Below are 463,926 nucleotides of genomic sequence, written 5' to 3'. Positions count from 1 at the left end.
ATGTCTGTCGCCCCCTTCTCCTTGTGACCTCCATCTTTCCCAACATCAGGGTCTTCTCCAGGGAGTCTTCTCTTCTCATGAGGTGGCCAAAGTACTGGAGCCTCAGCTTCACAATCTGTCCTTCCAGTGAGCACTCAGGGCTGATTTCCTTCAAACCTCTCCATTCTGAAGGAAATCAGCCCTGAGTGCTCACTGGAAGGACAGATTGTGAAGCTGAGGCTCCAGTACTTTGGCCACCTCATGAGAAGAGAAGACTCCCTGGAGAAGACCCTGATGTTGGGAAAGATGGAGGGCACAAGGAGAAGGGGGCGACAGAGGACGAGATGGTTGGATAGTGTTTTCGAGGTTACCAGCATGAGTCTGACCAAGCTGCGGGGGGCAGTGGAGGACAGGAGTGCCTGGCGTTCTCTGGTCCATGGGGTCACGAAGAGTCGGACACGACTAAACGACTAAACAACAACAACAGTCAATGTGTCTTTTTCTTTGTCACAGCAGCTCAAGCTGTAATGTGAAACTGGCAGTGTCTACGAGCCTAATCGGATTAAGTCTGCTATCTCCGCCTACACACACTACATTTTAAGACTGAGTGGATGTAGACTTTGTAGCTTCAGCAACAAGGTAGCTCTCCCAAACCCTATTGCTCAGCCTCCATCCAAATGAAGACTTATGCAAAATTCAGAAGCTTGCTTGCTGTTTTGTGACGTTTTGAGTGGTCCTAACAAAAGTAATGTCTGACCATGGATCTTGGCTGTTTTCTTATGGATCAGTATGGCCTCCTTTACTTGTTGAAATAACTAGTTATTATTCTGTTACTGATTAGAAACTAATGCTGAGAGATAAGTGCAAGGCCTCTCTGTCAATTTCAGAATGTGTGGACCTATTATTAATTAAAAAGTAATTAGTTCAATATTCGGTTAGCAACCATCAACAGTGTAGGCACAAAGACAAGTAAACAATGAGGCCCGAAGGGAATTAAACACAAAGAAAACAGGCTGGGCCAAATTATGCTAAAGCTTAGGTAAAGGTAAAGGGACCCCTGACCATTAGGTCCAGTTGCGGATGACTCTGGGGTTGTGGTGCTCATCTCTCTTTACTGGCCGAGGGAGCCGGCATAGAGCTTCCAGGTCATTGTGCCAGCATGACTAAGCCGCTTCTGGCGAACCGGAGCAGCGCACAGAAATGCCGTTTACCTTCCCACCGGAGTGGTACCTATTTATGTACTTGCACTGGTGTGCTTTTGAACTGCTAGGTTGGCAGGAGCAGGGACCAAACAACACGGGGATTCAAACTGCCGACCTGATCGGCAAGCCCTAGGCTCTGTGGTTTAACCCACAGCGCCACCGCCTCAGCCACTATTTGCACCTGGCTCCAGCAGGTGGACTTGAGGGGTGGGCGGTTTCTATTGAAGTAGATCCTATAAGCATGAAATCAGCTCGTTTCTGCCAGTGAAAATCGTATACTGTATTGAGTTTGCTACAGTTCGCTTTGTGAGCGGAAGTCCAGGCTGTGTACCGCTCTACCCTTTTTCCTATCTCAAAGGCCTCGGCGACCGCACAGGTGACCGAGCTGGGAGCGAACGAGCACGCACAGGCGTCGTTCCGTCGCGATGGCGTCACGACGCCCGCAGCGTTTGAGGCAGGCCTCCGACAGCCGCCCCCTTTTTTTTTTTTTTTTGCCCTCCTCTATCATGGCGGCGATGGAGGCTTTCATTTAAGGGCTGACTGGAAAAGCGTTGCGCGCGCGCACACACACGCACGCATATACCTACATATGCACAAACACGCATATATACATATATAAACCTCCTTCCAAGCGCGTGCATGTATATATCCTAACGCGGCCCCGCGGCCCGGACATATTCCTCTTGGCTTTGACCCAGCGCTCTTCCCCGCCGTCCTCGTGAGACTCGGGTAAGCAAAACAAAAACGCACTCCGGAGGGGCGGGGCGGAGGGGGAAAGAGCCGAGCGCCTCAGTCTCCTCGCGCGCGAGGTCACCGTGTGGGCGGTTGGGCGACCTGCTTTGGGCGCGCGCTCCGGGCGGTTGGCGGCAGCCCCTTATGAGGTGGGTGGGTGGGGAGGCGGTCGCTTCTTCTACCCCTTCCCTACCGCCGCCTGGCTTCTCCTTTAAAACACACACAAAATATTCACTGTGGTGGTTTCTGCCCACCCCACCCTCGTCCTGTGTAGAGTCTGCTTCATAGGCTCCCCACCCCCCCTACTTTGAGGCTGGTGTTTCCCTCATGGCCTCTCGCCTCCTCACCCGCGTCCCTTATCCACGGTTCACGTGCGTGAAAGGCGGGACTTTTCCCGGCACTTGCGCCTTCGGGCGGTTTCTGTTTTGAAGGGCAAACTAATTCCCCCTCCTCCTCTCAAGGAAAGGGGGGACCGGCTGAGGTGGGGGGAGTGTTGCATGTTGTGTGTGTGGTGTGGGTTGCTTCTCCCCATGTTCTTTCCCCGTCGTTCTCGAGTTTTTAATAAGGTGGTCAGGGAATGCAGTGCCAGCCCTCTCCCCACCCTCCTCTTTTAAATAGTTATTAAATGTAGGTTGGCTATTGTCGGTCAGTAGGAGCGCCCCCCCCAATGCGTGGCGTAAAATCCTAGTTATCTCCCCTGTGTTTGAAGCGGTTGAAGGACAAGCCCCTCCTCCCGGGGACTGAGCAGGGTCAGCGTTGTTGACAATGGTGTGCCCTGTCAGCTGCCAGATCTCTTCTGCTCCCAGAGAGAGCTGCTGCTGATTGCTGCTGCTGCTGCTGCTGGAGGAGGAGGAGGAGTGTGTGAACGTGCTCGTGCTTGCGTGCACTTGTGCTGCTTTTTCTTCTCGTTAGCATCTCCCTGCTTTACAGCTGCATTTCCTCAACAGTTGGTAAGAATGGCGTTCTTCGCATGAGTGTGATGATGGGAGGGGGGAAGGCAGCACTGATGCTTGGTGCTCTTTCAAATTTATCCTTACAAGAGAAGGCTGTTCTTAAACCCTGGCCCTATGTAGTGTCTACTGCTATTGTTTGTGAGCTGGCAAACCTTCACATTCAGAAGTACAGTACAGTACCTGCTTAGAACTCCAGAGTTGTCTGCACTTGCTGAAACTTTCTGAAAAGTGATATAATCTTTCATTGGTATGTTTGCTTATATGTACTGTTGTGACACATTTCTTTTGGATGGATATTCTTGATCAACATCTTGCTTTGATTTTTTTAAAAAAAAACCACCACACATACCTAGCTAGGTGTGCTTCTAACATTGCTCATCACTGTAGTTATCTTGAGAGTATTGTTCTCAGAGGTTTGCTCAGTCTTTCTGCTTACTTTGCATTTGTTAGGAGACTTTGAAAATATGACTTTTACTCTTTAACATTTTAATTGCTCATATTAAGAAATGTACTTTCACGGCATATGGATACATTATTGAATTGATGTGGGTTAGATGTATGGAAAGGAGAGTTCAAAGTATGGAAAACATGAAACCTTCGTGGGAGATAATTCAGTTAAATCCATTGAAAGCATCTCTTGTTTATTGTGGCAGTATAAAGTTAAACTAAAACCACAGCTCAGATAAAGTACTAAGGCTTTTGTTCTACCACCCCACCCTGAAAGGATGTTCCTGATTCCCCATTCCTACACCACCCCACTGTTTCAGTCTTTTGAGAAAATGGTGTAACTATGATAGATACACTTCAGTTTTCAAAATTCCACAGAACCAGATGTTCATAGATAAATGAGTTAATTCTTGAATGTCAGTTACTGCAATGCTGCCAGTAAACAAGGATAGTATTTTACAGACTTCTGCCTATAATTTTCCCCTGGTATCTAATGTACAGATGTAAAACTTTAAAATGAAATAAAATTTGGAAGGTGAACTGCACGGGGGGGGGGGGGGGGGGTTAGATAAGCAATGCAGACAAGTTGTTTTTGAAATAGGTGTTTTCAATATATACATATCCTTGTGGAAAATTCCCAACAAGCTCAAAGCTCACCTAACCAAACTAATTTTGTAATCTAATGTCAAGTGTGCAAATCATGTTAAGCCACAAGGCTATAGCTATCATGTGGTTTAGTTGTGGATTAGAAGACTCAAATGGATGAGAACTGGCCTTCTTTGCACATCAGACTAAACCATAGTTTAACTGCTGTTATTGAATGTGGAAGAGCAGTATGATAGCACATGCTACTGAAGTAGCAAGAGCTTTGTTCCTTCCCTGCTCCTGCTGCTGCCACGCTGACAGAGGAAACAAGGCATGATCTGGCTTGTCATCTAAATCCAGGCTTATGGTTTGTTTCTTTGCACCAGAGAATTGTAGAGTTGGAAGGGACCATGAGGGTCATGTAGTCCAACTCTCTGCAGTGAAGGAATCTTTTGCCCAACGGGGGATCAAACCCACAACCCTGAGATTAAGAGTCTCGTGCTCTACCAATTTAGCTATCCCAGGCATCCCAGGTATCAAACACACTTTGAGAACACTGCTTTTTCATATTAGGAATGTAGGAAACTGCCTTATACTGAGTCAGACCATTGAGCCTTCAAGTTTGCTATTGTCTACATTAACTAGCAGAAGCTTTTCCAGATTTCAGACTGGGGTCACTCCCTGCCCCACCTGGAATTGAGGATTGAACCCGGGATTGTGAACCATGTCAGTGACAGGTACACAAAAGGGGGCAACTTGTTGCAAACTAAGTTTGTTATTGTGACTTTTTAAAATTATGGTGAATGATTTGGATGATTTATATTCTGCCTAATTGTAAAACAGAATAGACTTCAAAGCTGTGTCTTAGGACACTGAAGTCTTGCATAATGCTTCAGGGTCTCTGGTAAGCCTTCATATTCTAGACAATAAAAAAGCATTAAAAGTGTAAGTAGCAGTGCTTGACTCCAATTGAATCAAATTATACATCTACAAAATTATATGGTGAAATGTAAACAGTCTTAAGAGTATCACAGTTTTGAAGCAATTGCACATTACATATTTATTAAAAAAAAAAAATTACATTTGTGTTCCACCTTTCTTCCAAGGAGCCTAAGTGGCATACATGGTTCTCTTTTTTTAATCCATACAACAACCCTCTGCAGTAGGTCAGTCTGAGAGACAGACTGGCTGAAGATTATTCAATGAGCTGCATGGCAGATTTAATTCTTATGAAATAATAAAGTCTTGTGGCTCTTTAAAGACCAACAAACTTGTTTATGGTATAAACTTTTGGGAGCTACAGTCCACTTCATCAGATGCATGGAATGCTATCCCAAGTTAGCAAGTACCCCCATGTTTATTATACCTGCCAACTTGGAAAAACATTCCATGTATCCGATGGAGTGAACTGTAGCCTATGAAAGCTTATGCCTTCATAAATTTGCTAGTCTTTAAGATGCCACAAGACTCTTAGTTGCTTTTGCTATCACAAACTAACATGGTTCCTCCTTTGGGGTTGAAATATTTTTGTGGTAAGTGCAAACATAGCAAAGCCCTTTTTATAAGAGGATTATAATTGTTTATTCATTGTTAACCATTGCTTTTCTGTATAATTGATATGTAATCCATTTGTGGATTAGGATCACTCGAAGCATCTGGAGATACCCATCTGACTGACTCGATTTTTCCAAGCAGCTCAAAGTCAAGTGGATAATGAAAGATTTTAGTGTTTGATGTGGTGTGCAAGGAGATGCTGCGCATAAATTCACTTATATATTGTAAATTTTACTTAGTTAACTTCAATGTCTCGGAATGGATTCCATGGTTGAAATGGGGAGGTAGCAATCTTAATTGCTTTGTCTAAGGTCAGGGCTGAACATATAATGCAAATTCTTCTTAAAAGAATAGATACCTGTTGATCTTTTAGCAGAAATCCAAAAGCCACAGTTGAAAAATATCTTTATTTGGATTTAAAATGTCAGAGGTGTCACTACTTCATTACATTTTAGTTGATTCTATTTCAGATACTACCCTATTGTGGCTTTTGCAAATTCTTAGGTACCAGAAACACATTTTAGCTGCTTGCTTCTTCCAATTCAAGGGTATATGAACTTGTTTTGAACATTATAGTTTTCTCTTGCACTTTGCAGAACATACACTGACTGTGTTTTACTACATTTCCGTTTTCTTATCAGCCCTGGCCAGAGCAACATTTGAGAGGGCACATAGGTGGCAGACTACATTCTTATTTCCTCCTCCCACTGAAAGTAGCCTATTGGCAAGTCCCATCGCCACATCTACTGTAATTCTGTTCTTCCATCCCAGAAGTAGTATTACAGTGGTACCTCGGGTTAAGAACTTAATTCGTTCCGGAGGTCCGTTCTTAACCTGAAACTGTTCTTAACCTGAAGCACCACTTTAGCTAATGGGGCCTCCCGCTGCTGCCACACGATTTCAGTTCTCACCCTGAAACAAATTCTTAACCTGAGGTACTATTTCTGGGTTAGCGGAGTCTGTAACCTGAAGCATATGTAACCCAAGGTAGCACTGTATAGTGGTGCATACAGTAGGAATTGATAGCATTTTGCCACAAAAGGTGTTACATTTGTTTCATAACTACAATAATATTGTTTTTTTCAAATCTTGCCTTGCTATTTTTAACATGATTCATAGCTATTAAAAAAATTACGCAGCAAGGGCTTCAGGCATGGGAAATAGCCTGCAAAGGATTCCAGGTATACTAAATAATATGAAAAGAGGTGAGGCTTCCTGAGTTGTCTAAAAGTGGTAGTGTTCTACTTACAAAAATGAATTAATTCTAAATGTTAGAAACTGATGCTGCCCAATAAACAGCTTTACCTTTTACTTATAGAGAGGCTGAATGAATTATATCTGTTAGATTTTACACTACAAGATATGGCAGTGATGACTGCATCTGAACAATTGTTTTCAAGTAGTGTCTCTGAAGAGCATTTGACATGACAAAAGAGGGAAGTCACTTTTTAATTTGTCATTGAATTCTGAAACATCTCTTTAAAAAACGGTCTGGGAGCTACTATTTAAATTTCCCTCAGTGAGTCCAAAGTAGTGTCACTGAATTAAGGACATTGTGGGAATTCAACCAGAATTAATTCAGTTCTGCTATGATCAAATAAACCTGCAGAAATGTGCATAAACTTTCAAAAAAACTACTGATATGATTCTTTCTGAACCTTGGTAATTTTGAATACAGTACAGTTATGTAGCAGTATTCTGGATCTTCCTCTTCTTTCTCTCTTCTTTCACCTGCTATGTGTTTCCGTAGTTTGTGTTACTGTTGTTTGACATATCATAGGGATGTTTGAAAAGCAACTTGCCAATGGGCTACTTTCAGTGGGAGGAAGAGATACGAATTTAACCTGCCACCTTTGTAGCCTCTCAAATGATGCTCTGTCTGGCCGGTGCTGATAAGTTCTAGCACAATTGCATTTTGTATTTTGTTTGTCTTGCATGTGTGTACGTAATCTGGATATGATTCTAATTATGTTTTTTTCATTTTGATTCTTCATTTTTCAGATCTTAAACAAAGAAAATTACATAGCTCATAATCCTGTGGGGCATTGGAAGCCAACCAAATGGCATCTTCTACTACTGTGCCTGTAGGTTTTCACTATGAAACAAAATATGTTGTCCTCAGCTATTTGGGTCTCTTGTCACAAGAAAAGCCTCAGGAGCAGCTCTCTCTGCCAACTCAAGGTAATGCTTTCATTCTACTCTTGTATGCAGTTGTATACAAGTTGGTATTATGTATTTTTAATATTTAAAAATGTGAATGCACATGAGGGGTTTTGGTTTTTTTGGTCAAATGATAAAATAACACACCAAAAACACAACATGCTCTGGAGAATAATGAAATAACACAGTTTTTACATAAGTTTTAAACTTATTAAATGATATTGTTTTTATTTCAGTGTATTTAACTTTTCTGAATAATCTGATTAGTATGATACAATTCATGCGCATTCAGACTGGTCTTTGATTCTCAAAATAAGTGTAGTTAAGTTCACAGGTCACACCTAACTTATCAAGTAGGTTGCAGTAAAAGCAAGAATTGGCTTTTAACAATAGAAAATATATTATACAAGTAATTTATTTTCAAGTAATACTAAACTTCAGCATATTTTTAGCTACAACTTTGCTCTGGAAAATAATTTCCAGAGCTTTTTCCAGCTTTGTCCCAATTATTAGCTTTTTATATACAGTGGTACCTCTGGTTACGTACTTAATTTGTTCCAGAGGTCCTTTCTTAAGCTGAAACTGTTCTTAACCTGAAGCACCACTTTAGCTAATGGGGCCTCCCGCTGCTGCCGCGCCACCGGAGCATGATTTCTGTTCTCATCTTGAAGCAAAGTTCTTAACCCGAGGTACTATTTCTGGGTTAGTGGAGTCTGTAACCTGAAGCGTATGTAACCTGAAGCGTATGTAACCTGAAGCGTATGTAACCCGAGGTACCACTGTACACTACTATATAATTGATCTATTACTTCTGTGTGAAAACTCTTGATATTATAACTTTTACAATGGAATCTGATTCCTATATAAATGTTAGGATCATTTCAGTATTCCCCCCAAATAACTTGCATCTATTTGCTCTTTAATTGTCAGTTGGTTCACTTTTTATATCATTCTGTGCAATATTTTAATTAAGGTTTAGAACTTACGAGGTTTATGGTAACATATGCTTGCCTGCCAGTTTATAAACAAATGAGCCAGCAGAATAAAGTCATTGCCTACCCTCTCTCTTTTCTCTTTTTCTCTGAGTTGTGTCCCCAGGTTCTGTGTGTAGGAGATCTATGTGTATTTTTTGAGGCTGGAAGAACTTCTACCATTAACTGTCAACAAACAGAAGCAGCACAGAGAGCTTGTTGCTTACCTGCTGCCTCACAGTTATCGTTTATGTCTTGTTGGTATTTGCATTCTACCCTGTAATAAAATTTTCAGGGCATTTTAGATTCAGTGGGGGGAAACAGCTTGAACAGTAGGTTTGCCCTAGTCAGCGCCACAAAGAAATGGCTGCAATTGAAACATAAGTAGGTTTCTCTGAGGTAACTATAACATTGCCAATTCAATGTTCAAGTGTTGATTTTCTGCATCTTCAATTTGATAAAATATATCGCCAGCAGTAAAAAAGGGAAGGAAGAAAAAGGGAATGTTTCAAGATGGCGCCGAGGTAAGACGCTCTTATCGGAGCTCAAAGAGATCTTTTAACTAAATGTTGCCGGCTCTCCTCCCTTTTGGATTCTATTTCCTTTCATTATTTCGCTGTGCGTTTGAACATTTTATCTTATCTTATCCTCCTCGGTGCCGGGACTTAATGAAGTTAAAGAAGTTTTAACGAAGGCTCTCAGACATTCCCTCTCGAGCACTAAGGCACTCCCTCCCAGTTACTCGTTACTTACCTCGCAGCAGTCCAGCTAGGACCGAATGAGAATTGAACGAGATTGTGACCAGAGAACTTTAGCACTTTATCATTCTATTTAGAAGTCTGATCTCATTGATTTAAGAATCTAGTAATGAGAAGAGGCAAAAGACCCAGGTGCCTTGATATAGAAACTGACACAGAGCCCTCTGGTTTTAAACAGAGTAATCTAGATAATTACCTGCTACCTCAAAAACAGCACGTATCTCCTCCCAAAACCTTCCTCAACTCCTTACATGGAAAGACAATTGAAGAGATATCCCTAGGAGTAAATGAGGACAAGGCTACTACTCCCATAACCGAGGCACAAGCACTAATTGATAGAAAGGTGGAGCTGCTGGAGGAATGCTGCCTATTGACTGCTCAAACAGTTCAAAAAATCTTTGAACAATTACAAAACATCTCCAAGAAGCTGGATAACCCAGATGAAAGGAGGCAACTCACTCCTTTTTTGCCATCCTTAACAACCCCTGGAAATAAACAGAACAAATACAAATTTATACCTCTAAATCAGTCAAAAATCAGAGGAAGCCCCCCTCACTCAATCAACCTGATACTGAGGCCATGTGAGATTGTTCTCCACATTTTTCCATATAGAGGACCCCTACCTTACTGGGAGTCATCTTTCTGGGCCAGACACCATCTAAATCTGCTCCTTGGTTCTGAGGGCGGAAGCATTGACTTAAAAGCAGTCAAGAGGCTCACTAACGACGGATATTCCAAAAAAGTACTACTAAGATTTGGTAGTCATAGAATCCCAACTAAAATCTTAAGGGTAAAGGCTCATTTAGCCCAGAAAGGAATTTTTCCGCGCCGACATTTTGAAGATATATCACCCAGACCATTGTTTGCATCTAAAAGACAGAATAAGATGAACAAGGCCATTCCACCAGAAGCCGACATCTCCCCTACCCCCGTGGAAGAACCCAGTAGATGGGAGAAACCGCAGTCAGCTACCCGGAAAATTACGCAAGAAAAATCCAAGCTCCCAAACCATGCGACTGTAGCATCAAATAACAACCTCGCCCTTGACACAATAGACTGGACAGTCCCAGAAGAAGAAGATCTGCTGAGTAATTTTGCCAAGCTACCAGATAAAGAACAAATAAACATACTCAGTAAATTGACGAAACTACAGGCCAGATTGACCGAAATTCACCGACAAGGTCAACAAAATGCAGTAGATACAATACACAATCAAACTTTACACTTGCCAGCCTTTTCCCCAAAATGCATAGTCAAAAAGAGAGCTGCAAATGGAACTTTCAAATGTATAGATGCAGAGCTACAAATCCAGCCGCCTTTAGAATATGAAACGGCAAGGAAAAACTCCAGTAATGAGACTACAAACTCCTGGCTGAGATATCAAATACTAGCTCCAAACGAAATAGGTACCCCTTATTTAAGTACCACAAAGGACTCTAACTTTGCCGAACAAAAGATGACCTCCAACAGACCTGACACACCGAGCTCAACACCTAATGAGGCCAAAGAAATGGAAGTAGAGACTAAAAACAGTCCTACTGTCCATAATAGCCCACCAACCACAGAAATCTCTCAGGAACAAGGAACAGTTAAGGAAGAAAATCAAGAAAGGGAGGAAATTCTAATTTCCCGCACTTTAAAAAAGAATCTAAAAGATCCACCATTACGTCCCCCACCGAAAGCAGCGACAAATGGCTGTATCTGCACAAGAAAAAATTCCTCGCTGGACTTAATGACAGAACTAGAATGACTAAATGCTGTCAACCAGCCACCAACTCAAAAACGGATCCTACGCCTGTTGTCCTGGAATATCGCAGGGTGGGGAAACAAAGACGGAGACCCAGACCTAATGAACTTCTTTAAGGATTTTGAACTAATACTCCTACAAGAAACATGGTCAACTAGAGATATTAAAATTAACGGATTCATCTCCTATACGAAACCCGCATTGAAAACAAACACGAAGGGCCGGCCGAAAGCAGGGTTCTGTTGTATGATTAAAGACAACTTAGGGTTTGAAATCAAGCAACTAGAAATATGTTTACCACTTGCACAAGCTCTACTTTTAACCCAAAAAAAAGACTCTTTGCTACTTGTAAATGTCTATATCCCCCCAACCAAAAACAACATCAGTAGTGAAAATTGGTCACAACTAACCTTTTATATAGAAAATCTGTCCGATAAATACCCAAATGCCTCACTGATAATAGCAGGTGATTTTAATGCCAGAGTGGGAACCAACAATGAACAACTATGTAGCAAACTAAATTGGAATACTGATAATGATATCGCACATGCCCTGAAAATAGGACGATTCTCCAGAGACAGGGTTGTTAACAACGAAGGCTTACGCCTACTTGAATTATGTAACAACTTTAATTTGCAGATTGTGAACGGTTCAACAAATGGCGATAGAAGCGGGGAGTTTACATACTTCTCCCCCCGAGGATGCAGTGTCATCGACTATATTCTTGTCCCTTATAATATTATAAATTCGATCATGGACCTCAAAATTGGAACGCGCACTGAAAGCGATCATCAGCCATTATTGCTGTCTATTAGCTTAAAGGACGAAACCAAAATAACTAAGCACAATATCATAGAACCTTCTCAATACAAACAAATGACCCAATTAAAATGGTCCCAGGAAATGAGTGCAGAAGTGGGGCATAAACTTACAGCTAACCTGAGAAAACAAGTATTATTCAACTTAAAGACCACTAATTCCTACTGTGATATTCCTAAAATTTATAATGAAATCTTCCAAATGCTTGTAGAGCTTAGTACTCCACCTAAAGTTTGGGAACTTAAATATAGCGCTAGCCCTTGGTTTGATGATGAATGTTTCCAGCTAAAAAGAAAACTGCGCCAAACATTTAAAAATAATCGCACTAAACTAGAGCCCTCTTATCTTGATGAAAAAAGAAAATACCATTATATTCTGGCCGAAAAGAAACAGAAATACGCAACCCAAAAATGGCTACAATTATTCGACTCAATTCAGAGTAAAAACAACAAAGCGTTCTGGAGCCTAGTGTACGGAGGACTGAAAGCCGAAAATCAACTAACTCTGCCACCAATTGCAGAATCCAAATGGTCCCAACACTTTACATCTGTATTTAACAATCTACACGGTGAACTTAAAGGAAATGAAACCATTAAAAATAAAATTAATAAACTCCAGGAGTGGCCAAGGGTAGAGGAAGAGGAAATTAGAGAGATAGTTAAAAACTTCAAATCGGGGAAATCTCCTGGGCCAGACGGTCTACCAATAGAACTATTTAAGACCTATATAGATTGGTGGGCAGAACCCTTAGCTCAATTGTTTACTCTTATAGATAAATATGGGACCATACCTGAGATATGGTTAAGATCAATAATTATTCCAATCTTTAAAAATGGCGACCCAAAAGAACCAAGGAATTATAGACCGATAAGCCTACTATCAGTGATAGGGAAAATCTACGCTAAGCACCTCTTATCTAAACTTCTTACCTGGATGAAAAATCTAAATTTACCAGGGAAAGAACAAATAGGTTTCTCCAAAGGTTGCTCTACTCTAGACCACTGTCTTACACTTATGCATCTGGTTGAAAAATACAGATCCCAAAGGCAATCTAAGATATACGCTGCTTTTGTAGATTTTCGTGGTGCATTCGACTCAATTGACCGCCCAAAGTTGTGGAGGAAACTCACAGAATTAAAAATTGATCAGCGCTTATTGATTCTAATGCAAAATCTACATTCTTCCAATACCTGTCAAGTCAAACTTAACACCAAAGGTCACCTCTCCTCAGACATCCCAAACTCGAAAGGGGTAAAACAAGGGTGTATTCTTGCCCCCTTTCTATTTAATTTATTTTTATCAGACTTGCCAGATTACCTTCAAAAAATAGAATCACATGCCCCTAAACTCAATCAGAAACCAGTTCCTCTCTTATTATACGCAGACGATGCTGTCTTACTATCACTAACGAGCTTGGGTCTGAAACGTCTTATATCTTCACTGATCCTTTACTGCGAATGTAACAAACTCTCTATAAATTATGAGAAGACAAAAATTTTGGTCTTCTCGAATGGTTGGAAATTAGAGAAATGGAAAATAAGAGGGCAAGAAATCCAACAAGTGAAAATCCATAGATATCTGGGAATCTTATTCCAGAGCAACTTAGGGTGGGCAACCCATCGCACAAATGCCATAAAACAGGCAAAGTGCATCTCATCAGCAGTTGCCCGTTTTTATTATCAGAAAGGTAATCAATTTATTCCTGCGGCCAATCAGATATTTCAAGCAAAAGTGCAATCCCAGATATTCTATGGTATCCCGCTATGGGTCCAAGCATATAACAGTGATATAAAAAAGATTCACTCCAGCTTTTTGAGACGTATTCTTGGACTCCCTCTTATGATCAAATATGAAACAATGTGCGCAGAAATAGGCATACACACAATGGAATACTGGGCATGGTCCACCTCAATAAAGTATTGGTTACGCTGCCATTTTCGCTGCCCTCCATCAAGTCTGCTCGCTGATCTGCTCAAAGACCCTTATAAATCAAGATGGTATCAGCACCTTGAAAAAAAAATTGAATCTTTAGGCATCGAGCTGGAGCTCCTGTACAATTCTAATGAGCAATATATTCTCCATAATATCCTAACTAGACTAAAGGATGTCGAGAGACAAAATATTATGGCAGCTGTAAACAAAATTTGCTCCCCCAGATTCTACGATTTAAATATCTTAGATTGCAGAGCCAATTACGTCTCTAAATTAATAATCCCAGCCCAACGTAGGGCTTTTATGCTGGCCCGTTTGAATGTTTTTCCCTCAGCATTTGTCTGGGGAAGATATCAAAACATTCCCAGAAGCAAGAGATTCTGCAGATGTTCAATGAATGTCCCGGACACTGTAGAGCATATCCTCTTTCATTGCCCATTGTACAGTACGCTCCGTCAACGCGTGCTGTCCCCCCTTTCGGGTGGTCTGGAACCCCAGCAAGCTGAATGTGAGGGACTCTACCTATCCGACGCTGACCAAAGGGTAACGGCGGGGGTAGCCGAGTTTTTGGCAGCAGTCCTCCAAGGAGCAGGTTAACAAGGAAAACCACTGATTCTATATGTATATATTTATATTTGTATGTAGCCAACTCCTGCCTTTTTATATATATCTCAAGGCTTTTATATGTTATTTTCCTTTTATGGTTTTACCTGCATAATGCCTAATAAAGGTTTGATAAGTAGTAGTAGATAAAATATATTTTCACTCTCTAACCTTTTACAAATAGTCAAACCTCAGTTTTCAAACATCTCAGCTGCCGAACATTTCAGAAGCCAAACACCAAAAACCTGGAAGTGAATGCTTCCGTTTTCGAACGCACCTCGGAAGTCGAATGGCTGCCAAGGCTCGTTTCTCTATTTTTTCAATTGAATTCTCCGACAGCTCATTGAGCCTCAGTTGTCACATGTTTTGGAAGTCAAACACTCTTCTGGAACGGATTATGTTTGACAACCGAGGTTCCACTGTACTAATGTTTGTATACAGCACTGATTACATCCACCTTACAGCCAGTTTCCCCCCTCCCCCCATTGTTTCATTTGCCTCTCAAAACACTCATTCATTTTGGCATCCGCTTTGATTTTTTGACAAAGTCATAGGGGAGCAAGGCAATATTAATTTAAGAGTACTATCGAATTGTGAACCTGATTCTTCAGATGTAGTGTGTGATTTGGGCTGGTGTAGTCTGGCAAAAGCCAGTGTTCCTTAGATATCTGTCAGGGAACTGCCATCGGAAGGGCAGGTGGTGGAAGGGCTCACGGAGGCTAGGAGAGACTTGGCAGCAGAGGAGGGAACCAGCAGGGGGAGAGAAGGAGCTCCAAGGGAAAGTGAGTCGGAGGGATGGCTCAGAGAGACTTCCAGCGAAAACAGTGGGGAAGTTTCAGGACCTCCTATAGGGACACCCACCCCTCGCTGGAAACTGTCGCGCCGAGAATCCCGAAGACGCGTTTCCGTTAAGGAGCTTTTATGTTGGAAGAGATTCCGCAAACGCCCACTGTCGGATTCTGCCAGCGATTGAGGGAGTCATGTTTAAGGGGCTCCGCTATAGACAGAGCTTTGATAACCAGGCCAAACTCTGAGGGACTAAGCTTTACGCACAAGCAGCTCATCATCCCATCACAGCAATCCGACAGTCCCTGAAAGCCGCTTGTGCAAGGAGAGGCATCATGAGCAACCCAACCGGAGCCGGTGACGCAGGAGGAGCTGGAGCGGGTCCAAGCCTGGAAGAAAGGTACCGGGTGTTGGAAGTCCAGCTAGCGCTGCAAACGGCGAGGCTCGAGGAGAGGCGGGCTCAGGATGCAGAAAAGGGAAAGACCACCCCACTCGCCAGGAAGGTGCCAGGATTGGTACAAAAGTTTGGGGGTGATCCCAGAAACTATCAAGCCTTTAGCACAGAGATGCAATACGCCCTCAATCTCCAGTTTGATGACTTTCCCGATGAGGAATCGAGGGTAGCGTATGTCATTGGGCATCTCGAGGGGGGGGCGAAAGACTGGGTGAGGCCCCTGATGGCAGCGAATAATGACGCCCTAAAGGGCTCGAGAAAGTTTTTTTGCGCCATGGATCTGATGTTTTCCAGCGAGATTGAGCAGGGAGTGGTGCGCAGACAGTTAATGGCGTGCAAACAGGGGAACCGATCTCCGTCCGTGAGTACTGGACTGAGTTCACCATGTTGATCCATAAATTGGGGTGGGACCTGTCGGCGGACCCGATACAAATGCTGTTCGAAGAAGGGCTATCCTCGGCAGTGAAGGACGAACTTTCCTGGGCGCCCAGGGCGGAGTCTATGGACCAGCTGACCAAATCCGCGCTGGCCATAGGAGCACGCCAGGAGGCGAGAGCTTTGGAGAAGCGGGAAGGGAAAGGGGAACGTTGGAGTGATTTCCGCATTCCGGAGATTCCAGAGCAGCATTCCCCACCAGTAGAGCCGATGGAGATTGGAACAGCGCGCGCGGAGTTTCAAACCCCAATGAAGGGCGGAAGAAGGGAAAGAGCGCCAAGAAATGTTTCCTCTGCCAACAGCCAGGTCACTTTGCCAGAGTCTGCCCGCAAAGGAAGGGGTGGCAAGGGATGGTGGGAGCTGTTGGGGGTGAGGAGGAGGAGGTTAAGGAGCAGGTAAAAGCCAACGCCTGGCTGCAAGCATCGGGGCACAGCAGCCAGGCCAAAGAGCAGTGAATGTGCCCATGCCGGAACCCCCAAGACCAGCGCTTGTAGTAGAGGTGTTGCTAGAGCTGCCAAACGGACACCCACTAAAGATAAAGGCGCTATTGGACTCAGGCAGCTCCTGTAATTTTATGAGTAAGCAGTTTGCAGCCGAACACCAGATACAGACTATCCCTTTAAGTAACCCTTTGCAGGTGACCACGATTGATGGGAGGGAGCTGTTGGGGGGAGAAGTTAACCAACAGACTATCCCAACGATAATGAAGGTGGCAAGACACACGGAACTGATAGCGTTTAATGTGGCCACCCTGGGAGGAGCGCCTATTATTTTGGGAATGAGCTGGCTAGCGCTGCATGATCTGCTAGTAGGATGGCACCAGCGGGTAGTTTCCTTTGGGTCGGCACATTGCCTAGAACACTGCAAGGAGGGGAAGGCTCAGGGAGGAGCCAAGGCCACTGTAGCAGGGATGAAAGTAACAGATAAAGGGAAGGTGCCCCAACCATACGCCGACCTGGGTAACATCTTCAGCGAAAGAGAAGCAGACAAACTGCCCCCGCATAGACCCTTTGACTGTCAAATCAACCTACTCCCTGGAGCCCAGCTGCCAGGGGGCAAGCTGTACGCCATGTCCGATAGGGAGATGCAGGAGTTAAGGGAGTTCATTGACAAGAACCTCAAGCGGGGCTTCATCAGGGAGTCAAGAGCGGTAGGGGGTAGTCCAGTATTCTTTGTGGATAAAAAAACACACGGATAAACCCAGGTTGGTAGTGGGTTACAGGGCCCTGAATGCCGTGTCAGAACCCGTGGCTTTCCCCATGCCCAGAATTGATGACATTTTGACCCAAGTGAGGAAGGGAAAGATTTTTACCAAGCTGGACCTGAGGGGGGCGTATAACCTGATACGGATGAGGAAGGGAGATGAATGGAAAACCACCATGTTCACCCCTTTAGGAGCTTTTGAGTATCTCGTTATGCCCTTCGGTCTACAGGCAGGCTCCGCCTGCTTCCAATCATTCATGAACCACGTCCTGGGACCTTTGCTTTACAAGAATTGCGTGGCTTTCTTAGATGACGTGTTGGTATACTCAGAGAACGAGGAGCAGTATGTACGGGACGTCCGGGAAGTATTGAGCAGGCTGCAAGCAAACCAGCTGTGGGTGAAACTGGAGAAGTGTCAGTTTCATACCAAGGAGGTGGAATTCCTGGGGTACCACTTGTCAGACAAGGGATTGGCCATGGATCCCGGCAAGGTTCAGGCGGTACTGGAATGGAAGACCCCGAAAACGAAGAAGGACGTGCAAAGGTTCCTAGGGTTTGGAAACTTCTATCGGAAGTTCATCAAGAACTTTGCCCATTTGACGGCTCCCATCACTGATTGTCTCAGCAGCAAGAAGAAATTTGTTTGGACGGTAGAGGCGCAGCGAGCGTTCGAAGAGTTAAAGAAAGCATTCGCGTCTGAAGAACAGCTCCTGCATGTGGATCTACAAAAACCGATGAGAGTAGAAACTGATGCATCAGACCGAGCGGTAGGGGCGGTGCTTCTGCAGCCGGGGAAGAGTGAGTCGGAGTGGAGACCGTGTGCCTTCTTCTCGCGAAAGTTGAATAAATCTGAGAGGAACTACACCGTGTATGACCGAGAACTACTCGCCATTCATGAAGCGTTCCGAAGATGGCGACACTTACTAATTGGTGCACAACACAAAGTCCAAGTGTGCACTGACCACAAGAATCTAGAGTATTGGAGAACGGCACGAGTACTTAACCAACGACAAGTGAGATGGGCCCTGGAGTTCTCCAAATTCCACTTTGAAATTTGCTACGTGCCAGGCCCGGAAAACGTCAGGGCGGACGCTCTCTCTCGAAAACCAGAGTATTTGGAGGGGGAGGGAACGCCAGAAGAGAGACATATCATCCCAGAGGACCACTGGGTGTGTGGGGCGGCATCGGTGGGGCAAAGAGAACTGGTAGAGGGAACTGAGAATGATGAATACGCCCAGGATAAGCTCCGAGAACTCCGGGGGGAAGAAGAGAACCCAGGAGGTTTTGAGGAAAGGAAAGGAACATTGTATTACAAAGGGGCACTGTATATACCCGAAGGAGAATTGAGGGGGAGGGTACTCAAACAGTTGCACGACAGCCCCACCGCGGGGCAATTCGGGCAACACAAAACCATGTGGTTGGTTACCAGGGAGTTTTGGTGGCCCAAGGTGAGGGAAGATGTATGGGAGTATGTAAGAGGGTGTGACCGATGCCAGCGGGCAAAAGGGGAAAGGCGGGCACCGGCGGGGTTATTGGAACCACTACCCACACCAGAACGACCATGGGAGGCAGTATCCATAGATTTTATGACGGATCTGCCGAAATCCAAGGGGAAAACAGCCATCATGGTTGTAGTAGACCTGTTAACCAAGATGGGCCACTTTATAGCATGCTCACATGCGGTCACGGCAGAAGAGACAGCCAAGTTGTTTGTAGAACACATTTTTAGGTTGCATGGCGCCCCCTTGAGGGTGGTCTCAGACCGAGGGAAGCAATTTACATCCAGGTTCTGGAGGAAGCTCATGAGCTTACTGCACGTAGAGGTTAATTTTTCGACTGCCCGACACCCAGAAACCAATGGGCAGGCGGAAAGAGCAAACAGTATTCTCCAACAATACTTGAGGTGTTATGTCAATGACAGAGAAAATGATTGGGTAGAAAAGTTGGCTCTGGCAGAATTTGCCTACAATAATGCGGAGAATGTGTCCACAGGGATGAGTCCCTTTTTGGCCAACTATGGGTGTCATCCCAGGGCATTTCCAGGGGAAGGAGGGGAAAGATGGAGCGTCCCGGCAGCGGAACATTTTGTAGAAGAGATGGAAGCGATCCATCGTCAGCTCCAACTCAACCTAGAAAGGGCCAAAGAAGAATATAAGAAGCAGGCAGACAGGAACAGAAGGGAAGGTGAAACCATAAGGGTGGGGGACCAGGTGTGGTTATCGACCCAAGGGTTGCCGTTCAAAGGGGGGTGTAAGAAATTGAGACCCAAAAGATTGGGACCATTTGAGGTCATACAACAGGTCAATCCGGTGGCGTTCAAACTCAGGTTACCGAACCACATGAAATTACACCCAGTATTCCACAGGTCATTACTGTCACAGTACAGGGGGGGACGTGAAGGGGAGGTCACACAGGGACCAGTCATAGAAGAAAGGGAACGCAACAGCCACGTGGCGGAAATCATTGACTCCAGGTGGAAGGGTAATCAGGTGGAGTATTTGGTAGCTTGGGAAGGGGAACCAGAGTCAGAAAACACCTGGGTAACTGCAGAGGAAGTCAATGACGAGGTTTTAATAGAAACGTTTCATCAACGGTTCCCAAGGAAACCTCAGTCTTTAACGAGGTTCCGGAGGGAATATTTTGGCACCACCGACGAGGAAGAGGAGTTCGAAGGGTTCCCAGAATCGGAGCTGGAAGAAGGAGTAGACTCCGATGAGGAGGAGTACTCGGGGACAAGGGACGGCAACCGGTGGAGGGAAGTGTTCGAGACTTCGGAAGATGAGGGAGGTTCTTTCCGGGGTTTTGCATCCTCGCTGCCCATGGAGGAAGGGACGGGAGGGGGTGAAGGGGGCCCTGGAGGGGAGGTGGATGTCAGGGAACTGCCATCGGAAGGGCAGGTGGTGGAAGGGCTCACGGAGGCTAGGAGAGACTTGGCAGCAGAGGAGGGAACCAGCAGGGGGAGAGAAGGAGCTCCAAGGGAAAGTGAGTCGGAGGGATGGCTCAGAGAGACTTCCAGCGAAAACAGTGGGGAAGTTTCAGGACCTCCTATAGGGACACCCACCCCTCGCTGGAAACTGTCGCGCCGAGAATCCCGAAGACGCGTTTCCGTTAAGGAGCTTTTATGTTGGAAGAGATTCCGCAAACGCCCACTGTCGGATTCTGCCAGCGATTGAGGGAGTCATGTTTAAGGGGCTCCGCTATAGACAGAGCTTTGATAACCAGGCCAAACTCTGAGGGACTAAGCTTTACGCACAAGCAGCTCATCATCCCATCACAATATCCAATCATCAACATCTTGTCTCAATCTGGATTCAGTTTTGGGTTCCTGATTTTAGTGGCCTTTGTTTTGAACTCCCCAGTTCTATTAAGGGGTTTTGTATTACCACTGGAAATTCAGTATTATTCCAATTCAATATTATATCTAGTAAAGAAAATATTTTATTTAAATTAGTATGCACTACCATCCTATAAGAGGAAAATGATTCTCTTTTGTGCTTTATTCACAGTACTGTATACCGTTGAAATGGGGCACATTGTTTTACAGATTACCACTGAGATTCCTTCCCATAATGTACTTGTCAGAACCACTAATAACAAGAATACAGTAATTTGCAGTCCGTGGAGCTTAGGAGAACTGTTCTGAGAAACCATCAGTGTCTTCCCTTCCCTGCCCACAAAGTACAGCTGAATTTTGCTTCCTGTACAGTCTGGCAGTGTTGCTTTTGGACCAGCCAGAAATCATCACTTGAGAACAATATATTGTGCTTTGTTTCTCTGGAAGGGGCAGACATTTAAATTGTTTTATTCTGATTATTTACAAAGAGCTGTGGAAATAAAGAGAAGGATAAAACTACTTTTCTACTTATGAATAACTTAGTTAAATAGTGTCGGGAATTAGACAGGTTTCCTGTTGTTGTCTGTCAAGTCAATATCAAAATCAGTTAATATTTGCTGTATTGTCTCCTTTAGAGCCTCTGAATAGTGGCTGTTTTTTATTCATTAGCAATACTGAATGGTTGAATGTGAAAGCACTGAGGATACAACATTAGGTATCTAAATAGTACTTCTGTGTACTTTAAAGGATTGAAATTCATTGTCATTTTTTCAGCATGGTTTCTTATCAAGTATGACAGCTTGCCATGTGTGATCACCATCACTCAAGTTCTGTGGGAAACAGGTGCTCTTCTCAATGGATTCCTTCTCATTTGGGCAGGGCAAGCCTTAACTGAGAAGTCTAGATTTGAGTTTTCTTTATGTAACTGTAATTCAATCTTTCCTGATGGGAGGTATTATACAACTAGTTAAACTGTCCAAGTAAGTTTCTCTGCTTTCCAGACAAAATTCTTTCTTTAATGTGATTTTATAATTGTGGTACTTCTGATAGAAGCCTACTTACCTCCAGGTCAGAACTCCAGAGGCACTTCACTAACAACATCTAGGAATCATTTTTGTCTCATCCCATCCTATATCATCATTTGGACACAGGACATTTTGGTGGTTGTTCACGGGGGTGTTTATGCTTTTTCATACATTGTTTGTGCAAGTACAGCAGAAATTGCAAGTTGATGTGATCAGATAAGTGTGGTATAACTTAAAGGGGAATAGAATTGATTCTACTTACTGCTCTTGTCACTGCTGTCATTGTTTGAGTTGGAACGAAGTTCCTCTCCCTAGCAGCAACTAATTAAGTGCCCTGGAGAGCAGTCAGCAATTTTTATTTCTCCATTTTTCCATATCCATTTATTTCTCCAATTTTCCATCTCCATTTTTGTAGGAAGAGGGGAGTAACATTTCTAAAACTGGGGCAAAAAGAGTTAATAGAATAAAAAAATTCAAGTGGGTAAAATGAGATGTGGCTGTTAGAAAACTTCCATTTGCAGGGGGAAATGTATTTCTTCTTGAAGGACAAATATATTGGCATGATATACTTATAGGAGCGGGGAGAAGGGATGTGTTGTCCCGGAAGGTTGCCTCTTAAGCATCACATGATTTGTCAGTTTGGTTGACTCTTGGCATATAAATTGAGCAAGTGAATCTGTCCCTGTGGTAGCGTGTGTGCTATACTAATTCTCCTGTCACATTCCACAAAATCATTTCTGGAAATGGGAAGAGAAGCTCATTAGAGGCCATCTAAATTCCGTAATATCAATATTAAAATCTGTTAGAAGAATATGGTATTCAAATGAAGACACTTAAGTATCTGGGTTTCTCTAGTGAAGAGGGAGTGAGTGCATACAGTTTTATTTGTCTGATTAAACTATAAAATGAAAGAACATTTTTCATGTATTAACTTAAAATGGAGCTCTGAAATAATAAAACAAATGACCTGCAAACATTTTTGCTTGGTGTGGACATTAAAATAAGCCACAGTTTAAACCGTAGTTAAATGCAAACAAGGCCACTAAGTATAGGAAAACATCTCCAGAATTAGAAGACAACTTTCTTTCAATAGATTTTACTGTTTAGAACAAAGTAGATTCTTACATTTCAAGGAGACTGTGTTAACGTTTTGTAATGCTGGATCACTAATGTTTGGATGTTTCTGCCTTTCTGTTGAAACACTCTCAGCAATTTATACTGCTGGGGAGATTAGAACTTCATCAGTTTTGCATGTCATATATTTGTTGGGAAAAGTCATTTTCTTTATTAAATTTCTTCCATTTACTTTCATAAATACAAATTTATAGCACTAATATACATGTCTACTTAGAAGTCCGTCCCATTGAACACAACTCTGTCATCCCTTTTCATTTGCCATGCTGAGGGGGCCTTAGCTAAATGCGCATGGGATTGCAACCTTGTTTATTTTTCTTAGGGAATTTTTTCCTTACTAGAAATGATTTGTTGTGTGAGAAATTGACCTGGATGCTCTTGTGCCATAAACACTAATTCCTACTTATTTTTATAGTGAACTGAAGTTCTTTTGCTTTGATAGAACTGCAAGTGTTTGTAATTGATGAATATTTGTTGCTCTTCTTCCATTATATGCATATCCTAAGAATCTACCTTTTTAGCTGAACTTTTTTGCTTGTTTCAGTGACTGATCCATCTGCGGTCTCACAAGCTTTAGATAAGGAAGTCCTGGAGAAAGTTAAAGCAGAAATTGAGGAGGAATTGAAACGTCTTGATGAAGAAATTTTGGAAGGTCTGTGCAAGTTGGTGAACTTATTTTCTTGGTTGCTTATGTTGTTATGTCCCAATAATTATAATTTTCCTACAGCCATATTTTCAGAGGGAATATTAATTCATGTTTTTGAGAATTACCGTATTTTTTGCACCATAGGACGCACTTTTTCCCCTCCAAAAATGAAGGGGAAATGTGTGTGCGTCCTATGGTGCGAATGCAGGCTTTCGCTGAAGCCTGGAGAGTGAGAGGGGTCGGTGCGCACCGACCCCTCACGCTCTCCAGGCTTCGCACACCTCTCTGCAAGCAGCGGGAGCCCAGCGCTGGGCTCCCGATGTTTGCGGAGAGTTGCCAGCATGCCGAAGCCTGCGCGCGCTGAGCTCAGCGCGCCCAGGCTTCGCAGACCTCCCCACAAGCAGCGGGAGCGCTCCCGCTGCTTGCGGAGACTTCCCTGCATGCCGAAGCCTGCGCGCACTGAGCTCAGCGCGCCCAGGCTTTGCGAACCTCTCCGCAAGCAGCGGGAGCGCTCCCGCTGCTTGCGGAAACTTGCCTGCATGTTGAGCTCAGCGCGCCCAGGCTTCACGGACCTCTCCGCAAGCAGCGGGAGCGCTCCCACGGCTTGCAGAGAGCTGCCTGTTTGGGGGCTGGGGTCGGGGGAAGCTCGAGCTTCCCCCGCCCCAGCCCCGCGCCTGGGGGGGAAATAATTTCCCCCCCTTTATTTCCCCCCCAAAAAACTGGGTGCGCCCTATGGTCCGGTGCGCCCTATGGTGCGAAAAATACGGTATGTATTATAAGCCAATGTAATACACATTTCAAACTGTGAAAACAGCTGTATTTTCAAAGGGAAAATGCAGTCAAAGATTAGTGCAGGTTCTTCAGAAAGATGTATTATAACCCAATGTAATAGATACACAGTTCCAACTTCAAGTAAGATTGCTATTGAAGTTTTATTTTCTTTTTGCAATAGCTGCCTTAGATGAGACATAATTATGTTCGTGCAAAATTACAGAATAGTTATTTTTATTAGTTCTGTATGCTTAAGTGCAAATTTTACCTTAGAAATGTTTGTTTTATATTTTCTGTCCAACCAGGAAGGGTATTAGGGCATTCCTCTCTCTAACCTCAGCATTTGTAATTTTAATCATACACTAAAGGCAAGGATGGGGACCCTTGATCATCTTGATTGCCCTCCTCTGCACACATCTTGGGTTATATACCTTATTAATTGGCACTCTGGTACAATGTAAGATTGTACTAGTCACCAATTGCTGAAAAGCAGAAGGGAAAGAGTCCTTTTGTTTTTGAATTCTGCTTGTAGGTTTCACACAGACATTTAGTTGGCCACTCTGAGAACAGGATGCTGGACTAGATGGGCCATTGGCCTGGTGCAGCAAGCTCTCATGTTCTTAACCAGCTAAGTCATATTTGGAGCAGACCCAGTGAAATCAGTTGACTTAAGTTAGTCATGATTGATTAAGTTAGTCAATTGATTTCAGTGGATCTGCTCCAAGTATGACTTACTATTTCAATCTCACTAACAGTATGAAATCTCTCTTTCCCCCCACCAGCTTTTACCAGCACAGGCTTTGACTGCCACACATCTCCAGTATTCAGTCCTGCCAACCCAGAGACTTCAATAGAAGATTGCTTAGCTCATCTGGGAGAGAAAGTATTCCAAGAATTGAAAGAACCTCTTCAAAAGGCATTAGAGACCCTACTTAGCAAGTGAGTTCTCATTTGCTTTGCTCAGCAGGGAAGGTACTTGCTCTTAAAATTCTCACAAATACAGTGATATTGATTATGTGACTATATTTTGGCACAACTATTTCTAAACCTGATTCACTTTCCTTCCTTAATTATGCACTTGATATGAAGTGAGCTAACAATTTCCCATCATTTAAACTTATGAACATCAGTACACTACAATGAAAACAACTTCCTTCAAAGCCACTGCTTATTCTGATAGCTGTAAATGCCCGAATGTTTTCCTTATCAGACAGTAGTCAGGGTAGAGTCCTTCCTCCTAAGTGTTTAAAATCTGGATGCTGTACTACAATGCCATGGGGCTAATATTGATATCTCTATATTTTAGGTACCCCAGATGTTGCCAAACATATATTGGGTGCACTTCTGCTATTGGAACTACTTCCCCATTCTCATAGTGGGAACGCTTCTGGCCTTTAATAAGAGGGACAAGTAGGAAGTAATAGAGAAATTGCGTTGAGGTAGCACAGACACGTGTTTCATGTAAGTCAGTCTGCTTTTTTTTACATATAGCAGGTTAGACCCTCAATGTTGACATGAGATAGGGAGTAGGTCATTTCATTGAATTATTCCAAATGAATATGTAGAGCTGGTATATTATAAAACAAAAGTACTGACATTTGATTATGTTAGTAATACAAGTATCAGAGGGATAAGATAATTGATTCCACAATAGCATAATAAATTTGGCAGTTCCTGTTTATTGTAAAGCTGCATAGGATTTTGCCATATTGATTACAGCCAGCATTTTTTACCTCACTCTGCTGCATGTAGTGGCAATGTATAGAAGTTCAGGTCTGAAAAGCAACTTTTTTCATAGTTTGAAAATAAAACACAATAGAAAACTTTCTATATTCTACTATGCCTGATCTGAAAGTTGAACCACTCATGTTAATAATACAAACTATCACATCTTTATTTACGATAGTTCTCCTTGTGTAGACAGTCCATACCATTCAGAAAAGCAGTTGTAGAGCAAAAAAGGGAAACAGAGCTTTTTGCCAGTATTTATAAGCCCTTCTTACATAAGTCAATATTGAAAGGTACTGAGATACTGTATACAAGCAGTTCCTTGAATTATTATTTTTCTAAAACTGTCACAAACATTTGGTATAAATGTGACTTCATTACACATCTCTACCAGTACCAGGCTTTGTTCATTTTAAGTTAAGATACAGAAAATCACAGGAACACTTTAAGATTGCTTTGCCTAAATCAGGGGTTCTCAACTTTCTCCCCACGGGGCCCACTTGACATGGGTGAAAATTACTGAGCCTCACCAGTCAAAAAAGATGGTGCAGAGGCAGAGCCAGTCACAACATGGTGATAGATGGAGGCACAGTTTGGCATAATCAGCAGACAATTACTGGCATCACCTTCTACAGATACCTAATACATATTTGGAAATTACAAAATTATTTCCCACTGTATTTTTCTTGTGGCAAGGATTTCCACAGCTCAGCTTTCCTCAAGCTTAAGTACAGATGTTTGATCTTGAGGTATTGTGACAGACCCCCAAGTTAGGAAGAATTTGCTGATACAGAGGTTCTAAGTGGAGAAGGCTTTTTCCTTTATATTTTCCTCTCCCACCCTTGCATGTGTCTCTATAGTATTTTTATCCATCTTGTCATTTCTCCTTGTTAGATCTTATCCCCCTGCCCCCGCTCTGAAACCTGCCAGCTGTTTTCATCCCTCCTCCCTGGTTCTTTTTACTACCTTCACTTATTTATGCTAATAGTTTTTCTCTCTTAGCCCATTCTGTTGTATTCCCCATTGAATTATTCTTAATAATAACTATATCTTTTCTCATCTAAATTCTTTTAATAACACCTCTGACTCTTCCTCTTAGAGAAGGGAGACCTGCCATGAACTGTCTCCCAGCCATCTTTACTCAGCATGCAAGGAGTGGCTGGGGAAACCCAGGCAGATGGGTGGGGTATAAATAATAAATTATTATTAAATTATTATATTGCATAGCTTTTGCTATATTCATACCTACTTCCACAGATGACTTACTGGTTCCCAATAGCTTGGAGAAAGATGGAGACTTTGATTGAAGTTGTATGAAAGCGTTTGTTTTCAGCATTGGGATTTTTTTTTTTTTGCAACAGTCCCAATTTAATACTGAAATGAGCCAGAGTCTGGCACCTTGTTATGTCTGAACCTGGGCTTGTGGTTTGTTTCTCTCCAAACAAACTGGGGGTTGTAACCAAGGTTTGTTCTTGGTTTCTGCTGGTGAGTGAAAAACCTGTCTCTGGAGCTAGATTTGTGATGGCTGTTCTACACACGCAGCTCATCGCTGATGTTTTGATTATTTTAAGATCTTTGAGTTAAGAAATTGCAGCACAAGTGGAAGCTTCTGTATTTGGTAAATTTAATTATCTAGCAGATTGATCAAAATCTATACCAAATGATGTGGAAAAGTTATTTAATTGTCATACACGTGGTTGTTCTGTGAACAGGTAGATGCTTTCAAAAATCTGCAATATAGTCTTCTATTGAAACTGTAAGTCATTTATATTGTGGACATGGTGATATGAAGGTTTCCAGCCCTCATGTACTGAGTACAGTAGACAGATGTAGCAGAACAGCTGTCCTTAAGCTAGACTCAATAAATGCATTTAACCCTTGCTCAGGACATCCTCATGAAAGAAGTAGGAAAATGCGGATTAGGGGGAAAAACCTGCTAAGCATGGAGTGTTCTGTTTGTTGAAAAACAACATACAAGGGTCAATCAGAAGGAAATATATCCAGTAGCATCTCATGGGGCCAGTGCTGAAACAATTTTGTCCTATGTAGGACTAAAAATTTCATTTCTGTCCTCCACCTGCATGTTAGAGGTAAAGATATATATACATATACATATGGAAACTTTCCAATCACCTGGGATGAGCTGGTTAACCTGCCACTTTAGGCTGTGATGCACTGGGTGAAAATAGTGGCCAGTTCACTTCTTCCCCACTTCTGCTGCACTGCAGGGGCCTAAACCATGTTTTGGCTTAGTGTTGTACCCAAACCCTGGTTCATGGTTTGTTTTTCCCAAACAAATCACAAGCATTCGGTTTCAGCCTGTGGTTTGTATGGAGAGTGACAAATCTTGAGTCTGGGTTTTGAGGTAACACTATGCCAAACCATGGCTTAGCTCCCAGAAGCAGTGGAAGAACAAACTGACCACAATTTTTGCTCCATGTACCAGCATACTGCATGTTTTACTTTTAAAACATCCTTAAGCTTAACTGTGATTTAAAGGTAATATCACTCTTACATAGTTTAAGCAGCTTGATCCTGTGCTTATTTAGATGTGTTTAGTGGGGCTACTTCCAGGTAAGTGTACATAGAATTGTGACGTATACACACAGTAATGGGAGTTTCTCCTCTCTCTCAGATTTTGCATTCAGTCACATGTTCAGTAGGTGGGCAAGCAAGAATTGTTACTATATCTTAGTATCCAGTCAGCAGATCAGACCCAGATCTTGCCCACCTGTTAATCACCTGACATTTTATGACACAGAATAATTCAGACTTGAAAATAACAATTGGGAGTGCATTCTAAATGGACTCCCATTTCTCCCCTTCAGCTGCAAATATCTTGCTGAGCCATCCCCACAGAAATTGGGCCTTGGAAGCACCTGCTCAGACACCACTGGCTCTGGTTTTGGCTGTGCCTCAACAGGTTTCCTGATTGCAGCCATCCCATGGAAGTCACTGACCACAATAAAAGTAGTACTAAGGTGGCAACTCCTCAAGGAGTTCAGTTGTAGTATTCTAGTATTAAGTTTTTTGTCAGTTGTCTGCATGAGCTGATTCAACAAAAATTGCACAAATCATTTCACCAACTCTGTAATCTAATATTACTAGAATTGACATATCTCTCTGTGTTACTATTACCATTTCAAGACTGTGCAGAAACTGTTGAAAAGGAAGTTATGCCTTCTTGTTTTGCCTTTGCTTTGCTTTTTAAAATCTTGTGTTTTGGTTTTATTTGTACAGACCAGTAACTTACAAGGAATACAAGGAGAGGACACAGGAAGCATCAGCTCATGCCAGTGGATGGAGCAAGGTACTTGCCAAATCACCCTCACTTTGAATTGACTAGATATCCATTATAGACCTGTGCCAATTTAAGGAATCAGTACTCTGTTTTATCTGCATCATCTGTACCGTACTGCATGTTCCAGGTTTTATTAGCACTTAAGTATAGGAGTAAGTGTAGTTGGTACATTACTACTATGATATTTAATATTAAGTCAGTATATGGAGGTTCTCCTCTTTCTCTTTTTAAAAAAGCAAAATTCTAGCCCTTTTTGGTGGTAAAGGGCTAGAATTTGGTGGTATGATTGTGTGTCATCTATGTAGCAAAACACCATGAGAGGGGAAGCTGAGCAACATTTCAGGTAGTGATGATGGGTAATACCTCAGTTTTGTTTATAGGACTTGCTTCCATAATCAGTAGAACCAGAATAAATAAAATAAGCAAATATATGCACATACTGAATTTAGTTATTCAAATTTCTTTTCATAATAGCGGATCTGAGTTACTTTCTGGCAAAACTTGCTTTACTTTGAATAGAGAGTGGCCATGGTCTCTCTTGTAGGACAGATTTATAGGCAGAATTATTTTTGAAAGCTCAAATAATAGTAGTAGTGACTTGGAGCACTTTATCTGTTTACATCTGATAGGCTAGGCCACATTCCTTCCTAGAAAACAATGGCTTTTCATCTTCATGTCTTTTTGGGTCTCTGGGATCAGCTTAAGCCATGTTCTTGATGTTGGGCTTCCACTGAAAGAAGTTGACACTGCAACATGGTTGCTTGCAGACTTTAGGGTGATGCCAGTGTACCATGCACTTTATTGGCTGTCTCTTGACTCCAAGTCTGCTGCTGGTGTTCTTAGGAAAAGCAGCATTGGTCCAGCATAACTTTGGGAACATTTCCTCCTGTATAAGGTCCCTTGCTCTTCTTGATCAGCTTTATTCAATGTCCATTCTAGTGTTATGAGAAAAGAAGAAAAACATTTCTTTACTCACTTTCTCCATGCCATTCATAATTGTACAAACTTCTGTCTTACCACTCTGTAGTCACCTTTTTTCTAACTAAAAAGTCCTAAAATGCTGCAACCTTTCTTCATACGGGAGTTGCTTCGTCCCTTTGATCATTTTGGTTGCTCTTTTCTGAACCTTTTCTAATACTACAATATCCTTTTTGAGGTGACCAGAACTGTACACAGTATTCCAAATGTGATCACACCATACCTCTACCAGTCTTTTTAGAAAATGCAGTGTCTGCAATTTATAGACTTTTCTGTAACATCTTTTTGACTACATACTCTAACAATATGATTGCTGATGCAGATAAAGCTTGCAAAACAGGTTGCGTTGAAAACAATCTTTATTGGAATTACCACTTTTACCCAGTGGCTATTTTTCTTGAAAACCTGCCCTTTAACAGAGGATTTTGAAGGGAAATGAAAAGAATTAAGAACCCTTCCATCCTATACAGTTTCTAAACTGATAAACTAGAGGAGAATACAAAGGTCACCATGAGAAATCTTAAAAAGTTTTGAACTTACCTTCAGGGAGCTAAAAATGTCATTTGCTTTCTTGCAAACCAAATGTTGATTGGATTTTTTTATTGAGTGTCTTCTAGGTTGACAGGAAGTAAAACAGTTATAGTTGGAAGGTGGCAAATGTTCCTCTTTTTTCAAAACAACAAAAAACACTTCATTCTGATAAAATCTTTTCCTACCGAGTTACAACTTTTTGATACCAGAGCTGGAATCCAAAGAAATACTTTGGCTCACAGAAAGGGTGGTGTTAGTCCAGTGGAATTTTTCACTTTCAGCATCTGATAACCGTAACACATCAGAGTAGCTTACAAACTCTCCTGAGTTTCAAAATAAGGTCACTTGATATAGGGAGCTATTGTTTAAGGAAACAAATCGGGCCTGAAAGCACTTTCGGACTCATGGAACTACCGTATTTTTCGCCCTATAGGACGCACTTTTTCCCCTCCAAAAATGAAGGGGAAATGTGGGTGCGTCCTATGGGGCGAATACAGGCTTTCGCTGAAGCCTGGAGAGCGAGAGGCTCTCGCTCTCCAGGCTTCAGGAAGCTCTGCGCAACCCTCTGGAGCCCGGCGCCAAGCCGTGCCAGCCTCCGGAGGGTTGCGCAGAGCTGCCTGTGCTCCCGGGCCCCGCGCAGCTCTGCGCGACGCTCCGGAGCCCGGCGCCAAGCCGCGCCGGCCTCCGGAGGATTGCGCAGAGCTGCCTGCGCTCCTGCGGTCCGCACAACTCTGCGCATTGCTCCGGAGCCCGACGCCAAGCCGTGCCAGCCTCCGGAGGGGCGCGGAGAGCTGCCTGCCCTCCCGGGGTCCGCGCAGTTCTGCGCGACCCTCCGGAGCCCGGTGCCAAGCTGCGCCGGGTTCCGGAGGGTTGTGCACAGCTGCCTACATTAGGAAGCCTCAGCGCGCCCGGGCTTCGCACAGCTGTCTGCAATCCTGGGGAGACCGGCGTGGCTCCCTAGGCTTGCGGATAGCAGGCTCTTCTGGGGTCGGGGGAAGCTCGGGCTTCCCCCGTGCCAGCCCCGAGCCTGGGGGGGAGATATTTTTTTTTCTTTATTCCCCCCCCCCAAAAAAAAATTAGGTGTGTCCTATAGGGCGGTGCATCCTATGGGGCGAAAAATACGGTAGTTTATGGTTCTTTGGAACCTGGCCTAGGAAACTCAAACTGCTCTTATGGCTCTGAACTTCTTTTGTATAAATATAATTTGTCTAAATGACAAAGGGAAAGGGAAATAATTACTGTTGCTGAACAGGATGAAGGTGAGGAAGGCACTTTATCTGAATGATTTTTATTTTTTGTAAGTACTGTATAATTCTTTTATACAGCATCCACAACAGAAATTGAACGTGACATTTTGCATTAAGGAAAAGGAAATTTGGTGTATGGGTGAGAGACAAACCTTAGACTGCGCAGGAGGAGGCAGAGATGCAGATGGTTTTCATTCTTTCCTTTGTAAGGGATAGGGTTCTCCATTGGTATAGTAGTGGGGCTGATGGGTGTATCTCTATTAGTGCTCAAATTGCATTTTCAGTAGCATTTTTCTTCCCACCCCAGCACAGACTTTTACAACTTTATCCATGTCCCATATCCAGATGGATCTCCCTTTCCCAAGCATTTGGTGTTGTTGCTGTGGTTTCCTTCCTCTCCCTATAATCCTTCAGGTCACGGTTACAGTCCAACATGGTGTGTATTTCCATAGAAGTCAGCCCTGGGGTATTCTATGCTGGGTTACACCCATGTAAATGTATACAGGATGACAACTTTCCTGAAGACATGGATTCCAAATGCATTCAGAGAGAACAAAGCATGACTATTTCACTCTAAATGCATAGCACAGAAGGAGCCAGTTGTATCCAGTTTTCTGTTAACAGAAATAAGCCCATCTTTTTCCTTGTGAAGCACTCATAGACATTTCAATCTCATAGAAGCTGCCAGGTTCTTAAAGGGTTAGACATATAGTACATCAATTAGTTTTTAATGAATGTTTTCAAATAGATTTTTTTCAGCCCATCAGATATTTATTTCAGGTACTAATTGTTCCAATTCTATTTTATGATTGAATGGAAAAGATACTGTCACTTGGTGCTATGCTTGCTAAAAGCCCATAATGAAAGGGCTTAGTATCTTGGTGGCCCTATGGGAGAGAGCCATAGTTACCACTCGTGTTAGGGAGCTTATTTGGAGTAAAGTGGATCTCTCTGGGTTGAAGCTTCAAGACTCCAAGACAGCATTGACTTTCTCTCATCACAGATATTCACATAAAAATACCCTTTTAGGTGCTAGCTAATTTCTTTCAAGTCTATTGGAATATCTTGCAAGAGAAGATAAATCAGTATTGACTCTTCTTTGGGATAAAGTCAAAAATAGAGAGTGGTATCGCTTGGTAATTCCAGAAATTTGATCAGATAGTGGTGATTTAATTGAAAAGTCACTGTTAAAGAAGGTACAGAATGTTACCCTGTTGCCAGTAATGCATTCTTTGCATTTGAAAGTCCTTGAAGCTGATACTGAAATTGTTTTTCTTGGTGTTGTATGGAGTGTTTGAAGATTATAATGTTGCACAGCAGCAAAACTTTCCAGTCCACTTTACGTTGGGTCACTTGAAGAAGGGATACCTAGGTCCATTATTCTCCTCCCTTTCAAATTGCTGTTACCATCCTGACTGCCTGTTCATTTTAAACAGTAGAGACCCTGCAACAGTAGCAGCAACTCATTTACCTGCTCAAGAAGTAGTGAGAGGTAGGGAATGATGAGTTGAGAACTCATTGCCTGATTCTTGAGACTAGATTGACCCACTGACTAATCTGCTTTTTGGCCAGGGTTCTGTGTTCTATGTATTCTCTTTCTTAACTGAGTACTTGAAAAAGATTATTAATATTTATATTTATATGGGCTTAATGTTGCCTCCTTCAAAGCTGCCCTCCCACCATGCTTGTATCTCATGTCCATGCATGCAAAATTAAAGTACTTATGCAATAAATGTATTTAGCACTCTTTGGCGCAGTGGCACGATTTTCTTCCAAACTACTGCAATTCCTGATCATGTCTCTTCCTCGCCTACCCTTTCTTCACTCTTTACTCCCAAGGTTTTAGTGCCTCTGGTGATCCTTCAGCGATTCCTGATGGAACTGACAAGACAGGGCAAAGAACCACTTGGGGCACTGCTGAATTTTGGAGTGACCTACCTGGAAGACTATGTTGCAGACTATATCATCCAGCAGGGTGGATGGGTAAGGAAGTTAAATGTCCAACTGTATCTTCCTCCAGAGTTGATGAACAGATATGTGCATCTCTCTGTACAACAGTTGTATTTAAGATTTACTAACTGTTCAAAGGAAAGCAGTGTTGATTTTTTTGTCCATAGCAGAACATATAGATATTATTTAGGATAATGAACAAGAACAAAGGTAACAGCATTATTTTTAAATTGATCTTAATTAAAATGCATTGGTCTTCATATGAGTTTAGTTCTGTTTTTGTGGGGCAGCAGACTTGAGCTACCTCACAGTCATGAACAAATTCAGGTTATGCATTTAGATTGAGCTTGTTTTAATTTTATTGAATATCTCAGAGTGCTTTAAGTTGTATTTCTCTAGATTCCTGTGTGAAATGAGTTAGGAAAAAATGGGTTCTACTTAAAGTGCTATTTGAAAATTGTGTTTTGAAGGTACAACGAAACCCTCTAAGAATATCCAGGCCCCCTCCCTCCCATCTGTTTCTTACAACTTGATAGTTGAACTGGAGCACAGTGAGCATACAGATTATTCCTCTCTGGGAGATAGAACACTGCCAGATTTAAACAGAATTAATCTGGGATTAGTGAAATGACTCCCAAGTTGTTTTTATTCTGAAAGTAAAGCTGTTCAGTGGTTAGAAAATCTAAATAGCAAAAACATACTAATAACCTTTAAAATTATATATTTTTCATATTTTGATTTTGTAAAGTGTACTAGGAGGGTGCAAACAGTGGTTTTACCAGGGGCTTTCCCCTCGCCCTCATCTCCTTTGTGCCCTTATTTTCTCATAAGAATAAATATGTTTCTTGACTGTACAAATTGCATATTTGCCTGGTGCAAGAGCTGGTGTTTAGATTATGCCTTTATGACTTCCACTTCCTGCAGAATAAACAATGACTCCTACATCTGGTTATGCTTTGGGCCTTGATTTAATGAAATGTCTTAGATTTTTTGTTTTTGGCCAGTAGATAACTTCTTGCATTGTGCCCTCCTGTTTCTTTTGATGTTTTGGTACCCTCAGAAGACTGTGTTCCATACCTCAACGACTTCTGTAAAGCCTTTTATAAACATGCGTGTCACAATGCATAGTTGCTTCTGAAAACACACAGCAGCCTAGCTGTGTCTAAGAGGGAGGGAATGTTCACTGTGTGACTGTTTGTAGTTGACTTGGCAGTTCCATGAACCATGCACTTATCTATTCACCTCTAGCCAGGCATAAAATTGGACTGACAGAAGCTGCATAACCAACAGGGCAGAGCTATTTTTGAAATGGTGCAGGAAAGGTGAAGAAAGAATTGAAATGGTGATAATTTTTAAACTGAACAAAAGTTGCCATGATTAACTACTCTGTGGTTAAGAGTAAGATCTTGGGTATTTTGATCTTGATCTTCATGTCATTATGCACAAGGTTCAGTTTTGTGGCTGGTACCTAGTCTTATTTTGATTTGGTTTAACAAATTTGTGTTTTAAGAAACTGAGACTGCAGTATTTCAAGTTTTCCTGAAACATGGTACTACCATTAAGCAATGCTTTTTTGTCGTGTTTAAATACTTGAATAGGGAAACTTCAAATTAATTGCTCTGTTTGGAAGCTCAGAATGCACAGCAAATGTTCTTGCTGGTCTTCACTAATGGTAGTACAGCAGAATTGGAGAATTAGCTGTGGTACTGCCCCTGAGCTGCTTAATCCCAATGTGTAAGGTTCAGCTAGACCTCCTAAATTTCCAGTCATGGTGAACCTGTCCAAGGAAGAAGAAACAACAATGTGTATTGGGGGGTAGGAGATAGCTTAAAAGCTGTTTAAAGACTAAAATCACTTAAATATTCATCTACTCCAGCAGAGGCAAGGAATGGATTAGTTAAGAGTGTCTTAACTCTCTGTGTTCCATTAGTCATTAAAGAGTATGTCATGAGGGTCTCCCAATTCCTTGCACGAAAGTCACAAATAGTCTTTCTATAGATTTAGAGCTTTGTGAAAACATCAGGTCTTTCTACAGAGGAAGCAGTGGCAAAAACGGTACAACCTCAGGAGCTTTAATAAGTGGAAATAATCCAGACCGAATGAGCTATTTTGTAGACTAGGAAAATAATTAGACTGAAGTAAAAAATAGTCATGCAACATGGAACACACTTGGAGCAATAAGATACTACAAACTGAATATATAGAATCTTAATATTGGATTCATCACCCAGTGCCATCATTGTGTAATGGAACGTCAGTCAAGAGTAGATATCCTGATATTTGGAGGATTTTTGCAGAAATGGCAACCTTTAAGAAGAAGATTGGTTCTGGGAATAAGTCCCATAGAACTCAGCTGGGCTTGTTTCTAAATAGACCTGCATAGGATTATGCTGCAAGACTATAAAAGTTAAATGTAGCACATTTAAAAAGGTAATGTCCTCCTTTTCATTGTTCTGATGGTTTCCAGACATTTTTTCTATGTTGCTTTTCCTTTTCTAATGAGAAGTTGTGTTGCACACATTTTGAGTGTGAGCAGTGAGTAACGAGTAACGTTCTTCAGTGAAATCTGCATTAAGTCTGCTTTTGTAGTAATTTCAATATCAGGAAGAATCAAAATGCAGTTTCAGTTTCTAAGTTCTCATAAAGTTTTGCATATGTAAGCAATAGCTTCTGACCTAAAAGAAACAGAGTCATGCAATGTTGTTGGTTACTGAACTTGAAAAGGATTATAAGAACAATGCAGAATATATACTTTTGCTTTACTTCTCTTCTTGTAAGGCAGTAGATTGGTTTGCTTTGAATTCATTTTCAAGGTAGCAGTGTACTTCTTTAATCATAAGAGGCAGAGATCTAGCTCTGAGCATTTTTGTAGACATAGCTTGCTCTCTAGACATTGTTGATGGAAACCAGAAGAGTCACAGAAAGGTTCCATGTTTTCCACTGGGTCAAAACAAAAAACGTTCATTCTAATTTGGCAGCAGCTTAGCTCTACAGCTTGCCCTGGAGCTGTATTAGGGCACAAACAAATTGATGTGCAGTGCGCATACTCCCTCCCCTTTCTCTGTTCACTCTCCCTCTGTTTGCTGTGTCTGCTGCATCAGAAACTTCTCTTGGAAAAGTGCAGAGTAAGAACAGTCAGTTTGGGTAAGACTTTACTACTGAAGTAGTATAATTATGCTTTAAAAGTGTCAACCTTGTCCTAATTTCCAGTGTTTCATCCACATTGAAAAGGACTTGTGGGAGACTGAGAAGAATAGAGATGACTAACTATTTTTGCTTAAAAGTTGTTATTCTGCTTTGTCACCAGTTTACATGCTTGTGGCTTGCTCTGCTTTAATAATCTCTGCATGAAAGTATAATTAAGTGCCTTTGGAAGCTTGCTCATCCATTTGACTTGTAAAAAGCGAACTAGAAGCTGCAATGCACAATTAAAGTCTAAAGTATTGCTTTCCTTGCCATTGCGATTGTGATTGAGTTTATAGAATGATACGGAAAGCAGGCTACTTCCCCTAGTGCTTGACTCTGGGTTTTATTTTCAGTCTTGGCATTGTTGTTGTCTTTAGAAGTGTAAAGTAGTCGTTCAGTTTCTAAAACTGAAGTTGGTGGTAAGTAGCTGTGTTTTATACTCTGATGGTAGTGGTATAAGAACAAACTTCATTTCCGTTTTGAACTTGATAATTTCATTCTTATTAGAAAGACAACCAGGATCTTGCACCAAGGTTTGTTTGCTTAACAAAATTTATATTCTGCTTCAGTGTAGTAAAACCTCTAAGCATCTTGCTCTTCAGACTATTAATAGTGGCATACTTTCAGTGAAAAAACAAAATTGTCTGGTTCTTTATTCCAAGATTTGACTCTGGATGACAAGGGAGAAATCTTTAGGCAATGTATTAAAATAGCAGCATACTTTGTTGGAGAGTGCGTTTTGTAAGAGAGTAAAAGAATGTACCTTTATTCAGACTTCACTTGCTTACAGAAGTGAGATAATGGAATCCAGGATAACATAATGGATGGTGTAATTTAAAAATAATAATTGCTGGAAGGGATATATCAATAAATGCTAGCTGGAGATTTGTAGGCTTGTGAGACATTATTGACTTTTATAAAGGAGTCTACTGCAGATTTCAGTATCAGATAACAATTCCTGTTTTAGATGGCTTACCTCTTGACTTCGTTTCTCCTCTCTGCTTGAAAATGGAATATTGTGGACTGTAATATGTAGTACATAACACTGTATTTGACAAGGGGAGGTCCTATTTAATAGGTTAGTGTTGCTTGTACAGACTAACTGCTCCTGGAAGGAGAGTTCCTGTGTCATTTTGTATGTTTTTCTAAGTGAAATGAGCAAGTGTTTGTTTTTAGCAGCATGGGTAGCGTGACTGATTAATTTTAGATCTACCTGATGCTTAGCATTTTTACTCTTGACTGTTTTGAAATACTAAAACAAATCATTGGGATCCTGCATATGCAGTTTAAATTTGTTTATATTTGTAACCTGTTCCTATGTCCAAAGTCTCAGGACAGTGAATGAAAAGCATAAGAATCCTATTAGGACAAAATAAAGTTGGGCTTAGAGAAGACTCCATAACCTTCAGCACTCTTGCTTCACTGCATACTAGAGACAGCTTCACCCACCTTCCTTGGTGCCTGCTATCCCACACACTTACACTCTTCTGTGTCTCAACCCCTTCCATAGTGTCTATTTCTCCCTCTTATTGAGGTTGTTCCTACTCCTTCAACTGACACCTAGGGGAGCAGCCTCTTAACCTATTCTTCTCCCCACCACCCCCAAGCCTGGAAAGCCAACCTCTTCAGGAGCCTGCACTCTCAAATTTGAGATTGTCTAAGATGTCTTTTCCTTCACTGCTACTTAATATTCCATGGCTCTATCTTTTCCATTATTTCTTTTTTTAACTGCTAATTCCTGGCACATTTGAAAGCTGTTAAACTGCACTCTGAAGACCTTTGTGTGACCTTCAGATAAGAACAGCACTGTTGATGTATGAAGATTTAGTATAACACCTCAAGTGGCATAAAATAGCCTGTTCTGTGGATCATGTGGTACAGATAAAAGAATTCTGTAGCCTGTGGTGCAGTTTGTGCTGAAATGGAGGTAACAACAACTTTCCTTTATGAAGCTAAGAAATCTATTTGAGTAGTATTGCTGGCTAGATGTAACTGAGAATTCCACACTCATTGTTGGGGAAGGGCTGTAGCTCAGTGGTAGAGCACATGTTCTGCGTGTAAAAGCGAGTCAGTGTCAACAGTACTAAGAAAGATGGACCCAATGATCTGACTTGTTATAAGGCAACTTACAATGTTCTCATTTGTAGTATACACAGCTTAATGTTATTCATCTTGGGGCATAATCTTTCAGTTCAGATACTAGATTATTTAATGAAACTGCCTAGGTAATTGCATCAGAGTGTCTGTCTTCAAAAATTAGCCATTTATTTTTTTGCAGAAACTTAGTAATTGTAGAATGATCTTCTCTGGGCAAGTTTTGTGTCCTCAATTAAGTAAAATACGGGGCCAAAAAGGTTAAGTTGTATGAAACAATATAAGCGGAATGACACTGGGAGTAATATTAATTGAACTCAACTCTCTAGAACTAATATTTCAGAAGTTAGGCCTCTGGTGCCTAACACATTTTTTATTCTTTCTTAGTATTGATTTATTTTAAAACATACTCTACTTGTTTTTATTTTTTTTAAAAAAACCTACTAAAATATATTTGTTGGCAAAACTTCTTTGCTGCTACCTGTGCAGATGTCTTCTCAATATTCCTTTGGTTTTCTGATGCAGGGTCATTCTTGATTAGAATATCACAAACATCTGATGGGAGGGCCTGTCTGCATTCTAGTGCTCTGTGTTCTGATTTTTCTTTTACATGACTCTGGTGCTGAAGCAAGGGTGAATAGTGCAAGCTAGCCTGGAGCTATGAAGAGGGCAGAGGAGTGGGAATAATTCATAGCAGAATAACATGTACTCTTCACCATAAAGCTCCTGAGCTCATGAGACAGCTTGATCAGCACGGAAAGAGGGTGGATGGGGATTTACTGAGTAATTACTTTCTGTGTGGCGGCAGTCCAGCCCCTGATGCAGCTTTCTGCATGTGCCACATTCCATTAGCACAGATGGATAGTTGTGAAAGGCAGCCATCAACAGAAGCTCTGAGAGCTTTGCTTGAAGGATGCCTGAGTGGTTCTGGTTAGCAGTGCTTCAATATTCTTTGTATTATAACATTATCTCTCTATACAGATACCAGATTATTTTATTTTTTTAAAAAAGTTCAATTAATTCAAATAGGCTTTGAATTTTTATAAGTTATGAAGAAATTGTGATATGTGTATGGGTGACTCCTGAGGAATAGATTTCTAGAAATAAAAAAGTAACTCCTATGTAGTACAATTTCAGTTGAGACACTTTCCTAATAGAATCAACACTCACCATAGAGTATGTGAGAGATTGCTACAGAACTACAGTTGTACTTCGGAAGTCAAACGGAATCCGTCCTGGAAGTCCGTTCAACTTCCAAAACGTTTGGGAGCCAAGGCACAGCTTCCGATTGACTGCATGTGTATTGTGAAATAAGGTACATCAGATTCATGTGTTGTGCTTATAACAATCCTGTGAAATAGGTTAGGGTGAGTGATCCTGACTTTTGTGTGCATGCACACACATAGAATTTCATAATAGTAGAGAACTGAATCCAGGTCTCTTTCCCATATCCAAGTACAATACTTTTGTCTCAAACCAGACAGAAGACAATTACTGTTCAATACTTAGTTTTGACAATATGCAAACCTCTTTAAGTATTAAAGTTTTGTTGCCTCCCCGCCCCCCGCAATAATTGCATGCAACTGCACTCTGATGGAAACCTGTTGTATCCAATGGCTGTTCAACTATATGTAGCAATTATACGTTCTCTGGGTCGTTCTGAATTAAGGCTACCATTCTTCTGTAATGTGGTTGTATCATGTAAAATTAAGTGCTGCTAACTTCGTTGATTATGTGCGTTTTTCTTCTAGGGTACTGTTTTTAGTTTGGATTCTGAAGAAGAGGAGTACCACGGAATAATTGCCGAAGATAGCAATGACATCTACATCCTAACTAGTGACAACTCAGGCCAGGTGAGCCCTCCTGAGTCACCCACAGTGACAACATCTTGGCAGTCGGAGAGCTTGCCAGTTTCTTTGTCGGCTAGTCAGAGTTGGCATACTGAGAGCTTACCTGTCTCGTTGGGGCCTGAGTCTTGGCAGCAAGTGGCTATGGATCCTGAAGAAGTGAAGAGTTTGGACAGCAATGGAGGTGGGGAAGAAAGGAGTGAAAATAACTCTTCAAACTCTGATATTGTTCATGTTGAAAAGGAGGAGATACCAGAGGGGGTTGAGGAAACAGTGGTGTCAGAAGTGGTCCTGCAGGCTGACCCTGCAAAGTCTGCTTCCCCAGAACCTCCAACTGCATTGCTGGAGCCAGAAGCTGAAATTGTGTCTCTTAAAAAGCCAGGCCCCTCTGCACCTTCGCATAAGGAACACCAGAAAGAGGGGAAAGAGGTGCTGCTGCCAGAACCTGAAGCTCCAGCCTTGAGTAAACCTGTCCAGCAATTAACTCAGTCAGAAGAAAAAGCTACCCCCAAAGCTGAAAGAATACTGCCTCCAGAAGAAGAAATAAAGGCCAGAAAGGGAAGCTATTCTGAAGAAAAGGAAGAGAAGACTCCTGCTGGAGAAGAGAAACCCATCCTCTTACCAGAAGGCAAATCAATTCTACTATATGGTGGGGCAGCTGCAGTGGCCATCCTAGCTGTGGCAGTAGGTGTAGCACTAGCATTGAGGAAGAAGTAGTGAACGCCTCTCCTCAAGGAGGTAGCGCCTGAATCTACACTTAGTTGCATTGGCTGAGGGTTGTGGTGCCTGCTGTTAATGGGAAATTCATGTAGCAAAAAGGGTGATGGGGCAAGGGTACACTATAAAGCTAAGCCTGGGGACAATCATGTTTTTAGTGGACTGGTATCGGATCTTCCTGTTTAACATATAGGGGTGTCATTTTGAAAACCACTGCACATTTAATATGTATGTATAACTGAGAAATGGGGATGCTTATACACTGGAAACCGGCACAGAACATTCCAGAGGAAAAGGAAAGTTTGTTGTTATCCCTGGAGATTTCCCTTCCATAGCTGCTCTTGCAGCTTCTTGGTTCCCCTTTAACCTCTTGAATGAGAGGCTCAGTGTAGCATGAGGTTGGTAGCTCTTTTGTCTCAGCTTCCTCAGGTATTGCACAGCTCCTCTTGACCTCCCAGATCTCTTTTAAACCCCAGTGGGTTAGTGCTTATTCAATACAGTGGTACCCCGGGTTAAGAACTTCTTTCTTTCTGGAGGTCCATTCTTAACCTGAAACTGTTCTTAACCTGAGGTATCATTTTAGCTAATGGGGCCTCCTGCTGCCGCTCCGCGATTTGTTCTCATCCTGAAGCAAAGTTCTTAATCTGAGGTACTATTTCTGGGTTGTCGGAGTCTGTAACCTGAAGCGTCTGTAACCCGAGGTACCACTGTAACTTTTTGCTTTATACCTTTTCTACCCCCTCATATATATTTAATGAAATTCTTAAAGCTCTTTAATGTTGGGTGGGTAAAGCAATAGTCTCCCATGCAGGGATGAAATTATAAGAGTTTGGTGGGAAGACATGTTCTTTGATCCCTCATGTGTATCTGATCTCTGTTACTTTTCTGTTTTCCTTCTCCCTTTTAATGCATCCTGTTTTTTATATCAGTTATCAAAGAGCCCCTTTTATCATTCTGATGAATAAAAAGGAGAAATGTTCAGCAGTTGTAAGCTGAACTGGCACCACTTGCAAAGTCAAAATATAAGCATCTGCTTTTCCCTGTTGTGTTTGCACAAATTCAAGAGTGAAAGACACTTAGCCTTAAATTGACCTTGACCACTGATAAAAAGCCAAGCACAAGGTCTTCAAAGAAACGAATTCACATAGTTCAACCCGAAGCAGCATTGTGCTGTCCTTCCCAGTTGTTTGCCTGGTTTGGGGCTGTAGAGTGAATGGTGACCTGAAAGCCAGTAAGTCATGTAAACTTGCCAGATAATAGCTACCTGTGGAAAGTTTATTTTTAATGCAGCCAGGTATGATTTCTACCCAAGAGGAATGAAATGAGATATGTCTTATCAGTGTTTGGTGCTGTGTGTGTGATGGAAACAAAATTTAAATATTATTACTCTGTTGGTGTTTGCTAGCTCTATGGAGTGGAAACTCTCATGTCCTTCGAGCGATTGCTGCAGCTTGTTTGGGCTGCTGAAATGTGTATAACTCAAAAGTAAAAAAATAAATGACCTTTTCCAAACTTCTTAAAATATCCAAGTTCCACCATAGTAGACATATTCAAACCTTCCCCCTCGTTATTCTGCTAACCAAAGGATGCCGAATGAACCCCTCCCCCCCCTCCTGGTGTACTAATGGGATATGATTACCTGTCTGGCAATCAGGTACCTCTTTACTATAGAGCTATTTAGGAATGTGAAAGTGTTGAGTAGTGGTTTTCTCTAGTTCCTTGCCATAGCTGCCTTTTCCAGTTACCCTCTGCAGAACAGATGATCAGGAAATTCCTAAGATTCCCTTCAACCACATTTGTAGGCTGAACTTTTCCATTCATGTATTGTAAATAAAAGAATCATCATCTCAAATTAACACATGTATACTCATCATGTGGCAGTGGTGATTTTCTTCTTCTCCAGTGCTTGTGTTAACACGTTACATTTTGGAGGCAATGTCTTGGCAACATGTGGCCTATTCATTATGACCTGTGTTGAATTTTTTTGTTGCAAAAATTCTTAAGGCTCAATTGCTTCTTAACAAACAAAAAAACAACAATTTCAATTCATTTTAGGGGTGTGATAGTAAATAGAAGATGCTCTTTTCCCACAGGAAGCATCCTATAGCCATTCCTAGAATTCATAGACAGACTATGTAGCAAATTGCTGCAGATCTCAGTGTATGTGATGCAAGTAAAACTAAAAGGTACCTCTGACGGTTAGGTCCAGTCGTGGACGACTCTGGAGTTGCGGCGCTCGTCTCGCTCTATAGGCCGAGGGAGCCGGCATTTGTCCGCAGACAGCTTCTGGGTCATGTGGCCAGCATGACTAAGCCGCTTCTGGCAAACCTTAGCAGCGCACGGAAACACCATTTACCTTCCCGCCGGAGTGTTACCTATTTACTTGCACTTTGACTTTGACTTTACTTGCTAGGCAGGCAGGAACTAGGACCGAACAACGGGCACTCATCCCGTTGTGGAGATTCGAACCGCCAACCTTCTAATCGGCAAGCCTTAGGCTCTTAATTAGATGCAATTTAAAGGGAAAGTAAGGAGGTGAAAGACACTCTTAAGTGTCTTTGAGCTTTAGCCTAGTTTCATTTTTAATCCATTCACCTTTCAAAATCTCAAATTTATTATTACTTATTTCATGTTGTAATTTCTATTTACTGCTGAAACTTCACTGGGCAGGCCCTTATTCAGTGTAGTTTTGATTTACATTTAATGAGTGATGGTTGCCACTATGACAGTCTGCATTCCTCTTTACCATAGAACTGTCTTCCATCTTACTATAATGGTCACTTGATTGGGGCATCCAGGATCTCTGATGGCAAAAGTAATTGCAGGCAGCCGTAGTTTTAGCACAGTAGCCAAGTTGATGAGGGTTGATCCTTACACAGTTGATCCTTACACACGTTGTGGTAGAAAGCCTGGGTTTACTATCAGTTGGCTATTTGAGAGGAAGCCACTGCCAGTCTCGCCTCCCTGGTGAGTATGCATGTATAATACATAGTTTGTGCACACAAGGGGTTATCTTCCCACATTACATGCACACCTACAAATGTTGTATGTGAAGTGTCCTCTAACCATATGGGAATTTTTGCTTTTTGATTCAGCAGGATGGGAACTTTGCCATGGCGGTTGGGAGTTGCTGGTTAGGTAATTTCCAATGCTTTTTTCTAGTGCTGTCTTTGTTACCCGTTTTCCAGAATAAAGTGCCTCAGTGTATTCCAGTGGGCTTTAACAGTTTTCCTTTTTTATATTTGCCTGCTTTCTATTTTGTAGCCCTATTGTCCAATAGTGAGTATTCTTGAGCTATAGCTCCAAAAAGCCTTTGGGGAAAAACCTCCCATGCTGGAGGATGGTAAAATAAATCATAGCTGCTATGTCATTAGATATTAGCATTGCTGCAAGAGTTAATATAGCTCAATAGTACCATTTTGGGTTCTCAGTATTTAGAGATGCACTAGTATTAGACCACTTCAACTGATAATAGATGGGAATGGTCTATAGCTCTCAATAAACTTGATGGTTTGAAATGGATGTTGTTTCCTCTGCGTGAATATTTGCAAAACTCTTCTTTCTCCACTACATACCCTCTTAAATATGAGTTATGCATGCTTTGAAATAAGCCCCTCCCTTATCTGCTAGGGCTATTGCCAATACAAATTCTCATTTTTCTAGCAGGCACTACAAATAGGATAAACCGGTACTGTTTTTCTTTTTTCAATACTAAGGTCATGTGTTTGGCCCGGGGGTGGACAAGAGAGACAATGGGCAACTATAGATTGGTATTCTTCACCTGTTAATTTTGTTAGTTTCAAAATGCTAAAAAGAACGTTAGATGAAAGATTAAAGGTTGTAGAACTGTGAACTGCCACTTTCAACCATTGACCAGTAATAATCTGTTCTATTTTCTGTAGATTTCTGAAATAAGTGTGTGTGTGGGGGGGGGGGGATAGTCTTTCCCTGAAGATATTAGGGCTTCAAGATGAAATAGGACTTGGTAAAGGTGTCTCATACTATAATTTCTCTTATTCTGTGATATATAGTCATACGTTTATTTAGTTGGTTCAGATGAATGTCTGTTTTTAGCAGTGAGATGGATGCTTTGAAGCAGTGTTATTTCACAGCTTTTCTTGAAGCATCACTAGAGAAGGGCTAGTCTGTTTATAAATTAACAACTAACATTCTATACTCTGGCAACAGTACTTCTCAGGGTTAATGTTCATATAGCACAGGCAACAGGCTGGAGTCTATATGGTTTTTGGAGCTGCAAACAATAAACTATTTAGGAGAAATCATGAACATATGTGTTAGTGTGTTAGCAGTAACTAGCATATAGGTGGACTTTTAGAAATGTATTGCATGTGAAATTGTGTCACCTAGAGGTACCCATTTATATACCGTACTATTTATGAGCAGGGTGGTCTACAATTCTGCATTGGAACACCTAAAATTATTAGACTGTACCATACAAACCAAGCCACAAATGCACATTCAGACAACAGTGTGGCTGCCATCCTCTCTCAGCTCCCCCCCCCCAAAAAAAAATCCAGTGGGCAGGTGGCTGCCATTGAAAACCTCTTTCCTGTCCAGGCAAGCAACAAGGCAAGCAGCAGCAGCAGCTTAAGTCTAATTTGACCACCTCTCTTATGGGTGATAGGTGTGTTGCTCCCTGTGGCTTGTATTAGAGTTGGCTGAAATAAGCCCAGCTACTTATTTAAGAACAAAACAAAAGCAGGAAGTAGCTGGACTTTTATCTCAGTAAATCTAATATTGATTCCCTAACTCTCACCCACTCCTGCACTGATTTCTGGTGCTGTAGCAGTCTTGTTTGGCAGCAGCAGGGAAGCTTCAGGGAGACATGTTTGATATGCTGCATACTAAAACTGCAGTAGCTACTGGAAAAACTATGTTTCCCAGAAGCTAGTTGCAACAAGGGGGGAGGCTATTCCTGCAGCTGCTGCAGTACTTCTCTTAATTTGTGGTTAAAGGAAAGCAGGTTTGTGTGGGTCTGACTTGTAATACTTCATATATCAACCCCCAGAACTCTTTATTTCCACGGCTAGAAAGCTGGGTTTCATTACATTGTTATTCCTTAAGTGATGCCCTCTAACTACTGATTATGAGGACTTAAAGCAAATTTTGTCTAGGAACTGTCCTAGCAGTATAAACTGTTACAAACCAATGCAGACTTTCAGACATTGCTCATTAAGTAGAACCTATTTTACCTCTGATAATGCTTTAAGTTATGCTGGAAGAGATTGAAGCTTGGTTGCACTCTAAAAGATTATGGATTTTGATTGTGAGAGCAAAAGAGATGAGATAAACGAAAGGCTATATAACAAACCACAATTTATCCTCTCTATAGAGCTCCAAAACCGTAAAAGCAAATCATCAGCATATGGGTTAAAAGCCTATTTCAATCCTGTTCATACAAAAGCATAGAGGATTTAAGTTATGACTAGAGGTATTAGAAAAAAATTGTTTGCTTTAGTGAATTCCTAAAACAATTGGTTGATTTTCAATAATAAGCAAATTTGCATTCTGAAAGACTGATGTGACATGCAAATCAGTTAAGTGTTCAAGGAACTGTATTTTTCTAATTCCTTATGCAAGTACAGCATTTTCAAAATTACTGTCTGAAGCCTTTTGTGCCATTTGAATTAAAAAAACTTGCTATTTCCAGTGTTAAAAAGGAGTTACCAGCTCCCTCATCTACTGTTTATAAATTGAAGGGGTATGTTTATTTTTTCTCTGCTGATGGCGCTTTGTTGTAAGACCCATGCCCCTAGCCCTCAGTTGCACTTTAATAAAGTCAGTTTTGAAGAAAAGATGTGTGGTATTTCCTTCTGTTTAGTACAGGTGTGGGAAAGCTGGTGGGCCTGAGGCTTGAATATGGCCATGCACAGCTCCCCATCTGACACACACAGCTCTTTTCGGGCTCTAACCCCCCCGCCCCATGCATGCCCACTACTGCTTTTGCCAGTCTGGAAAGTGTCACATGATGCTTTTTGCTTGTCTGGAGGGGAGGGTGGTGGTATAAAACTTTTGATTTTTCTGTGGTACGGTAGCTGTGTTCGAGCCACAGGAGTTGCATCTGTTATTCCACCCACTTTTCCTCTAACACCAATATTAACACTCTGGCTGCTGGTAATGGCTTCCCTTTAAATTCTGAAACAAGAACTGCAGCTAGAAAGAAAAGGGATTAGGAATACAGGATCAATTTTTTAGATCTTAACCTTTCATCTCAGTATTTTATCAAAACCACATTCCCTAGCACTCAAGTTTTGACAATGAAAGGGTTAGCATAAAATCCCAGCTCTCAAAATATTCTTCCTGTGCTGCCATAAAGAGCTGAAGTGAAAGAAATAAAAAAGCAATTTTAGCTCCATAGGCTAACCTTTCCTTTCCTTTCCTTAATAAAAAGAGCCATGTTTTACTGTTGGGCTTCTTAGAACTCCTCATGTGGAATACACATTTCCAAAATTCCAAATTAGTCCATAGTTGAACTACATTTTACTTTTTTCCAAGTCAAGTATTTGGCTAAAATTGAGAACTACTAAGGCAGTACTCCCACATACACCCTGTGTACACTTTCTCAACCCTTAATGCTGAATCAAAATTTTATTCAGGATTATAGGGTGTGGTCCAATAGGGTGGGGGGGACGGACACACCTTTTCAAATTTAGCTGGTGGTGTAAGGAGAAGGCCAGCAATCCACACACATAAACACAAACACCCCCCCCCCCTGCTTGCAACTATGTCAAGAGATTTATAAAGTGATACCAACAGCTGACAAGTTTACAAAGAAATAGCCCAGGGCTACCTAATCTATTATGAGCTGGAAATTCCCAAGTGCAAATAAAACACTTGCATGACAGAGCAGAACCCACCAATCAAGCAACCTCAAGGGATTTTTATTGGACACCACAAGGCAGCTTCATTTAAAGCAAGAGTGGGTGACCTGTGGCCACGGCATTCCTATTCATTTGGGCTGGTTGAGTGGTCCAGAAACACATGCTACCAGGGCAACAGGTTAACCACCTCTGCTGTAAAATTTGTTGCCTAATGTAAAAAGAAAACAGGAAACAATTTTCATTTTTGAAATTTTACAAACAGCAACACAAATACATATATCAACTACTTGAATTAACAATGATCTGCTAAAAACTGGACAACTGGCTCTTTAGAGCCAGTTTCCAAGACAACTGGAAAAATGAAGCTGCTCCAAGGCTAGGTACCATGGGGCACTAGCAGCATACATAGCCAGCACTGTTCCCCCAAGCTAAGGTTTTTTTCACATTAGTGCAATTCCTTTCACTGATGCCCAAGAGTGATGTCCTTAGATGGGTTGGAGCACCTGCTGTTGCTCATTAAGGCTTTGTAGTTTTATAAGTGTTCCCAAACACTCCAATCCAGTTGGCAACTGGCAGAACAGAACATCTACCCTTTGCTCCAAGCTTGTCATTTGCAAGGAATGACAGACTGCTCCCACCATGACCCCAAGAAAAATAGCCACTTGCCTCCTGAGATGTAGAGCAGGACCAAGTATTTCAAGTAGAAAAAAAATGTCATTCATAATTCATACTTTAAAGCAAGGTAAGCAGCACAATGGAAATAATTACTATTGGTAAAAATTGCAAGCAAAGCTTAAAACAGTTCCTTCTAACTGTTTCCTGGTTTAAAAAAAAAAAAAGATTTCTTAGAGGTAGACATGTTGTGTTCCCTTCATTCACCTCTAGAAGAGAAAGAAAAGAGGGAGTTATGTTCAGTCCACTACAGTTATATTCAATGGTCCACATATTTAGGTATTTCCCAAACAAGTGAACGCCAAAAGGCTTTTTCTTTCATACACACCCTGCATGTATTATTATTATTATTATTATATTATTATTATTATTATTATTATTATTATTATTATTATTAATTTATTCTTTATACCCCGCCTATCTGGCTGGGTTTCCCCAGCCCATCCTTTAGGGTTCAACTGAAGGCAGGTTCACAAGTCAGACTACATATTGCCAACATGGCATATCTGGACACACATGTGCTTGCAGCAGCCTTCCCTGACTCCTCCCTGCTGCAACTGAAATCTTGCAGCTGATGAAACAAGCTTCAGGGGTCTCTCTGTTTGCTGCTAACAATGTTTTCTCTGGTTTGCAAGCCCCCAAAATTTGGTGATCTTGGAAAGGCTAACATACCAAACAGAGTCAAAAATTCTCAATTTCCTCATCCTAACAGAGGAAACGTATGGAACTTCAGGCCCTCGGGATTTCCCCTAGTCCATTTCCCCCATGGGCACCCTCAAGTCCTTCTGTCTGGCTGGAATGTGTCACTTGAACTGCAGTGACTGCCTCTTGCATGTGAGGATGCAAGATGGGGAGACTGTATAGAAGTCATGCCCCATTGCTTTGTCTCTGGCCACAAGCAGCACCACTTGCACATGGGCCCCAGTTGTGCATCCTATTCACACATGATGTAAAATCAGGGACCCAACAAACTCCTTTCCTACAACATTTCACACGGCCTGAATAACCACTCCTTTCCCCCCTAGCTTCCAAAGTAGGGCTGAATTATTCACTGGGCATGGAGATAATTAAATAGCAACATCTGGATTTTATTTTATATCACCTCAGGTTCCAAGTTGTTCACATAATCACGGAGGTTCTGGTTGATGTAGTTCACGGTTATGCTGAACACTTGTTGTAGAAGAGATGGCACAGTGTTTGCTACTTTTTTGGCTAAAACCATAGCTACCACTAGCATGGCTCTCTCTTGCTCCATTTCCAAAGGCATCCTTCGCACAACTTCCTTTACTACTTGAGACAGGTGATTGGTTATTGCCTAAAAAAAAGAGAGGGGGAAAATGTACCTCTTTGAAATGCTGCCCTTCTGTTCCTCTCTACTCCAATCCCTCACAAATAAAACCTATTTTCTCTTCCCCCTTGTCCCCACACACCACAAGGCATTTGGCAGATCTTTGTTTTGCTCCTTTGCTGTTTATATTACAATAGTTCCAAACATCAAAGATCAGTGTAACAATCATTAACATCCACCAATGATAGATTAATTTAAAAAAATATTTCTAAATTATACATGGGTTCATTTATGTATGGATTTCAAAATTCAGCAATCCAATAATATGTCAACAGCAAAGTAACTCCTCAAATAAGACAAAATACTTTTAGATTATAATTTGCAGGTGTCAACTGTTTATAGGCCTTCACCACTAAAGCATGAGTGACATTAAGTTGCATTCTACTTTTTTGTAATCATGCATTGGCTACCCACTTTAAAATAATGGCTGCCTTCTCCATTTATAGCCATATTTCTGGTGAGTAACCTAATGCAATTTATTGTGGGGGAGATCAAAATGGAAATACACCTTCTACATAAATGAAAGCAACAAACCCCGCCTCGGCCAAATGAACCACAACACGGGGCAATTTTGCTTTGCTTGCTCCACACCTCCAACATCTGTTGTTAGTAGGCTCTCCTTTGCTTAACGGACAAGTAATTCCTTTTAAAACAATTCTCACCAATAGATGAAAAAACAACGGCTGTACCTCTTCCATGTTTTAAATTTTCTTTAAAACATGCTCCCACCACAACAGAAGTACTATTAAAGATTACAGTCATAGAATCAAGATTCTCCTCCAATGAAAAATGATGTTCTGTTTGCAAGGTTGTGCCTGCTTCATCACACATATGGGGAGGCTGCTTTTATGAGAATACCCTCGACATAAATAATGGAAGTCTGGTGACATAGCTCAGTTGGCAGAGCATGAGACTCCTAATCTCAGGAATGTAGGTTCAAGCCCCATGTTGGATAAAAAGATTCCTGCTTTGCAGGGGGTTGGGCTAGATGACCCTCATGGTCCCTTCCAACTCTATAATTCTATGATTCTACCTTCTAGGGGGAGGGACTTTTATCACCCCAAGGGAAGCAGTGGGAGCAAGCCTTGGACTCGCCTGCTTCGTGGAACACTGTTGTGCCCCAATGCCAATTTTGCAGCTAAGTTGGCTGCAAGACTACAAGTCTAGCCTGTTGCTGGTGGACAAAAATTTCAGCTATGGAAACTATGGAAATGAAGCTGAATGCCTTGTTGTCCTCTGTCCAAGAAGAAGACATATCCCTGCGTTCCTGAAGTAGAAATTACCGCATTTTAGCTCACGAGATTGTAAGAGAATCTACAGCAAAACATGCTGAACTCACTCTCCCAACTCCAATTTTATGTTCCTCAGTCCCAACAGTAAAGCTGAAGTAATTATTATACATCCCATTCACCAAGTCACCTCTGCAAGAGAAGCATGGACTTTGCAAGGGTTTCCAGAAAAACCAAATAACCACAGCAGTTATTTGGATCCAGGATTTCACTTATCATGGTAGATGAAACTCTGAAGTAAGCCTTAGATTTCATTCCTCTCAATCACCTCTTTGGACATGTTCTCCGCTATATACTGCCGCACAAGATTCTGTATGAGCGATGGGTCAATCTCAGCAGCCAGCTGATCTCCGATTTCAGCCAGCTGAGCTCCAATAATCCGGAAAATTTCCTCTTCATCTGAATTTGGATATATGACTGAAAAAAGATTAATCAGAATGGAATTCTCTGCTCACTCTTCCTCTCTGAACTTCCAGGGCCTACTGAAGGCTTTTTTATTCCAGCAGGCATTTTAACTGATGTTTCGTTTTTTAGTGAAAACTGGTTGTTATTCTTTGTATTGCACCTTTGAAAAAAAGAAATCACTGAAAGACTACTGTACCTAAGTGGTATATAAATTGTTCAAATAAATAAGGGGCATATCCACACCACATAGGTAAAGCACTACCCAGCACTCATTTAAAGCAGGACTTCCCCTAAAGAATCCTGAGAACCGTAGTTTCCCACTCACAGGGCCCTTTACAAACTACAGTTCCCTAGATTCTTTGGGGGAAGTCATGTGTTTTAAAAATGCACTGGATGTGCCCAAGGTTGAAGTTAGGTTCCAAACAGACAGCTGAGGAGGACAGCACAGAGGATTTGCTACAAGTGTCCACCGTAGCATGGTGGTTACAGCACTGAATTTATGGCCAGGGTGCAAATCCCTGCCACAGAGCTTGCTAGGAAACCTTAGGGCAGCCACTGCCTCTCAGCCTAATCTACATCACAGGGCTACTGAGAGAATTATGTGTGCAAGGGGTACACTGCTCTGAGCTGCTTGCAGAAAAGAAAGGATAATAATGTATGTTTTTGCATGTGTGCTTTAAAATGGCCATAACTGTCAGCAGAGCTATTTTTAATAGTTTTATTTATTTAACTGTTCTAAAAATATTTATATTTATTGCATATTTGTAGTTCTGTCTGTTTAAATTCATGCTGCACTGAGGGAAAAGCCAGGGTATCAAACAAACAAACAAACAAACAAACAAACTTGTTTGCTCAAGATAAAATACCTACTGTCCTCAGGTTGCCCAAATCTGTTGCCATCTGTCTGAAGCTCGTCATCATCGTCCTGCTCTGAAACCAACTGTTTTTTCAAAGCACAAAGCTCTGAAGCAAAAGCACAGTCGGAAGACTTCTCCAGGAAGGAGTAGAGGAGAATCTTGGTTAGCTGTGCCTCCTGAAAGGGGCTATTATAATCGCCCTATAATGGGGGGGGGGGGGGGAGAGAAACAGAACAGGTATTATTTATGATAGACAAGTATGCAGCCAACTTCATTTAATGCTTATTTAAAAATATTTATAATAGCAGTTCTAGTGCATGAAATCCTTTATCATCTTGATCCAGGGGTTATGCATATCTATAATCTTACCCTGTGAAACCGGAGAATATCAGTTTATATTTAAATACAAAAAAGGGGAAGTTAGCAGCTCTTAAGATACTAAAAATACCAGGCACTGTCAAACTCTCCAGAGTGAGAGCCAAGTATGGTTTCTAGTGTCCCAGGGGCAGTTATTTTGTAACTCTGTTGTTGTGCATTTCTTTTTCAACTCTGCCCTTGTCTTCGAATCACCATCACACCATTGCTAATAAGGCGATCTTGGCATCTTTTAATTCACACTTGATGTCTGAAAAATGAGATTAAGGACCAGCCTGACTGAGCCTTGTGCCAGCATTAGTTTTCGTGGACTACAGTCCATTTCATCAGGCGATGTCTGCGGCAGCTTATGCTATAATAAACCAGCCAGTCTTTTACGGTGCCACAAGCCTCTTTGCTGTTTTTTGTCACGACAGACTAACACAGCTACTCTTCTGGAAATGGTCCCTCTTAGTTGTGCACGTACAATCAAAGCCAGCTATCGGGACTGAATTCTCAAGTGATTCTGAGCTACCTTACAAGGGCAGTGCTTTCCACAAGAAAACACTTATCTAAACATATGGGATCTGTGCTTGTGCACTGCAGCAATTTGTAAACTTTGAGAACTTGGAAGAGACGGGGACCTCCACTCCTAAGCAGGGATTCCCTATGTCTCTACATAGCTCAGGGGTGAGTGAGAGCCACAGCTTGCTCCTTTGTTCTGCTGAACACTTTTAGGGGGAAAGGGGGTAGGGGCTTCTAGAAAAGGTGACTCAAAAATAACTTTTCTTGGAGAAACAACTCAACATTTCTTCAGACGATACAATTATTTGAAAATAATTTTCGATCCAACCTGGTCCATCGTTGATGCTGAAGCCAGGTTACTCGTAATCTTCGGAAATCACAGGGCTTCTACCTGCAAAAGAAGAATTGCGTGTGATTTCTTTTCATCTCTTGGTTAATTCTCTCTCTGTAGCTCAAGCTGGCCAGTATATGCCCAGCAATTACCATCTGAAGAACACAGAGGCCTCCTTGACAGCTATTTCACACCAGAATTTTATATATTTCTGCAGACTGGGGGAAAGGTCAGAACTTCTCAAGATATTTTATTTGCATATACTGCTGGTGTTTTCGCTGATGACGAATGGGTTTTATTAAAATGGGTTTTATTAAAATGGGTTTTATTTGACCCTTCACTGTGTGACGGGATGGTCCCTGTTGCATTGAAACAGGCAACAGCTCCTGAAGAAACCAGCTCTGGACTGGAACAACTACTGACCAAATACTTCCTCTTTTGGGAGAAGGTAGTAAAGAGGTCTGTGATGGGGCAGGTGCAAGCCTTCTCTGAGGACCTTTGCAGACAGGGGGAGTGCGACCTTGCTCCAGCTTCTTGATCTCTCGTCAGCGACCTCCTGGACTGGCTCCAGGGAATGGAAATTGGGGGCTGCTCCCGTACTTCAGGACCGAGTCCAGAGAGTAGCATCGAAAGAGTGCCTTTTGGCTTCCTGGCAGCTACGCCACAGGGGACTCTCTTATCTCCAGTGCTATTTAATATCTACACGAAGCCATTGGGAGTGTTCATTATGAGTTTCAGGGCAAGGTGCCACCAGTGTGCTCATCACACTCAACCATATTTCTCCATAACATCTGAATCAGGAAAGGCTGTGCAGTCCCTGGGACACTGCCTGGATGCAGTGGTGAAAATGAGGAGGAAAATCATTCTCAAAAAAGGAAATGGCCCAGGACTCAGTTGTAAAAAGTTAAGGGCTTTCAGGTAGCAGAGCCCAAGGCTTGTGGGGCAGGCAAAGGAACCAATACCGGGATAGATGGACCAATGGTAAGGAAACTTTCACAAGTCAGAAGGAAATGCTGGGAATGATTTACTCTGCCCCACCCCTGCTAGCAGGAACCCCAAAGCTTTTCATCTCCAAACTACAACACCTTGGGCTGGCTTAATTAACATATCTGCATGCTCCCTTTCATGCATAATTTCCAGATGCTCAATGCAGCCAGACAACAAAGTCACTGATGTTACATGGGATGGAAATGTTTTCAATGATTTATTTCTTTAATGGAAAATAGCTTGAATTATTATTATCCATAAAATTATTTTTTCAGGTTGATTACTGCTATGGGATGTATGCCAACGTAACAAATAAACCAGGCATAGGCAAACTTTGCCCTCCAGATGTTTTGGGATTACAGTTCCCATCATTGGGATTACAATTCCCACAGGTCCTGTTAGCTAGGGATCATGGGAGTTGTAGTCCCAAAACATCTGGAGGGCCGAGTTTGCCTATGCCTGAAATAAACAGCTTTTTCACAAGCTAAAATTAGTGTTAGTAGGCATCAGTGCTTTCCTTTTCTCCCCACGTAAACTGTAACAATGAAAATCAATGCCTGCAGTCAAGCTGTCATAAGCTTAACTACTTCCATGTACTCAAATTAAAATTATTTCCAAGCAACACTCCAAGTTTGAATTTAATTTAAATATATATGCAGGGCATTCCTATGTATATTTACTACCCAGGTAGGTGGTAACTTCTACACTGGATTATTGCACTTTCTTTTTTCTTTTACCATCCCACAATGTCTGCCTGAACACTCCGCTGCAAATCTTGCTGCTCTTTGCCTAAGCAGTTTAAGCACAATTCAGCCTTGCTCAGACAAGGAGAATGAAAGCAGAGTATGAAGGAAGTGGGGACGCTGAACAATAAACTCCAAAGGGGAAACCTCAAAGGAATAGGAAATCACTAAGGCAGACCAAATTGTTTTAACTTGGCAATAAAAACCACAGGAAATAAGTATCGGTCTGCGGCTCAGGCTCCAATTATCCACTAACGACTGGAAATGTATTCTTCTTATTATAACCAGTTTATGGCCTGCCTGCCCACCACCCCAAGTCCCAGCGTGGGTTGCAACAACTAAAGCACCATGTTAAATACAGTTTAAAGCCACTTACAACCACAGAAGGTGGGTCCAAAAAGCATACATCTCAGGTGTCAAAAGCCAAGAAGAGAGGTGTGTCACTTATCACCTACTGCAAGCGACCAGTGGCTGCCCAGATGCACAACTATCAGCCATGGTGGCCGGGCTTGATGGGAGGTGGAGACCAACATCACCTGGAGGGCTACAGTCTCTCCACACCTGCCTTAACCAAAGCAAGCTGCAGTACTGTTGGCTAAGGTATGGCTGCCACGCAATCTGTGTGACTGTTTTATACATGCTTTTAATATACTGTAAATCCCTTTGGGATGCTCCATGGGAAGCAATTATAAATGAATTATTACTCCTACTCCTACTATGAGTTCCCAGTCCAAATCCCAGGCTGCATATATTAATCTGTGGCAATATTGTAGATTCTATGCTTCACAGAGCCTGCAGTGAACTTTAAATGAAGCCTTAAAGTTCAAAGCTTTGGGCAATCTGTTTGTTTTAATTTTTGCATGCGGGGGCAATCACAAAACGTATTATGTTGTACAAAAATTAGGAGCAATCCTATACTGAATGCAATGTGTGCAGAGAAAATGTTGGTCGAGTATGAGAAAAAGCTTAATTGGTTAAATGGAGATAACAGAACCTATGTAACCGAACTATAAAATGATTGCAATGTTTACTGGTGCCACCTAGGGATTGCCACCAAACTTCCAATACAAAACAGTGCAGACATTTGTCAGAACTGGGAAAGTGAAATAGCTTTAGTTGCAAAGGTTGCAAAATACACCAAAGTATTTAATTCCTAGATTGGCAAGGGGATACAAAAAAACCCCACTTTTTGTGGGGGGAGAGAAGGCACAATAAACACTCAGAAATCAAATTTATATAAGGCTCCAAGGAAAGATGCCAAAGAAATTGAATTTTCAAAATGCAAGGGAAGATAAATGCCTTTGCATTACTGATTCATTCATCCCATACTTTTGACTACACTTCTCCATCACTTTCCTAACCACAAAAAGTCACTTGCAGAAATCCTCAGGGTGGGTCTCACCCAAAACTTTCTGGTACGCGCTTGAATCGCCAAGTATGAAGGGTGTCAATTATATAAGGACAACAGTCATCATAATATCATCGTCACAGCCATGAAAAAACATATGTTCAAGTCAACAACCTAAAAAAATGACTCATGTTGCAAAGGTCATATTTATTAAGGAAGTAGCTGTCAACATCAAATTCTCAGCTCCCAAGTTCCAGGAAACACAAAACATTGTATTTCCGGAAGCAGGAGTGAATGACAGTAGTTCTCTAGGTGGACTTTTTGGGTCAAATTGAAAAGCAGAATACTAGCTGGCATCTATTAATATTGGATCTGCTCCCTTTTAAATTTTTACTTTGTGGGCAATTATTTACACTGATTGCTTGCTCACCTCAAACTCCAATAGTAAGAATGAGGTCTTTGGTGATAATACCCCTTAATTCCTTTAGTTGGGTATGATTCTTTTATTTTATTTTTAGCAGTTCTCATTGTTCAAGTTTCCAGCTGCTAAGTATCTGGGATGTAGGTTTGACAAGAGCCCTTTTTATTCCTATCGCTTGTGGGAATTATCTTGCACCTCTAGCAGAGTTTGAAATTTCCCATGTGCCAGGCTCATTTTTTACCTGGCTATCGGTCACTTGCGACCAAGTGAAGCTAGGAGCCAGCATGGCGTCTGACGTCTCCACCATCTGGAGGCAAATGTCTGATGATCCTTGGATCTTGCCTGTTTTCACACACCAACAACACATCCTGTAGAATTCTGTCAGTTATGTTTTATCTGCACAATCAGAATGATTGAAAAATATGCTTTTGAGTTAACTGCCCCCTAAATGGGTGACTGTAACCCTGGTTTAAGGACCCACCTGGGTCCTTATATCTGAGTTTCTAACAGTGACTCTAGACTGTGATTTAGGGGGCTTGCAGTGTTGTTTTCATTTATGATTACATTCACAGTGTCTACTCACAGGCTCACCAGCACGGAGTTAATTGCTCACAGGAAAGAGACCTACCCATGTGAACCATTGAGTGAATCCTGTCAAATGTGGGGAAGTGTTTGCGCAGTGGACAGACAGCCTGAACAGCTCACGCGCTGCCAACTTCCAAAACGGTTTTTTTTTTTTTTGCCTCAGGTAGTTTAATTGTCAGCTGCACACCTAAAGACAGGTGGTGGTGGAGAAACAGATAAGAGATATAGAAAGTAGATGCTGAAAAAAGTCTCACTGTTCCAAATGTAACAGAGACCAATCTTATCCAAACCCACAGGAGACTCCAGATATTCAGAGGGTAACAGGAGCACACATGTGTGCAAATAATTCACACAAGCACGAAGTTCCTATGGTAAGGTTACCAGATTTTTTCCAATGAATCCAGGGACACTTTTCAACTTCAATGTATTTTGTATGGGGACTGATTTGTAAATCTGGGGACTGTCCCCGGGAAACGGGGACGTCTGGTAACCTTATCCTATGGGTTATGGCCTCTATTCTCACACCCTGGCTCCAGAAGAAGCTTCTTGCAAGACACACCTGCCTCCAACCACAGTGGCAAAAGGGAAATATAATTGAGGCTTCTCAATTTGCTCAATGGGTCACTGGCCAAAAAGATTATTATTAATAAAAAGAATAATATTTCAAGGTTGAAGTTAGACCCAAATTCACTTTGGAAAAGGAGGCTATTTCCTCCAATCATGAGCAAACGTAAAGAGGTTCTGCTGTAGGGGTGAGCTCGATTTTCCTCACCTTTACTCTTGTAATGAAACATACAGTCTCCAAATCAAACACAACAGCTCCCTCTCTAGTGCATCAGACACGGTGTCCACATTGGTTTTTTTTATTTCAAGTGCCTTATGTGCATGTTTGTTTCATGCTTTAAAAAAGATTTTGGGGGGCGGGGGGTAGACGAAGAAAATGTGGCTTTGTGACTAATACAAAGGCCAGACTATCAAAGTGGTAAAAATCTGGCTTTTGCTGAAAACTGCTGGTTTCCTCCAACCAAAATGTGGCGAGGATACTTCCACAACAGACTGGCTGCAAAAATGATGTACTTCTGCATGCAAGCTACACTTCTGTGAAACCAACTATCAAATCCGAATGCATACAACAATATTATCATGCTCTGAAAAGTGAGCAAACTCAGCACTGTTCAAAGTAGTAACACAAAAGTAGAATACATGCAACCTGAATCAGGTCCAAAACACTTGTGTGTATTCTTCGGCACTTACCCCTTTAAAATATTAGCAAGGTGGGAGAAATCCTTTCGTAACGCTGCTTACCTGAATTTTAGAGAAACAAGCGCCATATCACACACTTCAGACCCCAAGCAACCACTTACGGCCTCTATGGTAGATGGGAAAGAAAGGCAGTTGCAGGACCACTCTTCCTATTTCCTTGACAAACCTATTCATCACTGAGGCTTCTGCAGCTGTTGTTATGAGAAGCAGGGACTGAATATGACACATGCATTGGTAGCAAGTGAAGCTGGGAAAATGCCTAGAACTCCCTTGCCTCCCAGTAATCTTGGCAGGCTCTGAGGTACTTTAGCTACAGAAATGCTCGTTCCCAACGTTGTCACATTTAGGTGTGACTGAGGACATGAACATTAAGATCAAGCTTGGGCCTAAACATTAAGATGAAGCTTGATTTGGAGAAAAAGCTCAGTGTCACCTCCCTCCAGCTGTGTCCCACTTTATCCTAAGGTAAAGTGAGTCAATTGTTGCCAGTCATCCTTATGGGTAAAGTATAGCACTGCATTCAGGAATGTGATTGTGATGTAATGTCTCACCCCATTCCACTCTTGATGATTCAAGGTGGCCTTGCACCACTATGAATATGGGGCAGGTGGGAACAGAAAGTGAGAGGATGTGTGAGATGAACTGTGCTTCCAATATTCAAGTTCTTCCTACACACACACATTGCCTGCCACAATAATTTTTTTTTTTTAAAGTTATAGAAACAAAACCTAATTTCTCGCTTCTTGTTGTTTGGTCACACTGCACTAGGAATCGAGAACCTGTGGCCCTCCAGATATTTTATTTATTTATTTCAGCATTTAGATACTGCTTAGTAAGTAAATCAAAACAGGGATTTCCTGAACTCCAACTCCCATTAGCCCCAGCAAACATGCCCAAAGATCAGGGATGATGTGAACTACAGTTCAACAATACCTAAAGGAAGAGAAATTGGAGAACTGTCAGGGCTTTGGCGGGGTGCCAGTTAACTTTTTCCGTAGGCTGGTGTATTTATATTGCAACTACAATTGAGAAAAGAAAGGAGAGAGAACAACTGGAGCGACATGGTGTAGCCTTATGAGGCTTTGCCCTCGGGTGGGAAAAATATTGCGCCTGGGAAAGGGAAGTGGGACTCAACAGACACTCAAGGAATAGTTTCGGAGAAAAAGGCTTTTATTTCTACCATCCATGAACTGGTAGAAGGAGCAAGTGTGGTAAGTCACAAAAAGCATGCACGAAATTCACAGTCATGTGCACAAGCATATATACCCCTTTCCAGTTCCCTCCTCCTTTCTCCTCCCTCAGGAGTCCTCTGAGCATGAACAGAAAGCTGTCTTGGGACTATTGGGACTCTTGGCACCCTTCCCAGGAAAAGGGTTTCAGAGTGTTCAGATATGTTTCAATCTCTTGTTCTGGCATGGTTCCTGGACAGAAAGTAAGTTGCAGTGTGGTTCTTTAGCAAGGCCAGAAGGCATCAGAAAGGCCTGAGAAACAATGGACTGTGTTCCCTACCTTTGTTGCAATCTTTTTAGTTACAGCAAGCGGAATGTTTCTGATGCTTAGCTAATGCCTTTTAGCTGCTGAGAAAAATGATTTTGAAAAGCTCTGAGAAGCTTTGAGCCTGCTTTGGTGGGGGGTGACTTCGGGCCTAGGTGAGGTCACCTGTCCTCATCTTCCTTCAATGGGACTTTCTGGACAAATGGATTAACATTTGGCAAAGAAAGAAGAAAAATTATGGACAAATAATTACTAAACGCAGTAGCAAAAGGATATAGATCTTCATTTGTGGAGTAATAAATTATTGAATGTGTTAATACAAATAGAAGTTATAAACGTTGCAGCTGCTGAATGGATTATAGAGTAATTACGATTGGAATACAACTGGATTAAGTAAGACTTTGGAAGCAGATTTTTTTAAAAAACAAACCTGTAATTCTAGCACGCAGGGGGTGGGGGCACCAAAATTATACAATTGGGTATTTGATTTGGTATTGTGATTTGATATAGATATAATGAGGTGTATTTTGGATTTGGAAACTAATACAAATTATTGTAAAAAAAATACAGTTCTACGATGTCTAGAGCTGGGGTTCCCATGGGCACCCAAAAGACACCCCTGGTAACACTTGCCACGGCCCCCTGCAACTCCCTATTTTATATATAAATACATATTAAAGGGGGAGGTTGTATGTATTTTGAGGCAGTGCAAATGTTTTTGCTTGTTTTGGTAGCTTATGCGAAACGGGTATTTTTTTCATGCTCATGTCTGTTTCTTAGATTTCCAAAAGTGCTTTTGGGCTAGAAAGATTGGGGACCCCAGATCTACAGGACCTGCAGTACATCCTCCTGTCTGCATCTGCCAAATGCATCCAGGGCACCACAGCCATACAGGCTTCTCCCTCTGGACCCAACCAAGGAAAGTAAACAAGTTGCGGCAGCTGCTGTTTCTGCATCTCCTGGCTGCTGACTTTCCTGCTCCATCCATGCTTGCAGGGAGAGGGGTACTGGCAGCAGGGAGCCTTGCCCCATGAAGGGAGCCCCCAAAGCCCAAGGTCCTGGCTGAACATGCCACTGTGGGCATCTCTCAAGCAGCCAAAGAGGCCTCTTGTTCCCCCAGCTCGGCCTGCCCAGTCAAGGACAAGGCGCCCCCAGGCCTGCCCTACCCCTGACTACCATTCGCAACCACGGTTATTTCCGGACACCCCCAGTGGGGAATTTTTGGGGCAACGTCTGCCTGGGACGTGCGCGTGTCCTGCAAATACCTCCAAATGGGAGAAAAAATAGGAAAACCGCGCAACAAAACACGAGGCGGGAAACCCAGAAAGAGCAACCGCACCCACCCAATGCTAAAAACAGAATAATAAACCGAATTAATCGGCTGTCTTTTCATGGCTCTTCGAGGAGTCTCCCTCAAAAGCGCGCACACAAAAGCCCTCAGGAAGGGAAGACCAGCCAAGGAGCGAAGGCTTTAAGAAAACGGCGCGGTCCCTTCGGTAATACTTTCCAAGCGTAGCTGCGGGCTAATAGTCTTGCCACGGCTATTGAAAACGAAGAGCAACATTTGGAGCAACTACAGTGGTAACTCACGTTACATACGCTTCAAGTTACATACGCTTCAGGTTACAGACTCCGCTAACCCAGAAATAGTGCTTCAGGTTAAGAACTTTGCTTCAAGATGAGAACAGAAATCGTGCTCCGGCGGCGCGGCGGCAGCAGTGGGAGGGCCCATTAGCTAAAGTGGTGCTTCAGGTTAAGAACAGTTTCAGGTTAAGAACGGACCTCCGGAACGAATTAAGTACTTAACCTGAGGTACCACTGTATATGCTACTGCCACAGAATTGGGTTGCGCACAGAGAGAGCGGGGGAAAGCCACGAGGAAGCGCCTCCAGAACATCAAGCAAGCGGGTCTCGCCTATGGCTGAACTAGCGAAGGAAGCGCGGGGAGGAGGGGGATTCCAGTCAGTGCCTTCTCAACATCCCCAAGCATTTTTGACTCTCTTTTTAGGCCGGAGATTTTTCGGCGAGGGGTGGGAGGTGAGGGAGGGGGCGCTGCCAACCGGCCGCCAGCAAAGCCCCCCACTGCGACCACACCCTCGCGCGCGCGCCGGGGAAAGAGGGGCTCTCCAAAGCGGGGCGCGGGAGAGGCGGGAAACCCCGCTTCTCCGAAGCCACTCACCATGCAAAGCGGCTCTGCCCAGCTCAGGTCCCGCAGCCCCGCCGCCTGCTTGCTCGCTCGCTCTCTTTCTTTTTTCGTCCGCTCCGCTCCGAGCAGCGGATTCGCCACCGCGAGACTGACTTCACTTCCTCCTCGCGCCGCTTTTCGTGGTGCGCTCCTCCCCTCCAAATCCCGCTTTTTAAAGCGACACGGGCCCTTTTCGCGAGCTGGCCTTGCCCACGAGTTGTACCTTGGTCTTCTAGGGAAGAAAGGCTGGGAGCGGGGCGGCGACGGGGATTACACATTTCTGATTCAGCCACGTCCAGCCAAGGCGCTGCTCTGCGCTTCTGAGAACAAGCCTTCCAAGAAGCGATTTGCCCGCCGCGTCCCGTCCAATGCGCTTGAAGGCAGCCTTCTGATCGCGGCAGCTTTGAACTTCTGGGCCAAGTTTTAAATGCCTGCTGAAAACTTTCCTGCTCCGCCAGGCCTCTGCATTCAATTAAGAATCCCTCTTTCCACAGTGCTTAACTGACGTCTGCTTTTAACTTCCTTACGGGTTTTATGCTTTATTGTTGTAAACTGCCTTGTTATATTTTTAAATGACATAGCTGTATAAATTTTTTTTAATATATGACCAAACATATGATTAATCAGATAATTCTGCATCAGTTTGCATAGTTGATTTCAATAATGGTGAGGTGGGCCAGAATACCCGTTTTTAGGTGTCACACTCGCAGTTATGGCCAATGTGGTGTAATGGTTAGAGCAGCCTTCCTGAACTTGACGCTATCCATAAGTTTTGGACTCTGCAGCCAACATGGCCAGTGGTCAAGGAGAATGGGAGCTATAGTCCAGCAACATCCAGTGGGCACCAAGACATAGGGAAGTCTGGGTTAGACTAGGCCTAAGGAGACCCAGGTTAAAAATCCCCACTAAGCCACGAAGCCAACTGGAAGACTTTGGGCCAGATGCCATCTTTCAGCCTAACCTATCTTACAGGGCTGTTGTGAGGATAAAATGGGGAGGAGACTCACATATACCATCTTCCGCTTCTTGGAGGGGGCACAGGAAGTAAATGGCTAATGACTGGGTGGGTGGGGTAAACTTCCCCCCTTTTTTGTCAGTGGATTGCATTTTATTGATTTATAAGTTTTATAAACTGCCTGAAGGACTTGGTTGATGGACAGAATAAAAATGGCATAAATAAATACTTTGAAAATAAACGAATGTTCACAAAAAGCAATATATCGGAAGAGGCATTCCCTCCAAGGTGTGACATAATAATAATAATAATAATGAAACTCTTCTAATGCAACAGCTGTCACCCACAGACATCAAAGTAGCAGCAAGTTACTTTAAAAATGCCCAAAGTTGGCCTGCCATGCCTTATACTTTAACGCTATATGCTCTGGAAACTTACTTTGAAAACAGTTCTAAAAACTGCAATGAAACTGCCTGAATCATTGCAGCAGGCAAGCAAGGTGGGAATGCTAATCTGCAAAATGATGAGGCAACCTGTGTTTTGGAGGCAGGAAGTGGTAGGGAAGGAAGGAGTGTACAGTGGTACCTCTGGTTAAGTACTTAATTCGTTCCAGAGGTCCGTTCTTAACCTGAAACTGTACTTAACCTGAAGCACCACTTTAGCTAATGGGGCCTCCCGCTGCCACTGCGCCGCCGGAGCCCAATTTCTGTTCTCATCCTGAAGCAAAGTTCTTAACCTGAAGCACTATTTCTGGGTTAGTGGAGTGTGTAACCTGAAGCGTATGTAACCCGAGGTACCACTGTATGTGAAATCTGCCAGTGCATCCTCAGAGCGGTGGACTCATAATTTGGGGAACCGGGTTCATGTCTCCGCTCCTCCACATGCAGCTGCTGGGTGACTTTGGGCTAGTCATACTTCTCTGAAGTCTCTCAGCCCCACTCACCTCACAGAGTGTTTGTTGTGGGGGAGGAAGGGAAAGGAGAGTGTTAGCCGCTTTGAGACTTCTTAAGGGGAGTGAAAGGCGGGATATCAAATAGAAACTCTTCTTCTTCTTCTTCTTCTTCAGCTAGCCTCCTGCTCTCAGGTGACAGTGGCAACACTGGCATCACCAATGTGGAGCTAGGATTTAAATGCCTCTCCAGTTGGTACTGTACATGGAAAACAGCAAAATACGTTGAGGCTGAGAAGCAGCAGCTTGCTTAAAGTGACCTATTGAGTTGATGGCAGATAAGAGATTTGACTTGCTGGCTTGTTCAGTTTGCAACCCTGTGCAGACTTATGAGTGAGTTAAGTTAGACCTGATCTCTGTTCATGTGATTGCTAAGGAAATGAAGCACCCTGCAGATGTTTTCTAGAGAACACATGCAGAGTGAGAGTCTGGTGCTTCCTTATAATGGGTGCATTGGCTGTGGGCTTAGCTGTTTTAGCCAATGCCGTTTCCCCTTCCTGAAGACGGGCAGGTGTGGGCTCAGTGGGGAAGAATTTGGGAATTCCCCTGCTGAACAGGTGAGCTGGGACACTTGGGGAATCCTCTGTTTCTGCCCCACTGAAAGAATGAAACGTCTTTAAAAAGTAATGCAATGAGGTGCTTTCCTCACTGACTCATACTATGTCTCGTGGTGCTGCAGGAGCATGCAATTGTTATGCTGTGTTCCCAAGACTGCCGCACATGAAGAAGCAAAAGTGCTATCGATGGCTGTGTGCCTCTGGAGAGGTGGGGAGAGAGAGTTGCCACCTCTTCTCTAAAGTCACAGTTGTCAAAGTGTGCAAGAAGTGCAAGATGGACCCCAAGGTAACAAAGGCAGGGACAGAAAACAAAAGCAGGAAAAGAGTTCTGCTTACTGATACATGTAATAGGTTTCTGCTTGTCTTTCTGCTTTTATCAAACGAAGACCCTTTTCTGAAGAACTAATAAAGTGACATATAAAAGTTTTTTGCAGCGCCTACCTGCCATCAAAATGACAGCCTATACTCCCCACCCCCACATTTAATCTGAATTTACTCTTCCCAGGGTGGGAATGGGGGAATCCAGTAAGTTAAAAAACAACCATCCTGCTGCTAGCATCTTATTTATGATATCTAAATGAACAATTTGCAGTATTAAGCCCCCATCTGAAAGCATCCTGATACTGAATATGTAATTATAAAAGGATCGGGGGGTGGGGGTGGGGATGAGTCCTTTTAGGCAGGTTCTAGATCTGGCATTCAAAGCAGTTGCCCTAATGGTTTCTTATCTCTGCCAAGGAGAAAAGGTAGGTCTTTCAAATATACCCCCTAGTTTAATAAATCATGATAAAAATATAAAAACTGCTCCTTCTTAGAAATGCTTCTTCGTACACTGGGACATAGCAAGACAAGGGACTGCCAGTTTTATCAGCATGTAGTTCAAAGGGTTCATTTGCTTGAAATAGAAAGGGGTGGGGCGAGAATGTGGCATAGACTCGAACTGCAGATTCATACATTTCAAAATCTTCCCAACACTGTCTTCTGAACTTCCTCTTTCCTAGCAATAGAAAGTGAAACTGACAGCTGTTTTTAGCATGTCTGAACTGAGAAGTTATGAACTATGTATGTATGCTTCACTCCAACTCCTATCTGATAACAGTACTCACAATTGTCCTGCCACGTAGGTTAGGCCAAGAGAGACTTGGCTGTGTCTCAAGGTCACCCAAAGCATCAGGGCTATCTAGGAATCTGAACTTGGGTCTCCTTCAAAACTTAGTGCCATGTCATATTGCCTGAACTGGCAGTATATAAATGCATGCATATATATATATATATGCATATGCCAATGTTTTAATTTTATTTATTAAATAGTTATTCTGTCCTTCCTCGCAGAGGAGACCAGGGAAGCAAAAACAAGCATTAAAGCCATAAAAACATCCTACAGCCCATTCCAGTACAGATGCAGACAGTGAAAGATCTCAACTTCACTATTCAAGCGGAGGGGATTCCAAGGGTGGGTTCCACAACTGAGGTGCAGGAAACTGAGTTCTGGAGAGTTCCGGCTGAAAAAAAGCCCTGGCTCTGTAGATTCACTTATCCGAATATCTGGCTTTCTTACTTTCTTGGTTGTTTCTGCTGTGCTGATCAGTGGTGGCCATTTTCAGGCAACAACTATGGAAGAGGGGAGTGATAGTGGACGAATCAGAGAGTGGGGGGGGGGGAATCAGACAAATCAGGGAGCAGGAGAAATCAGACAAATCAGTTTGGGTTTTTTTGTTTTTACTTTGTCTCTCTTTTGCTGATTGGCTGTAGTGATTTCAGGAAGATACCATGGACAGAGGGGTGGGGTTGGGAAGAGACATAGCAAACCCTGCATTACAAGTGTTCCCATAAGAAAAAATGGAAATTGTGGGTTCATTATCTGAACAACTTCCAGGGGACACATTGTGATGGTTAAGCAGGAGTTGCGTGTATATGCTGTTTACATGATTTATTATATTTGTTTTGATATGCTCTGAAGGCAGCTTTTAAGTAAAAAATTGGCCATAGCATGTCGGGCTGCTCTGAAAACAAAATCAAATTTTTCAGCATCTTGAGATACATCCTCTTTTGCTTTGGGGTATTATATATATAAATGACATGTCCACCATGTTATAGAACTTAAGCCACCAATGAAACACTGGAAACACATCATACGAGTTGTGGTGGATAATTAGGAAAGCAATAGAAAATAAAATTGCCAATATGGTATAGCATCTTTATAAAAAGTCTATGGTGCTCTCAAACTTGTAATACTGTACTGGGTTTGTGCTATAGTGGTGCTATTGACATTCTGCTCATGCAATAGGACTTCTAATTCCTCTCCTATCCCTGCCCCCCCCCTAAATGAAAACTTTTCCACATGGTCCGCCAACCCTCTAGAACAGATTTTTAAGGGGAGAGAAGAAGGGGAAGTTCTGTTTCACAAGTGTAAGACTTGCAGGAGCAAAATGGCAGCATTGTACACAACTGTGTGTACTGCTCTGGTTATTACATCTCAAAAAGGATAGTGTAGAACTGGAAACGGTGCAGAATAGGGCCACCAACAATTTGCTGTTGGCGTGAACCGTGAAGCAAAATCAAATTCCAATGAAGTAAGAAAAAATTAATGACTTTATTTTTTATTTTTTATTTTTTTTAGTTACGTTGGTGACCTGAGGTGCTAAACTCTCAACACCAACAAAGCAAGTGTGCATAAGAACGTACAGAATGAAATGCAACCAAAAATAGGAAGTAAAACAGGGGTTGGGATGTTTTAGACATGAAAACAGGTACGGTACACAATTTCCTGTTACACTGCACGCACGCCAACAATAAAACAGTCTGAATATCAGAGTCCCCACCTGTCCCAAGGGGAAGATACCACAGTTCCTTGGGACAGGGTTGTTTCACATACATACTTCTTTATATATATATATACGTATAAAATTAAATTACTGCAATGCCATCAAAACATGACATCCCTTCCTCCTATAGCTTTAGTGACAGTCTCATCTACCTTCCTTGCTTATGAAGCTCCACTGCTAGTGCTCTTGAAGGCAGCAATTCTTTGGAAGCCTTCTGTCCTCTTATCATGCATTGAGAGAGAAAAACCCTCCTCTACCTCTTCATATCAAACAGACTGTTTCGTGGTACATTTTTATTGCAAACAATCACAGCATTTTCTTTTTTAAACATGAGGTTGGAAAACTAATACACCACTTTCGTCTCAGGGCCCAAATGTAAACATTCTGTTAAATACATTTTCTTAAAACCTTGTGGGGAGGGAATCAACCTTTTTTTTTTTTTTGGCCATAAAAAAGAATTTGTGCTACTGGGTTATACAACTCTGGATATATTTGTTGATGCTCTAAAACGCCTTTGACCTGGATGTATTTTAAAAAAACAGATTAAAAACCCAGAGGATGCAGCAGGTGTGCTTGTTACTTCTGCATTAGCACCGTGTCGTAAAAGGAGGGCCAGACACTGCATTTAAAGAAACCTCTTGACTGACAGCAGGATCGAGCACAATCAACACAACATATTACAGGAAATGTTAAGAGTGGAAGAGGAAATATGATTAATGCTGCTGGTGCTGTCATGGGCTCTAAAACCCCTCTCCTCTCTCTGCAGTTCTAGTGACAAGGGAGTCTTAGCTGCCCAAAAGAAGTCTGGGCTAACTGGAGGCAGAGCTACACAGCTGCACTGGAGCTGGGAAGGACTTTCCCTTCCACTTTCTCAGACAGACTGTTCTACTCTCATTCCACATGCAGCTATAGGCAGCTTAGGAAGAAGCTTAGCGTGTCAACATTTTCCTACAGAGAAAAATTCAATGAACTGATAGAAGTGAGTTCAATTACGACCACTTTACAGAACAATCCATTTTCTCAGTTCCATTATAAATTGCACCAGGCACAGCAGAAATAATTAATGCAAATTCCGATTTGCCTCTTTCATGTGGCTAGACACCAAATTTTAACAACTGAATTCTAGCTCCATCCTAAACGAAGGGGAGCTTAACTTCCATTTTGCCATACACTCCCCTGTTGGTCTCTATGGATGTCAAAGATGCTGTCTGAGACAACTGAAGTTATAGGTTCTTTTTCTTCCTCAATTAGGGGTGGCTAACCTTTTACTCCCATTGGACTCCCATCAGCCCCATCCAGCATGCTCAGTAGTCAGGGATTATGAGAATTGTAGTCCAGTAATATTAGAAAAACCAGAGATTAGTTCGCTCCGTTTCGAAAGCTACAAATAAACACCAGTCCTAGTGAACAACACCCCCCCCCCAAGTCTCATGAACCATGAACACACAAGTCCTGCTTGTTCTGGGACTATATGTGGTATGAATTCTGCCAGTGTAGCATCACAATCTTTCAATATCTTAATATTCAACAAATGCCAGGCATGGTACCCCTTTGGCATAAAATCTTCTGACACTACATTTCAACACATGCTGTTGTTTCAACAGCTTTCTGTTCAGCGTCATCAGTACTGACATTTTATTGAACAAGGAAGTGGATGGGTGTTTTAAAACCTTTCTCCATTTTTTCTCTCTAGTCTTTCCTGTTTTGAAAACACAGCATTTCCTGTTTTGAAACCTAGAGATAAGATGGTGGCTGCTTTAAAGGACATGCCTATTTCTTGGGATGACTGCTTCCCTAAAAAAAGGTTAATTAAAAAAATAGTCTGCACTTTGTTTGGAGACTAGAACTACAGCTTTCTTTCTTTAAACTAAGTCCAACTGGAGCTAAAAAATGTGAATGGAAAATTCTGTATGTGGCAGGTCGGCACTTTTGAGAAAGTTATTGTGAAAGACATGGTGTGCTTATGGAACCTCTCAGCTGGTTATAGACAAGAGTCTATTCTGTGTTATTTCCTATTTGCTACTGCACTGTAAAACCTTTTTCTGAGCCAACTGAATGAAGGCCTAGGACAAAACCAGGGGGCTTGTGCTAATCCTTCCCTTGGGAGGCAGATTTTTACAGAGCCAGCATGTGTGGGTTTTTTTTAAAATACATGGGGTAAAGTGGCAATGCCACAATTATAATTACAAAAACCTTAAACAGCAGTAGTTAAAATAAGCACAGGTTTGCCATTCAGGAACAGAGGATATGGAGTGCAGGAGCAAAGTCTGCCATCACCACTCAGCTTTGTGAGCTCTCTTTGTGAGGATGCAGCTTAATTGAGAAGACACCCTACCTGGGATCCCTGCCTGCATATTTCCTAGGGTTGCCCCTCAACGTGGTGCAGGGAAAAGTCCAAAGTACATAAAAGCATCTCCTCTCCACATCAAAAGTAGTGTGTAACTGTAACAGCATTAATAGAACTCTAATAAATAGGTACAGGGAAAGGGAGAAGAGCAAATTAAAAATAAGAAGAACAAAAGAAAAAGGTTGGGGAATGCAGCAGGCACACAGATTCACCACTCAAACATTTGCTCACTTCTTAAAAAGGTATAAAACCCAAATCTTTCAAGTATTAAAAAATAAGTTAATAGACATTAAAGGGTCTAAAGTGACTAAAGGGCCCGGGTAGGTCTTTTGCTTCATTTCCAACGTGCAAAAAATAATAAAGATATATATCTATAGATATAGATATATACGCAAAAAACAAAAACCCATTGAGAGTCCATTCTTGGGGGATTCGAAGCAAAGGGTTTCATCCAAGAGCTCCCGCAAACTGCTTCATAAGTAACCCATTTTCAAAATCAGCACTTTCCAGTGTCAAAATTGTCACAAGGTTCACAACAGAGCAGTCTAATGTCAATGGAGACAGGAAAAACTGTGACTTTCAGTCCAGAGCACTGCATGGCAAAAAGGGGGTGGATTACACACTCTTCCCCTCTTAGAACAATGGCAACTTGTGGAGGCTGCAGCAAAGAGAGCTAGTCCACTGGAGCCTGTATCTTCTGTAGAAACCACACAGGGCAAGTATTTCATGTCAGCCAGCCTTCCAAGTCTCCAGTCCTCTCTGAATTCAGGGTTCCTCCATACGCAGACAATAATGGCAGCTTTAGGCTTCTTTGGTGAGGAGAACCTTAAACATACACACAGTGTGCTCTGGGGTACAGAGTGGTTTGCTCTCCTGTGGGCTGCTGCAGGGTGATGCTTCAGAAGAGAGTAGCCACTTCTTGCATTTGTATTTCAAAACAAAAACAAGAACACAACCAGCTAAGTAAATATGAAACGGACAAGCTACGGCCCACCTGAATTGGTTAAAGTTGTGGTGTATTTTTTTTTTAAATAAAATGTTTTCATCTCATTTTTTAGCCTCTCTCAGAGATCGCAAAAACTCAATGGCCTCTTTGCACAGGTCCTTGAGGAAGGCACACAACCTCAGCTGACCACCTCAGGCTTGGGGTTTGCAGGCCTCATACAGGCCTTAGCACTTTTCGATCCAACCCCCTCTCAGGAAGAAGCACTCAGGCGCTGCAAGAACCCTCAAGAGGTTTCTATGCCAAGGTATCTCCTCCACCCAGGCAGCTCCAGCCAACTTGGCACATGCCAACTGGACAACGCAGATCGGCAGACGAGTGCGCTGCTAAGCTCAGGACCAGTTTAAGTTGAATCCCTTGGACAGCATGACTGCCTCTAGGTCCTTGTCTTCTTCCTTCTCCCGGAGTCGCTGCTCTTCGAGGAGGGCCACAAGAGAATCTCTCTGTTCCACCACCTCTAGCATTTCATTCAGGATCCTTTTCTCTTCTGACAACTCTTCATCTGTCTTTAGGTGATCTAGGAAAGAAAGGGACAAGCAGTCTTGTCAAACTAGCCAAGGAAGTAGCTGGGGCTTTCTACTGGGAACCAGAGTACATCGATGAGACTTACCTTCCACTGCCATCCTCTCCCGAAGTTCTTGCTGTAGTCGGCTTTGCCTGTCCTCCAGCTCCAACTCCCGAGCGCTGCAAGGAGAGAAGAATGGGTAAAGGTCTGGTTTGGGTTGTTTCAGCAGCAGTCTAAGCTACTGTCTTAAAAATCTAACACGCTATGGTAGTAAAGTGTTCCCTTTCAGTACTGATTGTAAGGCAACCCTTCAGTTGTACTAAGAACCTTGTTCAGAACAACCTCCCTTGACTAACATACATGTCAGTTTTTCACCTAAACCCACGTTGTGGAATGGTCAGAAAGGCAGATGAGAAAATAACAGGAAAATGCCAAGTCACTCCATCTGGCCCCTACTGCCCACTGCACATCAGGGCTGAGCTGCAAGGGACAAGATCTTCCTTCTTACATTGACCTTATTTGGAATCCTGAACGAGAAGGAACTGCTAAGAGAACCAGGTCTCAGCAGCAGATCACTTCATCAATTTTATAAAATTTTATTTTACTTGGGGCGCCTATGGGTCTCCAGAGCAACAGGATTCCCATCTGTACATTGTCACCACAGCAAAGGTGAAGACAGAAACAGGTGTAATAACATATCTCTGTCTGGGGATAGTTGCCTCGTCTTTCCCCTTCTCTGCTTGGACCAAGCATGCAGAAATTTCTCTCCTTACTCACAATATCATGAGCTCCGACTCATAGCGCACTAAGGCATTCTTCTCTTGCACCAGCTTGAACCACTCCTGCATCAGCTTGGGGTCGTCCTTCTTCCCCATGCCTGCCAATAGAACAGTTTAGGTCAGCTTGGAGAAAGATTCCCTCCATTTCCATAAATCCAGCAGGCAGGCAGGCAGGAACAAAAATGGGAGTGGGGCAAAATGTGCAAAGAAAGCTGAGCTAGATGCTGCCAGAGCACTCTTGTCAGATCTGCTTGTTTAGTTTGTCTATGGCACACAGGAAGGAGGGTCACCTCCAGTAAAAGAAACAAAAAAAACCCCACTGGATCCATGTGCCCTGAATCTACCTTCCCCATCACATCTCCCACCAAACAAATAGCCATAATTACAGTCACTTTTCAGTATTTTTCTTCTGTTGTCCTTTTCAATTTGGACACTTTCAAACATAGGTCTGACACTTTCCAACACTTTACAACAAAGCCTACCTGTTTCAAGCCATGTTTTCTCACTCACACCTTACTCAACACCCATTTGTCCACTTTACATATAACTATAGAGCGATTAGTGAACAGTTCCTTGGTGGGCTGTTTCAGAGTTGATTCTGGCTCCTACCAGTATTGTAGTCTTACGTGCTGTGCTCTCCCCTTTTCAAGCCACCTGCATTAACTTAATGACTGAAAGCAACCAGTTCCTGACCACTGCTATCAATAATTTCCCTTCCTCTTGGCTTTATCAGTCACACCAGGCAGATCTGCCTCAATGTGTCTGCTAGAGATCCCTCACTTAAACAAAAAACACATAATGTGTGGCATAAATACAGGTTCAATCAGTTGAAGTTCACCAGCTCAAGACCACTAGTTCATGGTAGAAAAGCACAAGAAGAAAATCTGTTCACATAAAAAGGAAGAGGAAGCATGGTACCTTCCCAGGTATAGTCATACCTCGGGTTGTGAACGTGATCTGTGCGGGAGGCATGTTTGCAACCCACAATGCCGCATCTGCGCACGCATGTAAAGCAATTCAGCGCTTCTGTGCATGGGATCATTTTGCGCTTCTGTGCATGCACTGAAACCTGGAAGTAACCCGCTCCGGTACTTCCGGGTTTGGCGCGGTCCGCAACCCGAAAACCCGCAACCCGCAGCGCTCACAACCCGAGGTATGACTGTATTTCAATAAAAGCTTAATCAATGAAAACCAAGCTAGTAGACCCAGTAGCAAAGCCTGATATGAAATAAACAGCATAGCCATTTTATGTTATTTTAGAGAGCTACATCCACAACCCATATCTAGTAATGAAATATGCAGCTCTTTATGGGTAGCTGTTTGGATTCAGATCCTAAAAATCAGTTTGGAAGCAAGTGAAGCCCTGGTTATGTGCTCCAGATGATCAGGGTCTTGGCCTAACCACTGTAGGCCCAGAGGGATACCAGCTGTTTCCTGTACCTATCAGTTTTCACCATCCTATCAGAGGTGTCAATAGTTTAGGAAACTAGTATATGGAAAGAACACAGTCAAGTTGCAGACAGGGTTAACTCCTGTTTCTCATCCATACCATAGATGAGTTCTCATCTCATATAAAACTAATTGGAACATCTATTCTAAGGAAAATATGATGCAAAATTTGTGCCTACTTATGTGCAAATGGCAAAATATTTGTATTAGACACTATTCTAATTATTCAAAAATGCAGACTCATGGGGTTATGGAAGCCCAAGGGAGACACTCTAGAATGGGGATGGTCAGCTACCAAGTCAGATCCAGCTACTAAAGCATTATTATCTGCTCCTGGTAGTGCTTATCAGTACTGGATGGCACTGACTAATGCGTCATTTGTAACTGAGGATGTCTTTATGCAGCAAGACATTATTTCCCATCACGGTCAAGAAAACAAAGTGGTCCAGAGATTCTTGGTGGCCCTGTTCCTACCACTTATTCTCAGGTAACGAGAATTCTCCTCCTCTTCCAAAACCACCAACACAGCTCCAGAACACAAGAAGCAAACATACACAGTACGAAAATCTCACCCTAGCCAATCATGGCTGTGGATGGCTATACCTATCCATTGCTTGGTCCCAATTAAGCCTCTCTGAGCATCTCTGCACAAGGTGCCCTCATAGCCATGGTGGAAAGAGAGAAGAAGCTTACACATGCAGATGTCCAGTGCATTGGAGCCATGAGAAGCACTGGGGAATCTCCCCACCCTTTCCACTGTGAGGATAATCAGAAAAGAAACTTCTGCACAAAACAGCCAAATACATGTCAACACTGACCTATGGAAACTTTTGTTCATTTGTGGGATGTAGATATATTTTATTATTATTATTTTTAGACAGCCAATGAGCAGAGGGAGAGGCAGGGGTGGGGAGGAAAGATGAACACTTGATGAAAGCACACCATGAAAAGCAGAGAGAGTGGTTAGCCGAAGTTATACATGGCGGTCACATTCCACCCCTTTCCCCCCATGCCTTGGGAAATGGAAACACTTCAGTGGGAATCTGGTTCCACTTGGGATAAAGAAGATGCTTAGCAAGATACGGACTGCAGGAGACCAGTCTAGATTATGGCAGATCAGGAGGTTGCCTTTTCAAAGTCAAGGGTTGTTGGGGAAACCAGTCATTACAAAAGACAGTATGCTTTTAACCCTTTTTTTAAAGGAAGTAGACTCACACCCAACTCCCCTGCACGATCATCCAACATGCCAAACAGAACCCTTAAGGCATGAAACTGATGCCACTACAGTCATTTCTGATCAATTGCGCCAATAAACTTCAAGACTATCCTTATCCCCACAATGCACAGCTGAAAAAAGGATACTGTACCTTTACGATCCTGCCAGACACACTTCATAACAAGGTTGTTATAGAGGGTTTCTTTGAGATTGAAGGAAAGAAAAGTTTGGCGGTGAGCCACTTGATATTGTTGCTAGCTCACTAGTGTCTCTACACCAATCCAATGGTGGTTTGGGAACGGAATGGAGGGAATGCAAGAAATTACATTACCTTCATGGGCACAGCAAGGGCAGAAGGAGAGAGGTCTACGGCGTGGTGTCCCGGCATTGGGCTCAACTTCAATAGAACCAAAGATGGGAGAGGAAGAAAGGAAGGGAAGAGGAAGTTGGAAGTGGAGAGGAAGAGAGGAGGAGAAACAGGGTGAAAATAAACAGACAAGCAAAAGGACAAAAAAGCACAAGAGTGAGAAAGAAAGGAAACAACAAGAAGAAGTAGAAAAGAAAATAATAATACAAGAAATGGAGAAGCAGAAACAAGGGGAACAGTCTACAGATGGAACATCCTTTGTCAACACGAATAATGGAGAAGAGCAGACTGTGGCACTGGGAGGGGAAACAGTGTGGGCGACAAAAGTTACTGGGATAATGGGGAAATGCCAACATTTGACATTTCTTGTGCTTGGTGACTTTTCACCCTCCAGGTCACATGGTGCAGTTAAGAGATAAAAGCACTAAGAGGAGGGTGACAACATTAAGTTTCTAAAAGACCAGGAGAGCAAATAGGTTTTAAAAGGCCATCTTGAAAATTAGCTTGGCACATTCCATGTGGTTTTTTTGTGACATTGTCCAAGGAAGTAGTTTGACAGTGGCAAGTATTATGTGTTTAGTAAACAAAGACAGATCATTGCGCAAAACAGGAATGACTGCCTATGATGGGCAAACAAACCTAGACTAAACCAGGGATACAGAAACTGTTGTCCCCCTGACCCAAAGGTTTTTGGATTCTCATTCACCCCAGTCAACATGGCCAACAGTCAGGGTGATGAGAGCTGTAGTCCAGCAACTTCTGGAAGGCCAAATGTTCCCCTATCCTGGGTCTAACCAAAGCCTTGACCGGTATTTTACACATATTCATGCATAGTTTGTATTTCTGGCCCTGCCAATATCAAGGGTAGACAGAAAGTTGAGGACTATGCCCCACTGGTATGTATGTATGTATGTATGTATGTATGTTTGCTTGCTTGTTTGTTTGTTTGTTTGATTGGGGGGGAAGAAGTTTGAGTATGTGGCAATTAATTAGATATAACAAAGTAAATTAACATTTCCCAAATTTCTGATAAAAGAGGTAGTTTGTATTAAAAAATAATAAAATGGGAGGAATACTTCTCAAATTTACACACTCTGATGCAGAGAATAGCCTCTTCCTATGGGTTGGCACTTATGGGAACCATCAATTATCCAATGAATTCCTCGGTTTGGGAATTATTGTGGTAGATTATACATAAAGAGATGAATAATCTTATAGAATAGGGATGAGGAACTGGGTGCTGCTGTGTACAGAAGTCCCAGCAACCAGCTGATCACTGGGGCTTGAGTAGTGCAGTCCATGGTGCTTTGTTAACCCCCAGTGATCTATATATTACAGAAAGACCTGTGGCCCATTGACTAGTCTGTGAGTAGAATGGAAGTAAAAGAAAAATGCCACTGTGTAATAAGGAGTGACTGAATTTATAAAAAAGAGGACATTTATAACCCACTGGAATCAGATCTACATGCACATATAATGGAGAGGGAAAGCCTCAGTTCTCATTTACGAAGATAAGGTCTGGGAAGGGAACAGCTTTTAGAAGGGACCATCACAGAACTAGAGCAGTAACACACAGGACAGACCAAAGTTAAAAGGGAGGAGGCACATCAGTTTGCAAATAGTGTGTGAATGAGCAATGTGAATCTCTCAACAGGAAGAAACATGTATACTCAGTGTGAAAAGGGTTAAAAGTACATCGCATATACATGTTACATGGTGCCCATCTGTATGTGAAGACTCATCTTGTTTGAAGACATTCCATAGTATCCCCAGACAACTTTTTTCTCTCTCACCCCCCTTCCAACAAAACCAAACAACCAACAAATTGAATGCCTTAAAAGTATTTTTGTCACTTGGGAAAGAGATCCATGAAAATCCATGTAGTGTAACAATGCACACAGGTTTTTCTTTAAAGTGGCAATGCAATGGTGCTTTGTTTTTACTTCACAGGTCTCCTTCAAAGCCTAGTCTTAGATAGATATGTATTCCATTCTTAGTATGTGTAAAAAATACAAGAATACAAGTGGGTTGCTTGGATTAAATAGTTCTAAAATGCACAGACAAGCTGTACACCAAAGGAAATACTCTCTGAATATTCTTGCATTTGCCGAAGTTCTTCCTCAGTCATGATTAAGGTTAAGATGACCTTTATGTTTTGCTTTGAACTGGGTGGATTCCATGGTGTACTGGGCTGCAACTAGACCAGGCTTCTATGCAGATTCAGTGTGTATCAAGGCTATATATGGAGCTACTACCACTTCCATGGTTGCAGCAGCCTAGTTCTAGCTGCCACACTCAGTGATACAGATCCTGAATGAGTGGTGGGAACCTGTGGCCATCCAGATGATGTTGGGCTGCAATTCCCATCACTCCTGACCACTACTAGCTAGGGCTGATGGGATCTGTAATCCCACAAGATCTGGAAGGCCACAGGTTTCCCATTCCTGTCCCACATGCAGATGCCAGTTCACATAACAGTACCTCTATGCAAGCACAGAACAGCTCCCAATTTTGAAGGCCACTGCATGGGATCTCACCTGAAGATTTCCAGGTGAGATAAGAGTAAATTGAGCTTGGAGGCAAAACCACTGCTAGTGCAAACCATGGTTTGACATAATAGCTTAAGTGTCTCCATGGAGCCCCTCCGTCTATGGTGTAACTAAGTCAGTTGGAACCACAGGATACCCTTGCTCCCAGAGCTTGATACTGGAGTAAGCAGAGACGGGTTTCAAGAGATAAGGCAGACTGAAATATCAACTATGGAGGGTGAAGGTTCTTGGGCTTATTCCACCACATCGATAGGCAGGCCTCTTGCTACTATTGTCAATAAACCTATATCCAATAGTTACAATTTTTTCCCAAACAGTACCTGCAGAAGAAGCTGGACCATTAATAATAATAATAATAATAATAATAATAATAATAATAATAATAATTTATATCCCGCCCTCCCCAGCCGAAGCCGGGCTCAGGGCAGCTAACAACAATAAAATAGAATTTCTTATAGAATGTCTAATAGAATGTCTTATAGAATGTCTTATCCAACTCCATGGATAATCCACAGAGAATATTCATAGCATCGATTAGTAAAGATGTGTTGAATAGTCCATTATGTATACAGATAATTCAATAATATAAATGGATAAATCCTTTCTCCGCATCACTGAACTTAAAGCAAAAAAAGATCACAAAGGCTACTAGACAGCAAACATTTCTATTGCTCATCAGCAAATGCCTATACAGTGGTGCCTCGCAAGACGAAATTAATCCGTTCCGTGAGTCTCTTCGTCTTGCGGTTTTTTCGTCTTGCGAAGCACCCCTATTAGCGGCTTAGCGCTATTAGCGGCTTAGCGGCTATTAGCGGCTTAGAAAAGGGGGGGGGGAAGGGGAAAAACTCGCAAGACTCGCAAGACATTTTCGTCTTGCGAAGCAAGCCCATAGGGAAATTCGTCTTGCGAAGCGCCTCGAAAAACGGAAAACCCTTTCGTCTAGTGAGTTTTTCGTCTTGCGAGGCACCACTGTATTAGCAAGTTATGTGTAGCACACAGACCGCCTGAAAGTACACTCAGAACAAAATGTCTTAACAATTTATAAAAGCTCCCATCGCCAAGAGATGATGATTCACCACTGGTAACTGACTAGTGAGACACTATTTAAAAGCCTGCAGCAATTTATGAAATACATATCTTATTAAAAAACTAGACTGATCCTGATCAATTTTTTGCTACGCCAACTAGGATCAAGCGGCAACTCAACTCACTTTGGGTTTGGTCAAGAAATGCCTTCAAGTACCATGCAGCAAGGCATCAAACTTGAACATGATCACACCCTCCTTTTTGTTTTGCTTAGGGCATGAACTGAAATAGATCTTATGTAGCTCAGATACTTGCAGAGTTCCAACACAAAGAATGCATCCAGCAAAAGATCATTATTTAGTGTATGTTTCCTAAACTAGAAACAAAAATGCCCAAGCTAAATGAATCTTAGAATCCAGTTCTATGCAAGTTTGCTTGGAAGTACAGGTGCCTACGTTCTGATGCAATGCACAGTCATCTTGCATTAACTGAACTCAGTTGTATCTTAGAAGTTGAATGGAATCAGTTCCGGAAGTCTGTTCAACTTCCAAAACCAAAGTGCAGCTTCTGATTGGCTGCAGGAAGCTACTGCAGCCAATCAGAAGCTGCGGAAGCCCTGTCGGACATTTGGGTTCCAAAAGAACATTCGAAACAATCACTTCCAGGTTTGCGGCATTCAGAAGCCAAAACATCTGAGTTCCAGGGTGTTCGGGATCCAAGGTACAACTGTATTACCATTGCAAAAAAAGTTGACAGTAAGACGCATGAGACCCAAAGATGTTACTTTATTACTATAAATGTCTCCCTTTTGTTTAAGCACTACAGGTACAGCTTACAGTGGATTATTATAGGGTTCCATATGTCTGGATTTCCTGGACACCACGTTGTTTTGGCATTTTTGTAAAAAACAAACAAAAAACTCCTGGTTTTTGAAATATATTTAACCCTAGATTATTGCAGCACTAAAATAACTTTAAAACAGATAAACCCACTGTACAAATGCATGCACACATATGTGCACTGGATGCTAACACTGGATGCAAACCCAAATTCCATACATTTGGCTGCAGTTAGTCTTCTGCATATGATACCGTATGTGATATATAATTAATATGAAACACCCCTTCCCCCCTTTTCACTGGATATTGATAATCAGCCTATAAGTGTGATGTATTCAAATCAGCATGCATAATGGCATCATAGGATCACTTAGGTTTAGCATCAGGTGTTCCAAAACTCAAGAATTCACTGAAGAGTTGGAGAAGAGTGTCCTGCATTATGCATCACCAGGCAAAAAAGTCAAGTCAGGGAACTGAAGCAAGGGTGACTGCTGAACCACTGAGTAGTAGTAGTAGTAGTAGTAGTAGTAATAGTAATATTAATTATTATTATTATTATTATTATATTATTATTATTATTAGTACCCTGCCCATCTGGGTAAGGTGAATCCAGAGAGAAGTGGGGAAGTATAAATTTCTATTTGAGCCATGTTTGATCCTCTGCATTTTAGTCTGAACATCTCTCTTGTGAACATCTGTCAGACCTGCCCCTCCATCTCTGATCAACTCTGTTTTATAATCAATTATACTTCTCCTTTCTTCCAGTGCAGGATTACTCAGCCATAAGCCTGGCATTGGCATCAAATGCTGATAACCATGTTTTCCTCCTGCTACAGAGTCCTTGGAACTGACTCCTTACATGCCAAGAGACCAGTACTGCCTCTACACTCCTTGATACTGTTGGCTACACCACTGCCTTCTTTTGCCCTGGTTTGCTAGTGCTTAAAAATAATTATTCCAATATCACTTAGAGACATCCAAAAAGATTCTGGCTACTGGATACATTTTACTATTACACAATAAAATTGAAAATTAATTTGCTATACAAGCTAAGGATAAAATCAACATGCATTCAACCCAATATCATCAAGACCTCCTGATCGTTGACCCAAAGTGAAATATTTCCCCCCACCTCTATAATGACAGTTCTGAAGTCCCTGGTATACCAGAAGGCCTCTGCCACAGCTTACTACTAGAGTTTGCTCTGAAAGGACCTTGTGGTGTGTTCCTGAGCCACCACTGGCAGAGAAGCCCAGGCAAAGTCAAAGGGGGAGGCTGAATCAACCTCTCAGGCTTCAAAGACATTGGGGCCAGAAGATCCAGCCCAGGCAGCTAGTCAGTGAGGGAATGCACACTGTGTTGCTGTGTAATTATTGAGTCAAAGGCTTATTGTAACCAACAAAACTCAAGAGCAAAGGCTCTTACGGCAGACTTAAGCACCTGAAGCTGGTGATGGCATGGTTTGGGATTCTAGGCTATATCAGGCTTCATTTGGAGTCTGCTGCTTGTTGAAAACAATCCACCATCCAGCTCCTTACTTCTGAACCTGACTCCTTTGCCTCCCCCTGCTTCCTTTTTAGAGCTCATCAGTCGCTGAACCCTGGACCCCAAGCTTACCAATGCTGTCCTGGATTACTTTTGGACTAGACTGATCCCTTCTGACCTTGGTTTGATCCTGGCACAGCTTTCCGGACTCCCCTTGCTAAGGTCTGGTGCTTTATTGTGCAATCTGCCTCCATCTAACCCACTGACCCAGCTGGAGTATGAGTCTGACCAAAGGGTTTGGAGCTTAGCACCGATAGCCCTGAATGTAAACCACTGGAATTTTGCTTCCAATGATGGATATTGGAGTCCAAACCAAGAATAATGGGAGACACCTTCATGCCAGCACCCGAAATTGCTGCTGGCACTGAACACCTGACGTGATGAGAAGGAAATGCCTGAACTGAGCCCCTTCTCAGCACAACATCCTTCTCCTGTACTCACCAGGTGATCAAGCCATGACTGCTGAGAATTTCTTAGGCCGTGCATATGCCATACAAGAACATGCGCAGGCATTCACGGGTGCATCATATATCTCTGCCATATATAGCAACTGTTTCTGTAGGGGTCGTAAGAATACACCTGCACGCTGAATCTCTCTCGTATCAAAGCAAGAGCATTTAGTAGCCGGTTCGCAAATGAACATATGCCCAGGGAATAGCAAGAACGTGGCTGGAACATGTTTCCTCCTTTATCTTGAGCAGAACCCATTGTGAATGCAGAAGTCAATTCAGGCTGAGACCCATTGGTTACATTTACTGGCAAGATGAAGGAGAGGACTTTCTGGCAGCGCCTTTAGAAGTATATATAAATTTTAGCATTTATACGGTGCTTTGTGAAGTGCCTTGGCTATTCAAACCAATCATCCTATTATATCTATTACAACAGGCATAGAAACGTATTATATGCAACCATTTAAGGCAGCCATTATTAAGCCCATACTTCCCCAAGGTGGCTCAGTGAGAACAGCAGAGGTGAGGTTTGAACCAGGGATTCCCTAGCTCACAGTTCAGCCTCTTAGGCCCTACACTACAGTGACTCTTGAGCACTCTGGCAGCCCTGTGAGGAAGTACTGAACAAACACCAGTCACAGAGGAGTATAAAAAGAACTAACACTACAAAGCCACGTGTGTCTTTTTCTGCACACAACACTGCATTTTATTTAAAGGGATACTGCCAAGTAGTGAAGTTTTCTGCTGGAGATTAAAGAAAAAGAAAGAAATCAAGACAGATTAAAATAATAATGATCTTCCATTTGGAATTGTGAATTATTACTGCTATCTGGGCTGGAGTTGAAACTAGCAAAAATAAAAAAAATAAAAATGCCTTTAAAACCCCAAAAGTGTAGGGAAGAAGTAACCATGGCTAATATTGCGTACATTTATCCAAACAGGAAATGTAGGGAACAAAAGGATATAATCGTGAGAAGCAAATGAGATTTATTAATTTACTTAGGCTAGTTCTTTATGACAGAAAGTGAGGTTAGTTAACGTGAAAAACGACAGTGTCCCTTTAAATGACTCCGATGACTACTTTTTAAAGCCACTGTTAGCAAAAATGACAGGACTGCTGCCTTCAAGAGGGAATTAGGAAGGGAAGGGGGGGGGAGGAGAAGGAAGTGTGGGAGCTGCATCAGCTAGGAGCAGGACCTGTTAGGTGTAACTTTGCATTAACCCTTTTACAGCTCTGTCTGTGGGCACACAATGCCCCCTAGCGGCACACTTGGAAAGAAACCCCACATAGGCAAAGCACTGGTCTCCAGAGAGGAGCCAGCAACTCTTTCTAGCAGGGATGTGTCATTTTGCTTTGAGCAAGGGCTGGAGAGCCAACAGCATTTGCTCCACCTACTGATTGACTCCAGGTGAGTGGAGGCATGGAGAAAGGGCTTAAATCTTTCTGTTATCTCCCACAACATGTTAAAACAAGAAATAGTTTGGTGGCCAAGCACCTCAGGCACTCTCCAAACCGACCTCTGTATTTGGCTTCCATGTCAGCTGCTGAAGTATGGAAGGTGAAAACTGGCAGAGCATTTTGCTGCTCACAATGGGGAAGAAAGGGTCTATGTCTCCTTTGCATGGAGGAATGGTGCAAAATAATGAAAGGGGAACCCTTTGAGATTTGGGACTATGATAGGGCCAAGTTAGGAAATTCCTGGGGGCCTATAACTTCCTGGGCCACCACTTACCTATTTCTAAACTATGAGGGTTGAAACCACAAAACACTGTTGATCTCCTTAACCTGCAAACTGTCAGTCTGAAGAACACGGGTAGCTTGCTTGATTTTTATGGAAGTGACACAGCAATAGTTCAAAAACATTAGTGATATACAACAGTCACCTTAAGGAGACTTGGCAATACATCCTTCTGTCACCAACTCCCAAGGAGTAAGGACCAGAATTTAAGACACCTTGGAAAACAGCTGTAGTACCAAAGATGTGTTGAATCAGTCCTGCATGACTGGTAACCCACCATGTCAAATGTAGCCCACCAGGGTTTCAAGCAACATCTGATGTTTTGTTTTGCCTCAGACTGCAAAAACAGGAAGGCTATCAAGTACCTGCAATGTCATAATACATGACCAGTAAGCTTGATGGGACACAATTTGTGCTGGCCTGTGTTAAAGTTGTAATATTACTGCAGAGTGGGGGGTGTTCATAAAAAAGTCACTATACATGGGGGTGGGGGGAAGAAAGACAAAAAAGAGAAAAGAATAGGAACTGTATCATGTTGGGGTGATCTTTGAGGATGAACTTTACACAAGGAAAGAGAAAGAGCCTGTGAATACCATCTGAAGGTTTGTTCAAACTCTTCTTTAATTTCAGAAATGACAGGGCATGTGTAACATTTGTGTACTCTCCTGGCAACCCATCCATCTATAGTAACTCTAGCACTCAAATTGTAGTTTGGCAGTGCGGATTAAGTGTGATAATCTGTACAACTTTCCCTACAATAACAGGCAACAGTATTTAAAGAAGCATAGCAGTTAAAAAGAAAATATAAAGTGTAACAAAGTGTGTTGAGGGGGCAGCTGTCACTGCTTTGAGGATTGGGAACAATCCTTGAGGGAGAATAAAGTATATAAGTGCTAGATTATCTTTGGGAAGAAAATTCTAATCAATAGCTTGGATTTACTTATCAACAAAATGCATAGCACAACTAAGTTTAGGGGCTAAACTGGAGGTGGCTAACCTATGGCCCTCAATCAGTCCCAAACAGCATGGCTAACAGTCAGGGCTAATGAGAGCTGTAGTTCAACAACATCTCAAAGGTTAGCTACTCCAGGTTAAATTATGAAGTTTGAAAAGAGGCCATGATCCAGAGAGCTCCTTTAGCTAAAGTCTTGTACATGTACCCCAGAGGTCCCTCTATTTTTCATTACAGCACCACCACCTGAAACTACATTCAAGCTACAACTACTTTTCACAGCAGACACTGACCACTGGCAAGAGCAGCAATCCCATGTCTCTCTTTCTCCTCTTCCTGGATCCCCTGCAATGCTTAGAAATTAAAAACATGCAACATATAATATTGCACTTCCTTGTCCCCCTCCCTTTCATTGGCTGCCACAAAATGAATGTGAAGTCTTTCATTGCAATAATGTGGCACTACACATTTTTAAATGCCAGAAGAATAGTCAAATTAGAACACTGCGGCAAAAACACCTTAAATACTAACACATTTTTATGGCGTAACCTTCCATGGACTGAAATTCTTAAATGTCACCAATGGAGAGAGGAGGAGGAGATGACTCAGGGTTTTTTACCTCCATGTTTCAAAAATGGTTTCTCCAGTATTATTGTGTTGGAGGAAAAAGAAGGCACTCAGCTTACAAGAGAGTCCCCTGTGCATGCACAGAACTCAGCACGTGACACTTTGGATCAGGCCTCCAATGAATCCCAGAATAAAAAAAGGAAAAATTTCAAAATGTGTACAAAAGACAATTTGTTGCCCAACAAATTTTGAATATTAAACTTCTTTCTCAGGAAAGGTTATTTTAAGTTGGTGCAGAGGTTTATCCTGGTGGGGAAAAGAGTAAAAAAATCAACCCTTGAGAAGGGGTTTAATATTCAAAAAGTGATGAGAAATAAATTCTCTGCACTTCTGCACATCTCTTCCACTTTCATTCCTAGTTGTTTTCCTACAGGAAACCACAATGGAAACCATTCCCGCCCCCCCGCCCCCGTCACTGGGGTGTTTTGCAAAAAGCCTAGACTTCATGTGACATTGCCCAATTGTGCATCTGACTGTTAACTAGATGGCTGGTGGTTCGAGCCCAGGGTCCCTGCCAACTCTGCAGTTGTGAGATTCTACGATTCCAAAACACTGCTCATTAAGGACTTCTAGTTCTCCTCCGAGCTGGAAAAGGGGTTGTGCCCTAGCCAATCAATTAGGTTCAAGACTGGTTTCTTCTCATTGCTTGTGAGGAGCCAGGGATGGAAAGAAGTAGGTGGAGGGAGAGGGTGGCGGGAGCAGGTGTCAGCAGGGTTAGTGCCAGCAAAGAGGTTTCTGCCATACATACCACCCAGGTGCAAGTCGATGAGGTCACTGTAATAAGACTCTCCCCAATAGTCTACAACAAGGAATCGGTGAAGAGAGAGAGTTATTGGTTCAAGTACCCACCCCTGCTAGCCCTCCCCACTCCCTGCCCAGGATTCAAAGCACTCTGTAAGAGAAATTGCATACATAAGAGAAGCAAGACAGGGAAAGAGAGAGACAGAAACAGAAGAAACAAGAAATCATGCAACTCTATAATAAATATATACACATACATATATACGGTATATACTGTAAAGACAGGGGGAGGATAAAGTATTCCCTGGTAAATAGGCAGGGAGGACAGGCAGGCATGGATTTCCAGGCAGAGAAGGAGAGCAGGCTGGACTCTGTATGAGGATTTGTCACCTATACTGGTTTGTATCAAGATGAGGCACTGCACTGTTATTTTGGGGGACATTAAGGAAGGATCCACAAACATTCTCCAGTAGGGAGGGAATTTGGGGAAAGATACATCTCCATTCAAGAGAGTAGGGGAAGGCGTTGGGCTGGGTCTTCTCATTTCATCCTTCTTTTTATTCAGCTACATCGTTTTGTGTCGGCTAAGCAACCAGAAAAATACTAGGGTCTTCACTCTTGCAGCTTCTTTTTGGTAAGTTTTTTCACCTCCAGGGTAAATCAATAAACAAGCCCAATGGAATCTGGGATCTTGCATGTAAGATTGGTCTTGGGAAGGCTAAGGGCATAGCCAATTCTTTGGTAACTTTTCTCACACATCTACATTCCTGCGATCACTTTCCATAAATGGCAGATACTGTTTTATAGGATGTGTTGTCAGAAGTAGGAAACATGAAATGGCCACATGGGCCAGGGGTGTCTGGATTTGGGCAAGGAACTCAACACCACATAGCTAGGAAAAACTAAGCAGTTGGCATGCCCCTTCTGCAGAATGTAAGGGTTCTTCCCCTAAAATAACTATGTTCTACAAAGCGTCTCCATTCTGACCCAAACGAAAACCCCTCCAGTTTAAATAGGGCATCCAGTATGCCTAATAATCATGTCAATGTCTGCTGGGAGTATATAACATTTGGAAATCTTTATACATTCTGGTAAACTATGAAGAGCCTTATTAAAGCAGTAATGATGTATGCAACAGACTTTAGGGTCACTTAACTCAAGAGAACAAAAATATGTATGGAAGACTTAAATCCTCTGAACTGCTCATCATAAAGTGTTTCCTTGTGTTTCCAGGATGACACTTTTCAAATTAATTTATTTCTAATCAGAAATAAAATGTCAATTGTTACTTTAGTTTCAACCCCTAAGAAGGAAGCACCATGACAGACTCAAGAAAATTGGTGTCAGAGTTTGTCCAATGCTCAAAAATTTCACTTGGGTCAAGATAGGTTTGGACCTTCTGTTATGCAAGCTGAGCCAGTTGGCCTCAGGTGCCAGATATTTTGAGGAAAACCATTAAAGGCCACCAAACTATAATTAATTATTATTACTACCAAGTAGTAAAGGGCACCACAGTCGTACCTTGGATCCTCAATGCCCTGGAACTCAGACGTTTTGGCTCCCGAATGCCGCAAACTCAGAAGTGATTGTTCCAGTTTGCAAACGTTCTTTTGGAATCCAAACATCTGATGGGGCTTCCGCAGCTTCTGATTGGCTGCAGGAGCTTCCTGCAGCCAATTAGAAGCTGCGATTTGGTTTCCAAATGTTTTGGAAGTCAAACAGACTTCTGGAACAGATTCCATTCGACTTCCAAGGTACGACTGTACTTGCATTTTCTGCCTGGAATACCAAAGTGCATTGGGCTGTTTATGGAATGCACAAAGTATGTTCCTTTGACACATCACACAATAAGATGAACTTTAGTTTTCAATATATAAAGTAGCATAGAAAGTGTACAAAAGTGCTCCAGGCAGAAAATCACTTCCTATGTACAGTGTCTATGCCGTCTACATATGGCAAGGGCATGTATGCTGTGTGTTTATTACAACATGATAAGCACATACCATGTCTGTTTCACCACAAGTGCACATAGTAGGAGAGCTTTTGTGTATTTGTCCCATGTTAAAGGGTGCATGCAATGCTCCTAACAATAGAAGCAGTATCAATGTAGAATAAGTCTTGCGTGAAATGGACACAAAATTCTAATTAACTCATACACAAGGAAGCTGTTTTAACAATAAAGAATGGGTAGTTTGGGGAAGGTGTTCTCTTCCCATCTGCATTACCAAAGCAGAAGCTCCTTTTCCAGCAAACCTATTACTAGCCATTAAGAGAATAAGGCTTTGTAACTGTAGTCTGCAAGGCATATCAGTTTGGCCAATACTATATACACTGCATAAGGCAGTCAAGGTTGTTTGGACAGTATACAGAAATAAGTTACTGCTGATATTGAAGGTGTGTAAGGAAAAAGAGGTTTTAAGGCACATGAAAATCTAAAAAATTAATAATTCTCTCGTCTCATGAAATAAGAGCATGCCCCATTAACAGTCCATTTTTCATGGGATTACTGAATATGGACATCTTTCAGCTATAAATCCTGAATTCAAAAGGCAATTATTAATACTCATAGGCACACCTGTGAGGCCCCAAAATAAGCCAACCTTTTCATTTGTCTCTCCCTCTCCACTTCCCCATCACATTTTAGATATCTAAAGCCATCTCTAATAATTTTCTGCTTGCCAAAGCACCACCACTGCCCATGAAGTGTGGCAAGTAAAGCCCTCAGTTGTTTGCAAAGCTCCTCAAATTCTGATGACACCACCCATAAGGATGCTGGGGGACAATGAAATGAATGTCAGGTGACAAAAAAAAAAAAAAGAGTTTGAGATGGCTGTAGACTGTTGAATGTAGAGGTGCATAATTCTTTCTATTCTTTTAAAACTATATACCTGCATTCATTTTATGAAACAATTTAAACAACAATATTTAAATAGTTGTAAAAGTATTCCAGGGATTAAGTTCGACATGACGAGTACATGATTTGGCCCCAGCTGATGCTGTGAGCTACCACTAGCAAAAAGCTGCACTCTGCAGTCCTACCAAAACATATTCTCTATAGATTCTTTCCCTTTCAAGTTGGAGGCAATCAAATTCTCTCTGATGCAACAAGAATGACTCTGAAAGCCTGAAAAAAGCATTTTAAACCAGAGTCAACTGCAGGATAAAATAAGCAAGTTTGGGCAGCTAGTGGTGATGGCACTATCAAAATGTACTCATTAACTCAACATATGTAGCTTTAGGGAAGACTGCCTTTGAAAATAAGGAGAAGGTATGATGCTCAGTTTGTGATTGTGGTGCACTAGATGTTGCTGGTTTCAATCTTAAAGAGATTAAGTCCCACACAGTTCCCTCCCTGGGGCTCCCTTGCAGGTGCCAAGATCACTGTAGGCCACTCTCTGCAAAGTAATTTTCAACTATAAGGATACATGAGACTTCCCGAGGGCTAATCCACAATTATGGAATTCCTAATCTTTTAAGATTTGCCAAAACCTGGGTATCTAACACAGGTAGGGAAAGTCTCCTGTAACTGGGGTGGCATTTGGTGGTCAAGGACAGCACACAAGGGATTAAAATTTAATTCATCCTGTGTTGCCTTTGATATTGTTAAATCTGTCTCAAATAGGATGTTATTTACCAGGAGATTTCAGAATAGGGCAGGATATACATCATAATAAAAAGAAATACATTGTAATAATTAAGTGTAATGTTCAGGTAGTATCTGTTCTTAGTGCACTGATTGTCCGGTCACTGATAATCCTACCGCATTCCTATTGGAAATTTCAGTGTGTCAATCCAAGCTTCAAACAAAGCAGAAAAACAATTCTTCCAGGCTGTTTTGAGGAAAGTCAATTTGGTTACATTTCCCTCCCAAACTTAAGGTCAGTATAACAAAAGGTTACTCGTCTTTACATATTCTCAAAATTAAGTTAAATTCATTTTCACCAAGTAGGTTGCCTTTTACACCTCTGGTAAATGGATCATGTGAAATAACCTGGGCTTTTGTGTATTTGCCTCTACTTGTTTCTCAAGGAAGGAGTGGCAGAATATGTCAAGTGAGGAAATCATCTAACTATGTTCTCTCCCACGGGTGAACTAGACATTATGGCAGACACAGGGCTACAGGTAAAACAGTATTCTCATTACTACTTCTTCCTCCCTCGTAAGGTCTAGTGAAACTCACCATGCAATGTCTTGCAGTGAATTCTCTCACCTCGGCACCCAATGAAGAAGGATGGAGGCAGGGAAAGTCAAGAGTGACGACATCACGTTGCATAGCAATTTTCACTGGGCATTAAGAAGGGTGTGTGGGCAGAAGACTACATGCAGAGTTTTGGGTTTTCAGTAGCAGTCCTGTGTGTGCAGTAACATCTAGTTCTGCTCTTAATGTCTTTCATCTATGTTAATTCCAAGTACCATTCATTAGACCAGGCCATCAAGTGTAGAGGTTCATTCCATTAACAGTAGATGACGACGACAACAACTGTTTCACATGTTGTATTGAATTTCTGTTTCACACGCCTTGAAGCTGTGCATGATTTTGCAGAGAGCATGTGATACTTGCTGGGGCTGTTCTGTGATGGTCCCTTATGAGGGTGCTAATGCTGATTCAAGGCACAGTGAATTAAAAAACACAAATTTATATCAATTACTTTCTTCTCTTTTTCATCTTGCTGGGCAAAGTGGAAGCTTCCTTGCCACAACCAAGTTTTATTTCCTAAAGGAAAGCTAGGCAGATGGGTAACCTATATGCATTACCACCTTTTTGCAATAATTGGACAAAACTTTGTCCTGAAGAGGTGAAACGTATTTTCAGAGCAAATGAAACCCGGCTAAGGAAACTTGCCATTTAGGTAGCTTCACAGGCAGAGAAGCCCAAGATCTGATAGAGAAGGGAAATGGTGAATTTTAATTCATTTGTTTAAAAAGATAATTTAATAAAAGAACTTGCAGCTTAGGAAGGGACCAGTCTGTAAAGCTAGCACACAGGTTGTTATGAACCTTTGCATAAAAATGTAGTAAGAAAAGAAAAACACAAGATGGAAGACTGGAAGGTACCTGCTTCTCCCCTAAGAGCCTTCTCAACAGCGACTCCCCTCTCCTCCAGCTGCCTTTGCTTCTCTTCTACTTGCTCCAGCTGTCGCTGGATAATCTATGGGAAAAGAGGGAAAACAGACACATAGGTCCTCATTCTCCTGTGTTCAAATGGCAGGATACTAATTTCAAGAATCTCCAGTGCTTCCAAAGCAGACCAGCGCCACCTAAGAGCTGTTCCAGAGGCAAAAACCAGAGGGGCCTTAAGGTTTTGTAACTGACTATCAACTCCTGGGGGAAAAGAGAGCACTGATGTTTTCCAAACAGTGGCCCATCTGGGAATTTCCCCTCCAAGTACCTGGTTTGGCAACATGCTCTCCGTGTGTCCTTAAAAATGGTGGGTGAAGTATCCAGTGTGTGGACACTATGGGGAGCAGGGGCTCGTCTACACATTTGCTTTCCCCCAGGGAAATCTACTCTTTAGCACTGAATCGGAGCAAATGTCAATCAGGTTTCCCATGGATTGACTTTGCTCCGATTCAGTGCCAAAGAGTAGGTTTTCATGAGGCAAGCAGCGGGGCAAACAGAAAACTTCTCAGACTCATGCTTTCTAGGCATGGGACAAGCAAAGTGTGGGCAAGCCCTAGATACGTGGGAAGTACTCACACACCTTTCCCAAAAACACCTTCAAATAATTTTGGAATCTTTCTTCCACAACATCTCTTAACCATAACCCCCTACTATATTTGAGTAGTATGAATTTGTGTATATTCTTCCTCTTGCCCCAGGGTCCACCTTCCTCTCCTTTGTCTCCATTTGGTCAAAATCTAGACTGAAAGCTCCTCAGGGCCGGGATATGCCTTTTTGTTTGTGCTGCTGTGTGAAGTGTCTTCAGGATATTGATAAGTCACACATTCTCCAGTTACTGTTTCGGATCCGTACAAGGCAGAAGTGTACATAGGTATATTGCTTGCAGCTGCTCATACAGGTTTCTTACAAAAGCGGCACTCCAGGCAGCAACAGGAGAGTAATATGTACCGTTGTCAAACCTTACATGTAGGAAGTGCAGTTAATTATGGGAAAACGTCAGGACCATACCACCAGACAGGTCAATGTAATGTGACATTCCTCGAGACATGCAGTTGGTTATCTTCTTAAAGGCTCATGAATTTTTCTTCCTGGAAATTATGGATGGAAATTGTGGCTTTACCTGAGCCCTGTGTAACCTCTTCAGCTCCTCCTGCTTGGCTTGACGGCGAGCAGCTTTCTGCACCCGCCTGGTCAGTTTGGCGTTGAGCTCATCCTCCGTGTATGCTTTCTGCAGCAATAAAGAGAGGAATGCATTTCAGTCCCTTACAACAAAGCTGTCAGCCTCAATAAGTAGGAACAGAAGGTGCTACTTGCTGGGCTTTCTTCTCAGCGGGCAAACTGTCAATTTGAGTGCTAATAGTGCAGTGCGTGGGCCTTGGTGCAGAAGTAAGGTGTGAAGGAAAGGCATGAATCAGGTGCAAAGCAGTGATTTAACAGAGAGCTTCCAGTTACAGCTGCATCCTCTTCAATTCTCCTTGTGGCTTGCCCTAAAGATAGGAGGTGTGCCTGATTTCATCAGCTTTCTTACAAAGAAGGGAGCCTGTTGTTTTACTTTTTGACCTAGGCAAAGTAAAAAAAATAAACCCGTGACCAAATCATCTTACGAAATAGGCTGAGAGGTCATTGTAGATTAAAGCACATGGTATACTGCCTATTTCCTTGTGCTACCATGACTCCAGGTTGCAACTCCTACCATATTTGCAACTCCTATCAATCACTTAATCTGCAGGGCATGGAACCACTCAACCTGCATTTTCAATGCAACAATAGAGGAAACTCATGATCTAAAGGCCTATGTAATGCACTAAAGGCCTATGTAATCACTTCAACCAGCAAATGGGAATAATGGCAATATGAATTCTTTACTATATTAAAAAGTAAATTCTTAGCACATACAAAACTAGAACGCAATGAGGAAAGCTACGCAAATATCCTTCCAGCTAACATAAAAACATTCTAGGCAAGCATACAACTGTGAGAGCACCCTTACAACAGTCTTAAATGGTCAAGTAGCAGTTGTGTCACATGGGCCTGCTGATCATACAACTTAACTATAAATTTGTGGTGTGAACTACCTCTATGGGGTTATAAGCTGCCTATGTCTTCCAGTTTTATGGACACATACTCCAGTGTCTTTTAAACATCTTGTCAAAATCATTAATATACACAACTAGTTTCAAGATAAACATGCAACTTACAGAGTTGCTTTGGGGCTGAGAATTCACATCCATGTTGTAACAAGATGTGTGGATCATGTGTTTTCCTAACCTATTATCCTCCCTTGACAATTCAGAGCAGCCCCCGATTGACACAAATATCCCAGCATCCCCTATTACCTTCATGCCATTTTAAAAAATCAAGTCAACAAGATTTGGGTGGCTGAAATCCTGGTCAGATTAGAGATTGGAAGTCATTAGCGTTACCAGAGTTTATTAGTGCTAAAAAGATGCTAAATCACAGGAAGATCACTTTGGAGCCCCACTAAGCCCATCCTAACAGTTTTACTGGTAGCTTATGTAAGTATTTGGCTACAGAATGTGTAAAAGTGATGTGTTTGCCCTGAGAAAAGCAAATCCGTGAATTGCCTCTTTCAGTGTTTTCTTATTCAAGACTGCAACCTCAAATCAAGTGCTACTTCTCATATTACATTTTTATATGTTAAAATCCACACTTCAGCAGGAAAACCTGCATTTCCTAAGCTGAGAATGCTTGCACATTTATTTCCCATTTGGCTCAATGTATGCATCAAGAAGTTGAAGCATATACTACGCCAAAAGAAGAAAACACACCTGGATGACAACTCTCATATTACAATGTGCACGCCTTCAAAGATGTGTAGATTTCGACACACAAAATGGTAACATGAGAATATAACCTGTGAGCAGAGTTGGAAGGCATCGCTGCACAACAAACTTGATACTGGTTTCTCCCAAGAATCTCGAGAACTGTAGCTTGCTGAGAAGTCAGTTTGACATATCTAGGTCACACTCACATAGAACTCAAGAGTTCCTTAGGGAAATGGAACAGGTACAAAACCAATTACAGCCACTGATGTGAAAGTTTTTAATCTGTGATATTTTAGTGTATTTTTGGTTTTTATGGAAGCCGCCCAGAGTGGCTGGGGAGACCCAGCCAGATGGGCGGGGTACAAATAATAAATTTATTATTATTATTATTATTATTATTATTATTATTATTATTATTAATGTGCTTAAAATGGGAAGAGGGGCAACTGAGGTGATATTGTGATACCCCCTAAAACAATATGTTACTTGGGCTGCAATTTGGAACCAGCTTTCATCAATAATTCAGAATTAACCAAATGATTTGGAGAACGGTGGGAATGAACACAAGTATTTGCAAAAGTTGTTGTTGTTGTTATTATTATTAAAATGACGCTTGTTTTGTGCACTCTACCTATGTGTATACTTTTATTTTTTACACTGACTTATACGGAGTGTACAGAAACATATCAATAAATTATAATGGCCAAGGCTACTGTGTGGCATGGTGATTAGAGTAGAGGACTACAATTGGGGAGATCCAAGCTCAAATCTCCATTCAGCTCACTGGGTGACCTTCAGCTGATCTCTTCCTCTCAGCTTACCCTACCTATCAGGGTTGTTGTGAGGATAAAATGGGGAAATCTTGTAAGCCACCTTGATCTCCTTGGAGGATGAGCAGAATAAAAATGCAATAAATAATAAAGTAAAATAATTTCAATTTATACCAGATATAAGTAAATACCTAATATGTCCAGCAAAATACCCTTTAAAACCTTTTTAAAAAGCAACAAAACAAGATCAAGAGGTTTTCTCTCTCTGGTTGATCCTTGATGCACATACTGCATGCATTTCAAGTGAGCATGAAGGTTTAGGATTTGACATTTCCTTGATCAGGTTGCCCTTATTTTTTTTAACCATTTCATACATGCACAGTCAGTAATTACATTAGTACAAACAAAGGCAGGGAGATGGGACATAGACTATACAGTAGTTCTGGAAGGTTAATAATGGGAATGCATGCAACTGTGGCCAGTCAATGAGAATGGAGACACTACCTTTGATGCGTATGATCTCTTGAATGCCAAGGCGTGTGGGACGTAAATCGACTTTAAAAGGGGGAGGGGGAAGGAATGGCAAAGGCAAAAATAAATAAATAATAAAACCCACACACATAAAATGGAGCACAGCCAGTTAAACATTAATACGCTGAAAACAAAATGAACAGTAACAAACACAAAGGTTGCTCGAAGTGCAACATGGCACTATGTATGAGGGTGAATGCTTCAGAATCAGGAAACAAATACTTGACCAGGCCTGCACTGCCTGTGACCCAAACCCAAATGCAACCTACAAGCCATGTATTGTAGCCTGCCAGAGGTACAACCCTACCCCCTACCCAACCCCCGCTGCCAATTTTGGTAGTCACAGGCAACAGAAAGAGTTGGTTCATCAAACTCTTGGTGCACTAATATACATGGCTTGGGAGCACTGTTCAGCTTGGGAGATGACAGGGATCACAACTTGTGGAAGTCCAGGCCAGACCAATTTAGGTACAACATAGCAACAAAGCAGCTGTTTTTAATTAAGAGACGTTATTATTGTTGCTCAGCCTACTGATTCACTATCATAAGCTTAAATGCATGCAGAAGCTTAACTCCATTTGCTCCTGCATGAACAGTAAAAAGAGGATTACACAGAGCCCTCTCCTTGTTTCACTCTTCTGTTGCTTGCATCCTTGCCTGGGCCAAGGCAGAAGCAAATGGAAGTTTGCAGCGCAGGTGGATTGGAAGAAAAGGGCTCTGCAAAGCTTCTGTTACTGTTCAGAAGGAATAGTGGAAGGAGGGAGTTTAAAGACAACTATGGCAGTGACAGAGTTCACATGGGAGAAAGCAGCTGATCATACCCACCCCCCATATGTGTATCTGTGCTTCTCCCCCGAGGAATAGTCACATAACTATTTCTTGTCTAATGAAACTGTGTATGAATGCCTAGTTTGGCATTCAAGTCTGACTCCAATCTTCCACTTGAATTGAGATTTACCTTTACAGACATTATCGTTTTGCACAGGGCACCTAGGCATCCTTCCACCCTGGAAAGCACTCAGTTAAACAATTTTGCAAATGAAAATTTGCACGTGGTGCTGCTTTGGTTAGTTATGCAGGACAAAGAGCCAAACAGGCCATTGAAGCCCGGTCAATTACCCTGGAAAACCTTGCTCCTCCCTAAGGCATTACCCATCTCAGAAGTGTTATAGCAGGAACGGGGGAACTACAGCCCTCCAGAAATTGTTGGATTACAACTCCCATCAGTCCCAGGCAGCTCAGCCAAAGGACAGGGATGAATGGTGTCCAGCAGCAGCTAGTAAACCAGAGTTTCCCCGTTTCATAGGCTATAAGTGTCACTCTTTTTTTTTAAATGAAATGTGATTTTTCAGAACACTGAATTTTGTGCCCAGTTGTTGTTTTTTTTGCAATTGTATGGTACCTTTTATGGAATTGCTTAAAGCACACATGTCACTCTGCCTTTCAGTACTTTCACAGTGCGCTTAATCTTCATTAAATAAATGAATAAACATGAAGGAAAAACTGAAGTGCAACCAGAGTTTAGACTTTGGGTCCTCCAATATGACACCCACAGTGTCAAACATCCCCCTTAGCATAAGAGCATAAGAAAAGCCTAGTGGACCAGGCCAAGGGTTGATCTGTTTTGTAACTAGGAGGGGCCCTCCATGACCATAACAGGCATGACAGTTGGGGACCCCTGCTGTAGACAAAACCTCGGCCTTCAGCAGGCTACCAGAGAAGGTAATATATCCTTGAATGAACAGCCAGATACTAAGTATATCAAATATTTTACAACATCAGCACATACACACATACACTGACCAAAGCTCCAAGAAGCACATATCCCACAGCAAGCTATACCAGCATTTATTTAGAAGCTGCTTCTAGTGTTAGACAGCAGACAAAACTAAAGAGCTAATTGCAAACATTACAGTAAACCACATCAAACAGGCAACCTTTGGGAAGAGGATATGGTATTGCAACAAGAGCGCTAGCTGCTGGGTTTTGGTCTATAAGCAGTTCATGATCGGTCATGTAGCAGAGAGAAGAAAATACTGCCTCAGGAGGCACACACAAGACCATGCCCTTGTATTCCAGATTAGTAATCAAATTAAGACCATCCCACAACACCCTGCCATTTCTGTTCTCACAACTCACCAGCATGGAAAACATCACACTGGGGCAGTGAAGAGCAAAGGTGGCTCTATGAACTACAACTAAGCAATGGGGAACAGACTGCAATTGTGTATTTCTTCCTCACAGCTGCTCCCCTCTCTTCTTCACTGCAGTCAAGCCATGTATTGTCACTGACACAACAATCCTGCAGCCTGCTCCTGATCTCTCTACTGAGGTAAGAGAGCTGCTTTGTTTTATGCACCCCAGCTCAATATCAGAACTGGAGAGGATTAGTTAGTCCATGGAATGTTTAACCATCCTTTCATTCATGTAACTGGAGGAGTTAAGATTGGTAAAATGACCAATTACTTCTACTCTTTCAGTACATATTCCTTCTTGATGCAACTCTCAATGCATATTAATAACAGTTCTTTGCTGTTGATTAAGATACCTGGAATGTCTGCAATATTCAAAATACACAACAAAACAACCATTAAGCACTCCAATGGCTATTTAGAGGTGACGTAATTCTCACTCTTCATCACATGTTGGCCACCTGTGTGAGTCAGATGTGGTAAAAGTGCTAACCAATCCATGCTAAGCAGATATATGAACGTTGAGGCAGCTTCAGGGCTCTAAGCCAGGGATTGGGTAGCAAGGCCCTACAGATGTTGCTGGGCTGCAACTCCCACCCTCCCTGTCTATTGCCTATGTTGGCTGGGGAAGGTAGAAGTGGGAATCCCACAACATCTGGAAGGCCACAGGTTCCCACTTCTGCTCTATGCAGACATGAGTAAGTAACTGCTTCATGACTTATCAGAACCCACCACATTGTTACTACTACCCTCTCCCATGATGCTGTTTCCAGCACCCCCAGGTACCTCCTCATTCCTTTGCATCCCAGATGTAATGTGGAACCTGCCAGGAAAATCCTGAAGGCAAGCATTTGGGAAGTTGGGGGGCAGGGAAGGGTCCAATAAAAAACAACAACAGCTCAAATATAGGTATGTTAAACATGGGAAGAAACTCAGCGTCTGAGTATGAAAGACAGTCACATTTACAAGCTTACATCATCATCCTTGGACAGCTGCCTGAGCTGTAATTTATCATCCAAGATAAAAGTGGCCAGTTGGAGTGCTTACTCACAAGCAGATCTTTTAGCCGGAAGAACTACAGATTATTTGCTCGACATGCAAATAATCATACTTGCAAATAAGACCTCCATCTTGCCATTTGAAACAGCGCTTGTAGGGCGTTCTTCACTGTCATAAAACTGAACAGTGCAAGGAACTTAGCACCTCTTTGATGAGGTAGTGACTTTCCCATAAAGCTTGGAAACTGAGTCCTAAACCAGTGATATGGTTTGTCATGAGGTGTAAACCATACAAGCCATTCCCAGTACACATCAAAGGAACAACAACTGGAACAAACATACCAGCTTTGCAAGCTGCATCTCATTCTCAACAGGAGCAATGTGAGATGATAAATTGATGCTACAGATCACATAACTGAGGTTGAGACATAGCCAGTGGAATCATTTAGGAAAGAGATCCAGCATTTCAGGCCAAAAGTGAGGATTCCTCAGGAGGACCTATATTTCTGGATCAATGTGTTTGTTCTATACCCCAATGGACAACTCATATAAAGCAATTAAGTGGTCAGTGTGCTAAATGTGGATGTCACAGTTCCGACATTTGCTAAAAGTGTGTTTGTATAGATAGGCAGATCATCTGATCTGTGTAGATACCATATATAGTTATTAATAGATGTGAAAAGCAATGTTCTTCATAAACATTGAGTTTTTACAGTATAATTCCAGATATATCCAAAAGTGGGCTTTTGTCTGCAGGTTTCTTCCAGCCCAGATAAAGTAAATTAATAGAAAATATTAAACATTAATCACTTCAGCTTTCCTAAGGTTTTATTATTTATCTTGGCTATGAAAGAGCACAGCTAGCTCAACATTTCCCACCCAGTTTAATCTTACCTCTCGCTTGGATCTCTGTGAAGAGCGCTCTAAGACGTCATCGTTGGAGAGGTCAGAGTCCTCAGAGAAGCTTAAGTGTCGACGTAGTTGCAAATCTGCGATGGTAAAGAAACAAATCAGATGACACAGCCAGAGGAGCAGCTGGCATCATAATGAACTTAGATGATGAGTCTCTTGAAGTCTGAAAAAAAGAACATGCCACCCACTGTGCTACATTGACTAGAGCAGCTACCCCTTTCTCCCGGAGCAATGCCCTGGCCGTTTGTGATTCCCCCTCCCCATTTTTAATGATGTTCTTTGACATCTGTGTGCTCAATTTCTTTAATGTTGAAGGACACATTTCTCCTCCCTGGTCCCTACTAAATTTATTTCTAACCACATCACTGAGAGTCATGGTGGTGCAGTGGTTACAGTGTTGGGCAGGAACAGGGGAGACTCAGGTTCAAATCCTCACTTGGTCATGAAGTTCACTGGGTGACCTTGAGGTACTCACCTAGCCTATCTCACAGGGTTGTTGTTGTGAAGATAAAAAAGAGTGTGTGTTTATGCATCTATGAGTTCGGTGGAAGAAAGCAAATACACACCAGGTTTATCTGTCCCTGTTTTACCTACAGTAAGATTACATCCCTCCTCTTCTATGACATGGGAAAGAGATATCGTGCTGCTGGCATTAATTATAATAATCTGCGGAAGATCTAAGAGTGTGACCTTTTTGCACCTCCACTAGTAACTTTCTCAGATGCCTTGATTTATACTTCTTCAATACTTTTCTTCAAAAAGCAATATAGATGTTCCTTGAAGAACAGCTGGGACTTATTCTTTCCATGCCAAGCAAGTTATCTGGAAGGTATGCTACCAATTAGGCCAATACTATTGCAACTGGAATGGAAGTTTATGAGCTGGGCCTCAAGCTGCAAGTTGCTGAATATTTCTGATTTCGTCTGAGGCACCTTTATTACTTATTCTCCAGATAATCAACCTGCTATTTTAAAAGTTATAAACTGAGTCAGACAATATATGAGAAAGAAAACCATCAGATCACTCAGAACACTATCCTTCAAATGGATTTGTCCAAGTGGCTTAAAATAAGAGCAGGGCACAGAACCAGATGAACCTAATCCCAAACTCCCAAGCCTGGTTGACAATGAAGCAGACTGTTCATACTGACTTCACCAGGCTTGAGATGGGAACTGGGGGGAGAAAACGATGACTCATACATCAAGCCTAACACTGCTGCTGATACAAATATCCCTAGAGTCTGGGTGTTGCAGCAAAATGGAAACTCATGGATGTGTCCAGTCATGCCTCACAAAACTAGGCCACGCATGGGATCTTTTGTAGCCCATTTGGGGCACTTGGATAAAACAGCTGCTCCCAGTTAGGCAGGGAACAGTGATACCACTGGGTAGCTGTGTACTCCTCCCCCAAATGTGCATGTCTGTGAATATGCTGCTTAGGAGTAGGGGACTAATTCTCAATCATCATCAGAGCAACTGCCCCCCCCCCCCCCAAATCAGGCCTCCCACAAGAAAGCTGTTTCAACAATTTCATTTTTAAAAGAGAAAGAGGTTGCAAGAATTGAAGGAGTCCCTGAAAGCACCCACAGAAAATATACATCTCCCTTGCATACATCACTTTAAAGGGAGCTTGTGGTGTGTTGTTTGCCAAATACCATTCACGACTGCTTGGAACTGGGGTACATGAACATCCAGAGGAACACATATTCCTATTCCTCGAACTAAAACTAGAAATCCCATGCTTTTGTAAAATACTATTTTTTTTCATACTTTCCTTGTTCCTCTTCTGCCTTTTTATGCTTATCTCTCCCCTCCCCCCTTAATCACCTCCCAAATCACAGGTTAAAGGTAAAGGTAAAGGTACCCCTGCCCGTACGGGCCAGTCTTGACAGACTCTGGGGTTGTGCGCCCATCTCACTTAAGAGGCCAGGGGCCAGCGCTGTCCGGAGACACTTCCGGGTCACGTGGCCTGCGTGACATCGCTGCTCTGGCCAGAGCCAGAGCCAGAGCCGCACACGGAAACGCCGTTTACCTTCCCGCTGGTAAGCGGTCCCTATTTATCTACTTGCACCCGGAGGTGCTTTCGAACTGCTATGTTGGCAGGCGCTGGGACCGAGCAGCGGGAGCACACCCCGCCGCAGGGATTCGAACCGCCGACCTTTTGATCGGCAAGCCCTAGGCGCTGAGGCTTTCTTGGGCTCATTTTCTGTGCATGGAAGAAATCTGCAAAAGATTTTCAGGTACAGTGGAATCACTAAAGAATGCAGTCAGTGACACTATACCTGCTGCTCTAACTATTGGAGACGCCTTATGCTTCCCAGAATCCACTGTGGCCCCACTGGAAGGTGTACTAGGGCAGGATTTGTCATCTGTCTTTTTCTTCTTGTCTTTCTTATAGCCAGAGAACACAGACTTCCACAGTGATTTGGGCTTCGTGGCTTCCTCAGCCGCACTGCTGGATTTGTCAGAGAGCTTGCTGTCATTCTTGGACTTCTTCTCCTTTTTGTTCTTGCGGGGGGAGAAGAGAGAAGTCCTTTTCTTACTCTTCCCTCCAGAGCCTTCTGAGGATGTGACTGACCCATCACGCCCACTGGTGTCCGCAAAGGGTGAAAAGAACCTGTCACTACTAGCCTCGTGTTTCAGCGTGGGGCCTTCGCCAGCTTTCATACCCAAATGTTTCTGGGATTCAAAATACAGCTCTTTGGTCTTTGAAGGCATGGTAGATGCCTTGTGCAACTTGGCAGCACCAGCAGCATTGGCCATCTCCAGTTCTTTCATCTTGCATAGCTGCTTAGCCATGGCATCGCGTAAGGCCTGGCTCTTGATGGACTTCTCTCTGGCTCTCATTCTTTCCTCCGCTAGCTCCTTCGCTTCTGCAGAGACTTGAGGGAGGCCTCTCTTTTGCTGGCTCCCCCCTTCCATTGATGGTGGCCCACCATTCTCTTTAACAAAATGTAGGTGAAGAGACTTCTCTGGCCTCGGCCTACTGGGGGGCGTGTAATATTTTTCATGGATGCTCGAATCCTCAGTCCTCTCATCGTAAGTGTCCTCCACGTCATCGGCAAATGGTATCTCATCTACACTCTCCACAAATGATTTCCGTACCTCCACTCTGGAGGGCTGGGATGACTCCCTGGCTGGCCGGATCCTTTCATTGGCTGCTGGTGGTGGGTGAGGTGTTTGCATAGAAGCCGGCTTAGACTCAGCCTCATTCTGCCAAGTTGCCTGGTGCCTTTTTCTCCGCAGTGTTGCTGGCTCTTCATTTTGAGGTGGTGGAGGCGGAGGGCTGGATGGAGGAGTGAGCATGGTGGAATCAGAAGTGTTGAAACTCTGGCTGGCCAATGTTCTCATGTTTGATGAACTGCCCTGAAGACCCAGTCCAGAACTGCTGGACAACTCTCTCTTAACATCACTCAAATTTTTCAGCTCTCTCTCTGATGGGGATTTTGGAGTCAGCAAAGAAAACTGCTCACTGTCTAGCTTCGCTGTGACTGGCTTCTTTGAGGCTGACTGAGGTTTTACAATGTGGATCCCCTTCTCTTCTGAAATACGCTCAGGGGTGTATGTTTTCAGGGGGGCAGACTCAAGGGGGGAAATGGTAAAGCTTGGCTCTGGTCCCCTGCTTCTGTTCACAGGGGTGAGACCCAAACTCCTCCGGATTTCAGCACTTTTCATCCAGAACTCCTCCACAAGATTATTCCTTTTCAAAGCTTCTTCTGCTGTGGTAGGGCTCCCCAATTTTTCCATCTCTCCATCTTGATTTTTTAGGGCAAGCTTGGCCAAAGGAGTGGAGGTTAAGGCTGGGAGTGGTTGGAAACACACAGGTTCCCCTGGAGATTGAATGGATGCTTCACCAGAGGGTAAAGGCTGTGAACAAATAGGCAAGGGGGTGGCAGGTGGAGATGCAGGTGCTGCAGGAGTTGCTGGCTGCGATTTCACAGGTGATGTTGGTGTGATGGTCTCAGGCATTGCAACTGGCTGGGACCGTATTGGAGAGAGTGGTGCAGGTGGGCTTTTGACTTTTTGGTCATCACAGATCTTGACTTGCGCCTCCTCTCCTGGGAGGAACGGTTCAGGGAAAAACCGTACATCGGGGGATTCATCTTTGCAGGGCGCTGTTGCAAGAAGCTCCTTTGAATCCTACACAGACAGATATAAAACACAGAGCATCATCAATGGAACAAAACACCCATCAGCAGGTTCTAGACCAAGGAGTTCCAAACATTGTACATATACCAGCTGCTCCATGTTTGCCACAGACCCCTAGATTGTTACGAGCAATTCTGGGAAATCTTCTAGAGTGCACACTCTCCTCATATGAGGCACTGGCCAGAGGATGCAATATTGCTGGCTGCAGGGATCTGGATTGCCAGTGTGTCACCTACAGAGAAAGTACTGGGCAAGGATTGAAAAATGGGTGGCCAAGACTGCAAAGGTCCTAAGTGGGAAGAGAACCTAACCGTGGGGGGAGAGGAGGACAGAAGAACTGTCCCCATGTTGCAGGTTGGTTTCTCATACTTGGTTATTGCCCCCATGGTGATGGCTGATGCAGAAGTTTGTTTGTGGGGGTGGCAGTGACGTGGGTCCGGCTCAGGCAGCTGCTGCCTGCAAAATACTGGTGGTGGCAACAGCAACAATAGCTGAGTAAGAAGCGTCCATAGAATAAAGTGGTGTGGCATCGTTGGTGGTGGTGGTGGCAGCGGCAGCAGGGACACCTGGGTCTAAACTGAGCTAAGACACGTTGGGGGCATTGACATGGGAGAGGGAAGGTGGCAAACAGAACTGGCACATACACTAGTCGTCCACCAAGGGTGAAGTTCCGCTGACTACAGGGATCTGTTCCCAGCCAGAAGCATGCTGGTGAAGAAGAACCCAGCAAGACTGAACCCTTCTGCATCCTGCAGAGCAGTTGGGGGAGCAAGAAAGAAGAAACGATTTCTCCTTCCCTGTCCCAGTTGCATAGGATCTAAAAGAACCAAACTAAATATTAACCCAGCCTCCTGAATTGATTTGGGGCAGGACTGGGGAGCATACACAGCCCTTGTAACAAATCACATTTTCCAGTTATATATATCAGGGAGGATTTTGTTTCTAAGAATTCCCATGCAACATTGGGTACTTTCCACTGTCAGAATTTAATTAACAACCCTAGCTCTCAACAGATTCAGTAATATGATGCAGATCTAAGGGCAGAACAGACAGACAGCTGGTGAATAAGGACCATGAATAAGGACCACAGTACTTGCCAATATGAGTTACTTTTATATCTATTTAGATTGCTGTATACTTTTTGGACATTGTGTCACTAATGACTGTCATTCTTGTTCTGTATTTTTTTGAATTTAAGCATTTCTGCTGTGCTAAAAAACCCCACAAGGCACGTGGATTGTATTTCATAACACTAGTTCAAGTCACATGAAGTGCCAGCAAAGATGATTGTTGGGTGACTTCTGACACATCCTCAAGGAATGACTGACTCAGCTCTGAATAAGTTGGAAAATTGTCCTGCAACAGACTGAAGTAAAGAAGATTCTGGGAAATGAGTCTTTTACCTACAAATCTATGGGAAAGAATAAGGAGAAAGTCTCATTCCGCCACCGCCCACCCCCCTTGGTCACAGAATATAGCCAATTAAAAGTACTGCTTGATACTAGCAAGCTCTTTCTTAACGTCCAAAGTAAATCAGCTTTTCAAAAAGCTAAGAAAACTCCAGAGCATGAGGCACAAAAGTAAAACATGGCTTCACCTAAGGTGTCAGCTGCCTCACATATTGTACCCATGACGCGAGAGCCTTCTCTGTGATGGTGTCTCAGCTGGCCTCCTGTCCTGCACTGGCTCTTCTTTCATTAGCTTAAAATGATTTTATTTACTCTGGTCTTTACAGTGGGGGCGGGGCAGTCATTTGAATGATGTGTATTTTCTGTTGTTCTATAGACATTTAGCTGATGGGTGGGATATAAATATTTCAATAAATAAATACTTTCTTGTGAATCAAATGAAGAGTAGTGTTTTCTAAATGCACACACACTGTGTCCTTACAGAATAATATATGGAGGCACTGTGGGCTTTGCTTGCAAAAACAGCAAAAATGAGAGCACCAACAGGAATGAGATCACACCTTCTCCATAGGTAGGTTTGTGTTCCTAGGATTCTAAGTGTGTGGAATGGGCCTGTCTTGATTTTTGAAATATGCTTTAGACTGCTGAGCAACTTTATGAATAATAAATATTGTTATTAAAAGCCACTATTTGTATAAAAGCACAGTGTTCACAAATGATGCCTCTGTTTTGTACTCTGGATTTTTTCTTCCAAGTACCAAATATAACGTAGGCAGCACTCTCACAAATTCAGTGGCTTCAGCTACCTCAGTTAATTTCTTAAAACGCATTCCCATTAATTTTTCACCAATTTTTGTTCTAAGCATATTCATGGCAGAATGTTTGGAACTTGTTTTTATACAGAGATCCCAAACCAAATATTTGCCAGTCCTGTTTCAATGAGAGAAGCACTTCCACGTGCATTTACATTGCAAGCCAATCTATTATAAAAATTTAAATAAAAATTTAAAATAAGCTTACAAATATTTTGTGTATGGAATCAGGGGTTAGGATCAAGTTTCTCTTTTAACATTTTACTCAGCTGGGTACGTGAGCATTAGCTATGAAGAAAATCACAATCCCTTTTCTTACTTCTTTTTCTTCTTCCTTGTGGTTTTCAGCTGGAGTCGGCAGAGCAGCCCTCTCACACGGTGACTGGTCAGGCAGACAAAGCTTGCAAGGGTCTGAAGGAAAACCAACAAATAAGTCAATAATTATTTTAAACCAAATGAAGTGCATTGAGTTTACCGCCGCCTCCTTGCTTATTTCCAGATAGTCAACTTGGTACTTAACTTGAACACTACCATTCCACCCAGTTATACAAGACAGTCACAGTGCTATGATCGGTGCAGCCTGATGTGATGCATATTACTTGGCAGCAAGTACTTTTAAAATGAGTGGAGATTACTCACAAATAGGTATGCACAAGATTGTAGCTTTAGATGCTAAAATATTACACTGCTTGTAGAGGTGTGGCTCATTACAGGTCAAAAAGAAATATGTTTAGCAGTAAAGGGTAGTTGGACCAGACACAAGGTCAATCCTAGTCTATCCTGCTTCCCATAGTGGCCTCTGAGATGCCTCTGAGAAGTGCACAAGAAGCATTCAGAGACACTAATTGTAGCTTATAGTCATTGATAACCCTGTCTTCCATGCATTTGCCTAATTGCTTCAAAGCCACGTAAGCTAGTGGTCACCACCACATTTTGGGGTAGCAAATTCCATAAATTCTAGAAGGGCAGGATGAAAATTAAGCCAGAAGATGACAAGAGAAGCCTTTGTTTCCAGGGAAGGTAGTAACAAACCCCAAAGCCAAGACAGCAGAAGCAGCTTCCACAAGACTCATGCCACCCTAAGATGGTTGGCTGCAAGTTGTGGAGTCCTCCTTCTATAGAGCCAAAAGGAAGCCACTGATGGAAACTAGCACCACAGAGGTATCCCATACTGAGAAGACCCCCCAATGTGAACATGGCTCCAGCTAGTACCCCCTTATGAAGCCTGAATATCCAAGTAAGATCAGCTGCCATAAAAATGTCAGGTGTCAAGTATTATTCCTTGGCCTTTTATTCTTTTTCTTTTAGGGCTTTTGACAAATCAGGTTTCAAAAAGGCAGCCTAGACTTAAGCAAGACTATCATTTCCATAACCTGACACAACATTTTCCGTGTGTACACCTTCATGGCAGCCACCTGCAAGCATTCCCTGAGCAGCAAATGTTCTCTGGCAACTTGGCCACAGATTTACTTAATGATAATGAGAACGATGTATTGTGTTAGAATACAGTACCGCCTGCAGTGCAGACTGCTCAAAACTGCCTGGGGCTTCAGACTTGATAATTAAATTTTGGTACCTTCTGTCTCAACGGAAGGGGCAGCTATCTCTTCTTCTTCTGCTGCTTCTTCTTTTTCAGAGACTTTCAGCTCTAGTTCTTCTGCCTCTTCTTGATGCAAGCGGCACTCTGCTTCTGCATCAGATGGGATGTCATCTGCTCCCCATTGTTTTTTGCAAGGAAAGGAGAAGAACAAAAACTAACGGATCTGACATGCAAATCTAGGGTGTCTTCGTGGTAAGATTTCACCTTGCCAACCCAGAGTCAAGAGAGATGAGTGAAGGGAAATGGTGGCTGTGACAGTAAGATTTGAAGGCAATCAGATGGACGGAGGGTGGCTGGCTCACCTTCTGCATCTGATTCTCAAAATGGCCCCCCATTAAAACAATCTGCTGGTGAAGGACTTGGCACATTCTCTGAATAATTAACTTATCCTTTATTACTTTTGTATACCCATTTAGCATATGGCTAGCTCTAGGTCAATACTGATAGCAATAGGTTCTCTCCACTCATCTCAGAAGCTTTCTTGAGCACCGCTAATCCTCAAATGAATAAAACATCACAATTGTAATTACAACTGTCTCCACACACATTCACACACTGCTAAAACAGCACATGCACTGAGCTCAAATGTTTTGGGGTTTGCTAAGTCTTGCACAAAATACCACCACTGCACCCGTTTGAGACATGTCTTTGTACTACAGAAACTATGTCTGACGACACACTAGGGAGTTCGTGATCCCATACCATCATCCAACTCTGCACCTGTGTCCCCATCTTCAATAGCTTCTGCAGGCTCAGTGCCTGCCTCATCTTCATAGTCATTCTCCTCACACAGGGCTAGAATAAATATGATACATAAAGAAACGGGGGTAGGGGAGAAAACAGATGCATGTAAGTTCAAGTTCTAAGGTGTACTGTGGTCTCTTCAGAAGTCCACTTTTGTGTGTGAAGATCTAACTGCCAGAAACAGTAATATCATGTGATGCAGACTTTGCTGAACTATACCACTAATAATAATAATAATTTATTATTTGTACCCCATCCATCTGGCTGGGCTTCCCCAGCCACTCTGGGCAGTTTCCAACAAAGACAAAAATTACACTAGTTAAAAGTGAGGTGTGCTGTATGTTTGTATGCTGCCCCCATAAAACCAAACTTTGCATATTAAACCTAGCATATCTGAGAGAAAACTATATAGAACAATTTTAAAAAACTAAACTAAACAAAACATGGAAGCATTTGAACCTATTTGCATTTGAAATCGTAAAGCCAACCTTGAGTTGCACTATATTAACTACTGATCATGTAGCTCAGCTCACAGATGCTTTTAATAGGTTCACTTTACCCATCTCTGCCCTGAAATCGCCTGGGTGACCTCTTATCTGAAAGTCTATGATACCAGATTTGTTTTCTGTTGGGTGCATTTTGTCTTGCAAAGCAATAGTTTCAAAGCACAGTTATATTTGGCATATGTTTACCAGACTTTGGCTGGTCTGTTCAACTATCCAAAGCAAGCACTGGTTGGGTAAGCTGGAATATAGCATCTCAGAGACTAAAAGAATTGGTGCTAAGTGATGCAACGTTTTGGAAAATCCTCTTTTAAAAAAATGAAATTTTGTAATTGCCCAACCTATCGTGCAATTTCCCATGACTGCCCTGTTAACATTATCAAGATATATTTTATTTATTTATTTATTGAATTTATATACCGCCCTATGCCCGGAGGTCTAAGGGCAGTTCACAGAATAATCTCAGGCCGATTCACAGAATAAAAATAAAGACTTCAGAAGTCAGTGACATGTTTAATGGAGGTACAAATTGGGAACACGTTGGTGCAAACATATATTGGTGTGGTGGAGACACGTACCTATTCACAGTTATTGTACAAGTATGCATTTACACACACTACGCAGTTAAAGATGAAGTGCAAAGGGATAAAAGCTGTCACACCAAAATTTGTGAGCTATGCACTACTGTAGCCAGAAACGAATGGAGCCAACATTTTGTCCAAGTTGGTCAGCAGCCACAACTGGGTAAGGCGGTATGCAGCCGTCCTGTAAGCTCTGCTGTCAGAAGCAAAAGGTTTTAGAAATGCACTAACTACATTCATGCAAAACTCAGGTGCCAAATCTCAAGTAATCACTTTTCTATTATGCAAAATTAAGTTTTTAGCTTGTAAAAACCTGGTTCTTCTTTCCTAAAATGCCCTCAGTGACAGGGGTAATTCTGAATAATAAGTGCAGGGAGGGAGTAGGGCACTTTCCAGATGTTTTAGACTGCAGCTTCCTTCAGTCCCAGACAGCATGCTAAATGGCCACAACATCTGGAGAGTGCCATGTTGGCTACCCCTGATCCAGAAGATGGCCTGGCAAGAACAACTAACATATTCCACTTCTCTCTCAGATTTTAGGGTTACAACAAGCTTCGGTTTGTTAAAGCATTTTCTCCTCTTTGAAATGGTGCACTTTCAAATTCAGGGGGTGCCCAGGTCTCTCTCAGGAATAGAAAAACTTAGAAATTCACAACTAGGGGCCGCTGTAAACATGATGCTTCCAAGTCGCTGTGATATTTTCCAGCCAGGTGCCTGGGACTACACACTGCTCATGTCTGCCATATGCACATGGGCTATTGTAGCATAGTGGCTGTGAAGAAAATGTCTCTAATCCAAATGTCACCTCTGCTATGAATTCAGAGGAAGCTACAAGGCAAGCTATCATCTCTTAAAATGAGCTGACATCTACAATGCAGGAATAATCTTAACCTATTTTACAGGATTAATGAGAAAAAGATTAATGATAGAAAAAGTGTGAAGTAACTTGAACCCTTTGCTGTATAATGCTATATAGTTCTATATAAATGGCCTTAGTATTATTATTTGCATAAAACAACCTTCAAAACATAGAGGCATCTGCATAGCTTCTTTGAAGTGCCACATACAATAAATGTTACATTTAAATTGGTCCTAATTTCCTACTGCACAAATGAAAAATCCGTTTCCTCCTCAACAACAGCTGCAGTTCCTTCATAATACACATGGACCTCTTTTTTGTTTGGCCTGCCTTGGGAGAGGTTAACGTGGAAGCCTAGTTCATGCAAGAATTAACCATCTCAGTGAGACATGCAGCCTCCTCCCTTCTCCTTCCTCCCCAACCCGGCATGCAGTAGCACCAAAGGCATAGATAGCTCCATGGTTAAAAAAGGGCCAGCAGCTGGAACACTAAAATTCCGGGCAGGTGGTAGCACCAGCAGTGGCGGGCAGGGTTACTTGTGAGCTGTAAAACAGAACATCAGCAAAACTACCTCCTGGGACTGCTTCCAGCCACGCCTGCACTGCCTCGTGGCGTATGGAGGGAAGGTCCGATGCTGAATTAAAATAAAATAAAATAATAATAAATTTCAAAGCAACGAAACAAATACTTTGAAAGTGAAAACATCTGAAACGGAAACATCAAGGGAGGGAAACTTCAAGAAGAGCAGACAGACCAAGGAGACACCAAACACAGGGAAGACCAGACTCAAAAGTCGTCCCACCCCCTGCTCCGAAAGGCGGGGGGTGGGGGGAGAAAGATGAAGCATGAATCCTTGAAGCATGAGTAATTGCTGCAGCGGTTTTTGCTACCCACCTGTAAGGAGAGGTGGTGCAAATATGTTCGTTTCTGACAGCAGATGAATCCTTGTCCAAGCTCTGGATCAACCAACTCTCACTTAGACTACTGCTGGCCATTTCTTTTCATTCAAAGCACAACAGTCCTGCAAAATGTATCCCTTTCCCTATCTGTATTATGTCCCCGCCTCCCTTTGGATGGTTGAACTGATTCTTCAATTCCCACGCATTTAATGCATTAAAGTGTGTGAAGTGCTGTATCAGCTTTTCCCAAACTGGTGCCTTCAAATATTTTGGATTACAACTCCCACCAGCTCCATCACAGTGGCAAATGGCTAGTGTTTGTGGGACTTGTAGCTGAACACACCTAGAGGGTGCCAGGTGCAGTCAGGTAGTCAATGGCCTAAATCCAGCACAGAGTTTGGCTTACTTAAACTCAAGGATTTCATTGGGTTTATGTGTGCCTAACTGTTGGGTTTAGAACAGTGTCCTCACACCAAAGGCTCTTCAGTTCTCTGTGTCTTCTGCCAAGCTCATCTGTTACAGACTCATTTGAGTGCTGTTCCCTAATTCCTAATAGCCCTTCAAAGTCATCAGGTTCTGTCAGAGCTGCCTCCAGGTCCCAGCTCACAGAGGACCAACGCTAGGCTGTAGTTATGTACAAAAGTCTTTATTGCGATTCAGTTTCCATTTTAAAGCCGCAGCGTGCAGCTCTACGTCTCGACCTTAGACCGGCGAAGTCCCGTCTGAGTCTCCTCCCCTTCCACACCAGTTTAAGACCCTCGCCTTGCTCCACCTCTTCCTAAGTTCCTTTCTCCTCTGGGCCCTCCTGCCCGCTAGGGTCTCATCCTTCCTGGACTCCTCTGACGCTGACCCTGACGATTCTTGCCCCTCCTTCCGGCGGGCTTTAGGACCTGGTTCCCTATCCGGGCTACCTTCTGTGCCGCTCGCCTGTACCTTTGAACTTGGCGCGCGCGCCCAGCCTGCAACTTTCCTCTTGACCGTTAACTCGCTCTCCGATGGAGGCGTGGTCAACCCTGACTCATCTTCTCTCGCTGGTGGTGCATATGTGGGCTCTGACACCTGGGACTCCTCCCCCCCACTACGCTCTGGTGGGGAAGCTGGTCCTGATTTCCAACTGCTGCTCTGGGAGTCCCCGCTGGCCCCTTGCTTCTGGGGTGTCCCCCTTGGGTCGCCCCTTGCCCTGCCCATCGGCGCCCCCTTCTGTGAATCTTCCGATTCGCTGGTGAGGCTCATGGAATCTATCGGGCTGCTGTCATATTCTCCTACGCTGCCCTCGGATTGCTCCCCCTCGCTCTCCATCTCCTCTCCTCCCTGCGCTCCCGCTGAGTCCCTGACAGGTTCTTACTTCTCACACCTGACGAAGGCCTTTCCTGTAGGACTGTAGACAATACAAAGGAGTGACTTTGTATCTAATTTACCATCTTCCGTATGGTACTCCTTCAGCAAGCCCTAGTCTCTTTTCACCATTCTCTTGTATTTGTTATTTATGTGACAAGGAAGAGTACTTTTATACTAAATTAATCTGTGGACAGTAAAAACAGCTTACAGTTTATAAAAATCAAGATGGTGAATAGGATAAGAGGAAAGAAAACTCAGAAGATTCCAAGAAGGGCGCACAGATTCAGATTCTAGGTCACCAGTGAAAGTTTATGTAACACACTCATGTGGAATAAAGCAAAAACAAACATCTACTTCTGTTATAAAATTTTCTCGGTCCCGAGATTTACTGGCATTCCAAGTTCAATTTTTTATTTTATTTTACTTTTAGAAATAAGATCTCAGTGTTTGGGACTGGGCCTTCTCAGTTTTGGCCCTGTAACTTTAGAACCAGGAAAGAACAATTCCCTTGACCTAAAGAGATTTGCTATAAAAAAAGTTTGAGACTTCCTGAGACAGACAGATCGAATATGCAGTTGGATGATGAAAGGCGTGACTGAAGACTAACAGGACCTATGTGAGGCTTCCAAAAAACAGGAGAATTCTGGCTGGGAAAATTACGCAGCCAGAGGTTGAAGGTTAGGCATTTCCTGACATCTGAAATGTGTGTAGAGTGAAAAGATAACCTTTCTCTTGCAAAGAGTGTCCACATGACCTACTCTACTTAGAATTTATTTTCAATATTAATCAAACACAGAACATCCATTAAAAGTTAGTTCTATATTAGAGGGAAGATGAGACACTGCAAATCATTTGGAGAATATAACTAAAACTGAACCTAAATGGACTACAGATCCTGACAGCTTTGTAGCAGCAACATACAGTGGTACCTTGGGTTACAGACGCTTCAGGTTACAGACGCTTCAGGTTACAGACTCCGCTAACCCAGAAATAGTACCTCAGGTTAGGAACTCTGCTTCAGGATGAGAACAGAAATCGTGCTCCAGCGGCACAGCGGATGCGGGAGGCCCCATTAGGTAAAGTGGTGATTCAGGTTAAGAACAGTTTCAGGTTAAGAACGGACCTCCGGAACGAATTAAGTTCTTAACCAGAGGTACCATTGTACTGCTCTCTGAATACTAGGCACATGATGAATTCCCTACAGCTGAAGCTGTAGAGAGAAATCTGGAACCCACTGCAAGAGGAAAGTAACAAGCTGCACAGTTATTGTGCAAAGCAATTACTTTGTGGGAAGTACCTTAGCAACACAGACCTGGAATGACATAACAAACATCAGCTCCAGGCAATGGCAAAGGCAGGCATTTCCTGGGAGCTCTGAGCATAGGAAAGGGCCCACTATCCCAACAGCAACAGGTTTACTTTGCACAGGAAGTCAGAGGCAATGCAAGAGAATTTTCAAGTTTCCATGCCCTGCTTTTTTCTGGTTAACGAGGCCCACAGAGAATGCTTTGTATGGATTTCCCTGCAAATCCTGCATAGAATAAGGAGCATTGAGCAACACCTCTTTAGCTACAGGCAAGATACTTAAAAGCCTTCAGTTTCAGCTTTTAAAAGAATTATCCAAGGAAGAAGAATCCAGAACTGTCATAGGCAATATTTGTCTTATACTTAGGACATTTCGCCTAACGTTTAAGAAAGAGCAACCTTCTTAAAACTTAATTATTTAGCAGTAGATATAAATATATTTAAATAAATGCAAAAGTAAAACTTTCCTCTTCACAATGAATATACTCAACTCTTTCCGATTCTCCAGACATAATTTGGCTTCTAGGCCATTCATCATTCTTGTTACTCTACTCTGGATCCCAAATTCCAACTGAGGTCTCCACAGTACTAAGGTTTTTTAAAAATGGATTGGCCTTTCTATGCAACTTTCTACACCTCTCTGCTCCTGATGTTTAGGGACTTGCTTGCTTTCACATTTCTGTCTTGCATTAGCCGCCGCCACAAGCTCTCACTAGTATAGAACTGCTTCTATCTGCTTTAGGAAGCCCAGAACACTTAAAGGCCTGCTCAAAGGACTGCCTTCCACCATACCCCACATAGGCATACTAGCAGACATCAATCACTGTGATCCTGTTCTCATACTTCCATGGCATATTTTCAGGCTCGTTAAAAGCCACTTCCTAAGCCTAGGTGCCAAAACTTCCTTGAACAAGCTTCTCAGAGAGAGGACCATCTCTGGCTATGATATCCTTGCTAAGCACAGGGGAATGTAAGACACAGCAGGAAGTGCCATGAGCCTCTCTTCCACTCAGCCTCAGCAAGGGTGGAATCACCTTTGTTATCTTCTGTCCACTTTAAGATTAAGACACTTCTGCTCATACTGAAGCTGGTTGAAAGAGGAAAGCAAGACAATTCCTGCTCTCATATCCTCCTCTGTACCTGGAGCCTAGTACCTAGTAGAGTTACTCTTCTCCTTCCTACCCAATGTTAAGCAAAACTGTATTAGATACCAACTGTATTGTCACAAAAGGAGCTGCCAAACTTAATCAAGAGAACATTGTACTATCTTAATAAAATTGGCACTTCCTGCTTTTAGACAAAATTTGGGATCCACACAGCTCTAAATTGTGGACACAAAGAATAACAATTTGTTTTCAGAGTTAAATAAAATTCCACTAAGACTTCCTGCTAAATCATGCCAATTAGATCCTTATAAGTAGGAGAGCATCAGAACGTAAATGTAACCAGGGATGCAAGCCTGGAAGATTGCCTTTTGATGGCCTTTGTAAGCAACAACAAACGGAGACCAACCTGAAATGAGCATTGCTAAAAGTGGCATTAAGACATTCGAGAGTTGGCCTTTCTGGAGATACAATCAATAGGAAACAAATGTCCTTGTGATGTAAGGGGTCAATGCAGCAGACACGTTTACCTCTGGAGGTGGAGGACTTAGAAGTAGGGCCCAGTTTTTCCTCCTCCTCTTTCTGACGGATGTGTGTCCAATGCACATCTGCCAAGATCTCCAGTGGATCAATCGGATTTACTATCTGCTGCAGCCTCAGGTTTCCAGCTAGCAGACAAGAGGCCAAGGGTGGATCATGTTGATGGAGTGGCAAGGGATAAAAGGGAGGAAAAAGAGAGGGAAGGAAAAGGAGCACACACAATAGGAAAGAAATGCCGGGAAAGGGAGGGAAAAATGAAAGAAGTTACTTGCTGAGATCAGCTGGCAAAAGAAGACAGGTAAAATTCAGCATCATGCATGCATATGCTCCCCTCCAGACTCACTCGCCCTCTCCCACACATGCACAGACAGGATTGCAGTTTGGAAATTCCACTCCATGCCAAAAATGGTTCAATGATGCATATTATTAATCAAGAATTCACCATCTCTAAGTTTTCCTTTTAAGTATTATTATAGGGAAAAGTCACATTCTGTTAGTAACTGGATATCCATGTGCACAGAAAAAGTACACAAACCTGTACTTTTTAGCATTCTTTGCTTAATACTAAGAAAACCCAGGAAGATGACATTACAGAATGATTTATATATAAAAAGTGACTTCTGTGTTCCCCTTCTTTTCTAGACAAAAGCATCTCAAAAAGTAACATGACTGTCCTATTTTTAATTAATACCTTTCTAATTTGACACAAATTGAGTGATAAAACTGAACTGTGGAAGGAAAAATGCTATTCAGAAGTGAGTGATGAATCCTGGTGGCCGCATGGCACCTCGTGCTGTCAAGTCCCCTTGATGCAAGTCCTTGGGTAAGTAGAGTTAGTGTTTATACCACATCAGACAGCATTAGGAGTTAGAAGGGTGAGTTTCAACCAGCAAGAATTGAGAGTAGAATGGAAATTCATAGAAACCTAGCAAGGCTTCCAAAGAGCAGGCCTCACCCTATCATCCCAAACTGTACCTTCTTATTCTGAATGCATTTCACCATTCCCAATTTCACTTGGCCAGTTAAGAGACCTTAAAATGAACATTTCTCCGATGGGAATTTGTGTGTGTGTGTGTGTGTGATATACAGATGTTTATCTGAGGGCAGCTAATTGGCTTTGTTAACAGTCATTACTCCTGTGTCCTTTATCTGATTTGTACAATAATAACTGAAACTGCATATAAAGCACTGAAGCTTTTTGTTTCAGTGTATCATGTATTCTGCAAAAAAGGAACAAAAGGAATATGGTTCATGAGATAAAGTAGGCATCTCAGCACCCTTCCCATGCTTGACCTCTCTTCCCAGCAGAAATAGGAACAGAAGATGGGCAGAGGCATCCTCTCTTTGATCACAGAAGTCTTTAATCAGACACACAGATGTTGTATTTGATGCAAGAAAGCAAACAAACAGAATTTGAGCTGTAAATTTACAGGTTTTGTTCGCTCCTTATCTGGAATTTAACAGTAATTCTCAATTACAACTAATTTGGTGAAACAACTTTTAAAAAACATGTTGCTTCATGTGAAGCCTGCTCTTTGTAAAATGCCCCCCTCTTTAGGGGAGGTGACGACAATGTGAGGGTACCTTTAAATGTACCCGTGTCCTCTTCATTTGAGAGACGTTGAAGCCAGAGGCCTTGCTGAAGTTCTCTCTCCCAAGGGTAATACTCTCCCTCTACAGCAGGGGGAGTCACACATCAACAAATAGCATTGATACAGAAATTAGAGCAGAACAAAGAAAAAGACAAGGACAGAGAATCAGAAAGAACACAGCGATGTTTTAGGGAAATCCAGAAAAGTTCAGGACTGCTTCACCTATAAGAAACCTTACACAGATTTCACTTACGTGTACAGAATTAAATGCAATGTGTAGGAACACCACCCCATATGATGAGCACCTGTCCACTTTGTTGTGTGTGCCTGTTGCAAAAAACTCTTTCCTTCTTCATGACAGGTGTATATAAATTAATCACAGCTGTATATAGGGTTACAAGTAATTTCCTTGTCAAAAAGCAATATCTGTTCAGGGGGGAAAAATCATGCTTGAAAGTGCTCTTCTGTTCCAAGGCATTCATCAAGTAAATTTCTTTCTGATGTGCAAATTTAAGTGAGCTGGTGGTAAAGGAATTCTGAGAACTTCACATTTGTAAACCTGCTTGAAGCAGAAGGTGCCAGATTATCTGTCTCCAAGATGCAACTTTACAATATTCAGGTACAGAAATATTTTGTAGTGATAGCTCCAATAGCAAGTTCCTTGGTCTGTTTAATAGCACAATTGAAGCTGCCTTGATCTCTGTTGTCTTTAACTCATCAATCGCCTTTACTGAAAAGGCACTTTGTTCTTAAACAGGTCTGCAAGAGATGTGTGAGTTCTCTGACAAACGAGGCCCATTTTGAAAGCTGAACCCCTCATTTGGAAGAGCCCCACCCCCCAAAGATATATGTCTGATGAAACTGATCAGGTACCAGCCACCACGACAAAAAAGTGACTTGAGTAGCAAGGCTTTCTATCTCCACAAACAATCCTCAAAAGTAATTTAAAATGCCAACACCCTATAAATCCCTGAAGACTGAATATTATGCAGATTTATGGTTCCCCAACCTTTCAATAACTGAGACACCTGCCTGTTCTGATCTGTAACTGATACTCCCTTAAGCAGTTAATGCAGAACTGTTCCCATTAGATGCAAGAATGAATATCTACACACAACACTTTTTGTGACTCACTCTTGATTTCCCAACTACCTTAGGTGGTAATCCCTAGTTCAGACATGTGGTTTTCCACCCCCAATTAATCCATGTCTTAACCAGTCATAAAGGAGCTGAGGAGAAAAAAAAAATCCAATTTCTGATCCAAGTGCAGACCCCTATATAACTAAGAGGAGGGGTCCTTCTGGTCTGGAAGCAAAGCTTTGTTCAACCTTTCTGCTGTTCACAGGCCTTTGCTGCTGGCTCCTAGTTCTGAGCTGTGATAGACTCTAAACCTATGCAAACACATCCAAGCCAAATAAATACAGCCTCTGAACATTTCATCACCAACAGCCACAGCAACATGCCAAACTTTTCACTTAACCTATTTACTGAATCACAGTTCCAGCCCTGACTTGCCTCTTCACCCTGCTACTGAACTACTTCCTTGGCCTACAGGCAAATCAATCTTTCATTACTTCTGTAACTTCTGTAACCCTGGCAATGGACCTTTGATCAGCTACCATCATGTAGGATCATAAAAAGCTACCTATAGAGCATTTATCCATCTAGCTCAGTATAGCCTACATTGTCTGATGGTAGCTCTCCAGGGTTTCAGTCAGGTCTCACCAAGCCCTACCCAAAACTGCCGGGGATTGAGCCCAGAGTGTTTTTGCATGCAAAACGTGCATTGTACAATTAAGCTTTGGCTCTTCCCCAAGCCTTTTGTTATGGAGGAGTACCTGCCTGTTGAACCGGCTCCTCAAATTATAACTCTATTTTAAACCTGAATGCAACATGTGACAACTGGGATGCCTCAACGTTCTGTCTTGGGCCCAGTATTGTTCAATATCTTTATGAATGACTTGGATGTAGGTATGGAGGAGATACTCATCCAATTTGCAAAACTGGGAGGGGCAGCCAATGCTGCAGAAGACAGAATGGGGATTCCAGATGACCTCAACAGACTGCACAACTGGGCCATAACTAACAAAATGAATTTCAGTGGGGAGAAATGTAAAGTTCTATACCTGGGCAGGAAGATCCAGGTGCACAAATGTAAGATGGGCGACACCTGGATTGCAAATAGTAGTAGTAGTAGTAATAATAATAATAATAATAATAATAATAATAATAATAATAATAATTTATTATTTATACCCCGCCCATCTGGCTGGGCCTCCCCAGCCACTCTGGGCGGCTTCCATAAAAACCAAAAATACAGTAAAAATAGTACATGTGAAAATGATCTAGGGGTTTTAGTAGACCACAAGTTTCATAGATGTCAACATGCAGCAGCAAAAAAGGAAGAAAGCTACTTCTATTCTAGGCTGCATCAACAGAAGCACAAGGGAAGTCACTAGTCCCACTCTATTCTGCTTTGGTCAGACCACACCTGAAATACTGTGCCCAGTTCTAGGCACCACAATTTAAGAAGGATATTGACAAGTCGGAACGTGTGCAGAAAATGGTGACTAAGGTGATCAAGGGTCTGGAAACCAAGCCTTATAAGGAATGGTTGAGGAAATGTGGTATGTTTTAGCATGCTAAAGAGAGAATGAAAGGAGATGTGATAACCATCTTCAAATATCCAAAGGGCTGTCACATGGAGGATGGAGCAAGCTTGTTTTCTTCTCCTCAGGAGGAGAGGACCTGAACCAATGGATTTAAATTACAAGAAAGGAGATTTTGACTAAACACCAGGAAGATCTTTCTGACAGTTAAGAGCTATTCGACAGTGAAATAGATTCTCACAAGAGGTGGTGGACTGTTATTCCTTGGAGGTGTTTAAACAGAGGTTGGATGACAATCTGTCATGTACGATCTTGCTGAAATTCCTGCATTGCAGGGGGTTGGGCCGGATGACCCTTGGGGTTCCTTCCAATTCTATGTTGATTCCCAGACGTAAATTTGCAGACTGAAAAATGAAAGCCTGGAACAGTGTTACAGAGATGAAAACCAGAGAGAGAGAGAGAGCAAGATAGGTTAGAGAAAATACAATTTTAATAAATGCCAACTTGATGAAGACCACCACCTTGGGCCCATATACTTCTTCTAAAGATTTTTCATGGGACTTCCCAGTAGTCCGTAAACAGGAGTCTACAGCAGGTTTGCAGTCTTTGCACTGACTTCCAAGTTTTCCAAAAGAAATGGGAGATGCACTTTATATTTGATTATCTATTCTGTATGATGGCAATCTGTGATCAATATGCCAGCCTGGGCTCCTTCAATGGCAAGATATAAATTGAATAGCATTGAAAAAATAAAATTAATATACATATCCGAATCCATATCATGAGAAGCAATTGAAACTATCTACTAACCTTCACTAGAGACTTCTTCCTCTTCTTCCCCCTCCTCCTCCTCTTCTTCTTCCTCTTCCTCCTCTGCTTCATTGTCATGATTCTTCTCTGTGTCCAGCTCTTCCTCACTCTTGCCCTTCAGCATGGCATGTATCCGCACAGCCTCTTTCCAAGGCACACCACCCAGGTCAGAAGTGGGCTGCTGTGGCTGTTCTTCCTCCTCCTCCTCCTCTTCTTCTTCCATCTCAGATTCTGAACTACTGCAGGGGAAAATCAGGAAAGTTAGTAGATGATACTTCAACAGGGTTCCCCCCCCCCCCGTGCGTACAAGCAGATGATTGTTTTAAAATAATCACAGCCAACAAAACAAAACAAACTGCCTCAAACCAGGTCAGAATATTTGTCCATCTATTCCAGGAGTGGGGAACTTTCGGCCCATAGACCAATCTTGGCCTGCAAGCGAGTCCACGAGGCCACTTTTCCACAACCATTGCCACATGTTCCCCACCCCTGCTCTTGACTATGACAGATCAGGGTCATTCAAAACAGAACTGAATCAGAATTTAGCACTGAAACACAACCTACATGCCAAGTGTCAAGGGGTTATATTCCCCACTCCCAGTTTGAAGCCAGTTTGAGGTCTCTGCGGTCCCTTATTCCAAAAAGTCAAAAAGAGCCAGTTATGAGAGGAAGGTAACCACTCAGACACAACCAGCATCAATGGAATGACAGCCGCTTTCATTTCAGCACACGCCTTACTGAGGAATGATCCCATTAGAAGAAGAAAACAACATTTAATCTTTATAGGCCTGTTACATATTCCTCTTAGAAAAGCAAGCTCCTCCTCTCCTGGAGGCTAAATCAACAGGAATTCACCCTTCTTTTCTTTGTCATATGTTTTACCCTTTCCCCCTATCTATTTTTACTGGACAAAGTCCAGCAGGAAATTCTCCAGTACAAAAAATATTTGAAAAGATTAGGAGGTACATATCTCCAACTCATTTGACTTAGAACTGTAGCAGCAAAAGTATACACTAAATTTATCTCGTTTTTGTTTTGTTTGTTCCTGGGGAAAATGTTGTTACTTCTGTTACAATTAAGAATAACAGTGGGATTCTGTCTTTATTCACACAAACTGCGAAACCTTCCATTTGTTGCTTAGCCATCTATTTTCACAAAAGATGTGGGAACAGGTTTTTCATGACTTTTTGAAACAAGGCTGTTAAGTGAAATTATGGGCAAACTTCAGAAATGAATAATCCTTTTGGGAATTTTATCTAGACAAATAAATGTTCGTTGTGATTTTCTCAACTCCTAAGAATGTGTTTTTCCTAACATTTGTGTTAAGAATTATTTTTTAAAAACAGCTTTTTATTTTAGTACATTGCCTGACAGTTAGCTGCTAGGCTCTCAAGGAGGAATGTTGGCTTTGCTTTGTTGGAAGAAGAAAAAAAATCAGTTTTATGTTTACTGACACTTAAAAATAGTATGCAACTCCCTGTCAAAGTGCAGAACGCATGCTCAAATTACCAAAAAAGTGGAATTCAGGTTCTTTTTTCTAAAATATTTCTTTTAAAGCAGAAAGGATCCTAGTGCAAGCTGTGTTCAAGTGGAAGAAAAGTGAGGTGAAGCTGCTTAATTCCTTTCCACCTTGAGAGCATTTTGTCCAGAAAGATGATCTGTAAATGCCTTTAAAAATGATAAACTAAAGTTTCCCTTCAGCTAAAAATCACATTCCCCAAGTTCCTTTTCCACTCACGGTGGATGGAGGGGGAGAGAACAAGGCCCAGCCAGTCACATCTCTCAGGACTAGGCACCTTCAAGCACACGTTGGCCTGTAAAGTGGCTTATCTGATTTTTTTTTGGTCTTATCTGATTTGTCTTATCTGATTATTTTTCATGGATATGGCTGTTATTTCAATAGTAACTTTTTTTGTTCTGTTTCACTGCACTTTGTATTACTGTTTGTAATGATTTGTTGGGTCTCTGGACCGTAATAAAGATTGATTGTATTACTGCAAGTTTTACTTCAAGTTTTTCAAAAGGTTTGAAAGTCATCTGTTCTCTGACTGGTCTATTCCTGCTTAGCGCTTTTTGGCTTGGCTTGTGGTTGTTAGAACTGTGAAATGTATTTTAACTAGCTGGCTGAGAATGTTTTGGCTTCTGTCTTATGTAGTGCTAAGTGTCCCATAAGCACTAGAATTCCTGCTTGCGCAACGTAGGGCTGCCATATGTCCAGAATTTCCCAGACATATCTGGTATTCGGCTCTCTTAAACAGCATTTGGGCAGAAAATCGCTGAAACGTCCGTGAAAATCTGGACATATGGCAGCCCATGTTGGAAGTGCAGATTTTTCTGAATTTCATTAAAAGTTGCTCAGAAACTCTGGCAAAAAAACAAACTGAACAACTCTGGCAAAAAAGGAAAAGAAAAAGCTCAACAACTTTTGTGTCCAGATTTTCACTTTTTGAAATATGGCAACCCTAGTGCAATGGGACTTCCTCCCCTCTTTCCTCTGCACCCCATAAATTTGTTCTGGGGTTTCCCCCAACCCTCCAGAGTAGATTTGGAGAGGGAATACGGCATATGCAGGTAGAGGAGAGGGGAGAAAGTCCTGTTGCGCACGTGAGAATCCTTATTCAGTGTTGTACTGCATTTGATACAAACCTTATTGGTTTTAAAGGGGGAAACTCTAAGCCTTTTTGTATTATTGACCTTTTTTAAAAACTTCTACTCTTTCAAGCCACCTTGAACAGGCATTCTTTAGAAAGGCTGCCAAGACATATTTTAAATAAATTAAGGCTTTTTTAAAAAGAAAAATAACCTGCTGGGTACATCCTCTTCTGTTCCTTTGTCTAGCACGCTGCTCAGGTTGTGCTCTGCCAAGGTCTCTTCAGGGACTTCTTCCAACTCCTCTTCTCGTTGTACCGAGAGACGGTAATTCTCCAGTTCAATCCGCTCTGGTGTGCCACGCAGTCTCTTTGCAATGCTGGGTTCCTCTACGCCATTTACACTGGGAACTGGAGAACAAAAATTAACAGGGGGAAAAGGGCATTATGAGCATTGATCCAGACTGTGAAAGTATTGTATTTGTTTCCATCAATGTGCCAAATTTGATTCTGGTTGAGATTTGACCATGAAAACTGTTATTAAAAAGCAGGGTTTGAAAAAGAATTAATAAGAGGGAATTTCTGCTTTGTTTCTGGAAAATTTCTGGAAAATGTCTACAAGTAATGCAACGTAAGAGGTGTAGGCTTAATTACACATGTTGCCCAGTGAGGAGACTGTTGGGCAGAGCAACCACCTCCAAGGAGAAAACTGAAGAAGAACCCCTTTCTTTGCTATGCTACATTTCTTCCTACTAGAGTTCAATTGTTGTTGCTGTATTTTTTAAACCTTGGGGAGCATTCAAAAATAGTATACAAGTCTGCTCTCCCATCTCAGTCTGTTGCATACATATACATGTTTATGCTCATTGGTTTGGGTGAATAAATACGGAACTGCCATCACTTCTTCCCTCATTTCTCACTTATTAACATGGATTAGAATCCCCCTTTCAACTCTAAACAGGGCACTGAGTGAATCCGGTACCCTGACTATGAAAAAGATGACCGATTAAAGCTTATTCATATTTTTCTCCATTTTCTTAGGTATTTGAACCAGAGCTATGAAGGGTAAATAATAATAAAATCATAGCACCATAGAACTGTAGAGTTAGAAGGGACCACGAGGGTCATGTAGTCCAACCCCCTACTATGCAGGAATCTCAACTAGATCATACATGATAGTCATCAAACCTCTGCTTTAAAAAAACTCCAAGAAAGGAGAGTCCATCACCTCTCATAACAATGATAAAAACCAACACCACTGTAACTAGGCTCTGCCAAAATCGAGTTTTGTCATCTCCCGACGACAAACCTATAGAACCAGGAGGCCTAGTCTGGAAATGTGGTCTATCAATCTTAGCTTACATAGCAAATGCAAAATGAATTTTGGGTAATGAAAGAGCACTGGGTGATGCAAGAACCAAGATTTTAAAAGTCAGTGAATCTCGACTCCTGTCCCCAAATTTTCAGGGGCTTAATATTAATGTGACATTTCAAAACAGACTGCATAATGACCAAGTTCACATTTGCACTAGCATATAAATTTTAACAACTGCTTCTGTTTTGATCTGTTCCATGTTTCTAGCAACAGGACTATAACATTCAGAGCAGGAAGACAACAGGCATAGGACATGATACAAGATTTTGTTAAGTGTTAGGGCCCTGGCAAAACTGTACTGCACTGCAAAGACCCCACTGCAATTATATGCCTGTTTCCAGAGAACATAAAAAGGGGACTGTTGGCAGGATATATAGTTACTGGAGTATTTTTACCATTCCAGGAAGAAGCAATAATTAGTTCAAGTTTAAGACATTCATAACACAACGATGGTTAGCAAGAAATGAGGTTAGTTTTAGAAACAAACTAGATAAATAGTCCTGTTAATGTTCATATGATAAAGGTAAGTTTAACTGTTGATAACTGGAGTTAAATACTTATAGTTAGGATCACATTTCTATAATATGGTAACACGATTGTTTAAGATGGCTTAGTCTGTACGTTGATCTTTTTATATTATAATATATGGCTATTTTTGTGTGTGTTAAAAAATAATTTCATAATATATGAATTGATTTTTGATGTCAACACAGTAGACACTTATATCTTACTCAGGCTCTGTTACCACAACAAACATATACCAAATAACCCAGTTATGATTTACATAAATCTTTGAATACTGAATAGTGTAGTTGATTCCAAAAGACATTTATGGTTTAAAAGTGTGACACACTTAATGGGAAGGGCATATGCTGTGCTTGCTGAAGATTCCAGTTTTAATCTACATGTCCAGTTAAAAGGATCACTGTAACAGATTTCTGAAAGGCCCAATAACTTGGGAGAGATCCTGCCAGTTTGAGTGGGCAACACTGGCCTAGACAGACGAAACAATCTGATTAGTTGTAAGACAGATTTATATGTGTCTTATACCAGTGACTAAGTTTTGCACTCTGGGCAAGTTACAACAGCGATCATCCTATCAGGGTTGTTTCAAAGGCAAACTGAGAAGACAGTATTTGGTAGTTTTATATGAAAAAGTATTCAGTATACAACCTCACTATCCATCCAGCCATCCACCACCAAAGGAAGTTAAATAATTGTCACATTTACTATTAAAGTCAAGCAGATACAGTACCACTATTACACCAGTATTGCACACAGATGCATCACTTAAAAGTTCTATTATCCTGTTGCATTATTTTATGGGTAAATGTGCTAATATGGCGGTTAAAAAAATCTGGTTGTAAGATGTAAACATCCTTAAATAGACAAGTGTTTTATTCCTCAACAGTTTTATGTTTTGGAAGCATTTGGCGATGAGCAGTACACAGATCAACCAAAAGGAGCTGTTTTTCATAAGTGTGCAGCCCGCTTAGCTGTTTTGTGAAAGCTGACAGAAGATTTATTTATTTCAATCCTTGACCGAGCCAACTTCTTGGTAGAAGGAATGCCAGGGACAGAGATAACATCACTCCTCTGACGTGTCCTTTGGCTTTTCCCCTTGTATAGAATGTTCCTAAAATAATCTCCATTTTCTGTGACTTTTTAAAAAATTAAGCAAACTGACAGCTATTTGTCTGAACGCCACCCGAACCCATAAAGTCAACCATCATTCCCCATTGCAATTTTGACAAAACAAATCAGGGACCGACTGGATTGTTGCCTCCTTTGCAATGGTTCTGCAGTGAGGGTAGGAAGCTACTCAGCAACTACTGTTTCTGTGAGGTGCATGGATTAGGATGGCCAGAAACTCTGAACATACATAAGCATTTATACTTCACTTTATGCTGGCTGAAGCTGACGGGAGTTGTAGTCCAAAATAGCTGGAAAGTGCCAGGTTAGGGAAGTCGGTGTTAGAGGCCTCATGTACTTTGTCCAGGATCTTAAGGGCTGAGAAGCTAATTTTGTCAATACCAAGTAGACTTTACACTTGTTCGTAAACAGCAGTAGAATGTGCAACACAATAAACTGCTTTTGAAAATGGGGGGGGGGGTGTTCAAAAACAATTTGCAATATGGCCCCCCAAAAAATTAGCTGTTTAAAAAACCAATGAAAAACCATGGTGTAGGAAGAGGAATACTGGATAATTTGCTGTAGATCAGCAAGAGCTTATGATTCCCAGTTGTTCAATAACCACAGCAAAAAGTTTCCCACCCCACAAAGGCGGCAATTAGAATCCCTGACCTGTACTCAGAAGTATATTGTCAATTGCATATGCAAATTACCCCAGTGCCTGGGGTGGGTAAGTAGGTAATTGGCTCTGCCATTTTGTTTCTAGCTCTGCCCTTCAGTGATTATTTTGTGCCTGGCTCCAGTTGACAGAACTCAGCATTTCAGGGGTTTTTTAAAGTAGATCTCATAAGACTTCCCATGCTTGGTTGAAGTGTTTCTTTCTTTTAACCCTAGCCATTCTCTCTGTAATCCTTACAACAAATGCCAGTGTTATCTATATATTGTTGACATGGAGGTTGGGTAAGGGCTAGATCTGAAAAGGTAGTGGCTTGCATGGTGGAACCAGGGACATTCTTTTTCACAGCTCAATCTTTTAGCCATTATATTTGGAATCTGGGAATACATTATAGTCTGGGAATCAAAAGTAGAAACCAGCATTTGGTATCTGACGTGGAAGCCACTGAGACAAGCCTTAGTAGAGAGAAAACAAGCCCACAAAGAATCTAACCACAGAACTGCAAAGTGAACAGGTCAAACTGCATCTTTGCAGCTTCAGACCAGGCCACTGTGTTTGATAGAAGATCGGTCATAGGAAAGCAAGAAAAGCTATTAAGAGAATTCTTAAAGGAATTTTCTTAGATATTTTCCCCACATCAGACCTATCAGGGCTTTAAAAAAAGGATCATTTTGTACCATGCTGAGCAAAACTATGCACAAACACAATTAGTTTGCATATATTGCCTTCTTTTGAAATATTTGTTTTGTTTGTGCTGCTGGGCGCAGGAACGGAAGCCCTACAATACTGACTACAGGGCATCCTGCTCAGTCCCACCTCTGGAATCCAATACTTTACAAGCACTGCTCATTTTCCCATACACTTTGAAGCCCAAAAGGTTCTGCTGGAAGTAAATTGTCAGGATGTTCAGTTCTGTGCTAAACAATTCTGGTATTGACTACTTTCCACCCATTGGGATGGGGACAAATACTTTGGGTTAGAGGGAACTTCCATATTTTTCCTTGGTGATCCATTGCTTGGCTGTAATCATCAATTAACAATATGATTGTTCCCCCATTCCTTCCTCTCAAAACATCTCCATAACTGGCTAGCATTTTTCAGTTTCTACCATGGCTGACAAGGACTACAGCTCAGTGATAAAACACATGCTTCACATGCAGATGGTTCCAGGGTCAATCTCTGGCATCCTCAGTTAAAGGATCAGAAAGCAGGTGAGATGGGAAAGTTTTTTGCCTGTGACCATGAAGAGATGCTGTCAGGAGAAAGTGCTAAGCAAAAGGGACCAATGATCTGGCAAAGGCCTACATGTGTTCCTAAATCATAACCTGATAAACTCCGGTCAAGTTATGTTGCTTTCAAATCATTGGCTTCAACAAGTGTCCAATCTAATGCATTCAATCAGGGCAGCTGCCAAATAAAACTATCAATGGCTGCATTTACATCAGAAGCATTATAGAAGCTTCCAATCCCTTGATTAATTAGAATACATAAGGCATGCTTTTTTAAAAAAAAGGTCAATAGATGTCAGGGATACATTGTACTTTTTAAACACATAGCAGCTAAGTAAATATCAGTGTGCACAATTCTATTCTGTAAGGTTGCCAGAGGCATTCAGAAAATATTGAATTCCATAAAAATCAACAAAGCTTTGTTGAGAAAGGTCACCTTCATCATCTTGTGATTTCAAAAAACTAAGCCAAATCCCAACGAAGGTACAATACCAAGAGATAGCTCTTGGAACTCTGACCAGCCCACCATCTCTTCTCCAGTCATTCTCTCCTCCTCCCCGCACCCCCCCCCCCCCGCGCCCCGGACCACACCTGTAACTCATTTAATTTTCTTGGATGTTTTTACCTGGTTGGTATGTTAAACTCTCATAATGACTCATTTGCCTGGATGGAGAAGAGTGTTTGATGTGTGTAAAACTACACTACTGTGCCAAGTTGTTGTTGTTGTTATTTATACCCCGCCTATCTGGCTGGGTTTCCCCAGCCACTCTGGGCAGCTGCCAACAGATTAAAAACAGAATAAAATATCACACATTAAAAACTTCCCTAAACAGGGCTGCCTTCAGATGTCTTCTAAAAGTTAGGTAGTTGTTTATTTCCTTGACATCTGGTGGGAGGGCATTCCACAGGGTGGGCGCCACCACCAAAAAGGCCCTCTGCCTGGTTCCCTGTAACTTCACATCTCACGGTGAAGGAACCGCCAGAAGGCCCTCAGCATCCGGTCAGAATGATGGGGGTGGAGACGCTCCTTCAGGTATACTGGGCTGAGGCTGTTTAAGGCTTTAAAGATCAACACCAACACTTTGAATTGTGCTCGGAAACGTACTGGGAGCCAATGTAGGTCTTTCAGCTTTCGGCAGCCACTTCCAGTCACCAGTCTAGCTGCCTAGTCTAGTTAAAATTATTCTGTCCATTTTTGCTTCTGATTCCACCGGTCACCGGCATATAACTTGCAGAAGGTAGAGTAGAAGGATAAGTAACACTTGGGCTGAAAAATGTCCCCCAACCCCTAGTGTACACAAACACCACTTTTATTTTCAGGTACCCACAGAATCATGCAGGAGCAAGATTGTCAGAACATGTGAGATGCCATGTGCATTTCACATAAGTCTTATTTGGGTTTTCCTGAAGCCTATCTGTGTAGTGCAGGGAAGGAGAACTTGTGGCCTCCAGATCTCATTGTACCACAACTCGCATTAGCCCCAGTGGTAAGGGATAGTGGAAGGTGTAATCTAACATCATTTGGAGAGCCACAAGTTCTCCATTCTTGGTAAAGGGGCTACTGGCAGCGGCCCTATCCCACTGTGCCCCTGTATTGGGAATTCTGATGGCACAGGGTTCCTGATCACAATGAGGAACAAGCACATTTAGTTGAATACACTTACAATTCTCCTGAAATTCTTCTTCCCACTCAGTGTAAGTAGGTGTGTGTGGAGGGGAAGCACACACATCACCACATGGATAAATTTTAGGAACATCTGAAGAGGGTCTATGTGCAGCACTGCTTTGCTATATCATCATCCTGTCTTTGACTACCATAAAGTCCCCTATTTGCTAGGGCTAGGCTGATGTCAGGCTTGTATTATATATTTTGTATTTTTATTTGAACCCCAAGATCCACCAAGCCTCATGTGAAATATATACACTAAAATAAAATAATACTGTAATAAAAATGTTGAACCCAGGAATTTGTTTTGAACTGGACTGAGTCCAGAAGATGGTGTATAGGCAATACGTGCAAAATAACATCCAAATGACATATTAAGTTCTTATTCCAGACTACCATTTGTATAGAAGGTGATAAATAATTTATGTTAACTGGAAGGTTTTATAATGCGAGGGGAGACATGTACATAACAAAGCTGTACCATTCAGTTGCAAATGAGTCTTTGAGCTTCAAACCTTGTGCAATTTTATTTTGTTAGTCAGTTTTTCCAGTATCTCGTTATTATGAGTCTGTCTGCTATGCTAGTAAAAGAGAACTTATTAGAGGTTTGAGCTGTAAGTTAATATTTTCTCTCATGAAAAGACTGAGCTGCATAGACTCTGGACATTTAGAGATGTTTTCTCCAGTAATTGCTTTTATTTTGGCAAATATTTCCTAATAACATAAAATGATAGTGATGATGATAGAAATGGACTGAGTCATAAGTCGTTCCACCCAAAAGTATCCCCTCTCCTGCAACACAGTTCCTTCATTTCACCAGTATTATTTAGCAGGGGGTAGCATTTTTGTTGTTGAAGTAAGATCGGATTGAAATTACCCAGAGATCTACCAGTAGATAATTCTGCCCACCGCTGTGCTAGAAGACAGCAATTATATTATTCATCCTGACTCCTGTGTGGCTATACACCTCTCTGGCCCCTACAGACCAACCTTTGCAGAATGAGAGGCCACACTCAAGAGAAGAAAATGGATGCCCCTGGTTTACATTATCACTTACCCCAGATGGAGGTGTGTCAAAAGTCTCAACTTCTGGTGCCCTCGCCCTCTGAAGGGCATTCAGCAGTTGTAATACTAACGGCATAGCCCTATGTATGTCTACTCAGAAGTAAGTTCCACTGAGTCAAATCTGGCTTATTCCCAGTTAAATGTATATAGGATTGCAGAGTCAATTAGTTACTTTAAGCAGAGTTTGCAATCTAGTGTCTGTACCTTTAAATTGATGAGTTGAGTTTCTAGACACCAGATTTAAAAAAAAAATATCCAGGTACTTGGCAACCTTTACATTCTGCCCCATCTTATCCTATCTATTCCTTGTCTCCCCAAAAACAGTTTAGCACAAGGCCTGTTTACAAAGCATGGGAGAAGTACTAGAGAATGAATGTCACCAGTTGCCTAGCAACTACCCTATGCTGGTTCAGCTCTCTCCCTCTGGCCTAGTCCCAGGCTTGAGCCCTTTAGCCCAGTGGCGTAGCATGGGTTGTCAGCACCCGGGGCAAGGCAAGTAATTTGCGCCCCCTAACCCATGAATTTGCGCCCCCTAACCCGTGGATTTGCGCCCCCTAACCCTAACCCCCAGATGTTGCGCCCGGTGCGGCCAGCCCCCCCTGCACCCCCCACGCTACGCCACTGCTTTAGCCTCAGTAGACTATGAGAAGTGGAAGCCATTAGCACTGTTTTGCTGTTTATATGTTTGCATCCGTTTTTTATGATACTGCTTTATTGTTGCTCTGAGTTTTTTTAAAATATTAAAAGAGTTTAAAGTAAATATACTGCACCATAATACATATCTATATCCTTGAGACTGTGTGTGTGTGTTACTTCATTAACTACAGTACTTATATGACTGTTCACACACATACTTGTGACAAACTAGAAACACAGGGAAGTTGCTATATTCTAGATAAACACAGTCTTTATCTATGGCTGTTTCTTCATTGTTTTAATTCACTGTATTATTTCATTTTTCTGTATTAATTCACAGGATGTATTTTTGATACTGGTGCAGGTTATCAAAACAGCCTTGTCTATAGGAGGAATGTGGACTCCAAAACTAACTTAACTGGCTCCATAATTGCTTCTGGGCCCAATTCCAAGTGCTGATAAACCTTACATAAACCCAATTCCAAGTGCATTTGAAGCCTTACATGACCTGGGGTGGAAGATACCTTAAGAACTGCCTTTGCACATATGAAACCTACTTTCTCACTTAGTCTTCAGCTGAGTCCCAAGCTCTGTGTCCTGCTGCCTTTTCAGAGAGGCCATAGGCTCAGCCATAGCTCTGGCATACAGGAGGTTACAGGTTCAATCCCTGGCATTTATATGTAAGACTGGGAAACACCCCCATCTACAACCATACAGTAGCATGGTCTGACTCAATATGAGGCAGCTTCATATATGGTCTTCTCAGGTTAGATGGGTGTGTATGTGGGGGAGGGCCACTGAAGTCAGGCTTTGGAATTCTCTTTCCCAGGATGTTCATTTGGCCCCCTGACTCTTGGTCTCTTGCTGTTCTGTAAAAACTTTTATTTCAGGGGGTTTGCAGATGAGGTAGAGGTTACTTGCAGCTGATATGTGTTTTGCTCATGCTGCTGATTTTATTTCTCTTCTTTTTGTATGTTTCATGGTGGCTTTGGGTTGCATTTTTTTTTAGGTGAAGCTGATATTTCTGGCAAGATGTTTTGAAATGTAGAAGCAGGAGAAGTATGTTATAAACGTAAAACCATTGCCTCATGGTGGGGTGCATTTTGATTTGAATGTATAGACCATGGGTAGGCAAACTAAGGCCCAGGGGCCGGATCCGGCCCAATCACCTTCTAAATCCGGCCCGCAGACGGTCTGGGAATCAGTGTGTTTTTACATGAGTAGAATGTGTCTTTTTATTTAAAATGCATCTCTGGGTTATTTGTGGGGCATAGGAATTCAAAAGATATATTCCGGGCCCCCACAAGGTCTGAGGGACAGTGGACCGGCCCCCTGCTGAAAAAGTTTGCTGACCCCTGGTATAGAGTTCCTTGCACACTTTACTGCAGGAGAGCACATTAAAGAAGTGAGAAAGTAATGTTTGTATTTCAAATTTTATGATGGCAGCAAGGGATGGAGCTGCAAGGAAAAGGATTATGTGCCACAGTGTGAAGGGCCTTCCCTATAGTTTGTGATGTATCTATCTTAATACCTGCAGATCTTTCCCCTTTATGTGTTATGTGTTTAGAAGGTTATCCCAGAGCTTCTGTTTGGATCACTAGGCTTTTTATGACAGAAAAGGGAGAGGAAGGAGGAGACAGGGAAGGATTGTAGCAAAAGTTAATTTTTATTCATAGAAGTTTGTGCGTTTCAAATCTTGCCTTAGGCACTCTCATGAACAAGCTGTAAAAGCTGACAATACTAAATAAAAGGGGATTCCATATACTTCTAATAGCATTGATGGTTCATCATGCAAGTTTAATTTCTCAAATTAGCAACTAAAGCAGGCCTAATGCAAACTTATTTCCATACTGGCTCAAGTTGAATTGGGAAGCACCATAGCTCAGTGGTAGAGAACATGCTTTGAATTTAGAATTCCTGGCATCTCCACTTAAAAACACCAGATGACAGGTGATGGGCAAGACCTCCCATCAACCGCAGTATACAATACAGGGCTAGATGGACAAATAGTCTTGACCTGGTATAAGGCAGATTCTTCTGGTTTTGCAACTGGTCCACACTCAGAATCAGAATCCATGGCTTGGGTTGGGTTTGCAAACTGCGTTTTGAGGTGGGCTTAGCAAACTGTGGTTTGGCATGTTGTCTGAATTCACTAACTATAGTTGTGGCTCTATCTTTCGAAGCCCCTGTTCCATGGAGGTGGCTGTAAGCTTATAAAGCTGAGAGGAAAAGAAATGAAAGCTAGCAAGCTGGACTACTTGCCTATCTTATATAGGGCATGCTGGTTCTTCCTGCCTAAGTGTAGAACCTTACATTGAAATTCACTTTGTTAGTTTTGGACCAATTCCCAAGTCTGTTATGTGTGAAACAGACATAACAATGAAGGAGGAAACTGTGGCCCTCCATATGTTACTGGACTCCAGCTCCCATCATCCTTGACCACAGACCATGCTGAGTGGGGATCAGGGAGAGAGTCCAGCAACATTTGGAGGATCACATTTCCCCCATCTCTGGTATAGGCAATACTGAGCCAGATAATCTGGAAGAATATTCTGACAGTAAGAGTTGTTTGACAGTGTGGACTCCCCTTCCCTGGAAGTTTTTAAGCACAGGTTGGATGGCTATCTGTCATGGATGCTTTAGTTGAGATTCCTGCATTGCAAGGCATTGGACTAGATGACTCTTGGGATCACATCCAACTCTACAATCAGTTCTATGATCTGATTTATCATAAGGATGCTGTCTATGGTCCAGCTGGATACAGATAATTTTAAGCAACATGCTGAGAATCTTTAATATGATTGCGGATGCAAAGGAGATAATGTACCACATTCTACTATGTGCACAACAGAGGTACACACCGTCAATGTTTATCATGAAGCCCAGCAAGTCTAGTGCTAAGTGCATAGTATTTAATCAACACCGATTGTTAGCTGAATATTCGGATGAAGCGAAGGAAGAAAGTATCTGGCTTTATTGCTGGTTTCTGTAGCACTTGGCAAAGCAATGCTATTTATTCAAGGTGCAAACTATTTTACCATCCAGGACCAGAGGTGTTTTAGGAGTTCAGTGTTCTCAAGGCCTTCCACATGCCTTTTATTGCTATTACTTTAAATGAGAAGGAGCGCATGACAAAAAGAAAAGTTTTCCAGTGTTCATTTAATTAGTTTGCAAATTTGCAAAGAAAAACTAGGACTATGAAATTCTCCCACTGTCTCGAGAGTGAGCTGAACCAATAATATTTTAAAGAAACCCCTTCCAAAGCTGACCACTGCCAAAACCAGTTCATTCCTGAACTCTGGCAGCCTTGCCATGTTTGAGAAATAGAAAGTGTTGCCACCATGATAAAATTATTATCTGTTTTGTAGAATAAAGGTGGGACAACAGATTCAGTACAGAAGCAACATTAGAAATATACCACAAACCTACACATCATTCTCACTGATCAGGTATTAACAAAATACAGTGGATGCATATTTATTTCTGTGGCGTATTCTTAAAGTTGAATATCAACCCCTGGAAATTTTTTTGATATGGATTTAACAGTTTGGGTTCTCTTCCACTTGTCTCCATGTTCCAGCGCTTTAGTAGTACGAAGGGAGGGCTTGTGCACTGGAAGGATTGTGTATTTGTGTACAGGCGCTTGCACAAACATTGCTGTGTACTTTGTGCACAAATCCACACTTGGCTTGCATGAAAAACCCCAGTTTTAGAGGAACAGCTCATTAGGTATCAATAGTGGAAGACAAGTTTGGCTCCCTTAGTGCAGTGCTTTACTTCTCTCAATAGCAGTGAATGGCTCTTACATACTTATTTAGAATTAAGGGGGTTCACTCGGAACACTGAGGAAGAGGTTAAATCTGCTCCACACCTTTGATGGAGTTCAGGGTTAGCCAATACAGTGTCTTCCTGATATTGTTAAGACTCTAACCCCTAATAGCCCCAGCCAGCATGACCATTGGTCAAAAATACTGCGAGTCGTAGTGCAACAATATCTGGATTGTACCACGTTTGCTATCCTTGCTCCATTTATTTAGAATCAAGATTGTCCCTTTCTGTATAGTTACATACTAGGTTCTGTTTCTCAGTATGAGGGCTAGAGCATGAGCAGCTATCACTACCTTCTCCTGTAAGAAACTTGCTGAGCTTGTGAGGTAATAGGATGTTCATAAACATTCTGATTGTTTAGAAGAATGTTGTTAGCAACAATGAGAATATTAGCAGCAATGCACTTTAGCAGAAAAGAGAGAGATAGTTACCGTAGGAAAAAACCTCTCAATCTTGGGCCTTGATGACAGGCAAATACATGTGTTGTTGGCAGCAGGCAAGGGACCTAAAGACATGATATTGGGAAGCAGGGTGCAAGGAGTCGAAGAGAACAGGGACAGAGGCTGAATTTTATATATTGACTTGAAATCACTGGACAAATTTTTGGCTGCTGGTCAAAGTTCTCATTTTTCCTCTAAGAAGAACCAATGTATTACTTTAAGGCATCTTATTGCCTCGGGACTCCATGCATACTATAGAACCATAAACTGGAAATGCAAGCTCTGAATTATGTTAAGCAAATCCTTGTCCTGCCAAATCTTACTCTAAAGTATATTTTTCTTAGCACTAGCCAACACTTAATTTCAATCTAATGGACCAACTGCAGAAACTCCATCTCCAGGAAGTCTTCATCCCCCACCTCTTTAGGCTTGAATCAAAGGAGATAAACAATGGAGTAGAAAAGAAAAACTCAGAAACTTTTGAAACCTCAGAAAGATTGTTTGGAATTTATTCCCTTTTTAACTGAAGAGGTAACATTTGCACAAAAACGTATTGTTTTCACAGCAACAAGAGTTCCAAAGTTACAGAATTTGAACACAAATGCACACTCTGCACCACCACAGTAAGGGCAAGAAAACAAAAATAAAAAAGGGTACAACATCTCAAGTTTGAGATGTGAGGCTTTTCAGAGCACATTTCCCATTCTTCCCTGAGCCACAGCTTAAATCTCAAAGCAGGGGATGTTTTTCCCCTCGGATTTTGCATTTCAAAATAGGGGGCATTTAAGCACACCCCAGTTTAATTGCTGGGAGGGGGAAAAACAAAACCCGTTTCTTACGAGATTTAAGGTATTTTTCGCTGACACACAAGTAATATTGCATTCTGTTTAAGAAAATACTCAGAATAACTCACATCATCCCTCAAGAAATGCATATATATACAAATAACAATACAAGTCACTATGATCTACAAGGTTTGAGAAGGGATGAAAGGACAAGAGAAAGGAATTTCATCTCTCCGAGGAAAAAAGTGTTCTCAACAGGATTTTATGGTGGATCCCCAACAATTGTATAAATTTTACATTTCATTTCTTCCCTGTAGCTATTCAAAAGTGATGTTCACTTTGAGAGCACATAACACTGCATTTTCCTATGTGCATCGTTTTTCCTTGATGCACCATGTCCAGACTGCTCATGTGCCCTGTGGTTGGACACATTCTTCCCTCCACATCAATCCCACCATAAAAACCTAGTAAGAACACTGAAGGGGAATGCAACGGGGTCTAGGAACAGTCTCTCAAGAAAGCTTCCAAGCTAAGCTCTAGAAGGCTACTTTTCACAGGGTAGGGACACTATCTTCAGCCATTCAACATGCATGCTTAACAGTAAACTTCCAGCTACACGGGACCTTTGATTTCATACTAAAAGTGATTCCATACATTATGGTAGTTTAGTGCAGGCCACAAGAAATGCAACCATACACTGGTATTCTGTACAGGAGATGACTAAACCGTTTCTGGCACAGCGGAACACTGTGTCGGAAGCCAGAGTGCACAGAAACACTGTTTACAGACTACACAATAGAGCCAATCTATTATTGTGCAATTAATGCTGACTAGGGCCTCTTGTGGAACAGCCATCAAACTCCAGGTGGCTGCTTTAATATATAAAATAATCCTAACGTCTTTGAAGAGACAGACCTTGCTTGGGTCTCTCTGCACATAATGTGGCATAAATCCTGGAGTCCCACTGTTTTACCCAGCTTCAGGTCCACAGTAACATTTAGAAAAAGAACTGTAGCCTTATTCCTACTTGTTCAGAATCCACTGCACACAGTTTTGATTGGCGTGCACAGTTTTAAAAAATGGTTGCTATCTTGCTGCAGTGGACACAGTAAAAACCAAGCAACATTTCAAAAAAGGATCAGACTTCTCAAATGCTGCCTTTATTGTGCAAGGTTACCAAGACCATCTCTAGACTTCCTAAAAAGTATTCTGTCACAGGTGGAAAATTGTATCACATCAGTCCAAATGTTTGCTACCCTACGATTAATTCTGTAAAGAACATGTTTTGTTAAAACAGAAATTGGTGCTGTTTGAGTACTGGCAGAGTTCATGCCAAATTTGGGGCAAGTGAATTTTACATTACCTATCAAGTGCATTTTAAACCAGTTTGTAAAGCATATGCTGAATCAAAAAAATACCTATACACTAGTTATCATGTCAAAAAAAAAAAAGAATTATATTCATTCAGATCATGGTTTGTTGAGACTAAAGGTAGTATGCTAATATTTTAAAATTTGTGTCCAGGAGACATTATATAATCTTATTAAATTACATATATATGGACATTCTTCACTGATTTTATACTGCAGGTATGTTGCTGTAACACTACCATTAGCACAATTTAACACAGAGCTTAACCATGCTTACCCCTTATACTGAATAATGGCCCATAGAATGGCCCATAGTCTTAACTTCTCCCTATGCAATTCCATGGCAATTCCTGCTTCTCATTGGTATACATTGGATGAACCAATGCAGTTTCAGGATTCAACAATAAGTTTGTTACAACCAACAATATAATTTCTGTTGTTTTTTTAAGCACAATTATTCAGTGCTCTGTAGCGGAAAGGGACAAATTTACTGATACACCTTTTTATGTAGGAAAGAAGAGTCTGCCAAAATGGCATCAAAGGGAATAGAAGATGCAGCTCCTCTAATCACTGATAAAAGAAGTGCATAGAGCTCCTCTAATCACTGATCAAAGGTTACACTCTCTCTCCCTCTTCCCGTGTTTTAAAAACAAATACACAAGCAAATTCAGCTTGCATTCTGCAGATATGGGTGCATGCTACTAGAAACCCATCAAAATCTCCTTCAAGTATATGAAAGAGCAACTGAAGTCCTACAACCCAATTTTCTGTCCATGTGAAATGCTGCAAATTCCATAGTGGAGTGCTGGCCTCTACTGAAAACAGCAACTATGTGTTCCAAGATTTGACAGTCTGAAAAAAGATCATGTTTAAGTCCTAGTATTTCATGATTACTTGCCACATTCCAGCCACCTCACTATAGTGCAATTAGCTTACTTCACTGGAATATACTATTAAGGACAGATATACTCCATTGATAATACTTCCCCTCTTTCAAAGGAGGATATTAGTACAAATTCTCTCAATTTCCTATTTTTCTTTTCTTTTCTTTTTTTAATTAGAATGCTTTTGACTATGTGTGTTACATTCCAGTGACCTAGCTCATGGTGAATTACCTTAATTTCATTACCCCTAAATGTTATAGAGTGAAAACCAACCGCCTTTATAGAAAATTGTAAGGGCAAAATGCAGAGAGACTGTTCCAAGCCCACTGGACCCACAGGAGGATTAATACATTCAAAAATATTTTACAGACATTTACAACGAAGTGCAGAAAGAACAATACTTCTGTGTTAAAAAAAAAAGACATTTATAAAAAAATGACACTCACTGTAAAACATTCCAAAATACAAGAGACATACAACTATTACAGAATACAACCATTGAAAAGCAAGGGATTTTTTCACCCCCACTCCTTTTATCGGCACCAGCAGCAGTTGTGTCACAAAGGCAAATGCAGAGAGTGCTTGACACAAAATCCCAGGAAGACAGTACAAGAAAAAGGCGTAATACAGAGTTTGCCAGAAGCATGCCAGAGTTCAGCACAAGAAAGCGCCTGTCACAGCTTTCACCACCTCTGCACCAGCAGAAAGGGTTGCACGTTTGGGAGACAGTGTGCAAGAAGTGTAACCGGATAGCAGCAAACATCAAAAGCTAACTCACTTAAAGCACTCACATGTGCCACACACACTCCTGGGCAGACCAGGAGGTGGACATCAAGAGAAGATTTGGCCTATCCTAATGGCTAAATACTGAGCTTTGAGATCAGTTAACTTCCCCCTTTGTAACAGAATAGGGGGAGTCACAAAACACCTATAATGCAAGAGCCACGCATGCCAGAGAGCAAAATTATCTCACAATAAAAAGTGCTTATTGTTTCCTGACCATTATTCTAATGCCTCAGTACAGAAGAGCTCTCTTCTCTACTATTCAAGTTAGCCAACAAGTAGGGAAGGGAGGCGACATAAAATTTCATAGTAACCAAGCAAATACTGATTGCAGATTTGTTTGAAACATGCAAATAGAGTAAGCCCGGCTCCACTAGCATGCATTTACCTATTCCACGGGAACCAAGGGTCAGCTTGGAATGGGCAGCTGACCATGAACACAGGTCAATGGGAGGTGCAGATTTCTATTCGTTCCAAGACTGCACTTCTCCGCTTCCCCCACTACCATCCAATTACATTCTATTAAAATCACATTTTTCCCCCTTTTCAAATCACCATCATTTTCCACATTATGAAATGCCAATCTCTGCATGAATTCCAGTGTCCGAAAATTGCAGTTAATAGAATTATATCTCTACCTCAATGGCAATTCAGAGTTGGCATGAGGACAGACCAGCCTCGCAGAGGACTGCCAAAGTCTGAAACTTCTCTGATTAGGATACTTCAGCTGGAATCTAGGGACTGGAACGTTTTTATCAGCTCTGAACACATAAAATGCTGGTTTCTGATTATCTGAAATATTTTCCCCCAGCACTGTCTTTAACTATTATAATAGTTCATGGTGCTTATATAACACAAAGGCCAGAATTAATTATTCAATTCATTATTGCTGGATTCTACTTTGTAGAGATTACAATATCTATAGACACATAAATAGGTATATGTAAACAAAGACACATGAAAGAGTCCTGATCTTAAACTTTAAACATATAGAGATTCCTCTAGCAGCCTCCTATGAAAATACACATTAATTTCCCATACTCTTTGAGTGATTAGCAAACTTATACATTCAAGTTAATTTTGAACTCAGCAGAGAGCGAAAAATTGTCTGCTTTTTGTCCTGACCAGCAGGGAACTAGAACTAAAAGTTAGATGGCTTACAGGGAATGTAGGACAGGTTTCACTACAATATTAGGCCAAGAATAATTATTGCTAAACTGAAATTAACAAGGTAAAGAGCTGGTGAAATATGCTAGACCAAGTTGGCAACTCCAACTGCAATCAACTTCTGCAAGATTGTCAGTCTCATGACAACAGAGGCAGAAGCTCAACACAAGCAGTATTCAGAGTCTGAACTCTTAAAAGTTATCTGAACAACCACATCCAATCTCTGATCAAGCAATTTAATCAGTGCAAAATTCCAGAACTCTGTTTCCACAGCCAAGTGACTCCTATCCAATAGTTACAAGAAGCTGTGTTTTCACATTTGAAAGACTTGCTTAATACAAAATGTTTTTCAGAGCTTACTTAAATATTAAATCTCTTTCATTTTGCTTCTGGGTGGGAAATGCCACACAAATACAGAAACTGTACAATGCTATTGAGTGCACACAACTAAAAATAAATAAATGAAAAAACATATCTTGAATGATCCTTCAATTGGATTTTTTCATACTATTTAGAAACGTTTAGCCAATGGAAGGGTAACGGTTTAGTTCCTACGCACGACTATGGCTATATAATTTAATTCTACATAAAAAAATAAAATCTAAACCTGTTTGGCTTGGAAGATTCTGCAACTAGAATCCAGTCTGGCCTCTTATCAAGTGCTATTCAAATTTAATCACCAAAAGGTCAAAGTAAAAGTCCGTCCAAACAAGAGTTTGTGGCACAAATTGAGTCTATCGCTCTCTCTCACACAGAGACAGGAATCAAGTTTAAGATTAACCAGAATGCCCTCAACAGCATACAGCTTGGTTTGTTAGCCCCAGTCCAGAACAGCAAAGCATATATTTTGGGAGAAATTTCCACAACCTGCCAACACCAAGATCACCCAGAGTTAAAGGCTGTGAAAGACAACAAGGAATGTATAGCAGGCATGGTTCAAAACGTATCAACAAGGTTTTGATATTTTGCTATTCAGACACCATGTTGGTGAGAACTAGAAGATAGTTTTGCAGGTGAACACAGAAATCCAGTCAATGGACTTCTTCATACCATGCTAATGCTATATTTAATTCACTCAGCAATGTAGATTTTGCAGACTAAGGGTTGCATCCAGCTACGTTCTACTCAGAGTAGACCTGATGAAATTAATTAAGCTAAGTTAGTCGTGTCCATAAATTTCAATTGGTCTGTTCTGGGTATGACTAGCAATTTTTAATTTATTTGAACCTACCCAAGAAATCTTGAACTGGGTGTCTGTGTTTACCTGGACAGCATTCAGAACAGCAGCTTTGTCTTACAAACCATAATGTAACCCCACCACCACATAACCCCTAATTTCCTCCTGCACACATGTTACACAGTGTTACAAAAGTTGTTATTACTGTATTAATACCCTAGTGCTGATAAAAACTCCCCCATTATCTGCACAAGAACCTCTGACTGGACATAGATAAAGGGGACTCCAAAAGCCATCAGCTGGCACATGAAAAAGGAGTCCAAAGGATTTTGGGCTACGTGGTGCCCAACTGAGGAAACTGTGCTTTGCAGGAGCTGGCTTGCCACCCTAACTCTGTCAAAGAGGTGGAGCGAGTACTGCATCACCCTGCCAAACAAGGAAGCAGAGCTACCTGGAGTCCTCTCTGACGAAGTTGAGATGGAGTTTGCACGTCCTGCACCATCAGCCGCCATGTTGTCCTGCTGGGTCCCTTTGCTGTCCTGGGGGGGAAACAGGCAAGGAAGGATGCAGTTATTACATTTATGTAATTTAAAAGTGAGCAAATGCAAACAGACAAAAGGTGGTTTTATGGTTTTAGATCCAGGAGAAACAATAATCCTAGTTTATTCAGGAATATTCCAGATCTGGACACACATTCTCAGTTATATCTTTGTTATTTATCTAACTGCTTCTTCAAGTAAAGCCATATGGAGGGCATGCCTGGGGTTAGCTGATTTTAACAAAAAATAATAGTATCACATGTATCGTTTTTCCATAGTATTGCCTTGAAGAACTACTTGCCATAAAACCAACTGCCAAAAAATTAACTGCATAAGTAAAATTAATTCATGTTACTTTGTAAATGTAATCGTTGTCCAGTTGATCAGCTATTACATATATTCTCAAGGCAGAATTTACTTTAATGCATATCCATGTTTTAATTATTAAATTCCCACTCTTTGGGTATGAGTACTTTTCAATGGTCCCCTGATAAAAAGAACTTATTTTTATTATCCAACACCATAAATTGGATTTTGGATAGACAGAAGTAAATATGAATGGCGACGTGCCTATTTGCACACCACAGACACAGCTTTTCATCTTCTCTCTCCAGACACACTGCTGTCTTGGTTTTGGTAAGCCAACAAATTTATAAAAACAACAACTGATAAAATGTTTACAGCTAATAAAGGCAGGCAAGATCAATGCACATAGGATTCAGAAAGTTTCTGCAACACTGCTCTCCCCCTTCCAAACAACCCAAAGCCACTTCCCAACATAAAATGGCAAAGCAGTCTCATCTGGGAAATGCAAGGAAACAGCCTACCTTTCCTGACAGAGGGCCCACTGCCGGTCTCTTCCTCTGTGCATAACCTGAAAGTCTGTAACAGTAGTGAGGCTTGCAGTAGAATTTTCCTGCAAATAGAGCAAGGGGAAAATGGTAATGAGAAAGACAAAAGCTACAGTTTGGCAATGCTGTGCAATGCCACAGTTCCTCTGTATCTCCTCTGCCCTGTCACATACAAAATACATGGAGACAATTATGCCTCAAAGATTTAATTCACGTTAATTTCCTCCTTTCCTGAAAACAAATGGATTTTCCATAGGGTGCCTGACAGCCATTTACCCAGCACCCAACCAATAGCCAGAACATCCCAGGGGAACTTGCGTGGTATCACACACAAAGCAGCACTGTATGAGGAACAAAGGCTGCATCACATGGAAATCTGGCAAAGTGCTGTGGAAAAGGCAAGAATGAATGCAAAGAGGAAAGGGCTGGGCATTAACTCCAAACAGACCACTGCTTACCAAGAATTGACCAATCCAAACAGAAATCTATGTACCATGTTCACCCAGGTGATTTCTAACAACAAATATTCAAAAGTTATCATTTCACAGATGCAAATAGCCTGTGGTATGGTGCTGCAAGAACTTCCAGTGTGTTGTTGAACCTTCTAAACAGTATTCAAGGAGAGTCCTGTTTACATGATGCTGCAGTTGTCTAGCCATGAGTGCAAATACAAGAGTAATGGCTTCCCACTCTGAGTTTTCCATAATCTCTGGCAGCACACAAAATCCTGAGCATGGAGAGGAGTTCAACTCCCAGTTCAACCAGCTTCAGACTGCAGTATTTACAATGTGCATTTTAGTTTCTACAAATACCTCTTGCACAATAATAATTTTGGATGGTGTATCTGAAGTGGGCCAAACAGTGATGTAATAATTTCCTGACCATGCTAAAGATATATGGAATCCTGAAGGTTATTTCTAAGTCAAAGGGCTGAATCCAATAAAAGTCATGTTGTGATCTCAATGATTTCTGCTTGCACAATGGAACTCCCTCTCCTTCTGCTCCCTGAGTTCCCACCCCCCAAAAAACCTATCCCAGAAGCCTGTGGGAACCCCCAGAGAAGATTTGGGTATGGGGACACAAGTGGGGGGAAGGAGGAGGAGGAGGGGAAGTTATGTTATGCAAGTAGAAGTCACCTGCACAACAATTTTGCTGAATGCAACCCATCAGTTGAAGCTCTTGCCCATCCCCTCCTAAGGCAAAAGGTAAATTTCACTTACCATCCACCAGGTCGTAGGCATAAGAGGACAAGCGCAGGGTTGTAGCACAGTATTCGCATTTGAAGCAGCTGCGGTGGAAGAATTTGCCTTCAGCACTCAGCCTTTCCATCACGTAGACACGCTTGTGGCAGAAGTAGCAGACATCACTGCCTCCCACATTTGGAGGGAATTCTTTTTTCAAGGAACCCTAAAGCAGCAACAAGGAAAGGTCTAGACTGAGTCACAAGCTTACTGTTATTTCCACTGTCGTGCCATATGTATTCATTAGATTGTTTTGGAATCCTTCAATGGGAAACGGAGGGCGTTTCAGCAAAAACACTAAGCAGGCACCTATGGATAATTCCAAGGCCCCAACATGAGGAAGAAAAGGTCAGCCAAGGAACACACTCCGTAAGGTGTCGCATCCAACCACCTGAAAATAAAGCGTCTGGCGGAATATGGGAGAACTGAAGGATCTAAAAATTCTTTAATTCTCTCAGCTTTAGCTTTCCCACACATCCTGCCTCTAAAATGGGAATAATGATGACATACCTCACAAAGTTGATGAGAGACACCAAGTGTACACAACTAACGAATTGTGGAAATGGTCACACAATTATGATAGTAATCATCCTCCTCCCACATTACCACTGAAGCTAGGCTCCAAACAACCACTGTCAAATGATATCTCCACACATTTACTCCAAAGACACCAAAGCTTTCAGCAACAGATCTTTTGTGTACTATCCATTTTCTTTATAGCAAGAATTCAAGAACCCACAAGGGCAAGTGGAGGAACAGGCAAGGAAGTGCTTACATCAGCTACCTTTAACTAAACACTGAGGGAAAACTAAAGGTTCCATATTACTGAGGATCTAAGGAAGAGCTGTCTAACTTCTAATCACAAATACTCATCACCTTCTGAACATCATTCTCTTACCAGTTCCTTCTTGTCTAGAAGGGTTTTGGGTTGGTCTTTCCTTTGAAGCTGATTGGCTATTTGCTCAGCCAATGAGCTCACGCCACCTGTATACATCTTTATATACTTCTACCAGATGAAGGTAATGAGGGTGGGGGGAGGTAAGATGGATGGGGGAAATGAGGGAAAAGAGAAACAGTATAAATTCAGGATGAAATCTACGAAAGAAAAAAATGGCAAAAAGGTGCAGAAAGGGGTGAAACCATGCCAAGACAGTGGACAACACAAGCGTGTGTGGCACCAGCAAAACAAGTGATCTCAGCAACCACTGTTGTGGGCAGCACTAAATAAAATTATTAGCAGTTTGTAATCAGCCACTCTAAGACCCTGGTCAGAGACTTTCTTTTGCCAGAGAGTCGTTGGAGATGAAAGGTGTTTCTAACCCCATCTCCCACAAAGGTTTCCCATAAGAGCTGCCATGTTCTTTCCAAACACCATGCTTATCTCTAGATTGACAGCTGAACATAGTCCTGCCATAGGGTCAGATCTAGTCCATGAGTTGCTGGTTGTTGACCCCCTCCCCCAAACAAAAACCCCAACAATAGGTGACTAAGAATGCTATGGGTTCAAGGATGAGGTAGCATGGATTACCCATACTGGGATATCATGGCTATTTATGATATCCAAAATCAGACTGGGGAATTACATAGTCTGGGGAAAGGGTATCTGGAGGAGAAGTTAAAAGGGAAAGAGGGGTGTAATAAATTTGCATGCTCAGATATATGTTCTTTCTTGCAGGGCTGCAAAAATACTAGTGTCTATAGCCACTTTGTTTCTTCATCCCGGTCTCCCCGGTTGGATATTAAGTCCACTATCTCTTTTCATACCCCATCTCAGGTCGGAGGCCAATGTGCAGATACTGTAGTTTCAACACCAAGCAAGCCTTTTTCTCGCCCACATCCAGCTTATGAAGAATGCTGGAGAACCCGAAAGCTTGCTCATTATTTTGTTATATCTTGGTTGGCCTTAAAAAGGTATTTCCTTACTATGGAAGTTGCGAGGGGAGTGTCTTATGGACCAACATGGCTGCCTTTGCTTATTTTTATTTAAACAACATGATTGGTTTCAACTGTTATTTAAGCAGCAAACCGTATAGCACAAAAAGATAACTAGATAGGATTGTGTTTCAGAAATATATTGGGGGGGGGAGCACAAGACATTAAGTTTACAGAACCTTAGATACTGAGATTCTTCACACACAGTCCCACCTAGCAAGTCATATAACTGCACCCCACCCCCCCAATTCTCCCTTAGGTTTATGAGGAGAGGAAGATGGATGAGGGTTGCCTGGCCTCTCAGCAAGGAAGCAGAATATCAAATTCAGCTCAAGAACCTTTGACAGTTTGCCCTTTTCAAAAACAACAGATATTCCACTTATTATAAGCCAATGCACTTTGTATTGAAGAACAGAGAGTAAAATCAGCAAGTCCTTCTATTTACCTAAGTAGATACATTATTAACAACTAATGGGCCTTTCTGTTGGAAGAATAGACCTGAGGGATCAGAAGACTGGTCAGGCGGAGGGCCTGAAGTCAGCAGGACTCTCAACTGATATGGTATTTCAAATTGCAGCTACTTGCTGATAGATCTACACATTTTGAAAGATCCATAACCCCATGAATCTGTGTAAATTCTCATGACTTCTTTTAAAGGTAAAGGGACCCCTGACCATTAGGTCCAGTCATGACCAACTCTGGGGTTGCGGCACTCATCTCGCTTTATTGGCTGAGGGAGCCGGCGTACAGCTTCCGGGTCATGTGGCCAGCATGACTAAGCCGCTTCTGGTGAACCAGAGCAGCGCACGGAAACGCCGTTTACCTTCCCGCCGGAGCGCTACCTATTTATCTACTTGCACTTTGACGTGCTTTCGAACTGCTAGGTGGGCAGCAGCAGGGACTGAGCAAAGGGAGCTCACCCCGTCGCGGGGATTCGAACCGCCGACCTTCTGATCGGCAAGTCCTAGGCTCTGTGGTTTAACCCACAGCACCACCCGCGTCCATGACTGCTTTTAGACCCAGGCAAAAACATTTCTCTTCAACCAGGCCTTTTAAAGGTGGTGTGTGTGTTGTTGTTTTTATTATGATTGTGTTATGCATTTTGTGTTTTTATGTTGTAAACTGGCCTGTGATCTTCGTATGATGTGTGATATATAAATTTAATTAAAAAATGAACAAGTCATTAAAAAAGCAATCTGAGCCATTGACCACCACATCTTATAACACCAGTGAATTCCATAAGTTTATTACATATTGTGTGAAAAAAACGCTTTATTTCATCTGTTACTGACAATTTCATTAAGTGAGTTCTAGTTTTATGAGAGGGCAAACATTCCCACATTTTCCCTGCATCATGTATTATTGATGGCACAGGTGTTGGGGTATATTTCAGCAGGTAGTGCATTCCACATCTGTATAGGTATTCTACCAGCTTCTGAAGGCACACTTGTTTATACAGGCATTCCTTTCATCTCTTGACCCAAGTCTCCTGGTTTAATTGCTGTGGGGTTTTAATGCGATAGTTTTATTCCATATTTTAATCACATCTTTCTATTTTAACATTTTAATGGGATGGATTTATTGTGTATTTCAATTATGGTGCGTTCTTCATTATTCTGTATTTCAACAAGGTTGTGCAACTGGTTTTAATGTTTTGTAAACCACTTTGATGCCATGTAGACATTGAAAAGTATATAATCATCTTATAACCCTATATTGTGTCTCCTTTAGTATTTCTTTTCTAAATTAAAAGGCCCCAAACATACAAGCCTTGCCTGGAATCCCCTCCACACTTTTTGACTGGTATTTTGGTGCCTCTTCTGCACTACTTATCCATCTTTCCAATATTGGAATTTGTCTTTCCACAGCTGCTGCACCAAGTTTTGACTGAGTTCTCCACGTCAGCTCCAAGTTGTCATTCTTGGACAGTCTCAGGCAGTTTAGACTCAATCAGCATTGGAATGTTTTGTTCCAATATATATCACTTTACACTTATTAGCACATTTTTTTTGCCCCTTCACCTCATTTGGAGATGTTCTTTTGGAACTCTTCACAGTCTGCTCAGGTTTTCATCATGCTCTATAAATTGGTGCCATCTGCAAAGTTGGCTTTCACTGATCACTTCCAGATCATTTGTGGGCAAGTTACACAGTCTTATGGTCTCTAAGACAGCCTCTTCTATTTTTTCTTTTTGTGTGTGGACTGTGTGCAAAACAAATCTCTTCAGCTACAGACTTCCTCATAGACTGTCCCAATACAGATCTTTGGGGGATTCCCTGACCTATTTCCAACAACTGTGAGAATTTTCAGCCTATTTCTACCCTAGGTCTTGTTTATGTATGAGTAGAGGGGACAACATGGGAAACCAAATGAGAGGCAATGTGGTTGCTTTGTCAGAAACAGGTCTATTGTAGTCCACAAGTTTTCTTTTGAAGGGAAGGTCTTGGTTGGTGAGTCCTTCTCTTCCCCACTCTACAAGCAGACAGAGGGGACTATTTGCTCTAAAGGATGGTGCTTCTTGCCCATGCTAAAGATTATTACATTTGCCTAATATCAATTTGAATCTAATCCACCTTTCCCATAAAAACTCTACAGAATTCTCAGAGCAAGACTACATTGTTTAAAATGAAATATTAGTTCTACAACAGACAGGTGTCAACATTCCCCATGCCCATCTTGAAGAATTAGACAACATTTAGTGACACAATGACCAATACAGTATAGCTCTTCCTATAGAACAATCAGAAATCCCTTAAACCTTAAGCTAGATGAGGCAAGCAGCAAGCATTTCAGTATTCACTACGCTGTTCAAAAATCAAACCACAACTAATCTGTTATATTATAAGACACACAAAGCAATATAGTGGTTTGAATCACATCCTCAAAGTGAAGCAGCAAACAAGCATTTATTCATCATGTAGATGTTCAATGGCCACAGAAAATCCAGTGCTAGAAACAGCTGTTAAGAGACAGACAACACAGTGAATCCCACTCTTGGCAACAATGAAGCCTTATTGGTGGATCCTTAGTAGTCAGAAATGGTCGTCAAGTTCCAGCATCACCATGGTTTGGTGGTCAGTAGCAGTCTGCATTATTCCATTTCCCTTCCCCGCATAGCAAAATATATACTGGGAAGCCATGGTTAAACTAAAAAGGTAAAGGTAAAGGTACCCCTGCCCGTACGGGCCAGTCTTGACAGACTCTAGGGTTGTGCGTTCATCTCACTCTATAGGCCGGGAGCCAGCGCTGTCCGCAGACACTTCCGGATCACGTGGCCAGCGTGACAAGCTGCATCTGGCGAGCTAGCGCAGCACACGGAACGCCGTTTACCTTCCCGCTAGTAAGCGGTCCCTATTTATCTACTTGCACCTGGGGGTGCTTTCGAACTGCTAGGTTGGCAGGCGCTGGGACCAAGCGACAGGAGCGCACCCCGCCGCGGGGATTCGAACCACCAACCTTTCGATCGGCAAGTCCTAGGCGCTGAGGCTTTTACCCACAGCGCCACCCACGTCCTGCTGGTTAAACTAGCAGGTCATAATTACTGCTAACCCAATTTTGTTTTCATTTGAGTGACTCAAACCACAATTTGAACTTGGTTTTAATTGCCAACTTGAGAACAAATTATAGTTAGAAGTGATTATGGCAGCACCTGTTCAAAACATTATAATAAAACCAAGATATAGCTACAGAGGAAATGAAAGTGACGTGAAGAAGCCCAAGGAAGATGCAGGAGAAAGCAGAGGAAGAAGCATTTAAGCCCACAAAGGACTCCTGATGATCAAACTATGGCTTGGTGATTCGGACCCAACACATCTCCCAACTGGGTGAGTGCATTCCAGGGTATGCCTTCACTTATCTGAAGGCAGAATAAGCCAGTTCTGGATGAGACATACAATATTCTTTGTGAAATGTTTGCTGGCCATTGCTCTCTCTCCTACCAGACAATCAGTAACTCTGAGGTGTAAAGGATATGCACCATTTCCAAATTCACAAGCCTTGGAATAACCAGGATACAGAGGAATCCCAAGCCTTTCTGCAGGCACACAGGCTAAGCTCAGCCACGCCCAAGGGCAAAGAGAACTTATTAGCCTAGCTTTATCCAGTGCGGCATTCTCAAGTGGCAGGAGATGGAATAGGCCAAAGATGTGCAACAGGGTGCAGCCTCAAGCCCCACACCATGCTACCTGTCTGAGGGAGTCAGAGGAGGGAGAAGAAGGGCGACTGGAAGAGCGGAGGTTGCGGGAGAGCTCCCACTGCTCAACAACAGATCGACGAGATCGCTCAATCTCTGGCTACAAAATAAAGATGAGAAAGTCAGAAGACGGCATTTCAAAATAGGAGCTTTTGGGAAGGGGCGGGTGAGACAGGCAGCAGAGATCTTGTAGCTTGCAAGTGACGTAGGAAAACTGTGGGCATGCTTTTAAACTCCCCAGCCAAAGTTCAGAACATTGATATTTGGGGGGGGGGGGGAGGGAATGGTGGAACACCAAATCCATGTACTAATTTCAGCTGTGAATGACCTGTCAGGATTCAGGCTCGGTCAGAGGTATGTGCCTATCTCTCCAGGCACCGGCTGAATTCTTTCGACCTCCCTCCGGCGACTCCCGGTAGGAAAACACACGAGGTCCGTTCCGGCGATTTTCCTCAGGCTGTGAGAAAAACACACCAAACTGCTTCTCCTCCTCCCTGCTCTCCAGCATATCCCCAGGGAGGGGAATCAGACTCAGACAGAAATGTATCTACATGTTTTATTCCTGTCTTCAGCAGTCATTTAGAGAAAACATGTCTGCTCTCATCAACAAACAGAGAGAGACTCCAGACTCCACCTATGTACATCCTGTACAGGTCATATGACACACACACTGAGCTAACATCCGGTGCTCAGTACAGAATGGACTGCCCCTTTGTTTCCATGGCAACAGTCACACACATCCTGTCTGGCTTTGCAGCCACAAGCAGCTGACTGGGCAGCTGGAGCCTTTGCTTGCTGCAGCATTGCTGCTTTAGAATAACATGACCTTCCTGATGCTTGTCTTTCAAGTTTTAGAAATGAGTGGATTTATAAAGAACTGTGGGCTAGATGTATCCTGAATAAAATACAAGGAATTCTATTCTAATCATGAAGCAATACCAAAAATTCCTAGTAAGAAGGTTGAAAAGAAACAACTTTCTAAAATTTCTGCATGGTAAAAGAGACTGCAAGACTGTTAAGCAAGACACATGTCAAAATGCATATGCTTGCATTCAATAGTCTCTTTTTACCCCATCAGTATTTTGTTTGGCAAAATGAATAAAAGCAATTGATATTAGACCTTCCAGAGTTTAACGAGATGAAATACATTATAACAGCCCACGCAGAAAATAAATTCTGATCAGCAACTGATGATATATGATTGAATATTGGCACTGACATACATGTTTAAAAATTAGAGCACATATAGAAAGAATGTGCATATTGCTTAAAGAAATAAACAAGTTTTCAAAGCCCATTTGGTTTATATATAAAGGCTGTTCTGGGGTTAGTTAACTTCCTGGTTTCATTAGTTTTGGGTTACTCTTTAGCAAGCTAATTTTATAGAACCTTGCTTCCGAAAGCTAGTTATGTACTGCAGACCCTCTTCCTCTCCAGACTGGCTAAGCAATGCTCCACCAACACTTCTTGAATCTAGCGGAGTCTTTCTATACAGATTCTACCCTACTCTATGGAAGTGCAAACTCTCAAAAGCCCCTTTTAAGTTAGGAGCTTCCTCCCCACATATGCCACACATCTTTTATTAGTGCTAGACGCATCTATGCAAGATTAAGTGTTGATTCAGCAAGCAGGAACAGTAAGTTAACAGGAAAGATGGAATGATGAGTTTGGATCTTGTTGTTTTACCCTAGAGTGCTTGAAAGTGTTCTGCTACAATGTGATAGTGTACTCATCAGCCATTAAAACAGGACATCTGATGCCAGCCATGTTACAGCCCAAGCAACCTTTCATTTCCCATTCTACGGAACGGCAAGCAGACACAAAGCGCCAGACAGACAGGAAGGCAGTCACCTGATGCCTGGTTGCTGGCCTTTGCTCCAGTAGGGCAGCCAGCTGGCTTGCCCTCTGCTCAATGGTAAGCGTGCGCTCTGGCACACGGTCATCTGAAAAGAACTGGTGAGGTCTCTGCAGAATAATGAGTGAAGGAAAATGAACAAGAGAGCACGGGGGAAAATATTCATGGAAAAAGCATGGCAGTGGGAAAAGAAACAAAGCTGAAAATAAGGTCAGAGGCAGTTAATTAAATGCTTGTGCATTAAAAAAAAAAGTGGGACACAGGGGCAAGGAGGGGAACAAGAGCTCAAAATCCTCTGGATGAAGGTTGCACACACACACACACACACACACACACACAAACCCGCAGATGTGACATACATATAACACAAACCATTTACAGTAGCCGAATCCAAATTAGGTCTACTCTGGAAGTCACTGATTTAAATAGGTTTACTGCTCAGAAAGCATGCAGAGGGCTGTGACCTTTGGAAGCTGTGGTTTATGAATCCTACAGCAGCAGGAAAAGGAGCCAAGATTGTGTCGCCAAAGCAGCATGATAGTTCAGCTGCTGTGAAATACAGGTGTGTCACAGGGATCTGGAGAAGGGCACTTGCTATCTGTAGTGACGCACACTACTGAAAGGTAGGGAGTGAATAGAGGCAGGGAAGCCAGGCAGATGCAATATCGACACAGGGACAAAAACTCTGGGTTTTCCTTCCTCACTTCCCTCGCTCCAACTTTTTAACCTGGTTGTTTTGGAGACTGGATGCAATACCAAGCTAGTGGTGAAGAGAAGGGTCATGGAAGGGAAACAATGGCAAAGGCATAATTCTCTGAGGGGCTAGTGATGTTTTAATGCAAAATTCTCAGTATCCTCAAAACTGTATTGTGTAGGGTTCCTTTTCAAAATTATTTACTGTAATGAGCAGCTTTTAGAAATATATTGAGCAGGCAGACTGCAGCATTGATTCATGCCTTTATTATGTCAATTCATTCTCTTTCCTTGCATGTTCTACTTTGGTCTAAGCTTATTCCAGTTAATTTAGTTTTGTATGCTTTTGTGGGGGGATGCTTAAAAATGTTCCTTTCTCCCTACTGTCATGAAGATTTATTTGTGCATTCCATCAGGCTATGTGAGCTGTTTCTATCCCAGCTATTATTATTATTATTATTATTAATACTCTACCCATCGGGCTGGGTTTCCCCAGCCACTCTGGGCAGTTTCCAGCCCACAAAAAACCACGATAAAACACCAAACAACAACAACTTCCCAATACAGGGCTGCCTTCAGATGTCTTCTAAAAGTTGTGCAGTTCTTTATCTCCTTGACATCAGATGGGAGGGTGTTCCATAGGGAGTAACAATAGTTTTACTATTTACAAAAAGAACTAACAAAGAACTGGTTCCTGCATTGTCTTGTTTTCCTCTTTCTGCCCCATCCCTTTTTCATTTTGTGTCATTCCTTTTAAAGTGTGAGCCTGAGGGCTAGGACTGTCTAGCTTTTTACTGATCGGTAAGCTGCTCTGGGAGCTTTTTTGGCTGAAGAATGGGGTAATAATGATTCGGATAGATGGATAGATATTTTCCAACACATCAGCAGGCCCTTTCTACTCCACTATAGTATCTCCTATTATAGAGAAAAATGGGGAATGCCAAATTCAAAGTGCTAATATGTGCCTGACGGAAAAAAAACATACTGCATGATGCTCAAAGTGATCACAAGCCTGTCAAGCAAGTAATTCTGCAAAGGCCACACAGACACAAAACCACTATTTTTACGAAGCATTTTCAGTAGAGCTTGGCTATTAGTATTATGCTGGCATATGAATAGCTCTCCAGCCTTCTCTTACTTGCACAACATTCGCCCAAGAGTGCACACACCCTCTTCATGCTGCTTTAGCTCATGCTATTTTACCCGCTGCTGTCTGGGACTCTGCTCTCCAGCTGGTTCTCCATGAGGTTCCCTGTTTGCCTGCAGGCAAAATAATGACCTTGACAAATCCCACATACACACTCACAGAAAGATAGCATCATTCAGTTAGGAGTCACCCTACAAGAGAAACATTAAAACCACAGTCCTGGAAAAGCCATAGGAAGTTTGCAAAGATCATGTGGCTGCTGTGAAGAAAGAGGTTTTGTGCAGAGCTGTTAAAAACAATACTTTATACAAACTGTGTTAGTAAATGGTGACAACAGCAATAAATATCCACACAGGATACACGTGGTGGCAGAAGAAGGAACTGCTCCCAAGAAACTGTAAATTGTTCCTTGGAAAATCCTAGTTTTAAAAGTAATATGAGGAATAAACTTTAGAGAACTTTAGAGGCAAAGTGAGATATGTCCATTGAGCTTAAGTATTCACCAAGTCTGTTTTTAAATCAAAGGTTATTTTGAAGAGCCTGGGCTTCCCGCAACGTGAACAAGAAACAAGGCTCCCTGGCCTGCGGAATCCACAGTGGTATCCTATGATAAGACAGACCGTAATCTTCCCTGCCCCAAGAATGCAGACACCTGGAGGCAGCTTTGATTATCCACTATACACACAGGTATAGTTTTATAAAAATGTAGCTCCCAAAAACTCACAAACCTGCTCATACTTCATAAGACAAAATAGGTGTGTGTGTGTGTCCTGCAACTTTCCAGTTTTGTGAGTCAATGCAACTATATATGAAATATAAAACACCTTAAAAACAAAAAGTTTAGAAGACTGAGTGGTAAGTTTCCCATTTAGAAGCTAACTCTTCTTGCAGATCAAGCAAGAGAACCTGACCCAGTTTTTCCAACTGTAAGTAAATCATTTTCTACGTTGTGGACATCAGAATAAGTGTGCCTTTGTGACTAATATTATTTTGGCCCTGACATTGTGGAGGGAACTCCTGGGGTAAACTATGTACCATGATTCACCTAACAAAACAAACCCAGTTAGTGAATGTCCTGCACAAGGACTTCCCCTTGTGCAATGGGTTTCCCCTCCTCTCCACCCCCTGCTCCCCCTGAAATTGGCTAAGGAGTGGGGGTCAGGAGAACCCCAACAGTAGCACGCTGGGGAGGAGAAGAGAGAAGGAATTATTCTTTTCGGCAAGTTGCAATGCTTGCACAAACAGAACGTTCAACATGGCGCGATACCAATAAAATATGTAATTGATGTTGAGATGAATTGTACGACTGCACCGTATTGTGTCAGTGTATTTTGCACTGTTATCTAATTTTATTATAAAAACTCAAATAAAACCATTTATTATAAATTGACTCAAGGCCCCCACATTTTTTACACAATCATGTAACTGGGGTGCCTGATTTGAACAAAGCATTCAACGATAAACTACTTTGGAGGAATGTTTTAGCAACGTCAGTGAGGGAGGGTGACCAGGAAATGGGGCAGGCTTCCCAAGGTCCCAAAGCCAGGTAACACAGCTGGGCCCAGGCATTCTAGACGACTGCCATGCTGATTAGTGGTACTATGGTCAGTTGGTGGAGGTGAGTAAGAGCAGCACAACACACTAGGAAAGTAAGGGAAACCGCAGCAGGCTAGAATTGGTAAAACCTGGAGGATTTGGGGGGGCTATGTTTTGGAATTCCTTGTCATTCTCGTGAAGTGGGGAGCATCCTGGCCTCCCCCAACTTCTAAGTAATGTTGGTACAACAATGGGTTTACATTCTAGCAAATCGTAGGGTGTCTACACGACCCCTTTATTAAACAAAGTCATCCTGGTGCTGTGGGAGAGGTGCTGCAGCAGTTCCCACATCACAGGCCAAATGTAAGAATCTGCTTCAAGGCTAACATTCCCCAGTCTGGTTCCCTGAGGATGTCGTTGGACCCCCAACTTCCATCAACCCTACACAGCATGGCTAATGGTCTGGGGTAATGAGAGTTGTACTACAACAGGCCAGAGAAGGCAGGTTTAGGCACATTATCTAACTTATTTTCATTAGAGAGAAAGTAAGGTCCAGGATAAGCTCTGATCCTGAGATAGGATACCCCTTTCAGGGTATTTAATGGGGGCAGGGGAGAGAAAATATATCCTAAACCGCTGAATTGTCCTGAAATATCTTTTGTAAGCAGCCTTGGGAGTGAGTGGCTTTTCTCTGAAGGGTAGCATGTAAGTACTTCAGATAAACAAACAGATGGATAAAGGATGCACCTGTAATCTCAGCAATGAATGGGAAGCCCACAGAAGCATTAGATTATGCTTCTCTTCTCATTACAATGCAAAACCAAGCTGAAGGCCACCTAGACTGCTCATTTTAGATCCAGAAACCAGTATGTCACTCCTCTTACAGCACCCAATATAACAACTGGGCGCTATGAACAGCAACCTTTACTAAGATCTCAGGTTTTTGTTTGGTACACCAACCTACTACACAACGTAACCATAACAACAGAATGTAAGAAGTTATATGTGTAAAGGTAAAAGCTAAAGGGACCCCTGACCATTAGGTCCAGTCGTGACCGACTCTGGGGTTACCTTAAATCAAACAATGATAAAAGGAATTCTGGGTTTGCTTGTGTTACTGGTTTTGGGGAAGGGAAGATCAAGAGGTCTGCTGACACTATTCAGTTTTAGGAGAAAACTCAAAACAGAAAGGGTATGTGGCCTACTTGTGGAAGCAGGAAGAAAGGGAAAGGAGGACAGAGCATGCAGAATGAAATCACCTGCTGACTGGGGTACGATGGAGAGGAAGTGCAAATGGAGGAAGAAGAGAGCATGATCACTTTTTTGGGGCAGGTCCGAGAACGCTCCTTTTTCCTCATCTTTGTTTACAAACAAGGGAGAAAAGAAAAGAATAATAATAATAATAGAACAAGAAGAAACATGGTCAATGATGATGGTTATTAGTTGTGGCAAGGCCACAGACTAAAGTTTCCCCAAACAGTGGATGAAATATTAAAATTCTTTCTGGATTATACCACTTCAGGTTACCTGGGAGTGGAAGGGCTCTGAATGGTCCCTCAGCACACACAAAAACTAAGTACTACCAAGTAGCACAGCCTTTGCCTAACAGAAAGCTGGCATTGCAGCAAGGAATTTTTCATTCAACCATATGGTTGCCTATCTAAAGTTGTCCAGGAATAATTTAACCACCACCACTGTGTCTGTATGTGAGCAAGGCCTCAGAAATGCATCGTGCGGAGGATGTTGATCTTGCTTCTCTTTCTCAGTTGACAAGTAGGAACCAGCATTGTTGCGCATCAACGCAAGTGAGCTGTATTTCCTCATGAGGTGGACAATGTCATTTGAAGTCCCTGTGTCACTACACTAAAGCATAGCTGGCCATTATATGATGCCTCATTTATCTGAATGGCTCAACCAGCAGGTGACATGAGGGATATATAAATGAAATTCGGGTAACAGGGATTCAAATATAAGTAGTTCTGTTTGGAATCTCAAAGGCATCAAATTGGCCCATGTCTAAAAAGGGCATTTTTTATGCAGCTGCTGTTGAGCTACAGAATACCCTATTCCTTTCAAATGTAACACACACCAAAAGGTGCAGGGCATAAAATGAAGAAATTTTATCAAACTTTTATTTGCCGCACACTAAATGCTGGAAGCCGAATGTTAACATGACAAAAAATATGCAAATCTCCGTTCATTCTTGGTGCTCATATTTATGTGTACTGGGGGTTGGGGGTTGGTACCCCCTTCTAGTCCAGCCAAAAGCCAAAATGCAGTGATTTTTAAAATTGCACTTGACTGTGTATTTTGTTGTATAAAATGCCCTCTGGGGGGGGGGGGGGGACAGGCAGTGCTGTGTTTCAAAAAGCAGTATATAAACACCACCACCACTAATGTTCCTTATTTTGAAAATATTGGTCCACTTTGGATTTTTTTATTTTTTTGCTATGCAAATCCAAAAGCCCTTCTTAAAAGATGAATCTTAAGCACTTTTAACTCTGGTAAATCTAAAGCCTAAAGGGAAAGATTTGTGTACTGTTCCTGCAGGTCAAGCGCTGTCAACATCCATAAGGCACATTAGGAATGTTTCCCATCCCTGCTCAAATTGAGGGGAAAGGAGAAAGCTAATGGGGACCCTTAACAAAATCCAGGACGTCATGGACTGTCTCCCACCAATTTTAGCCAGATCATGTCCACCTCATATAGCCTTCTAAAAAAAATTAGCTAAGAGAATAATGTTCGTTGTTTTTTCGTTAAGGTGGCAGTCACACCTGCTGGCCTTCCTATAATTAGAACATTGTATTCCATCTTCAAGTAGGATGCATTTCTGAGTTCAGAAAAGGCCCGTAGTAAATGATGCTTACATTAGTAAGTATAAAATGGAGGAAGATTCCACTTGACAGAAACAGGTTGGCTGGCATAGTTCTATTCCATCTCAATGGCTGGCTCTGGTCACTTCAATTCAAATGGATCTTTGGGTGTTATCATTACCAAAAAGAGTGTGTTTACTGCATATCCATATATCCTTCCAAGAAAAACCCGAGACAGATATATTCCTTGACAACAACACCTTGATCTTACCACCCTCTGACCCCAGACTTCAAACAAGCAACTTCCAGTTTAACAGGCTTCCTTTGTTTTACACACACACACACACACACACACACACACCCCTCTCAAGTGATGTAAGTATGCAAATGAATGATGAGGTTAAGAGAATGAGATGAAGTTCATTGGAATTAACAAAAAGACACAATTATTCCTATGACACGTAATAGCATGGTTTTCCACCACCTCTAGCAGCACAGCAGATTCAGCTCTTTTTAATAAGACACCAATCAAGAAATCCTCAAAGAGTAACCATTAGAGGCAAGGATATTTTATAATCATGCACATAACTCCTGCAGGTAATTCAATCCCATTTCTTTAAGAGCTTAACAACTCGTAGCATGATCATGGATATCATGGATATTTTCTTGCAAAAAACGGTGGATGTGTTGACCTAAGTGTTGGTGGAGCAGTAAAAACAAACAAAAAAACCATTGACTCAGGAATTATTTTAAGAGTCCCTTCCTTAATGCACATATCCATGACTTTCCAGAGCCACTTTGCATTGTGCAGGTACTTCTCATTGTACTGTATACTTTCTCTGTAGTGCTAAAAGAAAAATTAGGCAACAGGAACTAGTACAGAGGCAGTGAACACACTTGACTGCATTTCTTAAATCAATGGGGGTAAACAGGACTCATGGATCAAGCTGGTTACCTGTATAAACAGTAGCAAACTGAGGGGCCAGTTCATCAGGTGCAAAAATCAGGGTCAGATGGAAAGCAAGAGAGAACAGGGTTTGCCGGCCACATCTATCCCTACGACCCGGGCCATGTTTTCATTCAAGTGTCTCCTAGAATTCTTAAATACCAGTTCTGCCATGTCTTCTCAAGAAAGAAAACATAGGATGCTACATCTGACATGCTGGAACGTTCTAGGCAAGAGAGACAGGTGCTTTCCATCTGAATTGTTGGATTTGATTCACCATATCTAAGTGTCTAAACTGAAGTTTGGAAAAACCCGTCTATCTGCCTTCAAAAAAGCCTGAAGAATCTTAACAGAATGTACCCAAATTATTCTGTTAACTGTACTTGGAAAATCAGGCAAGAGTGAAATGCCTCAAGAACATGCTCAGCCAAAGCAGGTTTGCCTATACCCTAAAATTTCTGGCAAGGCCAAAAGCACTCTCTCATCAAATACAATAGTAATAAACATGGGATTTATGTGGATAACAATATCCCAGTGAAACTATGAAAATTTGAATCTAGGCTATGGCTATGAATTTAGGCCAAAAAGACAAATCTGGAAAATACCAGTCTAGACAAACAGAAAGTAGAAAGTCACATGTGTATGGGTTATGTGGATGTAGGTTTGTGATCTTAGGTGTACCTACTTGGCAGTAAGAACAATTCTGTTCAATACAACCAATTAAACATGCATGGGACTGTTGCAAGAGTCTTAGATTTTAATGACATGCTAAATAGAAAGTCATCCTGCCCTTTTGAAAAATCTCTTTTCCAGCAAATAATTTCCGTGGTTCATGGTACTGAAGCCAGCTCATGTTTCCTAGTTACTGGACAGCTTGAGCTGAATTTCTGCTACATTCAAAAGTATCTAACTGGCTTGGATGAAGTGCCCTCACCTCCACTGCCTTCAAAAGGCATGCACAACTTTAGCCAGAAAAGGGTGGAGGCCTGTGTCTTCTGGCCCAACGGTGGCTACCCAAAGTAAAAGCATATTTGTGGACACTCCATGGAATGGAGTGCGATGAATAGCAGATGATGATGGATGAAAAGAAAATGGTCAGCAACATGAGCTTACTGGAGTTGCAGGCTGGTGACCTTAATTCATTTCTACCCCTGCTTCCATCTATGTGTTAAGCATATTTGAAGGGAGGAAATAATATCAGAAGCTGTATCACTGTCACTCATCCCTTTTTCAGATCTCTTGAATATAGACACAGTATTTACAAAAAGCGTACTGACGCACAAGCTATTCCTGCATTTATTTTCTGAAATGATTTCTATTTGCTCATGCTAATGCTAATGCATCATGTGATGAGAAAGCCCTGCCATCATTACATTACGAAGAATCTATATACAAAATATGTTTTAAATAATGCTAGTATAGCAACCTCAAGCCAAAGCAGAAGGTGATAAAATCTGTTTCCTAAATTATCTATTCCAATCAGGCAAACTTGGGTTGGATTGGTGTGGTTTTTTTTACTGACACTACCATTCAATTCCAATTTAAAAAGTAAAATAAAATCCCTCAGTTGAGAGTGATGGAGAGTATTAGAGCTTTTAAAAATTAAATATGAAAACAGCTGTCAATATCTTGTCTGTTACAAGTGGAATAGTTATTTCAAAGAAAGCAATGCCTCTGAAGATGAAGACCAAAGTCCATGGCAAGAATGACAAAAGCCTTACCAGTTTCAATGAAAATGGATAGTTCAGGGTTCTATCATAGGCAGTAAGAAATGTGATCAGTACACAATGACCTCAACCTGCTAATATGAGCCAGTGATAAATCACAAGCAGAGGAGGTACAGTATAATAACAAGGAACATCTCTCTTCTCTATCTCTTACTTCAGACAAATGGCTGATTCTCCCATTCTGTTTTCCAATGTTTAGGATCTCCCCTTTGAGTGATCTTCATGGATACCAGAACAATGTTGTCGAAACACATTAACTGATTACCCAACCCGCTCTTGAGCCCTCCAGAAATCAAATCTGGATTACACAAATTAACAGGTAAGCAAACATAGACTGAGTTTCCTAAGGCTCATTTACAAGAGTAAGCCCCTAGCTGGACAAGCGAGCACAACTTCTGCTCAAATATTCACCAATGGTCAGGAACAGGGAGAAAGTGAAAAGATGACATAGCCCTTTAATGTGAGCCACACCTACTGTCAAATTACATACAGGCTTTCCCTTTTAAAACAGTGCCAGTCCACAGGAATAACCTGGGAATTTGGTATGGAAAAGCAGCAGCCAATGGGGTGGTAGCTTAGATGGATTGAGCATCACAGTCATTCATTCGGTTTCGTTTTACCTGTTTCCACTGAGGCATGGGGACAAAGCGGCCCTGCTCTCGTTGTCGGTAGGCTGGCTGGGTGAGAGCACGGTCTTGATAAGGCTGGGCAGACTGTTGCATGCAGGTCACAGAATAAGCAGGATGGAGGCCACAGAGGGCATTAACACCAAACGCAAAACGAAACTCACAAAGAAACCCACAAGGGGATGAGGTAAATGTTGGGACAGGGTGGTCAGCAGACAGACATTTAGGAGAAGAAAAAAAAACGGAGTAAGGAAAAATTAGTTGGCAAATAAAATCGTATGAAAATGGAGAAAAGTAAAGAAAAAAGGAAGATGCGAACTTAAGATATAGAGGGCCGCATTTTATTTATTTCGGAATGGTTTATTTTAATAATGTTAGGTTGCAGCCGAAAGGGGTTTAAACTATTAGAGAACCAAACATTCCTGGATTTCTCTCAAGAATTGAGAGCGAAGCAGCTGCACATTCATTCTCAAACCGTGATGGAGAAGGCTCCAAAATCTTCCATCTTAACCGAGATTATTGGCTTCAGGAAGGATTCTCTACTGATAGGCTTTTATGGGTTTTTCTACCCACCTTCCTGAAGAACCGAAATGGACACAATTTAAGGAGGGGTAAAAGAACAGGCACTTTGCTAGAGGGCTAAAACATTCTTTTTGAAAGCCTCTTCGCTTTCTTTTACTTTCACACTCAGAAAATGCCATATTAAAGAGACAGAAAAAAGTTTTCCTATGGCCCATTTGGTGTTTTGGATCTTCTCCTGGGATATGCAGGACAGCATGCTTGCCTCAGCCGTATGAATTTGTTTTAGTCCTTGTGTACTCCCTTGCCCTGAAGACATTCCTATGACAGAACTGCAAGTGAAAACATGATTCCACTTGCAGTATATTATAAAACGGATTTTCTATGCTCGCAGATTTGTTTTATTATTTAACTTTCCCAGCTATGCTCAAGCAGGTTAAAATTACACAGGGTGCCAAGGTGATGAGTGCAGCACTCCAGCTAGGAGGATCTGCTTTCCTAAACAGGAAATCTGGTTATGTATGGAGTGATTCACAGAGCAAACGATGGGAGCCTTCTCTCGTATGTTCAACTGATGGCACCGCACCAAAGATTAGCTCATAGATGACTCACTTGACACACACAACTCATGTAGCTGCATCTCCCAGAATGGGGCATAAAACATGCATATGAACAAATGGGGGTGGCAGAAGCCAACAGTATCGTCATACAGAAATCTGCATGAATCGAAAGCCTGGTTAAACCTACAGAACTGAAGAACCGTTCTAATCCTTGGGGCAAAGATGGAGCAACATGCAAGCAGCTCTTTGCATTAGAAAAGCTGCCCTCTATCAAAATAGTACAAAACCCGTAAGTGCAAGAACAGTAGTTACTAGGGATGTAGTTTCCCCTCTATCCTTAAGATGTTTCACCTATATGACTTATTTGAGAAAAAGGAGGTACCCTGGTCAAAGCCAACAAGCCTCCAGATTCTCCCTGCCAGAAAAACCCAAAACATCCTACTAGCTAAGCCATTAGCTGAGGTGCAAATGACATTCAAGCTGAAAAGCCTCTTCCTACCTGTCTCCGGATGCCTGTGGACTGTGCGGGGGCATTCTCCTCAAATTTGGCCAGCAGCTGTGTTGCCATGGACTTCACTTTATTCTGATTCCCAATGGCGGCATCAATTCTCCTCTCTGTCAGGGCGCTCACCAGAGTGGGCCTCTCTTCTCGGTAGCTTCGGGAAGAGTCCTCCTGGCAAATTGAAATGGATTATACACTAATGGATTCCCTTTCCAGAGCCACTTTCCGCATATCTCCAATTTTGTGCATCACTCCTAATTTTCAAACCACATCTTCCTTCTTGCCAGTTTACCCTGCTCACTATATGCCCATCTACCTGCTAAATTGCTCCTGCTATGAGAATGTGCAATGAAATTAAGATAAACAGAAGGAAGGGGCCATAGCTCAGTGATACAACACAATCTTTGCATGAAGGAGGTCCTCTGGTTCAATCTCCATCTTCGAGCTGAAAGGATCAGAGAGCAGGTGATGGGAAAGACACTTGCCTGAGGTCCTGAGAGTTCCAAAATTTCAGGAAAGCTAACCTGAACTTGCCCATCTGAGCTAACTGACTCTCTCCCTGCATGCCATAGCATTAAGAGGAATTCAAGGAGAAAAATCCCATTGCTCAAGAGTACAAATGCTAATGTATTGTACATCTCTCTATCAGGATGCACTGCATATCTTCATATATTCCTGAAAGCTCACCTCCAAACATATCAAAGCAACATTGCTCAGGTTTAGCTGGAAACATCTTGCAATAAGCAAAACAGTGACCATAATCGGAGCCTTTGGAATTCAAAACAATTACACCTCTCTGAGAGTTTGAGTGGATAATTTGGGGCATGTTTCTGAGCTGAAGTAGGAGGCAGGGTCACATGACTGAATCCCCTCCCTTGCACACAGAAAATTGAACAGTTGCTTTTGGGAGGAACTTCCTGTGAAGATGAAGGCAAAACGGAAAACAAAACAAAACAGATTGCTCTCTTACTTACATCTTCTGACTGGCTTGTCTTCCTCCTCTTTCCTGCACCATCCAGGTCCTTCTCCTTTTTATCCTGGGCAGAGAGAAAGGGGAAAAAACATTAAGCCCATATTTTCTCAGCCTATAATAACGCCTATAATAAACCTACTTTGCATTTTAAGTGAAAGTCATACCTAACCTTCTCATCTAAAATAAGCAGGTGCCTGAATAGCTGATGGCATGTCCTAGGGCTACGCATTAGCTCTGGGTAACCTGAATTACAAGTGATTTGGGGAAGGTTCCCATGTTTCCAAGTTAGATGACACCATCAACAAAGCATCTCAAGGTGGATCAGCGTGTCCCTGAACTGGGCATAAACATAAGCACTCTTTCTACAAATTTATTCCCAAAGCAACTGTGACTACCTTTGGTGTCCGTTTCCGAGAGATGCTCTGCCCCAATTTGCTGAAGAAGGAGATTGGAGATTTAGCGGTAGCAATTAATGCAGCTTTTTCTTCTGCATTCAGTTCCAGGTTATCTGTGAGCAGAAACAAGTGTGATTAGTTGAGACATAGCAAAATCTGAGACTAAACACCCTAAAGAGAGTTCCATTTCTTCTCATATATGAGCATTAGCGTTCTATATCCTCCTTTTTCTCTCTGCCCTCTCACTTTCCCTTTGCCTAAACTTTATGCCGCAAAACACCCAAATCAATATGCTATTCAATCTCTTTTCCATTCTAGAAAAGGACTGACTATTTAAGATGTTTTTGCTTAAAGTTGTTCAGGACTCTTTTTAAGAGAGGCCTTTCCCTATCTGCTTTCTCTGTTCCATCAGAAATCTTCCCAATAGGAGTGGAAAGTATGTGTCGTCATCTCCACTTCAGGGATAGATTACAACATTGCTGCTGGATCCTTACCTGTGAAGCTGGAGCTTCAGGAAGCAGCAAACACCCCAAATGCCTTCCTAGGCGTTACAATTTTTAAATATTTGTGGAATTTGTAATACAATTAAAAACGCACAATGAATCAATAAATTAACAACTGTGTGTAGCTGTAGATTGCCCACCACCAATGAGTCAATGGCCCCTGAAAGAAAGAAAAAATCCCCAGCTTGGCATACAGCATCGAAGAACTATTTCTAGCACATATATCCTAGTTTTCTTACCACCAGAAGGAAGAGAGTCCTTGAACATTTCGTAGAACTGGGTGAGATACATGACCATGGACAGCTTGTCTGGTTCACCAACAGATGCCATATCTTTGCCAGTCATGATGGGAGAGATCCCAAACTCTTTCTCAGCAACGTCGAATGCCAGCTGGTTATTCTTCTCTACATTGTGTTCATCTAGAGAGTCAAAGTCTCTGGAGGGAAGAAAATGTGTTGCCTAAAGGTTAATTTCTCTATACCCGCTAATCATTAGGAAACAACAAAATCCTCCCACTAGCAGCCACCAGATCTTATCTCATTATCCCCTCACATTTCTATGGAGGACAAGTCTATCGTCAGCTACTGGCCATGAGGGCTATGCTTTGTCTCCATGGCTGGAAGCAGTTTCCTTCTGAATACTACAGGAGGGGAGTGATCTGGCGCTCGTTTCCTGCTTGCAGGGTTCCCCCTTGCATCTGGTTGGCCATTATGACAAGAGAATGCTGATTATATGGGTCATTGGCCTCATCCAGCAATTCTTACTCCTCTCCCGACCCCCACACCATTCGGACCATCTAGCGTCAGGATGCCCTCTTCAACTTAACATTCAGTTTCTTACATGAGGTCAGGGCGATATCGGTGGATAATGGCACACAGCGCTAGGCCGCTCTTCCAAGACATTGTAAGATCTGTTACGTTTACACCGGCATATCCATCCGTCTGCCTCTGACACCAGCCCAGGAGTTTGCTAGAGCGAGCCACCGACTCTAAATACAAACACACAGATATGCAACTGTTGTTCCAGGTGCTCAGCACTGTTGTCCAGAATAGATAGATAAAAAGCGTCCTGATGAAGTAAAAAGGAATAGATCCTTCTACCATACACATACACACAACTTCAAATAACATTTTCCATTATCATGCCTGTACACAAAAGTTAAATAATACAGCTTGTGTTTATCAAAGACTGCGAGTTGCCAAAGGGACTTTGAAGTCACTAAGGGATGCTGAACGTGGTTTTTAAGAAAATATCCAGGCAATACTCTTCTAAAATGTATGATCTGAGAACCTGACTTCTGATTGCCACTGACATAGACTGTGGTTCTGAAACTCACGAGAGGGGAGAGAAGAAAGTGCCACAAAAGGAATGGGGAAGAATGGGAGCTTACCATTCCGCGACAACTTTGGTGTCCTGGAGTTCACCAAATTCTCTATTTCCAGGTGAATGTCTTTCAAGTCTCCTGTATCATACAAATGACGTACCTGCACCAGTTCAAAAAGATTTGATTATTATCTCAAGCTTCAAAGAAGAATGCAAAAAAGTTAAGCATTCCTTGAATGACACAGGTGCGAGTGAACTATGTAAGTATCTGCAGAATAGTCACTCTCATGACAGCAGGGATAAGCACCCTGTGGCCTTCCAAATGCTGGATTCAAACTTCAGCCCCAGCTTCAACACCCTAATTTTAAAATATACCTAATGAAATGCAGAAATCAACATCCTTTAAGATAGAGAGATAGAGAACGAAAGAATTCAACATCCCTGATGGGATTCAAAGGCTGTATAACTTCTATTTCATGGAAACTTCTGTCTTGTAGCCATTACTTTCATGTTGTATATTGATTTTGTTTTATACTGGCTTTGTATTTTGTTCTTCTCCACAATCCAAAAAAGCAATAAATAAATAAATATAAATATGTAAAATAAATGAATACTAAGTTACAAAGTTAGGGTAACTTTGGACAATGGATTTCTGCCTGCTCCACTCGTCCTGTCTGTTGATTAATGATATACAGATGGATAGACAGATAAAATCTACTTGTTTCACTATCCTCAAAGACTTAAAGCCATCTCCTTTTCAACATAGCAATTAAAAAAAATGGGATGCAATTCTACACAGAGAGATTGGAGTCCCATGCCCTACCACCGCATATTTCAGATCAGACACCCGCTCCCACCTTTCACCCATTCCAAACCATGAGCAGCCTGCTCTTCCCAACAATTCCTCTTACATCTGACTCAAGGTACAGTACACAGACAAGAAGAGATAAAGACAGCCACATCAAGGAGACACGGGACTCAAAGTGCATTTAAGCATGCTGGAAGAGCCCAGGATTAAAGCAATTACCTGGGCTGGTCGCAGGAAGTTGACATTGATGTTTGGATACCGTGTGACAGGGTCAATGCAGTACTGGCTAAAGTTTTTGCTCACATTCTCAGGGGTGGTCTGAGGCAATAATCTATAGATGCTCTCCCTAGGAGAAAGAAGACAATGACATTAGTACCGGTGACGTAAAAGAGTGCCTTCAATGACATAAAACGTTGCCCAGTCCTTTTCCAGCAGTCATCACTGAACAAAATTATTTCACCCCACTTAGCAATTGTTTCTCTTTGCCATCTATGGCAAACAGTTATCATTTGTTGCTGCTTAGGACAATACCTAACTGTCCCATGCACATGCGAAAAGCTAAAAGTGTGGCGCTCTGTTCATTTTAACTGATTTGTAAATGTGATGTCCTTTCTGTAAATATTTCAAGGCACTCTGTCATTTAACTGATTATATTTAGGTTTCAAGCAATCCCTTATGACACGGTTGGCCTGAGCCCAGAAACTCAAGACTCACTTTTTCCATTCAATTAAAAGAACCAGAAATATTTACCTCGTTTTAAGTAGGATAGTACAAAAGCAGCCGGCGTTTCTGATTCACCTAAGCTGTGTTTGCCTGACCACAAGTATGTGGAAAGCCTTCAACAGATGCACCTGTTCGCTGGAGCCTTGCCATGCAGTAACAAACAAAACAAAGCAAACCCAACTACCTGATGAACTTCACCCTGCCATGCAATATTTGGGGCCTGTGCAATGCCTGAGCATTTTTGGAATGCTAGGAGGAGCCGACTGATGAGTAATGGCAACATTCAAAGGCAGTTGGAAAAATCCGTTAGGAGAGTGAGTTGAGGGAATTAAGAGTGAGGGTGAGCTTATGAGGTTAGCGAGAGAATAAAGGAATTAGTGATTAGCACGATAACATCTGTTTAATTTGTTACAATTTCTCTTGTCTCTCCCGTATATATGAAATAAACTTCTACCACAACCTTTGCCTGTGCCAGGGCATGACACCAGAGGTTAACAATGTTGTTATGCAACGGGATAAGGAATGAAATGTGACTCAGAAAAGAACAATTTTGAACTCAGAAGAACAATTTTCATCTTAATTACATTGCTGCTTGGCTTCAAAGCCTTTTAAGGTAGGTAGGCCCAGAAGTGCTCGTTTGTCAACTGATCTGTCCTTAGAATACTGGGAGAAGCTGGCAGAAGATGAGTCTGGACCTCAATCTTATATTTACTAATTACACTTGAATTAGTGTTCTCCTTCATAGTTCTTCCCACTATTGCCACGTGAAAGGTTGCATCTCATTAAGGACATCCTTCCTGCAAGTTGCTTGGATAAATTTTTACGATGTCCCTGTTCATGGCTCCTCATGTATTATTCACTCAGGAAATGAGGACTAGTGATTAGAGCACCAATATCAGACGTGGGATGAAATCCCTATATTCTCGAAGACTAAACACACTTAACCCCAGAGCAAGTGTCACAGTACTCACTGGGGCTTATTTCTGAGCAGACACGCACAGGACTGCAGTGAGAGTCCAAATGGACAGGTGTCTCTCTCTCTCTCCATCTAATCTCTCTTGTAAAACCATTGCAAGTGTACATAAAGTAATCCCACTTAAAAAACCCTGTGTTGCTTGCAGGAAGACAATGGTATGAAAACTGCTCCACATGACCATTAAATCTGATTCTGCACACAAAGAGAAACTTCCTAATGTGTCTAGGTGGAATTACACAATACAGCAGATAAACACACAAAGAAAAGCACAGCAAAAAAGAGTGGGGAAACTGAAATGCAATTGGACAAAAAAGGTGCAGAATTCAGGTTGGTTCGTGCTTGCATAAAAATCACATGATTTCTGCAGGTATATTAAGGAGCCACAGACACTTCCATATTATGGCCCAGTTTGCACGTCACATTAAATCTAGTTTAAAATGAACTGTGGTTTAATATGAACAAGCAGCATGCTAGTTCGCAATACTCAAAAGTTCCCTGAATGCTTCCCCTCTACTAACTCCTGCTGCTGCTGCACAGGTGAAACAAACCAGAGTCCAGCTTGCCATGTCATCCGAATGAGGGCTCAGAGTTTGCTTGTTGCAAACAAGCCATGAGTCATAAACCAAGAACTAAACTTTACTACTGCTTGTGGCCTGTTTTGGGGAAAACAAGCCTGTGTTTGGGATACACAACAAGCCACACTCTGGCATATTTCATTTGCAGTACAGTAGCTGCAGGGAATTACAGTTTAAGGTGACATGTGAACCAGGCCACTCTCTCATCTGGAGAGAATTCACGTTTGTTCTCTACCCCCCACCACAAAACACACAGAAATTTCTTTACCTCTCTGCCAGAACCTCCAAAGGACTTGTTCCCAGAGACCAGCTTCGTACCATCCAGGCAGAATCCATGGCGGCAAGGAAGCCCCTGGCAATTCCAGTTCCCATTGGCCAGAATGGCTAGAAGCAACCACCAAGAAGCAATGGGGGAGGGGGGGAGAAGAAGAGAATAAGTTCCCTAAGAAAACTGGGGAAGCTGACATATTGCAATACTGCCTTAAGACCCGGACTCCCTCCAAGCCTCTGTAGGAGCTACATCTAAAAATTCCAATGCACCCTTATCCCCTGAGCTGCCACAGTAGCTTTCCAATGCCAGATATGTCATTTAAGTCAATTACAGACTGCTAATTGTTGTTTGCTACCCAATTACAGGCTCTATAAACCATGCTTCTTTTCAAGTCATAGCAGAGCAATGGGGGGGGGGAGCACTTCCAGCAGTTACTCATCTGGTCTCTTTTGCATGTTGCGTTTTTCAAGTCACAAGGACACTCCTGAAAGTCACACCCATGTCTGGATGTGCATATATGTAAGACCTACAACAATACTCCACTACTTCCATGTGAAGCCAGAGGCAAGAGAGCTGCAGAAGAAGCAACACTAGCATGCATCAAAACGTTCTGAACTGTAAGAAGGCTCGCCTCCTTTTATCATGCAAGTTATTTTTAAAATTTATTCAGTATATGTTTGTTTAATTGATGTGGATTCTGGAGAAAAAGCAGTGTGTTGATAGAGAGCAATTAATAGTCCACCCCTATTCAAATGAACTAGATAGTGATGGAAGTTGCCTTTTGATAGTCCTCCACACATTTACAAAAAAAGTAATTATTCTTTATGCACAGTCTCCTGCTCCACAAGTATTCAACACTAGTCCTACACAGTAGACCCACCAAAGTTAATGGGCACGTCTAAGTTAGCATCATTAATTTCAATGGGTCTGCTCAGAGTTGGATTTAGTTGACTACCACCCACTGGATTTTCTCCAGTGGTGTCACACAGCTGATGGTGCTGCCTCCCTCTGTCAGTGGAAAGGAGGCGAGCAACTTTCTGTGATTTCCCCTCCTGCCTACAGCCTCTGCACCCCAAAGTTGCTTTGGAGGCCTCCCAAACTCTCTGAAGCAGATACAGAGCATCAGCTAAGCAACAGTGTTTGAAATAACCCATTGTTTTCAAATTCTGTTTTTCTCCACCTATTTATTTTTTCCTCCAAATTATTTTTTCTGCTCTGTTCAATGGTAATCCCCTCAACAAACACGGAAACAACTATATATTTGATTGTGAGGTCTTGAGGGCAAGGACTTCTCTTTCTGTTGCAAAGTGCTGTGCACATCAGTGATATTACATTAAGAATACAAAACGTTGTTGACTGCCCTGAACATCTGTGATGGGAAAGGAAATAAAAACAAAGCCATTTGAAACAAGAAACAACCCATGTAAAAGAAACAAACCTCTAATAGACTGTCCCCAACCAATGCCACTAGCAACTGGTGGCCATTTACTTCTCGAACCATGGCTGCGTTCTCTGAGGCATACATGCATGTGAAGTCAAACATGGCCACATCGGGCTGCCCATAGTGATTGATAGCGAAGTCCAGTGATGGCAGTTGCTGATTGGTTGAGAAGTCAGCTGCTTCCCTGGCGTAATTGAGCAAAGCTTCCTGATCCACATTCTCCCGCGAAAGAAGGAGCTCTGTATCTGCATAGTCCTGCAAGACGAAAAGAGAGAGAGAAAGGATCAGGGATTGTGCAGTGCTCTGAGGGCATATAAGGCAACCCTAGCACTGAAACCAACTAGGCCAGCTAGCTGCCTAGACAGCAATCCCCCTAGGAACCACTTCTGAGTTGTTCTAACTTCCTCAGCAGGAGAGCCAAGCATAACAATCAGACTTTGTTCAAGAATTGTGCAGGTGGACAAGTTTGGAGCGCAGTGTGCCAATATTCAAGGTGAACTTTGGTACATCAGTGAAATGGATGAACTTTTCCATTGCAGATGTCCTGGGCCTCTGCCATCAGCCAGGAGAATAAAGATCACAGGGAAGATGCTCCCCTGGCCTCCTGGGAAGAACATCATGGCAAGGAGGAGATTAACCTGGCCACTTCCGTTGACCAAGGAGCAGAAGGGAACTTGCTCTACCCGTCCCTGCCAAAAATAACACTTGTAAGAGCTTCATAACTCAACAAGTAATAGTGCCCAAGTTTGTATTCCCCTCCTTCCCCCACAATATTGTGTTATGTGCTTTAGACTGTAAGCCTGAGAACTGGGACCATCTTATTGTAAGCCACTCTGGGAAGCTGTCAGCTGAAAGTCAGTATAAAAAACACTTTAAATAAAATAACGGGAAGGAAAACTTATTTTCACCTCCATAGCATCTTATTCACACAACAATATGTACTAAGACAACTGCTCAATCTATACTCTGGTGGTTAAAAAACAACCCTTTGCTGCCACACATTATATCAAATAGCATAGATGTATTTTTCGTGGATAGATGTTTATGCACAAAACAGCAGCTCCCAGCAGCTCATTTACTGAGTCAGTTCAGTTACACAGTGGTAAAACAAATATGTCAGAACACAAGAGCAAACTCTGCCACAACTGATAATTAAAGATACCAATCATGCTTGTCTTTCAAAATTACTCAAGGTCATATTTATATAAGGTGAAATTAGCTCTTGAATTTTGGTGACTGCTTCTGGGGGCACTTGGACCACTGCATTATTTGTCAGTTTCCCATTTAATAATCTAATGGTCTCTTTGCTTTAAATTGACGCTATCAATAATCTGAGTCAAACCCTGTCCTAGAAAATTGATGTGACAGCCAACAGCAAGTCAGCAGAATAGTTAGCAAACTTTAAAGTGCTTGAATGATGGTGCTGCACTCCACACAGTGTACAAAGGTTTCAAAGAGACTTAACAAGCACACTCACATGCAATATCACTCCTTTTTCCAGTAAGCTCTGCTTTTTGGCAGTCATAACAAAGTAGTGGGTGTCGTCTTTGTAGTAGACAATGTTCTCCAGATCAATGCCTAAGTTGGAAGAAAAACAGACACAGAATCAAGCAGTGGAGGGGTAAATACAAGAGCATGTGGCAGAATGCAGAATGTATTGCAAGGGGCCCTCCCAGTGATCTCACCTTACATGTCCTTGTAAGATGGTCTAAGGAAGACACCTATAGGGAAAAACCAGTCCCAGACTACAAGATGCTTCCCATGCTACAACAAGGTGTCCCATAAGAAAAAGAAAAAGGCTTCTTCCTGGAGCTGGTGCCAAAATTGGGGTATAATTGGGGTATAAGAACAGCACAATGCCTGGAAAAGGGAAGGGGAGTGATGCCATTACACAGATCTAGTTGAGATGGAAACTCTAAAGGCCCAAGATGCAAACTTCTGTCAAGCAGACTGCAAGGCATATTATGCTTTTGATCCAAACAGACAGGGCATTTTTTCTAGAAAAATAGGTGCCAGTACTGACCATGAAGTTGTTACAGTAAGTGCCACACTTATTAACAACAACAACGACAACAACAGTGGTGCTAGTGCTGCGTACGCTTGAGTACCCCCTAAACCCCCACTGCAAACAGATGTAGCCCATAACTTGCAAGTTGTTAAGTGAAGAAGTAGTCCTGGATGAATGGCCTTTCCGAAAGCCTCGGCAACACGGAACCAAACAGTGAAAACCGTTCCACAAGACAACACGAAGCAGAGACCCACTTGAAATGTACATACAGTGCTGTGGGGGTAGTAGTCTCCATACTAAAAAATTAAAAAATAGTCCAGTCGCACCTTAGAGACCAACTAAGTTTGTTCTGGGTATAAGCTTTCGTGCGCATGCACACTTCTTCAGATACACTGAAACAGAAGTCACCAGACCCTTATATATAGTGGGAGGGTGGGGTGGGGGTTTTCTCAGAAGGGTAGTAGGAAATTGGTGATTGGCTCAATGGGTATGGTAAACCTGTTGACGACTGTTAACGACTGCAATTAGTCCTACAGGAAAAAGCACGGGACAGTAAGCAGATGACCAAAAATAGCTTTAGCATGTGTGATGAGACAAGAATCCACTATCTCTATTCAGACCAGGTCTTTCCATAGTTTTCAGTTTAGTAATAAGTTGTAATAAGTTGTAATTAAGCAAGTTTCCATACTGGGAGAGAACAACTCAAGTGTTCCATCAAGTGGGTAGCTGCGATGCTACACTTAGGAAACATGCAGGTAACATAGCTCCCAAGTGGCTGCACATCACCGCTGTAGTTACTTAACCATTATGGCCCCACATAGAGTGTATCAAAATCGAAACAAGATTGTCATGAGAATCAAGCATAATGAAAGCATACCATAGGATGTATACATCACGTTAATACCCAAACCAGATTCAGATAAACTCAATATTAAGAATTACATACCGATATCATTATTAAATAATGATTATAAAAATTTTGCAGAAGTAATGGCGAATCGGTTCAAAAAGTGCTTTGTCAATTTTATTCATAACGATCAAGCCGGATTTCTACCCAATAGGCAATTAAAAGATAATATAAGGCACATAATAAATATTATCAATATCTAGAATGTAAAAATGAAATTCCCGCGGTATTAATGTTTATTGATGCCGAAAAGGCTTTCGATAATGTATCCTGGCAATTTTTAATAAAATGTATGGAAACAGCAGGGATAGAGGGCACATTCCTGGAAGGAATAAAAGCAATCTATTCGCATCAAAGAGCCAAATTGATTATTAACAACAACTTAACGGACTCTTTTGAAATCTCGAAGGGTATGAGACAGGGGTGCCCTCTGTCACCTCTTTTGTTTATAATGGTGTTAGAAATAATTGCAAATAAGGACTTCCGGGTTGGCGCCATCGCCGAATGGCGGACTCCCTCCGAGCTCCGGAGGGAGCCTGCTTGGCAGGGGTTGGGTTCTACCGCGTCGGCGTCGCGGGGACCCTCAAAAACCATGGGCGCTGAAACCCATGGGCATGGTGACTCGGCGGGCACTGTTTGCGCCCCCCCGACCCGCGAAGGAGCCTTTTTAAAGGCTACGGAGCGGGTGCCAGGGGGGGTGTGGTGCTATGAGTCCTCCGCTTCCCTTGTCGAGCGAAGCCGCATGTCATTTGGCGGAGAGCGCTGACTTCTTCCATTGAAAATTCGGATTAAAAAGAATAACCCGTGAGTAATTGGAAACTGGACTTAAAAAGGGGAAAAAAATTAAATTCGGAGCGAGCGGGGGAGGTGCAAAGAGGAAGTCCGTCTCCCCCCTGTCGTAGAGGATTTAAAGCAAAGGATTTAACAACTAAGATCGAGTGCTACCTTGGTTTGATAAAGTTATTAATTTCACGATGGAAAATTATAAGACTGGGCTGGAGGAGAAAAGTAGAACGTGAGCTAAAATGCAACCCCCCCCCCGGGAACCGGGAGCGATCTGCGAGAGCGCCGGGAGAGGAGAAACAGAGGCTTTGACAGCTGTCAAAGGAGCTGTCAAAGCTGAAGAATAAAAAGAGAATTTTGTTATGAGGACTTTGCCGGTTACATTTGTTACAAATTAGATATAAATTGTTTAAAACAAGGAATAACAAGTTACTTTGACTGTTGGGTGCGATCTGGAAGGAAACTGAGTTACTATAATCCCTCTAGAGGGGCTGTGGGACACTACAAGTATTGTTGGCATGGAATTTGAATTGGACTTTTTATCTCCTGGGAAACTGCAGAAATGGAACACTATTTTGTCTACAGAGGTCTCTACACTAAAGGAGACAATAGATTTATCTATTGAAGAATGGAAGGGACTTGACGTAAAGTTTTGTTCCTGAATAACAAAGCCTCTGTAGGGGATTTAGAAGCTTTTGGAATTGGAACATTTTTGCAGGAGAGCAGGAAAAGAAACTAGAGGAAAGTGAGGAGAGAGAATAATAAGAACAACATGAACAACAAGAATTGGATAAAGTTGGAAGTGGGACATTTGGGACATCCAGATTTGAAAGGTTTAAAGAAACAAAATTGGAGTTTTACTCTTAAATACAGAGATCTGGATGGAAAAAATGGACCTTTTTGAGATAGAGTTTTTCCGAGATTGGACGCTCGAAACTAAAGATGATTAAAAAGACGGCAAAGACTATTAAAAAGACGGCAAAGTGGACTTGTGAAGGATTTCGGCCTAGATGTGGGATCTCCAGGATGACAACAGGCATTGATGGACATTGGGGAACGCAACCGGGAAAGGGGGGAGGGAAATTTGGAATCCAAAGGGTGTTAAATTATATTTTATTCTATTTTCTATTTTCTTTTATTTTAATCTGTTCTGCATATTAAAGAGGGGAACTCGTGGAAGGGAGCGGGGTCGATTTTAGGGGATGGAAAAACATTTTTAACATTGGGTTAATTATAATAAGTTTAAAATTTGGGGTAAAAACTTGTTGAATCCATTTGAAGGAATTGGAATACAAGAGGGGGTGGGGTGGGGAAGTCCTGGAAAGATGCCAATGGAAATAAGGTTATAAAATGGATGTTTTATTTCTTTTCTTTTTTCTGTTATATTTGAAAATGTTCAATAAATATTATTAAAAAAAAAGAAAGAAATAATTGCAAATAAGATAAGGAAAATTTCAGAGATACGTGGAATAAGAATTGGTGTAAAAGAATATAAACCGAAAGCATATGCTGATGATTTGATGTTGTCTTTAGAAGATCCACAAAAAAGTGTTGATAAAGTGTTAGAACTTTTAGAGGAATTTGGAAAGTTATCCGGCTTTAAATTAAATAAAACAAAAACAAAAATGATGACTAAGAACATGAAGGAAGAGTTAAGAAACCATCTTGAATCACAGACTGGGATTAAAGTGGTAAAAAAGGTAAAATATCTGGGAATATGGCTAACCATGAAAAACATAAACTTAATGGAAGATAATTATACAAACACCTGGAAAGAAATAAAAAAGGACTTGGATACTTGGAACAGGATAAAACTCTCATGGTCTGGAAGAATGGCGGCAATTAAGATGAATTTACTTCCGAAACTGCTGTTTCTATTCCAAAATATTCCGGTAATCAGGGGAACCTCAGTATTTAAAGATTGGCAAAAAATTCTCTCAAAATTTATTTGGCAGGGGAAAAGGCCGAGAATTAAATTTAAATTACTTACGGACCAAAGAGACAGGGGAGGATTTGCGGTTCCAAATCTGAGATTATATTATGAAGCCTCGTGTCTTTGTTGGATCAAAGAATGGATTGTTATAAAGAACACAGACTTGCTGGACCTGGAAGGTTTTAACATCAGATTCGGATGGCACACATATCTGTGGCATAGTAAGGAAAAGGTCCACAAACGATTTTCTAACCATATTATTAGAGGGCCATTGCTGGAGGTATGGGAGAGAAATAAAAAACTGCTTGAAAGAAGCACTCCCTGGTGGTTGTCACCAACTGACATATTGACAGTTAAAATAAATATAGAAGGTGAAAGATGGACTCATGAAGACCTTTTAGTAAGAACAGAAAAAGGATGGAAAATTAGACCATATGAAGAGATAAAGAATAAGCTAACAGGTTGGCTCCAATTCCACCAAATTAATGCCCTGTGGATTGAAGACAAAAAGACAGGGATGAATGAAAAAAAATCCAGATACCAGGTAGAAATATTGGAAGGTAAATCTAAAATTCTATCCAAAATGTATAACCAGTTGCTAGAATGGGATACTAAAGATGAAGAGATAAAAGAAGTAATGGTAAAATGGGCGATAGATTTTGGATATAATTTAGAATATGACAGTTGGATGAAACTTTGGAAAAAAGGTATGAAATTCACAGCCTGTACGGCACTTAGAGAGAATATGGAAAAAATGATGTACAGATGGTACATCACACCTGTAAAATTGGAAAAAATGTACAAGACTGGAGATAAAATATGTTGGAAATGTAAAACCAAGGAAGGCAATTTCTACCACATGTGGTGGACTTGTGAGGTAATCAAAAAGTTTTGGGAACTTATTTATAATGAATTAAAAAAAATACTTAAATACACTTTTGTGAAAAAACCTGAGGCCTTCCTTTTGGGGATAATTGGAGATGAAATTAAAAAAGAAGATCAGATATTATTCCAATATGCAACAGTAGCTGCCAGAATATTGCTAGCACAAAACTGGAAGACACCAAACACTCCAACTGTAAAAGATTGGCAAACTAAATTATTTGAATACGTAGAACTGGCAAAAATGACACAAAAAATTAGAAACCAAAAAGGTACAAAGTTTTTTAACCATTGGAATAAATTTATGACATATATTGAAGCAGATGTAAGAAATTTAAAAATCACAGTAGGTTCGATATAGCTCCTGCGACGTGCAGAAGTTAAAAAAGTGAAACTGCAGAAAGAAAATTTTTTGTAATATAGTCCAAAACAGAGTTGAAGGGAAGTCAATTATTGTTGTGTTGTTTAATTATTGTATGTCTTGTTTTCTCTTAGTTTTTTTTTGTTTTTTTTTTTTTTTGTCTTTGGTTGGTGTTGTACAGTTAATGGAAACTAATTAAAAGAAGTTAAAAAAAAGAAAAAAAGAAAGCATACCATAGGAATCCACTGTTGTTTCACCCTTTAACAGGCGGAGAACATAACCCACGACTCAGAAACCACGCTATCTGCTCTATAAACTGGGCAACTGAAACAATCCCACGTGTTCCTTGTGACACCACGAATGGCGAGCAGCCATCCTCCAAGTAGTACAAAGAAATCGTGAAAACTGAAGAGATCAAATATGCATATTGAAAATGCCCCTTTTTCGTCTTTGGACTACTTCTACAAACCTGTAGCTTCTCGTAGATCCTGGAAGAATTTCTGGTTGAATATGAAGGCCACACCACTGATCTCTTCAACTTTGGCTTCCGCTGTTGTATTGCGGTTGATGAAGTTTGCCGTAATGGCAATTGCCAGCTTGCCACGGAATTCTTTTCGTCGAAACCCTACAGAAGAGATAAGGGACAACAACAAAAAAGGCATGCGGTTCAAAGGTCTCACTGCAACAACAAAAGCGCCAATTAAATAGGCTCAGAGGTATCATGATAATGAAAGTCTTGACAATGGAAGCAACGTCTGCATGGAAGTAGTAGAAAAAACTGGACTTTTACTCAGCTGCCCAAAGATTGAGTTGCTTCATTCACCAGAGTCAGCACCTACAATAGTATATCTAATGTATTTCTTATAATTAGGGGCAGATACATTCATTTCACTAAGTGTGCAATAAAACTTTTATATAGGCCTTTCACAGTCCATTCTGGGTATAGAACCATAAAAATGTAGAGTTGGAAGGGAGGCCTGAGGGTCATCAGCCCCCTGAAATGCAGGAATCTGAACTAAAGCACCTACTAACTATGTAATGCATGTCCTCAAAGTTGCTTCCTATGTTACTTTCCCCCACTATAGTTGCAGACAATGTACCAAGTAGTAACTTAGTACAGTGGGAATACCGTGAACAAGCAAGGGGATCATCAGCCCACATGAGGAGGAGGACGTTTTCACCCCCCCCCATTTCCCCTCTATCTCTGACTGGGTGCAAATGTGAAATTAAACTCTCTTCTTGTGGCTTAATACAATGTATGATACACCTTGTTGCATGACTAGTGTGATTAAGCAGTAACTTGATCAAAGTAGCCAAGCTGTGCTTCTGCTGCAACAGACAAAAATCACAGAGGCATCTTACAGATTAACAAATTTACGGTGGCAGGAGCATTGGTTGGCAGGAGCTTCCTCAGGTCAAATTCCCCCCCCCCCCCAAAAAAAAAAAAAATCTTGTCCAGGGGAGTGAAAGTGTATTTTTCAGCAGTTTGACTGGTTAGGAGCTGCTGAGTAGGAAAATGCTCCACCAGAGCATAAACAAGGCAAGCCGGATGATCCAGGTCTAGCAACTTAGCACACATGAACACACAACACTTCCTTATACTGAATCAAACCAGTAGTCCATGTAGCCAGTGCCATCTACGCGGACTGAAAACAGCTCTCAAGAGATGTCAAGAGGAGAGATATTTTCCAGTCCTGGAATCTGGCATCTTCTGCATAGGGCCGGCCCTCTCATTAGGTAGGATGAGGCAGTCACCTAAGGCAGATGATTTTGGGGTGACATGAAAGGGCAGCAAATTGTTCATCACTTAATGTGTCATTATTGTAGTATATTTAGAACTGCTTGTGGGACTGCCTGCCTCAGGTGGCCAAGCAACTTTACTACTCTTGGGTATTATGCACCTGGTATTAGCGAGGGGCAGCATTAGCTGCTCTACCTCAGGCAGCAAAAGGTTTTGGACCAGCTCTGCTTCTGCATAAAAAGTGCACATTCCATCACTCAACCATGGTCCCCACATCCAACATAATTTATTTTAATAATGTGTTCTCCTGGAAGACTTGCAAGACAGGGGTTGGGGGTGCATAGCTGAGCAGAAACTAGAGGTGCTGACTCCACGCTGCTATAAACACCAGTAGCAGCTACCTTCCAATGTGTTCCTCCTTCCATCTCCTCCAATGATCACATCAAACTCGTATTCCGACACAGGATGCGTTTTCGGGTGAACTTGTGCACGCCAACCTATTCCTATAAATAAATTCTGCATGTTAATAACATTTTAGCACAACGATACCAGATAACATTTCACTGAGCCTAGCAAAACTGGTGTGGAAAGTTAATTGTGCCTTAACTTGCCTCCCCCGGGGGTTTTCCCATTACATGCATTACCGAAGCAGCCCGTGACACTATGACAATGCTGCTCATCCCAACTCTACTTACTCTCATTCTCCTGGTCCTCAGGAGGGTAGAGCAGCCCCTGGAATTCCACATTGACATGGATCTCAACACCCAGGATTAAGGAGACCTTCAAGAGTATCAGCTGGAGCTGACGAATACCTGCAAGACAGTGCGACAGACAATGAAAATGACAAGAAGTGCTTAACATGAAACCTGCTGATTGGCACTAACGCATTACCAAGGTCTGCCACTAGTGTTACCATCAATCCCCTCAAAAGAGCTTTGTAACCTAAAAATATAATCCAATAGTCAATGAAGTGACTAAAAGCAACCTTAGATGCTTCCTGGATGACTATCAGCAGCAGAACTTTAAAGATTAAAGCGTCTGGATTGCGATCAAATGAGACTGTACAAAAGAAAATGGATAGGAAATCAGAGGGGAAGAACTATTATTTTGCTATGGTGAACTTCCTTCCTGAATGTACTCGATCTAGTATGATCTGCTATTTTACCAGGGAGACTCATTAAAACATTTCTTCTCTCATGTGGCAATAGTACCTCTCCCCACAGGGAGCAATTGAAAAAAACCCCTCACCTTGTGGCAATTTATACAGCCATGCAAGTAACTACTCACCTATTTGCTAGAGACTTGTGATTATTATCTGTCAACAAAGACAGGTGGCTGCTCTTAATGAACTTACATGTGTTATCTGTGTACAGCTACGTACATTAATTGCTGCTATATCAATACATTAAAAAATTCGAGGACAGAAATCCTATGCAGATTCTCTTGGAAGTATGCCTGAATTAAGTCAGTGGAATTTCTGAGAATACAAGTGCATGAAAGGATCTAAAGGGCTATAGAAGGAGAACTCACTATCTGGCAGGAGACAAGTTGCTCCCATACCCACCAACTTCAGCTCTAGCCCCCTTCCTTCCTCCACCCCAAGCCTAAATATGAGAAAGCTAATAAATATTATTGTGGCAGGCAAGTAATTTTCTCTGTCAAAATTATCTGGATCAGAGCCATCTCAGACAGACACACACACCACCCTCCTCAGCCCCATCTAAGGATATATATAATTTGTGATAACCAAGAATGGTACCACTTACTGATATGGTCAATGGCTCCTGCGCAGAATTTGCCATAGAATTTTTTGGCGCCAAGGCCCCGCAAGTCATGTATGGTAAATGGCCACAGATGCAGAACATTGTTGCGGGAGAAGGCATCACGCTTTTCTATCACCACCACCTTTGCTCCTAGAAAGGATAGGTCAATGGCTGTTCGAAGGCCGCAGGGTCCAGCCCCAATGATGAGACACTGCAAGAGAGGCAACAGTTTTACACGTCGTCGTATAAAGACGATTTCAAAATTGAAACTTCCAAGTCGGGGGGGGGGCAGGCAGGTTTATATGGCCTTTGTTCACTGAAATGCAACAAAATCCAGGAAGACATTGAAAGATACTCAAGTGCACTTCCTACAGTTCTGGCTATAGGACGATCACCACCATTTCAGTGGAAATACACAGGAGTGACACAAAGCCAGCCTTCCTCATCAGGAATCACTTCAGATTTGTGTCAGGCAACGTCAAGTTTTCAGAATAACCGTAGTCTTTTCTTAATATGAAATGGTTCCGCAGAATCAAATCAGGTTACCTGCATGGCGGTATGCCTTAGAAAATACACACAAACCAGCTTACAGTTTTCCAAACCAGCTTTTGTCTACACAGGATTCAGCAAAAGCAGTGCATGGATTCCCTACGCATAATAGTTCCTCCACTTCAGCATTTGACTCCACTATCATAATATTTGGACAGGGGCATGACTCAGGGGTGGAGCATGAACTCTGCGTGCAGAAGGCCACAAATTCAATTCCTGCCACCTCCAATTAAAACTATCTCATGTTCTGAGTAAGACCTCTACCAAAGTTCTGCTCAAATCTCAGAACAAGTTCACTTCTAATTCCCCTCCATTCCCAAATCAGATTTACTAATACGCCATTAAATGTACACCCCACTTTTCCTCTAGGTGCTCAAGCTGGTGTGTACACAGTCCCTTCACTTTATCCACATAACAACCCTGCGAAGTAGGCGAAGCTCACTTGGTGAGCTTAACGGCTGAGTGGTGATTCGAAACTGGGTTTCCCAGTTGCAGACAAAGTCCAAAACATCTGGAGGGCTGAAGGTTGGGGATACCTGCACTAAGCTGCTGCTATAGTTCCTGACACCATCAAGAAGCCACAGTAACTTCCATGAGCAGCCACTCTGGAATCCATGCCCACATTCTGAGCTGTGTTTGGGAGGGGAAGATAGTCATGTTGCTGCCCCTGCAGAGATTCCATGCCAACTTCATTCCCTACTGTGCTAGTTTCTATTTACAGCAAATTTTCATAAAGGGTAGTATTAAGAAATGTGATCTGTGCATGCAATCTGAAATGGTACAACTGCCTCAAAGGTCTACCTCCTCTTTCAGCTGCATATGCAGACTAAGTGGGTTGCCCAGTGTAAGTCCCTCTGTCCTCACCTAGCTCACAGCGTTGCAAAAATGATACGAAACAAAACCAACCAACCAACAAAACCAGAACACCCACATGTTCATCCCCAAGACCTTTGGAGGAAGAGCAGAATACAAATGAATATTCACACAAGTTAACAACTGAGTGCTGGTGACTGTTGGAATCCTGTCACTGGCATAGCAAATGGGGAAATCACTCAGAAGCTGCAATGGGAATTCTTGCCTGCTCCAAGAATTATATTAGGAAGCGATATCACTAAGCCACCAAACAACCAGGACAGAAAAGATAAGGTCAAAGCCAGGGTAACAAAGATGAAGCACAGGCAGTGTTAACAAGAGATGGAGGCTGCAAAGCACACTGTGAACAGTGTTGATCTTTTGGAACATGCCGTTTCTGCAGATGAAACAGCCCAACTAAACACAGCTGCCAGCAGCTTCCCAGCCTTACATCATACTGCTAAATACAAGTTTTAAGTAGATTATTTATTGGTGGTATCTGTTTGTTTTGAAAAACCAAGGGTTAGCAGGCAATTAGCTGACAAAATCGGGACTTTTAGAACAAGGAGATCAGCAATTTTAAGAAACTAACTGGAAATTTAAATAGATTGTAACTGAAGTTTATACTTTTCATAAATAAAATCTGGTCATTTGAACTTGAAGAGTTTTTCATGAGGATCATAATCATTTTTTTATATCAAGCAGGTTCCTTCATTATACTCTCTGCAGCACCTGCTAAAGGCATTCTTATTTAGAAAAGCCTACCCAGGTCTTTTAAAAGTCTGCATGAGTTCTAATTTGCTTTAGTCTATTGTATTGCAGTTTTAATTTTCTGCAGGTTTTAAATGATGGTTGTAATTTTTTCGTGATAATGTTTTAGGAGGAGATCCCTAAGACTTCCACACAAAGCAACAAGTAATCTTGCTTAAACATGTAGGATAATTGTACCAGCTGCAGCACTCTGTGTAGCCCAGCTGCACATTGCATTGAGATTATTGTTCAGCTTAGCAGGGATAAACAGCAAGAGCCACATGGAAAATACTAGCCAACATCACAGGCTCATCTACATGTAACTGCATTCAGCTAAAGGCCATTTTCATCTATACTGTACAGGTAAACCTAATGCAACCCTGCTTGTCAATGCCCACCTTCGTGTTGGCGCATACTTTCCCCTTCTTGTAGTCCTTGTGGCAGCCTCTCTTATCCAACTTGGCCCAAAGGGCTTTGGCTTTCCAGTAATTAAGCTTGGACTTGAGCTTGTGGTAGAAAGTACGATAGTCTTTGGGCTTCAGCTCTAGAAAATCACAGAGCTCCTGGAAGGCTTTGAGAGTCCCTTTGCAGGTCGAGGCCTGGACAAATCGGTCAAAGAGGACATGGGCCTGGTTCATCTTCTCATTACTCCTTTCCTCCATGCTTCCAGCTGAGCCGTTGGCCCTCCTTGGCGCATTGGCAGCTGCCCCCTTCCAGTCTGCCTGCCTTCTTGTCAGCTATTTCACTCATCAACAGTCGCTTGTTTTAATCCACATACATCATTAACCTAGAAAAGCAAAAGACAGGTCAGTGAATCCACACAAACACAGGTTAATGGCATGTAAAAAGTGGTGCAGCTTATGCCAGTTCACATAGATCTGCTTAACTCTGTCCGACGCAGAGAGCTTCATGGAACTGAACAACCACTGAGGCCCCATTCCTGATGGCTAGAAATTCTGCCCAACATGCTGCCCCATCCTGGGTTTCACGAAGCATTGTCCACACAACTTTTCAAGCCTATCTTCAGAACCATAAAGGGTTAGCTATAATCCTCTGTACTCACAGTCAAACAGCATTCCCCCACCCTCTCAATTACTCTGAAAGGGTGGAAAGGTTTAACACTTTCTATGTAACAAGGGCGAAAAGCAAAAGGGGTCTTGGGGGTCAAGTGGCCAAGCTCCACTGTCCCTTGTTGCTATTTCTGTTGCCTTCCAACTCATGGAAGGAGACTGAATCAGGAAGCCTTTTGTATCCATGGAGGCTCCCCAGTATGAGGAAGTTTTTAATCCGTGAGGTTTTATTATGTTTTTATATGTGCTGGAAGCTACCCTGAGTGGCTGGGGAAATCCAGCCAGGTGGGCAGGGTATAAACATTATTATTATTATTATTGTTGTTGTTGTTATTAGTAGTAGTAGTAGTTATACAGCCCCAAAACAGAAACCTAATTTCCATACAATGGGAGGGTATAATTAACTTTGGCTTCCTGGCTTGTTTCTCCACTCATGTGATGAGAGAAACAAAGCAGGGGCAAATGAACCAAGTACAGAAGAAAGCTTGCTCATATTCTGTTTTAATAAGCCAAGATTTTATCATGCAAATTCAGCTTAGGAGTGAAAATTGAACAGTTTTCCTATAAGGATCTATAAGTGAGCTCATTGTTAATTTCCCTATCAAGGGAACATCTGGTTAAGAATCATCAGACTCTATAAAGCAAATGCTGGAGACAGAGCCCATGAGGTCGGCTTTGTCCTATGCAGGGCCCCAAATGGCTCTGATGTGGGCAAGTTTGCCATTGAGGTCTACCCTGCAAAATGGCTCTGAAATAAAACAATATGCAATAATAGTTACATGATAAAAAGGTAAAGGTAAAGGACCCCTGACAGTTAAGTCCAGTTGCAGACGACTCTGGGGTTGTGGCGCAAGTCATTAAAACAATCCCATTCCCACTCCGAACTCCAAGCCCACGAAAACATTCAAAACATGTAGTATTCTTTAAGCACATCCTCTCCCCCAGCAAATGGGGATCGTTTATGCTAAGAAAGCTGATAAACAATTAATTTTATTTGTTTCCAAGTGTTTAAGACCCAGTTAATTCCCAGTGTATCACAAGACACGATACATCCCTATGCCCTTTCAGTTTTCTATGGAACAGAGAAGACTAGTAGGCCTTAAAGCAGAGATTAAAAATAAATAAATCTCATAATTGTAATGTGAAACCAACAAGCACAATGCCCCAGGAACGCAGTAGTGCTCAGATTTAATAAGATGGGAATGTTGGCACACCACTGATTTAACACTCATTCAACACAAGCTACAGCACCTGGAGAAGGACAAAGAATACACATAAGAAGAGAACTACTGAAGAGAGAACTCTTCAGGTATGTTGCCAAAACTAATACGCCATGGCCTAGTGACCCAACTACAAAGGCGGCTATTCACAATGGGCAGGGGTATGAATATACCATGTACATCATGACCCAAGAGAATTACTTGTATTTATATTTTTAAAATGTAAGAACTGCACAGTTAAACTATGGAATTTCCTCCCACAACAGGCAGTGATGTCCACCAACTTGGAACAACTTAAGAAGAGGATTAGACAAATTCACAGAGATAAAGGTCAATGGCTACTAGCCATGGTTGGCTATGTTCTACCTCCACAGTCAAGAGGCAGGAATGCTTCTGAATACCAGGTGCTAAAAACGCCAAGAGAGGAAAGAGCTCTTGCATTCGGGTCCTCCTAGAGGGCTTCCCACAGGCATCTGGTTGGCCACTGCGGGAAGAGGATGCTGGGCTAGATGGACCACTGGCCTGACCTGGCAGGGTCTTCTTATGTTCCTAAGTCCTGAAGGCTGCAAAGATACAACTGAAAGTGAATGTAAGTCTCAGAAATCAGAAACTATGAGTAGAACTTGCAATAATCAGGGGAGAGAATGATTTAATGCCCTTCACAGATAGTAGGAGGATTGCTTATTCAAAGGAAATTATAGGCCACCCTTCACCATGTGGTCCCGAGGTAGGTTACATGCTGCTGAGTACAACAGCCATGTAATACATTTCATCCCTAAAGGCCTGTGCAAAAAAAGTAACCCAACTCTTCACCCAACTTTGAACAGTGACAATGCCAGCTGTACCTAGGCATTCTACCATCTGAAAGCCACCACAGAAAAGATCCTCTCCTGAACTTGGCAGCAGGGCCTCCCCTGTCAACACTCAGGCAAAACTATGTGCGAGGCAGAAGTCCTTGAGATATTTTGGGGCCCAAATCCTTTAGAGTTTTCAATGTCAATATATGCACCTTGAACTGGGCTTGGGAGCACACCGGCAACCAGTGTTGGTCTGTAAGATATGGTGTAATATGTGCCCAGCCAGCACCCTGACCACTGCATTCTGCTTCAATTGTCAAACCACATGGAACTGGTTGCCTACCCTTAGGTTTTGCAGAGAGGATTGTATCCGATATAAAGGGTCACAATCTTCTTACCAGGAGGAGTTTCATGCACAATTTGCCCAAATAAGAATGGAGGTTTCCTCCCCAAGTGTGATGGTTTGGACTAAAAAGACTTATTTAAATAAGTAAAACGCTGAAATCTGGATGTCACACTTATCATATTACAACACCATAAATGGGACCAGCATTCCATAGCAACTGTTTTCATCGGCCTCCACATCCATCTACCTCCATTAGCAGGCCATGTCTTTGCTACCATAGACTGAGATTCCTATCCACACCAGAGCAACACATCCAATCTCTAGATAAAAAGGAAGATAGGTAGAAAGTAAGCTTCTATCAGGACACAGAATCTGTAAGTGGCACAGCTCCTACAAGCTAATATGATTTTTAAAAATAAAATGTATTTTTGCTGGAATTGAGATATGGCTTTAACTCAAATTCAACTTCATATTCTTGTTTTCTCACCCCCTGGCAGTGAGTAAGCCAAGGCAAATCTTCACAAATTATGCCTCTTGCCATTCCAATGTGTCAGTTCTCTCTGGAGTGTTTTGCTTGTTGCACATTTGCCAACACTATGTCAAGTGACATTATTTAGGAGTTGAAGCAATAAGCAGGCATCTCCCCTTGGGGCTTACTTACACGATAAGGGCACATTCACACAGGATGACAGGCGCCATAAAATCTCTACCCAAGGCGTAGGGGGAACAGACAGGCTGACTCAGAGGGAAGCCCTATTTGTGTGAAATACCACCATTCCATGCTGCAATTTACACAGTGGTGGATCAAAACAGGGTCACCATCATCACAGAAACCTGTTGCCCTATGGACACTATCTGCATACAGCAGACATGATGACCTCCCAGTGTTTTGGACTACAATTCCCATCAGCCCCAGCCAGCACAGCTGGAGGGCACTACCTTGAGGAAGGCTGGCACAGAGAAACAATCAACACAAATAGCACTTCCATATACCTAGCCACAAGACCAGAGGTCGCCCTGTGCATGCTCCATGGTTACTGTATGGTGGCTGTTATCATGTATTAAGAGAATTAAGAGTAGTCTGAATGACCACAGTAAATCTAGTCTCAAAAACAGATGCAAATAAAGGTTGTGAAGGGCAATTAATTCGAGTGGTGGCATTCAACACTGGTCCTGCTCAAAGCAGACCTATTGAAATTAATGGGCATAATTAATTTCAGTGGGTCTACTCTGAGCAGGACTGGTGTTGAACACCTCCCACGTTTTTTAATGGGTGGCTTCTTTATTCATTATGGTCTGCAGTACCACTTTGGGCAGATGTTAATGCATTTTTGAGAAAAATGACCTGTCTCTTTTGTATATTATTCTGTATCACACCATATACAATGATGGTAAAAGTGACACAATGTGAGCAACATTAGCACCATCACAAGTGTGAGAGTCATTTTTCCCACTCATGCTGCTGATCTGGGCTAAAGGCAACATTACTCTTTCAGGAGAAATGACTGAAGAACGCAAGTAGTGAGTGACCAGTCAGTCTTCCCTGATCAACCACTCTAGAATAAAGACAGTGCCCTCTGAAGACATCATACCTGCACACAGAGCCTTGTGTCCACCCAGAGAGACTCTCTGTACATATCCCCAAATCACTTCAGTGTATCAAGTTACACTTGCACCCCCCTCAGTTGCTGACAAAATGCTTTTTATAGCAACAGAGAGCATAAAGCAAAGAACACACTACGGTTTAGTGCCAGCAGAGGTTCACGGAGCAAGGCTGAAGCTAAACTTAGCTCATCAAATGTCCTCCTCTTGTTTTTCCACTTTGCCAGACACAGGAATGCCGCAAGAGAATCTTATGTAGTGTCTGGGGAACTAGGGGAAGGGAGTTTAAAACAAAGAAAATCCAAGAGCCATGTCATCTCCAGGAATCGAGTGCACGGCCTTTCGACCCCACCGTTTACAATGAACTTGTGGGTCTGCAGATTTATCTGCTCACCCAAGGATAACAATGCAGGCATTTGTTGAAGTGGGATCTAGTCTACAAAAGCTCCTGCCATAAATAAATCTGCTAGCCTGTGAGGTGCCGCAAGAAACCCTTGCTTGTATTGTAGGGCTTTCAGTCTTTGATGCGATCGTTCACACGGGCTGCCTCAATCTTACGATGCCTCTTAACAGCAGGGGTGCAACATTAAAAAGCAGGTGGGTGCAATCCTCTTCCTGACACAGGGGAAAGGGGGCAGAGGCACAGCCGCATTAACAGCATTCAAAACTTCCTTCTGCCTGGAGCTTCAGTGATCTCCATCCACTAACTCCTGCGGGGAATATTTGGACCCCTAAAGCTCTTGAAATCTGGAGGCAGCAAGCCAGAGAAATACAAGGGAAGGCAGAGGTGCCTGCCAGGTTTCCAAGGTATTGGTTTCCCTGCATGTTTCTTTCAGCCAGCAGGACCTTGCATGATTTTGTCTTGAGGCAGTCAATGCTGACTCAGTCCAAGTGGACATTAGATGGTCATACACTCAGGCAAATACATAGATTTAAATACCTAGGATTACTTATTAATGAAAAGCTTTCATGGCAGAGGCATAGCTTAGGGGGCTCACTGGGCGCCACACCGCGGGGGGGGGGGGCGGCACTTACCATGGGGCCTGCAGTGTGGGGAAATGGCAGTGTGGGGCTTGCGTCTGCCCGCTGCCTCCCCCTCAGCCGCCCTACAGCCGAGGGGGAGGTGGTGGGCAGACTTCTTGGAGGCTTTGTGCAGCACACCCTGCCTCGGCTTGCCCCACCCCCAGGCGCAGGGCATGCACACCGAACAGCTAGCTACACCACTGTTTCATGGAATCCCCATCTGGATGCAATCAAGCTATTATCTGCCCGCTCTACTGGACAGCTATACAGGTTCTTCCACTGGAAGGGCAGATAATCAACCCAGCCATCAAGATCTACATGTAAAAGATCATTGCACAAATGCTTTATGGGGCCGAGATATGGGGAAGTGGTATCAAATCAGAACTAGGAGCCCAACAAAACAAACTCATGAGAAAGATATTGGGGCTTCCACTGGGGACTTCAGCAAAAACAAAATGGGAGGCAGCAGTTAAGAGTTCCCGGTCTCTGCAGCCATGGAAGGCACTGTGGTTCTCTAGCAGTTTGACTTGACCGCCAGAGGAGCACCCCGTTCTCTCTCGAGAAAGACAAATGCCAACAACTGTAACAAAACTGCAGAGTGCTGCTCCCCCCCAACTCCAACTCAAGAATAGAGGGTCTCTTCACCCATTATGTCCACAGATGCAGACCTAACAAGCTTACAAACCTAAGCATGTGAAGCATGAATACAAACATGTGAAGCACAAACACAGAGATCATGCAGACATTCTTCTTAGGGAGTTGAGGTTGGTTGTGGTTCCCCGTTTAGTGTAGACTTCATAGCAGGCTTAGATTGCTACTGCATAAGGTGTGAAAACCCCACTAAAAGGCAACAGGATCAACACTCAGGTCTTAGCAGTGTGGGCTGGACTGTTTCTATCCCAGGGCATAGCAGCAGCCTAACAGGCCCATAGTATTCAAGTGAGGTAATTTAACAGAAGCTGGCAGGGATCAAAAGGATGGCCCCCATCCATTTGCTCCATAGCAAGGCAAAAACATCCACACCGTCAACCTTCTACAGCTCTAACCCACATCATTCATCTTGCCTTGAGATAGCTGCTTAAATGTCATTTTACATCCAGTGGTGTGTGCTAGTAGGCGCCAAGCTACACAAATTTTCCAGTTGGTGTCTACTTGCACAGGGCAAGGCCCCAGGGTTACCAAGAAGAGAAGGGCTATATTTTTCCACATCCAATGCCATCTCTATGACAGCTTTGTGAATTACACAAAGCAAATACGGTAGATGCACCACCTATAATTACCGGGGTAGAAAAAGGAACACACAGTTTAAAACATACACACACATAGTCATGGGTGGCAAAATGTAGTAGCCTGGCAGAGAAAGCTTATTTGCATGCACACACTCAGTTCATGAAGTTTGCCAGCATTCAGAGTCAATATGTCTTAAGAATCTTAAGGGTGAGAAATCTCTCTAGAGCCCTGTTTTTGCAGAGATCCTGGCTCTCAACTTCAGGACAACAATTTAATCTAAGAATCATGACGAACTGATGATACCAGTGTTCTGTACCTGAACTTGGGGGGAAAGTGGGACACTTCCCAACAGGGAACACCCAAAGGAGAAAAGCAATGTCTGAGCATGCCCAACTGTTTACCTAAAAATGTGACCTACAGCAAAAAGTAAAAAATAAATCAGATAAAGTGGTTGTTAATGTCTTGGTAATTGTTCACTATGGACTTAAAGGTAAAGGTAAAGGTAGAATTCCTCAAAAGGACCCCCACCTCCTACTTTAAGAGGACACAGGAGCTGGCCTAAATTCAGTATCCTAAACTGAAAGGTTTGTATTATTCTATGCCTGTATCCCTCATCTTAATTTCACATTGGTAACAAGAAGGGGAAAGGGGGAAAGCAGAGAAATTGGAGAAAGATGGGAGAGAAGGGGTGCCCCACTTACTTTTGGCTCTCACTGCCCCATTTTTACTTCAGCCCCACAGACCACTGGCATGCAACCCTCCTGCAGATTATGGGAATATGGCCCTTGACAAGAGAGAAAGGTTCATCACTCCATTCTAAGCCAATATCCCATGTGGTTTTCAGCATGTGTGACTTGGCCAGCCAGCATCATTGAAAAAAAAAAGCAGGGAATCTGAGGAATGAAGTGAAAAATGAGTGTCTTTCCTCAGCAACTCATTACCTCCACAGATGCAACCAAGATGCTAATTTGGCAGCTTTTCCGAGCTCTTGGATGGCAAAGATATGTGAGGTTCCTGTAGTTTAAAAAGGTAAAGGTACCCCTGCCCATACGGGCCAGTCTTGACAGACTCTGGGGTTGTGCGCCCATCTCACTTAAGAGGCCAGGGGCCAGCGCTGTCCGGAGACACTTCCGGGTCACGTGGCCAGCGTGACATCGCTGCTCTGGCAAGCCAGAGCCGCACACGGAAACGCCGTTTACCTTCCCGCTGGTAAGCGGTCCCTATTTATCTACTTGCACCCGGAGGTGCTTTCGAACTGCTAGGTTGGCAGGCGCTGGGACCGAGCAGCGGGAGCGCACCCCGCCGCAGGGATTCGAACCGCCGACCTTTCGATCGGCAAGTCCTAGGCGCTGAGGCTTTAACCCACAGCGCCACCTGCGTCCCTGTAGTTTATGTCCAGTTAAAAACAGGCTGACAACACAGGTGTGGCCGGCTTATGCTTGTTCCATTTATGCAGAAGGAACATCAAAACCTGGGCTGTGTGTCAAGTTTTCCCTCCAGTTCTGGGGAGAGCAGGTGAACTTCACCAACCCTCCTGTGTATTTTGTGCTTTAGGGCTCACTTTCACCGGCCTGAGTGAGTCACGTATTAAGTAGTCATAACCACAGCGTGCTCAGAGAGTGCACTGATCCATCCAAAAAGAATGGAAAAAGCTGCCTGAGGGTTAGGACATCACTTGCTGCTGGACGTTGCCTTATAAGAACAGATGGGAATCAGTTAGGAAACCAAAAATAAATACAGAAAAAAAAGTCAGCACCCAACAGTATACCAAATGCCAGGTTTCGCCCTGAGTCTGAAACTCTTAACAGCGGAGTAGGCAAAGAACTAAGCTGTATACTAGGAACGTTTTAATTGAATCTCATCTGTCATCTGGGTGCCTTATGCCAAATATGGGAAATGTATAACCTCGTCCACCCCAGGCACCATGGCAAATGGTCAGACACTATGAAAGTTGCAGCCCAACAATGCCTGGGGCCACCATGTTGTCCACCACTTGATCTACATGCAGGGATTTTATTTTATTTTTTCAAATAGAGAAGTATTCAGATTCTACAAGAAGTATAAGTAGCCATGCTGGCCTATCAGAAAAATTCCAAAATGCAAGCCCTCGTCTGAAGTCTGCAATGGTACAGCCCAGATAGAGGTTTGCCATCTCAGCAAAAATAATATATATCACCATATGGCAAACACAATTCAAGAAACGATTTTCCATTTCGCTGCCTCTCGAGCAAACATACCCTCTGCTGCTAATGGAGGGGGGAGAGAAATGTCTCAAGCATAATGCCATTACAGAATTATGCAATTAGAATTGCAAACTTGGGGGAAGGGGAGCTTCTTCCCGAGTCCCATGGGGAAGAAGCTTATCCGGGGGTGTCTATAAGGAACTTATAGACTTGTATTTAAGCACGAGCCTGGTGACCACAGGAACCAAGAGCTGCAGGCAGATGGAACATCACACACACGAGTGAGCAGGCTGGTGATAGAGGGATGGAACACACAGTTCCTCCTCTGAGGCCAATATAGAAAACCAAGCAAGCTGCTAGTTCCTCCTCTGCCAGCCCTCAGCAGGCTAGTAATTATTTTGGAAGGCTAGTAAATGTGGGGGCTTATTTACCCGGCTGTTGTAGCCACCTGTTGTTGGCACTTGTCTGTCTTAAGAGACAATGAAAGAGTGTGCCTTTGAGAGTCAAGTCAAACCGCTGGAGAGTTGCAGCGCCTGCTGTGTCTGTAGAAATCGATACATGAGAGAAATGCTCTATTACAGGTGGGGCAGCAGAAATTAAAAAACCTGAAAAATCAACACCAGAGAACGCAAAAATGCTCAGAGGTATGTCAAGCAGACTAGTCCTATATGACTTGCCAAAAATCTGCTTCAGCACAGCTTTGGCTTAGACACCATAGATACACTAGACTGGAGTCAGAAGTCCATATGTATATCAATCACAATGGGTATTTTAAAATCATATCTCTCAACCACGACAGAGTAAAAGCTAAGTACTGTTCCAATTACTCCCTAGCATGACCCTGTCTCTCTCACATCCTCATCTTGGCAGAGACCACTAACTATAATATGGCGTGGTCCAGACAAGGCTGAAGTCATCCTCACCTGGATCAAAGGTGCTGTCTGAACACGACGGATGATATTGTTCTACGTATTTTGAACTTTGTACATTTCCCCGCTGTATTTTGGCACAAGGCAGAGCAGCAACAGATGTAAACACAGTGAAATGCATGCCATGTAAATGTGTTTTTTTCTGATATACAGTACTGCAGGCTAGTGCTCATTCAACAAATCCTCATCCTGGAAATAGACTGTTTCATTTCCTTTCAATCTCAGAGAGATCTGATTATTGGCAAATAAAAATAAAAATAAAAAATCCCAGACATAAGACATGGGAACCAAACCCAGGATCTTCTGAATGCAAAACATGAATGAGTCCTACCACTGAGTAATGGCCCTTCCCCAAGAACCACCCCTCTGAATTCCCAAAGCAGAAATAACTGTTGAATTCAGTTCCACTGCAAATCAGCATTACAGTCAAATGTTGCAAGCTCACATAACCAGCTTCCAAAAGCCACTTTTCTTATCTTTGCCCATAAACCTGGTTATCACACAGCTTACCCACTGCAAAAATGCAGAGCAACATAAGCCAAACAATGGAGCTTTTTAAAAGAAATAGCATGATGACACCCAAGCTAGACAGGAATCATGTTCTAATGGGGATGAAAATTAGGAAAAAGGGTCTGGTGTTCTTGTCTGAGAACTTTTCTACTACATCCACAAGAAGCCTAACTTTTCTGCTGTCACCTTGGACTGATTCTGACATTTTCTTATATTGCCTATGTATTACAACCTTTTGCTCTTGCAACAAGTTATTCTGTCGCTTCTTTATGCCCACTCCTCAAAGATACATTATTCTAGTGTAACTCCTGGATGCTACTTAAAAAAATTATATACCGTATATGTCAAGAGTTGAAAGGAAGGCACCAAATGCTTTAATGAATGTGATTCCATCCAGTAGAGGGCGGCAGCACATACATACCCAAATCTGCAAGTTGTTGATTTTTGCCAGCATAACAGCAACATCAGAGTATGAAGGATGAAGACAGCCCAGCTGCATCCAGCACACTGTGAACTAGACAACTGTGCTCATAACTAACAGGTCAGAAATTAGGGCACATCTTTTAATTTGGGCAGAAAGGTTCTAAGGACAGGACACGGCTGGTTCTTGCGTTGTCAAGGGATCCAGAACTGCATGATTGAAATGGGGTGGCTACATTCACTGAAGATGGCATACAGAGAACATTTCAGAGTGCTCAGAGCATATATTTAATCCTAACAACAAAAGCAACAACCCGGTCCAACTGGCCTGTTTTAATCCAATACTGCAACTGGTGGGGGCTGAGGTCAACAGATACCGATTTGCCTGAAGCCAGCTGATTAGTCTAATTACGGAGAGGCAAGATCTATGGAAAACAAGTACAGCACATCTGCCAAAATGTGCATCCCCAGCTGCACATGCAACAAGGATCACACCCTTGCATTCTGCACTGATCTGGAAAACTACCATTTCTTCATTCCTTATTTTTTAAAAAAGAACTTCTTATGGATTAGAATTCATACTGCAACCTACATTAAGTGATCTTGAAAAATGGATCCTGAAGGCACTGTGGTTTTTTTTGTTTGTTCATTTCCATACTCTGTGAAGAAATAACACCCTTTCACTCCAGTTTTGAATTCCTAAATACAAGCTACACCAGACCAGTTCTCTAAACTTCAACCGATTCCAGTTTCCATTACTCTTCGAAAACTAACATGCCATACCACATAATTTAAACCAGAAGATGAAGCAAAGCAATTAGAAACAAATTAGCTAGAGTTCCCACACTGTCCCATTAGAAGCTTCACACCCTAACCAACCACACCTTACCATATCTCCTTAGTGATGGGAGAAACCACCAGCTCCAGAAAACAAAGCCTGCTCCTGTTAGGTGGATGCTGTACCAACATTCCCCATTCAGAAGGAGATTATAAAACTTTTGTTAGCACAGCTAAGCTAAACAAATTGCTTTCCCATGAAGGATGGCAGGGACTGAGCAATTTCAGTTTCCTGGGCAAAGAGTCTCCAGCAAGCAGCTCTCTACAGGACCAATGACCTGGATTCTGTAGCACTAACAGCTGATTAGAACGGGAGCTTCTGCCTTCAGGGGTGAGCTTCCATCTTCCAAGCAAACAGCGTTTGTGCACTGTTCAAGCACTTAAAAATAGCAACTGGGCAGCACGCTCCCCTCTCTGGTTGGACACCTGACTCCCACTTGAGGCTGGAACTAGCATTTAGTAAAGCAATTTGCCTGAAGACACCAAGTATGTGGAAATGTCTCAAGCCAAAAAGGACACCAAGTTCAGTACGTGGATCAAGTAAAGTCCTCCTAAGAAATCCGTTTTATCAAAAGGCAGTGACATTGGTGGCGTGTGGATGCGACTGGCGGTGTCCTCCAAGGCAATGTAGCCTCTCAAGGAATGCCTCACCCACCACTTCCAGAGGCATCAGCAGTCATGTGCTCAAGGTTCTGCCACACTCCACAGCAGCCTTTCTCAACCCAAATGCTGGACTACATCTCCCATCACCCTAGCCAGTGGTCAGGTATGATGGGAGTTGTAGTCCAACGACATCTGGGGACTCAAGGCTGAAGAAGGTTGCTCCAGAGGCTGTGAAAGGAATTGGTGGAAGTGATCTGAGTGTTGTGGACTAAGAGTTTTAAAGCAACATCTGCTTCCTAGTAAGAATCCAATGTAAAATATGATAGAGCTTTGCAACTTCCCTCTGGTCGCTGCCCAGTTCAGTTTCCAGATGACCAAAGACCCTTGTCCCTCTTCAGGCCTGTGCAGAGGATGTGGGGCACAGCTGGGTAGACTTGCCTTGAGCTTCGGAGGGCTAAGATGCCGGGGGGAGGGCACCATGGGCCTGCCAGACTTACACAGTCACACCATGAATCTTCTCTTTAGTGGAGCTTCAAAATGCCCTTTTAAGATCCATGTGCTTTCAGAATAAAAAACCTAGCTCTATACCAAGGGAAATACCAGTTAATTTGGCTTTGAACTAGGGGTAGACAACTGTGGTCCTGCAGGTGTAGCTGAACTACAACTTCCATGGCCTCTGACATTAGACATGTTGGCTGGGGCTGATGGGAGTTGGGAGCCCAACAATACCTTGAGAGCTGATACCTGGAGGTCATCTGGTTCCTCAACCCTGCCTTAAAACGAACGTACTCTGTTCAAGTTGCAATATTTAGCACATTTACGTGAAATTGACAATGGAGAGAAACTGCATGAGTTGATGGAAGGAGATAAGAAGTCCGTTTAGAACAGAGCAAGGATAACTGAGGAACCCTAGGGAGACAAAGCAGAATTCTTGGGCAAACAACCCTTATCCCAAAGCCTCCTCTTTATACACATTCCCAGCACATTTTAAACATTTCTCGATAACCACGAGTTAGGAATTGCTTTCCCTTTTTAAAAAATAAATGGTGAGGGGGAAATGAAAGCAAACTGCTATACTGGATTCTGTTCTGAGCAAAGCAGGTTTCGCTTAAGGAAGGCTGCGCCAAACCATTTTCAGAGCCAAAGTAAATAAGCTTCCACAGCTGCATTATGCCAAAAGTACCAGTCGTTCTTGCAGACGAGCCGATGATCCATGAATTGACATGGACAAAACACAAACCCCTCCACCTCTCAAAACGCCTCACGGCAGCTAGAACAAAGTATGTAGCACAGAGAGGCAGCTTCCAGCTTACACCATGTACCCCCCTATCTTTAGTTCCTTCTTGAAAGTGAAAAAAGAAAAAGTGAATGCAATTCATTAACACCCACCGCTAGCCTGTCTCCATGTTGGGCCACAACTCAGCAACGCGTCAGTTGGAGCAGCAAAAGGCCGGCATGAACTGGCAGCATGCCACGCCAACATGCTTTGGTAGTTAGTGCAAATAGGAAAATCTGAGGGCTGGTCTTAAGTCCTCTGGATTAAATATTGGGACGTCAAACACATCCTAAAAGAGGCACATTACATCAGAGGTAAGCGAAGTTCAGCACTGGGAACCAGGACTAGCGCTCCAACATGACAGCGCCTGGAGAAGCTGAAGAATATCTGGTCCACATCGACAACATGGGCAAAGCCAGCGTAAGGGATTGAACGTAGCAGATATACACGTTTCCAGGGCCACAAATTCAAAAGATGTGATTAAGAGCAGTTTAAGAAGAAAAGTGGATGTAAAACCACAAGATTTTATTTGCTGGCAGTGCAATCATTTTGTAGGGGATTACTCTGTTGTCTAATCAGCACCTCATTTGGTTCAAGATGCCTGTGTTGCAGTGTGCCAGCTAGTTCTTTAAGCTTAGGGTGACATCTGTTAGAGACTAGTTCATGTCACATTTTTCAAGTGACTAACCTGCCTGCCCAAATGCCCATGGAAGACTAAGAAGTAAAAGCAACCAGCTACAGTGAACTCTAAAAAGATTTGAGTCGGCAGGTTTGTGAAAAAGAAATTCAAGACTATTAACAAGTTTATATGCTACACCTCTTGGGTATCAAGGAAAGGCAGGTATCAGTAAACAAACAAACTTAGATCACTGTCATTCCTTTAAAAAATGTAAACATGCTGTAAAGTTGAAATATGTACTACTAACCGTTTGTGTGTAAAAATACATGGAAGAAGGCAGAGAAGACAAAGGAGACTTTCGTTCTTTTCCGCTCTTTGGAACTCCCTTCTATACAGAGGTCTTTTGTGGCCGTCTACATTGCAAACAACCCTACTCAAGCCGAGGAAAACCCACAGCACGGTAAGAGAGTTACTGTTTTGCATACAAGAGATTCCAGGTTCAATCCTGGCAATTCCAACTAAAGGATCTCAAGTACATGGGAAAGAACTCTTCCTGAGACCATGACAAGCTGTTGCTAATTGGAGCAGAAAAAAATTAAGTCAGATAGGCCAGTAGTCTGTTTCGGTATAATGCGGGTTCAAATGCTCACAAATCAAGAAATTCTGCTTTTGAGCAGAGTTGCTTGGGCAGCGGCGGCAAAACACAAAGGCAACCTCCATGAGAGGTCCAGAGCATAGCAACACAAGTGGCAACTTCCTGCTTGTCAAGTGCTCTCCCCTCAAGGAAACTCACCTGGCACCTTTGTTACATATTTTGAGGTGCCAGGCAAAGACAGTATGCCCTTCTAAACTGGGGTGTGTATGTGTGTGTTGTTTGTTACTATGTTATGTATTTTTGTGTTTTTGTACTATAAGCATTTCTGTGATCCTTGGATGAAGAGAACTGTAGAAATGTAATAAAGTAAATAAAGTAAAATATATAAATAAATAAATAAATAAATAATACTAGCAGGAACCACTGAAGCAGTCCAGTGCCTAGAATGTATGTCCAGACAGCATGAGGCCTTCCCCATTTTATGGCAAGTTTCATGTTTTTCTACATGCCTCCCTTCCAAAGTGCAACACACACACACACACACACACACACACACGATACGGAACACAAGAAGCTCCTTTTTCTCTCAAGAAGTCATAGAATCAGTATTGTAGATTTGAAGGGGACCCAAAGGATCGTCTAGTCCAAGTCCCTATGATGCAGAAATCACAGAGCATCCTTAACAAACGACCATCCAACCTCTGTTTGAAAACCACCAGTGAAGAAGAGTCCACACCGCCTTCCGAGGTGGTCTGCTCCACTGTCAAAAAGCTCTTGCCATTGAAAATTTCTTCCTAACGTTTTCCTAATCTTCCCCATCATCTGCTACCTGATCTTTTTAACTCAAGGGTGGGAAACCTTGATGCCCTCGTTGGGAGTCCAACAACAGGGCCACAGGTTCCCAAGCCCTGTTTTACCTAGTTATGCCAGGAATGCAAAACACACCCTATCACCAAGCACAGGCTATCACTTAGAATGAGAAATTAAGCATGGAATGAGTCTGTGTAAGAGATGTGACTTCCTGCACTCAAGTAACCTTCCAGACCTATTAGATTGAAGGGGTTGTTACTAGCCTCAACAGCGAAAGAATCATCAGCCATAACAGGGAGTCCACCCATAATTTAGAAAGCAGTTCCTGGTAGAAGAACCAGAGCAAACAGTAATTCAGCAATCAAGCAAAAACAAAACAAAACACTTCAGTGCTTTAAATAGTTCAAAACCAGATTGTGCTGTAGTGTAATTCCCTACTTCTTAGTGTGAAGCATACCCAAGGGCAAAGGTTTGTTATGCTGTGGGCAGTATAACACAGAAGTGAAATGTTTCATCTGTACACCGAGTTCCCTGCATGCTGTACGGCTGATGACTGATTATGTAGGGGCCTGAAGAAAAAAGGAGGAGGGATTCAAGAAAATAGGCAATTCTTCTCTCCCAAATGTATACCAGGCTGCAAGTCATTCATGGAGCCACTACCTAGTGTCAGTTCTTTGGCAATGCACTCATGGCAAGACCCCTTTCGCCCCATTAAGTGTGGGGCATGCAAATGATGAATTCCATCATGTTATTTCTTACCACCTTGGCTGATCCGTGCAAAGTGGTGGAGCACAAAGGGCCAGTGACACCTTAGTTGCTCTTGGGGTCTTGGTTAATGTGCGATGGCGGGGGCCGGGGGGGGGGGGAATTGGCAAAAGGGAAGCACCAAGTTTCAGATCCAAAGTCAAAGAGGCAAGTCTTGTTTTATTTATTTGCAGAAGCACTCTAATTTATTTCTGTACGTAATAGATTGTGAGTGCTTTAAAAATAGGAACATTACAAGACCAATAAAGGCTGGGTATATTTTGTTTCATTGTTTCAAGCACTTGCTCCCATCATCTTTACAAGCGATCTTCACAAGTAATCAAATGGGGAGGAGGTTCCATTCCTTTTTTAAAAAGCTAAGTAAAAGCAATCTATGTAATGTGCCTTTTAATCATTATACAACAGAAACGGAATTGAAAATATAGATGTTACTGATCTTACAGCAACAAATATTAAAAGATCACCTGAAAGCAAGCTGGTGTCAAGCATATTGCTCTGCTTTCCTTTGGACCACATCAGCGAGGCCAAAAGGGGGGTCATTGTCTGGGCAGTCCAGGACCCCAACACACACTCCCCAGGCTTGTGCCCCACTTTAGTGCTGCTAATGCAGCAGTTTGACTTCACCCTTAGAGGTGCACTCCATTGCCTCTCGAGTCAGATGAATGCCACCAATAGCAGACTTGAAAACATTAGCCATAACCAGAAACTGACAACTCTTTAGCACTATTTGAAGTTCACCTCTGTTTTTCAGGCTGAGCAAGTGCCCTCTCGGGAATCAGGCCTGCTGTATTGATCACTTGCAATGAAATGAACAAACAGTAAAATCTCTGAGAATGAACCATGCACTGTCCATTTAAGCACAATTTAGCCTCTAGACTCTACCTTTCCCCCTTTCCTACCAGGGAGGTGTAAAGAACTCTATTAATAAGCTAGTTATGCTACACATACCTACAAGGAGACAAACTTTAGTAATTAAAAGTTTTCAACACACACCTCCACATTTCGAATGAGAAGAGAATTTCTAAAAACACACTAAAATTGACTTGTCAGGGAATGCCTGATGGGACTTAATAACAAAATACTGATCTGGGGAATTCTGGACAGTAAAGGAACACAAAAAGTAATTGTGCAGAAGTTTGTATTAACCTCTTTATTCAAGTTATGTGTATGCCAATGAAACTACTTCGCTGAGAAAGGGAGCTGCCTGTACAAAAATGAAAATCCAAGCAAGAACACACTTTAAAAAATCTAAGCAGCAGCAGCAGCAGAAGCAGACTAATGCAGCTTCCCTTCTGGAAAGTATAAACATCTATGGTGCTTTTTGGTTGATAAGAAGTAAGCAGCTGTAAACAACTCCCTTTCTCCACCTCCTTACAATGTTCTTCCATTGAACTGATCTGTTGCAAAGACTTTCTAAGGTTACTGCACTTACTGCAAAATTGTAAACCCCTTAACTGCTACACCAATAAATACCAGGCCATATAGCAACCTGCTGCGCAAAGAAAATTGATACAAATGGGAACAGGTGAGTAGATCAAGTTTCATTTGCCTCCGTCACCAACACTGACACTAGGTTACTGAAGTATCTCAATCAGTCCCTGATCAGCTTCCACATTTGCTTTAGCAGGTCTGGCATCAGCACCAGATACCCTCAAGGCCCCTGCACAGCCTACCACTAACACTGGTGACTGGGAGCAGCCGCCGAGACCACAAAACACCACTCCTGAAAGACCTACATTGGCTCCCAGTATGTTTTTGAGCACAATTCAAAGTGTTGGTGCTGACCTTTAAAGCCCTAAAAGGCCTTGGGCCCAGTATACTTGAAGGAGCATCTCCACCCCCATCATTCAGCCCAGACACTAAGGACCAGCGCCAAGGGCCCTTGATGTAAAAACGTGCCCTTCCTCCCCCTGCCACCCAAAATATTTTTCATTAATTTAAAAATCTACACTGTGGTCCAGCTCCGAGGGCCTTCTGGCGGATCCCTCACTGTGAGAAGCGAGGTTACAGGGAACCAGGCAGAGGGCCTTCTCGGTAGTGGCGCTCGCCCTATGGAATGTCCTCCCACCAGATGTCAAAGAGATAAACTACCTGACATTCAGAAGACATCTGAAGGCAGCCCTGTTTAGGGAAGTTTTTAATGTGTGACATTTTAATGTATTTTAATGTACCAGGCAGAGGGCCTTCTCAGTAGTGGCACCCGCCCTGTGGAACGCCCTCCCACCAGATGTCAAAGAGAAAAACAACTACCAAACTTTTAGAAGACATCTGAAGGTAGCCCTGTTTAGGGAAGCTTTTAATGTTTAATAAGTTATTGTATTTTAGTGTTTTGTTGGAAGCTGCCCAGAGTGGCTGGGGAAACCCAGCCAGATGGGCGGGGTACAAATAATAAATAAGCTGTTGTTGTTGTTGTCATTACCGACCTGCATGCCCTAAGTTCCCCTTTTTAAATAAAAATGAAAAAACCAGGTGCTCCAATGTAATGAGTACCCTTCTGGGCCTGGGGGAGGTGCCATGTTTAACCCCTGGAGTGATGCTATATCATGGGCATTTTGGGAATTAAGAAAGATGTTCCCCCTAAAAATTCATCTTGGCGTTATTTGGTACCACCATCACCCAGAAAGCCTGCCAGAGCATCTCCGCATGAAACATAGGTTGTGAATTTATATGCGGCTATATCTTAACTGCTAGGTTGGCAGGCGCTGGGACCGAGCAGCGGGAGCGCACCCCGCCGCAGGGATTCGAACCACCGACCTTTCGATCGGCAAGTCCTAGGCGCTGAGGCTTTAACCCACAGCGCCACCTGCGTCCCTGCAGTTCGAAAGCACCTCCGGGTGCAAGTAGATAAATAGGGACCGCTTACCAGCGGGAAGGTAAACGGCGTTTCCGTGTGCGGCTCTGGCTCGCCAGAGCAGCTTCGTCACGCTGGCCACGTGACCCGGAAGTGTCTCCGGATAGCGCTGGCCCCTGGCCTCTTAAGTGAGATGGGCGCACAACCCCAGAGTCTGTCAAGACTGGCCCGTACGGGCAGGGGTACCTTTACCTTTACCTATATCTTAACTGCTTCTTGTGCCATTTGATTCCTGTAGCCTGGCATATATATTTACTGTTTTTATTATTTTAATGTGTGCCACCATGGGAATTTTTTAAGAAGAGTAGTATAGCCTTTTTCTACACAAATAAACAAATCTTGGGGAGGAAGCATGGTGGGCAGCTGCTGGAACATGTGGAAATGCTTACACCAATCTGTAAAACAATTATAAATAGGTTCAGTTGGTTATAAAGGGAGGTTTATAAAGGGAGTATTTTAAAGTACATTTGTTACAAAGACTGAACTGAAATCCCCAGGGGAAATAACCAAGACCACAGGAACCCAACCTGAAGCACTTAGGAACAGAATTTTGTTTTGTAAACTACTTTGAGGCATTTTTTTGTTTTTTTAAAAAAAACAAACCCCAAACAACCAACAACTATCAAGCAGTATGAACGTTTTATGAAACAAACAAATAAGAAAGGAGGAAACATTCATACAAACACAGATAGTAGTAAATTACAAATTATACATGTTCAGAGAGCATTTCGTGTTTTGGGAGGAACAAAGCAAAAACTAGTTTTGCAACTTTATCAGCAACAACCAATGATTTCTTTCAGTGATCATCGATCAAGTCTGGATATGAATTAGTGCCTCAGAAATTAGGTTTGTTCTGCAAAAGCAGAGCCCGAACCACACAATGTAATCATGCAATGTAATCATGTAACAGTAGCAACAATTAAAAGCTAAAGTACAATCATCTTTATTTTTCAAAGAACATCCCATATTCTGCTTTCAAATGATCTGTGCATCCTGCATAGTAGCAAGCAGCTTTACAGTCAAAGGTCTACATAAAGTTTTAAAACAGGACAACAAATCAGTCAGGATAGTAGAGAAAAATAAGTTTTAAAAGTAATTTCTGAAGCATGCCAGGGGGTCGAGGGGGAGAATACATTGGCTTTCGCAAATAAAGGTAAACAGAACAAACACTCCCCTTGAAAGACCAAGCATCACCATACATAGATAGCATGCTATCAGTTCCATTACATGTTTACTAGTCTTGTGCAGAAAACTATAGTGGAATTATGATGCCAGTATGCATGCCAAAAAGTCTGCTGCAGTGATGTTGATGTCCACGTGGTTATGCTGGTGCCTAAATCAACTAAAGAAAAAATGGAAGAATTTGGGTTTAAAAAAAAAAAGAAGAGGAAGAGGACGAGGACAAGTTCCTAAGTAAAATAATGTCATGGTGGTTGTAAGCATTCTCAGATCAAACCTACAGAATCAGAAACAACTGCATAGGTCAGTAACTGAAGTGCTGCCTGACTCCAAAGTTGCTCAGTTAGTTGCCCCTCAAAATCTGGAGAAAGTGTTTGTACAGAACTTGTCACCAGGCCACTTTATAATCAAACATCACACCCTTCCCACAGTGGACCTTCCAACAAAATTAAGCAATAAATTGTGCCTTGATTGACTACTACAATAAGCAAGTGTTAGGGAACGTTTGTTTCTATGATGTCTCCATATTAACAGGTCTAGACTGGATAGGGTCACCACTGATAAGGTATTGGTTAAAAAAAAGGTCACTGATTAGAACCAAAGCACAATATATTGTTTAAAGATCTTTTCTACTGAAAGGACCGCCAAGCTTGGACATAAGGAATATCCATGTGGAGAGCTGATTTCATGTACCCATCCTACACATCAGCATGACGTGGCCACTATGTGGAATAAGTTTTCAGAAGTCTTCACATGGGAGCAGTAATGTCAAGTCCAAAAGGAGAGAGGAAAAACAGGCAAAGAAGAACACAGCAAAACGTTTTGTGAACATTGCCAACTTAAAAGCAGGTCTTCTTTCCTAAATGCAGAGACTTTCAATTGCAGTTGGCAATTTACATCTAATCTGCTCTGAGTTTCTACAGCCAGCTCCTGTTTTCTTTTCAGCTTCCGATGAGGGAGTTAGCAAGCTCTCTCCCTCGTCCAGACCAACCAAGCATAATTGAAGCCTGCTCTAAAAGATATGCAATGTCAGATTACTGAATAAAACAAAGGAAATATTTAGGTCATGCATCATTTCTTTTGCATGAGGAAATCTTGAAGCGACAAGAGGAAAACCCTGGCTTGTATCCAGAGTTTGTGCCAATTTTGGAAGCTTTTAACTTAAATAGGAAAAGGTAGGATGAGCTCACAAACAAGCGTGCGCGCGCGCACACACACACACCAAAAATTGAAGATTCATAGGCTAGATATAGACAAGATATACTATAAATGTATTTATAAATACCAGTCATGGGTAGTAAGACTAGGCCTCTCAGGCGGAAAATATTGTAAAATATATAAATTATAATACAACTTTATTACAAAAGTCCCACTAACTGCAGTTCTGAATTCCAACTGCTGTAAATAGCACAAATTAATGGAAAGCAGACCAGCTACCTGTTTCATGAAGATTTAAAGGCATGATGTGGGGGTTCTGTGAACACGAATCTCCAGTGTTAGTTCTTTTTCAATTATTAATAGTCTCGGGGAGTGGAGATTTGGTTTGGGACCTTTGACCTTTGTCATTTTCTCAGATTAAAATTGCCCCCCCCCCCGATCTTGGCCCTACAAGGCAAAACATACCAGCCCCCATGTGAAGTTCTATTTAGTGATAAGTACAAACAGTTCTTGAAAATGGAAGAAAGGAACCTGATGTTGATATTGAATATTCAGGGCACTTACTTCCCTACTAGTTTATATGGTTGTTCTGTCTTTTAAAAGCAATACACAGCATGCTCACATCTCTGAATTAGCTTAATTTAGCCAGATTTATATTTATATAAATTATATATTTACGTTTATGAGTTTACTACACAGAAACACCCACTTTGTTACACTTGCCAAATGCTGTAAATTAAAAAATAAATGAATCTAAAAGCAGACCTGGGTGGGACTGAAATCTAAACGGGAGTGTTGGATTCAGGTGCCCCCCAACTCAATCCCTGTTTTGCCAGTGTAACTGAGAATTCTGGGTGGGGAATTCTTCTCTCAGAACAGGGACCCACAGGGGAACAGAAGGAATCACACAAACCTTTTTCGACCCTTCCTCCTGGCCCTCGCTATTATTACAATTGAGTTACAACAATTAAAACAGCTTACCATCGCAGAAATAAAGCATGTCCAAAAAACATACATCTCAGGCATCGGAAGAGGTGTGTGTGTGTCTTCAGCAGTCCCGCAAAGATGTATAACGAAGATGCTGCCAGACACACCTCTGTGAGGAAGGAGTTCAAAAACTTAGGGGCTGATACAGATAATGTGTTGTCCTGCCGCCACCCCAAGCTTCTCAGAACAATGGAACAATCAACAAGGGTCAAAGAGAATTACTCAAACCAAGAATACAGCTCACAGTAAATTGGAGTTTCAGCAAGAGTTAAGAGTTTCATGTACTTAGTGGATTAATTCTTGCAGCCCTTTAAGAACTGACTATCCTAATTATGGGTGAATCTGTCCATTTTTATTCATCTCCATTTCCCTTTCTTCCAATGTTAAGTTTGCTTTTCCACATCAGTCTGTGATTTTCTTCTTAAGTCCTCATGGACATTTTTAGTGTCAATTTCTTCTAATATACATATTTGAACACTTTTTTTGCCTTATATACATTTTCACAAAACATTTTCCCTAATGCTACTTTCACCAATATATGTCATTTGAAAATGATTTTACTCTAGTTAAGTTCACCTCTGTACACATGGCTGAAGAATGGCATTGCAAAACTCAGACATGCGCAAATTTCATCAGCCCCAGCTGCAACAAAACATTTCTCTCCTGCATCCGTCTCTACAGTCACAGTAGTGTTCGCCTGCAAAAGTGCATTCCTCCATTGTCTCCCGAGACAGATAGATGCCAACAGTTGCATTTCAGTTCACATATTGATTTAGGCAGTGCAAATTAAGTGCGTCTCTAAATGAGATATCAACTAAATTGCTCCCTCCAATCCCTGTTCTTTGGTAAGATGGAAAGCAACTAATCAAAGCATGAAGATAAAGAAGTATAGAAATGAAATTAATAACAATCTCGATTCTAAATAATGGGCCTTTGAGTTGGAAAGAATTAGTCTTATCTCTGCCTAAGTTAAGAAGAGTCAAAGCTCACCACTCTCAACTCAAAAGAGGGAGCTGGAGAATGCAAACAAACAGTGCGCCCTGCCTCCTTAATGACCCTTGGACAATAGTCATAAAGGGCTGATCAGGGCATCAGTGACATCATTTTCCAGAGAGGGGGAATAAGCAGACAACAATACACAGCCCTGTTACGGGTGGGCTGGGGGATAGGGCTGTACTTCCTGCCAAGAATTCCCCCCTCCCACTTATAAGCCCCTACTACCAAAGATAAATATAGAAGGAGTCATTTCTGTCCAAGCCAACTGTGGTCCTGGGCAAAGCAATGGGGAGTGAGAACTGATGTGTTTGCTTACTATGTCGTTTCCAGTTTGGCCTCTAAATGCATCTGTTAGATTAGGGTGGGGAGGAGAATGCTGTTAAAGAGAACTAACTGAACTCTTATATACAGACAGCAGATTTCAGACCATGCGGTTTTACTGCAAAAGGCTGCTTTACCACCTACTGTGATGGAATGGAAAAAGGGGGGGGGGGTGTCAGCTTAGCTACCGAAACAGCCGTTGGGAAGTCAGTTTTAGCTGTATACTTCTGGCAAAGGGCATAAAAAGCCATGCTGCATCATTACGAGAACCCAAAGTTAAGGGTAGATATTCCAGTCACTACCTCTTCCTTGAAAAAATAGTCCTTTTGCTTCCAGCTCTCTCACTGTACCTTAAGCCGGGTACCTGCTTTGGGTACCCCCAGCACTAGAATTCAATAGATACTTATAGATGCACAGTTGTGGCACTGTCTGTTACTTGTATTTGTTATTTATTATCTTAATTTAGGAATCACCTTTCACGTGAGCCTCAAGGTGATTTACAAACATACACTAAAAACACTAAAAACTTTTTTTTAATAGTACAAAAATCTAATTATAGGTTTTAAAACAATACAAAAATAAACACCTAAGGCAGAGACCTTTCCACACAGCTGGAAAAGCTTGAAAAAACAAAAATGTCTTCAATTGTTTCCACAAAGTACAGAGGGTGGATGTCTGTCTTATCTTAACAGAGATACTGTTCTACAAATCTGCTCGTATATTTCCTTGCCCAGGGAGGCTTCTGGGTTAAGAACTTCCTATTAAGAAATACTTTGTTGGGCTGTGATAATGTTCCCAACAGGTTTTAGGATGCAAACTAGGGATGGGCAATCCTTCCTCTATTGAGTCCTGCATGCCCTCCTGAGTAATCTGTCATGAGCTGCATGCTAGTAGTGAGCAGAGTCAATGGTGAGCGGAGTCAGAGACAAAACCGATCTGGGTTGACTAATCTGGAATAAAGATCACCCCTGTTTCAATTTTCATCACAGCTGCCCCAGAGCAGAACTCTCAATCCTATGAAGTTCAACTCACAAGTAATCTCAACTGTGCTTGATAGGATTACTCTCACATAAGTATACAGAGGGTTTAAATTTTTATTTTTAGTGCAGGAGAGCAACCCAGTTACTGTTCTGGAAAGTAAGTGCAAGTAATTTCTGATTTTAGAGAGCAAGACATACATGCACATGACACACACAGAGAGTGTAGAAGTCTTATTGCAGGCATGTCCAAAGTCCATTTCAAGGTCTAATCTGGCCCCTGTGGCAGTTTATTTCCTGGGGTAAAATCCTAAAAAAAAGTCAACAACTTCAAGCCAAAAAACGTCAACAACTTTGGTCGGCCCTTCACTTCATCAAATCTGGCCCTCTTTGAAAAAAGTCTGGACACCCCTGTCTTATTGGTTTGTTCTCAGATCAAGCCATACAACCAGAAGAAGTTTTTTAAAATTTTTATTTTTATCAAATAAAATACTTTCCCCTCACAATTGTTTAGAACCTAGGTAGAAAGAGGAAAACAAACCTTTAAAAAACAAAGGAGGGGGGACAGAGAAGGAACTCTAACAGGATGAAAGTATGAGAGAGCTTCAGGAGGAACGGAAGGCCACAATAAAATGCCATTAGAGGCTGCATATGACCTCTGCCCTGACTCTTGTTGGTTATCTATTTCATCATTTCACTGTATTAACAGAAGCTGCATTTTAATAAACTGCAAGTCACTATGAGGGGTAAGCAAAATATACATTTCAGAGACATCAGCAGTTGGATGTCTAATTGTACACACCACAAACTACCTGCATCATTCCAAGTCGGATGCTAGTGAGTAGATAAAAACACTTAATAGTTGCACACTAAATAAATCTGCTGCATGGACATGAATTCTCGCAGTGTCTGCAACAGCCCAAAGCTATATTCCAGAAATGGGGCATTTTTCTACAGCATGGGCCTAGATTAAATGGAAGAAGGGCCTTCAGTTTTGTTCAAAACTAAATTTTGAATCCGTAAGACTTTGGCTTCAGATCTATACTTGTTAAGCTACAGGCTTTATTCAATACAAAGGAGGTTTAAATCATTATTGGACTCATGGGATTCGATCTTTAGATAAAATGCAGCAAGTTCTTTCGCCCAAAGAGCTATAATTCAATACCATTCATCTTACAGACAGATGGATCTCAGTATGATGTGTGCAAGTAGATTGTCAGATTTTATTTTATTTTTGCCTCAAGGACATTTCAGACATTTTGATCTGCAAAATTCAGAAGGGCAAGCAACTCAACCTTTGTCATCTCTTTGTTTAAAGTAACACAAACCAGGGGAAACAAATGTTCTGCATATTTAAATTAAAAACATGAGGATTCAGAGACTTATTTATTGTATTCTTCTTCATATAAACTAAAGTAGCATAGTGGCTAATGAAAGTAAGCTGTGAACCAGTACTGGTGATGGGTGAATGATACAATTGGAATTGGTGCAGTAAATATGAGCACTCCCAGCAAGCTTTTGAAACTCACTAATGACAGCCCAAGGTGTGTTCAAAAGGTAGAAGTAAACAAAAGGCTCTGGATAACTAAGTCCTAGAAGGCCTCCTGAATTAACAAGATGGCCTGTGGATGAGAGTCTGATTCTGTGCTTTCTTTGACTGGTTTTTCTTTGTTATTATTTGCAGTTTGGATACTGTTATGTCTCTAATAACATAAAAACGTAAGAGGAGCCTGTTGGATCAGGCCAATGGCCCATCTACTCCAGCATCCTGGTCAACATCTACACTGAGCTATTCACTAGGATGCCAAGGTCTCGTTCTTGGTCAGTCATGAACTACATTTTCTGCTTATATATCAGGAGCATCATATTATCTATCTATCTATCTATCTCTCTCAACTTGAAGGAAGGTGGGACACGATGCTGTAAAAGGAAGGAAAATAAGTGAACAAAATACTTAAGCCACAGAAGTTTCATTTCCGACTCTTACTCAGCCAAACATCCACGTAGCCTACCATTCCAGAGGATTTTTTTTTTAAGCAAACATCAGCCAACTGAACAATGCTCTTTTTTCCCTGCGCTAAGTGGTTGCAATGATGAATGAGAGAGATGAGTTACTTTCTTCGAGGAGTGTGTTCCTCACAGGAAAATGTAAACCACTTGCAATGTTCTGTCTCTCCTGAGGTAAAGTTAAGCCACAAGCTGACTAAAGATAGCCCAGTGATTGTATGTTTGCTGAAAAGCAGAGAATGAAACACTTTCCCGGCAGTCAAATGTCAAGTAAGTACAAGTGCTTGGAACACTTACTCAGACCATTCCATAACGCGGAAATTTACATGCAGAAACTATCTCTACATACATTCAAAGTTCAATTCTCAACACCCCTGGGTAGGAAGGGGGGAAAGTAGCTGCCCGTCAGTGTAGACTAAGCTGGATGGATCAATGGTCTTATTCAGTATAAGGCAGCTTCCTATATTCCTATGTATAGCTAGAATCTTTTGTAATGAGCAGTGGTTTTGTGGCAGGCACGTTAATAGAAACAGCAACCCATGAAAGCAGAAAGTTCGAAACCTACTGCGATAAACCTCTGAGCCTACTAGAGTTTTTCAAAACGCCTTGTTTCTGCAAGAGTAGAAGAATATCTCATGCACACCAGATCAGTAATGTGGAAGGCAAACCAAATCTCAAAGTACCAGCCTCCAGTTCCCACTTCCACCTCATTTCCACCCTCAAAGTTCATTACTTCAGAAATCATTAACCTGCATTCCTTTTGTGACTGGGGTGGAATGAATGGAGCCATCTCAACTAGATTCGCAATACATGGAGGAGGAGGAGGGGAAAGCAAAGGATGGTGAAGAGCGTAGCCCACAAAGGGAAGTGACAGAGCAAATATTGTTTACAGACGCTGAGCCAGGCTAATGCAACCTAATTTCATGTTATGCTCGAACAAATCCCAAACAATAAGGCAGGAATGGGGGCAGGATGGAGAATGGTATCACCTCATCCTCCATAGTTTTGCTGACTGGAAGAGGGCCAGGATTTCAGGCTAAGTATATGAGCACAGTAGCCAAAGCAACAGAGGCCTCTGAGCTTCTGCCTTGGCACAGCTGACTATTTCTGGGCGGCCAAATCACATTGAAAATTATTGGCAGTGGGGCAGGGTGGGGGGTTGGAAGCAGCTCACCAGTTGCTTTTAGAACTTTACTGCTGCACACTCCACTCATGCCCTGCACTGGGTATCTAATGGATTCTCTCAACGGGCCTCTGTAACTATTACATAGCAGAGAGAGACATTAGTTCAGTACAAGCTGCTGCAAACTCCTTCACCTTTCCTACACCAAAGGCCTCTCTCAATGCACAGGACCTCTAGCCCCTAGTTTGTCTTGCCCCAAGACCAGTCTTGAAAACAAAGGAAAGCAGAGGGAAACTACAGATGCAGGATCTCCTCCCAGATTAGGTTTTTAAGCTCTTGGGCCAATCCAACAAAGGTTTTAAGATTCCTGCCTGAAACTCATCACCCATCAGGTCTAGTCAGCATGGGATGATGCAAGTTGTGGTCTAGCAACATATGGAGGGCTGCAGATTAGCTGCCCCTGCACTAGAGACAGGCAACACTGGGTTAGACTGACCAGAAGGGTGAGCCAAAAGAAAGAAAAGGTAAAATTAAAGAGCAAAGCTTGTACTGAACTTTAGGAGGAAGAGTTGCGATTCAGTGCTAGAGCACATTGTGCATGTAGAAGGTTTCATATTCAAGGCCTGACATCGCAGTTAAGGTCGGGAGAAACCCCTGGCTGAAACCCCAGAGAGCTGGAACCAGTCAGCGTAGCCAATGCAGAGCTAGATGAGCCAGTGGTCTAACTCGGCATAAGATAGCTTCCTGTGACACCTGCACACAGTACTGCTATCCTATACATCAGGCATAGGCAAACAGCCCTCCAGATGTTTTTGGCCTACAACTCCCATGATCCCTAGCTAACAGGATGAGTGGTCAGGGATGATGGGAATTGTAGTCTCAAAAATATCTGGAGGGCTGAGTTTGCCTATGCCTGCTATACATGGAATCATATGAGTTGGAAGGGGGCTTTTTATAAGGCTGCATACACACCATGCATTTAAAGTACAAAGAATCCTCGAAACTGATTCCTTCCTCAAAAAGCTACAATTCCCAAAACCCTTAAACTACAGTTCCCATATTTGGGGGTGGTGCTTTAAACATATGGTTTGCAAGCAGGTCAAATCTCTTGTTCAGCTCCCTGATTGATACAGGAGCTCTAGATATAATCTTCACACAGGAAAATACAAGTGTACTTAATGTGCAAGCGGCATGTTTCTTGCCTCTGAGTGCATGCAGGCAGCCAATACAAGCAACTCCTATTTTCCTACACAGACTTGCTACCTTTGCGTAGGAAAATATTTCTCTTGCATGCATGCATGCTATATGGCAGAGTTTCAAACACTTTGGAATAGGACCCACCTGCAAAATAACTACATTTCAGGCCCTATATCTCCCTCTATAGCAGAATGTAAAAACATCACATCAGCGGTTAACAATACATTGTTATTTCCCCTCCCCCACAACCCAATTATTAATGTATATATCAGCAACAAGTGCTGGGACGAAATTTAAGTGTAAAGTGTGGTGATGGAACAAAGCTATTTCTTAAAAGGGACACAGAACAACAGCGGGTAATGTTGAGCGTGGTAAAAGAAAACAACAACATTCAAAATGAAAAACAAAAAGCCCATCATTGTGCAACCCACCCAGAAGACGTCAGGACCATGAAGACTGCTATATGGGTATGCTATGTACTTTGGCACTGACACTCCTGTACAAAAAGTAAATGGAAAGATTACTCATACTGAAAAAGGGCAGCAGAGAAGCAACTTTTTAATAGCATTCTAAGCTTATCGTACTGATTGCCTCAATGAAAGATCCCTTCAAGAACAAACAAAACACTCATTTTGCTTTCTGCAGAGCAGCTACGTTACAAACTTTGACAGGACAAAAACGGTAGGCTAACATACTTCTAAGTTTTTCAACTGAAATACTTTTAGGCTCTCGGTCTGGGGTGAGGGACTTGAAATCAATATGCTAAAACAGGCAAGGAGACAATCAATTGCTGTCAGCACCCTAATATTATGTTTGGTGAGGGAGGAAGGGACTGGAGCAAGGAAAAAAGGAATGAAAGATATTTTTATCTTGAGATCCATCTGCATGAAGGTATATTGGGAGGCACTCCTGTGATACATCTGATTCCCATAACCTACACACTCGTAGTTCAGCCTGCCTGGAAGAAGGCACAAAACCAATGTTTAAGGCATCATCAGGATCCCTTCCAACCAATGTTTGAAATTCCCACTGTTCTAGGCGCATTTTGCGACAGGGAATTTCATTAATGCGAGCAGTTTCTGAACTCTGGGCCCAGTACTGCGCCTAAGATTTCAGATTAAAACTACGGAGTGGAAGGAAAGGAGCTTTTTCTGCCTTCCCACTTCCAGCTACTCTCTGAAGACTGGAGAAGAGACCCTCTTAAGAATATTAGGGGGGTGGGCAGGAGAAGGACTAGACCATGTGAAAAATGAACATAATATTTTAGCTGTAGTTCATTAATTTTCAGCTTTGTATTCTTGTTATAAAAAAAGCGTGCCTAGACATTCTGTTGTTGTGCCCATAACCTAGGTTTAAGGCGCCATTTAGCTCCTAGCTTTCATATCTCAGTTTCTAACACTGTTTCCAACTCCACAATTCTATTCTACTATGACCCATGTAATTCTGTGATGAATTCAAAGATCCAGATTGAGCAAGTTTGGACAATCATATCTCAGGTTAAGTCAAACTACAAATGAGCGGCGGCACATCTAGGCCTTTCACTTGTCACCGTGCAGGAGGAGACAAATCAACCAGAAATAAGTGTTCCCATCTCCCAAACTGGGAAACTTTGTTTAACAGCTTCCAAACAAGCCAGGATATTAAGGTGGAAAAGGGGGGGGGTGAAAGGCTCGTTCATCTGTTGGGTTATTAAGCAGCCAAAGTGTCACTCAAAGTCAGAAAAGGTTGTGTGGCCAGGACAAGCCATGGTGGCCTCACCCTGTGTTTCTTTCCGTCGCTCACCCACAGCATTTAGGGTGCTTTTGCAACGCATGAAGAGGGAAGGAGGTGATGACGAGAAGAACTCAGACACCTCAGCCACTCAGGTCCAAATGCTGGTGATCACCTAGAGAAGGCATGCAGGTGACCAAATTGTTCAACCATACAAGGTGATAACCTAACAGTCTCCTGAATGATCTTTTACAGCAGACAGTGGCACCAGATTGGCTCTCTCCTGTCACTCAACTACCAGGGGGATTCTAGGCTGTGGAACTTGATTAAGTGATGCCATCATATTCTACAGGGGCCCCTTTGGGATGTAATCCCCAGAACCCTGTATACCTCTGCAGCATGGTTTTTCATACAATCCGCTTATTTTCTTTGTATCTTCCTCAACTTTAAAAGCAGCAGCCCACACCGCTGGTTGAGACCCAGGTTTAAATCACCACTCAAGCCATGACGTTGACTGGGAGCCAGTGTGGTGTAGTGGTTAAGAGCGGTAGACTCATAATCTGGTGAACTGGGTTCGCTTCCCCGCTCCTCCACATGCAGCTGCTGGGTGACCTTGGGCTAGTCACACTTCTCTGAAGTCTCTCAGCCCCACTCACCTCACACAGTGTTTGTTGTGGGGGAGGAAGGGAAAGGAGATTGTTAGCCACTTTGAGACTCCTTAGGGTAGTGATAAAGCGGGATATCAAATCCAAACTCCTCCTCCTCTTGCACCCACCTACCTTGCGGGATTGTTGCAAGGACAAAATGGGGAATGGGAAGGGAATGCTGTATGGTGCCTTGAATTTCTTGGAAGGTGGCATACAAATAAAACTCCCTCATTTCAACAGCAGTTTGTCAAGCAGTGCAGCACACACAGCAGCAAGTTCAGAGCCATGCTGTATGCAGAAACTAACCCATGCAGCTCTCTAGATCACAGCCTTATTATTAGCCTCTTTCAAGCCAACATTCCTTACATAGGCAGACGTGCCTGAGATCTGTTTCATATAAATGCACTTGCAGAAATCAGCCAGAAGCCACCAGATTTTCATCTAGGATGGACTGCCACGTTCTTCCTTCTCTCGCATCTACAGCAGCCTTCCCCCAACTGGTGCCCTACAGACAGCTGTGCTGGCTGGGGCTGATGGGAGTTGTAGTCCAAAATATCTGCAGGGCACCAGATTGGAGAAGCTGCCCAGTACCTGTTGGAAAGACGGTAAAATACACAGCAACCTCCACACCAACTTTTCTGAACAACAAGTTCGAACAAAGAATCAAATGGCCATTTCTCCAAACAGAATGCAGGACATCGAAAATATATTTTTCTGAGCGGACAGATGAGAAACAGGACTGAATTCCTGATCTTTCTTTTTAAGTCTTAGATATCAGCAGTCCATATAGAAAAAGCTCTCCCTCAGTGTTTCTCCAGTAGCTGAGGCACGCAGTTTGAAAGAGTCCCTGTTCTGAGCATGTCTCATCTGTGAACAGGTAGTTTCATTTCATCTGAAAGTTTATTTAGAAAATTTATAGGATTTATTTTGACTGAATGATCCCAAGGAAACTTACCACAGATTGTGTGTGTCTGTACACAAACACACACACACAAACTCAGATCATCTTCCAAGACAACAATGCCCATTTACACCACAAAGAACTCATAACCCACCTACTTTCAGCAGCCAGAAACACCATAACCAGACACTGGAGAGACCTGTCAGGAGTAAGCATGGACCAATGGTACCAAATAGTATGGGAAACAGCCCTACTAGAAAAATTAACCAATAAACTGAAACTGACACGGGGACAAACAGAAGAAGACGCCTTTCCCCCGTTATGGCTCCCCTTTATCACATACACAGCCCAACAAGACAATGACAATAATCCACCAACAGCATACAAATCAATATGGCTAACCTGATCCAAAACATGCACCCACCCCACATGAAAACAAAGATCACCACAGCCAATCACAAACAAACAACCACAGCCTAGGCCAACCCCAACCTCTCTCACCTCCAAAGGAACACAAGTGAACAGCACAAGCAATGCTGACACCAAACCCTACATACATTATGCATAATAGAAACATCGCCATCCGACCCCACCCCCACCCATCTTCCCTCACTCCACCCCTTTTTTCTCTCTCCCCCTAATGTCTCAACAAATGAAACGGATTTGTAAAAATGTTACATGGAAAAAATACGAGAGACATTACATTTAATTCTGTAAAACAAGAAAATCTTTAATAAATAATAAATAATAATAATAATAATAATAATAAAAACAAAGAAACTCAGATAACCCTGAAGACCTTAGTCTCCTGGCTGACAGATAGGACAAGTACTTGTGCTCGTCTTCAAGCTCTGCAGTCTCAGGGCAGTCCCTATTGCACCCCCGCAGTCCCTAGTCATACCCAATGCAGATGCAAAATAGAATTTTGCTTCCAGCAAAGACTACTAATTACAGAAGCAAGGCAAAAGTAGCCACATCATGCAGGGATACAGTGTGCAACCTCCTCTGCAACCAAGTGAATAAAAAGGCTCACAAGAGACTTTAATTTTGAATATATTTCTCTAGCCCAGTGTTTCCCAACCTTGTGCCTCCAGCTGTTTTTGAACTACAACTTCCATCATCCCTGACTAGCAAGACCAGTGGCAAGGAATGATGGGAATTGTAGTCCAAAAACAGCTGGAGGCACAAGGTTGGGAAACACTGCTCTAGCCACCCTAACAGCTCTCTCTCTCATGGCACACATTTTCAGAATGAATGTGAATGAAGGAAGGGCAACTGCTGCTAATATAAATATACCAAGGCTTCCATTTTTACTCTGCTATAGGAAACCTACTTTATTAAGCCATATCTTACCCATCTCAGGCAAAACAAGAAACACAACTGTATCTGGGATAATGCGACATAGCTTACTTAAGTAGGGCTGAATAATGGCTGTACAACTCTCTCTCTCTCTCTCCGGAGAATACTTTGCTCTCTCATTCCAGTCTGCGTCAGGGCTTGCAAAGTGCCGCATTATCTTTAACTGCTTTGAGTACCAATCCCCATATGCTTCCAGGACCAGATGTTTATGTAAAAATCCACCCATCTCACTTTTGCATTACTCACACTGGCAGCTTGGAAAGTTGGACACGGAAACACAGCGACATTTCCAACACAAACAGGTTCGGCCAAGTCCCAATCTTTTTCTTTTCATCATATGCCATCATGTGGGGAGTTTTCTCTGAGCTACAATACACTAAAGCCAGGTGGAAATATGTTTTTTATTATTTTAAATATGGAGAGATAGTGGTTCCCTACCTGGAGTGAAGAAATGCAGTCTTAAAACTAGTTGTTTCTTCTTAACGGTATCTTAAATCAACTTTACTTAGCACACAGGAGTGTAAGCCCTCTGGGTAGCCACTGCAATCTATAGTCCTCAACAAGTGACTGGTGAGGGCGGGGCAGAGGAGAGGGTCATGACATTGCTAAGCAGATTTAGGCCTGCATAAAGCTCCCCAAACTACTTTCCCTAAGATGTTGAGTACAGAAGTCAGTAGGACAGAGGCATATGCGACAGATTCATGGTTCCCAGAATATGCCCCACTATAACATGCAAGACAGTGTGGTTTAGAAGACACAGCACTAACCTGGAATGGGGGTGGGATTGGGTGATATCTGGTCTTCAACATTGTGATATATCAGCAGCTAAACATCACAATATACCAATATATCATGATGTCTGCAGTAATGGTGGAACTATGTAGAGACAGTGGCTGGTATGACAGTTTTTCCCACATTGTGATTTTTGCAGGTGCCTGCTCTTGTGATTCGCTGTTCCCTCCTGGAGGCAGGAACCTGCAGAGTTAACAGGGGCTGCAGGAATCAAGAGAAGCATTGGTTGGCTTCATGGTTTTTCCCACATTGTGATTTTTGCATAGCACGTGCACACGCACGCACGCACACACGCACACGATTCTCGATATAGTGCCAGGTCAAAAACTTAGGAAAATGATGCCATGATATGGACTTCAAACTAGTTTGGGGCGATATATTGCCCAGCCCTAACACACATCATGATTCACAATTTATTGCCAGGTCAAAAATTATGAAACCATTATGATATGGACTTCAAACTGGTTTTGAATGATATATCAGTATATCGCCCAGCCCTAAATGGGGGAAGGCCTAGGTTGAAACTCCTGTTCAGTCATGAAGTTCAGACTGTTACTATCTTTGGGTCTACCTGACTTCATGGGGTGGTTATGAAACAAAACTGAAAGTGACCAGAGCACATTGCTAGCAGCAGAAAACAATGTATTAATAGACAAAGAAGTCGCTCAGCTTCCTTGTTTAGAGAGCATCTTGCATTAAGTGTCTTGATTTCTGGATTCAAAATACTGGGGAAGATATGTGACACCCCCAGTTGGAAGAAATGGGAAATGAGATAAATTGTCGGCCTTAAAGAGACATACCCCTGGGAAGGGTGACTCCACATCACAGGAGTGAAAAAAATTAATTCCATTTGTATCAGCAGAAGCAGATTTAGTATGTTTAATGTGTGGTTTAATGTGCTACTTGCCTTGAACAAAGTACTTTGTCCCTAGTTAAAAGGAAAATTTAGCTGAGAATTATGAAACCCTCTGTATCATAAAAAATACTGCTGCAGAAATAATCAACATTTGGATCCCACATTCATTGCTCTTTTTACTGCACACTGAAAGGCACTTTTAAAGGAAAACATTTTATCTGCTCCATTTATTCAAGCACTAGCAGAGCAACTTAAAAGCCCCACAAACATAGCCTCGGCTCTTGGATGTCATGGTTTCTCCATATGGGGATTCTAAAACTGATAGAAAGGAAATACTTTGCTCACACCACACACAATTAGAGTATGGAGTGTGCTGCTACAGGATGTGTTTGAAGCCAAGAATTTATAATTTAAAGGTGGGTTGTTGTTTTTTAAAGAAAAGAAAAGAAATTTCCCTGTGGATAGCAGGAACATACAGGTCTGCAATGGATTAATGTAATCAGAAAATATGATATTTGCAGTTTGTACGTCAAGGATCACAACATTAGAACTATAGCAAGGACTGCAACTAATTTACACCTTTAAGCAAATTGTTAGAATAATGCAGAAAAGGACCCGTGTCTTCACTGCTGGGACTTGATGAAGATATAAAGTTTTGGCTTAAATATGCAGATTAGTAGCTGCAATTTCCCCCCACCCAGTGAATATGCTCCCTCCCTTGCAGCTACTACCTCCAAATTGACTGCTACAGGATTCCTTATGTCAAGGTGTTTCCTCAGGCAGGAAGGCTGCTCATTCTGTTTTGAAGCCAATGCATATGGATGCTCAAAGAAGTAAGCTATACGGACAAGGTTTGGAAGAAGAGAAGGATTGCTCAATGTCAAGTTTCAGATCCTAGGGGTGGAAAGGGCCTTGCAGGTTAAAATCTGGGAAAAGTTACAATTGCCTGGTCTGTTTACAAAACAGGAAAGCTTTTGTAAAGTGGAGAAAATAATTGACACACACACACAACCCTAGCTGTCAAAGGGCCACAAATAATTAAGATGGTACTTGGGCTAGCAGAACATATCTGTGGGCTGGTAACTTTCATAAACTTATCTGCAAGGGGGATGGGAGGTAAATGTTTTGAAAGCACAAATCTCTAGTCTAGATTCTGGGAGGAAGCAATTTAAGTATGCACTAACAGCAATATTTTCTTTATGTATAATTTCTTTTTTATAGTATAATTTACACTAATAAAGTACCATTAAATAACAAAAGTAAAATAAAACAGAAGTTCAAATCCTACAGTTCTTGGGTACAGTACATCAAAAGACATATTTTGTTACCCATAGTTCCAGTAAAGAACAACATACATATTTCTGTCTTTCTGGTATTGCAATATCGCATAGTAAGCCAAAGGTGACAGGACTTGTAAGAAGCATAATTTTTTTTGGGGGGGGGGGAGAAAGAATTATCACTGATAAACACTTGTTATGAGATCTGTATCTCTAAAGCTGCAGGTGATGGAGGATAAAGTATGCCAGCTCAATTTGTGTATGAATTAAAATAATGCCGGAATGGCAGGCAAAACCTCCAGTTTGCCCCCACCCCTTATAATTCTCATTTGTTCAATTTTCACTGCAACTGCTATTCTTCAAGCAGTTTGATACTATAAATCCACATCCAGTTCCTCTAAAGATTCCATTTGGGGGCTATAAATGTGCTGCTAACAGCAAGATTTCTGTTTTAGCAAACACGCTTCTTCTGCTCCCTACATCTCCCTCTCTGAGAAGCTTTATCCCTTTGTCTCCTGAATCACTGAAGAGGATGCAACTGTCAAGAACATTGGCAGCAACCCACAGGATATGGTCTCAGCAACAGAGAGGAAATACCGTACGCAGGGATGAACAGTCAGGGAAGTTGCAGAGAGACACAGCATCCCAACCCAGACTGCCAATTAAGCGCCTGAACAGAAAGAAAAAACACCCAAACTTTCCAATTCCTCTCTGAAATTATTTCCATACTATCTTGCAATGCTGCCTTATTACCGGAAGCAGATAGGTTTGGTGTTCTCTTCTGTCAACTAATAATCTCTCTGCAAAGCTGGCACCACAATTGTGCCACTACATGATCCTTGGCAGAGAAGGTGGTTTCAACTGTATGAACAACTGGATGCTGGTGCTCCAGTTGCAGATTTATTCATCGGATCTGCACTGTAGCCAGTTTGAGCAAAGTGCAAGACAGACTCCACAGAGTGAACTTTTACTGCAATGCACCTCAAATTGTATCTATAGAATTGCTACGAGGTCTACGGGAGAACAAAAACCCAGCACTGTCTGTTATTTAAACAGATCCAGCCATCTAAAGACAATGGGCTTGAAGCCAAGACTGTATTATCAGTAATCATGCCATGCAAGCATGGAATTTCACAACAGAATTTAGCATCTTACATTAAATTTAAATCATGTTACTAGCTCATAGGACTGAAGATTCACGCGGCCACCTTTGGGCATCATTCTGAACTGGAGACAGGAAGCCTGTGGCTCAATTCTGATCACTCCTGGGGCTGAGGAGAGCTGGAGGGCACAAGGTCCCAATCCCTGCATTAACCATAGTTTAGCATGATGTGAACGAGCTGGAGCAAGCCACACCAAAGCCTCAAGCTTGGCCACTTCTTCCTCCAGCACTGCTATGAGGAGAACTTTGGAAACTATCACTCCGCTTTAGTTTACCAGTTTGTTATTTTGTCCAAACCAACAAACTGTGCTTAATGTTAACCAATGCAAACTGGTCCACGTTCCTGATACCAGTAGAATCAAACAAATAGGCTGAAGAGCTGAATCCCCACTCATCGATCCCAGTGGCCATTTTATTATTCTCTCTCTTTTTCTTTTGTATTGCATTGCTTTACTTTAATGGCATTTAAATTATAAGCCACTTTGAGCCTGTTGGAGGCAAGGCAGAATATGACTACAGTCATACCTTGTGTTGCCTTAGGTTCATGTGTCTTTTCGGCTTGCGAATGCGGCATATGCAGAAGCGCTCTATTGCACTCCGCACTTGTGCAGAAGCGCTGCTCTAGTTGCGGACTTTTCAGGGTGTGAACGGCACCCCGGAACAGATCGTGTCCGCAACTAGAGATACCACTGTAAAACAAACAAACAAACCTTGCACTAATGAACAGATGAAACTGACTTTAGCAGGTACAGAGTGGATTTCCCTTACCAGAAAGAAACTATGTATGTCAGGAATTGGGCAAGGGGACTTCCAGATCAGAAGGCAATGTCTCCAGACAAAATGCCAACACCATCTCCTTTTTAAGAAATTGGGAGCTGGATGTGGCCCTTCAGAGTAAGGGGCAGTATTTGAAGGAAGAAGAAAACAAAAAGTGTTTGAAATCACATGCACTGTATTTGAACAACTGCTCTGGAGGATCCAAAGTGCTCGAGGCCAGCAATGCCACATCAGATCTGGCGATGGAAGACCACTTGCAAGGACAAGAGAGATAAAGGGAGGACACCCTCTTTGCAGAGCATCAGTGCCTAGTCAGGCAGCAGACATCTTTTGCCCAAAGAATGAGCTCCTTGTGTGCATTATCAGTCCTGCAACAACCACCAGCTCCAAACAGGGTAGCGGCATCCAGCAACAGAAGCAAACACTCCTCATAAAACACCCAACCCTGGAGTTATCTTCCTGACACAGAGACAAGCTTTGTGTCTCCTCCAAAAATGGCGACCGCCCAAAACACACACACACACACACACACACACACACAATAATGAGTGAGATGCAAAGCAGCAGATGTTTGGGGCGTATGCCAAGCTGCTGCTCTTTTTCAGCATTAGCAAGCCAGATAACCACCACACTTTGCCCAACAACAGTCTTCAAAGAACTAACATTAAAGGGGTAAGCTATGCTACCATTCAAAAGGTTCCAGTTGTTCAGATCTCCACAACTCGTGAACTAGCTAGCAAGCTAAACAGCAGCAAGCAAGATAGGATTCCGGAGTTATTTTAAAAGAGTACACAAAAAAGAATATCCAAACTGATAGGGCGCAGTTCAAATTAACACGGTGGTTGCGTTTTATTTGTTTATATTAAGCCCAGTTGCCTGTATGTTGAAACAGTCTGAATTATTTTTTAATTTGTTTTCTTACACAGGCATACAACCTCTGACACCCAAAATGTTCCAAAGATTGCAAAGCAAAAGAAAATTAAACAATACACTAGACAGTGTACTCGTCTGAATTTTATCCCCATTAAGGTAAAGGTAAAGGTACCCCTGCCCGTACGGGCCAGTCTTGACAGACTCTGGGGTTGTGCGCCCATCTCACTTAAGAGGCCAGGGGCCAGCGCTGTCCGGAGACACTTCCGAGTCACGTGGCCAGCGTGACATCGCTGCTCTGGCGAGCCAGAGCCGCACACGGAAACGCCGTTTACCTTCCCGCTGGTAAGCGGTCCCTATTTATCTACTTGCACCCGGAGGTGCTTTCGAACTGCTAGGTTGGCAGGCGCTGGGGCCGAGCAGCGGGAGCGCACCCCGCCGCAGGGATTCGAACCGCCGACCTTTCAATCGGCAAGCCCTAGGCGCTGAGGCTTTAACCCACAGCGCCACCTGCGTCCCTTATCCCCATTAGGCTGTGCTTAATAGGCATTAGCCTATTAATCAGCAAATTTGTATTTTAAGATCCTAGAATAGAATGAGGAGGGGGAAAAGATGGCAGCATGAGGCATGCACCCAGAGGACTACAGAGGCTAAAGCATGGGTGGCCAACCTGCAGGGCACCACAAGGCACCTTGATTTTGTGTCAACCTTAGGCAGGAACAGGAAGGCCCTATGGGTCTAGCTATGAAAGGATCAAACCAATACACCTGTCAGCTCCACCAATATGTAATATAGAAGCAAAGCCACCCCAAGGCACAAGAGGCTGAATAAATGAAGGGAAGTCTGCACAGCTGTGCTACAGTCCAACTATAGCATTCTGGCATGTCGTCCCAAAAGCTTTTCCCATCAATGGGCTAAAGTACTTGGAACAGATCAAGACAACTTAAATTCAAATTGTTGTTCACTTATGAACCTTTTAACCAGTCAATGTCTTCCAGCTTTACGTACATAAAAAGGAGTCAATGGGAAAGAAATCTGAATGGAAAAGAAGGTTTTTACAAAAGCAGGATAACAGCCCATGTGGAGGGAGATTGCTGGGGCACAGAAGGCCACTCTATACGTAGAGAGAGAGAAAAACCAGAGAAAAATGCACAGAAATCTATTCTTCAGCTATTTCAACTCTTCCTGCTAACCCCAGGGATGACCAGCACAAAAGGGAAAGTCATTCTTGACATTCCCACCAGTGCTTTTATCTCACAGGGCTTCGTTTGTGCCAGAGCCTAGCACCATAATTAGCTTTAAACACAAAATATGAGACCTGGAATATGTGCCTCTGAGCATGTGCAGAATGCCTTCCCTACTCACAAAGCAGTTTCAGCCTGATCTCACAAATACAGGCTGAAGAAACATGACAACCAGGACAAATGGCACCATCATTTCCAGGCTGGCTGAGCCACAGCACCTTTTCTGAATTAATTACAGCAGGGCTTCTCTGCAAAATTTCACTTAGCCCAAAGAACAGGTGCTAGGAATGAAAACACCTTTGGAGCCAGGTGCTTTGTCTGAAAAGTGGACTGGCCCTGCCACACTTAAAAATTTCAGCCTACAAACTCCTCAACCTACAAACCATTTCAAATCCTGAACATGCTTCTTTTTGCAGCTTCCAAATACTATCAGGAGTGACACAACTTTAATACTGTTTTTTTAACAGTGCTGTGACATACTGACAAACTAAATTCTGCCTCAGTGTCTTAATTGTGCTATGTGCCAAAAAATGGCAACCATTAACTGTATGTTTATGATGCGAACAAAGACGGCAATTTTGGTTTACACAAGTAAAAAAGAAAGCTACAACTGTGTGCCCCATTTCCAACAGCTACTACAAATATCCTTCGGCAAATCATTTAACATTTTCATAAACTAAAAGGAAATTGCAGCAGCTCTACAGAGGACAGAAAAAAGCAGCAGCACAATCAAAATCTCTTTCATCTCAGATGCCATAAAGAAACTTCAAAAGGACCCCTTTGATCCAAGCATCTACATTCCAAGCAATTCCATCTTTCGGTCTTTTTAACAGAACCTACAAAACCTATACAAGTTTACTTGTAAGCAAACCCCCACCTGCCTCTGTGTAAAGCACCAAAGTACTTTTTCCAGCAAGGAAAAGAAAAACCAACTTGTACAGAGAATAAACAGTACCCAGGATTACTGTATAGTAAACTTGGAGACACTTGAAGTTGGCTGGATACTTCCTAAAATCATGCTTGTGCAATATTTCCCAACAGAATCATTTTCTTTGATCTGGCTATCTCCTTTTAAAGCCAGCACACTAAATTAAGCCATTCCTTCCACACAGGAAAGATGCACGGCAGATTAGACCTTCTTAACATATTCCATCCTATGTAGAGAACGAAATCTCTTGCTTCAGCTTCTATTGCTTAAACTACATATGCAACTGATCCACCTACACGGAAGAAGAGAGCTGGGATTGTCTACAGTGATACCTCGGGTTAAGAACTTAATTCATTCTGGATGTCTGTTCTTAACCTGAAACTGTTCTTAACCTGAGGTACCACTTTAGCTAATGGGGCCTCCCGCTGCCACCGCACTGCCGCCGCGCGATTTCTGTTCTCATCCTGAAGCAAAGTTCTTAACCTGAGGTACTATTTCTGGGTTAGCGGAGTCTGTAACCTGAAGCGTCTGTAACCTGAGGTACCACTGTACTCGTGATTCAGCACAGAAACACTTTTACAATACAGTGGTGCCCCGCAAGTCGAACGCCTCGCAAGACGGAAAACCCGCTAGACGCAAGGGTTTTCCGTTTTGGAGGCGCTTCGCAAAACGAATTTCCCTATGGGCTTGCTTCGCAAGACGAAAATGTCTTGCAAGTTCCTGCGGTTCCCCCCCTTCCCCCCCCTTTTCCTAAGCCCTAAGCTGCTTATCAGCTGATCCGCTAAAAGCCGCTAAACCGCTAATAGCGCTAATCTGCTAAGCTGTCAATGGGCTTGCTTCGCAAGACGAAAAAACCGCTATACGAAGAGCCTCACGGAACGGATTAATTTCATCTTGCGAGGCACCACTGTATTTTGTTATGAGTAATTATACCAGCGTTCATTTGAAAAAAATCGTTTTCAGGCAAAGAGAAGCTAAAGCACTTTCTGGACACCTTTTTTACAGTGAAGTTTTGAAATGCTGTTCTGCTGCTTCTGGCCTACAGTTTAAGTAGGCAGGTTCCTTCTGACTGCCACTCTCCGCAAGTTGAAAAAGACTGGGATAGGATCAGTGCACAAAAACAGTTTGCATCTAAGTGGATCCCTGGCAATGGATCTTCAGGGAGTGACCCTGGGCCATTTTTCATTGCAAGCCACACGGTCTACCACTGAGCTATGGCTCTTTCCCACCACAGAGGTACTAAATAACAGAGTTGAAATGCCAGTAGCTGTGATTATACGCTAAGTATTGATCATGGCTTCCAAGCCTACAGTTGGTAACCATATATGGAACCCTTGAACACTGTGCTGTCATTCATACTTAAAAATATGTTTTCAAACCTCATGGTGATGGTGCAAAACCTGGAAATATTGGCAACTGATTCAGCTACAAGCTCAAGCACCAGATAGTAACTAGGTAGAGCTTTCCTGCAGTAAGAAGGAAGCTTTAAACTCTAAAGCTAAATAAAACATGCAAATTGCATATGTGCAGAGTTAAATAATGCAAGCAAATTACAATATTATGTAACACAATAACTCACTTGTAAGTTGTGAGGTACACTGTTATCTTGCTGGTTGTATTTACTGGGTGACAGCTGCAAGCCATAATAAGCTGACTACCTACCTAAATTTTAATTGTTTAAGTAGAGACTAATAATATTTAATAATCCCCCACATAATAGAAGCCATGACGATTCGACTCAGTTCATAGGGTAAGAACAGAGAGAAGCAAAAAGGCTATGAAAGGCAGTAGGTTAGCATGTGGAATTCCTATCAACAGCAGACGGCTGCTAGCAATGAAACAGAGATGGGTAAGGATAAAATGTCAAGAATTACCCTAATGGGTCAGAGTAAGGATGTGTAGCCCAACATAATGTTTTCTACAGTGGGGGTATGAAGGGTACTCTCTTGTCCCACAGCAACTACACTTCAACAGTATAATGTGTCTTGACAAGAATGTACCATATAATCTAACCCCATGTTTTGCTGAAGTACACAAAATTTAAGGGGGGGGGAGAGTACCCCACCACAAATAGTCATAGTCCAGTGGTGTCTGAGCATGCTCGGTGATTGCTAGAACAGAAGAAACACAAAACTCTGGAGGGATGGAAGGAAATGGGATATACTAAAAGCCGGCATGGCTGGCTAGTATCTTGATCCAGTATTTCACACTGCATTATTTTGTTGCATTCATTCCCATTTGTCCGTAACTGAAGGGCAATCAAATGTCTGAGCCCTCCACCCCCAGGTTGCAGTTACTGTATAGCTCTTGACAATCCCTCAGGCCAAGTCTTTGTTTACCGAGTTGAGAAGACAATTGTGTTCCTGTAAGATACCGCAGTCTAGCAGTATACGTTCAGAGTGTGGTTACTTTGGAGAGCTTAAAAGGAATTCCATCCACATCACAGCCAAATTTGCTAACCTATTTGCATCCAAGATATGACCAGATTAGATTCTAAGTTTAAATTTAAAACAGGCCAAATGAATGGGCTCTTTGATTATGTTTACTTGCTGGATGCTTGAAGGCTCCGAGCCTCAATCTGGTTCTAGCTGACAGCAACGAAGGCCAAAAAAAGTAAAGTTATTTCTAAGCTGGGAGTGAAGAACCTGGGTCCTCTTGGACATGGCTGGGCTAGAATCAACACTGACCATTATAAAACACCTGGAGGACCAGAGGCTCCCCACCCTTGCCCCAAACTATAGTTAAGATTAGCCACAATGTGTCTAGGTTCAGACAAAATAATTAACCATGGTGAATTAAAAATGAAAACAAGGCCTCCTGTTTAGCCATTATGCTCTCACCCACTGGAGCAAATTAAGAACTACATTTTCAAAAAAACAAAAAAAAACAAAAAAAAAACAAAACAGATGCACAAGCATCACAACCTCCTCCTCATTGCCATACTGGAGGAGAGGGAAGGTTGCACAAGTTCAAGACTTGTGCATATACAGTGGTACCTCGGGTTACAAACACCTCAGGTTATAAACACTTCAGGTTACAGACTCCCCTAACCCGGAAGTAGTACCTCGGGTTAATAACTTTACCTCAGGATGAGAACAGAAATCGCACGGTGGCAGCGGGAGGCTCCATTAGCTAAAGTGGTACCTCAGGTTAAGAACGGACCTCCGGAAAGAATTAAGTTCATAACCAGAGGTACCACTGTAACACTAAACCATAGTTTACTGTTACATCCAACTAGTGCTGCCTACTTCCTTCTGTCTCTAGCCCGAGTGCACCAACATATTTGGTGGTGGTAGAGTTGTTCAGCAGTTGGAATGTTTTATGAATAAGCCATAACACCTCAGCAACCAAGTTAAAGTCTTGAGATGTCTCATTTCTATGTCCTGTACTGAAGCTAGAGCTCTCACACTAACAGTGGCGAAGGAGGGGGATCAAAAGCTGCCAGCTAGTATTTATCCAAGTTTTTTCTTCTGCTGCTCAGTTTACTTGATGGTGGCAGGGGGGAGATTGGGCAAAACCACTATTCTTCTGCAAAGCTGTATAAAATCATAAAATGGCAGAGTTGGAAGGGATGCTAAAGGGTCATCTAGCCCAACCCCCTTCAATGCAGGATCACAGCTAAGGAAACCTTGAACGCTGGCCATCAAACCTCAGAAGAAGGATAATCCACCACCTTCTGATGAACGAGGTACTAGATTAAGCAGCCTGCAACTTTATTCTATGTCGACAGAAAGTACACTACACCAGAATATGTCCAATTCTAGCTTTGATTTCAGAAACAAACATACAGATACTAGGATAACAAACTACTCACCCTGAAGAGGCAAATGTTCTGCACACATCCAAAAGGAATAAATGATTTAAGTAATAATATATCCATACAGTTTGCTTTATTCTAGTTCTCAAGATTTGCAAGTGCTGGTTAATCCTTTTAACAAACTAGCTCAAGTGTTCCAATGTACTTAATGTGCTTCAGTTCTCCAGTTTCCAACATTTGTCTGATAGAACACTGAACGGATTCTTCACTAAATATTAACAGCTGGGTTACTTGCCTTATGGTGCTGGAGGGATGCATTCTATTGTGAAAAACTGGGATGACTGTGTTATTTTTAAGTTGCAGTGTTTAAAGTATGAATCAAGTCGCACCTTCAGTTCAGAAGAGAAGCTATCAGCCACTGCATCCTAGGACAGAATGCAAGAGTGAAGCAGGGAAGGCAATGATGTACACTTGAGCATAACAGCAGAGGTTTATATCCCGTTATCAGACTGCCAGAGGGAGATTAGCCTACTGTTTAAAACAGATAGGGATAAAAACAGAGTTCTGTTAACTTATGGCATTTCCATCACACCTTTAGCCAGATAACTTCAAGGTGATTTACAAGGTTACATACTAAAAATTAATAAAATCAACACGGCAAAACACTGGAAGCAGGACTTAAAAGCCCAAATAAAGAGAGCATGAAGGCAATTACAGTGGGACCTTGGGTTACATATGCTTCAGGTTACAGATTCTGCTAACCCAGAAATATTACCTCGGGTTAAGAACTTTGCTTCAGGATGAGAACAGAAATCGTGCAGCGGTGGTGCAGCGGCAGCAGGAGGCCCCATTAGCTAAAGTGGTGCTTCAGGTTAAGAACAGTTTCAGGTTAAGAACGGACCTCCAGAACAAATTAAGTACTTAACCTGAGGTACCACTGTAAAAGGACCTCCATACTACAAAAAGTGTGAAAGGACCAGGTGGTCTTTGCTGTGCACCTAAAAAACAAGAGCAAAAAAGGTAGCAGGTAAAGATGTTTTGAAGAAAGTTCTATGATTTGGAGGTTAGCACCAAAGTGGCACTCTCCCAAATCTGAGCCAACTCTTAATCTCCTAGCAGAGAGACATACAGGGAAGGAAGGCTTCTGAATGACTCAATAATGAACAAGGTAGTATTACACATACATCATCATATCTTTAGGTGCAAGGCAAAAACATTTCTCTATCTATAACCAAGCCTTTGGCTGATTTAACATTCTATGGCCTTTTAAATGTTTTTGTGGGAGCCCCTGGACATCCTGCTCAGTTCCCATCTAAACTGACATCTCATTAGGTACTGCCCACAAAATTTAACATTGCAAACTGATTTAGTTCATTTTTAAAAAATTACAAAAATCAAAGAGAAAAAGAAACTGACAAATCATTTTGACAAACTCCCTTAATAAAGTATAGCCTGCCAGGCTTTCACATAATATTTAATGCTAAACACTTGAACTACTAGTAAATGAATTTTATAATTAGTTTTAAAAAATAGAGAGAAAGAGTCATTTAACTTTTAGAAACCAATTACTCTGACTATAGTCAAAGCTGCTTTTCTAAGAGACTCCAGCTTCCTTTCAAAGTATTTAAATCCCTAAATATTTAACCTTTATTGCCTGGGAAGGCAATAAACAGTTTTTTAGAACCAATTACACACAACACAATGAAATTGTCATTTTGAAAAGCTACCTTTCAGCCACTTGTGTTACAATCCACCTTGACAGCAGCAGACTGTAAAAAGCCAAAGCCCCTGATCACAGTAAACAGAAGTGTGTTAATCATTTATCACTTGACTTCATCTCTACATGACTCCTATAAAGGTAGGTCATTTTAGTGCCTTTTTTTTTAAAAAAAAAAAGGGGGGGAAACAAAGGCAGAGAGCATGGAACTTGCATAATGCCCCTGCAAACTGGTTCTTCCATGTACCCACACCAGCACTTAGTATAAATCCTGAATTCTAAATTGCAGTTCAGCAGTGACAAATCAGGAACCCTGTACACTAGCAACAGACATACTAGACAATAGGACATGATTTAAAGAGTCCCCAAACACTTAATGCACATCACTGTTCTGTGATTTCAAACAAGACACCCTTGAGCTGGTTTATGAAATCAGGATGTCCACAGTTCAAATCTTGCTTTGACTCACAAGGTGTTCTTAGACAAAACTATTCCCTAAGATCCTCAAAATACAGTGGTACCTCGGGTTACATACGCTTCAGGTTACATACGCTTCAGGTTACAGACTCTGCTAACCCGGAAATAGTACCTCGGGTTAAGAACTTTACTTCAGGATGAGAACAGAAATCGTGCTCCGGCGGCGAGGTGGCAGCAGGAGGCCCCATTAGCTAAAGTGGTGCTTCAGGTTAAGAACAGTTTCAGGTTAAGAACGGACCTCCGGAACGAATTAAGTACTTAACCCGAGGTAGCACTATATGAGGATACTACTAACTTTCCAGAGTTGTTGCAAGGATTACCTACAGAGTGACACATAAAGTGCTTTTAACACTCAAGAGCAATATGCAAGTGATTGGCATAATTATGGCACTAAAAAAAAGTTTAGGGGCACTCTCATTTTCCTACTCATATTGAAATACTGCCCCTCAATGAGGTCAAACTTAGATTTACAAAATGTTTAGGGGTATGTTTACCCCTGCGTCCCCCCAGAAAAAAGCACTGCCTATACTGTAGTTCTACAGGCTACAAGTAGAAGATCCACAGAGCGGGGGTGGGGTGGGGTAGGTCTGCCATGCTGTACAGTGAGGAATACCAACTGCATGCAGCTCACATTTCGACCAGTTTGCGGGGTTTATCTAATCTAACTGCAGTCAATTTAATTTCATAAATGTAACTTAAATTGCAAAACACAACAAGGGTCAGATGAAGAACTGGAACTATTATTGGCAGGGAGTGAGGTATAAAGGAAGAGCAAACCACAGACCTTTTACTAGGCAAATATTGGCAACCACTTCCCCACAGATGGCTGTGGCTAAGGCTCATATTACTCCAGATTAGTTTAGATGAATATGTCTGGGTGTAAATCCAGCCAAGGTTATCTTGTGGACAGAGGCTTGGGTTCAAATCCCAACCTCAGCTATTAACTCAGCGGGTGGTTTTGAACAAGTAACTCCTCCATGTCTGCAAAATGAGAACAATGGTTGCCCCAAATTGCTCCTACGGCAATGCATAAGAGACTTGAAAAATGTCTTACAATATTTAAGCGAAAAACCACTGTTTATAATCATTTCCAGCATATGTTATTGTAATCTGAGTACCGGTTTTACACTGCAAATTTTGCTCCTGTAGCACATTACTCTTGGGCTCAATCAACATTGCAGGGTAGCAATCCCAACACTGCTTTTGTTATCGTGGTACTTCATATGCTTTCAGAATTCAGAAAGCAAAGGAAAGTCAAAAGGTAAGCAACAACAGCACTTTAAAAAAATAAAGAATCCATATTCTAAAAAACTGAGCTCCTAATGGAATTTCTTCAAGATATCATGCAACTATTTATTTCACAATAACTACTGAAATATATGTTTTAGAAAGCCAGAGGTCAGGTTTTGTTTTTAAAAAAGACACCATTCTCATCCAGTAACAAAGGCCTGCACAAAATAGGTTGCATTTTTTTTTAAAAAAAAGCACATACACAACATGGATACTAAACACAAATCCATAAAAGACTACACTCTCTTTATCTGGTCCTGGCAATGCTGTGTTATCAGGTGACTTAAGGATGGTCAGTTTGTGATAAACAAGGAAATGCCACAAAAGGAATTTTGTTTGCTTGTTTCTAGGAGCGTTTTTGCAAACAATGTAAAGAAACATTTACAGCCCGATGAAGGTAGACAGCTCTGTCCTGAAACAGCAAGAAAGAACAGACGAACCCACCAAACTCACTTTACTGCAGAAGAAAACTTGATCTGATGTATAGATGTCATGGACTGGCTAGATACAGAGGAGCGGTGTGAGGCAGCAGCTGGGGAACCCCCAAGGAAAGAAGGCTCAAACCCCGGGAATTAGTAGGGGGGGGGACAACACTGAGTGGAGGGACACGGGTGGCGTTGTGGGTTAAACCACAGAGCCTACGACTTGCCAATCAGAAGGTCAGCGGTTTGAATCCCCGTGATGGGGTGAGCTCCCGCTGCTCGGTCCCTGCTCCTGCCAACCTAGCTGCTCAAAAGCACGTCAAAGTGCAAGTAGACAAATAGGTACTGCTGTGGTGGGAAGGTAAACAGTGTTTCCGTGTGCTGCTCTGGTTCACCAGAAGCGGCTTAGTCATGCTGGTCACATGACCCGGAAGCTGTACGCCGGCTCCCTCGGCCAATAAAGCGAGATGAGCGCCACAACCCCAGAGTTGGTCATGACTGGACCTAATGGTCAGGTGTCCCTTTACCTTTAACACTGAGTGGTCATGACTCCCAGAACAAGGAGAAGCATGAAATAGGCAGAGCAAAGACGGGCAAGACAAAGGAGCCTCAAATTGCCTGGAAAGGAACAGAGGGAGACTTCGGGAGTTGTGCGAAGGCTGTATCCTCTAGGCCTGGCTTGTATGGTAGTGTCTTGTTTCTTATAAAAAAAAAATAACTTCACCAAAGCCATGTAAGTTACTGATAACCTGCTCCTGGCACCCGTTCCTGTCAATAGACACCAAAGCTCCTTTAATGCTGTCCATTAGTTGTCAACAAACTACAACTGATGATGCTCAGATATCCATTTTTGCCAACGAAAGAGCAACAACTGCCTTATTCCTCAGCCAAGCTAAGCCGCTTTGTTCATGTTCTACGTTCATTGTGTATGTTTACCTACAGCACCAAGCTTCAACTGGTGGGCTGGAACCTAGGTTGGGTCTCAAGAGTAGCACTACCATACAAGATAAATGACAAAGAAGTGGATCTCCAAATGCGTATTTGGACTAAAAGTGGATCCCAGGCCTGGAAAGCTAGAGTACCCCAGATGATCAGGCACACCTACAGTCCTATATTATGGTATCGGCACACAGACACGCTGCAAAACCAGCACACTCGACATTCAGAGCAGTCTGCACCTATTGAAGTGATAAGAAAGCCTTTGTGATGTGCTAAGGAGGGCAAGGGGACAAGTGAGGAGATAAAATGTGGCAGTCCTGTCACCATAAAAGGAAAACAGATGAAACTGAGAACAAGCCAAAGAATCAAGAGAGGCTAAGTGGGAATTGCATACCAGAAGTCCAGACTCTTTATTCTTGCCTTAACCCTATGAAGTCAGTATTGAGTTTTTGTTTTAAGCGAAGATACTAACATCGAAGACCACGGCACATATTGCATAACAGCAAATCTTGACTTTGCCACCAAGCGTACACATTCAACCATGTATGGAAGCAATCCTGGTTCTACAATGATAGTATTCAATTGATTTGCATGGTCAGCCCATCTCATCCATTTACCAAACATTGTGCATGGGGTATGATTAATTTCCCCCTAGAATCACATAGCAGGCATGTCAACTCACTCGGTCTTGTTTCTTTCTCAGGTGCAAGCAATGTGTTCTATACAACTGCATGTAATGAAGACCTGATGGCTATTTTAAGAAAAACCTGTTTCTGGTGGGGCATTCAAGAACAGACATGCTGTGGGGGAACTTAATTCATAATCCCTCCCCAAATGGCTCTCCCAACCCTACACAAAGGGTTTCAAATGTATATTTTAAGGACATATACATGCTTCCAAGCAAGGCTCCATTATCCCCACCCAGCCCTCTTCCCACCACAGCCAAACCTGAATTGGCTTCTCTGAAGCCAGGAACACAATTAGATAACATCCTCCATTAACCTGGCTGCTGGCAAGGAAGATGAATTCACACACGTTCTCTCCCTGCCACATAACCACTGTAAACCAAGTAGCACTGCAATTACTCAGAATGGCACAAACAAACCATTATTTTTATTTCAGAGACCACAAGCACAACAAACGTACATATATATATATATATATATATATATATATAGAAAAGAGCCTGTATATAAAACAAATATCATACAAGACAGATCACTCAGTGTTAGTTCAGCGACTGATAGAGATTTAAAAGGCCTAACATGCTTATTTGTATGCTCAAACAAGCAATATTCACTGTTTGCAATGAAATCATACTCAAGCTACCTGAAGCATGAGCCTGTAATACAAAATTCCAACTTGGAGTTTACATTGGCATTGAAGTAATCACTTAGTCTGGACTAGTCAGACACCGTAAGCTAAGTGTTGAACTGAGCAATTAAAAACTATCCAATTCATTTCAATTAGGAATTAAAGTACAATTAAAAAGGCATCTGTATCTAAAATTATATTTAGAACAACTCAGCTTATTCTTTCTTGAAGACATGCTTTACAGATAAATGAAGATTATTTAAATGTTTAAAAGACCTATTTGGTGGAACTTGTTTTCCCTGCTTCCCTGCTTTTACTTCTGCTCCACGAATATCAGATTTAAAAAGCCACACAGGTTGTTGAACCTCATAATTCATATATTTGGGGGGGGGGGGAGTCCAAAGGATTACAGAAAGGTTCTGCTCAATGATCGGCAACGGGGGCAGGGGAGAGGGCAGAGGAATATGAATTATGCTTCTAATTGGTTTGTAAAACTGTCATTCTGCATACAGTTCCTGCCCTCACATAGCACCACCTTAAAAACTTCCAAACCCAAAGTTCCACCCCCTGTCACCTCAGTCCTCAACACCCCCTACAAATGCTAAATGCTGCCAAACCATAAATTTTGTATCCAGGATGAAGTATCTCAAATGTAAACACATCTACTTTATTCATACTACAGGTGTGGAGAACTTTTGAAGTACAGAAACTTTGGTCCTCCTATGCACAACAAAAATTAGCATTTGTGATTTAAAAGACTGGTATCCTTCAGCCATATCAAATGATACTCAAGGAAGCTTAGAATTAAAGATTAATAATAAAATGAATACTGTAAAATAAACCACCTCAAATGAAAATAAAAAACAAGGTGTTTCTATTGTGAAACTCCAATTAAACAAACCAGTAAAAGTTTTTCAATAACACACAACAAATTCCTGCACACACTAGTAAGGAGAATGTTTATCCAAATTGTGAAGGTCATTCACAAACCAGCTCAATTTCAACAACAAAAATCCCTGTCTCCCACCTTATTACTTTATTTCCTTCCCCTCCCTTCAATGGGCAGGTGGGTGAGTTGAATTGCACTTTTTCCCTTCCAGAGATTTAAAGGCAAAATAATCAGAACTGACCTTCTGGATGCTACTGGTTCCTTGTTTCTGTTCGGAAAGCCACAGCCTGCATTCCACTGCAACAACTTTTCTACTATATTGTTGAGTGACTTCACTATAAATATCTTTTAACACATTTAAAATGTGTGGGTGATGAAATTCAATAGCCAAAAAAATGAGTAACCAAGATTGTTACTGTAAGGAGAGAGCTATGTAGAGCTGAAGCAGCAAAAGTCAGGAAGAGAAGCTCTTTTGAGAAGGCTGTTCTATCTACACATAGGGCATCAAGAGAATAAAAAGGGGGGATCCAATTTCCTCACAATTCCCTACCTAACACAATCCAAAGTCATCCCCTTTGGGGCTGAACCATCTCCCACAAGATGACACATTTTGCCAGAATAACCCTCCCACACAGAACAAAGGCCTTGAATGACACTGTCCATGCAGATTACAGCTGAGAACAGCATTTCAAAGCAAACAGAACTAGTCTCCTGGTCATACAGTAAGTACAGCAGACTAGCTATTTTGGTTAATCCAGGTTAAACCCACTTCAGGAAATATACTAGTGAATTCAATTAGAATTCACTTCATGCCATTCACCTGGAAGGAAATGCACATTTATTCTAAGGCAGAGAGTGATCCTATTGCTCATTCACATGGAGTCTCTAATAAATCTGTATAGATTAGCCATTGTGCTAAGCAAAGTCATAGGAGCCTCTCCCAGACAGTGCTGGGAAAATATTTTGAATTCCTAGATACCAACCTGCTTTAGGGATTTCAATTAGAACTGCCCACATTCTGCCACTGAAATCATAAGCAAACTGCTTTCTTTTTAATATCTATATAGCCTCAGGATACCAAATTTTGTACTTTGTACCTGTGACCTGCAATACACACAGATTGCCTACTGGCTGTACTGGGATACTAAAAGGTTTTACATCATGGGGACTTTCTGTTCTTCTGATATTATACCCATGATGACCAGATCATTAAACACTGCATGAATGCTATCTAAACAAGTTAGCAGTCAGTTCCAGACATTCAATCACTCACAAAGATCAGAAACCCTTTCCCACACATTCAACCTAATCTTACGCATGCTTACAGTCAGAACCAAGTCCCACTGGTTTCAGAGGGATTATTTCCCAAGCAAGTGTGTGTAAGTTTGCAGCCACAGGCATGCACTGAAGGCACTGGAGAAAACCCACTCTTTTATAGTGACTTCAGCTGTGAGCTTAACACAAGTGATTAGAAGGTAATAACGCAGCCTTGCATTTAGCAACTAGGCTTGTTGTTGCTGGCATCCGTCTGTCTCAACAAACAATGGAGTGCGCCTCCGAAGGTGAAGTCAAAGCTGAGTTAGCAGCACCAAAGTGACCTCCCTGGGGTGCAAGCTTGGGCAGTGTGTATGGAGGTCCTGGGCTGTCCAGATGACAAGACCCCTCTCTCAGCTTCACTGACGTGGTCCCAAAGGAAAGCAGAGCAATATGTTTGGCACCAGTTTGGCTGCAGGAGTTGCCAGAAGGAGGCATATAAGGCACTATGGAGACTTAGGGACTCCAGATTTTTGTAAGCTTTACTCCTTAGCCTTCTCCTGAATATATCTCACAACCAGCCTAGAAGCCATGACAAATCTAGACAGCATCGTAAAAAGCAGAGACATCACCTTACCAACAAAGGTCCGTATAGTTAAAGCTATGGTTTTCCCAGTAGTGATGTATGGAAGTGAGAGCTGGACCATAAAGAAGGCTGATCGCCGAAGAATTGATGCTTCTGAATTATGGTGCTGGAGGAGACTCTTGAGAGTCCCATGGACTGCAAGAAGATCAAACCTATCCATTCTTAAGGAAATCAGCCCTGAGTGCTCACTAGAAGGACAGATCCTGAAGCTGAGGCTCCAATACTTTGGCCACCTTATGAGAAGAGAAGACTCCCTGGAAAAGACCCTGATGTTGGGAAAGATTGAGGGCACAAGGAGAAGGGGACAACAGAGGACGAGATGGTTGGACAGTGTTCTCGAAGCTACCAGCATGAGTTTGACCAAACTGCGGGAGGCAGTGAAAGACAGGAGTGCCTGGCGTGCTCTGGTCCATGGGGTCACGAAGAGTTGGACACGACGAAACAACGAAACAACAACCTCAGGCAGTTCTCCTAGTTTACATGCTGTCTTTGGAAAAACTATCATTCGGCTCTATTCCTTCTCTGTCATCCTGTTTGATAGAAGACAAAAGGGTTGTTCCCAATGAAGGTGTCTATTCGTACAAGTGCAAAAGAGCCTTTCCCTCCCTCCTGCACTCCCCAAATCTGCCTCAGAAGCTTGGGGATTGAAAGGAAGTTCCATTACACAAGCAAAGTCCTTGTGCAGACAAGATGGCTTCACAGGATACAACCCAGGGTTTTAACTAGCCTGCCAAGACTTCCCTTTCTCATGGCTAGCAAGAAATACAGGCTGCTAATCTCTTAGGCTAGTAAAAACATTTCATGTTAGTAACTTTTGTGGACTTAAAATATACAAGCGTACAGAAAAAGCTAGCTCATTTGTGTTACGTGCATTTGAATATAGTGCTAACTCATCCTGTGTGCTGCATGAAAGTCACCCTCAGGCAAATTCTGCCGTTTTTATTTTAAATCTTTGCAGCTCCAAACCTCCGTGTTCTTGGACAGTCACCTCCTCACCTCTCACTTTCCCATTAGTAAGCAGAACTCTGCGGTATAGGCTACCTGTCACGCACCACTCATTTCAAGTAGTATCCCCCCCCCCCATGGAGCTAATGAAGAAACTGAAGTGTTGCTGTCCTCTTCAGTCCCAAGATTTGGCACCGAGAGCCAGATGGGATCTCTTACTGGATGAGAGAAGACTGGTGCATTCTCAGAAATAAGCACACTCCCTGCTCTAAACCTGCAGTTCTAAACCTGCAGTTCTGAACTGCTTCAGTTAAACTCCATGCCTTTTTAATCACAGAACCATAGAATTGTAGAGTTGGAAGGGACCATGAGGGTCATCTGGTCCAACCCCCTGCAATGCATGAATCTTTTGCCCAATGTGTGGCTTGAACCCACAACCCTGAGGTTAAGAGTCTCATGCTCTACTGACTGAACTATCTCAATTCTGAACCCTATAGATCTGGAACTCAATGGATCCGTCTTCAGAAATAGAAACCAGAGCATTCATATTCAGCAGATAAACAGGGTGAATTTGCACTTAAAAAACAACAACCGAGGATTCTATTGTGAGAAAAAATCCACCACAAAACATTCTAATTAACCCTACCAATGTACTTTATGGGCAACTTGTCTCAGGTTGCAATCCTACACTTACACAGGAGTAAGTCCCACTGAATCAAAGAGGGGCCTTAGTTCACTGGTACAGCATCTGCTTTGCATGGAGAAAGTCCCAAATTTCAATCCCCAGCATCTTCATATAGGGCTGGAAGAGATCTCTGTTAGAAATCAATTCAGTTCATTGTCGATCACCTTAAATAAAATTGGTACACAGTTCCCCGTTGCCATTAATTTTCACACGCCCAGGTACACAAGAGCAGGTTTTTAAGAACAACGCAATCGTCACGCTGTTGAGTTGGTGACAGTTCATTTGGGTTCTACACAGAGATTTTGACTCTGGCTCAGCTTAGGTTCCACATTTCTCTTCCTCACCCCGAGCAGCTTCCTAGTTGAGCCCACTAACCACTGCTCCACACCAACCCCCTCTCCCCTGGAGTCCCATCAAAATCAAAGCCAGAGGGTCTTCCATAGGTGACATTTCCACCTGGAAAGGCAATTTGCTTACGTCAATGTGGTTATTTTAACAGACTTTTCAACATTAGATGTCTCTCTGAACTGGTTTGCTGTGGGAAGAACAAAACAGTTTTTAAAGGTGGAATGGCAGAAAAGAAAAAGGGAAAATATAAATCTGATCATTTTTGTATATAGAAGTCTATATTGTGTAAGCGGGGTGGGTCTAACACGTGCACTTACAGATTGTCCTCAGCAGCAACTGGAAGGGAAAGAGAAAATATTTTTCATGTAAATCCTAAACTCATTAGTGACACAGACCTTGCTGCAAGCAGAATCCCCAGAGTCCTTCCTCACGCTTTCATGTTCAGACACTTTTGCATAAACAATTGTAGAAAAAGAAAGAAGATAGCAGTGAAGCACCCACTGACATATACTCCATCACTTGTTTTTGCAGCTCTGAATCTTAATGAGTATCTTCATTGCTTATTTCTGCTGTACTTCTAGAAGATCTCCCAAATCAACATAAGCCTGTATTTTGATAGGCTCACTACTGCCCACAAGGCTAAGAAGAGCCAATGTTCAACATAATTGCAGGTTTTGTGCTTTTCTTCTTCTGAGCTTATCTCTATACAGAGCAGCAGTCAAGAAACACTCTCCTTTCGTAAAGGAAGCGTGAAATCTGTGCAGATGTTCAGGGTGTCTACCTGGCACACCTCTGGTCAACAATCAAATTTTCTTCTACAGTTCCAGTGTCCTATATTAGCCAAGAAAATTGTAGGCAGATGGTGTGGCAGATGAGTGTAAAAAATAATTTCAAAGTGCAGCCTAAAGAATACTCACATACTGTACTAAACATTAATGTTTTCCAGATTATGCATACAGTAGAATATTTGAAAGCCACATAAAGCAAGGATAAAAGTCCTGCTGAATTCACTGAGTTATGCCAAGATGCACATCACCTAAAATTATAGACCCATATTAAGAAGGAAGTGAAAAGCTGGTATTTACAAGTAAGCTTGAATGCAAACCCTAATTCAAAAATAAATTCTGTATAACCTTTTTCCTGACAATATTCCCTCTCCATAAACAAGTCCAAAGCATAAAGCATTTGTCAGAACTGTCTAACAAATGTGATTAATCCATACAATTTAGCTTCTTCTTTTTTTGCAGTGTTTACAAACAATCGCCAAAACCTATTAGAATGACACCACTATAGCCATAAATTCTCCAAAACAATGAGTCAAGTGTGTTATGACAAACAAATCTTACATAATACGGTGGATATTTCTGCTCCTACAGTTGCTTATTATGAGAAGAGTGTACGGACACAGGGACCTGATCAAGAAAAGGTTTTGTAAGCACTTCCTGACCTCATGCAGTCAACCAAACTTGGCCCAAAATATCCAAATAAGGTGATTCTATTGTACCTACTTACATTGGTTACTATCTTAAGAGAAAGTAAATATATTTCAATGTCTATGCACCTTCAAAACCAACACAGAAATATTAGCACAAGGATTGAATCTGCACTCCTGAAGCAGTGTAATTTTGCACAAACTTACTTTGAAGTATGAAGAACCTTTAGATCCATCACTGAACCCAGCTGATTTATATACTGTTTGAAGGGGACTCTGCCAACTCCTATTCTGTTCCACATTTAGCTTTTGAAAACAAGTGTCCTGGTTATGTAAGACCCCACAGTGCCTACTATTTTAACCTTACATTTTGAACCCTAAGGGAGAGATTTGTTACGAGTGTGTGTGTTGACATTTTGCAACTCTTAGCAGCTATGCAAAAGTAGGTGAAAAGGGAAAAGGAGCCAACAGCGAGTCAAAGCATTGATTTTCATGTTTAAGACTAACAAAGCCAGCTAATATAAAGCTAAGTCTCCAGATGTTCACCATTTTAGTGTCGAGATTAGCTTGGAAGCTGAAAAAATTCATAGAGATTCAACAACCTTCTTTTCTTAAGAACTTTGGTTGGCTGGTGATTAACCTTAAGTTTGTGTCAAATACCGTCTTCTCACTTGCTTTTCTAATTGAGTAACGATTCAGAAGTCTTAACATGTTCAGGACTTGTTCACAAATTTCATTCCAGACAGTGGTTACATCTGCCATGTTACCTAAACCATAATCAGCAGCATTCTTGTGTTAGTGAAGTCAGTGGCTTCTTTCCAACGCATAGTTCTGTAATCACTACCGCAGATAAACAACATTGACCATGTCTATGGCAAAAATCTATGTAGAAGCCTCAAAGTTTTTGACGGAGCTGCCCAACTGTCACAGAAGAAGGGGTGGGCAGCTAGAGGAGTCATTTTTTCTACAGTAGGGATGGAGAACATATGTTGCTGGACTACAACTCCCATCATCCCTGGCCATGATGGCTGGGGCTTCTGGGAGCTGGAGTCCAACAACATCAGCAGGGCCACAAGTTCTCCATCCCTGTTCTAGAGAGAGGCACAATAGACAGAAGTGTCTAGAAAAGGAGAGGGAAAGCAGCAGCATTAGCTAAGAAAATTGGAGGAATGGGGAGAAAAACTAGGAAAGAGAACAGTCTAAATAGACATTTGAACACAGGTAGAGGCAAAAGTGAGAAGCTGTGAGAAAAGGCCTCCTCTGTGGCCAGATTATAGAACATCTTATATTTATTTTATGGAACACCTGACCTCATGAAATCCATCTACCCCGTTTTCACTTTTTCTTGTAATCTGGTCAAAAATGTATTCCAATGGGCATTGCTTTATACCAGGCATAAGCAAACTCGGCCCTTCAGATGTTTTTTGGGACTACAACTCCCATCATCCCTGGCCATTGGTCCTGTTAGCAAGGGATGTTGGGAGATGTAGTCCCAAAACATCTGGAGGGCTGAGTTTGCCTATGCCTGCCTTGTACCATTGCTTGGTGTTACCGTTATAAGCCACCCTGAGCGATGCAAATACTTTAGAAGGGTGGGAGGGATATACATTTTCTTAATAAATATAATAGTAAACAGATTGCTTACCGACTAGCAATAACTTGTCAAATAACTAGCTACAGGTCTTTATATATTATCAATAAACCTCGGGAAATAGGAGGCAGATTTTATTATTCTTGGGTTAGATAAACTCATTTTATAGTCCCAAGGGGCAGGAAAACGGGAGAAAATTGTTCCATATTCATGGTAAAATGCCATCAATTAATCGTATGAGCTAAGAGTTGCAACCTTCATCAGAAGAGTAAGAGAACTGATACACTGGAGGTGCATAATGTTTAAAATTAAAGCTACATGCCCAGAAGCTATGCTCAGGTACCTGTGCACAAGTTCACACTAAACACTTTGTCTAAGACCTAGGAGCCAGGACCTACCTGATTAAAATCCTGAAGAACAGATTGAGAGGATTAACGTAATTAACACAAAACGCATATGTGTGCCTAGGTAAAAGTACCTATTTACTAATGACATCTTCACCCTCCAGCTATTCTATGCCCAGATTTTACAATGGAAAGTCTGAAATTACTTTTATGACATCCATATAACCAGACACTTGCCTGCTTGCTGCAGCTTGCAACCACAACAATTAAGTGTATCTGTAATGTAGGTTTTAAAGAAGAGGAGTGTGCCAGCAAGGGAAGCATGAGTTCCAATTCTATGTGCACTTACTTGGAAGCAAGCATAATTGAACATGGTGGGATTTCCTTCTGGAGAAAACATGCAAAGGGTTAGGCTGTAAGTAAACGAGACCCCTTCCACCTGCATGTTAAGAGGCGGGTTTAACCCTCCATTCTTCAAATGCCCTTTAAATGTGCTCCTGCCCAGGAAGACAGACTGCAGAATCAATGTCCCTACAGGTGTTGTGCAGCAGAACAACTCCCCCTGCAATCTATTAATAGCAACCTCCCAAGTTTCTTGCTAGGCATATCTCAAATGGAAAGGAAATCCAGTAGGCTGCAACCTGCTAGACCTAACAGCTGTTCTTTTACAAAGGAAACTGTTCTGGCTACCTCAAGCTGTCTCTTTGGGCCTAGTTCTTATGATCAGCAGGTGGTTAAACCTATTGCGTGTTCAGAACCAGAAACCTCCTCCCTAAATGAATTCACTCTTGACTCAAATTTTTGTTTTGGTTTTTGACAGAATTTAGGCCACAACTGTATTGATTACAGAAAGTGACTGGTTGCATAGGCTCTGTTCAGCTAGCTCCCTGCCATGCAAGGTAGCGCTGACTCAGGGTTCCAGCATAGGTCAGCCAAGGGTGAACACCTGGATAAGTGGAAAGCCGGGAATGGGCTAACTCCGCCACCCAAATGTCCCCCTCGACTCAGGCACAGGCACAATCTCCTCTCAGGGGTTGACCAAACCATCGAGTCCCTGGATTCCTTTAATGGAACACCCTTCAAACTGTTTGGACTGCGTCCCATTGGCCAGATTGCACCCAGCTTTGAGGGACCTACCAATCGGGTGTTGTGGCTGACCAATCGTACCCACCCACAACACAGGGTGTTGGTTTTTCCAGGTCTCACCGCAATACGTGCCCTCTTTAAGGGAGGACCCGATTTACTGGCTTTTATCACTTCACACCACAAGTGACTGACCATCCCCTGCATATAGACAAGTAGCATGTGAGGAAGAAGGTACCCCTCTTCCCAGCCTGCTACTTTTATGTACATACAGAATGTTTTCGTATAGAAAAGCATTTAACAGCGTGAGCCCACACTTGCAGGAGGAAACAAAAGCAGCCACAATATCACCATGTTTTACTGTAGGTAGGTGCTGACCTGGATATGAGAATCCTGGATTCAAATATCCCTGCTCAGATGTAAAAGGTACCATTGGATGAAAAAACTCTCTTCCTAACCTCACTTTCAGGGATGTCAGGAAGCTAAAATGCCACTGGAGAAAGAGCAGGAAACAAAAGTAATTAAAATAAATTACTGCTTCCTTTCCACCACCATCCCTGCTTCACAGCCTTCATCGCAGCTGGCAGCTACAAGTCCAGGAAGGAGGAATGATGTCTTCAACATTATTATTATCACCATTAATTTAATTTAATTTATTACGTGCCTTTCACCCTAAGGTGTCAGGACAGATTGCAACAATTTAAAATACAAACACAACTACAATAGATGGCAAATGTTACTGACAGAAATGAGAAAGCATTGAGCCTTCCCAGGGTTGGGATCCCTATGCAGAAAGGTGTTCTATTTAACAGTAAACATGCCCTCTATGAGATCTGGTAGTATGACTTCCAAAAGACCATGAAAGATAGTTATGCCCATAAAATCAGTTGCTTCTATTTGACAAATCCTAAACACTCAACCCTGTTTTATATTCAGTGCATAAGAGTTGGGCCCAATGTAAAATGGGGGGGGGGGCAGATCCACCCCAGATGAACGATAACTCCAATTCCCAACTTTTGTTTCTAGCATTTGTGAAACCTGAGATAAGTGACAACATGTATAGCAGACATTCTTCTTCTCATTTTTTTAAAAAGAAATCCACCTGCTCCCACATTTCAGTGGTTTACTCCTCCATGCTGGAAAAATTCCCATGGACCTCCATAGACGCAAGCAAAGGTGAAAGTCCTGACCCGTGTAAATTTTCTGCATGCACACACTTACTGTACACACTGGCCCATGGATGTGTTAATGTTAGAATGCCACCTATTAATAGCCCACCAGCATGGTAATATTACATGTGTGAATGGGCCCATATATATGTAACAGGTGCACTTAACTAAATTTTTCATCTTGCCCTCAACGAAGCATAAATGGTTTGGTCTTGCAGTCAACAAACACACAACAACCCTGTGAGGTAGTTTACACTGAGATAGTGACTGTCTCAAGGTCACTCAGAATGGAGAGCATTTTCAGATGTCTTCACTGAGTAAAGACTGTATGGTGAGGAAAGCACAGGGTACACAAAGAACAATGGTTGCTATTTCACCAAGTTTTGCTCAGTGTAGATGCACTGAAATTAATGAAGAAGCCTAAATTCAATTCAATAATTTCAAGGAGTCTACCCTGAGTAAAACTTAGTTGAATACCACCCAGTGCTTCTACCAGGCTTCCTGAATTCCCTCAGGTTGCTCCTTTTCATTCATAAGAGTGCAGCAGGGGCCTAAAGTCGTTTCTGAGATTACAGAGCACCTGGTAAATCTAGCTATACATTATGGGGTTAGGGATAGGCACCTTTGTAAAACTGCATTTTCCCATACATAACCGAATCACATCTAGAAACAGTCAATCCCAACTAGAACACACTGATTGACAACCCTCATAGTATGGAGATCTCAGAATCTCAAATTCCGCAGAGAGAGATAGACCTAGCCCTCCCAATTTGAATTTTAACCATAAAACCCCTAGATGTAGCAGTTCCGAAACAAGACAGTGCTTGAAAATTCGTCTGGCACACTCCAGGATTTAAGTAGGTATTTGGCATAATTCACTGCTTTCAGTACTAATATCTCTTTGTAGTTTCCCACACAATAGAATTGGCAAGGATCTGTCCCTTCTGTCTCTCCCATAGTTAATGGATAGCTATCACATTAGACTGTGTAAAAAGGCAATCAATCATAACTGGTTGCATTGTTCTCTGCCCAGAATGAAGGGCATCGTAAGATACCTCCTGTAAACATCTAGACAAGATATGCAAGGCAAATAAGATTATCTTCCAAATATTAACTGTTTGAAATATAGCACGTGGACACATGCATGCCTAGTCCCACAAATTTCTCAGGAAAAAAAGTGTTTCTGTGCAATATAAAACTGTCTGGAGTAAATAGTGGAACACAGTACACTCAACAATCAGGGAAGGGGAGCATACACCAGATAAGGGAAGTTTTATTGTATACAAATTCAACAAATGTCATTCCTTATAAATCCTTACTTCATTCGAAACAATACAACCCCATCAAGCAGCCATGCAAAAATAAATTCACCTACAAGAAAGAAGTTACAAAAAGCTTGCCTGCTACCTCTTTCCAGTTCTAAAAATCTGCTTCCCTTCTTCTCTGACTTGCTGTGCTTCCAAGTAAAAGGCACACATAGAACTTTTCCTGGGGGGGGGGGGGGGAGAGAGAGATTACCGTAATCTTCTCCAAACACATCTTCCACTATGCTGTGGCTGATATGTGGTCTACAAGTGATTATTTTCTCCCATTCAAATACTATACACCTTGGCATTATCCACACAAGTAACCAACAAGGGTTTTATGCAGCCTTTGGGCCTTTAGAAATGTTTGCACATTTTGCACAGATAAAATAACAAAGGGTCGCTCTTGCTGAATAACATCCCCCTTGGTACCAGACAAAGCTCTTCACCAATAACACAGGGCCCTGTTTCAAAACTCTGCACCTCTGTCAAATCTCTCAAACAAAGAGCTCGCTTGAACAGGATTTCTTCAAGACCACTCTGCCCTTGAGACCACTAAATGGCCTAATCCTGTCCCTCCAAGCCTGGACGGCCAAATATTAGGGTTCAGTTTCAAGAAGAGTTCATTGCCCAGGAAACTTCTGCTGCACCTGACCCCAAGGTTCATCCACAAAGAAGGTATAGTAAGTAACAGAGATTGAAACTGCCTTTGAAGACAGGCAGAGTATCCCATAGCCAGCCTTTGCAAAACCCAGATTTAGAGCTTTTGCAGAGAAGAAGTGCAACAATCTGGCAAGCTTAAAGCTGGCTCATTTTAGAAATCCAACACTCCTTACTAAGTACATCAGAGCCCTTCCCATGCTGGTGAATGCCAGTATATGGAAAGCAGTCAGGCACAAAAGGCTGAGAATTTCTGCATATGCATCTTATCCCACACAATCCTCAAACACAGGACACGCTTGGAGACGTGCCTAGATCAGGGCTTCGACTTTGCCGTTGCGCTTTAGGCAGGGCAATCAGACACATGTTTTGCCGCGGTGTTAATGCAGATCTGTTACTCTTTATCTGCCAGCTACCAGTGATACGCAATACTATCACGACGCTACGGAAAGGATTGGCTTGTCTCCGATACTCTGTGTGTGAAGCAGAGGTTTCCGGTCCACTTTTATTGATCGCATACGCAGGCAATCCCAAAAGACTGCGGGTGGGGGTTTTTTGCACTAATTAATGCAGAGAGCGGAGGAATGTTTTCATAATAGAGAGTGCACGAACGTCCTAAAAACCCACTCCCCCCCCTTACCCGCAGCAACACACATCACAGCAGGGAAGCTCTCTGCTCTGAGCAGAACCGAGGAGGGCGCTCCTTCTGCTATTATCTAAGGTTGTGGGGAGAAGAGGATTCCTGGCTCCCATTTCTTTCTTTTGTAAAAAAAAAGGAACCCCAATAAACCGCCTCCGCGGACCCTCCCTTAAAAAAAAAGAGCGGCAACCACGCTCTTCTGCAGCCCGTAGGACCAGAAACCTTCATGCAGAAAACACCCTTCCCAAAGGCATCACCTTCCCCAACAATGGAGGAACAGGCCACCTCACTAAAGCCCTCGATTCCTGGGACTTCGGTGCAGAAAAAGCGGCAGGCAGCCCGGCAGAGACCCCTCCCCACTATTCCGCCAGCCCCGATCCTCAACCCTGGAGCTGGAATCCAGCCGCGGGAAAACGATCTGCCCCCCCCCCCTTCCCTCCGGCCGGTGCATTGCAGCCTCCCGTACTTGCTCATGACCGGTGCCCGCTTGCTGGGGGAGGAAGAAGTTCGCGCAGCGCGCCTTAAGCCACAGGACGAGCCCGCTGCACCGTTGCCCGGTTCCCTGGGGCTTCTGGTCTCCGGCCGGCTGCGCTCCGCGTTGCACGCGCTCCAGGCTCTCTCCTCGCCGGGCAGGCGAGGGAAGGAACAGCGACAGGCTCGCACACACCTTGGCAGCCGTTGCCCGCTGCTGCTGCTGCTGCTGGGCACGAGGGACGCGGACGGGGCCAGCTCGTCCTCCCCGCTTCTTAAAGAAGCACGCGCGCCGCTCCGCTCCGAGGTTTATGGAGCGGGAATTAGCCAACGGCGGCCAATGGGGACAGGGAGCGGCGTCTCGGGGTTGGTCGCGTCCGCTCGCACACCCCTCCGCCGGGAGAAGCGGTGGTGCGGTCCGAATTGTGATACAAAAAGCAAAGGCGGCGGTTGGCCGCCGCGCAGAGACGCGAAGCAAAGCGGCCAATGGGAAGCCGCTCAAGGGACTGCAGCAGGGCCAAGGCGCAATGCATTTAAAGCGGCAGAGGCTAACGGCGGAGGGCGGTTCAGGTGTCTGGAGGAGTCCCAAGGAAAGGAGGAGAGGAAAGAAAAGGGGGAGAGGGAGAAAGAAAGAGAGAGAGAGAAAGCAGCACACGCCCTGTTCACGTCACAGCCTCTTACGTGGGAAGAGAGCAACCTTGACCTCCAGCTATCCAATAATTTGCAATGCCATTTCAATACAGTACAGCAACACCAGCCAAAAAAGCACAAGAGGGAGTAGGAGAGGCGGCGGCTGTAGGAAGCGGGCTCGGGATTATTGCGCCGGCAACGGCTCTGCTTGCGAGAGCCGTTGGGCGCTTTGTATCAGGAACGGCTAAAAGTTAAAGGAAGGATTTTCGAATATACGCAGTGCCCTTGAACCACTGCGCTTCGGGGGGGGGGCGTTAGAAATTAGGGTCAAAACATATATATACACACAGATAGAGAAAGAGAGAATGTTATAGCACTTCGAAAGCTAAATGTTTCCAGTGTGCAATGCTATACCGGTCTTTTCAGAAGCAAAGCCCTGAGTTCCCTGGGTTTGAGTTCCATCAAGTTTTAGTGTGAATGGGATTGCAGCTTTATTCTAATATAAGCTTGCGTGCACTAGAAGCCGCTTAATCAGATACTGTACATGAAGCGTTATTCGCAAAAGCCTAGGTTACAATAACTCTGAGAGTCTTTCATGTGCCGTAAGACTCCTGTTGACTGCTGCTACAGACTAACACGGCTTTGAAAGAGTTCTCAATACAGTATACAAAACAGCTGAAGAGTCTCGCTCTCGCTTACACCGCCCCCCCCCCCCCCGTTTACGCTGGTGCATTAGTTCCTCTTGCGGCCCGATCCTGTGCACACATTCAAAAGCAAATCCCAAAGAAGTTTACTCCTCAAGAAGCATAGGACTGCTGCCTTACTGTGGCAACTTGCAAGCAGCTCGTTTCCACGGAGGTGTTACAGGAAAAACAAACCTAGAAGTCAGCTTTCTTTCTCCAAGGGACTATGGGAAATGTAGTTTTGCAGGGGTTGATCGTTATGTGTTAGATGCCTTCCCTCTACCCCCCCCCCAAAAAAAAAATATATCTGAAGAGTTCCATGCGAAAAGCCCAGATATGGTACACTAGTTAACAGGGTTGGCAAACCCGTGAGGTGACAGTCTCAGGCAGCTGCCAATATGTGTGCTTGACACAGCTAAAGCATTAAAATAGTAGTGTTATAAGAGGAACTGAACTGATTAGGACTACTGTACTAGAGATTTTTCCCAAGTACAATAACGTGCCTTGATAGTTGGGAACTCCTCTACATCCTGTGGTATGCAATGCCACATTTGGAAGGTTGGTTGGTTAGTTAGTTAGTTATACTTCCTTCCAAAATACCCAGGGCAGCAAACAACAAGTGACAAAACAATTAAAGCATTCTTAGAAACAATTGCAATACAGTACAGATGTAGACCAGGAAAGATCTCAACTTAAAAGGCTTGTTCCAGAAACAGAGATGGCATCTTGTCTAACATTCAAGGTGAAGCAATTCTCAAGAGTAGGTGCCACAAGGCCCGATTCCTAGATTGTGTAGAATGGACCTCTTTTTAAGTTTCAGGCATCCTAGTATTACAGGCTATATAGGGCTTTATACACCAGAACTTAGCCTGGTACCTAACTGGCATGCTCTCTAGCTAGTCAGGGTAGACAGAGAAACAGAAGAGAAAGGGGGGCTGCAATTAGCTGAAGTGGAGGTACATCTTTCAGAGCTACAGATGTGACTCCTTTGGAATCCAATGCTGTTAATATTTGTAACAAAAAATAAACCTGTACCTTAAAGTTAATTTTTTAAAATGCACCACTTAATGTTTCTTAACCCTTCAGAAAACTGAAAGTCTGCTGGACTAAAGGAACAGTAAATTGAACATTTCGGGGGGGGGGGATAAAGAGGAAAATCTAGAACACAGCATTGGAGGGCTTTTAGTGCCAATTAAAACTTTATCTCTTTAGCCAGTTTTTTAATTGTGTGGATTCTTAGCATGCTAGGAAACGGACTTTTGAATTAAGCAAGAGGAGTACTTGTGTCCACTGCTTTTAATGTGTTTACTGGACTTGTTGTATTGTTAGTTTGATTTTGTATTTGATGCATCCTGTACTAGGATCACTTGCTTGATGAGGGGTGGTTTAAAAATGAAATCAAGAAATAAAATTTAAAATCTTGCTTTCCCAGAGTGGGAATTAAAACAGGTGTCTTATTTCTCTCTCACACCTTCTATGGCAAGTCTATATATTCTAGAACAGCCACATGGAAGCCATGGCCCTGCATGTGGTCATATCTCCCCGAGTTGTTTACATTGCATGGGCAATCTAATGACACCAACAGAAGTTCCTATTGGGCATAGGGGTACAGATATTTTCCACACAGTCATGGCAAGCTATTCTGCATATTACAGTCTTTACACAAAGCAATCACCCAGAGGATGCCACCAGCAGCCTTTAAGCACAATTGTGATTTCTAGACCAGTGCTTCAATTCTTTCTCAGAGTGGTACTAAATTAGCTTAACTCCTACTATACTCCAGTTTAAGTCGTTTGTGACTAGACTGCTGCATAATTGTGTAATTAATCCCAGGATTAAGGGGGTTAGCCTTCAAGTTCTTGACCCCCTGCTGTGAAATGCCAGATTGTTTAAAAGACTAGCGCTGGAGAAAAAAGATGGAAATCACATATGGGGGGCGGGGGGAGAACAAATAAAAAATTAATAATGCTTTCAAAAGCAGATGCTCGCATTACTGAATGAGAGATGCAAGCTTTGTACTGCCACAGCTATGGAAGCAGGGCTTTGTTCCAACATGCCCTCCTCCCCAGCCTATCAGCAATCATAATAAAGTGCTAATAATGGTCAAAGCAATTCCCACTAGAGGAATAAGAAACCACAGCAAATGTCAGCCTGAAGCTGACAATTAAAGTCTAGAGGAACCTTACACTTCAGTCAAGCTCTTTGAAGAGGACTTTATTCTCTGGTTTTAATCCTACAGCAGGATTATTCACATCAACATTTTGTTTGAATTTCCATAGATACTGTGACGTTGCATTGTAGTACAAGGGAGGCCCTGACCAAAACTACAATAAAATATAGTGCATATTTCCACCCTGCATTCCCTTCTCACAGAACAAAATCTAATATCTTTAACCCAATCTATCAGTGAAGCCCATAGAATGTTGCATCTCAGTAAGAATGGTCTAAGGCTGTTTCTCAAATAGTGAGACTTGTGCAGCTTTCAGATGGACATCAGTGCCACAGCCTGCCCAGGGCCTCCTCACTAGAGATGCGAAAGCCTGGAGGGAAATGTCCCACCCCCGTTTTTCGAGGGCTTCACATATACACCTCACTTGCCTGTCCCAAGCCCTGCCATAGCTTTTTGGTTGGACCAGTGCCCTTACCAGCAACTCCTTGGTTGCTGAACAAAAGTGGGCAGGGGTTTGGAAGAATGGAGGAAGGTCTCAGGGGAAAGTGCCAGAGAAAGTATTGAAGGAAATATAATTAATTAATAACAAAGGAAAAGTCAGCAACTCACTTTGTTTCTTTGGAGCTCTGCTCTTACCTGTCAACACCTGACATCATGTCTGACATCGGGGCGAGTGTGGCTTGCCCCAAACAGCTTTGCAAGCCAAGTGACAATGCCTAGTGGGCTAAGTCTGGCCTGTGAGTCAGCGGTTCCCCACCTTTCTCTACAATAAGTGCCTGTACTTAGCATGAGTCACAGAGCTTTGGAACTCTTTGTCACAAGGAAAACCCTACAGCAAAGAATTTTGTAACTTCCAAAGGAAGGCCAGTTAATCAGTAGACTATGATCTTAATTAACTGCCAGATGATTGTGAAAAACTGCCATTGTTTTGTGACTCGCTTTGGCACCATACCACTATCCCCAGTTCACATTGGTTTACCTTGGGCCCACCACTATCCCAGCCTAACCTAACTCACAGGGTTCATCTAGTCCAACCCCTGCCATGCAGGAATCTCAACACGCAGTCTCCCTTCCAATTTGCTGCACCACTGTATGTCAGGGACGGTGCTGAGGAGGACTACACTGAGGAAGAATGGTGAGAGCCATTCCCTCCTCCTGATCCTGATCCTAAATCTTCCCAGGAGCAGGAGGACAGTATAGATTTGGAGCAGTGGTTTGCAGAGGGGCATAGTTCAGAAGGCAGAAGCTGGGAAATACCGGATGGGGAACAGCTAGCAGAAGAAACACTAGAAGAGTGTGAGTTAACAGATTCACAGTCTCTGAGTAGTATCCACCACCACCCCTTCCCCAAAGTCTTGAAGAGCTCATAAAGTGTCAGAACAGAAAGTGCAGAGGGTACAAACTCAGATTACAAAACATAGGAGTGACATGAATTAAAAGGAATGGAGGGGGGTGACCTTAATTGGGAGCACCCCCATTCTGGTTAGATGCTTTCTTTTGTCCTTCGCTGTGTTTATTAAAGAAACTAACTGGTAAGAATTCCCTTTCGTTTGATCTGCTCATTTATGGCCACAGGGGAGGAAGCCAATTCCCTGAAGCCTGACACTGTATGCCCTTTGAGCACTTTGTGGGAAAGACAGGATAAAAAGTATCAAGAAAATAATATAAAAATTGTAGAGAGGTCATTTTGAGAATGTGACGGAGGACTAGGTTTCCCACCAGCACTATTCTTCAGAGTACACTGCAACCCAACCCATGTTGCCAAACAGCTACTAGACCCTTCCTGTATACTGGGCCCACTGATGTTCCTTAAGAGGTAAGTATTTGGCCCAGAGGTATCTAGTTGCTGAGCAGTAAGGGCACTAGAGGAGAGCATTTGTATATGTATGTTATAAATATACAACATAAAGACTGAGATGTGCTGCCATAGTTCTTAATGTTATAATCCCTACACAACTTATGATTTATTATGGCATGAGCTGCTATGTCCTAACTAGGCTGTTCTTCTGGAATTTGTAAGAACACAAGGAGTGATTAATATAATCCACTGCCTGCTTTTTGCCTTCAAGGTGAACTTGCAATTCCAATGAAGGACAGGACAGGACAGCAACCCACTGCCCTCATTGCTGGCTTCGTATTACTACCACCAAGAAATCTTTTACACAGACTATGTAATTAAAACCAAAGCTGTTAGCAGTTGCATCCACACAACCTATGCCAAGTTCAACAGGACTGGCAACATGGTGTCCTCATTCAGCTCCCTTGACTTGTCTCACTGCAGCAAACAACAACATACAGCAAGAGATACACAGAATTGGAAGAACAGTAGCCAAGTTCATCAGTGATGCAAACTTACTATGGGGGGGGGGTAGGGAGCACTGCTGTCAAATTCTAAACACCCAGCATAATGCATCATTGTGTTAGCAATAACAAGGGATCCTTTGATGGCAAACACTTACACAGTTATTTGGGAAAGCCCTCTCTTGTCATCTACTATCATAAACTTCCTTTTGAAGCTGGTCACATTTGACACGGCAGCTCTTCTTAATTCTGTAGCGCAAGTGTCAACATTTGTAAAAAAAAATAATTTAAAAATTAAATTAAAACCTGAGTTAGCAGCATCGTCAGCTTCTGAAGCCCAAGAAAATATTGACATTAATTACTATATGGTACTTTACTGGAATAACAGGAAGGTTAATCCGTAGCACCAAAGGAGAAAACCAAAAACTGAAGTTGCACCTTTGATGATGCAATATTGTATGCCACATTTCTGGAGGGAGTGTGGAATTTCAGCAAAACAATAAATCCCAGTTATTTCCAGGTATCAACTTGAATATTAAGAATTTCCATGTTTGTAATTAAAAGGAAGCAAGGACAAGTATAACATCCCTGGACCCAGAAATAAAGGCAAACAGGAATTAGGAAAAACACAGTTTTAAGATTCCACAGAACCTCCACATAGGAGTTTTAAACCACCGCCTCTAGCAGCCATATGTGATCTTGTTAAGGCATGTCTCTGTACACTATAGGTTGCTGACAACTGTCCAATATAAGGGAATATCTGTTAATTAAAAAACTCTATAAGGGCACCTTTATATTTTTAAAACAGTAACAGAAAGAAGCTATCACCAAGGCATTATAATTCTTTCTGAGGAACAACCAGCTGCAGCTGACTAACTGTAGGCCATGGGTAGGCAAACTAAGGCCTGGGGGCCAAATCCGGCCAAATCACCTTCTAAATCTGGCCCGCGGACGGTCCGGGAATCAGCATGTTTTTACATGAGTAGAATGTGTCCTTTTATTTAAAATGCATCTCTGGGTTATTTGTGGGGCATAGGAATTTGTTCATTTTTTTTCCTTCAAAATATTGTCCAGCCCCCCACAAGGTCTGAGGGACAGTAGACCAGCCCCCTGCTGAAAAAGTTTGCTGACCCCTGCTGCCACCAAATGAAGGAGGCCTATGAAGGTTGCCCTTGGTTACGGACAAGGAGAAGGTTGTAGAGGTGAATTATTGGGGCCTTGTACTTAACACCTATTGAAATATCTCTATAGACTGGACCACACCAAAGTAAACAGAAAAGAACATTAAGAATAAAACCTACATTCTAAGCTGTTTCCCCACTGCTCAGCCTTCTCACTGCTACTACACTTCAAAAGATGAATTTTTTAAAAGCCAGAAAAGTGAGAGAAATATACAGCACACTATACCAAAACACTAAATTCCTATTATAATTTAACGTTTTATTTTCTTGTTTTCTTGTGTTAATTGCCAGCATCAACCTTTCTGTTCCCTACCCACCCATTATCTCAAGCCATCACATTGCCATAACAGATCACTAGTACCCTTTTTTCTCACTGTGGATGTCAGGCTTGTTGCACACTTACTTGTCTTGTGGACTGGAGGGTCACTTCTCTGAGCAAAGGCACCCACACAGCAATGTATAATCTTAAAAACCAATACGTTTCAAAGCAATACAACAAACTAAAACACTCAGGTTTGCAGGAAAACAAAAATGATTGGGAGGGAGATGGAGAAAATTCTTAGTTACCAAGTTCTTATATGTATTCTTTCTAGGAGGGAGAGGCAAAACAAACCTTTGTCACAGCCCCCCAGGTCCCAGGACATGAAGCCTGTAACCAAGCATAAGTATATGCTATTAAAATAACTGCATGCTTTTCATTGTTTACTCTTCCTTCCCCTTCCTTTGTTTCTTCTTTGTCAAATTTTGGATTTTAAGTTCAAGGCAGGGAGCTCTCTTGACTAATGGCTCTCTTTCTCTAAAATAATTACATAATTTTGAACCGAAGAATTTTGTACTCTCCACTCCCAAAATGTGTGTGTGTGTGTGTGTGTGTGTGTGTGTGTGCGCACAAATAATGGGATTTAGACTTTTTAGTTAGGTTTAGGTACAGGCACAGCAGACTGCACCAATCACTACCTGATGGATTTTACAACATTAGATGATCCTGGAAAGATATTTTAAACATTTTGTCTCCCTGGAATAAGACTTCTGTAACTGGCAGACGCATAGCTTTTTTCTGGGTTGGTTTTTTTTTTAAAGTGAATGAGGCCTTAAAATAGCTTTCTGTGATAAATCTCTTTGTTACAAATACAGTGACTCATCATACCCTAATTCATGTTCAATAACAGGAAAATACTGAATGATTAAATTGTAGGATGCATGCCCCAGACTACAATAAGGAATTCCCCCTGACTAAGATTACCTTTGTAGAGAAAAAGGAAGAGGAGAAGTTGATACAAAGCACGACAACTGTACACATCTGATACGTCAACAGAACTGGATTTTAATTTTATTTTCAGCATCAAATAGCTCCAATTTCTGCAGCAAGAATGCTTCAGTTCTAAATTCAGTTTAGCATTCAAGACCATTTTATTCACTAGGTCAACATTTTCTTAGCATTAATAGTTTTGAATTTCTTATGTGTGGAAAAATTAAATCTCAGTTCTGTGTTAGATTTCAACTCAATACAAAAGAGGTTCAATTCGACCCATCACCCTTTCCTTCAAATAGCCACTCTCCCTTTCCCCACCCACTCCAACCTATTACACATAACACTTCTCTCTTACAGCCCACCATGATGGAAAGAGAACTCCTTAGCATAACTGTTAAAGTCTTGTGTAGAATACTTCTTTTGTGCAACCCGGCAGTTTTGATCCAACTAGCAGAACAATACTTGGTGTGTTACAGCCAGGAAATATTATTCCCAATTTGACTGTCTAACGAATGCGGCAGGGGGGAATGATTGCAAACTTGCTCTCTTTCTGCATTAAAGATTTGCATGAATGCTGCCCATTTTGAAAGAGCACAAGGTTAACTTCTAGCAAGCAATAAAAAATATATGGTCAGATGAGTTGTGTTGCCACCAGAAAGACAGAAAGAGAACGTACTGTATACAGGAGCTGCACTAAAGGATATAAAGCATACAGAAGCCAGAGAAACAAACAACAGAAGAACACATCCTTTATCACAGACCATCGGTCCAAAAACAAAAGTAAAATTTAACTACCTAAAGCTCCAGGTCTTGGAGGGTTGAATACAAGACCCCCTCCACAGCCCCCTCTTTCCTCAGTGTGTGTGTCCACTGCCTCATTGCAGCAGGTCCTGTAGGGCCACAGCAAAACATACCAACCCTTGAATCAGCCTTGAGTTAAAGATACAAAACCTAGATAACTAAATTATACAATGCCGAGCCAAAATATGTTATCAGTAGCAAACAAGACAATCAATAACCACAGAATAATACCACCACCCCTTCAGAAATACAAGCAGGGAAAGCAAACATTGTTTTTTTGTTTACCTTTTTTTAAGCGAAGAGAAATCTACCTTTGAAACAAATCCTTTGGGGTGAAACAGATGCTGATTTGCAATAAATATTCTTCTCATATATTTTTCTTTTTACCACTTGGATTCAAATTCTTATTCTCATTACCTGTAGGAAACGAAAAAGTCTAAAACTACTAACATAAAAATTACAACCCCTGATACTTTAGTTATCAAAACTAGCACACTCAAACTTCCTAAGGGGAGGGGAACTCCTTCCTTTGCCCTTTTAATTGATCCATACAAGCTGCTACTCTCTAAGGGGGTGGGGACTCACCAAGGGGTTAGGAAGACTCCACCCCTTTTAAGGAGCCAATAAACAGAATCCCTGTAGAAGCTGGATAAGGTTGCTTTTTTGCAGAAAAGGGTTTCTGGTTCTGGAAATTAGAAGTCACAAACTGTAAGTACTTCCAAATTTCATGGAGGAGAATAAGCACACTCAATCATGTAACACACCTAATGTGCACCGACCACCAATACACATTGTTGAATATGGTTGTACATTATATTAATTGTAGCCTGCAATAACTTAGATGGCACTGGCTTCTTCTGAAGAAGGACATGTTAGTAAACTGAACACAACAGTTTCCTTCTGTTTAGAATGGAAGAATGTTTAACAGAATGCTCAGTCCCACAGTGTACTTGCTTGTACTTATTATAGAAGCTGTGTGACTCAAAACATATTCAGCAATAACAAATAAAGAGCCTTGTGCTTGTTGCATAAATATATGCTGTATCGTAAAAACCAATACATTCAGCATAAGCTTTTGTGAACTACAGTCCGCTTCATCAGATGCATGCAGTGTTATCTGCAGCTGGCAGATATAAAATTAGAAAAGTACAGTCATGTTTTTTTCTTTTTCTGCATTTCAATTAATGCTGCTGCAAGTGGTCACTTTAATTAACATAGCATTCTGATGAAGGGGATTCTAGTCCACAAGAGCTTATGCTACAATAACAGCGTAACCCTTGTCATGCCCATTCGGCAGTAGGCCCCATTGAGTTCAATTGTGCTTAAGTAAATGTGTATAGGATTGATACAGTGTTGGAACACAAGTTCTGATCACTGCTGAAGTTCTCTGGATGGCCTTGTGCCAGCCTAAGCTATCTAGCAGCCATGGTGTGATGAGACAATGGCATAGCCCCTTGTGCATTGTGCTAAGCTCCTTGGTTGGAACAGCAGGAAACAAGAGTCGATGAATAAAACAAACAGGGCTGGGGAATGATGCAGGAAGAGACTTGGATTCAATAAGAACTGGCTTGCAAGAATATCTGTTGCCTGGATTTGCTGAGCTGTCTAAAAAGAGACTGGGGAAAGATCAGTTTTGTATATATGTTTGTTTAAATACTGAGCGGGCAGGACTCCCCAAAAACAGAAAGCAGAGAATAATTCTGGAGCAATTTCCATGGGGATGGGCAAGATGAACAAATAATTCATGTCCATTTCTGATGTCTATTATTCTTCCACATTAGGCCCTCAGCCGTGCCAACACACACACAGACACGTCTTTATGCTGCTTGCACATTGAGGGGGCGGCTTTGGCTCTTGGTGCTTAGGGAATTTCATCTCGTGACTCCCATTAGCATTGACAGGAGTTATGTGCATACATTTCCCTTTTGTACATGGACTGGGTTGAGCTAGCCAACCCCCTTCTTCCCTTGCTGATCTGAGGTCTCATCTGTGCCAAACACTGAGGTTTTCAGCTGTAATGGGATCAAACATGGTCCATCCATGAGTTGAGAATCTCTGTTTCGTTATCTGATTTTTTAATAAAGTTTTATTTTGCTGCATATTTGGGATGCAGCCCTAAACACACATACCAGGCAGAAAAAACCATTTCGTACAATGCAGCTTATTTTCAAGCAAACTCGTTTAGGATTTCACTGCATATTCTGCAAACCACCCTGGAACCAAATTTGGTGAAGGGCATCTATTAACAATTTCTTTGAGGGAGGAAACCACGCAAAGAAAATGAAATATTTCAGTGTTTATATGTTTATGTATATATGGGTGCATATATAACTGTACTCATTCACTCACAGTCCACCCTTGGCTCTGTCTTCTCTTTGTATCTCCTTGCCTTCTACAATTAAGATTCTAAGTGGTACATGACCCCAGTCAAGCTTGCAAAAATTTATCATTTGCCCGATAACAGATGTTGGAAATGTAAAGAGACTGAAGGAACATTCTTTCACCTTTGGTGGACGTGCCCAAGGATCAAGGCTTTCTAGGAAATGATATATAATGAAATGAAAAAGGTATTTAAATATACCTTCCTGAAGAAACCAGAGGCCTTTCTCCTGGGCATGGTCGGCCAATTGGTGCCAAAGAAGGACAGAACTTTTTTATGTATGCCACAGCAGCAGCAAGAATACTCATTGCAAAATACTGGAAGACACAAGATTTACCCACTCTGGAAGAATGGCAGATGAAGGTGATGGACTATATGGGACTGGCAGAAATGACCAGCAGAATCTGAGACCAGGGAAAAGAGTCGGCGGAAGAAGACTGGAATAAATTTAAAGACTATCTACAGAAATATTGTAAAATTAAAGAATGTTAGAATGATGTTGGACAGAAATTAAGTGGTTTCCAGCTGTAATGCTTAAGAGATATGAAAAAAAAAGGTTTAGAAATAAGTAAAAAACTAATGGTGAGGATTTGCTGAACTAACAATTTGAATTGGAATACAAGAAAGGGAGGTATGAGAAGGTCTGGAAAATAAGTTAAAAGAAAATAAGTAATGGAAATTCTATGTGTTTTGGTTTTTTTCCTTTTTTTAATTGTTTTTGTATTTTTGTATTTCTGTTATCTTTTCTTTTTATTTTTTACATTGTATTATTTCTTGAAAACCTTAATAAATATTCTATAAAAAAAAATACAATTTTCATTGGAAAAAGGTCCTTTCTTTTTTGCTATGCTACTCTGGAGTTATATGGGTGTGGGAGAGGGGGGAGAATATCGTTTGGAGGATTGCCACCTGACCACAAAACAGCCACCTGGCTTGCTCTTGTGCCTTGATTTGTAGCAGGTAAATATTTTCAAGGCACAAAAATTAGAATGATCACCTGCCAGCAATTGTACCAGAAGCAAGGGACTACAGCTTGCTGGCAGAACACCTGTTTTGCATGTATTCAATCCCTGGCATCTCCAGTTTAAAGGGATCAGATAGCAGGTGACGGGAATAAATCTGCCTTACGCTGGAGAGCTGCTGCCAGATGCTGTCACGACATTTCACAACACTATTTGGGCTGGAATATTTCCCACGTTACTTTGAAGGCCCTGTGTTTTACTATTCGCACACCTTTCCCCTTAAAAAGTGCACAAATGTAATGTCAAAAAGCTCACCTGCATGTCAGACTGCTTCCAAAGAAGACATGCGAGGCGTAAAACATGTAAAACTCCTCCTGTCTTTCAGAATTCACATTATGATACACAATGAGCTTTGCTCCAAGTTTCATAGCCACTGCAGGCAGGAAATAGACATATCCTGCTTTGGATCGCAGTGTTTTCCCTTTACTTCCCAGTGGGTTGGGCAACATCCTTCATGCACAGCTGTTAGGGACAAGAAGGCCCTCCAGATGGTGGCAGGGCAACACCACCCTGCCTAATCAAGTGATAACAGCTGGGCCAGGCCATTGGTCCATCTAGCAAGTCCAGTATCGTATTTCTCACAGTGGACAGCCAGATGCTTCCAGGGAACCCAAAGGAATGTCATGAAGGCAACAAGCCCTTCTCAACAACTAGTATCCAGTGGCATCTTATCTCTGGATGTATTTAGCTCTTGCATCTAACAGCCACTGACAGACCTATCCTCCAGCAATGTGTCAAACTTCTTTTTAAAGCCATCTCATCAGCCAGGGGATGTCACCGCATCCTTGGTAGAGAATTCAGTACATTTAGTGAGGATGACCCAGGGGTGTTGAAAGGGAACAAAAGGTGGTGGCACAACTGCTTAAGCATAGAAGGGAGAGCACCCCAGGCCCAGCCATGGCACAGAGGGCGGCCTACCCTCCCTCTCTCCCATTTTGTACTGAACTCTGGTAGTACAATTCTTAGCAGGTGTGCCATCCCTTTAGAGCATGCTACAAGTCCATGCCTCTCTGTGTGCATGTGTGTGTGTATATGCACATGAGAAGAACTGAGCGTGCTCCTCCTAGGAACAGTTGGCATGCATCCACGCTGGCATCTCTGGGTCTGTAAGGCACAAGTCACTTGAGGCTCACTGTAACATTATCATGCTGGTATGAAGCAACTGCAACCCTTTGTGCTTCAGTCTCTTTGATCTCAAAGGACACCAAGGAAATAAAATGCATACAGTTGAGGCTGGATGTGTGGACACCAGTACACTTTGGACTCTGGTATACACACTGCTGCAAACCCCCTAGGCCTGGGGTCTGCTCTCATCAGGGCTCCAGAAGCGAACTTTCCCTGGAATGGAGAGCTGTGGTCTTTAGTCTCACAGCATACAGAAAACTAAGCCCAACGCTGCAATAGTTTGCATGTTTACTCTGTGTCCAATAGGACTTACTCCTAATAAGTTTGTTTTGCATCACGGCCTTAACCTAAACACATTTACTATACAATACAGTGGTACCTCAGGTTACATATGCTTCAGGTTACATACACCTCAGGCAGTGGCGTAGCGTGGGGGGTGCAGGGGGGGCCGGCCGCACCGGGTGCAACATCTGGGGGTTAGGGAAATCCACGGGTTAGGGGGCGCAAATCCACGGGTTAGGGGGCGCAAATCCATGGGTTAGGGGGCGCAAATTACTTGCCTTGCCCCGGGTGCTGACAACCCACGCTACGCCACTGGCCTCAGGTTACAGACTCCGCTAACCCAGAAATAGTGCTTCAGGTTAAGAACTTTGCTTTAGGATGAGAACAGAAATCGTGCTCCGGCGGCGCAGCGGCAGCTGGAGGCCCCATTAGCTAAAGTGGTGCTTCAGGTTAAGAACAGTTTCAGGTTAAGAACGGAACTCCGGTACGAATTACGTACTTAACCCAAGGCATCACTGTACAGTAAGCCCTGTTAACCACAATGGAACCTGTTTCTGAATAAGCATGCACAGGACTGCATTGCCCTATAACCACATTTGCGTATACATAATATTTCCCCTGTTATAGCGTCCTTTGTCTCTCTCTGTCCCCTGTTTACTTGAAATTTAGATTGCAAAGTTCTTGGGGCAGGGACCTGTCTCAGTTTAAATTAGTATTTAAGGCACCATGCATGCGTGTGTGTGTGTGTGTGTGTGTGTGTGTGTGTGTATACACACATAATACTAGTGAATGTCCCTGCAAGACCTCTTCCCTTTTTAATGTTTTCTCATCCACTGCTGAAATGTGGGTTGTATGCAAGCTCAAAAAAACATACATTTACTTATGAAACTCTGCAAACCGCAATGCACAGTAAGTGTCAAGTATCATTATCAAACAAACCCCAGCGTAGATCTCTAACTTCCATTTACAACACTGACTGTATGCCCTGACCCACCCCTTACAGTGTATTCACAGAATCCCTCCAACAAAAGGCATTATGCCCAATTATTTCCCCCCTAAGGTCACCAACACATGGAACAAGACAATTAAACATTTTCAGCTTCAAAATACATGTGATATGGTCAATACTCACAGAACAGTGATGAAATCTATTTCTTTTTGTCAGAGGTTAAAATCCTTGCCAGTAAGCAGAGCACTCAGAATTGTTAACAACCTCTGACTTGGTGAATCTCCAGAACCATAAATTCCCCTGTTGCCTGCTTTTGTCCTCAGGCTCCAGCACTGCAAAGGTTCCTTTTGTGAAAACCTACAGGTGCCATTTCCTTCCTTCACTTCTATTTGTGGGTGTGAAGCATGCTGAAAATCGAGGTGAAAGGGAAACGGTATTTTTGATGTGCATCTCCTTTGGTAAGCTTCTCCCAGAGCATCTCAACATAGCATCTTGTGGAGATGGTGCGATGATGCAGCAGGCTGCCATTACGTCACTGTTGTCATGACAACCAAGATGTAGTCCCCTGTGGTAGAATAACGCAGATGCAAAGGTAGGACAGAAATTATGTGCTGAGCATCCTTTTGGAAGGCACCAAAGACCTTTGCATTGACATACATCCTTTTTTTTTTTAATGAATCCCCAGAAATTACTTCTCCCCTCTCATACCAGGTGTCCTATTCTCGAGGCTCTGGAGCACCCACTATCATTTGATATGCAGAAAACCAGGCAGAACCCTGAGCGAATTCTCCATTTTCTTTGTGAGAATGTTGCAGGAATCTGAGAACATAAATCTAAATATTTCTGGGCGAGAGGAGATCCCCATCAGAGCAGAGGAACTACTGTATTATTAACACATTAATAATATAAGGCAGCAATCCTATGCACAGTTACTTGGCTATTAGCCACAGAAATAAGTGAGGCTTACTTCTCTGTTCTGTTCTGAGTACAGGAAATGGCCAATTGATGCATGTCCAAAAGACATGTGATTGTGCATGCATGCACGGTGCCAGAATCCAAAATGACTCCAAAATGTCACTCAGTGTGTCACAGAAAGGGAAGATTGGGGGCATCTCTCATTGATCCCCCTTCATGTTCCCAGCACACCTTGCTAAAGACACTGTTTTCCTGTCACCTCACACCATCAATCAACACCTTTCGTCTCATTAAGGGCTTGGCTTATCTCCAGCTAGCTATGTGAAGCTGCCTGAGATTGTGATCCTAAACCAGGGGTAGGCAACCTAAGGCCCACGGGCCACAAGCAGCCCCTGGGGGTCATTTAACCGGCCCACGAGCCACCCCCAAACTGAGCTGCGAGCTGTGCTAAACCGACACAGTGTGGCAACTCGCTTCTGTGGTGCCGGAAATTGCATCTGTGCATGCTCAGACGCTGGAAATTATGTCTGTGCAGACACAGACCCCAGAAATTGTGTCGACGCAGATGCCAGAAATCGCAGACGCGCATGATCGTGCGCCTGTGCAATCCAGCCCATGGATGGATCTCCACTGAAGTGAACTGGCCCAGGCGAGGTAAACCTTGCCGACACCTGTCCTAAACTGAAAGCAACACCACTTGGCTTAGTTTTTTAATTAACCAAACTTTGCTTACTTCATAAATGTATGAGTTTGCACAGATTCTGAATGTAGAGATTATGGCAAGCCAAACTCATAACATCATTTAAAAAAACCCACAGGTGTTTGGAAGTATCATGATCACATACATGTACACTAATTGGAGAGCCAAGGTTGCTTGTGGCTCTGTTTGTGGTACATGCAGTGGCAAGCATGGGGTTGTTGCTCTGCAATGGTCCCTAGAACCACTTTGGGCCTCCAGAAATGCTCAGGGTTCTCAGCAGGTGGCTGGTGCCTGTGGCTCCCTCCCACATGAACCACCACTCTGTGGATGTTTTCTTGGCAGCGACAGCTCCTTAGCAGTCCCAAGGACCTTGCGGAGGTGGCTAATGGGATCAAGAGGCCTCATCTGCCCCGTCACTCACAAAGGAGGACATAAAAGTGACAGCCGCTAATGGCCGGCAACATTCTCATCAACTGCCTCATCAGCACGATTTCCCAAGCAAAAGGTTGTGGTGGCTGAAGGAGCAGAAACATCACTGAAGCGGCTGGCTCTTTGCCAGCAGCAGAGAGAAAATGTGTTGCATATATAGATGTGTTTGCAGCCACAGAGCAGAAAAGCAGGGGTGCTTCCAAATATATATATTTTTTTCTTGCTTCCTCAAGTCTTCTGCTGCTTCCTCAGCTTCTGCCCACATTGAGAAAATGAAATGCTGGGGACTTAATCTGAATCAGGGTAAAGGCTCAGCACAGCTCAATTTGTAAAGCTCATAGCTCAGTGGAAGAGAGAGCCAGAGGTATAGTGGCCCATTACTATTTCTGCAGCAAGGACCCTGTCTTCAGTGTCCTAGAGTTGCCCAATCAGCAGGAAAGGGGAGCTTTTTAGCCACTGAGAAGTCTTCTCACTCTTTGTGCTGATTGGAACTAATCAGAGTCAACGGAGGTGAGGACTGGCTCCTAGGGTCACTCTGAAGAAGGTGCGTGGGAAGATCACCGAGCTGTTTCCCCCCCTGTATGCTCCGAAGCTACACATTTAGGTAAAGGGACCCCTGACCATTAGGTCCAGTCGTGACTGACTCTGGGGTTGCGGCGTTCATCTCGCTTTATTGGCCGAGGGAGCCGGCGTACAGCTTCTGGGGTCATGTGGCCAGCATGACTAAGCCGCTTCTGGCGAACCAGAGCAGCGCACGGAAATGCTGTTTACCTTCCCGCCGGAGCGGTACTGTGCTGGTCCCGGGGGAAAGGTACCGTGATCGTAGTCAGAGTTCACAAGATGAGAGGCGAGGTCCGAAACAGGGAGCCGGGCGGGGAACAGGAATGCTGGGAGGTCAGAAGCAGAAGGCTGGGCAGGGAACAGGAACGCTGGAAGGTCAGGAACAGGAGGCTGAGCAGGGAACAGGAACACTGGAAGGTCTGAAGCCAACAACGACGTTGCTCCCGCAACCTGGGACCGGGCTGACTGACCTTTATCTTCTTCTAAGGCCAGGGGCGGTCCCGGCCCCCAGGAGCCCCGCCTCCTCTGGCCTTAAGGCGAGCACTCCTCCTGGGAGCAACCAGTTCCCTTCGCCTCTCTGCCCTAAGCCTCTGTAGTTCAGGAGAGGCCGAAGGGTTACTGGGCCCCGGAGGAGGCTCACCTGTAGCCACTGAGTCCTCAAGCACCTCTGGGGCCAGAAGGGTTTCACCTGGTGCCTGCTCCTGAGGATCTGACACAGGTGCAGGCTCCTCAGAATCTAGGCCTTGCCCCAGTTCAGCCGGCCCTGGAGGCGGGGACTCCTGTGCAGGCTAGGATTCCTCTGGTTCAGCCTCTGAATCGGAATCCCAGGCCATCACACCATCCCCCCTCCCAGGCCCCCCCCTCAATCGAGGGTCCAGACCCGGCTTGCCGGGGTACGCCGCATGGAACTCTCGGAGGCAGGCAGGCGCGTGGACGTTGGCCGCTGGTTCCCAGGAACGGTCCTCCGGTCCATACCCCTTCCAGTCAATGAGATACTGCAGCTTTCCCCTGTGGTATCGGGAGTCCAGAATGCGTTCCACCTCGTACTCAGGCTCTCCCTGAACCAAAACTGGCTGCGGTCGGGGACGGTTCGGATGGAACTCGTCGGGTGGGGCCACCGGACTCAGAAGGGACCTGTGGAAGATCGGGTGAACCTTCAGGGTTGCGGGCAACCGGAGACGGAATGCCACAGGAGAGACTTGGTCCACGATAGGAAACGGGCCGGTGAAACGGGCGTCCAACTTCCGCGAAGGTTGAGAGGGGTGGAGGTGGCGAGTGGAGAGCCATACCAAGTCACCGACGCGAAGTTCCGGCCCCACCTGGCGGTGGCGGTCGGCCTGGGCCTTGTACGCCTCCTTGGCCTGGTGCAGTTGCTCCACCAAAAGCTGTTGCTGGGACTGGAGCTCTTGAAGCCACTCCGTCATCGCAGGGACCGCGGATGCCGGCAGCACATCTGGAAACAGCCGTGGATGATAACCGTAACTGGCCTGGAACGGGGTCTGCTGGGTGGACGCATTCACCGTGTTGTTGTAGGCGAACTCCGCCAATGCCAGGTGGTTGACCCAGTCATCCTGCTGGTAGCTGCAGTAACACCGGAGATACTGCTCCAGCACCGCGTTCGCCCGTTCCGTCTGGCCATCGGTCTGTGGGTGGTAGGCTGATGAGAGGCAGACCTCTGTCCCGAGGGTCTGGTGCAATGCTCGCCAGAACCGGGATGTGAACTGAACGCCCCGGTCGGACACCACACGCTCAGGTAGCCATGCAGGCGGAAGACATGCTGAAGGTACAGCTGAGCGGTTTCCTTGGCTGTGGGTACAGATGGGCAGGAGGCACAGTGGACCATCATAGTGAAATGGTCGGAGAAAACTAGAAGGCAGGTACAGCCATGAGACGGGGGTAAGTCCACTACAAAGTCCAGCGAAACTGTGTGCCAAGGACGTGGTGGAACTGGCAATAGCTGAAGTAGGCCAGGGGGTCGCCCGGTAGGGCCCTTGGCGCGCCGGCAGACCTCACAACCAGCAACGTAGCGAGCCACGTCAGCCTTCAGGCGGGGCCACCAAAACTCACGGCTTACCAGATGGGTGGTCCGATACCGTCCAAAGTGCCCCACTGCTGGGGCATCATGGGCCATCCGGAGAACCTCCAGCCGCAGTGGCCCTGGCGGGATGTACAGGTGACCGTGGTGCAGCAGAAGGCCCTGATGCAGGACCAGCCCCGGATACTGAGGGCTGGACCCTTCAGCCAGCTCCTGGAGTCGTTCCTGGGCCCAAGCGTCGACCTGCTGCTGTTCCCGCACCCGAGCCTGCAGTGGCTCCGCCTCCTGGGTGGCCAGGAATGCAGCTGGTGGTAGGATTGTGGTGGGTACTGCTTGCTGTACCGTGTCTGCGTTGTCTTCAGGTTTCCGGGACAGGGCATCCGCCTTCTGGTTTTGGGAGCTAGGGATGTAGTGGATCCGGAACTGGAACCGGGAAAAGAACAACGCCCACCGGATCTGCCTTTGGTTCAGCTTGCGGGTGGTTTGGAGGTACTCCAGGTTCCGGTGGTCGGTTCTCACCTCCACCGGATGTCGTGCCCCCTCAAGATGGTGGCGCCAGACCTCAAAGGCCACCTTGATGGCCAGTAGTTCCCGCTCCCACACGGTATAGTTACGCTCTGCTGGAAGGAGCTGGCGGGAATAGAAGGCACAGGGTAAGAGTGGCACTTCAGGTCCATACTGCTGAGACAAGACGGCACCGAGAGCCGTACTGGAGGCGTCGGTCTCCACCACAAAGGGTCGAGAGGGGTCAGGATGTTGCAAGATCGGCGCTCTCTGGAAACAGGCCTTCAACCCCTGAAACGCCTCCTCTGCCTCCTTGTCCCAGGAAAACGGCGTCATCGGGCGCAGTAGCCGGGTCAACGGGGTGGTGCGATGAGCATAATCTGCAATGAAGGTCCGGTAATAGTTGGCGAACCCCAGGAAACGCTGTAGGTCCTTGCGGTTCCGAGGTGCCGCCCATTCTCGAACCGCTGCCACCTTCCCAGGATCCATCTGCACCCCATCTGGAGAGAGCCGGTGACCAAGGAAGTCCACAGACCGCTGATGGAACTCGCACTTGCTGAGCTTTGCATACAAACGGTGCTCACGCAAGCGCTGCAGTACGGTTCGGACATGTCCCTCATGGCGAGCCGGGTCACGGGAGTAAACCAGGATGTCATCCAAGTACACCACCACGTACTTGTCTAGCAAGTCCTGGAACACGTGGTTGATGTACCGTTGGAACACAGCGGGCGCGTTGCACAAACCGAAAGGCATAACCAGGTATTCGAACTGCCCGTACCGGGTCCCGAATGCTGTCTTCCACTCATCCCCGGCTCGGATCCGAATCAAGTTGTAGGCCCCCCGGAGGTCTAGCTTGGTGAACACCTGTGCCCCTTGCACCCGCTCCAACAATTCCGAGATAAGGGGCAAGGGGTACTGGTCTGGGATGGTAATTTTGTTCAGGGCCCGGTAATCATGGCAAGGGCGGAGTTCCCCACATTTCTTCTTAACAAAGAGCACTGGCGCAGCGGTGGGCGAGGTAGAAGGCCTAATGAAACCACGCTCCAGGTTCTTGCGCAAGAAGTCCTGCAAAGCCTCGCGCTCCGGCTCTGTTAGAGAATATAAGCGACTCACTGGTAAGGGCGCTCCGGGCTGGAGGTCTATGCCGCAGTCAAAAGACCGATGCGGCGGCAGCTGGTCTGCCCCCCGTTCCTCGAACACGTCTTGGTAGTCCCGGTACTCGGCGGGGAGCGTGGATGCAGTCTCCTCAGTGGGTGCGGCTGCTAGCAGCTCAGACTGAGCATGGGGACATGGGTCTGGGAAGTGCACAGTCCGATTGACCCAGTCATTCTGCACATTGTGAGCCTCTAGCCAGTCCATCCCGAGCACCAGGGGGAACCGGGGCATGGAGGCAATGTCAAAAGTTCGCACCTCCCGGTGCTGCTGGAGACACAGGACCAAGGGCTGGGTCTCCCGAGTGACAGCACCCGAACGCAGGAGCCGTCCATCAATTGCCTCCACCTGTACCGGTTCCGGCTTGTTCTGAAGTGGCACCTGATGATGAGTGGCAAAGGCAGCGTCCATATAGGAGCGGGTTGCCCCCGAATCTACCAGAGCGTGGGTAAGAATCCAGGGCCCACCTGGAGGGTAGAGACGCACCGGAACCATGAGATGTCGCAATTCCACTGGTGAGGGCCCCTCTTGCATGGTGTGGGACCCCAGGTTGCTAGGCCCTTCGGCTACCGAGGTTGGCGGTGTTCCTGCGACTGGCATCTTCTCGGGACAGGATCGGGCGTAATGTCCACTCCCACCGCAGTAAAGACATAGGTTCCCCTCCTGACGCCGAGTCTTCTCCGAGGGGGAGAGGCGAGGTCGCACAGCCCCAAGTTGCGTTGGCTCGTCTGGCAACTCAGCTGTGGGCGTGGACCTGCTGGGAAGGACTGGAGCCAGGAGCCGGGGGTGCTGGTGGTCCCGGGCCTGGCGATGGTCCTCCAACCGATCGTCTATCTGCAGGCTCCGCTGAATAAGGGCGTCCAGCGTGGTGGGACGATCCATCATGGCCAGCTGGTCCAGTATCTCATCCGAAAGCCCCTCAAGATACTGGTCCCGAAGTGCAGAGTCATTCCAAGACAAGTCTTGCGCCAACAACCGAAATTCCATGGTGTAGGCGGCCGCAGTAGACTTGCCCTGTTTCAAACGCCTAACTGCCCGGTTGGCCTGACTCTCCTTCTGGGGGTTGCCGAAGGCGGCCTCTAAATGGTTGCAAAACCCCATATAGTCTGTCAGCAAGGGGGAGTCTTGCCTGAGCAGCGGCAACGCCCACTTGGCCGCCTGGTCCTTTAACAAACTGATCAAAAAGTGCACCTTGGTGCGGTCGTCAGGGAAGTTCCGGGCTCTCCCCTGAATATACAACTTGGTCTGGGCAAGGAACATGGGGAAGCTGGCCGGGTCCCCATCAAATTTCTCTGGCAAAGCCACTGGGTACTTGCCAGGAGCCGGGGCGTTGGCCCCAGGAGCCGGTAGGACGTCCAAATGCTGCTGAAGTGCCGTGACCACATCGCTGAGCTGCTGCACGGTGTGGGTCAAGGCCTGGTTCTCCTGGGCCAATGCCACCAGGGCAGCTGCTTGGTCGGCCATGGCTTCTGGCTCTTCCCGAACGCACCCCAATGAAGGGGGAGTGCGGGCGTGGCGGGAGCAAACTGTGCTGGTCCCGGGGGAAAGGTACCGTGATCGTAGTCAGAGTTCACAAGATGAGAGGCGAGGTCCGAAACAGGGAGCCGGGCGGGGAACAGGAACGCTGGGAGGTCAGAAGCAGAAGGCTGGGCAGGGAACAGGAACGCTGGAAGGTCAGGAACAGGAGGCCGAGCAGGGAACAGGAACACTGGAAGGTCTGAAGCCAACAACGACGTTGCTCCCGCAACCTGGGACCGGGCTGACTGACCTTTATCTTCTTCTAAGGCCAGGGGCGGTCCCGGCCCCCAGGAGCCCCGCCTCCTCTGGCCTTAAGGCGAGCACTCCTCCTGGGAGCAACCAGTTCCCTTCGCCTCTCTGCCCTAAGCCTCTGTAGTTCAGGAGAGGCCGAAGGGTTACTGGGCCCCGGAGGAGGCTCACCTGTAGCCACTGAGTCCTCAAGCACCTCTGGGGCCAGAAGGGTTTCACCTGGTGCCTGCTCCTGAGGATCTGACACAGGTGCAGGCTCCTCAGAATCTAGGCCTTGCCCCAGTTCAGCCGGCCCTGGAGGCGGGGACTCCTGTGCAGGCTGGGATTCCTCTGGTTCAGCCTCTGAATCAGAATCCCAGGCCATCACAGGTACCTATTTATCTACTTGCACTTTGACGTGCTTTCGAACTGCTAGGTTGGCAGGAGCAGGGACCAAGCAACAGGAGCTCACCCCGTCGTGGGGATTCAAACCGCCGACCTTCTGATCGGCAAGCCCTAGTGTCAGGGAACTGCCATCAGGAGGGCAGGTGGTGGAAGGGCTCACGGAGGTTAGGAGAGACTCGGCAGCAGAGGAGGGAACCAGCAGGGGGAGAGAAGGAGCTCCAAGGGAAAGTGAGTCGGAGGGATGGCTCAGAGAGACTTCCAGCGAAAACAGTGGGGAAGTTTCAGGACCTCCTATAGGGACACCCACCCCTCGCCGTAAACTGTCGCGCCGAGAATCCCGAAGACGCGTTTCCGTTAAGGAGCTTCTATGTTGGAAGCGCTTCCACAAACGCCCACTGTCGGATTCTGCCAGCGATTGAGGGAGTCATGTTTAAGGGGCTCCGCTATAGACAGAGCTTTGATAACCAAGCCAAACTCTGAGGGACTAAGCTTTACGCACAAGCAGCTCATCATCCCATCACAGCAATCCGACAGTCCCTGAAAGCCGCTTGTGCAAGGAAAGGCATCATGAGCAACCCAACCGGAGCCGGAGACGCAGGAGGAGCTGGAGTGGGTCCAAGCCTGGAAGAAAGGTACAGGGTGTTGGAAGTCCAGCTAGCGCTGCAAACGGCGAGGCTCAAGGAGAGGCGGGCTCAGGATGCAGAAAAGGGAAAGACCACCCCACTCGCCAGGAAGGTGCCAGGATTGGTACAAAAGTTTGGGGGTGATCCCAGAAACTATCAAGCCTTTAGGACAGAGATGCAATACGCCCTCAATCTGCAGTTTGATGACTTTCCCGATGAGGAATCGAGGGTAGCGTTTGTGATTGGGCATCTCGAAGGGGGGGGGGCGAAAGACTGGGTGAGGGCCCTGATGGCAGCGAATAATGACGCCCTAAAGGACTCGAGAAAGTTTTTTCGCACCAGGGATCTGATGTTTTCCAGCGAGATTGAGCAGGGGGTGGTGCGCAGACAGTTAATGGCGTGTAAACAGGGGCTTTTGAGTATCTCGTTATGCCCTTCGGTCTACAAGCAGGCTCAGCCTGTTTTCAATCATTCATGAACCACGTCCTGGGGCCTTTGCTTTACAAGAATTGCGTGGCCTTCTTAGATGACGTGTTGGTATACTCAGAGAACGAGGAGCAGCATGTACGGAACGTCCGGGAAGTACTGGGCAAGCAAACCAGCTGTGGGTGAAACTGGAGAAGTGTCAGTTTCATACCAAGGAGGTGGAATTCCTGGGGTACCGCTTGTCAGACAAGGGATTGGCCATGGATCCCGGCAAGGTTCAGGCGGTACTGGAATGGAAGACCCCGAAAACGAAGAAGGACGTGCAAAGGTTCCTAGGTTTTGGAAACTTCTATCGGAAGTTCATCAAGAACTTTGCCCACTTGACGGCTCCCATCACTGATTGTCTCAGCAGCAAGAAAAAATTTGTTTGGACGGTAGAGGCGCAGCGAGCGTTCGAAGAGTTAAAGAAAGCATTCGCGTCTGAAGAACAGCTCCTGCATGTGGATCTACAAAAACCGATGAGAGTAGAAACTGATGCATCAGACCGGGCGGTAGGGGCAGTGCTTCTGCAGCCGGGGAAGAGTGAGTCGGAGTGGAGACCGTGTGCCTTCTTCTCGCGAAAGTTGAATAAATCCGAGAGGAACTACACCGTGTATGACTGAGAACTACTCGCCATTCATGAAGCGTTCCGAAGATGGCGGCACTTACTAATTGGTGCACAACACAAAGTCCAAGTGTGCACTGACCACAAGAATCTAGAGTATTGGAGATCGGCACGAGTACTCAACCAACGACAAGTGAGATGGGCCCAGGAGTTCTCCAAATTCCACTTTGAAATTTGCTACGTGCCAGGCCCGGAAAACGTCAGGGCGGACGCTCTCTCTCGAAAACCAGAATATTTGGAGGGGGAGGGAGCGCCAGAAGAGAGACATATCATCCCAGAGGACCACTGGGTGTGTGGGGCGGCATCGGTGGGGCAAAGAGAACTGGTAGAGGGAACTCAGAATGATGAATACGCACAGGATAAGCTCAAAGGACTCCGGAGGGAGGGAGAAAACCCAGGAGGTTTTGAGGAAAGGAACGGGGCATTGTATTACAAAGGAGCACTGTATATACCCGAAGGAGAATTGAGGGGGAGGGTACTCAAACAGTTGCACGACAGCCCCACAGCGGGGCACTTCGGGCAACACAAAACCATGTGGTTGGTTACCAGGGAGTTTTGGTGGCCCAAGGTGCGGGAAGATGTAAGGGAGTATGTAAGAGGGTGTGACCGATGCCAGCGAGCAAAAGGGGAGAGGCGGGCACCGGCGGGGTTATTGGAATCCATAGATTTTATGACGGATCTCCCGAAATCCAATGGAAAAACAGCCATCACGGTTGTAGTAGACCTGTTAACCAAGATGTGCCACTTTATAGCATGCTCACATGCGGTCACGGCAGAAGAGACAGCCAAGTTGTTTGTAGAACACATTTTTAGGTTGCATGGCGCCCCCTTGAGGGTGGTTTCAGACCGAGGGAAACAATTTACATCCAGGTTCTGGAGGAAGCTCATGAGCTTACTGCACGTAGAGGTTAATTTTTCAACTGCCCGACACCCAGAAACCAACGGGCAGGCGGAAAGAGCAAACAGTATCCTCCAACAATACATGAGGTGTTATGTCAATGACAGAGAAAATGATTGGGTAGAAAAGTTGGCCCTGGCAGAATTTGCCTATAATAATGCGGAGAATGTGTCCACAGGGATGAGTCCCTTTTTGGCCAACTATGGGTGTCATCCCAGGGCATTTCCAGGGGAAGGAGGGGAAAGATGGAGTGTCCCGGCAGCAGAACATTTTGTAGAAGAGATGGAAGCGATCCATCGTCAGCTCCAACTCAACCTAGAAAGGGCCAAAGAAGAATACAAGAAGCAGGCAGACAGGAATAGAAGGGAAGGTGAAACCATAAGGGTGGGGGACCAGGTGTGGCTATCGACACAAAGGTTGCCGTTCAAAGGGGGTTGTAAGAAATTGAGACCCAAAAGATTGGGACCATTTGAGGTCATACAACAGGTCAATTCAGTGGCGTTCAAACTCAGGTTACCGAACCACATGAAACTACACCCAGTATTCCACAGGTCATTACTGTCACCGTACAGGGGGGGACGTGAAGGGGAGGTCACACAGGGACCAGTCATAGAAGAAAGGGAACGCAACAGCCACGTGGCGGAAATCATTGACTCCAGGTGGAAGGGTAACCAGGTGGAGTATTTGGTGGCTTGGGAAGGGGAACCAGAGTCAGAAAACACCTGGGTAACTGCAGAGGAAGTCAATGACGAGGTTTTAATAGAAACATTTCATCAACGGTTCCCAAGGAAACCTCAGTCTGTAACGAGGTTCTGGAGGGAACACTTTGGCACCACCGACGAGGAAGAAGAGTTCGAAGGGTTCCCAGAATCGGAGCTGGAAGAAGGAGTAGATTCCGAGGAGGATGAGTACTCGGGGAAAAGGGACGGCAACCGGTGGAGGGAAGTGTTCGAGTCTTCGGAAGATGAGGGAGGTTCTTTCCGGGGTTTTGCACCCTCACCGCCCGTGGAGGAAGGGGCGGGAGGGGGTGAAGGGGGCCCTGGAGGGGAGGTGGATGTCAGGGAACTGCCATCAGGAGGGCAGGTGGTGGAAGGGCTCACGGAGGTTAGGAGAGACTCGGCAGCAGAGGAGGGAACCAGCAGGGGGAGAGAAGGAGCTCCAAGGGAAAGTGAGTCGGAGGGATGGCTCAGAGAGACTTCCAGCGAAAACAGTGGGGAAGTTTCAGGACCTCCTATAGGGACACCCACCCCTCGCTGTAAACTGTCGTGCCGAGAATCCCAAAGACGCGTTTCCGTTAAGGAGCTTCTATGTTGGAAGCGCTTCCGCAAACGCCCACTGTCGGATTCTGCCAGCGATTGAGGGAGTCATGTTTAAGGGGCTCCGCTATAGACAGAGCTTTGATAACCAAGCCAAACTCTGAGGGACTAAGCTTTACGCACAAGCAGCTCATCATCCCATCACACCTAGGCTCTGTGGTTTAACCCACAGCGCCACATTTAGGAACACATAAAATACAAGGTGCTTCAATTTCAAGCACTCCCATTATTCTAGGCACATTTTGCAGCAGGGAATTTCATTAGCATGAGCAGTTTCTGAACTCTGGGCACAGTACTGCGCCTAAGATTTCAGATTAAAACTGCAAAGTGGAAGGAAAGGAGGACCTTTTTCTGCCCCCTCCTTCTAGCTACTCTCTGAAAACTGTACAGTAGTGATTTGGCTGGGTGGGTGACTGCCAATCCTCATGCAGCCAAAACTGCACCACCCATACAAAAGAGAGAAGTATCAGCAAACACAGGGGAATCCCATGCCTTATAGAAGTTGTTCAGGTTGGGAAAGGGAAGGCTGCCAGGGAAGGTTGCAGACACCTCAAGTATCTTTCTTAAACCTTTGCAAATCTTCACAAAAGTTTGACCCTTTTGGGGGTTGAGCATCAGGGTGCTTGCAAATCCCTACTTTCACAGTAGCTTCCACTCCTGAGCCAGTCTGCATAATTTATCAGGCTGCCCTTGCCTGGGGCCCACCTTAAATGAGTCAGTAAGCCTGGAAAGGCAAGATGATGCTCCCGAACTATTAATGTTGGAACTAGCCTGGCCATAACAACATCAAGATGTGTGACCGTTTGCTCCGCTGGGAGGATGGGTGAGTGCAGTAAACAGTTGGGCCAGAGATGCTTTGGATTTGTACAGAGAGACTGCACAGGCGAGCTCTGCTTTGGGTTAACACTGATTTGTACTGCTAAATAATAGGAGACAATCTCTTCTCTCCGATGTGTCTCTCTAGCGTCATACAGCTGTACAAATATTTTACCACGTGACTCTTGAAGCACAACATTGAGAGCCTCTGAGCTGTGCCAAGAGAGAAAATGCCCTGAAACAAAAGGCAGAAGCCTGGATCAGACCCAGCTGCCAAGAGCCTCCATCCCCAACAGAGTTTGGCCAGGGCTGAGTGCTCTGAGTAAGTTTTCCTTGCTCTTGCTGCAAGAACTGTCTGCAGTGAGGGAGGGAATGAGTTCTCACCCTCTCTAGCAAGGAGAGATGTGGCAGGCAAGGCAATAGGCTGGACAACCAGCTCTTTGTTATGCTGCTGTGTTATCCAGGAATGTTGGCACTATCTGTACCGCCATCTGCATGTATTGGTACTGCATAAAAGCTCTTTTTTTCCTGGAAGGCAATTTGAAGGGCCAGTTCTAAAGGGATGCTGAATCAGCACCAAGCTCAGGAGCCTCAAATTTCCCTGAAATATGGAAAAAGCACTGTTGCCAAGTTCATCTGGTCTGGCTAATTAGAATGATAAATGTAGTATCATCCAAGCTATCACACATGAAAATAGGCACTCTCTGGAACACTTTGAACATTTCTGTTATCGCATCAGAAACACTCAGGGATAAAGTAAATATTGCAAGTTGTCCTCCAGTGTAACATTCTCCTGGTGCATTATGAAAGCTGCAAAAGGCAACTTCTGGAAACGTCAGTTGTGGAATATCTGTTGGTGCTTGCTTATTAAACTCTTTCCCGGTTAGAAGTGTTCTGCTAAAAAAAGACGGCTTTACTGTCTTCTCTGTCATAGTGACCAATCAGATACCTGTGGGAAACCCATAAGCAGGGCATGGGTGCAATGAACCTCTCTAACTTGTGAGAGTTTAATTAAAACATAAATAAAAACCAGGAGAATGTCACACATGACATATATATATAGTTTGGCTGTCTGCCTGGAGATGCTTCTCTGCCTGCTTGTATATACTGTATTGGGCTTTGCAATAGCCCAATCTACACTGATTTAAGAACAAACAAGACAGATGTCTTTTTGGGTAAAGATTCACTAGAAAATTATAATGGCCTTATAATAAATGAGTAGTTCGTGGTGAATCTCACCAGCTGCAGTGTCTGAAATGACAAGCTGTGTACTGACACAGTATGGTAAGCTGCATTCCTGCACACATTTACCTGTGCAAATAAGGCTTGGTGGACACAGTGGGGCTTCTCAATGGTTTGCATGGTTAGAGCTCATGTGTGTGCATCATATTTACATATGCTGTAAACAAGAATAGTAATCCATGCCCTTGTCTAATATTTTACTTCCAGAGATTTGATTGCTGGGGATGGAGCCTGCAGACAGACAACTATAGCAATTCATCCTGAGTTGAAACAAAAAGCTTCCCAACTGGCAAAATAAGGGCTGTAATTTATCAGGGGTTTCTACCAGAAAATCGGGTCAGAGTACATTTAATACTACTCAGAAGTTTGCCAAGCGTCCTGCAAGTCTCATTATTATTTATCAAGCACCAGAACTACTTGATGTGCAAATGATAAATAAATAGGATGGGCTAAATTGACCTGCTCACAGCCATAAAGACTCAGAGAAAGAAATGGAATTTAACAGGGCAATCATAGACATTTGTACTCAGAAGGAAGCCCCATTTAGTTCAGTGGGAGTTACTCCCAGGTAAATGTGTATAGGATTGCAGCCTCAGATATTAATGCCCAGAATTTTATTTTTACTAAACAACTGGACGGGATCCTAGAAATACCTCAATGGATTAAGTTTTCAAGGCCTGCTCTTCCATTGGCATTGCAAAGTATCTTTTAAAACTGCTTGAAAGCTGCAAAATGAAAAGGTTTCTTGCCCAATACTAATTAAGAGTATTTCCCTCCTGTTGCCAGGCTCAGGTTCCAGTTTTACTGCAGGTATCTGTTTTCAGAATCTGCACTTTGGTGACCAACAACAGGTGGAGACCGTCTGTGCCTCAGCATAATGACAAAAAACAGGGGGAGCTGAACTCTCTCAGCATGAAGTAATCCTGACAGCTATTCTGGATGCAAAATAAAGCCGAAGCAGGGCATTTATTACCGATATTGGGTATCTTTCAAGGCCTGTAGAAACCAGTTTTATTTTTTCCCCTTTTCACATACTATAGGATTTTTTCCCTTTGCACTTCAGCTTTTGCATAGGTTTTTTTCCTTAGTGGCGTAGTTTCTATCTCTTTGCCAGATCTGAAAGGTCTTCCTTTTCTTGTGATCATCCGTTGAATCTCACTGTCATTCTCATCAAATCAGTCCTGGTGTTTCTTGGTTTGGTATCCAATAGTTTGTTCATAGGCTGCAATAATGGATGTTTTTAGCTTTGTCCAGTGTTCCTCGATGTTATCAGGGAACTCTGAAAGCAGATGGTCCTTAGGAGTCGTTTGGAAGCAATCCTGCTTAATAGGATCTCCAGCACTGCTTGAGCTCTGCGAGCGCAGCTTTCTCCTGATTGAAGCACAGAGTATTTGAGGACCAGGACATTCTCAGGGAAACCAAAATGCTTCTATCACCAACTTTACTGTACACTTGTGAAACATGGACCACTTATAAACACCATCTCCAACTCCTTGAAAGATTCACTCAAAGATGTCTCCAAAAATTTTTACACATCACTTGGGAAGACAGACAAACAAATGTGAGTCTACTGGAAGAAGCAAAGATCACCAGTGTCGAAGCAATGATTCTTCAACATCAACTTCATTGGACTGGTCATGTTCAGATGCCTGATTATCGTCTTCCAAAGCAACTACTCTATTCCCAACTTAAGAATAGAAAGCGAAATACCAGTGGATAAACAAAAGCAGTTTAAAGATGCTCTCAATGCAAATAATTAAAAAGTGGTATAAACAGGCACCCCCAACCTGCGGCCCTCCAGATGTTTTGGCATACAACTCCCATGATCCCTAGCTAATAGGACCAGTGGTCAGGGATGATGGGAATTGTAGTCCAAAACATCTGGAGGGCCGAAGGTTGGGGATGCCTGGGTATCAAGCACTGACAACTGGGAAACACTGGCCTTCGAGCGCTCCAATTGGAGAACAGCCTTTACCAAAGGTGTCATGGGCTTTGAAGAAGCACAAACGCAGGGCAAAAAGGAGAAACGAGCTATGAGGAAGGCACGTTTGGAAAACCCCCACCGTGATCAGCTCCCACCCGGAAATGTATACCCCCTCTGTGGAAGGATGTGTGGATGCAGATTTGGCCTCCACAGTCACTTACAGACTCACTGTTAAGACTGTGTTCGTGGAAGACAATCTTACTTGGTTACAAGTGATCGCCAAAGAAGAATGCTCACATACATTCTCTAGGACAGTGTTTCCCAACCTTTGGTCTCCAGCTGTTTTTGGACTACAACTCCCATCATCCCTAGCTAGCAAGACCAGTGGTCAGGGATGATGGGAATTGTAGTCCAAAAACAGCTGGAGACCAAAGGTTGGGAAACACTGCTCTAGGAGATGTGTAGGAAGTGGAAGTCCTTTTTCCTGAGAGGAAATCCTCAGGAACAGCTGGCAACAGAAAGAGCTATCTGCAGGGTTGGTGGGAAGGGGTACAGGGAAGTGTGTAAGTTCACATTTGTTACACAGATTCAAATCTGGCAAGCAAATGCTTCATTGCAGTTTCCTGAAGCTGTTTAAATAAGATTACTTACAATATTTGCTCCAGCCATGAAGCTCATTGGGTGACCTTGGGCCAGTCACTGCCTCTCAGCCTAACCTACCTCATAGGGTTGTTGCGAGGAGGAAATAGAGAGCAGAAGCATTGTACACCACCTTGAGCTCTTTGGAAGATAAAAGTGGTATATAGATGCCTAAAATAAAATAAAATAAAATCATCTCTAATAAGTTTAACAAAGAGCAAAGGAGACAGTATCTTCCTTGCTGAGCTCAAGTATTATACATATGGCACACCAAGGTTGCAATCCTAACCCCTAATTTACCTGGGAGTAAGCCCCGTTGAATTCAGTACTACTGAGTAGACATGGTTAGAATTTCACTAAATCTTAATATGGATTTGATGCCTGGGGCCAGAGAAAAGAAAGTTATTATTAAATGTGTAAATACACCTTCTGGACCAGGAGATGGAAGCTTGTATCTCATTAATAGCTTTCACAGGGGCCGTACAGATATACCTTGGGTTGCGAACGCTGCGGGTTGTGCGTTTTCGGGTTGCGGACCGTGCCAAACCCGGAAGTACCGGAACAGGTTACTTCCGGGTTTTGACACTCGCGCATGTGCAGAAGCACAAAATGACGTCACAAGCAAGCGCAGAAGCGCCAAATCGTGTCATGTGCATGCGGTTGCGAACAATGCAGGTTGCAAACATGCCTCCCGCACGGATCACGTTCGCAACCCGAGGTATGACTGTACTAAGAATGAAAAAAGAGACCGGGGTTGACCAGAGAGCTGTGATCCCTTAATGGAATTTTGCCTTACAGAAGAAACTCCATAAGAATATGCTGCTGAAAACGATATTCCTCTTGCCCCTTCTAGCCCTGTCAGAACATCCTTTAAGGGTTAAATATGCAAAAAACAAGAGGTGTGATCCAAGTTGTAGTAATCCTTTCTGGGAGAGTCTGAAAGGGCCCTGGCGGGAGTTTCTCCGGAGGCACAGAAGCAGTGAATGGCAGTTCCAGACAGGATAAAACCTCTTAAAGCTGCTTTCCTCCTTGTCTGGCCCACTGCCGCTAACCCAAGATTAGTTCTGAGTTGACGAGTCAAATGGAAAAGAAATGAGCCAGAGCTGTCATTTTTTCACTCTCCCGGGGGGGGGGGTTACCATGACACATGGGACACGATTCCTAATATTGTTATACTGTACCATAAAAAAGTGTCAATAGTCTAAAAGGTCACAAGAGAAGGTTTGTTCTAATTAGCCCTGCCCCCAAGTTCCCCAGTAATGCTATAGGCTTGTTTACATACACACCCACCCACACCCACACCCCACACATAGAGAGCAGGGTTTGAATCCCCACTCAGCCAAGAAGCTCAGTGGGTGACCTTGGGCTAGTCACCATCTCTTAGCCTAACCTACCTCACAGGGTTGTTGTGGGGGTGAAATGGGGATGAGGAGAACCATTGTACACCACCTTGAGATCCTTGGAAGATAAAGGCGGTATAAGAATAAATGTGATAAATAAGAATAATGAAATGTACAAGTGTTTGCGTGAAAGAGTGTACATTTATTGACTTGTGGTGTGCACAGGTACATAGACTGTACACTCGTTGAATATAACATGTGAAAAACTATGAGTGTTTAGCTCAGTTATTTGTGTACACAAGTACACTGTACACTCGTGGGCTGTCATGTGTGAACGTCACCATCACCTCCCTTTTAAGGCTCAAATCCTGTAAGGCACAATTTAGTTAACTCTATCATGGTGATGGACGCTGGCATTTAGCTCATTGGGCCACACAATACAAGCAGGCCTCATTTAAGGGTTGAACAATGATGGCTACAACAGTCTTCTCTCCTCATCCACTTAAAAGCACCACATACAGTCCATGTTCACACAAACAGTGTACTAGAACTGAAAAGGGGCTCCTTCCATGCCATGCAGGTTGGTCTGCTAGGGCAAATGGGGCACTGCCACACCAACTTTATTCTGCCCCCACCTGCCTCCTTAGTTACAACCACTTATTTACAACCACCAGCTGGAGGTACTGCCTGTTAGCTTCCTCCTCCTTCGTTTCAGCCTTGTCCTTGTGCAACTCAGCATGGAGAAGGAGGAGGACAAAGCCAGAATTAGTTGTCTTTGCCGAACGTTAGCTTAGGCTCCACCTAGTGTTGGTTTCCCTGACTTCCACTCCATCAGTCAAGACAGTACTGGACCCAGGGCTAAGCATGAAATCCATACAGGGACCATTGAAGTCATACAGACACAGAAGAATTCTGCTAGTGAATCCTTTCCTCCAACATGCCTCCAACATCACATGGGTCTTTTTTCATGGCACCCACATTTCAACAGCCTTTCAAGGATATGCCTTATGGGGTTTCCTGATAAAAGGAACTAGTGCGTGCAATGTTAAGTGTCACTTGACTGTCAAGAGTGAGGCAGACATTGAGCATGAGCCCCATACAGAAGCCAACACCTCCAGACTACTCGGAGTACTGTTTGAGAACTTCAGAACCATGGGCAACACTTCTCTGCCAAGTGACACGTTAACCTTCCTCCCCAATTCCATTTAAGCTGAAAAAGAACTGTAGGCATTTTGGCTGCATTTGGAACATAGGAAGCTGCCTTGTAGGCGAATCAAGGAAAAAGCACACCAAGAACTGAGGCCAATGTAAATTTCAATAGTGTGAGTGGTCCCTACTCGCAACTCAATAATCAATAGAAACAAAAACTAATCCATTCAAAAGTATGTATTATAATAAAGATTACAAACTCAAATAGAGATTACAAACTCTAACAGAGATTACAAACTCAAAGACATATGTATAAAACTGTAATTCGTTACAAAGATTTTCTCCTTTTCACTCAACAATAATGTTGATCCTTATGATTTATCAGCTTGCAGATGGAGACTCAGTTTCAATCATTATGACTGTTGTATAATTCATGATAATTTAGAATTTAAATGTATTTTCATGTAATATCTGATACTTCCAGCTGATGAAGGTGAATACATCGAAACAGGGCCCTGTCTTGGTTTCCAGTCCATAACTGACTTCTGCTCAGTGATTGAAACTGAGTCTCCATCTGCAAGCTCCATTACAGTTTTATACATATGTCTTTGAGTTTGTAATCTCTGTTAGAGTTTGTAATCTCTATTTGAGTTTGTAATCTTTATTATAATACATACTTTTGAATGGATTAGTTTTTGTTTCTATTGATTACTGAGTTGTGAGTAGGGACCACTCCCACTATTGAAACTTACATTGGCTTGAGTTCTTGGTGTGCTTTTTCCTTGTAGGCGAATCAGGCAGTTTGTTCCGCCTACCTCAGAGTTGCCCACTCTAATTGGCAGCTGCTCTCCAGGGTTGCAGGCAGGGGTCTCAACTTGCCCGACCAGGAGATGCCAGGGATGGAACCTAGGGGCTTCTGTATGCAAGGTAAACACTCTTACCACCTTCACCCTTCCTCTAAGCTTTGACCAGCGAGCTGCAGCTGTTGCCAGCTCTTACACTGGACTATTGCAATCACAGATATTGCTACTAAGCGCATCCCGAGAATCGCAGGCTTAATTTTTATTAAAAAGAGCCCAGAAACTTTTTAGCCCTTAAGACTGCAAATATAACCTTGAAACTGTTTGGATAATAGTTGATGAGATTTCAGGAGTCAGGGAGGGGCAGAGGATTGAGCAGGATTTCCAGGAGACAAGGAAGGGAGAGGTATTCAGTCAGGGCGGTATTTGGCACTTCCAGTACCCAGCAGAAGCAATCTGAATTATGCAAAATAAGCACTGTTACGCAAACATGCTTTACTTGCATTATTTAGCCAAGGCTCAGAATTTTGGCTTCTTTTCAAGAGGGTAGGATATTTTGCACATAATTCCATTCCTTTTAATGCAGAGTATACAGAGGTATGCAGGAACCCTCTGTCCTTGAAGCTCAGGTTTCACTTACAGTTGAAAGGTAGGAGAAGAAGGTCAGGGTCAGATTTCTTGTCCCTGCCCTTCCCACCCCCACTGAAAAGTAAGCAACTGTGTGCAGAGACAGTTAACTAATTAGAAATCTAATCCCAGTTGCAGCTGTATCCAATTTTGCTCTAACACCTTTTGAGGAAGAAGACCCGGCTGGTAAGGAGAAAGAAAGTGTGGTTTTACATGCCAAAGCATGCAGTCAAGTCTACTCAAAAGTAAGACCCGTTGAGTTCAAGGCATTTTATTTCCAGGTAAATGAATACAGGATTGCTGCCTTAAAAGAAAAAGCCACGTGGATTGTGTTTTACCTTCTAGTAAGTGAGCATGAAGGCTAGAAACTTGTTTTGGTGGGTTTTTAAAAATTAAAATTAAGGCTGATTTTCAAGATGTACTTTGTAGACCTCTATGCCTGCAAGAGCCTTTATGCAAAATGTGACTTATAAAAATGTGACTTTATGCAAAATGTGACTTATATAAATGTATAAACTACTTCCAAATATCTTTTGTGTCCACAGGTTGAACACTACAAATTTTCAATCTGCCTTTAAGGCTGAAATCCTAAATTACCTTTCTTGAATCCCAGCAGGACTTGCTTCTAGATAGCTATGTTTATTGGAACTGGGATATAGGGATGAAAAAATTACTAACACAAGCAATACACAGCAGATGCATTCAGTAAATTACAGAATTCCACCCAGATATTCCCCAGCTGAAAACTTGAGTGACATTGCTGTTGACCAATGGAACACGAATATAGAAACATTTCATCATCAGAACAATCTTTAATTAGCTGATCCTTCCTTGAGAGCAGGGCAATGTATCCTAGCAACCGTAGAGAACTGCCAGCTTTTGCAAAACAGACTTTCATTAACCACCTCATGGGTGGCAGACAGCAAGAGAAACGATAGTAAGTGAAGGCAATAGTGGCTCCTGGCTTCTTCTTGGTTTCTGAGTTCTTTTAAGCTCTTCTGACATTCCATCTGTACAATGTAAATAAAGATACTACAGTGCTAATTCATGCAGCCTGCCAATAAATCTGAGTGTAAAAGGAGGACCACGGATGAACTTCAATGAAAAGAGCAAGGAAGTGGAGAAGTGTATATACACGACAAAATTTAAATAGTGGTGGCCGGCAGAGATTAGAATCCGGGCAGGAACCGGAGTATTATAGGGCGAAAGGCTGGATGACATTTCCACCAGATCAAATGTACTAGAAACGCTAGAGGCTTAGGGAAAAAAGAATGTTGGGTGGCTTTAAAATAGGATTAGAAACATTCATAGAGGACAAGCCTATCAGTGGCTACTAACCCTGAAGGATATGCTCTACTGTCCACAGCCCAAGACAGGATGCTTCTGAATATCACTTTCTGGGAACAGCAGGAGGGCATAGAGCTCTTGTGCTCTGGTCCTGCTTGCGAGTTTCCCACAGGCATCTGCCTGGCCACTGTGAGAATAAAATGCTGGCCTAGAAGGGCCACTGGCCTGATCCAGCAGGGCTCCTCTTATTCTTAATCATACATGGATGAAACCGAAAGAATGCCAATGGGAACACAATTGGGTGTTGGCTAGATCTACTCCAACACATTCTTAATTTGCAAAACAAGAGGGCATGCACACCAAAAATCTCTTAATAGTGAAGGCATAACTAATCCGTGTCAAATGATCCTGAGTGTACATTCTTGCTTAAAGAAATGCCGTGCACTGGATTAGATTAGTGCAGCCCTCTTTGTAAGAATTCCAGCGCTAGGTGGTTTACCAAAATCTGGCTCATGGTCTATCAAGTCTATTGTCTACTCTGCCCACATCCTGATAAGACTTTGCCTTCACTATTCTTACTGTTTCATAGAGTTGGAAGGGTTTGTGCAAGGCATCTAACCCAACCCATGCTTGATGTAAAGTCTTTCCAGATGTCCTTTTTATTGTGTCGTCATATTTGTGCTTACGGTGATATCAGGCCAGTCGCGTGATATCCTGCTTTCAATACTCTTAGCAGCTTCAAGGTTTTGGGACAGTCATACTGCATTGTTCCCAATCAGTGCATGTTCCACAACTTTGACTGAAATCCTATACATACACACACAAACACACCACAAATGTTCTGGGTTATTTTTTATGTCCTGCTTTTGTTGTATGGGAATATTGGGGAAGCGTCACAGAACAACTAATAAAGTGGAATGATTTGTGGGTGGTCCTTTATACTAATGCATTAATGCACTAGTATTGTGCCAATGTTGCAGGATATACCCACAAAACGAAACAACAGCAACAACAAGAAAGAAAACAGTCAGGAGAGGCCCACACATAGAGTGGAAAAGTGTAATTCCAAAGGCTTCTCTGATTGGCTGCATTATTAGCACACAGTGATAAACCATGGTTTAGTGCTACATGGATAGACGGTAACAAGCTTGAGGGAAGCATCAGGCTAGCATGCTCTCCCTCCCCTCTCCTCATCCCACATGGCTAGGAAAAGGACATCTCCCAAGTTTAGTTGGGATACTTTAAAGTATCTCAGTTTAGCATTACAGTTGAACCAGGGATCCTTGGTTTTTTTAAAAAACAAACAAACATCACATCTGTTTTCTAATAAGCCTACCATAGTTGGATTATGAAATCAGCCAGGAAAGGAGAGGAGTAGCATATGAACACCTTGTTGGGCTCATTGAGCCTTGGCTGCATAATGCTAAAATTTAGCTGCTAAATTACGGTTTAGTGTTATGTGGTGAACCAGGCCACTATCAACAGCAAAGAAAGGAAGACAATCCAGACCCTATTAATTAATTGAACTAGACTGCTGGCCCATTACAAGCTGAAAGGCATAGTTGTACATTGTATGCCAAGCATGCGCTAATCACAACAATCCATTCTCATAGTTGCCGATGAATAACAATTAGGGTCTCCAATATACATCCTGGACTTCAGTTCAAAGAGCCAAAACATTCCAATCAAGCAAAGCGGAGTTTTGCATTCAATGAGCTAAACATGTCTGCAAACTACACAGTACAATTCCGTGATCCCTACCTGTCTTTCATGCTCCTCTCAGTTGATTTTAGGGTGTGCTACCCCTCTTGATGACATTGCTATGGCTGCCTCTTCTTTTCAACATGAGAAGCTGTGACTATTTCTTTCTCTTCAAACTTAGCTGCCTGGCGTTGCTCCTTCCAGCTCAGAGTCTTAGTGTTGCTAATCTCTAATTAGCAGCCCACTAACACAGAAGAGGCCAGGAGCTCGGAAGACTGCCCACCCCCAACCCTGTGGCCCTGTGACCAGTACTGTTCCGATCTGGATTAACGTTTGAGGTGATTTGTCCTGGAGGCCTTACTGCATGTGCCTATATTTCTAAATACCCTTGAGCTGCACTGGGTGATGGGGCATTAAAAACCAAACCAAATGAGTGACTAAAACCACATACAACAGTTGCACAGCAAAGGGTCCAGCTTTTCCTTCTACTCACTGGTTTCTTCGGTTACTGCACCTTGTGGCAACTCTGGTCCAGAGGTTTTTTTTTAGTAAAGATACTAAGCAAAATGCAAGATCACAAAACGTGAGCGAGGGAGTGAGGAATGCCTTCCATACACAGCAATATGAAATATTCTTTTCTGCTTTTTTTAAAAAAGCTAAGGTTAAATAAGTTGAGAGAAATGTAAAACTAGTAACTTGAAAAAATAACAAAAAGGAAGCACATATTTGATAACGCTGGAGGGCAACCAATGAAGTGGATGTAAAATGACAAGTTTTAAAGCTTTCCCCCCAGAGTACTGATAATTGGAACTTACTGCTATAGAACTGGAAATGATTAAGACTATAACTGGGTTAAACTAACTATCAGCAGAGATACTAACAGCTCTTAAGAAAATAATAATAATTAGGTTGGAACCGGCCAAAGGCCTGTCTTAGTCCAGCATTCTGTTCTCACAGTGGTCTATTGACTAAGACCTGTTCTTACTGAGGTGGTAGCCTCATGTCTGGGCTGTACCACTTCAGATTGCAGGTGGGAACACTTCCAATTATTAAGTTCTCTTACACGAATGTGCCCCCTGAAAACAGAAAAAGGTGTGAGGTAAAAGGGTTTTAGACTATCCATCTCGACATGCTTGTTTTCTATATAGAAGGGAGAACCACACAAATTTATGAGCTCCAAGCTGCAGATATAATAGCCCAAATACAGGGCTTGGGTTTTGTTTTTTAAAGTAAACATGAGTTTGCCACTTCAGTGAAAAAATAGGTAATGCAAGTATATATTATTTTCTTGAGGAATGGACTTACTGATGTGAACTGGGAGTGGCCGAAAGAAAATGTATTATTAGTGACCTTTGCTATACCAGTTGTTTAGGATCGGAATCTTGCTTATTCCTGTTTATTATGTAGTGTTCGTATTTCACAAGCCCTCTCCATGAGCAGAAAATATAGTATGTGGAGAGTTTGTTCTTATTATAAGTGAAAGCGGAAATTGTGTGTCCAAACAAATTTCCTTCTGCCTTCAGTTTCAGAAATATGTGTTGTGGGGAGGGGAAAGGAGGGGAGAATTCAGAGGCAGTAAAAAGCAATAACAAGTAAGCTATCCAAACCTAATAAGGAAATGTTGCTTTTTGGAATAAAAATATAATGCATAATTATATTTTGTGTGTCATACCCTGCCTGAAAAGTTGGAATTGTCTTATGCATTAAAGCTTTCTTTAGCCGAATGACACCACTCGTCTATCTGTCCCAGGGATGGAGAACTGGTGGCCCTTCAGATGTTTTTGGACACTGGCCATTCCAAGTGGAGCTAATGGGAGTTCAAAGTCCAGCAGCATTTGTCTCTCCATCTCTGATGTAGTCAAATCCTGTCTACTCCAGCCTTTCCCAAACTGGTGCCTTCCAAACCATGTTGGCCTCCAATTCCCATCAGCCCCAATTAGCTTGGCCAGTGCTCAAGGATGATAGTTGTTGTCCAAAACATGTGGAGAGTGCCAAGTTGGGGAAGACTTTTCTACAACAAATCTCTGGGCTCTCCAGCAGAGGTTTCCTCCCAGCACTTAGCACCGTAAGTCCTTTTAGCTGAAAGCAATTTGCGACCTGAACCTGGGGATTTCTGTATCCAAAGAATAGGCACTACCACTGAGCTGTTTATCCAACACCACAATCCAATAGCCAATTCAGCCTGCGGGTTTCTAGTTCTTGTGGAGAGCTTTGAATCCATGTGAGGTAGCCATCTAATTTCTCACTGCATTACCTGTTGTGGGTTGTTTCTCATGTATAGCTCAATTGGTAGAGTATGAGACAGGGTGAAAGATTCTTGAATTGCAGGGGGTTGGACTAGATGACCCTTGTGGACCCCTCCAGCTCTACAATTCTATGATTCATGTAACTTTCCTCTAAGCAGGTTTTGAAAGCGCATATGGGAAGTGGTCAGAAAATGACTAAATGATAAGTTTTTGTCAAAGCAGGGCGTAAATGCGTTTTCCAGTTCACATAAGAAAATAATTCATGGTACACCTACAGAATGTTCCTATTATTTTATTCTCCTTGAGATTATTCCCTAGTCTGTCTTTGTTTTGTTTTTTTGAATCAGGTTTATCGTACACTTGATTTAAAATGAGCTCCCATACACTTGTCCCATCCACATGAACGGCATTCACAAATTACATATTCCAGACTGAGGATACGGTTTTATACACACTTACCAGGGAATAAGCCCTGTTGAAGACAGTAGACTGTACTTCTGAGTAAGCATGCATAAGATTGCACTGCAAAGGGCATTCTTGATGGCAGTTGCATTCCTCCCCACAAAAAAACATAGGTTACCAAAATTGGGATACTAACATCTTCGCTAGTGCTTTGGTTCCCATGCAACTTGGTTTTTTAAATATTTTATTTCAAAGTAAAAGTTATTTTGCTGTTTTGTATGTGGTTGTGCATTAGTGATGGTTACCTATTTGAATTCAAATAAGCCTCTTAATATCCAATTGCTGTTTTGGGTGGCTATCTTGGAAGTTGAAGATGTTGGTCTTGCATAGTTCCACACTGCACCCTACAGGACACAAGAGCAGAGTACAAAAACACATTACTATTCATTTCTCTTATAGGAGCAGGCTGTTCTGTTTCATCCTGGACTTGATTACATGGACTTCTGTGGGAATGTTGTTGATATACTTAACTTTCTCCTGCTGAAATAGGGTTAAATTAGAGGGGTTTATACGGACTGTGTTGTATGTGAGGTTTGCTTGATTGTTTGTTTTAATATTGAAGAAAGCGGTTTTCTGAACGAGAGACAAAAGGCTTGTGGTCAAAATATTTAATGCCAACGTGTAAATACAAGAGCTATTCTCTGTACTGGGTGGCCCAACAACCAGCAGGACCAGACTGTGGGGCTCTGGGAACAGAACCACAGCCCCAACATGGTAGCTAGTACCCCCAGTGGCAGCCTAGGGGGGCTAGAGGAGGGAGGCATTCCTATACAATCTGCTGGGAGACCCCAGAAGCATAGGAAGCCCCCAGAAGGACTGAACCTGTGAATTAAGCAATAAGGACTGAGAACTGTGTTTGCTTTACTCAAGAGTAGAAACTCTGTGGAAAACCCAGCTACTACAACAAGAAGAGGTGTGGGGGTTTCTGCTCTTGGAACTGTGAACTGACCTACAAAGGGATTGTGCCTGCAAGTTCAACAATGATTTTGAAATGCTGTGATGTCTTTTGTTTATGTGCATGCTGTGGTGTTGGGATAGTAAGCGCTTTGTTTAAATTACTCTGTTCACGGAGAAAGGCTTGGAGGAATCCAGGAAGCTGGAGGCCACTTACAAAGGAACTGTTATTGTGTTTTTAAATGTCTTCTTGTGTTTTTGATGTAACTTTCTGCTATCTTTCAAGCACAGTGGAATGCTGGTAGTAACCATGTTGGACAGTCATGGAACACTGCCTTTTGCTAAGGAGGGGGTGGTATTATAGAAATGGGGGAGGGGAATCCCCCTAAACCCTATAAATTAATAAATGCTAGGATTTTGGGTTCTTTGTGATATGCAGGGAGACTTTAAGCTGCTAAGGGGATTCCTGGGTTGCCTTACTCAAACCAGCCTGGCTGGCCGAGGGAAGAGCAGAGCATTAAAACAGAGAACCATTGAGGACAACTCCTTGTCCCGGAGACTGGAGATTTGGAGGGTTGCCAGGGTAACTGCTCTGGGGGAGGGCAAGGGGCCTCTGGGAAGAAGAAAGAGGGAGAATGGCTGAGATCCATCTTGGCGATGAAGGAAAGACTGCCTGCAATGCTCTGGGCCATGCTGTAAGATCGGGACCCCCTCCCTGCAGATGGAAGGTATAATAAGTGAATAAACCCTGTTTCCCAAAGCACAACAGCCTCCGCGTGTCTTCTGTTCTTCGAAGGGCCGCAGAGCCTGTAGGTGTGCCTGTGATGCCATGCGCTCTGGCCCCTCCTTGGCAGGCGTTGGGCTTTTGCAACAATACATTAAAACCAGTTAGTGGGGTGGGGTGGGGAGGTAATGCCTTAAAGGGATCCGAGTTTGGTGTTCCCAAACCGAGCTGGGTTCTGGTGTTCCGTGGCATGTCTGTGAAGAACACTTGCAATAACCTGAATTCTACATTCAGGTAGGTAGCCGTGTTGGTCTGACGCAGTCGAAATAAATAAATAAAATTAAAAAATTGTCCAGTAGCACCTTTTTTTTTATTTATTTCGACTGAATTCTGCAAAAGTCAAATTGTAATACAATGTAAAAAAAGGAGGAATTAAAATGCAATTAAAATCCATTACACATCTAGCCCAGGGCATTACAATTGCTACAACAGGCAAGAGAAAAACAAATCACCAAGTGGTCCAACCAGACCCTCAAAAATTTCCAACTACGTACTGTATTAACGACGAGGGACATTATGAATTGAGGAGGCCAACGAACTAAGCTTAAATCCCCCTCCCTCCTGCTCCACGTTACTTCCTGCCACGGGCTGCCTTCCGGTTGTCGCAGTCCGGCCTCCCGTCAGTCAGCCTTTCCCGTCGACTTTTCCCTCTCATGCGAGAGGGACTACATTTCCCGTCATGCTCTCTTGCGGCGTGACTGCGGGCGCGCAGGTAAAGCGAGGAAGTCGTCTGACCGAACAGCAGTTTAGGGGCAGTCGCATTTTTTTGTTGCTCTTTATGCAGAATGTGCAGGGAGATGATCTTTGCTTCCTAGGAAGAGAGCGGGGTCTGCACTGCGTTTGCTTTTGATAGGATACAGGGCTTTATAGAAGGCGGACCCGCACCCTCAGAATTGCAACTGTGCAATTCTGCAGATCTGGACAGTCGGGATCTTCTGGATTCTGAAGAATGGTGCAACCGAAGACAATTTTCTTTTTTACTTAGCTTTTCCCCTCCTACACACCCCTGCCCCTCTTTTCTAGCCGGTGTCTGACTGCAGAGGGGAATAGCCAGCCTCTGAAGAAGAGTTAGTGGGCTAAAAATAATAAACAAAAACCCAAATTGTTGAGTGCTGCATAATATTTTGTCCTGAAGCTGCTGATCGCGCGAGGCAACCAGGCCTATAGCGCAGCTCAGTCGGAGTGTTTAGTTTTAGAATCAGCACCTAGAGATGATGAGGAATGACCTGTCCGTGGCGCTTGCTGGCATCGGCGGGGCAGGGAGCCTTTTAAGAAGCAGCGAGCCCGTGTCTCTGTCTCCAGTGGCGTCCCACGCAGCTTCCTTACTGGAAGAGGCTGCAGATCTGCTGGTGATGAACAGGGACTTCGCGGCTGCTCTGGACAGGTGCGAGAAAGGCTGCGAGAGCCTCAGGAAGGACCCCGAGAATGAAGATGCTGACAGGTAAGTGCTGAATTGAGGCAGAGGTCGGGTGAGAACTGGGAAGAGTGGGATTGATCAGTGCCAGATTTAGGTATGTGCTGAGCTACCTGCAGCCCATGAACTAGGGGGTGGGGCTCATCCTTTTTAAAATAAAAGAACCAGGCAGATTTTATTACCTAGGCCCAGTTGCTTAGTAAAATTAAACACACAATGTTTATGTGTCTATGACTGTGTAAGAGTTACACAATTGCGTGCTTACTATTTAGTAAAGTTCGTGGAGGTTTTATGCTGCTCAGAATCAAATAATAAAGTCAGCCATGAAGCAATACAGTGTTCGGATCACTGTCTAGCATTATAGAGTACATTTTGAGAATAAGTGAGGATTATAACATAGCTGCGATTCCCCTATGAATGTTCTGTGTGAATGTCTTTGATAATTCCATACTTTTGTAAACTTACTAAACTCCTAGCCTGTGGCCTCCAGTTGCTTTAATCCAGTCCTGGAATTGATGTTGTTCTTTTAAAGGGAATTAAATAACGATATTTATTCCAGTACCTGTTAGCACAAATGGCAGAAGAATGCAGTTTCTTACAGAAAAAAATATTTTACCAAGTTACAGCAGAGGGACAGGAAGGGTAAAATGGCCACTGGCTGTGCTGGAAGACAGCAACTTCCTGCTCCTCGTCTCCTTGAACTTCTCTTATTACCATCTGGTTATTATAAAACTTTGTAAATAAGAACTACTGTCTGTGTTTGCTCCCCCCCCCCAATACCTTTGCCTTTTCTGTCATGCCTTTTAGATAGCCCTTGCCCCTGGACTTCCAATCTTGTTGCTGATATTTGTGTGGCACACTGGGAGTCCTTTTCAGCAGCAGAGTGAGGTTAATTTCTAATAATAATAATAATAATTAGATTTTGTGCATCTCTTTTCTGAATCAGCTCTGAAGAACTGAAATGCTCCTTATGCACTGTGGGTATCCAGGCCTTGGCTGAGATGAACCGATGGAGAGAAGTCCTGCCTTGGATTCTTCAGTACTATCACGAGCCTGAATGTTGGCCTTCCAGAATTCTAGAGCTGTGGTGGGTTCTGCTCTTATAGACGCAGAGTTATATTATTGTATTTTGGGGGGTGGTAAGCCTGTTACTGGACTGTACCAGTTTAGGCTGCGGGTGGGGGCTTGCATAGCTGAATGCACCTTCATGCAGATCAGTTCGCTGCATACAGAAAATTAGATATCTGGAAGAAAGAGGCATTGCATCCGAGTCTTCTGCCAGACATACAAGTTTTCTGTGTGCATGGATTTTTTTTTTTGTATGGAGATGCAGTAAGTGATCTCTCCTGAAGGAGCGTCTCCACCCCCATCGTTCAACCCGGACACTGAGGTCCAGTGCTGAGGGCCTTCTGGTGGGTCCCTCACTGCAAGAAGTGAAGTTACAGGGAACCAGGCAGAGGGCCTTCTCGGTGGTGGTGCCCGCCCTGTGGAACGCTCTCCCATCAGATGTCAAAGAAATAAACAACTATCTGACACTTAGAAGACACCTGAAGGCAGCCCGGTTTAGGGAAGTTTTTAATGACTGATGTTTTAATGTATTTTTAATCTTTTGTTGGAAGCCTCTCAGAGTGGCTGGGGAAACCCAGCCAGATGGGTGGGGTATAAATAATAAATTATTATTATTACTATTATTATTATTATTGTGTCTGGGAAGGACGTGTTGCTTGGAGAGTGTTCTGAGGGCCAGATAGAGCCCTGCACTAAATTATACTAGCTCCCTCTGTGTCAAGGGCTTTCTTGAGAATGCATACGAAAAATAATATGCAGATACAATGGTGTCATTATAATAATATTAAAGTGGTGGTATTGCTTTGTTTCCCTCTCAGCATCCTCCTGCATAGTAAAGTGGAAGAACCTCATGTGATGCTAGAAGTCGCCAGAGACTGGTTACATTCCTCAGCCAATCAGCACCTGCCTAGTTATGGCCTCTTGGCTCAGCTGCACCTGTTCCATGTGCTGTTGCCGCTCAGGCTCTTTGCAGAGGCAGAGGACCTAATCCGAGATTGTAAAGCATTGAGCAAAGAGCAACAGGTGGAGGCCTATGAGAGCATTAAGGAGCAGAGGCAGCAGTGGCTGCAGAAGGAAGAGGAGGAGCGCCAGCTTCCTGAGGAGCGGCCAGAAATGGTGTGGAAGCAACGGTTGGGTAGGCTTTTCTTAAAAGCAGTCTTATGTGTTTTGTAGCTGAAACCATAGATGCCTGGAGTATATAAATTTTCTTGCCATCTGGAAACAAAGCCTTATGAGGAATGGTTGAAGGAGGTGGTTATTGTTTAGCCTGGAAAAGAGGAGAATGAGAGGAGATATGATAGCCATCTTCAAATATCTGAAGAGCTGTCACATGGAAAATGGAACAAGCTTGTTTTCTCCTTCTCTGGAGGGTAGGACTCAAACCAATGGCTTCAAGTTACAAGAAAGGAAATTGCGACTAAACTTTAGGAAAAACTTTCTGACAGTAAGAGCTGTTTGACAGTGGAACAGTCTCCCTTGGGAGGTTGTGGACTGACCTTCCTTGGTGGTTTTTAAGCAGAGGTTGAATGGCCATGCTTTAGCTGAGATTCCTGCATTGCAGGGGCTTGGACTAGATAACTCTTGAGATCCCTTCCAACTCTACAGTTCTATTATTCTAGTAAGAGAATTGCAGTCCTACAGCATTCAGACAGCTTAATGAAATTGTTGGGTGAAGGAGACACACTTTCAACAACTTCACTGGGTTTTACTATTAGCAGAGATCAAGCGTTTGCTAAGGGGCAAAAGCATTTCCTTGATCAGCCACAAGAAATCAGTGCTGGCTGTACAGTCCTCACATGACAACGGTGGTGTCTGGAGAGCTTGTAAGGGAGAAAGGAGGTTATTTTTCATGGAATCTTCTCTGGAAATAACTTTTAAAAGTTTCTTTTGAGCGGTGCCTCCTCACCACTTTCCCTGGTGTAACGTCTGCCTTTTGTTTTGCAGGTTTGGTATCCCAAAAGGTGTTGACCATATTGGCACAGCTGGGTCGAGTGCTGGGATCCTTGGCAGGCCAGCTGTGTTCCATTCCCTACAGAAAGACACTCTTGGCTGCTTTCATGTTGTGTCTCATTGTCGTGAGACTTGACCCAGGTATACTTGAGAGAGGGGAGACAGTGGGAGGGGAAGGGAAAGGAGAAGTATCCAGCTGTGACTGTGTGAAATATTTAGCCTATGTAGGGGTGTATCTGGAATGGCAGTGTGTTTGTATTGACACACAGTGCTGCTTGGCCATGTTTGGGATTTCAGGAATGACTTGTAAAGCACAGACTGCTGGGGATATGGTCAAGTCTGCCATATCTGGAGTGGGATGGAATGAGAGCCCCAAATTCAACCGAGGTCCAGGAGCAAAGGAGTAGAAGGCCTGGCAGGGAGTAGCTGCATAAGAACCAAGTATATGACAGCTTCCTAAGTTAGACTCTTGGCCAATCTAGCTGTGGCAATGGCTCACCAGGGTTTCAGGCAAGGAGTCTTTCTGGGAACGTTAGTTTGTTTTAGGTGCTGGGAATTGTAGCTTTCTGAGGGGTTTTCTAACTACTCTCAGCTACCTTAACGAACTACAGTTCCCAGGTTTTTTTGGGGGGCGGAGCCGTTGCTGTTAAAGTGATACAACAGTGTTTTAAACGTATGGTGCATGTGATACCTGAGTGGTTTATTTTAGTTGTACGAGAAGCCTTGGGTCATTGTGTGTTTACATTTGGAGGAGGAATGTTTGACCAGTGTCGTGAATAATATTTGCTTATTGTTATGGGTAGATATGAGAAATGAAAGTCGTCTTCTTCTTCTTCTTCTTCTCTTTTCCAGCATCTCCCACTTCTCTGCCCTTCCTCAACAGGCTAATCCAGCTTTTCCATCAAGCCCGCTTGGCTGCATTTTCTCCACACTCCAGGCCTCCAATTCAAGACTAACTGACTCCACTGCCTTCTGTATGATGCTGAAGCAGTGCTTGTTGGAGGACCGCGGAGAAGCCACTTGCAAGTCAATGAAGGCGACTGCAGCTGTTGAGAGAGCACCTGCAGTGAGGCAGAGACTTCTTCGAGAATTAAGGATAGTGGCGGTGCAGTATCTGGGCGGGGTATCTGCTGTGTCATGACCTCAGCGATGGGACTGATAAAGATAGCTTTGGAGATAGCTTTTGGAGAAACATGAGATAGTTGGAATTTGGTGGCTTTGTATATGATCACTTAGAAACACTTGCCAACTAGATATCTTTATAATTGAGTTCTTGGAGCTTCTGTTTAAGGCTGATTTTTTTTTTGTATTTTTGATTCTGTGATATTGATTTATGTATTATATATGTATATTTGTAACATTAATTTTATTTAAATCACTTCCGTCTTGCTTTTTGGTCCCAGTTAGGAAATGCCCCTGTCCCCCGACAGATTGCAAGCTGCGATCACATCCACACCATTCGTTTAAAGCAGAGTTTCCCAAACTGGCTGGTCTCTGGCTGGTTTTTTTACTACAACTCCCATCATCCATAGCTCGCAGGACCAGTGGTCAGGGATGATTAGAATTGTAGTCACATAAACAGCTGGACACCCAAGTTTGGGAAACCCTGGTTTAAAGCAAATTTATAGCACTTTTAACAGGCATGACTCCCCCACCAAAGAATCCTGGCAACTGTAGTTTACACCTCACAGAGCTGCATTTGCAGCACCCTTCACAAACCACAGTTCCCAGGATTCCTAGTGGGAAGCCGTGTGCTTCAAATGTGTCATGTGGATATCATCCAAATGGACAGAGGTAATAAAACGAAGCAGAGAGCAAAACAAAGCTAGCCACATTACAACTCTTAGCAGCAAAGGGGAAAAAATCCTCCAAAGGCTGCTAGAAAATAAAGGTATTGACAAATAAGGGGACTAATCAGGACAGCCAAGGAAGGGTGTTCCATAATTTGAGCAGTGCAACCCAATGGACTCTTCCCCATGATGTGGTTAACCAAACCTCCACTGGCAACAGGACAGAGTGAGGCCTCTGATGAAAATCACAGTGGGTGGGCAGGCTCACATGGAAGGCTGAAATTCTTCAACTGTCTGGTCAAAATCCCTTGCTTAGGGTCCCCAAGTGCTTGACAGCCAAGCTGATTGTTGGGTGCCCATTGGGCATAGAATCATAGAATAGAATCATAGAATCATAGAGTTGGAAGAGACCACAAGGGCCATCGAGTACAACCACCTGCCAAGCAGGAAACACCATCAGAGCACTCCTGACATATGGTTGTCAAGCCTCTGCTTAAAGACCTCCAAAGAAGGAGACTCCACCACACTCCTTGGCAGCAAATTCCACTGTCGAACAGCTCTTACTGTCAGGAAGTTCTTCCTAATGTTTAGGTGGAATCTTCTTTCTTGTAGTTTGGATCCATTGCTCCGTGTCCGCTTCTCTGGAGCAGCAGAAAACAACCTTTCTCCCTCCTCTATGTGGCATCCTTTTATATATTTGAACATGGCTATCAAGTGCAAAGGGACGCAGGTGGCGCTGTGGGTTAAAGCCTCAGCGCCTAGGGCTTGCCGATCGAAAGGTCGGCGGTTCGAATCCCTGCGGCGGGGTGCGCTCCCGCTGCTCGGTCCCAGCGCCTGCCAACCTAGCAGTTCGAAAGCACCTCCGGGTGCAAGTAGATAAATAGGGACCGCTTACCAGCGGGAAGGTAAACGGCGTTTCCGTGTGCGGCTCTGGCTCGCCAGAGCAGCGATGTCACGCTGGCCACGTGACCCGGAAGTGTCTCCGGACAGCGCTGGCCCCTGGCCTCTTAAGTGAGATGGGCGCACAACCCCAGAGTCTGTCAAGACTGGCCCGTACGGGCAGGGGTACCTTTACCTTTACCTTTATCAAGTGCAAAGGGTGTTTTGTAAGCCACCCAGAGCTGCTGTTTTAAACTTCTGATGTCCTTGATTTAAAGAGGGAATGTGGGGAAGCTTTTCAAAGGGCTTTAAGGGCAAGAGCAAGCGCTGGAAACAAGCAGGTAGGCAGAACTGGAGTTAATAGGCTCAAAAAGGCAAGTCTAGCTGCTGCATTTGGCACTGGCCGAAGTTTCCAAACACTTCAGCAGCCCAGCAAAGTGTGTGCTGCAGTCATTGTCCAGAAGCACCCAAGACCACAAGCTTGGTTTTTCAAGGAAACTGCTATCCCTTCCAGTAAAGGCGTGTCTCTAATCTTGGATTGGCTTTCCTACTGATCCAGAAGTGCCTCTGTCTTGTCTGGCCCACATTCAACCCACCACTGCTCTCAAGTTGCAGTTCAGGATCTGCACACCCTCCCTGGACGGAAGGAAGGAAATGCAAGCTAGAGATGGGTGTCCGCAGCATATTACTGACACCAGATAACCTCCTAGCTGTTTCATGCAGGTGTGAAATAATGCAGGGGACACACTGGAGTCCTTTGTGATGTAGGGCAGAGGCCAAGGAATTAAACACGAATCTCTAAATGCCCTGTTCAGCAACTGACTTGCAAGGTAAGACTACAGCCACTGCTAAACAGCGCCTCCCATCCCAAAGGGGTGGTCAATGGTATTAAAAGCTTGTTGTGGCGTCCAACTGGCTTGCAGTCCTCTTGTCCAGCTCACAGCACAGGTAATCCGCTAGTGTGACAGATATTTCAGTGCCAAAACCATACTGCAAAGGATAAAGATTGTACGTTGAGCACTTTGCCCAAGTAGCATAAATAGGAAACCAGCAGGTAATCGCCTAGGATGGTGGGATCTGATGAAGGCTCCTTTGATAATGCCTTACAACTCCTTCCTTCAGTCCATACGGTACTTCACCATTCTTTACAACCTGCCCCATCCAACTGACCTGCCCTGCTCTGGCTGCCTTAAGGAGTCAGGATGGGCAAGGGCCAAGAGGACAGATGATCAGCCTAACACCTCCAAGCACCTCATCCACATCCTCAGGCTGAAGGAGCTAAAACATACTGTCAGAGCTGCCCAAGGTCCCAGCTCACAGAGGACCAATGCCAGGTCGTCGTTATATACAAAAGTCTTTATTGAAGTTCAGTTTCCATTCCAAAGCCGTAGCGCGCAGCTCTACGTCTTAAACCCTAGACCGCCGAAGTTCCGTCTGAATCTCCTCCCCCCTGACACCAGTTTAAGATTCTAGCCCTGCTCCACCTCTTCCTCTGCTCTCTTCTCCTCTGGGTCCTCCTGTCCGCTGGGGCATTCCCCTTTCTGGACTCTTCTGACGCTGAGTCCCCTGACTCCTCCCCCTGCCTCCGGCGGGCTTTAGGACCCGGTTCCCAATCCTCGTTCTCTGCTGCCCTGCACGCCTGTACTTTTGAACTTGGCTCTCGCGCCAACCCAGTGACCTTCCTCCTGACCGTTACACTGCTTCTGTCACTGCTTCCCTCTTCCGGGATGCTAGCTGGACCTGACCTCCCCTCCGTTGCCTGACTCTCCGATGGAGGCGTGGTCAGCCCTGACTCCTCTTCTCTCCCTGCTGGGGGAAACGCTAACCCCGATACCTGGGACTCTTCCCCCCACTATGCTCAGGTGGGGAAGCTGGTCCTGATCTCCAACTGCTGCTCTGGGAGTCCCCGCTGGCCCCTTGCTTCTGGAGTGTCCCCCTTGGGACCCCCCTTGCCCTGGCCACCGGCGCCCCCTTCTGTGAATCTTCCGATTCGCTGGAGAGGCTCATGGAACCTCTCGGGCCACTGTCATCTTCTCCTACGCTGCCCTCAGATTCTTCCCCTTCGCTCTCCATCTCCCCTCTTCCCTGTGCTTCTGCTCCTGAGCCCCTGACACATACCTATTAAAACAGGATGAGCAGGTAACAGCATATGAAGTGCCCTTGCTGGATCAGATCAAAGGCCTATCTAACGCCACCTCCAGTTCTCACAGCAGCCAACCACATGCCTATGTGAAACCTGCAAAAAAGTTATGAATGCAACAGCAGTACCAGATGACAGCAGGAATAGCATGATGCTCTTAATCCCAGGGCCGGCAGCGAGGCTCCTCACAGGGTCTCTGCCATGGGAGCATATTCACCCAGTGCTTTTCCAGCTGCACTGGCTCCCGGTGGAGTACAGGGTCAGATTTAAGATGCTGGTTTTGACCTTTAAAGCCCTTTAAAGGCCTACGGGACCTCATACCTACGGGACCGCCTCTCCCGGTATGCCCCATGGAGAGCCTCAAGGTCCATACATAGCAACACCCTAGTGGTCCCAGGCCCTAAGGAAGTTAGATTAGCTTCAACCAGAGCCAGGGCCTTTTCAACACTGGCTCTGGCCTGGTGGAACGCTCTGCCTCATGAGACCAGGGCCCAGGCTTGGAGCCAATTTGATTCCCTCCCCCTCTTTCTTTTTCCTTTTTCCTTTCTCCTCCTGTGATGAGGCTGCATTTTAATATTTTAATGTTTCAATATTTTAGTGTTGTATTTTGTTTTTAAGTTGTATTCATTCAACTTGTTTTTATTATTGCTTGTTAGCCGCCCTGAGCCCAGCCTTGACTGGGGAGGGCGGGGTATAAATAAAAATTATTATTATTATTATTATTATTATTATTATTATTATTATTACCCAGGCTTCCATAGACTTCACAATGAGAACAGGATCTATTCTGAAATGAACACAAATGACTTTATCAGCAAGGTGCCTTGCAAACTAACTGGTTGCTCTAGGCCAGCGCAGTGCCCTTCCCCCCCTCAGAATACTTCCCCCCTTGGAACAGCTCTGCTAGATGACAACCCATTGATAGGAAGATGACAGAGAAAGCTGATGGCAAACAACGGGTGCTAGCTGAGGGATGGACAACCTGTGGCTTCCAGATGCTGCTAGACTCCAGCTCCCATCACTTCTGGTCATTGGCTGGTGGAGGCTGGTGAAAGATGTCCTACAACATCTAGAGGGCCACAGGTTCCACATACCTATGTTTTGTTGGATTTGTGATGTGTCTTCCAAGGTCTACTCAGCAGATTCAATGTCCTGAACTCAGAAAAAAAATGAGCATTCAGTAGAATCAAATGGGAAAGCTTTCCCATGGCCTCTACTACTTCAAGATGCAGGTGGGTATTTGCAAATTTGAATTCTTCCCAGTGGGGGCAGGTAACTCCTTCTACATAGGAAACGATTCAGCCCAGCTTCCTTGAAATATATTTCCCTGCATGCAAGCAGCTTTCCCCAAAAAAACTTGTCCATGGCAGAAGCATTCAAACAAACCACCCCTACACAAAGCCAGAAGTGGCAGAGTCCCAGGAAAAGAACCCGGTTCTGCTCAGAGAATAAAACAGAGCCAAGAGGAAGATGCTCCTATCATTTCAGGTGGGGAAAGGGACATGGGCAGACGGCTTCTGCTGAGCCCCCCACCTGAGAGTGAGTGAGTGTTCAGTGATGTAAATGGCAGGAGCAGGAAAGGGGAGGTTGCCAAGGGTGATTATGACCTTCCTCCCCTGCACTGTGATGCTCAATGGCACTCCCTGGGGGTGGCATGCATGGCTTGGGGTCCTTGGCACCCAGCTGCCTAGAGTGAGACAGCAGTGGGAACATCAACATCCACAGCTGCTGTTGCTAATCGGGAGCGAGAGTGAGCACTACTTGAGGCACCATGGTAAGGAGGGAAGGGGAGCTTCCTGCACATGGAAGGTACCAAGGGGAGAGAAGGTTTCCTCTGCTTCAGAACTATTGAAAGGGTAGAAGATCAAGGCAGTTTGACAATACAGGATTGATGTGGTGTAGATGTCAGGGTGTAGATCAGTGTTAGGGAACCGCCAAATTCTGCTGGGCTTTTAAGTCCATCCCTGACCATTGGCCCTGGTGGCTGGGACTGGTGGGTGTTAGAAGTCTAAGAACATCAGGAACGCCACAGCTTTCCCATCCCTGACCATTGGCCCTGGTGGCTGGGACTGGTGGGTGTTAGAAGTCTAAGAACATCAGGAACGCCACAGGTTTCCCTTCCCTGATCTACACCCTGACATTTTACCCACCATCACATCAGTTCTGTGATGGCAAGGTTGATGCTGCAGCAGCCATTGATAGGTTTATCCTACCTAAATTTATCTAACATTTTAAAGGCGTCATAGTTGGTAGCTATCACAACATCTAGTGAGTTCCATAGTTTAACCATGTTCTTTTTTCCATTAATTGAATTCTTTATTAAACATATTTTACAAAATTATACAGCAATATATTACAATTTGTATCCCATCCCATACCGCAGAAAAATTAAAAATACATTTTTTAAAAAAGACCTAAAATAGACTTCCGATTGTTCTAAAAAACAAAAACTAAATTACACTTGTTCTCTTTTACAGTATCCTATTAATATATTATTTTCTTAAATATTTTTGATAACAAAAAAAGGAAAAATAAATAAATAAAAACATTAAGTTTACATATATTGTCTGTACAATGCAAGACTCATTCAAGATCTGCCAGGAGGTTTTTGCTGTCACAGTAGTTTTTCAGGTACTCCTTGAATATAATCCATTCTTGGTTTACTTTTTGCATCATGTTCTACAATGATGATAAATGAGAGAGAGCTGTCAAATATTGGTTAGGCTTTCAATCCCTCTCTGTTTTATTCAGACATTGCCAGTTGAAGTTGACTGAAGCTTTCCCCTTGATTTTATTTATGCCAGCTGTCAGCAATGCACACTGTAGCAAAAAATGCCAACCACATAACTCTAATGGCATCTGAACTGGTCCAGAAAAAGATACTGGGGTTCAATATTGTTTATCTTGTGTGTGTGTGTGTGTGTATTTGAAAACATCAATAAAAATTATCTAAAAGTTAAAAGTGATGGATAGCTTTATGTGCAGCAGCTGTGAAAAAGGTTAATTCCATGTTAGAGATCATAAGGAAAGCAAATGAAAATAAAACTGCCAATATAGCAACAATATTGCTATACAAATCAATGGTACAACCACATTTGGAATACTGTGTACAGTTTTGATCACCACCCCTCCAAAAGGAGAATGTAGAAGGGAAATGTTAGGAAAGGGCCACCAAAGTGATCAATGGGATAGAGTAGATCCCCTATGAAGAAAGGCTACAGTGTTTGGAGCTTTTCATTTAGAGAAAAGGTGACTAAGGGCGGATTTACATACAGGAATAAAAACACTATAAAGAAGTCAGAAATTAAATCGTTTTATAACAAAAGAGAAAAAAAACCTATGTAAAAATCACATAGAAAATTTGTTTGCTCTCTGGCGCCATCTGGTGTTGCATGTTTATAACACTTTCAAAGTGTTGTTTTTTGACTAATGTAGTTGAGTCCTAAGTAGGGGATATAACAGAGGTATAAAAATTGCATGGTATGGAGAAAATGCATAGAAAGATGGTTCCACCCACCCCCCGCATCTCATAAAACCAGAACTTGGGTTATCTACTGCATTTTGAACGAGCTGAAGTTTCCAAATCATCTTCAAGGGCAGCCCTGTGTAAAGAACGTTGCAATAACCCAATCTGGAAATTACAAAAGCACGAAATACAGTGGCCAGGTCATTTCTGTCCAAAAGGAAGTAGAGCTGGAAAAGGGCACTCCAAGCCATGGAGGCCACTCCAGCGATAGTATTGAACCTAAAAGCACCCCCCAAGCTGAGGACCTGCTCCTTCCAGGGGACTGCAAAGCTGTCCTGGATAGGCTGTCTCCCCACCTCCTTGATCTGAGAACTCGGAACACGCAGTACCTCTGTCTTTTCAGGATTCAGCCTCTATTTATTAGCTCACATCCAGCCCATCACTGCCTCCAAGCAGCAGTCTAACACCTCAATTGCCTCTCCAAATTCAGATGGGACAGATAGAGGAAGAGAGGTGACTCATGGGGTCCCGCCCAACTCTATAGTTCTTTGATTCTAAGACAATTCTGGTTCAGTGGTCCCAGCAGTGCCAAGCAACTAGGTCTAGCTACCATTTTAATTTGACTAAGTGCTTCAGAGTGGCTCTGCAGCTGGATTGTTGTGGGAAATCAAACTTAAAATAAATAACCCCTTCCAAGCATATGCATGAAACTACTTACAGGGTAGGGACGTGGGTGGCGCTGTGGGTTAAACCACAGAGCCTAGGACTTGCCGATCAGAAGGTCGGCGGTTCAAATCCCCGCAACGGGGTGAGCTCCCATTGCTCGGTCCCAGCTCCTGCCAACTTAGCAGTTCGAAAGCACGTCAAAGTGCAAGTAGATAAATAGGTACTGCTCTGGCGGGAAGGTAAATGGTGTTTCCATGCGCTGCTCTGGTTCGCCAGAAGCGACCTGGAAGCTATACGTTGGCTCCCTCGGCCAATAAAGCGAGATGAGCGCCGCAACCCCAGAGCCGGCCACGACTGGAACTAATGGTCAGGGGTCCCTTTACCTTTACTTACTTACAGGGTGCAAAAAGGAATGCACCTGTCCCAAAGAGTCTGTGTCGTGTCTTCTGACTTCACCCTGTTCTCCATTCTGCAGCGTGAGTGCATCTCCATTCACGTTGGCCAGGCTGGAGTTCAGATTGGCAATGCATGCTGGGAACTCTTCTGCCTGGAGCATGGAATTCAGCCAGATGGCACCTTCGCGGAAAAGAACCATCCCAATAATGACGACTCCTTTGCTACGTTCTTCAGAGAGACTGGCAACGGGAAGCATGTGCCGCGAGCTATCATGGTGGACTTGGAGCAAACTGTAGTCGGTGAGTTAAGGCTGTCTCAGGTCACATGAAATGCTTGTGAGATCATATAGTGGCTCAGGGGGCCACATTTCCTCAATGGGCCTCAGGTTTCCAAATCCCGGAATATGCCTTAGGTGGGATAACCATTAATAGATGAATCTTCCGTTCCATGTGTGTAGTAAAGCACTACTGAATTGTTCAGCTGTAAGACGTGGGTGGAGCTGTGGGTTAAACCACAGAGCCTAGGACTTGCCGATCAGAAGGTTGGCAGTTCGAATCCCCGTGATGGGGTGAGCTCCTGTTGCTCGGTCCCTGCTCCTGCCAACCTAGCAATTTGAAAGCACCTCAAAGTGCAACTAGATAAATAGGTACCGCTCCGGCGGGAAGGGAAACGGCGTTTCCATGTGGTGCTCTGGTTTGCCAGAAGCGGCTTAGTCATGCTGGCCACATGACCCGGAAGCTGTACGCCGGCTCCCTCAGCCAGTAAAGCGAGATGAGCACCACAACCCCAGAGTCGGCCACGACTGAAACTAATGGTCAGGGGTCCCTTTACGTTTACCTTTAAGAAAACAAAAGTTGTTTTCTAATGGTATGAACAATCAATCTATTCAACTCTTTAAAGCCACAGCTTTCTATGCAATGCCCCAGCTAACAGATACTTCGGAACCTGTAGCCCAGCAGATGTTGTTGGACCATCTCAGCATCTCTGACCATTGACCATGCTGGCTGGGGCTGATGGGAGTTGGAGTGCAACAGGTTCCTCACCACGTAATTGAAATACCAGGCCATGGTTTTCTATCTAGATTCAGAGTTCGGTTGCCTTGTATTAAAATTCAGCTCCTTTTGGAAGGCCTTACGCTTCCTTTCCCCTTTCACAGATGAAGTGCGGGCTGGCACCTACCGTCAGCTTTTCCACCCGGAACAGCTGATCACTGGCAAGGAAGATGCAGCTAATAACTACGCCCGTGGTCACTACACCATCGGGAAGGACAGGATTGAGTTAGCACTGGATCGCATCCGAAAACTGGTAAGGCACAACAGAACTGAAAGCATGTTTTAGTAGGCTACAATGTTATATTGAATGGCACTTCAAAGAGACCAGAAATGCATTGGCTGGGTCCCTGGAGAACCTGAGGACCAAACAAAAGAAGTTCCCCCTTTGGTCCACCTGTGTCAAACTCCACCCCTCAGATATCTCTCTTAATTAGGAGAGTGTCGTAGCTCTAATTTACTTGTTCATTCTAATGATTATGTTTATGTAAGTCAATATATCATCTTATTTTACAATAGATATTTACCGTATGCCAATCAGTAGATTTATTGATTGAGATCTATGGGTATAGGACGATATACATATTTAACAAAAATTAAAATAAAATAGATACACAGAGAGAGACATGCACACAGAAACGCACTCATGCATATGTATGGACACATACACCATCCATCCCTTTCTCCTAGCCACTTTCTGATTGGTTGAGAAAGGATGTGGAGAGGCCAGTTTGTACCACACTAAGCAGACACCAGGGTCATTCTTTAATTCAGATGGAGAAACACTTGTTTTATAGAATGACTAGATAAAATGGAGGGCCCTTTAATACAAGGATGGGGAAGCAGTGTTGAAGAATAGTGAGGTAGGACATGGATCCTAATATCACATTTGCCAATTGCATGGAAAGAGAAATAAAGTTTCCATCCTCTCCTAATGTTTTTGGTGCTGAATCTCCACCCCTCTGTCTGCCTACTTAAACAGACTAAAATACTTTTCACAATGTACAGTCCTTCCTGGACTCTAATATTTCAGAACTCAGGAGGGGTATCTTATTTACGTAGGCTCATTGGTGTAATAAAAAAGCTCTCTGCATGTGTGAGGAAAGCACCTAAATGATGATTCCCTTTACAGGCTGACACCTGTGCAGGGCTACAAGGATTCCTGATTTTCCACAGCTTCGGAGGAGGCACAGGTTCTGGCTTTACCTCCCTGCTGATGGAGCGCCTGTCTGTGGACTATGGCAAGAAGTCCAAGCTGGAGTTTGCCATATACCCAGCCCCCCAGGTTTCCACTGCAGTGGTGGAGCCCTACAATTCTATCCTGACCACCCACACCACCTTGGAGCATTCCGACTGCGCCTTCATGGTGGACAACGAGGCCATCTACGACATCTGCCGCCGCAATCTGGACATTGAGCGCCCTACGTACACCAACCTGAACCGCCTCATCAGCCAGATTGTCTCCTCCATCACCGCGTCCCTGCGTTTCGACGGCGCCCTCAACGTGGACTTGACTGAGTTCCAGACCAACCTGGTGCCTTACCCTCGCATCCACTTCCCCTTGGTGACCTATGCACCCATCATCTCCTCCGAGAGGGCTTACCACGAGCAGCTCTCCGTGGCTGAAATCACCAGCTCCTGCTTTGAACCCAACAACCAGATGGTGAAATGTGACCCCCGCCATGGGAAGTACATGGCCTGCTGCATGCTCTACCGAGGTGATGTGGTGCCCAAAGACGTCAACGTAGCCATTGCTGCCATCAAGACCAAGAGGACAATCCAGTTTGTGGACTGGAGCCCAACTGGCTTCAAGGTGAGGAGAGATTCATATTGGCATGAAGTCTGGGTCCCAATGCAATCATTAAGGTTTATCAAGAGAGGAATCTGTGGAAAAGATTCAGAAAATGGCTTTTTCTGAACATCTGAAGCTTTTTACTTTAGAAAAAAAGCAGATAAGGGGAGACATGTAGTGTGGAGAAAGGGGACGCCATAGGAATTGCTGGTGAACATACCTGTGGTTTGGTGATTCCAGAAAAAGTCACACTCCATCCCATTCCCTATTGATATTTCCCATATAAAATAGAACTGCCTTGCAAACTATTTCACTATAGGTAAAGGTAAAGGGACCCCTGACCATTCGGTCCAGTCGCGTATGACTCTGGGGTTGTGGCGCTCATCTCGCTTTACTGGCCGAGGGAGCCGGCATACAGCTTCTGCGTCACGTGGCCAGCATGACTAAGCCGCTTCTGGCAAACCAGAGCAGTGCATGGAAATACCATTTACATTCCCGCCAGAGCGGTACCTATTTATCTACTTGCACTGTGTGCTTTCGAACTGCTAGGTTGGCAGGAGCTGGGACCGAGCAACGGGAACTCACCCTGTTGTGGGGATTTGAACCGCTGACCTTCTGATCTGCAAGCCCTAGGCTCTGTGGTTTAACCCACAGCGCCACCTGTTCACCATAGGGTTGCCAACAAATAGAGGGACATCACTCAGTTCCCATAGAGAATTATGATGGAAGGTATCAGTCTTTACCAGAACTACAGGCAGTATGTCACCTTATTCTTATTCTACCTCTATGGTTCCAATTTAGAGATGGTTGCTTGAACTGATACCATTTATGTGTGTGTCTTTAAGCTTGCTTTCTCCCCTTTCCTTCTAATCCTACCAGGTTGGCATTAATTACCAGCCGCCAACTGTAACCCCTGGAGGAGATCTGGCCCAAGTCCAGCGCGCTGTCTGCATGCTCAGCAACACCACCGCCATTGCTGAAGCCTGGGCAAGGCTAAATCACAAGTTCGACCTGATGTTTGCCAAGAGAGCGTTTGTGCACTGGTATGTTGGTGAAGGCATGGAAGAAGGGGAATTTGTAGAAGCTCGAGAGGACCTGTCCGCCCTGGAGAAGGACTATGAGGAAGTGGCAACTGACTCGTTTGAGTCGGTACTCGACAGCGAGGAAATCTAACAGTTTGCTCCTCTCTGTGCACCACAATGTCTCTTGTCTGTTTTTTCTGTCCTTTGGGCCTTTGTGGCAGAAATTTCCCTTGGGGATTCCATGTGGAGGCTCATGAAAAGTTTCCAATGGGTCGGACTTTATTCAGTAACGCATTACAGGACAGAGTCAAAAGAGTTTGCGAGAGCTTTCTTTTAGAAAACACTGTATACGAAAAATGTGTTGTCTTAGCTGTTTCACCCTCTGGCCTACCACTTCATTCCACCATGTTTTCACCCAACCACAGCCGTTGAAATGCAACATTACCCAACCAGTTTCTTTTACTCTACATGCAGAGCCCTCCTTGTACCTTATGCAGAGTTGTTTTTCACTCTAACAGTGTTAGGTTCCTCCTAACTGGTTCCTACCAGTTTTGTGGTCAGGCCACACTTTTGCATACATGATGACAGACATTCCTTTTGCAGGCATTCCACGTCAACCTTTAACACAAGCCTGTGTAATGTGGGCATCCAGCATCATAATACAAGCCTACAGTGAGTCTTGAAATGAGTGAGCTGAAGAAAACTGGGCAGGGATTCAGCCTGTGTGAGATCAGCCTCCCCTGGCCAAAGGAGAGAATTGGGAGGCAGCCAAGGAAACCTCATCCAATTGGGTGCCAGAGCAGGTCAGGTGACTCCTATAAAAGCTTCCACATCAGCAGCAACTAGGAGACCTGGGCTGCATATACACCATACATTTAAAGCATATGACTCCCCACAAAGACTCCTGGGAACTGTGGTTGATTAAAGGTGCTGATGGAAAATGTAGCTCTGTGAAAGGTAAACTGCAGTTCCCAGGGTGGGGTGGGGGGTGGGGAGTGGAGCCATGTGGTTTAACTGGGATTTAAATGTATGGTGTGTGTCTAACCCTGATTTTGTTGAAGACAAACCACTTTCTGAGTTCTGCTCTCAGCTGTACAGTGGTACCTCGGGTTACATATGCTTCAGGTTACATACGCTTCAGGTTACAGACTCCGCTAACCCAGAAATAGTACATCGGGTTAAAAACTTTGCTTCAGGATGAGAACAGAAATCGTGCTCCGGCAGCGCAGCAGCAGTGGGAGGTCCCATTAGCTAATGTGGTACCTCAGGTTAAGAACAGTTTCAGGTTAAGAATGGACCCCCGGAACAAATTAAGTACTTAACTCGAGGTACCACTGTACACAGATGGGGTCTGGCAGCCTGGCCTCCTGGCTAAAGCACAATCCACCAAGTAATTATTCAGCACAGGTCAGTTTAAATACGTAGGAGCCATTCAAGAGCAGCAGAACTGGTTCCATGTTTCTAGGGCCCCTTGGGCACAAGCTATCAGAGAACTCCTTGCTTTCCTCCTGGCACCTCATTCCTTCTTGGCCTCACTCCTTTAAAACGAAGCAAGTCTTAAGCAATATGGCAACCCCAATTGTCAAAGGAAAACTATAAGAAATGTTGAACTTTTGAAATGATGATTGTTAAGTTGTGGGTGAACATATCAGGCGACACAGTGATTCTTCAAACAGCTCTTGTTTATTCAGAGGCCAGAACAGAACTGACTGAAGGGCTCAGTCAGCCTGCTTATATAGAGCTCCAGTACAACGTTACTGTAGCAACTTTCTAAAACTATCCAATCACTGAACGTCACTTTCGATCCTTCATTTGCATAAAAACTATCCAATCACTGAACGTCACTTTCGATCCTTTATTTGCATAACTATCTACGGTATCCCCCTGCTGGCCCAGGGTGAGAACTTCAGTACATAACAATGATTCCCATTTCATCATAATTGAATGGAGACACCGCTGCCCCACATTTCTAGTTAAGCCCTGGGTCTCTACTGTAATCTCACTTCAGACTTCATTTTGGAGATTAAAAACGTAACCTTTTTGTATAGGCAAAGTACATAAATAAATGACTTTTTTGCTATTGTAGCAATAGCCATAAGAATGTAAAAATACGGATCAGGCCAGAGGCCCACCTCATCCCACATCCTGTTCTCACAGTGGCCAACCAGATGAGCCAATGGGAAGCCTGCAAGCAGGACCCAGGTGTCACAGCACTTTTGATTCCCAGCAAATGGTATCCAGGGGCAAATTGCCTTTGATAGTGGAGGCTGAAAAAGCCATCACAGCTAGTAGGCACCTAGAGCCTTATTTGTTTAAGAAATGTGAATTCTGTAGCATTTCAAACAACAAATTCATATATAAAATGTCAACGTATGAGCCAAAAACTGCACACGTTCTAAAAGATTACAGTTTTAAGACTGCAATTTGCTGGAATCTGTCTTTGCATGCAGGAGAAGTCCCTAACTCACTGAGGGTTTAAGACCCATTCAGCTATAATAACATATAATAAACAGAAGGCAGTGAATTATTCATGGAGAAATTCATTTACTCCAAATTTACTCCAAATGTCAGATAAAGTTTTCCATTTTTAAACTGTTGCATGACATGATCATTTGTCTTAATTTCTTCATTTACTCCATTGAACAAAGAAAGCAAAACCCTGATAATCTTCTTTATTTCTGCAAAAGTCTTTAACCAAAATTGCTGCACTCCCACCACAAATGGAAATAGGTACCCTTGTTCCCGCATTCCCTCCGACACAAAGGAGAGGAGGTGGAAGTTATGTGGGGAAGCTTTATTGGAGTACAGTGGTACCTCGGGTTACATACACTTCAGGTTACATACACTTCAGGTTACAGACTCTGCTAACCCAGAAATAGTACCTCAGGTTAAGAACTCTGCTTCAGGATGAGAACAGAAATCGTGCTCTGGCAGCACGGCAGCAGCAGGAGGCCCCATTAGCTAGAGTGGTGCTTCAGGTTAAGAACAGTTTCAGGTTAAGAATGGACCTCCGGAACGAATTAAGTACTTAACCCGAGGTACCACTGTATAAATACTATGTGTGGTGCATTTTTAAAGCCAATTTGCATTTACTAGCAGAGAAATTTTCCAGAAGCATTTGGAAAGAGGTACCATATTTATCGGGATGTGGGTGGCATTGTGGGTAAAACCTCAGTGCCTAGGACTTGCTGATCGTATGGTCGGCGGTTCAAATCCCTGCGGCGGGGTGAGCTCCCGTCTTTCGGTCCCAGGTCCTGCCCACCTAGCAGTTCGAAAGCACCCCTAAGTGCAAGTAGATAAATAGGTACCACTTTATAGCGGGAAGGTAAACGGCGTTTCCGTGTGCTGCGCTGGTGCTGGCTCGCCAGAGCAGCTTCGTCACGCTGGCCACGTGACCCGGAAGTGTCTTCGGACAGCGCTGGCTCCCGGCCTCTTAAGTGAGATGAGTGCACAACCCTAGAGTCGGACACGACTGGCCCGTACGGGCAGGGGTACCTTTTACCATATTTATATGCTTATGCTAGAAGCCTTCAAGCCGAGATGGATCAGCTGAAGTGCTTAGATTTCAATGAGGTCATAGATATGGCTGGCAGAAGAGAAACCTGGTGAAATGGAGAGAACCAGTCAGTAGCAGGAGGAGACAATTGGCACTTGCTTCACCAGCCACTTCCCAATTAACACCCATTGTTCACTCCCTATTACCAAGGGGCTAAACTGAATTTGAGACACATCTCCTAACCTCATGGGCTTCTACAGAAACTGGGAGAAACTAACCTATCATGGGGACCCCCAGCAGAAGAAACATTTCAGCCCCAGCAGAAAAAGTGTCCAGGCAAGTTAAACAGATCTGCAAAGTTTGGCAGCGGGTTAGGTTCAACTTTTTAAAAACAACTCAAGGAGAACAACAAACCAAGAAATACAAAGAAACCAATAAATGGAACAACTTGCATATCTGTGGATCAATACACAAAACTGGAATTAATACCAACAGCGATTCTCAGATGATGTTATATTATCATAACATTGTCCAAATAGCTGCAATTATTTTCATGCTATAATGCTGAATGTCACTGTTAGATGCCTATGTAATAAAGGACCACCAGGTGGCCTAAAAGGACTGTGGCCGTACTTTATCCTGCCTTACTTGTAGTATATGGAGTGTGATTTTTTCAGCTATAGTTACTGACCAGACATTGCTATACCATGCAGATAAGTTTAGGTTCAGAGATTTCCAGTGCCAGGTGACAATCTGCCCCTAGCCGCTACCAGCAGAAAGGGTTAGGCTGAGAGTTGTGACTGACCCCAGGTCAGTCTTCACAGCTTAGTTGGTGCAATAGAGCACATATAGGTTCAATTTTTAAGGGGACTTCACAGGCTCCATCTCTGCAGTCCCCTCTCTTCTTCACAGTACTTTTCTTTCGGTTCAAAGAGTGGCCTTTGCTGGGAACTCCTGGTATCATTTTATGTTCTGCTTCATTCCATCATATGACCCTGGAGACTGTAGTAACTGCCTTTAGTTACAGACGCTTCAGGTTGTGTATTTTCGGGTTGTGTACCATGCCAAACCCAGAAGTACAGGAACAGGTTACTTCCAGGCAGTGGCGTAGCGTGGGTTGTCAGCACCCGGGGCAAGGCAAGTAATTTGCACCCCCTAACCCTGGATTTGCGCCCCCTAACCCTATCCCTAACCCTAACCCCCAGATGTTGCACCCGGTGCGGCCGGCACCCCCTGCACCCCCCACGCTACGCCACTGCTTCCAGGTTTCGGCACTCGTGCATGCGCAGAAACACTAAATCGTGCTTTGTGCATGCGCACAAGCGCCAAATTGCAACCCGCGCATGTGCAGATGCGGTGCTGCGGGTTGCGAACGCTGCAGGTTGTGAACATGCCTGCCCGAAGGATCACATTCGCAACCTGAGCATCCACTGTATGTTTTTATATATGTTGGAAGCTGCCCAGAGCGGCTGTGGCAACCCAGTAAGATGTGTGGGGCATAAATACTAAAACTATCGCTAAGGAATGGGATGTCCCTATTTTGACAGGAGAAATGTTGGAAGGTATGCTACCCATAGACATCGGGCCCTAAAGAGCCAGTAGAATGTATTCAATACCAGCCACTAGCCACTGAAGGCCATTAAAGAAGCAGTCAAGCTAGACAAAAACCCAGAGGACAGGATCTTAATCAGAAGTTTGTGTGACATGCTGGAAAACACACAAATGCACAGAGAGTGGAAGAGCAGATGTCAGGGGCTCAGGAGCAGAGGCACAGGGAAGAGAGGAGATGGAGAGCGAAGGGGAAGAATTCGAGGGGAGCGTAGGAGAAGAGGACAGTGGACCGAGGGATTCCATGAGCCTCTCCAGCGAATCGGAAGATTCACAGAAGGGGGCGCCAGTGGCCAGGGGCAGGGGGTTCCCAAGGGGAACGCCCCAGGAGCAAGGGGGCAGCAGGGACTCCCAGAGCAGTAGCTGGAAATCAGGACCAGCTTCCCCACCAGAGCAGAGTGGGGGGGGAAGAGTCCCAAGGATCGGGGCCAGTGCATTCTCCACCAGGGAGAGAAGATAAGGCAGGGCTGACCACGCCTCCATCAGAAAGTCGGACAATGGAGGAGAGGTCAGATCCGGCCAGTGTCCCGGAAGAGGGAAGCAGTGACCGAAGTAGTGTAACGGTTAGGAGAAAGGTCACTGGGCTGGCGCGAGAGGCAAGTTCAAATGTACAGGAGCGCGGGACAGCAGAGAATGAGGATTGGGAACCGGGTCCTAAAGCCCGCCGGAGGGAGGGGGAGGAGCTAAGCGACTCAGTGTCGGAAGAGTCCAGAAAGGGCAATGCCCCAGCAGGCAGAAGGACCCAGAGGAGGAGAGAGCAGCGTAAAAGGTGGAGCAGGGCTAGGATCTTAAACTGGTGTCATAGGGGAGGAGACTCAGACGGGACTTCGCCGATCTAGGGTTTAGGACGTAGGGCTGCACGCTGTGGCTTTGAAATGGAAACTGAACTTCAATAAAGACTTTTGTACATTACTACAGCCTAGCGTTGGTCCTCTGTGAGCTGGGACCTAGAGGCAGCTCTGACAGCAGTGCACTTGGGTTGCACCGTTGACTGTTTATCTGCCTCTATGTAGGAGCCTGGTGATGTAATCAGGCAAGGGCTGTGCGCGGTGGGAATTGTGACCTCTTTCCTCATCTGCTCTATGACACTGAAGGGCATGAGCAGGTGCTTGGTGCCAGTGGCACCTCTCCTTCTGCCTTACAGCTCAAAGTGATACAACAGGAGTAGGAGAGAGACGGAGAGAACAGAAACGAAGCCTTCTAACTGTTCACCAAGAAGGGAAGTGAGAATCAGTCAGAGCATTATGGTAAGCAAGAGGGGATATGAGGAAACCACAGAACGAGGGGAAACGAGAGTCTCTCTGCTGCCACTTGCTCTGCTATGCAGCCATCAAGAGGCAAACAGAGATTTATTTCAGATGGGATAGCTTCTTCTGCAGCCCTTGGCTAGATTTCAATGTTTCTGGCGCAGACAGCAAGCTGGAAGAAGTCACCAGGACTGCATTCCTGTACGTCTTCAGAGGGTGGGTGGGTAGAAAGTCCCACTCAAATCAGAAGGCATTACTTCTGAGTAAACCTGCTTAGGATTGCACTCTGAGTAGCTACATTTTCACCACGAAGGAAACTGAGACACTAAAACCTGGGGTGCTTGCCAATACGTTTCTATACCGAAATTAATCATGCTTTCCCGCCAATTCAGCTGCGGGGAGCAATGTCTAAAAAAAATAGATGAAGTGTTTCATATGGTCTCCATTTTAGAGATGGGGCTGAAAGCAAGTGGCTTGCTGAGTCACACTCCTTGGCTATGGTGGGCTTGGGTTTCCAGGTCAAAGTCTCACAATCTTACCTTTGGGTCAGCTATGGATGCTCTAAAGCATTCTTTTTTGGCCGAGCCAGAAGTTGAACTAGGGCATTTCTATTATTGTTTTATTATCTATTAAATTTATCAGTTGCTTTTCTTGCTGCGGGTAACACAAAGTGCCTTTGCAAATAAATGCAATGTCTGTACACTAAGACCAGTCTCACACCAGTTTAGTAGTCATGGCTCACAATCACATAACGTAAGTATAATCTCTCAGAAGGGGCAAGGGATTTCTTACAAAGTAGCAGAATTCTCAAGCCCCTTTCCTAAGATCATTTGGGCAAAGACGTGGTGATTAAATTGGTTTCCAACTAGTTTAGATTTGCAGCCTAGAAGCTCCCTTGTGAACAATTACTGTCGGAAAGGGCTGTAGCTCAGAGGTAGAGAGCTTGCTTTGTATTCAGAAGGACCGAACTTTAACCCTTGGCATCTCCAGGTGTGGCTGGAAAAAACCTCTGTTTGAGGCTCTGGAGAGGGCCTGCAAATTAGTGTAGATGATGCTGAGCTGGATGGATCTATGCTCAGACTTGCTAGAAGACTGCTTTTTTTTTGCTAAAGCATCCATGACAGATGGCCATCTAACTTGTTTAAAAACCTCCAGGGAAGGAGAGTCTACTACCTCTTGTGGGAGTCTGTTCCACAGCTGAACAGCTCTTACTGTCAGAAAGTTGTTCCTGATGTTCTTGCAACTTGAAGCCATTGGTTCGAGTTCTACCCTCCAGAGCAGGAGAAAACAAGCATGCTCCCTCCTCTATGTGACCACCCTTGAGATATTTGAAGATGGCTATTATATCTTCTCAGTCTCCTCTTTTCCAGGCTAAACATACCCAGCTCCTTCAAGCATTCCTCATAAGGCTTAGTTTTTGGACCCTTGATCATGTTGGTTGCCCTCCTCTGCACACATTCTAATTTGTCAACATCCTTCTTAAATTGTGGTGCCCAGAACCGGACACAGTATTCCAAGTGTGGTCTGACCAAGGCAGAATAGAATGGTACTATTAATTCCCTTGATCTGGACACTATACTTCTGTTGATGCAGCCTAGAATAGCATAGCTTTTTTGGTTGCTGCATCACATGGTTGACTTATGTTAAGCTTGTGGTCCACCAAAATGAAACAATTAGCTACTCAGAGCTAACAGCCACAGGTCAAACATGTGCATCTTGTAGTCATGAGAATCTTGTTGATATATTATTTTCTTGTTGATACTATATTTGGAAGGGACCTGTAATGGTTCTAGGGGTTGCTCGTGCGTAAAGCGGCGCCACACCTGGCTGTGTTCCCTGAGTGAACCTTTTCTGTCCGGACAGCCACTCGCCCGTGGCTGTCTCAATCGCTGGCAGAATCCGTCAGTGGGCGTTTCTTGAACTTCTTCCAACAAAGAAGCTCTTTGATGCCTAGTCTCCGCCTACTCTCCCTGCGCGGAAGCCTTCTGCGCAAGGAGGGTGTGGGCAGCGGAGGACCCTTACTCTCCCCGCTGGTCCCCGGCAAGGAGTCATGGGACCGCCTCGCCGATTCCCCCATCTGCCCCCCTTCTCCACTGGTGCTACGCTGATTCCCTTCCCCAGAAGATGGGCTACCTCTCCCCATCCCGGGACGCTCTCTGGAATCCCTCTGGAGCCCGCTCTCTCCCTCTGGCCCTGATGGCAGTTCCCTGACAGGACCATAGTTCAGTGGTAGAGTGAAAGAGAGTTCTGGACTCAACCAGTGTCAGACACTGGGGTCTCAAATTTTAGCGGCGTCCTGTGTGACCCCCAAATTTGGTGGCCTCTCACCTTCTAAGGCTCTGCGCCCAGTGCAACCAAACCAGTTGTGCTTCCCTAAATTCACCTCTGGACTCAACCCCTGGCATTGCTAGATAGGGCTGGGAAGAGTCTCTGAACCCCTGAAAAACCACTGCCAGTCAATGTCAATAATACTAGCCTCAAGAGACTAATGGTCTGACTCAATATAAGGCAGTTTTCTATGTTCTGATGTAATCCAAAGCTTAAAGATGAGCTTATACCTCTTCTCTCACCTGAGACATTTTCTAGCCAACAGCATAGCCACGTGCACTCTAATGTATTCTTCAACTTGTGTTCAGGTAAGAACAGCCAAATTTGCATGAATAAACTTACCCTGGGAAAGGAAATCAGATTTGCATTTCTGAAATAATTCACTTAGCAAGACTAAGGTCAACGGAATTTTGCCCATCTAGGACATCTCCATTGGCTCTGACCTCTGACCTGGAAGCATAATTTTTCTTGGCTCCCCATGGGCAGCCTATTGGCCACACACATAGTTCATAATTTGAGAACCAGAGACCTCTGTTTGCTCTTTTGCAAACAATGCATTACTCCCTCCATCACAAGTCTATAGGAGTTTGAAAGATACCCTCTCATCTATTTATGACATCAGACACCTGACAATGATTAGCTTCTGTCATCAGAAGCTATTGGCTTCACTGAAAGGTTGCCAAGAAAAGAGATGGATCTTGGGCGTTACAAACTCACAAATACAAACCTTATAGGATCACCCACACCTATATATGCAGTAGTTGGAGAGTTGCAGAGTCTTTTATTGAGAATCCTTAAAGTATCAGAAACTGACTCCACATCAGCTCAGAGCAGGGCTTTCGATGTAGCTACCCCTTGATTTGTGGAACAGTATCCCTGTTGAGATATGATAGGTAACCACTATTTGTGGGTTCCAGAATAATTGTAGACATTTTAATTTGTTTTGATAAGCTTTTCCAGCAGCATGACAATGATTTTAGTCTCTGCCTTGGGTGTCTCTTTGTATTGCTTTTAAATCTTTTTTTTTGTTTTGTTCCTTTATTGACCGGCTGAAAATCATGCTTTCCCAAAAGCTCGGACTTTTTGCTACAAGGAATGTGACAGGAAAAGACACTGGAAAGTGTAGGATAACACTTGCTTTGATGCAAACAAATCAGGAGAAATATTCAGTAAACTGGTGATCTGGACGTGACCTTAGAGAACAGCATATTATTGTTTGAGGCAATCAATACATCAAACAGCTTTCACATTTCTTTTCCAGAGTACTAACCAGGCATTCATGGGGACACTCTAGGACATTAGTGTGGCTTTAGTATTTAAAGAATATGCCTTCCTCCAAAGGCTACTGGGAGCTGCAGTTTATGCCTCACAGAGCTACAACTGCCAGCTTTAAATGTATGGTGTATGTGCAGTCTAGGATGGCGTAATTGCTGTGTAGAAGAGGGGTTTTCAGCAGGTGAAATTCCTTATTCTGTACACCTATCAAAGGTGCAGGAAAGTCTTGTCTTCTTTTCCACCTGGCCACCCTAAATTATTAGGGAAGCAAGGGTTTATTATTAATGGTGTTTCTGTCCTTGATAACAAAATTTCCCCAATTTGTGAGAATCAATGCTACTTTCTGGATCAGAAAGTATTTCTGGAGGGGCACAAGCTGCCGTTCTTGTCACCAGAAAAGAGTTAAGAAATTAGAAGGCTCTGCACCCTTCTTAAGTTACACGCGATGGAGAAATACCATCAAGTTGCGTCAGGTCCCAGTCAGGAATAAAAATAAACTCACTTGGCACACAGTATCCTTTCAAGATCTATCAAAATCCGTATGGGATCAAGAGTGTTCTTTGTACACCTGTACAGTGTTTGTACATGGACACAGCCAGAGAATGTGGAGCCCATTTTGGAATGTGCAAACTTTTGCCATATTGCCAGACTGAATAATGTTTTTGTGGCAAACTTTTTCATGTGCTGGCTTTGCTCCGGTTCCATAATGTCTAGCTTGCATTTGTCAGATGAGAATGGATACAGATTTGCTACTGTATTATTGAAATAAATAGTCATTGTAGTACAGATTCAGAAATTTTTTAATGAAGATTTATGATGATTATTAATAATAATTATATTAAGTTCAGAAACTGAAGTTCTACCAATATGTATCTGTCAATATATTGGGATATAATCAATTACAAATTAATTAGATAGCAACAACTGCACATATAGTGGAAAAAAAATTATTAAAGGATACTGTGTTCTTACAAGCTTGTCATGACTTCGTTAATAATAAGGGTATTAATGGTGAACAAGATTTTCTGAAAGACAGTATGTCTGCCATATCTGATCAATATGTCTGCAATGTTGAGTTATAGGGGAATATTTGCTGTGTTCTACAGCACTGGATGGGTGAAAGTCATTTGGGATCTACTGGTGATTTGCCATAGTTGGCAAGAGTTTGTGACTCCCAATTGGTGGTTCTTCTTCTTTTAAATGAGGTTGATGAAATGAAGAAAGTTGGAAGGGTAGGGATGGCACCAGGAATATAATTTTGTGTTGAAGAACTGTGAGCAATGGTGGCTGATGCTTGTTGGGACTGGTGGGGTCAAAAGCAGAGAACCTAACAGCGGGTTCAGCAATGAAAAGCGGAGACAAATAATTCTAGTCTTACCCTCCTTCTGGTTGAGCCCTGTAAGGCAAAATTGAGACTAAAAGGGAGGAAGCTGATAGGAAGTTCTGTCCCTGGACCTGAGGGAATGGGCAGACCCAATGTGTGCTCTTGTTCTACTGACCTTTGCTCTGTTGTCCTCCTTCTTCCACAGCGTGAGTGTATCTCTGTACATGTTGGGCAAGCTGGAGTTCAAATTGGCAATGCATGCTGGGAGCTTTTCTGCTTAGAACATGGCATCCACCCAGATGGAACTTTCCAGGACAAAGCCAACAAATTTAATGATGACGATTCTTTTACCACATTCTTCAGCGAAACTCGCACAGGAAAACACGTGCCGCGGGCTGTCATGGTGGACCTAGAACCCACTGTAGTAGGTCAGTGGAATAACTAGCAGTAGCAAATGCAAATGAGACCGCTTAATGTATAACAGTGCTGGGGACCAACGTAGAGTGACATGATGTGAGTACAAACAGGGTTCCTTCATCTTTAACAGTTGAACTGAAGAAACCTGGTGCCATGCAAGCATGGGGTGTGTGTGTGAGTTATATCCTTCAGAAGTCCTCCTCACGCAATTATAAAGGCACATTATAAAGATCTATTGTGCTATCCAGAGGTCTTCTGTTCTTCAGCAGAAGCCTGCTATGAGGCTGTTGCATATACTGGGTTCATTCATATTCCCTTATGGGTGTCAGCTGCATCCCACTGCTGACAGAGAGGGGGAGAGCGTGGAGAGACAGGAGGAGGTAATTAGGCAGGAATGTGGAAAGAGGGAGGAGCAGCCTAGTTGCAGTAAAAGCCTGAGCTCCGAGAACAAGGAGAAGGAAGGGGGGAGTTCAAGGGAGAAGACACAGACTGACAGTTCAAGCTCGGACTCAGAGGGAGGGCCACCGGAAATAGCCCATTCCTTGATGCGCAGGCGAGCAAGAATTAATGAGAGGCATGAACAGGAAAGGAAGCAAAAGTGGGGCTTTAAATAGGGGAAGAGGAAGGGGCGGAACTCAGACTTGGCAACGGCTAATTTGGAAGCAGACCCTGAGTGACTGAGCTCCAGAGTGATTTGTATGTTTTGAGCAATAAACCTGAGTTAATTGCTGCTGGAGTTGTCTCGCTTTTGTGGGAGAGACCCAACCATTACAATGGGTCATTAGTCATTAGTCATTAGTCAACCTTGCACAAGGTTGGGCACAAAGAGCTTATCTTGCTTGTTGCAGAGTGTATAAAACATTGGTGCACCAAGATCTATTTTCAAGGATTTGTGATTTCCCTCCCATAAATGTTGAAAGCTGCATGTCCTTGGTTCAGGTAGCATATCTCTCTTAGTGTGAGTGTTTGTGTATGATAACATTTCTTCATGAACATTTCTTGCTATGTGTTCTGAGAAAAACACAACTATTTGCCACAAAGGAAGAGCAGCTCATGCCATCTTCTGTTTGCTCCCACATGCATGCACACCCACACACCTACACCCCAAGCAACAGCTGCATACAACATAGTTATCAGAAGAAGCATCAGCTCAGGAGCTTCTTTTGGCATAGCAATGGCTGTCTTGCGCTGCACCATCAACATTAATCTTGCTGTTCCCTGGCCTAGTCTGAACCAGCAGGGATTACCTTGGGTGTTGACGCAGCCCCTGTTTGGCTTGTAAGCATCATGCACAAGTATGCCTCTGTGGAAAAATGCTAGATATGCTTGTTTCTGTTTAGTTTGTTTAGTTTCGCTTAGTGCTTTGAAAAAGATCCATGCCCTCTGTTGTACATCACAGCCAGGGTTCAAGGCCTTGCACAATAATAACCGTGTTTAATTACTGTTTAACAGTAGCTGCTTGGTGACATGATCTGAATGCAGTGGGTGGGGCTGGGGAGACAATCATTTTGAATATTGATGGACTGGGCTTGGATCAGGTAAATTCATTTTAATTTTGCTAGTTAACTACACATTCTTTACTGACGGAAACCTCTGCAGGGCGGACTTTGGTAATTTGGTCCCCTGAGCAAGGACAAAATTTGACACCACCCACACTAAATATTTCAATTTTCCCCACAATAATTCCTTTTGGTACAGTTGTTTTTTTATGGGTCTTCTCAGCAGGTACCAATATAAATATAGGTATCAACATCACTATTAATGTACGCCCCCCTTGCCTTGGCACCCAATGCGGAAACCTGCCCATACCACCCTAAATCTGACGCTGACCTGCAACCAAGAAGAGCCTTCCATTTCCCAGGCTAATTTACCTGATCCATCCTCTGTCTCTACATATTACGTGCAGTTCTCTCTCTCTCTCTCCACTTTTGGGAGTTGTTACCAAGCAGCTACTGCTAAACAGGCCTGCAACGTGGGAATAGCACAAGGCCTTGAACCCCAGAAGTCCCACTCTGACATCAACAGGAGCCACCAATCCTTTCTCAAAGCTCACAAAACGTAAAACACACACCCAACATTCCTCCATAGACCCGACACTCCACAAAATTCTGTTCAGAATCGCAGAGAAAGCCAGAATAATTTAATAATTTTAAAGTTCATCTGGCTTACAACAAAGATGGCATCCTATATAAGGTATTCAGTTGGCACATATCAGCATTAAAGAAACATGTCTACAACAAACTCTGACCACGCTCTGCTTACTTTCCTTAACAGATGAAGTGCGGGCTGGAGCTTACCGCCAGCTTTTCCACCCAGAGCAGCTGATCGCTGGCAAGGAAGACGCTGCCAATAACTATGCCCGTGGCCACTACACCATTGGCAAGGAGAGCATCGACATGGTACTAGATCGCATTCGCAAGCTGGTAGGTAGAAGGTTGCCAATGGAAAGTGATATGCGGTTTGGGAGCAGGATGAGGCAGAAATCTGGAGGGCTATAATTTTTTATTTCATTCTCAGAAGTTAGGTCCATAATGGACAGAGGCTGGATGTTTCATTATTCAGAGATCAGTGGTTTTCCAAAATTAGGAAATATTTCCTCAATAACAACCTTCTTGGCCAAGGAACCTCTGCATGCTTGCCACATACCTCCTGTGCTGTAGGAAATCCTGGGGCATATTCTAAGGAACCTATGAAGACACTGGCCAACCCTGTTGGACCTATAGCAGAGAAATGAATGAAACTTACTTCTTCCTCTACTTAGCTTGTTTGGTGGGCTTCTTGTTGGGGGTGGGGAAAGCTGATTTATTTAATTTAAAATACTTAGAAACGTCTTCATATTTAAAAATCTCAAAGCATTATATAAAAGGATGAAAATCTCACAGCACATAATAAAATAATATAAAACCAGCATAAAATACAATTCCACAGCTTCACAGTGATGAATATCACTAATCTAAACACTTGAGCAAAGTGTATATGCTGAAAACATAAAATATTGCTGTATACCAGAGGTCAGCAAACTTTTTCAGCAGGGGGCCGGTCCACTGTCCCTCAGACCTTGTGGGGGGCCAGACTATGTGGTTTTTTTTTTTGGGGGGGGATGAATTCCTATGCCCCACAAATAACCCAGAGATGCATTTTAAATAAAAGGACACATTCTACTCTTGTAAAAACAGGCTGGTTGCTGGACCTTCCGTGGGCCAGATTTAGAAGGCGATTGGGCCAGATCCGGCCCCCGGGCCTTAGTTTGCCTACCCATGCTGTATAGCATATGTCCATGTTCCATGCGGCAGGTGCCATCACACTAAAAGCCCTACTCAGGATAGCCACAAAATGGATTTGATATACAGATGATTGGATATCCGTGCCCCAGGAGATTTCACCATTGTCCAGGCTGTGAATCAATCAATCAATCAATCAATCAATCAATCAATCAATCAATTAAATTTCTATACTGCCCATCATCCAAGGATCAGTGTGGTGGCACTTCATCCCTGTGAATCCCTGCCTCACAACACCACTGGTTAACCCCTAATTATTATTCATTATGGTTCCCTTTCCAGACTGACGCCTGTTCTGGGCTACAAGGATTCCTGATTTTCCACAGCTTCGGAGGAGGCACAGGTTCTGGCTTTACCTCCCTGCTGATGGAGCGCCTGTCTGTGGACTATGGTAAGAAGTCCAAACTGGAGTTTGCCATCTACCCAGCCCCCCAGGTTTCCACTGCAGTGGTGGAGCCCTACAATTCTATCCTGACCACCCACACCACCTTGGAGCACTCTGACTGTGCCTTCATGGTGGACAACGAGGCCATCTACGACATCTGCCGCCGCAATCTGGACATTGAGCGCCCCACGTACACCAACCTGAACCGCCTCATCAGCCAGATTGTCTCCTCCATCACCGCGTCCCTGCGTTTCGACGGCGCCCTCAACGTGGACTTGACTGAGTTCCAGACCAACCTGGTGCCTTACCCTCGCATCCACTTCCCCTTGGTGACCTATGCGCCCATCATCTCCTCCGAGAGGGCTTACCACGAGCAGCTCTCTGTGGCCGAAATCACCAGCTCCTGCTTTGAACCCAACAACCAGATGGTGAAATGCGACCCCCGCCATGGGAAGTACATGGCCTGCTGCATGCTCTACCGAGGTGATGTGGTGCCCAAAGACGTCAACGTAGCCATTGCTGCCATCAAGACCAAGAGGACAATCCAGTTTGTGGACTGGTGCCCAACTGGCTTCAAGGTGAGAAGCAGGTGGTCTCTTTTGTAGGACTAAAACCTTAACACCCACAATGATGATGATGATGATAATAATAATAATAATAATAATAATAATAATAACAACAACAACAACAACAATAACAATAACAATTATTATTATTATTATTATTATTATTATTATTATTATTATTATTATTTTGTGGGTGAACATATCAGATGACACAGCGATTCTTTAAACAGCTCTTGTTTATTCACAGGCTAGAACAGAACTGAACTGAAGGGTTCAGCCAGCCTGCTTATATAGAGCTCCACTAGAACACAACAGTAACCATTTTCCGTAACTATCCAATCACTGAACGTAACTTTCAATCCCTTATTTGCATATGTGGACCTGAATGAAAACTATCTACTGTATCCCCCTGCTGGCCCAGGATGAGAACCTCAGTACATAACACCAATAATAATAATAATAATAATAATAATAATAATAATAATAATGGTGACAAAATTGTTGTTTGTATGTGCTGCAGTCATACCAAGAGTCATTTTTTGAGTGGACCCTTGTGGCTGGGAACTGCATTTGGAGGACTAATTTTGCCCCTCTCCACCTCTCTGCTCAGTCCTCTAAGGGCAATTTTGAGATCAAGGAGGAGGAAGCTGACAGGCCAGCCACCCCCACCCCACTCCAGGCTGATTTCAAGTTGGAATGCTGGCAGATGGGTTAGAGGTCCATTCACCTGAACTATCCAGCCTCCCCCATCTCGCTCTTCTTGGAAGAGTTTGCGGGGGGAGCACATGCAAGCCTAGCATGGAGAAGGGCCATATCTCTATGGCAGAGCATCTGGTATGCACACACAAGGTCCTTGATTCAATTCCAAGCATGTCCAGGTTTGGCTGGGATATGCTGCCAGCCAGTGTATGCAATAGTAGATGGACCAATGGTCTGACTCCGTCTCCGGCAGTTTCCTATGTCATTATTAGTATAGTGGTACCTCGGGTTAAGAACTTAATTTGTTCTGGAGGTCCGTTCTTAACCTGAAACTATTCTTAACCTGAAGCACCACTTTAGCTAATGGGGCCTCCCGCTGTTGCTGCGCGGTTTCTGTTCTCATCCTGAAGCAAAGTTCTTAACCCGAGGTACTATTTCTGGGTTAGCGGAGTCTGTAACCTGAAGCGCCTGTAACCTGAAGCATCTGTAACCCGAGGTACCACTGTATGACTATTTTAAAAAATTTATACCATCAAACCTTGGTTGTCAAACACCCTGGAACTTGTATGTTTTTGGCTTCCAAACGCCGCAAACCTGAAAGTGAGTATTCCAGTTTGCGAACGTTCTTTTGGAACCTGAATGTCTGATGGGGCTTCCTGCAGCCAATCAGAGGTTTTCGAACATTTTGGCAGTCAAATGGACTTTCGGAACGGATTCTGTTCAACTTTCCAAGGTATGACTGTATTGCTTTCATCAATAGATCTCGGAGCAGTTCACAACATAAAATGACAATATAAAACCTCAAAATACATAGTAAAAAATAAGAAACACAACAAACCAACCCCCCTCCCACTCATACGTACAGTGGTACCTCGGGTTAAGAACTTAATTCGTTCTGGAGGTCCGTTCTTAACCTGAAACTGTTTTTAACCTGAAGCACCACTTTAGCTAATGGGTCCTCCCGCTGCCGCTGCACAATTTCTGTTCTCATCCTAAAGCAAAATTCTTAACCCAAGGTATTATTTCTGGGTTAGCAGAGTCTGTAACCTGAAGCGTCTGTAACCTGAAGCGTCTGTAACCTGAGGTACTACTGTATATGCAGTCCTCATCAGCTAATTTTTTTTAGGGGGTTCATGGCTGATTTTAAATGCAATGCACTTCTGCATATCCCAGGCATAGTGAAACCTTAGTTCTGTTTGTAGCTGCTCCCACTCTGCTTCCCCTGGAGAGGCTTGAGCTTGCTATTTGAGGGAATGATGACAATGGGGCAGTATCAACTGAGGCATTCCGCTGCCCACGCTTAATTTCTGTCTGTACAGTTGCCTTTTCTTCCCTCCTCTTGGTTTCCAGGTTGGCATCAATTACCAGCCGCCGACCATCGTTCCCGGGGGAGACCTTGCTCAAGTGCAGCGTGCCGTCTGCATGCTCAGCAACACCACGGCCATCGCCGAGGCCTGGGCGAGGCTGGACCACAAGTTTGATCTGATGTACGCCAAGCGAGCTTTTGTGCACTGGTATGTTGGTGAGGGCATGGAGGAAGGAGAGTTTGCGGAGGCCCGGGAAGATTTAGCTGCGCTGGAGAAAGATTACGAGGAAGTCGGAACAGACTCCTTTGAAGAAGAAAATGAAGGGGAAGAGTATTAAAAATGCTGGTCCTGGCAGCTCTTCATTGCACTGGGGATACAGCTCACCAAACTCTTTGCTGCACAGCAGCTTCTGATCATTTCATGGGGGGTGGATGGAGGAATGGACAGTGGAAGGGTTTGGTGGATTGGACCCTGTGCCTACTCCTGCAGCATATGTAAAAAATAGACCATCCATCTGCAAAAAAAACAATTTCCAGTGACTTCCTTTCTTTATTATGCCTTATATTGTGAGGGGGGAGGAAGTATTCTGCTCCTTTCTTAAAGCAGTCCAAGAAAAAAAATGCCAGATAGTACCAGTTAGTACCAGTATGGCACGAGTGACACAGGACTCAGGGGCTGTTGCAACATCCCTGGTTAGGACTTATGCTTCAACTGTCCTACGTTCCAGGTTCATAGCCAGAAATTCTGAAGTGAGGAGGCTGAAGGCAGTAGGGAATCATTGCAACAGATGAAACACAAGTAGTCTAAATTCAAATTCAAATTCAAATTTATTTACGGCTATTAGCCCATAAAATATGTACAAACATAAAAGCACAGAAGCATAAAAAACCAATACATCTAACAACAGAAGGGGAACACCACGATGCAAGGGTGGGTCATTGAGCAGTGACAAATAACAGCTTGGGGCCCGGAAAGATCCAAGGGACGGTTCACAGAAAAAAGAGAACTGGAGACGAGATCCATCATGCACTCTCATCATAACTGTCCGATTAGTTTTTGTTGTTGTTGTTGTTTTTTGGTGGTTTTTGTGTGTGAGATAACCGCATTCAGGAATCTCGCCACCTGCAGAGTTACAGAAGGATCTGTATCCTGCAAAAGCAGTGCGGCATGTGACTCAACAGGCCTGCCAACCAAGCGCAGTAAAGCAGGACCCAGGAATTTAGTCCTAGCTATGCTATGTAAGGGACAGTTGAACATTATATGTGGAAGAGATTCAACTGTTTTCCCGTCACACTTGCATAGCGGAGACACCAAACCCTTGGAAAATCTGTGGCTCAGCAGGTTCGATGGAAAAACATTGAACCTTGCACGAATAAATGCAAGTCGGTGTGGTACAGATGAAAGAGATGGCATGTATGATGGAAGGCCAAGTGGTGGGGTTATTCCGTGATACCTGGGGGAACAGACACCCCCACCCCTGGAGAGGTTGTGTTGATTTTCAATGTCTGCTAATCTTTGCTTGATAAGGCTTTTGGCTGAGCGTAGGTTCATCTTTAAGGAGTCCGCTGGGGAAATTCCGATGCTCAGAAGTTTGGCATGGATTTTTCCTACCCACGGGTTAACAAAGTCATCCCGCCAGAGGCACTGAAAGAGGTAATGGTCGGGAAGCCTATGCCAGCTGGACAGCCAATAGCCAAAGACTCGCTTCCAGATGACTGTCTCTAATGATGCAATCCTTAACTCCAGATGTATGGCTGCATTGCTCTCACACATGGGGAGTTTCAGGAGGCGACGGAGAAACTGATTCTGCAATGTCCCCAGCGATGTTAAATTGGACCCTGGGGCCCAGAGCGGGGCAGCATAACAGAGGGTGGAAACCACTTTTGCGTGGTACACCTTCAATGCAGAAGGGATGTGGGAGGCTCCGTCGACCGCAAAAAATTGGAGTAGAGTGTAAAGTATTGTTTTCCCTTTGTTCAGTAAATACTGTATCTGTGGCTTCCAGCTTAGATTGTAGTGAAAAAAGACTCCCAGGTATTTAAATTTGAAAACCTGTTCTAATTGGACTCCATCTAACTTCCAGCTGTAAGTTTTCCGAGACCTGGTAAAGACCAGTACTTTAGATTTTCCATGATTAATTGTCAGGTGGTTGAGTTTGCAATAAGCTGCAAAAATCTTTAGAGCTCTGCATAAACCGACTCTAGAGTAGGAAAGGATCACTGCATCGTCAGCATATAAGAGCAGAGGGCAACGAAAATCAGCTAGGCGGGGGGCATGAATGTTGGCTTGAGACTCACTCAGAAAGAGCTTCATGTCGCTAATAAACAAGTTGAAGAGGAGTGGGGCCAAAATGCAGCCTTGGCACACTCCTCTATTTATTGGGACCTCATTGGATAGGTTTCCCGCCGGTGTAAGTCTCACTCTAGCCGACGACCCGTGGTGTAATTAGGTTATAAGCCATAACAGCCTTCTATCTATGCACCATCTCTCTAATTTCTTCCATAGACAGTTTCTTGGGATACTGTCGAAGGCGGCCTTTAAGTCTATGAAAGCAACACATAGGCGCCCCCGACTCGGGGCAGAATATTTTCTGGCAAGATGATACATAATTACCATATGGTCAGTGGTCGAATAATTGTTCCTAAAGCCCGCTTGCTCGTGGCCAATCAAGTTTGAGTCGTATGCCCAATGGGACAGCTTAGACAGCTTAGTAGTCTAAAAGATCTGGATTACATTAGTCTGCGTTATTTCTTTGTAAGCAATTGGGTAAAATATTGGCTACGCACCTGCTTATAACTCGACAAAAAAGGCTACAAAGTTGAATTTTAAAAGGAAGAAAGAACATTCAACATTCTGGAAGGGGGCATGGAATATCTCCAAGTGGGCTAGGTTCCTATAGTCCTGCCTTCTTCATCTTTTTTACCCTTGCCTTATAGCTACAGTGAGGGACGCGGGTGGCACTGTGGGTTAAACCACAGAGCCTACGACTTGCTGATCAGAAGGTTGCAGTTCGAATCCCCGAGACGGGGTGAGCTCCCATTGTTCGGTCCCTGCTCCTGCCAACCTAGCAGTTCGAAAGCACCTCAAAGTGCAAGTAGATTAATAGGTACTGCTTCAGTGGGAAGGTAAACGGCATTTCCATGCGCTGCTCTGGTTTGCCAGAAGCAGCTTAGTCATGGCCACATGACCCGGAAGCTGTACGCCAGCTCCCTCGGCCAATAAAGCGAGATGAGCGCTGCAACCCCAGAGTCGGTCACGACTGGACCTAATGGTCAGGGGTCCCTTTACTTTTACCTTTATAGCTACAGCAGTAGACAGCCCGATTTTCTGATACTTGTTCCAGGTAAAACATTTCCCCCATTTTATCCTCTGGAGATATGTCAGGGATGCCTTTAAATAGTTTTATTATTATGCACTCGCATGTGCTAGACTTGTGTGCATTTCAGCCCCCTCCTCGTTCCAGGTGACCTGTTTATTGAGCCTTCTTCCTGATTTGTTTGCACCCACTTTGCAAGGAGGTTAGAAGACCTTGACCATTTATTGAGCAAGCATTCTGATTTGTTTGTGGGTGGTCTCATGACATTGCGTCAACAAAGTGTTACTCCACCTTTAAGTGCATTTCCCCATCCTTTTTACCAAAAATAAAAATAAAAATCCATTTTTTGGGGGAGAAACAAGTACTGTTGAATGTACATAAGTAAAATCTTCTATCATTTCAATGCCTTGCTACATAAAAAGTGACATTGTTGTTACCATAAAGTAATGTTGTTAATCATAAAATATATATCGTAAGAATATTTAAATATATATAATGTTACACAAGAATGTCTTGTTTAATTTTCTAACTTAGTGAGGCAATCAGTCCCAGAGAACTCAGCTCGATGGGCTATTTGTAATTAAATAGGATAATTTCATTGAGTTTACTAAGTAATTAAGATCCCAGAAAAAAATCAATCAAATCAGATATTTCCCAGTTTAAACTAATCCCAGAAATTACTTAATTTACTATCTCTTCAAGCAACATATGTGGATTTTTACATTTAACATTCTTTTCTTCCAGTAAGAAATTGGCATTTTTTTAAAAAAACAACAACCCCAAATCTATTATCCTGTTGTCAACCTAATTATGTTTGTTTTATCAGACCTTAGCAAATTTTCTAATTCAGGAGGGTCTGCTTTTCTCCTCATCACTGACACACAGCGGTATGAGTTACTGTTAGAAGATTAATGATCATTGTTGAGGAAATTATTAGATTTCTGTTGCTAACAATACTTAGAATACACAGATACATTTGACCCTTGTGACACATTTATTATGGCACAACTATTCATGGGCTACAGCTAGAGGTGGATGAACTTGTTAGTTTCATTTTCTCTCAATTTGTAACACCCCCCTACCTTGCTAAGTTCAGTTCTCCAAATTTCTGCATTAGTTCCTTAAAACAGGACTTGTGAAAATTTATCAGCATTTCAGTGCAAATTCATCCTAATATACATGTATTTGCAATTCATTCCCCCATATAAAATGCATTTTTCTATGTTAATTTCACCAATATATGCATTTTAATGTACGCTTTACCCTGGCACATACATTTTTGTAAATATTACTTGGCTTGAAAACTACATTGCAAAATTCAGAGAAGTGTAACTTTTGAAAGAGGGCTATGTTTCGTTTTGTGTATTGCTCCTGAAAATGCAGGTTTGGTAGATTCATCTTCACATGAATGAAATGGATGAAATTTCCCTCTCACTCCTAACTACTGTCCACCAGGTGCATGAAATGGCATCTTGTGTTGCAGGCACCAAATCTACCTAGTTGGGGGGAGGTTTGTAAACATGAAGGTCAGCAAGAAATAAAACGTAGAAAGGGACAGACCTTGATAATGACCTTATTAACAGGGACAATTCACTGTGGCAAACCCAGACACCGGTTCTTGTCCCTCGATCTACTGTGGCCACACCTTTGGGGAATATTCCATTTCTGAATTTCCTGAATGCATCCCCTTCGCCTCTGCGACTCTATGAAATGAAACTTTTGTCAAGCTACCTAACACGAGGGCTGGGGAAATGCTATGTTCTGTATAGTCTGAAGCAGTCAGGTGGCCAAACTGGTGAGGACATTTTTAAACCTCTCAGTATTTGGCACACTGGGTCTCTCCTAGCCCTATTAGGAGATGCAGGGAAATACAGCCTTTGATCTTCTGCATGCAAATCGTGCGGTCTCCCACTAAACCACAGCCTTAGCACATTAAATGAAAAACAGACCTGAGGTTTGACAGAAACCCACTGACACCAGGAAACAATAGTAGCTGAGCTCCCACTGTTGACATAGGCAGAAGCGAAGAAATGAAACTTAAAGGCTGTGGGGAAGGTCTGATCACTGCTGATCGAGGCAGCTGTCACTCACACAACCCAGCGGGGTGTGTGGGTGTGTCATCGAGTCCCAACAATTGAAGGCCAGTGGATTAGGGGGCAGAGATCATATAACTGTTCTCAGTGTCAAGTCACATTTCGTGAAAGAATGAATCAGTTGCCATAACTTGGCTTACGATGAATCTTCTGAAATCTATTTTGGATGCAGCGTGGCATGATAATGGGGGGGGGAGGGGGGAGTCCAAGTTATGCTGGTGAGATTTACCATACAGTGGTACCTCAGGTTAAGTACTTAATTCGTTCCGGAGGTCCGTATTTAACCTGAAACTGTTCTTAACCTGAAGCACCACTTTAGCTAATGGGGCCTCCTGCTGCTGCCGCGCCACCGGAGCACGATTTCTGTTCTCATCCTGAAGCAAAGTTCTTAACCTGAAGCACTATTTCTGGGTTAGCGGAGTATGTAACCTGAAGCGTATGTAACCCGAGGTACCACTGTACTTTTCTCCTTCCTCAGGAGGAAGTTGCACTGATCTCAGTCAGGGCTTATTCCCTAGAAAGCATACACAGGACTGGTCATATTTAGGAACGACAGTTCAATCCTATACTCAAAAGTAAGCCCATTGACTTCAATGGCACAGCCAGGTAAGGTATAATGGATGTCAGCCTCATTGAATTCAGTGGGCACTTCCCTCTGTGTAACATATAGGATCAGGCTCAGGGCCGGATTTAGGTTTGATGAGGCCCTAAGATACTGAAGGTAATGGGGCACTTTATATTTTAGGGAGCAGGCTGGCAGGCGCGGCCCATTACTTACATCATAGGAGCCTACACAACACAAAACACTGTTGCTGTATGTAGGTTTTATTTTAGTTTTATTTTTTGGAAATCTACATCCAGTTTTTTTCTTTAAATTTTTTTGCGGCCCCCAAGAGAGTGGGGCCCTAAGGTATAGCTTGTTTAGCTTATATGTAAATCTGGCAGTGATCAAGCTCAAACAACACAGGTGCCCGTCAGCAGCATTATTTGACATCACCATGATTAAAAATCATCCCTGGAGGGCATCTAGATAAAAGGCAGTCTGCAGTGGCATAGCATTAAACTAAAAACAAATATCTGCTCACCCCTCCATGCGGGCATTAAAAAAAACAACGTACCGGACCCTGCTTAGATGCAGAAGCGCGACTAACGTGTGATCCAGTGCCGGATTTACGTATAAGCTAAATAAGCTATAGCTTAGGGTCCCACTCTCTTGGGCTCCCCAAAAAAATTTAAAGGAAAAAAAAACTGGTATTTCCAAAATATAAGACAAATAAAATAAAACTAGCCTGCTCGCCTGCTCCCTAAAATATCACTGGTTTGCTCCTATTAGGTCCATAAATTACCATATAGCATGTATTCAACACACACAAAAACAGTGACGATTTGTTGTTGACAAAGGACAGCTGGACATGTATAAAGGGCCCCACTACCTTCATCAAACCTAAGCCCGGCTCTGGCGTGGTCCCTTTCTGCTGGAAGCGGGTGGGGGCGGAGCTGCTCCGGAGCCGCGCTTAAGTTTCACTTTCCAAGCTGTTCTCTCAAAAGGGGAAATCAAAACTCATCTCGGCGGCTCCGCTCTGCCCTCTAGCCGAGGCGCGCCGCGCTCAGAAGGGAAGCTTGGCAAGCGAGGCGCGGGTGGGCTCCTTTCCACGCTCGTGGAAAGCGAAGTGAAGCGGGGCAGCGAGGAGATCCGGGCGGCTGGCGGTCGAGGCGCAGTAAGTCCCAATTCTTCTCGTGCCCGAAACGTTGCATATCCCGTTTGCTTGCTTGTTTTTGGTTTTTTTAAAAAATATTTCAGCTCTTCGGAGAGAGTCGATGCTCCGCTTGCTTTGGGAAAATAGCGCTGTTTGCACGACACTCTTAGTCTCAGGGTCGTGGGTTCGAGTTCTGCACTGCAGCGGGGTGGACTAGATGACCCAATTTTGTGATTCAGTTCTTAACTTCATTCTACCGGGATGGCTCTTTGCGATCAGGAACGCCTCCTCAGACTTAACAGCAGGTTGACAAAAACTACTTGTTCAGAAACAAAATAATAGGAAATAGAAAGGAGCCCCAGAGGGTTCATTGGGTTTACTCCAAAATTAAAGGGTGCAGGGTTAACTGAGCGACATGGATAAGGGATCATATTCTACCTCCGTTTTTAACTCAGAAACTGGCGTACTCTTATAGCGGAGAAAATTTGGTCTGTCCTATTTAAAAGTGCAGCGAGAGTCCCTTGCTGAAGTCCGGGTTCACCTAGTGTCCTCCAGGTGTCTCTGACTTCAGTTCTCTCCAGCCCCAGCCATCACCAGGCAAAATTTTTGACCCTGGTCTGAATGCTTATGTTGCCCTACAATGCCACCACTTTAGACCGCGGTGCTTATAACTTCACTTCTGAACCACACCATTAACATTTATCTTCTTCCTGATAAGTTAGATCAAAACCCCCAAATTTGCCAGCCAGCCCTGTGATGAGGGGGAAAGAGAAAGAAATACTCTAAGCATGTGCAGGTTTTCATTTTAGACACACGTACATCATAGCACCATCGTGAACTTCAGGAATAAAATGGCATTTGCTGCTGCTGCCCTGGTGCTAAACACATTTGCATGGGAGTAAACACCATTTTGTTGTAGGAAAGGGTAATATATGTTTAAAGTGAAAAAGAATAAAATATACTTGCCTGGCCAACTGCTCCAGGTATATGACATTAAAGAGAATAAAAATAAGAAATGATGATACACGGTGACCAGCAAGCCCTTCTCCCCCTCCTGGAAAAATAGCAGCAGCAGCAACAAGAGACAACATGAGATAAAACGAGGTGCTTGTTTGGGGGTTAAGTGATTTGCATCTTGTCTATTTGTGTTGCATTATAGTACGTTTGATGGGTCAGAGAGCTGGACGTCCAAAGCCAAAAAGGACATTCAAGCTGGAGGAATATCAGACGATGACGGCCGAGGCAGATGAGGAGAGCTCTACAGAGGAAGCTTTGGAGACGTGCAGCCAGAAGCTCCAAGAGATTTGTGGGATGGCAGACTCAAGAAATGGTACTTTTAATATTTTTCTTACATTTTCATTTCTCAGGGGTGGGGAACCTTAGGCCTGGGGACTGATTGTGGCCCTCTGGGACTCTCTGTCTGGCCCTTGGCACACACACCTCGGGCCCCACCCTCTCCCAAGCTACGCAGCTGTCCCCAGGCCACACCCCTCACCAACCCTGCTTCAGACCCTCCTCATATGTTTTTGCCTGGCTGAAATGTGTTCTTGAACTCTGATAAGACTTCTTGCTTGTCTGAGTGGAAGGTGAAGAGCAGGATGTGAGTGTGTGTAGAAATTACCCTAGAGCGCAACGGTACTTTTATCTTGTTTGTCTTTGGCGATCACTCGTAGCCAAGTAAGATTGTCTTCCATGAACACGGTCTCAACAGTGAGTCCATAAGTGACTGTGGAGGCCAATTCTAGATCCACACGTCCTTCCACAGTGGGGACATAGGTTTCCGGGAGGGAGTTGATCATGGTGAGGGTTTGCCAAGCATGCCTTCCTCTTAGCACCTTTCTCCCTTTCGTCCTGAGTTCAAGCGTTTTCAAAGCCCACGACGCCTTTGGTAAAGGCTCTTCTCAAACTGGAGCACTCGCAGGCCAGTGTTTCCCAGTTGTCTGTGTTTATACTACATTTTTAATGATTTCCCTTGAGTCTTTAAACCTCTTTTGTTGTCCACCAGCATTATTCTCACCTCAAATGACCAGTTTTGGCTTGTGCATTGTTTTGAAAACAGTGAACCTTTAACGGCGAACTTAATCAAATTTATCCCCCCACCCCAAGTTTCATGTAATTTAGCTTTAGATTCTATGCCTATTTACACTGAAGCAAGTCCACTCCCCCCCGCATGAAATCTAATCCAAAGAAAGTGTCCATAGGATTGCAACCATAAGTCAAAAGTGTGTCATTCTCCCTGCCCTTAACCAAAGCTGCTTGTCTGGGTGTTGTCTCTTATTTCCAGGAGCTGTTGGCCTGTACAATATTGGACTAAACTGCTGCCTCAACTCCTTGCTTCAGGTCTTCTTCATGAACAGACAGTTCACTATGATACTCCGGAGGTGAGTGAGGATTTCCCCACCATCCGGTGCAGTGCTTTGGATCAAAACCTCTTTCTCTAGAGGGCAGTGGGGTGGGGGAAATGCTTAATTCGGGTTGGCATATTTCACAGAGTAAAAATCTGGACAAAAAAAGTTGTTGAGCTTTTTTTGGCGATGACCGCAACCAGAGTGTGCACAAAACAACAACAAAAATAAATAAATTGAAGATTAAAAACCAAACCTCCCCAAACTTGGACAATTGCTATAACTTGTAAAAATGCACATAGGCCTCCCAAAAGAGGACATGTCTGGGATTTCCCGGACTTATAGCAACCCTAGCTTAATTTAAAAATGGAGCATTTGTTTCCACCCTCCAAGAGCAATGGTTTGGATTCAAATCACTGTGCTTTTTTTTTTTTTTAAGCAAGTGATTTTAAAATCAACATTTGTAGACTCCTACTTAGGATTAGCTGAACCCAGGTACAGACAACTTGTCTTCCATGAACACGGTCTCAACAGTGAGTCCATAAGTGACTGTGGAGGCCAATTCTAGGTACAGTGGTGCCCCGCAAGACGAATGCCTCGCAAGACGGAAAACCCGCTAGACGAAAGGGTTTTCCGTTTTGGAGGCGCTTTGCAAAACGAATTTCCCTATGGGCTTGCTTCGCAAGACGAAAATGTCTTGCGAGTTCCTGCGGGGTTTTTCCCCCTTTTCCCCCCTTTCCCCCCCTTTTCCTAAGCCCTAAGCCGCTTATCAGCTGATCCGCTGATAAGCCGCTTATCAGCTGATCCGCTAAAAGCCGCTAAACCGCTAATAGCGCTAATCCGCTAAACTGTCAATAGGCTTGCTTCGCAAGACGAAAAAACCGCTATACGAAGAGCCTCACGGAACGGATTAATTTCGTCTTGCGAGGCACCACTGTACTAGATAGCATTTCCGTGCACTGCTCTGGTTCACCAGAAGCAGCTTAGTCATGCTGGCCACATGACCCGGAAGCTGTATGCCTGCTCCCTCGGCCAGTAGAGCTAGATGAGCGCCGCAACCCCAGAGTCGTCCGTGACTGGACCTAATGGTTAGGGGTCCCTTTACCTTTACCTTTACTAGATAGCATGTGAAGGCCCCTTAGACCATAAGAAGAGCCCTGCGGGATAAGACCCATCTAGTCTGCTTTCCTGTTCTCACACTGAGCAGTTGAATACCTATAGGAATCCCGCAAGCAGAACCTGAGTGCAAAAGCCCTCTCTGCACTTTTGACTTGCAGTAACTGGCTTTCAGAGGCATATCGCCTGTAAAAGTTGAGGGAGAACAAGCCATCATCGGTAGTAGTTACTGACTGACACCCTTCATGAATTTTTCTTATCTGCTTTTAAATCCATGCAGGTTGCCATAGCTATATCTTGCAGATGCAAATTCCATCATTTATGGAGTGTGGAAAGCCAACCCTGGCATTTAAACCTTTGCTAGGTTCCTGCTTAAACCTCCATTTAACGAATGCATTTGCAAGTCATTATATGTGTGATTACACTTAGTTCTTAAAAAAAAAACCCTTTCCCTTGTGACTTTTCTTCAAGGAAGTGTGGTTAAGATGGCAGTCTTAAAGCACGAGGCCCCGTGCTTTCTGACTGTAAAGTGCGGTGATAGCTTTCCTTCTTTCTGTTGCCAGGATCAAAGTGCCGTTTCAAGCTGCGGAGCAGAAAGCAAACGTCCCTTATCAAATGCTCTTGCTTCTGGAGCAGATGCAACGGAGCAAGAGAAGATCTGTGCATCCCTTGGATCTTGTCCGCTGCCTCTCAATGCACAATGTGAAATGTAAGGAGCAAGTGGAGCCTTTCTGTTCCCCTAGGGAGGTGTCATTTGGAGGGTGGGGGTTGCTTATAGTTAATAACTGCCCTCCCCCTACAGAACACGTGCAGAGGTGTTTTGAGAAACGTCTTCGGAAACGGTAGTCAGGCTGTGTTTGTGGATTGATGGGGCAAGAATGGAAGGTTGGCTGCTAAAAATATAGAGAGAGCATTGAAATCTGGAGGAAAGGGGCAAAAATAGAGGAATTTGGGAAAGGCATAAACAAGCCGTTGTGCTAAATTTTGCTTGCGCCTCTTCCTTTTGTCTAGTGCTTGTTCTGTATGATGCTTCTCAACTCTTCTTGATCCTCTGGAACCTAATTAAGGACCAAATCACAAACGTGAATCTGGTAAGAGTCCGGATTTTGCAAAGGAAAATATGTTACTTCCATGTTGTATGCAGACACAATGAGTTACCTGCAGAGGCCCTTAAAGTATAGCCAAGAATACTTTTGTCCCTTGTTGAAAAATCAGAACTTATGATGCAGGCTTATGTTCGGAGCCCTGCCAGAGAGTTCTGTATAACTCTGCAAATAAATCAGTTAAGGTAGCAGAAATGGGATCTGCTCCCCTGGATCTCCCCCCACCATGGCTACTATTTAAGAAAACATGCAATTGAAATCACACTATTATTCTAACTTGCAATATGGCTCTGGGTTGTGCCCTTTTAATTTGCAGAGTTCCCATCACACATAAAATACAAAACCCAGAAGCATGTAACAAAGACTTTGATAGCATAAACTTAAAAATACTGAGAACACAACTCTCTCCAGGATCCTTTAATCTGATTCACCTTCCCCTGCCCTGCTCTCCATTTAAAGTACACTGTGATCTCCTATTCTGTTTATTAACTTTATAAACAGCTTTTTCATTCAAAAATGGTGTATTTAATTAAAAAATAAAATTAATCCAACCATTCTTTTTTTGGGGGGACACCCACAGCCTAGTAATAAAACAATAGTAAACATAGACAAGAAAGCAGGATAGCCACCATCTTGGATTGCTTTAAAAGAAGATTAGACAAATGTCTGCGTTAGATCTGCTGAATAGAGGATTCTGTAGTGGGGCAGATAATTGGGCTTGATTATGGCTTTATGTTTATTTTCACTCTAATGGGACCAGTTTGAGGCCTGTCAGTGGAATCACGCAAAGAGCAGTGCTTGTTGACAACACAGAGCACATTATTTATTCACTTCTGGTTTTCTCCTCCCCTCTCTTTAAGGTTGAAAGCCTGGCTCTCCTGCACACCATCCAGCTGCAGCAGAACCTAGTGTGTCAAAAGTGCTCAGCTGAAATGAAGAAGGATAGCAACTTGCTGATGTTCCCACTCCCAATGTTTGATTCTGATTCTCACCCAGTCAGGACATTGGTATGTGAAGAGGGTCTCCATCGCACTGTGCTTCATCCTATTTAAGCAAATGGGTCAGAACTGGGTTTCTAGTGTAGTGCTCCCTCCTGTCCTGTAGAGGGCGTGCTCATATTGAAAGCTTAATATCAACACAGTGTTTCTGCTGCGGAAGGGCCCCAGAAATGGAAAGTGGGGCAGAGGAGGCTAAACAAAGAAACAAAACTCCAGAAAGATTAGTTGGGGAGGAAGGGGAAGACTCTTGCTGTACTCAAAACCCGTTGATAAATGGTTTCAGATCATTTTCTAGGGCTCCACAACCAACTGCACCACCTTGCTTGCTGTGCCTGGGGAGCAGAGCTTTTCTGTAGAGGGATGTTCTGAATGGAGTTCTGATGTATGGAGAGAGCGAGAGGCTAAGAGTGGAGGGGCTGATCCCCAGACTTCTAGAAATGTGCTTCTTGTTCTTCTTCAACATGTCCAACCTTAGGAAAACAAAACTTCTGGGGCTGCCAGTGTCTCTCTGTTTCAGTATTTGACAGGGACTCTGCAGGAAATGGAGGCAACTGCCCATACAGTCTCTGTCAGGCATCATACTGCCATTACTGTGGTCATGGCTTCAAGGTGATGCTCACCTGTGTCAGGAGTGTGCATGTGGACAGGTGGGCCAAAGCAGTGGCCAAGAGGGCAAAGTAAGAGGCAATGATGATGATATAATATTAAATTTACATACCACTCTTCACCTGAAGATCTCAGAGCAGACAGATGTGGGATAACTTTGCAAATAAGACCTGGTATATGGGTGATGGTGGGTACTTACCTTGTCTGAAGGTAGACTCTGAGACACAATCCAGTGTAGTAGCATATCTGAAATCAGGCCAGAGCCAAAACGGAAGGATTAGCAGAAAACCCCATGGCTGCTGCTCCAGACTCCTTGGATGCAAGTGTAACAACTTTTTAAAAACCTATGGCTCCTACTGGGTTGAAGACCTGTGTATTTTCCAGAAATACACACAACGTGCAATTGGTACAGACACCTTGTTATCACATCAGGAGCAGGGGGGCTGTTAGATAAAGGCAACTTGTAGCCCTCCAGATTCTTCAGGATTCTCACTCGCATCAGTTCCATCCAGCAGGAATTCCTCTGGGCACGTGGGACTAATCTCTGCTCTTTGCCTTATTCAATCCTTCTAGGGAGATTCATTGCGTTGTTTCTTTGCGCTGGAACAGCTGGTGGGTGAAAATGCATGCCACTGCGAACAGTGTGGCTTGGAAACGCCACATCTACGGGTAATGTTGCCTTTGAACGTTAATTGGCAATTCAATCCTTGGAGCTTCATGTTGTTTCCATGTCGGATGAGGATATTTGTTCATAGAAGAATCATGGGGTCTCGCTTTTGGCCATTATTGGCAGGGCATTTTCTTTGAATTCAGAAGGTCCCAGATTCAATCTCTGGCATCTCTAGGTAGGGCTGAAATTCTGGAGAGCTGCGGCCTGTCAGGATAGATGAGAGCTAGATGGAGCTATAGCCTGGTGAGGCAGCTTCATGTGTTTCTAAGGTATTTACACCCCAATTCACAAGGCGGTTCCCACCCTGTATGAAGTGGTTGAGGTGACTGTGGCGTTCACACAGGGTCCCCGGACGTTTGATGGTCTATTGATCCCTGTGCCACCACTGCGATCACTTCCCCGCTGCCACCAACCCGTTTCTCTCGGGTACACACTGAGCCCAGACAGTTGTTAGCATTAAACCAAATAAACAAATTTATTTTATAAGCATTAACAAGTTTATGGTTTCAGATAATTTTTCTTGTCAGTTTCTTAATCTTAGTTTCTTTACTGACCTATACTTTCCTAATAACTTCTAACTGATTATCCCAACTGTTTTAACTGACTCCTCTTAACAGATTCTCTCACATCAAACTAGCCCAACCCCCAGACTTATCCTCCCTCTCCCTTCTCTAACTCCAGACTCACTTCTTAACAACTCTAACTCTAACTCCTCCCCTTGGGTTCCTATTGGTTAATCATTTTACACTTAGTGAACCTTTTCCTTATGACCCAGTATGATGTCACACACCTAGGAGGGCAAACGCCACAGTGACTAGTGGCAATTTGCTAAATGCAGCATTGGGATCTAGGTTTTCAGAAGGGTGAAAAGGGCGTGATTTCCCTGGATCAGTAGTCCCTTGCAAGAATGCTTTGCAACTATTTTATGCTGACCTCTGTATTCCAGTCTTTGTCTTTCATTGTTGGTGTGCATTGATTTTGCAGGGCATGAGAGTTATGCGTCTGCCACAGACATTGATGCTGCACCTAAAGCGTTTCTGCTGCACAGAAGGCAGCCAGACCCGGAAAATCAGCCATTCCTTAGCCTTCCCACAGAGCCTAAATTTCAGTGAGATCCTGACGCCAGAACAGTACAACCAGGATGCACAGGAGGTGGGACACTTACCTGCATCATCATTTGCTTCGGACTTAGAAGGCATAATGAAATGGCCCAGAGCGGATGTGGAGAACTTCTGGTTCTTCCAACATTGATGAACTGCAATTCCCATCAGGAAGCATGGTCAATGGCCTGGGATGAGGGGGCTTATAGTTCAGCAATGTCTGGAGGACCACAGGTTCCCAACCTATGGGCTAAGGCAAGAAGGTGCCTTGCCTGGACTGAATGTTCAGGTCCCCTGAGACTGCATCTGTTTTCACCATGGTCACCCAAGTGCTTTCATCACAGTCTGGGATAACTTATTCAAGAACTGCAGAGCAATATTAGTCCCAAGAGTGGAAGTTTGCATTTTGTCCACCCTTGTTCCTGTGGACCCTGTTCTAGATGCTCTCAATATTATGAAGCAGGAATTAACAGGTCCTAGAAAGGGATGTCATTTCAACTTCAAGGTTGCTATACTGTTTGTTCTGCCCTTCTGAGTAATACCCCTCCCCACCTTCTCACTATATAGAAGGGTCTGGTGACTTCTGTTTCAGTGTATCTGAAGAAGTGTACATGCACACGAAAGCTCATACCAAGAACTAACTTAGTTGGTCTTTAAGGTGCTACTGGAAGGAATTTTTTTATTTTGTTCTGCAACAGTATTTGAGGAAGACATTGTTGTCTCCTATCCCCACCCCACAGCAGAAATTCCTCTCCTTAAGAGGTATGTTCAAGGAAGACATAAGGATGAAGCGCTTTGGTCGGTGGGGAGTCAGAGAAGCACGATGGTCTATTCTCTAAAAAAAGTGGGGAGAATAGGTAGTGCTTTTTCTGGGGGTACTCAAGGCTCCGCAGTACTGGCACCTCCCCCCCCATGTTAAAAGTGTGGCACTTATTGTAACAACTTCATGGTGAGTACCACCACCTTTTTTCTATTAAAAAAGCACTGGGAATAGGGAATTAGAAGTGCTATGCAACTTAAACAATGGGAAATGGAAAACATTTATTTAAATTTGAAATGGAGATTAAGCCTGCCGAAAATGTTGTTTTGGGTATATTGGACCCCAAAACATGTATTTATTTGATTTACATTTCCTCCAAGGAGCTCAATGTGGCATTCATGGTTTTCCCCCTCCCCATTTTATCCTCAAAACAATCCATGAGGTAGGGTAGGCTAAGAGACAGTGACCAGTCCAAGGTCACCCAATGAGCTTCATGTCTGAGTAGGATCTTGAACCCTGGTCTCCAGGTCCTAGTCCAACACTCTAATCATGGCACTACACTGGATCTCTATCTCAGGAAGGCACTGTCTGATACAGAAAGATACTGGAGGTGTAATGCTGGAAAGGCCTTATTGAGGCATATGACGTGGTCCTGTCCAGTGATAGTAATTCCCTGTTTTGTGTGTCTCCTGTCTTCCATTGAAAATATCTCTCTATGACTCTTTCCAGGATGATGGGTTGTATGATCTGTTTGCGGTTGTTGCACACTCAGGATCAGCTAACTTTGGTCATTACTCTGCATACATTTGGAGTCTCACGGAAAGCAGGTGGTATTGCTTCAACGACTCAAGCGTCTGTCAGGTGAGGAAGGCAGCCTGTATGTGGAGTTGTGCCTGCTTCCCTTCCCTTCCACCGCTCCCGGCAAAATCAGGGTCTAAGATCCAACCACAATGTGTGTCAGCGCATTGAAAAAGGTTGCAAGCCATGCTGGACGATGGTCCAAATCCAGCCCTAATTGTGCACAAACAAGGAATGGGCATTTGAATGGATGTCAGAATGCACTTCCCATTCAAAGCCATGAAGCAGTACAGATAGACACCTCTGATTTATGCTAGTGGTTCTTGATCCAGCTAGGGCCATTTGTGAATAACGGTGCAATCCTATACATGTCTACTCAGAAGAAGGTCCCATTGAGTTATGGGACTGGAGTCTTGGGCAATTTATAGATTTTATATATAAAATCATGGGTTAATTTTGGCTTGTCTGAAGCAGCCCTAATTAAAAGATAACCAAGTCCAGTAGCAGCAAAAATTACATAGAATCATAGATTTGTGGAGTTGGAAGGGATCCCGAGGGTCATCTAGCCCAACCCCCTGCAATACAGGAATATCAGCCAAAGCATCCATGGCAGGTGGCCACCTAACATCTTTGGGTAATATTCAGAACAAGATGTGTGTAAAAGGTCTTAAACCTCTGCATAGTGGTCTGTGAAAAGATCTTTACTTTAAAAGTGAATTACACATCTGCTTAAAAAGTTAACCCAAGATTTTTTCAATTTTTTAAAAAATACACACAGAGTCATCTACCAGCTGTGTAACAACTTATAATAATTCTCTTCATCTATAAGAAAAAAAGTTTTAATATTAGGTCTACATTTTATGTGCTTTCTCAATGGATGTGACTGGGGCTTTGAATCTGTCTCATGCTCTTGCTCCTTGTACTGTGTATTCTGCAGGTATCCTGGGATGATGTCAAATGTACCTATGGAAAAGCATATCTCCGCTGGTAAGGCGGGCCGACTGTTTTTTCTCTTAATCCTACTGGAAGAACTGGAGGGGGGGGGAGGTGCTGGAGGAGGCAGTGAAATGAGTATGGCTGGCTGTTTGGAAAACAAAATAAAAAAATCATTGCATTTTGTTTTGGTTTCAAGATGAGCTTTTTCCACCCTAGGCATTTATTGTTGGGAAGAAATTGGATCAATGGTCCAAGTAGGTATAGGGCATCTTCTTAATCCTATGTACTCTGTTGGATAGAGATTTGAGGACTAACTTCAGGTTGACCACTGTGCTGTTGGGGTTTGACTTGCTTATTTTCTCCTTCCTGTAGGGGTGAAACAGCCTATCTCCTGGTTTACCTGAAAAGGAATTGTGGGAAGCTCTGATCTGATTGACTCAGGGCAACCACTGGGAGGTTGCAATTTTTGTGTCCAGATTTTCCAAATACCAGATGACTGACTGTCCATCAGATTTGTGCAGGAGAGTACAAGCGATACATGAACTCAAGACACCAGGAACAGAGACCATTTGGAAAGAAGGCTCAGAAACACACACTTTTATCTGCAATCTGTCTTTGGAAGTTACACAGTGCCTCACTTTCAGACCCTCTGCAGCCGGCTAGTACAGGAGACAGGGCCAGTGGTTTAAGTGTCTTGAGACTTGTATTTTCATGAGGATACTGAGAATTGTTCTAAGAGAGCTTATACTCCCCTGCCGCCACACAGTGGTCAACACACTTTTCATAAAACTAGTTCCCAGGATTTTCTGCACAGTTGAGCCAGCTTATATGCAGCATAGAATTACCCTTCATCTCCCCATCCCAACCTCTCTGTTCTACCTCAGCCGTGACACTTCTTAGCTGCCCCTTTATAAAGCAGAACCTGCAGGGGGGTAGAGACGATGGCAGATCCTCGCATATCACATGCAATGGGCTTCTGGACCCAAGAAGTACAGAGGTTGGGATCTGCTGGGCATATCAAAACCAGCTGCAATATTCAGTCTCCTTTGCTCACACACTAACATGGAAGCATTTACTTATAGTAGGTGGTGCAATTTTATTTCAGCCATCTGCGTGTTAGATGTTTCTGGGTATGGGTGTCACTAGTAGATGGTGCAACTCATTTAAAAAACGACTCAAACATTTGTCCTACACAGGGTTCAGGCACTCTTAAGCACATTTGATTTCAGTGACTACAAAACAGGCAATTTAGCATGAGACCACACAATGTGGTTCTGTCTAGCACAGAAACATCTGTTTGGATAATCTTGTTTTCCTAGTATAGATAGGAGTTGCATAGAATCTCTGTTAGCATCTTATGCCTTATTCTAGAAGTTCACTGACATTATTATTTAGTACATATTTTATATAAGCTGCTTGCATGAAAATAAAGCAGTTTATTGTGAAGAAGCCCTGCTGTTGGCAGATTACCTTATTTAACTTTAAATTAAATTGACAACTTGGAGAAATGTGCATTTCTTGCTATGCCACAGGAGTATTTGCTTTTATTTATTGAGTTTTTCTGTGTTTTGCCTTACCTTGTAAGGCAGCCTAAATAAAATAAAAATATCAATGGGCTGCAATAACAACTCGAGACTAAGACTAATTTTTCCAGGCTATCAGCTAAACTATTTTATATTTATGCTCCCTGTATTGTATTTATGCTCACTGGGAATACTTATTAAACCAACATGTGTGCTGTGCTAAATAGGTGCCTATGAAAACAACGTCGACGACAAAAATCCTCTTATTTCTCCTCCACTTCTGCAGATGAAATCAAAGAATCATTCACACAGCTGGGCTAGAGTAGTTTTCATTTGTGCTGAAATGTATTTTTGATACTGTGAGCGCAGTGGAACTATGGTGGCTCCTTAGAATGGGAGAGGGGTGGGGGGTGAGTTGTCATTCATCATCTGGTGGCTGATAGTTTGGGTGCTCAGCAAATCTGAAACAAAACCAAAGAGTCAACCCTCAGAGGCATTGTTATAATAATAATAATACCTTTATTGTCATTGTACATCCTGTGTACAATGAAATTAAACAAGCCTCCCCCCCAAACATTCAATCTCTTATCGAACAACGTACCACCTCACAAGTCGATTGCGCTATGTTATTTTCCGTTCAACAGGCTAACAGCCCACGGATAGAAGCTATTTTTTAGCCTGTTGGTACGGCTGATTATCCTATACAGTGGTGCCTCGCAAGACGAAAAGAATCCGTTCCGCGATTCTCTTCGTCTAGCGGTTTTTTCGTCTTGCGAAGCAAGCCCATTGACGGATTAGCGGATTAGCGCTATTAGCGGCTTTTAGCGGCTTAGCGGATCAGCTGATAAGCGGCTTAGCGGCTTAGAAAAAGGGAGGGAAAAGGAAAAAAAAAACCGCAGGAACTCGCAAGACATTTTCGTCTTGCAAAGCAAGCCCATAGGGAAATTCATTTTGCGAAGCGCCTCCAAAACGGAAAACCCTTTCGTCTAGCGGGTTTTCTGTCTTGCGAGGCGTTCGTCTTGCGGGGCACCACTGTATCTCCTGCCCGAGGGTAGAAGATTAAAGAGGTGATGGCTGGGGTGTGAGTCATCACTGAGAATTTTTCTCGCTCTCCTAAGGCAACAATCCCTTGCGATGTCATCTGGCGGACTCAAGGGACAGCCCATGATATCATGTGCTGTAGTCACCACCCTCTGTAGAGACCAGGGCAGCATACCACACTGTGATACAATATGAAAGGACACTTTCTATTGTGGACCGGTAAAAGGAGTTCATCAATTGTTGTTTAACATTATTCTTTTGCAAGACCCTGAGGAAATGGAGTCTCTGTTGGGCCTTTCTGACCACCTGAGTTATGTTGATTTTCCAGGTGAGGTCCTCACAAAGGAGCCAGTGTGGTGGTGTGGTTGAGAGCGGTAGTCTTGTAATCTGGGGAACTGGGTTCGCATCTCCACTCCTCCACATGCAGCTGCTGGGTGACCTTGGGCCAGTCACACTTCCTTGAAGTCTCTCAGCCCCACTCACCTCACAGAGTGTTTGTTGTGGGGGAGGAAGAGAAAGGAGAATGTTAGCCGCTTTGAGACTCCTTAAAGGGAGTGAAAGGCGGGATATCAAATCCAAACTCCTCTTCTTCTTCTTCTTCTTAAACTCCCAGGAATTTAAAGGAGGAGACTCTCTCCACACACACACCCCCGATATACAACGGGGCAGGTTCCCCTCTCTTTCTCCGGAAGTCAAACACCATCTCCTTTGTCTTACTAATATTTAAGTGCAAGTTATTCTCTAAGCATATTGATGAGTTGCCAGCCACAGTCTCATAAGACCATTTCACACAGTACATATGTCAGAGCTGCCTCTAGGTCCCAGCTCACAGAGGACCAACGCCAGGCTGTCGTTATGTACAAAAGTCTTTATTGAGGTTTAGTTTCCATTTCAAAGCCGCAGCGCGCAGCTCTACATCTTAAAGCCTAGACCGGCGAAGTCCCGTCTGAGTCTCCGCCCCTTCCACCCCAGTTTAAGACTCTCGCTTTGCTCCACCTCTTCCTAAGTTCCTTTCTCCTCTGGGCCCTCCTGCCCGCTAGGGTTTCATCCTTTCTGGACTCCTCTGACGCTGACCCCCCTGATTCTTCCCCCTCCTTCCGGCGGGCTTTAGGACCTGGTTCCCTATCCGGGCTACCTTCTGTGCCGCTTGCCTGTACATTTGAACTTGGCGCGCGCGCCCAGCCGGCAACTTTCCTCTTGACCGTTCCCTCACTCTCCGATGGAGGCGTGGCCAACCCTGACTCATCTTCTCTCGCTGGTGGTGAATATGTGGGCTCTGATACCTGGGACTCCTCCCCCCCACTACGCTCTGGTGGGGAAGCTGGTCCTGATTTCCAACTGCTGCTCTGGGAGTCCCCGCTGGCCCCTTGCTTCTGGGGTGTCCCCCTTGGGTCCCTCCTTGCCCTGGCCATCGGTGCCCCCTTCTGTGAATCTTCCGATTCGCTGGAGAGGCTCATGGAATCTCTCGGGCTGCTGTCATCTTCTCCTACGCTGCCCTCGGATTGCTCCCCCTCGCTCTCCATCTCCTCTCCTCCCTGCGCTCCCGCTGAGTCCCTGACAACATAGTAACCACCCCAAGTTTGCCACTGAATGCCCACTCAGCAGGGAGGCTGAAAGTTGATCCTGCATTCCCAGTTTATGCACATGCAGAGAAAATCAAATGAGATGATCTCTCTAAATATGGGTTGCTAGCCCACTACCAGTTCCACTCCTTCCTAGAGGCTTCTAAATACTGCGGGGAACATCCTGGAATTCTCTCAATGGTACTATAATTGGCTTTACTTGGGGCAGTTTCGAGGGCAGTTGTAAAACAATGCATAGGGCCAGCTAGTTTAATTTCCCACAAAAGGAAATTATGCATTGGCTGAAGGGAGCATAAGAATTTTTTATTTTTTTTTGTATGGGATCCATTGGTTGTCAGTTTGTTTCTGGGCAAAACAATGAATTCAGAGTAATGGCACATACCTTTAAATCCCTTTACAAATATACTCAGAAACAGAGTAGCAACTAAAATATGTCAGATCTTTTCTTCCTTTTGCTCTCGCAGTATGAATTCTTGCATGAACCACTTTTATGTATCCATATGCATACTATTTAAATATGACTTACATTTCCGCTTTTGAAAAGCTCATGTTTTTGTGAAGGCCATCAATGGATTTCATATCCTCCTCAGACAGCTGGAAAGTAAATGCCTGTCGGGGGAGAAAATAAAATGCTGAGGTGCTTTTTTACCTCATGTCTTCTTTTTGCACCTCAGAGCTGTGCACCTTTTCCCAGCAACAAAGATACCAAAGCAAACTTTGCTACCACTTTCCAAAGTTTATTTCCTTCATTTAACAGCTTCAGCCCAGATGTCCTCCCACTGAGGGAATTTTATATGCATAGTAATGTAGGTTTGCAATAGAACAGGAGTGGGGAAACTGTGGCCTCCCAGATGTGGATGGACTCTAACTCCCCATCAGTCTCAGCCATCATGTCCAATGGTCAGGGATGAGGGAGGTCATACTCCAGTGAATGTAGTTCAGTACTTCTTCTTGTAGTTCATAGCTAAACTACTGAACTTGCTTCCATGAGAGACAGTGACAGCCACCAACTTGGATGGCTTTAAACATTAGACAAATTCATGGTAGATAAGAATACCAATAGTAGTGTTGGGCGTCAGAGAATCCAACTCCCCATAGTAGGTTGCCAATAATGGATAAGACAAGGAAGTTCTTACCAGTGTTGTTTATTCAATAGTCATAGAGAGAGGCTTAGAAATTCAGCCTCTTGTAGTACAGTGGTACCTCAGGTTACATACGCTTCAGGTTACACACTCCACTAAGCCAGAAATAGAGCTTCAGGATAAGAACAGTAATCGTGCTCCGGCGGTGCAGCAACAGGAGGAGGCCCTGTTAGCTAAAGTAGTGCTTCAGGTTAAGAACAGTTTCAGGTTAAGTACGGACCTCTGGAACGAATTAAGTACTTAACCCGAGGTACCACTGTAATGGTTTTTTCTCTGAGTAAATCTTCACTCCCCTTCTCCCCAATCGTCAACAGCACCACCCACCATACGGTTTCCACTTAGGGCCATCTGTCTCCAAGCCTTTTGCTCTCCTACTTTTAAGACTTGCCGGGTTCTGGGAGAAGGGGTGTGTGGAATGCTTTCTAGTGATAACGTGCCAGCCAGTTGCTCTGGCTCTGCTTCCTCCTCTCCTCCTCATCCATCATTTCCCAACTTTGCCCCTCATCTGCCTCTGAGCTGTGACCTCCCGCAAACCACTGTTCTAAATCTATATTGTCATCCTCATCTCTGGAAGGGTCAGGCTGGGGAGGCGGTCTCCATCATTCCTCCTTTGTCCATTCCCTGACAGGTAGCTAGTCATTATGGTTGCAACTCTGCTTTCATGGCTAGAAGCAGTGATGCTTCTGAATACCCGCTGCTGGAAACTCCTCCAACATCCTGAGTCCCCAAATCAAGATGTGCATCTTCCCTCCCACACGAGTCATGTGACCTGTGAGATCACAGTGTCCAAACGACGTGCTTTTTCAGTATTGTTTTTAAATGGATTAATATTTACTGCTTTACCTGGGTGTTTTCCTCAATTCGCTTTCTGGTGTAGGTCTTCACCAGGACCACCAGGCCGCGCTGCAGTTGGTAGCGGATAGCCACGAGAGCTGGGCTTTTGTTGTACCTCTTGGCGATCGCAACCAACAGAGGATCTTCAAGCAGGGGAGGAGCGTCTGGATTTAACCTGTTGGAGAGCAACATGGAGAAAAGGTGTGTTTCTGGTGTCAAGATTCACAAATATACACGCACAGCTATAGGATGGGGGACACTTGGCTTGACAGCAGTATTAATTAATACAGTATTGGCCTAGTCCATGCAAAATACACTAAATATTTTGTATTTAAAGCTTGGTTAGTCAATTTGAATTAATATAAGTTTTTAATATTGTTCTCTACCCCCTCCACCAATAAATCGCAAACTCATGTGTTGCACGTGGATCATTCTGTAGCCAAAATGGTAGCATCCGTGCACAAAAGAGAGGTTTTTTCTTTGCTTAAGTACAATCAGTAGGGGGGGGGGGCTAAGGAGGGACAGAAAGGCCCAAAGAATCCTGTGTGCCTGCTGGAGAGTTGAGATGGAAAAGAGGGAGGGAGTTCAAATGAAATGGAGGATCCTGGAGGAATGCACTGCTCATTGTCTTGAAAGAAAACTCAGTATTTGTTGCTGAGTTTTATTTGTTAAAAATAAGCATTTAAGTAGTTTCCAATATAGATAAAAACAACAGAAAGCCACTTCCGCCTTCAGAGGAGGTGGGATTGCGGGCTGCACGCCCCCACCATACGCGTGGTGGCTGGCTCTCAGCCCCCATGCGATTGAGGGAATCCCCGGCCACGTCATTCCCTGGACAGCCAATCGGCTGGCTCGGGGTGTGTGGCCTGCCCAATTTAACACAGGAGCGGCCGGGGTTCTCCCTCTTTTGACGCCTCCAGTTGCTCCAGTTTCCCACCCTCCCGTCTTGGACCTTGCTATGGACCTCAGTTGGTCGCCGTTAGGGAGCCTGGTAGGAATTTTTTCCACTTGGCAAATTGGCACCAGACGCTTGGTTAGCAAATCGTCACAACTTCCTTGGTATTGGCGGTTAGGCATTGGTATTGATATTATTATGTAGATGAAGGGGGGAGGAAGCGCCATCACCTCCCCTGCATATTGAAGGGTAGTCCGATAAAGGATTCCGGGGGGCGTGGCCCTGTCCGAAGCCTATGGAGGTGAGGGCCTAAGGCACGCCCCCCGATCGGTGACCCCGGGGGAGATCCTAGTTGATGTGCATCAGCAGGACTTCCCCTACTGGTGGTTAACCCTTCCCGGACTTCAAGCAAACAGGCTGAAGCCGGATAGTCGTTTAGGACCAATGCCTAAGCCAATACCGCTCATCACCTGTAACCAAGAAAGTTGTGGCCTTATTTAGCCCATTAACCTTGATTAATTGTGTCATGTGTCTTTATTTCGACTGGCGGAGGGCGGGAACTCGCCACGCAATTCAAGATTCTGAGACACACGAAATAAGCTATGTAAAAAGAGAAATGCTATAATTATTTACAGTAAATGCAAGCCTGGATGCAGGGTCCTTTCATCTCTGCCATTCTACTGCTTAAAGCAACATTAAAGATAATGTAAATATGATTGAAAAACAGCACAAAATTTCAGAAGCAGAAATTATTAAATAGCCCCCTGCCTGCAACATTTAAAAATATATGTTTGGGAGAAGTCAAGCAGTTATTTTAAAACAACAACAACACTTCAGCAATGGGAAGGTTTCTGAGAATGTCTAAAATGGAAGGGGAAGACTTTCTAAATCTCTCTCTCGAATGAATTCCTCAATTGTGGGGCCACTACAGAAAAGGCCCTGGTGCTGGTATCCACCATGAGGATCTTTATTAATTGTGGGACCAAGATTACAATCTTTTGAGCTGATCTGGATGCTGGGGAATAGTGGGCCGAGATGGTCCCCAAACATTTTGGCTTCATCTCTTACCAGCTAGGGTCTCTTTGGGATCCCAGGACACAATATCCTTCCATGATGATATTGTTTGACTTGCAGAAGGCCAGCATCTTGCTTTGGTTCCGATAAGGATGGCATTCAACCTGCAGATTCAAAATCCCACAACACAACCCAAAAGTGAGAATTCAGATGAAACAAAGAATACATTGAAATAAAGGAAAGACAGAAAAGCAGAACTATGCTATTATTTCTTGAAAAATCTGGCTGTTACCTTTCTTAAAGTGTACTGTGTTTTCTGATGTATCAGAATCTTTAGATTACCATTCTTGCATTCGTGGTTTCCATTGCCACGCTCCTCATCCGTGAAATATGTGTTAGCTGGAGATGGGGGACAAGGCTTATTCCCCCTCAATCTCCTGTCACTCCAGCCCTGTTGAACCATTATACCCAAAGAAGAAATATTCTGGGCACACTGTCCTGCCTGCAGTGTCTCTATTTCTGCCCACTCATTCTCTGAATTTTCTATTTTGAGCAGAAAGGTCAGATGGGGGATTTACCTGGCTTTCCATCAACTTGAGCAGATGATCTGGGATTTTGTTTTATCAGGGTCTCAAAAAACTGAAATTTCGAATCAGATTGGGAGAGGAGACACCAGAAAATAAAATGTGTGCTGAGGGGGGCACAAGACTTTTCAAAGGGGGCAGTTTTATCTTCACATGTAAGGAAGTAATTATATAGTTTTAAATACTCCTTCCTGTGTAAATGCATTTTGTATGTGAAAAGCGTCTTTTATTGAAGTCACCACTGTGGCTCAGCAATGGCGGAAAGTACGGGGGGAGGACATGAGAACTAATTGTCTGGGGGAACTGTATCCCCCCCCCCCCCTTATCCTCTCTACTGCCTTCTATGAATTGGATAGTGCATCAAGGCTGGGCAGACAGTACAAAGAAGCCCCGATTTAAGTGGAACTATTTGTACCACTAGGGATGCGGGTGGCGCTGTGGGTTAAACCACAGAGCCTAGGGTTTGCTGATCAGAAGGTCGGCGGTTTGAATCCCCGCGACAGGGTGAGATACTGTTGCTCGGTCCCTGCTCCTGCCAACCTAGCAGTTCAAAAACACGTCAAAGTGCAAGTAGATAAATAGGTACCACTCCGGCGGGAAGGTAAACGGCATTTCCGTGCGCTGCTCTGGTTTGCCAGAAGTGGCTTAGTCATGCTGGCCACATGACCCGGAAGCTGTACGCCGGCTCCCTTGGCCAGTAAAGCGAGATGAACGCCGCAACACCAGAGTCGTCCACGACTGGACCTAACGGTCAGGGGTCCCTTTACCTTTTTATCTGTACCACTGTCTCTGTGGTACTGGGAGATCATGGCTGCACACATCTCATTGTCAGTCCATTACTCCTGATTAGCTACCAGATTCCATGCCTTGGACTAGTGTGCTCTGGTCTCATTTGGTTACATGATATACACCAGTGCCCAAGTGAATCAGGGTTGTTTGTGTGCAACAGCTTTGCCCAGATGCCTAACTCAAAAGCCTTTTGCTCCCCAATTGAGAACTTCCAGAGTCCCTACAAGAGGCTGTGTGGGCCCTGACTGCTTGAAGGCCTCCTTCTACCTGAGATGCCTGTTTCAAACATTATGGACTTCTCCAAACTTTCTTTTTTCTGAGGATTCAGAGGTTTTGATTAAATGAGAACCCATTACTGGTTTCAGGAATTTAGGGGAGTCCACCCCACAACTCATAACCATATCTTCTTGTGACTGGATTGGCAACCTTATAGCCTTAAGCAAGTTTTTAAAGGGAATGGTTGTGTTCATCCAAAGGTCCTCTCACAAAAGAACTTAAATAAAGGAGCTTTCAACAGCGTTTGGAACAAACCCTACGAAAGGCGAATACACTTGACCTGGTTTATCACTGGCTTGTATTTCAATCCTTGCTTGTTCAGGATCATTTCCAGCTGCTTACGGGTGAAGTTGGACACTCCGATGGACCTCACCAAGCCGGCATCTTTGCACGCCTCCATTGCCTGGCAAAGAAAGCACAACATGTTTGTTGAGTGATGTTTGTTGAATAGCTGAGGCCACACATTTTTCCAGATTAAGATTGGAGTCTTATAGTTCACCAGCTCTCATAGGAGCCATTGTGTGAGTCATTGTTCTGGACATGCCTCCTCTGGTGTAAGGCTACTGTGCTCTGTATCTGAATGACTCAAGGGCTGGATTTCCTAATCCCAGGCACCTACCTCCCATGTCTGACGAAGATCTACATTGTCAAAAATTGGTTTTTTGTCTTCTCCCACAGGAAAGAAATCTGGTCCAGGCTGGAAAAGAAGGAGGCGGAGGGAATAAGTGCAGGTCGGGCCTAGAAGGTCTCTTATCTCTGTAATACTATCTAATACTAATGGACAGTGATAAAAAAGGGAGTTCACCCTGCAGGGGTCGATATCACAGTGCAGGGATCTGTGGGAAACTCAAATCACAAGCACCACATTTCACATTCTTGTTTATTCAAGAGGGATAAAGCGTTTCTTTGGCCAGGAAAAAATATTTACATTGCAATATTAAATCCGTATTGTCTCTTTTAATCTGGAGGTTGGGAATCAGTGGATCTCCAGGCTTTGCTGGCCTCCAAGTCCCATCAGCTGCAGCCAGCAAGGACAATGATCAGGGATGATTGGAGTTGCAATTGAGGAACATCTGGAAGGCCACAGGTTCCCCAAACATGCTTTAATTCTTTCTGTGCCCCACAGAACAAACTGTCTTCTCTCTCTGCACAGGTCCTCATCTCTCCATCCCCTTTTTTCCTTCCCTTACTCCCTTGTTGTTAGACAAATTTGCCCCAGGGATCCTCACCAGAGGGAGTCAATCTTAATATTTTAGCTTTTGTATGTTTTAAAATAGGATTGTTTGCAGGTTTTTTAAAATAAATTTTATTAAATAAATAAACAATTTTATTAAATAAATAAACAATAAACATAAATAAAATAACACAAGCCAAAACACAATTCATCCTTTAGATTTAAGTATCTGTCCACGGTCGCCTACTTGTTATCAGAGGCCCAGAATCCACATTCCTTTGTAAGAAAATATGAAATAAAGTCAAACCATTTTTGCAGGCAAAATAAATAAATAAATATTAATGTGTGTGTGTGTGTGGGGGGGGGGGGGTGACAAGAAATTTTCCGTACTGGGTACCACCTGACCTTCCTACGCCTGTGCTCCTACATTCTCCTATTGGTTAGGAGATTGCAGTTTACAGACTTCCTGATCTGCCTATTTCATATTTTCCCCTTGATATACAGTGGTACCTCGGGTTACAGACGCTTCAGGTTACAGCACCACAAACCCAGAAATAGTACCTTGGGTTAAGAATCAGTTACAGATAGGTAGCCGTGTTGGTCTGCCATAGTCAAAACAAAATAAAAAAATTCTTTCCAGTAGCACCTTAAAGACCAACTAAGTTAGTTCTTGGTATCTGAAGAAGTGTGCATGCACACGAAAGCTCGTACCAAGAACTAACTTAGTTGGTCTTTAAGGTGCTACTGGAAAGAATTTATTTATTTTGTTTTGGGTTAAGAACTTGGCTTCAGGATGAGAACAGAAATCGTGCGGCGGCAGTGTGGCGGCAGCAGGAGGCCCCATTAGTTAAAGTGGTACCTCAGGTTAAGAACAGTTTCAGGTTAAGAATGGACCTCCGGAACGAATTAAGTTCTTAACCCGAGGTACCACTGTATAGCCCTTTTAAGCATACAGAACAGCTTTCTAACTGTTCTCCATTTTCCTTCATGGTCCCGAGTCACCCACAAACCGTCCTAATACTTTATAAGGCATTATGTTTTGGCTATTACAATGAGTTTTCTCTTTCTTTGCAATGCAAGTAGTTACAACAGCAAGGCATTTCTGCTAAGCTTTCCTTACCCGTTTATCCCACACTTGCCAAGTCCTGCTCTGCACATGATTTCTTTCTTATGATGCCCACGTGGTTAATGTAATCACTATATGCCGATGTTTTCTTTAACTGGCATGGTTTCTCCTCCAAAATCTAGGACTGATCATTCTTTGATTGAGATATGGTCTAGCAGAGAATTGTCAGCATCTCTAGGAAATGACAATTCCCAATGCTCCTTCAGGGAATAAAATATTTTTAGTAGGCTCTCCCCCGCCCTCCCCCCAATTCAAATATTGTACTCAATACTTGTATTATGACATCAATAATTATTTACCTTCATAGAAAATGGATTGTGAATTATGAACAGATCCATGTAGTCAAACTGGAGTTTCTTCAGGGATTCTTCTAAGCATTTCCGAACCAGCTCAGGGCGGTGGAAGGTACTCCAAAGCTGTCAAAAATATAAAGATATTTATATTTTCACACAGCCATAGAGTTTTTGGGTCTCAGACAATTTAGCTGCGGCTGATGACTATTCTGGTGTGAACAGTGTTAAGGGCAAACTCAAATATTATTCTGAAGAGTATGTTGAATTGCTGTGGTGAGGTAAAGTAATTTAAAAAATCATTATTGCTAATAAACAATATTTTTACCATTTATTTATTAAATTTCTATATTGCCCTTCATCAAAAGTTCTCAGGGTGGTTCACAAGATAAAAGCAGAAGATAAAAGCACAAATAAATAGTCAAATCAGAATCCATCCTCCCACAAACAGGTTTAAAAAGGGTGTAGAATATGAATCAGCCCAAGGCCTGGTTGAAGAGGAACATATTCGCCTGGCGCCTAGAGGTGTATAATGAACCTCCCTGCTGAGAGCATTCCCCCAACAGGGAGCCATGCAGAAAAGGCCCCGTTCTCGTTTTGCCACCCTCCGAGCCTCACATGGAGGAGGCGCATGAAGAAGAGCCTCAGAGGATAAACACAGAATCTGGGTAAATTTATATAGGGAGGGGCATTGTTCTCCAATTTTGTTAAATAATGTCTGTGAAATATGCAATTGCATCATGATGCAGGCACTATATTTTACCCATTTTTTGTAAAAAAAATGCCAAACTCACTCACTTTTCCAGTGTAGAAAATGTCTTCCCTTTTTATTGTTTCATCTGAAATCTTTGCACGAACGGCCCGCCCAACTTGCTCCTCTGTTTGGTATACATATGCGCCATCAATATGACGGAAGCCGAATTCTATTGCTATCTTTGTAGCCTCCTCACACTTGCTTTTTTGAACCTGCCAGTTGAAAAGGTGAAAAAGTTAGTCAAGGTCTTTGCTTCAGTGGGGAAATTTACCGGTATATCTAAGGGTCCTTGTAAGTAACATTTATATACACGTGTTGTATGTGCAATGTAATATTTTGCCACCAGATGGCGATGTGGAGTCCTGTTTTTAACTACCTGTTTTCCCTGTTTAAATTTACAACGCTTTAAACTGAAACGCTTATTTGATGCGTGGAGATCCAGCCCTGATGGTGCCGAGGTCCTCTCCAGGGTGGAGGACCTAAGATAGTTGGGTGGTGCCTTGCAAGCCTCGTTGTGGCAACTCCTGCAGCCAAGGTGGCGCCAAATGTCTTGCTCTGCTTCCCACTGGATCACATCAGCGAGGATGAGAGGGGAGCCTTTTCATCTGGACAGCCCAGGACCTCCATACTGACTACACAGGCTACACCCCAGAGAGGTCACTTTGGTGCTGCTAACACAGCATCTTGACTTTCCCCCGGAGGCACACTCCATTGTGTCTTGAGACACACAGATGCCAACAAGGAGGATGGAGGGGTTCACATCATTAACTTGCTTCTCCCACAGCCATAGCCTTGGATTCCAGCAGAAATCAGGCTTGGCTCCATCTCTCAGCTGCCCAGCCTGCTTTCTGTTTCCAACTCCTGGATCTCTCTCTCACACACACCCTAGTCTTTGTCTTTCTAACTACCCACCCATTTGCCCTCTGGCACAGAGCTGCTTCATTCATTACCATAACTACTCATATTTAAGGGGCCATTTCCAAGAGATTTGCATACCTGTCTCTTCATCAGCATGTATCTCTTTGTATAAAATAGATTCTACCCCTCACTTTATATGTAAATGGAGCAGACATATGAATTGGAAAAAAGGAAAAAGGAAAATTCCTTTGAAAAACTGAGCGAATGTTCCTAGAAATTAATTTGATTACAAAACAAGAATCGACACTGATCTTTTCATTTGCATTACTGGTGATATGGAATGGACCAAATGAAGACGGTTTGGATAAAGAATTGATTCTATATTTATTGTTAGTGTCCAGAATAGTTAGCTAATGCCTGGTAATTTTGGATAATATTGTTACTCCCAACAAAACTAATAGTGGGCACTTATGATTCTATAGATAGATTTTTAAAAAATATTGTGACGTTACCATATATGAGAGAGTGCTGGAGGGGAAATAGTTAAATAGATTACACCGACAGGACCCAGGGGGTGGAGTCAGTGGGTCTATAAAGGAGTTCTGGGAGGAGTTCTGGGAGTTAGTTCGTTGGGAGTTGTGGGTGGGTAGTTGGTTGGTTTTTGAGTGGGTTGGCTGGTTGGGAAAGGCAGTTGGTAATAGAGAGACAGTTAGGGCAGTTGGTCCTTGAGTGTGGGAAGATAGCAGAGATAGAGAGAGGAACATAAGATTAAGAAAGTAAAGAGGAACACCCTTTGGAATGCTGTAAAAGTTTTGTTTTATGTCTGAAATAAAACACACTCTTCTTTATTAATTGAAAAGCTGACTGAGACTGAAGTGATTTTACCAGGGAGGACCTGTTTGGTGGCAGCGGATTAGTGGTGTACGGGTCAATAGTCTGTGAGACGACCGGGGGCTCTGTATGAACGCCACAAATATCACTAGAAATTTTGCATTGGGGACTTTGAACCCTGCAGCAATTCACACTGAAACTGTTTCTCAGCTACAAACCATCCAAGTCTTGCACAAAACATTATTTGCTCCTGAATTTGCTGGCTGAGTGCCCTTGTTGAATGAGAAGCAGCGCTTTATGTGCTGCAAGGCATCTGTTGCATTCTTGGCTGCTGTGACCCAAGAAGTTCTCATGCACAATTGGCTTCTCAGATCAGGGTTTTGCTCTTCAAAAACAAGTTACAACAATCTGAGAGTTAAATGTGTTACTTACAGCATCCGGGGAATAGGTTCCAAACCCCAATACGGGGATTTTGTTCCCATCATTCATTGTAATGCCACAGTCTTTGCTAAGTGCCATTTTCTGCTTCTGTGCTTGTTCAGTTCTTGGCTGCAGGCTGAAACTGATCAACACTCTTGTGGCGAAAGGAAAAACTCGAGTGAGAAAAATGAAGTTCCTGTTTCCAATGAAATGTCTTCTCTTGGCACGATAGGAGGGGAATGTCTATGCAAATGCCCTGAAAAAATGAGAGACAAGGGCGGGGAAACTTCCTAACCTATGCCCAAATTTTTATGAGTAATTTTGGTACACCAGCAGCTTTCATTGTTGACTTCTCAGCATTGCTTTCACAGGATAGATAATAGCTATCTTCTTCCTGTTCTTCTTGTTCTTTGCCTTCCAATAAAGGAAAGCAGATGGGTGAGCGGACTTAAGCATTTGTCCCACGCAGCGTTCAGGCACCCTTAAAAACTATTATATTTTGATAGCCAAAAACAAAACAAAAAAACAAAAAAGGAATAAAAATATTATGTTTAAAACAAAATTCACATATATTATTCCTAATGATTTATATTTTAATTTATTATAATCTTTTAGCTAGCATATTGCCCTTTGTGTGTTACGTAATGCCTGTGAAATATGCATTTTAAGGAAGCAACTTCCTTGGATATGATGAAAGGGAAGTGACTAAGCCAGGTTTCTGTTGAAGCTAGAAAGAAGGGCAGGGACACTCTCTATCTTGCTACAGACTTTGGATTAATTTGATTCCAACAAAGAGTTGCAGTGCTTACAAACGGCACATGTTAACTATATCAAAGTTTCTTAATTTTCACCACAGTGCCCTCCGAAACACCAAAAGATTTGAATGGTGATTTCCCTTTTGTTTGTGATACAATAGAGTAGCATAGAAGAAATTAAGGAATGAGGAAAATAATGCAGCAGAGGCTGTATACTTTCTTTTCTTTAATGAGGTTACGACTTCATGCTAGAGGTTTAAATGGTAATGCTTTTTTGCAAAATTGTATGCATTTCTACATGAAATCTATGGGTTGCCTGTCAGTTGTCTGAAGATGATTAAAGCTCAATCTGTTTAAAATTCAATAGAAAACTCGAGTCAGAAAAATGAAGTTCCTGTTTCCAATGAAATGTCTTCTGTTCGCACAATAGGAGGGGAATGTCTAAGCAAATGCCCGGAAGAAATGAGAGAGAAGGGCAGGGAAACTTATGGTCAAATTTTTACCAGTAATTTTCAGCAGAATGTCCTTTGATGCCCCACAGTTTACATTGTTGACTTAGTAGTATCGCTTTCACAGGATAAATAATAGCTGTCTGATGATGATGATGATGATGATGATGATAATAATAATAATAATAATAATAATAATAGCATTCCAATAAAGGAATGCAGAGGCCTATTGCAATCTTTGATCAAGAAACATCACCTCTTTGTTAGATTAGTAAATGTTAAACATAGGAAAAGCAAGCCTAAAAGCTATGCAGACCTTTTCTTCAGGCTGTAGCATTGAAATGAAAACACGTATGCTCAGAAACAAAATAATAAATGAAATATGTGGACGCATCTGTTAACCCAATGAAGCTGGGTGTTCTGAGTGGAACGTGGCGCCGTGTGCACAACGCTCAGCCTGAATTCAGATTAAAAGGAAGAGTGTCCACAGCCTCAGCCTTTACTGGAGGGTTCAGGTTACACAAAGCAGGGGCTGAGTGGGAGACAGCAAATAGCAACTAATGATTTCAGCAAGGACATTTTGAATATTGTTACAGATTCCAGAGGATAGAAAGCATGCGTATAACATGGCCAGAAGTCATTTCAGGTCGAGCTGGCAGACAATTGAAACCCAGTTCTCTTTACTCCTCACAGCCAGCAGAGGACCTCAGAGCCAGCAATGGTCATTCCTGCCCACCCCTTCCTCAGAAGTGGAAGCAGCGACTTTGTAATTTAGAAGTTTCCCCTCGTGTCCTGCTTCCCACAGGCATCTGGTTGGCCACTGGGAGAACAGGTTGCTGGACTAGATGGGCCACTGGCCTGATTCAGCAGGCCCTTCTTATTTTCTGAAGGTATTTCAAATCATCTTGGCAATAAATCTCAGGCTATGCAGCTGCTTCTTTTTATGAATGTTAATCCTCCCCCCTTGTGCTATTTTCAGTATACAAATCACCCCCTTGAAACTGCTATTTGACACATTAGAAAGAACTAGGGATAGAGGAGGAGTTTAGTTTTGTTCACATTTTAATGAGAAACTACACAGCTCACACTTCTTGAACCAATATGCAAATTGAAATGTAGTTATCCAAAAGAAAGTGGCAATTCTCTGAATTTTGTGATGCAGTTGTTCAGTTACAGAATACATGCTTTAGTTTAGCCAAAAGTGCAAAGAAAAATGTGGATGGTAGGAGAAATTTGCACTGATGAATTTTCATGAGATTTTCTTTTTTCTTTTTTTTTTTTTATTAAATTTTGACATAAATATATTTCACAAACATACAAAAGACAAAATGAAAAAGAAAAAACAGAAAAAGAGAAAAAAAACAAACAAACAAAACATGAAATACATACAACTTTGATGACATTGATCGACTTCCCTTTATCTCGATTTCGGAAATTATTATCTTGTTTATCTATCTGCTGTGTCTATTCCTTAATAAAACTTTTTACGTAGTAAGCGTTATCTCATGCCTACTGTGATTTCTATAAGTACATATGTGTTTCTGATCAACATTTTAATTTTCCCCTTGTCTCTATTTCCATATATATCCTAAATTTATCCCATTCATTGTTAAATTTTGCACTTCTTTGATTTCTTATTTTCTGTGTCAATTTAGCCAGCTCCAAATAATCGGATAATTTAAGTTGCCACTCCTTTAGTGTTGGGATTTTTGGTGTTTTCCAGTACTGTGCTATGAGGGTTCTGGCGGCCACCGTTGCATATTGAAAAAAGGTTCTATCTTCTTCTTTGATATCCTTACCAATTATCCCCAGCAGGAAGGCTTCGGGTTTTTTAACAAACGTGTATTTAAGAATTTTTTTTAATTCATTATAGATGGATTCCCAAAATTTTTTGAGAATCTCGCACGTCCACCACATATGAATGAATTCGCCCTCCTTGCTCTTACATTTCCAACACAGTTTATCGCCCGTTCTATACATTTTATGTAGTTTTACCGGCGTTATGTACCATCTGTACATCATCTTATACATGTTTTCCTTTAGTGTCGTGCATGCTGAAAAATTCATATCTTTACACCACAATGCCTTCCATTTGTCAAACTCTATGTTATACCCTAGGTCTACCGCCCACTTCACCATTACATCCTTTACTTCCTCGTCCTTGGTGTCCCACTCAAGTAACTGGTTGTACATTTTTGATAATAATTTTGTTTTACTTTCTATTATTTCAATCTGAAATCTAGATTTCTTGTCATTTATTCCGATCTTATTATCTTCTCTCCACATTGAATTAATTTGATGGTATTGAATCCAGCCAGTCAGCTTGCTTTTTATTTCTTCATAAGGTCTAATCCTCCACCCGGATTCTGTTTTGGTTAGTAAATCTTCATATGTCCATCTTTCCCCCTCTATATTTAATTTTTTAATTGTTAAAATGTCTATTGGTGATAACCACCAGGGCGTTTTCTGCTCCAGCAGTTTTTTATTCCTTTCCCACACTTCCAGCAGTGGCCCTCTGAAAATGTGGTTAGAAAAACCTTTATGAACCCTTCCCTTGTCTCGCCATAAATAGGCATGCCAACCGAATCTTAGATTAAACCCCTCTAGATCTAACAAATTTTTGTTTTTGATGACAATCCAGTCTTTTACCCAACAAAGACATGCAGCTTCGTAATATAACCTCAAGTTTGGAATCGCAAGGCCACCCCTATCTCTTTGGTCTGTGAGCAATTTAAATCTGATTCTTGGTCTCTTTCCCTGCCAAATGAATTTAGAAAGTAATCTCTGCCATTCTTTGAATATTGAGGTTCCTCTAATTATCGGTATATTCTGAAATAGGAAGAGTAATTTAGGTAGTAAGGTCATTTTAATCGCTCACACTTCTTGAACCAATATGCAAATTGAAATGTAGTTATCCAAAAGAAAGTGGCAATTCTCTGAATTTTGTGATGCAGTTGTTCAGTTACAGAATACATGCTTTAGTTTAGCCAAAAGTGCAAAGAAAAATGTGGATGGTAGGAGAAATTTGCACTGATGAATTTTCATGAGATTTTCAAAAATCCTAAACTGATGTGGAGATGTGAGGAACTGCAGAGTGGAAAATGAGACGCTGGGTTGCTGGGAGGAACGGATACTGACAGATTTGCCCACCCCAAGTTAGAACAAATGTTATCGATTGCAAAAGAACCCAGGTTCAGAAGGGGATAAATTGGAGATGGGAGACGGGTCCTTATTCCACATCTGGCGGGTAATACTGTGGGTGACCAGCAAATCTGAAACAAAAGAAAAGAGAGTCAACACTCAGGGTGTGGAAGATGCACAAGCAACACACTTTGATCTGTTGCCAGCCATTGCCTCATAAGACCATTTCACATGGTACATGGCAATCACCTCGAGTTTGCAACCAAATGCCCGCTCTGATGAATATCTGGGAGGCTGAAATTCAAAATGCACCCCCCCTCCAACAATGCATGGGGCTTTCGTACAAAGTCTCCACAGTAATTCCTTCTATAGTTTCACCTTATTCTCTATGAAGAGAAGAGATGGATACCAGATATTTTCTTCCTTTTGCTCTCGCAGTGTGAATTCTTGCGTGCACCACTTTTATGTATTTATATGCTTACTATATAAATGTGACTTACATTTCTGCTTTTAAAAAGCTCATGCTTTTGTGAAGGCTATCAATGGCTTTCATATCCTCCTCAGAGAGCTGGAAAGTAAATGCCTGTCAGGAAGAGAAAAAATAAATGCTGAGCCCTTTTCCCTCATGCCTTCTTTTTGCATCTCAGAGCTGTGCACCTTTTTCCAGCAACAGAGAAACCAAAGCGAACTTTGCTACCACCTTCCAAAGTTTATTTCCTTCATTCAACAGCTTCAGTCCAGATGTCCTCCCACTGAGGGAATTTTATATGCATAGTAATGTAGGTTTGCAATAGAACAGGAGTCAGGAAACTGTGCCCCCCTCCAGATGTGGATGGACTCCAACTCCCCATCAGTCTCAGCCATCATGTCCAATGGTCAGGGATGAGGGAAGTCATACTCCAGTGAATGTAGTTCAGTACTTCTTTATGCAGTCCATAGCAAAACTACTGAACATGCTTCCATGCAAGACAGTGACAGCCACCAACTTGGATGGCTTTAAACATTAGACAAATTCATGGTAGATAAGAATACCAATGGAAGCTAGTCATGATGGTTGCACTCTGAAATCACAGTCAGAGGCAGTGATTCTTCTGAATACCCATTGCTGGAAACTCCTCCAACTTCTTGAGTCCCCAAACCAAGATGTGCATCTTCCCTCCCATACTCCTGCATGTGTCATGTGACCCGTGAGATCACAGTGTCCAAGTGACGTGCTTTTTCGGTATTGTTTTTAAATTGGATTAATATATATTGCTTTACCTGGGCATTTTCCTCAATTCGCTTTCTGGTGTAGGTCTTCACCAGGACCACCAGGCCGCGCTGCAGTTGGTAGCGAATAGCCACGAGAGCTGGGCTTTTGTTGTACCTCTTGGCGATCGCAACTAACAGAGGATCTTCAAGCAGCACAGGAGTGTTTTGATCTATCCTGCCGGAAACCAACATGGAGAGAAGGTGTGTTTCTGGTGTCCAAAATATATAAATCTCACTCTAAAATTAATACAGTATTGGCTTAGTCCATGCAATATACACTAAATATTTTGTATTTAAAGCTTGGTTAGTGGATTTGAACTCATATAAGTTTTTAGTATCGTGCTCTACCCCCTCCACCAATAAATCGCAAACTCATACGTTGCATATGGACTATTCTGTAGGCAAAATGGTAGCATCTGTGCACAAAAGGGAGGTTTTTTCTTTGCTTAAGTACAATCAGTATTGGGGGGGGGGGGGACACCTAAGGCAGGAAAGAAAGGCCCAAAGAATCCTGTGTGCCTGTTGGAGAGTTGATGTTTGAATGAAATGGAGGATTCTGGAAGAATGCACAGCTCATTGTTTTGAAGGAGAACTCAATATTTCTTGCTGGTCCCACTTGTTAAAAATAAGCATTTAAGTAGTTTCCAATATAGATAAAAACAATACAATTCAAAATTCTGAGACACACGAAACAAGCTATGTAAAAAGAGAAATGCTATAATTATTTACAGTAAATGTAAGCCTGGATGCAGGGTCCTTTCATCCCTGCCATTCCACTGCATAAAGCAACATAAAAGATAATGTAAATATGATTGAAAAACAGAAGAAAATTTCAGAAGCAGAAATTATTAAATAGCTCCATGCCCGCAACATTTAAAAACATACGTTTGGGAGAAGTCAAGCAGTTATATATATAAAAAAACACTTCAGCAATGGGAAGGTATCTGAGAATGTCTAAAATGGGAAGGGAAGAGCTTTGTAGATCTCTTTGTGGAATGATTTCCCCAATTGTGGGACCACTACAGAAAAGGTCCTGATGCTGGTATTCACCACAGTGCTCTTTATTAATTGTGGGGCCCAGAATGCAACCTAAAGAGCTGCTGTAGATGCTGGGGAATAGTCGGCATAGGTGGTCCCCAAACATTTTGGCTTCATCTCTTACCATCTTGGGTCCCTTTGGGATCCCAGGACACTATATCCTTCCAGGATGATATTGTTTGACTTGCAGAAGGCCAGCAGCTTGCTTTGGTTCCGATAAGGATGGCATTCAACCTGCAGATTCAAAATCCCACAACACAACCCCAAAGTGAGAATTCAGATGAAACAAAGAATACAGTGAAATAAAGGAAAGGCAGAAAAGCAGAAGCATGCTATTATTTTTTGAAATATCCCAGTGTTACTTTTCTTAAGGTGTGTTTTGTTTCTTAAGGTGTGTTTTGTCACTCTAGCCCTGTTGAGTCATTATCCAAAGAAGTAATGTCCTGGGCACAGTGTCCTGCCTGCAGTGTCTCTATTTCTGTCCACTCAGTCTCTGAATTTTCTATGTTGAGCAAAAAGGCCTGATGGGGGATTTACTTGGCTTTCCATCAATGTGAGAAGATGCCTTTATATCAGGCTTCCTCAACCTCGACCCTCCAGATGTTTTGAGACTACAATTCCCATAATCCCTGACCACTGGTCCTCCTAGCTAGGGATCGTGGGAGTTGTAGGCCAAAAACATCTGGAAGGGCTGAGGTTAAGGAAGCTTGCACTATATCATCTGGGACGCTTCTTTATCAGGGTCTCAAAAAACTTCGGTCTCATTGGTTATAAGATATACACCAATTTCCAAGTGAATCTGGGCTGCTGAGTGCAACAGCTTTGCCCAGATGCCTAACTCAAAAGCCCTTCACTCCCCAGTTGAGAACTTCCAGAGTCCCTACAAGAGGCTGTGTGGGCCCTGACTGCTTGAAGGCCTCCTTCTGCCTGAGATGCTTGTTTCCAACATTAGGACTTCTCCACACTTTCTTCTGTCTGAGGATTCAGAAGCTGATTAAATGAGAACCCATTACTGGTTCCAGGAATTTAGGGGAGTCCACCCCACAACTCACAACCATATCTTCAGGTGAATCTGGGCTGCTGGGTGCAACAGCTTTGCCCAGATGCCTAACTCAAAAGCCCTTCACTCCCCAGTTGAGAACTTCCAGAGTCCCTACAAGAGGCTGTGTGGGCCCTGACTGCTTGAAGGCCTCCTTCTACCTGAGATGCTTGTTTCCAACATTAGGACTTCTCCACACTTTCTTCTGTCTGAGGATTCAGAAGCTGATTAAATGAGAACCCATTACTGGTTCCAGGAATTTAGGGGAGTCCACCCCACAACTCACAACCATATCTTCTTGTGGCTGGATGTGCAACCTTATAGCCTTAAGCAAGTTTTTAAAGGGAATGGCTGTGTTCATCCAAACAAAGGTCCTCTCACAAAAGAGCTTAAATAAAGAAGCTTTCAACTGTGCTTGGTACAAACCACTAAAAAAAGCAATCACACTTGACCTGGTTTATCACTGGCTTGTATTTCAATCCTGGCTTGTTCAGGATCATTTCCAGCTGCTTACGGGTGAAGTTGGACACTCCGATGGACCTCACCAAGCCAGCATCTTTGCACGCCTCCATTGCCTGGCAAAGAAAGCACAATATGTTTGTTGAGTGGTGTTTGTTGAATAGCTGAGGCCACATTTTTTTCCAGATTAAGATTGGAGTCTTATAGTTCACCAGCTCTCATAGGAGCCACTGTGTGAGTCATTGTTCTGGACATGCCTCCTCTGGTGGAAGGCTACTGTGCTCTGTATCTGAATGACTCAAGGGCTGGATTTCCTTATCCCAGGCACCTACCTCCCATGTCTGCCGAAGATCTACGTTGTCAAAAATAATTTTTTGGTCTTCTCCCATGGGAAGTAAATCTGGTCCAGGCTGGAAAAGAAGGAGGCAGAGGGAATAAGTGCAGGTCGGGCCTAGAAGTTCTCTTATCTCTGTAATACTATCTAATACTAATGGACAGTGATAAAAAAGGGAGTTCACCTTGCAAAGGTTGATACCACAGTGCAGGGATCTGTGGGAAACACAAGTAACAAGCACAGGTCTGTCTCCCCATCTCTCCAACCCATTTTTCTTCCCTTGCTCCCTCGACAAGTCCTGCTCTGCACATGATTTCTTCCGTATTATGCCTATGTGGTTAATGTAATCATTATATGCAAAGGTGTTCTTTAACTGGCATGTTTCTCCCCCAAAATCTGGGATTGATCATTCTTTGGGATATTCCCAGGGGAACTGAAGGAGGCAGTGGTGTGCCCACTCTTAAAGAAAACATCATTAGATCCCTTAGATCTATCCAATTACTGCCCGGTTTCGAATCTTCCATTCCTGGGCAAGGTGATTGAGAGAGCGGTTGCTGAACAGCTTGGCAGGTTTCTGGATGAAACATTGGCTCTGGATCCATTCCAGTCCGGCTTCCGCACTGGTCATGGGACCGAGACGGCTCTGGTTGCCCTAACAGATGATCTCCGCAGGCAGCTGGATCGAGGCGGGTCGGGGCTGCTGATCCTTCTAGACCTGTCAGCAGCCTTCGACATAGTCGATTACGAACTCCTGGACCACCGCCTTGCCGACGTGGGGATCCAGGGCACAGTCCTTCAATGGCTGCGCTCGTTTCTCTCTGGTCAGGGACAGAGGGTGGTGCTTGGGGGGGAATTGTCATCACGCCACTCCTTGGTCTGTGGAGTGCCTCAGGGTGCGATTCTCTCCCCGATGCTTTTTTTTAAAATAGATTTTTATTAAGATTTTAAAAGTTACATGAGTAAAAAAATAGCAAAAAACCACACCCAATTAAACAAAAAAGAAAAGAAAACAATACATAAAAACAAGTCACATCAAAGAAAAAAAAATGATAACAGACAAAAAAGAAAAGAAAATGCATACAATCAAAAAAAGAACAAATCAAACCTTTACATAACTTTCTTTCTTAGCTTATTTCCTTGACCTCCTCACACCTCCCCTCTTTGTATTCTAGTTCAGTTAGATATTTCAGCAAATCCTTCATCTTTGTTTTTATCCTAATAATTTATCTTAATATACTGTAATTTTACATTCTCTTCTTTCACCAATTAACCATCCATTTTTACTTTATTTAATCTTATTTCTCATTAAAACTAATGTATTTGAACTTAATCTCTTAAGACATTTCCCCTAGGGTCATAAAAATTTCATTCCACGATTTTTCCATCTCTCATTAAATTTTTTAAAATCTCCATATATACACTTTAAATCCCCAATTTTCTTCCACCATCTCCCCTCCCCGGTCTCGGCCCCTGCCGTCAGTTCCATCAACCTCCAACCGTCCATCAACCTGGAGATCTTATATCCGAGGCTCTTAACTCTTCTTCATGTCCCATCTGCCGATCTTCTTGATAATCTTTGGTGCTAAAAAGCAGATCTCGGGGGAGCTCCAACCCAACGATGCTTATATTCCTTCTTAACAGGTCTGCCAGATTTCCATAGTTAAGGCTAGGGCCCATCAAGTATTCCAAATCTTGTTTCACAATTCTTCCAAGTCCAAAGGCCTCAAAAGCTCCAATCTCCTCCTGGCTCAAATTCATATCCCAAAAGTCATTTGATCCCTGCATAAGGGGATCTCTCCACCTTTCCTTTTCCAAATCAGGCCAGGCTCCCATCTTCAAAAACTGGCTTCTCCTAATTACAGTCATATAAGGCCTCAACTTGTAATCCTCCATTTGCCTCTGTAGGGTTAAGGCTCCCCCTTGTATTGCTTTATACTCAACAACAGCAACTTTCTCCTTCTCTGATTCATCAGTTTGTTCAGTTAAGAAAGATTCCTGTGCCGGATTCTTGCCAACTTCTATACTGATGCCCACTTTTGTTCCCAAAATATCAATATTAGTAGCCATGACATCTATCTGTTTATGCAGCTTTCCCAACAGATAAATTGTCCTATTCAGTACAGACGCTACTTCTTCCTTAGCCGACATTCTTAAGATGTTCAAGGTCAGAACTGGTTTCTCACAGTCTTTATCTTAAGGCCAATTTCCCAGCTGCACTCTTGTAACAATGTCCCAAAACTCCCTCTAGAGGAGGACAGTCTCCATTTGTCAATCCTTTCCAGCACAATTCCAGAAGTAAATTAGTAACAATTTCCAGTTACCTTTTCTTCTTTTTAAGCGCAGAAGCGGACAATGGAAACAATGTCTTTCTTTTAGAGCTAGCTGTCAAATTTGTCCTGTTTACCATCGATGGACTTTTTGCAAACCGTTCCCAGGTTCAGAGACATGATGCTTCGATTTTTAATTTTTCACCTTCTCCTGCAGGTTCACTTGATCAAAATTCCCCCCCTCTTCCCCTACTTCCAAGGGGGGTAATAGTTTCAATCAGTGGAGTTTTAATCCTTTACGTAAGACTTTCCAAGACCTTAGTTAGCAACTACTTTGCTTCAGTCTATTTACAGAAAGGGAAGGTGGACTTCCTGTTTGAACCTTCCCCGTTCGGTGCCAAATTAAATTATTTAAAAGCTCAATCAGTATGCCGATGACACCCAACTGTTGATGGATGGCCATCCTGACTCGGCCCCAGACACACTGACCAGATGTCTGGAAGCTGTGGCTGGATGGTTACGTGGGAGCCGGTTGAAGTTAAATCCTTCGAAGACAGAGGTCCTCTGGCTGGGACGGGACAATATGGGATTGAGGGGGCAACTCCCATCTCTTGCGGGGGTGCAATTAGTGCCAGCACCGTCCGTTAAGAGTTTGGGTGTAATCTTCGACACCTCCCTCTTTATGGAGGCACAGATTACAGCTATAACAAAGGCGGCATTTTTTCATCTCCGCCAAGCTAAGCAGTTGGCTCCTTATCTCTCTCGCCCTGACCTAGCCACTGTGATCCACGCAACGGTAACCTCCAGACTGGATTATTGTAACTCACTCTACGTGGGGCTGCCCTTGAGACTGACCCAGAAACTCCAACGGGTGCAGAACGCCGTGGCGAGACTCCTTATGGGGTCTTTGCTGTGAGATCACATTCATCCGGTACTATACCAGCTGCACTGGCTCCCGGTGGAGTACAGGATCAGATTTAAGGTGCTGGTTTTAACCTTTAAAGCCCTATACGGCCTAGGACCCTCGTACCTACGGGACCGCCTCTCCTGGTATGCCCCACAGAGGAACTTACGGTCTGCAAATAAAAACATCTTGAAGGTCCCAGGCCACAGAGAGGTTAGGCTGGCCTCAACTAGAGCCAGGGCTTTTTCGGCTGCAGCTCCAACCTGGTGGAACACTCTGTCACAAGAGACAAGGGCCCTGCGGGACTTGACATCTTTCCGCAGGGCCTGCAAGACAGAGCTGTTCCACCAGGCCTTTGGTCAGGGCACAGCCTGACTCCCTCCTCTGGCAATCTGCACAGAATTTTTGTTTAACGGTTGCCATCTATTTGATTTTAATTAATTCTTACTGTCAGAGCTGCCTCCAGGTCCCAGCTCACAGAGGACCAACGCTAGGCTGTAGTTATGTACAAAAGTCTTTATTGAGATTCAGTCTCCATTTCAAAGCCGCAGCGTGCAGCTCTACGTCCCGAGCTTAGACCGGCAAAGTCCTGTCTGAGTCTCCTCCCCCTCCACACCAGTTTAAGACTCTCGCTTTGCTCCACCTCTTCCTAAATTCCTTTCTCCTCTGGGCCCTCCTGCCCGCTAGGGTCTCATCCTTCCTCGACTCCTCTGACGCTGACCCTGACGATTCTTGCCCCTCCTTCCGGCGGGCTTTAGGACCTGGTTCCCTATCCGGGCTACCTTCTGTGCCGCTCGCCTGTACCTTTGAACTTGGCGCGCGCGCCCAGCCTGCAACTTTCCTCTTAACCGTTAACTCGCTCTCCGATGGAGGCGTGGTCCACCCTGACTCATCTTCTCTCGCTGGTGGTGCATATGTGGGCTCTGACACCTGGGACTCCTCCCCCCCACTACGCTCTGGTGGGGAAGCTGGTCCTGATTTGCAACTGGTGCTCTGGGAGTCCCCGCTGGCCCCTTGCTTCTGGGGTGTCCCCCTTGGGTCGCCCCTTGCCCTGCCCATCGGCGCCCCCTTCTGTGAATCTTCCGATTCGCTGGAGAGGCTCATGGAATCTATCGGGCTGCTGTCATATTCTCCTACGCTGCCCTCGGATTGCTCCCCCTCGCTTTCCATCTCCTCTCCTCCCTGCGCTCCCGCTGAGTCCCTGACATCCATCCCCCCCTCGAAGCCCCCCCTTCCCCCTCCCCCTCTTCTGGCGTGGGTTCCGGGTGCTCCAATGCTGTGGGGGTGCATGCCGGATACCGGTCTTCCCCCCTGGCATGCTGCCAGTCCGTGACGGGTACATCGACGTCGCTCTCCTCCGCTTCCATCTCGTTGCCGGCGTGTTCGAAACCAGGATCCTCCCCCAACCCGTCCATGCCCCCTTGTTCCCCCATTTCCTCTGGGTAGTCTGCGTGCCAGGGCCCTCTGAGCAGTCTCCTGCGCCACTCCTCCTCGGGTTGAGTGTCCCACCAATAAGAGCGCTCCGCACCCAAGTCTGAGACCGACCCCTCCGGCGAGGTAGTCTCTGGAACCGTCTCCTCAACCGAGGAGAACCCCTGAAACGTACTGGCTGAGAGTGTGGGGGTGAAAAGATATTCGTCAAAATAATCCTCCGGCATGGGCCTGTGTGGGAAGAGTGCGTGGAACTCGTCTTTGAGGTAGTGCTCCTCCACCGCATAGTACGGCACCCAGCTGTTGGCGCTGGCCGGGGCACCTTCCCTTGCGATGAGATATTCGACTCCCTCTTCCCCCCATCTCGAGTCCAAAATCTCCGTCACCTCGTTGAGTGGCCCCGCCCTCGGCGACCCCCCTGTCATGGGTGCATCTCTAAGCGGACTGGGAGCTGTTCCTGGCTCCTGAAACCTGTGAGGTGCCTTGTAGGGCGTTAGCACCGATCTATGAAAGACCGGGTGCATTCTGGAACCCTCCGGTAGTGTCAAACGGAAAGCCACTGGGTTGATCTGTGCCTCGACTAGGTAAGGGCCCAACTGCTTGTGTCCTAGCTTCTTCTTAGCTAAGGACCTGGCCGGCACTGCCTGGGCCGCTAACCAGACCCAGTCCCCTACCCGTATGTCCTCCCCCACTCTTCTGTGTTTGTCTGCTTGCATCTTGTAGACGTGTTTTGCTAGGTCTAACTGTCTACGGAGCTGTTCATGGACCTCCTGTAACTCCTCTGCCAATGCCTCTGCTCCCTGTGGCTCCCCCTCCCCCTCTTTCTCTAAGCCCGGGAAGGTCCTGGGATGTCGCCCGTGGTTGGCAAAAAACGGTGTCACCCCCGTGGACACGTGTTGTGTGTTGTTGTATGCAAACTCGGCCAGTGGCAGATAGTCCACCCAGGTCGAGGGCTGCTGGTTGGCGTAACATCTCAGGTACTGCTGCATGACGGCGTTGACCCTCTCCGCTTGTCCGTTGGTCTGCGGGTGTCTTGCCGACGCTAGGTTGACCTTGACGTTCAGGATCCCCATCAGCTTCCGCCAGAAACTCGAGATGAACTGGCGCCCCCTGTCAGACAGGATAGACCGTGGCAGGCCGTGTACCTTGAACACGTGTTCTATGAACAGCTTGGCTGTCTGTTCCGCTGTGGCCACCTTCGCGCAAGGAATGAAGTGCGCCATCTTGGTGAACATGTCGACTACCACAAGTACTGCTGTTTTGCCCCTCGAGCTGGGCAGGTCAGTGACAAAGTCCAAGGCTACCCTCTCCCACGGTTCGGACGGGGTCTGTAGCGGTTCTAACAGTCCCGCCGGCGGTCTGTGTACTGGCTTGGCCCTTTGGCAGGTGTCGCACCTCGTGACGTATTCCGCGACTTCTCCCCGCATCTTGGGCCACCAAAAGTCTCTGGCTACTAATTCCACCGTCTTTTCCCTGCCGAAATGTCCGGCGCTGGGTGCGTCGTGTAGCTGTTGCAGTACTGTCGCGCGGAGTTCATCTCCCGGTACGTAGATGGCCCCCTTGCGGAGGAGCAGTCCGTCGCGTATCTGGAACTCGTCGTCCTTTGCCGTGCCGCTGCGCACCTCCTCCATCTTGGAGCGCGCGAAGGAATCTGTTCGCAGCTCGCGCCGTATCGCTTCCAGGTCTATTGTGGCAGAAGCGCATGCCCACGCCTTGGGTGCGAAAATGTGTTTGGCCGCTACCGGTGCTGCTTCCTCCAGATACTGCGGCTTCCTGGATAGCGCATCAGCCATGACGTTGTTGTCTCCGGGGATATATTCTATCCTGAAGTCGAAATCCGCAAAGAACTCCGCCCAGCGGATGTGTCTCTGGTTCAGGAACCGCGCCGTGCGCCAGTACTCCAGGTTCTTATGGTCCGTGCGAACTTGCACCGTGTGTTTGGCTCCGATGAGGAAGTGCCGCCACGCCTTGAATGCTGCATGAATGGCCAGCAACTCTCTGTCCCAGATGGTGTAGTTCTGCTCCGACTTGCTGAGCTTCCTGGAGTAGAAAGCACACGGCCTCCAATCCCCTTGCGGGTCTCGCTGCAACAGGACTGCCCCCACGGCTCTGTCGGAGGCATCCGTCTCCACCCTCATGGGCTTGCTGGGGTTCACATGCAGCAGTTGTTCCTCGGAAGCGAAAAGACGCTTGAGTTTCTGAAAGGACTGCTCCGCCTGGTCCGTCCAGATGAACTTCTTCTTCTTGGAGCTGAGGGTGTCCGTGATGGCCGCCGTCTGCATAGCGAAACCCTTGATGAACTTGCGATAAAAGTTAGCAAAGCCGACAAACCTCTGGACCTCCTTCCGATTGCGCGGGCTCTTCCAGTCCAGTACTGATCGTACCTTGGCGCTGTCCATGGCGATTCCCTTGTCGGACAGCTTGTAGCCCAGGAAATCCACCTCCGTCATGTCGAACTGGCATTTCTCCAGTTTGGCGTAAAGCCTGTGCTCCCGTAGTCTTTGCAGGACTTCCTTGACATCTCTCTCGTGAGCCTCCTGCGATTCCGAGAAGATCAGAATGTCGTCCAGGAAGCAGACGCACTTCTTGTATAGGAGCCCCGCTAACACGTGATGCATGAAGGCTTGGAAGCAGTGGGAGCCATTTTGTAAACCGAAAGGCATAACCCTATACTCATAGGTGCCCAAGGGCGTGAACATGGCCGTCTTCCACTCGTCGCCCTCCCGCATGCGTATAAGATTGTACGCCCCTCGTAGATCCAGCTTGGTGAAGATGCGTCCCTTTCTCACCGTCGCGAGCAAGTCGTCGATCTTGGGCATCGGGAAAGCCGTGGGCTTGGTTTTCGAATTTAAAATTCTGAAATCAACTACAAGCCTCTTCTGGGGCGTGTCTTTTTTCTTCACAAAGAAAACAGGACTGCCCCCCACTGCTTTGGATTCTCGGATGAATCCCCGCTTCAAATTGTGATCTATGAACTCCCTGAGCTCTTGCAGTTCGTCTTCAGACATGGAGTACAGTTTTCCGGTCGGCAGCGTTGCCCCCGGCAGGAGGTCAATCTTGCAGTCGTAGGGTCTGTGGGGAGGCAGCTTGTCCGCTTCCTTCTCGCAGAAGACCTCCAAAAACGCCTTGTACTTGTCGGGTACCGCTTGCAGCATGCCCAGTTGTAGCTGTGGGTCATCCTCTTGCCCCTCGTCCTCCTGGTTAGTCATGATGCAATGTTCTGCGCAGTAGGAGGAGCAGAAGGTCAATTTACGCTGGTACCATGCCAATGCCGGGCTGTGCCTGTCCAACCAGCTCATGCCCAACACTATGGGCGTGTCTGACAGTTGGGTGACGTTGAAGCTGATGACTTCGCGGTGATTTCCAATGCGCATCACCATTGGCGGCGTTTGCTGTACCACCTGTCCCCCCAGCAATTCTCTTCCATCGACTGTCACTACTTTCAGGGGCATCGTGGCAGGCAGGAGCGCTATGCTATGTTGCTTGATGAAATCCACCCCCATAAAGTCTGCATTGCTACCAGAGTCAATGGTAATAGGCACTTCCATGGTGAGCCCATTGGGAAGCTGGAGTGTTGCGGTGAGCTGCACCACTGGTTTGGGCGGGAGGGGGTCTGTGGGCTGTAAGATTCCTGGGGACTGCTTCACTGATTCGTCTGGCTGGGCCCCAGCGGCTCTGCTTCCAGCCAGACTTCGTCGTTTCCCTGCTGCGGTTCCCTCTGCTGAGCTGCTTCTGTTACTTTTGCTGAGGCTGCATTGTGCTTGTGGAGCCTCTGGGGGCACTCTTTTGCCATATGCTGAGCACTTTCGCAGATGTAACACTTCCTGTTCCCTCTAGGAGGCTTCACCTTGGCTGCTCCTGGTGTGAGGGCTCTGGTCGCTGACTGAGCCTTGGCACCACCTATCTCCATCGGCTCCTCTCCCCCTCCCAGTGGAGGCGTGGATTGAGCGCGCGCTGAGTCTCTGGGGAAGAAAGGAGGTGCCCTTGCTGGCGTGCGTCCCCAACGCCCTTCATCTTTGCTCCAGGGACGTTCTTCCAGCCGCACACCAATCGTCAACGCCTTCTGCACCACTTCTTGAGTGCTCCGTGGCCTCTCCCCCCTTGCGATTTCGTCTTTCACAGCCCCGTTCAGCCCCTCCCAGAACAGGTCCCTGACGGCCGCTGAATCTTTTTCCCATCCCAGCGCGTTGACCAATGCAAAAAAGCGGGAATGATATTGCCTTACAGTGGCTCTGCCTTGTTTCAGACCGTGAATCTCTTTTCTAGCGACATCGACATCTATCTCCGATAAAAAACAATCGTCCATCGCCTTAATGAAGGCTTTTGCGTTTTGGAGGGCTGGATCATTATCTCTCCACAGATTGCGCAACCACGCTTTAGCTTCTCCATGGAGATGCGTTAGTATAAAGCCTACTTTCTCCTGCTCATCTCTAAAGTCCTTCTCCAGCAACTTTAGCGCAAAAACTACGTCTGCTCTGAAGTTAGGATATTGCTGCAGACTCCCATCGAAATGCGACACCAGGCTCCCCCCTCTCTTCCCGAGCCCGATCCCTTCTGATTTGGCTGCCGGTGGCCCCTGTTTAGTCAACATTTCCAACCTGTTTTGCAGATCCTTGCAGACAGCATCTGATTCCTCTTCTCTCCTCCTTGCCGCTCGTATTTCTGCGTTAAGTTGTACCACGGCTTCTTGCAAAGCTGCCAGTCGTTCTTCTGTAGTCATCTTGTGCTGCTTTTGTGAGCTCGCGAAGCACCAATCTTCGCCCCTCGCTGCGTCCTCTCACGTTGCGAGGTTCTTTGAAATCTGAGACAGGACTTACTGTCAGAGCTGCCTCCAGGTCCCAGCTCACAGAGGACCAACGCTAGGCTGTAGTTATGTACAAAAGTCTTTATTGAGATTCAGTCTCCATTTCAAAGCCGCAGCGTGCAGCTCTACGTCCCGAGCTTAGACCGGCGAAGTCCTGTCTGAGTCTCCTCCCCCTCCACACCAGTTTAAGACTCTCGCTTTGCTCCACCTCTTCCTAAATTCCTTTCTCCTCTGGGCCCTCCTGCCCGCTAGGGTCTCATCCTTCCTCGACTCCTCTGACGCTGACCCTGACGATTCTTGCCCCTCCTTCCGGCGGGCTTTAGGACCTGGTTCCCTATCCGGGCTACCTTCTGTGCCGCTCGCCTGTACCTTTGAACTTGGCGCGCGCGCCCAGCCTGCAACTTTCCTCTTAACCGTTAACTCGCTCTCCGATGGAGGCGTGGTCCACCCTGACTCATCTTCTCTCGCTGGTGGTGCATATGTGGGCTCTGACACCTGGGACTCCTCCCCCCCACTACGCTCTGGTGGGGAAGCTGGTCCTGATTTGCAACTGGTGCTCTGGGAGTCCCCGCTGGCCCCTTGCTTCTGGGGTGTCCCCCTTGGGTCGCCCCTTGCCCTGCCCATCGGCGCCCCCTTCTGTGAATCTTCCGATTCGCTGGAGAGGCTCATGGAATCTATCGGGCTGCTGTCATATTCTCCTACGCTGCCCTCGGATTGCTCCCCCTCGCTTTCCATCTCCTCTCCTCCCTGCGCTCCCGCTGAGTCCCTGACACTTATAATGAAATGTTTTTAGAATGTTGGATTATTTGATTGTTGTTAGCCGCCCTGAGCCCGGCTTTGGCCAGGGAGGGCGGGATATAAATAAGTTTTTTTATTATTATTATTATTTGATTAAGATATGTTCTAGCAGAGAATTGTCAGCATCTCTAGGAAATGACGATTTCCAATGTTCCTTCAGGGAATAAAATATTTTTAGCAGGCTCTCCCCCAACACATTTAAATATTGTACAGTGGTGCCCCGCAAGACGAATGCCTCGCAAGATGAAAAACTCGCTAGACGAAAGAGTTTTCCGTCTTTTGAGGTGCTTCGCAAGACAAATTTCCTTATAGGCTTGCTTCGCAAGACGAAAACGTCTTGCAAGTCTTGCGAGTTTTTTCCCTCCCCCCCCCTTTTTCTAAGCCGCTAAGCCACTAAACCGCTAATAGCCGCTAAGCCACTAATAGCGCTAATCCGCTATGCTGCTAATAGGGCTGCTTCGCAAGACGAAAAAACCGTTAGACGAAGAGACTCGCGGAACGGATTAATTTCGTCCTGCGAGGCACCACTGTACTCAATACTTGCATTATGACATCAATAATTATTTACCTTCATAGAATACGGATTGTGAATTATGAACAGATCCATGTAGTCAAACTGGAGTTTCTTCAGCGATTCTTCTAAGCATTTCCGAACCAGCTCTGGGCGATGGAAGGTACTCCAGAGCTGTCAAAAATATAAAGATATTTATATTTTCACACAGCCATAAAGTTTTTGGGTCTTGGGGCAAATTAGCTGTGGTGGCAGATGACTATTGTGGTGTGCACAGTGTTAAGGGCAAACTCAAATATTGTTCTGAAGAGTATTTTGAATTGCTGTGGTGAGGTAAAGCAATTTTTAAGCCATTATTGATTATAAATAATATTTTTACTATTTATTTATTAAATTTCTATATTGCCCTTCATCAAAAGATCTCAGGGTGGTTCACAAGATAAAAGCACAAATAAATAGTCAAAACAGAAGCAACAAAACAGGAATCCCTCCTTCCACAGACATGTTTAAAACGGGTGTAGAATATTAATAAGCCAAAGGCCTCATTAAAGGTGAACATTTTCGCATGGCGCCTAGAGGTATATAATGAACTTCCCTGCAGAGAGCATTCCCCAAATGGGGAGCCATGCAAAAAAGGCCCCATTCTTGTTTTGCCGCCCTCCGAGCCTCACATGGAAGAGGCATACAAAGAAGAGCCTCAGAGGATGAACACAGAATCCGGGTAGGTTTAAATAGGGAGAGGCATTTTGCTCCAATTTTGTTAAATAATGTCTGTTATTTAACTGCATCATGATGCAGGCACTATATTCTACCCTTTAAAATAAAAAATACCAAACTCACTTTTCCAGTGTAGAAAATGTCTTCCCTTTTTACTGTTCCATCTGAAATCTTTGCACGAACGGCCCGCCCAACTTCCTCCTCAGTCTGGTATACATATGCGCCATCTATATGACGGAAGCCGACTTCTATTGCTATCTTTGTAGCCTCCTCACACTTACTTTTTTGAATCTGCCAGTTGAAAAATTGAAAAAGTTAGTCAAGGTCTCTGCTTCAGTAGAGAAATTTATATCAAAGTAACACTGAGTGTCGGTGGACATTTTCAAACTAGACCTGAATCCCAGGGACTCAGCTAGGCTGGGTCTAGACACATTAAATAAAAAGAAAGAAAAAACGTGTAGAAAAAGTGATTTATATGTATTGTATGTGCAAAGTAACATTGTGCCACCCAATGGCATGCAGGATTTAAAATGAGCAATCAATTAACTTGTCAGTTATTTTGGTTCAAACAGTGGAACACTGTTGAGACATACAGTTTGTAGAATGCTCTTTTTAAAAAACCGTTTAAGTGTTTGTGAAATAGATAAGATATCCAAGAAGACATTGAGAAAGTCTCTTCGTCAGCATGTATCTCTTTGTATAAAATAGATTCTTCCCTCGCTTTATATGTGAATGGAGTAGACATATGAATTGGAAAAAATAGAAAAAGGAAAATTCCTTTGAAAAACTGAGTGGTAGCTTTTATTTGGTAAATTTATGATATTCCTAGAAATTAATTTAATTATGAAACAAGAATTGACACCAATACTTTCATTTGTGTTGCTGGTGATGTGGACCAAATGAAGATGGTTAGGATAAAGAATTGATTCTATATTTATTGTTAGTGTCCAAAATAGCTAATGCTTGGTTATTTTGGATAATATTATTACTCCCAACAAAACTAACAGAGGGCACTTACAGTTCTATAGAAAGATTTTTTAAAATATCACTAGACATTTTGCACTGGGGACTTTGAACCCTGCAGCAATTCACACTGGAAACTGTTTCTCAGCTACAAAGCATCCAAGTCTTGCACAAAACATTATTTGCTCCTGAATCTGCTGGCTCAGGACCCTTGTTGATTGAGAAGCAGAGCTTTATGTGCTGCAAGGCATCTGTTGCATTCTTGGCTGCTGTGACACAAGAAGTTCTCATACACAATTGGCTTCTCAGATCAGGGGAGGTACCTCGTGCTGTGCTTTGCAATGGATGAAGCACCCAGCAGCTGGCAGGCATTTTGCTCTTTAAAAACAAGTTACTACAATCTGAGAGTTAAATGTGTTACTTACAGCATCCGGGGTATAGGTTCCAAACCCCAATACGGGGATTTTGTTCCCATCATTCATTGTAATGCCATGGTCTTTGCTAAGTTCCATTTTCTGCTTCTGTGCTTGTTCAGTTCTTGCCTGCAGGCTGAAACTGATCAACACTCTTGTGGCGAAAGGAAATACTCGAGTGAGAAGAATGAAGGTTGTGTTTCCAATAAAATGTCTTTTGTTGGCACAAAAGGAGGGGCTTGTCTAAGCAAATGCCCTGAAGAAATGAGAGAGAAGGGCGGGGAAACCTATGGCCAACCTTTTATCAGTAACCTTCAGCAGAATGTCCTTTGTAAACCAGCGGTTTCCTTGTTGACTTAGCAGCATTGCTTTCTCAGGATAAAAAATAGCTGTTTTATGAAGGCCTGAAAGCTGGGTGTTCCAAGGGCCAGAAGAACACACAGAGGATGTAAGGAAATAAAGGAGCATACAAATAAGATCCCAAACTGCCTCTGGCTGTGTACACTTTGCCAGCACATTTAAAGCACATTTGATGTGCACAACATTCCCCAAAGAATCCTGGGAACTGAGATTTATTAAAGATGATGGGAATGGTAGCTTTGTAAAATGTCTTCTGTTGGCACGATTGGAGGGGAGTGCTTAAATACCCTGAAGAAATGAGAGAGAAGGGCGGGGAAACGTTGGCCAACTTTTTATCAGGGATTTTCAGCAGTATGCCCTTTGCTACAACAGAAGCTTTCATTGTTGAATTAGCAGCATTATAGCTGTATTATTATTATTATTATTATTATTATTATTATTATTAGCATTCCAGGAAAGCAATGCAGAGGCTTATTGAAATCTTCAATGAAGAAACTTCACCTCTTTGTTAGATCAGTAAATGTAAGACATAGGAAAAGCAAGCCTAAAAGCCATGCAAACCTTTTCTTCAGGCTGTAGTATTGAAGTGAAAACACATATGATCTTAAAAAAATAAGAAACGAAATATGTGGAGGCATCTGTTAACCCAATGAAGCTGGGTGTTCTGAGTGCCAATGAACACACAAAGGATGTTAAGGAAGGAAAGGAGCATACAAATAAGATCCCAAACTGCCTCTGGCTGTGTACACTTTGCCAGCACATGAAAAACACATTTGATGTGCACAACATTCCCCAAAGAACCCTGGGAACTGAAATTTGTTAAAGATGATGGGAATGGTAGCTTTGTGAGGGGTAAAGTACAGTTCCCATAATTCTTTTTGAGGGGTCATATACTTTAAAAGTGCTCCAAATCATCTGGATCATAGAAATGTGGACTTGGAAGCCACAGTGAGGATCATCTATTTCAACCCCTTGCAATGCAGGAATCTTTCGCCCAACGTGGGGCTCAAACCCACAACGCTGAGATTAGAGTCTCATGCTGTACCAACTGAGCTGTCCCTCAGGGTGTGTTTGCTTACACAGTTATCTTCTGGTTTGGAGTAAACAGCATCAGAATGCAATGCATCATAAGAAATGTTAGGATGGATAAAGGATGTGGAATGTGGCACCGTGTGCACAACGCTCAGCCTGAATGCAGATTAAAAGGAAGAGTGTCGACTTCCGGTCGGCGCCAGCGTTTAATGGCGGTCCGAGCCTCGAGCTCCGAGGCAGGACTGCTTCGCTAGTTCGGGTCTTACCCGCTACGGCGAGCGGGGGACCCCTAAAATCACAGGCGCGGAGCCTGTGAACAAAGGAGATTCGGTGGGCACCTTTTGCGCCCCCCGGCACTGTGAAGGAGCCTTTTTAAAGGCTTCTGAGCGGCATCGGGGCAAGCGCGGTGCTGAGAGTCGTCACCCAGCTAGCGGAGTGAAGCCGCGTCGCCATGAACGGAGAGCGCCGATTCCTTCCTGCAATTGGAAATTGATTACAACACCCGTGAGTAAGACTGAAAAATTGATGGGACATTAAAATAAGAAATTTGGCTGAAAACGGGAAAGGCATAAATTAAGGAAGTCTGCCTTCCCTGAGCTGCATGAGAAACAAAGCAACGAAAACCAAGCTGCATTTGAAGGGAACTTTTCTATTTTTTTAAGCTGTCAAACTGACATCGGACTTAAACTTCCCCCCCGACAGGCAGGAGAAGGGGGGAAGGGATTGGGACATTGTTAACCTCCTGGAAAATTACTGGGAAAATAAGACCTTCCACTGCCAACCCCCCCCCCCAGGTCGGGCTGCCCAAACAAGATACCGGGATGTGAACTGTCATTTAAAGCTTTTTAAAGTGGGGGTTTGTTTGTAACAAAGTTACTGGACTTTAGATTACCCTGTTGCATCTTGGCTATATAGAAGACAGAGAGTTTACGGTTTGGACATTGGAAACTACTGGCTACTGTTATACTTTCTTGCTCCTTTGTTTTTCCTTGCCATTTGGATACAATTGAATGCTCCCTCTAGAGGGTTTCAAGTGAAATTGTTGCATTTGGAAAAGTAACAGTGGGATTTTCCACTTGGAAACTAATTTTGTGAGAACGACCTTGAGGATATGAGTGGCCCAACAGAAGAGATAGTAACAAGGCTTAAAGCAAAACAATCTCAGAAGAAAAGGGGCTCGATATCAGGAACTGCACCAGCTGCACAGGAAAAAACAGCAGCTTCTATGGATCCTATGACACAGGCACTCCTTAAAATAAATCAATCTCTGGAAGCACTGACAAAGCTGTCGACAGAGAACTCCAAAAAATTAACAGAGTTGACAACAAGACTAGATGTTAATACAGCCAGCGTAAAGTCTAATACAGATTCTATAAATAGATTAATCCAGGAGAGCTCTGAAACACGAAAGATTGCAGAAAGTGCAAAAACTACGGCTGAGGAGACAAGGGAAAAGTTTGGGCCTATTATTAAAAAAGTGAATGAGCATGATGCAGCCCTCTCTTTACTGGAACTTCAGAGGAAAGAGAAGAATTTAAAATTAAGACTGGTTCCTGAAGGGGAAGGGGACAACCTTGTGGAATTCCTCACAGAGAACTTTGCAGTTTTTTGGCAAGAGGAATGGGCGGAAGAAGATGAATTTGAGATAACAACAGCCTTCCGGCTGGGCAGGAGGCAGGACAAGAAACCAAGGGATTGTCTAATTACACTGAGATCAAAGGAAGAAAGAGATAAAATATTGAACCTGCACTATCAAAAGGCACTGGTGATCCAAAACTGTCAAATACAGATCTTTAAGGACATTCCCAAGTATATTTTAGAGGTGAGAACCCTCTATAAAAGTTTAGCAGACCTGTTGAAGAAAAACACCATACCATTCAGATGGGAGTTCCCACAAGGACTGTCCTTTAACTTTAAAGGAAGATCAAAATAAAAACAATTCAGGACAAAGAACAATTTCTGGAGAGATACCTGGAGGACTTGCAGAAAGGAACTGTAGAGGAGAAAGAACCACCTGATATAGCAAATCTATCATTTGGACTTTTACCACCACCATCGGAGGAAGAACAGAAGCTTGGAGCAGTTGGAGGAACAGGTACTTAAACACAAAATGTCTCTGCAACTTCTTAGCTGGAATTGTAACGGCTTGAACCTTCCTCGGAAAAGACGACAAGTTTTTCACATTTTGAAGAGAGAACAATTAGATGTAATATGTCTGCAAGAAACCCATATTGCCAGGATACACAGGAAATTATTGATAAATAAGAGACTTGGTCAAGAATTTATCTCATCAGACAAAGTGAAGAAAAGAGGTGTGGTGATCTATGCAAAGGAAAAATTGGCTCCAAAATTGATATTTAAAGATGAACAAGGAAGATACCTGGCAATTGAAATACAAATTCAAGGAGAAAAGATTCTGATTGTTGGAGTATATGCCCCAAATGAGGGGAAGGCCGAATTCTTTAAGAAGCTGCATGAGACACTAGTTGACTTTATAGACTATAAAATCGTAATGATGGGAGATATGAATGGAGTTGTCTCAACAAACATGGATAAAGCACAGAGACAAGTGATCTCAAAAGAAGGGAGACTACCAAAGATCTTTTTTGAAATGACTGAAACTATGGACTTGATTGACATTTGGAGAACAAGGAATCCTCTAGAGAGAGAGGGAACCTTCTTTTCTGAGGCAAAAATGACATGGACAAGAATAGACCAAATTTGGATTTCTAGCAGTCTGGCGTCAAGAACAAAAAAAGTAGAAATATGCCCAAAAACTTGCTCCGATCATAATGCTGTGAAGATGGAGATGAAACTAACAACAACTGGATCCTTTAGATGGAGAATGAATGACACCCTATTTAGAGATGAAGAGATTTACAAGAAGGCCCTTAAAACATTAAAAGATTATTTTGAGATAAACAGGAAAATAGATGTGGAGAAAAGAACAATTTGGGACGCAAGCAAAGCCGTGATGCGAGGTTTCCTAATTCAACAGAATTCTATAAAGAGGAAGAAACAAAATGAGAGGAAAGAAAAAATCCTAGAAAAAATAAAAGAAGGAGAGAAGAAATTGAGGTCCAAACCAAAGTCCCATGAGATTCTGAGAGAAATAAAGTTTTATCAGATGCAGTACATGGAGCTTATGAACCAACAAATAGAATGGAAGATAAAGCAAATGAGACAAAGAACTTTCGAATCAGCGGATAAATGTGGGAAACTTCTGTCATGGCAATTGAAAAAAAGGCAGAAAATGAACACCGTGACAAGTCTAGAAATGAATGGAAAAATTATCCACAAACCTAATGAGATAAACAATTGTTTTCAAAGTTTTTTTAAGAAATTGTATGCACAAGGGCCAATTAACGAACAAGAAATAGAAGAATTCATCAGAAAATACGGTTTACCAAAAATCCCAGAACAAAGTAAAAGGATCTTAAATGAGGAAATAACAGAACAAGAAATAGAGGGTGCCATCCAAAATATGAAATTGGGAAAATCACCAGGACCAGATGGCCTGACGGCTAAATACTACAAAATGCTGAAAGAATGGTTGATACAACCATTGAAGGAAGTTTGCAATGAAATTCTGATGGGGAAAAAGGCACCTGAATCGTGGAAAGAGGCTTTCATCTCACTTATACCGAAAACAGAGACTGAGAAGAATCAGGTCAGAAACTACCGCCCTATATCTTTACTCAATGTGGATTACAAAATTTTTGCAGACATTTTGGCAAAAAGATTAAAAAGAGTGTTGATAGAGGAGATTCATAAGGACCAAACAGGCTTTCTCCCAGGGAGACATATGTCAGACAATGTGAGGAACATTATAGACATTTTGGAGCTGCTAGACGTTGACATTAACAGGAAAGCAGTTTTGATTTTTGTGGACGCGGAGAAAGCCTTTGACAATATCTGTTGGACTTTTATGAAAAAGAATCTCCAAGGGATGGGGGTAGGTCAAGGTTTTGAAAACGGTATAGGTGCAATATATTCCAAACAAAAAGCTAAGTTAATTGTAAACAATGTGGTAACAGAAGAAATACCCATAGAAAAAGGTACACGGCAGGGATGCCCAATATCCCCTTTGCTTTTTATATCAGTCCTGGAGGTTTTGCTAAATATGATTAGAAAGGACCAGTTGGTTAAAGGAGTCCAGGTCGGAGTTAGACATTACAAATTAAGAGCATTTGCAGATGATCTAGTATTGACCTTGCAACAGCCAGACACTAGTACTAAAAGAGTATTAGAATTAATTGAAATATTTGGTCGAGTAGCAGGTTTTAAATTGAACAAACAAAAAACGAAAGTCTTGGAAAAAAATTTAACAATGGAAGAAAGAGAGAGTTTTCAGAATGAAACAGGCTTGGAAATAACAAAAAGGGTAAAATACCTGGGGTTAAACTTAACATCCAAGAATGTGAACTTATTTAAGGATAACTATGAAAAAAGTTGGTCAGAGGTAAAGAAGGATCTGGAAATATGGTCAAGGTTGAAACTTTCCTTGTTAGGCCGAATTGCTACTATTAAGATGAATGTATTGCCTAGAATGCTGTTTTTATTCCAGACGTTGCAGATTTTGGACAAGATGGACTGTTTCAAGAAGTGGCAGAAAGACATATCAAAATTTGTCTGGCAGGGCAAAAAGCCCAGAATTAAATTTAAGATTTTAACTGATGCAAAGGATAGAGGGGGGTTTGCCCTGCCGGACTTAAGACTTTATTATGAATCGGCAGCTTTCTGCTGGTTGAAACACTGGCTACTTCTTGAGAACACTGACATTTTGGACCTGGAAGGGTACGACAATAGTTTTGGTTGGCATGCATACTTATGGTACGACAAGGCAAAGGTGTATAAAAGCTTTAAAAACCATATTGTAAGGAAAGCATTGTATAATGTTTGGATTAGATACAAAGATTTGCTGGAAAGTAAAACCCCTAGGTGGGTGTCACCAATGGAAGCTAGGGAAGTAAAAAAGCTTAATATGGACTCTAAATGGCCAAAATATCATGAGATTCTAGAATATGATGGTGAAAGGGTTAAACTTCAGAGCTATGAGAAACTAAAGCCCAAGGTTCGAGACTGGTTGCACTACCATCAGATAAATGAGACATTTAAACAGGACAGGAAAATAGGATTCCAGAAAGGGAGGTCAAAACTAGAAACAGAATTGTTGGAATCCAATACTAAGAATCTATCAAAAATGTATAACTTGCTGTTGAAATGGAATACACAGGACGAAACGGTGAAATCAGCAATGATTAAATGGGCACAAGATATTGGTCATGATATTATGTTTGCTGACTGGGAACAGTTATGGACCACCGGTATTAAATTTACTGCATGTAATGCTTTAAAAGAAAATATTATGAAAATGATCTATCGGTGGTACATGACCCCAGTCAAGCTTGCAAAAATTTACCACTTGCCTAACAATAAGTGTTGGAAATGTAAGGAGAGTGAAGGCACTTTTTACCACCTTTGGTGGACCTGCCCAAAGGTTAAAGCTTTCTGGGAAATGATCTATAATGAAATTAAGAAGGTCCTTAAGTGGACTTTTCCTAAGAAACCAGAGGCTTTTCTCTTGGGCATGGTTGGCCAATCGGTGCTAAAGAAGGATAGGATTTTCTTTATGTATGCCACTACAGCAGCAAGAATTCTACTGGCAAAGTATTGGAAGATGCAAGAACTATCGACTCTGGAAGAATGGCAAACAAAGGTGATTGACTTTATGGGACTGGCCGAGATGACGGGCAGAATCCGTGACCAGGGGAAAGAGACAGTGGAAGAGGACTGGAAGAAATTTAAAATATATCTTAAAAATAATTGTAAAATTGAGGAATGTTAAGATGTCAGGGGGTAAGAGGTAAAGAATTGCAGCAGTAATTAAAAAACTAAAGGAAACTTTATGAAAGGGAATTAAGACAATGGACCTAAGGGTTGCTAAAGAACCATTAAACAAGGATGCAGGGATGGGGAGGTATGGGGAAGTCAAAAGAAAGAAGGGTATGAAATGATGATTTTGAAGTTATATTCTAAATGTTTTGTGTTTTGGATTTTTTCTGTTTTTTTTCTGTTTATCTTGCTTTGTTTTTGCTATCTGTCTGGAAAATGAATAAAAATTATTTTAAAAAATAAAAGGAAGAGTGTCCACAGCCTCAGCCTTTACTGGAGGGCTAAGGTTACGCAAAGCAGGGGCTGAGTGGGAGACAGCAAATAGCAACTAATGATTTCCGCAAGGACCTTTTGACTATTGTTACAGATTCGAGAGGATAGAATGCATGCATATAATATCATCTGCTGTGAAACAGTGACCAGAGAAACATAGTCATAATTCATTTCAGGTCGTGGTGGCAGACAGTTGAAACCCTGTGCTCTTTACTCCTCACAGCCAGCAGAGGACCTCAGAGCCAGCAATGGCCATTCCTGCCCATCCCTTCCTCGGAAGTGGAAGCAGCGACTTTGTAATTTAGGGAAGCTTTTAATGTTTAATAGGTTATTGTATTTTAATATTTCATTGGAAGCCGCCCAGAGTGGCTGGAGAAACCCAGCCAGATGGGCGGGGTATAAATAATAATAATAATAATAATAATAATAATAATAATAATAATAATATCTGGTTGGCCACTGTGAGAACAGGTTGCTGGACTAGATGGGCCACTGGCCTGATTCAGCAGGCTCTTCTTATTTTCTGAAGGTATTTCAAATCATCTTGGCAATAAATCTCAGGCTATGCAGCTGCTTCTTTTTATGAATGTTAATCCTCCCCCCTTGTGCTATTTTCAATTTATGAATCACCCCCTTGAAACTGCTATTTGATACATTAGAAAGAACTAGGGATGGAGGAGGAGTTCAATTTTGTTCACATTTTAATGACAAACTACACAGCTCACACTTCTTGAACCAATATGCAAATTGAAATGCATATCGAAATTTCTCAGTTATGCTGAGAAAGTGGCAATTCTCTGTATTGTGTGATGCAGTTGTTCAGCTAGAGAATCATTACAAAAATGCATATACTGGGGTAAAGTATGCATTAAAGAACATATATCAGTGAAAACACCATGCAAACATGCTTTATTTTAGCCAAAAGTACAAAGAAAAATGTGTATGGTAGGAGAAATTTACAATCATGAATTTTCATGAGATTTTCAGAAATCCCAAACTGATTTGGAGATAAGGATAACTGAAGTGTGGAAAATGAACCGCTGGATTGTTGGGAGGAACGGATACTGACAGATTTGCCCACCCCTAGTTAGAACAAATGTTTTCCATGCAAAAGGACCCAGGTTCAGAAGGGGATAAATTGGAGATGGGAGACGGGCCCTTATTCGACATCTGGCGGGTAATACTGTGGGTGACCGGCAAACCTGGAACAAAAGAAAAGAGAGTCAACACTCAGGGGTTGCACAAGAAGATGCACAAGCAAGAAAAATTGATCTGTTGCCAGCCCTTGCCTCAGGAGACCATTTCACACAGTGCATTGTAAGCCCCCCGAGTTTGCCATCAAATGCCCACCCTGCTGAATATCTGGGAGGCTGAAATTCAAAATGCACCCCCCTCCAACAATACATGGGGATTCGTACAGAGTCTCCACAGTAATTCCTTCTATAATTTCACCTTATTCTCTATGAAGAGAAGAGATGGATACCAGATATTTTCTTCCTTTTGCTCTTGCAGTGTGAATTCTTGCGTGCACCACTTTTATGTATTTATATGCTTACTATATAAATGTGACTTACATTTCTGCTTTTAAAAAGCTCATGCTTTTGTGAAGGCCATCAATGGCTTTCATATCCTCCTCAGAGAGCTGGAAAGTAAATGCCTGTCAGGAAGAGAAAAAATAAATGCTGAGCCCTTTTCCCTCATGCCTTCTTTTTGCATCTCAGAGCTGTGCACCTTTTTCCAGCAACAGAGAAACCAAAGCGAACTTTGCTACCACCTTCCAAAGTTTATTTCCTTCATTCAACAGCTTCAGTCCAGATGTCCTCCCACTGAGGGAATTTTATATGCATAGTAATGTAGGTTTGCAATAGAACAGGAGTCAGGAAACTGTGCCCCCCTCCAGATGTGGATGGACTCCAACTCCCCATCAGTCTCAGCCATCATGTCCAATGGTCAGGGATGAGGGAGGTCATACTCCAGTGAATGTAGTTCAGTACTTCTTTATGCAGTCCATAGCAAAACTACTGAACATGCTTCCATGCAAGACAGTGACAGCCACCAACTTGGATGGCTTTAAACATTAGACAAATTCATGGTAGATAAGAATACCAATGGAAGCTAGTCATGATGGTTGCACTCTGAAATCACAGTCAGAGGCAGTGATTCTTCTGAATACCCATTGCTGGAAACTCCTCCAACTTCTTGAGTCCCCAAACCAAGATGTGCATCTTCCCTCCCATACTCCTGCATGTGTCATGTGACCCGTGAGATCACAGTGTCCAAGTGACGTGCTTTTTCGGTATTGTTTTTAAATTGGATTAATATATATTGCTTTACCTGGGCATTTTCCTCAATTCGCTTTCTGGTGTAGGTCTTCACCAGGACCACCAGGCCGCGCTGCAGTTGGTAGCGGATAGCCACGAGAGCTGGGCTTTTGTTGTACTTCTTGGCGATCGCAACCAACAGAGGATCTTCAAGCAGGGGAGGAGCGTCTGGATTTAACCTGTTGGAGAGCAACATGGAGAAAAGGTGTGTTTCTGGTGTCAAGATGTACAAATATACACGCACAAATATAGGATGGGGGACACTTGGCTTGACAGTGGTATATATGAAGAGGATTTAGGGGTCTTTGGAGACCACAAGCTTAACATGAGTCACAGTGTGATGCAGCAGGAAGAGAAGCTAACGCTATTCTTGGCTGCATCAGCAGAAGTATACTGTCCCCATCAAGGGAAGTAATGTTGTTGTTGTTTAGTCGTTTAGTCGTGTCCGACTCTTCGTGACCCCATGGACCAGAGCACGCCAGGCACTCCTATCTTCCACTGCCTCCTGCAGTTTGGTCAGACTCATGTTTGTAGCTTCAAAAACACTGTCCAACCATCTCGTCCTCTGTTGTCCCCTTCTTCTTGTGCCCTCCATCTTTCCCAACATCAGGGTCTTCTCCAGGGAGTCTCCTCTTCTCATGAGGTGGCCAAAGTATTGGAGCCTCAGCTTCACGATCTGTCCTTCCAGTGAACACTCAGGGCTGATTTCCTTCAGAATGGAGAGGTTTGATCTTCTTGCAGTCCATGGGACTCTCAAGAGTCTCCTCCAGCACCATAATTCAAAAGCATCAATTCTTTGGCGATCAGCCTTCTTTATGGTCCAGCTCTCACTTCCATACATCACTACTGGGAAAACCATGGCTTTAACTATACGGACCTTAGGGAAGTAATAGCAGCACTCTATTATGCATTGGTCAGATTTTACCTGGAATATTGTGTCCAGTTCTGGACTTCACAGTTTAAGAAGCATATTGAGAAGCTGGAACATGTGCAGAGGAGGGCAAACAAAATGATAAAATATCTGGAACCTGAGCCACATGAGGAATGGTTGAAGGAGCTAAGAATGTTTAGAATGGAGAAGGGTAGACGGACAAGTGATGTGGTAACCATCTTCAAATATCAGAAGGGTTGCCTCATGGAAGATGGAGCTCGCTAGTTTTTTATTGCTTCAGAGGGTAGGATCTAAATCAATGGATTCAAATTACAAGAAAGGAGATTCTGACTAAAAATTAGGAAGAACATTCTGGCTGTAAGAGCTGTTCAACAATGGAATGGACTCCCTCAGATGGGTGGTGATGAGGGGCAGTATACAAATCTAAGTAAGTAAATAAGCAAGTATTTTGTATTTAATGGTTGGTTGGTTCTTTGGTTGGTTGGTTAATGTGAATTAATATAATTTTTTAGTATCCCGTTCTCCACCATAAATTGCAGTCTGAGTGGGACTATACATAAACAAAAGAGGGGTTTCAGCAGGCTTGAGGGAACCCCAAGCTTTGCATAAGTACAAAAATGTACTTGGGGGGGGGGGACTAAGAAAGAAAAGCCCCAACAGACCAATGGGGATGGTGTCTGCTCAGTGTATAAAGAATCCTGAGTACCGGTTGGAGAGAAAATATGGAGCATTGGGGAGGGAGGTGAAATGTAACTGAGTGTAATGGAAGAAGGCATGGCTCATTGGACTGAAGCCAGAACAGGAGAACTCAGTATAGCAAAGTTTTGCTGCTGGTCCCACTTGTGACTTCCAGTACAGATAAAAACAATAGAACTCAAAATTCTGAAACATAGGGAACAGGCTATGCAAAAAGAGAAATGCTATAATTATTGAAATTATACAGTAAATGTAAGCCTGGATACAGGGCCCTTTCATCCCTGCCATTCTACTGCTTAAAGCACCGTTAAACATAATATAAATGTGATTTAAAAACAGCACAAAATTTCAGAAGCAGAAATTATTAAATAGCCCCCTGCCTGCAACATTTAAAAACATACGTTTGGGAGAAGTCAAGCAGTATACACACACACACACACACACACACACACACACACACACACTTCAGCAATGGGAAGGTTTCTGAGAATGTCTAAAATGGGAGGGGAAGAGCTTTGTAGATCTCTCTGTGGAAATGATTTTGCAAAATGTGGGGCCACTACATAAAAGGCCCTGGTGCTGGTATCCACAATGAGGATCTTTATTAATTGTGGGGCCCAGATTGCAAACTAAAGAGCTGGTGTAGATGCTGGGGAATAGTGGGCCTAGATGGCACCTGAGGTGGTCCCCAAACATTTTGGCTTCATCTCTTACCATCTTGGGTCCCTTTGGGATCCCAGGACACTATATCCTTCCAGGATGATATTGTTTGATTTGCAGAAGGCCAGCATCTTGCTTTGGTTCCGATAAGGATGGCATTCAACCTGTGGATTCAAAATCCCCCAACACAACCCCAAAGTGAGAATTCAGATGAAACAAAGAATACAGTGAAATAAAGGAAAGACAGAAAAGCAGAACCATGCTATTATTTCTTGAAATATCCATCTGTTACCATTCTTAAAGTGTGTTGTGTTTTCTGATGCATCAGAATCTTTAGATGACCATTCTTGCAATTGTGGTTTCCATTGCCGCACTCCTCATCTGTGAAATGTGTATTAGGTGGATATGAGGGACAGGGCTTATTCCCCTACAATCTCCTGTCGCTCTAGCCTAGTAGGAAATATCCTGGGCACACTGTCCTGCCTGCAGTGTCTCTATTTCTGCCCCCTCAGTCTCTGAATTTTCTACATTGAGCAGAAAGGTCAGATGGGGGATTTACCTGGTTTTCCATCAAGCAGAGCAGATGATCTGGGATTCTGTTTTATCAGGATCTCAATAAACTGAAATTTCCAATCAAACTGAGCAGTGGAGACATCAGAAAATAAAATCAGCACTGGGGGGAGGCACAAGACTTTTCAAAGGGGCCAGTTTTATCCCACATGTAAGGAAGTAGTGGTATATTTCTCAATAATCCTCTCTGTGTAATGCATTTTGTATGTGAAAAGTGTCACCCCTGTGGCTCAGCAATGACGGAAAGTATGGGGGGAAGACATGAGAATTAATTGTCTGGGGGGACTGTATCCCCCCCCCCTCACCACCCTCTACTGCCATATATGAATTGGATAGTGCATCAAGGCTGGGCAGAGGGTACAAAAAAGCCATGATTCAAGTGGGACTATCTGTACCATTAGTAGTTGCAGGAATTTAGGGGAGTCCACCCCACAACTCATAACCATATCTTCTTGTGACTGGAGCTGCAACCTTGTAGCCTTTTGTTGTTGTTTAGTCGTTTAGTCGTGTCCGACTCTTCATGACCGCATGGACCAGAGAACGCCAGGCACTCCTGTCCTCCACTGCCCCCCGCAGCTTGGTCAGACTCATGCTGGTAACCTCGAAAGCCTTTTCATGACCCCATCAGGGACCATGGGGGTGCTCTTAATTGATGTACATTGTAGGGCTCCCCCTAACAGTGGTTTACTGTTAAGAGGCTTCCTGCAGATGTGCAGGAATCAGGATATGGTCTGGCTTAACCCAGTGCCTAAGCAAAACCGCTGAAATATGTAACCTATAAAGTTGTAGCCTAATTTATACCATTAACCCAAAATATTTGTGTCCGTGGGTTTATTATCTAAGGGAACTGCAGGGCCCGGGGCCTCGCCATGCAACACTTGGAACAAACCCCTACAGAGGTCAATCACACTTGACCTGGTTTATCACTGGCTTGTATTTCAATCCTGGCTTCTTCAGGATCATTTCCAGCTGCTTACGGGTGAAGTTGGACACTCCAATGGACCTCACCAAGCCGGCGTCTTTGCACGCCTCCATTGCCTGGCAAAGAAAACACAACATGTTTATTGAGTGGTGTTTGTTGAATAGCTGGGACCACACTTCCCCCCCCAATTAAGATTGGAAGCTCACTCATATACTCCCAAGAGTGTGCAATAATTCACCAGCTCTCATAGGAGCCATTGTGTGAGTCATTGTTCTGGACATGCCTCCTCTGGTGGAAGGCTACTGTGCTCTGTATCTGAATGACTCAAGGGATGGATTTCCTAATCCCAGGCACCTACCTCCCATGTCTGCCGAAGATCTACGTTGTCAACAATTGGTTTTTTGTCTTCTCCCCTGGGAAAGAAATCTGGTCCAGGCTGGAAAAGAAGGAGGCAGAGGGAATAAGTGCAGGTCAGGCCTAGAGGTTCTCTTATCTCTGTAATACTATCTAATACTAATGGACAGTGATAAAAAAGGGAGTTCACCTTGCAGGGGCTGATACCACAGTGCAGGAATTTGAGGGAAACTCAAATCACAAGCACAGGTCTGTCTCCCCATCTCTCCAACCCATTTTTTTTCTTCCCTTGCTCCCTCACCAAGTCCTACTCTGCAAACAATTTCTTTCTTATGATGCCTATGTGATTAATGTAATCATGATATGCAGATGTTTTCTTTAACTGGCATGTTTCTCCCCCAAAATCTGGGAGCGATCATTCCTTGATTGAGATATGGTATAGCAGAGAACTGTCAGCATCTCTAGGAAATGACAATTCCCAATGTTCATTCAGGGTATAAAATATTTTTAGTAGGTTCTCCCCACACACATTTAAATATTTAAATATTGTACTCAATACTTGTATTATGACATCAATAATTATTTACCTTCATAGAAAATGGATTGTGAATTAAGAACAGATCCATGTAGTCAAATTGGAGTTTCTTCAGGGATTCTTCTAAGCATTTCCGAACCAGCTCAGGGCGGTGGAAGGTACTCCAGAGCTGTCAAAAATATGAAGATATTTATATTTTCACACAGCCATAGAGTTTTTGGGTCTCGGGACAGTTTAGCTGTGGCAGATGACTATTCTTGTGTGCACAATGTTAAGGACACACTCAAATATTGTTCTGAAGAGTATGTTGAATTGCTGTGGTGAAGTAGGTGAAGTAATTTAAAAAATAATTATTGCTAATAAATAATATTTTACTATTTATTTATTTATTAAATTTCTATATTGCCCTTCATCAAAAGATCTCAGGGTGGTTCACAAGATAAAAGCACAAATAAATAGTCAAAACAGAAGCAACAAAATTGTAATCCCTCCTCCCACAAACAGGTTTAGAAAGGGTGTAGAATATGAATCAGCCCAAGGCCTGGTTGAAGAGGAACATTTTCTCCTGGCGCTTAGAGATGTATAATGAACCTCCCTGCAGAGAGCATTCCCCAAATGGGGAGCCATGCAGAAAAGGCCCTGTCCTCGTTTTGCCTCCCTCCGAGCCTCACATGGAGGAAGCATACAAAGCAGAGCCTCAGAGGATGAATGCAGAGTCTTGGTAGGTTTATATAGGGAGAGGCATTTTGCTCTGATTTTGTTAAATAATGTCTGTGAAATTGCATCATGATGCAGGCACTATAGTTTACTCATTTTTTAAAAAAAAATTGCCAAACTCACTCACTTTTCCAGTGTAGAAAATGTCTTCCCTTTTTACAGTTCCATCTGAAATCTTCGCACGAACAGCCCGCCCAACTTGCTCCTCAGACTGGTATACATATGCACCATCAATATGACGGAAGCCGAATTCTATTGCTGTCTTTGTAGCCTCCTCACACTTGCCGGTTGAAAAGGGGAAAAAATTAGTCAATATCTCTGCTTCAGTGGAGAAATTAATATAAAAGAGTACCTGTAAGTAACCTTGAGTGTTGGTGGACATTGTCAAACTAGATTGAGTCCCATGGACTTAGCTAGGCTGGGTCTAGACACATCAAATAAAAAGAAAGAAAAAGCATATAAAAAAGTGATTTATATGCATTGTATTATGCGAAATAACATTGTGCCACTGAATGGCAAGCAGGATTGAAAATGAACAATCAATTAACTTGTCAGTTATTTTGGTTCAAACAGTGGAACTCTGTTGAGACATAGTTTGTAGAACGCTCTTTTTAAAAAAACTGGTTTAAATGTTTGTGAAATAGGAGAGATATCCAAGAAGGGTTTGAGAAAGTCTCTTCGTCAGCATGTATCTCTTTCTATAAAATAGATTCTACCCTTGCTTTATATGTGAGTGGAGAGACATAGGAATTGACAAAATGGAAAAAGGAAAATTCCTTCAAAAACCGAGTGGTAGCTATTATTTGGTAAATTCATGATGTTCCTGGAAATTAATTTAACAAGACTCAACACCAATCCCTTCATTTGCATTGCTGGTGATATGGAATGAAAGAAATGAAGATGGTTTGGATAAAGAATTGATTCTATATTTATTGTTATTGTCCTGAGGCATCTAATCATAAGCCTGCATTTTTATTAAAGCTTATATGTTTAATCAGGGCTTGTATTTTAAAATGAGCTTAAAGATTTTCAAATGTTTTATGCCAGGCAGAAGACCAGCTGCCTAAGAACCTTGGCAAAATGTTTTTCTCCTAGACAAGGGGCCCCCCTGATTTATAGCAGAAAACAATTCTCAAAGTCGTAAAAAGGGAATTACAGGCTGACAGCCAAGGTTACACTGACCCTACAAATTAAGGGTGGATAAATAGTAAAATGAGCCATATCTTCTTCCTAAGGTTAAAAAGGTCAAGAGCAGTGAAAAAAAGCAACTGGTCTGGCTGGCAGAAAGAGAACATTTTTGGGAAGTCTTTTCTAAAGCTGTTTCTTTCTTAAACTAAGATCCTTTTAAGATTTCTTTTCCTTTTAAAAGGTTATTTATGTATTAAATATATTAGCTTAAATATAATTATGCAAAGGATTTAAGAAATGCTAGATTCTTATTTCATATAGTTGGAAGAGATCACAGGGGCCATCAGCCACCAGCCTCCTGCCAGACAGGAGACGCCATCGAGCACTCCTGATATATGGTTGTCAGGCCATATATGAAGGAGATCTCTCAATGTTGATGTGAACTCAAAATCCTTGACATATGTTTAAGATAAAAATTCAAGATTAACCATCTGTTTTGGAAGGCAATAGGGCAAGGAGGGCAAGAGGTGAGCTGGTAATTAAGATTCCTTGTTGAGACACATGTAAGATATATTACTACTTATTTGTCATTTATAGATAGCTCTTTGTGTCCCATAAAAGGGCAAGAGGAAATGGGTGTATCTTTTGTGATTGGTTCTAGCAAATAGCCAATAGGAATTTCAACCAGGCTGATTGGACAGAGGCAGCCACAGGAGGAGCAAGGGGGCTGGATTAAGGAAATATAAGTGCTGGCCAGAATGGCAAGAGGCCAGGCCAGAGCTTGGTAACCATATACCACTGTGCCTCATATTTATTTGTCTGACAAATAAATTATTATTTTAATTTCTCTATTGCTGCGTTGAATATTTCATTCCAGCTAAGCGTTAACCACAAGCAGGGTGCTACAGTCCAGAATAGTTAGCTAATGCCTGGGGAGTTTGGATAATATTGTTACTCCCAACAAAACTAATAGTAGGCACTTACAGTTCTATAGAAATATTTTTTTAAAACATGGAAATATTTTTTAAAAAATATCACTAGAAATATTGCACTGGGGACTTTGAACCCTGCAGCAATTCACACTGGAAACTGTTTCTCAGCTACAAACCATTGATTAGTGCAGGCGTCACCAAACATTTTCAGCAGGGGGCCGGTCCCCTGTCCCTCAGACCTTATGGGGGGCCGGACTATATTTTGTAGGGGAAAAAACCAATGAATTCCTATGCCCCACAAATAACCTAGAGGTGCATTTTAAATAAAAGCACACATTCTACTCATGTAAAAACACCAGGCAGGCCCCACAAATAACCCAGAGTTGCATTTTAAATAAAAGGGCACATTCTACTGATTCCCGGACTGTCCACGGGCTGGATCTAGAAGGCAATTGGGCTGCATCCGGTCCCCGGGCTTTAGTTTGCCTACCCATGGATTAGTACGTGGAATTTAATCTTAAGTTTTACCTTCAGACAGGTTATCTATATGTCAGGTGATTTGATTCTAACAGCTACAGTTGTACCTTGTTCCCGAACAAATTGAGAGACAAAGCAGCACTTTATGTTGTATTCTTGGCTGCTGTGACCCAAGAAGTTCTCATGCACAATTGGCTTCTCAGATCAGGTGAGGTACCTCATGCTGTGCTTTGCAATGTATGAAGCACCCAGCAGCTGGCAGGCATTTGGTTCCTCAAAAACAAGTTACTACAATCGTGAGAGTTAAATGTTTTACTTACAGCTTCTTGGGGGTAGGTTCCAAATCCCAGTATAGGGATTTTGTTCCCATCATTCATTGTAATTCCACGGTCTTTGCTAAGCGCCATTTCCTGCTTCTGTGCTTGTTCAGTTCTGCAGGCTGAAACTGATCAACACTCTAGTCTAGTGGCAAAAGAATGAGAAAAATGAAGTTGGTGTTTCCAATGAAATGCCTTCTGTTGGCATGATAGGAGGGGAGTGCTTAAATAACCCAAAGAAATGAGGGAGAAGGGCAGTGAACCTAAGGCCAACTTTTAATCAGTAACTTTCAGTATATTGTCCTTAGGTACACCAGCAGCTTTCATTGTTGACTTAGCAGCATTGCATTCTCAGGATAAATAACCTATGTCAACTTTTAATCAGTAATTTTCAGCAGAGTGTCCCTTGCTACATCAGCAGTTTTCATTGTTGAGTTAGCAGCAGTGCTTTCACAGGATAAAAAAATACCTGTCTTCTTCTTCTTCTTCTTCTTCTTCTTCTTCTTCTTCTTCTTCTTCTTCTTCTTTGCGTTCCAATAAAGTAATGCAGAGGCTTATTGCAATCTTCAATGAAGAAACTTCACCTCTTTGTTAGATCAGTAAATGTTAGACATACGAAAAGCAAGCCTAAAAGCTATGCAAACCTTTTCTTCAGGCTGTAGTATTGAAGTGAAAACACATATGATCTTAAAAAAATAATAAATGAAATATGTGGAGGAATCTGTTAACCCAACAAAGCTGGGTATTCTGAGTGCCAATGAACACACAAAGGATGTAAGGAAGGAAAGGAGCATAGAAATAAGATCCCAAACTGCCTCTGGCTGTGTACACTTTGCCAGCACATGTAAAACACATTTGATGTGCACAACATTCCCCAAAGAATCCTGGGAACTGAAATTTGTTAAAGATGCTGGGAATGGGAGCTTTGTGAGGGGTAAACTACAGTTCCCAGAATTCTTTTCGAGGGGTCATGTGCTTTAAAAGTGCTCCAAATCATAGGATCACAGAAATGTGGACTTGGAAGGGACAGTGAGGATCATCTAGTTCAACTCCTTGCAATGCAGGAATCTTTCGCCCAACGTGGGGCTCAAACCCACAACGCTGAGATTAGAGTCTCATGCTGTACCAACTGAGCTGTCCCTCAGGTGTGTTTGTTTACACAGTCATCTTCTGGTTTGCAGTAAACAGCATCAGAATGCAATGCACCATAATAAATGTTAGGATGGATAAAGGATGTGGAATGTGGCACCGTGTGCACAACGCTCAGCCTGAATTCAGATTAAAAGGAAGCGTGTCCACAGCCTCAGCCTTTACTGGAGGGACTGAGTGGGCGACTGCAAGTAGCAACAAATGATTTCAGCAAGGACATTTTGAATATTGTTACAGATTCCAGAGGATAGAATGCATGCATATAACATGGTCAGAAGTCATTTGAGGTTGTGGTGGCAGACAATCAAAACCCTCTTTACTCCTCACAGCCAGCAGAGGACCTCAGAGCCAGCAATGGTCATTCCTGCCCATCCCTTCCTCAGAAGTGGAAGCAGCGACTTTGTAATTTAGAAGTTTCCCCTCGTGTCCTGCTTCCCACAGGCATCTGGTTGGCCACTGGGAGAACAGGTTGCTGGACTAGATGGGCCACTGGCCTGATTCAGCAGGCCCTTCTTATTTTCTGAAGGTATTTCAAATCATCTTGGCAATAAATCTCAGGCTATGCAGCTGCTTCTTTTTATGAATGTTAATCCTCCCCCCTTGTGCAATTTTCAATATACGACTCAACCCCTTGTAAGTGCTATTTGACACATTAGGGAGAACTAGGGAATGAGGCCCCTTCATGCATCACTGCCTTGCCGTGCCAAGGGGGCTTGAATAACTCAGAGAAGCTATGAACTATGCTGTGCATGGCCACCCAAGATGGACAGGTCATAGTGGAGAGTTTTGACCAAACATGATCCACCTGGAGCAGGAATCGGCAAGCCACTCCAGTATCCCTGCCAAGAAAACTCCATGGACAAAGACAACAGGCATATAAAAGATATGACGTTGGAAGATGAGCCCCTCAGGTTGGAAGGCGTCCAACATGCTACTGAGGAAGAGCGGAGGACAAGTACAAGTAGATTCAGAGCTGATGAAGCGGCTGGGCCAAAGCCGAAAGGTCGCTTAGTTGTGGATATGCCTGGAAGCGAAAGGAAAGTCCAATGCTGTAAAGAACAATATTGCATAGGAACCTGGAATGTAAGAACCATGAACCTGGGTAAGTTGGATGTGGTCAAAAATGAGATGGCAAGAATAAATATCGACATCCTGGGCATCAGTGAACTAAAATGGACGGGAATGGGCGAATTCAGTTCGGATGACCATCATATCTACTACTGTGGGCAAGAAACCCATAAAAGAAATGGAGTGGCCCTCATAGTCAACAAAAGAGTGGGAAAAGCTGTACTGGGGTGCAATCTCAAAAATGATAGAATGATCTCGATACGAATCCAAGGCAGACCTTTTAACATCACAGTAATCCAAGTTTATGCACCAACTACTGGTGCTGAAGAAACTGAAATTGACCAATTCTATGAAGACTTACAACACCTTCTAGAAATGACACCAAACAAGGATGTTCTTCTCATTATAGGGGATTGGAATGCTAAAGTAGGGAATCAAGAGATAAAAGGAACAACTGGCAAGTTTGGCCTTGGAAATCAAAACGAAGCAGGTCAAAGGCTAATAGAGTTCTGTCAAGAGAACAAGCTGGTCATCACAAACACGTTTTTCCAACAAGACAAGAGACGTCCCTACACATCAACATCACCAGATGGGCAGCATCGAAATCAGATTGATTATATTCTTTGCAGCCAAAGATGGAGAAGCTCTATACAGTCAGCAAAAACAAGACCTGGAGCTGACTGTGGCTCAGATCACCAGCTTCTTATAGCAAAATTCAAGCTTAAACTGAAGAAAGTAGGAAAAACCACTGGGCCGGTAAGATACAATCTAAATCAAATCCCGTACGAATACACAGTGGAAGTGAGGAACAGGTTTAAGGATTTAGATTTGGTGGACAGAGTGCCTGAAGAACTATGGATGGAGGCTCGTAACATTATACAGGAGGCAGCAACGAAAACCATCCCAATGAAAAGGAAATGCAAGAAAGCAAAGTGGCTGTCCAACGAGGCCTTACAAATAGCAGGAGAGAGAAGGCAAGCAAAATGCGAGGGAGATAGTGACAGATACAGGAAATTGAGTGCAGATTTCCAAAAAATAGCAAGGAGAGACAAGAAGGCCTTCTTAAACGAGCAATGCAAAGAAATAGAAGAAAACAACAGAAGGGGAAGAACCAGAGATCTTTTCAAGAAAATTGGAGATATGAAAGGAACATTTTGTGCAAAGATTACCATAATAAAGGACAAAAGTGGTAAGGACCTAACAGAAGCAGAAGACATCAAGAATAGGTGGCAAGAATACACAGAGGAATTATACCAGAAAGATATGGATGTCTCGTACACCCCAGGTAGTGTGGTTGCTGACCTTGAGCCAGACATCCTGGAGAATGAAGTCAAATGGGCCTTAGAAAGCACTGCAAATAACAAGGCCAGTGGAAGTGATGGTATTCCAGCTGAACTATTTAAAATTTTAAAAGATGATGCTGTTAAGGTGCTACACTCAATATGCCAGCAAGTTTGGAAAACTCAGCAGTTGCCAGAGGATTGGAGAAGATCAGTCTACATCCCAATCCCAAAGAAGGGCAGTGCCAAAGAATGCTCCAACTACCGCACAATTGCACTCATTTCACATGCTAGCAAGGTTATGCTTAAAATTCTACAAGGAAGGCTCAAGCAGTATGTGGACCGAGAGCTCCCAGAAGTGCAAGCTGGATTTAGAAGAGGCAGAGGAACCAGAGACCAAATTGCAAACATGCGCTGGATTATGGAGAAAGCTAGAGAGTTCCAGAAAGACATCTACTTCTGCTTCATTGACTATGCAAAAGCCTTTGACTGTGTCGACCACAGCAAACTATGGCAAGTTCTTAAAGAAATGGGAGTGCCTGATCACCTCATCTGTCTCCTGAGAAATCTCTATGTGGGACAAGAAGCTACAGTTAGAACTGGATATGGAACAACTGATTGGTTCAAAATTGGGAAAGGAGTACGGCAAGGCTGTATATTGTCTCCCTGCTTATTTAACTTATATGCAGAATTCATCATGCGAAAGGCTGGGCTGGATGAATCCCAAGCCGGAATTAAGATTGCCGGAAGAAATATCAACAACCTCAGATATGCAGATGACACAACCTTGATGGCAGAAAGTGAGGAGGAATTAAAGAACCTTTTAATGAGGGTGAAAGAGGAGAGTGCAAAATATGGTCTGAAACTCAGTATCAAAAAAACGAATATCATGGCCACTGGTCCCATCACCTCCTGGCAAATAGAAGGGGAAGAAATGGAGGCAGTGAGAGATTTTACTTTCTTGGGCTCCATGATCACTGCAGATGGTGACAGCAGCCACGAAATTAAAAGACGCCTGCTTCTTGGGAGAAAAGCAATGACAAACCTAGACAGCATCTTAAAAAGTAGAGACATCACCTTGCCAAAAAAGGTCCGTATAGTAAAAGCTATGGTTTTCCCAGTAGTGATATATGGAAGTGAAAGCTGGAATATAAAGAAGGCTGATTGCCGAAGAATTGATGCTTTTGAATTATGGTGCTGGAGGAGACTCTTGAGAGTCCCATGGACTGCAAGAAGATCAAACCTCTCCATTCTTAAGGAAATCAGCCCTGAGTGCTCACTGGAAGGACAGATCGTGAAGCTGAGGCTCCAATACTTTGGCCACCTCATGAGAAGAGGAGACTCCCTGGAGAAGACCCTGATGTTGGGAAAGATGGAGGGCACAAGGAGAAGGGGATGACAGAGGATGAGATGGTTGGATAGTGTTCTCGAAGCTACCAGCATGAGTTTGACCAAACTGCGGGATGCAGTGGAAGACAGGAGTGCCTGGCGTGCTCTGGTCCATGGGGTCACAAAGAGTTGGACACTACTAAACAACAACAAGGGGTGGAGAAGGAGTTAAATTTTGTTCACATTTTAATGTGAAACTACACAGCTCACACTTCTTGAACCAATATGCAAATCAAAATGCAGTTATCCTGAGAAAGTGGCAGTTCTCTGAATTTTGTGATGCAGTTGTTCAGGTACAGAACCATTACAAAAATGCATATAGTGAGGTAAAGCATGCATTAAAGAGCATATATTAGTAACACGATGCAAAAATGCTTTATTTTAGCCAAAAGTGCAAAGAAAAATAAGTACAGTAGGAGAAATCAATGATGAATTTTCAAGAGATTTTCTTTTCATCCCAAACTGATATGGAGATTTCAGGAACTGAAGAGTGGAAAATGAGATGCTGGGTGCAACTGATATTCACAGATTTGCCCAGTGTTTTCCAAGGAAAAGGACCCAGGTTCAGAAGGGCATAAATTAGATATGGGAGACGAGTCCTTATTCCACATCTGGTGAGTAATACTGTGGGTGATCAGCAAATCTGAAACAAAAGTAAAGAGAGTCAACACTCAGGGTGTGGAAGATGTACAAGCAACGAAAATTGATCTGTTGCTAGCCATTGCCTCATGAGACCATTTCACACAGTGCATTGTAAGCTCCCTGAGTTTGCCATCAAATGCCCACCCTGCTGAATATCTGGGAGGCTGAAAGTCAAAATGGTCCACCATTTGCAATATTGGGATGATCATATGTCCGTCTTCTCACTAGAGAAAATAACCCCTAGATGATGAACACAGCCCTGCTTGCTGATTAAAGTGGTACAAAAGGGTTGGGTCAAAGGTCTCTCCCCTCTTCCACAGCTTCTTTTTGAGACTTTCAGGTAGGGGCAGAAGGACAAATGCTGTTTTGGGAGTCCCTTACTGGCAGTAATGCATGAGGCAGCCATCTCCCCCCCCCCCAAAAAAAGAAAATTGCTCCTGGGAATGTCTGCACATCATTGTATGGCACTGGTCTCAAGGGTATTTGGTTTCAAAGCACAGAGCTGCTGTCGAGGGATGTCAGGGAACTGCCATCAGCTCAGAGGCGCGAGGTGGAAGGGCAGTTGTGGTATAAGGAACTTCTGAAAATCTTGTGAAGCAGTTCCTCCTCCGGCAAGGAGGAAAGCCCCACCTCCAGCAGAGAGGAGGTGCAGCGACCAGGGGATTCTAGGGAGAGCCTCAACACCGAGCCTGAGCAAGCCGGAGAGGAGGGAAGTCCCCCTTTGCCAGCGCCCATTTTGCGCAGGAGGCTTCGGCACAGGGAGGGGTGGAGAAGGTTGGGGGTCACGCGACTGTTATGCTGGGGGAGGTACAAGGACCGACCACTCCCAGATTCTGCTAGTGATTGAGCCCCAGGCATGAATTTACGACGCTCTTCACTGTAAATAGTTTGCACTAAGAATAAAAGCTGGAAAAGACAGGTCGGAGTCTTGCCTGTTTGCTCTCGAGCAACCACATCAGCTACAACTTGCTTTTTACAGTGGAAAAAGATCCTGAATTGCCAAGGGGTAAATTATGGGGAGTTTAGAAGTCCACCCCAAACATTACATTTTGTCAGAAACTGGACTTTTTCAAGACTGTCTAGGGCCAAAAACTACTGGGAGAGCTCTGTCGGTAAAGGATGGAACTCTTAATCTCAGGGCCCTGGGTTTGAGCCCCGTGCTGGGCAAAAGATTCCTGCATTGCAACGGGCTGGACTAGATGACCCCCGTGGTCCCTCCCAACTCTACAATTCTATGACATGGACACTTGTCCATACGATTTGGTACAAAGTATCCACAGTAATTGCTTCTATAATTTCACCTAATTCTCTATGAAGAGAAGAGATGGATGCTAGATCTCTTCTTCCTTTTGCTCTCGCAGTATGAATTCTTGCGTGCACCACTTTTATGTATTCGTATGCATACTATTTAAATATGACTTACGCTTCCGCTTTTATATAGCTCATGCTTTTGTGAAGGCCATCAATGGATTTCATATCCTCCTCAGACAGCTGGAAAGTAAATGCCTGTCAGGAGGAGAAAAAAATAATGCTGAGGTGCTTTTTAATCATATCTTCTTTTTGCACCTCAGAGCTGTGCACCTTTTTCCAGCCACATAGAAACTAAAGCGAACTTTGCTACCACCTTCCAAAGTTGAATTCCTTCATTTAACAGCTTCAGTCCAGATGTCCTCCCACTGAGGGAATTTTATATGCATAGTAATGTAGGCTTGCAATAGAACAGGAGTGGGGAAACTGTGGCCCCCCAGATGTGGATGGACTCCAACTCCCCATCAGTCTCAGCCATCATGACCAATTAATGGTCAGGGATGAGGGAGGTCATACTCCAGCGAATGTAGTTTAGTACTTCTTCAGTACTCACAGCTATACCTTCTTGATAGTGGTACCCACCCTGTGGAATGTCCTCCCATCAGATGTGAAGGAAATAAACAACTATCTGACTTTTAGAAGACATCTGAAGGCAGCCCTGTTTAGGGAAGTTTTTAATGTTTGATGTTTTATTGTGCTTTTAACATTCTGTTGGGAGCTGCCCAGTGTAGCTGGGGAAACCCAGCCAGATGGACAGCGTATAAATAATTATTAATTATTATTATTATTATTATTATTATTATTATTATTATTATTATTATTATTATGCAGTGTATAGCTAAACTACCGAACTTGCTCCCATGGGAGGCAGTGACAGCCAGCAACTTGAATAGCTTTAAACAATAAACAAATTCATGGTGGATTAGATGTGTATCTTCGCTCCCGTACCCCAGCACCAGTTATGTGACTCGTGATATCACAATGTCCAAATGATGGGCTTTTTCTTTATTGTTTTTTAATGGATTAATATACCGTATTTTTCGCCCCATAGGACGCACCACCCCATAGGACGCACCTAGTTTTTTTTTGGGGGGGGGGAAATAAAGAAAAAAAATATATTTCCCCCCCAGGCACAGGGCTGGCGCGGGGGAAGCCCTCAGAACAGCCTGCTATCCGCAAGCCCAGGGACCCACGCTGGTCTCCCCAGGCTTGCGGAAAGCTGCGCGAAGCCGGGCGCGCTCTTCAGCATGCCCCAGGCTTCGGAATGCAGGCAGCTCTCCGGGAAGCGCACCAACTCCTCTCACTCTCCAGGCTTCAGCGAAAGCCTGTACTCACCCCATAGGACGCACACACATTTCCCCTTCATTTTTGGAGGGGGAAAAAGTGCGTCCTATAGGGCGAAAAATACGGTATACTGCTTTACCTGGATGTCTTCCTCAATTTGTTCTCTGGTGTCGGCCTTCACTAGGACCACCAGGCCGCGCTGCAGTTGGTAGCGAATAGCCACGAGAGCTGGGCTTTTGTTGTACTTCTTGGCGATCGTGACCAACAAAGCGTCTTCAAGCAGGGGAGGAGCATCTGGATTTAACCTGTTGGAGAGCAATAAGGAGAGAAGTTGTGTTTCTGGTGTCAAGATGCACAAATATACATGCACAAATATAGGATGGGGGACACTTGGCTTGACAGCAGTATATATGAAAAGGATCTAGGGGTCTTTGGAGACCACAAGCTTAACATGAGTCACAGTGTGATGCAGCAGGAAGAGAAGCTAACGCTATTCTAGGCTGCTTCAGCAGAAGTACAGTGATCCGATCGGGGGAATAGGGAAGCGGGTGGTGCTGTGGGTTAAACCACAGAGCCTAGGACTTGCCGATCAGAAGGTCAGCAGTTTGAATCCCCCCGACGGGGTGAGCTCCTGTTGCTCAGTCCCTGCTCCTGCCAACCTAGCAGTTCGAAAACACGTCAAAGTGCAAGTAGATAAATAGGTACCGCTCTGGTGGGAAGGTAAATGGCGTTTCCGTGCGCTGCTCTGGTTCTCCAAAAGCGGCTTAGTCATGCTGGCCACATGACCTGGAAGCTGTATGCTGGCTCCCTCGGCCAATAAAGCGAGTTGAGCGCCGCAAACCCAGAGTCGGCCATGACTGGACCTAATGGTCAGGGGTCCCTTTACCTTTTTTATTATGCATTGGTCAGACTTCACCTGGAATACTGTGTCAAGTTCTGTACCCCACAGTTTAATAAGGATATTGACAAGTTTTTAGTATAGTGCTCTTCTCCCAATAAATCACAATCTCATACTTTGCACGTGGATCATTCTGCAGCCAAAATGGTAGCATCCATGCACAAAAGAGAGGTCTTTTTTTTTTTGCTGAAGTACAATCAGTATTTGGGGGTGGGGGGTTGCAAGGTTTCTGAGAATGTCTAAAATGGGAGGGGAAGAGCTTTGTAGATCTCTCTGTGGAATGATTTCTCAAAATGTGGGGCCACTACATAAAAGGCCTTGGTGCTGGTATCCAAAATGAGGATCTTTATTAATTGTGGAACCCAGAATGCAGCCTACAGAGCTGATGTAGATGCTGGGGAATAGTGGGCCTAGGTGGTTGCCTGAGATGGTCCCCAAACATTTTGGCTTCATCTCTTACCATCTTGGGTCCCTTTGGGATCCCAGGACACAATATCCTTCCAGGAGGATATTGTTTGATTTGCAGAAGTCCAGCAGCTTGCTTTGGTTCCGATAAGGATGGCATTCAACCTGCAGATTCAAAATCCCACAACACAACCCAAAAGTGAGAATTCAGATTAAACAAAAACTACTGTGAAATAAAGGAAAGACAGAAAAGCAGATCAATGCTATTGTTTCTTGAAATATTCAGCTGTTACCTTTCTTAAAGTGTGTTGTGTTTTCTGATGAATCAGAATCTTTAGAGGACCATTCTGTGTTTTCTGATGCATCAGAATCTTTAGAGGACCATTCTTGCAATTGTGATTTCCATTGCCATGCTCCTCATCCGTGAAATGTGTGTTAGCTGAAGATGGGGGACAGGGCTTATTCCCCCTCAATCTCCTGTCACTCCAGCCCTGTTGAGTCATTATACCCAAAGAAGAAATATCCTGGGCACACTGTCCTGCCTGCAGTGTCTCTATTTCTGCCCACTCAGCCTCTGAATTTTCTATTTTGAGCAGAAAGGTCAGATGGGGGATTTACCTGGTTTTCCATCAAGCAGAGCAGATGATCTGGGATTCTGTTTTATCAGGGTCTCAATAAACTGAAATTTCCAATCAAATTGAGCAGTGGAGAAATCAGAAAATAAATTTAGGGGAAGAAGGGCACAAGACTTTTCAAAGAGGGCAGTTGTTGTTGTTGTTGTTGTTGTTGTTGTTGTTGTTGTTTTTATTAAAGATTTCTTAGTTTACAAAAATACGTGCATTGTCTCCTTTTTCAAGTTGCATTTTCTACAGATCAGTTTCATTTGTTGTGAGACATTAGTGTTACATACAGTGTGAGGTTGGGAAGAAAAGACAGGGAAAGAGGGGAGTGGGGAGTGGGATGGCATTGGGTGGAATTGTTCCTATTTAAGAGAGCAGTTTTATCTCATATGTAAGGAAGTATTGGTATAGTTTTCAGTAATCCTCTCTGTGTAAATGGATTTTGTATGTGAAAAGTGTCTTTTCTTCAAGTCATCACTGTGGCTCAGCAATGGAGGAAAGTATGGGGGGCATAAGAACTAATTGTCTGGGGTGCCCCCTCTACTGCCATATATGAATTGGATAGTGCATCAGGACTGGGCAGAGGGTACAAAGAAGCCATGATTGAAGTGGGGCTATCTGGACCACTATCTCTGTGGTACGGGGAGATCACGGCTGCTTAGCTACCAGACTGCATGCCTTGGATTAGCGTGCTCTGATCTCATTTGGTTACATAATATACACCAGTGCCAGGTGAATCAGAGCTGCTTGGGTGCAACAGCTTTGCCCAGATGCCTAACTCGAAGGCCCTTCACCCCCTACTTGAGAACTTCCAGAGTCCCCACAAGAGGCTGTGTGGGCCCTGACTTGCCCTGTGCTTGCAGTCATGGGATTGGTTTTATCACATGGTAGTGTATGTTTCAATTCCGCAGTGTGGGAAGTGACGGAGATGGGATGTTTCGTATTACATGTACTGTGTTCTGTGATGTAGGACTATTGTCCTTTGTTCTCTCTCTTTGCTGTTTGGTGCTGACGAGGGAGGAGTTGAGTCGGAATGTTCCGAGTTTATGATATGTTAATAAAGTAGTTTAGCCAAAATGCTGCGCTGCTGAGTCTGTCCCGCGAAATGCTAACACTCTGCTGTTCCTAAGCGTGCTGATGCCTCTTGGTATCAGTCTATGTGATGTTCGGGCTGGAGAAAGCTCTTGAAGCTCCTGAACGACTGACCAGGAGGGAGAGAACATCCCCGTCGGGCATGTGTCTCTATGAGAGTCCTACTCGCTTGTTGAATGATCCTGACACTGACTGCTTGCAGGCCTCCTACTACCTGAGATCCTTGTTTCAAACATTATGCACTTCTCCACCCTTCTTTTGTCTGAGAATTCAGAAGTCTTTATTACTGGTTCCAGGAATTTAGGGGAGTCTACCCCACAACTGTGACTTGGTCTGCAACCTTATAACCTTAAGCAAGTTTTTTCAGAGAATTGCTGTGTTCATCCAAACAAACGTCCTCTCACAAAAGAGCTTAAATAAAGAAACTTTCAACCCCTTAAAAAAGCAATCACACTTGACCTGGTTTATCACTGGCTTGTATTTCAATCCTGGCTTGTTCAGGATCATTTCCAGCTGCTTCCGGGTGAAGCTGGACACTCCGATGGACCTCACCAAGCCGGCATCTTTGCACGCCTCCATTGCCTGGCAAAGAAAACACAACATGTTTGTTGAGTGGTGTTTGTTTGTTGAGTAGCTGGGACCACACTCCCCCCCCCCCAGATTAAGATTGGAGGCTAACTCATATACTCCCAAGAGTGTGCAATAATTCACCAGGAGCCATTATGTGAGTCATTGTTCTGGACATGCCTCCTCTGGTGTAAGGCTACTGTGCTCTGTATCTGAATGATTCAAGGGATGGATTTGCTAATCCCAGGCACCTACCTCCCATGTCTTCTGAAGATCTACGTTGTCAAAAATCAATTTTTTGTCTTCTCCCATGGGAAATAAATCTGGTCCAGGCTAGAAAAGGAGGGGGAGGGAATGAGTGCATTTCAGGTTCACAAGCAAGGTCACAAGCACCTCATTTCACATTATTGTATATTCAAGAGGTATAAAGTTTACTTTATCCAGGAAAAAAATACTTATGGTGAAATATTAGGTAACGGTAAAGGTTAAGGACCCCTAGACAGTTACCGTATTTTTCGCTCTATAAGACGCACCAGACCATAAGACGCACCTAGTTTTTGGAGGAGGAAAACAAGAAAAAAAATATTCTGAATCTCAGAAGCCAGAACAGCAAGATTGATTGCTGCGCAGTGAAAGCAGCAATCCCTCTTGCTGTTGTGGCTTCTGTGATAGCTGCACAGCCTGCATTCGCTCCATAAGACGCACACACATTTCCCCTTACTTTTTAGGAGGGAAAAAGTGCGTCTTATAGAGCAAAAAATACGGTAAGTCCAGTCAAAGGTGACTATGGGGTTATGGCGCTCATCTTGCTTCAAGACCATTTATCTACTTGCACTGGTGTGATTTCTAACTGCTAGGTTGGCAGAAGCTGGGGCAGAGCAATGGGAGCTTCTGATTGGCAAGCCCAAGAAATACATCTTCACCAGCACCCCCCAGTTGCAATATTAACTCAGTATTGTCTCTTTTAATCCGGAGGTTGGGAATCAGTGGATCTCCAGGCTTTGCTGGCCTCCAAGTCCCATCAGCTGCAGCCAGCAAGGACAATGATCAGGGATGATTGGAGTTGCAATTGAGCAACATCTGGAAGGCCACAGGTTCTCCAAATATGCTTTAATTTTTTCTGTGCCCCATAGAACAAACTGTCTTCTCTCTCTGCACAGGTCTGTCTCCCCATCTCTCCAAGCCTTTTTTCTTCCCTCGCTCAGTCACCAAGTCCTGCTCTGCACATGATTTCTTTCATATGATGCCCATGTAGTTAATGTCATCGGTATATGCAGCTGTTTTATTTAACTGGCATGGCTTCTCCCCCCAAATCTGAAAGCGATCATTCCTTGATTAAGATATGTTCTAGCAGAGAACTGTCAGCATGTCTAGGAAATGACAATTCCGAATGCTCCTTCAGGGAATCAAATATTTTTAGTAGGCTTTCCCCCCTCCTCCCCCCAATTCATATATCGTACTCAATACTTGCATTATGACATTATTTACCTTCATAGAACATGGAATGTGCATTAAGAACAGATCCATGTAGTCAAACTGGAGTTTCTTCAGGGATTCTTCTAAGCATTTCCGAACCAGCTCAGGGCGGTGGAAGGTACTCCAAAGCTGTCAAAAATATAAAGATATTTATATTTTCACACAGCCGTAGAGTTTTTGGGTCTCGGGACACTTTAGCTGTGGTAGATGACTATTCTGGTGTGCACAGTGTTAAGGACACACTCAAATATTGTTCTGAAGAGTATTTTGAATTGCTGTGGTGAGGTAAAGTAATTTTAAAGTCATCATTGCTAATAAATAGTATTTTTACCATTTATTTATGAAATTTATATATTGCCCTTCATCAAAAGATCTTGGAGCAGTTCACAAGATAAAAGCACAAATAAATCATCATCATCAATCTTTATTATGGTCCAGAGACCCAACAAATCATTACAAAGCAATACACAATTCATACAGCCTACCTCCTGAATCAAAGATTGCATCGTAAGTGGTAGCATCGACTTGAGCTCCGCATCAGTTGATGTGGTTTTTATTATTTTTATCAGTCTTTTATTAGCTTTTATCAGCCACAATATTTTATCTCTGTCATTTGGCAGCTATATATTTACAAAGCTTGAGTTAGGGGCTTGAGTTAAAAGTCTTAGAGAAAGTCTTGGAAAGTCTCAGAGACTTTAGTTAAGCTCCAGCTTAACTAAACCTACCAACTACTTATCAGCAGGAGTGGAGATTAAACGCCCTATCGTGGGAGGACACCGAGCTTCCTGATTTACAGCAGAAATTAGTAGTGGCTCTATCTCTGGGAAAATGTCTAAGAAAAAGAAGCGACTGGCCTCATCTCCACAAGTAAGCCCACAGCAAAAGAGCAAGCAGAGTAAAATGGACGATTTTGTAAGAGCACAGAACTCAGAACCTACTACATTAGATAGAACTCATTCCCAGATAGGTGGGGATGCTTTAATGGGTGGAGATCAGCCAGGGGAGAATGCTGAGATGAGCGCTCATGAACTATCCCATGAACTACTATCTGAGGGGGCACAAATAAATAGTCAAAACAGAAGCAACAACACAGGAATCCCTCCTTCCAATAACCAGTGGCGTAGGAAGCCGCTCGGAGAGATGTGTGGATCAGGCGTGCTGCAGGCCCAGCGGTGAGTGCTGCCCGACATTTTGTCACCCCCATCAGTGGTGACACCTGGGGTGGTCCGCACCCACTGCACCCCCCTTCCTCCGCCCCTGGCAAAAACATGTTCAAAAAGGCTATAGAATATTAGTGAGCCCAAGGCCTGGTTGAAGAGGAACATATTCGCCTGGCGCCTAGAGGTGTATAATGAGCCTTCCTGCAGAGAACACTTCCCAAATGGGGAGCCATGCAGAAAAGGCCCCGTTCTCGTTTTGCTGCCCTCCGAGCCTCACATGGAGGAGGCATACAAAGAAGAGCCTCAGAGGATGAACACAGAATCTGGGTAGGTTTATATAGGGAGAGGCATTTTGCTCTGATTTTGTTAAATAATGACTGTGAAATATGTAACTGCATCACGATGCAGGCACTATATTCGACCCTTTAAAATAAAAAATGCAGGCTCTATATTTTACTGTGGTACCTCGGGTTACAGACACCTCGGGTTACAAACACTTCAAGTTACAGACTCTGCTAACCCAGAAGTAGTACCTCGGGTTAAGAACTTTACCTCAGGATGAGAACAAAAATCGTGCACCAGTGGCGCGTTGGCAGCAGGAGGCCCCATGCGCAAATTGGTATCTCAGGTTAAGAATGGTTCCAGGTTAAGAACGGACCTCCGGAACGAATTAAGTATGTAACCAGAGGTACCACTGGTACCACTCTTTTTTAAAAAAAATGCCAAACTCACTCACTTTTCCAGTGTAGAAAATGTCTTCCCTTTTTATTGTTCCGTCTGCAATCTTCGCACGAATGGCCTGCCCAATGTGCTCCTCTGTCTGGTATACATATGCACTATCAATAAGACGGAAGCCGAATTCTATTGCTATCTTTGTAGCCTCCTCACACTTACTTTTTGGAACCTGCCGGTTGAAAAGGTGAAAAAGTTAGTCAAGGTCTCTGCTTCAGTGGGGAAATTAATATCAGAGGGTACCTGTAAGTAACACTGAGTATCGGTGGATATTTTCAAACTAGACCTGAGTCCCAGGGACTCAGCTAGGCTGGATCTAAACACATCAAAGGAAAAGAAAGAAAAAGCGTAAAGAAAAAGCAATTTATGTATACAGTATGTGTTGCATGAGGGACGCAGGTGGCGCTGTGGGTTAAAGCCTCAGCGCCTAGGGCTTGCCGATCGAAAGGTCGGCGGTTCGAATCCCTGCGGCGGGGTGCGCTCCCGCTGCTCGGTCCCAGCGCCTGCCAACCTAGCGGTTCGAAAGCACCTCCGGGTGCAAGTAGATAAATAGGGACCACTTACTAGTGGGAAGGTAAACGGCGTTTCCGTGTGCGGCTCTGGCTCGCCAGAGCAGCGATGTCACGCTGGCCACGTGACCCGGAAGTGTCTCCGGACAGCGCTGGCCCCTGGCCTCTTAAGTGAGATGGGCGCACAACCCCAGAGTCTGTCAAGACTGGCCCGTACGGGCAGGGGTACCTTTACCTTTACCTTTATGTGTTGCATGTGCGATATAACATTGTGCCACCAGATGGCGAAATGGAGTCCTGTTTTTCTCTACCTGTTTTCCCTGTTTAAATTTACAGCACTTTATACTGAAACGCTTCTTTGATGTGTCTAGATCCATCCCTGCTGATGCCTGGGTCCTCTCGTGGGATCTCTTTCATGAGGCAAGGTGGCACTGACCAGCAATGACAACAGGGCTCCAATCAAAGTTGCAAGGTGGTGAGTTGCCATTTTAACTTCCCACAATCCCTCCGCCAGTACAAACCAAGGAACTATGGGAAATTAAAACGGGTGTTCCCAGATAGATGCCAGGTGGGAAACAGGATGAAATCTTATCTTGTGTTCGTGATATGTGTTAGAATTCCTGCTCCATGATTGCAGTCCTAAGATTGATGTCTTTTGACTCCACAGAGTGGGAAGTGACGGAGACAGGATGTTTGTGTTACTGTGTTCCGTGAAGTGGGACTCTTGTCCTTTGTCCTTTTTCTTTTTTCTGTCTGATGCTAGAGAGAGAGGGAGCCATGTTGCAGTGCTCCGTGTGTGTTTATATGTAAATAAAGTGGATTAGCCAAAATGTTGAGTTGCTGAGGTCTGTTACTCAATTTGCACAAACTCTGCGGATCCCTAAGTGTACCAGTGTCGGTTGGCATCGGTCGCTGTGTTGTTCAGGCAGAAGAAAGCTTTTGAAGCTCCCGAACGATCGACCAGGAGGGAGGGAACATGCCAGTCGGGCATGTGTCTCTGCCAGGGTCCTACTCGAGTGTAGGCTGAGCTCCTGACAGTATGCACATGTTTGGGAAATAGCAATTTCTGAGTGCTTGACCCAAACATGCCAGATTTATTCATGGATTTATTAATGGTCAGGCAAAGAGAGACAATTTTTAGGACTTTCAGGATCACATCAATAAGCCAGTTATTGCAACCCCCTATAACACATGTATCTCTATGGAGAGTACTAATTAATTAGTGAACCTATTATGTATGCACAGTACCTTACCATTTCATAGCTGACAATGCAATAAAATGTACTCCATGTTTTGGTTTGACTTTTATATTATATTGATGGTGTTACTGTTACAATGCACACACCCACACACACTACTGTGAAAAAATGAAATATTTAATGGTGTGTGAAAAAAATTGATGCGAGTTGGGTTTCGGCTCTATGCCTGAATTTCTTCTAACTCTGGATACAAGAAGGAGCCAATTGCTGGAATAGGTATGCAAGTCTCTTGGCAATGGCCCCTTAAGTATGGAAGGTTAAGGTAATAAATGAAGCAGCTCTGTGCCAGAGGGCAAATGGGTGGGTAGTTAGAAAGACAAAAACTAGGGTGTGTGTGAGAGAGAGATCCAGGAGTTGGAAGCAGAAAGCAGGCTGGGCAGCTGAGAGATGGAGCCAAGCCTGATTTCTGCTGGAATCCAAGGCTATGGCCGTGGGAGAAGCAAGTTAATGATGTGAACCCCTCCATCCTCCTTGTTGGCATCTGTCTGTCTCAAGACACAATGGAGTGTGCCTCCAGGGGAATGTAAAAATTGCTGTGTTAGCAGCACCAAAGTGACTTCCCTGGGGTGCAAGCCTGTGTAGTCAGTATGGAGGTCTTGGGCTGCCCAGATGAAAAGGCCTCTCTCTCATCCTGGCTGATGTGATCCAAAGGAACGCAGAGTAATACATTTGGCACCAGCTTGTCTGCAGGAGTTGCCAGAAGGAGGCATGCAATGTACCTTCCAACCGCCTTAGGAACTCCACCCCAGATTTGTATAGGGTTTACTCCTTTTCTTCTCCTGAAGATATCCCACAAGGCAGCAGAGGTTCAAGAGTAGAGTTTTCCTTCTCCTAGATAGGCTACCACCCTAGCTGGATGAGCCCCATCTGCCCCTCATTTCCCTCTACAGCCTATACAGAAACCAGTGGCGTAGCATGGGGGGTGCAGGGGGGGACCAGCCACACCGGGCACAACATTGGGGGGGGGCGCACTCCATGGGTTAGGGGGCACAAAATCCATGGGTTAGGGGGTGCAAATAACTTGCCTTGCCCTAGGTGCTGACAACCCACGCTACGCCACTGACAGAAACCGCCTTCTTGACCGTTGGATCCACTAGTAATCGTATCTGTTCAGTCTGCCAGAGCCTCTCTTCACATGCAGGATTGAAAATGAGCAATCATTTAACTTGATTGAGCCAGCATGGTGTAGTGGTTAAGAGCGGTGGATTTGTAATCTGGGGAACCGGGTTCGATTCCCCGCTCCTCCACGTGCAGCTGCTGGGTGACCTTGGGCCAGTCACACTTCTCTGAAGTCTCTCAGTCTCACTCACCTCACACAGTGTTTGTTGTGGGGGAGGAAGGGAAAGGAGATTGTTAGCCGCTTTGAGACTCCTGAAGGGGAGTGATAAAGCGGGATATCAAATCCAAACTCCTCCTCCTCCTCTTGCCAGTTATTTTGGTTCAAACAGTGGAATAAAGTTTGTAGAATGCTCTTTTTAAAAATTGGTTAAAATGTTTGTGAAATTGGAGAAATATCCAAGAAAGGATTGAGAAAGTCTCTTCGTCAGCAAGTATCTCTTTGTATAAAATAGATTCCTTCCTCGCTTTATATGTGAATGGAGCAGACATATGAATTGGAAAAATGGAAAAAGGAAAATTGCTTTGAAAAACTGGGTGGTAACTTTTATTTGGTAAATTCATGATATTCCTAGAAATTAATTTAATTACAAAACAAGAATCGACACCGATCCCTTCATTTGCATTGCTGGTGATATGGACCAAATTAAGATGGTTTGGATAAAGAATTGATTCTATATTTATTGTTAGTGTCCATAATAGTTAGCTAATGGCTGGTAATTTTGGATAATATTGTTACTCCCAACAAAACTATGGTGATAGTGGGCACTTATAGTTCTATAGAAATATTTTTGAAAATATCACTAGAAGTTTTGCATTGGGGACTTTGAACCCTGCAGCAATTCACACTGGAAACTGTTTCTCAGCTACAAACCATCCAAGTCTTGCACAAAACATTATTTGCTCCTGAATCTGCTGGCTGAGGACCCTTGTTGAATGAGAAGCAGCGCTTTATGTGCTGCAAGGCATCTGTTGCATTCTTGGGTGCTGTGACCCAAGAAGTTCTCATGCACAATTGGCTTCTCAGATCAGGTGAGGTACCTCGTACTGTGCTTTGCAATGTATGAAGCACCCAGCAGCTGGCAGGCATTTTGCTCTTCAAAAACAAGTTACAACAATCTGAGAGTTAAATGTGTTACTCACAGTGTCCGAGGTATATGTTCCAAACCCCAATACGGGGATTTTGTTCCCATCATTCATTGTAATGCCACAGTCTTTGCTAAGTGCCATTTTCTGCTTCTGTGCTTGTCCAGTTCTTGGCTCCAGACTGAAACTGATTGACACTCTTGTGGCGAAAGGGAAAACTCGAGTGAGAAAAATGAAGTTTGTGTTTCCAATAAAATGCCTTCTGTTGGCAAGATAGGAGGGGAGTGCTTAAATACTCTGAAGAAATGAGAGAGAAAACCAGTGAACCTAAGGCCAACTTTTAATCAGTAATTTTCAGTAGAATGTCCTTTGATGCCCCACAATTTTCATTGTTGACTTAGCAGCATTGCATTCTCAGGATAAATAACCTATGTCCAACTTTTAATCAGTAATTTTCAGCAGAAGGTCCCTTGCTACACCAGCAGTTTTCATTGTTGAGTTAGCAGCATTGCTTTCACAGGATAAAAAAATAGTTGTCTTCTTCTTCTTCTTCTTTGCCTTCCAATAAAGTAATGCAGAGGCCTATTGCAATCTTTGATCAAGAAGCTTCACCTCTTTGTTAGATCAGTAAATGTTAGACATAGGAAAACCAAGCCGAAGAGCTAGGCAGACCTTTTCTTCAGCCTGTAGTATTGAAATGAGAAGCTCCAAAACAAAATAATAAATGAAACATGTGGAGGCATCTGTTAACCCAATGAAGCTTGTGTTCTGAGTGCCATTGAACACACAAAGGATGTAAGGAAGGAAAGGAGCATACATCTTTGCTAGCACATGTAAAACACATTTGATGTGCACGACATTCCCCAAAGAATCCTGAGAACTGAGATTTGTTAAAGATGCTGGGGTAAACTACAGTTCCCAGAATTCTTTTCGAGGGGGTCACGTGCTTTAAAAGTGCTCCAAATCATAGCATCATAGAAATGTGGACTTGGAAGGGACAGTGAGGATCATCTAGTTCAACCCCTTGCAATGCAGGAATCTTTCGGCCAACGTGGGGCTCAAACCCACAACGCTGAGATTAGAGTCTCATGCTGTACCAACTGAGCTGTCCCTCAGGGTGTGTTTGTTTACACAGTCATCTTCTGGTTTGAAGTAAACAGCATCAGAATGCAAAGGATAAAGGATGTGGAATGCGGCGCCGTGTGCACAGTGCTCAGCATGAATGCAGATTAAAAGGAAGAGTGTCCACAGCCTCAGCCTTTACTGGAGGGTTCAGGTTACGCAAAGCAGGGGCTGAGTGGGAGACAGCAAGTAGCAACAAATGATTTCAGCAAGGGCATTTTGAATATTGTTACAGATTCCAGAGGATAGAAAGCATGTGTATAACATGGCCAGAAGTCATTTCAGGTCGAGCTGGCAGACAATTGAAACCCAGTTCTCTTTACTCCTCACAGCCAGCAGAGGACCTCAGAGCCAGCAATGGTCATTCCTGCCCATCCCTTCCTCAAAAGTGGAAGCAGCGACTTTGTAATTTAGAAGTTTCCCCTCATGTCCTGCTTCCCACAGGCATCTGGTTGGCCACTGGGAGAACAGGTTGCTGGACTAGATGGCCCACTGGCATGATTCAGCAGGCCCTTCTTATTTTCTGAAGTTATTTCAAATCATCTTGGCAATAAATCTCAGGCTATGCAGCAGCTTATTTTTATAAATGTTAATCCTCCCCCCTTGTGCTATTTTCAATATACGACTCAACCCCTTGTAAGTGCTATTTGACACATTAGGGAGAACTAGGGATGGAGGAGGAGTTCAATTTTGTTCACATTTTAATGTGAAACAACACAGCTCACACTTCTTGAACCAGTATACAAATCGAAATGCAGTTATCCTGAGAAAGTGGCAATTCTCTGAATTTTGTGATGCAGTTGTTCAGGTACAGAACCATTAGAAAAATGCATACAGTGGGACCTCGAGTTAAGTACTTAATTCATTCTGGAGGTCTGTTCTTAAGATGAAACTATTCTTAACCTTAAGCAACACTTTAGCTAATGGGGCTTCCTGCTGCTGCTGTGCCGCTGGAGCACGATTTCTGTTCTCATCCTGAAGCAAAGTTCTTAACCTGAAGCACTATTTCTGGGTTAGCAGAGTCTGTAAACTGAAGCGTATGTAACCTGAAGTGTATGTAACCTGAGGTACCACTGTAAAGTATTCATTAAAGAGCATATATCAGTGAAAACACCATGCAAACATGCTTTATTTTGGCCAAAAGTACAAAGGAAAATGTGTATGGTAGGAGAAATTTGCAATGATGAATTTTCAAGGGATTTTCTTTTCATCCCAAACTGATATGGGGATTTGAGGAACTGAAGAATGGAAAATGAGATGCTGGGAGGAACTGATATTCACAGATTTGCCCAGTGTTTCCCATGCAAAAGGACCCAGGTTCAGAAGGGGATAAATTACAGATGGGAGACGAGTCCTTATTCCACATCTGGTGGGTAATACTGTGGGTGATCAGCGTATCTGAAACAAAAGAAAATAGAGTCAACACTCAGGGTGGGGAACAAAAGCAACAAAAATTGATCTGTTGCCAGCCATTGCCTCATGAGACTATTTCACACAGTGCATTGTAAGCTCCCTGAGTTTGCCATCAAATGCCCACCCTGCTGAATATCTGGGAGGCTGAAAGTCAAAATGGTCCACCATTTGCAATATTGGGATGATCATATGTCCGTCTTCTCACTAGAGAAAATAACCCCTAGATGATGAATACAGCCCTGGTTGCTGATCAAAGTGGTACAAAAGGGTTGGGTCAAAGGTCTCCCTCCTCTTCCCCAGCGTCGTTTTGAGACTTTCAGGTAGGGGCTGAAGGACAAATGCTGTTTTGGGAGTCCCTTACTGGCAGTAATGCATGACGCAGCAATCTTTCTCCCATCAAATGCTCCTGGGAATGTCATCACATCATTGTATGGCATTGGTCTCAAGGATATTAGGACGCCTGGTTTCAAAGCACAGAGCAACTGTCGGGGGATGTCAGGGAACTGCCATCAGCTCAGAGGTGAGAGGTGGAAGGCCAGTTGTGTTATAGGGAACCTCCGAAAATCTTGCGAAGCAGTTTCTCCTCCAGCAAGGAGGAAACCCCAACCTCCGGTGAAGAGGAGGTCTGCTAGTGGAAAAAGATCCTGAATTGCCAAGGGGTAAATTATGGGGAGTTTAGAAGTCCACCCCAAACATCACATTTTGTCAGAAACTGGACTTTTTCAAGACTGTCTAGGGCCAAAAACTAGTGGGAGAGCTCTGTCGGTAAAGGATGGAACTCTTAATCTCAGGGCCATGGGTTTGAGCCCCGTGCTGGGCAAAAGATTCCTGCATTGCAACGGGCTGGACTAGATGACCCCCGTGGTCCCTCCCAATTCTACAATTCTATGACATGGACACTTGTCCATACGATTTGGTACAAAGTATCCACAGTAATTGCTTCTATAATTTCACCTAATTCTCTATGAAGAGAAGAGATGGATGCTAGATCTCTTCTTCCTTTTGCTCTCGCAATATAAATTCTTGCATGATGCACTTTTATGTATTCATACGCATACTATTTAAATATGACTTACACTTCCTCTTTTAAATAGCTCAGGTTTTTGTGAAGGCCATCAATGGATTTCATATCCTCCTCAGACAGCTGGAAAGTAAATGCCTGTCAGGAGGAGAAAAAAATAATGCTGAGGTGCTTTTTAATCATTCCTTCTTTTTGCACCTCAGAGCTGTGCACCTTTTCCCAGCAACAGAGAAACCAAAGCGAACTTTGCTACCACCTTCCAAAGTTGAATTCCTTCATTTAACAGCTTCAGTCCAGATGTCCTCCCACTGAGGGAATTTTATATGCATAGTAATGTAGGTTTGCAATAGAACAGGAGTGGGGAAACTGTGGCCTCCCAGATGTGGATGGACTCTAACTCCCCATCAGTCTCAGCCATCATGTCCAATGGTCAGGGATGAGGGAGGTCATACTCCAGTGAATGTAGTTCAGTACTTCTTCTTGCAGTTCATAGCTAAACTACTGAACTTGCTTCCATGAGAGACAGTGACAGCCACCAACTTGGATGGCTTTAAACATTAGACAAATTCATGGTAGATAAGAATACCAATGGAAGCTAGTCATGATGATTGTACTCTGACTTCACGGTCTGAGGCAGTGATTCTTCTGAATACCCACTGCTGGAAACTCCCCCAATGTCATGAGTCCCCAAACCAAGATGCGCATCTTCCCTCCCGCATGTGTCATGTGACCCGTGAGATCACAGTGTCCAAATGATGTGCTTTTTCAGTATTGTTTTTTAATGGATTAATATATACTGCTTTACCTGGACGTCTTCCTCAATTTGCTCTCTGGTGTCGGCCTTCACTAGGACCACCAGGCCGCGCTGCAGTTGGTAGCGAATAGCCACGAGAGCTGGGCTTTTGCGGTACTTCTTGGCGATCGCGACCAACAAAGCATCTTCAAGCAGGGGAGGAGCGTCTGGATTTAACCTGTTGGAGAGCAATAAGGAGAGAAGGTGTGTTTCTGGTGTCAAGATGCACAAATATACATGCACAAATATAGGATGAGGGGACACTTGGCTTGACAGCAGTATATATGAAAAGGATCTAGGGGTCTTTGTAGACCACAAGCTTAACATGAGTCACAGTGTGATGCAGCAGGAAGAGAAGCTAACACTATTCTAGGCTGCTTCAGCAGAAGTATAGTGTTCTGATCGAGGGAATAGGGAAGCGGGTGGTGCCGTGGGTTAAACCACAGAGCCTAGGACTTGCCGATCAGAAGGTCGGCGGTTTGAATCCCCCCGACGGGGTGAGCTCCTGTTGCCCGGTCCCTGCTCCTGCCAACCTAGCAGTTCGAAGCACGTCAAAGTGCAAGTAGATAAATAGGCAGGAAGGTTACCTTCCGGCAGGAAGGTAAACAGCGTTTACTTGCACTGCTCTGGTTCGCCAGAAGCGGCTTAGTCATGCTGGCCACATGACCTGGAAGCTGTATGCTGGCTCCCTCGGCCAATAAAGCGAGATGAGCGCCACAACCCCAGAGTTGGCTATGACTGGACTTAATGGTCAGGGGTCCCTTTACCTTTTTTATTATGCATTGGTCAGACTTCATTTGGAATACTGTGTCAAGTTCTGTACCCCACAGTTTAATAAGGATATTGACAAGTTTTTAGTATAGTGCTCTTCTCCCAATAAATCACAAACTCATACTTTGCACGTGGATCATTCTGCAGCCAAAATGGTAGCATCCATGCACAAAAGAGAGGTCTTTTTCTTTGCTGAAGTACAATCAGTATTTGGGGGGGGGAGGGGATGCGACGGCGCAACGGCACTTTTTCTCCTGGTGCTGTTGGGCCCGCCCTCACTTAAATATAGTGCACCCACCTCACAGATCACCAATTCCACGAATTCCTACAAACTACCCCAGATTATCTTGTGGGGGTTTTCCCTTGTGTGAGGGAAAACTTAATAATTTGGAGTCTCAGGCAAGATTTTGTAAAACAAAGGAAGTTTATGACACAAGTGGGTGAAACATAGGATACTTCAGATTATAATTCTCTTTCACTTCAGTTCTTTCTCAGTTGTTGCACAGCTGTTGCTCCTTAATACCGTATTTTTCGCTCTATAAGATGCACCAGACCACAAGACGCACCTAGTTTTTGGAGGAGGAAAACAAGAAAAAAAATATTCTGAATCTCAGAAGCCAGAACAGCAAGAGGGATCGCTGCGCAGTGAAAGCAGCAATCCCTTTTGCTGTTCTGGCTACTGGGATACTTGCACAGCCTGCATTCGTTCCATAAGACGCACACACATTTCCCCTTGCTTTTTAGGAGGGAAAAGGTGAGTCTTATAGAGCAAAAAATATGGTACTCTGGTTCTTTAAAAAGGTGGTACTTCCTGTCAGTTACACACCCCTTTGACAACCCTACTCATGAGATACTCCAAGTAACAGACCCAAGGGATCTCCATAGCCCTCTTAACTGGTTTGGGAGTCTTTTCTTTTTGTAGAAGAATCTCTCCCCTCCTGACTGGAACGAATCCAAAGTGGGCTGTCTTTTCCCAGCTTCCACTTCTCCCGGCTCAGCTTCAGCCTCCCAGTAAATTCCTGGCCTATTACTCTTACAGGACACCACACACTGTCCTTCGCACTAAGCTCAGAGACTGCTTTCTCTAGCTTGTGATATATTCCTCAGAGTGGATGTTTCCACCCAGAAACAACTCTCTCTCCCTCCCTCCCTCCCTCTTCTCCCAAGGTACCAAACTGTCTCTCCAAATCCTCTCCTTTTCAACTCCCCTTCCTGGAACCCCAGCCAAAAAGAAAAAGAAAACACTTGGGGACCCAACCTGTCCAGCAAAACAAACTTTTCTGTCTCAGGGGTACCTAGGGAGGGAAAGAAAGGCCCAAAGAATCCTGTGTGCCTGCTGGAGAGTTGAGATGGAAAAGGGGGAGGGAGTTCAAATGAAATGGAGGATCCTGGAGGAATGCACTGCTCATTGTCTTGAGAAGGAAAACTCAGTATTTGTTGCTGGTCCCGCTTGTTAAAAATAAGCATTAAAGTGGCTTCCAATATAGATAAAAACAATACAATTCATAATTCTGAGACACACAAAACAAGCTATGTAAAAAGAGAAATGCTATAATTATTTAAATGCAAGGCCGGGTGCAGGGCCCTTTCATCCCTGCCATTCTACTGCTTAAAGCACCATTAAATATGATTTAAAAACAGCACAAAATTTCAGAAGCAGAAATTATTAAATAGCCCCCTGCCTGCAACATTTAAAAACATATGTTTGGGAGAAGTCAATCAGCTATATATAAAAAACACTTCAGCAATGGGAAGGTTTCTGAGAATGTCTAAAATGGGAGGGGAAGAGCTTTGTAAATCTCTCTCTAGAATGAGTTCCCCTATTGTAGGGCCACTACAGAAAAGGCCCTGGTGCTGGTATCCACCATGAGGATCTTTATTAATTGTGAGGCCAAGAATAAAACCTTCAGAGCTGATATAGATGCTGGGGAATAGTGGGCCTTGGTGGTGCCTGAGGTGGTCCCCAAATGTTTTGGCTTCATCTCTTACCATCTTGGGTCCCTTTGGGATCCCAGGACACTATATCCTTCCAGGAGGATATTGTTTGACTTGCAGAAGGCCAGCATCTTGCTTTGGTTCCGATAAGGATGGCATTCAACCTGCAGATTCAAAATCCCCCAACGCAACCCAGAAGTGAGAATTCAGATGAAACAAAAACTACTGTGAAATAAAGGAAAGACAGAAAAGCAGAACAATGCTATTATTTCTTGAAATATCCAGCTGTTACCTTTCTTAAAGTGTGTTGTGTTTTCTGATGCATCAGAATCTTTAGAGGACCATTCTTGCGTTTGTGGTTTCCATTGCCACGCTCCTCATCCGTGAAATATGTGTTTGCTGAAGATGGGGGACAGGGCTTATTCCCCCACAATCTCCTGTCACTCCAACCCTGTTGGAAATATCCTGGGCACACTGTCCTGCCTGCAGTGTCTCTATTTCTTCCCACTCAGTCTCTGAATTTTCTACATTGAGCAGAAAGGTCTGATGGGGGATTTGCCTGGCTTTCCATCAAGCTGAGCAGATGATCTGGGACTCTGCTTTATCAGTGTCTCAATAAACTGAAATTTCCAATCAAACTGAGCAGTGGAGACATCAGAAAATAAAATTAGGGGAAGAAGGGCACAAGACTTTTCAAAGAGGGCAGGTGTTGTTATTAAAGATTTCTTAGTTTACAAAAATACGTTCATTTTTCAAGTTTAATTTTCTACAGATTAGTTTCATTTGTTGTGAGACATTAGTGTTACATACAGTGTGAGGTTAGGAAGAAAAGACAGGGAAAGAGGGGAGTGGGGAGTGGGATGGGGTTGGGTGGAATTGTTCCTATTTAAGAGAGCAGTTTTATCTTATATGTAAGGAAGTATTGGTATAGTTTTCAGTAATCCTCTCTGTGTAAATGGATTTTGTATGCGAAAAGTGTCTTTTCTTCAAGTCACCACTGTGGCTCAGCAATGGTGGAAAGTATGGGGGGGGGCATAAGAACTAACTGTCTGGGGTGCCCCCTATACTGCCATATATGAATTGGATAGTGCATCAGGACTGGGCAGAGGGTACAGAGAAGCCATGGTTTAAGTGGGACTATCTGGACCACTGTCTCTGTGGTATGGGGAGATCACGGCTGCACACATCTGATTGTCAGTCCATCACTCCTGCTTAGCTACCAGATTGCATGCCTTGGACTAGTGTGCTCTGGTCTCATTTGGTTACATAATATACGCCAGTGCCCAAGTGAATCAGGGCTGCTTTGATGCAACAGCTTTGTCCAGATGCCTAACTCAAAGGCCCTTCTCTCCCCACTTGAGTACTTCCAGAGTCCCCACAAGAGGCTGTGTGGGCCCTGACTGTTAGGATCCTTGCCCTGTGCTTGCAGTCATGGGATTGGTTTTATCACATGACGGTGTATGTTTCCAATCCACAGTGTGGGAAGTGACGGAGATGGGATGTTTCGTATTACATGTACTGTGTTCCGTGATGTTGGACTATTGTCCTTTGTTCTCTCTCTTTGCTGTTTGATGCTGATGAGGGAGGAGTTGAGTGGGAATGTTCCAAGTGTAGAATATGTTAATAAAGTAGTTTAGCCAAAATGCTGTGCTGCTGAGTCTGTCACGCAAATTGCTAACACTCTGCTGTTCCTAAGCGTGCTGATGCCTCTTGGTATCAGTCGCTGTGATGTTCGGGCTAGAGAAAGCTTTTGAAGCTCCCAAATGACTGACCAGGAGGGAGAGAACATGCCAGTCGGGCATGTGACTCTATCGGAGTCCTACTTGCATGTAGGATGATCCTGACACTGACTGCTTGCAGGCCTCCTTCTACCTGAGATGCTTGTTTCAAACATTAAGGACTTCTCCACACTTCCTTTGTCTGAGGATTCAGAAGTCTTGATTAAATGAGAACCCATTACTGGTTCCAGGAATTTAGGGGAGTCTACCCCAAAATTGTGACTGGAATTGCAACCTTATAGCCTTAAGCAAGTTTTTTCAGGGAATTGCTGTGTTCATGCAAACAAAGGTCCTCTCACAAAAGAGCTTAAATAAAGAAACTTTCAACCATGCTTGGAACAAACCCCTTAAAAAAGCAATCACACTTGACCTGGTTTATCACTGGCTTGTATTTCAATCCTGGCTTGTTCAGGATCATTTCCAGCTGCTTACGGGTGAAGTTGGACAGTCCGATGGACCTCACCAAGCCAGCATCTTTGCATGCCTCCATTGCCTGGCAAAGTAAACACGACATGTTTGTTGAGTGGTGTTTGTTGAATAGCTGGGACCACACTTTCCCCCCCAGATTAAGATTGGAGGCTTATTGAGATTGAGGTTCACCAGCTCTCATAGGAGCCATTGTGTGAGTCATTGTTCTGGACATGCCTCCTCTGGTGTAAGGCTACTGTGCTCTGTATCTGAATGACTCAAGGGCTGGATTTGCTAATCCCAGGCACCTACCTCCCATGTCTGACGAAGATCTACGTTGTCAAAAATCAATTTTTTGTCTTCTCCCATGGGAAATAAATCTGGTCCAGGCTAGAAAAGGAGGGGGAGGGAATGAGTGCATTTCAGGCCTAGAAGTTCACAAGCACCACATTTCACATTCTTGTTTATTCAAGTGGGATAAAAATCCAGGAAAAAATACTTATGGTGAAATATTAGGTAAAGGTAAAGGACCCCTAGACAGTTAAGTCCAGTCAAAGGTGACTATGGGGTTATGGCGCTCATCTTGCTTCCAGACCAAGATAGCCGGCATTTATCCTCAGACAGCTTTCTGGGTCACGTGGCCACCATGACTAAACCTCTTCTGGTACAACGGAATACCATGATGGAAACCAGAGCACACGAAAACAACATTTACTTTCCCGCCTCAATGGTACTCATTTATCTACTTGCACTGGTGTGATTTCTAATTGCTAGGTTGGCAGAAGCTGGGACAGAGCAATGGGAACTCACCCCATTGCAGGGATTTGAACCACAAACCTTCTGATCGGCAAGCCCAAGAACTACATCTCTACCAGCATCCCCCCGTTGCAATATTAACTCAGTATTGTCTCTTTTAACCCAGTGGTGGGAATCAGTGGATCTCCAGGCTTTGCTGGCCTCCAAGTCCCATCAGCTGCAGCCAGCAAGGACAGTGATCAGGGATGATAGGAGTTGTAATTGAGCAACATCTGGAAGGCCACAGGTTACCCAAACATGCTTTAATTTTTTTCTGTGCCGCACAGAACAAACTGTCTTCTTTCTTTGCACAGGTCTGTCTCCCCATCTCTCCAACCCCTTTTTACTTCCCTCGCTCCATTGCCAAGTCCTGCTCTGCACATGATTTCTTTCTTATGATGCCCATGTAGTTAATGTCATCAGTATATGCAGATGTTCTCTTTAACTGGCATGGTTTCTCCCCCCAAATCTGGGAGCAATCATTCCTTGGTTGAGATATAGTATAGCAGAGAACTGTCAGCATCTCTAGGAAATGACAATTCCTTCAGGGAATAAAATATTTTTAGTAGGTTCTCTTCCCTCCTTCAAATATTGTACTCAATACTTGCATTAGGAGATCAATAATCATTTACCTTCATAGAATACGGAGAGTGCATTAAGAACAGATCCATGTAGTCAAACTGGAGTTTCTTCAGCGATTCTTCTAAGCATTTCCGAACCAGCTCTGGGCGGTGGAAGGTATTCCAAAGCTGTCAAAAATATAAAGAGATTTATATTTTCACACAGCCATAGAGTTTTTGTGTCTCGGGACAGTTTCGCTGTGTCAGATGACTATTCTTGTGTACACATCACAATATTTTTACCATTTATTTATGAAATTTATATATTGCCCTTCATCAAAAGATCTTGGAGCAGTTCACAAGATAAAAGCACAAGATAAAAGCACAAAGAAATAGTCAAAACAGAAGCAACAACATAGGAATCCTTCCTTCCAATAACCAGCGGCATAGGAAGCTGCTCGGAGAGATGTGTGGCTCAGGTACGCTGTAGGCCCCGCTGCACCCCCTTCCTCCTCCCCTGCCAAAACCTATTCAAAAAGGCTATAGAATATTAATAAGCCCAAGGCCTGGTTGAAGAAGAACATATTCACCTGGCACCTAGAGGTGTATAATGAACCTTCCTGCAGAGAGCACTTCCCAAATGGGGAGCCATGCAGAAAAGGCCCCGTTCTCGTTTTGCTGCCCTCCGAGCCTCACATGGAGGAGGCACATGAAGAAGTGCCTCAGAGGATGAACACAAAATCTGGGTAGGTTTATATAGGGAGAGGCATTTTGCTCTGATTTTGTTAAATAATGACTGTGAAATATGTAACTCCATCATGATGCAGGCACTATATTTTACAGTGGTACCTCGGGTTACAGACACCTTGGGTTACAGACTCTGCTAACCCGGAAGTAGTACCTCGGGTTAAGAACTTTACCTCAGGATGAGAACAAAAATTGCGCACCAGTGGCGTGTTGGCAGTGGGAGGCCCCATTCACTAAATTGGTACCTCAGGTTAAGAATGGTTTCAGGTTAAGAATGAACCTCCAGAACGAATTAAGTCCGTAACCAGAGGTACCACTGTACTCTCTTTTTTTTAAATGCCAAACTCACTCACTTTTCCAGTATAGAAAATGTCTTCCCTTTTTATTGTTCCGTCTTCAATCTTCGCACGAACGGCCCGCCCAACGTGCTCCTCTGTCTGGTATACATATGCACTATCAATAAGACGGAAGCCGAATTCTATTGCTATCTTTGCAGCTTCCTCACACTTACTTTTTGGAACCTGCCGGTTGAAAAGGTGAAAAGGTTAGTCAAGGTCTCTGCTTCAGTGGGGAAATTAATATCAGAGGGTACCTGTAAGTAACACTGAGTATCGGTGGACATTTTCAAACTAGACCTGAGTCTCAGGGACTCAGCTAGGCTGGCCCTAAACACATCAAATGAAAAGAAAGAAAAAGCGTAAAGAAAAAGCAATTTATGTATACAGTATGTGTTGCATGTGCGATATAACATTGTGCCACCAGAAGGCGAAATGGAGTCTTGTTTTTCTCTACCTGTTTTCCCTGTTTAATTTGCAGCACATTAAACTGAAACACTTCTTTGATGTGTCTAGATCCATCCCTGCTGATGCCTGGGTCCTCTTGTGGGATCTCTTTCATGAGGCAAGGTGGCACTGACCAGCAATGACAATCAAAGTTGCAAGGTGGTGAGTTGCCATTTTAATTTCCCACAATCCCTCTGCCAGCACACACCAAGGCACTATGGGAAATTAAAACGGGTGTTCCCAGATAGATGCCAGGTGGGAAACAGGATGAAATCTTATCTTGCGTTCGTTGTATATGTTAGAATGGGGTTTCGGCTCTATGCCTGAATTCCTTCTAACTCTGGATACAAGAAGGAGCCAATTGCTGGAATAGGTATGCAAGTCTCTTGGCAATGGCCCCTTAAGTATGGAAGGTTAAGGTAATAAATGAAGCAGCTCTGTGCCAGAGGGCAAATGGGTGGGTAGTTAGAAAGACAAAAACTAGGGTGTGTGTGAGAGAGAGAGATCCAGGAGTTGGAAGCAGAAAGCAGGCTGGGCAGCTGAGAGATGGAGCCAAGCCTGATTTCTGCTGGAATCCAAGGCTATGGCTGTGGGAGAAGCAAGTTAATGATGTGAACCCCTCCATCCTCCTTGTTGGCATCTGTCTGTCTCAAGACACAATGGAGTGTGCCTCCAGGGGAAAGTCAAGATGCTGTGTTAGCAGCACCAAAGTGACTTCCCTGGGGTGCAAGCCTGTGTAGTCAGTATGGAGATCCTGGGCTGTCCAGATGAAAAGGCTCCCCTCTCATCCTGGCTGATGTGATCCAAAGGAACACAGAGTAATACATTTGGCACCAGCTTGGCTGCAGGAGTTGCCAGAAGGAGGCATGCAATGCACTACCCAACAGTCTTAGGAACTCCAGCCCAGATTTGTGTAGGGTTTACTCCTTTTCTTCTCCTGAAGATATCCCACAAGGCAGCAGAGGTTCAAGAGTAGAGTTTTCCTTCTTCTAGATAGGCTACCTCCCTAGCTGGATGAGCCCCATCTGCGCTTCATTTCCTTCTACGGCCCATCCGGAACCGCCTTCTTGACCTTTGGATCCACTAGTAATCTCATCTGTTCAGTCTGCCAGAGCCTCTCTTCACATGCAGGATTGAAAATGAGCAATCAATTAATTCATCAGTCATTTTGGTTCAAATGGAATACTCAGGATGAAACAGTTAAATCAGCTATGATTAAATGGGCACAGGACATTGGTCATAACATTATGTTTGCTGACTGGGAAAAGTTGTGGACCACCGATATGAAGTTTACGGCATGTAATGCCTTAAGAGAAAAAATTATGAAAATGATCTATAGATGGTACATGACCCGAGTCAAGCTTGCAAAAATTTATCACCTGCCTGATAATAAATGCTGGAAATGTAAAGAAACTGAGGGAACATTCTTTCACCTTTGGTGGACATGCCCAAAGGTTAAGGCTTTCTGGGAAATGATCTATAATGAATTAAAAAAGGTATTTAAACATACCTTTCCTAAGAAACCAGAGGCCTTCCATCTGGGCATTGTCGGCCAATTGGTGCCAAAGAAAGATAGAACACTCTTTATGTATGCAACAACTGCAGCAAAAATACTCATCGCAAAGTATTGGAAGACACAAGATTTGCCCACTCTGGAAGAATGGCAGATGCAAGTGATTGACTATATGGAATTGGCAGAAATGACTGGCAGAATCCGAGACCTGGGAGAAGAGTCGGTGGAAGAGGACTGGAAGAAGTTCAAAGAATATCTCCAAAAACATTGTAAAATGTTTGAATGTTAAAATGATGTTGGATATAAAGATAATATGGCATCAGTGGCATGGTAAAAAGAAATATGTAAAAATGTTTTAAGAAAAAAATGGTAAGACCAGATTATTATTATGCCGAAACTAAACAAATGATATAAGGATTAAGTTATAAAGAACATGTGATAAATGGTCTTAAAAGGAAAGGAAACCAAAGGCATAATAGGTTGAAATGTATAATATTGAATAAGATTGGAAAGAGGGTAAGCAATTGCTGAACTTGATTGTGTAAAGGGGAACACAGAAAAGGGAGATGTGAGGAAGTCAGGAAAGAGGGTTATAAAGACAGTAAGCAAGAAACTAGATTTTTATTTCTTCTCTGTTTTTTGTTTTTTTCTGATTATTTTTACTTTTTCTTCGTTTTTGGACTGTGTTGTTTTTGATTTTCTTTCTTATTTTTTATTTTTTTTATTATGATACTTGTTTTGTTATGCAAAACCTTAATAAATATTTTATAAAAAAAGAAAAAAGAAAATGAGCAATCAATGAATTAATCAGTTAGTTATTTTGGTTCAAACTGTGGAACACTGTTGAGACATAAAGTTTGTAGAATGCTTTTTAAAAATTGGTTAAACTGTTTGTGAAATTGGTGAGATATCCAAGAAAGGATTGAGAAAGTCTCTTCGACAGCATGTATCTCTTTGTATAAAATAGATTCTACAGCCTCGCTCTATATGTGAATGGAGCAGATATATGAATTGGAAAAATGGGAAAAGGAAAATTGCTTTGAAAAACTGGGTGGTAACTTTTATTTGGTAAATTCATGATATTCCTAGAAATTAATTTAATTACAAAACAAGAACGTATATTGATCCCTTCATTTACGTTGCTGATGATATGGACCAAATGAAGATGGTTTGGATAAAAAATTGATTCTATATTTATTGTTAGTGTCCAGGATAGTTAGCTAATGGCTGGTAATTTTGGATAATATTGTTACTCCCAACAAAACTATGGTAATAGTGGGCACTTATAGTTCTATAGAAATATTTTTGAAAATGTCACTAGAAGTTTTGCACTGGGGACTTTGAACCCTGCAGCAATTCACACTGGAAACTGTTTCTCAGCAACAAACCAGCCAAGTCTTGCACAAAACATTATTTGCTCCTGAATCTGCTGGCTGAGGACCCTTGTTGAATGAGAAGCAGAGCTTTATGTGCTGCAAGGCATCTGTTGCATTATTGGCTGCTGTGACCTAAGAAGTTCTCATGCACAATTGGCTTCTCAGATCAGGTCAGGTATTACATGTGATGCTTTGCAATGTATGAAGCACCCAGCAGCTGGCAGGCATTTTGCTCTTCAGAAACAAGTTACAACAATCTGAGAGTTAAATGTGTTACTTACAGTGTCCGGGGTATATGTTCCAAACCCCAATATGGGGATTTTGTTCCCATCATTCATTGTAATGCCACGATCTTTACTAAGTGCCATTTTCTGCTTCTGTGCTTGTTCAGTTCTGATCAACACTCTTGTGGCGAAAGGAAAAACTCGAGTGAGAAAAATGAAGTTTGTGTTTCCAATAAAATGTCTTTTGTTGGCACGATAGGAGGGGAGTGCTTAAATACTCCGAACAAATGAGAGAGAAGGGCGGGGAAACCTATGGCCAACTTTATCAGTTATTTTCATTGTTGACTTAGCCGCATTGCTTTCACAGGATAAATAACCTATGACCAACTTTTTATCAGTAACTTTCAGCAGAATGCCCCTTGCTACACTAGCAGTTTCATTGTGGACTAAGCAGCATTGTTTTCACAGGATAAACAATAGCTGTCTTCTTCTTCTTCTTCTTCTTCTTCTTCTTCTTCTTCTTCTTCTTCTTCTTCCAATAAATCAATGCAGAGGCCGAGTGCAATCTTTGATCAAGAAGCTTCACCTCTTTGTTAGATCAGTAAATGTTAGACATAGGAAAACCAAGCCGAAGAGCTAGGCAGACCTTTTCTTCAGCTTGTAGTATTGAAATGAAAAGCTCTGAAACAAAATAATAAATGAAATATGTGGAGGCATCTGTTAACCCAATGAAGCTGGTGTTCTGAGTGCCATTGAACACACAAAGGATGTCAGGAAGGAAAGGAGCAAACATCTTTGCTAGCACATGTAAAACACATTTGATGTGCACAACATTCCCCAAAGAATCCTGGGAACTGAAATTTGTTAAAGATAAACTACAGTTCCCAGAATTCTTTTCGAGGGGTCATGTGCTTTAAAAGTGCTCCATATCATAGGATCACAGAAATGTGGACTTGGAAGGGACAGTGAGGATCATCTATTTAAACCCCTTGCAATGCAGGAATCTTTCGCCCAACGTGGGGCTCAAACCCACAATGCTGAGATTAGAGTCTCATGCTGTACCAACTGAGCTGTCCCTCAGGGTGTGTTTGTTTACACAGTTATCTCCTGGTTTGGAGTAAACAGCATCAGAATGCAATGCATCATAAGAAATGTTAGGATGAATAAAGGATGTGGAACATGGCACCGTGTGCACAATGCTCACCATGAATTCAGATTAAAAGGAAGAGTGTCCACAGCCTCAGCCTTTACTGGAGGGTTAAGGTTACGCAAAGCAAGGACATTTTGAATATTGTTACAGATTCCAGAGGATAGAATGCATGCATATAACATGGACAGAAGTCATTTGAGGTCGTGGTGGCAGACAATCAAAACCCTCTTTCCTCCTCACAGCCAGCAGAGGACCTCAGAGCCAGCAATGGTCATTCCTGCCCATCCCTTCCTCAGAAGTGGAAGCAGCGACTTTGTAATTTAGAAGTTTCCCCTCGTGTCCTGCTTCCCACAGGCATCTGGTTGGCCACTGGGAGAACAGGTTTCTGGACTAGATGGGCCACTGGCCTGATTCAGCAGGCCCTTCTTATTTTCTGAAGTTATTTCAAATCATCTTGGCAATAAATCTCAGGCTATGCAGCAGCTTATTTTTATGAATGTTAATCCTCCCCCCTTGTGCTATTTTCAATATACGACTCAACCCCTTGTAAGTGCTATTTGACACATTAGGGAGAAACTACACAGCTCACACTTCTTGAACCAATATGCAAATAAAAATGCAGTTATCCTGAGAAAGTGGCAATTCTCTGAATTTTGTGATGCAGTTGTTCAGCTACAGAACCATTACAAAAATGCATACAGTGGTACCTCGAGTTAAGTGCTTAATTTGTTACGGAGGTCTGTTCTTAAGATGAAACTATTCTTAACCTTAAGCAACACTTTAGCTAATGGGGCCTCCTGATGCTGCTGCGCCTCTGGAGTACGATTTCTGTTCTCATCCTGAAGCAAAGTTCTGAACCTGAAGCACTATTTCTGGGTTAGCGGAGTCTGTAAACTGAAGCGTATGTAACCTGAAGTGTATGTAACCTGAGGTACCACTGTAAAGTATTCATTAAAGAGCATATATCAGTGAAAACACCATGCAAACATGCTTTATTTTGGTCAAAAGTACAAAGGAAAATGTGTATGGTAGGAGAAATTTGCAATGATGAATTTTCAAGGGATTTTCTTTTCATCCCAAACTGATATGGGGATTTGAGGAACTGAAGAGTGGAAAATGAGATGCTGGGAGGAACTGATATTCAGATTTGCCCAGTGTTTTCCATGCAAAAGGACCCAGGTTCAGAAGGGGATAAATTAGAGATGGGAGACGAGTCCTTATTCCACATCTGGTGGGTAATATTGTGGGTGATCAGCGTATCTGAAACAACAGAAAATAGAGTCAACACTCAGGGTGGGGAAGATGCACAAGCAACAAAAATTGATCTGTTGCCAGCCATTGCCTCATGAGACTATTTCACACAGTGCATTGTAAGCTCCCCAAGTTTGCCATCAAATGCCCACCCTGCTGAATATCTGGGAGGCTGAAAGTCAAAATGGTCCACCATTTGCAATATCGGGATGGTCATATGTCCATCTTCTCACTAGAGAAAATAACCCCTAGATGATGAATACAGCCCTGGCTGCTGATCAAAGTGGTACAAAAGGGTTGGGTCAAAGGTCTCTCTCCTCTTCCCCAGCGTATTTTTGCGACTTTCAGGTAGGGGCAGAAGGACAAATGCTGTTTTGGGAGTCCCTTACTGGCAGTAATGCATGAGGCAGCCATATTTCCCCCATCAAATGCCCCTGGGAATGTCTGCACATCATTGTATGGCATTGGTCTCAAGGGTATTAGGACGCCTGGTTTCAAAGCACAGAGCAACTGTCGGGTGAGCAGCAAAGCTACAACTTGCTTTTTACAGTGGAAAAAGATCCTGAATTGCCATGGGGTAAATTATGGGGATTGGGACGCGGGTGGCGCTGTTGGTAAAACCTCAGCACCTAGGGCTTGCCAATCGCATGGTCGGCAGTTCAAATCCCCGCAGCGGGGTGAGCTCCCGTCTTTTGGTCCCAGCTCCTGCCCACCTAGCAGTTCGAAAGCACCCCTAAGTGCAAGTAGATAAATAGGTACCGCTTTATAGCGGGAAGGTAAACGGCGTTTCCGTGTGCTGCGCTGGTGCTGGCTCGCCAGAGCAGCTTCGTCACGCTGGCCACGTGATCCGGAAGTGTCTCTGGACAGCACTGGCCCCCGGCCTCTTAAGTGAGATGGGCGCACAACCCTAGAGTCGGACACGACTGGCCCCTACGGGCAGGGGTACCTTTACCTTTACGTTTACCTAAATTATGGGGAGTTAAGAAGTCCACCACAAACATTACATTTTGCCAGAAATTGGACTTTTTCAAGACTGTCTAGGGCCAAAAACTACTGGGAGAGCTCTGTCGGTAAAGGATGGAACTCTTAATCTCAGGGCCATGGGTTTGAGCCCCGTGCTGGGCAAAAGATTCCTTCTATAGTTTCACCAAATTTTCTATGAAGAGAAGAGATGGATGCCAGATCTTTTCTTCCTTTTGCTCTCACAGTATGAATTGTTGCGTGAAGCACTTTTATGTATTCATATGCATGCTATTTAAATATGACTTACACGTCCCATTTTAAATAGCTCATGTTTTTGTGAAGGCCATCAATGGATTTCATATCCTCCTCAGACAGCTGGAAAGTAAATGCCTGTCAGGAGGAGAAAAAAATAATGCTGAGGTACTTTTTACTCATGTCTTCTTTTTGTATCTCAGAGCTGTGCACCTTTTCCCAGCAACAGAGATACCAAAGCAAACTTTGCTACCACCTTCCAAAGTTCAATTCCTTCATTCAACAGAATCAGTCCAGATGTTCTCCCACTGAGGGAATTTTATATGCATAGTAATGTAGGTTTGCAATAGAACAGGAGTGGGGAAACTGTGGCCCCCCAGATGTGGATGGACTCCAACTCCCCATCAGTCTTTGCCATCATGACCAATGGTCAGGGATGAGGGAAGTCACAACCCAGCAAATATTGTCTAGTACTTCTTCAGTAGTCACAGCTGTCCATGAAGACACAGGTCAATTCTGTGTCCAGGGCAGCTGTCTACCAGCTCCATCTGGTATGCAGGCTGAAACCCTACCTGCCCGCAGACTGTCTCGCCAGAGTGGTACATGCTCTAGTTATCTCCCACTTGGACTACTGCTAAAGGGCTACCTTTGAAGGTGACCCTAAAACTAAAACAAATCCAGAATGCGGCAGCTAAACTGGTGACCGGGAGTGGCCGCCGAGACCATATAACACTGGTCCTGAAAGGCCCATATTAGCTCCCAGTACATTTCCGAGCAAATTCAAAGTGTTGGTGCTGACCTTTAAAACCTTAAATGGCCTCAGCCCGGTATACTATACCTGAAGGAGCGTCTCCACCCCCATCATTCAGCCTGGACACTGAGGACCAGCGCCAAGGGCCTTCTGGCGGTTCCCTTGCTGCGAGAAGCAGACTGCCTTCTTGGTAGTGGCACCCACCCTGTGGAATGCCCTCCCATCAGATGTGAAGGAAATAAACAACTATCTGACTTTTAGAAGACATCTGAAGGCAGCCCTGTTTAGGGAAGTTTTTAATGTTTGGTGTTTTATCGGGTTTTTAACATTCTGTTGGGAGCTGCCTAGAGTAGCTGGGAAAACCCAGCCAGATAGATGGCGTATAAATAAATTATTATTATTATTATTATTATTATTATTATTATTATTATTATTCATGCAGTTTATAGCTAAACTGCCGAGTTATGTGACCTGTGAGATCACAGTGTTCAAATGATGTGCTTTTTCAGTATTGTTTTTTAATGGATTAATATATACTGCTTTACCTGGATGTCTTCCTCAATTTGCTCTCGGGTGTCGGCCTTCACTATGACCACCAGGCCGCGCTGCAGTTGGTAGCGAATAGCCACGAGAGCTGGGCTTTTGTTGTACTTCTTGGCAATCGAAACCAACAGAGGGACTTCAAGCAGGGGAGGAGCTTCTGGATTTAACCTGTTGGAGAGCAACAAGGGGAGAAGGTTTGTTTCTGGTGTCAAGATGCACAAACATATACACACAAATATAGGATGGGGGACACTTGGCTTGACAGCAGTATATATGAAAAGGATCTAGGGGTCTTTGTAGACCACAAGCTTAACATGATTCACAGTGTGATGCAGCAGGAAGAGAAGCTAACACTATTCTTGGCTGCATCAGCAGAAGTATAGTGTTGCCATCAAGGGAAGTAATAGCAGCACTCTATTATGCATTGGTGAGACTTTACCTGGAATACTGTGTCCAGTTCTGGACTCCACAGTTTAAGAAGCATATTGACCAGCTGGAATATGTGGAGAGGAGGGCAAACAGAATGATAAAATATCTGGAACCTGAGCCACATGAGGAATGGTTGAAGGAGCTAAGAATGTTTAGCATGGAGAAGGGTAGACAGACAGGTGATGTGATAACCATCTTTAAATATCAGAAGGGCTGCCTCATGGAAGATGGCGCTCGCTAATTTTTTATTGCTACAGTGCCGGGGTAACTAAGAAAGAAAAGAAAAAAGCCCCAGCAGGCCCATGGGGTTGGTGTCTGCTCAGTGTATAAAGAATCCTGAGTACCTGTTGGAGAGAAAATATGGAGCATTGGGGCGGGAGGTGAAATGTAATGGAGTGTCCTGGAAGAAGGCACGGCTCACTGGACTGAAGCCAGAACAAGAGAACTCAGTATTGCAAAGTTTTGTTGCTGGTCCCACTTGTGAAAAATAATTATTAGGGTGGCTTCCAATACAGATGAAAACAATAGAAACGTAGGGAACAGGCTATGTAAAAAGTGAAATGCTATAATAATTTAAATGCAAGGCTGGATGCAGGGTCCTTTAATCCCTGCCAGTCTTGGTGATTGCAACCAACAGAGGGTCTTCAAGCAGGACATGGAAAGAGTGTGCATTTTTGGTGGCCAGAATATAGATATCTCACTCTAAAATTAATACAGCATTGGCCAGGCCATCCAGTATATGCTATCTTTGTATTTAAAGGTTGGTTAGTTGATTTGAATTAATTTAAGTTTTTAGTATAGTGCTCTTCCCCCAATAAATCAGAAACTCATACTTTGCATGTGGATCATTCTGTAGCCAAAATGGTAGCATCCATGCACAAAAGAGAAGTCTTTTTCTTTGCTGAAGTACAATCAATATTTGCGGGGGGGGGGGGGGATGCAACAGCACTTTTTCCCCTGGCGCCGTTGGACCTGCCCTCACTTACAAATATAGGGCATCCTCCTCACAGAACACCAATTCCACGAATTCCTACAAACTACCCCAGATTTTCCCTTGTGTGAGGGAAAACTTAATACTTTGGATTTCATCAAATAAACAACAAAGATTTTGTTAAACAAAGGAAGTTTATGACACAAGTGGGTGAAACATAGGATACTTCAGATTATAATGCTCTTTCACTTCAGTTCTTTCTCAGTTGCTGCACGGCTGTTGCCACTTAAAGTATTAAACAAGGTGGTCAGTTACACACCCCTTTTACAACCCTACTCCTGAGATACTCCAAGTAACAGACCCAAGGGATTTCCACAGCCCTCTTAACTGGTTTGGGAGTCTTCTTTTTTGTAGAAGAATCTCTCTCTTTTTTTAAAAATGATATTTATTAAAAGTTTAAAAATTACAGAAAAAAGAAGAAAAGAAAACAACAAAAATTTTTAACAAAACATACATTACAATACATAAAAAGGGGGAAAAAAACAATACAACAATAACAATAAAAAAAACACAACCAATATTCCATATCTTAATCTTCCAATTACTTGTTTCATCGACCTCCTCACACCTCCCTTTTTGTATTCTAGTTTAATTATTTGTTTCAGCAAATTCTTTCCATCTTTCTCAATTTTTATTGGGTAATTTATCTTAACAGTCTAACCTATTAATTAACCCAACAAATCCTTTCCATCTTTCACTGTATTCTGTCATTCAGTTTGCCTTAATTTATTTTAACCTTATCTTACCATAAAATACCTTAAAGCTTAAAACTTAATACTTATTTATACATAACTCCTTATCTCATTTCTACTAAAGCCAAATAGTTTCATTCCAACATTTTTCCTAATACTCATTAATTTTACACTAATTCCCAAAGTAAATCTTAAAAAACTTTCTTCCAATCTTCACCCAGCATCTCTTTTTCCTGGTCTTGGGTTATGTCAGTCCTTACTGTCCATTCCTTCTAGTCCATCAACCTGGTAACCACCCAGAAGCAACTCTCTCTCTCTCTCTCCCTCCCTCCCTATTCTCCCAACGTACCAAACTGTCTCTCCAAATCCTCTCCTTTTCAACTCCCCTTCCTGGAACCCCAGCAAAAAAGAAAAAGAAAACACTTGGGGACCCAACCTGTCCAGCAAAACAAACTTTTCCGTCACAGGGGTACCTAAGGAGGGAAAGAAAAGCCCAAAGAATCCTGTGTGCCTGCTGGAGAGTTGAGATGGAAAAGGGGGAGGGAGTTCAAATGAAATGGAGGATCCTGGAGGAATGCACAGCTCATTGTCTTGAAGGAGAACAAGAAAAAAAATATTCTGAATCTCAGAAGCCAGAACAGCAAGAGGGATCGCTGCGCAGTGAAAGCAGCAATCCCTTTTGCTGTTCTGGCTACTGGGATAGTTGCACAGCCTGCATTCGTTCCATAAGACGCACACACATTTCCCCTTGCTTTTTAGGAGGGAAAAGGTGAGTCTTATAGAGCAAAAAATATGGTACTTTGGTTCTTTAAAAAGGTGGTACTTCCTGTCAGTTACACACCCCTTTGACAACCCTACTCATGAGATACTCCAAGTAACAGACCCAAGGGATCTCCATAGCCCTCTTAACTGGTTTGGGAGTCTTTTCTTTTTGTAGAAGAATCTCTCCCCTCCTGACTGGAACGAATCCAAAGTGGGCTGTCTTTTCCCAGCTTCCACTTCTCCCGGCTCAGCTTCAACCTCCCAGTTAATTCCTGGCCTATTACTCTTACAGGACACCACACACTGTCCTTCGCACTAAGCTCAGAGACTGCTTTCTCTAGCTTGTGATATATTCCTCAGAGTGGATGTTTCCACCCAGAAGCAACTCTCTCTCCCTCCCTCCCTCCCTCTTCTCCCAACGTACCAAACTGTCTCTCCAAATCCTCTCCTTTTCAACTCCCCTTCCTGGAACCCCAGCCAAAAAGAAAAAGAAAACACTTGGGGACCCAACCTGTCCAGCAAAACAAACTTTTCTGTCTCAGGGGTACCTAGGGAGGGAAAGAAAGGCCCAAAGAATCCTGTGTGCCTGCTGGAGAGTTGAGATGGAAAAGAGGGAGGGAGTTCAAATGAAATGGAGGATCCTGGAGGAATGCACAGCTCATTGTCTTGAGAAGGAAAACTCAGTATTTGTTGCTGGTCCCGCTTGTTAAAAATAAGCATTTAAGTGGCTTCCAATATAGATAAAAACAATACAATTTATAATTCTGAGACACACAAAACAAGCTATGTAAAAAGAGAAATGCTATAATTATTTAAATGCAAGGCCGGGTGCAGGGCCCTTTCATTCCTGCCATTCTACTGCTTAAAGCACCATTAAAGATAATATAAATATGATTTAAAAACAGCACAAAATTTCAGAAGCAGAAATTATTAAATAGCCCCCTGCCTGCAACATTTAAAAACATAAGTTTGGGAGAAGTCAAGCAGTTATATATTTATAAAAAAACACTTCAGCAATGGAAAGGTTTCTGAGAATGTCTAAAATGGGAGGGGAAGAGCTTTGTAAATCTCTCTCCGGAATGAGTTCCCCAATTGTGGAGCCACTACAGAAAAGTCCCTGGTGCTGTTATCCACCATGCGGATCTTTATTACCGGTAATTGTGGGGCCAAGAATCCAGAGCTGATCTGGATGCTGGGGAATAGTGGGCATAGATGGTGACTGAGGTGGTCCCCAAATGTTTTGGCTTCATATCTTACCATTTTGGGTCCCTTTGGGATCCCAGGACACAATATCCTTCTAGGATGATATCATTTGACTTGCAGAAGGCCAGCAGCTTGCTTTGGTTCCGATAAGGATGACATTCAACCTGTGGATTCAAAATCCCCCAACACAACCCCAAAGTGAGAATTCAGATGAAACAAAGAAAACAGTGAAATAAAGGAAAGACAGAAAAGCAGAACCATGCTATTATTTCTTGAAATATCCAGCTGTTACCATTCTTAAAGTGTGTTGTATTTTCTGATGCATCAGAATCTTTAGAGGACCATTCTTGCATTTGTGGTTTCCATTGCCATGCTCCTCACCCATGAAATATGTGTTAACCGAAGATGGGGGACAGGGCTTATTCCCCCTCAATCTCCTGTCGCTCCAACCCTGTTGAGCCATTATACCCAAAGGCATGCAACCTGCTAGCTAAGCAGGAGTGATGGACAGACAATGAGATGTGTGCAGCCGTGATCTCCCCGTACCACAGAGACAGTGTTCCAGTTAGTCCCACTACAATCATAGCTTCTTTGTACTCTCTGCCCAACCTTGGGTCTGATGGGGGATTTTCCTGGCTTTCCATCAACTTGAGCAGATGATCTGGGACTCTGCTTTATCAGTGTCTCAATAAACTGAAATTTCCAATCAAATTGAGCAGTGGAGACATCAGAAAATAAAATCAGGGGTAGAAGGGCACAAGACTTTTCAAAGAGGGCAGTTGTTGTTGTTGTTATTTTTATTAAAGATTTCTTAGTTTACAAAAATACGTGCATTGTCTCTTTTTTCAAGTTGCATTTTCTACAGATTAGTTTCATTTGTTGTGAGACATTAGTGTTACATACAGTGTGAGGTTGGGAAGAAAAGACAGGGAAAGAGGGGAGTGGGGAGTGGGATGGAGTTGGGTGGCAATGCTTCTATTTAAGGGAGCAGTTTTATCTCATATTTAAGGAAGTAATGGTATAGTTTTCAGTAATCCTCTCTGTGTAAATGCATTTTGTATGTGAAAAGTGTCTTTTCTTCAAGTCATCACTGTGGCTCAGCAATGGCAGAAAGTATGGGGAGGGAACGTAAGAACTAATTGTCTGGGGTGTGTGTATACCCACCCCCTTGCCCCCTCTACTGCCATATATGAATTGGATAGTGCATCAAGGTTGGGCAGAGGGTACAAAAAAGCCATGATTGAAGTGGGGCTATCTGGACCACTGTCTCTGTGGTACTGGGAGATCACGGCTGCACACATCTCATTGTCAGTCCATCACTCCTGCTTAGTTAGCAGGTTGCATGCCTTGGACTAGCGTGCTCTGGTCTCACTGGTTACATGATATACACCAGGGCCCAAGTTAATCAGGGCTGCTTGGGTGCAACAGCTTTGCCCAGATGCCCAACTCAAAGGCCCTTCTCTCCCCACTTGAGAACTTCCAGAGTCCCCACAAGAGGCTGATGAGGAAGGAGTTGAGTCAGAATGCTCCAAGTTTATGATATGTTAATAAAGTAGTTTAGCCAAAATGCTGCGCTCCTGAGTCTGTCACGCAAATTGCTAACATTCTGCTGTTCCTAAGCGTGCTGATGCCTCTTGATATCAGTCTCTGTGATGTTTGGGCTGGAGAAAGCTTTTGAAGCTCCCGAACGACTGACCAGGAAGGAGACAACATGCCAGTCGGGCATGTGTCTCTAACGGAGTCCTACTTGCGTGTAGGGTGATCCTGACACTGACTGCTTGCAGGCCTCCCTCTACCTGAGATGCTTGTTTCAAACATTATGGACTTCTCTACTCCACTCATAACCAAACAAAACAAAGGTCCTCTCACAAAAGAGCTTAAGTAAAGAAGCTTTCAACCGTGCTTGGAACAAACCCCTTAAAAAAGCAATCACACTTGACCTGGTTTATCACAGGCTTGTATTTCAATCCTGGCTTGTTCAGGATCAATTCCAGCTGCTTACGGGTGAAATTGGACACTCCGATGGACCTCACCAAGCCGGCATCTTTGCACGCCTCCATTGCCTGGCAAAGAAAACACGACATGTTTGTTGAGTGATGTTTGTTGAATAGCTGAGGCCACACTTTTTTCCAGATTAAGACTGGAATCTTATAGTTCACCAGCTCTCATAGGAGCCATTGTGTGAGTCATTGTTCTGGACATGCCTCCTCTGGTGGAAGGCTACTGTGCTCTGTATCTGAGTGACTCAAGGGCTGGATTTCCTAATTTCCTACCTCCCATGTCTGACGAAGATCTACGTTGTCAATAATCAATTTTTTGTCTTCTGTCAAGGGATAAAAATCTGGTCCAGGCTGGAAAAGAAGGAGGGGGAGGGAATAAGTGCATTTCAGGCCTAGAAATTCACAAGCACCACATTTCACATTATTGTTTATTCAAGAGGGATAAAGTTTACTTTATCCAGGAAAAAAATACTTATGGTGAAAATATTAGGTAAAGGTAAAGGTTAAGGACCCCTAGACAGTTAAATCCAGTCAAAGGTGACTATGGAGTTACGGTGCTCAGCTCGCTTCCATACCGAGTTAGCTGGCATTTATCCTCAGACAGCTTTACGGGTCATTTGGCCAGCATGACTAAACCTCTTCTGGTACAACAGAATACCATGATGTAAACCAGAGCACATGGAAACACCATTTACTTTCCCGCCGCAATGGTACTCATTTATCTACTTGCACTGGTGTGATTTCTAACTGCTAGGTTGGCAGAAGCTGGGACAGAGCAATGGGAACTCACCCCATTGCAGGGATTTAAACCACCGACCTTCTGATCGACAAGCCCAAGACCCTCAGTGGTTTAGTCTACATCTCCACCAGCATCCCCCCATTGCAATATTAACTCAATATTGTCTCTTTTAACCCAGGGGTGGGAATCAGTTGATCTCAGGCTTTGCTGGCCTCCAAGTCCCATCAGCTGCAGCCAGCAAGGACAGTGATCAGGGATGATAGGAGTTGCAATTGAGCAACATCTGGAAGGCCACAGGTTACCCAAACATGCTTTAATTCCCCCCCCCCCCCCAGAACAAACTGTCTTCTCTCTCTGCACAGGTCTGTCTCTCCAACCCGTTTTTCTTCCTTCGCTCCCTCGCCAAGTCCTGCTATGCAGATGATTTCTTTCATATGATGCCCATGTAGTTAATGTAATAAGTATATGCAGCTGTTTTCTTTAACTGGCATGGTTTCTCTCCCCAAATCTGGGAGCAATCATTCCTTGATTGAGATATAGTAAAGCAGAGAACTGTCAGCATCTCTAGGAAATGACAATTCCCAATGTTCCTTCAGGGAATCAAATATTTTTAGTAGGCTCTCCCCTCCCATTCAAATATTGTACTCAATACTTGCATTATGACATCAGTAATTATTTACCTTCATAGAATACGGATTGTGCATTAAGAACAGATCCATGTAGTCAAACTGGAGTTTCTTCAGGGATTCTTCCACGCTTTTCCGAACCAGCTCTGGGCGGTGGAAAGTACTCCAGAGCTGTCAAAAATATAAAGAGATTTATATTTTCACACAGCCATAGAGTTTTTGGGTCTCGGGACAGTTTAGCTCTGGCAGATGACTATTCCAGTGTGCACAGTGTTAAGGACACACTCAAATATTGTTCTGAAGAGTATTTTGAATTGCTGTGGTGAGGTAAAGCAAATTTAAAGTCATCATTGCTAATAAACAGTATTTTTACCATTTATTTATGAAATTTATATATTGCCCTTCATCAAAAGATTGCATCATGATGCAGGCACTATATTTTACAGTGGTACCTCGGGTTACAGACACCTCGGGTTACAAACACTTCGGGTTACAGACACTGCTAACCCGGAAGTAGCACCTCAGGTTAAGAACTTTACCTCAGGATGAGAACAAAAATCGTGCACCAGTGGCGCGTTGGCAGTGGGAGGCCCCATGCGCTAAATTGGTACCTCAGGTTAAGATCGGTTTCAGGTTAAGAACGGACCTCCAGAACGAATTAAGTACGCAACCAGAGGTACCACTGTACTCTTTTTTTTTTAAAAAAAATGCCAAACTCACTCACTTTTCCAGTGTAGAAAATGTCTTCCCTTTTTATTGTTCCGTCTGCAATCTTTGCACGAACAGCCCGCCCAACGTGCTCCTCTGTCTGGTATACATATGCACTATCAATAAGACGGAAGCCGAATTCTATTGCTATCTTTGTAGCCTCCTCACACTTACTTTTTGGAACCTGCCGGTTGAAAAGGTGAAAAGGTTAGTCAAGGTCTCTGCTTCAGTGGGGAAATTAATATCAGAGGGTACCTGTAAGTAACACTGAGTATCGATGGACATTTTCAAATTAGACCTGAGTCCCAGGGACTCAGCTAGGCTGGATCTAAACACATCAAAGGAAAAGAAAGAAAAGGCGTAAAGAAAAAGCAATTTACGTATACAGTAGGTGTTGCATGTGCGATATAACATTGTGCCACCAGATGGAGAAATGGAGTCCTGTTTTTCTCTACCTGTTTTCCCTGTTTAAATTTACAGCACTTTATACTGAAATGCTTCTTTGATGTGTCTTGATCCATCCCTGCTGATGCCTGGGTCCTCTCGTGGGATCTCTTTCATGAGGCAAGGTGGCACTGACCAGCAATGACAACAGGGCTCCAATCAAAATTGCAAGGTGGTGAGTTGCCATTTTAATTTCCTACAATCCCTCCGCTAGTACACACCAAGGCACTATGGGAAATTAAAACGGGTGTTCCCAGATAGATGCCAGGTGGGAAACAGGATGAAATCTTATCTTGTGTTCGTGATATATGTTAGAATTCCTGCTCCATGATTGCAGTCATGGGATTGTTGTCTATCACATGATGGTATATGTTTTGACTCCACAGAGTGGGAAGTGACGGAGACAGGATGTTTGTGTTACTGTGTTCCGTGAAGTGGGACTATTGTCCTTTGTTCTTTTTCTTTTTTCTGTCTGATGCTAGAGAGAGAGGGAGCCATGTTGCAGTGCTCCGTGTGTGTTTATATCTAAATAAAGTAGATTAGCAAAAATGTTGAGTTGCTGAGGTCTGTTACGCAAATTGCGCAAACTCTGCGGATCCCTAAGTGTGCCGGTTTCAGTTGGCATCGGTCGCTGTGATGTTCGGGCAGAAGAAAGCTTTTGAAGCTCCCAAACGATCAACCAGGAGGGAGGGAACATACCAGTCAGGCATGTGTCTCTACCAGGGTCCTACTCGTGTGTAGGCTGAGCTCCTGACAGTATGCACATGTATGGAAAATAGCAATTTCTGTGTGCTTTACCCAAACATGCCAGATTTATTCATGGATTTATTAATGGTTAGGCAACGAGAGACAATTTTTAGGACTTTCAAGATCACATCAATAAGTCAGCAGAGTCATTGCAACCCCCTATAACACATGTATCTCTATGGAGAGTACTAATTAATTAGTGAACCCATTAGAAGAAGAAGAGTTTGGATTTGATATCCCACTTTATCACTACCTGAAGGAGTCTCAAAATGGTTAACATTCTCCTTTCCCTTCCTTCCCCACAACAAACACTCTGTGAGGTGAGTGGAGCTGAGAGACTTCAAGAAGTGTGACAGGTCCAAGGTCACCCAGCAGCTGCATGTGGAGGAGTGGAGACGCGAACCCAGTTCTATCGCTCTTAACCACTACACCACACTGGCTCCCTATTATGTATGCACAGTACCTTACCTTACTGTTTTGTAGCTGACAATACCATAAAATGTACTCCATGTTTTGGTTTGGCTTTTATGTTATATCGATGGTGTTACTGTTACAATACACACCCCCACACACCCCCACACACTATTGTGAGAAATTGAAATATTTAATGCTGTGTGTAAAAATTTGATGCGAGTTGGGTTTCGGCTCTATGCCTGAATTCCTTCTAACTCTGGATACAAGAAGCAACCAATTGCTGGAATAGGTATGCAAGCCTCTTGGCAATGGCCCCTTAAGTATGGAATGTTAAGGAAATAAATGAAGCAGCTCTGTGCCAGAGGGCAAATGGGTGGGTAGTTAGACAAAAACTAGGGTGTGTGTGAGAGAGAGAGATCCAGGAGTTGGAAACAGAAAGCAGGCTGGGCAGCTGAGAGATGGAGCCAAGCCTGATTTCTGCTGGAATCCAAGGCTATGGCTGTGGGAGAAGCAAGTTAATGATGTGAACCCCTCCATCCTCCTTGTTGGCATCTGTGTGTCTCAAGACACAATGGAGTGTGCCTCCAGGGGAATGTAAAAATTGCTGTGTTAGCAGCACCAAAGTGACTTCCCTGGGGTGTAGCCTGTGTAGTCAGTATGGAGATCCTGGGCTGCCCAGATGAAAAGGCCTCTCTCTCATCCTCGCTGATGTGATCCAAAGGAACGCAGAGTAATACATTTGGCACCAGCTTGGCTGCAGGAGTTGCCAGAAGGAGGCGTGCAATGCACTACCCAACAGTCTTAGGAACTCCACCCCAGATTTGTGTAGGGTTTACTCCTTTTCTTCTCCCGAAGATATTCCACAAGGCAGCAGAGGTTCAAGAGCAGAGTTTTCCTTCTCCTAGATAGGCTACCTCCCTAGCTGGATGAGCCTCATCAGCCCCTCATTTCCCTCTACGGCCCATACAGAAACCAGTAATCTCATCTGTTCAGTCTGCCAGAGCCTCTCTTCACATGCAGGATTGAAAATGAGCAATCAATTAATTCGTCAGTCATTTTGGTTCAAGCAGTGGAACACTGTTGAGGAAGTCTCTTCGTCAGCATGTATCTCTTTGTATAAAATGGATTCTACCCTCGGTTTATATGTGAATGGAGCAGACATATGAATTTGAATTGGAAAAATGGAAAAAGGAAAATTCCTTTGAAAAACTGAGCGGTAACTTTTATTCGGTAAATTCATGATATTCCTAGAAATTAATTTAATTACGAAACAAGAACGTACATTGATCCCTTCATTTGCGTTGCTGGTGATATGGACCAAATGAAGATGGTTTGGATAAAGAATTGATTCTATATTTATTGTTAGTGTCCAGAATAGTTAGCTAATGGCTGGTAATTTTGGATAATATTGTTATTCCCAACAAAACTACGGTAATAGTGGGCACTTACAGTTCTATAGAAATATTTTTGAAAATATCACTAGAAAATTTGCACTGGGGACTTTGAACCCTGCAGAAATTCACACTGGAAACTGTTTCTCAGCAACAAACCAGCCAAGTCTTGCACAAAACATTATTTGCTCCTGTTTCTGCTGGCTGAGGACCCTTGTTGAATGAGAAGCAGAGCTTTATGTGCTGCAAGGCATCTGTTGCATTCTTGGCTGCTGTGACCTAAGAAGTTCTCATGCACAATTGGCTTCTCAGATCAGGTCAGGTATTACATGCGATGCTTTGCAATGTATGAAGCACCCAGCAGCTGGCAGGCATTTTGCTCTTCAGAAACAAGTTACAACAATCTGAGAGTTAAATGTGTTACTTACAGTGTCCGGGGTATATGTTCCAAACCCCAATATGGGGATTTTGTTCCCATCATTCATTGTAATGCCACGATCTTTACTAAGTGCCATTTTCTGCTTCTGTGCTTGTTCAGTTCTGATCAACACTCTTGTGGCGAAAGGAAAAACTCGAGTGAGAAAAATGAAGTTTGTGTTTCCAATAAAATGTCTTTTGTTGGCACGATAGGAGGGGAGTGCTTAAATACTCCGAACAAATGAGAGAGAAGGGCGGGGAAACCTATGGCCAACTTTATCAGTTATTTTCAGCAGAATGTCCTTTGATGCCCCACAATTTTCATTGTTGACTTAGCCGCATTGCTTTCACAGGATAAATAACCTATGACCAACTTTTTATCAGTAACTTTCAGCAGAATGCCCCTTGCTACACCAGCAGTTTCATTGTGGACTAAGCAGCATTGTTTTCACAGGATAAAAAATAGCTGTCTTCTTCTTCTTCTTCTTCTTCTTCTTCTTCTTCTTCTTCTTCTTCTTCTTCTTCTTCTTCTTCTTCGCTCCTGAATCTGCTGGCTGAGTACCCTTGTTGAATGAGAAGCAGAGCTTTATGTGCTGCAAGGCATCTGTTGCATTCTTGGCTGCTGTGACCCAAGAAGTTCTCATGCACAAATGGCTTCTCAGATCAGGGGAGGTACCTCGTGCTGCAATGGATGAAGCACCCAGCAGCTGGCAGGCATTTTGCTCTTCAAAAACAAGGTACTACAATCTGAGAGTTAAATGTGTTATTTACAGCATCCGGGGAATAGGTTCCAAACCCCAGTATGGGGTTTTTGTTCCCATCATTCATTGTAATGCCACGGTTTTTGGTAAGTGCCATTTTCTGCTTCTGTGCTTGTTCAGTTCTTGGCTCCAGGCTGAAACTGATCGACACTCTTGTGGCGAAAGGGAAAACTCGAGTGAGAAAAATGAAGGTTGTGTTTTCAATAAAATGACTTCTGTTGGCAAGATAGGAGGGGAGTGCTTAAATACTCTGAAGAAATGAGAGAAAGGCAGTGAACCTAAGGCCAACTTTTAATCAGTAATTTTCAGTAGAATGTCCTTTGATGCCCCACAATTTTCATTGTTGACTTAGCAGCATTGCATTCTCAGGATAAAAAATAGCTGTCTTCCTCCTCCTCCTCCTCCTCCTCCTCCTCCTTCTTCTTCTTCTTCTTCTTCTTCTTCTTCTTCTTCTTCTTCTTCTTCTTCTTCTTCTTCTTCTTCCCGTTCCAATAAAGCAATGCAGAGGCCGATTGCAATCTTTGATCAAGAAGCTTCACCTCTTTGTTAGATCAGTAAATGTTAGACATAGGAAAACCAAGCCGAAGAGCTAGGCAGACCTTTTCTTCAGGCTGTAGTATTGAAATGAAAAGCTCAGAAACAAAATAATAAATGAAACATGTGGAGGCATCGTTAACCCAATGAAGCTGGTGTTCTGAGTGCCAATGAACACACAAAGGATGTAAGGAAGGAAACGAGCATACAAATAAGATCCCAAACTGCCTCTGGCTGTGTACACTTTGCCAGCACATGTAAAACACATTTGATGTGCACGACATTCCTCAAAGAATCCTGGGAACTGAAATTTGTTAAAGATTCTGGGAATGGGAGCTTTGTGAGGGGGTAAACTACAGTTCCCAGAATTCTTTTCGAGGGGTCATGTGCTTTAAAAGTGCTCCAAATCATAGGGTCACAGAAATGTGGACTTGGAAGGGACAGTGTGGATCATCTAGTTCAACCCCTTGCAATGCAGGAATCTTTCGGCCAACGTGGGGCTCAAACCCACAGCACTGAGATTAGAGTCTCATGCTGTACCAACTGAGCTGTCCCTTCAGGGTGTGTTTGTTTACACAGTCATCTTCTGGTTTAGAGTAAACAGCATCAGAATGCAATGCACCATAATAAATGTTAGGATGGAGAAAGGATGTGGAATGTGGCGCCGTGTGCTCAGCCTGAATGCAGATTAAAAGGAAGAGTGCCCACAGTCTCAGCCTTTACTGGAGGGGCTGAGTAGGAGACAGCAAGTAGCAACAAATGATTTCAGCAAGGAATATTGTTACAAATTCCCGAGGATAGAATGCATACATATAACATGGCCAGACGTCATTTCAGGTCAAGCTGGCAGACAATCGAAACCCAGTTCTCTTTACTCCTCACAGCCAGCAGAGGACCTCAGAGCCAGCAATGGTCATTCCTGCCCATCCCTTCCTCAAAAGTGGAAGCAGCGACTTTGTAATTTAGAAGTTTCCCCTCGTGTCCTGCTTCCCACAGGCATCTGGTTGGCCACTGGGAGAACAGGTTGCTGGACTAGATGGGCCACTGGCCTGATTCAGCAGGCCCTTCTTATTTTCTGAAGGTATTTCAAATCATCTTGGCAATAAATCTCAGGCTATGCAGCTTCTTCTTTTTATGAAAGTAAATCCTCTCCCCCGGCTTGTGCTATTTTCAATATACAAATCACCCCCTTGAAACTGCTTTTTGACACATTAGGGAGAACTAGGGATGGAGGAGGAGTTCAGTTTTGTTCACATTTGAATGAGAAACTACACAGCTCACACTTCTTGAACCAATATGCAAATTGAAATGTAGTTATCCAAAAGAAAGTGGCAGTTCTCTGTATTGTGTGATGCAGTTGTTCAGCTACAGAATAATTGCGTATACTGGGGTAAAGTACAGTAATACCTCCACGAACATCTGCCTTGTCTAGCGTCCATTCCGTTGAACATCCGCGGCAAACCCGGAAGTACCAGAACGGGTTACTTCCAGGTTTGACGCTCGCGCATGCGCAGAAGCGCTAAATCGTGCTTCACACATGCACAGAAGCTCAAACCACTCCGCGAGCATGCACAGACGTGGCACTTTGCCCTGTGTCTTTTTCGGCTAGTGTTCGGGGCTCCGGAACAGATCCCAGCCGCAAAATGAGGTACGACTGTATGCATTAATGAGCATATATTAGTGAAAACACCATGCAAAAATGCTTTATTTTAGGCAAAATTGCGAAGAAAAATGTGTATGATAGAGTCATCTGTTGAAGGTAGAGAACAGCATCGAGGATGGAATCAGTCAAAGGGTTTTATTCATCTCCGAATGTATAGTTAGGATGGGAAGCAAATCTGAAAAATAATAATCAATGGAGCTTCTAAATTACAAGGAGAAAGAAAGGGTCAGGCTTCAGAAGGAATATCCAACACATTTAAAGCACATGAAGCCTAGCCGCTGGAGTTTACCCTCGGAGAACTACAATTCCCTTAACAAAGTTCCCAGGATTCTGTGGGGGAAAGTTCTGTGCTTTAAATGAACGGTGTATATACAGCCACAATGTTTGCTGGTGGGTTTGCTATCTATCTCAGGATTGTCAACCTTGGGCCAGCCCACCACAATTTGCTTGCCTGAGGCAAATTGCAAAATGGTGCACATTTCATATACGGAAGCCAGCTGGAATGACAACCAAAACTTACTTCTAGATTGGCAGCAACATAGTGCCCTTCACCAAACCCGAGTGTCCTGCACCACCACTGAGGGCAGCAGGCTAGTTATGTGGGTGCAGGACAGCCATGTGATGCACACAGCTCTGCCCTCCAACAGAAGGGGACAGGCAGGGTGCTCAGAAGAATCAGCTGGGGAGGGGGCTGGCCTGGAGGGTGCTTCCACACTGGGCATTTGAATGTGGAATTTACTCTCTTTTCCCTGCGGAAAGTGAGGAGAAAAGTGGTTGATGCACCAGCTGAAGCACACCTTGCCTAACAGTAGGGCCGGCCCTGGTTCTACTTGACTGTCTCAATAGGGAACACATACAGTTGTACCTCAGGTTAAGAACTTAATTTGTTCTGGAGGTCGTTCTTAACCTGAAACTGTTCTTAACCTGAGGTACCACTTTAGCTAATGGGGCCTCCCGCTGCCGCCGCGCGATTTCTGTTCTCATCCTGAAGCAAAGTTCTTAACCCGAGGTAATATTTCTGGGTTAGTGGAGTCTGTAACCTGAAGTGTCTGTAACCTGAAGCATCTGTAACCTGAGGTAACACTGTACTTAGGCCCTTAGTCTTTAGTAGCAAAAAAGGGGAAATAACGGTGTGCCATTACTGAGCTGTTTTTACTGGCATACCAGAGTAAGGCACATGAAGACCTTCTGGTTTGGAGGGCAATCGTTCTTGAAATGTGTTGGGTGTAATCAATTGCGTCTTTTGAGCACCATTCGGACGTCCTGCCCCTTGTATGCAGCTTGTATGTGTGTCCCCACCCCACTTCCCCATGACCCTTCACCCCCAGCAAATTGTCAGGGGTGCTACCACACTCTCCCCAGGGCAACAAGGAACGGGGAGTGCTCTGGCTGCAACTGCAAACAACTAATTCCCACCAGGAGCTGCCTCCACACGTGGGCTTCTCAAATGCCCACCAGTATCACTGTGCGACATTATGGATCGGGCTGAACTCTAACAACAGATTCCCTTGCCTTGCCGCCTTCAACTCACCCTGTCAGTTTCATGTAGCGAACGTTTCTTTTGAGGCCATTGAGGGTTTTCATGTCCTCTTCAGGCAGCTGGAAATCAAACACCTAGCAGAGGAGACAGGGTTGCATATAATCAGCAAGGGCTCTCTTATTATTATTATTTCAATTTACCTGTACCCGGAGGTCTCAGAGCAGTTCACAAACAAGACCACAACGTATAAAATCAAACCAAAAACAATAACCCAATAACGCCTCCCCCGAAAAAAGCCACATTCTAAAAGGGTGTTGGATGTCAATAAGATCAACCAAAGGCCTAGTTAAAAAGGAACGTTTTTGCCTGGTGCCTAAAGGTGTATAATGAAGGCACCAGGCAAACTTCCCTAGGGAGAGCATTCCATAGACGGGGAGTCACTGCTGAGAAGGCCTGTTCTCATGTTGCCACCCTCCAGACCTCTCGAGGAAGAGGCACACGAAGAAGGGTCTCAGAAGATGATCTCAGGGTCCGGGTAGGTTCATATGGAAGGAGGCTCTAGATTTTCTGAAGCTCAAGTGCTGAGACAAAGTGGGCAGAAAGAGGAGACATTGGCTCCCCTATCCTGCAGAATGTCTCACTGATCTCACCTGCATTTTCTTCGTGTTTTAGACATCAGTGGTTCCCATTCAACTCTGCTTATGCAGTTGAGCTCCTGTGAGTAAGATGGACCCCATCTCCACTATTGCTTACCCCACAACTTAACTCTGACAGTCTGTTACTGGTTTGTGTTCAGTATGCGGTAGGTTATTCTACTTAAAGTGCAGGTATGAACAAACACTCAGCTCCCAATGCCTCACCTAAACCAGTACACATTAAACTTTGGTTCACTGCGTCTGCAAATTGCCGGTTTACCTGCAGGTTTTCTTTAATGTGTTTTTGGGTGAAACTCTTGGCCAGAACCACAATGCCACGCTGCAACTGGTAGCGCAAGGCAATGAGCGCTGGGCTTCGGTTGTGCTTCTTAGCAAGGTCAACCAGTACTGGTTCCTCACGCAGAACTGGTGTGCTTGTGTCCATCCTGCAAGAGGAAAGCAACCTCAGGTGTCATTAAATAGCAATATTGTGACATATTCAAGTCAACATTTGAGCATATCTAGACCCTGTAAGTATAAAGCTGTTTTAGACCAGATCATCTGGTATGGAGGAACCCAACCAACGAACCCTGCAAACAGGTGTTCTGTGCAGAGGGGCAGGAACAGCAGAACAAAAGCACAATCCTATGCATATTGACAGGTCAGTCTTACTGGCCATATTCATATACTGATAAACCATGGTTTGTTAAGATGGGACTGAGACTAGCCTCCCTCTGAACTAAAAAAAAAAAAAAAAAAAAAAAAAAGTTTGCAAACTTTAAATCTGATGCGGAATGATGCAGAAACTTAAGAAAAAGGAGAAACCCAAACTATCAGATTCATCTACCCCTGTTAAGCACACATTCCTTTCCCCTCGTTTCTGTATGGCTTTGACTAGGTGCTACCTTTGTGTCCCTTCCCCTGATCCCATATTTGCTATCTTGGATCAGATATTCTTTCTGGTTTTGATGGTGCACTTTTCTCCTTCCTATCTGATCCTTGATTGCTGCTCTAGAACAACCTTTGGCTGAGCTGCTACTGGAATAATCCTTAGCCGTTGGGCATGCTTGCTGCAGCTGACGGGAGTTGTAACTCAGCCACATCTTCAGGGCCAAAGGTTCCCTACAGTTGTTGGTTAATTATTGGCTAATCATTGAAATACTGGAATAAATGATCAAAGTTCAGTGTTTTCTCCTACCAAGCCTCGTCTCTCTGGGATCCTAAAGCAGAGAAAGCTTCCAGGACAATATCCTTTGATTTGCAGAAAGATAGCAGCTTGGCTTGCTTGAGATAAGGGTGGCATTCGACCTGGTAGAGAATTTGTGCACAAGCCAAGAGTCAGAAGCACAGTCTAGAGGAGCAGTCTTTACAGTCTTGTTACAAAACAACAAAAATAAATTGGTTCTTGAAGACAGAGCATTATGAATGGACCTGAACATCTGGAACGGGGAAGTGGGATTTTGCCTGCTGGATCCATTCTCAAGTTCCCTGTGCTTTGTGCATTTAGCAGAATTTTTGAACAGAGCTCCATGTGGATACAACTGTGGCCAGGATTCCTGCACGATCAGGGCCCTCGGTTATTGTGAATTCAGAACCCACATTCACACTTTCCACTGATGCAATCTCACTCCCCGTGTTCAGTGATTTATTTATTTTTAAAGAATTATACCTGGTTGAGAACAGGCTTGTACTTGAGGCCAGGTTTGTTTAGGATCTTTTCCAGAAGCCTCTGGTTGAAGTTGGAGACACCAATAGACTTCACCAAACCTGCATCTTTACATAATTCCATGGCCTGCAGAAGATGATGAAAGTATATAAACAAAGTAGGCTGTATAAATTATGCTGCTGAAATAAGTGTACAGCTTTGATTTGGGGGACTGTCCTGCTGTTGCTACACAACTGTGATGATACACACCTCCCAGGTTTGACACAAGTCAACGTCATCGAAGACCAGCTTTCCACTTTCATCTTTTGGTAGCGGATCGGCTCCTGGCTTTAAAATAATAAAAATTAAAATTAAAATTTACTCAACGTAGAAACAACAGCACCAAAAACCTATTTAAAGTACAGTGGTACCTTGGGTTAAGTACTTAATTCGTTCCGGAGGTCTGTTCTTAACCTGAAAATGTTCTTAACCTGAAGCACCACTTTAGCTAATGGGGCCTCCTGCTGCCGCCGTGCCGCTGGAGCACAATTTCTGTTCTCATCCTGAAGCAAAGTTCTTAACCCAAGGTACTATTTCTGGGTTAGCAGAGTCTGTAACTTGAAGCGTATGTAACCTGAGGTACCACTGTATTTTACTTCCCATCTTTCCCCTATAAAGGTTGACTCTAAGCATGACTAAGCATGCTATCACACACACAGTTACCTGAGAGTGATACTTATTTCTGAGTAGACATCTGCTGGTTTGTGATGTCAGTCTGGAAACAACCCGTCATCAAGAAACAATTGTAAAAGCAGATTAAACAAAATGAAAGCATTGACTTTTTTTTACATTTAGTGGATGATGATTATTACTGTACATTTGCAAACAAGGTTAAGATATGTTTCCAGATGTAAATTATTTTATATGTCCTCCCCCCTTGTGGTCCAAATGGGTCTTTTCCTGGCTGCAATTTCTAATTGGTGAGGGAATGCAACTTATCACATATTTAAAGACACTCCTCTGTTATGACGGTTCCACTTTAGTGCACACTTATGACTTAATTGATCAGAGTTAGACGGAGAACCAAATTAACTCTATTGCAATTGTCGTTACTTTTGCAGTTACTAGCTCTAACTCGAGTACTGTGAGGTGTAACCTTTTCCTGCCTGCACAGCAGTCTCAGTGAAAATCCTACTCTAGGTTGCTATTACTCAGAGTGGTCTTGCTCCCATTGGTACTAGTGGGAGTTCCCCCCATCCCTCAAGTTCAATTCCCGTATATCCAGCTAAAAAGGTTTTGGTAACAAGGACTTCAAGAAAGTTTTTTTAAAATAATAATAAAAAGCCTCTGAGATTTTAGAGAACTCCTGCCCACCAGAGGAGACAACATTAGCCACTTGATAAATCATTTGTCATATGAGCCAACGTTATCTCTACACTAAAACTTTTCCTTTTAAAGCAGCAGTCATGGGTAGGTAAATATCCTACTTATTTTTCCTTGATTTTGAGAACATCTAAAGTGTGAAGGATAGTTACATATGATTCAAAACTTTGCTCCCAGCATTTGAATATGTTTCTGATCAAAAGAATTAATGTGTACGCTTAACAGTAAATCCATCTTAATATATACTACATCTTTTTAAGATAAGGATTTTACAAGCATGCAAGGAAGGAAAGTTTGATTTTGGTTCATCAACTAGTGATGGGGGGGATTACCTTGAGAGGAAATGGCATGTGAATAAGAAAGAGATCCATATAATCAAGTTTAAGTTTCTTTAGAGATTCTTCCACACTTGTCCAGACAAGTTCTGGGCGATGAAAGGTGCCCCAAAGCTGTAAAGGGTTTCAAACAGTAGAACATGGATACAGGTCACCTTCAGAATCAATGGTTCTTACTGAAGCATATAGACACACTCCAATTAATTTCAATGGCCATTGTGTCAGATAAATTTCTGCCAATCTGTATGCCTGTTATCATAGCTTCTTTTTCACAAAGGTTGTATCTTCCCAGGTAAAGTTAAAACTAAATGAGCATACATAATGTGCTCGTTTATTGCCTCAAAGGAAAGGACTCTGGGAGTTTCGTTTTCCAGTTGTAAAATTATATGTGACTAAATTATTAAGAGAACACACTGGGTTTTTTTCATATAGGTAAGAGGCCAGTCAGTTGCAGTTTCTATAGTCTAACTTTCATTTAAGAGAGCATTCTTAAAACAATGGCTTTCAAACTGGGTTCTGAGACACCTTGGCTTCACTGGAAACTTAACAGGTGCACTTCCAGACTGCCAATGTATTGTGGGTGGGAATCAAGCACATGCCAGAACTTTAATTAAAGCAGATTAAAGCACTCTATCACACTGGTGCATCAAATCTACAGTAGTACCTTGGTTTCTCGAACTTAATCCGTTCTGGGAGTCTGTTTGACTCCTGAAACCGTTCAAAAGCCGAGGTGTGGCTTCTGATTGGCTGCAGGAGCTTCCTGCACTCAAGTGGAAGCCGCATCGGATGTTTGGCTTCCGAAAAACGTTTGCAAACCGGAACACTTACTTCTGGGTTTGCGGCGTTCAGGAACTGATTTGTTCGAAAACTAAGCCGTTTGAGAACCAAGGTACCACTGTACTTTTTTCTTTCTTTCAAAAGACTTTTTGTAGTTAGGAAAGCAATGAGAAAATGCACGGATGAACAAATACTTGACAGAAAGACTTGTAAATACCACATGAGCAAATCAGGATAAGTGCTCATTCCCTTTTAACAGGCACGGGCAAACTCAGCCCTCCAGATGTTTTAGGACTACAACTCCCATGATCCCTAGCTAACAGAACCAGTGGTCAGGGATGATGGGAGTTGTAGTCCCAAAACATCTGGAGGGCTGAGTTTGCCTATGCCTGCCTTATAACCTCACCAGAAAGACATCAGAATGAACGCTCAGTAAAGACCAGATAATAGTCTAACCTAAGTTTTTTGTACAGCAAAACAGGATGAATATTCATAAAATAGGTCAGGAGGAGCCCTAGGAGTTTAGCAAGAAGATAACCAGTGATTGACAACCTTCCCTAACAGGCCACTTGCCCATCAAGAAGATTCCATTTCAACGGGTGGACACAGTGTAATGTTGGGTATATCTCTAAGGGCATCTTCAGAGTTTTGCAATTGGGATTCAATGGCAAACTGCAAAATTCAGCTTGCACAATTCAAGTAGATCTGCTGCTCTGGTACAAATCTGCTTCTAAGAAAAACAAACTGAACTTTTTGCAGCAAGGAAAGTGCGCTAGAAAGTGTGGGATATCAATTGCTTGCCCTTGATCTTGCATAACCTCCCTGCAAACAAATCCAAATGAATGCTCAGTAAACAGGTTGTCTGGAAGTGAGCTGAGTTATGTTCTCAGAGTAATGTTGGGCGGCCAAGTAAAAACAAAATGAAGCAGGCTCTTGCAGCTTCGTTAGTTGTATAGAGAAGGGATTTCAGCAGTTGTTGCATGTATGACAAGCAACACATTCTGAAATTCCTCTGTTGCACAACTGCCAAAGGTGCAGGACATTTGTCCTCTTTCCTGCCTGGCCATGGTGAGGATGTCTACAATACACAGGGATTCCTCAGGAGTCAAGTCAATTTGGAAAGGAAAGAAGTAAAATTTGGAAACCACTGAGTTGAATAAAGGAACTTCCATGGCCTCAGCTGTTAGGAAAGGATGGTGGAAGCAAAGCCTGTCCACCAATCAACCAACTACTACAGGAATTAATATTTACTGACCTTTCCAGTGTAAAACAATTCATCCCTTTTCACAGTTCCATCTGCAATCTTTGCATTCATCCCTCGTCCAATTTCCTCTTCATTCCCATAGATGAAGGCTCCATCGATAAGGCGGAAGCCAAGCTCGATGGCTACCTTTATAGCCTCCTCACACTTGCTTTTTTGAACCTGGTGGTTAAAACAACAAATAGTGTCAGCAAGTTTCACTGGCTTTCGCAGGAGGGTTACTTGATTGTGTTTCCTCATGTGCCACTTTTGCATTGGAAAACAGCTGCACATGGAACACCATGGGGTTGTACCCTAACATGGGAAAAGTTCTACCGCACAAGCACAAATCCTTGCATTAATAGAATGAGTGCATTGGATGCCAACCATGGTCATTTTAAGGCACTGCGGACAATAATCTACATACAAAGCATTTGAGAAAATTGGGTTCTCTCCCAGCGCATGTTCTCTAAGGGTGGTGATGCAGCAAGCTACCATCTTGCTTTGCTTCAACAAGTCAGAATCTTTTCGGGAAATATATTCATGCCACCTTGAGTTCCATGATGGAAGAAAGGTTCAGGATATAAATGTAAATCACTATTGCTGTGCAGCATTAAAAAATATTGGTTTTGGAATTCAAACAAAGTCTCTTTTCTCTGCTAGACCAGGATTTATTGCAGCCATATCAACAATATTTTCACAGAATTGAAAAGCATTCTGGCCACAGAATGGTTAATATCAGCGTCAATAGGAAGGGAGTTCCAAAATGTGGGTGCTGCCACACTAAAATATTGGTTTTTTTTACAAATGTAGAATGAGGCACCTGTAACAGTGCCTGTTCTGCAAAATATATGGCAAACCGATGTGAAATAAATATATCACTGCATTTAATGCAACTGGTTTTTCAAATACAAATATCTGTCAACTTCAGGTTATATTTTAGTAAGATCTAATTTATATATTTTAATTGCTGCTATATCTGTACTGTCCCTGTTATACCAAACTGCAAATTTAAATGTATCCCTATTGTGTTTCATGACTTCCCTGATTCTGTATGTGAACTGGAACTGGTCTGTGACCGAAATAATAAATTCATTCATACAAATACCTGCAGACTGGGACAATAGTGGACAGGCAGGAGAAATTCACACACACATACACCCTTGTCAGCCACAGACGCGACAAAAATAATTCCTCTCCAAACACAATGAAATTGCTATTTGCATCAGGAGAGATGCAAATAGCAACTTGAGATGGGTAAGCTGCCAGGGTCCATGGAGTAGGGATAAGGGTTAAACTCTCATTTTCCGCCCAGCCCACCGTGGCTCTGATACTGATCAAGCTCTCTCCAACAGCAGCTATTTGTGTTGTAAAACTCAAACATCTTCATGGAATGACATGTAGGTTGACCCTTGGGAGAGGCCCTGCCAAACCATCACAAAGGGTGGCCTATTTAGACTGCAGTTGGCTTTCCGTTTGAGAAAGCAAATTTCCTATATACACATAAAGGCAATAGAAAAAGAAAACCTTAAGAAAGTTGACTTACTTCATCAGGGCAATAGGTACCAAGCCCAATCAAAGGGATTTTGTTTCCATCGCTCATCTTAAGGTAGGAATTTTTGTCCAGAGCCATCTTTTTACAGCTTTGAACTGATGTGCAAGCAAATGTACTCTGCCAGAGTTTTGGAGAAGAGAAGTGGAGTTGGCTACAACTCTCTTCTTCTCTTATAGAGTTACTTCCTCAGGGGCAAGGAAAAGTGATGCTGATGTAAGGTAGATGAAAAACAACCCTCACAACCTCAACATAATAATAGATCCCTGAGGTGTCAAATACTTGGCATTGTCACACTATCAACTCAGAAGTTACATGCTGTTTTCATTCAGTCTCCACCAGTTTGCTGGGCGACCAGTTAGAAGACAATGGAAAAATGCAGCTTACTTGACTATGAACCCCCAAACTTGGAACCCCCCTCCAAATTGGTGCAGTTGTTGACAGGGTTTT

General features: G+C 43.3%; 13 protein-coding genes and 4 long non-coding RNA genes across 31 annotated transcripts; 7 read left to right on the top strand and 10 right to left on the bottom strand.

Moving 5' to 3' along the window:
* The first annotated feature begins 1,664 nt into the window (after nucleotides 1-1,664).
* Nucleotides 1,665-47,625, top strand: BCL2L13 (BCL2 like 13). Of its 4 annotated transcripts, none has more exons than XM_079992799.1 (7): nucleotides 1,665-1,910; nucleotides 7,454-7,633; nucleotides 23,358-23,465; nucleotides 25,013-25,169; nucleotides 29,199-29,268; nucleotides 33,855-33,998; nucleotides 40,997-47,625. In XM_079992799.1, exons 2-7 carry the CDS (start codon nucleotides 7,513-7,515, stop codon nucleotides 41,807-41,809), a joined length of 1,413 nt encoding a protein of 470 aa, XP_079848925.1. In that variant the 5' UTR covers nucleotides 1,665-1,910; nucleotides 7,454-7,512; the 3' UTR covers nucleotides 41,810-47,625. The 4 variants fall into 4 exon arrangements, with proteins under 4 accessions (XP_079848925.1, XP_079848926.1, XP_079848927.1 ...); XM_079992800.1 differs by lacking the exon at nucleotides 1,665-1,910 and adding an exon at nucleotides 1,963-2,062; XM_079992801.1 differs by lacking the exon at nucleotides 1,665-1,910 and adding an exon at nucleotides 2,072-2,863.
* Nucleotides 47,626-48,886: 1,261 nt separating this feature from the next.
* Nucleotides 48,887-63,698, bottom strand: BID (BH3 interacting domain death agonist). Of its 3 annotated transcripts, none has more exons than XM_079993144.1 (6): nucleotides 63,453-63,698; nucleotides 54,430-54,492; nucleotides 53,236-53,422; nucleotides 52,229-52,377; nucleotides 50,403-50,638; nucleotides 48,887-49,530 (listed from the first exon to the last, which is right to left on the bottom strand). In XM_079993144.1, exons 2-5 carry the CDS (start codon nucleotides 54,436-54,438, stop codon nucleotides 50,417-50,419), a joined length of 567 nt encoding a protein of 188 aa, XP_079849270.1. In that variant the 5' UTR covers nucleotides 54,439-54,492; nucleotides 63,453-63,698; the 3' UTR covers nucleotides 48,887-49,530; nucleotides 50,403-50,416. The 3 variants fall into 3 exon arrangements, with proteins under 3 accessions (XP_079849270.1, XP_079849272.1, XP_079849271.1); XM_079993146.1 differs by having other exon boundaries at nucleotides 48,887-49,532; nucleotides 50,426-50,638; nucleotides 63,453-63,685; XM_079993145.1 differs by lacking the exon at nucleotides 63,453-63,698 and adding an exon at nucleotides 59,822-60,249.
* Nucleotides 55,945-57,529, bottom strand: LOC307224769. The gene is made up of 2 exons (XR_013842742.1): nucleotides 56,045-57,529; nucleotides 55,945-56,005 (listed from the first exon to the last, which is right to left on the bottom strand). It is a non-coding gene; the product is annotated as an uncharacterized lncRNA (long non-coding RNA).
* A 4,795-nt stretch (nucleotides 63,699-68,493) lies between the features above and the next one.
* On the bottom strand, nucleotides 68,494-293,731 carry MICAL3 (microtubule associated monooxygenase, calponin and LIM domain containing 3). Of its 4 annotated transcripts, XM_079992104.1 has the most exons (47): nucleotides 293,623-293,731; nucleotides 291,696-291,794; nucleotides 289,236-289,380; nucleotides 265,027-265,408; nucleotides 184,935-185,323; nucleotides 182,389-182,596; nucleotides 181,318-181,434; nucleotides 181,024-181,125; nucleotides 179,351-179,506; nucleotides 173,485-173,585; nucleotides 172,005-172,262; nucleotides 170,564-170,679; nucleotides 168,241-168,367; nucleotides 167,281-167,374; nucleotides 166,731-166,878; nucleotides 166,130-166,326; nucleotides 165,388-165,500; nucleotides 164,994-165,056; nucleotides 164,017-164,190; nucleotides 162,433-162,525; nucleotides 157,586-157,684; nucleotides 154,847-154,903; nucleotides 152,947-153,060; nucleotides 151,088-151,195; nucleotides 145,870-145,977; nucleotides 144,951-145,137; nucleotides 143,707-143,795; nucleotides 142,792-142,879; nucleotides 123,843-124,038; nucleotides 121,040-121,278; nucleotides 117,613-117,702; nucleotides 116,019-116,156; nucleotides 111,415-111,477; nucleotides 108,859-108,951; nucleotides 108,133-108,267; nucleotides 106,876-106,967; nucleotides 102,469-104,326; nucleotides 100,170-100,264; nucleotides 96,059-96,109; nucleotides 93,119-93,226; nucleotides 91,933-92,026; nucleotides 86,885-86,935; nucleotides 76,375-76,440; nucleotides 76,195-76,245; nucleotides 73,377-73,476; nucleotides 72,705-72,778; nucleotides 68,494-72,611 (listed from the first exon to the last, which is right to left on the bottom strand). In XM_079992104.1, the coding sequence occupies exons 5-47, from the start codon at nucleotides 185,196-185,198 to the stop codon at nucleotides 72,427-72,429; spliced, it is 6,960 nt and encodes a 2,319-aa protein (XP_079848230.1). In that variant the 5' UTR covers nucleotides 185,199-185,323; nucleotides 265,027-265,408; nucleotides 289,236-289,380; nucleotides 291,696-291,794; nucleotides 293,623-293,731; the 3' UTR covers nucleotides 68,494-72,426. The 4 variants fall into 4 exon arrangements, with proteins under 4 accessions (XP_079848230.1, XP_079848231.1, XP_079848232.1 ...); XM_079992105.1 differs by lacking the exons at nucleotides 265,027-265,408; nucleotides 289,236-289,380; nucleotides 291,696-291,794; nucleotides 293,623-293,731 and adding an exon at nucleotides 250,063-250,414; XM_079992106.1 differs by lacking the exons at nucleotides 265,027-265,408; nucleotides 289,236-289,380; nucleotides 291,696-291,794; nucleotides 293,623-293,731 and adding an exon at nucleotides 250,264-250,414.
* Nucleotides 76,447-86,878, top strand: LOC307225319. 2 transcript variants are annotated; one of them, XR_013842869.1, is made up of 3 exons: nucleotides 76,447-81,348; nucleotides 81,407-82,813; nucleotides 85,747-86,878. It is a non-coding gene; the product is annotated as an uncharacterized lncRNA (long non-coding RNA). The 2 variants fall into 2 exon arrangements; XR_013842870.1 differs by having other exon boundaries at nucleotides 76,447-81,351.
* LOC307225401 lies at nucleotides 131,902-155,567 on the top strand. Of its 2 annotated transcripts, none has more exons than XR_013842974.1 (3): nucleotides 131,902-132,586; nucleotides 135,275-135,355; nucleotides 155,316-155,567. It is a non-coding gene; the product is annotated as an uncharacterized lncRNA (long non-coding RNA). The 2 variants fall into 2 exon arrangements; XR_013842975.1 differs by lacking the exon at nucleotides 131,902-132,586 and adding an exon at nucleotides 134,542-134,759.
* A 134-nt stretch (nucleotides 293,732-293,865) lies between the features above and the next one.
* On the top strand, nucleotides 293,866-298,938 carry PEX26 (peroxisomal biogenesis factor 26). The gene is made up of 5 exons (XM_079993027.1): nucleotides 293,866-294,569; nucleotides 295,489-295,629; nucleotides 296,429-296,745; nucleotides 297,555-297,701; nucleotides 298,413-298,938. Exons 1-5 carry the CDS (start codon nucleotides 294,340-294,342, stop codon nucleotides 298,514-298,516), a joined length of 939 nt encoding a protein of 312 aa, XP_079849153.1. The 5' UTR covers nucleotides 293,866-294,339; the 3' UTR covers nucleotides 298,517-298,938.
* Nucleotides 298,939-303,605: 4,667 nt separating this feature from the next.
* On the top strand, nucleotides 303,606-329,030 carry TUBA8 (tubulin alpha 8; the record flags this gene model as incomplete). Its single annotated transcript, XM_079992037.1, has 9 exons — nucleotides 303,606-304,143; nucleotides 306,977-307,196; nucleotides 308,054-308,202; nucleotides 309,079-309,759; nucleotides 310,618-310,908; nucleotides 322,244-322,466; nucleotides 324,730-324,878; nucleotides 326,019-326,699; nucleotides 328,737-329,030. Exons 1-9 carry the CDS (start codon nucleotides 304,141-304,143, stop codon nucleotides 329,028-329,030), a joined length of 2,691 nt encoding a protein of 896 aa, XP_079848163.1. The 5' UTR covers nucleotides 303,606-304,140.
* A 6,601-nt stretch (nucleotides 329,031-335,631) lies between these two features.
* USP18 (ubiquitin specific peptidase 18) lies at nucleotides 335,632-347,859 on the top strand. Of its 2 annotated transcripts, none has more exons than XM_079992940.1 (11): nucleotides 335,632-335,820; nucleotides 336,959-337,129; nucleotides 338,140-338,180; nucleotides 339,824-339,969; nucleotides 340,272-340,351; nucleotides 341,224-341,370; nucleotides 342,541-342,636; nucleotides 343,622-343,789; nucleotides 345,227-345,358; nucleotides 346,233-346,282; nucleotides 346,604-347,859. In XM_079992940.1, exons 2-11 carry the CDS (start codon nucleotides 337,046-337,048, stop codon nucleotides 346,656-346,658), a joined length of 999 nt encoding a protein of 332 aa, XP_079849066.1. In that variant the 5' UTR covers nucleotides 335,632-335,820; nucleotides 336,959-337,045; the 3' UTR covers nucleotides 346,659-347,859. The 2 variants fall into 2 exon arrangements, with proteins under 2 accessions (XP_079849066.1, XP_079849065.1); XM_079992939.1 differs by having other exon boundaries at nucleotides 335,634-335,820; nucleotides 338,084-338,180.
* LOC307225163 (aldo-keto reductase family 1 member C3-like) lies at nucleotides 347,355-361,682 on the bottom strand. 2 transcript variants are annotated; one of them, XM_079992995.1, is made up of 9 exons: nucleotides 361,378-361,682; nucleotides 359,301-359,453; nucleotides 358,512-358,628; nucleotides 356,532-356,609; nucleotides 356,193-356,315; nucleotides 354,318-354,427; nucleotides 352,364-352,529; nucleotides 350,905-350,987; nucleotides 347,355-348,215 (listed from the first exon to the last, which is right to left on the bottom strand). In XM_079992995.1, the coding sequence occupies exons 1-9, from the start codon at nucleotides 361,462-361,464 to the stop codon at nucleotides 348,173-348,175; spliced, it is 960 nt and encodes a 319-aa protein (XP_079849121.1). In that variant the 5' UTR covers nucleotides 361,465-361,682; the 3' UTR covers nucleotides 347,355-348,172. The 2 variants fall into 2 exon arrangements, with proteins under 2 accessions (XP_079849121.1, XP_079849120.1); XM_079992994.1 differs by having other exon boundaries at nucleotides 359,301-359,468; nucleotides 361,378-361,679.
* Nucleotides 361,683-365,444: 3,762 nt separating this feature from the next.
* On the bottom strand, nucleotides 365,445-382,980 carry LOC307225160 (aldo-keto reductase family 1 member C3-like). 2 transcript variants are annotated; one of them, XM_079992991.1, is made up of 9 exons: nucleotides 382,652-382,980; nucleotides 381,387-381,539; nucleotides 380,604-380,720; nucleotides 369,830-369,907; nucleotides 369,491-369,613; nucleotides 368,124-368,233; nucleotides 366,971-367,136; nucleotides 366,211-366,293; nucleotides 365,445-365,841 (listed from the first exon to the last, which is right to left on the bottom strand). In XM_079992991.1, the coding sequence occupies exons 1-9, from the start codon at nucleotides 382,736-382,738 to the stop codon at nucleotides 365,799-365,801; spliced, it is 960 nt and encodes a 319-aa protein (XP_079849117.1). In that variant the 5' UTR covers nucleotides 382,739-382,980; the 3' UTR covers nucleotides 365,445-365,798. The 2 variants fall into 2 exon arrangements, with proteins under 2 accessions (XP_079849117.1, XP_079849116.1); XM_079992990.1 differs by having other exon boundaries at nucleotides 381,387-381,554; nucleotides 382,652-382,978.
* An 8,101-nt stretch (nucleotides 382,981-391,081) lies between these two features.
* Nucleotides 391,082-400,933, bottom strand: LOC307225171 (aldo-keto reductase family 1 member C3-like). Its single transcript, XM_079993016.1, has 9 exons — nucleotides 400,724-400,933; nucleotides 397,994-398,146; nucleotides 397,202-397,318; nucleotides 396,619-396,696; nucleotides 396,254-396,376; nucleotides 394,823-394,932; nucleotides 392,534-392,699; nucleotides 391,774-391,856; nucleotides 391,082-391,401 (listed from the first exon to the last, which is right to left on the bottom strand). The coding sequence occupies exons 1-9, from the start codon at nucleotides 400,808-400,810 to the stop codon at nucleotides 391,359-391,361; spliced, it is 960 nt and encodes a 319-aa protein (XP_079849142.1). The 5' UTR covers nucleotides 400,811-400,933; the 3' UTR covers nucleotides 391,082-391,358.
* A 4,841-nt stretch (nucleotides 400,934-405,774) lies between these two features.
* Nucleotides 405,775-420,029, bottom strand: LOC307225164 (aldo-keto reductase family 1 member C3-like). The gene is made up of 9 exons (XM_079992996.1): nucleotides 419,818-420,029; nucleotides 415,795-415,962; nucleotides 413,911-414,027; nucleotides 412,678-412,755; nucleotides 412,315-412,437; nucleotides 410,199-410,308; nucleotides 408,980-409,145; nucleotides 407,672-407,754; nucleotides 405,775-406,249 (listed from the first exon to the last, which is right to left on the bottom strand). Exons 1-9 carry the CDS (start codon nucleotides 419,902-419,904, stop codon nucleotides 406,207-406,209), a joined length of 975 nt encoding a protein of 324 aa, XP_079849122.1. The 5' UTR covers nucleotides 419,905-420,029; the 3' UTR covers nucleotides 405,775-406,206.
* A 435-nt stretch (nucleotides 420,030-420,464) lies between these two features.
* On the top strand, nucleotides 420,465-421,646 carry LOC307225341. The gene is made up of 2 exons (XR_013842908.1): nucleotides 420,465-420,523; nucleotides 420,936-421,646. It is a non-coding gene; the product is annotated as an uncharacterized lncRNA (long non-coding RNA).
* Nucleotides 421,647-421,993: 347 nt separating this feature from the next.
* On the bottom strand, nucleotides 421,994-435,303 carry LOC307225161 (aldo-keto reductase family 1 member C3-like). The gene is made up of 9 exons (XM_079992992.1): nucleotides 435,056-435,303; nucleotides 431,457-431,624; nucleotides 430,429-430,545; nucleotides 429,314-429,391; nucleotides 428,964-429,086; nucleotides 426,870-426,979; nucleotides 424,122-424,287; nucleotides 423,372-423,454; nucleotides 421,994-422,280 (listed from the first exon to the last, which is right to left on the bottom strand). Exons 1-9 carry the CDS (start codon nucleotides 435,140-435,142, stop codon nucleotides 422,238-422,240), a joined length of 975 nt encoding a protein of 324 aa, XP_079849118.1. The 5' UTR covers nucleotides 435,143-435,303; the 3' UTR covers nucleotides 421,994-422,237.
* A 1,820-nt stretch (nucleotides 435,304-437,123) lies between these two features.
* LOC307225162 (aldo-keto reductase family 1 member C3-like) lies at nucleotides 437,124-451,953 on the bottom strand. Its single transcript, XM_079992993.1, has 9 exons — nucleotides 451,483-451,953; nucleotides 448,075-448,242; nucleotides 447,405-447,521; nucleotides 446,259-446,336; nucleotides 445,926-446,048; nucleotides 444,040-444,149; nucleotides 439,911-440,076; nucleotides 438,670-438,752; nucleotides 437,124-437,408 (listed from the first exon to the last, which is right to left on the bottom strand). The coding sequence occupies exons 1-9, from the start codon at nucleotides 451,567-451,569 to the stop codon at nucleotides 437,366-437,368; spliced, it is 975 nt and encodes a 324-aa protein (XP_079849119.1). The 5' UTR covers nucleotides 451,570-451,953; the 3' UTR covers nucleotides 437,124-437,365.
* Nucleotides 451,954-454,443: 2,490 nt separating this feature from the next.
* Nucleotides 454,444-463,623, bottom strand: LOC307225169 (estradiol 17 beta-dehydrogenase 5-like). 2 transcript variants are annotated; one of them, XM_079993012.1, is made up of 9 exons: nucleotides 463,471-463,623; nucleotides 461,940-462,107; nucleotides 459,905-460,021; nucleotides 458,460-458,537; nucleotides 458,214-458,336; nucleotides 457,743-457,852; nucleotides 456,825-456,990; nucleotides 455,961-456,043; nucleotides 454,444-454,604 (listed from the first exon to the last, which is right to left on the bottom strand). In XM_079993012.1, exons 1-9 carry the CDS (start codon nucleotides 463,555-463,557, stop codon nucleotides 454,565-454,567), a joined length of 972 nt encoding a protein of 323 aa, XP_079849138.1. In that variant the 5' UTR covers nucleotides 463,558-463,623; the 3' UTR covers nucleotides 454,444-454,564. The 2 variants fall into 2 exon arrangements, with proteins under 2 accessions (XP_079849138.1, XP_079849139.1); XM_079993013.1 differs by lacking the exon at nucleotides 459,905-460,021.
* Nucleotides 463,624-463,926: the final 303 nt, after the last annotated feature.

The sequence above is a fragment of the Podarcis cretensis genome (genome assembly GCF_951804945.1).
Source record: "Podarcis cretensis genome assembly, chromosome: 10".
Classification (NCBI taxonomy): domain Eukaryota; kingdom Metazoa; phylum Chordata; class Lepidosauria; order Squamata; family Lacertidae; genus Podarcis; species Podarcis cretensis.
The sequence above is the reverse complement of the archived record's forward strand: the minus strand, read 5'-3'. Positions and strand labels throughout refer to the sequence as shown.

What these genes read in the sequence shown, in the direction of transcription:
- BCL2L13 (XM_079992799.1), top strand. Translation starts at nt 7,513, where the DNA reads ATGGCATCTTCTACTACTGTGCCTGTAGGTTTTCACTATGAAACAAAA. An exon ending in TGATGAAGAAATTTTGGAAG is followed by an intron (nt 23,466 to 25,012) that starts GTCTGTGCAAGT and finishes TCCCCCCACCAG; the next exon opens with CTTTTACCAGCACAGGCTTT. An exon ending in ATGCCAGTGGATGGAGCAAG is followed by an intron (nt 29,269 to 33,854) that starts GTACTTGCCAAA and finishes TTTACTCCCAAG; the next exon opens with GTTTTAGTGCCTCTGGTGAT.
- LOC307225160 (XM_079992990.1), bottom strand. Translation starts at nt 382,738, where the DNA reads ATGGAACTTAGCAAAGACCATGGCATTACAATGAATGATGGGAACAAA. An exon ending in ACAAGCCAGTGATAAACCAG is followed by an intron (nt 368,234 to 369,490) that starts GTCAAGTGTGAT and finishes TTGAATCTGCAG; the next exon opens with GTTGAATGCCATCCTTATCG. An exon ending in TCCCAAAGGGACCCAAGATG is followed by an intron (nt 367,137 to 368,123) that starts GTAAGAGATGAA and finishes GGTTTCCGGCAG; the next exon opens with GATAGATCAAAACACTCCTG.
- LOC307225164 (XM_079992996.1), bottom strand. Translation starts at nt 419,904, where the DNA reads ATGGCACTTAGCAAAGACTGTGGCATTACAATGAATGATGGGAACAAA. An exon ending in ACATTTTCTACACTGGAAAA is followed by an intron (nt 414,028 to 415,794) that starts GTGAGTGAGTTT and finishes TATTTTTGACAG; the next exon opens with CTTTGGAGTACCTTCCACCG. An exon ending in ACAAGCCAGTGATAAACCAG is followed by an intron (nt 410,309 to 412,314) that starts GTCAAGTGTGAT and finishes TTGAATCTGCAG; the next exon opens with GTTGAATGCCATCCTTATCG.
- LOC307225161 (XM_079992992.1), bottom strand. Translation starts at nt 435,142, where the DNA reads ATGGCACTTAGTAAAGATCGTGGCATTACAATGAATGATGGGAACAAA. An exon ending in ACATTTTCTATACTGGAAAA is followed by an intron (nt 430,546 to 431,456) that starts GTGAGTGAGTTT and finishes TATTTTTGACAG; the next exon opens with CTTTGGAATACCTTCCACCG. An exon ending in AAATTGAGGAAGACGTCCAG is followed by an intron (nt 423,455 to 424,121) that starts GTAAAGCAGTAT and finishes TCCTCCTGACAG; the next exon opens with GCATTTACTTTCCAGCTGTC.
- LOC307225163 (XM_079992994.1), bottom strand. Translation starts at nt 361,464, where the DNA reads ATGGCACTTAGCAAAGACTGTGGCATTACAATGAATGATGGGAACAAA. An exon ending in ATCTTCGTCAGACATGGGAG is followed by an intron (nt 356,316 to 356,531) that starts GTAGGTGCCTGG and finishes TTTCTTTGCCAG; the next exon opens with GCAATGGAGGCGTGCAAAGA. An exon ending in ACAAGCCAGTGATAAACCAG is followed by an intron (nt 354,428 to 356,192) that starts GTCAAGTGTATT and finishes TTGAATCTGCAG; the next exon opens with GTTGAATGCCATCCTTATCG.
- PEX26 (XM_079993027.1), top strand. Translation starts at nt 294,340, where the DNA reads ATGATGAGGAATGACCTGTCCGTGGCGCTTGCTGGCATCGGCGGGGCA. An exon ending in GAGAATGAAGATGCTGACAG is followed by an intron (nt 294,570 to 295,488) that starts GTAAGTGCTGAA and finishes TTTCTGAATCAG; the next exon opens with CTCTGAAGAACTGAAATGCT. An exon ending in TCCAGAATTCTAGAGCTGTG is followed by an intron (nt 295,630 to 296,428) that starts GTGGGTTCTGCT and finishes TTTCCCTCTCAG; the next exon opens with CATCCTCCTGCATAGTAAAG.
- LOC307225171 (XM_079993016.1), bottom strand. Translation starts at nt 400,810, where the DNA reads ATGGCGCTTAGCAAAGACCGTGGAATTACAATGAATGATGGGAACAAA. An exon ending in ACAAGCCAGTGATAAACCAG is followed by an intron (nt 394,933 to 396,253) that starts GTCAAGTGTGAT and finishes TTGAATCCACAG; the next exon opens with GTTGAATGCCATCCTTATCG. An exon ending in GAATTGAGGAAAATGCCCAG is followed by an intron (nt 391,857 to 392,533) that starts GTAAAGCAATAT and finishes TCTTCCTGACAG; the next exon opens with GCATTTACTTTCCAGCTCTC.
- LOC307225169 (XM_079993012.1), bottom strand. Translation starts at nt 463,557, where the DNA reads ATGGCTCTGGACAAAAATTCCTACCTTAAGATGAGCGATGGAAACAAA. An exon ending in GTACCTATTGCCCTGATGAA is followed by an intron (nt 462,108 to 463,470) that starts GTAAGTCAACTT and finishes TTTAACCACCAG; the next exon opens with GTTCAAAAAAGCAAGTGTGA. An exon ending in ACATTAAAGAAAACCTGCAG is followed by an intron (nt 456,044 to 456,824) that starts GTAAACCGGCAA and finishes CTCCTCTGCTAG; the next exon opens with GTGTTTGATTTCCAGCTGCC.
- MICAL3 (XM_079992104.1), bottom strand. Translation starts at nt 185,198, where the DNA reads ATGGAGGAAAGGAGTAATGAGAAGATGAACCAGGCCCATGTCCTCTTT. An exon ending in CTCGGAAACGGACACCAAAG is followed by an intron (nt 165,057 to 165,387) that starts GTAGTCACAGTT and finishes CTCTCTGCCCAG; the next exon opens with GATAAAAAGGAGAAGGACCT. An exon ending in GCTGGAAGCAGTCCCAGGAG is followed by an intron (nt 108,952 to 111,414) that starts GTAGTTTTGCTG and finishes TATTTATTCTAG; the next exon opens with CCCTGTGTGAGGAGAATGAC.
- LOC307225162 (XM_079992993.1), bottom strand. Translation starts at nt 451,569, where the DNA reads ATGGCACTTAGTAAAGATCGTGGCATTACAATGAATGATGGGAACAAA. An exon ending in GAACATATACCCCGGACACT is followed by an intron (nt 448,243 to 451,482) that starts GTAAGTAACACA and finishes TTCAACCGGCAG; the next exon opens with GTTCCAAAAAGTAAGTGTGA. An exon ending in ACATTTTCTACACTGGAAAA is followed by an intron (nt 447,522 to 448,074) that starts GTGAGTGAGTTT and finishes TATTTTTGACAG; the next exon opens with CTCTGGAGTACTTTCCACCG.
- BID (XM_079993144.1), bottom strand. An exon ending in ATTTGGGCAACCTGAGGACA is followed by an intron (nt 52,378 to 53,235) that starts GTAGGTATTTTA and finishes ATCTTTTTTCAG; the next exon opens with TCATATATCCAAATTCAGAT. An exon ending in CGGAGAACATGTCCAAAGAG is followed by an intron (nt 50,639 to 52,228) that starts GTGATTGAGAGG and finishes TCTTTTTTTTAG; the next exon opens with GCAATAACCAATCACCTGTC.
- USP18 (XM_079992939.1), top strand. Translation starts at nt 336,967, where the DNA reads ATGGGTCAGAGAGCTGGACGTCCAAAGCCAAAAAGGACATTCAAGCTG. An exon ending in CTCACCCAGTCAGGACATTG is followed by an intron (nt 341,371 to 342,540) that starts GTATGTGAAGAG and finishes CAATCCTTCTAG; the next exon opens with GGAGATTCATTGCGTTGTTT. An exon ending in TGGAAACGCCACATCTACGG is followed by an intron (nt 342,637 to 343,621) that starts GTAATGTTGCCT and finishes TTGATTTTGCAG; the next exon opens with GGCATGAGAGTTATGCGTCT.